We start from the raw sequence: 539,016 nt of genomic DNA on the forward strand, positions 1-539,016 counted from the left end.
ACTCCAGGGTGAGGTTTGCTCACTCTTATACTTCGTCTGTTCATTACATGAGTTCCTGCCCAAAGTGAGACCCCTTGTCAGTCAATGTAAAGACAGCTTACAACTGATGCATACCATGTTGTAGCCTAAGTGATTCCTTACACCTACAGGGCAGAGTAAAAGGGCATTAACCTAAGGGAAAATCTGACTCTGGTTTCTTCTCTTGGGTCCTCCTCTACAGATTAAGGATATTGTCTCATCTCTTCTGTCTCTTGCTACATGCTCTGCTTATGGGCATTTCATCTCACAAAACGAAAATCTAACCAGTGAGATGGACCACCACTTTGTTCATATAGATTCCTCTTCTTTCTTAATATGTCTAGCCCTCAAGGGTTTGAAATCATTCCCAGCTGATTTTGGGGGTGTGGGCGAGTTCTCCTCTACCAATCCTTTATAACACAATTTTTCATACAGCATTTTGTTGTGAAATGTTTCACAAAGTCACATTTTCAGTATGTTGCAGATAACAAAATGGTATTATACAACAGAACAAAAGAACACAAGGCTATTTCTTTGAAGAAAAAATGTGAGTCAAGAAATGATGGAGACTTACTTATAGAGTGGCTTTGTCTTTGTTCCAGCAGCATATCCAGAACACCAATATGCACACTAGACAGCTTGAAACAAGTTACTTCCTACCTACTGAAAAGTCTCACTCTAATCCACTTCAAATTTGGGCACTTCAGATTTTCTACTAAGGATGTATTTTATTGCTCTAGCTAATTTTAATTTACACGGGCAAAGTATTTTGCTAGTCCGTCCTTATCAGCAAGAATCTGATGCTAGAAAGCCAGGCATATGGATCTTTGGTTTCAGCAAGGGATTGCCATCTTGTTTCAGACTACCAGCTCATGCAGAAATCTCATTTCTTCTCCCAAAATTGTGACCCTCCTGTGTGTCACATAGATGAGGCACAAGTCAGTCTTCCCAACAGGAACTCGTGGGATCGATCTCGTTTTGGTGGGAGGAGATGGTGCCATTGACTGAACCATATTGCCATTCATCTTGAGGAGAAAACAATGACAGCACTGCTGAGCAGCAGGAAATGAAATGGAATATTTACCCTCACTATCAGCAATATTTGATATACAATCCTGAAAGAGACAAAAGGAGACTATGTACGCCTACAGAGCCGTCAGTAATTGAAAAGCAACCCAATTGAAAAGGTGTTACTTCCATACAGACTAAAGGGAAGTCAGTGAGTATTGGGTACAGATATACACCCATCACAGTTTGCAGATACTATATTCACACCCAGAGGACACATTTCAGTAGAATTTATCCATCTTAATTCCTAAGTGTGAATTTAAAAATTCACATTATGACACTTTTGGTTAACATATATAGGCTGTACCTAACATGTAACATATCTACACAGGTGAAGGTTGGTCTCTTCTCCCACATAGCAAGCAATTGGACAAGAGGAATTGGCTCAAGTCGAGCCAGCAGAGGTTTACATTGGATATTAGGAAAAATTCCTTCACTGAAAGGGTGGTCAAGCATTGCGACAGGCTGCCCAGGAAAATGAAATTACTGTCGTGGAAGAGTTAAAAAACCCATGTAGATATGGTGCTTAGAGACATGGTTTAGTGCTGGACCTGGCAGTGTTAAGTTAATGGTTGTACTCAATGGTCTTTTATTTTACCTTACTTAGAGGTCTTTTCCAACCATAATGATTCTAACAGGATTGCTCATAGAGATTGCTGAAATGGCCCAATATCTTCAGGTCAGTCTACACAATTTTTTTAACAGTGATTTTTATTCCAATTGTACTTGTACTTTTCCTTAAACTCTACACCTCCTGTACTTAAGTTCTATTAGACAGCTCTATCACATGATAAATAATCTGTCTGATGATTTCCATAGAAAGATAAGTAATTAATTCAATGTTATCGTGTTAGCTAATTATAAAATAATTTATTTCTGTCATTCTATTTAAAATTGGAAAGGAAAACTTTTCTCAAATTGTAAGCTGAACATTCAGAAAAGCTGAGAGGCAGCTGTATAAAAAGGTCTCAAAGTTCTGTTTAAAGAGGCTCAAAAGGCTCAAAATTTTTGAGTGCTGACTCCTTTGATTGTGCTGTAACCATACTACTGTTCCTCTTCACTCAAAATGCATTTAGGTCCAATTTTCTTACCCAAAAGTGCTATCACTCACTGCCATCTAGTGTTAATGGCACAGACTGTCAGGAATTTAAAATTACCTTTGTTATTACATTTTTCAAGTTCGGCCCTATCCTGAGAACCTGGGCATTCCTTCTACTGACAGAGGGAGCAGTGCAGAAAACCTCAACAATTTATTCACAGGAATAGATCTCACTTTAGGGGCCACAACAATTTCAGAGACTATGGTTATATTTTTACTTTTTCTGCTCTGACTCTGCTTACATGTTCTCTCCCTGTTTCACAGTGTCACACCAAGCTTGGCCCTGGAGCAGAGCTGCTCCTCCAGCAGTCTCCTCCTTTCTCTATTTTATCTGGCCAGGATTTAAAGTCTCTCTCTGGGATAGAGCAGTTGGGTGAGAAAGAATTTTGCCTACTGAACATCCATAGCAATTTTAAGGCACAAGTCGCACTAATTTACAGTGCACCTTCCAGTGTTTTCTGAAGACTGGACAAGTTCTGTACAGTGTGAGTTACCTTCTAGTGACTACCTTTTAAATAAAGAGGAATGATAATTGGTTTTTAATGAGAAGAATTAATGTATACTAAGTTGTTAAAGAAAATGTCTGAATTCAAAAGCAGACCACAGAGCCTTACCACCATGTATAGTCATAATTAGTTTATTAGCACTGGTTTTGAAACAAATATATTTGGGTACTTAAACACATTTTAATTCATGTTTATTTCTAAATTTAATATATTACCATATATTACATAATGCACTGAATATTCAGTAAATGAATAATAAAACCAAAGCGCGGATTAAAGTAGCAAGATCAGTTTTAGGTTATTGGAAAGGCCAAAATCACATTAGCAGTATAAGAACAGCAAGTTGTAAATGACTAATATTAAACATGTCGTTCTAATAAAGCTATATGCATGCTAGTACAAATGATCCCTCTGTGAATTGCTTCCACTTATCTATAAAAGAAAGCAGTTCTTCCCTTACATTACAACTTCATGACCCTTTACTTCCTACCTTTCAGGCCTGATCCTGCAGTCCCTACTCAGCAAAACTTCCAACACACTCTGTCAGATCAGTTTGGTACTTTTCCTTAAGCTACACAAAGTCCATTGGCTCTCTCCAAACAGCTGAATACTAAATTACTAGAATCTAATTTCTAAAAATTTAGAAATTGTAAAAATACTCGTAACAGAAAATAATGTAATTACATACAGACCTAAGTGTACTAGGGACAAATCCAGGAACAGATCTAGACAGAAGCCTTGGGAACTGCCAGGACAGCAAGGTTGACCTCAGTTGAGTTAGGCACTTTCCTGATTAGCCACTCACTTTTAGGATCACAGTTTTGGATGTAGACATCTCCAGTCTCCTTAAATAATGTTTTGAGCACCTGCATCCTGGTTTTGGATCTGGCCTTTTTTATGCTTGAATACATGATGTATCACATTAACATTATGCAAAGACGATAAGAGAAGTGACCCTAAGGTAGAACAAAATGATAATACAACAAGATATCATAGTCAAGTCTAGAAGAAGCTATTGTTCTTTTCTGTGCTTGGGTTAGGCACACTTGTTTTAACAGCTTTTAACACTGTATCCCATTTACTATTCTTGTGCTCTAACTGCCTTTTCCTAAATTTGTGCTGAAATAGATCATTGCTGTCTTCATCTTCAGCCTCTGACACTATCTCCATTTTTTGGATAATCAGTTTAATGAGGTCATGCTGCTTTTCCAACAATGTTGATATATCTTTGAGCCTAAAAAGCAAACAAACAAACAAATATGCATCAGGCTTTGTCATTTGATTTCAAAGGACATTTAAGTCATTAAAATTACAGATGCAAAAATTGACAGTACTTCACACTTCTGACAGTACTTAATTAACTGTTCTGCTAACAAGGACTATCATCTAGAATACATTTAATTCTTCAAGCTGAAGTACTTATCCATGTTACAGGAAACAGGATTAAAGAACAAATCCGTGGTTCTTGTGAAAAGTAGCTCAATATATAGTTAAGGTAGAAGCAACTTCACTCTCAAAATAAGGTAATAATTGACTGTTCTATCAGAAGTTTTTCCTATTGACCTATTTTCTGGTCTGGCAAGGAAAAGGACAGAGTTGCAACAGCAATTAAGCAACCAAAACATTTAGTGAAATTCACAACTACTTTTACAGCATATGAGAAATACTGATGAGGCCCTAACTGTTCTCTCTCAAAGTGCTATCCAAAGTGCAATTGATGCAACTAAGTAGTTAACCTAAGTTAGAATCACACATACATAACACAGTATCTGTTATCTTTAAAGAAACAATGAAAGAAATGGGAAATGTGTCTAGAAACTGTCTTTATAAAACTACCAAACAGGCATTTTGAAAATCTACTTTTCTGAATGTCTAGACTCACTAAATTACAACATGAAATCTCATGACTGAAAAGGCTCTTTGTGAAGAACAGTTGGGGGGCTATAGACATAGTTAGGGGTTTTTTCTTCATTCGTTTGGTTTGGTTTTTTTTAAAAAAGAAATGGTAACAGATGTTAAAATATATGAAAATCACAGGAATAAAAATACAAAACAAAAGAAAACCCCACCCCAAACCAAAACTCAAAAATATATACACCCAGCACTGACTGACACTAGCTCCAGCAGCAACTGAACTCTGTTTTGAACTCTGATAATAAAAACATACTGGCAACATAGTAAGAGTTTTCAGTCAATATTTTCAGAGTAGTAAAAATAACTTTCCATAATGATATTGTCACAAGTTATTCTATTGCAAAGAATTTTATAAAATTATAGTTTTCTTCCTTCTCTGTAGCAAAAAAATCCCAACCAAGAAAGAATCTGTTTCATGCTGTTTTATAATATATTGATGTAGTATGCATTTGAAGAAAGACTTGCTAAGTCCATGATTTGCCCATATCTGTAGGGTGTAGTCTCACCCTCCTTCAACTCTTGCTTAGTTTTTCATGCAAAAAAAATACTCAATCTGAATCTGTGCAGGAAGACAAAAATTTGGTAGGTTAAATAAAAAAGGGAAAGAAAAAAATGGAGAGAAAAAAGTGCATAGGAAAGTGAGACTGAGTGAGAAAGAATACGTTTTTCTAGCTGTACATTCACAGAAAACTTTTTTTGAAACCATTCGTATGGATACGTTTGTACGATGAATAAGTCAAGAAAGTACAAAGAATGCCTTCCAAGCCTTTGGGAAACAGGATTTGTTCAAGGGAGAATCAAGACACCAATCCATTTCTGGGGAAGCAATCTGAATCTGATTTACTATCAGACCAGCGGAAAGTCAGTAACAGATTGCATATACTTGCAAATCAACTGGAATGACATCACTTGGGAGTTCCAAATAACTCTTGAAAAGCTCCATACACAAATTTCTAAAATGAAAATGCATCTTCCCCATTACTTGAGATTACACTAATGAGCAACAAGCTGTGTTGGTTTGGGCTGGGGAATACGGAATGTAACTTTTTTCTTACGTACAGTATGGAGCTTTAGAATGCTTTTTAAAATAGAAGTATGTTTGTAATATTTGCTCTACTTATTTTTACATCAGTAAAATATCACAAAAAATACCTGTATTTCTGCTTCAGAACTTCCAATTCTAGTGTTGTATCAGGGCTCTGCGCATATGTGGTAGAGTCCTCACACCCAAAGCAATATTGGAACACGCTCTAAACAAAACATGGAACCAAACTTAAATAGATCCTATAGTCTGACAATAGATTAAATAAGTGAATGGTAAGTCTTCACACAGTGTTAAAACTGAAAAGAATTTCTGTTATGATGTTATTTTTTTATATATTAAAACATTTGTTTTTCAAAATTTGTTTTATGAGAAAATTCAGTCTATCAACAGCAGCTGAAATGCAAGTAAACAAATAAAAGAAGAAAAGCCAAAAGGGAGTAATTCTAATTTTTATCTGAACATCTTTTGTAGCTTGTCTCACTTAATAAAGTTACAGTTCACAGAATATTCAAACACTAATTATATCTGAATACCGCTGCACTCAAACTGATTTATCATTTTCATTGACCTTAGTCAAGGTCTAATCACAATTCCCTTGATGTCAGTTAATGATTGAGTCTTATTAACACAACGTCCTCAGCAATGTGTGTACAAAGTTAATCATATCCCTTTTTGGTAAGAATTCTTCTATGTAATATTCACCATCTTACCATAAATCCACAGTATCTCGGCCTGTTGGGATATACAGTGATTGATTCCTGGTCCACCCGACTTAAGAACCAAAATGGCAGCTTCTTCTCTAAGTTGGTGTGAAGATTAACCTAAATGTAGTTTTGCATTTAAAATGAGATATGTTTATGTGAAAATAACCATCATGCCATTATATTCAATTCCCTACTGCACTACTGTGGAGTAGTTCTCCACACTGCAAACAGTGGTATAACATTTGAATAGTCCAGCCCAGACATTAAAACTACATAGTCATACCAGAATTGAGTATCTTAGCAGAATTAATTATTCCACATAGATGTGCACTCTTTTAACTAATGACAATTTAGTATAGCAGAATGAATTTTGTGTCCTTTTGATTTTTGTGTACCTTCTTTCCACTGCATAAATTCTCTACTTATGACGGGCCGCTACGGCCCCTCCCCCACAACCTGGGCTGCTGCCACCACGGGCAGGGGCAGCTGGAGGGGGGAGATGCAGCTTTGGCAAAGCCCCTGACAATAAAAGAAGAGGCGGGGTGGCCGTGGTGACCATGGATGGCACAGGCGTCCCCATCAGCTTCTGGTTGGATGCCCCCTTGTCTCTGTTTCCCGCTTTCCACAGGTCACCCCTGGGTGGGAGGGACCGAGGTGAGGAGACAGCCAGCGTGTGCAGCCCACAGCACCGCCCCTGGGCGTGGAGCCGGAGGGCAGAACCTTCCATGGAGAGGGCTGGGAGGGGACCTCTCACAGAGGGAGTGGCGTCCCTCCCGCTCTCAGGTCCTTGAGTCTCCATGGCACGCGGGGGGACTGGCTCAGGAGATGATGTCATTGAAGCGAGCAGGGCCAGGGACTGCCTAGCTCCTATGATGAAGCAAGTAGTGGTCAGTGATTTGTAGTGCCAGGACTGGCCAAGGAAGATCTAACACAGCAGATTCAATGGAATCAGAGAGCTCTTGCTCAGGTAGCTCTTCAAAAGGGGAAGATGAAATAATAGCTGCTTTAAGCAGTCAAAAGAGGGGAAAGATAGCGAGAAGAGCCATAAGCGAATGTAGTCCAATAGCCAAACGTACTAGGTCAAAAAGGGAAGAACCTTCTGCAAGCCCCTTTGAGGCAAGCAGTTGGCAATCAGGGACCCATCTATATAAAAGTTACGTACTGTCTCGTAGAGTTAGAACAATGGAAGGCCACCGTTGGAAAATATAAAGAAAACCCAGATAAAGTAGCTAATTTGGTAGGTAGGGCAATTAACACACAAAACCCTGACTGGAGTGATTTGAAATCTACGACGGACACATTTCTTGATCCCACTGAGAGAGAGATGGTTAATAAAGCTATTATAAATCCTTCAGAGGCAAATATAGCAAGCAGGGCAATACAAGGTACGGTTACTGAAATTTTTCCAATGGATAATCCAGGGTGGGACCCAAATATGCCAGAACAGATGGCAAGATTAAAACGATATCAAAATCTCATAGTATATGGGTTAAAACATGGTGTCCCTAAAGCTCTTAATTGGTCAAAACGCTACAAAGTAAAGCAAACTTATGATGACTCTCCCACTGATTTTTTAAATAGTTTAAGAGAAGCTGCTATGAGATATACAAACCTAGATCCTGATTCAGCTGAGGGGAAAACACACCTAGTTCTCTTGTTTATGGGTCAAGATACAAACAATATAAGAAGAAAGCTGCAAAAATTAGATGGGGTTCAAGACATAAGTAAATTGTCAGAAGTAGCCTGGAAAGTGTATTGGGACAGAGACCCAAGTGACAAAGTTAGACACCATCCTAGCAAGAGGGTTATTCAGGAGAAGCCACCCAAGAGAACTTCCCCTATGGACAAAGATCAGTGTGCCTATTGCAAGAAAAACGGACATTGGAAAAGTGACTGTCCAATGTTGAAGAAGAAACCTCCAGTTCCCCAACTCACAGTGGGACAAGACTTGTACTCATAGTGATGGGGACTGAAGGCTCTTCCCCCAGCAGAGCCTTCGGTTATAGCTAAACTGGGAAAAGATGATATCGAATTTGTGGTAGACACCAGAGCAGCATATTCTGTATTAAATACTTTAGAAGGGAAACTAAGTCAAGATACTGTTCATGTTGTTGGGGCAACAGGGGTAACTGAAACATGGCCTTTCTTCTAACCTTTGAAATTTAAACTGGGGAAGCACTGGGTAACTCACCAATTCCTTTATATGCCTAATTCCCCTAAACCATTGCTGGGGAGGGATTTACTGGAGAAATTGGAAGCTGAAATTAAATTCAAAAAGGAAAGGGTGTACAAGTTATAATTCCTGAACCTAAATTTGTCGAAGTTGCCGCACTTTTTACAGATGTGGTGAAATCCTCATCGAAGCTGAAAATGCTGTCAATCCAATTGTGTGGGCCAGTGATGTCCCAGGAAGATCCAAACAGGCAGAACCAGTGAGCATTGCACTCAAACCAGGAGCTACACCGGTAAGGCAAAAACAATACCCTTTGAAATCAGAAGGTTGTAGAGGATTGGCACCTATAATTGAAAAATTCCTCCAACATGGGCTATTAGTGCAATGTGAGTCCAGGTATAACACCCATCCTTTCAGTAAAGAAAGCTGATGGTAAGAGTTATCTATTAGTGCAAGATTTAAGAGCAATTAACAAAATTACAGAGTACATACACTCAGTTGTAGCAAACCCCTATACTCTTTTGACCACACTGACAGACGAATTAGGGTGGTTTACTGTTGTAGACCTGAAGGATGCCTTTTTCTGCATTCCTGGGCATAAAAACAGCTAGGAGCTCTTTGCTTTTGAGTGGGGAAATCCCGAAACAGGGAGGAAAAGTCATCTTACTTGGACAGTCCTACCCCAGGGTTTCAAGAATAGCCCAACAATATTTGGAAACCAGCTAGCAAAGGAATTGGAAGACTGGAGGAGACAAGAGCCAGGAGGGGTTATTCTTCAATATGTTGATGACATCTCGATTGCAGCTAAAATGCAAGATGACTGCATCCAGCTCACTGTAAGCTTGTTAAGCTTTTTGGGACTGAGTGGGTACAGAGTTTCTAAAGACAAGGCACAGATTGCCAAGGAAGCAGTAGTTTATTTGGGACTTGAGATCTTTTGTGGACACTGACAGCTCAGCAAAGAACGGAAAGAAGCCATCTGCTGACTTCCAGAGCTCCACACCGTGACAGAGATGCAAGCTTTCCTGGGAATGGCTGGGTGGTGCAGACTGTGGATACCAAACTACGGATTACTGGTAAGGCCCCTGTATGGAGCATTAAAAGCAGCAGAAAAGGGAATCATTACATGGACTGAGAGCACAAAATCTGCATTTAAACAGCTGAAACACTCTCTAATGTCAGCTCCAGCACTGGGTTTACCAGACTTAACTAAAGCTTTTGAACTTTTTACACATGAGAGACTCAATGTGGCATTGGGTGTATTAGCACAGTGCCTCGGAAGCCAACGGAGGGGCCTACTTTTCCAAACAGCTAGACAATATTAGCCAAGGATGGCCTGAGTGTTTGAAGGCTGTGGTGGTTACTGTCACCTTGATTCAAGAGGCCCAAAAACTCACCCTTGGACAACATTGTAGCGTATGTGCCACAGGCAGTAGCAGTAGTATTAGAACAGAAAGGAGGACATTGGCTGTCTGGCAACCAGATGCTTAAATATCAGTCACTGGTGTTGGAGCAGAATGATGTTACCTTGAAAACAACTTCTGTTGGTAACCCTGCCATGTTTCTGTCCTCTGCTTTAACTGACAATGTGCCTGAGCATGACTGTTTGCAGACAATCGAGGAGGTCTATTCCAGCAGAGCAGACCTGAAGGATGTGCCCCTAGAGAAGCCAGACTGGGAGCTGTTTACAGACAGGAGCAGCTTAATGAGAAATGGTAAACGAATGACAGGTTATGCAGTTAACAACCCAGGACAAGGTGATCAAGGCAAAGGCCCTGCCAGCAGATGTGTCATCACAGAAAGCTGAACTGACTGCGCTGACAAGGGCCCTGGACCTGAGTGAAGGAAAGAAAGTAAATATATGGACTGACTCTAAATACGCGTTTCGTGTTTTCCATGTCCATGGAGCCATCTGGAAGGAGAGAGGACTGTTGAACACTCAAGGTAATCAAATCAAACACGCTGAACAAATCTTTGCCCTCTTAGAGAGCATCAAAAGACCCACAGAAGTAGCTATCATGCATTGTAGGGGTCACCATAAAGGGAAAACCACTCCAGAACTGGGAAATCACTTTGCTGATGAAACAGCAAAAGGAGTTGCAGAAAAAAGGTATTCTTGCAGTAATTCCACAAAAAGAGATTGATTTTTCAGGGTTCACCCCAAAGTATGACCAGGCAGACCACAAGTTAATCAAGTCTCTTAAGGCTGAGATCATAGAAAATGGATGGCCTGTTATACCAGTGAATCAGGTTGTAGTCCCACCTCTAATCCTTCGAGAGCTAGCTCGAAGAGAACATGCAAGCACACATTTCAGGGTTGAAAATCTTTTGAAACATCTGAAAAAGGTAGTAATAGGAAAGGGAATGGCAGATGTACAATCAGTAGCGAGCAAGTGTGAAATCTGCTGTAAAAACAATCTTGATACAAGGAAAAGAGTTGTGTTAGGAGTAACAAAGGCAGGGGATCTTCCTGGAGATTACTGGCAAATAGATTTTGCTGAGTTACCACGCAAAGAAGGATACAGGTACATACTGGTATTGGTTGACACCTTCAGTGGATGGCCTGAAGCTTATCCCTGTCGCACTAACACAGACAAGGAGGTGGTGAAAGTTTTGCTTAATCATGTAATACCGAGGTTTGGGGTTCCTTTGGGTATGGCCCCAGACAGGGAACCACATTTTGTTGCAAATGTGATTCAGGAGGTTAGTCAGATTTTGGGAATTGCTTGGGATTCTGCACACACCTTACAGACCCCAAGCAAGTGATAAAAGTCGAACGCATGAATGGAACCCTTAAAGTACAAATCAGCAAAATTTGTCAAGAGACATCCATGACATGGGTTCAGGCCTTGCCTATAGCTTTGCTGAGGATCTGCATACAACCAAGGTGGAGGGATAACATCAGTCCCTATGAAATATTGTATGGCAGGCCATATCAAATTCCACATGTTCCAGGTGAAATTCACATGAGGGAGAAACTTGATTTACAGAGATATCTGATGGCTTTAGGTTCCACTTTGCAGAAGCTCCAGAATTACATCGTCTTATCCAGACCCATAGAACTGGACACCCCTGCACATCCCTTCCAGCCTGGAGACTGGGTCTGTGTTAAGTGGTAGGACAGTGATCCTCTACAGGCCAAGTGGAGAGGACCATTCCAGATTTTGCTGACCACCCTCACTGCAATCAAAGTCACTGGCAAAGGACCCTGGATTCACTAGTCCAGAGTAAAGAAGGCTTCTGCTCCTGAAACAACTAAGAAAACAGAGACTGAAACAAACAAAGATGATGTAGTTTAAATGATTATTTTCCTGTGCTTGTTATCTACACAGTTGGTAACCTGACTCAGGTTTGGAACCAAAATTTGCATATGATTCTAGTCCAAAGTGTATCCAAAGACATTCATTTGGATACAGAGCTAACAAATGACATGGAAACCAAAGTGGAAATATCAGCAAAATTTGTTTACAATTTGACAACCAACTCAGATCTTATGTTAGATAGCATTCAAAGATAACACACTGAGCTCTGATTATATCTTCCACACCCTGACTTCATGGTTACCAAACTGGCCCTGGATTAAAGAGTTGTTCGTAGTAGTTGTAATTATAATTCTTGTGTATAATATACTATTGTTAGATGTATACTGCTTTTAGAGTAGATATTTAGAATATTTAGAATAGAGTCTCAACAAGGTAGAGGCCTTGCCAAGCCTCTAAAGGGGAGGAATGATGCCTTAAGTTTTAACTTTTATATTTTTCAAATCCTGCACTGCTTAATGGGTAACTCTGAAGTTTCATGTGGCCTGTTAACTACTCTTCTCTCCTGCTGGTTAGACATATAAGCCTCTCAAGGTTTGCTCTTCAAGGACACCAGGCCCCAAAACGGGTAAACCAAAGCCTAGAGGGGGGGCAAACTTGGAGTAATTACATCATTAACTGAAGTTATAATTGGAGAATTAACCCTGATATGCAAATCGACCAAACTTATAAAAGTGTGAAGAACCTGTGACCCAAGGTCCATCTTGGGAGTAGCCTCTTGACTGCCCAGGGTGTATCTTTGAAGGCCCTTCAAATAAATACCTACTTTTATTCTCTTATTCTTGACTAGCCTCTGTTTTTTAGGTGGCCACCTCAAGGCATCAAGACAACTCTGCGATTTCAAGCATTGTAGTTACTGATTTTGTGACTCTGCTTTTGGGAAAACTCAGAATTGCTTTAACTGATGGTTGAAAAATTCCTTAAAAATGCATTTGCTTGTACACTTCTGGGGCAATGACTCACGAGTGAGAATGAGATTCAGAATAAGGTGCCGGGTTCACCAGTTTGCTTTACAGGTATCCTAAGATAGTTAGGAATGTGATGACAAATCAACTATTTAAATTCTAGCAATGTTAGTGTTCTAGCAGTGATATGTACTTCCAATATTTGATGCTTCCACAGTATGTTACTCACCTGCATTGCAATCCTTTTGAGTGCAGCATATTTCTGCACTTCAGCGATATCCCCAACAGCCAAACCAATCTAGAAAAAAGAAAGATTTCACTATCTATTTTTTCATAGTCTGTGATTTCAATTGTATTTCTCATTCACATTTAAATAAAAAAGATATTCTAGAGTTAAATTATTTTGTCACTTGAATTTGGAAACATTTTTTGCATATTTGGAAATATTTGTATCAATAAATGCAGAGAGTGTTTTTACTGACAACACTCGGTCTGTTGGTAAGGCACTAAAGAGCTACTTTTATCAAGAATAACATCCCTTCTTTTTGATTCTTCATTACTGCTGTAATCTTAAGAAAACTGCTGATCTCTTGATTAAGTAAAATCATGGCAGCAATAAACAACTTTTAAAAACATGAGCTGTTTGATTTTTTATTGCTCAGCTCATATGAATACATTGTTTCCTAAAAAACATTATGTTCAATGGAACATGGCTGAGGATATATTACATATTTTCCCCCTTTCTCACCATTATCACATTTTCTGATTCTTTATGTTCAGATCAGACTTGTTAGTCAGTTCTAACACTACTTGCTGTTTTGTGTGCAATGAAGATTTGAGTTTGGGCTTTATTTTTTCTTTTTTAAATTATTATGGTTAGTGCTAGGTTATGATATAACAAGGGATTGAACAAAAATCGTTGTTCCCCAATTATCAAGACCTCAGAATAATACACTGCAGCTCTAATTCAAGTTCCCACCACAGTTACTACCTAAAGATATACAAAATAATCCTGCAGGAGTGAGCCGTGGGAAAGTACTTAGAACTGCAAACTGGATGGAAAACAAGTGCAGAGAATGGCAACATTTTAATATGTTACTGAAAATATTGGTTAAATAATGAAGGGCTGTCACTTACTGAAGTAACTCTATATACTAGAACTCTCTATATACTTGTGTTTAACCACTTTTGCATATTAATAAGCAGCTTACTTACTAGCAAGTTCATAAGAAGGATTGGAATAAGCAAGGTAAATATAATGAGAACCGTGTAACTAAGGAATGGATATGGCAATTCATTGCTTAGTAAAGGATCAAGGAATGCATCATGGTAATTTATGTCTCCCAGCATCATTGCGAATGTCTTCATTACGGAAAGCAGAGGTGTGCTGTATGTTTGCTGCAAAAAGAAAGAGCAAAATAAAGAAAAAACCCAACTGATGAAATTTTAAAATAAAGTTTTGAGATGCTTTAGTCCAAGAATATTTATAATGATAAAAACTTAACTATATTATTGAACTAACCTGTGAACCCAAAAGGACAAAGAAACTCAGCCCAAAGGCCAGTATCAGGAAAAAGAAAACCACAGCAATCCGAATCAAAGTCCTCAAAATTTCCCAGAACATCACAACATAGATTCCATAGTTCTCAAATCTAGGTAATAAGTAAAAATAAAGATATAGAATCAGTCATAGAATCACTTCATTTGGAAAAGACTTTTAAGATAACCATCTCCAGCCATTAATCTAGCACTGCCAAGTCTTCTCCTAAGCCATGAAATACTGAAGTTAGAATCCCTTGCAGTGATTTATGTAAGGCAGTAAGTAATGCCAATTTTCATCTGTGGAAAGAGACTGCCTCTCTGAGAAATTCTGTGATGGTAACAAACCTGTTCTACTTTCACATCCAAAAGAGTGCACGTGATTCTACTTCCAGCAAGCTTATTTTTTAATGCACAAGAACAATTTTTAGATAGTATTTTTCATGGATAAAATTTATTCTCTTCATAGGCATAGATAGTACAATATTGTGCCACTTTTGCATTCAGAATAACAACATTAGCAAATTATCCAACTTTTTTCTGCTTCTCGAAGCAAATTAGCAACCAGAAGAAAGGATAACTGGCACCATAATCCATGTAGCAGCCACACACCTGATTTAAAAGATTTCACTGTTTACAAGATGTGAAATAAACTACATATCTGTAGTTTTATTGCAATACAAAGTATGAAAAACAAACAAACAAAAAGAAACACATTGCTCAGGAAGAGAAGGGGAATAGCTTAATTTTAAGACACCTGTGTTTCCAACAACAGTCTGTCACCTGGCAAGCCTCCCCTATTCTTAGCTAACACAAAAACTAAATCTCAGAACAGGAATTATCATAAGGCAGATTAAATTACTTTTTCTTTCAAACCTGAACTTGGGAATTTATGTCCTCTCTGAAATCCAGGATCCAAGAGATTTTTTATGCTAGTACAGTAGCAACTGTGAAAATCCCTCCACATGATTTTCACTCTGAAATATTATGTGCAAGACTGAAAAGGTCAAGCTAGAAATAAAGCAAACATGATCTTCTCTTACTTGTTAGGCATTTATCAGGCAAAATTCAATTGAAGTCAATGGAATCACAGGTTGCCTTGGGAAAATACAGCCTGAATGAGTTAGAAAAATCATGTGTAGAGTTCTATTGCTACACACTTGAAAAAATAGTCAGGCATTTCATTGAGCAGCAGAAGGAAGGTTGCGCAATCATCTGTTTACTTTTCGCTGCGTAGGTTCAATGCTCATTTTGCCCAGAGCAGACAGGACACGCCCATTCATTACTCCTCTAAGATCAGACCCAGCCAGGACAAGGTTTGCAGCAGAGGCAATGCCATAAAGGCACTCTCTTTGACATTAACCCTGTTTACAAACCATGTCCTTAAACATCCCTACTATACTAAAACAATCCCAAAATTTATCACCAAATGTTGTGTTGTCTGTCTGCAAGACTGCATGGGGGTGATTAGTGCATATATACAATAAGGCTTGGAAGAACATTTATGCAGTGTTATCACATGCAGTCCTGCTCAGGCACAAATGCATTTAATTTTTTAGTCTTAAGCACTACACCCACATTATTTTTTTCCTCCACCCAGCTCTCCTGCAGTTTATAACTCTTGGACACTATTGTGCCAGTGACAACATTTAAGATAATTAAGGGCAATAAACAGATGTCATGTCAACTGAAGAAATAATATCATTCACTGTAATTCTTTTACAGGACACTATGGTATAGAGAAGCGAGATGTGCCACTTAATGAGTAAAATGACAAAAGAATTTTCCTTCTCCCAGGTATTACTCATAAAAACCTAACTTCCTTATGCCTCTCATAATTCATATTTTTCTGGGTTTTTTTAGTCAAAGTCTATGCAGTGTAACAAAAGATGATTTTTAAAAGATACAATTAAGCATTGCTTTGCTTAATTAACATTAAAATAAGTATTGTTGTTTCTATAGCTGCTGTAACAAATGCTGTGATGCTCTACATGAAAAACACTGAAAATGACTTTACAGTTCATCAGAGATTAAAAAATTCCTATGGTCCTAATCTGGAAACTTGTATAGTTTGAAAAAAATAAAAATACAAAATGGGACTGTCAAACTTGATCAGTCACAGTTTAGGATATGTAAAATATCCAAAAATATTAAAATATATTATGGTAAAGCCCATAAAAAATTTTTACCGTTGAAGATAAAGCAAGAAGTTCATCCAAGACAAGTATACAGCAATTGCTCCACATTCCCACTGCAAATGAGCTGGTGTATTAATAAATAAAGAAGACACAAAAATTATGCTTGTAGTATATATGGTCCAGTCCAGTAGATTGGAGTAATCCAACAAATATTTCAATTTCTAGGATTTAAGAGAAACAGGTTAATATTTACAAGTCATCCATCATTAAAGCAATGAATTCAATATGCTACTTAAATTATCTCCTCAGTTTTAATTTTTACATATATATATAAATTAAAAGGTGTAAATTCGCATTTCCCTTCTAATCAGGAAAAAATCAGATTAATTTCAATATCATACAAGCTTCCATGCAAGCACACTGTCTGATTAATGTTATTTCTCTATGTACTTACCTGCTGAATTAGCTGAAATATTTCTTTGCAGATGCCCAGTAAACTCATAATTAAAACTAAACACATACACACTCTGGTGAAGTATGAGTCCTGAAACAAAAATCAGAGCACAAAAGAAATTAGAAATTATTAAAGGAATGTTCATTTCAGCTCTACCTATTATATATACATTATATTGCCAAGTTAAGCAACTCAGTTAGCTTGTGCCATATAAACTTATTACTATCTAAATTCTGTTTTACTAATATTTATTGTGAAATCCTCGTACTGGATTGGGCTGCATATGTGATTCTCATGATTTTTTCATGTATCAGGATATCTTCATGAACCTTTTATAACCCTTGAGTTTATTTTATTTTGTATTTCTACTAGCATATCCTTTTTGAGTTCCTGTTTCAGTTCTATGCCTTTTCTCTCATGTGAATCATTTTTCTTCAACATTAAACAAATATTATTCACTTCAGAGAAAAAGCTGAAGTAACCATGTGTAAATTTCTCAGAAAAAAGTAAAAACAAGAAATGAGAACTGAAAATTATATAAAAAGGTTGCTGCTGAATGCTTCGAAATACACACTTTAATTCTATTCCTTAGAGTTGCTAGATCATAAATTAATCTAAAAATTATTTAAATAATGTTATCATTTTGCTATAAAAATCCTAAACATATTGTGACTACTAATAAAAGTACCTCATATTCTAATGGTCTTGCTTCATAGAGCTCTGTTCCATTCTGAGGTCTTATTGGTTGTATGTGAGTGACCAGAAGAGTCAGTGGGATGAGACCAAGAGAATATATGCCTAAATTCATTAGATGTGCTCGAAACCCATAGGCCATCCTTGAAAGTGAGAATGTTAAAGTTACAACACTTTACAAATTTAGAAGAGCATGCATTCAAATTTAACAGCCAATAATGTCTTCAAGATGAGGAAATAAACATTTCTTGAAATGTCCCTTTGTGATGAATATGTTCATCACTTACGTGGACTAAAGTGTATTTGCCATTTGTTCTTTCCATTTTTAACTTGGCAACCTTAATTTATATTTTTGCAATAATTAGGAAACAAAGATAGTAGTTTTCTTTGTTGTAAGTATCAAAAAATCTTTACCAAATGCTAAGTTACTCTTTACAGAAAAGACATTTGCTCAGTCTACTCTATAAATATGCACATTTTATTAAACAACTTTCGGGCACAATAGTCTTTATCTTGACATGTAGTGTTATATTTTATGTACATTAAAATAGACCAACCATTTCATAAGCAAGTATTCTTTACACACAGGATGACTGAGTAGCTCCATGCGATTGTGGCGCACCATGGCCTACAAAACACAAGTAGAGAAGGATCCAATTTAATTCATCTAGGTAAGCAAAGTGATTACAAAACTGGATAGGCCACCTTTTTTACCTGAATATTAGCCTAATGGAAAGTAAAATGTGTGTAAGATACGGCAAAGTTCTTTTGATTAAGTACTCTGGGGCAAACCCATCACTATCTTGCCCTCCCTGCCTGCTAAGGCATTCAGCTTCTCAGCTGTGGCTCTGTTAGTCTATTTCAAGCTTAAAAAAATTATACAGACTATTTTCAACTATACCTGTGAGACCACACTTTTAAGTTTAATAAGAAAATATTTATTTATTTATTATTAGTCAGTGCAACAACTAATTGCCAACAGCTATCCCAAAATGCAAGCATATTAAGCCAGAAAGTTTGTTGTATAAACATTTTCTGACAAAGAATGAGAAAACAGATTGACAATGCAAAAAACCAGCAAATTTGTTTGGGGCACAATAAGTATTTTGCAATTAGCATATGAAACAAATCAGCTTGTCAGGTTTTTCAGTGCCTTACATTCCAGTGCATGGTCACTACAATGACTGGAGTGTGGTTTTCTTTGATGTACTAGCTGCACATACAGCACATTCTCTTGAACAATCATAGCTTTATCTAAACCTAAAAGAATTTTTTTTTATTACTTAGATCTTTGGCCCATACTTAATTTCAATATACTTTTAATATACAGAGTTATGGGCTTTGGAGAAGAAATATTATGATGAAAAATTAAAACCTCTTGATTGTATCTGAACCAAGACAGCAGGCAATGATGTCAGAGTAAAACTAGAACTTACGTTTAAAGTGGTAAGTGGTTCATAGAAAATATCTTCACCATCCTTTACTTTCCTGTTAAGTGTCAAGGGACACTGAAGGTATCGGAAGTTATATTCAATCTATATAACACACATACACCAGAATTTAAATATAATGCAAATTGTTATCTCAGTCTTAGATTATGTTCTTAGTACAAAAAGGCTGTCCTTTAGAGAAAAAAAAGCATATTGTGTCAAGGTTGTCAGAATCAAGATGTATATTCACTGTTAGCTGAACACATGCCATCAAGATACACATCTGTGACTGAAAGACGTTTAAACAAACAGCCATTTTGAAATGTAAAACAAAAAGTGCACATTTCTTGCTAACACATTGCTATTAGCAATGATCATTTTCACAACTGTAATTTGTTTTAATGCCAACTTTAAAGAAAAGCTTGTCTTTAAAAGTTATATGGCTTTGATAATACAATATAAAGAAAATGCACAGTAGCAAAAAATTTGCAAGTTTTCTGTTAATGATGTGGACACAATCCAATATAATCACTGATAAGGAGGTTTTCAATATGGTTTCAAAGGTAATATAACATTCATACCTCCGTAGCATTGTTAAAAGCAATCTACTGCTTAAGATTTTGGAGAAGCATGTACAAAAAAAAGAAACGTTGAACTCTGAATCAATGATGACAACTGCACTACTTATTACAAGCATACTTTTGATATGCATAAATAGATATTAGGTGTCTTCTCTCACTGCTATTTTGAAATACCCATAATCTCTGATACCCAGCCTGACTGCAAAAATTAACATAGCAAAGAAACCGTTTATGGATTGTAGAAGTTTAATGTCACACTTATTAAAATGTGTAAGCATGAAGATTACAGAAACTGAACTTCAAACCATTTACAGTCCAAAGGATAAAATAAGATCTGTTACCTGCGTTCTGTGTTAATATCTGAGATTCATCTGCAAGTGTACCTTACATATTTGAACTTGACATATAAATTAAAATATATGTACTGTGCACTCTCCCAGACCTTTTCATCTACTTACGTAGAAGTCTCGACTTGTCTTTTCCTCTGAAGACTCGATTATGCAGTTGTCCAACACCAGCTTTGTAGATGAACAGAAAAGTGAATTAAGGTGATATAGACAATGTTCAACAGAAAGAATGTGTTTGGACCAGAAGAAAATGACCGTCAAATACAACAATCACCTAACAGAAGTGATGATTCAATCAGATTTTGTGATGTATGTTTTGAAGGCATAAAATTCCAGAGTTTACATGTAGGAGTTAAATATAAACTATTCAGTTTACAAGGCTACATGCTAGTTTACAAATATGAAGGGTGAATAGTTTATAAATACATACATACCAAGTCACTTGCTATTTTAATAAAAAAACATTTCTGTAACATTTAGCAGTTAGCTGAGAGAGTGAAAATATCTCAGATGATTTTGAACCCAATTCACTTATGACTTTCATTACATTTATACGTCTTTTTATATTACTTTTATAGCTCCATTGATCTCAGGAAGCTAAGAACTTTTCTAATACTGAAGAACATAAACTCGACAATTAGAAACTATCACTAGAATAATATTAAATAATTCTGTGAACTTATATTATTTCTATTTTATAATAATATGTATTAGTGAGGACAGCAAGCAGAAAAATCAATGCAGCACAACTAAGGTTATTTTGTGAAGTCATGTGCAGAAAACTTACTTTAAATGAATCAGGAAGATACTCAACCATTTCCAGCAAAGGACACTTATTGGCACTGGAATAGTGAGAGAAAGTCACAACAGCTTCTTCCCATCTGCAAAAAATTATTTCAGATAATGCAAAATTATTTAATTGCTTCTGTTTTAAATTAACTACTTTTAGATTATTTGAGTTTTATTTAAGGTATTGAAAATCATAACATATAACAATTTTATGCACTATTAAATGGAAACTAAGCTGTTTCGGGAATAATTGAGTAATATTCTGGATGTTTCTGTAAGAATGATTCATGTTAAATTCTGTTATCAATTAAACAGAAATGTTTTGACTATGCTAAGATCTCCTAAAAAATATGAAACTGGAATGAATTCTGGAATCTTGGGTTACAAAAGTAGGCAAGTAATAATAAATACAGTAAAATCCTGTGAGTATTCCTGTAACTCTTACCAAAAGATGCAATGATTAGGCAATAGTGTAATGCTTTATTCCTAAAGTGGGGTTTCACTATACTGTAACATAAAATAGTCTAAACTGCAGTTGAAATGCCACATTTTAAAATATGTGCAATATTTAAAATCACAATTTTAAATTAAATCTCTTGAATTTTTTCAGTGGTATTTACACTTTGATTAATATTCTGTAGGCATTAAGCATTATGTGATAGGTCAAAATTATTTCTGATGGCTTCTACATGTTTTTTAACACAGAATCCAAATACTCAATGTAATATGAAAAACAACTTGCCACATATCTGACGTCCATTACAATTATGCCATTTTTGATTTGTGCTCATTAGAACAGAACATAACCTCTGGAATTTTAAACTAAGTACTCAGTTTTACTTATTAAACTACAGATTTTCAGAATTTAATCTAATTCTAAAAAACCCCAACAAAACAAAACACACTGGAAAATAAATTCAAAAAGTGTTTTCTGTATACCTTACCTTTTGTGCAAAATGACAGCAGACACTACATCTTTTCTCCTATTGTGTATTGCTTCATGGAAAAAAGAAGCTACTGCTTTGTTGAAGAGAATTTTTGCACCATAGTCAAGAAGTAACCTCACTGCTTTTGCATGACCTTCTCGTGCAGCCAAGTGCAGAGCTGTGTTCTGTGCAGACAAGCAGTATAGCAGTATGTGAGCAAGTAAAAAAAAGTGTTTCAGTGCTTTCCCACATTGAAAAGCCACAAGCTTTTTGCAGTTTCAAATCTCAAATGCTTTTACTAGCAACATAGAACATTAGAATATTGTCAGAGATTCTCATAGAGATTATAGACATGCTCTTTATGTCTACAGCTACAGTAGGGCAACATCTGAAGACGAAACTCACTGTAGGTAAGAAAAGCCAATTAATTAATATCTTTTAGTTTCATAATTAACAAACTGCAAGTCACCAATAGGTAAAAATGATGGTATCTACAGATACAGAACATCTGCATTTGATAATCAAGAAGAGAAGCATCCAGTTATATCCAGATGTTCTCATAAAAAAAATCTGCAAGAAAATCTGAGGGCACAATTTTGTAAATGGAACATTTCTTTTTTCTTTGGTATTTTCATAAAAGTAAGGGAATGAGTGGTTTAGGAATCAAGTACACTGAAACTGACTTTTGAGAGTCTTCTGAATGCACCCAGATTCTTCTGATTGAAATTAAGGACAAAGAATTGGCTTATCACAAATTTATAGTCAAGATTTGTTTCTAATCTAGTAATTCTAAATGTTTTCAACACCAGTTCTCAGAGAAATTAGCAACAGCTTCTGTGTTGGGAATTGAACAGTTCTTTAAAATGATCGCCCTGTGTTTCTGATGGGACAGGTTCATACAAGAGGCCTTCAATCCAAGAAAGGGATTCTGTCTTGATCTAATACACACTGCAGTTGTCCACACTCCAGAGCAAGATAGGTGCTGTTTTTGTTGGACAACACTGTGCAGTGGATATTAAAAAATATGTTAATGAGCTATAGTTGATAACAGATTTTCAAAAATCTGTGTAAGTTCTTTAAATTTGCTTTACCGATGTTTGTACTACATTGCTAAAATATTCTTGCACTGTACAGGGGGCAAGGGAGACATGTCTAATACACTCAGTATTTCATGTTTTCTATTAGGCTATTTGCTATTTTTTGTCTCCCACTTAAAAGAATTGGATAACAATTTCATCAGTCATATATTTATTCAAGAAACGAACATTTAACAGTGGTGAAATGTAACAGCACTGAGTCTGCCACACAAAATAAAGTATTAAACATGTAATACACAGTGGAAAACTAGTAATAGCCTAGCCCTGACATTTCGTCTAGAAGCAATAGCAGACAAGAAACAAATAATGTTAACACATACCCCTTCTTCATCCACTCTGTCAGTACACTTCACATTAGTATCCAAAATGATCTGCATTGTGCGAGTGTATCCTCCAAAGGCAGCATGGTGCAGGGCTGTCCAGCCTTTATAATCACTTACATGTAATGGTATAAAATTAGTTATTATAAATAAAACACCTTTTATAAATTTAAGGTAAATGTAAATGTATGCTCCTTTGACTCAGACCTCTTTTCTTTGGCATGAGTACTGCAGAGATGTCCATGCCTTCTGTCAACTACTATGTGAAGGTCAATATACCATTCAGAAATACGAGGTTCAACTCAATAACAGTACTCAGGTCTCCCTCTTTTAATCTCTGTTTCCGAGACATGAGGATCTTTGACCTGAAAGCAGGACTTACTCTGCAAGGCAGAATGCCTGTGAACCACCAGTCCTAAGAAACCCTACTCAAGCCTGTAACTGAAGCTGAAATGATTGTAATATTTCCAAACCAAATTTTTTTCCATGAAAAGGTTCAATATTCTTCTCTCAGGTGGATTCAGAGAAACCTCAGTTTCCCCAGCATTAGAGGCCTTGGCTTTACAGCTAGCCCTGACTCTCTGTTTTACAAGTATTTTATAAACATGCTCTTATGCTGCATGTTTGTATTTGCATACATTAATATAGTAATTATTCTAATATACTCATATTTATATTGCATTAACTTCCCAGCAGATGAACATAAAACATAGGGGGATACTTCTTTTTTGGCTTAATGAAATTTGAATGAAAATTCAATTTGAATTTTCATTCAATTTGAATGAAAATCTGTATACTTACCAGAGGAAAAGAGCCCCTCTCTTCAGAAGAAACTGAACTACCTTCTCATGACCATTCTGGGCTGCCAAATGAAGGGGAGTCATTCCCTTCTTATCACCTTCATTCAAAAGTCTTGTGTCTTTCATATCTCTTATAAGTCGTTGACAAGTATTGATGCGCCCATAGCTTTGCAAGATACACACAGAAATTAATGTCAAAAATACAGAAATTAAAACCATGGCATGGATTCCATTGCCCAGACTGTGCCACTAACCTGGCAGCAAAGTGTAAGGGCGACTTCTTATCCCTGCTCTTAGAGTAGATGGAAACGTTGAGGCTGAGTAAATTATTTACAGAGAGGGCCACTCCTTGTCTGCATGCATAATGCAATGGAGTGCATCCTTCATTATCTTCATCCACTACGAGATTTTTAATATGTTCCATCTGTTATCCCCCCAAGAAATACCCAAAAACAAAAAAAGCAGAATTACATCTATATCTCTTATGCTCCATATCTTCTAATAGCTTGCAACAATAGCATTAATACTTTAAAGCAGTATCTAAAAATAAGAAATAAACTTAAGTAAATTTAGGAACAAAGAGCATTTTTTTATCTGCTGATTTGGGGGTCACCATTTTTTTCAAGCAACTACTCTTCAAAGAACATAGGAGTCTGCTAATTTGCATCCTTACTGCAGCCCAGCCACAGCACAATACAGGAAATTCTTCTTTGCTGCCATTCCAACATAATGCTCACTGCTGGCAGCAGAAGGCTTGTACCTTCATACATAAAGGCAGTCTTATAGTCTAGATTCAGGAGCAAAACCTCTGATTGTCAAAACCCAGCAGTTCACTGCTTTACAGTGTAAATTCATTTCCCGTTTCTCTTTTTTCATCTTCACTTCCCTGTTTTCCTCTGTACCTTGTCTAATATGCTACAACCTTTCTTAAAACAACAAAAAAAATCCTCCCACAGTCTGATCCACTTATTTGTCCGAATTACTAATATGATCCATAATCAGAAAGTGCAGAGAACTATCACTCTGTTTTAAAACTGATTCACTACATCTGCTGAAAAGGGAGGCTAAATCCATTCTGAAACACAATCACAGGTGTTCACAAATTTCAGCACATGTTTTAAGATGAGTTATATTTGATTCACATTTACAAGGCTATTTCTGGAGCTCTGGAGGCCAGAAAATTTAACTGCTTCAAGCAAGCTTGGGCTCTATCAATATGAGTGCTTCATTTCAACATAGCCAAATACAAATTTATGTTCGAAATCTTTTTACAAACCAAATCTAAGACTTCATTATGGTCCAGTCCACAGAAAGCTCCTGCAGAATATGCTGCAAATTCTAGATGTTGACTGATTATGAGCACGTCTCCTAGCTTTACTGCATGCAAGCTGGGAAAATAGAAGTGAAAAGTTCTATATTTTATTGCCTACCTCTTGAGCTATTCAATCCCCCAACAGCAAAATAATTTATGGGATTATGTTATTTCTTTGCCTGGCAATAAGAAAACTGTATTATTGGCTTTGAAATGTTTTCATGAGAGATATGTGATATGCACCTCTTCAAACCATTTCTTGTGACACTGGGCTACTTAACAAGTAACAAGAATTTCTATAAACATACTAAAATAAAATGGTAGTTGCTTTTTTCTTTACATTTTCTTAGTAAGGGTAACAGAAAGACATAAATTGATATTTACTGTACCTGCAGATATTTCTCATTCAGATGCTGTAATCCTCCAGGCTGCAACACGGTCAAATGCAAGAAATTCCGACCAAGATGATCTTTTAATGATACATTTGCTCCTAAATAAATATGGAAATAAATACCAGCAACTTCAAAACTGCTGGTTCTTGGCACTACATAATGATGTTTAAGACAAAGGAACAAATGTTGAACAAATATGTTTTATAAATCTATAAAATATTCAAGTCAGCCTTGTAATGTATAATTTTGCTTCCCAAAAAAATCACTCCTACCAACAGCTTTCATCATTCTCTTGTGTGTATGCATTTTGTATTTCATTGCAGTACTAAGGTTTATATGGGGCCCTTATATTCTAAGATGCTGAGCACCCACAATTCAGGAGGAAATTTAAAGATGCAGATAATCACCTCTTCTAATCTTTGAAGTTGTAACCTTATTACACTTTCAAAACTTACTATAAGGCTTTTTAACAAAATCAGTTGTACTATTACCTAGAGGAAGTAGAGTAATAATCATTAACTTGCACCAAAACACAGCAAATGAAAGAGATATAGCTCCAACATTTTCAAGGTGACTGTGATTTCATAAAACCATGGGTGAGGCTTGAACTGTGGGCTTTAACATTCAAAGATTGGTTGCTGGTACGAAACACAACTCTGTATGAGTGGTGCATTTATTCCACTGTTCCGCTTTACTTCGTGAGCTGCTGAGAAGTGCAGGGATGGAGTGCCAGTGCCACCTCCACCTTGAGAAGCGTGACACATGGCATACACATTCTTCTAATAGCCTGTTCATGCTGTATTTAAAGGGGTGAAATCATCACACCACTTCTTCCTTTATCTCAGGGGATACCAGCAGTGTGCAGCTGTTTAGCTCAGCTGCTCCTGGGATGGATGACAAAGTAGTGAATTCAAATTGAGAGGAAAGTTGGACCCAGAGTTTTAACATGAATGAACCCTGCTCAAAGGAAGTATATATATATATATATAGTATGTGTATATTCCTTTTTTACCTTTTGAGAGCAGTAAATTGACAATTTTCCATGATGCACAGGAAGTGGCCAGCAGAAGTGGGGATCGACCTTCTATGTCAACGCTATCAATATTAGCCCCCTGCAAAAAAAGAATTCCAAGTTTATGGTGAATAATGAGTAAATGAAACTTTAAAATGGTGCTACCCTTTATCATCATGGCAGAAATATAGGCATTCTTAGTAACTTCAGATGCTCCAGATAAGTAATTTCACACTACATAAATACACAAATAAACAAACACATTACCTCTCTCTATAAAACTGCTAGGGTTTCTATCCATCAGCCACAGCCCAATCATCTATATATAAAAATTCAGATACCAAAATAATAGTGGCCTACTTCTAGGTATACTGAACTTACAGCTTATGATCTTTTTTTAGAGAACATTTCCATGTACTTAAATTCTCAATATAAAATTTTAACTCGAAGATACCAGGATTGACACTATGTAAAAATGCAAAAATTGTAGCCCTTTAAATGATGTGTTCTTATGTATCAAACAATTAGCAGAAAAAGATCTTTCTGAACCTCTACATGATTCAAGAAGTAATGCATCCAGAAATCAGTAGAGTTCAATCTGCATAGCTTGATCTATATTAATTTTCCATTCTTCAGCACAAGCAATATGAACCAAGTCAATTTTGATGCCAAAGTATCTGTATCAACAGTGGGCATATTTTATTCTGTTTTGTCTACTTTTGCACTGACACATATTGCCAGGACAGTATGATCACTATAGTCACAGTATCACTATAGTCATATCAGCAAAGTACTACTGTAAGCATAAACATATCTATCTAAAAAATCCCACCAAGGGAGCAGGAAGATACAAGTAAATGAACCAATGAGATGTATGAATATTTTATGATGGTTTAGACATAATTTTTTTCTAGATATTGAGTTGCAAGTCAAACTTGATGAGTTGAACAAAGTACACAAAAAAAAATCTATTTTATTTCAGATAATATTCAAAGTTGATGAGAAAAAAAATCAATGGCAGCTTTTCCATTAACTTGAATTATCTTTGGGTCCAATCTTAATTTAAGAGAATTAATCACAATCCTGAGCAATATTTACTTTCTAGGATGGTAACACCTGTAATGTAGTAATAAGAAGCACTTAATAAATGGACAGTGATTACTTCACCATGGAGAACAGGAAGCTTCCAATGTATGTTCATTAAATATTTGGGAGTAATACATGCAAGACTCTTCCCCCATTTACCTTTCTACAAGGTCAGACAACCACTTAAAAATTTTTTTTTCATCAAGAAACAGACCTTTTTTTATCCAAGTGTCTCATTTATTTCAGTGAATACAGGGCAGCAATTTCCAGTTCCTTACGTAATATTTAATCACCTTTCCGCCAGCTAACGTAATTGTTCAGCTTTTGGTAAAGTGAATTTGGCAGCATTCTAATTACTTATCATAGTAAGAAGTAACTTATATATTGTCACATATATTTACCTCATTTATGATACAGCTGAAATAAGAGTTTGTAAAATAGTTTCTGAACTCCATTTACTTTTCCATTTCTGCTACCCTGAATGTATTAACATAAATGAGTTAAACAGATATTAATATAAAAACAAACATGGCAATTTTGTAAATATCAATTAATATTTGTACCAATTTAATCTTTCATTTTCCTTTTAGCAAAGACGCAGGAAGAAAAAGGGGAAAAAGTAAAAAAAAACAGAAGAAAATGTGTAAAATTCCTGCTTATTTATTTTGAATAAAATGTGAATATTTAATGCATAAAATAAACAGATGCTTTTCTTTATTAGAACCCAAAAGCCTTTCTGAACTGGAATTTGCTAGTCCTTTCAAGCAGTTACATTGCTGCACCTTTTCTTTTTCACCTTCATGTACACCACAGCATAGGCAGAACTTTGTGATCTTGCCAGGAGTCCAAGGGACGAGGCAGCACAGGCTGTACATGCAACATTCCTCTAACTCCAACTGTCATATTTAGAACCATTCCCAGACAGGACGAACTAAAACAGTTCTAAAGCATCAGAACTGACATACTTCATATGGAAAGCCAAAGAAACCCTCAGCAAATCTTCTGTGGAAGAGGCCAAAGTAGTCAAATGGCACTCAAGGAATGAAAGTTTGTTCTTAGCAAATGCAGTGTCAAAGGTATTTATGATATAATATTTTGTACACACAAGCCTCCACATGCAAAAACTTGTAACTGTGCTTCTCAGGTAATAAGGTTAGTTGACAGGTGGTTTTTTCAGAGAAGTTTAAGTAGACAAACCTCACCATTTCACATTTGAATCAAAAATAAGCACAACATCTAATTTGAACTAAATCCCTGTAACAGAATTTCTGAGAAAAGCAAAACAGTACGTAGAAGAGAATTTCTTTTAGTATAATTGCCATGAAATTAAGTAAAAATCCTAAACACACATAAAACAAAAAAGAAGTCTGATGTTTTCTGAAAATGTTCTCAGCCAAGTGGGGCGCAGAATGATTATATGAGCTTTAATTTAATTGGCAAAAATGGACATTGGGAGCATAGCCAGTAGCATCCCTGATAACATTTCTTCTCTTTGTCCTTCCTAATTACTCAGTGAAGAAATACAACCAAAGCACACAGAATAAAAAATATTTCTAGATCATGCACAAACTTTGATATACAGCTATGTGATCCCATAGTAATCATATGTACATTCTTTAAAGAACAGATTTATTTCTGAAAAAAAATCAGATGAAATTCAATGCATGTTTAGCATTTGTTTTATATTTCATGCCTGGAAAGTGTAGTATGACCAGACCACTTCACCATATTTGGTAAAAGATGTTTATGAAACATTCTGAGGAAGTAAAATGGAAATAAAAATGTAAGATTTCATCCTCTGCAGCTGTGGGATGATATTATGGATCCACAACTACAGTTGTACTGTAACTCTCAATTGTACATTATGAAATGTATATGTCTATCTATCTAAATAGCTTACACCTGAGAACACATTCTGCTTTGTGAATTTCCTCTATGCAGACCTGTAGCAATAGATAGCAATAATCTCTAAACATGTTGCTTGATTAAATATTTACCATTGAAATCAAATACTCCGCCAGTTCATAATGATCAAACAACGCTGTTCTGTGGAGAAAAATGCAAAAATATATTAATATTAGAAAGGACAAAGAAGTTTCAAGCCAAAGGATAGCATTCTTCTGCATTTTCTCAATTTTCTAATATTTTCAAATAAATCAATTTTAAAACAAAGAGACAGAGAGATACTCTTATTACATAATTCATTTTAATGAATTGTTTTAATTTTTCTCATGGAGTTATCTTTCCCAACTAATTTCAGTTAAGTTACTACATTTGAAACTCACTGCAGGAAACAAAGACCTCATTGGTAGGTAAACAGGCACTTTATCACCAATTTTTAAGAGAACCAGTAATTTTGCATGTCAAATCATTCAATATACCACACAAGGTCAATACAGAATTCCATAAATTTCAAATGCAGTTTCTTCCAAGCATGTCTAGAGCTTGAAGTTAATTTCATTATTCAAAAATAATTTGGTTGTGTTTTGTGCAATAATGCTAGTATGAGGTTAAAATGGCAATGGCTAAATGTATTCTGAGTGTGGCAGGCAAGTCCACTTGAAAAAATATGAACAAACTAATTGGTATAAATTGGGCGTTTGAAGCATAGTCATTATCATTAGATAAATATACTGATAACAAGTTGTTGTCGGTTACCAAAAATATTTTAAAGCTGTCTATACACTTGGAAACTTCTCCAGTTTTATTCTACAGTAAGACACTGAATTATATATTACAGGGGAAAAAAATGGTCAAAGCATGAAAGTATAGCACAGTAAATACACACAGACAAAACGTTTTCACAAGTCAGACCTCTATGAAATATCTGGACTCAATAAGCAACACAGAAGGATAGCTCCAAGGTTGTACTGTATCTCAAATGAGTTGCCTTAGCATTACAAGAGGTAATAATAACATTGGGTGTACTATAGTTAGAACTCATTACTCAAAAGATGCATCTTAAAAATCAAGTCATGGTTCCAAATATGTAGAGATGCCTCCATTATCTATAGTAGGCCCTTCCAGCCACACATTAATACTGAATGTTTCACAAACACTCAAATTCCAAGGTGACTGGAGCGAAAGCAATGTCAGTTATGAAATATTTAGATGGAAACACGACAGTAGGAATGCAAAAGCATCAGGTTCTACCTATCCTTCACTGCTGCTTTGTTTCTCAACAAGTTAATGTTCCTACTCAGTTTTTTTATGTTCTGAGATATTTAGGTGACTTTCTACCTTTCTGATGATTCTTGATAATGTTTTTGCTGTTTCACAGGCACCGAGACTAAAATAGTGTTGTCCTTTTTACCAAGCTTTTTTCAAGGACTGTAATTTTCACTGATATAGCAGCCAGTTATCTGTTCAGTAGTACAAGTGTCTGCACAATTTGCTTTGGCTTTCTGTCATCACTTTGTCTTCAGTCATGTTCTTCCATGGTAACATTTCCAAGTGTACCCAAACATTATCTTAACTTTACAGCAAACTCTTTTAAAGTCTTCAATTATCTTTGAATCATTTGACTTTCTACTGTGTCCAAAGAACAATCATCTCCACTGCTTCTACCACTTACTTCATACTGTAAAACTTCTTGCAGAATAACACTGTCAAATAATTATAGTTAAATGCAGTGAAACATATCTTTCTTGCAGAAAATATACATGGGAAAATATATTATATTCCATAGAGTTGGGAGACAGGATGTTTAACCAAGTATCTTTCTGCTACAAAAGACTGAGGAAACTTCTCCACAGTCCAGTGCTCTCGTTTTAAATGGAGTGTGAAAGACTAGAAGTCTTGAGTATTTTTACATACAAAAACACCATTTGCAGCTTTGAAGTCACAGGGAAGTGTACCAACATTTCCTTTTACTTGATCAGGTATAAGGTAAGTCTTCTTGGAAAATAAAAGAAAATATTCTTTTAAACAATTTATATCATTTTTCACTCATTTTCTGGAGAACATCAACACGTTAGATAAGGGCACTTCTTCCACATTATCAGAAGATGTTAACAATTCCATAAACTTGTTCCCCTACTACTTTACTGGAGTAAATTTTCAGTGTGAACTGTTAGTGACCATTCCTTGACATAGCTCCAAGTAACTAGAACTGTTTTGATTTTGGTATCAGCACCAAGATTTTTAACATTCTGACCAAATTTTTGGCTGTTTCACACTGCAGTAAAACCACCTCCCATACCAAGATTCAAATAATGTGGAAGGGTGTTCCAAATGCAAGGAATAACAAAGAATATCATGGCCCACAATTTATAGTGAAATCTGGCACAGCAGCTTCCTACCTGTGAAGCAATGTTTCCTTATTCCCATCTACAGCATCAATAATGGATTCCTCACCAGCATAGGATGACATCATTAGCTTTACAATCTCAGTTGCTCCTTGAGTGGCAGCAAAATGAAGTGCTGTGCATTTTTCATTCTATAAATGGGAAAACAAGACAAAATATAAATATTTAAACCTCAGAAACCTCTCTTCCAATCTATTAAACACACTAGTGAACCAGCCCAGGATTTTTAATTCATGAATATCTTTTTATGCAAGTAATGAAGCTTTAGTCTTTAACTGAAGTAGTAGAATTCTAAAGAGATTGATAAAACCAGAAAGGACTAAAGAGATAGTTTTAACAGATTACTATGAAGCTTCTTATCACTCTATACAAAGTCCTTAAAATTTGAGATAATTATACCCTTAACAATCTTTTATACTTTAATTAAAAACCAGACAGATACAGCACCCTTTAGTACAAGAGATGAAGCAAAGGAAAGCCACAGAAAACCATATCTAGGCCAGTAAAAATGAATAAGCAAACAAATGGGTCTATATAATAAAGAAAATGCATTTTTTTTAAATGTCATTTACTTCCTTAAATGGAGTCTTCCTTAGAAGTAACTCTTAAATCAACTTTTCTGCAGGTAAAAAATAACATTGTCCAATATGCTGGAAAACTATTATAAACTAGACAGTCATAAAATAATTAAGCCATATATACATGATTAGAACAATATTTTCTAAAACAGGAGTCTGTTTAGCTAGATGGGACAAAACAGCTTTGATACATGCCTGAGTGTTTCGACTTTCTCATTTTTAGAGCAGGAACATTTTGGTGAATGCATTGGAATGAGCTTTTCCCCAATGCCATAAGCAGTCTGACCCATCACAAAACCAGCAGCATGAATCATCTCATGCAAAAGCTGTGTGTTCAAAGAATCAAACCCATAAGAGAAGGCAAAACTATGTTCTAGTTTTGCTCTCATGAGTTGATTTCATCCTTGCAAACATTTTGATTAATGATATATATTTTTTAAAATGCTTATTTATGAATGAAGCTGGGCACAGACCCTTACATCAGCAGTGCTACACCGTGGTAGAGGCAGTAGTATCACAAATTTGTGTTTGCTTATAAGGAAGATACTGCAAAGGCCAAGGCAAGGCTGAGGATAAACAAGAATGCATCAGAAAGGGTCAGACTGAAGATCCCACTTCTGGGAAGGGATGACCCCATGTCACTTCTATAAACAAACGTCACATTTTGCCTGATTTGAACCAGTGACTTGTTTTCATTTGCTGCTCCCTTGGCTTTGCATTGGAAGAGACAATGAGCAATGATTATCTGCTCTTCTTTTTTTCATACCACTCAGAGATTTAGAGGTACCTAGATTTTATCACAATTACATTTTGCTCCACTCTGAATTTTACCTGTTTTAGATCAATTTGGGCTCCAAATTCAATGCACATTTTAATCATTTCGAGGTCACCACTCTGAACTGCCAAATGAAGTGGACTGCACTTTCCATTATTGGTAAAATTGATGTGGGTTTTAGCAGAGTGACCCAATTCTTCACCTAAGAGATGAAAACAAATGGATTTTTTTAAGTGAGAATGAGATAACAGAAAGTAAAAGGCATTCAAAACAAACATATTAAGTGTGGAATAATATTCTCCCCTCTCAAAATAGAAACCTGTCACATCTATCATTAAACAATAGATGAACGTACATTTAGGAAAGGAGCTAGCTTGCTGCTGCAATCATACAAAAGTTGGCAGTAAAAATTGCTCTTAGGAATAACTGCAATAACTTCTTGTAAGTTCAAACACAGTTACAATTGCTTTTTTTCACAGTTATTTGAGAACTAAAGCAGCAAATTGGCACTCACTGCTTGGGAACATTGTATTTTACCTTTTTTCAAAAGAATTTCCAGACATGTTTTTGCACCTGAAAATGCCGCTGCATGGATAGGCATACATCCCGTTTTGTTTGGTTTACATATTTTCCCTCCGTTTTCAATCTGAAAAATAATGTCTCAATACAGCTTAATGGCATACAGAAAAATCTGACAAATGAACATGCTCTTACAGATACAGTCTCCTGGATAGCTCTCTCCTTTTTCTTAATGTTGCATATGTGTTATGAAGTTTATATACAAGTATCTTTTACATGTTATGGCCATACAATGCATGTGCTTCATTCTGTCTTCTTATGACCTTCAAAATCAGTTTTTTTCCTTAAGTTTGCCACTCAGATATAGATATAATATACCCTCTAAAAGATTAAAAAGTTTCTTAGTAACCCATGCAAAGCCACTTGAACACTTGATCCATGATTGACCTTCCTGCATTGAACAAAGACAGTACACAGGAACAGAATAACACTGCATCGAGGCAGAGAGAATCACCTCAAAAGATGATGGATAAATATACCTACCAGGAGTGTCAATGCTTCAGGATTGTCCTTGTAACATGCTACAATTATAGGTGTGTTCCCTGCTTCACCTTCCAAGTTAACATCTGTACTGCTATGTTGGACTAAAATCTAAATGTTTAAGAAAACATTCAGTCAATCATAAGCCAAACATAACAATAAAAGACTGTTCCATTATTTTTGTTGTTTACAACCTATAGCACCTGTGCAACTTACTCGTTTTGCATGCCAAAAGCTCACAATGCATAGGCAGAGGAAACACAAAATGCAGGAGAATACAAAAATATGCTGGTGAAAAATGCAGATATGAACAGATATGAAGTAAAATTCTTTCCAGCCGACAGCCAGGTAACTAAATTAAACTCTGCACATAGCTGCAAAGGATTTTAAAGCCTGGTTTAACAATATCTCAATAATGGGAGAAAGTATTTTCTGTAGTACATTGCAGATAAGTATTTTCAACTGAAGATTTCAACAGAAAATTCCCTGGCAAGTGGCAATGTTGTGGAATCTGCTCAATTAGGAATCTGTTCAGTTGGACAGTAGAATGAGGAGAGATGGGGCTTGATGAAAACTGGGACTGTGCAGTCCTGAAATCCTGCTCCAGTCTCTAGGTTAACAGCTGACACTGAACTATCAGCATCATCAATTATCTCTATGACTGCTTCCAGCACTTTTTGAGAAGCAAAGGATCTGGAAACTGTAATGACCCCACTGCTTATTTATTCCACTAGCTACATATTTATTTAATTGTCTTTCAGTAATTCCAGTTATTTATTTTTTCTGTACTAGAGGAACTGGTGCATTTTAATCACTCTCAGGCAATTTGGCAATAAAAACCAAGGGAGAATTAGTCTGAATAAACAACAGAGTGGGGAAAAAAATGAGAGCACAGATTCAGTCAAGAACCGAAGCACAGAAGCTGATAAAAAGCCCATTTAAAAAATGTAATTGATTTCAGATTTCATTGTTCTTAGTTCATAATAAGTACAAATTTTGTAAAAGATTTGAGGACACTGAAACATTTCTAAAGAAGTCTGAGCCTTGAATACGGATAACGTGTTTCTTTTGTGTGGATGAACTAGAACAAGAGAAAAAGAGGAAAGCAAGTATTGCAATTTTAAGGTTGCATTCATCTAAAAAATTTTAAAACTTTACCAATTCTAATATTCTATCCCTATGCTGCATATGAAATGAAAACATTCTCTTGCACTTAGACAAATGGTTAAAAAATTATGCTGCTTAAAATCTCAGTGCTGTTGGTATTTTACAAAGTTCAACATGGACACCTTAGTAATTTCTCCACAATATATTTTTGTGATTTTTTAATTGCAGATTTAGTTCTGCTACTACTCAATTGATTATTAGAATGTTGGTTCTAAGAACTGTGTTTTCTGACTAGTTTTAATCCGGTTTTTACTTTAAAAATACACTAGTTTCAAGGAAGTCTTGATACTTCTACAACATCCCATACAATTGTAAAAAAAAAATCAGCGCATTATAATTTGAAATAACACATGCCTACATGAAGTTTCAGTGTTAAAAGGAACCCTTTTAAAGAAAGTTCCTTGCGTTTGCAAAATTGAAAAGCATTTTCTGTGAACCATAATGACTACTATCATAGCACAAACATCAGTATTCATATAAATCAGCAAGTTACTTTTTATTTGCAGTGCTAAGAAGATGCAAACATTTCTACAGGCATCACGTTACACATCCTGCTCACTGAAGAAAGCATATGAGGAGATATGGCATGTATCAACAAGGCCTTGGTGCTCTGCACACAGCGGCTGCTGAGCTACTTATCAAGTGTGTACATTTACGTGGACTTTAGACTTACCTTGACAATTTCATTGTGCAGGGACTGAACAGCCATATGCAAAGGTGCCATCATATTGGAGTTGAGAATGTTTGGATTTGCTCCTCTGCTGAGAAGCAAGCGAACGCTTTCAATCTGGTTTTTCTTTGTGGCCCAATGTAGTGGGGTATTTCCAGAAGAATCCATCACATTTAATACTAGGTCAAAGGAGAGAAAACAGAACAAAAACCAAAGCAAAACCATCAAACATTCTGATTGCACTGGAAAAAAAGCGCATCCTCTATGAAGGTGTAGGTCTGTGCTACTGCATTTCTTTGAAAAAGGAAAGGAAAAGATTTCATGAGATGCAGTGCATTGTGTTAAATTGATTAAATATTGTGCTGAATATAGAGTATTTGTGAGAGAAATGGGAAACCTGTCTATTTCTTGCCCATTACTATATATCTTTTTTTCCTCATGTAAGAAGTTACTTGATTTCCCTCTCTCCTTGACTCTTCTTCCTATTTTATTTGACTTCGCAGCTATTTCTTTAGAGGCTGCACAAAATAAATGAGTGCAAAGAACTGAAATAAGAGATAACAAATAAGTGCTTGCAAACTGTAAGAAAATTAAAGACCATATATACTCTGTTTCACTTCAGAACACAAATCAATTCACACCAGTTATAAAAATGGTCTGTTCTACACATATATTTTGAGCTTGAAAACTGAAGATAAACTTCAACAAATACCCTAATAAATTATGACCAAAATGACAGACTGAAAATAAAAAAATATATATTTCAGCTAAAATAATCTAAAATTAGATTGGCCATCAATAGGTGAAAAAACCAAGCTTTTCAGGGCCATTGTAGGTTTTCTCAGTAGCCTACAGTCTTATCATTGGAGTCCAATGTAGTTCACAATGCTCATTATGTAACAGACACATAATATGAATAAGGAAGACAAAGTCAAGTCTTCTGTACATCACTGTAGCTTTCTTTTTCATAGTGAAGACTATCTCTCTGAGTGTCAAACAAAGTAAGGCATATTGATTCACTGTGTTAGAGAGAAAACAGTCCTACATAACAAGGGCGACCCAAACCACACCCGAGACAGTGCAAACAGTTTGCAAGACAGTTTGGATTATATATATTATATAAATGGAGATAACACATATCAGTCCTGTTTCAGTTGGGTAAGAGACACCTTGGTTATTGAACTTTTCTATTCTGCTGAATAAAGTAGTTCATAAAGTGCACGTTACCTTCGCAGGAAGAATCGTCTATGATCAACTGCATTAGTTCTATTTGTCCTCCTTCGGCAGCGTGATGCAGTGGGGTGGCATTTAATTCATCCACTTTTGTAAGCCCAGAACGATTCTTCTTGATGAAGCTCCGTAGCCTACAGGCACTTCCATCTGAAATAACCTGTTTTGGAGAAAAACATTCTCCTAAAAGGCTGGAAGTTAGCAATGCTATAATGGGTTTTTGTGGGCATCTTACCACTCAGTAACTCCCTCCCAGTTTGGTTTCATACAGAAGTTCACAAATCATGATCAGATTGAGCCAACAGTGAAACTCTGATTGGTTTAACTGACTGCAATATAAGATCCAGATGAGAAACAGCGCAAAATGAACAAAACTGGTAATCATCTTCAACACATTGTTTTCTCTTCTGTAGTGAGCTCAAGATCCTTCCCTCACCACGGAAAATATCAAACAAGCAAATTCATCACTTATGTTTTTGTACTCTTTCCTGTAGTGGCCATGAATGCAACAGAGAGGAAAATTAATAATCTTGATAAATTCCTTTTTTTAGATCTTTCTACAGAGACTGATACTGTGTACTTTGGTTTCAAGTTCAGCCATTTGGCTTCTGTGATGTTCTTTATGTCTGGGAAACCAATATATTTTTTAATTTCAGCAGCATGCTTAGAACATCAGACTATTATCTCAGCCTGAAACAACCCAGTATCTGCCCAGTGAGCCCACTGACAGCTTGATATATTCCAGGTACTATGCTTTACAACCAAAGCCCACTATGGAAACTCTGCTGATTCTTATTTTATGATGTTCTCCAAATATTTTTGTTACAGTGATTCAAACCTCATATTTCTATGTGAAGAAAAGTGATAGAAAAAAATGATTGCAGTAGAATGGGCAGTAATTTAAGAAACAGATATGAAAAATTAAGAGAGAATAAAAAAGAAAAAGAATTCAACTACATTGGATGGAAAAAAAAGGAGAAAAATGCTTATCTAATGTAATGCAAACTTTCAAAAGGTGTGTAAGCAAGCAAAGAACAAAAAAAGGTAATTTCCTAAAATCACTTCTTTTTTTACACATGTAAAAGAAAAGGAAAACTTTGCCCTCCAGGATACCCTGAGTCACAAAGACTCAACAATTTTTGCTGTCCTTGAGCAAATATACATTATAGGGCAGCCCATTCATGAGGTTGAGCACGTGTTTAGCTTCATTCACTTTAACAGTCCCACTGACCTCAGTGAGGTTACTCATGTCAATAATGTTACAAATGTGTTTAAACATTTAGAAGACTGAGGCCAAATACAGGGCTAGTGTCTGTCTCAAAGGTGCAATCAGAAAAAGCTAACTGAAAACATGTGATATAATTGTGGAAAGGGTATTTAGGATGAATCATCTGTCACAAAAACAACAGGTCAATTACATACACAAATATCTATACATTTTAAACACACCAAAAAGCTATCTAAGAAAACCTTGTTAGAGAGCCCAGTATTTTCTATTCCTTCTAATGTTCTACCTTTAGTATTTCTATTGATTTAGACCACATTTTTCCACTTTTAACACTGGATTTATTTCTCAATGTAAGACAAAATGTGGCATGATGATAATTTCTATCAAAAAAGTAAGATTTATCAGCCAATACTGCAGTGTTTCACTCATAAAATAAGGAAGAAAGAAGTCAGTTAGGTGTTCTCAGTACTTGGGTTGGTTAACAACAGCAAAGCAAGCTATGGTAAACAACAGCAGCTCCTTTGCCCTGTGTCTGAACAGTTCTGTAGCAACAGATCACCCACCAGAATGACAAACCACATTATGCTGGAGAGGTGTTGCTCACGTCTATAGCTAGCACACAGAAAACATATGTGAATGGAAATGACCTCAGGAGGTATTTAAACCCATCTATAAACTTTGTCAAATTTGTTTAGCCTGCTGTTAAACATCTCCAAAGTTATCCAAGTCTTCCATCCTGTAAGCAAACTCTTCCTTTGCCTAATTATTCTTACCCTTAAAAAAGACCTTGCCAGATTTTGGTCTAGGTCTCCCTAACAGCAATACAAATGCATGACTTCTCATCCTATTCTCTGTTAAAAGTGGGAAGATATTACATCCTTCCTGGCTGCAATCTCATTTTTGTAGTTGCACTGTTGCTTCCCTTTCCCTTCGTAACAGTCCCAGTGCTTCTAAACTTTTCTTTTGTGTCATTCTTGTTAGCTGATCTGTTAATTTCTGTCATGACCTCTGGACTTCCCTCTAAGTCGGAGTCTCTTTCTGTGCCCAGGGGGAATGTGTGTTCTGTGTCAGCAGCCTGCCACCCACACCCTCCTTCGCCTGCTCCCCTACCTTGCCGCTCAGCCTGGGCCACACAACATCAGTGTCCTGTGCCTTGGCACCGGACGGCCAGGGCTACTCCCAGCCTGTCTCCTATCCCGCACAGATCCTCCCTCCCGGGTCCGCTGAGTGAGCGGAAAGGGTCTCCTGGAGGAATGGATCCCTGGGACATAACCACTGCCGAGCCCGCACAGCTCCAGAGACCGTCCGCACCCTCGCCCACCTCACCCTCCACCTTCAGCCCTCTCTCCCAGCCCCGGGCCCGCCGCCCCTCCGCACGCACCTTGAAGACATCCTGCGAGGCGACGGAGGCGGCATCCGCCTCGCACACGACGCCCTGGTAGGAGCTGGAGACGGCCGCCTTCTCCCGCGCCCGGCACAGCCGCAGCAGAGAGCGCTTCATGCCGCCCGCCCGCCCGGCTCCGAGCAGCGCCCGCTCCGCCGACCTGCGAGGCGACACAGCGAGTGACGGCCGGGACCCGGCGGCCGCGGGGGAGGAGGGGAAAGCGGGGAAAGCAGGGAAAACAGGCGGGGGCGATCCCGCCGGGGCGGGCATCCCTCCGGGCGGCGGCTCCCACTGCGGGTGGGCAGGCCCGGGCGGACCCCGCGGGAGCGGAACGCCTGTGCCTGGCAGGGACCACCGCCTGAAGTGGTGCTACCTACCCTTGCCCTGCCCTCCCGCCTCTAAAAAACGGGCTCGAGTTTTCTCCTATTAGTTTCTCTTTGGAGCCATAAAATTTTCTTGCAGAATTTTTTTGACCAGACAGTTTGGGGAGGACAGCTGTAAGAAGAGTATAGAAAGAAGTAGCATGAGGTATTTCAAAGGGTTAATCCTAAAGCGCCTGGAACTGAGTCAGTCTTTACTGAAACGTGTAACTCGGGGAAGTAACAGTTTCCTTAAGGTGAGATGAGCAGCCCTGCCAAAGGTCAGGTAGTGGACGGGGCAGAGGCTTAGGAAAAGCAGGAGTCGTCACAGGAGGTGGTATTTTGCCTGTGTTTTCATGGTTTATGGCAAGTGGCAGCTTAAGGACTGCCAAAACCAGTTGTCACACCCCATATAGCTGTCAACAAGCAATTCTCCATTATTTCGCTCATTCCCTTTTTAAAGCCATTTTATACTGTCTGTGCCACAACATCCTGTGGCACTAAGTGCCATAATTTCATTATATATTTGTGAAAAAAAAAGTTTTCTTTTACCACTGGCTTCACTTAGTGCTCCCTAGTGTTTTTATTTTGAAAAAATTGAGCATTCTTCCCCATTTTTTTTCATCCCTGTTAGTGCTCATTATTTCACAAAGTTCTTCCAGCACTTTGCTCACTGATGGGGCTTTGTACATGCGGTTTTCCTTCTTACAGATACCACTTTTTATCTCTGAATAGCCACATCCTGCTACTCTGAATCTTTTCCATGTTCCTTTAGAAGTGGAATGGCAAGACTTACATGCTCAAAGTATATTCAAGTGATAGTATTCATTGTTTGCTCAATTTTTTCTTTCATTCCTCCCATAAATGTTCACAAATATGTTTGAGGTTTTTTGAATGCCACTGAGCTAAGTTTCTATAGAAATTTTCTCTACCACATTCCCACTTCTAACTGGTGATAGTATCAATAAATAGCATTCAGGTACACACTCATATGAAGCTAGTTAGGGTTATGTTTCTTTTGGGTACTCACCTAGAGTTTATCAACATTGAATTTCATCTGACATTTCATTACTGTATCAGATCATTACTAATCTTTTGGGATCTGCCACAATCACCTGTATTTTTTGGTCATTCTGAAAATTCAGTAGTGCTTTCCAAGTCGCCAGAATGTTTTTGCACCATTATATCATCACTGACTTTAAGGGGTCCCAATGAACCTCCTTGCTTTATGAAGTTGTATTCCTACTCCATATTTTTGAACACTTAACCAAATTCAGGAAATCTTTCTTGCCTGTCCTATGACAGTTTAGTTTCATTAAAAGGCTATAAGGAGGGACCTTTTTGAAGAACATTCCCAAATCCACTTGACTCTGGCATCGTTTGTACCTCTTTTGTTTGCTGATTCCTTCAGTTTCACTGGTGTGTGCAACACCAGACTTCTCTCTACAAACTCTGCGTTTGTTATTTTGATCCTGTTGTTTTGAGCCTGCAGCTCCGGAATTGTTTGTCGTAAGTTTCTGAAGTTACAAATCCTTAACTAAGGAGTCTTAAGGCCATAAAGCTAAATAGTTCTAAGACTAAATGGGTGGGTTTAAGTGCTTGTGGTAGAAACCTTCATGATGCCTTGATTAGGAGCAGGCCCAGTTAGTGAGAATGTTCACCTTCCTGTGGTGAGATCCTTTTGAATTCCCTGTCTGGTCTTGACTTTTCTGTTGCCCACAGTCCTCTTTATGAGAAATTAAACTCAACACCTGGGTATTGTATAAAGAGAATAAGTGCAGTTTTCTGTAGGAATCATTATCTGGAAATATAAGTGTCACTGAAATATCAGTTAGCATTAGTAAAATTATCATCAATTTCTTCTTAAAATCCCCTAAATTTCAGCCAGAGAAATGCTGTGAAACAATAGAAGTCATGAACCTCAACCAACCAGAGCTTTACTAATTTTCTTGAATCTGATAATACTGCTCCCTTCTTTTAAAATTACTGCTACATTTTAGTCTTCTAGTAAATGTTCAGAAGAATGTTCAGAGTATTGAAAAAGAGCACAAAGATTTTCCATTCCCAGTAGGATTCAAATGGAATTTTAAGTGGGCTGACCACAGCTTTTATTTCTGCGTAATGATTTGACATAAGGAACTAATTCACAGAAGTAGTCGAAGAGTAACCTTTCGTACAGCTGTTTTTCCCTAGAGTGGATTAAAATACATTTATACCATTTTATTTCAAACATGATCTTGCTAATGGAGGAAGCGCATCCATTAGTACAAACAAAATTCACTGAGGGTAATAATACCACAGCATTTCATTAAAAATATGATTGTTTAATAATTAAATTGTATATACAGTAAATATGCACCATTATTACTCCAATACTGGACCCTGAGTAACACAATACTGCAATTTTGTTAATTTTTCAGACACAGGAACCATAAATTCAAGCAAGTGGCAGTAATGAAAAGGATGTACTGTATGGGTTTTTTGCTTTGGAAGTGATTTATTTGGCACCAGTATTACATGAATTATGATGTGTAAAGTGATCATTAGGATTTCATGAGTCAGCTTAATTCAGTAAGCCAAATGAAGTCATGATGCTACTTCAGATGTCGATTACAGGCATTCAGGAATTAATCTCAGTTACGGCCTAAACAAGCAAGAATCCATTGTCTCCTAGAAATTTTCAGAAACACACTTGTACTTACCATGGAGAAAAAAAATGCTACTGTCATTTTCAGACGAGCAAGGTCAACTTGAATAATACTTTACACTTATGTCTAATGGATTTTTCACTGCATTCTTTGTTCTTGAGATTTTGTTGTAGTAACATAATGCTGTTATGCTCCACAGAAGGATTTACGTTATTGGCAGGTTTGGTATGTGCCTAATTCTTTAAAAAAAGAGGTTATAGAAAACAATAATTCTTTCTATTACACTCCAGAGTCTTTCCTTGTCTAATGATAAAATATGATGTGAAATAATATCTTACAGATTTTGAGTCCTACTCTTAATATATTGGACAAGAAGAAATTTAAATAGAAGCTTGTAGAGTAAATCTGTGATTTGAAAGGAAGTAGAAATTGATTTTATGGTTAATATCTATTGTAATAAGCAGGTGTCACTCCATGAGAACATTCTTGATAAGGATACTTCCTAAGGTGTCCAGTGCAGCCCAGCAATTAATTGAAGCAACTATTGGCTTCAAATTAGCTCCTAGATAAAAACATTGTGCTGGATCTAGAAGTTTAGGGGTATGGTAGCAAAAGTGAATATAACCCCTTGTCCCTGGGAGGGTTGGATGCTTCAGAGTGGAGTGTGTAAGGTGAGGGGTGACTTAGGTACCCATTTCAGACAGTAATCCTCCTGTGAGGCTGGGAGCTGAGCCATCTCTTGCAAATTATCTTTTAAACAAGTGAAGAGCTTCTTACATGACAGGCATCATATGCCTCCCTCAAACTAAAGAGATTAAAACCTTCTCTCTACTTCATAATAAAAACAATCATGGCCACCAAATGGCAGCTTGCTTTCTGGTCATGATGCTCTCTCCTCCCCCTCTTGAAGCTGTGCCAATGTACAGCCAGATCAAAGTGCTGATGTTTGATTCGCCACCACACTAGAAATCTTGTTGCAGTGGGGATCCTGCAACATGCATATACCAAACCAGGAGTCCCGTGGAAAGGAAATATATATATGGACTGATTCTTGATAGCTGTTTCAGAGATGTTTATTTCTCCAGCCGCATGGCCGGGGCTCTGCCGAGGAACTGTTCCAGTCACGGGACCCGAGGGTCCTTCTGCCCGCGCAGGGGACACAAACCAACCAATGGGAACGAGGCTGAGCAGGGACAGGGAAACCCCGTGTCTGTGCCCTCAGGGCCCCTCTCCCAGGGCTCCATGGCAGGGGAGGGACCCCAACAAAATCTCACCTTCCTTTTCCTGCCTTCCGCACTGGTTTTGTGGTTTCACATTCAGTTGCCGCTGACCAGACCCAGAAGTGAAGTTGGGGAACTCCATCCGGGGCTTTTCCTAACCATGAAATTTAGGAAAAGCTGAATTATCAGGCTTCCGAAACTTTCTGATCCCTCAGTCCAATGAGACTGAGGCATGGAACATATGCTTTACACTGCTTATTTTGAATGAACTTATTTTGGTTTTGGGGATTGTGAAGATACACCTTCAGTTGTACCATATCTAAAAAAAAGGAGACTCTTGATAATAAAATATCTAGAACTAAATATTATTTTGAGTTGGGAGGTGCCAGAGACTGAAATATTGTATTTTATGACTTAAACATTTTCTTAAAGGACTTTTAAAACTGTATTACAAAAGCTGCAGAGAAGACTACCACACCCTGACTGAGGCCTTACTTACACCGCTCCCTGATGAAGATAAGAAAAAGTAACAACTCAGCGCTGGGGACATTCACTGAGCACAGGCTTAACACCTCCAAGATGAGGACCACAGCCCCAGGGCTATCAGCTGCCATGCTTGCACAGACCCTCCACCAAAGGGCAGGGGGAAGAGAGGCTTTGGGTGTGTGTTGGAAAAGCCTCTGGTCAGACGTGCAGAGACTGCCCATCCTCCACTGTGCAGAGGAGCCCAGCTGAGGGGTGCTCACTGGGGGGGAAGCTTATCCACAGCAGAAGGGGGTGACATGGCCCATCACAGGGGCCCCCCTCAAACGGGTGCCCAGACCCTGCCCCAGAGCACCAGAGATGATGCAACAGACCCTCAGTGTTGCAGGGGACAGTGTCAAGCTGGCCCCTGCAAGGGGAGACACGTGGGCGTTCCCACCTGGCCCAAAGTGTGCATTAATCCACGGGATTCTGCACTCTCTGGCGTGTGGCGCTGTGTGGCAGCGTGGCCACGGCGGCGATGGGGGACCCTCACCACCAGCAGAGCAGATGGAGGGGAGCAACGAGACATCATTGGGACCCTCGGATGGGTGATATGGTTCCACCTAACCCCTGTCACCTCTCCCTGTTCCCCCACCCCCTATGCATACTTCTATTTCTTTCTTTCTTTCTTTTCTCTTTCCTTCTCTTTGCCTCTCTACTATTAAATAAAATACATCCATTTTTTGGCAACAATATTTAATCTTGTTTGGTTTTAATCTCGTTTCTGGGAATGTTTTGAACCTTCTAAGTTCTTTCTGGTTTATGCTCAGAGACTTAGCTTGCTTTGCTTTTCTGGGTTTAAACCTGATCGTAACAGGAGGGACCTTCAAAGGCATCTAGTCCAACCCTTCCGCAATGAGCAGAGACATCTTCAGCTAGATCTGATTGAAGATACAGGTGCCTCAGGATATTTATGCATGTAAGAGTTAGACAAGGGTTTGTTTGGGGCAAGACAGTCCTAGATTTCAGAAGCCTAAATCCCACCTGCAATCTAATTCAGGTACTTTCTTGATGACTAGTAATACATTCAGAAACATTATTTCTTAGTGCTACTTGGTCCTTCCTCAGCAGCTGTGCATTTTACATCACCGCTGTCCTAACCTGCACCTACAGAGTTTTCCTACTTAGTGTATTTGCTGCCTATCAGGGAACACAGCACCCTCATTGCAATGGTGCTTTTCATTCATTAGTCTGTCTTTTCAGAAATCCTCTTCTCCTATGGACATCCTATCTGGCCAAATCTGTCCTCTACAAAGATGTCTTAATCACTCAACTTCTACTCTGTCTTTCCATCTCTGAACAGAGCCTTTGATTACATTTGTTCTTCCAAAGATATAGTCTTTGGTGGTTATTGATAATGAGCTGTTATTGATAAATGTCTTTAAAGGTGGAAGTTCTTGAAAATGACTGTATGAAGGAAAACCGGCCAGAATGTGTCCTAGTAATTCACAGCTCTGTATAGGGCTGTACTTGCCTTTCCCATATGCAGTAAGAGAAAGACAAAATAAGTAGGAATAATTTATCTCAATTATATAAACTGCATTATTTATGATTCTGTTGAATGTTTCCATGCATACATTATTTCCTAATGAAAACATGCAGTAAATTTTAAGCTCACTGTCTTGGAATTCCCTCATTTTGTCATATGATTCCTCAGAGTGTGGTGTACATCTCACCACTAAACCAGAGTGCTCAAACCTTTTCATGCTCATAGTTGTTGGGAACCTGTGTTGGATAATGTTGTGGATGTTTCCCCTGCCACCAGTTTGCAAATATAGAAAATGAAGGGTGGCAACCCCAAACATGGAAAAGTAGCATTAGTAAAGCAACGGCGCACGTGATCTCCAATGTCGTCATGTTGGCATTTCAAACTCATTTTTATGACTGTGTCTGTACCCTTTCTACTATCTCTTCTCTTTTCTGTTCTTCTCCCCTGGTTTCTCTCTTTATATTTCAAGTCTGCTTAATCCTCTTCTCCTCCCGTGACATTACTTTCTTTCTGTACACATTATCCAGCCAAAGTCTGTCTTCCTCTCAGCTTCCGCTGACTATAGTTTCTCTTTCTTAAACAAAGAAGATTCACTCTCTAACTTTCTTAGGGACACACATTTTCTGAAAGCATTTCCATAATTTCTGATATCTAAAGAGAGGTGTGGATCCTACCTTTCCAGTGGTTAACCTGAACCTTTTGTGTAAGTAACTGGGAATAATGAATTTAATATATTTTGCAGAAACAGGCAACACTGGAAATCTTCAGTAAATGCTTTCTGTGGGTCATCACAGACTGGTATAACTGCAACAAAATATTTATTTATTTGTTTATTTTTCAAAATAGAATGCAATTTCTATTTTCTATGTCAGATTATACCTCAGGTCTTCACTTCTTTCAAATATCAATAATGTATTCTGCAAGTTTTCTGTATCGCTTTTATTTCTTCTCTATAAATTGCCCATGCAATTGCATTGAAATCATGAAGAATAACTTTTGGTATATTAAGCTATATTTCTATCAACTTAGAAAAGGAAGACATTGAAAACTAAATTTATTAAAGGCGTGTTATATAGTGCAAATAAGCTATATATATATATAATTTTATAATGAAAGAAAACATCTTGAAAATGGTTACATATATAATTAATCAAAAATGGTGCTTACATACCTGAATCTAAAAAAAAAATTGAAAAGATACAATTTTGTTTTAAATTAGTCAGTTTAAACAAATATAATTCAGGAAAGAAGAAAAAGGCAAAAATATCTTAATGAAATTACTGCAAGTACAGTACTGCATATTTTAGCTCTTCTTTAAGACCTGTTAACTACTGACTTGATTTCCACAAGTCCTGGATATTCCTGTCCTAACTGAAGGATGGTTCCTATGTCAAAATCAGTCAGACATTGTGTCTTACTGACTAAGATTAAGTAGGCTTGTTAGATGGAGTAGATATGGGCATTTGTTTGAAATATATTTTCTATTTCATATTTAGTAGACATGAAACTATGACCAGACTCTCATCAAAAATACTCTATTTTAGTCTAAGCATATTTAATTAAATATTACATTTTTACAAACATCACTTGGAAATAGAGTTAATGTCTACCAGTGAGGTAGGTAGAATACTTAGAATTTCTTTTCATGTGGATATACTGGGGTAAATAAACAATGTCTGGTGGCCAAAAAGAGAAAACAGATTGTGAAAAACTTTCACCTATAAAAAGAAATGTAAAGTCATACTGAACATTAAAGGATGCAATATTATTTGTATATTACTTGCATTTTCCTGCCTGTAAAATATGGATTTTATGAGAATCAACAAAAATATGTATCATAGAGTTTTCCAGTTAGTGAAACTATGCAAAATTTTCACTTCAATATGAATTCTAAAAAATTCTACCTTGATTTTTAACACAAAAATCTCCCTAAAAGCAAAAGAAAAATAGGCCCAACAAAAATTTGAGCGACAAAATCTGAGCGAAAACTATGTTACACTTACCATTCAAGAAGTTTGCAGATGATTTCTCTCTGAAGCAACACATATATAAAGGACACAAAGATATGACTGTTTGAATCCTTATCTGATGCTTATCTCAGTAAGTTCTTGTGGAGGGTGAAGCCACCAGTTGTGTCATCTGGTGGCCCACTTTGTGTAAGGAGATGCTTATTTAAAAGAGGTAGGTATGCATTCCTCAGTGTGGGAGGAGCATCAGTACTCACCAAGGGATTCTTGAAGCTCTCTTTTTTCAATACATCTGATCCAACCCCATTTCAAATCTGGCTGCAAATGTACCTGCCATACAAGAAGTTTTTTTTCTAATGCAATATCTTAGAGTAGTTTCAGTTTGTCAGGTAGTCACTGGAGGGTACTTGTTTACCTATTTGCAGTGAACTAATTGCTTTTAATGGAAAATCTAAACATCACTGAAGAGGAAAACTGCCTACTTATGAAACTCACTGTACTAATAAATGTTTCAAAAATTAGAATTACCATATAAAAAGTAGTGGACTGTGATCGATTCCTAATGCAATAGGGAGTAGTGTAAGAATTGCATATGCTTTCTCTTTGAAATATAAATCTTACTTTGCCTTCTGCACTTTTTGTTTGTTTTCAAAGTGCCACAATGTTGTTCAGCTCATTTGAACTAATTCTCAGAAGACTGCTTGGTCCTATCTGCATTAGACTGAAAGTAAGATTACAGAGTTCTCTGACGCTGGAATAGTTACTGTGGTCAACATTTTGATAAAGAACAAATTTTCCTTGTACTAGCACCTATCAATTATGTTGTCTTATCACATATACTGGAATACATAATTGTGCAGTCTGGGGAAAATAGCTCATATACTTCAAGCAGTACCACAAATGTAAGTTCTGTGATATTTCATATTCTTTCAGAATCCATAAGCCTTGCTTGTTCTCAAACAAGGGATTGAGTTGTGGTTCACAGAGTAATATTTTCAAGCTTTTCTATCATTTTGATCACATAGAAGCTGGACAGCAACAAAATATTTAGAATAAAACACTTATTCTAAATTTAAATAAAGTCTTATTTAAATTTATATTCAGATAAAGAAATTTAGAAAAGCCTTCTAAATTGACATTGGGAAAGGATGACTAGGGCTTTTGATTCTGCAGCTCATCTTTGCCCAGCCTGCTAAAACCCACCAAGCACTCTAACTCAGTCATGCAAGCACTGATTTTGACCAGATTCCTTAGTGATTTGAGGATACAGATGAAGCTTGCTAACCTCTCACCAGTCAAGAAACGTGGACATTTCTCCCTACAAAAGTTGTCTACCATCACTATATAATTCTATTTATCTGTCTCTTTGGAGATGGAGCCTCTATCTCAGTAAATAGAAAGTAGATATGAACATAAAAATAGTTTAAGTGTTAGTTGAAGCTTTACAGCACCAGATTAGCTTTAGAAACATGAAACTGAGAAAGAATGGTCTTGACAGACTTTGTGAATTTACCAGTGCAGTTTGAGTTGTTTTCCAGTGCTGCTGAAATTGAAGCATGAAATTTGTTGTGTTAATGGGCCGTTGTTACAGCAGATCTAGAGATTACAGTGCGCCGTTCTATTAATGTGGACCTGGTTGGAATTTTGTGAATATTGAATATTGTTTCTCAGCTAGAAACCCCAATTTACTCAAAATAAAAACATCAAATCACCATGACATTTTCTCTGAGGAAACTTTAAAATGAATAGTTTTTAAAAAAGGGATTTTCACTAAATTCAGTCATCTGATAGCCCAAGTGTTCCCACCATATCATTTACCAGGTGACAGTTTCTGCCTTGAAACCTGTTATGTTTATTGCCTCTGTTTTTTCTCCAATACCTTACTGCTTTCATGATTAGAGATGTTTCTGTAACTCCCAAGTTAAATATATTCATGATCTTGGGATGATAATTTCCTCTTGGTCAACTCTGTCTTCTGTTTTAAGCTATTAGTCCCTCTATAGATACCTATACTATGGTATATCTCTCTGTTCTTATTTACTTTGAAGAGGACAATAGTAGCCCTTTACAGCCATGATTTTGTCAGACTCAGCAAACTAAACTTTCATTCATTTTCTTTTCAAAAATTCCAATAGTGTCTTGAGACCTGTTCCTCTTTGTTCTTACAGTTTCCAAATTGGCAGTTTATAGGGTTTATCTTCTGTGAGTATTAAAACAGCAACTATGCAATTAACAGCAAGAATTCCAATATACATTAGGACAATTTGAGAACATTTAATGGGACTAATGAACTCATTGTACCCCTTCTGTTGCCCTGAGAGTGTAGTCACGCTTTTGACTATCCAGACCTAGACTAGGAGTGTTTCAAACATGTCTCCCTTGTCTCCCTCTCCCTTTTCCTGATGGTCAAATTGATGGCCAGTTTTTCTCATATATGTCCAGGGGTAGAGATGAGATTTACAAATCAAGTATGAGGGCTGAGAACTACTGGGACCCAATCTTCAAGGATATTTAGGTCCCTAATCCCTAGATACCACTCATAAGGAAAAGCAAGGAAGAGACAGTATAACATGAGGAAGGAAAACCTCCAGGATGCAACTCCGTCAGGCAGAGGAGTACCTAGGCTGCGTACAATGTGGAAATAAATATTACAGCATCTTTTATATACTATGTCATATAAATATCAAAAGCATTTTTTCAAATTTAAAAGCCAGTAAGTGCTACAAAAAAAAAAAAAAAAAAGAAAAAAGAAAAAAGCCCTGCTTAATGAATGGGGTATTAGGTGCTTAAATATTTTTTACCCATTTTTAAGAATTCGGTTTTTAAAACTGACACTAAAGGTTAGGAAGAGTACCTTTGAAAAGTCTACTTTTTTGTCACAGAAGTGACACAAGTTAAGAGAGAGATTGGGATGGAACCAGCAGAGTTCCATAAATCATGTGTCAGCTGGTGATAATATATACAGAGAGAAGCAGAAAAACACAGCAAAGTGCACCATACGAGACAAAACTATAAGATAGCATTACAGCATCAAAAGCAGCAGAGAAAGCAGCTGAGAATGAAAATTAAAAAAAAAAAAAAGAAAAGATATTTTGGTGAAAATATCTTCTACAGATTGGGTAAAGTGTGAAGGATTAGCAGTGTTAAAGTCAAAGGAAAGAATTTATATATGCCATCTAATGAGTACAGCACTGAGATTCATAGATTCACTAAATAAGCATTAAAAAAAGTGAATAACAGGATAAACTGAGAGGTATGAGGATACCTTCATATGATGGTGCTGTGAGGAAGGGAGAGCAGAGAGGAGTTAAGAAAATATTAAAATACTATTCAAGTGTTTTCTTTCTTGAAGGCAAGTTATGCTTTAACGAGATTAATTATAAACTGAAGATGAGAAAAACGATGCACAGTTCATGCTCAGTGACAAAACACATCAGGTACTCAGCACCGTAAAAAGTCAAACGATTTGGAAGGCTCACAATTAGAAGATTTTAATCAGAAATATTGTCTAATTACACCCAGTTGAATACACCCTGGATAATTTGTTCATTTTTCTTCAAATTTTTTCTCTCCTACTGACTTCATTTCTGCTCTCTGGAACACAGGTACTGCACTAGATTTCAAAGCAAGACGGAAGATAATTATTACTAAAATTTTATAGAAAGTATATGAGGATAAAACCTGTATTAAATTCAAGATTCGTGTTTGAACTGTGCTATCTTCTCAATGAATGTGTGACCTCCATGAAAAACTGATTTTTTTAAATATAGAATTTCATTATCACTTCATTTAATTAAACTATAATAGTTAATGTCACACTGCAAACAGTGCATTACACCCTCGCTTCTTGGATACATATTTACTTAGGGAAAATTCTGATAACTGTGAATGCAGGTGACTTCAATGGGATGACAGTGTGAAATGTTATCCAGTGTATTTAAGGCATTAGTATGTATTTTAAAGAATTCTAACATTTTGACAGAACTCCTTCAATACAAATCATCGTGAATCACCTCCTCTGTTATTGCCAAACCAGAAGACACCTTTAAAAAAAAATCAAAATCCTTAATTTCTTCTTGAATGTGACTTCTGGCATTTATTAGAACATCAAAATTGTTCCGGTAATACAATGGCTGTTCCAGTGTTTGAGTTACTGATTCAGCACCAAGAACATTAGCGTGCTCTGCAGCTACCCTGGGAAACTGGGATGGCATCAAGCCACTCCTTTCCTAGCACAGGATTCTCAAATACTGGGTACATAAACCCCATGTCCACTGGTTTTTTGCAGTTTCACCAACCCAGAAAGACATAATAGATGTCTTCAATGGAAATGAAAACTGTATCTTTGATTTCAAAAATAAAGAGACTAAAGCAACTAAGCCTCATTCTTCAATTCTGTAGCTATTAGTACTTGACAAATAGTAGGCTTTTTCCCAAAAGTCAGTGCTAAAAATGTATGCACTATTATGAATTTCTTTTCCTATTATGTCTAATCTGCTTGTGTGATTTCCCCGAGTGTATTATATTGACCCTCAGACAGATTCTGCATTTATATTCAGGAATTAAAAGTAGCAATCAGCATAGTCTGATTTATCTATCTTCTTTCCAGATTTGCTCCGTTTCATGTAAGAAACTTATATATAAAAATATGTTTGCATTAACCTGTATGAAATATGATGTGAAAACAGACTTTCAGGAAAGCTTCAGTTGTACTTTGTCTTAAGACTAAGGAGGAATTTTATTAACTTGAGTAATTTCAATATTATTAGCCATTATATTTGCTGTTATCAAAACCTTTATATTTTATGGGAGTGCTTAAAAGGAAAAGCCATGTATTAACATTAATTAATTATTTAGTAATATGTGTTAAAACTGCAGATTTTGTCAACAGTCACTTTTTAGTTGCTGGAAAAATAGTAGGCCCTGTTATAGTACATCCTATTAGTCATTGTCACTAAAATTACACTGGATTTTTAGGTAAAATAGTTTACTGAAATAACTGAATATCTCTTTCATTTTATCAGAAACTCCATGTAATGACATGTGAATTGCACAAAATTAGTAGAGTGTTAAGTTTCTGTCTTTCATAAGTACACGGAGGGCCTCAGGTTATATGTATAATACCAGATATTTCTAAAATGAGAAGAAAAAGTCCAAACCTTATATCAGGGAAGAAGGGAAGAAAAGAGAGAGAGGGAAGAAGGGCTGACAGGCCAAGGGAGAGTGAAGCCGCAGAAGGCAGGAAGGAGAGGGAGGCAGGTCAGAGGGAAGAAAAGGAGAATTCTGGCCACTATTGCTTTTACACTATCTCTTCCTCTTTGACAATGAATGAATTGATTCACATATACTTACCATTTTTTATAAATAGCCTGGCAATCCAAACTTTTAGGGTATTTTTGTATCCATAGCAGGAGCCAATTTACTTTATTTCCTGTTAGTACATTTAATGGATCGCCACATGAGTAAATGGTAGGTTTGGGTTAGAAGGGGCCTTAAAGATCACCTAGTTCCAACTCCCCTGCCTTGTGCAGGGACACCTTCCACTAGAGCAGGTTGCTCAAAGCCTCATAAATACTCCATTAAAATGTGCTTTGTAACTGTCTTAGACACTCTGAAATGCTTTACTTGTCAGCTTTCCCCACTGCATTGAGCTTCCAGATGTGTGTTTGGAGTGGCCAGAGTGATTGCATTGCTTTAATTGAGCAACAAATAGGGCGACAGCTGTATGCCAATCAATTGGCTTGCACAGGAAGTCACAAGACACCAGTATGCTTACATCTGGTTGCAGGCAATACCACATCCGTCAGTATGACTCATTCTGTTTAGTGAAGGTCATAAGCCATTTGAAAAACAATTGTTTCCCTGAAAGTATTGCTAAAACTACACCAAGATAATCAGTCACTCCAGCTGAAAATGTCTTGCCATGAAGAATGAAAATACAGGTGAGACCTGCTGAAAAAATAAGAATGTGTTGGAAAGATTTGTAAGATGTTTGTGTCTAAAGGAGTTTCAGATATGCAAGCTGAAAGTCTGAAAATGCTGCATGCCTTTCAAGTGGCTCATAATAACTGAGTTTACAGATGACGGAAAAATGGGGTCTATGACTTCTCCATCATATTTAGCTCATGCCTTGCCTCTGTCAAAAGCTGGCTATCAGACTTGAAAGACTGTCTGCATCTGTCACCTCCATATACCCTATCTGAGGCTGGATGAGGATCTCTGTGATTTAAATATTTACACTGGGTCCCTTTTAGTGTTTATAATGTTAGTAGAAACTTAATTATGTGGATCGTGTCAGGATTGTAAATATTAGCTTGGATATTAATAGTAGTCTTACAAACACAGTAAACTGACTTTGTTTACTTCCCTATTCAGTCTAAATTAAAAATTATATTGTTGGAAACAATACAACAAGAAGCAGATGACAGCTGATGAAGTGTTCAGCATACACACACAGTTTCTTTCTGCACTTCACTTAATGACAGAAAAGAAAACCTGACAAGCAATTGCACAAAGCCATCAGTCTGCTTATGCCACTTACACTGAATTGGTGTAAAACAATTATCAACTTTGGGGCAATAAAGCTGATGAACCTCATCAGCTCAGTGGAATGTCTTATTAGTTAGCGAAAGCAGCATAATCATTATAGATTGTTCTTAAGGATTTGACAAACTGAAGGAAAAAGAGGAAATAGAGCAATGTAATTAGAAATTAATAGGAGTAATAGAAGAAAATAACCTCAGTTATGCAGTCCAGTTTCAGGAGTAAAACCTTGACTGTTGTGGAATATCCACTTAGAAAGAACAACATAACATGACAGTCCCTTAGAATTCTTTACAAATAGATCCACTAGCAAGTGAATCTAATAAATTCTCTCTCAGTACTATTTGCCCTAGCAAATGGGTGCAGTATTTCTATTTTAAATCCATCTTGATTTTGTCCAACATGAAGTCAATACAGGAATTCTGTGGCTGTTACTAGTTCAGAAGAGAAAAAGGTTGGATCTGTCATAATTGGTGGCCAAAATTCTCACCAGATAATGTGAACTATATTCACTATTGTATTTTTAAATATGTATTTACATATGTGTTTTGACCAGATATTAAAATGTCTCAAGCTTTAGCATCAAAAGCAAAATATTTACACATATGCATTTAAAAATTTATATTTAGGTACATATTTTGCTTTAAAAAATGGGGCCAAGATGTGTAGTATGTTATACAGCTGTATATATCTGACAGTAATCAGCTCCAAACTGTGTGATGGAGTCTTCCATGAAAAAAAAAGGCTATTCTTAAAGTTTCTTAGAAAAGCAGAAAAAAATCTTAATAAGACAAGCCAAATATACAATCCAGATGGACAAGTATTTAATTTTGTAGGAAGAAAGCAGCAGAAAACTGTAGCTGAAACGTTGCTATGACCTGACAGATGACCAAGGCCTATGGCTACAAAAAGGACTGCATTGGGAAATTTTACCATCAGTGAAGTTGCTGTGCATTAGAGAAGACGTCAGCACAATATGTGAGAAAAAAATCAAGACAAAATGCAGTAATTCTATGCTGAATTATTAATTGGTAGGGTTAGGCTACTGAACAGTAGACGCTTGAGTGCAGGGAGACCTGAAACCAGACGATTCAAGTACAGCACAATCCACTGTAGGCAAAATTCAATTATAGTGCAACCAGATTCCACAAGCAATTGCTCTGTGTGCAGAGGTAGAATCCAGATGTTGCAACCATGGCTTCCTGGCCCTGTGCACAATACAGACCCACAGATCTCGCTTCACCTGCCTTACAATCCAGGTCAAAGTAGTATATAACAGGTGGTAAGCATCAAGAGAGAATATAGCTAATTTGAGTCTTTGTAGGTTAGTGATTTTTACTGGTCTTTGCCACAGCAATGTTTTCAGATTATAGTCTAAAAATATATTTTTAAAAATACAATGGCTTCTCAATAGAATTTTTTAAAGTGACTAATTACAGATCTCAGCAGTAACAGACAATTCCTTACCCAATTTGTGCACTGTGCAGTATAGCAATGGAAAATAGGCAAAGTTTTGCTAGCTTATTCTATCTAAAACTGTTTATTCTATCTATGCCATTTTTTTCTATCTAAAATTTTTATATTTTTGTTTTCAAGCTAAAGCAGCAATACATTTTAGCATAGTGCATTACATACCCATGGCTGGTTTAGGTTGATGAAACTGAAAGTCCTGTGCAGGTTTCCAACTTTGCCATGGATGTCCTGGACTCTGCATTTAAACCTAAACTGTTCTAACATCAGTACTTTAAACAAAAACACTAAAGATAGCAAAATGGATCTGTTGGTTTGGACACCTGCCTGCCATTGACAGGATCCAAGTTCCAGTTGCTATTCCAGTGACTCCCTAGGGTGACAAACACAAGTCATGAGCGTCTCCAAGCTATGCAGGCTTTTAAGACTGTCCATATTTTCTCTTCCTAATCTCTGGCTATGACATTGGCGTATACCCAGATCCACCAAGACACCTGGACCTGAAATCTTTTACCCTGCAGGAGCTATAAACATCTTTCATCTGTGATTGAAGTCCCCAGCTGGCTGATCTTTCTGCATACTTCTTCAGAGGGTGTGTTGTGACTCTTGGATACACAATGATTTTGGTTGCTAGCTCTTAGGATCAGGATTATCTCCCTTGGGTACATAAGTGTGAAACAGAGAGAGAGCTAGTTTTACCGAAAATAAGTGGTTTCAGAAAATTTTGCAAACGTTTCTTTCATTCCCCACTCTTTTAACTGTGCCATGCTGGCCTGAGAGGTAACTACCACTGCCTCCATGAGAAAGGATTCATGTAAGGATTCATGTAATCCATGTAAGGATTCATTAAAATCCATGGCATCTCTGGAGAGACTTACTCATCTGATGTATGTTCCTGTCTCTTAGCTTAAGTACCCAACACAATATGTGCATGTTGTAGACTTGGATGTATTGTTGTCAGATAATGTAATGCAAATTGTGGTTCTGTGTAGAACTAGAAATACACTGGCCCTTTGAAAGTGGCGCATAGTACATGATGGAGCCTAGAACAGTGGGTACTGCCATCACCATAGGTGCTTGTTGCTGTAGCTGCAGGCAGCGATGCCCAGCAGAAAGGTAGGAAGCCTTGGTCTAACTGAGTTTGTGGTCAGAAAGCCATCACACATGCTTGTTCACGTGTTCAGGAGGATCTGTTCCATGATCTTACCAGGCACTGAGGTATGACTGACTAGTGGGTAGTTCCCAGAGTCATCCTTTTCACCCTTTTAAAAAATGGGCTTGCTGTTTCCGTTTTCCCAGTCACTGGTGAGGACTTTGCCTGACTGCCACGATTTTTCAAGTATCCTTGGGAGTGGCTTGGCAACATCAACCGATTCTCTCAGGACTCTGGGATGCGTCTCATCAAGTCCCATGGAGTGATACATACTTAGGTTTATCAGGTGGTCTCAGACCTGGTCTTGTCCTAAGATAGGAGGGACTTCATTGTCCCTCCTGCTGCCTTAAGGTCCAGGGTCTTGAAACATGTAGGAAGAGAGATTACCATTGAAAGAAGGCAAAAAATTGTTGAGTTCCTTAGCTTCCTCCATGTTGGTTGTCACAATTTCTGTCTTACTGTTTTCTTTAATCTTCATTCTCTGGCCAATGTACCTGTAGGAACCTTTATTATTCTTTGAATCCCTTGAAAAATTCAGCTCATGACTTACAAGCGGCGTAAAGTTTGAAGCCCAATCCATGAAGACACTTTGTACTTAGCACCACATTGGCTTCAAAGTGAAATGGAGTTAGGGATGGACTTAGCTTTCTAGTATTTGGTAGAGCTAGGTCTTTGTCTCATGCATTATTCAGTCAACATAATAAAGAATAAACCACAGAAATTTAGCTATTAACTTTTAAAAATCATTTTTCTGTATTGTCTGGAAAAGAACATTTGAAACACATATTCAAAACACATTCTTACTGCCTTTTCTTCCAGTTTTTTTATTCTGCATTTCAGAGTAGTTGAGAAATCTAGTTTAATATTACAATGTTTTTCCCATGAGGTAGACTAAGTAATTTTTGGCAATTTAAATGTTGATTCTGAAGTACTGATGTGGGTAAATGTAACATTCATTATACTCTCTGCAGTAACTTGGAAGTAGCTCCAGCTTGTATAATCTTGTATAATTGAAAATTTGAATACAACCTAGGACACCATGGCTTGTCATCTTTTAAGCATGTTCTATGATTTAGAACAGAATGTCCTTTTCCAGCACTATCACTGGAGATATTCAAGAATCATCTGGATGCAACCCTGAGCAATGTGCTCCAGGATGATCCTGCTGGAGCAGGGAGGTTGGACCAGGTGATCCACTGTGGTCCCTTCCAACCTTATTTATCCTGTGACTCTGTGATTATTGAGACTGAAGCCATGCCAACTTTGGATGGAAAAACACCAAACATAACTTGCAACCAGGATGAACAGGTATTTGTGCAATCTGCTGGCATGTTTAGGTAACTGTCATGAATAACTGTATTAATGCAACTGAAAATGTTTTTAGTGGCAGTGATTATGAAATCTTGAAGCTCCCCTCTGTCACCAGCTGTCCCCTTACCCACCATCACAAAACTGTCTGGTCTCTTATGATCTGGGCTGAAAATACTTACATGCATTTCTTATGGGGTCATATGAGAAATATCATGTAAGTGCTTCTTTTTTCCCCATGCGTTCTGAAAAATACTTTGGGTTTTTTTCCACTCAATTTGACTTTCTAGTGTAAAGCAAAAAGTCACAAAACTGTTGAATAATGTTTTAATGTTCGGTATTATGACCTAGGATAAACAAAGTGCAAAACTGAAATCAGAGTTAGGCCTTTTGCAGAGTTGAGGTTAAAAAAGCAATTAAAATTAATGAAAAATATGTATTGGGTTAACAATATGTAGGTACTCAATACATGGCACTAGCAATATATATCTCATAATGTTGAGAAAACAAAACAGTCTGGTACTGGTACGGGCCCTTTGAGTGACATAAGAATTTCCTGGATGGTTGGTTGGGTTATGATTGCGCATGGACCCTCCTCTTTGAACGTCTGGCGATACGGACATTGCCATTGCAGGGTGTGATGTACCCAGCTATCAGATAATCTTTCTGGCATTACACACTCCACAGTGTCTAACACAGGCCAGAGTGTTTTCTCTGGTTTGCTATCTCTGCAGCCCTGTTAATAGCGCCAAAGCCCTGTCGTGCGGATAACTGGCAGTGAATTCCATAGGTATGAGGAGCTCTAAACCATCCCACCCTGACCTTCATCTCCACTGTGAAAAGGGCACCCTACTACTGTAGCTACAGGCACTTGAGCAGCCTGCAGAGGACTTATAGTCACCGGTTTTCTAACAACTGCCCTCCAAAGATATGCCTCAGTCTCACAACTGCTTGCTCTACAATCGTAAGATTTCGTGTCAGGACTTACAAAGAAAATTTGCATTGGGAAATCCAAAAGCAGCAAGGGTATGGGAGAACTCTTTGGTCCTGTGGTTTTCATTCAGCAAATAAAACTCACCTCAGATGCTTCAGTTCCTTCAATCTGTGTCATGTCAATGTTGAAATCTGGGAAATTATCAATTCAAGTACGGAGACCACGCCTACTTCAAATGGAAAATATCCCATTTTCATCTGCCAAAAAATATTCCCAGATTTTGCCATTATAAACAGAAGCTTTTTTGAATTTCTAATTATTAAAAAAAAAAACAAAAGCAGCAAATGTAGAAGGCACAATTGAAAAAAAAAAACAAAGCTTTTTATTGTAAAATTAAAATTGGGCTCTAACTACCTGTTCACAAAAATTATTACTTTTTCTTCTCTGTTTCAAACTGGAAAGAAAAAAATCTCCTTAAATCCTTATGGAACTGGAAAAACTTGTTTGAAGTAGCTGAATGCACCATTCCCTTGTAGATGACATGCAAAAAAATTTTAGAAAATGCCTCTGTTTCTTAACCAAAGAAATAAGGAGTGATCAGATGAAAAGAGAAAATGATCAGTCAGAGGAAAACAGAAAATAAACACTCTGTTATAAGCATGAGTGGGAGCAGGACAAAGCAGGACAGTCAGAAAACTGAACTATTTTCTTATCAACCTAATATATTTGGGGAGTTTTCAGCATATCTCAGAAGAAAAAACAAACAAAAAACCAAATGAGAAAACACCTGTTGTTTAATAGTCAGCCTCTAAATGAGAAAGATGTCACTTTTCTAAACATTTCTTCTCATATTTTCTCTCTTATTTATACTTTAAAATGTCTGTTTAAATACAGTAATATTTACATTACTGACAGGTGTGATGCACTAATGGGTTATGGTGGAATAAGAAAGGCAGTAAATGTTCCTGTGCTCCTTACACTTTATGTTGTTCTGACATAGCCCATTTGCAGCAGACTGATCTAATCCTTCATCCACATTTGAGTGGAAATGAGGCAGAGCTTACATAAGCAGAGGAAGGAACACAGTGAAAAGATACCACCCTTTAATCTAGCTTTCTGTTTAGTTGTTAAATCTCCTTCCATGTTTTCACATCCTTTGAACACCATTATCTTTTTGCAGACCCATTTATGCATTCCAGCACAGCAAAAGCCACATCCATATTAAGTGTACAAGCAGTGTAGTGCAAGTATGGAACAACATTTCTATCCAAATGATCTATACAAGAACTGTCAAACCTTTGGACACAATTTATGTAGACACTGCTGTCAGTGAAAACAGAAAAGCAGAAATACATCTCACAGTATTCACTTATACATGAGGAATGGAGCTGCCATCGCACAGTAAATCTGAGTTCCTAGTACCCATGCTTTTTTTTCCCTCCTCCTCCTTATCGTAGAGAGGAAAACTGAACACTTTTAAGCTGAAGAGAGTGGAGGAAAAAACTAAAATGGCAAGAAAGACATAATGAAATACTACAAAGGAACAAAGCTATGAGTCAAGAGGAGCTGCATGTACAAAATCTGCTTCACTGGTTCACAGGGTATCTGCAGTCAATAATGTGTCTGCTCAACCCACATGGAGGTACTCAGAGGTGAGTTTTCAGCTCCCTGAGAACCTGCGAGAGTGGGATGCAATGCCTCAGGTAAGAAAGCCTACCAGAAGACCAGTGGATCTGAAACAATTACTACTTTCTTCTTTAGTCCTAGGGAATCTTTCTCTGAAATGCAGATTAAACCTCAGGCCATTTGTTTGTGTCCAAACCTTCTTTTGTGTCAACAAGCTCCATAAAAGTGCAGTAGTTTTATTGGCTGACAGTCTGATTTTATGAAATGTGCTAACAAAGAAGATATATTTTGAACCACAAATTTAGTCTATAGTTGCATCTAGATAAAAACACACATTACCTCCAACCTAAAGCACTTCAATATTTCTAATGATTTAATTTTTATAGCATCCTCATTCTTAAACAAGGAAGTCTTTCAAAGTGCTTAAGCAGGATGCCTTTCTGTAACTTGATGTCAATGGATCACACACAGTAGGATTTGATCAGAGCAAGGTTTGCAATGCACTGAATGCATAAAGCTAAGGAGATGCTGAAACTGAAGACCAGTAAATGAATGACAGAATGACAGAATGACAGAATGACAGAATATTCCCAGCTGGAAGAGATCCACAAGGATCATCAAGAAGTAAAGTTCCCCAGTGCAGATACATTTTCTAGTAGAAAGAATTCTCTGTGCTTCCTTAGGGATTAGGATGAAGTTACTTAAAACCAACTTCGAAATTCTATTGACCTCAATCACTACACTATGACCTCATTCTTTCATGTTTTTGTTGGTTTTGTTTTGTTCTGTTTGTTTTTTAAAGTGCCTTAAATTTTGAGTTATTTCAGTCTCAAGAATGTCAGACTCTCCAGGATAAATTACCTACTGTTACTTGGTTAGAATGCAGTAGGACCTTTAAAAAGGTTCACTAAAATATCTAAGAGTTTCTGAAGAACTCAACATCTTGTTGCTTCATACATCCATGTTGATACTTCTATACTGAATAAGAAGGGAGGAAAACTGTTGTCCAGGGTAAAAGTCAAAAAGGGCAGTATCTACATTCCTGATACTTTCCCACTGGAGTTACAGAGTGGATTTTCCATATAATGTACATGGGGATTAAGCTGTGCTACAAGCATTTCTTCTGACAGAGAGGAGGCAAGGCTGTTATGGAAATTTGCCAGTGGTATAAATACCATTTCCGACTGGATTATTTGTAGCATATTCTGTAGCCTATAAGCTGACCTCTTAGAGAATTAGAAGGAAGTGGTTCAGATCTACTCAAGAAGAGTAATGGCTTTAAGATGAAAGAAGATATGCTGAATTAGATGTTAGGAAGACATTCATAACTGAGGGTGATGAGACACTGGAATGGATTGCCCAGAGAAGTTGTGGATGCCATATCCCTGGTAGTGTTCAAGGCCAGGCTGGATGGGGAATTGAGCAACCTGTTTTAATGGAAGTGTCCCTGCCCAGTGTTCCAAGTGCCCTGCCCTTGGAACTAAAGGAACTTTTAAGTCCCTTTAAACACAAACCATTCTACAAATCAGTGATATGCTATGAGGATGTACCATATTGATCCTTCATAGCAAAATGTAGGTGGATAAAACTTAGCTGAAAGAGTCTTCCTCAGCATCTGGGCTCTTTTGCTACTACTTCAGTTTTTGACTGTGGGCCCTAGGCTCTCACAGAATTAGATCCCAGCAGGGGTTTAGGACATAAATTTTGGGCTGAAGCACAGAAACTAATATTTTAACATTTAGACCTTTAGTGGATTGACCCATTTTGGACTTAAATCTTCACAGAGAAATTGAATAAGCATTAAACGTAAAATGTATAATTTCACTTCTGTCCCTTTTAAAATGTATTTACTGTGCTTCAGCTGCATGACCATAAGAATTTGCAGTTTTCCTTCTGGAAGGGCTTCAACAAAGAGTACAGAGAATACTTGAATCCTAACTGCCCTCTTGCTTAGCCATTTGACACATTCATTGAATGTGAAATATGGATTTGGATGTCTTCTGCACTAAGAAAGAACCGAATAAAAGTTTCTCACTTCCTGCATGGGTGAGCTATTCAAAAAGCTACTAATTAAGGAGTGGTACAATACACACAGTACAAGCTACAGAGATACTGCTTCAAATTAAATGGGATGTGACAGCAACATTTTGTAAGGAACCCAGGGTAGCAAACATTGAGAATAGCCCAAGCTCACCTCCTGCACTGGGTCAGCCACAGGAAATAGGCAAACAGATTATTAAACTAAATTTTCTAGAAAGACTGTGTTAGAGACAAGGCTGAGCATCACAGAGCATGACAATGGGACAGCTGTTTTGTGTACGTGTGTGAGTGAAAGACCTGCCAGGCACCTACCTGAGACAGGCATCTTGACGATCTTTCTTGTGATCTGGAATGTACTTTGGTGGCCAAACCCTTTAGTTCATTGACCATCGTTCATTTTGTCAACATTTTGTAGACTCTGGACTACATTTCTTCCTGACATTTTCCTCGCCCACTCAAAAAAGAATGATTTCCTGAAGTAGTTTACAATAGTCAAGAAACTCAGGAAGACATTTCCAATTATGGCTGAAACCATCAAAGTAAGCTATTACAAAAAACCTCACTTCTCTGTGGCAATACTGGGATTAGGGTTTAGTTGCTTTTATGGTGGAAGTTTGAAATGTCTTTCTTAAAGCTTTTATTGCCTTATAAAGCAGAATACTTGCTGTACTACAGAACTTCAATTTTAAAATGCTTTAAAATGAAATATATTGAAATGTCTAGCCTACTACTCAACAAAGAGAAAGAACATTATTGACCACTTAGAAATTTAATACTTACCACAAGAAACAACAATATCCTTATGGTACAAAAATATGATTTTAAGGGACAGTTATGAGCTGAATGAGCTTTTTTCCCTCCACTGTATGAGAAGTAAGTAGTGTCTGAACCTGTGCATACAAAACAGAAAAACAAGCTTTTTAGATATAATCCTTGCTTTGCTTGGTGGCAAAACATATTTATTCTGGAAATAAATAGGATCACATCAGGGAACAGCAAGGACTGATTTTCAGGATCATAAATATAATGAATTTGTGTTCTATTGGCCTCAATAAAGGATGAAAATACTATCTGTTTATGACTTTAAAAGTTTTTTGAATAAGAAAATATGTGATAAGGAGATCCTGTATTTAATTTTCTATTTCATTACTGAAGAGTGTTTTATGGCAACTACCATTAAACCAAAGAAGATGTGACATAAAAATGTCAGGTTTTAATACAGAAGCCTGAAGAGATGTTGTCTTTTACTTTACTGGGATTTTTATGTGGTTGGTTTCCTCTCAGTTCTCATGGTGTGATGCAGCAGCGTAGAGATGGGGCATGATGGACAAAGTATCTGACTAATGATTCTTTCATTCATAGGGGCTTTAAATATCCTACCACTATACTCAGTCTGGACTATGAGCCATGAGCCAACAAAATATTTTTGTCTGCCTTTTGCAGTGCTTTCAGCACCTAGCTCCATTTCATTCAGTGTCTCAAAATAATTTTTATATGGGCTTATGGTTTTCTTCTTTCTCATCTATTTTTTATTTAATCTAACATAACTTTATCATTTATAATGTGGAGAAAATGCAAAATGCTAATAAAATCTTTAGAAGAATTAACAACATCCTTATTCAAATACCTTTTCTGTATATGTCTTTGGATCAGTCTGCATAGACACTAGATAGTAACTGGATACCTCTTTAAAATATTAATGGAAAATATACATGGAAAGTAAACTCACAATAAACCAGAGTCAATTTTGATACAAATTGAAAAGCAAAAGAAACTCAGAAATGCAACTTTCTCCTTTCACTCCTGTAGTGCCTTCAAAGTGCTCTATCTCCACACACATTCACTATTCATTTTGTATTCACTTTCATGTTAAATTTGCTGCCAACTAAATTCCTTTTCCTACTGGTTTGTAAAAACATATGTCCAGCAGAAAAAGGAAACCACCAGTGGTTGATTTCACATATTCCTAACAAATATTCAGGAAAATGTGACTTGCATTCACTATTGATCTTGCTGGGACTTGGATGAAATTCTTTTTGGCGGTGAGGAGTATCATTTTTACACACTTGCCCTCTACTTCTTACTAGAAAGAAAAAAAAGAATTTCAAAGTTGTCATCATTGTTGTTATTAAGTTCCGAGAATCATAAAAATAAAACAGCAGATATTTCTAATATTATTATTTAACAATGTTTAATGATTATTAAAACTATTATACAGCCCAAATTACAAATTATGTAGATGTTGGGTATAATGACATTTCCCTCTATCATGCTCATGCCACAAGCATGCTCATTCATATATCAGCAGGATTTGTATGCTAAGAAATATGATACATTTGCCAAAGACAGAAATGACTACATAAAAAAATACTGAATTTCTTCTGCTGCTTGATGGTCTTTTTCCTATTACTCTGCTTTTCTTCTCTATTATAACAAACAGTGGTGGTGGGAAATAGAAACAACAGTAAGGTTTTGATAAAGTCATGGGACAATATCCAAAGAAAGGCATTAGTTTTGATAAGTTTTTAATATTAATATTATTTTCAAGGACACAAACTCATCAATATACTTACATTCTCTCCATAAGACTAGAAATAAATTAGACTTCCCAAATACCGATCTATATACTTTTAATTACTTTCAAGACTCCTTTCGTTTAAAGCACTGCATTAACTTCCAAATTAGATTTTGCCTGTTGGGAATGAGCTGAGAGAGTAGACTTAGATATGATATATGGGACAAGAAGGAGAAAGACAAAACCATATAGACCCATGAAATACTATCTTTTTATTTTCTTTTTCTTTTTTTTTTAATATTTTAAGTAAACTAAAAAGGAGGTATGTACTATCCATGTGGCTTTGCAGAAATCCTTTAAGTCCACTAAAATAATGCATTCACTGTATTTAAATGAGTTTTGCCTATCAATTTTCAGGGCTCAATGCACTGAACAGTCAAACCACAGCTCTGCAATGAAGGTACACTTTAATTAAATAAAAATATGCCTTTAGTTTAATTCCTCAAAAGGCCTGGAGAAGTGGATTGAGACAGGCTGTACAATGTTTACAAAGTCTGTCAGAGATGGGTTGCTTTTGCTGCTCCTTCTTGGAGTAGCATCAATCACGGGTGATTACTAAAGAACTGGAGCATAACAATGTTCCTTTCTCACAGATGTTTTAAGCATCTCTGCTCTTTTCCCATTTCCCTTTAGCATTCCTTCTTTTGCAGACTCAAGCACCCCTATTACAAGCCATCCTTTCTAACATCAGTACTATGAACAATTTTATCTCAGAACTTTTGGCAAAACTCACACTTCCTAAAGACTCTTTTAAAACTTCAACCAGGACAATTTTATTTCTGTCTGTGGAACAGTAATTTTACAATTTCTTTGTGAATGCAGACTATTTCAACAAGAGATAATGTTTTCACAATGTTTTCCTTGTGATTACAGTTTGATCCCTGGAATTGCCATCTGCTCAAAACTGTCAGCCACAGTTTACATGAAATATCCTGTTTCAGCAAGCAGCGTATAATCAAGAACCAATCCTCCATCTCCCTTTAAACAAAAGCCCTATAACTTTACTTTGGGGCATTCAGGCTTTACTAAAAAGACAGAGCTAGTTAAATATAAGGAAAGTTGTATAATGCTGGTTGGCAGTTTGAATAGATCACTGCAGATGCACCATTCTTGTAGTGATTTATGTTATATTATTTATTCCCCTCCAACCTTAGATAACCATCATGAAAAAAAGAAAATATTGCAAGCAACATATTAATACAACAATGTACTTGTACCTCTCTTCTCCTTAGTAGTGAAGTAGCACTCTCTGGCTTGAATAAATATTGTGTGAGTTATATTTCCTTCTGTCAAAGCAACAGGAGTTTTCTCTGCTGTCTTCCTAATTTTGCATCATCTAGTTTGATATGAGGCACGTCCTTCCTTCCAATCCAACCTGAATGCTGCTACAGTCCTCTGTTCATCTGATCCTGGTGAATGGGAAAGAGCCAAGAGGGTGGATGCAGTCACCAGTGCTAGCAGGGAGTGCGGGATGGGAGCCAAGAAGGCTGGCGGGATGCTGTGGGAAGGACACCCTGCCCCACACAGAGGTGACTGGATGAAGGATGCTTTCAACTCCAACCCAGGAATATCTTGTGACTAAAAGGGAAAAAGAGAACTGTGATTAGTAGAGACAGAGAATTCTAACATTTCCTGCAGAAAGGAATTGCTTTAAAACAATATTTTACAGGCGTTTTTTTTCAAATAAAATTAGTTTAGAAGATCTAACTCCTGGATTTTAAGGGTTCTGATCAGCTCAGGGTACCAAGGGCATCACACATACTGCAGGGGCATAGGGCAGCTTGTGGGGCAGAATGACACATACCAGCTCTGGAGTTACCACCACTACCACCATTTTCATGGCAAGGCTGTCCACAGCCAGCAGTTAAGCAGCGTATTTCCTTGAAATGTTTCCCTGATTATGAACTAATGTTTTTCCTGACAAACCTTGTTTCACTGGATATTTTTTTCCTGATTTTGTTTTTATTTTCAAAGTGACAATATATGTCCAGTAGATCTGTGGGGTTTGGGTGTTTAGCTTCTTAACCATCATGGGTAAATGAATTTAACTGTCATGGGTAAATGAATGAGATATAGGGAAACTAAAGCCTTCTGTCCCTTAGTCAGATCTTCTCCACATTTCTCTTCAGGGTGCTTCCATGCACATTCATTTTTCTAAGATGAAAAGGCATCTCAGCTTTGCAGTACTACATTGAACTGCATTGACAGGTTACTGAGGGACTTCGAGCTATCCAAGCAAACAGCTCTGGCTTTAAATGGCCAGTGTAGGAGCATAGCTCAGACCCCAAGTAGTTCTGAATACTACCTACAGAAACAGCTCAAAATGTCTCTGTTTAGGTCCCATTAAAGTGAGCTGTTAAATTGTGTGCCTCCCTTGTCAAACACAGAGGTTTCGTGAAGAACCAGTAACTGAAATCAAGGATTATTTGCCTGTAATCAGAGTTATATATGCCTCATATTTGATGCATTCTTAATGGAATATGAAATGATGGAAATATAGGCTGGTTACTTTATTTTAGTGCAAAATATTTTGTACTGTAGAAAAAAGCCCTACTGGGTGTGCTACATTAAAAGACACAGAGAATTGAATGCATCCCTTTAGATTCTAGGCTTTTAATTAAAATATATTTATTGAAAGTTTAGTAAGCCTAAACATTGAAAGTGGAGGAAAAGGAAAAATCCAGCTCATGTCAGATTTTTAAGATAAAATATTTTGGATGAATATTCAGATAACTAAGTTTTATTCTAAAATACTAATAATTGAAATGATGGACACCTCAAAGTGCTATGGAGAATGCTGTTCTGTACCAGCACATTGATGCAACCTTCCCTTCTACATAAAACCTTTACACGATCCACTTTCCTGGATTCTTGCTGAAGGGCATTTTTTTTTCTGTTATGATACAGAAATACTTTGTGCCCTGTGTTCACCACATGGATGGGGCAGCAGTACCCTTTCTGCTCAGGAGGCACTCTGGGTGCTCCTCACCCCTTATGACTGTGAAACTTCTTTCCCTGGTGTACGTAGCCTGACCTGCTGGGATACCTGGCAGAAGAGCCAGGTGTCCTGGTTTAATCCCTGCTGGCAACTAAGCCCCACACAGCTGCTCACTCACTCTCCCACAGCAGGATGGGGGAGAGAATCCAAAGAGTAAAAGTGAGAAAACTTATGGGTTGAGATAAAGAGTTTAATAGGGAAAGCAAAAGCTGCACATACTAGCAAAGCAAAACAAGAAATTCATTCACCACTTCCCATAGGCAAGCAGATGCTCAGCCATCTCCAGGAGAGCAGAGCCCCATCATGCATAGCTGTGACTTGGGAGGACAAATGCCATCACTCCCAACATCCTCCCTTCCTTCCTTTCTCCCCCAGCTTCATATGCCGAGCATGACATCATATGGTGTGGAATACCCCTTTTGGCCACTTGGGGGCTGTCCCAGCTGTGTCCCCTCCCAAGTCCTTGTGCACGCCAAGCCACTCACTGGTGGGATGGGGTGAGAAGCAGAAAAAGCCTTGATTCTGTGAGCACTGCTCAGCAACAGCTAAAACATCCCTGTGTAATCAGCAGTTTTGTTTCCAGCACAAATCCAAAACACAGCCCCATAGTAGCTGCTGTGAACAATATTAACTCTGTCCCAGCCTAAACGATCTCACAAGGACTGGCAGCCTCTCTCTCTCTCTCTCTCTCTTTATTCCTACTTTGGGTGTAATTCACAATCAGCAATAGTCAGGTAGGAAAAAAAGCAGAGGCAGGGAAAATTCTTAAAGTACCACAAACAACAACAAAGTTGGTTCTCAAAAGAGAACGACAATTTATCCTTCAGAATGAAAATATTTATTACCAAAATAAATTTATTGAAAAAAACCCCCCCAATTCCCCACAGATATAGGACCACAAAATCTTTGCTTACATTTTTTAGCAGAAAGGAAAGGGATGTTTGATCTTTTCCAAAACACTACCAGCCCCATAACTCACTGCCCCTGTGTCACATCACAGCTACTCCCACATGCCCAGCTGATATATAACAGCCCAGGACTCCATTATTCCAACATTCCTAGCACAGTATTTCACTTGACGTGGCTAACATTGTCCTTGAGAAAGACAGTAGCAAGCTAACATTTTTTTTCAAAGCCAAGCTTACACTTTGCATATTTATTTCTAAAATTCAAACTTCCAAACTTTCTAAAATTCCAGACATCATCCTCTATTCTATTTCTGACTTTTGCCTACTTTTGACTACTTACAACTAAGTGCAGTTCCCAATATTTGTTTTCTGATCACCTAACTCTGGGACAAGAAAGTTCCTATCGTTTATAGTGGTTATCTAATCCAAGCTTACACAAGTTTATAATGACATTATCCGTAGTATCTCTGTCCTCTCCTGAAGGACACATTGTGTTCACCACCTCCATTGAGCAATTTTCTATTGTACTGGATAATCACCTTTTATAAAAATATATTGATTTGTATTTACTACCTTTTAGCTACTAGTTATTTCCTAATTGCTCTACATATGAAGAAGAGTTAGCTATTTCAGATTGCTTAACTAATATAGACTGGTAAGGAAATTCCTATTGAACAAGTATGCAATAGTGAATGGTGGAGTCTATGTATGGGGATCAATCACTGCAATTACTTTCACAGGTTTTGTCCTGGTGGAGCCACCAACGTCTTAGATTTAAGTTCCTCTCTCTCTCCTTTTTATTCCTATTATTTATATATATGTATATATTATATCCTGTGTATATATATATGTATATATATATGTATACGTATATATTATATCCTGTATATAAGAAATATACTGTATACTCAAATACAGACATGGCAAGTGAAATTCAGTCAACAACTCTAAGTTTTACAAAGACTGTAGAAAGTTGAGAAAGTTGATCCTTTGAAGCTTGCTGACAATCTCATGATGCTGTGGTAATCAAGTCCCTTTGTGGAAGGATTTCTTCTGAAACTACACAGTTTTTCTGTTTAGTATTCCCAAGACATTTCCACAGCCCTCCTTGGAGAGCCATATATTTTCTAGATTAATAGGAATGATATAAAATATGGAATTTTCTCATTTTATCTATCTCGGCAATGTGCCATTTGGATTGACTTCAAAATTAAGGAACTAATAAGTCTGTTTATTTTTTAATGTAGGAAGGTTGTGCTTTTCTCTAATGGACAAAAAAAGAAAGCAGGCTTCCCTTCTTCAAGTCATTTATACCCCTGTTAATTTAAGAAGTCAACAAAAGTTCAGTTCATTTAACAAACTTGCTCAAGTACATGCATGAAAGGACCTTCCATATTTTAAAATGTAATTAAGCCACTGCCTTTTACTGAGTACAGAGGTAATAAGCTGAACCAAGTTTCATACATTGCCTAAAAAATTTGAAATACTAATTTTTACAAGTCTTATGCCTCAAAGTTGGTATTACATTTCAGTCTGTGACAATATTTAATACTAGTAATTTTTCAGTGTATAAACACCTACAAGTCTGGCTGTCACTGGAAGCAAGAAATAGAGGAAAAGAAGGAGTGTGGAGGAAATGCCATCTAAAAATCAGGTTCCAAGTTCAAAAAAACACACCTCCGAAGAAAGATTACATTTAGAAGAAGACCATAAAGCTTCATGCATTTTAATTTCTCTCAAAATTAGGCCAGCTCTGTAAGAACTTTTAGGACAGACAAGCACTTTATGCTTCATGAAAGTTATCTGCCCCCCTCCTTCACAGAGAACCTGCCAGCACACAGCTACCTGAAGTTGCTCTGCAAATCTGACATCATTACAACCATAGATTATCACAGGTACAGCCACGGTCCTCCATCTCCAAAACTAGTTGTTTATTCATTGTTGTAGTTTGGCAGAATTTTTATTTAGCCAGAAATTGGCTGTTACTTTCTCAATTTTTTTTTTCCCAAACAATAGTGAGAAAATCAGGATTATATTTTTAATCATCCAGACGATGGCAGTGTTTTCACAATTTAGTTACACAGTAGGAGAATATTGTTGGGAAAAAAAGGCATTTCCTGGTCAAAGCTCAAGGGGTTTGTTGGGGTTTCAGTTTAGTCTTAGTTTTTTTTTCTGTTAAAGGAATTTTCTCCCATATGCATGTTGCTAGGGGACAAATAGCTGTACTTAAGAAAGACAAAAAGGGGAGTGGGGCGGGCCTGGCTACTCCTTTGTCTACACCTGGGTGTGGGGTCAGTTCGCTCTGAGCGTCCGGAGAGAGAAGCTGCAGAGAAAGGAGCTGCTGCTTCTTTCTTTTTGGCTGTTCTTTCTTCCTGCTGGAAACAACGCCGGGACCCCAAAAGCCGCTTTCTCTGCCCTGCTGGAGACCGGGCTGTGGCTGCCCTGCTCCGCTGCTGTTTCGAGCTTTCGCTGCGTTGTAGCCCTGCTCGCCCTGCCTGCCTGGGCCTCCGTGGGGTTCTCCCATCTGGGTACATCTCGTCTGCCACCCGGGATTTGCGTTCGTCCCTGCCGCTCCAGCCTGCCGTTCCAGCCTGCCGCTCCAGCCTGCTGTTCCTGAGAGCCCGGGATCGGCTGCCCAGGGGTTTGTGAAGCCTTTGTCCCATCCCTTCCCGGGATCCCAGGCCACCGGTGCCGCGTGCTCCCCGAGCTCGCTCCGGAGCGCCCCCTGCAGCCGCGGGGGAACCATCGCACCTGCCCTGCTCACCGGGAGCCGCCAGCGCCCCTGCCGGCTGCGAGCGGAACTGCACCCGAGGGGAAAGGGCCCGACAGCCGAGAAGGCTGGCACTGGGTTTGTGATTGTTTGCTGTTACTGCCATTGTTGTTGTTGTTTTGTTTGACTGGTTATATACATATAGAGAGAGAGAGAGAGTAAAGAACTGTTATTCCTATTTCCCACATCTTTGCCTAAAGGCCCTTGATTTCAAAATATAATAACTTAGAGGGAAAAGGGGTTATATCTGCCACTTCAAGGGGGGCTTCTGCCTTCCTTAGCAGACACCTGTCTTTCAAAACCGAGACAGGGTTTTTCTTTCTTTTCTCTAATCTTCAATTATTCCCGCATTATCCATTTCTGTCCTTGTACTTTTACTTAACAAAAAAAGCTTTACTTAAGATCTCGCTGCTATTCCCCAAGTAACTCTGAAGTGCTTTCTGCAGTGTCTTTCAGCCAGTGTCACCTCACTTTTCAAAACAAATATTTCAGAGCAAATAGTGGCTGGTTGGGCACAGATGTGTGGGAAAAGGAAAGGTGGCAGGGGACTGTCCTGCCAGCCCCCAGCCATCACCCTGCCCCTGGGAAAGCTCAGCAAGGGCAGAGGGAGAAAGCGTGTGTGAGGTATGGGGGAGTCCTACACTGCATCACTGAAGACCATGAGGTGCTTGAAATAGCCTCTTTTGTCTGCAGAGAGCTTCAGTTGCCCATGCCACGGGACCCTGAATCAGCCAAGGAAGAAAGAGCCTCTGTTGGTCCCTCCCCACCTCGTTTGGGAGCTGCATTTAAGGAGAGGGCTCATACCCTTGCTCTTGCCCCAGGTGTCCTGCCACCCTCTTAGTGTCCTGCCAGCCTGGCCATCCTGTAACACCCAGGACACCCCTGGTTGTGGGCAGCCCCCTCCAGCCACCTCTGACATCTGCTCTTGTGATTAAGATGAGGGCGGGGCTGGGCTGGCATCCGAGCCCATGTGAGCTCCGTTAGCAGGCACTCGACCACCACATCTCCCCATGAGCTCAGCGCACGGTGCCTCCCTGGAGCCCACTCAGCTGCAGAGAAGCAGGTGAGGGCAGGTCCCATCCTTTATCAACCCCGTCAGGAGACAGAGCAGCTCTCAGAGTGTGGACAGGGATCTACCTTCCTCTCACCATGACTGCCAGATGGGTGTCCTGCTCACAAAGCACAGGGAGCCTTGAACTCCCTGCTTCCTTCAGGGTAAGGACAGGCAGTGGCATCCTTGTCCTCCACTCCTTACCAACCCTATCCCTCTGCTAGGTGCCAAAGGAACACCAGAAAGTTGGAAACAACTGTTAGCCACATGTTGAGAATGGAAATGGATGTACATACCTTTCACAAATTTTGCAGGAATTGGGGAAGAGAGGGGAAAGTAGGAGATGAAAGCCTGACACCTCATTAGTAATCAGGCTACGTGATCACTTGGTATTAGGGGAAACTGAATTAACAGAACCACAAAAAATGTTGCCTGTTCAGCTGCTGTGATAGCACTAGGTACATTCCTTGCTTTGAGATCAACATCCTTTACGTGGGCTGGGAACCCCTGGGTATTCTCATGTGTGTTGAGTCAACAGCCCCTTTGCATGAAGGTCAAAACTAAATCCAGCTGCATATGATGATTATTGTCTTCTGTCATGCAACTCCATTACTAATTTATACACATTAATTGAAATAATAGAATAATAATCCACAGCACAAGAAGAAATGCATATTTACATCTCTCCTGGTTTCAGCTAGGGTAGAGTTAATATTTCTTCTCAGTAGCTGTTATAGTGCTGTGTTTTAGATTTAGAACTAGAATGGTATTGGTAGCACACTGATGTTTTGGTTTTTTACTAAGTTGTGTTTAACCTAAGTCAAGGACTTTTTTTTTTTTTCACCTGTTTCACATTCTACCAGTGAGGAGGTACACAAAAGAAACTGGGAGGGAGAACAGCTGGGAGACAGTTGACCTGAACTGACCAAAGGAAGAGAACGTCATGCCCAGTATATAAACTGGGGGCGAGTTATCCAGAAAGGGGGCTGATCCATTTTCGGGAAGGGAAGTCTGGAATTGGTCAGCGGGTATTAAGCAATTGCATTGTGCATCACTTGTTTTATCCCACTTTATTACCATTATTATTATTATTATTTGCCATTATTATTACATTTTACTTTATTTTCAATTACTAAACTCTTCTTATCTCAACATACAAGATTTACTTTGATTTTCCTCCCTGTTCCACCAGGATTAGGGGAAGAAAGGTGTGGTTGAGTGGGCAGCTGTGTGGTGTTTCATCTCCAACTGGGCTTAACACCACAACAGCATCACAGAGTTTTACTATTGCACGATGACAGCTTGCTACAGGAAAGAAGCTTTATTTGCAGCACATCAGCCCCCTATTACAAGTTTCCTTTTCCTGAAGCACATGGTATTACCCATGACCAGAGACAGCATATTTGACAAATAAACAGTGACACAGCATTTCCCCTAGCTCTACACATGAGCTACAGCTTAAGTACAGGCTAGAGCGACTCAGGTCACTTTTCCCATCCATTTGTCCTGGTCAGTCATGTCTCTATCTTATTTAATGGGTCATTAAACCACTCCTGCATAACAGCTCATTTTCCACTACCCAGTTACATCAGAGCTAAACCTGCTTTTTTTCTGGTACCATGACAGAAGGCTTAAAATTAATTTGATACACTTATTCCCTGACTGGACTACAATTTTCATACTTGTTTCTCAATTTGATCATTATCCATAGATCCTGGAAGCAAACTTTACACTCATACTAAAACCTCTCAACCTCAATGGGTTGCAAATATTTTACATTAATTTAAACCAACATTTAATTGTAATGAACATTACCAAAGTTACAGCTAATCCTATTTAAATGAGGACACCAATTATTATTTAAACAATTGTCTTAAACAAAAGCCTACCTTATATTAACTTCCTACTATTTTTGGTTGGTTTTGGGTTTTTTTTAATGAGTAAAAAGATGTCATAAAGAATGTATTTTGCTGTTGTTCATTACTGTGAGTCTTTCATTATGTTGATATAGCCACATCTTGTACTCTTCCATAGTAAGTGCTGCGGCCTTCCCTTTAGTGGGGAGAGATGAAGCTTTCTGGCAGCCAGTAGTGTCCCAAAAGATGGGACAGGAGCTCTGCCACAGCTTGGCACAGGATTGTGTCCAGGTAGTTCTGGAATATCTCCAGTGGGGGAGACTCCACCCCCTCTCTGTGTAACCTGTTCCTGTGCAGGGTCACCCACACAGTAAATAAATTCTTCATCATGTTTGGATGAAATCTCTTCCTTTTCATTTTCCAAATAAAAAATCTCCAATGTTAAGATAACTTTTCTACATTCACAAGCATCTCTAGCACATTCTGTTTTAAAACGATGCTCGAAGACACTATTCACAGACTGAGATGTAAATGGCCTTTGCTGCCGTGACTGTTGCTCACCTGAGAATTCACTTCATTTCGTGTTCTAGACAGTACCACTGACATCCAGGCAGGTAAAATGGAGCCAGAGGGCATGACAATTAGGAGATCTGCAGTTCATCTCTACCAGAACACAGTCAGAGGACTCTTTAAAAGATTCTTGCTTAGATGAGTAAGACAAGATACTCCAAGAAAAGAAGCAAGGACTAAGCAGCTGAGATGTCAAAGATTCAGGTTTAATGAGTGTTTACAGCTGACCTTACACAGTAAGTACATAGAATTTTAATCACTTATGCATCCAAAGAGTCGTTTGTAGGTTTTTCCATATGCTGTACTTAACAATGCTCATAACTATGTTGCTCAGTAATGTTAGGGTTCTGTGCCAGAGTCAACAGCAGGCTTCTTTTTCATCTGCTGCCAACTAAATGCTTAGAACAGTTTATCATCCATAAATAATTATGTGATGTATGTAAGAATTTGTTAACTATCAGTCAATATTTTTTTCATTTATGCATTGTGGACATGTTCTTTATCTCCTCGGTGATCTTTAGTTAATACTGTTGGTTTTTTTCTTTCATCTGTTTCCAAAATAAAGATTACTACAAACAAGTTTATGGTACTCTTACAAGATCTATGGCCGTGAAAATTGGTGTTGCAACATTGTCTTCTTTTCTTGTTCCTGAATTTATGGTTCTAAGTTGTTTCAAATCATAAAAGCATCATTGTGGTTATATATACTTGTCTAGAAGAATAGAAACTTCTGAGATTTTCCAGTGTTCAAGTATTCAACAAAACAGATGTGCTTGTTACAAATAACTTTAATAGAAATCATCAGCAAAGAAACGAGTGGGAATGGAAACAGGAAAACATGGAGTGGTCTTTCAAGTTTTTAAATCTATTGGGGACATCTTACCAAGTATATACTAAAAAGTCTGAGACTGCAAGCACAAGCATATGACTTAGTTTTATCCTGTTGTCCAGTTCCCACTGCAGAAGGAAGCCAGTTGGAGCCCAGTGAATGGAACAGCTTCACAGAACAAGTAACACTGACAGCACAGACCCCTTTTGTGCCCTCTGCTGCTGCAACATGCAGGGGTGCCAACACGAACTCTCTGTGCCACTGAAGGGCAACTACTAAGTGCTGATTTCAGAAGCCTGAAATGTGGCCATGAGACCTCGTAGTGACAGCTAACCCAGCCATACTGGCACAAATGCCTGTCAGTTAGATGTTTAATAGAAATTTAGAATTCATTCAGTAATCTCTCATTTGTTATACAATTGACAAGCTGAGCTGGCAAAACAACCCCAACAAATGCTCTCTATGAAATCAAAAGTAACGAAATCCTCCTCTAAGGCCAACTGAAGAAAATGAGGAAGAAGAATTAAGTTGTTCTGACAGTAATAAATGATTACATCTTTTACTGACATTTGCTAATCAGATGGTGTTATTTCTTTCTTCCTTTCCTCCTACAAATGCATTACTTTAAAAACAGCAGGAAAAAGGAAGAATTGATCAAAGTCATATCTGTAGTTTAAACTAATTTCTAAATCAAAACAGATGGCAATAGAGATTGTGGAAGAGCTGAGTCATCAGCTGAGCTGTATTTAAAAGAGGAAAGACAGAGCAAGGATCATCAGATTATCTCTCAAGAAACTCTGCATCTGTCTGGAAAAATATTTGCAATATGAAAAACCTGCCTTACCCCCCCAACCCCCCACCAGAAAGACATATGTTCTCCTGATAGAGATCATGCATTGCAAATTGTAACTTTTCTTTATATATTAGGTCTTAAAACCAAGCAAAGACATGCTAAAATTAAGAAAGGGGTGAAGCAAAACCACCTGTTTTAATAACAGACAGAAGAATGTGCCTTGGCTTTCGTGGAGAGTTTTACCAGCATCAGAGCTGCAGTGATGACCCAATCATTACTACATTTGGTAATAATGTTTATATTTAATACTTGTTTTTACTACAGGTATAAATAATCACCAAAGCATATTTTGTTGTAAAACACAAATTCTTTCAAGCTAGATTCATCTTGCAGAATTCTTTTGGCTTATTCAGTATAATTTGCAGCATCTTTATGGCAACTCTTTTCTTTACAGTAATTGTTTAACATGCATTCTCAGCCATACTTTATATCTCAGGTGAGATTTTTTTTCTTTTTTTTTAGCTATACACATGGAAACACCTAGAACTATGCAACTGGCTAGCTTTTAGGAGAATTCATGCCTAATGCTGACAGAGTGATATAGCACTGGAGTATAAGCTTGGTTTTCCATTGGGCTCCATGTCCTAGAGTCATTACTGCCATGAAACATGTAAATTTTGGGGTTTTTTTAACTTAGCATAAATGACTATGATCTCTCCTGGAAAGTGAAAATTAGCCTGTGTCTGGATAATACCGCCTTATCTATTTATTTTTTTGAATTCTTGAGAAACACTACAAAACAGGCTCCCAGCAGCAAGTCTCTGTTGATACACCTGGTTTCAAAGTAAGTTTTTCATCTTTAACAAAAAGGAGAAGTCATGTTTCAGCAATCTGATAAACTTACACAGTGAAATCATGGGACTCGTAAGTTAGGAGACAGCATCTGATATTGCTTCCCTAGACCTCGTGAAGATCTTTGGCACTGTCTCCCATAAAATCATCACCATGAAGAACCCAGTTAAGAGTTGAACAAGCAGACAGTGAGGTGGATGGAAAATTGTCTGAATGGCTGTGCCAGAGGGTGGTGATCATTGGAAAAAGGTTAGTTGGAGGCCAGCAAGTACTAATGTGTATATCAGGGTGTGCTCTGCCCCATTTAACACTGTCATTAATGGTCTGGGTGATGGGACAGAGCACTTCCTTGGCAAGGGTGCTGATGACACAGAACTGGGAGAAGTAGCTGATGTTGGCATGCAGACGCACCTTGAAAGACTGGAGAAATGGAATCACGGAATTCAACAAGGGGAAGTGCAAAGTCCTGCACTTGAGGAGGAACAGCACAACCACTAGGGCAGGCTGGGGAGCACCCAAATGGAAAGTAGCTTGGCAGAAACAGACATAGGGGTCCTGGGTGACACCAAGTTCAGCATGAGCCAGCCATGTACCCTCACTGCAAAGGAAAGTTTAAAGGATCCTAGGCTGCTTTAGGTGAAGTATTGCCAACATGTGGAGGGAAATGATCCTTCTCCTCTACTCGGCACTGGTAAGGATACTTGTGAAGTTCTGGTTCCCGTTCTGGGATCCCCAGAAGGGTGTGGACATATTAGAAATAGTCTAGCAAAGGATCTCTAGGATAATGAAGGGACTGGGGCATCTCTCTTACAAGGCATGGCTGAGAGAGATGGGTGTGCTCAGCCTGGAGAAGAGAATGCTCAGAAGGATCTAATCAATATGTAGAAATACCTGAAGGGCAGGCACAGAGGACAAAGCCAGGCTCTTTTCAGTGGTGCCCAGCATCAGGACCAGAGGCAATGGGCACACACTGAAAGATAGGATGTTGCCTTTAAGCATCAGGAAAAAATTGTTCACTGTGACAGTGACCAAGCACTGCCACAGGCTGGCTAGGGAGGTTGTGGAGTCTCCAAAGGGATTATAAAAGGCCATCTGGATATAGTCGTGAGAAACCAGCTCTAGGTGGCCCTGCTTGAGCAGGAGAATTGGACAATATGACCTTTAGAGGTCACTTCCAACGTCAACAGTTCTACAATTCAAACTCCTTTCCTTTTTCAGAGACTTCTTATGCAGGCATTAGATGCCCTGACATCATAAAACAAACTTTAAAAATTCAAAAGAAACCGTTTCCCTATTGCACTTGTGTATTCACTACTGTGACTGCTTGTATCAAGTTTTTGTTATAGTAGGGAACTTTATAATGTATATTTCTAAATGCATGCATTACAAATGCCTATGACAGTTTTTGAACTACTACATAAACAAAGTCAAGACACAAATTTGTGTCATTTTTATTCTCTTGAATAGGTTTATGCAAGATCTGTGTACCATATTTGACCATCATAGAGCAGAGAACAATATAGATTGATTGGAAAAATATAAACAGCCATGCTACATTGATTCTGTGCATCAAACTGTAATTTACAAACCTTTCACGACTATTCTGTGTTTTTCATAATCCTTTATGGAGAACTACATTGAAAACCTTGGGTGAAATATTCTGTATTACTTGGACTTTGTCTTGTGTATTTAATTCCTGAGGCCATGGGGAGATATGACAAAATCCATATCACATCTTCAAACATAAGGGACTATTTAGGAGGAGGAGGGGATGATTATGCATTCCTGTTTTAGCCTTTTTTCCTGCAACCCTGTCTGATTAATAGGTACAACTAAATGATAGCCTGAGCATATCTTACTTTTCCTTCCAAGTGTTGCACAATCCCTCTACCTTTCTGTATTCCTGTTCCCAGTGACCATTCTGGATGACAGCCTGGCAGAGGCTTTTCATTAATGCCATGCCCTTTATACTCAAACTTCCTTTTTCTTCTACTTTCCAAAATTAAACTTTAATTTCAATCCTCTCTTTTAAGCCCCTTATTTGCAGCCCAATCAGCCTCTACTGCTCAGGCCCCGTTCAGACAGCCTACACTGTTTCTCAGCAATCAATCAAACACAAAGTACTCCCTGGACCTCTGGTTCTGATGGCACCACTCCTGACCGGGGAATTGTTTGCCGTGGTGCTGACTACTTTCAGGCATATGCCTGGTCATAGGGAGAGTGAAAAAAGCCTGCATTTAGCCATGCAACAAAGCACACCTTGTTCAGTGAGGGTCTCATTCTCTGTCCGAGTATTTCGGGATGAAAGGCAGGAGGTGGCAGGCCTTCCACTTTCAACTGCACAAGAAAAATTTACCATTATTTCTAGATGGTTACTTTTTTTCTTATTAAAATAGAGTGCTTATTTATCAGTTGTGATAATTTTTTTTTGTTAATCTCACCTTTCAATGCCTCCCTTCAGTTGTACATTTTCATTGCTTTATTAACAGAAGATTAAAATCATTATTTTCTAATGCAGCATTCAATATAAGGTTGTGACTACTGATTTTCTAAAATAAAAAACATAAATATGAGTGTTTTAGTTATTTAGGTAAATGTCTATCCCCCCTGAATCGTGCTAAATTCATTACCTCAGATCTGTTGATCCTTCTTTGAGAACAGACTTGGGGCCTCTTAGGTTGTTCCCTCTATAATTCTGAGTTCTTCTGCTGGGGAATCACTCGGGCCGTTTGCTCTTTTTCATTTTAATTATGCTACCTTTCACTTGGAAAATCCTACCTTTTTTCATTAATAGAAGGAGGTAAATTAGAGGTATCTAGTCAGCCTTCTCCACAACACTACCTTTTCAATATATGTGTCTTTTCACTATATAAGTATCATCGTATTTGCTCTTTGTACCAGTCTATCCTCTAAACCTGTACTTAATCTCTACATCTCCTATTGCCCTCATCAGCCGTTAAATGTTCTTGTCCTGGGGTGATGTTATGAAGCCGCTTTATTCCTTAACCGCTGCTCAATGCCCGAGGACGCTGTGCCTTTAGGAGGGACCCGGGGGTGGGGCCGGGGCCACGGACCCGAGGGGGCGGTTGAACGGTTCAGCCCAATGGCTCAGGGGCTCAGCAGGGAGGGAGGGAGTGTGCCAGGAGCACTGTGCTGCTTTTTGGTTTCCTTTGTGTTCCAGCTAGCTGGGAAAACGTTCTGTTGTTTTTTTTCTTGTTCTTTTTTCCCTTTCCTTCCCCTTGCCTCATTGCCTCCCTTCCTTCCTCGCCAGTCCAGGGAGCCTGTGGGGGCGGCCCTGGCTGGTCCAAGCCCATGTGTCTGTTCCCTCTCCGGGAATTTGTTTTATTTTGAGGGTTTTTTTTTTAATCCTGTTCTACCCTGTCTTGTTTGTGTGTTAATAAACAGTTTGGTTTCTTTTTCCCACTTTCATTCCTTGTGACCCATTTATCTCCTTGACGGAGGAAAAGGGGAGGCCCTTTTGCCTTCGGAGGAGACACTCACTCCGGAGTGTTTCCTCCTGAAGTTTTGTCTCAGAAACGGAGACAGTTCTGTACTATAAGTCATATTGTACAATATGAGTTAGGAAGCAAAGAAAAGATAACTGTGGGAAAAAGAAAAGAAGTAAAAAAAGAGAAAAAGAAAAGAGAAGAAAAAGAAAAAGGAGAAGAAAAAGAAAAAAAGAAAAAGAAAAAAAAGAAAAAGAAAAAGAAAAAAGAAAAAGGAAAAGAAAAAGAAAAAAAGAAAAAGGAAAAGGAAAAGAAAAAGAAGAAAAAGAAAAAGAAAAAGAAAAAGAAAAAGAAAAAGGAAAAGGAAAAGAAAAAGGAAAAGGAAAAGGAAAAGGAAAAAAAGGAAAACAAAAAAAGGAAAAGGAAAAGGAAAAGGAAAAGGAAAAGGAAAAGGAAAAAAAAGGAAAAGAAAAAGAAAAAGAAAAAGAAAAAGAAAAAGAAAAAGAAAAAGAAAAAAAGAAAAAGAAAGAAAAAAAAGGAAAAGGAAAGGAAAACTTTGTGAGCCACTCTATATAAGAATATGTATAGAGGACTAGGTTAGAAAGAAGCTTTTCCACCTTTTAAAGACATGTGAAATCAGAACCTCAGTCTGTGCTCAAAGAAAAATGCTATTTTTTTCATGTGCAAATATCTGCCTCTTATCAATGTAGGTCTGCCAGTGCTTGTCTGACCTATAGCCAATCGATGCAGCGGATTCAAAAGGTATTTCTTGTTAACATCCTTTTGGATTTTAAAACTGAATATAGCCCTGCTATTGCACGGGTGTCCTGGCAAGTCAACATAAATGGGAATGTCCACAGAGTTCAAGCTTGCTTTAATTTAGGCTTCATTCTTCTTCAGAGCATGGGTAAATTTATGTGTAGCAGGTGTATGCACACACATATATGGACAGATGGATACATAGACAAAAAATGCACTCAATCCTGCTAAATTTGAACTATACTGTAAAAATGTAACAAATTATAGCCCTTAACAGGTGAAGGATAGTCTTAAAAGGTATTATGTGTGTCTTACTCACTGGAAAAAATTTCTGTGAAAACCCGAGTCCTGAAATATCTTTGTGTATTGCTAGGTTCACTATTTTAAGCATGTACCTCACTGGTCCATTCTTTAATTCACCTGATATATTGCTGAGAAAACAATGTGCTCCTCTCTGACAGCATGGAGAGTTTTCTCTTGTACTTGCTTTTTACACTGAGTCTGTACTTGGAAGGCAGCATTTGTATGGTCTCAGGACATTGCAATGCAGAGTCACTTATATACAGTTCAGCTAGTCCAGCCAGGACTGCTTGAGTTACTTCTTGGGCTAACAGCAGAGTAAAACCTGGATTTGCATAAACAAAACTGGAGGAGCTGTTGACTCCCTTGAAAGCAGAGAGGCCTACAGAGAGACCTACACAAATCAGAGTATTGGGCAATTGCCAACAATATGAAGTTCAACAAGAGAAAGTGCTGGATTCTGCACCTGGGACAGGGCGACCCTGGATGTACTGACAGAATGGGGAATGAGATGCTGGAAAGCAGCAACACAGAAAAGGAACTGGGGGTCTTGGTTGACAGAAAATTGGGCATGAGCCAGCAGTGCCCTGGCAGCCAGGAGGGCCACCCATGTCCTGGGATGCATCAGGCACAGCATCATCAGCCGGGCAAGGGAGGGAGGGGATTGTTGTGTTCTGCTCTACACTGGGGCAGCCTCACGTTGAATGCTGGGGGCAGCTTTGGGTGCCACAATATGAGAATGACATTAAGCTATTAGAGAGTGTCCAAAGGAGGGCAACCAAAATGGTGAAGGGCCTTGAGGGGAAGCCGCATGAAGAGTGGCTGAAGTCACTTGGCCTGTTTAGCCTGGAGAAGAGGAGACTGGGAGGAGACCTCACTGCAGTTACAACTTCCTTGTGAGGGGAAGAGGAGGGGCAGACACATCTCTCGTCTCTGGTGACCAGTGAAAGGACCCAAGGGAATGCCCTGAAGCTGTGTCAGGGAAGGTTTAGATTGGATATTAGAAAAAGGTTCTTCACCCAGAGTTGGAGACTGGAATGGGCTTTCCAGAGAAGTGGTCACAGCACAGCAACCAGATTTCAAGAAGCATTTGGACAATACTCTTGGGCACACGGTGTGACTCTCGAGGATGGTGCTGTGCAGAGCCAGGAGTTGGACTCGATGATCCTGACGCATCCCTTCCGACTCAGCTTATTCTATGATTCTGTGATTATGTAAAATAGTTTTTCTAAAATTTGCTTAAATACAGAATTAAATGAGCTACACCTCCATCTGGACTGTTTCATTTTATTTGCCAGAGTAGCATGACTTTGGGACCTGCTTGCAGAAAAAAACCCAAAAACATTTCAGGCAATTATTAATACGTGTTCTTGGGAAGTCATTAGGCTTTGTAAATTGGCTTCCACATGTTGAAAATCTGATTCTAAGAATCAAATCTAGTCAAACTGCCAGATATCATAAATTACAACTACAAACACATTTTTCTTCTTCAAAAGAAACCATACAAATTATATATCAAATACTCACAAATAGCTATTTTCACGCATTCTCCAAATCAGTGGAGTTAATTTTCAAAGGATGTATTTTTTTTGCACACTGAATCTATTAATGCTCAATTTGTGAACACAAAAATGGCTAAGTATGAAATAAAATATTACTGTATGAATTAGTTGCCCAGCCATCAACCAATGCCTCTTAAAGTCATCCTTGGCTCTTTTATTGTATCACAAGGAAAATAATTTCATTAGAATCAGAGCTACAAAATTTTCCTTTGTTTTCTTTACATCATCCTTTGTCAGACTACTTATAAATAGGAACTTTTGAGTCTGTGCAGTGCTTACATAAAGTCTAAAGCTGGATTATACTAAGAACTTTATTTATTCCTCCAAGTCTCATGTCTTGTAAGTTTGACTGCTCCCAGTTCCATCTGTAGCAAAATCCCAGAAGTTGTCATTGTGCTCTATTTGGGAAAAACATATGGAAATAAAGAGGTGCCTTACCATTGAATAGTATTAACATATTACACCAGAAATTTCACTGATGAGCAGGAAAAAAATCAACAAAACTGACAAGTAGGAAGGTCTTTTTGTTGCTTCTCACAAGGGCTTTTACAATCTGAGAATGTGAATCTTATCACCTCTATAGTAAGTAAAGTTCCTCTGTGCTTAGAATTTTGTAAGGGAATTGAAACAAAAGTAGAGGGTATAGTGCTTTGAGAAGCATTGCTTGTCAACATAATGAGAGTGACAGGAGATTGAAAAAAGGGTAAGATTAACCATAAGGAACAAGTACCTGTAGGTAAAACCCCAAATACTCCTCAAAAACATAAACAGCATCAGCATTGACTTAACAGAATTCAGATGCTAAAAAAAAATTATAATAATTCAGAAAAATCATTGACTTAGTTACAGTGCTGGATAACATCTGTCTATAACGTTCGCTTGCAAATATCACAGAATCATAGAATGGAAACTTAAAGATCGTCTAGTTCCAACCCCCTGCCATGGGCAGAGACAACTTCCACTAGACCACGTTGCTCAAAGCCCTACCCAGTCTGGCTTGAATGCTTCCAGGCACATTCACAACTTCTCTGAGCAACATGTACCAGTGATTCACCATCCTCACAGTGAAGAATTTCTTCTTATTATCTAATCCAAATCTATTCTTTCTTAGTTTAAAGCCATTATCCTTTGTCCTGCCACTACATATCCCTGTAAAAGGTCCCTCTCTGGCTTTATAGTAGGTCCCCTTTGGGTACTGGAAGGCTTCTAAAAGTTCTCCCCAGAGCCTTCTCTTTTCCAGGCTGAACAACCCCAGCTTGCCAAGCCCATTTTCACAGGAGAGGTGCTCCAGCCCTCTCATCATCTTGGTGTCCTCCTCTGGACCTGCTCCAGCAGGTTCACATCCTTCTTACGGTGGGGACCCAAGCGCAGCACTCCAGATGGGGTCTCATGACGGTGGAACAGAGGTAAAGAATCCCCTCCCTTGCCCTGCTGGCCATGCTGCTTTTGATGCAGCCCAGGGTACAGTTGGCTTTCTGGGCTGGCAGTGTGCATTGCTGGCTCATGTTGAGCTTCTTGTCAACCAACATCCCCAAGTCTTGTGCTTGGCCAAGAAACTGAAAATTAGAATAAATAAATAAATAAATAAATGACATTTTCTCTTACAACAGCAGTTGTTTCTAATCACTATGACTGGAGCACAAGATGTTCACTACCATCAAAATCACTCACTGTCATTCCAAAGAAAAAAGCTGCCACACAATTTTGTTTGTATTTTGAATCAACTTTTCTTAATTTTGGTTGACTTGGTGTAACTTCAGTTCTTTTGGTTTGTCAAACCATGATGCCGTGAAATGCCTCCTTTAACCACTTGATGGCAACAAAGCAATTCAGATACTAAAAGCGTTTCTGGTTTATGTATATCAAGGTCTACCTGCTCAAACAATTTTAAACATTTAAACTAATATATAAGTACATGAAAAAGCCTGAATAACAGCTTTTAGTTTTGCTATATTATTTATATTTCTTTGATTACTGTTTCAACTTAAAAACAAAGACTCATAAAAAAGTGTAAGTACTGAAAAGGTTACTACAAAGCCACCTGCTACAAGGCTGTGTGTCAGACATGCAAAATGATACACCTCCCAACAGGTCAGCTTTTGTACAAATGGGAGAACTTCACTAGAAGCTCAGTTTGTTTTCCAGCAGTGGCAGCCATGAGAGAAGGAGAACCGGAACTGCTTGGTAGCTGGCAGTGCACTGCAAGGAGAATCACAGGTTAACACATCCACCTTTGGGCTGCTCTGCACATGACAGTCTGGGTACTAAATCAGCCACTGTTTCCCAGATTAGCTAGGACAGCCAAGGGGAGAGACTGTGGCATGAAGATCTGGTAGCAGCACTTAGCCTGGAGGAATGGACAGAAAAATACAGATGAAAGAGTCTATCTAATTTATTGCCTCTTTGGACATGTAAAAACAAATAAGAAGGTGCCATATTCCTTGAAAAAAAATACAAACACCTTTCACTTGTCTTCCATTTCAAATTTATACCCAAACCACATTAGAGCTATCTCCAAATTGGTGGAGTGACAGATACAGCATGAGGGAAGAAAATGTATCTCTTCTTGAGCTTTTTATAGATACAATCCATATCAAATTCAGATTTAGTAATTTTTATAGATTAATTTATGTAGTGACTAATGATAACCAAGGTTAGCTAAAAATAATAAGACTCAAGTGGAAGAAAATATGTAGCTTCCTCAATTTGAAATACATTTCTTTTTCACAAGAACTATTTATCCTTTTAAACTGCAGTTTTGTTACTCTGTAGGGCTGCAGGCCTCATGTACTCAGTAAGCCCTGGTAACTACATCTTCTGTTATGCAGACATACTTGTATACCCTTTCTCCATAGGACAGCTCATCACATTTCTGATGTCTTTAAAAACAGAATCATAGTTTTTATCCCATGTTTTAATCTGCTGTGCTTTTTTTAAATAAATAGTGCCTCCTATAGAAAAGGACTCAAGAACATCCTAACATTAATATGCTGAAAACATTAATATGGTGGAACATTCACTTATTTGACCAGGTGGCTTGTAGTGCATATTAAATCTGAGGAGGTCCTGAAGATGTGGGTGCTGTACAGCCTGCAGTGTCTTTATCCATCCAGTGACCATTTATTTATTAAGATCCCCCATATTATATGAAGGGATAGGTCAGCCTGCAGACACCCCCTCTGCCATGAAAGGCAGGAAGTTTTTTGACAGCCCCTCACCTGCCCCTCTGCAGCTGGTATCAGTTAAAACTTGTCCTTGGGCCAAAACCTAGATAGCATCTTTATATGTGCTTTGGCAAAGAGAGCTCCTAGCTTCTGTCACAGTGTCTACTGCTTATTCCACAGCCTGAATGTTTCACTCTGAAACTTGGTTTCACTGCCTTTTAACAGCCCTACTGATCTTCCTAAGTATGGCAGCTGTCCCTTACAGCTCCTTCTTCCACCATATAAATCACCCCTGAAGCCAAACCCGCTGCGACTTTTAAATTCCTCTGAAAGTTTCTCTAGTAACTTATTATTATATAGATTAGTTTTAGCATTTCATTAACTAATCTAAAGGAAGCTGATTCAATCGCCACCAGTCAAAACAGAATAAAAAAATAGAGTTTTAGCAGCAATTATTGCTCATGCAATGAGATATCTGCAAACTGTAGGCACTGAATTAGAAATTACCTAACGAAGTACTGTAAATACAAGACTGGAGCAAACTTTTAGTGCATAAGTATGTGAGACAAAGATAATCTGTTTCATTTCAGTAATTGAGCCACTGAGGCTGTCATTCACCACCACTTTCAAAAAATAGTAACCTTCTGGGATCAGATGGAAACAGAGCTGGAGTGCCAACACTGGTGTAACTCCTGGGTTGCCTCTGAGGCAACTGGAACGAACCAATCCAAATGCCCGTGCAAGAGCCAGTTCAACTCCTTGTTATTCCATCCTTTAAAGTGGGCATGGTCAGTAGCTGCCTGTCTGGTACATAGTAGTGCATATCAAATGTGCTAACTTTTTGAGTGACAGCATTTCTGTTGTTGTAACTGCCCTGTAACTTTTAACTTGTAACTATCTAAGAGGGACATGAACTTTTAGAAAGGCTTCAGTCTTAGGTAAATGAACCTAGATAAAGGCATGTTGGAAGGAAAAATGCTATGAAACAAAACACAATACAGGGAATAGGGAGCAGCTGAGAAAAGAGGAACTTCCTGTGATTGCCAGTAGCTGTACCAAATGATATGCTTTTTGTATAAGGAATATAATAGAATATAATAGAGTATGCTTACTATTAAAAATGATAGACTGCCCCCAAACTGAAAGTAGAAATCAGCAAGGCAGAAAGGATTAGAACCCTATGACCCTCCTGGCCTAACCCATAAAGAAATTTCTTTCTTTTTCACCTGTATGGATCTGCCACTTCTACACATCCAAGATGCAACAAGAATTTCATAAACCCGTTGCTTTTGTCTCCATGTTGTGACTGTCTAAGAACTGAAGTTTCCTGTGTCCTGATAGGTGCTCCAATGGGAAGGGGGATGACATCATACAAAAGACTGCCACCACAGGTGTCTGATAGAGCCTAGCAAATTCACCCAAGACACCTGATGAGACAGTTCAGGTGGACTGATCCTTCATTACCCATCACTTTTATGGGACCTGAACTAGTTTGGCAGGCCTTTCCAGGAATTTTGGAAATATTCCTCGTGGATACAAGTTTTGAAAGTTTACTACATACAGTTTTTCAAGTGTACATGTTAGTACATGAGGAACTTTCCTTCTCCACTGAACACAGAGCATCTCTCTTCCCCACAAGGCGATTGGAGCTTGTACATCCTACCTTGAGTTTGCTGGAAGTTTAGAGCTTAGATGCGGTCAGCTACCAGAGCTGAGCTGACACACCATAGCTCTGTAAACCAAATTAAGTTGATCATGTGTTTGAGCCTGGAGGATTGTCCTACATAAAGGCAATGTTATTTTTCTGATATTATTTTTCTGACATGAGGTGTATCATTGGATGATGTGAGGCTCAGCACACTGAAAATGCTGAGTCTCAATGGCTACCTCATATGAAGGGTAGAGAGCTACATAAGGAAAAAGTGCAAGGTAGTAATGAATCAACCATATTTCTGTTAAATCAATTAGGCTAGTTTAGATACATTTGAATATATCTCCACTTTCCTTCTTGTTGATGCCATTCTAACTGCATGTTTTTACAGATGTCTCCAATGTTCAAGTAATCTGTTAAGCAATCAGGATTTTTCTCATGGTGTCTTTTTTTGTAATTTACAAAACTAGCTCACATATTTTGTTTTATATTTTATCAGAAGAAGCAAATGTGTTATATGTTGCTAGCTCCCACATTAGCAAGGAACATCAGTCCATTTCAGTTAAGTAGACAGAATGTTCTAGGTATGTAACATAGGAGTTATGCTGTGATGGGTATGTACTGCACACTGGGTTTTGGATGTCTTTATTTTGGCTGCTACTATTCTTTATTTAAGATGCCACTCACTAAGTCGTGGTTTGACTTACTCAGAATTGCTGTGTCAATAGCAAATATAACACTCAAACGTTGTGAAATACAAATCCTGTGTTTGTTACTGTTCTTTCATTTCATTTAGATGCATTCATATTAGTGAAGAAGATGGTACTGAACTGAAATAGTAGGTATGTAATTGCACTCTATGCTCAAAGCATTCCTAAGGCAAAAATATTATTAGCAGATCAATAGTTTCCATTTTCTTTCCAAATGTAATGCCCTACCTAAATTAGCATTTCTGACCCTATTTTGTTTTGTTTTGTTGGGGTTTTTTGTTTTGTTTTTTTTTGAGTGTTGCAGAAATATGTGTTTTCTGCAAGCTTGGATTTATATTCAAACTGGATTAATTAAAATTTTAAATCTCTAATTTTCACTCTCCTTTTTTTCAAAAATTCATCTATCTCTTCTCACACAGCTGCAACATAGTGGATTCTAGAACTGAAGGTAAGACCAATGTGGCATGATTGCACAGTTAGGAGAAATTAGAGACTGCTTTGACTCCAGCATGTTTATGCAGATTAATTAGAAAGAAAAATGGATTGGATAAGATATTTATCTAGTTTCAGACATCAGAATCCTCAGACTGTAGGTAAAATAGGATCACTAAGGAAGTATCTCCAAAAATGCCTCCGCAAAAGATAATGCAATTTACTCTCATGACATTCATTTGTATTCGGTAATAAGGCTTGTTACTGTGAGCACTGCTAAGCCAAAATTTTGTGGCTCTGTTCTTTTCCTGCATAGCCCTCCCTCCTGTTTCACAATTTAGTTGGTTGGTTACCCTGACCAAAATGTTGCAAAACAGAGGCAGAGAGGTAAAATGACTCTTGATGAGCAGATGTCAAAAACCATCTGCAATCATGTCATCATCCTGGTTATATAAGCAGAAGGGAAGAGGCAAAAATCAAGTGAAATTTACTGTAAATTTTAAAAGGAAGGAGATTCTGTTGGTGAATCGAGACTCGTTTGAGTTGTGCTCTGAAAAGGGCTATTGCTATTTATTGTTTGATACGAGCTTGTAACATCAGAAATAACCTTTCAAATTGGAAACTGTGGGTGGTACAGTGTCACCAAAGATCTGCAAGAGCAACTGGCACAGAGGCTGAAATATGTCCCAGGGCATCCTGTTCAGAGCTTCTGAAAGTCATTGTGATTCCTATTAAAAGTTACTATATCTGTATCTCATTTTAAGGTATGTTTTTAATGTTTTGTCATACAAACTTACTTCTTAATTGAACAAAGTCAGTGTATTTCCAAGATTTCTGTCTTCAAACAGAGATAGAAGGTTAAAGTCATATAATGGTAAAGGATAACTGATTAGAGCTGGCCTGACACACCACACAAGCAACGTGCCACAAAGCAAACTCACAGAAAGTATGTTGGTACTCCAATAAACATTTCCTAGTGTAAATTCTTCACTGGGTGAGGAAAATTTTTAATCTGATAAAAGTGTCTAAATCTTTGAAGGTCAAAAATTTATATCAGAGACCTTGGGATCATGCAGAGAAAGCAGTTGCTGTGATGTGCATATGTCAGCATGTTTTAATTCTGCCTTCCCTACGTCTTTATGAACACAAAAATAGCTGTGTTCCCGTGTTCCTCAGGCTCTTCTTGGTGTTTATGCAGGGGGTTAATTAGGCAGGGAGGTAGAAGGCACAGTTTTAAAGTTGAATGATATGGAAGGTCCCAGAGCAAGCAAAGGAAGGCAGATGAAATCTCACATGCAGATCAAGCTTTTTAATTGTGAGGGACTTCTGATTTGGTCCCAGTGTATCAAACCCAGTAATATCTGTATCTGGAAAAAATGTCATGCACTGCCTACTGAAGCCTGGGGTGGGTATTTTCTGTTTACTTTTTCCTTCTAGTTTTCTGACTAGAAAAGCAGGTTGTAACTACTCTCAGGTTTTGAGTCATGTGAGCAAAGGCAATGATGCTTTTACTGATGTAAAGCCAACGGGCACTACAATCCCAAGCTGCACCATATCCCAGTATCACTGATTTCCTCTTCTGTGCAGGCCAGGTTATGTTTGTAGGTGGGACTGCAGCTACCAGAACCATGTGAATGAGAGGGGCAGGAGAGGAGCTGCAGAACCACCACAGTACTGGTGGAAGTGTTGGTGCAGAAATGTAACCCTGGGGCAATTCTCGAGCAGTGGCTTCTCTTTTTGTCCATATGCTTAGACCTCCTTCCAGGAGCTTTTCCTGCAGAAGGAGAGGAGTTCCCTACACTGTACTGCTCCCCTGCTGGTCCCCCATCCTGTAGGGTCTGGGATGTCACATCAAGAACCATATGAAGGCTCTTAACCACACCAGCTCACACTCCTCAGAGTTTTCAACATATCCGTGAATCAAAGCAATCCTATTTTTTTTTTTAAAGCCTTGAAGGAATGAATACATTCATTCTACTAGCTCCTGCATTCTACTTTTTAACAAGGATGAATAAAAAGCAGTAAAAATTCAGTAACACTTCATGCTCAGCAGTGTCACACATTTTCACTGAGGGGAAAGGACTACCAGTAAGCAAAATGCAGCTGTAAATACATGGCCCAAATGCAGGGCAGATTTCATTAGGAGAAGAGGTACAATAGTAGCCAAAGCCTCAGTGGAAGTCTGTAAAGAGCCTAGTGAAAAGCAGTTGGCTTTATCTGTGGAGACCAACAGGAAGCTAAGGAACCATTTATCCTCCCGTTTGATGAAGAACTTTTCCAGGGTACAATTAGCCTTGATTGAAGGTGTGACTAAGTAACTGTTAGAAGGCTCAAAAAATTTTACTGTAATAGACCAGAAACTGAATTTTACAGTCTCTAGAAGCCAGAACTATGCCTGTGTATTTTATCCAGAAGGCTTTTTGGCTCCGACAAAACTATGACTGCAAACTTTGAACCTAGATCTTGAAAAGGCAAAAGCTACAACAAAAACAAGAGCTTATCCCAGGTTTGCAATAGAGCAGTAAAATTGTCATGGCACAGTCCAAAGCGACCTGTTTATATCTGCTGACCAGTGATTTACTTTTGCTTCCTAACCTCATAGGGTTGCACTTCCCAAAAGCATTTTAGACATCTGAGCTGCGGCTTTTGTTTCAGCAACTAAATACTTACAACATTTTTAGTGGTAAGTAATTTCAAAGTCCTGCCAGGGATCTATCTTGGAACATATTTCTTCTGTAGTTATATGCTTTCATCCGGAAGTATTATGCATTGAGTCGTGTCTGATATCATCCAGAGATACCTGCTGGCAATTTCAGACTTCATGAGCTGTTATTTGCATGCTTGCATATGCCAGAAACTATGTCCTAATGGCCTTTGTGATGTCTCTGGCCTCCCTCTCTGGGGTAAAACTTGCTTCAGAGAGGATTTGAGCTGAGATTGTTGCTATTTTTTGGGGATGATCTGGTGATTGTTGTTGGTGCTGCATTTTCATTCTTTAGTTGGTTGTATGTTTCCATTTAGAGTAAGAATGGAGTTTTTTAAAAAGAAAAAGAAAAAAATTGACAATGTTGTTTATGGGGAAGTTCAGATGCACTGAGCCACTTGAAAATTAACTCTGAAGTTAGAAATGTCTCTCTTCTGCCTTTGTCTGCCCTCCTTTGCCGCTGATCTGTCCATGATATTCTGCATTGGATGTCCTGTACTATCACACAGCAATGAATATGTCTGGGGGTTTTATGGAAGGAAATTCAGTCCTTACATATGAGTTTCATGACTAGTCTTTACTCCTGAAATCCAGCTAATACTGGAGGAAGAGCAGTGGGGAAGACAGACTATGCTGAGAAAGGCTGAACAAAGCCCAGATGAACCCAAGAAAAGCTTCAAAGGCCTCAATTTGTGCTCCCCTAGGCTCAGAGACAGACCCAGGACCTGTCAGAGCCAACATGGGTCTGCTCAGGAAGTCTTCCCTGGCAGCTCTGCCCTGGAGCTGTATCCTTCTGACCTCTGCTCAGTAATTCCTTAGGCTGCCAGTGTTGCAGCCCTGATGATGCATTCTTCACTGGGTTGTTTTAATGCAGCTCTCCCAGATTTCTCTTGGATCCTGCCAGAAAAAAAAAAAAAAAAAAAAAAAAAAAAAAAAAAAAAAAAAAGAGGATTTTTCTATTTTGAAAGTGCTCTGTCTGCCATCAGAGCTGCTCATGTTACTCACTATGACCAGTTAACTGACAGATTAAACACTTCTCTGTTCACAGATTGTTCCTGATCCTGCTTTATACTGATATATTTGTTACTTGGAAAGGTTAGACCAAGCATATTCATGATTCTCTTTGATCCCTGGATTATTCATAAGTTGATCATAGTGACTATTCAAGTGCTTAATCAAAGCTGGATTTAATCAAAACACTTCTGCTTTTTTGTTAGTCACTTAAAAAGTCACTTGATGTTGCCTTATCACTGGAGTTATGACTGCAAGTATTTCATCTGGCAATGATGGGAAGCAGTTTTCATTTTCTCATACACCAGAAGTAAAAGAAAAGATCATGGTTCTGATGTGGGCTGAGTTTCAGCACCTTCAGAAGTAGGTATTGCCACAGAAACCTGTTGTTAAAAAAACCAATTACGCCTGCTTCAACAAAAGCTGAATGATAGAAAAACTTCTTGCTGTTAATAATCATGATTAAAAGCCTGAAATTTGGTTTATTTAAATAGTTATCTACACCACATTTTCAGTTGTTGTAGCATATACAAGCAATGAATAATAAGAGGGCAGGTATAGGCTAATCAGACTCTTGTTCAGTTAACAGTCTCCCAAAACATTTTTTCATTAATTTATCTGTTCTGCTTAATGTGGTGCATGCAACTTATCATACATTGAAATTCCTGTCAGTGATGACTGGATAAATGGAAGCTAAAAGGCCAGCAGCTGATTAAAGAACATGGATGACAACATAGATGAAGATGCACTATCAGTCTTGAAGACCCATCACAGCTCAAACTCCAATCCTTGAAACTCTTTCTTCAGCCCCCTTTGGTGCAGTTCCTGCCTCTCACACACTGCTCTGCCACCCATCCCAGGCATACAGGGCTGGGCCAAGCCTCATGTGTGGAGCACAGACACGATTCTGTCTGTGTTCTCGCTGTGGCTGTCTGTGTCTATATGCATATGTGTAATGTGTACGTGTGCTCTGTGTGTGCCTACTGGGAATATGTGTTCAGCCCTGTTACTGGTTGCATGGAGATGTGGCAGCTTCACCTCTGCCAGTTTGCCAGTAACAGCAGACCCCTAACATGAGCACCATGAAAAGCACACGGCAAGTAGTGCTATGTACCAAAGAAACCATTAATACCTCCCTCTTAATCATTCAAGAACAGGTCTTTACACAAAATCCCATTTAATCAAATGATCTGTTGTATAAAAGTGATTTACAGAGAAACAGATGTGTCCTGCGTGTTCTCATACAGCTATAATTGAGGGAATATATAATTCCCACTGAGGGAAGCAGGTATCCAGCACATCTACACTTACATGTGTTACAGTTAGCACCTCATTCTCCTCTTTCCTCTACTGAAGTACCCCAAATGCTCACTTCCAGTGAATTTAGAAACAGAACAATGTGAAAGGACTTTTTAAGAGAGGAGAACATCACCTATTGGAAGTACAGGGGTAGTCATTTCAATCTTTTTCTCTCATTTAGAAATAAACATCGACATCAGGCTTCAGCCACAGAAAATATAATGAATATTTCAGAAAACTTTTACTGGTATTCCCACTCATAGCAATGCCTCAGGTTTTGTAATCCAAATCCAAATTTGCTTCCAAATTCTTGAAGCAACAGCTCTTGGAAGCGGTACCTAAGTTACTGGCAATGAAGAGCCTGGCAAGCAAGAGAGACAAGTATTTCTGCAGAGCATTCAGATGTGAAAACCAGAGTGACCTCCTGCAATGATTGTTCCTCTCCACTTATCCTACATGAAGCACAAAGCAATTGCTACTGACCTTGATGTTTCAAGGATGTATCTAACTTGAGATAGGATATGCCACATTTTATTTGTGTAGATGATGCAGAAGAGTTCGTGTTCACCTGAGGCACTGGTGTACAGTTACATTTTCTCTGTTACCAGGGCATGAGCTGAAACCACAGATGGACTATCCAAACATCAGAACAAAGTGGACATTTGTGGGTTTAAAAGAAAGTAGGTAAGCACTGGTCTGTCTTCCAGGCTTGAGAAACAGTGTGAAGGGCCATGTTGCTTTAGATCACGGTCCCTCATACTCATCTTGGCCTGATATCAATACTCAGATGAGATTCAGGTATTTCACAGTAAGACCCACTGGGTTTGGAGCATACCTAATACAGGAGAATATTTTTTTCCCTGTAGTCTTTTCCTTTTCCTTTTGAAATAGGTTTCCACAGTTAACAGCTATACACTCTGAGCTAAAGAGCATCTTATGCTCTGTAATCTTAAAAAATGGATTTGCATTGGCCAGTATTTAGATACCTTCCCAAATACCACAGAGACATAGAGACATTTGCAAAGCATCCATCTGCACTAGATCTGTGCTGAATAAAACAAGTGTGCAAGAAAGCAACAAAAAATAATCCCAAAAACTAAACCACCAAGCATATTTCTAAAACATTTTTATAATTTGCACATCTGAAATTCTAGATTACAGCCTTGTGGTTCAGATGGCCTTTTAAATTTAATTAATTTAATAAAATAATCCAAAACTGAGACAGAAGTGATTCAAGCTACCTGTAAATTAATACTGGAAGGCAAAATCCTCATATATCAAAATCCTTACCAAAAAATGGCAGTATTTACTTCACACAAAAATTGCTGTATTAGAAGCAGTCCCCCCCTCCCCCCCTCAGAATACCTTTTGCCCCTGAAATGTAGTATTAGCAGAATTTTGGAGGACCCAAGCAATGAGAGAAGTAACATAAAAAGAAAGGCCTTTTATTTATTATTTGTATGAAGTGTTTTATTTCCAAACTATTCCCAAGTTAAGCAGTTTAGAGTGATGTGCAGATGGTGCAGCAGTGACACATTTACAGCTGCACCCATCTCTCACACAAAGTTGTCGCTACTTGTGTTTCCCACTGTCCTGGTTTTCATTATGATAGAGTCCATTTTCTTCTTAGTAGCTGGTACAGCACTGTGTTTTGGATTTAGTAAGAGAATAATATTGATAGTGAACTGATGTTTTAGTTGTTGCTCAGTAGTTAAGGACTTTTCAGTTTCCCGTGCTCTGCCAGTGAGCAAGTGCACAAAAATCTGGGAAGGATCACAGCCAGGAAAGCCATCCCGAACTGGCCAAAGGGATATTCCATACCACAGGACGTCATGCTCAGTGTATAAACTGGGGGAGTTGGCCGGGAGCTGCAGATTGCTGCTCAGGAACAGGCTGGATGTCGGTCAGCAGCTGGTGAAGCAATTGTATTAGGCATCACTTGTCTTTCTTGGGTTTTATTCCGCTCTCTCTCCCTTCCTTTTAAATTTTTTTATTTATTATTGTTGTTATTTTCACTTTATTTTTATTTTTACTTTATTTCAATTAGTATAGCACCTTTGTATCAACCATGAGTTTTCCCACTTTTACTCATCAAATTTAGGTTAGATTTTAGGAAGAAATTTTTACTGTGAGGAATGATGGTGAGATACTGGAAGAGGTTGCCCAGGGAGGTGTGGAACCCTGGCAGTGTTCAAAGCCAGGTTGGATAAGATCTTGAGCAACCTGATCTAGCTGGAGGTTTCCCTGCCCATGGAAGGGGACTTGGGACTAGATGATCTTTAAGGTCCATTCCAGTCCCTTAACAATCTATGATTCTATGATTCTGTGATACTCTTCCCACCCCACCAGGAAAAAGGGAGTGAATGGCAGCATGGTACTTGGTTGCAAGCTGGGGTTAAACCAGTGAAAAATTTCGAAGGCACAGGTTTTACAATGCCTTGTGCATACCAGCAGTACATTTCTTTACCTGACAGTGTTTCAGTTTTCCATCTCCTTGGGCAAATGCTTTGCACGGGTTCTCAGATCAGCATGAAGCCTCTACTGTCTTTTAGGCAGTATGGCTCTGACTGACAGTTCCCAAGTGGAAGTCAATAAAGTAATAAAATTAGAAACATAACTCACACCTCTTTAAGCCTGGTTCAGCTGGAAGTACAGAGCCTTTTCTAGTGAGGTCTAGCAGTGTCTCTCATGTGCTGGTTTGCCCCTGTAGCTACCTGGCTTGCACACATAGAGTCCTTTAGATGCATGAGAACAGCAGGTAGAAGCCATTTAGACAATAGGCATAGAAAATTAAAACAGTAGGAAAGACTTCCCCAGAAGAACACACAGGTTTTTATATTATTTAAAATACTCCTGAGAAATGGCCACAGGTATGTATATGTCAATGCAAGAGAAAAGCTATTTGTTATTTTAAATTTTTTGCAAAACATCTGGATATTTCTACTAGTAGCAATATCCTGATTGGTAAAATGATTCTTTATTTCCATGCACCAACACAAAATTATTGAAATTTCACTTGCTTGGGCCATCCAGGTCCACACAACGATCCAGTCATGCTGAACCTCATGGAAGGAGTAAGAAAATATTAACCAGAAGAATGGGGGGAAAAATCAAACCTCTGAAGTGATCACTGAGATAAATTTGAAGGGCTAAATTTGCTTAAATTTTTTTTTTGCTAAATTCATCTGTACAATTTCTCTTTCCCTAAATATAGTTTTTAGACAAGTTATTCATCACTTCCATTGATTTGCTTCTCCTGGAAGGTCTCCTGTAGCATCTCAGCTTTCTCCCTAAGCACCTTTCCCCAGGAAAATATGTAATAGCTTCTCTGTGTTTCGTTCTCCTTTTCTTGATTTGTTCTTGGTTTGCCCTTCTTCTACCTGCAGTTACATCTTGCAGAGCAGCAGGACTTGCTCTGTCAGGGGCAGTGGCCCATGGCAGACATATCTCACACAGTTCATTGGGAACAGGGTGCTCCCTGGCAGAGTCAAGTGCCTCTCTCAAACACTGAAAGCACATAACACCATGAAGACAAAAATTTATAAACATGACTCAAAGCACCAAACTGGATGTACATCAATTATTTAAGTCAATTAAAATGACAGGAATCAAGCCCTAATAATGGAAAAGAAAGGATGTCTTAAAATACTTCCAAACAGATTCTCTTCCTCCTATTCTTGTCCCATTGAACTATATTTATCTGCAGTACAGGAGGTTCATTCTTTCCTTTGGTTATTTAAGAAGGACAAACAGTTTTCCACCTTGATAACATATCAGCTCAAACAGAGCACTGCATATTTTATGAAAGGTCAAATAGAATACCTGAAAATTTACCAAATCGATACTGCATATCAAAATTCTGCTTTCAGACATTAGAATAGAAAGCCCTTTCATAATATGGCAGGACATTTGCCATGTTGCCTTATTTTTTGATTGAGTTTTTCATCAGCCATGTTGAAGAGAGTCCCTGGCCTACAAGTGAACTGAACATCTATGCAAAAAGGCTGAATGGAGTGGTCAAAGCTGTGTGAACAAACACTGCCTCATGCACTAGACTCTTCTATGGCAAGAATGTATCTAATCTGTCTGGCCGTCATGCAACATCACGTATGGACTAAAAACTGTGATTACATCCATTTAAATTTAGTACATTTGGAAATAGATATGTAGTTAGCTAGACCATCAGCCCAGTTGTCATCTTGAATAGGATGTTATGAATCATTTTCCCATTTTGCTTTAAGAAATACAATCCCTTTTACAGAGACACTGTGTGAGGGTCAAATATGTTTCAGAGAACTGTTGGAAAAGTAGAGAAGAATGGAACAACTTTCTCTCTGTTTTAGAAAGACTAATATATTAATTTTGCTTTCATACATGATTTTTTTTCTTCTTTTTAAAAACCCTAAGTAAAACCCATAATTTGTTTTAAAAAACCATAAAAAGATTTTGGTTTGGAAGCTGAAATGTGCCTCTAAGCACTGAGGAAGTACAGAGTGAGCCTTTGTAATATAAATGATCTCTTAAGAATCTGAGTTCTGTGCCAGAGCTCAAAATAGTTATTACCCAAAGAAGGAACATTTTCTTCCCCAAACAGGAGCATTGAAAGAAAGAAATGGACTCACACCCAACCTATGCATGTTATCATACACCAGTTGAGTTGATAAAGTGAAAGACCTATTTTTATAATTTTTTACTTCTACTTCGTTGATATACAAAGGATTTGAGAAGATAAATATAGCAACTGAAGATGGAAAGAGAACTCTCAACACACTGTTCCTTTGTATGCTTTAACTATGAATTCTCAAAAGGTCTGTTTCTTATTGAAAAGGAACTGCTGTCATTAGTATGTGCTGTAGATTTCTCAGAAAATACAAGAAGTGAGAACAAACAGAACAATGAGAATAATGCAAGTCATAATTTCTGTCCTCAATGTGCAATCCAATTAACAAATGAACTTTTCTGGAGAAGACAAGAAATAAAACCCTGAAACACTAAAAGCCTGAATTAGTGCTTTTAACTAATGACATGAAAATCAATTTTATTCATAATCAAATCAAGGTATATGGTGTTTGTTTCACAAGTCTGTGAGATTTGCTATTGAGCAGTACAAAATACTTTATTACTGAGAGGGAGGAAGAAGGATCTGGTGCTTATTACTCACGTTCTTTTCACTGAAATCTGGTATTCATGCAACTGGTGTTCTTCCCTACTTTGCCTAAGACATTTATCTGCTCCCAATATTGATCTTTCAGACTGCAAACCCATTTTGACAAAATTTTTTTAAAGTCCTGAGAATCTAGGGCCTCAAAGATTACAATACTCTGCTTGAGGGCAAAATCCACTTGTAGACACACCATTAAATTTGCTTCAGAGGATAAAATACAGATTTTGCATGAGTGTGTCATTTACCAATAAAAGATAAAGAGATTCTGGGTGGGAAGAGCTGGGAGCCAGAGGCCATTAAAACAACATGACACTATACTACCATGTGGTATCACATTCCATTAAATTTGTCCATAGAAAAACATAATCAAAAAGGGAAAAAAGCTAGCACTTGGAATAGAAAAAAACCCCAGGCCAATATGTATTTTTGTAGCATACCCAGTGAGATGAGACAAGTATATTCAATAGCGAAGCTGCAATGGCTCTCTTCAGTTACAATGAAACTGTTCTGATGGTCAACTCCAATTACCCTTTCCAGGGCTTTCAGTCACCAACAGAAAATGAGCCAGGTAGTATGACATGGTGATCATGCAAGCCAGCTGTCACTGAAGAACAGCCTGACCCTAATGTCACCCAGGTTTTCTAAACAGAGAGATTAGGAAGAGAAATAGTAGATTTCTGTGATCATCCTTCAGTGGGGTAAAAGGAAATAACCTTTGGAAGAAAACCCCTCCTCCTGCATAAGACTGCCTTTTGAGCTATTTCAGTATTTAGTCTGTAAAAAAGAAATGACTGTAGGTGATTCTAGTAAGTAAAAATCTTAAGTGAAAAATTATCTTTATTAAGTGAAAATTATAACTCTCTGGGTACATTACTCTTCCCAACCCATGGCTTTAACCAACTTTCCTAACCCTACCGGGCATGTGGCACCCTTATGTGGGCTACTTCTGGACTTGCACTACTGCAGGGGCAGAAGATGCTGTGGTGAGGGATGATGATGAGGGATTACATCCCCCCTTGCAGCCAGACTGGTGTGCTGTGCCTGCAGGCAAGGCTCAGAGCAGGGCAGCATCTTTGCATGAGCACAGCTGAACAGCAGTACCACAGTGCCAGAGCTGCATCAGGCCTGTTTCCAAGCTGCACCATACAAGAGCTACAGCTCAGCTATCTTTGCAGCAGGGCTGCACCTGTTGCCAGTTCCAGAAAATACATTTGGAATGTGTGTAAACTATAGTACAAAAGTGGGCTGCAGTGAGGGGGCTCCCCTTTACCACCTGCAGCATCACGGCGACTCACAGAGCTGACAGCAACCACACCACCAAGCAGCAGACATGATTCTACACAGATGTCACAACCCAAAAAATCCTGCCATCATTATGATACTGTTGAATAGCACATAGGGTAGGTGATTTACGTTTTCAGCTTCATTCAAGTTTGGAAAAAGTAAAAGCAACTGAAAACAGAGTTATACTGGGAAACACCATCTGGAGCTAGGACAGAAGTCAGAGTCCAGATTTGGATCTGGCATTTCAAGAAAGACTTCTATAGACTTCTCACATATATATTTGTCTTTTAACTTAGATACGGTTTAAAGTCTGCTGATTTTGCTTAGGTACATCAGGGACTTTTTGTTTTGCTAGAAATTTTTCAAGAAATTACTACTACAAAGATGGTGAAGGGTCTTGAGGAGCAGCCGTATGAGGACAGATGAGGTCACTTGGCTTGTTCAGCCTGGAAACGAAGGGAGGGAAGACCTCATTGCAGTTTACAAGTCCCTCATGAGGGGAAGAGGAGGGACAGACACTGATCTCTTCTCATTGGTGACCAGGGACAGGACCCTAGGAATGCCCTGAAGTTGTGTCAGGGGAGGGTTAGGTTGGGTATCAGGAAAAGAAAGGTTCTTTAACCAGAGGCTGTTTGGGCATTAGAACAGGCTCCTCAGGGAAGTGGTCACAGCATCAAGACTGGCAGAGTTTGAGAAGTGTTTGGACAATGCTCTCAGGCACATTGTGTGACTCTTGAGGCTGTCCTGTGCAGGGCCAGGAGCCAGATTTTGATGATACTTATGGGTCCCTTTCAACTCTCTTCTATGATTCCTCTTGGTACAGTGAGGAGAACAGCACAGTAGTGAAAAGCTGAAAAACAGCAAAGGATTGTCTTTAAAAAGACAATTGAAGCCGTCTGAAGAATGAAAATGTTGAATAAGTAGATTTCTTTCCAAAGCAAGAAGTTCTTGTAGAACCCTGTTCTAAGGTTTTGTCTTTTTATCTGAACCTATGGTAAGGAAGCTAACTTTTAAAACCAAAACCTGTCTTCTTGCAAAATGTCATGTCAGTCAGAATGTAGCCCTCCTGCTTCGGGCAAGTGTAAGACATGCAAGCCCTGACAGAACAGCCATCACCAGCTGCAACCCTAATGCTGGCATGCACAATGAGCAGTCTTGCGTGGAAAGAGTACTGGCCACCCATGTGTATTGAGGTGGGTAAATCTGAAAGAACATTAGCTGGATCAAGAAGGTAGGTTTTCTTCTCTTCAGTCCCATGAAATCATAGCTCTCACAGATTCATAGTTTCCACATTCTGTTCTGAGAGCAGATTCAAAATTGTTAGGAACTGCCATTTCCAGCCACAAGCTTTGAACAGCCCTTTTCCAAACGTATTTTTTCCCTTACTTTCTCACATGTATCTTTCTAACTCAGACTTACCAGTAATGATTGTGATGTACATATACGTGTTTGCGTGCACACACAGAGGTGGAGCAGCAAAAGCAGGCAGGGTGTCAGTCAGGGACTTCCAGCCTCACTTCTAAAAAATTTTCCTTTGCTCACATAACGGCAGCCAAGAGTCTCTGTGGTAACCATGTCTCTCATACATAATTAAACAGATGTGCTAATGACATTTTTAAGTAACAGCAATTGACATTTTTCCCACTTTGGAACCTGACAGACAAGTCTGGACTTCATTAACCTTTTGCAGTTTAATAGTGGTTTTGTGATTTAGGAGAGCAGATAAAAAGGCAAGAACTTCCTTCTTTCCATGTAAATTCTGCATGCCAAAGTAAGTTACATAATATATCGGGATAGACAGCTTTGTGTGACCAGGTATAAGTGAAGAGGCATTCTCATTAAGCTTCATTGAAGTGACCAAAAAGAAGCAGGTTAAGTCATTTACAACAGAATACCAAAATATTTCTGTAAGGTCACCTTTGAAGAATGAGGTATGATGACTAAAAGTTTTGTGAAAAAATGGAATCTCTGTGTGAATTAATATCTCATGAAGCAAAAATTTAGTTTGATCAGAACAGATTCCTGCTCTAAAAGTAATCTCCAAATACATTATTTACATGAGACTCGACAACTTGCTCTCTGGGGGAAGATGTGGCGAGGCTCAGAGCATTTCCTAGTGCAGGCTGGTGCTTAGTGCCCACTGGCATTGCAGGATATGCCACTCAAGAGCAGAGCCAGGCAGCCTCTGCAGCACCTTGGGATTTGCTCACAGCTTTAAGCAGCAAGCAGGGCTGTCGAGCACCAAGGTGTTTGCTGGCTCCCCAAAGAAGGTTGACAGGCCCTGCAACCTTCTGTCACTTCCTAGCGTATCAAAAACCACAGTTACTGTTTGCCTTTGGTTTTGTGCACCGTTGTGTCTCTGACTAGGGTGCTTCATAGGCCAAGATAAAGGGGAGAGCTGCCCCTGAGCCTCAGAGGAATGGTATCTCCTGTTCATGGCCTATTGATCATGTAACACACGTGTACTGAGCTGCTTCCCTGCTGGAGGAGACTCCTGATACCGAAATAATTCCCTTTTGGATCTCAAGGCTTGGATAGAGCTCAGACACCTCACAAAAGTGTCCATCTCCCAGAAAATCTGAAAAATTCCCAGTTTTCACACAGGTTTTCTGTGAAAAAAGAGTAGGCACCTATGTCTTTTGTGTGTGAACATTGATGCTGTCTATTGTCATCTCTAAAGCAACATGCATAAGTGGGTTGGGGACACACAAACCCAGCAGTGGGTTTTACAACCACTCTTTTGCTTAAGGTACTGCATTTGTTTAGATTGCCATAGCTCTGACCTGGACAGAAACAGAATGACTATAGCATTTCTCCCTTGCTTTCTTGTCCTTTTTTAACATTTTGGGCAGTTTTCACAGTACTCTTAGTTACTTTGTTGATCTTATTTAAGCTATTGAATTCTTCAGGCTGTGAAAATTAGTACCTTCATTTTTAATATATATTGAAAAAAAAAAAAAAAGAAAAAAAGGAAATGACTGACCAGAGCCCTTTCTCTAGTATCCCATCATTCCAAATGAAGCCTTGTGAATTAAACAAGACAGTTCTATCCTGCCTATTGCTTCTTGTAAGGTATTTATTATATCTGTTCAGGCCAAACACAAACCAATTAAAAACTTGCATAGGAAGAATTCTACCTGCAGTTTCCATTTGTGTAATATTAGTGCTTTTCCTTCCATGAACTAAGAAAATGGGTTCGGGTTTGAAAGCAGATGCTGTAATACAATCAAATCAGCATGGTTCAACCAGAAACCAGGGAGATTAAAAAAATGTAAAAAAGGGTTTTGGTAAATAAAGCTTCAATTGTTGTTAAGGTTTGTATTGTTAAGAGGCGGTACTTTCAATGGCAGTGTGGCACCTCGCTTACTACTTTGAATTCCCTGACTAAACTAGTAAAACAATCAGCTCTATGCAAAGGGAAGGATTGTACAGGCTGGATTGAAGTGCTTTTTGCACTGCAGTAATATTTCTCATTTCCTTCTGAATTCATCAGTCTTGTGCTGGGTAAATCTGGTGACCTTGTCTGTAATCCAATACACTATAATTTATATAAGCTCCCTAACTATACAGCTGCTCACAGTACAGTAAGTGCCTATTTTGCTGTGTAATTCTTTTCTTCTCCCCTGGTTCACTTCACCTATACCACTCATTACAGGATAATAAATACTTTGATGTATTTGGCAGTTTCAGCTGAATGCTTTCCTGCCCTGAAGAGATGCCCATTTGAAAGAAGTGTTTACTACCCAGCATTTGAAGGGTTTATATAAAAACAGTGCAGAAATGATCCCCAGGGACTTACCCCATCCCCAGTTACTGGTGGTTCCTCAGATGTGTCTCCTACCAAAGGTTCCAGTCTTTTTTTGGCAGTGGGTTGTAAAGTTCTGGTTCTTAGATTCTGACTGGGTGCAAATTATTTCTACTATCACAAAAGTCACTTTTTGCAATGAGAAATCCAAAGTGCATTTTATCTGGAACAGGTTGCATGTAAAAAAATCTTGTTCCTCTACCCTGTTAGCAGGTTGTTGATGGATGGTTGCTGTCTCCAGTGCACCTATAGCTACAACTCCTAATAGCTAGTACCCTCATACTTCTCTCTCTCTCCATGGCTTCTTCAGCTTCTCACTTTATAGTTATTTAATACTTCCAAATGGCTCCCTTCTTAACTTTGAGCTGTCACAGCTGTAGCTTTCCATGATTCAGTAGAGTAACTGTTTAACATAAAACTACTCATGACATTCCTGTTTAGCTTCTGTTCCATCCAGACAATTCTTTCATTTTCTTACCATTTTTTACACAAAGATACAGACGAAGAGAGGGCATAAGGGCTCACAGAATAAAGTATCCAGAAAGAACTTGCAGGAGGTAGAAGTGGGAAAGGAGCATGAAGCCTTTGGACAAGTGTAGGCATTGGCATTGAGTATTTTCTTTCCACTTTTATTTAGAAAAATGTTCATGACTTCTTCATCCCTTGGGGAGATGCCCATTTTATTCCATAAATTTTCAGCAGGACAATTAATGTTGAATGCACAGGGGAAACATCTCTTCTGTCCCATTAGATTGCTATCAGTCTTAAAATTAGGCTATTAAACTGTAAGGAATGGGAGATAAAAATCTGGGATGGGTGTAGAGTTGTGTAGGGATCTGCACTTCAAGCAACCTAGCACCAGAAACATTAATTCATCCCTAAACGTTGCTGTGCTTCTTTTCTGAATGTGTGATTATTAGCAGCCTGACTAACAAGGAGTTGCTGTATGTTCTTCTGCAAGTAGAAAATTATGCCACACCAATAAAGAAGACAAATGCTTAATTTGTATGCCATGCTGGACGTGAAGAGGGCAAAAAACGTCTGCATGTGTTTAGATAAACAGGGGAAACAGAGAAACTTCAAGTCTTAATATATAGACAATATGATGCTTCCTCCAGAACTATGTTCTTGGGTAGAGCATACATTTTCAGGATGTGTGTCTTTTTTAAAGACAGGGAAAGCAGCCCAGCAAGTTTATAGTTGTACTTGCTTTGTCTGGAGTATTTAATGAAATCCTAGCTCTGCTCTATCAATATGAAATACTGAAAGCATATTATTTTCAATAAATGTCAGAAAACTGAAAGTTATTTTATCAGCTGAAGTTCCCACAAATTACTTTAAATGCCGGCATGGCTGTGAAAGCGGTCTGTTAGTGACTTTCATACAGCATAAACCTATTCAGCAACTTGTTAATGAATGGGCTGCTTCACTATTTTCAAAGCCAGTATATTTAATATGTGAGGCAGTCAGCTAGGCCGTTATCTGCATTTCTCTGGCTGTTTTCTGGGAATGAACTTAGACATACTCCATTGGTTTTGAATATAAGGATCTCTAATGCAGTGCATGCTTAATCACTCTTATCACTGGAAAATTCAAACAGCTCTCACATTCAGACTATCAAAATCACAAAAAGATATGAGATGTGCCTCTAGGCTAAAAGTTTGTATAGTCTTCCCTGTCTTCTTTGTCACTATTTTGGCTACCTTTTCTTTTTCCACACAGCATTTTTTCTTTCTTTCACAAAGTCTGAAGAGAAGTCTCAGGGAAAAAAAAATGCAGAAAAATACCCTAAGAGCTAAAGCAGCCTTGTTAGTGCATTTTTACAGAAAAGGGCCCAACCCAAAACCTGTGGCCTATGATTCCTCTTCTGGAATACCAGACACATTCCTCTCACCACTTTCTCTCATCATTTTAACCTGTTCAAAATGGAGGTGAGATGCTACCACCTGGTTTTGATTGCATATAATGTTCTTTACATTCATTCTGTTCAATTGCTTATCTTAGTTTGCAATAACTCACTTCTCCATCTCCCATTTGTTAGTCCTTTTTCCCAGATGAAGACCTGATCATAACAAACCATGTGCTTGCTACTTTCAGATAAACAGCTGGGATATATTACACCTGACTTTGCCCATAATGGCTGCTCACAAAAGCTGGGCAGTGCTGAAGAAGGGGCAGAACCAATGGGAGTCCAGTCTAAGCTTTCTACAGTGTCATGTTGTATTTCAGTGAGATCAGGTGCACAGGACAGCTGTGGCATGAAGAGACTTTAATTTGGCCACTGCTGTTGGTTGTCCCACCTTCAGGAAGGTATAAGAGCAACATCAGACTTCAGAGAAACATAGAAAAATGGTCATAGGTACTGTATATTTTCCATGTGAGGAATGATGAAAGAAACTAAATCCCTTCAGCCCGCAGACAGAGGGTAAAATGAAGGTCTCTAAAATGTCAGGGGAGGGGACTCCATATTCCTTTTGTCAGTCATCTTAAGGCAGTGTCCAGTCCCCATCTGGACTCACATCCGAGTCCTACACATTAAATCTCTTGCTCTGTATTTAGGTGCTTTTAATCTTTGCTATAAAGAAAGAGGGCAAGTTATTATAGCCTGAATAGATCTGTGGTGCGTACCTCACCAAAAAAAAAGATACCCACCACACATATGCACCTACAGCATTTGAAAGTGTCACCCTGAGTTGTGGAAGTCTTACCTTTTTGGCTTTTACTGCTGTCTGCCTTTTCAGTAGGGAGAAACCAGACAATACCAAGACAATGTATTCTTCCAAGCAAAAAGATGCTTTGAAAATTCTCCCTGCTCCACCTGCAGGTGGGAAATGGTTAAAAACAGAATATTAATTGTAGCAATAATAGCAAAATGATCAGTGCATACATATATGAATGTACTAATTATATTCTCAGCTTAGAAAATCTTTATTGTATACACTATCATTTTGTTTCTAAGAAAAGAATACTCTGATATTTTTTAGCTAGGTTTTGGAAGGTTGCTCTAAGGGTTTTGTGACAACTACATAGGAAGCTTCTGAAGGCTTTTATATTTCTGTATTTTTAAGTATTTTCCTGTGCTTTTGAACTGTTGCCTGAATAACAACATGGATGGCAGGGCGTGTTTTAAGGATCCACCGGGTGTTAACAATGTCACACCTTAAAAATACACATCGTTGCAGCTACAGCCTATTCTTGGAACAGTGTAATTGGTATTTCCCTTGTTAAGAATTTTTCTTTGCACAGCACATGAAAAGTGAGGAATGCCAAGAAAGTGTGTTTAATTAGTACTCCTATTAATTTTGTAACTTACTGCAGAATTTATCTTGGCACATCCTTGTTAAAAATGGTAGGTAATGCCATTAACACTCTGGTTCTACACAAACAAGCTACAGCATAGATCACCCCACAGAAATAATATGCTGTACCTATTGATCCAGTTGAATGGACCAGTAAAAGCTAAGTTCCTTTGATTGTTTTAAATTAATTAATTCCTCAGCATGAAGACAACTGCCAATGAAGGCATCATATTAAGGTGTTTCTGTTTATAAACAGAGATGAATCCTAGTTGATTTTGCCTTTAGACTGCTTTCTTTCTTCCTCCCCTGTTTGCTTTCAGCCAAGTGCCTGGAATCACTATAAATCAGATTACAAAATAAGTCTTCTTCTGAGAACAGTAAAGCTGTTTTAAAATTGAAATGCATTGAAGCAAGAACAAGCAAAATTGTTGTTATTTCTGGTATTGTCAGGGAAATCTCAGCTACTGTCTGCTGTAATGAAAAGAAATGCTGTTACCTGGAATACCTTTTCAAAATTCACCTCTCTATAAAAACCAAATATTACTATATGTAAGAATAAATTCACCCTTTAGCTAAGCCCCTAAACTAAGTGGAATTATAATAGGAATAAATATGATCCATCAGGTCAAAATCTGTTCTGGTTTACAACAAAGGAAATTGGAATGATCTCAGTAAATACAAAAAAAAAAAAAAATTATAAAAGTTGTAAAAGAGAGGCAGAGTAAGCTTAATAGATATAAGACTTTTAATTACACTTTTTATGACATGATGACAGTATCACAACAAAATATGTTAGCAAAACATTCAAGTCCTAATAAAAGATTAGAAAATCTGAAATATTTAGTAGAACCATATTTTCCAGACATATGAAGGGTTTTCACAGTTTAGCAAGGTGGAATCCACATTGGAAAAATCTTTGTAAATTCAGAAAAACAGAGCTGAATCAGTAGAAGAAGGAAATCATCATAAGAAAACATTTTGTTTCAGAGATGACATTTTAATCATTCCTTATTAGCTTGTTTATTTAATTTTCACTCAATATTTCAGTGGAAGACAGAGATTATCTGTTCAAATAACTTTATATTAACTGGTGTGGGTTTGATATCAAGCAAAGAGACTGTGGATATTGGCATGATACCTACAGATTTTTGAGTATCAAAAAGTATAATTTCATAAAACTTCCTACTTTTCCTGCTGCTTTTATCCCTGTTAAGGTTATCATGTCAATTATGCTGACGAGATGCACAATACGCAGTGCATTGTTGTCTCGGTTTTGAAAGACAGGTGTCTGCTAAGGAAGGCAGAAGCCCCCCCTTGAAGTGGCAGATATAACCCCTTTTCCCTCTAAGTTATTATATTTTGAAAATCAAGGGCCTTTAGGCGAAGATGTGGGAAATAGGAATAACAGTTCTTTACTATATATATATATATATATATATGTATATAACCAGTCAAACAAAACAACAATAACTACGGCAGTAACAGCAATCACAAACCCAGTCCCAGCCTTCTCGGCTGTCGGGCCCTTTCCCCTCGGGTGCAGTTCCGCTCGCAGCCGGCAGGGGCGCTGGCGGCTCCCGGTGAGCAGGGCAGGTGCGATGGTTCCCCCGCGGCTGCAGGGGGCGCTCCGGAGCGAGCTCGGGACACACGCGGCACCGGTGCCCTGGGATCCCGGGAAGGGATGGGACAAAGGCTTCACAAACCCCTGGGCAGCCGATCCCGGGCTCTCGGGAACAGCAGGCTGGAACGGCAGGCTGGAGTGGCAGGCTAGAACGGCAGGCTGGAACGGCAGGGACGAACGCAAATCCCGGGTGGCAGGCGAGATGTACCCAGATGGGAGAACCCCACGGAGGCCCAGGCAGGCAGGGCGAGCAGGGCTACAGCGTAGCGAAAGCTCGAAGCAGCAGCGGAGCAGGGCAGCCACAGCCCGGTCTCCAGCAGGGCAGGGAAAGCGGCTTTTGGGGTCCCGGCGTTGTTTCCAGCAGGAAGAAAGAACAGCCAAAAAGAAAGAAGCAGCAGCTCCTTTCTCTGCAGCTTCTCTCTCCGGAAGCTCAGAGCGAACTGCCCCCACACCCAGGTGTAGACAAAGGAGTAGCCAGGCCCGCCCCACTCCCCTTTTTGTCTTTCTTAAATACAGCTATTTGTCCCCTAGCAACGTGCATATGGGAGAAAATTCCTTTAACAGGAAAACCTAAGACTAAACTAAAACCCCAACAATTGTTCTCTTCACACTGCACACCAATTAAGGCAAGCCATAACTCAGAGGTTATTGACTATGTTATTCACTGTTGCAGACCAGAGTTCTCTCCTACATCTCTGCTTTCACTCCACTATGAAAAAACCTCTAAAAGCTCCTTAGAAGTCAAAGACAGAAGTCCCTCCTCCTGGGACTGCCAACTTTGTTTGCCACAACCAGATGTTCTGCCCTTGAAGCCCTTCCTCCTTGTGCTCCATCAGATCCAATGTCTGTGCACTCCTATCTAGGTAATAGCTGTCCCTTGTCCCAGCGTGTTGTCCCAGGCTCTATTATCTGCTTTTGGTTTTTATTTTCTCCTGGCCATAGCCAGAAATTCAAAATCAGCTGCAATGTCTGTGACAGAAACTCAGGGGAAAATATTTTGTTTTGTTTTGTTTAGATTTTTACATCTTTCATTTTTAAAAGTATTATCTCTTCAAATAGCCTTAAGTCTGGAATGAAAAAATAAGCTGTAACCTAAATATCCTTGAAAATAGATGCCCAATGAAAGCTCACTGTTTTCTTCACCCTGCCCAGAATACAAGGCAGTATCTTTGGGACTTGAGAATACAGAATATCCTGTTCCTTAGCTTGATGTTTTCTGCAGCCTGTTTCTTTCCCTCCCATTTATCTAGAATGACGAGTAGTCTTCAGTGGGACCCCAAAAAATCAGTAGAATATGTGTCTTTTCCTACAGCGTTTCACAATAACATCCCTTTGCTAGAGGACTATTCAAAAGCTATAACGAGTTACAAAGAACATTGGCATGTTGAGGCACAATAACCTTTTACTAAATGTATATTTTTCTAACATTTAATTAAAATGTCACGCACTTTTCTGCATTTCCTTTCCACAACTGGTGATGTTCACCATAGAGATATATTAAGCTTCCCTTTGTTTAATCAGCTCATTCATCTTCATCAATTATTTTAGGTATTCAAGAACCTGAAAGTGTTCAAGATATCATTATAATAATATGTTGCAGCGAGGGTTACTGCAACAAGCATATTTCAAACCAGGAGTCCTGTGGAAACGAAGTATATATGGACAGATTCGTGGTAGATGTTTCAGAGATGTTTATTTCTCCAGCCGCATGGCCGGGGCTCTGCCGAGGAACTGAGGCAATCACGGGACCCGAGGGTCCTTGGCCACACAGGGGAACCCAAAACAACCAATGGGGAATGAGGCTGGCCAGGGGCAGGGAAACCCCGTGCCTCCCCCCCAGGGCCCCTCTCCCAGGGCTACATGGCAGGGGAGGAGACCCCAACAATAACATAATACACTAGAGTTCTGTAGTATTTTCTTGCCAAAATCTAAAAGGTACTTTGTAGACAGTAATGAGTTTTTGAACCTACCAAAACACTAATGGTCTGGGTGAGTTTACTCCTATTTAATACTTGGATTTAAAAGGTTAAAGTCTTGTCCCAAAGTTCAGTGCCAGAAGTCAACACTAGCTCTTCTGATTTATGACCATCTGGAGTAGTTTAAGGATTTTCCAATGTAACATTACAGTTCATTATTGTGCATCCAGTTGAGATCAATTGTGTGAGAATATGTGCATGTTCAGAAGCTTGAGGCTCCATTAAAAAGATTTATAAGGAGCCTTTTTATATCTATAAAACAACTTATACCAGGCCAGGTCCTGATTCCAGTTCCATATCCAAACTTTTCCAATTCCAGATTGAGTTGGACTCAGTTATGCAGTCCTCTAGGCCCAAAGTTGATAGAAATATCAATAAAGTAATCAGAAATACAGTTTTTGCAGAGCACTAGCAGCTTTGGGTCTTTCACAACTGAACTGTACACAGCTTATGTCAGGACAGCAATGAACAGGAATTTGTACCTACCATGGCATACCTAGGGGGAAAACTAGCAAAAGAAAAAGAGATTGCAATATTTGTAAAATTTCCATGAGGCAAAACTAGTTTAAAGGTAGTCTATGGGTATCCTTGAACATGGAGAAGAATATTTTCTTTTACTAATCAACATGAGTTTTTACCTAATATTGAGACATCAGTTTGTTTGAGAATGTGGTTGAGGCAACATCAAAGCCAAAGGAAGCCATGACTCTTCTTGAAGGCATAACCTCTAAATGCAGCTCAGTTCTATTTTCATGCTGGTGCAGACTTGCTGGCTTCATATAGTCCTAAAATGGCAGGTCTCTCACGTATCGCTTGCCTGAGCTGGTACATACAACCTGGAGAACATACATATGAGAAGTTTCCCTGTGTGTGCACTGCAGAGCTGCTCAGTGTGGGCACTGCAGCCCCTGGCTGGGAACTCCAGATGCTGAGGAGGGCATTGCCCACTGTGGTAGATGGTGCACTTGCCACTGGAAGCAGTGGTTTGGTTTGGTTAGCTTCGGTTTGGTAAGGCGAGTGAACTCCTGTGTAGATAGAGCACAGCGTGTTGTCATGTTCCCGAAATCCTGTGGTGGGGATCAGCTTTCCTTCAGAGAAGGGAACACAACCAGCAATTGCTTGGTAATGTCCTGTAACCCAAAGATGGCAGCAAAATGGAGATAGAGAGTAAAGCTGTGAGTGAATGAATAAACTTTACACAGCTATAACACAGTATGTCAAAAAATGTTTTCAGTTTCATGGTATTCTCCAACTGGAGATACGCCAATTAGTCTGAATTCTAGACGATTTTCACACCTTCCAAAAACTGCTGAAGTGTTATTTTCCGTTCAACTGTTCCATTCCGTGCTGCAACTTAGACCAACCAAACAACTATGTGACCATTTAGAAATGTTATCGTTGTAATATTGTTACAAGCACTTGCACACAGGCACATAGATTTATTCAAAAAGATCTGACAGTATACTGTGTGCTGAATCACAGAAATATCCTCAGCTCTGCCTTATGTGTTAAACATGCAGCAGAAAAATTTCAGTTATCAGGAGTTTGTAAGCATGGTCAGAACTGTGAGCATAAAGTTTTTTTTTTGGACTGAAAAAGCAAAAAGAAACATCAAACAAAATATGCAAGTGCAGTCAGGGACTGGGAAGCACCAAAGCTATGTTGAGAATTCCAGAACTGAAGCTCCTGAGTTCTCATCTGGAAAATTGTGCAGAATTTAAGTGATCTAACAAAGAAAGTTAAAAGGTCCATATTTAGTTTGCTAGTGCTTGAGTCTATAGTTTTAGGGAGTTCAAAGCTGTTAACTTACACTCCGCCATTATACTTTCACATAAAGTTATCATTTATGTAGCTACAAATAAACACTTTTATTTCAAAGCAGCTTGAAAATACAATATTTTCTCCTTTCCAAATTATCCCAGAGAGCAGTTCTGAACTATTAGAATGACCTTTTAAAATTGATTATTTATTCATTCAGTTCCTTGCCTTATTTGTTCACATTTAACTATGGCATTAATAATGCAGTCCACTGCACAATGTCATTTTACTGGAGATTTTTTTTCATATGTCACATTTAATACTTTGTTGAAGCCTTAGGAGACTGTTCCCATTTTCCTTTATGTCATGTGTAAAGGTCTAGTTTTGTTTAATGTTGTCTAGACTTCCTTTTAATATCACGCTTAAAATAGATATTCATGTAAAATAGGCAGTTTCTGGATGTTAAAGGAGGCTGGCTTATTTTCTACAAGTTGAAAGGTAACCCAAGACAGCAGCTGTAGGGATCACAGCCTGGTTTAAATCTCATTCTCATGAATTTCAGTGAAGCTGGACCCCACCCTAGAGAACTCGAATCTGAGTATCTGACACTGCTGCTGTGTTTCTAAATATTAATTTTTCTGTAGTGTTTCTGGAGTCAGGTGGAAGCAAGTGGAATCTGCTCAAGAGGGCTAAAACTACAAGGGGGTTATGGGATACCCATCAAAACCAAACCCCAAATCTCTTGAAACTGGCTAGGTTGGTTTCTTACCCATGTCTCACCATTAAACCAAAAGCAATAATATGTAGGCTGAATCAACATTCCTTAAAGCCCCTCAGTGAGTGGAATGGAATGGACTATTTCTGTTGGAAGGGACCTACACCAATCATCTCATCCAGCTGCCTGACTAATTTAGGCTGACCACAAGCTGTATAACCATTCAGTGGCGTAAGACCTCCTCCCAGTGCCTGGAGATGCCACCTGCCTCCTGGCTACACCGAGGGTCATGGACATGCACAGGAGCTCTGGAACCCCAGTGATTATTCTAAGTGCTCAACTGGTGCTGCTCGCCAGTTGTCTCCTATTTGCAGACTTTGCATTTTGAATAGTGAAAAACAAATAGTTGAAAACAATGTTTTGATTTTCCTGTAGGGAAAATTCTAGTTTAATTTTGCAGCACATACTGAATGCTCACCCAGCTCAAAATGCAGCTTTGCAGCAGAACCAGAGTGGGCTCAGGTTCAAGTGTCTAGTTCTAACTTTTCAGAGCTGCTGAAGCAAAATGATTCCTTAGTGAGTCTCTGTGAGATTGCTCCTATCATTTTATAGCACTGAATTTATATTATTTATCATATCTGTCATCTATAGCATTGAACTTTATAGTACTGAATTTGAACATAAGGCAATTGCTCTTGTACAAGGATCTGTTCAGGATTCTAATGGTAGGTAACTTTGAAGTCATATTTTTCTAAATAGGCTATCCTAGGACAATAGCCTTTGAATTGCTTTGCAAAATACAACACCACCACTAACAATAACAAAACTGTTGCCAGAACTGCTGAGTTAACCATGTGGCTTTTGAGCATAGCCTGGTTCAAAAATTCTGCATAATTCATGTCTTTATACATATATGATGAAATTGTATTCAAATTAAAAGGAAAATATATTCTTCTTTATTTTTTGTAGAGAGTTGAAGGAAGTCAGGCAAAATTCATGAAATTTTTATAAAAATAAAACTACTACCAAAAGTGAAATGTGTGTAAGAATTTCAGCTACTGGATATTTTGTAACATTTCAAAAATTTCCAGTAGTATTTATCCAAAAAAAAAAAAAAAAAGGAAAGATTATTTTAGGAACAGTATTTGCTAAAAATTATTTCTTTCACATCACATGGAAGTAAACTGACTTTTTAATATAGAAATCAGATATTCATATTGAAATAACACTGAATATATGACAATGCTGATTCATAAATGTTAGAGATAAAACGTCATGAAATTTGATGAGTACAATTAGCACTGATCTATCAGTTCAGTCAGGGAAAAACCCACATAATTGATTAAAAATAAATAATTTTAAAAGGTCTTTAACAGTAACTTAGTAAGATACATGTGTTACTTTAAACCTTCCCCATAATACTCCTAACTCTATCATGCAGTTTGGTAATGTAAAGTTTAATCTCTCCCATCCCAGCAATAAACATTAACGGTAATTGCCACAGTAGGTGATGTTGGATCTAATCTGAAAACCATAGTGTAGAGTGGAAGCATTTAATATGTCATGAATGACAGACAGGACATAATTAACTCTCTCATAGTTTCCTCTGATCATTGTTTCCAAATGTGATCTGGGAATATAAATACACATGACCAGAAAAATCATTAGCCCACACTCAGGAATGACTCTCAAACAATATATGGTGAAGTTCTTTAGAAAGACTTCAGAAGAGTCCTTTTGTCTGTAAAAAACCTCACATTGCTAAACTGCTCTTTTCACATTAGATGCTAATGCTAATCAGTCGTGACCCTTAAATAAGAACAAACACCAGCACAGCCAGCCATGGAAATTGAAAGGAAATGGATTCTAAAAGAGTAAGGACATGAGATGGTTCATCAATGTGTGAAGCTGTGCTCCACTGCCCCAGTTTGTGAAGTTCCAATTTTCCCCAACAGGTTGGGTTAACCTAGAGGGTGAAGCCTGGTAACCCAAGGGGCACACGGTCACTAACTGAAAACAAGTCTGAAACAGTAGAATTAGATATGCATATGAATAAAGGTGGGCACAATTGCTTTAGGGTGTCCCAGGTGAAGGATCGAAACTCCATATTGCTAACAACAGACCAGGAAGATACTCCTGCTATCTATATATTATTCCACTCATTTGGAATGGGTTATCCTGGTCAGTGTCAAAGGGAGAGTAACAAGGTCCTCTTACCATTGATCTGTTCTAAATTACAAATCTCATGTCTTACCACACTACCAAACCATTTCTGGCTAAGTTACCAAAGTAAGAAAAGAGAAATTCAGACTTATTTTGGAAAAATATGTGTAGCAGTCTGTTCCTGTCCTTGCCAGTACCAGTTTAAAGTGTTTATATCTCAATTGTTTTGATATCATATTTTTACACTCTTCCCCCATGCAAACCTACACTTGAAATAATCTCGGTATCCAAGCCATTAAGATAAGCAAATATATCATTAGGAGTGAGGGATAGGCAGTGGAGGATGCTGCAATCTGCTCATGGGCATACTGCAGTCAAAATTTATTCTAAGTCAATCTATCAGATCAGTTGATAAATACTGTTAAAACTGAGCTGTACAACCTGAGGGGTTTATGCATCTAAACCACTTTATTTTTCTTAATGTTTGCTTTTATAGCTGGCTATTCTTGCTGCCAGTGTAACCATCTACTACATGTTTTAAGTTTGCCAAGTTTGCCTTCAGTACTGCTTTAGTTCTTATTTACAAGTGTGGGCTGTAAAGAGGGTAAAATAAACTGACATACGTGTCTAAGTCTCCTGTGCCAGAGGGCATGAAAGGAAATACTCAACCAACAAATTTCCATAAATGATTGCATGCGTTCACATGCTCTGGTATCGCATCTAAGATGCCAAGCCTTTAAAATTGCTTTGCCTGAGAAGTTACAATTACAGACATAACCCAAAGACAACCTTACATTTACTTTTCATTGCTCTTAATGGCCTTCTAGGAACTTGATTAGTGGGGGACAGAAGCACTGATTCAGGGTAGATATTTCTCCTGTATGTCTCATTTGTCCACAAGGCAACAGAAAGGCACAAGAGAGGGGTTTTATTGGCAGTCAGGCGTGCATGACTTTTTTCTGTTGAACACTGGGATCACAGGTGAAATGGAAAGAATCGGAGCTATTCAGAAGTGAACCACAGCAGAAACTGCCTGAGAAGTTGGTAAATAACTCTTGTACTAACACCTTCTGCCTTCTCCTCAACTGCTGCAAGGTCGATGTCATAAACATCCAGCAAGCCTTTCATTGACACTCATTACTGGCTAGGGTTTCTCATGACCTCAACCGAAATTCAGCTCACAGAGGGAGAGTGGCCAGGCTTCAGCTCTCACTTCAGTCTATAATGAACCAACTCCTTTAGTTTCTGGCTTCAAAAACTATCAGTAAATTTTGATAATAGCAACCTGCTGTCAAACAAAAAGTTAGACAGGTTGCTCTTTCTTTTGTCCTGATCATTGCGATTCTTTGATTCCTACTTTTCATCCTCATGTGTATTCATATGCACACATCCCTACACATGCACGTAGGCATGCACCCAACTCCACTAATGCTTGAAATTTGTTAGATTCTTTTCCCTTTATAGTTAGACATTAAAAATTGCATCCGGTGAACTTCTCACAGAAGATATTCAGCCTTCCAGAAGGCAGGACTATACATATATGAAATAGTGGCAAGCCCAACTTTATTTAGCTGGTAGGTGGCTAAAAACTAAAATTGTACATGTTGATTTCTGGTGCTTTTTCTACTCCCTTTCTTTTTATTCACTTTAAGTCATTAAAATTAAGTAAATTATTTTAACTCTGTATAGTCATTTTAACTGTCCTAATGACAGCTCCATAATTCTTGGTTGGCTGTATTGCAGGAAAGTGATTTTTCTTCATAGTCACATTATTTTGTAAGAATACCTTTTGGTTTCTGTATCTACATATATTTGTATGCGTAAGATACATAATCACAAAATATATCTATACATGTGTATGTTTATATATATATAAACATAAAATTTAAACTGACATATATATGAATATGTATATTTCTCTGTGTGAATCTGTGTTTTCATTTCTAAAATTTCAGTGTTGATACTGTTTTCAATTGATAGTGTCCACTAGTCAAAGGAATGAGCTATTTTTCCAATGGATTAACAAGCTTAAAAGAGTCCTCTGGCTGTAAGTGGCAGATCCATTTCAAGCTTTAGAGTATTCACTGTATCTATAACATGAGTAGTAGTGAGAGACAGACTGAGATGAGAAAGTGAGGTAATTCACGTGCCATTTTGCAACATCATACGGCATTTTCCTTTTTTGGCTTGTTTGTAAGGACAGGCAGGCATTCCCTGTCAATCTCATGCAAATAACTCCAATGCATACATACATGAGCAATAATCTTTCTATTTTTGTCACTTGAGTAATGTCTTCGATGTAACTGAGAACTGAAGTGAAGATGACACATTGCTAGAAACAAATCCCTATAGCCAAGGGCACCGGGGGAAGTTCCGTGTCTGGTGTCCTCATTAGCAAAAATTTTAAGCAACACCACTCATTTAACATGCAATGTTAAATGGCTAAGAAAACACTCCCCATGCTAAAATCAGACAATCTATAGGGGAAATTAATAAACCATGGCAGAGCTGTAACATTTTCCTGAAATAACATTGGAAACATGTTTAGAAACTGCTGTGCTTCATGCACATAAATCTTCCCTTTACAGTTACCAGGTTGAGATCTCTGCCCACAGATTCCAGACAAGAAAGGTTTTGTAAATACTCTTTGCTCATTATTGCAAGCATTTGTGGGACTGCCATCACAAACATATCTAGCTCAAAATACTGGTGCTGATCTTCCAAATGTTTGTTGAAAAGCAACACCAATTTTTTTTCTGCTTGTTTTTATATGCTTTTCCAATAGCAGACTTAATCTTTTGGCAGGTCCATGGTTCAGACCTGCCTCCTAAAACCAAAGAACAGACAGCATTTCATGTTACTACATGACACAGGCTTGACATAGACACAAACTTGATTTCAAGTGCTTAAGTATTTTCAGATAAGTACAAAAAGGCATTTCGTTGATCACTTAGGTGCCTGAGGTACCAGCCAGGCCTGAATACAAGAAAATCTGGTGGCAAAACCATTAACACACATGTTCGAGAGAGGACCCTTGAACATCAGTGGCAGGGTGGCCCAGGTAGAAGTTCTCCTAGAATATGGGGAGACTGGAAAGGGAGAAGGGAGGGACAGCAGCACCACAGAAAGGGTAGGGGGAATTTTTTCTTGCAAATTGTAGCCCTGCAGCCTCTGTTCCCCTACAGAGACTATCTGGAAATTCACAGCTTAACAGTAAGAAAACCATTCCCAGGCTGGGGCTGTAGCTCAGCCAGTACAGCAGGGCCAGATGGCAGAAGCCCTGAACCTCTTTGGTGAACGCCGACTGCGTTCCTGAGGAAGGATGTAAGCACGTAGTTAAGTACTTTCCAGAAATTTGTCTATAATCAGATTTCAGATACTGAATAATTTATTCCTCATCTTTGCATGTAAACATTCTTAAAAGCTTTTTGAATAGTTATTTGAGATATATTTAAGAAATGGGACAGACTGACAAATCTGAAAGGTAGCTGAAGAACAGATAGATACAGATGTTAAAGAAGTAAGCTGCTCTGACTGTGGCTTGAACAAGCACAAACTGTGCTCCATGGTCTTATAAGAGAAGCAGAAAGTGTCCATTGTGAGGATGCATTTCCTTGGGGAATGGGCACTGGCTTTTCTTCCAGGCTTTGGCCTTTTTCTAATTACTGCTAATTGTGCTAGTGATCTGATTTTGTGCCTTCTCTGCCAACAGCTGGACTTCATTCTTTTTTCTGATCTGAAGTTTCATAGATGAAATCAGATGCTAAGCTGGCTATTTGCAGCACATTCCCCAGTAGCACAGATAATTTGAAATCTACCAGAGAACATAGGATGGACTGGATTCTGCAGCTCCTGTGAAAGTGTAGAGTGTGCTACTTGGTGGAGGCTTAAAAAATGAACTATGTGAGCCCAGAATTGTGTGTCTCATCTGTAAAGGTATGGCAGACACTCTGGCACTCATTGTTTTTTCCTTCACCTAGGCCTTTGACATTTCTACTCTCAGCGTAAGTCTAAAGTGATGCAACATAAGGCATCAGCCAAGAACAGCTTCAGAAAAACAGCCATTTTTGGAAGCTATTCCAAAGTTGCTTTGCAAACCCAAACACTTCAAAGGCAGTGTAAACTGTGGTTGTCCTGTATATCACTGGGAAATAAAAAACATACACCGGTACCTCCTTAAATAGAAGTATTTTTATGAAACTCCAGTATTTTAGTTCCTATCCGCATCATTTTGGTTTCTACTTAGTCTCCAGGCTGTTTTTGCAATCCTTTTAAAAAATTTTAAAGAAAACCTTTTCTCTGGAAAAATTGTTTGCTTTTCCTCTTCTCGCAGGAAACAATCTATTTGGATACTATGATCATACCTCAAGCTTTTACTGCAGCTTTAGATTCTGACCTCTGGTGAATATCTCTGTGGCAGAGCTCTCAGAGTGCCTCTCCCAACCAAAAGAAATGCCTTGTATTTTTGAGATGATGAATTTCCAGCGGGATGAATTTTTGAGGAAAGGCCAAAGCAAAGAAACAAGTCTCTGAACTTACAGCAAGAAAATAAATCCTGATCTCTCCAAGAAACAGTTTTCTGTTTTGGCCAACAAAGCAGAAGAAGCCTTGCTAGTCACTCAGGAAACTCAGACTTTGACCCAGTTCTTCTGTGATGCTGCAGTTCACTTTTCCAGCTGCGTTTCATTGGACAAATGTGGGACAATTTCTTCCCTGTTTGTGGGAAATTTTGTCCCTTATGGGCTTTCAGCAGCTTCTGATGCCACAGAATATGAATGTCCTTTGCCTTCAAGGGAGTGCATAAAAAGAAAAACCGTGTTCTTCTTCCATTAATTTATACTAGGTCATGACAATCTTTTCTTTTGATGTGTCAAAATCCATGGTGACCACCTCTATATCTGCTAGGAGCTGCTTTGGCATATGTTCACTTGTTGTTGCCACTTCCCTCTCCAACATACCATCCATTTGGTTACCAGGTAACACGCATTGCTAGGCATTTGCATTAAGCATCGATGCTTGTCATGTTTTTTACACTGGGTTTTTAAAAATAACCAAGGTTAAAATAGGATTGTGTTATGGCTGGGAATCTTCAGATTCATTCTAGTGACTTGTCAGGATATCAGCAGTATAAAATCCATCTGTTGACAACGATATTACTGTTTAATAAACACATGGCTAAATCCCTGTGGATGCAACCGATTTTGGTGTTGATAGCTAGAAACAATTTGATCTATTGCCATATGACAACATAAGGCATTATTCTGCTCTTCAGTTGAGAAGAATAATAGGCCAAATTCAAGTCTGGTTTCAGCAAGTGAAAACCTGAAGTTATTGGAATGCATTTTTTATATTTTACAGATGCATTATGTCCATTAGCAAAAAATATTATTTGCTTCCCACAGAGTAAGTAGCACACATCAAATTCTTTACTAAAACATGATCCATGATGATGTGAATGCTAAATTCAACTGGAAATTTTCATCAGTGATTTTAGGGAAAATGGGGTTTTTTTCAGAATTTCATTTTTCTGTGTGGAAAATTATAACTTTCATAAAAAACCAGAAAATAAACAAAGCAATGAAAACCCATACTTATGAGATCTCATATGCCTGTTTTGTTGGCAAGGGGGGCAGCCCTGCCCCCATTGTAATGCACTGTGAAAGCTAATTCACTTGAGTAGTTCAGCTAGATAGAAGGTTGGAGATATTTTATAGGAAGTGGCGTCTATCAAGACGGGCTTTTTTCTAGGACTGGAAGTATAGGTATGACTAGCATATTTGAACCGAGACCTCTTCATGGCTTTGTGTTAACATTTTCAAAATTAAACATTTTGAGTCTTCATCAAAAGACTTTGAAATGAGGAAAAAAACCAAAGAAACTTACGATGCCTTCTATATATAATTTTTGGTACAAAGGTCTTGCTAATTTTAAATGAAAATAATAACAAATGGGTGTTTTGGCTGAGCTTTAGGAGGGCTACAGCTGAGCTAATTCCCAGTAATGCCCAAGGATGTTGCTAAAGTCTGCTCACTAATGAGGAGACTGGGAATTAATATTTTTATATGAATTATCAGTCAGTGCAGAATCACACTTCCTAAAACACCTAGTGTTTTAGCCTGAAATGTTGAGATTTGGCATTAAATAAAACACACTCAGAAAGCACAATGCTTCATAAAACACTTCTGCATCTTGCATATGTCTCATAGTTTATCTTCAGTTTGCTATTCAAATGTTAGTTCTCAGTCTCTTTTCATTTTTTTCCTAGGATTTTATTGTATATCATAAAGAATCAGACATCTTCCAGATATGTTAATCACTAGCACTTCTGTCATTTCTTCTTCCAGTGCCAACTGGAGCCATTTTATGTAACTAATATATAATTTTTCCTTCCAAAAGTAGTATTTGCATCTCCCAGACGCTATTTTGGAGTGTCAATTTACTCACTCAGTGTTAATGGATATATTTGCAATGACTTCACCACAAACCAGATAAAGCCCAGAAAAATATGAACTGCAAAGTGTGGTTGATGATGTTTTTCTACTGCCATGGCATCTCATGGTGATGAAAGTACTCGGGTGTACAGTTCATTTTCATATTTGGTCTTCAAAGTGCTTCAGTACATTAAAGCATGTGTGTGTTAAAATAAGAAAACTATTTGTGGAAGTGACAATCATGAAAAGAAGAAGCAGGTGTAAATAAATTACTCTTTAAACTCATGGCTTTCTTGAGTAACAATTAGGATGGAGCTATTTGTTGCTAACCTCACTGTGTGTGTGTATGTGTGTGGACATGGGGAGGACATGGGGAGACACTACAGAAAATAATCAAAATGAAAACAGGGATAGTCTCAAGATGAATTCCTCCAAAGCTGGGAATGCCCTTCCATGGCTTGTATATAACCTGCAGGGTCCAGGGCAATGATTCTGGATGGGCAGTGTGATGACATTTCCATTCCATGGTTTCATTGATGACATCTCTTCAGCTGCACATGGAAAACAGAGAGGTTATTCCAGTTCACGAGCCACTCAAGGGAACGTCAGGATTTGCTGGGTGTTAGTGGGGGGCTTCCCTACAGATTGCTTTTGTTATTGGTTCATTTAGATTGCAGTATCTTGCATGGCACTTCTTGTACTTCGCTATTACCAAGCACCAGAGATGATGTGTCAAAGACAGGTGCTAGGAAACACTGTTTGTATCCATACAAATTTCTCTGCAAACATTTGCATTTTCAGTTTGCAAGAGGAAATCAAGTCTTTTGAAGACCTCTAAGATCTTTCTCAGCAAACTGCTCTTCAGATGATGTTAATAAATAGCAGTATTTATTCATAGTGAGTTATTCAAATGAGATAAAGAGTGCCAAGACTGAAAACATAAATATGACATTACTTGATGTGAAGTATTCCTAGAAATTAAAGGCATTCTCAAAGTGCTACTTATGATACTGTCAGACAAGTCTGGTGCTCAGCATTTCTATGAATGTATAAGAGTTCAATTTTCTAAACAGTTTCAGATACAGATCTAAAACAATGGAATTCTCTATGTAGCTTATTTCTCCCAATAAATGTAAGCCTTATTTTCTCTATCACATTTTTCAATGAATAGAAGATTTGGACTCTCCATGAAGTGTTTGCATGAAAAAATAAAACTTCCTACTTAGAACAACTTTGAATTCAATAACTGTAAGGAGGTAATATAGTGTCTTTCCTGCACAAAGAAGCTGTTATTTCCTTCCCTTTGTAATATGTTTTTCCCCAAATGATTATAAGTTCTCTAAAGAAACAGAGTATTTAATGGCTGTACTATTCCCCAAGGGAAGTAAATTGCTTCTGAAGGTTACAAGGAAGGCCTCAAACCAGTATTAATTTATATCCAACTAGTGAAACCAGAAATATAAACGACATTGTGACTAAACCTGGTATTACCATGTGACAATTCTACTATCTGTGCTTTCAAACAGAAGTATGTAGTAGGAACACATTAAACAAAAGAAGGATCAAGTATGATTACCACAGAAATCATAGAAAAATTACATTTATTCCATTTATATGTAAAACACTGAGGTGGGGAGAAATCCCTTCTGTCTGGTTTAGAAGATTGTGAGAACATTAAGAGAGGTATGTTATGGATGGGGTATCTGTTGTAGGTTGCCAGCTTGCCAAAACACTCCCAAGACAAAAGTGCAGCCTGTATATGGATGGTGATGGCCAGATGGGGAGAAAGGCAGGGTGTCTATGCAAGGCCCTCAAATCCCAAGCTGTATTCAAATCTGACTTTTCTTGACAAGAAAAAAAACGACAGAGGAGGAAATGTGGTGATAGTATAACCCACCAGCACTCTGACAAATACCTCAAGGGGTGCAACAGGGCAGTTGACACTTTGGTGGCATCCACATGAAAAGAATTGGACCCTGTATTTTTGGCATTTTATTGATCCTGTCATGAACATTTATTATAAGAAGAAACTTTCTATAAAGGACTATTCAAACAAGGCTTTCAAGATGAAGACCATGATCATTATCTGAGTTTATGAGTGTATTTTTATAAGCATAGGTTCAGAAAAACTCTTGCAGTTCGAGAGGCAATGAATAGTAATGCATTTATTTGTTTTTCTGGATATATTTAATTGATGAAACACTCTGAGGGCTCTCACATATTGAGACATCAGTGGTTAGGTTTATGCAAAGCTTGGAAAAAAATAAAAGAGCTTACAGAACAGAATTTCTCTGGATATTTTAAAGCAAACATTTATTCAATTTCAGATCTGGTGTACTTTCTTCAATAAAAAATGTGGACATGGCTCACCAAGAAAATTGTCTTTTTGCTTCTGTGTCTTCCCAGAAGACTCTGATCACTGCATGATAGCATGAACCATTAATGTCACTGTGGCATGAGTTAAGGACAATGTTTATCTTGAGCTCAGTTGTTATTACCAGCAAGTTTTACAATTTCAACAGTGATCCCTAGTACAGTGTCACAAGGGTATATTTGATGTCTTGACTTAATGGGTAGCTTCAATCGATGTTATGCCATGTTTCACTAAACAACAAGTCATTCACTTGATGTACTGAATTTTATTACAGGGATAACAGTCCAATAACTTCTTACATTTTGAAAACACAGCTTCTCCAGGAATCACCCCCTTCCTTTGGAAAGGAGAAAATATTCACAGCAACTAGGAAAACTTATAACCTATGAAGTATTTGAAGCTTATCTTGGTTTCAAAGGAAAAAGGGAAAATGTCCATATCTTTTTTTGTAGCCTCTTTCCTAGGAATTACACAAAATACCATGCTGTAGTTCTTTTGTCGATGCTGTTGGGGTTTTTTGCTGGGGTTTGGGTTGTTTCTTTTTTTTTTTTTGGTTGGTTGGTTGGTTTTTGTTTGGTTTGTTTGTTTTTTTGTTTTTTGTTGTTGTTGTTTTTGGCTTTTTGACCCACAGAAGCTGATTTGGAGGTATGCACCAGTAATTCCAACCATGTTGTGACAAGAGTAACACAATAAACACATTTGCATTTTGATCTACTTATGTCTTAGATTGAGACAGAATTTTGAATCCCATGAAGTGAACCCAAAAGGGATTTCTCCCACAATTAGGAGAAAATGAGCCATGAGCATAGATGTACACCACACCAGCCTCTGTAAATTCATCTGACTGCCTTCAGTCTGATTTCAGGACTTCAAAAGGAGAGAGAGAAAAAACATGTGTAACTGTTCCCATGAAACTGCAATAAAATGGTCAACATCTCAAAGCTCAGTGTAAGCTTTTGGACTGCAACAATGGCCAAGGCATTAAGACAAGAGATTAATGTAACCAAGAAGGGCACATATGCAGCAGGTTCTGCCTTAGGTAAAGCAGCAATTAATTCTCCCATGCCAAATCAAGCAAAAAATCTTGGTGCTTGGTGCTCCCCATCAATACATAAATGTCTGATTCCTGTTAATGTATGCGAATGGAAGGAGAAGATGCTTCTTACTGAGAATCAGTGGGAAAAATTTGAATTTTGGTGATCTTAGAGGATTATTTTAGCGAAGTCTTTTTTTGTTTCAAAGAGAGGCTAATTTCCTCATAATTTTCAAGTGGGTATGAAGGATGATGGTGGAAATTATTCATTATCAACCTTGAGCTCTCAGATTGTTTGACTAATGAAGTTGACATCTTTATCAGTACCTACCATTGCACAGAATGCACCTATATTTGCATGTAAATTGTATATGTAAGCGCACAGTATTAATAGTGGAATTAATCAAATTATTCTGCTTTCAGACCAGAAAGATTCACTCTGCAAATCAAACTCTCTGTAACTGAGCCTTTTTTCCCAATATTGTATATCCATTCTTCAGCTAAATGAGTTCAGTTGTAGGGACCAAGATGTAGGTCTTAAATAAAGTCCCAAGGTCCTAAGTGGTGCTAACATATCTCTTTCCCGAACACAAAAGGAATTTCAAAGTATCTATAGCAGTTTAGGGGACATTTGCACTCAGAAGAATCAGAGGCCTGATTCAGTTCCTTCCTGTGATACCTAATTATTTTAGGTATTGTAAACCATATCACATGTAATAAATTTATACTAATATATTTCAACTGCTTCATATATCATAAAAAATCCAGAAAATGTGTTTCATGTGGGCAGTTTCTCTATCCTGATATTGAGAAAAGTTTAATGTTAGTGTGTGTAGACGCCCAGTGAAATGTATTGAGCTCATTTCGTGGTTATGCTCAAGGAACAAGGGACTACCCAGCTCTAATAAAATCTTGTGTGAGCCTGCCAGTGTGAATTTTAGGAGCTGAAACTTCCACACTTCCAGATTCTACTAAGTCAGATTTGCTAAGGCGTATGAACATTTATGTGGCTTATCAAAAGCTTCCAGACAGCTGTGACTCACATGTTCTCTGTCCTTCAGTGGTGTGTCTAATGCATGCCACAGTGCCCTAAGAGCCAGCACGACAGCCTTCTCTCCCTGGAAGCTGCCACAGATGGTAGCACAGCATGATGAAACTCAGACAGAGCACAGACAATGGCTCAGGCCCCAACTAACAAATTTTTGTACTGATTTAATGTCACGTTAAACCAATGTACTGGTACAGTTAATTAGACTGATAACATAATAAGGAAGCTCAAAAGAGGTAATCTAGGAGCAATCTGAAATCTGTAATCTGCAGTTTGTGCAGAATTGCTTATCTAATTATAGAAAAGCATAACACTTTTCTGTAGGTTGAAGCCCAGTACTGAGTCTAGGCCAACTTAAGAAAATTGAGCACACTAAAACAATATTTACTACTGCAGTATAAGGACTCTTTTTTCTGTAGGGAGAGAGATGTATATGTACAACCAGTAATCTTTAAAGATCTTGAGAACATATATACATCCTTAATAACTGGATACTGCTAATGAACACCTGCCAATATAGCATATTCAAAAAATCTTCTTGATTTAATACATCATTATTTTGGGCACTCTCAAAAGCTTAGAGAAACATTAATCATGATGATGAACTTTAAGTCCATTTAATAAGATATTTATTTTCCCCCATTTATATGCTTTGTCCTGCTCATACAGTTCTCACTTATAGGCACCTGTATTTCTAAAAACAAAACAGTTTAGCCAAGAAACCATTCATGAAAATGACGTTTTCATCATGTTTAAAAGATTAAATTTATGAAACTTGTGTTAAAAGGAAGGCAGGAAAAAATGTTTCTTATTTAGTAGCTCAGTCAAGGTGTGATAAATGGTTTGATAACTCCAGTCTAACCAGCACTGGTGGCAACCTCAGTTACAGTAGCCATGGTGCACAAGCAGCAGCATTATGCTGAGGAAATTCTTGCTCACTGAAAATCAATTTAAATACCATCGCTTAAACTATGATTTGGTAAGATTTTGCCTTTGAGTCTCATACTCATCCTGAAATAGTGACATAGTATGTCACATTATAGATCTTAGCAGTGTGGTACATAGAATACCAGTGCTAGGCCCTGTACTGAAAGCTGTCCAGCTGTGCTAATGCACCTCAGCATTGTGGCTCCAGTGATCCCAGTGCTTTCTCTGCCTTATGTAGATACACTCCTACTGGAAAAGGGATGGTCCGTGCAGTAAGACTAAGAAAACCAGTGCAGCCCCATCACTAGTGAATGCAGGTGCTGTGAAGGTTAGAGGAAAGGGAAAGTTTCCTATCTTGGACACTGTCCTTGCAACAGCCAAATCCCAAATGTCTCATAGCTCTCCATGCCAAATCCCTGCACACCAGACAAATTGGATATGCAACTGCTCTACTAGAGGCAACTGGAGGCATTTCTGAAAGAAAAGCACGAGTGGCATTCAGCACATTTTTTCCTCAGAGATAACATAGCAAACAGCAATTCTTTGAAGCAGTGAAGCCTAATTTCCTAAAGATCTGTATCTGAGTGTTAGTATGGAAACTAAATTTTAATGTTCATGAGAAGTCTTTCTGGATATTTATAAGGGCTTCTCTAGGGTGAATTCTCTGGTACCTAATAGCTCACACTGCAGCTTTTCCATAGTTACAGATTTTTTTCCCACTACTTGATGAAAACCACAAGATTTTCTTTTAAAATTTGAACCAGCTCCTGCCTTAGGGCCTTTCACTCACTAAAGGATCATTCTGCTAAAAGGAGCTAAATAAAATAATGCAGACCTGCAGTACTCAGAGTGAACCTGCTTAAAATATTCAGGTGGTGAAAACCCTTAGACATTTTCAATAGTACTAACTGAAAAAGATAAATTAATTTCTGGGAAGCATTCCCCTTATAAAGAGGTTCAAATGCTGCTCCCAGTCATATTAAATAAACAGGAAATTAGAGGAGAAAAGGACTGTATATTTATTGAGGCATACAACCAGAAGTCCAGTATTGTAAATTTAGACTTCTTTTAATACACTTATTTTCAACAAGTGTGTACTTTAAAATTACCTTTGGCTTAAAGAATTAGAAACACATCTTATTTCTCTGCTTGTCAGTCTGCTTGAGCTTGTTCTTTGTTTCACAGAAAGTCAGTCTTTCACATGAGAGAAGAAAGACATGAAAGTACTTTCTTAGAACTGTCAAAAATATTCAATTCATCTTCAGTTTATAGAATGGATAGTTATGTCTTAAATGATGGTAGTTTTTATAGTGATCCAATTCTCTAAGTAAGAGCTTCATCAAGTGATAGAAATGTCTCTTCGAAAATTTACACTGGGGCTTACTCTGAACACTGTAACTTAATTGCACAAGCTCCTGACCTAACCGTTTCTTGCTTGAAGGTTCACAGGCATCCATCAGTCTGAAGATCATGTATATCTGGTTGGCAGTACACATAGAAAACCCCATGTACTGTAAGAATCTCATGCTTGCCCACAAAACTAAAGATAAAAGTCCAAGAGTTTGTTCTAATAGACTAGCCACACTTTAGGTAACACAGCTGATGGTAACGTGTGACTTTTAGAATAAAAGAGAGAGCTCCAACAGCCAGGAAAGAAGGACGTTGGGAAATGAGAGAAAAAGAGCTATATTGTCCACATGGCTTGCTTCTGTCCCTCTACATCACATTCTCTGGGTGGATAAAGCCATCCTCCTTCTCCACAGCTGTGGTCACCTTTTGCCTCAAACAGACACACAGGCATTTAGCCTTTTCTGTTGTGAAGGACTGAACTATTAGCATAGTTTTCTTTTTCAGGTCTTCAGTCCAGACCAAATGCAGATATACAATGAACTTTATCACAGTGTTTCTCTGCCTCATAATAGGCCCTGGCAGCAATACTGTGGCATGTGGTACTCTAATGAGCCTGATCCTCACTCTTGTAACCAGTGCACACAACAGCAGAGAAGGCGCTATGGCGCAGGGGTCATGTTGCCATCCTCAGTCTCTGGTGGGCTTGAGAATGACGTAGTGAGGGAGTAAAATTATATCATGAGACCCACAATGCCTTGCCATGATTCCAGAACACTATGCAAATAGCACATATGAATAATGAACATTTAAAGCCAGAGCTTTGCACCAGGCAAACAATTCATAAACCAGGATATTTGTCTATGCCATTTGCAAGTAAATTAAATTAATAAGCAAATTAATAACACAAGTTTGTGTAAGCAAAGCTTGAGGTACAATTTCCTGTTAGTTGCATCTTCAGCAATCACCTCCACCCATGCAAAATGAATGTAATGTTTTTCAAATCAGATTTGGTAGGATTTCTGACCTGCTTCAAAGTCACCGTAGCGATACAACCAAGTATTCAGATACACTGGGAAAGAGGGTCCAGTGAACACTTCTGCCCGCTCAGCTTGGCATATGACAGCTCAGCCTGGCTTCCTGGGGGAAAGAAATCTATGTCTTTGTCTTTCAGCTCCATTTTTTCCCCACAATCTCTTTCCCATCATTTCAAAATCCATTAGCCCCTTTCAAAACATCAACTTTTTCAAAAAATAGTGACAGGAGAGGAAAGGAACCCATGTTAGTCTCTGCTGAGGCTGCAATACACCTTTTCTGTTATTTGATTAATTTAGTAGAAACACTGACCTTTAAGTGTATAGAATTCAGAATCACCTACAGCATATGTCACTAGCAGCTAGGGAATAGGACACAATGGATGGAGGATACTGAGAAGATAAAGAGTATTTCAGGAGTGTGAAATAACGGAGCTTGTGGGCATAAGTTTCAAGTAAGGAATAAAGGTCACTATAACATTAAAACACTTCAAAACCAATCTGTTTAATCAACAGTAAGAATACAAAGTTTCATGACTCTGCTTCCAGTCCTCATCAGCTTCCACATTTGAATCACCATGTTAGTTCCTATTCCTCAAAAACAGTGTGTTTCATTTTTGTATCTATGCAGTATTTTTTGCATTCTTCCATTGATTCGCAAAGGAAATAATCTGGAAACTAAAAATAAGATTTTTAGATTTTTGTTTGGGGTTTTTTGTTGGTTTTGCAGGGTTTTGTGGATTTTGGGTCTTTAATGGAAACAATGAGAAACGTGTTCTAGCCAAGTCAGGCAAATGTGAACATGTAAATTTACACCTCCAAGGTGGGTTTTTAAAATGTAATGCCATTGCATTTATCCTACACTACAGGAGATTAAAAAAACAGCTACAATAGGTATAAAAAATGCTTAATGAAATATTTCAGAAGAGATTATGGTGTGTAACCTGCCAATTGAGATTTTATATACTTAGGGGAAATCATGTAGTTTTAAAAAAGTTATATTTCATTGACTCAAATAACACCCCATGGTATTAATCAGACCCCACAGAGCCAGTATGCAGAATCAGAAGCAGAGCATACCTGTAATAAGGAATTGTGCATGACACAAGAAATTACTTTGAAAAGTTGACCACTTACTGGTTGATATTTCTGAAGCTCGTTATGAACATAGAGCTCTTGAAATGTTCTAGCAAAGCCAGTGTGTTAGTATCAAGATGCTTATTTAAATTTCCTTTGATCTGGTAAACTTCTATCATCCCAGAACTGAGCTTCAAACCAACTCCATTCCCTGGCAGATGCCATCAGGAATGGAGGAACCTTGTTTCTCTTCAAGGATCACTTCATCAAAGATCATCAAACCTGCTCGGGAGCCTGGCTTGCCATGCCACAAGCAATCTGATTTGTATCTCTCTGGAGTCCCCCACGCTAGCATTGATCACCCATACTGGTCTATGTTCAGATTTCCCTGAGGCAAGACCCTGGGAGCCTGGGAACCATCCACCTAGACAGGGCTTTCCTCCAGTTTAGCAACAGTGAAGTGAAAGCCAGTGAAAGCACCCACTTCCCAAGTTTTTGAGCTCATACACCTTAAGTTTGAAGCCTGACAGAACTTCTGTGGGCTCACTGTGCAAGTGTGTCCCAGGCAGGCATCACCCTCCACCACCGAATTAGTCTGCAGCTTGTCCAGGAAGCTGGCATTTTTTTTTAGCTGGGATGCTAAATGAATGGCAATTCGTGGTTGGAAAAAGCAAGAGCCCTCCTGAGCAGGAAACTCTGTTTTTCAGATGGCTATAAGAAAAACTACAGTTCTTTGCCAAAAAGAGTTTAAAAATTGAAACCATTACCTGGCAACAATTTCATTATTGTTTGTCTTCAAGGAGGTTCCACTTGGGCTCAGTGTTTCATTTACACATTGCAGCAGTACTCTCTTCCAGACATTACAAAGGATAAAAAAGGCTGTAGGGAACTCTTGGGGTGAATGCTAAAGAAAAAAAGGCAATTAGGTTAACTTATTACTCTATCAGATTTGTCTACAATCCCATATGAGGAAAACAAAACCAAACCAAAACAAAGAAACTCCCAAGTTTATCTAACCTCTGAAAAGGAGTTGAAAGCAATTTGTGGGGTTTTTTAGCTTGCTGATTGTTTTGTGCTGCAAGCCAGGAGCAGAACACAGTTCTATGCCATGTGTTATTCACAGCTGGAGAAATATGGGCTCATTATTTTGTCAGGGTTTGCTGGTGATACCAAGATATTTCATTAAAAGAGGAAATGTACACAGGTTTTCTGCATTCCAATCCTGAGATTTAATCCCTGGGGAAAAAATTGAAAATGAAAAATAATGATGTGAATGAGAGCTCCAAGGCCTAATACTTCACTTGAGAATACAGTAAGTTTTAAACAAATTATCCAGATGTAATTCATCATATTTAACTGCAGCACAAGTTTATCTGATGTGTTGACAACAGTTTCAGTCTAATCTTTGGGAAGCTTACTTCCCAATTCCCATCCCAATGTCAGGGCAGCACTAGGCTGCCTGAGCGCAGCTCAATGCCTGGTTCCTGCAGAACTGCCCTGGTCAGGGAAAACTCCAAACTGCCTTTCAGGCAAATTCATCTCCTCATAGCTCCCCCAAGAGCCTGTTACAGATCAAGATACGGAGGAAGTTCTCTTTCCCACATGTCTGGCTCTCTGCTCAGTCTCTGTTCTCTTCTACTCAGCTTAAGGGGAGTGCCCTCATAACTAGAAGCTTCACACCTGTCACTACTTATCACAAGCTCATCCTCCTCTCTCTGCGACTGGCATCTTCCCATTGCAAAATCCTCTGCTCCTAGACGTTGCATTCTCCCTTACTAATAAAGAGAGGTATTTAGCTGGTTATTCTGAATGTCTGCTGAACATCTCTTCTTCCAGTCCTTGCTGTTTTCCTTCAGCTTTGACCTGTGCAGAAAATACCTTCTGCTTAAGCCTAAACTGTTGGGACAGATGACTTTTAATTAACCCATCATTAAATCATTTTTGACATAGAACAGAAATAATCCAGAACATAAAGCCTGAAAATTCTGACTCCATTTTCACCAGACTGGGGAAAGGCAGAAAAATTTCTGCCTGGTACATAAACTCCAGGCAGGTACTGCAAACCTTCAAAGGAGCTTGGAAAGGATGTCTTCCATAACAGCCCTCCTGGGAATGGAGAACCCCACCTGTGGGGCTCTGTCTCGACAAGGATGGGGAAGAAGGTGTGCACCACAGCAGCGAGGAATGGTGGAAGAGGCAGTGGCAGAGGAAGACATGAAAGTCATCTCCTTGGAGATGGTATTTAAGGAAACATAATTTTTTGTTGCAGAGCTTTTGGAGTTCAAAGTTAGCAGGCAACGCTAGATCACCTAAACAAGTCTCATGTTAAATATACCTTTGGCTATAAGCATCCCCTATGTAGTATAACCAGCAAGTGCCACCTCTTCATAGTGACAGGATTGGGTTTTATTAGACTGCTCAGTTGTCATCAACTTGGACCAAACTCCTGCTACTTCTAAAAAGCAGTAGGAGATCAAGTTTATACCTGGGATGCACCGTCCCTAAGATTCATGAACAAAGCTTAATTATTTCTCAGGTTGTGATCTGGCATAGGACCAAAATAAGGGATCTCAATTTAAAGTCTGTGCATAACACCAGATAACATTTTAATTGTCAGATAGGATTAACATACAGCTCATGCTAATAAAAAAATAAAAATATGAAAATTATATTACAAAATATGGGTTTTTTAAAAAGTAAAAAAAGCAAGCTGCAATACCTTACTACAGGAGATTGGAAAAAGACTTTTGACTTTGTGGAAATCATCACTGTCTTATGTTACACAAAGGAGAGCCCTACATCCTAGAACCCAAATGTTGCAGTCTGGAGCTCCAGGAGCCACTCAGCAGGCATCCTGTTTGCTTGACATAAAACCCAACTGGTAAATACTATCTATTTGAGTTCTGCATATGAGAAGAAGCCTAAATTTGGAATCTCAGTTTGTACAGCTCTAACTGTAACTCTAATAATTCAACTTCAATCATAATGATATCCCTTTGTTTAGTTCAAGTTTGGTTTCTATTTGCGTTTTGCCATGTCTACACCTGACTGTAGCTGTGACACCAATTACTTTATTCTTGTGCAGATTTGTCCAGAATTTAAAAAAAAAAAACAAAAAAAACCAAAACAAACAAACAAACAAACAAACAAAAACACCAAAAAAAATTCTACCCAGAGAAGAAAGGAACAATGAATAAATTTTTATAAACAGACAAAAACTGCCCTCAAACCCATCCAAGTTATGGCTTATTTGACAATGGCTTATTTCCCATGATCTGTCCTTCCTGGCTATGCTCTGGCTCAGCTCTGTTGCTGGTTTTGTGATACCCAGCTCTGTAAGTTTCCATGTAATGCACTAGAGAGGGAAAAGCTGCCACTATTGTCCCTGTGCACAGCAGCATATCATTCCTAGATGTGTCCACAAGACAGCCTTTAAACACTAGTGAGACTGCTGTCCCATTGCATCCTGTGGAAGAAATGAGAACACTTCCAGGAGCCCCTCTAGAACCCAACACTTGGAAAAAGTGTGTCAGAGCCTAATCTGTGGCAACAAGAATAGAAAACATATTATTCTGAGTCAGAGAAATATGATAAAGGAAACCAAAACCTGAAAAAAAATAGGGGGAAAAAAGCAAAACAAGCCCCAACTACTCAATAGGAAGCATGGAAAGCTGTTCCAATAATCAGGAAATCCCTAATCCAGACCAGACTTGGTCTGAGCTGTGGTGGGTTTTGCTACTGCCAGATGCTATTTCCAATGTGATTTATTTCAAGAGAATATTGGACTTGGCCAAGAAGCTGCCTTTGTTTGACTTGTTTTTATCTGCAAGTCTTGGGTAATAGAAAGGGCACTGGGATGGGGTTCACTCTTCTCCTAGAACTTTTTTTTGCCATTTGTTAGACGCTGCTGGGAAACTACGATACATTTCAAAACCATCTGACATTATATTTTGGCATCGCAATAAGTGAGACGACTACACTCAGGAAAATGATGAACCATTTATTTAGACAGGCCAGCTTTGATGCTGGTTACAGCAGTCCTCCTGTTGCTGGTGCTTAATGTAATATCTGCTCCTACAAGTAAGGAGTAGCCATTAAACCAGTCTATAAGTAGATCATTCTCTTCTCCATAGGAAAGTATCTCTGAGGCAGGGACTGAAAGCCCTGTGTTGAGCTGAAATGGGGTCCTGGACTATAGACAGGGACTGGGGAGTCTCCAGGGAAAGTAGGTCAGGGTCAGCAGTCCTGGTCATGCGTTCAAGGCCCTGACAAACACAAACCCACTCTTCTTCCTTCAAAAGGAAGCAAATTAGTGGCTCATGTGAGTTCACTGGTATGGTCGAGATGGTCAGCATGAAGACAATTATTTCTCCCAAGAGTTAGACTGTGATTTTGAATGATCCTCCTGGTCATATCAAGATTTAACTATACCTTTCCAAATGTCTGCCCATTTTTTTTTCTCCATCCATGCCTTCCTCTAAACAGCTTCTCCTCTCACTGAAGGGAGCTGTTTGGAGAGCACTGCCTCACAGAGACCTAGTGGTCTCACCTATGCAAATCAGGTGTTAAGTGAGAAGGAAGAGGCTCCAGGATGTTTACAAGGATGGTCTTGATGGATGAAAGGTGCTCTGAAGAACATCACTGTAATGAGGGAGAAAAATCCTGCGGCAGAAATCTTGGTAGAAAAGAGCTTTCACTCAAGCTGTTTCTTTCTTTTCCTTATCTGACTGACTGAGACTAAACTCCTCTAAAGGAAATCTTTCCCACGTGGTCTGAAAGACACTGTTCATTAGCATGGCCATCCGTTTTGCATTTTATTTCTGGTAACTAGAGAATCAACAAAGGCTTCCCTTCAACATCCAAACATGCCAGTGTAAGAGCAGGAGATGAGTGTCCATGAAGATAAAAGCCCCAAGCCTAGAAAATGAGCGAGCCAGGAACCGTTAGCATTTGTTTATAAAGGAAAACTGAGTAACAAAGATGCAGTGATGTAAACATGTCTCTAGACAAGATAATGTACTTGTGCAAAAATAGTTTCCCACAATAAAGTTACTTTTACTGTGGACATACTAGCAAAATAAGCAGCTTTTTATTCCAGAGTAACTTCTCTTTTTTGAAAGTAGATCAACTGCTTATTCTGGAGCAGTGTCCACGAAGAATGCCTACCAGTGTAGCCAAAGAACTGCAGGAACTCACCCATCAAGTGCACTTTCTGTCAGTTTTCCCAATAAGCAAGACTTATTAGTGTCTGGGGGTATGTGTATGAGAGGGAGATAAGACAGTCTTCGTTTATCAGAAAGGAAAAATCAAATTTTAAAATCTCAAGAAAACATAGTCTGCTTCAAAACCACTCACTGCATCATGAAAAGCAGTAGAGGAGAACTGGAGCGCCTTAGAACCGATTATTTAATGAGAATCTGAAGGAATGAACTCCAGTTTCCCACAGCTCTGTCTCATGGGTTTTACTGATCTACAGTGGCTAAGAAGACAGAAGCTCCAGTTAACTTTTCTCACTGATGTCACGTGTACGTGCAGATTTTGAGGTATGTAACAACACATGAACTCCTAACGTCGCCTTTGCCTTGCTCTGAGCACAAAGAGATATGTGGCTAGCTTCTTCATCCACCTTAAGTTCTTTTTCTTAAACTTGTTGTAATTTAATTGTCTTTGAGAGTTTTGCTCAGCTGAACTGATTGGTGCATTCAAAAATTAGTAATGAGATACGTAGACACGTACACACAAGAGGTGGAACATATAAAATACATAGATACCGACATTTCATTCGGGGAGTAGCTGAGGAGAGGAATGGGTTGCTATGGAGCTTTATTTATCATATGTAAGATATGGAAGACAATTTCCCTGACTGACCATAAGGGCTGAGCAGCATAGGCATGGATGTCTATGCCACAGGTGTCCAGGTTTCAGACAAAGTACCTTCCATAGAAAACTAGCCTTGAACTCAGCACGGACAAGGACTACTGCTGCGGTTGCCATTCAGAAAACTTCTGCAGGTAGGCTGGGAGAAGGTAGGCAGACTTTTTAAAAAAATCATACATTTATATGTCCTCAAGACAGTAGGCAAGGAATTAAATAAAGCAGGTGAAAATTAGCACAGTAAATGAGCATTCAAAGTTTAACCTACTTTTTAGTGTGTTGTAATTGAAATCATGGTGGCAAATGCTGCCCAGTCTCTTTCTTGGATAGCTTTCAAAAGAATTAGGAGATCTTTGAATAAAAACAATACAAAACAAAACATACAAAACAAAATCAGGAAGCTGATAAAAGTTTTGTTGGAAAGCCTTTATCCCAGCAGCAAAATGTGCAGCAGTGAAGGCTGAATCTCAGAGCCATAAGATGAGATGAAGCCTGGGCAACACAATGCAGAGGGCAAAGCCACAGAAGAGCTGTTATGAAACCTGAGAAAGCGAGAAGAGCTGGAAAAGGAGAATAGCTTTCTAATCCAATACCTGAAATATAGTGGGGCATTACTGAATGAGGGAAAGAGACTTCCTCCCATTAACAGGAATTATCAAGGAAAAACAATAAAGAGCTATAAAATACTATGGAAAGCAGCAAGAGGCAGCAGGAGTAGCTGAAGTCTTGATTGCAGCCTGCTACCTTGCCAAGACTTGATGATAAAAATGCATTAGTCCATGCCCCATGAAGGGTCCTGGCTCCCCAGACGCTGCATTTCTGCTGCGGGGTTCAGCCCTCAGCAGGCCCTCAGCATGTCAATAGCGAGGCTGGGATGGCCAGGTACAGTCCTGTTTTGTGTGTTGTGTGCCTGTGCCCTGCCCGGGCTGGGAATAGGAAAGGAAAACTCTGAAAGCATGCTGTGGATCAGGAGAAAGTGGTGTGTGTCTGTATAGGAGGGGACAGTACATGGAAGTGTGTGTGTGTGTGTGTGTGTGTGTGTGTGTGGCGTGTTTGTGTGCATGCCTGCACATTCCCTATCTGGGAGGACCGTGTGTGGGGAGGTCTGAGAGGTGTGTGCATCCCACAGAGAGGAATGTTAATGTGGATTCACGCTTGTGTGAGAGGGGAATCCCCTGTCTAGAGGATGCCCTTAGTGTGGGTTGTGTGTGTGTGTGCGTGTGTGTGTGCATCCCCTGCGGGGGGGTTAGTGTGGGTTGTGTGTGTACATGCATGTGCACGAGTGTGTGTGTGTGTGTGTGTGTGTGCGTGCCCTGCCTGTGGCACTGGCACGGTGTCCGTGCGTGGCTGCGTGTCTCCGCGGGGGAGCGCGCATCCCCTGCCCGGGCAGGGTGCGGGGGAAGGTGCACCCTTTGTCTGGGGGCAGCGCGGGGAGGGGGCTGCGCACCCCGGCGCGGCGCGGTGCGGTGCCGGGTGCGCGCGGGCGCGCGCAGCCCCAGCGCGGGCGGGGGAGCGCGGAGCGTGCGCGGGGGCGGGCGCGGCGCTCGGGCGCGCGCGGCGGGGCGGGGGGCGGGGGGCGCCCCGCGTGCCCCGGCCGGGAGCGGCCGTGCCCCCCCCGCCCCGCCGCCGCCGCCGCCGCCGCCGCGCACAGCCGCAGACACGGGCGGCCGCGCCGGCAGCCGGCGGCTCGCATGCAGCCGGGGATTACAGCGGGGCGAGGGCAGCGAGAGCTCGACTCTTATCCCCCACTCGCCCCCCCCACCTCCGCCCGACACCCCAGCCGCTCGCCGCGCGGCTGCTCCGGCGGCTTTTCATCTCCGGGGTAGGAGGGAGATGCCTTTGCCGTGGTTTTTCCACCCCCAGCCCTCTCCGTGCCGGGGGGGGCGGTGATGTGGAACCGGGAATGTAGAGGAAAACCCTCCCCGGGAAGGAGCGACCAAAACAAATCTCTCGCCGTGGCTTTGGCGGCCGCGCAGTGCCCGGGGAAGCCCGAGCAGCCCTTGCCAGCGCCGGGGAATCCCTCCTGCAGCCCCCGGCGGCGCCCCGGGCGCCCGCGGAGCAAGGTAAGCGGGAGGGCATCCCTCTTCCGCCGAGGGCTGCCTTTTGCTTTTATTTGTGTTTATTTGAGAGCCCAGGTCATCCCCAGCTCCCGCCCTGATGGGACTGTCAAGGAAGGCGAGAACTGCCTGCTGGCCGCGGAGCGCCCGGGCCGGCCGGGAGCGCGGCGCTCCCGCGGGGAGCCCCGGGGTGCCCCGGGCGCTGCGCAGCGGCGGCCCCGGCGCGGGGAGCGCCCCTGGGGAGGGGGCATGATCGGCGGGGCGGGACGGACACGGGGTGTCCTCCGCGGCTGCCTGGATCGGTCTGAGGGAGGATAATACAACCCTCACCCTGGAGCGCTTTGGAAACCGTTGTATTTTTGTTCCTTCAGAGCTGCTAAAGGGAGGGAGGGAATGACATTTCGTAGTATTCTACCTCCTGCCGTGGGTGAGCTCTACCGATAAAGGCTCGTCATTTGTTTCCGATGCTCTAACAGCGCTTGTGGAAACCTGATGATACAAAATCTCAGCCTTCTCGGTAGCTGTCGTTGGAATTACCCCATCTACCCGGGGACTGAAAAATCCCCTCTACAGAAGAAAATGTAGCATTGTGGTAGTCTAAAATATACTGCCATATAGGCTTTCTGTAGGTAGGTAGCATGCTGGTCCCTGGATTAAAAAACATAAATGTTTTTATGAATAGGCATGTTCATTGGCTACATGGTTTCTACAAAACATTCAGTGTGTTTCGTCTATCAGAATTTCACTGCCTGGGTGAAGGTAGACCTTTGTTTATACCCTATGTATGTACTGTCCATATTTATAGTAGGGTTTGGACTTCATTCAATTTAAGTTACATAATGATTAAGATACAATAGGCAGTATATATACATTTTCTTTGACATTTTAGTTCACTGCAGGTAAGACTGACTCTAGCAATACTGCCAAAATTGTCACTTTTTCCATCTTTGTGTAAGAAAGGAAGTGTCCATAGCATCAGGTGGAAACAACACTCCTTAGCAAATACATAGTCATCAAGACCTTGCTATTAAAAGGACACCTAAGTGAAGGATTTCAGTGACCATATCCTGTAGCTCTGAGGAGGTGCCAGGATTGGTTTAGAAGAGGAAGAATAGCAGCAAGACTGGGCAGGCTTGGGGGGGGAAATCCTGTCTGGTGATGTTTTGCGTTAAAAACACCTAGAGTTCGAGTTTGCTCAGCTGGCGAGTCTGTCCAAGTTAGAGCAGAGCTAGCACCAAGCCTTAGAGGCTGGGCAAGGTCTGCAAAACTGAACATGCCACCAAGCCTGGCGTGCGATCTTCCAGGGAGTTTTAGTAGAAACTTTCAGGGGAGCAGGGTCAGTGAGTACATGCCACTTGTGAGATTTGTTTGTTCTCTGATCACTGAGATGTGCTAGCAAAACTCTGGAAGTCTTTCCCAGAGAGATGAGGTGCAATACAGAAAAAATAGTTTGTTTCTGGTTCTTAAAAGCTCTGTCTATTCTGTTCAAACAACTGATAAATCTGATACAACTGATAAACTCTCTCTTCGTTCAGGCTTAGTGGAACTTACAGCTGGCTTGTTATAATTTTTTTCCCCAAAGAATGCTTCTGCAGGCAGCTCTCACCACAGCATCCGAATTGCTCTTGCCTCCTTTCTCAGCTGGACGCTGTCTCTGGAGCTCAGCAGGTTGCCCTCACTCAGACATATGCAGACAGTAAAACATCTTCAGCTGGAGATGAGGGAGAGGTGCTGTTTGGAACAGCACGCTTCAGCCTGAACATTTCCATTCGCTTCAGCATTTTGAGATGTCCCATTGCCTCAACGTTGCCATATCGCATATATTTATTAATACTCAGCCTTTTTTCTTTCTAAGTGAAAGTTAATTGGCAAATTCTGGCTTGCCATTCGAAGCAAGGCGAGAGGTCAAGGTGTGCAATAGCTTTCTTGCCAACATTTGGGATTTTGCCAGATGGTTTGCTACTGTCACTTTTAGAAAAGAATCTTGATCTTATGTGACTTCCTTGAGCTTCACATAACTACATGTGCAAGTAAAATGTATTCCATGATGCTACTGTATTTAAAGCTACCTGCTGAAGGATATTTCAGCCAGTGTTTTACTCCGTCTGTTGTTGTTATATAAACAGCACGTTGGGCAGGGTCTGTCTGGTCTCAGCTCAGAGGAGGAATGCAAGCTGAGATATCTGGTGAAGGGAGCAGTGACTGGAAGTATGTCAGTGCAGTGGGATTCCACTGCAGACCACCCTGATGGTGTCTGCTCTACCTGAATACAGACCTGCTGCTCCCCACAGGCAGAGCTGGGAGCCAGAAAGGGAAGCACTTAAAGTTGTAAGCCACTTCAGCTTCATCAGAGTAGACATACATGCAGTCTAAAAATGAATTTTTGGATGTTTTCAGGGTTCACTTCTATTAATTCGTCATGTTATTGCATAATGTCTTCTGACCCAGCAATGCTCACAGCTCTTGGAACTAAGCAATGATTGCCTCTGAAAGGACTTTACGTGTTTGTCTGTTATTGCTATAGTAAGTTTTATCATTTTCAGGAATAAGATTTTTTTTACCTAATTGGTGTCTGAATATTATAAACATGTATGCATGATAAAAAACAGGCTGTAGTTTACTTTGTTGAGTTTTGCTGCTTTTAGTCTTACCAGGACTTACCAGGATATGAGCACCTTAAGAGAAAATATTTTTGATTTCCTATCTGTAGTGGGCATCTTCTTCTTGTGGTTATTGCTGGAGTAGTAGCACTGAGTATTTGATTTCTTGGATTTTATAATAAATCTTTGGAACATGTTGTTTTAACTCACATTTTAGTAGGGAGAAATGTGTGTTTACTTTGTAACAAGAATATTAACTTCAAACCAAAATAAACTTTCCAATATTAAATTGTGGAGATAATTTAAGATGTGCAACAGTGCTCTGTGGGATAATGTGAAAATAAATTGCTTAGGGCATTTCAGAGTAGATTTAATCCTATTGTAATTGTAGATTTTTGTGCAATCCCATAGCTTCCTATGTTTTTTTAATCTATAATTTTCTGGCTATATGGAAAAGATATGGAAGGAATTTCATTATTTTGAATTTTTTCTTCACTATTATGCAATTAGAGGCATCATATTGCATGCTATAATAGATACATTGCTCAGTCATGCTCAAATTAAATCTAAGTAAAATGCATATATATGACTAAAGAAAGAAATTGAACGGAGAAGCTCAACAACTCAAGTGTTTATTGAACAGGACTCGGAGGTTTCTTATCTTGGTTACTGTACGATGTCAGTCCCAGTATAGCTTCCCATACCACTAAATACCATAAAAGCCTTAGAGAGAGTATGCATCAGTCAAGATATTAAAAATACATTAAGCTTAAACCTGTCTGTATTCTTCATAAAACCTGGGAGGACAGCAAAGGCTATTTTGCTTTTAGTCCGCCCCAGTGCTTGCTACAGCACATGCCAAAATTTCAGCTCAAGTCACACATTGGCATCTTCCTGAGTTTTCACTTGTTTGCTGTGCAATAAATTCCTTCTTCCAAGTCTGGAGGGCTGGAGTTTCTTAAAGGATGAGTTTCTTAAAGGGTGTGTTTCTTAAACTACTTTTGTTCACCAGCATGAGAACATGATGATGTTAACTGCATAATCAGAAAACAAAGAATGTTATTTTGAACACACTTCTTCGTGGACTATGGTATGAACAATAGGGAAACAATAAAAAAAAGTCTCAGGCCACTAAAATCAGTGGGGTTTTTAATTTATTTGTTTCTAATGCAGGAAATCTATATTTAGCCATAATGATAGATCAGCTGCGACTTAGGTCTGGCTTCTATACATCCCTATTCCTCCTCTGGATAACTATAAAGAGTAGTCAGTAGCATCACTGATGGCACCAGCAAGAGAGTCAGAACAACAATCTATTAGCTAATAAATAATATATGTAATGCTGGCATAATGCAGCTCTGAGCATTTAGGAATAAGCTGTGATAAACAGCACTTGAACTCTTTACAAGGAACAGTGGCAATTGACCAATTTACCTCTCATAGTACCATGCCAGGGGAGCACAGGACGCTGTAAAATTGTGTGAGGGCATTTACAGTCCAAGCCAAGGCAGAGGGGCTGAACAGCTCTTACCACAGCACTAGCACGTGATGCAGAAGCCCCTAGGTTTGTCAGTGCTTCTCCTTAGGAAATCAGACTTGCTATTGCAGGGTGTTTTTCATGCTGCCATCATATTCAGGTACTAGTTTGTTAGGAAATAAGCGTCAGCCCTTTAGGTAAAACCACGTTACAAGGAAATGAATGCAAAGCTGTGCTGGTAATTAAGTGAACAAAGCTCTCAAACGTAATCTTCTTTGATGACACTGGAGATGAGCTTCTCCCCCTGATTGCCTAACAAGTTAAGAAATAGAAATCAGTTATGGCAGTACAGTCCAAATACAGAATAAATTTGCCTCAGAGCATTAATAAGGCAGTTCATAAAATAATATTTCAGAGTACGTCATCAATAGTTAACTTATAGAAAATTAGCTGTATTTTCAATATAGAGATTAAAATTACAGTCAAATGTGAGAACTCAAAATGAAGCCATAATGCTTCTTTTTACAAAATTTTCAATTGTGTCATTTGCCATCTTAAGGTATGAGGATTTGGTTTACCTGCAAGGTTGTTGACCTCATCTCACATGGATGTACTCTCAGATGACAGAATAATCCTGCTATAATTTATAGCTATACATTCAGTATAAATGTGCATATACCAGAGACATTTTTGAGCAGAAAGTGCTGGCAAGCTGCAGAAGCTAGAAGAATCCCACTAATGTATTTAAGCAGACTCAAAACAGTGAATAGGCTTAATTAGCCTTGAAATCACACAACTATGAATGACAGTATTGTACGTGCTTTTCCAGTGGTTGGTGAGATTAGTAGCACACAGAGTCGCTCTACCTTGACAGGAGTGCCATCTATAAGGTTTTGCTTTCTGGAATATTTCCATCTCATGCTTTCTTCATTCTTATTATTGTTGACATAGAGCAAACCTCTTAAATGGGTAAGCTTTATACTTGAATTTATTCTCAGGACTAGCCTGGCTACTGATAGTCACTTTAGTCCCTATTTAGGCATGTCACTAAAGTAGCACTAGCAGTGCTGTGTATCTTCTGCTACTTCTGAACTAAAGAAGGGATGAGATTGTTTATAGATAACCTAGGCAGAAGCAAAAATATCTTGCTTTTGCTCAGTAACCTTATGGTTAGGGTACTGATGGAGAAAAATTGAGCTTTTAGGCGATTCGTAGATTAACATGATGCAAATAAATATTTCACGTCTTGTGATCCAAGATTACCACCCGCCAAAGGACTGGTCACACCCCTCAGTTACAGACTCATTCGTGTCTGTTGTCTTCCAAGTATAGGCTGCCTCATTTTTACTCAGTAGGAATGAGGATGATCTCCATCACTGCAGCCATCCTGGGGATTACTGATAGCAGCAGGAGCCTGGAAGATATAAACCACAAGTTTGAATCACCAGGGATGAATGTGATCCTTCAGTGAATGTTTAATGACCAAGCAGTGACATCAAAGTGGAACCAAGGCCACCACCTCAAGGTGTATTTGAAAAGAGTAGACCTTGTTCAGTTCTTTTGAAGGACTATTTTATGTACCTCTTGTAAGAGGAGGTTTCCAGGCTTAGAATATCGTGTGGGTGGGTTGTGTCCCTTTTGATCCTGCTTACAGGATCCTGGGCCTGGATGGGAGTTAAGAGCATCTTCTTGACTGTGAAGTATCGTGTTGATCCTTCCTTAGAGGTTCCCACACCCTTCTTTGAACTTGGAACTTGTCTGTTTAATATTAGAAACCCTGAACTAATGGCTCTGATGAAGCACATTTTTTAAGAGGATGCTGTGGCTTTTAAAAATACATTTTGGCTTGATAGAAGTAAATAAATTAATTTATAGTGGCAGTTTTATAAAAGTGTTCCTTTTAGCCTGTCTTGATTTCAGAATTATAGTAACAGTAGCATAGGGCTGTGCATGATAGTGAGTCCTCACTTTTTTTTATTGTCAGGTCAATTTGAGGGTCAAAAAATATCAATACTCCTGGTATCAGGTAGGACTAAAAGGCAGCGTAGCTTCTTGTCTACAGTGCTAAACTGGAGTTCCTAAGAACAGCTTTCCCTTACTGACCCCCAGACCAACAGTATCTTTGTGCAGTATGTGGAACCAAAACAGATAAGGTCAGGAAGCAAAGTTTTCTGCTTTCTGGGTGACTGCTTTTCTCAGATTGGCAAAATTAGACATTGGATTGTCCTAGGCCCTGCACAGCAGTTTGTAGTGGTCATTCAGGATGTTTTTCAAAGGCATTCCATAGTTGAAGACATCAAAATGTTGAAGGGTTAGATTCTTCAGAAACAAGATTAGACAGAAATTTGTCTTAATTTTTAATGATAAAAGCTTTTTGTAAGGACTTGCTGATGCTGTGACCTCAGGGACATTTCCAGCTATGTACAAAGGCACTTGCCAAAAATTGAGCCACCCAAAAACTAAGGCCTTGATTCATTCCTTCATTCCTTCGGGGCTTCTGTAAAGCACCAGCAAAAGGAATCTGAGCTAGGATCCTAATGGATTGAGACAAACATCTCTTGAGTAAATTTCCCCCTTTCAAACTGTATTCTTTGGCCATATCTCTTCCTGCCTGTTGTCCAGATAGGTCTAGGCCTACCATTTACCTTGGTTGAATTAGGGAACAGACCAATTATAAATGGTTGAAAATGAAATTTTTGACAGAAGCAGCAATTGAACAGAAATGTTTTCATTTCCAAAGAAGTCACCTAAGAATACAACTGTTCTTTCCTTAATTGTAGATTTGGGATGGTGGCATTGCATGTTTTTCTTTGTTAGAAAACTCAACATTATACCAGGATTCTGGCCAAAATGCAATATCCAGAATTTTGGGTGCAGTTTATTTCAAAAAGAAACTTTCTTTTCAGGGGTAAAATCTGATTCTTTTGTAAGATTTGCCTCATTGCTTCAGACATCATTCTCTATGTATATAGGATAATATTATATGTTGAGTAATATTTCCCTGCCTAGAAACCTAGAATCATCATTCAGTACTACACTGTGCAAGCTTTTCTTCAGGAGAACAAAAAGACATCTGTGGAGTTCTTCACTGCTTTCAGATACTTGGCAGCACTGTTATTGGTAGGGAGCAGTGGAAGATTGAAGGGTTAGAGAAGCTAACATATTTAAAATAACCCTAAAACTAATTGCTTTAGAACAACTGGTTACACTAGTGCCTCCTCATAGAAAAAAATGATGTGTTAATAATCTCCTCCATCATCTTAATGCACTGCAATGCAATTAGGAGATTATGAAGTAGTGGACAAATAAATTGCAATTCAAAGCTCTAATTTATTAATATTAATATACTTACTATTATTAGTATATGTATACGTAACATCTGTAGACTCTCAAAGAATTCTTGGAAGCACCAATCGAACTTGTGGATCCGGAGTGCTAGCTGGGATATAAATATGTAGTCTGGTTTAGACCTGACATGAGGACCTTGCATAATCACATTTCTGTAATATCTCGTTGTTTGACACTAAAGAAAATGATCTGCTATTCGGCCTTGTACTTCTCTATGACAGCTCATCTCCTCAGAAGTTTCCAGGGGAGGCTAAATAAGAAGTGAAAGACAATATCTTTGGCAAAAGCAATAACAGCCCTTAGCAACCAATTGTAAACATGAATAGTAAAGTGCAGACATGATCAACAATTACTTCCTAAACAAGAGATGTTTCAACCTGCAATGGAAATGGAAAGGTTTTTTTAAACTGAGCAGGAACGCATCAGGATTTTTTTTAAGGATCATATAGCCACACTTGTCACAAGCACCAACAGCAGAGCTGCTAGTAAGGAAAGACAGAGAACCAGAGCTGAGCTGGAATAAAGTCTGGTGGGGATCTTGGTTCAGCACTGGATGGGCTACAAAGCCGTGTTCAGTACTCTCTTGAGACCTCAGTGCAGGCTGAGGGGGTGCTACAATCGCAGTGCTCAGATCCAGACTTGTGAAGAGGTACTTCTCAAAAAGACCACTTGAGTCCTAAATTCCATGAGTCTTGAAGTAAAACTACCCTGAATGCTCTCAAGAGCGTTCAGCTTTTAGTAAAGCAGCCTGCGTCACCTGTAGTGTGTCTAGAGCCCACCCACGTGGCTTTACCTTGTGTAGGAGCTTCAGTAAGTGATTACAAGTGCTATTGGGGTAGTTAGAAAACTCAGATAAGCCGAAACTGCCAAGCTTGTGTGACTGCAAGACTTTAAAAACGTTTTATCAGTTATACTTTCCCTCTTTTTCTGTCTTCTGTCACCTTACCTATTTCTGTCTGGGTTTTCTTATCCAAGGCTCTTAGGAAATATATAGAGTCTCAGAGTCTGCTGCTCCTTAGTGAAGTTCAGCTCATCCATCTAAAAGACACTTCTGTGCTCAAGATGGTGAGAACAGCGAGTTAGCAGACAGACTGATTTAGTTGATCTGAAAAGTTCGTCTATAAAAGGCCTCATCTTTTTTGAGTGTTTCCTGCAGATCCACAAGACTTTGTGTAGCCAAATTTTAAATTTTCACATACCAGAAATAAATAATCTGTGAGGTCTTTTATGAAATAGAAATAATCATCATTTCAGACCAGTTAGCCAACAGCCCCAAGAGCTGATTTTGCAGGATTTGCTCTCAAAGATTTGGAAGATCTTACTTCTCATAAAGCAACCCGTCTCTAGCTGTTAGCAGAGCTCTCAAGGCAACAGGTGGGATTTGGTATTAGTTCATGGAAAGACTCAGCTCTCCAGTAATGGCTCTGACCACGGCTGTAGTCTGGCAAGAGCCAACCATTGCTCACAGAGAAGCTGTGTTACAGGGAAGACAGGCTAAGGCTCCATCTTTTCCCCCTCAGACCACGTTGCTTCAAATGGTTTCACCCACTGAACCCTCTGAGGACTCAAGCCGAGAGCTGGCATCAGTAGTTTGGATAATCAAAGCTCAGCTACTTCTCTCCTGTGCATGCATGAATGTATTCTCAGATATGAATCTGAGACATACAAAGGATGCTCAGGAATACTTTGACATGTTTCCTGACACCTCCCGAATTTAGCTTGCCAATCCTTAACTATATGAGATGTGACTTCTGTAAAGGTGGGAAATGGAAATAACGAACAACTCATTTGAGAGGGATGCTTTTATGCAGAGTTTTAGCTAGCACCTCAGCCATCTTTTTAAAAACTGAAATTAAGGGAAACTTCTAGTAAAAGATCCCACAGCACACCATTAAGAAACTGCAGGTTTTCATATTTTGAAACAAAGAGGAGACATTTGAGAGCTAATGCTCAGAGAGCTCTCTACGGCAGTAGAGAGATTATAGCAAAGCACATGCTGAAAGAAAAGAATCATACAATCAAATAAGCTGGCAAAAATCTGTGTGCTGAGTAAAAATGTGTTGGTTTGTCACAACTAAGTTGCTTCATCTTTTCTTGGCTCACTTGCTGGATCCCAGGTGGTAGGCTGTAGGAGTCAGATGTTGAAGTGGGCGCAGGCTTTCCAGGGCTCTTTAAAATCACAGAGTATCTCCAGTTCTCCAGACAGAAGGGACAATAAGGATCTTCAAATTCAACTCCATGCTCCTCGCAGGGTTACCTAAAACTAAAAACTAAACCATATGACTAAAAACATTGACCAGACACTCCTTGACCTCTGAAAGGCTTGGTGTCATGACCACTTCCCTGGAGAGTCTGTTCCAGTGCTCAACCATCCTCTGGGTGAATAACGTTTTCCTAATGTTCGTTCTGAATTTCCCCTGACATTACACTTACAAAACCTAAAGCTAGTTTTTCCATAAAGTGTTACATATCTGCATTATATACGGCCTGACGCTCTGGTAAGTCAGTTTTAACAGCCAAACTAGTAAATGCAACAATTGTCTCCCCAGATTTTTCTTGATTTCAGTGAGCATTTTTGCATGTGAAGAAAACCAGCACATTGATCTTAGATTCTCCAGACCTGAAAAGAAAAATACTTTGAATGGGATCACTATTTAATAATCTGTTTAATGTTTAATAATTTCACAATCTCTCCTTTTTTAATCCAGAGCTTTCTCGAACTTTTAAAAAAGTAATTAAACATCAGTACATTTAAAACCAGACTTTTTTAAAAAACATTCAAGACACTTTCAGTAAACTGTGAAAAACTCCTCTATTTATTTTCAAAGCAAGGAAATTAATTAATACAAATTTTTCTTGAAAACAACTTGACAAATTTTGACAAATAGATATCTTCTGACAAAAAAAGTTGAAGTTTGTCTATTAAAAGTCAGAAGAAAGCAAAATTGTTGCCTTTTCCTGGGGTCCTTATGATACAGCCTCTACTTAGGTACCATGTACTTTTTTTTTCACTGCTTTAAATGCAGTAAAGTGTGTTTATGTACTGTAACTTCCCCATCTTCTTTGGTGAAATTTGTATGGCAAAGATTGGGAGAGATGTTTATGACTAAGGCATGCAAGAGTGGCTTGGATGTGAATCCTTTTGGAAGAGAGGTCTTGCACATAGAAGGGACTGGCGTTGCTCAGGCCAGCTGGCACGGCGATCTCCCTGTATGCAGTTACACTCTCCTGGACTCCAAAGCAGGTGGCTGGAAACAAACCACTTCTTAGGGGCAGACCTTGAAGCATGTGGACTCTCCAGCCATCCTTACAAACGACTTGGGAGAGTCCTAACTGTGCCGTGGCAGGCGATGCTCCGGCAACGTGACAGCACAGACAACTGGGTTCCTCAGCCTGAGAGTTTAATCTGCTCACGTAGGCATGCCCATTAAAAGTGCTGAAAATGCTGAGGACTCTGTAAAAAGCAGATATCTCAATCTGAGCAGCCAAAATTGTTGGATACCTCAGGCATCTATGACCTTCATTTCTCCATTATAAAGCAGCGGTAATAATGGCCTCCTACTGAAGGGGATACCCTGGAAGCACTTGGGTAGGATAGGGAGAGCTCCCTGAGGGAAATCCAGCACTTTGCGTGTAATTTAGGCCTTGCAGCACAAAATGCTGAATAACATCAGAGGCCAAATGCTGAATGAGAAAGATGAAAAGACATGGTAAATAATTGCCTGTTCATGAAAAGAAGAAGGGATTGAGGGGGGAATCACACCATTAACAGCTGCATGCCTGTGTTGAGGGGGAGGGCACTTAACCTTCCTTCTGGCCTTCCCTAGCTTTTTGAGTGGCCGTCTTTGAAGTTTTCACTTTTATTTAATGCAAAGAATTGGCTTTGAATTGAAGAGTTTTATGTAATACCACAAGGTATTTTGCTACAAAGTAATTTTATTATTTCACGGGAAGAATGTAGGGTTTATCTAGATTTGCTCTTATATATGGGGGTAGAACTTGTGTTTTTCTCTACCAATTGCTAAGAGTACTGGTGAGCACCAGGCTGGCTTTGCCTACCTCCCAAGGGGTAGTTACAGTTCTCACTAGCCCGTGGTGGACAAGGTGCATGGTGGCATTGCATACAGCCTAAAGGTTAAGGCAATAAGCTAAGCTGAAAAGTATTTTAAGCCTTCTCAGGAAAAAAAAATCTTCTGAGTTAGTTGCAGTAGCTAAAATCCAGAAAGGTAACTTAATGAATTGTAAAGGTAACCTCAATTGTATCATTTTGTTATAATGAAAGATCTGGTGATTTTGTATTAAATTGATAATGTGGATTTTCCAGTTAGAAATGTTATATAGTAACATACAGATGATTTCCTTTTGTGACAAGGTAACCCACCTAGTTGATCAGGGGAAGCCAGTGCATGTAACCTTTTTAGATTTCAGTAAGGCTTTTGGTACCGTCTCTCACAGAATCCTTCTGGACAAAATGTCCAACCCACAGCTGGATAAACACATCGTGGGATGGGTGAGTGCCTGGCTCATGGGTCAGGCACAAAGGGTTACAGTGAATGACATCAGGCTGGTGGCCTATCACTTGTGGGATTCTGAAGGGCTCCATCCTTGGCCCAGTCCTCTTCAACATCTTCATAAATTAATTGGGTGCAGGACTGGAAGGGATACTGAGAAAGTTGGCAGGTGATATGAAACTGGGAGGAGCTGTTGACTCCCTTGAGGGCAGGGAGGCCATGCAGAAAGACCTTGACAAATCACAGGGCTGGGCAATCACCAACCATATGAAGTATAACAAGGACCAGTGCCCAGATTCTCCATCTGGAATGGGACAACTCTGGCTGGATGTGCAGACTGGGGTTGAGGTGCTGGAAGGCAGTGCCACAAAAAGGGACCTGGGGGTCCTGGTTGTTGGCAAACTGAGTATGAGTCAGCAGTGAGTATGAGGCAGCCAGGAGGGCCAAGTGTGTCCTGGGGGGCATCAGGCACAGCATCACCAGCCGGGCAAAGGAGGGGATTGTCCTGCTCTGCTCTGCACTGGGGCAGCCTCACCTCGAGTGCTGGGGGCGGCTTTCGGTGCCACAGTATAATAATGTGAAGCTGTTGGAGAGTGCCCAAAGGAGAACTATGAAGATGGTAAAGGGACTCTGTGATTCTGAAAGCTGAGGCTATTGATTATGTTTTTGTTAAAGGCACAGTTAAAACCAAGCTTTTTAGCCAAGGTTTGAGGAAAACCTGCACAGGAACAAATTTTTCAAAAAATTATCATCAGGGAACAAAAGAAGGTAATGAAGAAGAAAAGAGGGTGGGAAGACAAGCACTTAGGAAGCAAACTAAAAGAATTAATTTATTTCTTTTTAAGTTATACATTCTCCTTCTTGTGTATATTTCAATGAGAAGAGCTCTGTAAAAAAAGGCAAAAATCACCCTCATGGTTCAAGATTCTTCTTTTGGGAAAATGCTTTTTATGTGATCTTTTCAGAGTGCTGCATGTTGCAAATGGTGGTTCACCCCTTGGTACATACGTACATACACACATAGTATGTTCTCAACACTAAATTTAATAGTGTTTCACTGGTGACTTCAGTGTGGCCACCAGGATTTTTTAAAGCTTTTTAGAAAAGCCACATTTCCTCAAGTAGGAAGATGCAACCAATAATTATACTGATAAACCAGAAAATGATTTATCAGCTTTACAACAGTCATGGTGACACTAGAATTTTTGCATTGTTTAACAAATATGTGTGGTAACTACACTGCAGAAAAGCTAAAACAATGTGTAGTCTTGCATGTCTTTAGTTTCTGCTATCCAAAAAATAAACAAGGATGTGGTTCATTTAAGATTAATCAGATGAGCTGCTTAATTTCTACTGTGTTTTACTTGATATTGCTAATATTAGGGCACACATTTTCATTTAAAAAAAGAAAAAGGAATCTCTGAGATACCATCATGAGTAAAGTAATGAACTTCTCTAGAAAATGCCTGAAGACTTGACTGATTTCATGACGGATGACAGAACCTCTTTATGAATTTCTTAAATTCTTGTGTTTTCTTATGTAAGACAACCTTTAAAGGAGAAACATACTTGTTCATTAAGGTCTAAAAGAATTTTTTTAAAAATAAAATTTGCAAATATTTCCTCTGTAGAGAAATATCCTCTCATAACTGTTTACTCTTTGTGTAGTTGTCTGTATGTCAGAAGACTGATAAATATATCACAGATCTCTAGGAGATGCTTAAATAGGGACATCTTGCAAAGACTAGAGTCCCCAGTTTCTCAGAAATCTCACCATCATCCTCTTTCATATAAGGCAATGAGGAGGAGGGTAAAACCAGATAAAAAATTTAGCCTAAGACCAAGAGAAAAAAAGCAAAACACAAAACAACATGAAAGAAAGGGATATATATTGTGTAAACCTACTGATGGCAAGGCTTTGATTTTGATAGGTCATTTATCTTTGCAAGTGAAGCTATCAGATTATCTTTTTCATGAATGAAGGTAAATGTTACAGTCTTAAACACTTATGTAATTAGGCACAGAAGTGCTTTGGGTTGCACTGGGAAATAAGGAGGAATCTTCACAATGAAGTGCTGGAGGCAGGATGGGAAGATGCACAATATTTTGGCCCTTGTGATTTTGAAGTAGGTTCAGCTTGACAGTGAAATTGGTAACTAAAATGGTAGTGTTCTGGGCTGTTGCCATCATTTAGCTTATGCACAAAACAAAACCCAAAAAACAAACAAACAAACAAACAAACAAACAAATCTCTTTAGATATAAATATTACTCTTATAAGTAATTTTCCTCTTTTCTGATGTCTTTGGACATAATAGTCTGTTATACCTGAATTGTAATTGGCTGAGTCTTGTTTTATCTGTTGGCGGAGAAACTTTTAAAGTTTATATATAATGAAGTCTAGCAATTTTGATTTTGTAATAGCAACATAGTCAATACTGCCATGGGCATGTCACAAGACACACTGGAATAATTCTTTGTTTTTCCTGATACTTCTAGTAAAGGGTTATTCTAGATCCTCACTGCTCTGCTGAGGATCTGGTCTATCTAACCTTCTAATTCTCTTTCAAATTTCTGCCTTTTCTCATGATGAGTTTGTACCCATTTGTTCTTGTGCCAGCTGGTACTTTGGTACAAATAGTTCAAACTCCTCCCAGGTATTCACTCTTGATGTATTTATAGGTAACAATCCCTCCCAGCACAACTTTCATGCTTACTCTTGAAAGAGGATCAAATTCTTGTACACATCAAATTCTTTTATATGCTGGACTTATTTTACTTCGAGCAAAACAAACCAAGCAAACAAAAACCCCCCAGATTGCTGCATTGTTGATTTGCAGAGAACAGGAGGAGGAAATGTCAGGTCTGGGAAATTACTGAGGAGGACTTTCCAATTCTTGTCTAAGCATTCTTTGGGCCACGATACTATTGCTAGGTTAATATTTAAGTAAGGCTGTGTCTGACAGTTGACAGCAGTAGAGCTGGTGGGTGGGTTTCCTTCCGGTATTCCAAATTTGGTGACAAACAGCTGCACTTCAGAGTTCACTGAAGCACTAGGCACAGTGAGTGAGGATTGTTGAAACTGAGGTTGCTGATTGCTGTCATGCAGTCATGTCTGCAGCAATTTAACGGGTGAACAGTGGGGCAGAGAAGAGCCTTTCAGAGGATCCAGAGAGCAGTATGCACAGCCCTTGCCTATACAACGTGTAGTACTGCTCAGTTGGGCACAAAAGAGTTAGGATTCTTTTGACTCCTTTGTTAAGAAATAAATGCTGTCTGGTGCTAAAAAAATACAGCTTCCCAGGATGGTAGATGAATTGTTTGTTGAATAACATTTATCCATGAAATAATACAGCAAACTAAGACTTAAGTTGGGACAAAGAGGGAAGAAGTTTGGTTTGGAGATTTTGATATGCTGTGATCGTTTTACTCTGTTTCAGTATCTCCCAAATTTGAATTTTTCAATAAAAGAGAGACTAGCCTCCGTCTTACTTATAGATATCCCTACAACCTTTGCATTTGCACACCTCACACATTAAATGGTAAGTAATCAGATTAAGCTAACAGAGTTGCATCAGAAACCGATTCTTAAAAAAAGAAAAACAAACCCAAGTCCATTGTACAGATTGTCACAGCTGACTTTCACAAATACAGAAATTCCAGTGAGTTTTTCCTCTGCTTAAACATAGTGCTCTTAGCTGTTCCAGTTGTTCCAGTGGTTCTGGGTATTACCACAAAGAGTATCACTATAAAGAGGGCAAATTGCAATAATTAAATTTTCATCTACATATGAAAGTATGGAGAGAGAGAGGGAGGGAGAGAGAGAGAGAGAGAGATTGGGGGATGCGTTGTACATGGCAATATTCTAATTTTTTTTCTTTTTTAGCTTCAGGAATGGAGCTGTCTGTCTGAAGAGGACTCTGCCCAAATATTCATAGTCTCCAAGCTCATTTTCGTACAGACTCTGGTGTTAGAACTTCATCTTTTTCAGAATGGCTGAGAAGGCTCCACCAGGGATCACCAAAAAGTCTTCAAGGTCCACCCTTTCTCTCCCTCCGGAACCAGTGGAGATCATTAGGAGCAAAGCCTGCTCGCGGAGAGTTAAAATAAATGTTGGTGGACTCAACCATGAAGTGCTGTGGAGGACTTTGGACAGACTTCCAAGGACACGATTAGGAAAGCTCAGAGACTGCAATACCCATGAATCTCTGCTAGAAGTATGTGATGACTATAATCTAAATGAAAATGAGTATTTTTTTGATCGACACCCTGGGGCTTTTACTTCCATTTTGAATTTCTACAGGACAGGGAAACTACATATGATGGAAGAAATGTGTGCTCTCTCTTTTGGCCAGGAGCTTGATTACTGGGGGATTGATGAAATATATTTAGAATCTTGCTGCCAGGCAAGATACCATCAAAAGAAAGAGCAAATGAATGAGGAACTGAGGAGAGAGGCAGAGACAATGCGAGAGAGAGAAGGGGAAGAGTTTGATAACACCTGCTGCCCAGAGAAAAGGAAGAAGCTTTGGGACTTGCTGGAGAAACCCAACTCATCTGTTGCAGCAAAGGTAGGATAAACAATAGGCTTAATACAAAGACAGTAGCAAATGGTTTCATGACCCATGCATCTGGCTTGCAGGAATCAACAACTTCCACTAAAGTATTTAGAGAAAAGAAGAATCTAAAAACCTACATATCATTAAGGGAAAACACCCAAATCTGTCCTAAATGCCACTGAAATCAGCAGAAGGAACCCTGTTGAGTTCAGTCGTTTTTAGGCAACTGTTGTACTTTGCTTTTGCTGTATGTGATCAGAAGCATCTGTGTAATTCTTAATGGACTCCATATTAAACGCTTCAATGAAAATACAGCCAGATCTACTTGTTTGTTAGAAAGCACCTGGTTATGAGAAACACCCACTTCAGTATTGCTTGGCCTGTTACATGCACTGCATAGGTGGTATGTCAGTGTTTGGTAGGTTGTGCTGGATAGGCTATCAGAGTCAACAGCTGGTCTGGCACGGTTTTACTATAGCATGTTTTCCCTTATGCTACATTTTTGCAACCAAGGATTAGAGTGTTTTGTATAAAAATACTAAATATTAATGCAAATATATACATGTATATATTTATATGTATGCATATTTATGTGTATACAGGTATATGTATATAAACAAGTATATATTCTATGCACTTATAGACACACACACACACAAATATATATGTGTAAAGTTTATATATATTCAGTCAGAAATGAGAACAAATTCAGATGAATCCTGGTTCCAGTTCTGCTGTCTTCAAACAGGCAAGTTGGCTGAAGTCTCATTGATACAATGGAAAAGTTTACCCTTGTGGAAGTGGGACTGCATGCACAGATGTTGGTACTGCTATTTAAAATAAAGATTTTCTGGCATCTTGAGGTACTTAGTTGTGCTGTTTGTGATGTGAGGCACTAATTAATGTGAGGTAAATTTTGGAAGCTCATCTCCAGTTTGAATGACTGAAAATGAAAGTGTCTGATGTTTAGGTGTTCATGTTCAGCTTAACTGTGGCTTTATTTCCTTCTGTTGCTGTTTGTTATTGGATGCAATGCTCTTGGACTAAGGTAAGTATTAAGATATGATGGTGCAATGGACAAAAAAAATGAGAATTCTAGCAAAGATTTTTCTTGCAATAGCAACTCTTACTATTGAGGTACAATACACAATTTTTTAAATTTTTCATTGTGAGATACCCAACTTTTTAAGCAAGGATGTTGCTTTAAAAAAAAAAAAAGTGCCAGATTTTAAGGTTTCCAACTGGAATAAAAGCTTATAGGAGAAAAATGAAAGTATTCAGAATATTTTAGAAAACTGCATGAATACATTTTCTGCTTCCAAGATACGTATTCTGGGCCATATGTTCCTCTCCAGGAGAAAGAGCAGAGGGGAAGCAGATGGGCATAAGTTTTGCCAAAAAGGGTTCAGGGAGGCCGTGTTACACACCGTGATCCCCTGGTGCAAGCTAACATCCATCAGCCCTCGCCAGCCCTTCTGTGACACAGCTGCTGCACTGGCTGCAGGACTCAGGGATCAGCTTCTCAGTCCTGCATGCCTTGAAACATCACCAGTGTGTTCCTGTGTTCCATAACAGACCTCTCGTGAGGGATATGGGGAGGAGGATCTCCTATGTGAGCCACAGAGCTGAAACACACTTCACGTGACCTGGGAGATCACCTGGTTGCGGACACTGCCTCAGAAACATCCAGCGGGCAGATTTGTTTGTGAAATATTTTCTCCTTTATGTATATATATATATATATGTACAGAAACGAAGGCAGTTGCCTCTCTAGGGCTTGAGACATATGCTTAATGAGTGTTTTCCTAAGACTAGGTAGGAGTCAACACAGTAAGATGAAGCAGATGAATAAAACAAAAGCAATGTACTGATTTTTAGATTCTTTGCTGTGACTTGCTTTCATTCATTTGCATGCTGAATAAATGCAGAAATATAGGATAGTTAAACTTGTATGAGTGCTTGCCATTCACCAAACTGTTCTTATGACTTAACAGTGCCCCATCATGAATTTGCTTAAAAGGAGTTAGGCTGACTCTGAGCTTTTAAGAAAATACCCCTTTGGCCACTCCAAGCAGATTTCTCCTCAGGTTTTGCAGATGAAAGTGGTTGTTTCTTTAATTTCCCAAGATGTCTAAATAATTACTTTTTACCTTTTTATTTCCTTTTTCCCTCATCCCCTAATTTGATTCAATGTTACAGATCTATTCCTTCTTGCTACAGGGAGTTTCACATTGCACTTGTGTACATGTTGTAATGGTTTTCATTATTTCAATTGCCTTTTGTCTAAGTTAGTGCCATTTGATGTGGTTTCTGTGGTTTTGGTAGCTAGAAGTCACCATAATACATGCACTCAGTTTCTCTTTCTTGTCACCTTCAGTCTGTAAATACATATATGAGCCAAATTATAGTCAGATATGCCCATGGCAACTCAGACAGCTACAGAAAGTTGGCTGAATGACATGAAGGAGAGAAAAAACACATTTGAACTTGGGTAACATAAAAAAAGACATGGTGGTATCAGTTGGATGCACTTTGAAACAGACTGCATTAAGATCTGTGGCAAGGTTTTATCTGAAGCGTTTAGATAACACCTCTTTTAGATTTTTTATTTTGTGTTTGGTCAAATAAGTTGCTAATTTGTCCTGAGACAAGAGACACAACCATCTTCTTTCCTCTGTAGGAGTAGAAAGGATGGTGGGATTTTGACAGTGGCCAGTTGGGAACCAAGTGAGGAAATACTACCATAAGCCTCTAATTCAAATATTAGCTCCCTTTTGAAGAAATGAAACCCTATGAATGTGCAAAGCTATCCTCCAAATGCTTGTTCAGTCATTCAGATCCTGTGTAGCATCCAAGCAATTGACAGGAGCAGCTTGCTTTTTAATCCCTCTCACATCAAAGATTAGAATGTGAGATAAATACTCGGATGTGATTTTGATATGTGACTGTGTCTTGCCACTTCTTGATTCTGCTAAGATCCCTTCTAGGTCTGATCCAAAGCTTACTGAATTAAGAGGGAGTCCTGCTTTGGATTAGGCATCTCAGGACAAATCCTGCACCTTTTGAGGTCAGTAAAGTTTTGCTATTGACTTCACTTACAGCAAGGTGAAACAGAGCAAGGTGAAACAGAGCAAGGTGACAGTGAATGAGCAGCAGGTATTTTACAGGATCTGTAACAGTAAATAGGAGAAAGCAAGAAGAATGTGTGGCAAGAGATTTTGTTTAGCTAGTAAAAAAAGGAATATTATAGGTCAAGTACTGTTGCACAGTACAGGCACACTTTACTATGTGAGTTTTTTAAATTTCAGTAAATACAGATGTGCACCTCAGTCACCAATTACCATATTAGAGGCACAGCAGTTCTTGCTTAGTCCTCACCCCAGGAAAGATCTTTGTGAATTCAGTAGACGTTTCAGCTGAGGAAAACAGGATTTACCTTCATTTTCCAGTGTTCTCATTCATAAGCTTTTTAAGTGGGATTACGATAAATACGTCCAGAAGTCCAGCCATTTCAGACATGTACAGTGCTATGAATGAGAAGAATGTGCTGGGATTTATGAAGGACAAGAATTTTGCATATTCTACATCCCAGAGAAGTCCTAAAGCCTGGTCCCCAAACCACAGAGTTTTGCATGAGTCTGATATTCTCTGGTCCAGAGTAACATCTGAGTTTTTAGACCAGGTATTCATTTATACTTACTGGGTAACCAGTAGTTTGTGAAAACTGTCTTTAAAAAAAGAAGTTATTTTACTTATATTGCTAGCCTTCATTTAGTCTTTTATGTGCAGTTGCTGGACCTATAACAGCCTCCTTAGTGTAGCAGCAGCTCTGACCAACCTGTCAGTAGTACAAAAGTCCTCAGCAGATACCAGAATGAGCATTGACTTCAGTAGATGTGAACTTTGTGCAGCTGGATTACGTGTTTATGGTTCAGCACCCTGTTGAACTGGCATGTGAAGAGAGCACCTAGCTGAGCTGACGCCTATTAACTATGTCGAAGTTATATTGTTCTATGCACTGCACTCAGAATCAAAGGAGCCTTACTTTGGAATGACCATGAATCAAATGAACCCATACATGTAATGTTAATGCACGAGCTCTTCCTTTCACTCTTGTTTATTGGGTCCAAAAGCCTGATCCTTTTCTCCCAGTTTTTTAATCCTGGTGGAACTCATTTGGGCTAAATCCTAAATAAATATGGAATGTTTCTAGTGAAGATGTTTTACTATAAATATAGAGTGACTGAAATAAGAAATAAGTGGAATATCCAGGAGTAACAAAGATCTTAAAGATATCTGATAGTGATTTAATGACCTTTCATCTACAAGAGTATTTTAATTACTTTACAGTAACATTATCAACAAATGGCACTCAGATTTTCCAATTGGTATTTCATATTCCATGTTGTCCCTTTGAATACAACTAGAATGTAATTGATTGTGATTGATTCTACAGTTCTTTATTGTGCAAGTCATTCTTTCTCACATGAATATTTGCTTCAAGCTCAGTGTGACTACTAACTGATCAAGTATAAAAGGTAGTACAAAGTAATATAAAAAATTACTAGTCAGTCACATTCTGTCCTTAAATTTTTTCATAACCCCTGTTGATGTTCATACACAGAAGGGTAAAATATTGGCCTTTGTGTTTCTGCAGTATGGGGTTTGCTTTATTTAAAGTGAAACCTGATAGGGTTGAAAGTGTTCTTTGTTAATTCTGTTTGTTTCAATGCATGGCTGATTTGTCCTTATTTTATTTTGGTGATTTCTGTTTTTCTTGGGGTTGGTTTTCAGGGCTTTTTTTTTTTGGTTTGCATTACAAACTGTAACATGACTATTACTTCTTTGTAAAAAGCACACTAATTTATCAGCTAACTAGTGGATTGTGGATTAGAGAAGGTATAATTATCCCAAGCCTAACTGGAAATTGTGAGGACTTTGTGTGCTGTATTGAGTAACTAATCTCTTATGTGAAAAAACTCCTTTGTGGGGAAAAAAAGCAGGAGCACAAAAGAGGAGCTTTAGACCACTGGTATTTATTTATCTACAAGTGTATTATGGCTAGGCTTGCCACAATGACTTGCCAAGAGAGGGCACACCTATTTTACATGAAGGATCTGATTCTTATTTTCCACAAGTCTGTCTTACGTATAATTAATGCTGACTCTCATGCCTTAAACTGTGTAGAGCAGTTTAAGAGTGGTCTTAGGGTGTGTGGAAGTAAGCAGAGTCATTACACATGACCAGAACAGAACAGAGTACCATATAGGACATTTCATTATTCCTTTGCAAGTCCTTATAAATTATCTCCTGGCCTGTCACTGTTCATTCAGTGGTGAACCCTAATTAATGGTATGCTACTTGTTCCTTTTGGGTTGAAGGTAACCGTATACGCTCAAAGGACTTTAGCAAAACTTAGCTGATTGGCATGTTGTGAAGAAGAGATATCACACATCAGCAAACTGTCTGTCAGCAGCTGAATGTTTGCATGAAGATCTTAAAGTGTTCATGTGAAAGAAATACATTTGGTTATGCTCGCATCCTTCATGTTATACGAACAAAACGCTTTTCTTGCCAATGTCCTCTTCTTATTTTAGGTTTACACGTTCTGTGTCATCCTGATTTTGTGACTATTTCTCCACACAAAGCTTATACCTCATGTGCTTTGCCATCTAATTGTAGACCAAGGATGAAGATGATACAGAATTAACACTGTATCTTTTTTAAAGTGTGAGGAACAGCTTTTGTGTTAGTTTAATTTCCACAAGTTTTTGTATTATATATCCTATACCTCAGGGCATGATATTCATTGGAGATAAGTGCTCTTTTCTAGCTGATATGTGGCTTGAGCTTCCGTTTGACCTCTGGTTTCAATTTATTTTTGGGGGTGATCTTGTCACAAAGCTTTTTCCAAATGGATTACCAGGAATAATATCATTTACATTGTCACTCCCAATACATTATAGAAATTTGTCTGCTGAAAATAAGTTATGGTAAAGCACAGAGAATGGTCACTGGTAATAAATAAGTATCTTCATCTCACAATTGTTTCTGCTGAGGACACTCATTACCATTCTGTGCTTTTAAGGTGAAGTTATTTCTTGTGCCAAATGATAAAGTCAGTCAATGTGACTGTAAGAGAAGGAGATTATATTGGATCCTAGTCATTCATATTTAATAACTCAAGTGTTTTAATGTCTTGAAAGATAAGTGAATTTATTGCTTTTTCAATAGCTATTATATCAAGGAACAAAGAAGACTGGCAGTAGTTAATTGATTTTGTTTGAAGAACTTATGTATGCTCACTGCTGAGCTGGTCATTAAAAGATTATTTACCTTCTTTATACTTCTTATATGAAGTATCATGTAACCCATGATTCAGCAATTTTGGTCAGTTTAAGTGTCATGGAAATACAGCTACCATCTGATCTGTCTTCTCTGGAGGTGTTTAGAACCTCAGTTACACACGGGTTCCCTCCAGCCCTGAGATTTTATCAGTGGTGTGCAAACTTATTAAAAAACCTTACTAAAAACTACTGTTGGAATCAGTAGAATGTCCTTTGAACCGATCTGCTTATTATTGGCACTTAATTCTCAGTAAAACAGATGCAGAAGTTGTGAAAGCAGTGCCAAGGGCAAAGCTGCAGTGACTCATATTCAGGCAGTCCATCACTGGCATCAAGCACTGGCACTAGGGAATATCCCTATTCCATGTATGAACAGAGGGGCGAGAACTTTACTTCTGTAGCTGTGATAAGGGGCTTCACTGACTCTGGTTTTATGGTTACATTAAGGAAAATCAAAGGGGATTCATGATGAGTCTGGTTAAAGGGGGGAAAAGGCAATAATAATCATTTTAAAAATTGGAGAAATCCATGTTTCATATTTGGTAACAAGATCTAATTGGTAACGTTTTGCAAAACAAAGTTTTAAAGTAATGAATAGAATGTGCCTGCACTTGTGACACCATTCACAGAATCACACAGTAGCTCTTGTGTCGGAGTCTCCTCCCTCCTCACTCTTGCACAGAGAAACCTACTAGGATTTGGAATATATGATATTACAGTGATTTACCAGCAGGTACAATCTGCATGAGAACAGCTATCCTTTGCCATAATGAATAGAAAGCATTATTCCAATTTTGCCCAGCACTTTGTGTCCTTAATTCAGGAGAGCAATTTTACTCTTCAACAACAGCTTCTTTTACCACTGATCATATCCTTTTTTTATGCTGTTGCCATCTATTGAGTATAGAGTAGCATCACTGGCATATATCTTTTAAAATATGTACTGCAGTATTTCTGGTTAGGAGGGTGATGTTTTGGGCATTACAGCATGCTCCCTGCAAAATCAGAGGCATCTCACGAGCTGGATTTTCAGCTGTGACATGTCACTTAAGCTGTGTAATGCTTGAATGGACAGACCAGGCTGTTGTGCCCTTCCCTTCACCCAGAGGCGGATCATATGTCCTAAAAATGTTGCATTTCCGTTCCATGTTTTTATAAGCAGCTGCCAGTGTATTGTTTTCTCTCATGTAAGATATTTGGAAGGAATCAGATGTCAGAGAGATGCACTAGTAAATTAAATGATGAAGCATTATCCAGACCAAATCTATGGGATGCAAAGGGCTGCATCTTATTGTCTGGATAAACAGGCTCTGTCTGGCTTTTAGAGCTGAGAGGCAAAACAAATCTATATGTTCCCCTGCAAACTGGCCTTTGTTTGGGTCTCTGATTTTGTTGCACAATGTAAAAGAACAAAGAATTGCTCCCAAGTGACTGGGAAGCCAAACAAACTGTTGCATGTTATTTATTTCAGGAAAAAAACATGGTATTTATCATGACATATGGCAGACTCATGAGTTTTCTATTTGATGAAGATATGTGAATATTTGACGCATCGTACTAAACCCCAGGTCCTTTGGGGAAATATTGAAAACAAGCTAGTGGCACAGCTGTTTCAAAGTGACTTTGAGATTCAAACAGTATCCCAGCACAGTCTTTATATGAAGCTGCCACAGCCTGCCCTTAACATGCCTTGGTTGTTCTCTTTTCGGGGAAGCATGCAATAGGGCCAGGGTTTCAGGTGGGATAAGTGCATTAGATTTGCACTGGGTGGGACTCAGAAAACAGTTCTACATTTTAAGTCATCTATAAGCATGCAGTATCCTTTCCACATGAGTGTTATGGCATTATGAGTGAGTCAATACCTGTACTCCACATACCATACCTGAGACAGCTCTTCTAGTGTTTTGGAGCAGCAGTGGGAGGAGGCAAGTTGTCTTTGAAAAGCATGCTTACTTTGGCACTGTAACCCTTAAGTCTGAATATTACCAACTAGCCTTTATTTCCAAAATGAGTGTTTGGGTTTGTGGGAGCTTATCCTATGCATATACTATGTGTAAGTATATACAATATTGACAGCTGAGCCTTTAAAAAAAAAAAAAAAAATGCTCACAGTATTGCACATTCAGAAGATGTGTGAGATGGCTGAAGCAATCAGAGCAGTGGTTTTCTTTCAGTATGTAAGTGCCTACAAACTGCCTGAATTATATTCACTGAATTTTCAAATCATTGTGTAGCTACTTGTAATAAATATTCATACAGGATTTCTTCTAAAATGCAGGGGAAGACAGGAGCCATGGGATGCAAACCTGAAGTCTGAGGAAATTTTTATCTGAATGGCAGGGTGAACTCCTGAGTTTGGTGTTAACTGATCTCTGAGGCTCAAGTTCATTCCTCACTGAAAATCTTTTATGCCTGCTGCTTTTGGGAAATGATGTTGTGTTCCCCTAAGCTGCTGCCTAAAAACTAGAGCTTCACCAAACTAATAAAAAAACCTTCCAAGATTTTCTAAGCTATTCTGTCCTAGTCCTAGTCTCTATTTCAGAGGCTAGGTAAGGTGATTGAAAGTCCAAAAGAAGCAAAGTTCTTCACAAAACAGCTCTTAAAAGGGGATTTTTCCTTTCCAAGGCAGCAGTTTCGTTGTGGAACACTGGGGCACATTTGTTATCCAGGGTTCGGTATCTTCAGTCATCTTTCACTGGGTCACTCCTGATGCAACCACAAGGGTTAGACATTGCTTTAAATAGCTCAGGTATGGCACAGGCCAGAGCTATCCCAAGGACAGCCAGGTTCCAGTGACAGTTTCAGGTATCACTGGCCACTTGCAGAATGCCCCCTTGGAAGGGATTGCTGCTGACATGCTTTGGGACAGTAAAGCTTGCTGTGATTTCATGTAATCTCGGGAATGGTATTTTTGGCTAACTCCTGAGATGGTTCCATTTTTTGTACTCTTTCAATCAGTTGGATTTTGGTGACAGACAAAAATGACATCAAGCTTTGTTTACAAACTCACATTCACACAGTTTCTTCCCCAAGCACTGTAGCCTCCTTTTGGATTGCTTACTGAAGTATCTTTGGGTGACCTGTCTATTCTGTTTTACTGAAGTATCTACCAGAGTGTTTGGCTTTGGGGGAGGTTTTTCTGAAGAACAGTGGATATTGCTAAAATAAGGTAGGTAAGGCAGTTCTTTTTCAGACTGATAAATGTGTTACAGGCTTATTCTGAGAAGAACTGGGAACTCATTTCCATTTCTATTTCTTTCACTAAGCTTTTGTATTTTCATATATTGTCTTTTAAAAATTTTGATATAAATTCTTTTGTGGAATTAAATGACATTTGAAAAAACTGTTTCAAAAGTATCTTGGTCTGGGCTCTGTGTATGTATGCATACAGCTACATTTTGTGACATGATAGCACAGAAAAATTTTATTAGTGCCCCTGAATTCAGTCGTAACACTGACTTCAAAGTTCTTTAGGCCATTGCTTCCAGCATTTAGCACAAAAGGTGAAATACGTAATATGGAAAGAGTACATAGGTATGAGGCCAGTCCTGTTTCACTGAACTCTACAGCCTTTTTTTAAAATTGAAGTAGAATGGACAGATGACTGAGATCAATCTTAATACATGCTTCAGTGAACCTGATACTAATTTATTGTAATCTGAATTTTAGATTGATATATTTTTCTGCCTGATGGTGAGGTTGGTGTTCATGGATTTAATTCTAAACTACATATGAAAAAATTTACTCAAAATGCTGTGGGTGCTCCAGTAATAGTGAAATGGTGAATAATTCCTCTTAGCTTTTCAGTGTTTTCTCAGTCTGTTGAATTTAGGAAGAATCAACACAATTTGCTACGTACTTGTATGTGTAGTTTTGGATGAAATAAGTGTTGAAGAGAGGGTCTTTTAATTAGAGTAGCTGACAGAGATGAGAGCTCTTGGACTGAAAAATAATTTGCTTGATGAGTGTATTACAGAGGGAGTACATGGGGGATAGATGTTCTCTTTTGGAAGCATTCTTAGTACTTGTTAACATGGAATGGTGGGACAAGTCTTATTACAATATTGTGTAACTGATGTTAGTAATGTCTGTGTGAAGAATAAGCTCTTCTGAAATGTTCCTCCTTTATGAAAGCAAATTAATTTCCTTTGATGATGATGAGATGCTTTCATGGTGAGAGCTGCTATGTCTGACTCACAGGTGTCCCCTCTCAGACTGATTTCTGTTGTTAATTGAAAATATTTTTTTTAGTTTTGGCGGGTATGAAATTGAAAGGAAAAACCTAATCTTAGAAATATCCATTATGGCACTGACTCTCTGCTGACGTGTCTGACGCATTTCAGCAATAATGCATTCACATTAGTGTAACTTCAGCATTTATAAATCCAGCATCAGTTTCCTCTCTAACTGGATTTAAAACCAAAACCCAACCCTTACCTAAGCCCATGTTCCTGAGAAGGAGGCTGTGTGTGACAGAGAAGTGGTTAAGAGATCGCAGTTACCAGCAGGGTTTTGCTGCTGCCAGTCTTCCATGGAGGCATCCTTCCCCAGGGCTTTACTGGAAAGGCAGGGTGCAGCTGGAAAAGGCACGGTGCAGGCACAGATGTCTCCTGCTTGTGAAGTCAAGCTGAAAGCCAGCGTGCAAACAGCAGGAGAACCCCGGTCCCTGCGAGCAGGAGGCACAACTGCAAATCTCTGTGATGCCTTTGCCCCCTCCCTTTTTAAAAAGGAAGATGGGAAGAAAACCTTCAAGAGCTCTGAACCTTTTCTTGTATTTCAGCTGCAAAGGAGTGATATCCCTTAGGAGCTAGGCTGAACTCAAGTGTGGTCCTGCAAGGAGCAACGCAAAGGCACGTGCTAATCGTGGATCCCTGTGGCAGATCAGTTTGCTGCAGGAGCACACGTGGCAATGGTTCCTTGTTCCAACCATGTGACGATGGACGGAGGAACAGTTCTTCAGTGCTGTGCCATAGACAAACATCACCTCTGGGCACAGAAGTTATACTGAACCTGCAGAGAGGTACATAAGTAAAACTCAAACGAAGAATGGAGATTTTTAACTGGATTTCTCCTTTTCCTTTCCCATCCATCTAAAACTAGTTTTCTTTTCCTATTATACATGCGTGAAGGAGTCAATCAGAAGTCAAGCAAGTCTTTCTGTTTTCTTTAGGTCTAAACAGAAGAATCTCACAACATTTTTACATTTTTGCTTAATGCTTATTTTTTAATATCACCATAACTATTGTTTTAAAACTTCTATAGAATGCAACCTCCTCCAGAGGGATGTTCACCTGAGTCATGTGAGATCTCCTTGTTTATAGAAGAAGGGCAACCAACAATTGGCTCTGGTGTGCACTGATTTAACACTGATCTAGAGCATAAGAGAAAAAGAAGGTGCATTTCTCTGTGGATGAAAAATGCTGATAAATTTATTTACTGATGTCAAAGACTTTGGCATTCATTGTTTGGTCAGTTGTCATAGATAAGGTAGAAATCCTAGGCTTAAGGGTGCAATTTTGAAACACAGTTGTTAAAGGAGATTTACAGTACTCTAAAAAAATGGGAGTAAGATAATAGATCAAAATTAACATATAAAGCACAGAGCCAGGTTGTATCTGAACAGCAAAAGCAGTCTTTTCTTCCCCTTCCACACAAGATCTGTAGTCCCAAGTTGTGCAAGTGCACACTGGTTCTTCTGCACAATAGCGTGTATCTCCATACTGTCCTTTGATCATAAGAAACCCTCAAGGCCACCAGGCTTGGTGATGATGAGAGCTCAGCCTCTGCACTGCAGCTGGTGCTTCATGAAGCCTCACCAGAGAACAGCACTGGGTAAGTGGAGGGCTCTGCACAAGGCCTCACTTTGGGGGAAGCTGGGCTGCAGCCTGTTTTAGGGACAAGCGGCTTTGGGGACAGAGCAGAGTCTCTGGCTGGCTTATTGTGTGTCAGAGGCAGAAAATCTGTATCAGGAGCAAGATGCATTTTAGCTGGAGTAACACATGCGATTTAGATAATTAAATTGGAACCTGTATAAGTAACCTAATGTCAGCTGTACAGCTGACTTTATTTCTTATGGTAAGGATGCATAAAAAACCCCCAAAAAACCAGGCAGTCCAAGTCACCAGATAATTTCCCTAAGGCTAGAAGAGATCATCAGAAAAGAAGACCAAGGACAAGGTAGGGAATAAGAGAAATATAATCACCAAGTATCTACATGTGTTGAAATCCTAATGCATATTAGGGTTTTTGTTCCTAAAAGCCATGGCATAATTACTCCTTTCTTTTTTAAAATCCTTAGCTTGATATCTCAAATAACATTTGTTTCTACTGCCAGACCTTTCAGTCAAAGTAGTGGCCATACAAAGGCTCCCCAGTTTGCAATTTCTTAATTCATAGCAAGGAACTTCAGTCTAGTGACAGCCATCTCCAGAGAGAGGAGGTCTGACTAATCTACTTGTGAGTGAGAGTATTCCTTCTGTGAAAGCAAAGCAGTGTTTTCTCCAACTGTGTAGGTCAGAATTTTAAACTAAGCTGGGGACAGCTGTTCCCGCCTGTTTACTGACAGCTTCTCTGTGTGTGTGTTGGGTGTACACATACAAAAATTACCATGCAAAGGGAGGTGCTGTGCTCAGTCACACCAGCATGTCACCACACCAACCCAAAACTGAGGCTCCCCAGGGAGGGGTATAGATTGTGCTTGAGAATATTCTCAGCTTTTTTGTTGTGTAAATCACCCCTAGTAAAGATTTAGTGCCACAAGCTTACCTCTGGAGTGAAAATGCATCTATTAAAGAAAGCAGGAGCATTCCGTTGTATGTGAGGAGCAAAGTTAATGAGCCTTGCTTACAAATTAAATGCAGGCAAGTAGATGTATGTTCTCATCTGTCCCTAATGTCATTGTTTTAGTACCGAGTTCCTTGTAATATTGAAGTGTTCTGAGATTTACAATCACTTGACAGAGCAGAGAAGCCCTGTTGTACAAATGTGGACCTGAGGTTCACTGCATCTGCTTTAAGGTTCCCCAGAAAGTGACGAAGTGGGAAGCTGGATCCAGATCTTTCATGTCCTATACAGCCCCCTTCATCTGGAACATCTTTTCTTTCTGTGGAAATTTGGTCTTAAATATTTTAGATTTAGAGCAGGTAGAGTTTATCCTCCCCTACCATTAGCAATTAAATAATATTCTCATCTAATAATGCTGGCAGAGATTTAAAAGCTTACAAGCCTAAGAGACTCAGCTGCCTTGTTTCTACTCCTTTTAATGGAAAATAAGCTATTTTAGCAAATTTATTGTGGGTGTGTCCATGTAATGGTGTTCATGTCCATGTAATGGTGTTCATGTCAGTCGGTCCCAGAGTCTTTTGACATGTTTAGTTCAGTGCTGTAGTTTAGAAGAAAATTTCTAAATTACTCTATACTTACAGAATGTAACTACTACTTATTATAGTAACCATTTGCCTTTGATCAGATTTCTACAGTGTAGCTTGAAAAGTGAATTAATATTTAATTTCAGTCAATAAAAAAGACTTTGTGGGTGGAAAAACAAAAATAAATGCTAAGAGCTGAGATAAAAGAGTAAGAAAGTCTTCAAATGCATCCAGATTTTGCTTTGGATATTTATCCATAGTCATTGATTCTTAATACCAACCTGGTCTTTCAGCTTTGGTAAGCGAATATTAAATATCTCCTATGAGATGCTGCAATTGGCCTGCACTTCCAGTACACTTTGGAAAACTAGAGTTTATAATGGGTGCAGCCAGCTTCCTCCAGATTCTGAAATGGGTTGCAGGGCAAAAATTGCTAAATTAATTCCAGCTGCTCTAGCCCAGGACTGGCAGCTAGATTGTTGGATCACCCTTTGGTGCTGCTGTCATATTAATTCACCTTGGTAAGAGGCAAAAATTATTAACTTGGTTGCAGGGCCACGCTGACAGCCTCATTGTTGCTGTGCATTGTGGAGGCACCAGCACCCTCAGGGATACTTGATTTCTCCATGAAGTTCCATCGTAGGAGTTCTGTGTCTTCCAAATTTTTTTAGCACGTTGTAAAAGAGAAGAAACACAGTTTATTGCAAGTAGACAAGGGAAGGACTAAGGCTGTTGTGTATTCAGTCAAGACAACAGTTTTGACATTCAGGGCAGTAAATAACTTGTTGGACCTGTCCTGCAGCTGCTGTCTGAATGGAGACATTTCTTTCCTATCCACTGTGACTCGTGCTCACAATTCATCTTCATTACACTAGAGCTGCAACAGGCAGTAGAGAACTGCTGTGTGCTATCCCAGAGACCTCACAAGCTGAGCAGGTGATGGAGAGGAGGGGGGAAAACCTGGATGCAGCAAACGGCATGGAGCAGCAACATGGTTACAGTAGCTGGTGCCACTGGAGCACTCCAGCTGGGCTGCTGAAGGGTTTCATCATGCCGGGCATTTTCTTAGACAACGTGTATAAATCTTCTGTGAAGTAACTTTTCTTCATTTTTTCCTTACCTGGTTCCAATTTCTTGCTCCTGTATGGCTCAGAAAATGTCCGAACTGGACATTCTGAAAGACAGAATTGATGTGGGAGGTAAACTTAGATAAAGTCTTCACTTAACATTGGATTCAGTTATTCCTCTGTATCACAAAAAAGTTAACTGAAGACTTTATAAAAATTAGATGTGTTTCAGAGCTTTGATGGAAAGAAATCCTGTAATATAAAGGTCCAAGGTGTGTATGAATGACAGAGGAAGTTTCCCACTGGAGTAAAATTCCTATACTTTACGAGTGAAGAGCTCAGACTATCAGGAAGAACCCACAATCCCTGATCTAAACAGAAAGAATGAAACCCTACAGCTCTTCTATCTGCTGCTCCATCTGGGTCCAGACAGGGATTGTGGAAAGCTGAAGATAATCAAGCAGATGGCAAATACAAAAAACACATGCTAAGGTGTGATATAAAGAGCAAATGTTTAGACCTTATGAGATACTCCCTTTTGTACTCTTTCCCTGGCATTGGGTGCTTCCGAGATAAAGATAAAGAGTTGGGTGAGTTGTTGCTGTGCCCTAGCATGGACATTTTCATCTATGGGAAGACTCATAACTCCTTTTTCACATCCCCACCACTGCATGGTGGTGGGAGTTTACTGAGTGAGAGGGCACTGCTGGGTGCATTTTGTGTATTTGAAGGTCAAATGACCCCTTAGCTGAGGTGTGTGTTTGCTTGCTTGTTCCTGGTAAACAGTGCTATTTCCCTTGATTGAGTTTGTTTAGTAAGTCTGTGTCCTTATGCTGTTCATACCCAAAGAGTTGATCAAACAATGTGTGACTGTAAGGGCTCCTTGTCACTCTGCAGCCTGAAGGGGATCTAATTGCCCTGCCCAACTCCGAGGTGAAGTTAATTAGCAGAAATGTAGTTATGAAAAGACACCCAAGGGAAATGTCAAGAAAAATGAAACATGCGTGCCTCCCTGCCTCTGCACATGACAGCTGCTCCCCTTGTTCCAAGGTCTGTGACAAAGCGCAGCTGGAATCCGTGTCCAACACTGCAGAAGGTGATGCTGCTTCACTCCTGGACAGCTGGTTACCATCTCCTCCACACTGTTGGATCCACACAAGATAATGTTGTTTTTCTTCAGTAAAGCCAGGTTTTGATCTTTTGAGTCTGCTGCATTTTCAGGGCTTTGTTTTTGCTGTGTTTTGTTGTTTTGGGAATTTTTTGTGGCTTGAAAGCATTTAACTACTAGGCTTTCTCAAGGCCAGAATATGTTGGCATTGAGAAATAAAGGAGAATGTTTTTTTTCCTTTTGAGTGCTAGTGTGAATCACTGGCAAATAGCAAAGAAATGAGCCTTCATTAATCATAGTCCTTGTGCAAAGCAAATATTGAGCAAGCGCATGTTAGGGAGTGTCTTACGTCAGGTCTGCTTTCAGACAAGGCTGATATGGAAGCCTTCTTTGTTGCACTGTGCAGTAGTGCTTGTTCTGTCCTACAGATGCAGATTTTATTAGGGATTAGCTAACCACCAAGTTTCCTTTGGAAGGCGATTACCCCTTTGCTTCCACCCCTGCAGTTTCTCAGACAGATGGATACAGTCTGACAACCATGGAGAACTAGTTGAAGCCTGGAGAGTATGTGACAGTCCAGTAATTGCCCCCCTCATTCCCTGTACCCGGAGGTACACCTGACAGTTTTCAAAATCTTTTCATCAATAAAACTTGTATTTTTTTTACTTTACTTAGAATATGATAAATCCTTTGAGTAAAAATTGGGCAACAGTTGAAATACTGTAAGGAGAACTTGTATTTTTCATATCTGAATTCTTGTGCTTCGAATTTTTGGCACTGATGTAATAAAAATTCTCTTTCAGAAGTCTAGAGATAATGAAATATGGCAGTGGTTAGAGAACTTCATTATATACTGAGGGAAGAAAAGACAGTATGTGATTAGGAAATCTGCTAAAGAAAAATAATCTCAGTTGTTTGTCCTTTAGAATCAAATGTTTGGAGAAAATTTTAGTCCCTGTATAGAGATTTTTAGAAGGGTTAGTAAGGGAATATTTACTACCCAGTAGACTTAAGGATTTTACTGCAATGAAATAAAAATCAAGGTATCGATCTAAAAAAGAAAATAAATGTTTTTACCTTTATTTTACGGCATTTAAGAAATGTCACTTGACACAATATGTGGTGGTTTGGTTTCTCTAACAGTAGGAAACAGGACAATCTGTGTGAGAGAAAATCTTATGGTGTCTGGCTCTTTAGTCTAACAACTTGTGCAAATAAAAGGGGAATCAAAAGAGCATTTCAAGTGTCAGCAGCTCAAGTGATGGGAGTGATCCCATTCACCAGTATTTTGCAATCTTACAATGCCCATAGTCATTATATAGAGCCAAAAATGAGATTTTACATATAATTTCTGAACACAAAAGAGCTGTAGGAGGCATGAGAGGTTTCCTACAGCAACACCAGAAGTAGAGTAGTAACACACTCTCAGTTCTGCAGCTTTTGGGTGGGCCACCTGACCAGCACCCTGATCTGCCTCTCACTGGTGGGCCCCTGAGCCCCAGCCCAGGAAACAAGAGACAGCCCTGCCTTGACACAAGCCCTGTGTTCCCTTTGAGTCCAGCTTTCAAACCATGAGTGAATGCTGTCTTTTTACACATATGTTTATGTATATATATATATATGTCTGTGTTTGTATGTGTGTATATGTATATATTCAGATATAATCCTTGTCAGCAGTTTCCAGCACCTATCTTATGGAGAAGAAGAAAAAACATAAGCAATTCTTTCAGAAATGTTTTTAACATAAATCCCAAGGTGTCCCACTTTGTAATATTTCTTCCGTAAATGCTTCGTAGCTGAACTCCTGTTACTCCAGTTTTTCAGTTGCTGCTGAAATAGAATTATGTAGAGGGAGTATTTTTTCCAAGGTTTGTTTTTTATTCACTTGTAAAAAAATGTAAAGAATAGCAGGGGAAGAGGAGAACCATCTAAACTCACCCTGAAGTGTTTTACATTAATTGAATTTTACTTAGGTGTCAAAATCTTTCAGGTACTTATTTTGAGACGTTCCAGGCATTTTAGAAAAGTTGACTTGGTTGGATTACTCTGCAATATTGCTAAATGCAAAGTCTGCAGCAGCCTAAGATTGAATTCAGCCTTCCTTCATGTCAGTAAGGGTCCTTATATTTGGAGCTGAACTGGCTCTCCAGACACAGTCCTGTTGCAAGAGAGCTAAGGATTCATCCTGTTTGCCTCCAGCAACCAAACCAAGGTGCCTGAATCAGTAGTCTGGTTGCCTCCAGCTCTGTCTCATAGACAGGAAAAACAGGGGCTCAGTGGGATTAAGAGAAGCCTTAGGTAACATGTCCTTCTCCACTGACTGTAGGAGAAATTCCAGTCTCAGGTAGGCACCTTCATTCAGCAGGATGGACCTCAGGCAGAGCACCTGCATGGCATGGGTAAGGATCTGCAAAGTCATCTTCCAGCATCATCAAATACAGCTCTCCAGAGCTTAAAAGCAGCATGCCTGACTTCACCAGTGGGAGGAGGAAGGGGAGGCAAAACAGGTTTTGTTGTCCTGCTCCATTTACTGCATTAGCTCAAACAACCTTTAAATTTTCTCATCCCATGAGGCAGCAAGGTCAGTTGGCTGCATAGCTTCTCACCTTCTCTTCTGTTTGGATGGAAGCTGAAGCTTTTCCAAAATGCTGACAGGAAATAGCTTGATTTGGCACAAAGCTTTGAGAGTTCTTTGCAAACATCTTCGGTTTGTTCTGCGAAGAAACTGGAGTATCAGAAGATAGCCATCATCTAATGTGCTACAATGTTTTACGTAAGCACCCAGCAGTGAACAAACTCTGCTCCACAGAAATGTAGCCAGGTATCAGAACACAGCAAAACCAATGCCTTGGTTTTTGGTTTTTTGTTTTTTAAATTTTAAACTGTCCTTTCCATCTGAAGAAAAAGTTTGCAGCTAGTCACACGAAGTTCCTTCTTGCCAGCTGCAGCATTATAATGCTAAAGCAGTAAATGTGGTGACATACAAACAACACGTCACTTCTTAGAAACTGACATAGTTGGTCTTGAAACTGTGACAATGAATATAAAAATTCATTATCACATTGCCTACAGAATCAATAGGGAATACCTTCTTCTTTCATCCTGTTATGTTACTTGTTATTTTGTACATATTGTTAGTATGCTAAATTTTAAGAGATAACTTGCAGTTAAGCATGTACCTAACTGCAAGTCATCTCTTAAAATTTAGCATTTGACTACAGCGATTGGTTTGGTGAAACAGAGATGAGATACAGCACTTTTTTGTAATCCAAACTCCGTTCTATTGATAGTTTCATACAGATGTGATAGATTTTGTAATTCATCTGTCTTTAAGATAAAATTCCAGTTTCAAAGAACTAACCCAGAATATGTTGAATTCTAATCAGGAGAATAACACTGGTCTTAAATGGTCTTCATAGGAACAGAAATAGAAAATAATTCGAAAATGCTTTTACCACACCATGGAGAAAATTAGAACAAAGATATTGTGGCAATGCCATAAAATATAAGTTATGCCTAAGGGACAAAATTCCAAAATGCATTCTCATATATATACTAATGCTCTCTGATAAGACTAGTGACCTCATAGCCTGGTCATTTTTGCAGTGCCTTATTTCTATCACGAATGTAATATTCAAGCTTTCTGTTGTGCAGTCAGATTAGGAAATGAACCTGCCCTATCCAGAAGTAGCTAGTAGGGTATTTTTATAGATCAAAGCATGTACTGGCAATGAAAATAATATTTTCTTCTCCTCAGTTACTACTCAAAAAATACATTGCAAGTACACTACGTAAGCAGCACACCTACATGCTGTTGTTGCTGATCATGGCTCTTCTCAAAGCTCCTTGTCACAGCTGATGCAGAACTTTAAATACTGAGAGTACAGAGAGGTCCTCCATCCCCTGAGGTGTTTGACTTTGTTTCAGTGACACAGTCTGAAATTAAACTGGTATAGTTAATTGATTTGGGGGGGGGGTTGTTTTGGTTTTTTTCTGAGTATCTCACTAATGGTTTACAATGCTGCATTGTAGGGGAGGCAGCAGAAGCTTTTGGCATTGGCCATCTGAGGGTTTGCTGACAGGAATAATAAGGTGGCTCAGAGCATGCTGGAGTGCTGGTGGGATAGTCCACAAATCACTTTTGACTGCTTCAAGCTGGAGCCAAATGTTTCATATTTACATCATATTCATCTGTGGAGAATTAATCTGGTACTCCAGAAGGGTGGAAACTGCTTAAGAATCTGTTCCACGGGGTCCCAAACTGCCAATGCTGTGGATGTCATACTTCCAGGAATAAAAGCATATGTGCTCATTTTTAATTCAGAGTCTCTAAATATGCCTTCTGCTGTGAGAATAACTTGCTAGTCTGCATAAACTTTTCTATTGCTGTTTCTGTTGAGCAAGATAGGGGCAGACAGTGCTCTATACTTTTCTCAGTTGTACCCCATTGCTATAATTTTATTAGCTTTGAGATGGTTCAGATCAGATGTAGTCTCAGGACTTAACACTTGTGTATTGAACTGGCAGTATAAAGAACATGAAAGAAAAGATTTCGCGCCAACTTGAAAACCTGGGTCTGCTCCTCTTGTTGAGGAAAAAATTACTGTGCTAAGGGAAACAACAGAATAGTGGATAGAGATCAAAGAACACGTGACAGAAGGAAGAACAGCAAATGTTTTGACAGCTGAAAAATCCCAGAAATTGTATCTTTTTCTAATTCTGGACAAACCTAGAATTTACTGCATTTTGCAAGTTGTCTTGCTCATGGCTCTTCTGACTAGATCAGGACTGAAACGAAGTGCATTGTTCTGACCATGGAGTGTAAAAGATAGGTCCAGGGAACTGAATCACTGAATCAGAGATAGACTCTTAGTTGAGGACTGAAATTCCCATTGTGGCTAAAAACAGTTAAGCTAGATTTTGACTTGGGCAGAAATGGAGCCAGTTCGAGTCCAAAATGTTAAATGAGAGGAAATACTGACTTCTTGCCAAAGTTTTGTGCAAGGAAATCTAATTAGTCCCACAGGGCTTGCCTTGTTAATTTTACTGAAAAGCCATTATCATGAGCATAGACATGAACACACCTGTAGGTGTGTAAAAAAATGATGCACAGCTGTTGTTTGCCTACTTAGTTAATAGTTTAATGGAAAAAAAAACAAGTAACCACTATATCTGGTCTACTCTGGCTTTATATTGGCTGAAAGAAAATGGAGAAATTATATAGAATAAGGAGAAAGTAGGGCTTTACTAATCCAGAATTGGCTTCATAATGGAGTCTTGCTGTAATCTGGCTTTTAGATTAATGATTTCTGTTTATATGCTCTCTGGGATAATAGTTGCTTTTGCTTTTGTAAGATGTCAGCCAGCCTCTTGGGAATTTCTGAAAACTTTCTTACATCCTTTAAATATTCTTTTAAGAATTTGGCACAGGTGTTTGAGCAAATGAAAAGAGCAAGCAGTTTTCCTTAGGCTCATGACTTATCCTTAAGGCTGTTTAAGGGTCATCATCATGGATTTGTGTCACAGTTCAAACCAATTTGCTTATGATAGATCTTGAAAATAGGATATGAGGCTTACAAATAGACATATCAGGTGAGTGAGAAAGTTCTTTGATTTTTCAGGATGATGGGAAATAGGCATCTGAAGGAAATGGAAATATTTTGCATTACATTTTAATATTATTTTGCACTGGTTTTTATATAATGAGCTTACTGCAAGAGCTCAGTTCTGGAAAGACAGAGTGCAGTTGAGTGCAAGCGAAACAGCACTGACACTGGGTTTGGATTAGGTATTTACTTCCTGCCTCTCTGAATTTACAGCCTACCATAGGGAGCAGAGATAGTGTGCAATATTCTACAGTATATGGAGCTGCTGTAGAAAAAGAGGCCTGACAGTTAGAACTAAAAATTGTCATTGCCTGACAAATCCCCACAACTAATTTACTGAGAGCTGGTACACTTTCTGGGAGCTGCTGTTGCCTTCCTACCCTCCCTCCCTGCCCCCCAATGCAGTTTTGCCAATGACTACAAACGCTCTGGGTTCTGAGCTTGCTTAAAAAAAAAAAAAATCTTTGTCAAGATAGTGAAGCAAAATTTGTCAACAGAAATCCCAGGAAATAAAAAAATTATCCAGAGTTGTTACACCTGGGAGTGTTTTGTTATTTTCTAAGTAGCTGGCCTTCCGAAGGCCTGAGTAGCAGGAGCTGAGGCAGCGCCCACTCGGAGCTGCGGGTGCCGTGTACACTGGAGCGGTGGGGCTTTGCCACCACGGCCTGTCCCTTGGCCCTGCAGTGACGTCCCATAAGCACAGTCACACGTCTGTGTCAGCTAATACTATTACAAGGCTCCAGAGTGATAAAACAGCAGGCTGCCAGGTACATTAAGTACCCATATGGTATACTTGGTTACCTGTCCTTCCTCTCCCCTCCACTTTTGCTTTCCAGTACCTATGCTTTAAAAGAGTTCATTAAAAAAATAATTCAAATGCTAAGGCCTGAATTTCCAAGGCTGTTGCATTTTTTCAGAATAGTCCTCAGCCTTTCCCTGTGTATGCAGAGATTATAGATTTAAACTCCCACACCATTCCCAGGATAATGACATAAACTCGAAGCATAAGTGTGGACTATCTAATTTTAGTCAGGTGGCAGTAAATTTTCCTGCATAAATGCAGCATGTGATCCTTCTCTGAGGAGAAAACAAAACAACTAAATATACTGCTCACAGTAACCCCTTTGCTAAAGCAGCACATCAGCTGCTACTTAAAAAAGTTTTCATTTTTTTAGCATCAGTTTTTCTTCATGAGTATAAATTGGTTGTTACAGATTATGCATGTAGAGCAAAGATATGTCCAGGCAAAAAGGGCTGAGAAAATTATTTCTTATATTTTCCCCTTGTCCCAATCAATCCAAATCACATATTGTGAAATGATACTTGGCAATGGTAGAGGATTGAATTTGCTACCACCTTAACATGTATATTTATTCCTGTTAACTTTTTCTTCACATGAGAGTGGGCAACAACAGAGGATGGGAATGCAAGAACAAGTCTCAGGAAATCCTGCTGTAATTGTCTTTTCAAATAAAAAAGAAGCGGCTGCCTAAAGCAAGACAAACACATTAGTATTTACCACAGCAAATTTCATCCCAGGTATATGTATGCAAGACTATCAAGAATTATGGCTGACAAATATGTGTAACCTGTAGTGTCTGGGCTCAGTTTCTGTACATTATTAGGTTGGGTCACTTTCAAGTAATTTTAGGAGAACTTTATAACCAAAAGTGGTAGCCTGCTGTCGGCATTCATACCTTACACCGTTGACATCAGTGAACTGCTCTCAAAATAGAATGAGTAAAACCTGATCCTTTTTGTACATAAGAATGAAAAAGATGTTTAAAACAGGTTGCATAATTATCTTTCAAAAGGGATCCTTTCTTAGTCCAACTGAAGGATTATGATGTATTTTTGAGAGATTTTAGGGTACAGTGAATATCTGACAGATAAGGTGATTTCCTTGCTGTATTAAGCTGGGCAGAGGACTCAGAAGACATGAACACTGTAAGTGGCTGTAATCTGCTTTGATGGGTTTAGAAAGTCAACAGACAAAAATAATACAAGAGGTCATTAAACAGCAGTGTGCAAGGTTTGGTGTCATCAAGATGTCTGATGCCATATGCTGGATGTCCTGAAGTGTTCACTGAACCTAGGTCATGAAAGCCAAGGCGGGATATTGACAACAGAGTAAAGCTTGTAAGATCTGTGTGGAGAGGCTTAGACACACTATGAGATTATGTTTGTTGGCTGAAAGAGCAATGTCAAAGCCCACACAAGCATAACTGAACATTTTGACGCAGAATAGTAAATTCTCGCACTCTCAAAACATAAAATTGAATACTGTGTTGGCTTCCTTATTCTACAGAATATTTTTAAGACAGTTCTAGAATACCTTTAAGCTCTGTACTTGAAACTGAGCTGGAAATTTTCTCAAAAAAGAAAGTTTCTGCCGATTTTTGTCCAGTCAGTGCTTTCAAATAAGTAACATAAAACCACAAGTAAAATAGCACAAAGAAAATCAGGCTTTGGTGATTATTTTTAATTGAATGGTTACACTTGCTCCTGTGGATACATGTCTCAAGATAAGCAGAGGATGATTTGGTTCTAAGCTTGTCAACTATGATCTCAGATTTCTAGGAAGATATCTGTAATGTGCATTTTGGCACAGGCTCTGTGTAGGAAAGGCACAGCCTTCCCTTCTTCCCTTTTCAGTCACAGAACAAACAGCAAGTACTGGACAAGGGATGTTCAGAAGGTGACGTCTCATGAACCAGCACCTAAGTACCGCATAGAGCAAATGACCATCCCTTTAAGGGGCTTGGGAAAATTGCCAGCTCAACAGCAGTTTCACATTTATACTCCAGGAATATATATTTGTCAAACAGGACATGTAATATCACAAGAAAGTGCAGTTCCCTATACAAAGAGCACACATAGCTTTTTTCTGTATTGCAGAGGAGTGTGTATAGGGAAAAGACAGAAGAAAGTTAAGAAGTGAAGGTCCAGAACTAGAAACAGTTCTGCCAGAGTGCCTGACCATGTCAAGGTCAGATCCAAACAGATCATTACAGAGTATCCTATTAACTGCACTAGGTTATTTGGGGGTGGTGGTTTTTTGCTTTGTTTGGGTTTGGGGTTCTTTTTGGCAGCGAGTCATCAGCTGGAAATTAAAATATTTCTCTATTTCTGTGAAAGTATGGTTTCTGTAAAAGTTACTCAGCAGCTATCAAGAGCTAAAAGACTTGCGTGACAAAAGCCACGTGAGTAGATAATAAGGAGATAAATCACGCCACATTACAAGGAGGAGGAACAGGTGACTGAGTTTCTTTCTTTTCCTGTCATTTTGCCTGCTTGAGATAGTCACAGATCACATTTTGTCCAGTGTAGAGACTTTTCATAATTTGTCTTTGTGTGTATTGAAGACTTCCACATATGAGCAGACATAATAGAAAGAAAAGGAGAGAGAGAGAGAGAGAGAGATAGAAAGCAAACATAGCTACAGTGAAGCTAATCACAAATTTGGGCAAAACACAATAATTAAGAAGCTTTATATGTGGAAGGCAAAAAGGATAGAGACACTAATAGGGTTTTAAAGAAAATTTTAAACAACTAGGTGAATATTAAATTGTGAATTTCCTTCTCAAGGTCCATTTGTGTACAGTGCAATCTGAGGGTTTTCCATCTTTGCTTGTGTATCCCTGAGAGAAGTTGGTGTAAATCGTCATTAAAGTCTTGAAGGTATTTTTCGAAACATTGCAATAAATTACTCTTGCCTTTTTTACTCCTCTGAAAATTCACAGAGGACTCCTTGCAACAGAGATAAAGCCTGAGATACTGACACAAAACTCAGGTCCATTCCTTTTGCTTATAAAGACAGTGTCTGAGGATCTAGACCTGCTGCTCTGTGGTATGGCTGGAATCTGGCACTAGAGTTGCTGACCTAGGGTTACTCATCCCAGAGTAGAAAGAAACCTACGTTTTCTTTCCATCACTGCAGTGGGATGAGCCTTTTGCCAGAAGCATCATTCCTGGTGACCTTTGGCTGTGTATCACACCTTGGAGGCTGGTGGCAATCACTGTGATTTGTAGACATATTCTCCAAGCTTTTCTCAGTTGCTCCATGCAGTGTTGTAGGAAACAGGCTGGCCTGTGTTCAAGGCAACACATTTCTTCCTGACTCACCCAGAGCCACCTTGTGACGAATTTAGGATCTCTCTGTATCTCTTGAATTTGCACATTTGGGGTACATTTTGATTGGACTGTGCAGGTGTTGACTGCTCCTGGAAAATATCTGCCTGCATATTTCCATCTCCAGAAAATACACTACAAATGAAAAATCACTCATTTCTGAGACCCAAACTGTATGATCCAAATCCACCACCAGGAAAGAAAGATTTGAGTACCTAAAATTTGCTCTCAAAATTCATGTATTTTGGGTATAAATTGTGCCTGCTGAGATGCCTGTCTTCTCGGAATTAAGCAGTATTTCAGGCTTCTAGGGCACTCTCTCACAAGCACCACAGATTTTATGCACGTTAGTTTTTGTTTACCCGCTGTAAATGACAGATTAGCATTTAAATGCTTTTGTCGAAGTTATATCTGTTTTGGATGTCAAACCAAACAAGCCATTATGTCTCCCTCAAAATAACACTCGCTGTTAGAAATGATTTCCTGCCATTTTCCCACTCTACAGGAGTGGCTGAGCAGGGAACATTTCACAGTACATATTGAATTCTAAAGTTCTTCTGAAATCTATCATTCATGGCAGATTAAGTCTAGCACGCACTGAGAAAGCAGTTGCATTCACTGAGGAGCCACAGAAGCATACTCTGAGTAGCAGGGATTTGTCAGTATAGGTTTCCCTATTTTTCCTATTTTTTTCTCTTTTCCTTTTTCATGCTATCCCCTGATGTTTCATTTTTTCCTCTCTCTCTTCAGATTGTATTGTTCTCCACTGGTTCAGCTTCTTGTCTTTCCTCCAGTGCAAGTCATCTTCTCTTTGTCTTTCTCCAAGAGTTTCCATATCCTTTTGGTATTTACTCCCAAACGTATGCTGAATTTATTCTTTACATAATTTGTCATCTATACCTTGTACCCTGTCTCATGTCCATTTTTTTTCCTTCGGTCTCTACATCATCTCTATCAGTTCAGTAGATAGACACAGTTCATCCAGTCTTCTGATTTCAAGACTTTCCCCTGGTGTAGAGGGAAGATTGGGTTGACTGTCTGAGGGTGACAGGAGTCCTCAGAAGAATCGCTATGTGACCTGTCCCCATCATGAAAGTACATGAACAGTCTGACATTGCTGGCTATCTTTATGTGCAGGGGATAATCTCACAAATTTCTCTGAGTACCTTGTACTCAGAACAAGTAATTCTTGATCATTTTTACTTTTGCATGAAGGAAGTTGCTGTCTCATCATGCAGCCATTCCTCTGGCAACATCATACAATTTTAAAACAATTGCATGATGTTTTTAATCAGTTCACAACACTTTACATCAAACCTCCAGTAAGAATTTGAGAAATACTTGCTTAAAAAGAGCATGTGCTGGAGATGTGCATCTAAAATTGGGAACAGCAGCACTGTGAGAAAGACTGCAGCACCTCTTCACAAGAACCTGTGTAAAACCTGCACGTGGTTCTGGTTCCTGTGAATGTGTTGGCCCTCTGACATTTTGTGAGTTTGAAGGAACTGTATAAATATTTAAGTGACATCAAAGTTGAAACTCCCCCAACTGTGTTCAAGGCCAAGCTGCATGGGGCGTTGAGCAACCTGGTTTAGTGGAAGGAGTCCCTGCCCATGGCAGGGGGACTGGAATTAGATGCTCTCTAAGGTCTCTTCCAGCCCAAACTGTTCTATGATTCTATGATTGATTTGACACCAAGGAAGGTAGTGCTGTGCATTTTTCATGATGTTTAACTGTCTTCAGAAAGATCTTTCAGAGTCAGACTGACTCAGAAAAAGACCTTATAAATGCATAGTATTAGACTATTATTAGATATAATTATACCAGGTTTTGTTAGGTAGGTTAGGGTTTCAAATACCATCCTAAGCCCATTTTTAAATGCAGTTGCCCTCTCATTGGTACGTGCAATTCACGCAAAACCCCAGTCTCGTAAGTACAGGTTTGCTGAGCTGTTTCAGGCCTTTTCCAAGCCTGGCCCAAGTTTGTCTTTACAAGCAGACAGTGGATGTCACTGCATCGTGTGTCATCACTGCATCCCCCAGGTGGAGACTCTGTTCTGTGCAGTGGGTTCAGCATTGCCACTGGCCACTGCTGCCCTGAGCTGGGGCGCCTGTCGCTCCCCTCTGAGCGAGGGGGTGCTACAGCACACCCAAACAAGCCAGTGCCAGTGCGTGGGCAGGAGGGAAGATGCCACACATAAAAGAGTAATGACAACGCCAACCCAGTTGTGGCACAACGTATTAGACACTCTGCTTTGACAGCCTAAAAGCATTTCTGATGACTGCGGCTTCCCTCTGAAGGAATGGTGGGCACACGCGTCCTCCAGACGCGGGGTTTCCCCGCTCCCTCTCTATCCTTTCACCGAGTAAAAGTGTGTTCTCATTGAAATCTGTCATCCTTTTCAGAGGGAGACATTTTAAATCCCACTGGTGATACAGAGAGTGAACAGATCCAGCTAATCCCACTCTGCCAGCTAGTAACAGCCCACCCAGCAGCTGTGAATGCGCAATAGTCCCAAAAACAAGCCCAGAAAAGAGCTCTGCTTTGCAAAAGCATAGCAATAAGATGGTAGGCTTGCAAGAACACTGGCCTTTTGCCCTGTTTTAAAATACTCTAAGCTGTCTAAGTACCATACAATAATATATGTAAAAACATGCTCTGAGCCTGACAGCCTTTGAGCTGTGACCTATGTGTACATTTTCAGCAAGAAATTTAAGTTGCCTTTTGGCTTTGAAGAAGCAGTGATAGATTCTTCCTTTTAAGCAGATGTATTACTGTCTGCTCCATATGTAAATATATTCTTGATATGACAGGTCACAATCTGAAGTAATTAGAGTTGAAAATATTTTACATTAGAAGCTTTGGGGATAAAAAATCCCCAACCAGCTGAGGAGAAATCTTAGCTAAAATAAGAGAAAAATAGCGTCACTGCTTGCATGTTGCCAGCTCTTGCCCAAGTTCACAATCCTCATATTTGTGTGGTGCCTAAAGCACTGCAGACTCTTCAAAGGCTGTAATGCAGTGAGACATGCAGCATGTCAGGTATACATACTTTATCAGAGATTAGAAAATCCTGGCAAAATATTCAATAGCTTTTTTCTTGTCAGGGAGGCAGTATGAAAATAATATACATCCATATGAATACCTATATATAGACATGTGTATTTAATGTATAAATCCATATATAATATTTTTTAATATTTATATATTTAGAATATATAAATATTTAATCTAGAAATAAATTTATGTCTGTATTGAGGAAACAACACATTCAACACAAATGCGGGTAGAAATACTCATTTCAGCTTTGGGATTGATGTAGCAAACCAAGAGCATTTATTTTAGGGGCAAAAAAGGGAAGTTTCCTGCCTAGGATGCCTAGAACGCTGACACTTAAGCAAATACCTGGCTCAGGGAGTCCTTAAACTTACAGCACCTCTCCAGTTTGTCTTGGGGAGCCTTTGGGTGCCTTCCTGGGGCACTCAGTATGGGCAAAGAAGCTGCACCAATACTACCCCCAGGAGTTCTGCTTAGTTAGGCAGTTTCCTTGATGGCATGGTTTACATTATGTTATAACCCTAATGATTTAATTAATGCCCACTGTTTACGGCACCAGCACAGGCAAGCCTGGATGCCGTCAGCCAGCTGTGTGTGCCTTCTCGTCTGCCTGCCATGCAGGCGGTGCCCAGCTCCCCATGACAACAGGGTGCCCTGGACCCTTAATCCCAGCACTGTCAGTCGTTCTCCTGGGCCAAGAAACACTTATTGCAGTACCTACCTGAAGGCACTTCATTGCAGGCTGAGGCCATTCAGCCTTTCTGACAGTGGGTTTCCTGTACACATGGACCTCAGAGACTTTCTGGATGGGGTACAGCTCCATCTTCACCACTAGCAAACTGTGATGTTACAGCAAAATTATGTTTGCAAGTTTTAAATATAATCCACACAGAGATTTCAGAGTTTACAAGCCTAGTAAATAATGCAGTAAAAGTGAAAGATATGTTTTAAGACAGTAATTGCATAATGCCCATAAAACAAATGCAATTTTCAGTATTTCTAAGTGGCACACACTCCTCTAGTCATAACTGAAGGATCTCTTCAGTAAATATCAACTCTTGCTCTAGAGCTCTGTCAAGTTTCTCTGTCTCCCTTAGCTGCCTTCCAGCCTGCTTTGCAAATGTGCTCATATTCTCTTAGTATGCCGCTGATGACTGCAATCCAACTTGGAAGAATATTTTCTATTAGGAAAAAAATATTTCAATGTACATTTATAAAAGATCTGCAACCCAAGTATATTTTTTAAACGTAATCGAACCAAGTACATACATATGCTTATAATTCATTTCCCAATTTCTGCTCAAATGTGACTCCTTTAAGATAACTGTATAAATGGTCTTTTTGCAGAGTCACGAGAACCATTTAAAAGCAGAGTTAAAATAGGCAATATAAAAACCATGGACTATACTAGGGTATTGTTGTGAAATTTATTTGTAATAAAAGTTTGAGTTGCAACATGCAGCTATTCATCATTTTGCTGTTGTTTGAGGTTCATGATAACAAGCACATTAAGTCATTAGATTTATTTGAGCTTCATTTAGATGTATTTCGAGGCAGGCATGAAAGCAATTAGAGTTGCAAAGTAACTGAGCTATCACTACCCAGTGTTTTAGGCAGGTGCAGAGCAGGCAGTCACATGGGGACTGGTTCCAGCCAGCCTAGGTCAGAGGAGTGAAGGGCATTCCTTCCTCACCTGCAGCCCTAGGCTGGGAGGTCACAGCAGTGAGGTCCAAAGGGCCAACAGCTTTGCCTGCCAATCAGGAGCTGGGCCAATGAAAAAGTGGGGTTTTTTCCCCATTTTTTTTTTACTTCATGGCCCAAGGGATCTGTGTGTGATCACCTCACAACCGGAGTGTCTTTGGCAGCTCATGGAAGCTGAATATTTTGACCTTCCTTGAGCCATCTCTAAGCCCTGGTATTAAAAGGGTTGAAAGTCTCTGTCCTCCAGGCTTGTACAGATAGAGCTAGAAAATATGGACCTCACTCAGTCTCTGTGGAAACCATTTCATGAAGTGTAGTATCTTCTGATGCCACCTCACTAGATACTTGAGCAAGTGCAGACTCATATTTTTGGCCAGTCTCCTTCCTACCGTGAGAGATAGGTGCAACATATGCAACAGGAGAATTTCAGAGGACAGAAAGATTTAAGTAATAGAGGAGAAAAAGCATAGGGCAAAGAAAAAAATTGCTAAATATTCTATGTTACTGTTCACCAGAATTCTTTACAGCTAGCCATATTAAAATATTAACTAATGAAACTTTACAGTGACTTAAGTGCTGTAGTATTATCAGACCTAGCCAAAACATTTGAAAGGAAAAATGGGAAATTCAAAATGTCAGAGCTCTTTCAGATGTTGTTTGTAATAGTTTTTAACAGTGTTTCAGTAGAAATGTATTAAAAATGGTCATTTGTCTTTTAAATACATCTTTCAGATTCAATGGAAATGAGAAGTTCTGTAAATTCTGTAAAAAATAAAAATTACTTAAGTGTGAAGAAATTCTTCAAAAACTGATGAAAAGTTTTAAAATTGCATAGTGTGGCAGAAGATTATGAAAACAGAAATAATAGATTAACCTGCTTCCTCCAGTTTTAAGTAACATCAGTCCCCAAATTTGCTTAATAGTCTAGGGAAATTTTCAAAATCTTTTCAGTTTCATATTTATATTTCTGTGGTCTCATTGCCATTTCTGAGTTCAAAAGTCCCACCTACTATCTAAAAATCAATGTCTGGTTTTAGATGACCCTTTAATGTCAAGTTCAATGGCTCTGTATTTTTAACTAGAAAGACAACTCAATATTTATGACTTTTTAAATCCTTTTTTTTAAAATAAACTCTTACTATGGTCCCAGGAGATGAGAGTCATCAGGGAAGAAAAGAAAATCCAAGTAGTACTGAAGTGTGTAAAGGGTAAAAAAAGACAGTGTCCTTCCCACTTTCATATCATGCTCCTCTTTTAAAAAGGCAGGATCCTATCCTTTTTCAAAATTTGAAGGAGTTGTACTCCCTTCAAGCTTGGCCAGCAAGGCAGTGTATGTGTCAAATCCGTAACGCACATCAGCATAGGCTTGAATCTGCATTTGATACCAGGTTTGTCTGAAGCTCTTCTCTTTGAGTGTGAGCTCAGCCTTGCAGGAGTTGTGGGGTTTACTGGAACCACATGAGAGGTGAGATGTGAGTCCATACTTTTGGTTAGCCCAACATGTGGCACATATGGGCCAGCTGTGCCATGTACACCACGTATCTCCTAACGGCTTCAGACAGTGCGGAATACCTGCCATTGGATTCAGTGGATTCTTCCCAGACAGGTCAATGCCACGGGTTTCCCAGCACAAGGGAAATAGGACTGCTACTTGCATCCCTGTAGCCACACACAGAGCTTGCAAAGCTGAAACAGAGGCTTGTATTGGTGAGCACCATTCCCCATCTCCCACTCAGACCCTCATGTTAAGAAACTCTGCAAGCATGCCACAAAATCTGACCCAAAGCTTCCTCAAGTCCTAGGAAAACATTCCCCTTGATTCTGGTGGAATTTGAATCAAACCCCTGATCTCCTACGAGCTTATGTTGACACTACATTTTATTGTCTCTAATCACCAAGAAGTAATATGACTGAATCTGCAATGAAGCTCTATTCTTGGTGACCACTGTATTTCCCCAAATATACATGATTGGTAGTTTTCTAAGTACACATAAAGAACCCAATTTTCATTCTAAAAACTTTCCAGGTTTTTCTTGCAATACATCATGACAGGAAAGAATATTGCATGTCAGTCACTTTACCTTGTCTTAGTGTAAACAGTTGTATCAGATGCTATAAAAGAAAGATGTGGTTAGGTATGATACATGGATAAATAAAGTCCTGATTTCCATGTCAGTAGTTTTTAAAAAAAAAGTTGTGGACCTAGCTTTCCAGCTAAATAGGGGACAATAGCAGGGATAATTACTATTATTATGTTGTAGGCATAATTGCTGCAAATGCAAATGACCACTGAGATGTATAGTTGGCCTCTTGATAATTCAGCTATTATTACTGTATATGAAATTGCATCCATTACCTAAAATTATACATAAGTTTCTCATAGCTGAGATTTTAATCCTGCACATGCTCTCAGCTAATATTTCATAGAATCACAGAATCATAGAACAGTTTGGGTTGGAAAGGACCTTAAAGATAATCTAGTTCTACTCCCCGTGCCATCAGCAGGAATACCTTTCACTAGACCGTGTTGCTCAGAGCTCCATAAAACCTGGCCCTGAAGAATTCCTCTATGTGAAGTGTTCAAGCTTTTTGCTTAAATCCCTTTATCTTTACTTTTAAGTGATTGGCACTGTTTGCTGAGGCCATGCTTTTGAAACACATAAATTGTGTTGTGTAGTGCCAAGCTGGAGTGACAGACTTTACTCCCTTGCCTACTTTGCAGTTATGGAAGCACTAGTTTGCTCTGGGCACTGAACCGCTTCTCAAAAACAAAACCATTTTTAATAGTACATCTGTAATCCACACAAAGATCCAGGGAGCTCCTTCGTGTTGCACTTCCAAGGAATGAACCAAAGAATCTAGAGACTCATAAGAGGAGCTCAGGGTAATCCAGAAGTTGTCCTCCATAGAAATTTGCCACATCTTCCCAGTTGTTTGCAGATCTTATGATGTTCAATGTGAAAAGCTCAGAAACAAGTGATACAAAGTTGAGTTGACAACAAGTTAGAATCTCTACTGTAATTTCTAAGTGATATTCAAGCTGCCATGTTTGTGGGAAGAAACTTAAATGCATGGCCCAAATGCACAGAAGTCAGAAGGCTAATCCATTTTCTTTAAACCATGTCATCAGTTTCTTTTTAAATCCACTTTACGTTTTCTGGAAGGGCTTACGGTTGACTTGCAAGCTGATGCAATGAACTGGAAAAAAAAAAGGTCTGTTACAAACCCAGATATGGGCAGAAAATATGATAGTGATGATACCAGACATGTTTAAGTTCTGGTGTGTATCTTGCGTCCCGTATTCTGAGTGGGGCTTGTCTGCTCTTTTGGATAGGTTTCATTTTCTACTGAAATAGGTTTGACCATGGAATTACAACCATTAACGTCTGGACAGTTCTGACCCCAGTGACTTCCAGACTTCTTCTGAGTAACCTGAGCAGGGTTAAGTCTTCGGGGAGAAGAAGTGGAAGACTGTACAGCTTCTGAGACAGGATCTGAGGGACATCATTTCAGGTTTCATGTGGGAATAAAGGGAAGTGTACACAGAAAGAATTGAAACAAATATTATCTGATATCCACTGAGTTTCTTTGAGTAATTTTTCTCTGGTTTAGTCATTTTAGAAGAAGTTTGAGAGGTTTGGGAACTTGGTTTTCTTTCCAGTGTTAACACCACATTTCCCTGTCTCCAAACTGAAGCAACCTTTGGTGGGCTGAGATTATTGCTTATTTTCTTGTTTGCCATGTCAATGTGATGATAATACAGGACTAACCTAAACATCCTTAGCTTGCTTGTTTGTTGTAAACCTTGCAGCTCAGGTTCCAGTAGCAGCATGGTGGCTCAGGTTTCACAGTGCACAAGACTGACACACACCTGAGAAACTTGGTTCTTGGAGAAGGGCAAGTCTCCCTGCTCTTGCTCCTGCTGAACTGAGAACTCCTCAGGACTGAAACGTTGCTGCCTCTTAGACCTGTGGGGCCATGGAGGGACCTCACAGCCATTCCAGATGCTGGCTTTTTTGAGAAGTGTTTCCCAGCTCCTGTCATTCAGGCCTGACATGTCCTACTTCTACCAATTTTATGTCCATTTTCTTCTTTGGAACAGAAGCATCCAGAAGTGCCACACCAGGATATCCATTATCTTCTTTCCATTTAACTAAATGTATCTTACTAGGAATCTACAAACATAGAGAAAGAGATTTCCATTTACATCAAGACAGTTTTACCTGGCATCCCTCTGATAACACAAGTCCACAAGGCCTAGGAACAGATAGATAGGAATCCTTAACGCTGCTGAAGTGGCAGAAAGTGAGGAGAATTAGACCTGTTTTGTGCACACTGTGATCTTGTTGAACTGAACTTTTTCTATGCATTGTTTCTTCTTTTGGTGATTTCCAAGCTTGGAAAAACCATTTCAGATATAAACCACTTAAAGCTTATTATTGTTCAGAAAAGCAATTGAAGCCTTTCAAGAATAAATTTGTATAATAATAGCTCAGAATGATTTGCATGACAAAAAAAATACTTTTACACCGTAAGTTGTCTGTAGAAAAGCCCCAGTAAAAAAAAAGCTGATTGAATTAAATAGTAGTAACCTGCTTTTCCTTCTGCCCCCCTCTTTTTTTTCAATCATAAGTTCCAGTTTATTGCAATATTTTTTAATTAAAATGTAAATATTCCCTGCCTGATCCTATTTAGAACATTTTGGGTACAAGATACAGCAAGCCAAAAACTGCTAACATAATGAAAAACAAATTCATGAATGATGTATAAATGCAAAAATTTCCCTTTTAAAGCTATTATTGTCATGGTCAAAGATGTAGTTGAAAAAGCCACTACCTCAGAGATATGCTATATGAATATATTAGGAGCCTTCTTATAGGTAATGTTATTATATCATATTTTTTGGCTATGCCTGTCTAACTGCAACACAACTGCAGCTGAAAGGGAACTTGGGGGAGCAATTATCTGTAATACTGCAATGAAGTACCACAATGAGCAGAAAAGTATTCTTTTAATCTGACTTACTGCTTAAGGGAACCAAAAAAACCATAGATCACCTTTTGGACCTTAGATTTGTGTAAGACTAAAATGGGTTAAATGCAAACTCAGGCTACCTTTAAATTAACCAGATTAAGGATAAGCATGTCAGTGCTCAAATTCTCAGTACCCAAGATTCTTCAAGGTTCTTGAATGGATTTTGTGCACACTTCCAGCACCAGAGGCAGTGGGCACACACTGAAACACAGGAAACACTTTTTCACTGTGCAGGTGACCGAGAGCTGGAACAGTTTGCCCAGGGAGGTTGTGGAGTCTCCATCCTTGGAGATACTCAAAATCCGTCTGGACATGGTCCTGCACAACTAGCCCTGCTTGAGTAGGTGGGTTGCACCAGATCATCTCCAGAGGTTCCTTCCCACCTCAGCTATTCTGTGATTCTGTGTTTCTGTACTTTGCACCCTCGGACAATTTTTGTGCTATTCTGCAAAAGCCAATTTGGGTTTGTCCCCACAGATCTTGGTCTGTACAGTCGGGATTAAACACTCTGTTTGCTCACTCTATCAGATGGCAGGAAGAAAGGATGGTGGGCTCTTAGGCTTCTTCCTTCCTTCTTTTCTGATAGTTCATGAGACTGGAAAGAATTTTCCCATGAAACAGGGCCATCATATCTAAGACCCCACTGAGCCTAGTAAAGCCCTTTGGAATCACTGGCTCCAGGAAGCCTCGGATTCAGCTCACAGGAGAGGCAAATATATCTGTGGGGTTAAGACAGCATTTACAACATTGAGGGTGGAGAAAAGGGTGAGGGGGAGAAGGGATGGAATTAGTATTTATGGTTGGTTTTCCCTTTTGATGAAAGGTCTCTCTCATTTGATTATTCCTGTATTTGTCTTGGAGGTATCCTCTTGCAGTTCCCCACTTCCTGGTCAGCCAGTTACGCTCCCAGGGAGGAGAATTTCCCACACACAGCCCACATCTCAAAAGACTCTTTCTTTTCCCGTTCTTAGTTTAGGCTTCTTCCAGTTACCATCATTGGCTTCTGCTGAGTGGGTTTTTATTTTTCTCCCTCCTTGATGTTGTGAGTAGTCTCTCAATCAGGGACAAGCTGGAACGACTGCCAATAGTGTAAGAACCTCCTCCAAAGATAATGAGACACCAGAAATATGAAAGGCCTGTAATGAAACTTCCCAAGCACCAGCCAGATGGGAATTTTGAATTATCTGACCTAGGAGAGAGTGGGAGATCATGACTAATAGTACCTTTCTCTATAAAAAGGGAGATAACACGTGCTCTGAAGCGAGAGAAGATGTTTCAACCAATCTTCCCTACTTTGATCCCTGTGTAGGAAGGAGAATTTATGTGTCATTTTGGTTTGGGTCTGCATTCTTGCAGAACCCAGTGATTTTTACTCCCCTATTTTTTCATTCAGATGGGCTGCTGTTCAGGACATGGAGGTTGTTCATGACAGAAGTAGAGCTGCATATGGGAACCTGTTGCGGTCCAAACTCTGCTGGTACTGCTTTTGTTGCTCTAGCCAGGTGTGTTGCTGGAGGAGTTTGCCTGTGGTCTTTCCCTGCACAGAGACTAGCTATAGTTAGGGATGAACTACTTCACATTTTCAGATGAGAGTCTCCCTGATTGAATATAGAGACAGTTTAAAATAAGTAACAGATCCAGCAACTTAGGGAGATATGTGAATTACATGATGTTATTTCAGGAGTTGCACTTACGACTATTCCTTTCACTGTTAAATATATTAACTTTTCAGCTGTGTCGGTTTCTGGGCATTGTACTTCATTGTCAGAGAGCACTTCTAAGGACCAGCCTCCCTTTCATGACTTTTTAAAATGTGTAGGAATCAATACTTGGAGCTTAGGAATAGCAAGTTCCATTCCTGGAGTAAAATTACAATAAAATCTTGGAATCATTTGTCATTTTCCTTTCAGACGTATGTTGTGTAATCTCTCTTTCTTGTTGGTTCTCCAACGGTAGATTTTGTTTTGCCTAAGATTCTCTCAATGCACACTGGCAGAATATCTCAGGTGTTGCTTTCTGTTATTATTCAAACTAGTGCTCACTAAGAATAAAACCTCCCTTTAAAGTAAATGGCATTTTTCAAGCATGATAAGGCCTTTATTTCCATTTTCAGTCCAGCTATTTAAATCGCTTTTTGTCTGACTAGTGATAAATATGTCTGGCTTGATTGTGTAGAAAAGCAGAGGTGTTCTGAAATGGTGCTGTTTGGGAAGCATAGAAGTCAGCCACGCTGCACAGGAACTTCAGTGTAAACCATTTTAACATCCCACCCTTTCAGGTTTTTTTCTGTAACACCCACTCATTTTGCACAGACGGAGAGATGTGACAGATCATGGAATTAAGAAACCAAAAGCTTTTTTGTTAAATTTTTAATCCACTCCTCCCACACATTCATAGTTCCTTGATTTACGTTTAATTCAAAATGAATGAACTACCAGTTTTTACTAGCATGCGTCTGTTCATAGCATGTGCTAGCTACTAGCCACATGTCTGACCCTCTGATATTTATTTTATTATTCCCTAAACAGACAGGCTTACAGCAAACAGTAGTTATCACCAGACCACCGTATCTTTCGAGCATTAGAGGCAGGCTTTGGGAAGCAATACTCACTTTTCTTTAAATCACTGAATCTTTACTTGAAATAATCGCTGTTTCCTAATAAACAAGAAGAAATGCTTTTTAAGAGAATGTCTTTGCTCATTTTCTGAATTGCTGAATAAATAGGATAAAACAGACTAAAATAGAATTAAAAACAATATAGACAGCTGTTTATAAGTGATAGATAATTATACCTCACATCTCCTTTCTACCTATGTCTGCCTTGCCTTACACAGGAAGTGGACTTAAAAGCATCTCTAGCTACTTCTCTCACACTAAACCAAGTTAATGTCAATAATATCTTGCAAAAAGTAACATACAGACCAAACAGAACCTTTTCATCATAGATGAAGTAGGGGAGCAAGGAGTATTCAGAGAACAAATAAGTAACAATATTCATGCTTTTAACAAAAAAGAAACCCAAACAAGCAAACAAACAAACCAAAAAACCATAATTTTTTGTCACCTCCTTTTAAGTCCTTTAGTGACTTACATAAGGTACTCTTGCGCTTTTAGTGCTACCTGCTGTTTCTCTCCTCTCCACCAGCTGTGGAGGTTCCCCACCAACAGGAGCTGGAGCAGGAAGGGCTTTGCTAAGTGTTTCAGTGATCTCTCAACCTCCTTTCAGCACTTTGGATGCATCCATTCTGCAGAGCAAACCAGAAAGTCTGACTTTCTGTGTTTTCTTCTGTTTATATTTGTCAATGGCAGGGACATGAAGAACATATACTTGAGATACTGAGATATGTACTCTCCTCTCAGGGATGCTCCTTATTTATGACATACAAAATAACACAGAGACTCACACACCTTTAATTTCCTGACTTATTTGCAACTTTTTTTCTGAGGCCCGTTGCAGTTATGTGAGTTCACAGTAAGAGCTTTGAAATAAAACTATTTCTACTTCTCATTTATACAGATACACCTAGTATAAAAAAATAGTAAAGATGTTTTAAACTTAAAGGCAAGACCATTCTTCCTTGTAGAAATCCTTGTAAGAAAATCCTGTGAGATTTCAAAGCATATGCTGCTCTCATCTCATCTGTGATCCTAAACGGTTCACTGCTGCCCAGAGAGTAAGAACTTCAGTCATACAAGATCACAGATCTATTGAATATGTCATTCAAATCTTTATTTCTCTGGGTTTTTTTCTACTGGAAATTTTTGTGGTGCTCCCTGCTGCTGAACTTTAGGTGACACTTCAGCTAGTTCCTTGAAAAGGCTTGTCTAGACTTTCATTCCATCACAGTGACATGAACCCTGATCCTTCACAATACATTTTGGCCCTTCTTCCTTTGGCTTAGCTAAGATAGTATGTGGCACAGGAATTTAACAAGCATGAGATGGATGCTGACAGGCAGGGCAGGATGTAGCAGTGACATCAAGAGAATAAGGATTTAGAGGTGGCAGCCTGAAAGAGCAGTACTAATGTATGTTTAATCCAAGCAGGCTTCTCTTTTATTAGTAATTCTCTGAATTTCCACAGGACACCTGGTATCTCCTTGTTCAACTCATTGTGGTGAATGTGACTGCACAGCTAAGAGGTATTAGATAAATTATCAGCAAGTAAAGTAGCTTGGTTGTATTTAATCTGTACAGAAATTAGAAACCTATTTTGAGAACAGTTTCCATGCTGCAGCATGGAATATTGGCAAGACAAATTGAGCAAAGTGCCACTTTATCATCCAGGTAGGTGTAATCCCCTGGTTTTGCATCTACCATAGCAGAGGTACCCCCTTTGTGTGTCTGCCCCCATTAAGGCAAAGGAGTGGCAGAGGGATTTTGTGCTCCTGGTTTATCTCCTGACAGCAGTAACATTGTCTCAAGGGTCAGCCAGGCTTTTCAATTAAGAAATAACAGCAAGTGTCTAAACTTTGATCCCTTTCAATTTATTTGAGCATTGTAGAACTGTCTCCACACTAGGAATTTATCATTAAATAGTGCAAGGTGGAGGGAATGAAGCTCCTCTGCATGAGGCTTGGCTGCAGGACTGTCCTCAGGGCTCCCTGTGTTGCAGGAGATATCCAGGTACAATGTGGCCCTTCTGGAGAAGGGACTCCTCAAACTCTCAGTGCCTACACTGAGACAAGGCTATCGCTGTAGCTTTGACCTCTTCAGGGTCAGAGTTACATATTAAGCATTTCTGCTTTCCACTTGATGTGGTTCCTGTTGTGAATTCACCTTCCCTTCAAGCCCAGAAAATCAGATTACATGATCTCCCACATACTAGCTGAGTTTTCATCTCTTCATCTTCCCTTTGGGTTTGCCAAGGCTAATGTTGTTCTTTGTCAGAAAGTTTTATCTGGCTCCTACTCTAAATTATCTTTCTTAGCTGCATGCCATGACTTCTAGTGTCACTCTGAGAAAATTCATCTCCAGAGTCATGTATTTATAAAGTACTACAGAGTTCCCCACTCAGCCTGCTTTTAGCCAGCTACATGTTTAACTCCGCTGGTCGTTCCTTGTGAGTCAGCGCTTTCCACCCTTCTCTTCAAATGCCCCTCTGTGGCACTGAGTGTTTCTGACAGTGAGCAAAGCTCAGTGGCACCTTGCTGGGACAGCCATGCAAGGCAGTTACATAAAGGGAGCACCACAGGGAGCACCATGCCACCTCCCTTTCCCCTGCTGTGAATCCTATGTACCCTTAAACCAGTTTTGCTCCAATTTTGCATTGCAAGATCATGTCTGAGCTACCACCTCTGGCATTTGCAGGCCCCTTGCCATTCCTGCCTTCCTGACTTTCCCTATGGCTGGGTCTCAGGACCTTTGTCAAGAAAGAAGTCCTGCCAGTGTAGCTAAGGAGAACACAGACCCCAGCAGAGCCCCCACAGGGCTTCATGGGGAACTGAATCCTGCTGGTGGCAGAGCTGATGAATAACTGCATCCTTACTCAACCCAGCACACAGCACAGCTGCATCCAGCTACTCCAGCATAATTTCCCTTGGGAACTGGTTTTCTGGAATAAAAGTAACTTGACTTGAGAGTAAACAAATCCTTTTTATCCCAGACTGGAATGGCTGCACAAGGGACATACCCTGATAGTTTTACCAATGTAATTGGTCTGTACAGATGCATGGGCAGCTTTTCACACGTAGACAAGCCATAAAATACATTCCTGTTCCTGAATGGCTCTGCATTTTCCCTGAGTAAATCATAATTCACCATCAGTCTGTTCATGCTCCTAATTGTTATAGACCCCTTTGTGTTACTTTATTATCAACACTTGGCTACTCAACTCATCTCTGTTTTGCATTATGTGGGAATTTCATTACTGCAAGTATTTCCTTCCCCTAATGGAGGTACTTAGCAATAACCATGTCTTGCTCTGATTCCTGTGATCCTCAGTAGACACATTCTCACTCCTACATTGTCATTCATCATCACCTTTTGTTTATGTTTTCAGTCAGTTTTCAATCCTCATAATGATGTTTATATCCATGGTAATTTGTATTAACTAGAAAACTAGGATTTGTTTCGAGAGATTCCAAAATACCTCACTAAAATTCAAATAGCATATGCCAGTCTCCCTTCATTCATTACTTTTATTAATCTACCTGATAAAGTAATAAAATCTGCACAAGACTTCCTTTTAATAATTGCATACTGCATCTTTCTTAAGATTGCTTCATCCTCTAAACGCAGACTTCTTTTTCCTTGTAAAATTACTTCTATTACTGCACAATCGGTTGATCTAATCTTAAGTAGCATAAGGAGTAATTTCTCAGGTAACGCTTGCTTCAACCAGTGTAATCCAGTATAATCCCAGCTGACAGGCTCTGTGCCTTAAAGGAGTCTGCTGTAGTGTTCAGCCTCAGATGCAGGTGCTCTCCATGTGTAAGACAGGAGGGACTGTCTAAAATTGGCCCCCAACAAACCAGACTGCCTTTACCATTACATCTTTTAAGGACTCTCAATTACTTGTTGCCATTAGGGCAAATGAAATGCTGAGAGGATGTCTGTGATACTGTCTCAGAGTCAGCCTTCTGTTGTGTTCAAACATCCACTGATTCCTGATCTTCTGTAAGGAAAAGCTACAGTGTTCTTTCTACACTTAACTCAGTTAAACTGAAAATCTGGGAAAAGTGGGGTTTAATTCCATTTTCCTGTAGAAGGTTTTTTGCACTCATGCAGAACACTGATACTGACTTGTTTGTGCTTCTTAACTATCCTGGGAATGGAACTTTCAAAAAAACCAAGGCAGAATGAAGCAGAAATGTTGAGACTCTGGTATCTGTCTCCTTCTGTATGAAGCTGTAAGTACAATTTGTTGCCTCATAGTCAGAGGTCCACTGTAAAGCGTATTTATTCTAAAACAGGGATGAAATACCCTTTGGAAGTATCATCTCTACCTACATAGAAGCCTAGACAACTAGGTGCTTGCTCTTCAGAGGGCTAAAATTATGTGAAATTGTGTAACATAATTTTTCCCCAGCTCTGGCTCCTTCAGCTGCTTGTGGTCTCATACACTTGGAACCCATTTACAAGGAAAAATATGAGCAAACTCAAGTCATACAGTTTCTTTCTAGGTAAGACAGACTGACTTGGCCATGCCACTATTCACAGCATGATTGAAAGTATGCTTATTTTGTAATGTCCATAAACAATGCATTGGAAACTAGATCCAAAATTTAGGTTATGGATATTTCCTTGTACAGGTGGTGAATACAAAGCTGTGGCATTGGGTAGGAGAAAGAACACAAAATTGATCATAGTTTTTTTAAAAGTCATTGCTAGAAATACCAGTTCAGCCTTTTACAGCCTGGCAACTAACTCATCCTTCATTTTTTGACCATTCGTTCTGAGTGATCTACCCTCAGATCTGTCCTCAGTAGTGCAGAAGTACTTGGCATGAAATGGATATTAATGGATACCAATTTATTGTAGGAACCTATAGGATTAATAATTTCCTAAAACTCAAACTGAGCATGATTGCCAGCCTTTCAGTAGATACCAGAAGAAATAATAGTCATTCACTGTTGGTTGTGCAGAAAAATAGGAGTGCAAATCACTTAATCTATTGTTAAAGGAATTTGTGTATCGAATTAATTATTCAGGGTGTGCTATGAAAAATTGATTTAATTGTGCCATGGGTTACCATGTTGAGCAGGTGCTTGAGTGACATTGTGGTTAACGCTGGTTTTTAACGTCAGTCTGCCATTCTGAGCATGTACAGAAATTTGCAGGAGCAATAATTACCTTTTTGGGGCAGCTTACTTGGTAGGAGATGTTTTATAGCTGTAGGCACTATCCAACAGAGCACCCAGAACTGAAAGGTCATCATTCATAGTATCAGTATGGTGGGGTTAACATGTGCTTCTGGTGTCATTGTCACAAGGATGTCCTAGCACTGGGAAACGTAAGTATTGCTGGATTGGGTAAGGCACAGAGACAGGTACCAGGCACAACAACAGTGAATAATGAAAATCAGCCCGCTTATCTTTGATGGGAGTGTTTTTTGATGGTGCTAGTGACTTACTCAGACCTACAAAAGTACTTTTGTTTTTAGTGAATCATGATAATGTATTATATCATTAAAAACATTCAAGAAATGCATTCATTCTCCTTTCCTACAAAGGAAAAATTTGTGTCAGTACTTTCAAGTGTGGGAATCTTCATTAAAGAATTAACTCTGTGTGTTTAGATCCTGGTTTAAATAAATATAACAGAACCCCCACTCCAATACCAAAATAGATAAACACTTCACAAAGAGAAGATGAAGCAGTGCAGGCTACTGAATTGTCTGCTGTTCAAGAGAATCACATTGTGCAAGAGAATGAAAGGACAGATTTTTGGTGTGGTACCAGTAAAAGTTGACAGTAACTGAATTTTTTGACCTCTCTGTCCTAGAACATATTTCTCATGGAAGTATCAACATCTTAGCATTCTATAGGTTATTTTTTTGTCAGTCTGTTTCCATTAAATGTACACAAGAAAGCAGTGTAAAAGCAGAGACTTTGAGTGTAATGCTTGAAGCTAGTTTGATTCTCTTAAATGGCTGACAGTTTTGCTGTGGGAAGGAAAAGATTTCAAATGAATCAAAGAATTTGAAAATTAGTTTGAAATCACTTTGATTCTGTTTTTCTTCTTTTTCTTTTTCCTATTTTTTTCTTTGACTTTTTGTTTCTGTTTTTGCTTTTTTTGTTAATGAAGCTCCCATTTCAATCTAATATGACATTTTCAATCCTTGGATTAGAAGCAAATGAGAGGAAATAGGTGTGCGTAGGCTTTTTTCCTAGCTGTAAGATAAAAGCCACTGGCCACCTTGCCCAGTTGGTGTGTGTATGCGTCAGCAAGGGCATCACATGCTGGGGCTGCTTCACAAATGTCTTAGGCACAGAAATAGCCAGCAGGTCACTGAAGGACTCCACCAGTGGCAGATCACTTAATCAGACTTTACAAGTCTGCTGCAAAACCAATCCCTTCCCTGCCGCCCCAGCAGCTCCTGCCTCCACAGGCACAGTCTCGGGGCTGGCTTATCCAAGGATTGAGCAACTCAGCCAACACATAACAAAGATTACCAGCGTGGAGGAGAACCCTTTTACGAGGCTTTGGAGTTTGCACAGCTGTGATGTGCATTGCTTTCCGTCATTCTTGTCTCCTTGTGATTTTACGGGTTTTTTCCTCCTGCAATCCAGAAAATGTTCAAGATGTTCCTCAGGCATGTCTAACCAGAGACAATGGGTCTTTTTTACTTCATTAGAGTAACAAGAAAATTACATTTTCATGACAACAGGAAATGTCATGGAAAAATAGACTGTATCCATACATAGTTCTGTATCTATAACAGGGTTATAGACAGCTTGATTATCCAAAGGTTATCCATAGTTTGATTGTGACCTACTGTAATTATCCTACAGGAAACTTACAAAGTCTCGTTCTTGTAAGATACAGTTGAAAATCAGAGGGACTGATGGTTTGCTGCAGTTTGCACTTAGAAAAGTAATGTGGCAATGAACAGTCATGCCATAGCTGATGCTGGTGTGATGTTTTATGTAGTTTGGTGGACATATATATATGACTGGAACAGTGTGACAGTATCCACATGCACTTGAAGATGCTCTGCATACAATAATTCCAAGAAATTGTCTTATCTCTGTCAGACCAAGGGGGAGGAACAATTGGATTCACACAGATTCAGAAGTTTGTTTGCAGAGAATTATTTTTGTACACAATAATGTTCTATTATCCACATTACTTTTCACATACGTAATTCATATTTTTTGTAGAGTAAATGCATTTCATCCCTGGATTAACTCCTACTTTTTTGATGTCTGCTATCCTAGCTAACACTGGGAGCTGGGAACTCCAGAGCTATTGGGTTTAGTCTTTGCAGCTGCCCGCTACATCTCCATATATTCGTATCTAGGGGTATCACAGGCCCAAATCCACTGTTCCACTCTGTTCCAGAGCACGGAGGGACAAGTAATGCCCAGTGATGAGTGGGCCACACCCAGATCTCTTGCTGCATGAGGAGTAGTTCCATAGATAGACCTTTTCATCATGTCTCTTGGTAAATCAGAAATAACTCCACTGATGTACAGTTTGAAGAGACAATCAGACAAATCAAGTGTCGTTTCTGAAGTTCTCAACCAGTATGAAATGCAAAAAGAAAACAACTTCTTTCTTAACAAAAAATAAGAAAAAGCAAGTGAATGAAAGCAGCAATATTGCATTGCTTTCTCATCTTGTAATATTGGTCATATATTGTTATCAAAATTTATTCAATTACACATTACTATAATTTGATATATTTTATAGTTTATGTACTAGTTATTATATTTTGATAGAATGAGAAAGTCCATATAAAATAATTGGGCTTTGATGGATTTGAAATGAAAGGGTTTTACCTCATCCACCTATTTTTATCCATTTAAGGACAAAAAATAGGAATTGTGCATAACAGCAAATATTTTATTTGCATTGATATAAGCCTGCCAATTCATCCATGAAAATGAATTTCATAATAAAGACTGTACAGTTTTGGACCTATCCAAGCAAATGTCCCCATATTCCCTATAAATAAATAACATTGAAATTTACTATGCTAATGATGAGAACTAACTACAACTAGAAAACTCACTTTCAACATTCATTCAGGAAAAACTTAAAGAAAAAATAAGCAAACCCTTTCTGTGCTCAGTAGCATTAGCAATCTCGTTATTTACTTTTAACCAGAAATTCTCCTTTGTCATAGGAGGGTCATGGAATTTTAAAAAAATCACCACAACAAAACATAATATAACAAAACAATGTACATACATTTGTGTTGCTGTTTGTTTAAAAGATAATTTTTCCAAATGCTGATCTTGTATAGATATATTTAGTCATTCAGTTAAGAAGAAGCAATATCTGATGACAGATGTCTGACTACAATTTAGCTCCTGCTATAAGCCCCTGTGATACTCCAAGGTGTTTATCCTTGAACATTGTAGCTATACTAGTGAAAAGCTGTTCATGGATGGAGTGAGGCACTTCACCCACACAAGGGAAATAGCAATACTTTTTTTGATATAAAACAGTGATTTAACAAAGTTTGGTAGTAAATATGACCATGGTTTAATTAGATTCAATGGAAATACTTGTTTATTTACTGCATAGAGGACAGGGTCAGATAAAACTGCAAGATTTATCAAGATTTATCTTTATCTCCCAATGAGATATGAGGTTCAGAAAGGACCCCCTTGAATTCTAAACTTGTCCTCAGAGGGGAGGTGAGGCTGCATCCAGACATCATCCCAGACTTGGTCACTGATTTATATCTAAAGGATTAGATGTACACAATCAATCATTTCTATCAAGATTCCAAAGTTTCAGCAAAATTATTCCGAATCGACTTACCAAGCATCTGACATGATAAGAAATCTCAAGCTCAAGGTGCAACCTTGAGAGCTGCCCCTACTCAAGGGGAGATCGTGGCATGCAGGCCACTGCCTTGCAGGAGAGCTTAGTGGATCCTCCCTGGACTGTCCAGTCTTTATGGAGTAAAATGATTGAGTCAGTCCTTTTTTATACCAATTGCAAAAGTTAATTTCTTTCAAATTTGTTTTGAGTCAGACATTGACCAGCACTGTGGTGGGAGAGCACACCATCACAAAACCCTTGAAGATACACAACTGAGTCTCCAAACATGTGCTTTCACCTGTGTAAATTGGTGCTGTATTATACTATGGCACTAACTGTATCACATGGAAGCACTTCTAAATTGGATGGGAGCAGTTAAGCTGAACAGCAAACTTCAGCTGAGAAGTATTTCAACCACATACTTTGTAAGCTATCCCTTGCACAGCCCAATAATATTAATTTGGACAGTTTGATGGTGAAACTTTAGTGTTCAACTCAGCAGCCAATCTTAAATGCCAGCTTTTTCCAAAACAACAAAGCAAGACATATTGCAGTAGAAATAGGGTACTAAATTTTCGTTAATGAGGACATCTATCAACTGTTTGTCATCCCTCATTAAGCTGTCCTGATTTGAAGGAGCCATAGAAGAAGTCTGAAAGATGCCAAGACATATAAATATTATGTTAGCTAGGAGGAAGGGCTCAGTTGTTGCTTCTCTGTGAGTCCTGTTCTTGAGGCAGGGTGATTCAATAACACAGATGAAGGAGTCACAGTTTGCTTCTGACTTGCTCCCCATTCCGTGTATGTCCTGGTTTAGAGGCATGCTCACCCATACTGAGGGTGGGATGAGATTGAAAGTAGCTTTGTTCTCCTTCCTGTGTTCCAGACTGCAGGAGTTAAGTGGAGGAAGACATGTGCTCTCCCTGGTGTGGAGCCTAACTATTACCTCAGTCACAAGGGACCAGCAACCTCTGAGTCAATATTAGAAACAGTTTTCTGTAAAATGCCTGAAGTGTAAAATATGATGCCTCTTGCCTGACAGTGCAGCTTTGCTCATTTCTTATCATGAAGGTTCTTGGCTAATGGGTTTAGTGATGAGCATTCACTGAACTTTAAATCCTAAGCCAATACTGGAGAGCATGATCAGATAATGAAATTCATTCATCAGCTTTTCTCATTGTAAACACAATTCTATGTTATTCCCATCCAGCCAAAGATCGGGAACCCATCATGTGCTCTCTTTATCCAGGTAAAATCATTCCCATGCAGGAAAGATAACCTCCACAATGAACTGCTTCATTTTAGCATCAGATAAAGTTATTTTGCAAAACTGTCTCTCAGTTACTTCAATTAATGAGAAACAGTTGAAAAACAGCAATCTGTTCAGGAAGGAAAAAAGTTATTTTTCTGAAGTACATTTTTTGTGTGTGTACATGTTACTCTAGTGCTGTCTATAAACACGAGGCCTCAGATGTTATTCATTACAGTTCATTTCAGTTTCTTCTGTTAATTATTATTTGACAATTTCTTTATTAAGGGACATGGACTTAGAATTTCACACTTAGTTAAACACCACTTAACCCCCTGACACAATCTGCATGTATCCCATTAAGGGAAATTTTTGCTAATACTATCCCCGTTAAACAGTTGTCATGGTCATTCACTGTCATTAAGCTAAAAAGGTTCTCTGAGATGTGTCCTAATAAGGTGCTGTTCTAATTATGCACATCCCGATTAAGTATAGACTATTACATTTATTTATCCACCCTGGAAGAAAAGGACCTTAAACTTCAGACTGCATCAGACCTTATTTAATGTTAAATGTAAGGAATTATTGGATCTGGTGAAACTTTGCTGTGTGGCAGCCCTTATTTTGTGTCTTCATTATAGGAAGTTATTCTTGGAATTATCTTTCCCTAAAATGTAGTTTGCTTCATTTTGAGTTTGGCTCCCAGATGAGCAAGTGAAATTTTCCTTCTGGTTAGAAACCCTATTCTTAACGACACTTTAAAATTTTACCCCTACTCTTAGCCGATTAACTGTGATCTAAATACTGTTACTTGGTTGTAACTGGTTATAGGGCTTAATGTCATCATTGTTAATGGATTAGTCAATAGGAATAATTCTGTTCAATGGAAGTTGTGTAATGTGTCTGTTAGAGTATTTATGTTTAATAGTGTTTGTGGTACATAGCAAAGCAATAATTTCTTAATTGAACCTTCCAAATTAAGCTGTGAAACAAAAAGCAGTGGAGTTATCTTTTTAGGCTGAGTATCTATTCTTTTCCTCATGTGAGATGATAAAATGAGTTTTTTGTAATCTAAGGAAACACCTCAAACAGGCATAAGTATGCAGTGCACTCAGGTATTTCAGTGCTGATTTTATTTGGCAAGAAGGTGATTAGGAGCACCCCACCCTGAACACCTCTAAGCCTGTGGGTGCACACAGATGAATGAGTGTTACTGGCATCCTGATAAAGAGTGCCAGGGTGTTTAGAAATAACCATAGTCAGTGCCATTTGCTTCAGTACCTGCAGACAGGTAGATGGCATGACTTATTCCTCTCCATGGCAGGTTCTTCCGAAGCTCTATCCTTTGAGTGCTTTTGTGGCATAAACCCTGGGCTTGGCTCATAAGTCTTCCCTGGCCCCATAAAGCCACCAAATGCTGTGCTTCAAGCCATTTTTATGAGGCTTTATCACTGTGCAAAACTTGGCTGCAAATTGCTTGTTTCAAGCAAGTCATGAAATAGGAAGTGGCTGTACTGAGAGTGCTGAATGCCAGAGCTGGCTTTGTGTGCCATGTGTGCTTGAGTGCACAATATAGAGTGTGTTTCCCAAACTAAAACACCAGCCTCTTTTGTCACACACAGGCATGACCACCTGAATTAGCAGAGATTCACCCCCCACCAGGACTGGGGAGCAGAGCTGTCTGCAGCACCTGTTTCAGATATCTGTTCTTGGTCCTCTGCTCTGGAGTTGCTGACACTTGAACTTCTGCCAGCAATTAAAGGTAGTTAGCAGTTCCCTGGCCAGTGGGAATACTTGAAGCCAGTGACTGCTGCAGGAACAGATCTGTTGGCTGAATAGACACTGAATGTGTTCCTAGAGACCTAATGGCATCTGGTCTTATGGCTGTTTGCTGCTGAAAGGGGAAATCCCATTTCTCTGACCCTCTTCCTCTTCCTAACCCTATCATACAATCCTGCTTTTTCTATTATAGCCCTCATCAGACCTTATGGAGAGACAATTTAACTACCCAGCCTGGAAGAAAACTGTTAATTTTCTTTTGCCTCGTTCTGCTAGTTTCCTCCAAAATTAATGAATGGAACCAGCTTACGGAATGGTCAAGTGAGCACCAGGCCTTGTAAAGAGAAACAGCAGAACCTGGCAATTAAGAGCAGAAGAGGTGGGAAAAGAGTGCACTGGGATTCAGCTTTTTTGATAGCAAGCTGTTAGATCTGGCACGTCTTTGTCTTGGGAACTGCAGAAGTACAGATTGACAGTATCTGTCTCCTTTCCTTGGGAAGCACTATCATATTCAGAAATGGAGCTGAAGAGTATCCTCTGCTGCAAGGTTAGGTTGGCTTTAATACTTCGAGGGAATTACCAGTTGTTTAGGGAAAGAGTGAGTGGGAACAGTATTTCTTTTTTTTCCCAGGTGAGCCATTGATTTCAGCTTTGCAGAAACTTTTGAGAATTCAGTATTACTTACAAAAACCACTGGGTTTTCTTTGATTACTCTTCCCCAGCATGGCATGTTGCCTCGTCATTAGTTTGCCTGCAGTGGCTAACTTTTTTCAGCTTCTAATTAGAACAGTCATTTAATTGGTGAATTTTGTCCTAATCAGCGCATGCCAACTGAAAAGGGTCTGTTCCTGTATAGTAGTCAACTGGATCCTAATTAATCTTATCCTAATTAAACTACCATCATGATATGGTTTACTGAGTAATTCATGGGAGACTGGCTACTTTAGTTTCTAATTCATGCATTGTTGGTGAGAAATATCTCACTCTGTAACTTACTGTCAATAATTTTGTTCTGAGAATCTGGCTTTCTCTGTAGAAATCAAAAACCCCATATATGTCCAAGTAAAAGTGAAAATGGTTCAGGTTGCCTAATTCAGGCAGGCTGGAAAGTTTTCAAGTGCTTTCGGGTATCTGGCAGTGTGGCTGGATAACCCTGTGTGAGTTCCCGTGGGGGGGCTGGGTAAAGAGCAGACCTGGAGAACCTGAGGTAGAGATGTCCATGTGTCGGCTTATAAAACAGGGCCTCTCAGCATCCTGTTTCATGGGTTGATGCACTGGGAAATGAGTTAGTGGAGCACCATCAGCTCTGGTGCCTCTGAACATGGAGCCTCTCTGTAGTGAGCAGGCATCCTGGCAGGAGTGTAAATCTCTTTGCCCTCAGCCTGGCCCCCCTGGGCCAGCTGCTGCCTTGGCCGCTCTGTTCTGCTGAGGTGCATGTGCCCTGATGAGAAGAGAGGTGCTGAGTCTGTGTTGCCAGCATAGGACTTGCAGATGTCACAAGTTTGGAGTGGTGCTAAATGAGTGTTGCTACCACAGTCAACTTGACCAGCGTGTTAAAAATCCTCTGAGGGTGTTACAGCCTTCCTTACTGTCGCTCCAATTCTTCTTTCCAGCTATTTCACCCCACCCTCAGGCTGCAGCAGCATTCCAGATTTTTAAGTGCATTGTATTGTAATGCTGTGTGGCAAGGTGATACATTTCTCTTGCTGAACCTAATAAAAACAGTGGTTGTCATGGTTTACTAGCAAAACTTTAGTGCTAACTCAGACTTGTGGCGAAGTGCCCGAATAGCCTACGCTGTGCATCCTGTATAGACTCGGAGTAGTTATCAGTAATTGCATCTCTGCTCCCTCCCTATACATATACTCTGTGTACCATCCAATTCTTCACATTTATTATTCAAGGCACTTTTGGTTGGAGATTACTGCAGCTAACTTGCCAAGAAAAAGGACTGTCAATGGCTTTGAAATACAGTGGGGTTTTTTGTTTGTCTTTCTACAATTCTGCTTTGTAATGCTGTTTCCTGAAATTCATTGCTACTTTCCCTATCCATGGGGGCTTCCAAAAGTTTGGTTGCCACAGAGTTATATTTATATCCTGATCTTAATCTCAATTATTTCTTGGACAGATAGCTTTCAACTTTTTATATACCTGAGCTCTGGTTATGTGACAAACAAAAACAGCAATAAAATTCATTTCTGCTTATATAACAAATCAGATTATTTTGCCTTGCAGACAAGCACTATATAGGACACTATATGTGACCTCTGTGTAAAAATGAACATCTGCTTCCATCAGCTTAGAATATTTATGACATGAGAGTAGCAGAAGCAGTTGGGGAGCAGGATCTTGTGATTCACAGTGGTCATTATGAAATCCAGAGCAAAAAGGGTGGACTGATTTTTACCTCTGAGTCAAGATATTCCTCTCTGCTTCAAAATGTTTCTTTTCATTCTCCTAGAGTTCACATGTGCAATAGCTTAGGGCTAGGGCTTCTGTTTAATTCTTATTCAGCCTTCGAGTAAGGGGATCATAACTTAATACATAACGAACACCGCTTTGGAACAACTTAGGGAAAGAAAGGGAAAGTATGCTGCTTTTGGGAAGTGTTCCAAAATTTACATTTCACTGCCAGGGAAGTCGTAATGCTTAAACTGTGAATGTGAAAGGGAATTGCGATTGAGGTATTTAGCATCCAGTACTAACAGTTGCTGTTAATCCCCCGCTGTTAAAGATTCCTTAATGTTGCAATCCATAGCACCTCTGTGCCTGCTGAAGTCAGTGAAGGCAGCTCTGAGCCGCACAAGCCGCTGGTATTAAACCAGCAGCAGTGTGGGGCTTTGGCAGCAGTGTGAACGCTGCACAGTGGTTTGGCAAAAGACACAAATGTTGCTGACATAGAAATTGGACTTGATACTCTTACCTCCAGTTTTTAGTGTCTACGTTAGAGTGCATCCAGTCAAGTGGATATTTACATCTCCACAGAACTGATCCCTTAGTTTAATCTGTTATGCTAAATTGTCAAAATTACCCTACAGAAGGTCATATTCAAGGGCTATTCACATGCATAGACTGGGCAGAAAAAGAATGCCTGGGGTAAAAACCTGCAAAAGGTTTGTTAGTGTTTTGATCACAGAAGATGAACCTATGAAAATTAGGACTTTTTTGTTAAATACTGTTGAAACCCATAAGGATAAACAGTACCTCACCTCAGAAAGCTTATAAACTGTCAGTAACCTTGTCTCAGGTTGATAAGAAGTTTGATAGGTAGTTTCTGTAAAGTCAGTGGTAGAGGACCACAGTTCACTCTTCTGAATAAAAGTCTCACTATATGGCATAAAATAAGTAAAGCAGAGAACAAGAAGGAGAAGAAAAATATAACTGATGTATTTCCCCAGAGGAGAAACTGAGGCACTGAGCAATTGTAGAACTTCTAATGATGATCCATGAGCTCTGAAGATTCTTGAGCCCTCCAAGGAGGTTGTCTCCAGATTCTTTTTCCTTTCATTGCATTTGCTATTAGCTTTATAACCATGTCTTTACCTGATGGCATTTTATATTAAAGGAAGCTTTTGGGTTATAAATTAGATTCAGCTAGTAAAAGCCATGTTATGTCTTTTATTGCATTTTTCATTTGTTGTTATTATTTTATGAGAATTCAGGCTGTGTACAAGCTTCCAGCAACTGTAGATCTCTCCCTCACACTCACACATCCAGTGCTGTTAGGAAAGTTAGTAGGGATAGAAACGAATTGTCATCTGTGTGGCAGCTACAGGAAAGTTCAGCAGGTTTCTGGTCTTATAATTAAAAAGCCTGGAGAAGAAGTCTGTCTGGGGCTGCTTTTTATGGTAATTCCGAAACAAAGCTGCAGTCATGGGAAGCAGGATTACCCCTGCTTTTTGCAAGCTAACTAATACACTTTCTCTCAAAAGCAAACACTGAACTGAATAAAAACAAAATAGTTGCAGCCAGCTCTGTGGGTGACTGCTTACCACTCAGTCAGGCATGACCCCAAACTTAAACCTCTGTTGGGACACCTCAGCTATCTCAGAATGTAACTGCATCACCAGTTCTTTCTACAGCCCAGGCAAGTACATAATAACACATCGTGAGAGTCAATGCCAAGCTTGTTCATTCATACTTCAAATTTTCTTGGAGCAGAAGAGCCCCTATAAAGGGAGACAGAAAAACAGTTGTGAAGACCACTTCAGTAAGAGTCCCTAAAAGTATTAGAATCCAACAGGCAAGACTTTTTATCCTTAAGGAGGTCTTGCCACAAACAGACTTCCATACCTTTTGCCTGATGGAGACCTTCCTACATCATCACAGAGCACGTGATCACACTGAGCTCTGGGTTTTTAATTGCAAAGAAACTTTGCATAACAGAGCAGATAAAGATTTGGAGAGAACTTCAGTCAAGCAACTAAAGAGTAATCCGGGTTGAAATGATACATTTAACACACAGTTATTCAGTAAAGCTACATGGAAATATGTATTATGTGTGGATTTCTATCATATACTAATTTATTTTAGTCTGCTTCTAACACTCTGTAGGACAAGTTGCATGAGTTTATCATGAACTCATCAGAGATGAGTTCTTATCTCTATAGCATACAGAGAACCAGGGTAAGTGCTCCACTATGATCCTGCCGAATAAATGTGCTGCCAGTGGGCAATACAGCAGCTGGAGGAAGTACTGGGCATGGCAAAAAAATACGTGAGAATCATTCTTTTGGATTCTTCTCCACCCAAGGCATCTGCACACTGAGAACAGGGCAGGGATGTAAAGGCAACATGCACACGGCTGTAGGTGTTAGCTGGGCTCATACCTAATGGCCGATGTGAGTGGGAAAGAAAGCAACTGATGGTTCTCTGATTGCATGTGAGTGAGCTCACACCTGTACTGCAGAGGCCTCTGAAGCTGGTGTGAACATGGACATCAGTACACAGGAGAGAGTTTTCCTTTTCTTCCACTTCCTATAGACACAGTTTTAATGGATATGTCCAGGTATCTCTCGCTTACATTTTTCTAAAATGGCTTGAGGCCAAATTTTTTTTGTGAGTATTTCTCATCAACAGATCATCAAATGGGTAACAAGACAACACTGCATGCGTTGTCAGAGCTTGTTAGATCATAGCTATGTTGCCAATATTCTAAGGCAGTACTCATTGGAACAACATTTGGTTGGCTGAAAGACATGATTTCTAATGAGTGTTTCCATCCTGAGAGTTTTTTGTGCCTAAAAATGTAGCAAATGGTAGCAAAAGAGCAAGCACCAAATGTCACTGTCACCTTGCCAAGGTCTATATTTGTCATTTCTAGACTTGGAACTTTCTGTATATATTAAAAGTAAATAGCTTTCAAGCTGAAAGTGTAGGATATCAGGGTAAAAGATAAAACACTTTGCAGCACTACTGTAGTAGAGTTTCTTTGTCTTTTTTAAGCAATTGTAAATGGCAGATGTCATCTTAGCATGAATTATAAGGCTTCCTGTCTGCCAAGGAGAACCTGTTTGTTAATGCTGCAATCATTCAACCTGTCATTTTTGCTTAATAATACTTAAGGTAACTCCTTGGAGAGTAAGCGTGTAGTGTGGATGTCAATAAATATCTTCCAAAGCACTGATTTTGCTATCAGCCTGGAGGACTCCAGTGCTCTAAGAGTTAAATAACTGTTTATTAGCTTTTCTTTTCCTTGAGATAGACATTTCATAAATTAATTAGTGATTTTAGGTTCTTTAGGGTTGAAGATTTCAAAGGCCACATCAGTTTCTTTTAGGCTGGTACAAACACACCAGCCTACCACTGCTTATAATAGGACAGTCATAGTACTGTTTATGTTCCTCTAAGGAAAAAAGCTTTTGGAAGGCTATTTTTAGGAGTTAATGAAGTCAACACTGGTGTGGGAAACCTGAATAAAGCTTTATGTATGTATGTAGGTGCTATTTCCATATATACAGGCTATTTCTGTGCATGCATTAGAAACCTTTCATTTAGCCTGCTCAGTCAGTATATTCTGTCTGCATTGTGCTCCTAATTTTCTGCAGTCAAAAACAGGAGGTCAAACAAAAGGCATTGTGTAGGCTTCAAAACTTCCACATACCTTGATATGTCATGAACAGAATTTCACTTTAGTTCTTTCTCTAGTTTTGGCAAAAGTGTTGCCATTTATTGTGAAGTACACATTAGAAAACTGAGAGAAGCTTATTACCTGAAACCTGTCTTTTCTTTGCAAAAAAAATTGTCCATGATAGAATTCTGGTATTTCAGTCTCCGAACACAGGTATTCACACAGCATCAATCAGATGCTATAGATGCTATTGTTTTTCATCATAAACATTTTAAGCAGTTCTTTACTCTTAAACCTCAGATTGCACAAACTAAAATTAATTGCTAATGATTCTCATTCATCTTCATGAAGTCGTGCTGGTTTGAAACTCATGCAATTAGTAAAAACACTGCCATTTTTATCTTATACTGCCATTAAAACTCCAGTCTTACTTACTAGGTTAGCCCTGAGTCGTTATATTTCTTCTAAAGTCACCAACAGCAGAAGAAAATCTGGCAATTGTTAGTACTATTGAAATGCCATATAATTTAAAATCATGTCAGGGAAACCATTGCAAAGGTCTCCACACTTTAATGGATCTTCATCCCCACTTAAATATTTACTTGCTTGTTTTGCGGTGCATCAAATATTACTCATACTCTTTAGAGTCATGAGCTTTTAAAAATCTTCTTCTGTGTTGTTATTCTCAAAGTCATCAGTATTTGTTTGTTGTTACCATTTTTTTTTTCCTAGGAAATACATTCCTGAAGACTCATATAGCAGGAAGTATTTTTACTACTGATATTGAGAATAATTGGGAAAAAATTGCAGGATTAGATCCTGAAATTCAATCCTGAAATCTCATGAGCACACACTTCATTCTGACCGTGAAAGCTGACTCATTAAATATTTTTCTCTTGTGGAATTGGTTGAAAGACAAATAACTGAGTCTGTATTTGTCCAAGCTAGCACTATATACTTTTTCAAATGTTCCCTTATAAAATGATCCCTACAGTTGTTTGAATTGTTTGGTAATTAAAATCCACAATAATTATGTGAAGGCCTTCAGGGGAGACTATATGCCTTCCTTAATTTGAAATGGGTTTTGCCATATAGTTGTGGGTAGATTTATTCTCTAATTTAACTGGAATCTATTCTCTAATTGAACTGTAATGACAAAGTGGTGCAGAAAATACGTATTCAGAGTCGGAAACCTGTATACCATTGTAACAAATTGCAGCCCCCTCTCTTTTGATTTATTGAGGTCTGGTTCCCAAATCAGTGACATTGAAATAAAAAAATATACAAGCTTCTGGGGCCTTCTGGTCAGATCAATAAACATGTTTTCATGTCAGTGCAGTGAGTGGATACAATTCCTCTTCCTTTTTTTTCTTTTTTTTTTTTTTTAATAAAATGAAGCTCTTTGTGGATATTCTGTACCCACTTGAAGTATTTCTTCCCAAATAAGAGATTAATAAGATCTTTCTTCCCAAATAAGATGATCTGGCACCTAAATACTGGGCATTGTCAAGGACAACTTTCTTTAGCTGACCCTGCTTTGAGAAGGATGGTGTTGGACGAGTTGATCTCAGGTCATCCCTATCAACATCAGTGGTCCCATTTCTTTCTGTGGAAAGAAATGAAACACCTGCTCGATCTAAATTTAGAAAATACGTCTAAGGCAAACATTAAAAAAGCTCTAATCTTCATACAGAAACCCCTCTGCAATACAGCAGCAATTTTTAAACTCATAAGAATATAATAACTGTAAAAAAAAAATGAGGAGGCTTTAAATGAGGTCCAGGTAGGGATTAGTCAGGAAGACTATATTTATCTCACTCACACTGCATATTCAATCCTTTCTGGGTTTAGTGTACACAAAGATGTATTTGAATTTTTCTAATGTGGTGAGAAAACTAGACCATATTTCCTTTCCAGCAAGCCTCACTTAACACTCTGGTATATGGTAGCATGCTCTCTGGCCATGCCACTGTGGTCTGGTTTTTGGTTTTTATTTTACTTTGTGCTGCTCTTGCTGCCATTAGCTGTACAAAATAGTGTGAAGAATTGAATGGCAAAAAATCAAACTTGGAATTCAAATTCCAGTTGAACGTAACTGATTCCGTCAGTATAGAAACATTCGTTTGTTAAAATGTACATAGAAAAGATAAAAGCCCTCAATCTCTTACACTGGTCATCAACTGGCAAAAAAATAAGCAACTTTCTTCAGTCTTCCCTTCATGTTGAGGTTTGGTGATCAGCTATTCCAAATGATGAAGCTTTTCAAATATTGCAGTTGCTGTTCTCATACATCCTGATTTGATCATCAACTCTTTATTTCAGCGGTCAGGCATCCTAAGCAGCACTATCAACATCCTTCACTCTTTTAATTCCCATTCAGAGTTCTGGTTTTTCGTCTTTGCCTTCTTGGCATTTGCTCTGAAACATCTTTTGACAATTTTTCTATGGATAACATTAATCCAATTCATTTATTTCCTAGACTGGGTAAAATCTTGGCAAGCTCAAAGCCATTCTCTTCCAATTTGTATCCCTGTCTCAGACCAGAACATTTCGATGAAGTAGTCGATAGATAAGGCAAATGAGTTCCTGTTCCATGGATCTCAGTCTTCTGATGCAGGTGCTTTACAAGCATGTCCTGATCTTCCATGCTGACTCCTGCAGGTCTGTTGATCTGGAGAAGGGTAGGTCCCATGGAGAGGATTGGTGCTGTGCAGCCAGTCCTGGCTGGGTTCTCATAGTGCCCGTATGTGGCCAGAGGTGTAATTGTGCTTGGATATGCTGCAGCTCAGGGCCAAAATTACTTTATGGCATCTTTTGTTCAGGTGCCATATCCCCTTTGTAACGCCCATGTAGCCCACATTAATGACATACTGAAACACAAGCTTTTAAAAAGCAAAATGAGTGACAAACCTCCTTTGCTTGAGCACAAACATGCATAATGTGTTAATAAACCATGCAAAAGAAGTAGGTAAGAAGACGGGACGTAATCCATTGCTAATGCCCCCAGGGATGATATTATCTGTGTTTGTACAAAATTTTTTTCATGTAGCCCAACAGTATCAGGTGCATTAGTGCCAGAAGAACTCCCCTTTTCTCTGTCTTTCATAAACATGAATCTGAACTGATGATTTTATCTATCCTGTAAAAACATCACTTTAGCATTTATAGTTTGCAGTCATTCAAAGGTGCTGTGTCAGACATGAGAGACAGATGTGAAAAGAAAACAAGAAAAACTGAAGGAAAACTCTGGTAAATAATATGGACTAATATTGAAAGGAGATAAACCACATTTCATCCCAGTAAGCATTGCTTGTTGGCAGATGAAGCCACCTTCTTCCAGATCATCTCATTATTACAAAAGGATGAATGGAATAGAAGAAACATCAGTAACACCAGAAGGCTGGATATTGGCTGTCGGAAAAGATTAGATGAGACGAGATGGATTTGGCTCAGTCCCATGAGAAGAAAGCTCAGGATAAGCCCCATACTGGGGCTGTGATCAGGGATCATCTCTTGGAGAAAGGGTCGGTGCCTGAGGCTCCTGACCACCTTCTCACTGCCAATGAGCAGCTTGGTGTCTACAGGACTCCACTGCAGTGTTGAAGGTTGTATCACTTCCTGACATTCAAGTCAATTGAGGAATGATTCACTTACTGTATCTCACAAGTCAGAGCTTCTCCACACAAAAAAGCCTCAGCTATTGCAAAAATCCAAGGTAGGAGTCCTGGAGCTTTTAGTGTTGTAAGAAATGTCAGTTAATATCACTACTTGTGAGTTTGTTTTGTCTATATCAATCTGAAAGATATCCCAAAAGGCTCTGCGTCCTGTTCTCAGTGGTAAAAAGCTTTAAGTGAGTTACAGTGTTTTTCTTCTTAACACCATTTTTGTGCAGCATTTTGGTTTATGCTTGAAAAACAACAACAACAAAAAATTTAGTAACAAGCAGAAGTTCTAGGGAGATGTAATGGCTGGCATTGAACCAGATGATGGTCACTGGAAAATAGCAGTCCTTCACTGCTACAGCACTGCTATTACTATTGCATTTTCAAAGAAAAAGCTAGAAATAGGAAAAATTTTAATTACTTTTCCCCAAATTCCCCCAAATGTCTCATAGAACAAATAGCCTATCAATAAAATTTGAACTCAGGCACCATGTTAGATAATGAAAAGTTAAGAGACTATGAAAAAGAAAAATACAAAGAACACCTTTGCTGCCGTAAACTGGGTTTGCCTGCAGGACAGCAAATACTTCTGAGTGCATTTGGGGAGTGTTTTGTAACGCAGTGTTTGGAAGTGACTTGCTGCTTCCACATAATCTGTATCCTCATTTGGGAAGACTATGTGTCTGGCTTCAAGGTGATCTACCATCCCACTCAGGGCTGTCTTTCTTGAATGCCTTTTGTACTCTACAGTGCAGGTCTGGGGACTTTATGTTTATTAATGTGGTTGGTACAGTCAGCTGATAAGAGAAAGGTGATCCAAACGGTATGAGTTAATATGCCTGAAGGGGTAGAATAAGAGAGCACAAATTATGATAAGCACTTGTCCTTTTTTCTCCTGGACAATGATGAATGAGGTTTGTACAGTCATATTTAAAGAAGCACAATGAAGTTATGCAACAGATGTTTATCTTTGAGTCATGGAGTAATAAAGCAGAATAGACATGAAGAGAGTGCTTAATGAATCCTGTGGGCACAGAATCAAATACACCTGCTTTGCTTTCTGGCAAACTTCTGATCTTTCCTTTGGCACCCTCAGTGATGGCATCTTCACAGCCATCCCAGGCAATCTGTTCTGATTTTCCCGCTGCTCCTTGCCGAGATTTAAGTCTGTTACATCTTGTCATTTCCACAGTAGATGTGGAGACCTGATAGTAAAAGTCCTCTTTCACTAATCTGATGTAAACTGCCCTTAGCCTTCTCTCAGATAGAACAGCTAATACATATTTCCTCATAGGTTATGATTTTTAGACACCTGATCGTTTGCTTTGCTCCCTTCTGGCACCAAGCACTGGGTGCAATAAGACCACTGACTGATGGTGTGGAAATTTCAGCCTCCACAGAACTATGTAATGGGAAGGGTTTGAAGATTGAAGGCAAAAATGTGGGATAAAGGTGCTCCTTTGAAAGCAGATTGAATGTGATAGGTGTCATTGGCTCTACATGCATCAGCATGTGAAGCATGTATGTGAAAGGACTAGAAGTAGATGGGGAAGACTTCAAGCAGATTATGCTTCATATTTTGGAGAAGGAGGAGTGAGAGAATATCTGGTAAGAGCAGATTAATCATACTCAAAGTGTTAAGAAAACCATTTCTTTGCAGTAGAGCTTGTGATATCTACCAGAAAAGAAGAGACTTGAGAGGTCAAAAAGGAAAAAACTACTTGTAATGCTGATATATGAGATGATGAAGATATAAAGTGTAGATTTATATGTACGGATGAAGAAGTATCAATGAATGTAGAGCTAGGTAAGGAGTAGCTAAGTAAAATTCAATCAAATGCTTCCTTTCTGGGTTGCCTAAAGGCATTTGTATTGCTTATTTGCCTTTTTCTGCATCCTTTTCCCCATCAGTGCCATTATCACTGCAAAGAAATTCTGAACAAATTTGTCAAGGAAATAGGAGTCCCTGGAAGTTTATGAAATTTAGTGGCTGGGATACTCCCAGGGGAGTATCCCTCGATGCCATTTTTTGTTGGTTTGTAGCAGTGGGCAGAGGTGTAGAAGAGTGTAGAGGAGGTGGGAGGAGTTGTAGAGGTGGCAGAGCTAAAGGTGGTAGGACCATGACTGCTGCAGATGGCATTTGCCTTTAATTTGGGAGTTTGGGTAGATTTGTCTCTCTTAGGATGGGCTGTCCCATGCCCTGGGAATGCATCTCTCCCCATTGCTTACAGAGGGTGTATGGATGACTAGTTCAGGTCAAACCCCTGCCTTTCAGCAGAGACCGGGTGGGATGAAGTCCATCTTGGAGTCTCAAGAGTCATGACAAAGGAACAAGAGCAGAGGGAACAAATGGTGGCAGGGTGGCCAAGTGGCCCTGTGGTGGGAAAAAGGAGGCAGAAAGGCTTGAACTGGAGGAAGTGAGAGAATAAAAGCAGCAGAGGAAAGTGAAGAGAGCACAGATGACAGCTCTGGTCCAGTTCTGGTAAACTGGAGAGAGGTTGCAAGCTGAAAAAGGCCCCATTCCCACATAAGAAACCTTCAGAAACCCACATTATTTCTCCCCAGGTCTTCTCACTGGTGACCAATTTCCCAGAATGACTTTTCCAGACCAAACTTTCTACCTGCTGATGCTTGTTTACAAACAATGTGGTACAGTATTTATAGTGCTTCTGAATTACATTTAACTGGTGTTTCTTCCATATCACTGCATGTTTGTAGCAGTGGTGCCAAGTTCTGTAAAAGTCTTGCTAGCTAGCACAATTGAGCTGCCACCCACACTGGAAAGCCTACAAACATTTCAGTAAACATGGGAAGGTGTTGGCAGTCGTCTTTTAAAAGAAGCCTCAAAATGATCTCCTGCTTCTCTAAGGAGACGGTGTACCCAAGATGTAAACAAGTATATTTATGTATTTGGAGTGTCCAAACAAGACTCTCAGCTGGACTGAGAATTTAATTTCTGCTTTTAGAAGAAGGGCCTTTTCATTCTTTAACTAAACCCCTGGTGGGAGCTCTGAACAGAAAGGCTTCATATTAGGAGGGGGAAGATCAGTCTGGAAGAAGGAAGAGTTAGATTGGATTTAAGCCAATTCTTGAGATATATTCTGTATTTAAAAGGGCCTGATTCCCATTTCCTGACTGCTTGTTAGTGTTTTGCCTATATTGATATCCACCAAAGGACACTTTATTGCACATTTGCTGGACCTAACACAAGCTCCAGTTCACTAGAGCAGAAGCAGTAGCATCTGAGGCAAAGGATCCAGAGTAAGTCATTTCACACAGAGAGGGCAGAAGATTCCAGGAAAGTTTAAAGCCCTCTTAGACACCATTAGGGCTGAAAAGGAGAAAGAGAAATCCACAGAACAGGTGAAGTTTCAGTAGCTGAGCTTTATTGCAAATAAGCTTCAAATATGGCAAATCAATTTTTCTATCTATATTCATTTATTAACTGTCAGCCTCAGTAGGCCAAAACCACCTCATAGATAGGTTACAAAGTGAAATTTGAAGAAGCTCCACTGGAGACAGAGTGCTCGATGAACACAGCAGTCCAGGTCCTATTCTAACATCTGCTTTGTCTACATTAGTTACTTTATTGTCAGTGGGCTCACTCCAATGAATAAAAAGATCGAAATCTGTTCCTGTATATCTTCTTCCTGAACTTTTAATCCTCCATATTTAATGATTTTTAAATCAGTCACATCAAAACAAATGAAAGAGACATCCTGAATGGAAGCAATTTTTTTTTTCCTTTGCTTCAGACAAGTCCAAATCAACAGGAAATTATTAAATAATGTTAAGTCATTACAGGACCCTGGTAGAATAATTCTGTGATTATGCTTTGGAAGACTTAGAACATATAAGCTTGGAAAACAGCAGGAATTTTGCATTTTTAAGAGTAAAATGGCCACATTTATAAAATTCAGTTCATGTTTTAGAGAAGAAAATTTTTCTTGAAAAGTAGTCAGTGTCAATTGTTAGCATAACGTGGTATTGCATACAGCATCTATTGTTTTTCCAAGAGAGATTGACACATCTCTCAAAGTACCAGGCTAAAAACTCATAAACACTAAGAATTGCAAAATACAATATGCACAAATAATCAGTCTACTTCTATTACATCTAGCTAGTTAGCTTCTTGCAGAAGAACCCAATCTGTTATTGTGACAGTCAATTTGCAATATGCAATGGAAGTTGCTTATCATTAAAAAAGAAGAAAAAGCCCTCCTCAATCCATTTCAGATTCAGATTCGGATTGTGTTTGTTTAACCAGCTCCCTATCTGGATTCCTCTTGATTTGTAGAAGTTGAGCTTATTTCAGAATTTTCAGCTTAGTGTGGGAGGTTAGCTGAAATCCTCTGTAAAAGCCCTTTAATTTTACGTGAAGTACATGAAGAACATTCCTCTGCCTGACAGCATCAGTCACACATGAAGCAGAAAAAGGTACGCGGAGGAAGCTGCTCTACTGCATTGTTCATCAGGGCAAATGAGGGCCATTCATCCAAGTTGGAGGAATCATAGCTATTTTAGCTGCCTAAAGATCATATGGTCTATCAAAACATTATAATGAAGAGACTAAATATAAGTGTGACAGTGTTTGGAACCCTTGGTGGAAATTAATTATCAATGCCTGTTTCAAACTGTTTAAATGCAGGGATTCAGATCCCGATGTCTCTGGTGACAATACAGAACAGTGTAGGAAGGCTGAACCTGTAAGGCTGGTTGAAAAGAAACCTTGCCTTTCAGATCCCTCAGCATTTTGGTGACAGGTTGTCATGACAGTCCCAGAACCGCAGCGCGCAGGAGGATTTCTTCTGAGATATACCATTGGATGCTGCTGCAGATTTAACACTGGTAATAGCCCCAGAGAAGACATGTAATAGGAAGCAAACAATCATAATGTTCTTTTTCTCCTCACTTTTTTGCCTTTTTCTGCACTGTTATATTTAGAACAGTTTTAAACTTGACCTGTCATTTCCTCCAAGGCGGCATTGAACAAGCTGTCTGAAGAGAGTTGTTGTTTATTCCTGTGAAATAAGCCCATCTGAGACTCGAGTGTGACATTTGCTTGTATAAACCAGACAGCAGTGCAGTTGTGATCATTTGATTTCTGTTAGAATCAGGCTATGCAGCTGCTTTTTAAAGTTTTGACAGTTCACTGAAATTTAACCTTATAAAACACCTGATTAAGAGATTCTGTGTGAGTTTTCAACATTTTGGGATTGATCTGCATTTGGCTTTCATAACTAGTGTTGCTGAATCATGCCCCCTAACATAACCTGGTACTTGGCCTTGGCACACACTTGTGCAGCTTCATCTGACCTTCACCCTCTAAGTCCTTTAGCAGCACCTGACACTTTGGGTTTGTATGCAAAGCCCAGCAGCACCTCAGTGCATGAAGTACAGCAAGTTCTGCCTGTGCCGCCCCTGAAGTGTTGTTGCTGCCAGCTGGAGTAGTCATAGAGTTGGCAGCACTCTCTTGCCTTGATACAATAGTAGGTATGCCTCCAAATCCCATGATTGAGTATGGTGGAGGTTCAGAAATAACTCTGGTTATTGTCCCTGTGTGATAACCTGGTGCTTGATTTGCAAAGCAAATCCCTGATGGCTATGTCAGGAAGTAATGTGTGCTCCTTCAGCACACTCTGGGATGGAAGAAATGGATTCTTGGCTGTGAAACCTTCTCTTACCATTGTTAGAAATTGAAAGAAATCATTGTTACTCTAAACGTAGCTTTTCTGGAGCTTGGGGAAAAGAGCCATCTTACTGGAAAACATCACATTAATCCTCTTTCCAGCTCCTAGTTCTTGCTGTGGCTGGTATTTTTCTCATTATTTACTTGCAAAAAGACAGAAGTTGCCTGTCCTCTACTTTTATTTGTAGCAGAATAACAAGACCTGTCTCTCAGATGCCCACATTATTAACTAGTGTCTGACTGTTGTTAATTTGTTCTCAGCATGAAAAAAACTGCTTTCAAGTCTATTTAAAAGACTGCCATTTCCCTGGGAAGTAAGGGAGAGGGAGTGGAAGAGTGTGTTTATTTCCATGTAACTTGCAGTCATACTTTTTCTGTGTGTCCACAAGAGTGAACCTTCAGCACAGATATACTCACATGAGTCTATGTCTTTCTTCCATCGAGTCACTTCTCATACTTCAGTGCTCTCCTGGGAAAAAATGGGTTTATCAATATGAAATGGGTACCTCTCGTATTCTGGCCCACATCATCCCACCATTACTGGTTCTCTTCCTATCAGAGAATTAACTCCAGTCTTGGAGTCAAATTATGGAGTTCTGACTCAGGCAAAATTTCTTGTTGTTTCTCTTATTTATTAATGATAATAAAATGACAATGCATCATTATTTATGTATTGGCTGATTTGTGTTTAGAGCATGACTATGAATCTGTAAATCTCTTAAATGCAGATTAGACAGAGGTGCAGGCCTTGCTAAGTTTTATAACCTGATTTAAATGTAATAATTATAACATGTAATAATAACTTAAATTTAAATAATTTGAACTATTTTAATGTAATATTAATTAATAATAACATATTAAATAAATGTAATAATAAATTACCTGATATAAAATGTCCCTTTCTAGAGAATATAGGAAAAGAGATGACACAGCAAGCTGTTAGAAGATTGCTCAACTGGAGAAATTTTGAATGATATCTTTTACATTTTTCCTTGTAGAAAAAGACACCAAAGCATGTTACTTTGTGTTAAAGTGTTCAAAAATAATCTTACTAAGGTTTTTATTTTTAATACATGGTATGTTATATTTTAAAAAATCAGAGAAAATGAAGATGGAACAACTTGGTTACTTTATAATACTAATTTGAGGAGAAAGGTACTTTGCCCCATAGCTCTGTCACTAAGTTTATGCAAGATTAGAGAATAAGAAGTCTCCTTAACAGTACCAGTTTCAGGGTCAATTGGATCATCTTACTGACATTTGTGTAGGATTTCTGTGTTTACATTTGGATGTTCCATATCTGCTGTCCTTGGACAACACAAATAGAAGCGTATAACTTATTTGCTCTCCTCTGTTAAATGGTTTTCCTATATTTTTCATTTAGGAAAAAGTTTGACGCTTTTACCCATACCTGCTAATATTTGTTTTGTTTACTGCCACCAGTGACAGCTTGTTCTATAGCCCTGGTTTCCAGTGAGCTACAATAGCTTCTGTACAATATACAGAATATAATAGTTTCTGTAACAACCTTAGTTTCTAGGTAAGAAGATGAATCAGCTTTTATTTCTTGGTTAATGCTCGGTAAAAGGGCCATGCAGTACTTCAACTGAGTCATTGTTCTTCCCAGTGAGTCAGATCCATCCTTCAGTGCATCAGGTATGTGTGAGTTCTCAGGAGAACATCTACTTTTAGTCACCGTATTTCCAAATGTGATTATTTTTTCCTGTCATCATGCACTGTTATTACTTCACTTTTAGCATCTCTTTTTTCTGAATGTACGGAGTGGCCTATCTTAATGTTTTTATAAGAAAGCATTAACTTTCTGTAAATAACTTTGGCACTATAAAGCACTTGAGTTATCAGTTGACTGATGCATGGCCCAAATGTCATATGACCACTGCCTAGACTTCACCGACCTGAGAAGCCCACTCTCCTGATGGCTCCCTCTGACGACTGAAACAAAACCTGAGTCTCTTGCCTCATTGTTGTCGTATGCTCTCTATACTTTGGACAGCTTGGGTTTTCTGGTTACTTCTTTCTAGACAGTGGTAGCTATGTATCAGATGTCCTCTTTCTGCCATGACACCAAGCGTCTGCTGTGCCCTTCTTCATAGCTGTGCAAGTGATTCCATCAATATCAAGCACACAATGATAGAGTCAGAATACGCTTCATCATGATATTCTTTCTGAATGATTTAAAGAAATATATCATTTTAAAACAAATAGGATAGTCAAATAAAGAAAATTAACCTCATGCTCTGTACACCCCCAACAGCAATAGAAGAATTATACTAGCCAAGAATTTTTGTCCAATGAGTCATGTATGTTTTCCTAAAGCCATTATTAAAATCTGATACTCATAAGTAGGAATTTAGAAAAGTAGTTTCAGTGATAGGTTTAGCATCACTGAGACTTCTCTTTGTGAGAAGCCAGGTTATGGTTTTCATGATTTCTTCAGCCAAGAAGCTGAAGGGCAAGGCTGGAACACAGTCCTACTGGCAAAATCCTGGTTGTCATTGCTCGTTTGTCTTGTTTGAGGAAAAGAACCTCAAAGCACTGCAGTGCCTCCCCCATGTGTCATCCCTTTGGGAGGGAAATAATTACGCTGAGAAGTTAGACCAAAATAAGATTCCCTTAAGCATAACTTAACCTCAAGCTATTGCCAGGAATGTGACAAGGAAATGGTAAGCATAGGCTGATATATATTTTTAATTTTTCTTGGAATGTCTTCTAATCTTGTAAAGAAAATGGTTATTTAACATTTGTTCTTGCTTTCAGATCTCTGGGGATTCTCATATTTTTTGTTCTTCCCACTCTTTCATTTGCAGTAGCAGCACTGGCTAATCAAGATGCAGTTGCCAGATTGCTCCATCTCTTGTATTAGCCCTCAAAGCTCGTGGGGCACTCCAGCTCTCAAAAACAGCAGTGCACCTACACAAGGCCAGTCTCCATGGTCTTAGTGTAGGTTTGTTAGCTTAAAGTATGGGCTTAAACCTCTGTAACCAACAAGACCCACTCACATGTTGAAGTGCTTTGCTAAACCAGAGCAGCCTGCTGAACGGGGTACTGTTTGCAGACGGTTGGAACAGACTGTGCCTGGCTATTGAGCATCACAGAAGGGGATATGCACAGACGTAAATCCATCTGCAGAATTTGGAGGATGATTAAACATTGTCTTCCCATAATGAGCCAGCCTTGTACTTAATGATCATGATGGTGAAAACAAACCTAACACACCATTTCATCTGTTAATTTTGCACAGCTCATTTGAATTGATTTTATGACCCTGTCATGTCTGACAAAAAAATTATGTCCAAAATGCAAATTTATGGTTAAAAAATGTGAGTATGACTGATGCAAAGAAGAAATTGCTGAAAAAAAATTTTTAGAGGTTACAGATTCTATCATGGGATCCAAAGAGGAAAGATAGCATATGGCACCTGAAATATATTTTATGTTATGGGTTGCTGAAAGGCACATATGTTTCCTCTTTATGAGAGAAAGTTGGCTGAAAGTTATCTACTGAATGTCAAAGTTTTCATTACTATTCCTAATTATGCTATTTTTCTGATGACCTAATCAAACAGAAAAAGTAAATCATACCTCTGATTTTTAGCAAAGACACAAAGTGCCTGACTGTCCTTGAATTTAGTCTTTTCTAATTGCCAGTTGTTCCCCAAAATAATTATATTGTAGATTTATTTTTATAGCCTGAAGTTCTGTTCTAGGACAATTTCACATCTTGAATTTGATGTAGATGTTTTAGGAGAATTTTTAAGAAGGATGGTTACTGTTGAATTATAAAAGATTTCATAAGCTACAGGGGACCATTTTGTTCTCTGATGCAATCGTCAGAAGACAAAGAAGTTATAGAAGAGATTAACTTGATTTAGGACGTTTGAATGCTAACATACTGGAATATCTGGAATGACCTTGTTTCTTTGAATATTTAGACGAAGAAATTTATAAATAACATTACTAGCATGTACTAGTTTACTGCATTTCTTCAGATGGTGGTATCCATGGTCCCTGAAAGAAGCCTTGAGTAAAAGAGAGGTTTTAGGTCTCTGTCCTTTTCACATATGTTAAATGAGACACCAATCTGACAAATGAATTTATTGATTATTCAGTGTTTTGGAATAGATTTCTAAAGCTCCTAGTAGTGCTCTGATTTGTTTTGGTAAGCTATTTTACAATATCCAGAAACCATCTCATTTTTTCCTTTCATGAGGCTCTGACCTCTCTTCAGATAGCAAATTATTTTCTCTGCTCTATTCAGAAGTAGCTGCCTTCTTTTCCTGGGCTTGAGGCTTGGGTAATATTTAGTAACTTATTAAATTAGATGGCATAAATATTTTAATCAGTTATCTAGCTTACATTTGTGTAAACACCAGCTCTTAGAGCAGAATATCACAAGTATTTCCCAGAGGGGACTAAATACCCAATGTCAAAAGTGGATGCTTGTCTCTGGTCTCCCTGCAGCAATGTAGGACCAAGCCCTGGGAGGGAGAGGATGGCCAGGGGAGGATGGTGGTGCTGGCTGGCTTTGACGGCCACTGTGTCCTGCCAGCAGCCTCACCAGCCCTTTCTGCTCCACCTGCAGGCACCCAGCACAGCACAACTAAAGATAGTTAGGAGACCCACATGGCCATCTCATTCCAATGATGTGTAACACATTTCCACACAGTTTTCATGAAGAATGAACTTTGCTGATTTTAGCAGTATTTTCACCAGACCCAGAAAATCTGTACACTTACTTGTGTTGCTGCAGAAAAGTCTCAGCTGAGAAATCTATCCAAGAAAGACCCCGAGCAAGTTACTGTAACCAAATTTTAATCTATCTCCATGTCATTTAACAGATCAGTGTGTATCTTTACTGCGAAGCTGGTGAGGCACTGGAAAAGGTTGCCCAGAGAAGTTGTGGATACCACATCCTTGGAAGTGTTCAAGGCCAGGCTGGATGGGTCTTTAAGCAACTTGGTCTAGTGGAAGATGGCCCTGGCCAATGGTAGGGGATTGGAGGGTCCCTTCCAAGCCAAACCATTCTGTGATTCTGTGTTGCTCTTGGTCAGGAGAGAGCAAGGCGAGGATTCCTCAGGGTATGTACTTGTACAAAAGTGAGCTGCATCTATTTGTCTTGGAGGTCTTTGAAACACACTGGAACAATATCTGAGGGAAATTACTGAGTCTAGTGTTGATCCCTGTGTCCTTGTCCAGTACCATTAGGTAATATTAAAAAACCCTGAACAAATAACCAAGCCTCTGCAACAGAGGAAGTGATCACTTCTGAATTATTTAAAACAGTGCATTTGCTAGTGAGCTTCATGAGAAATGAACAACTGTAGGACATGCCTGGAGCTTTTTAGCAGATAACCTTGGAAAAAAATTGTATCTGGTACAAAACAAATGATAATCAGAAGCATGGAATCTAAAAGAAAACTTATGGCCTTAATATGCATAATTAGGATCCACATCCCTAATTATTAACACTTTAATAGCATATATAGGGGTTAGCACATGAAGTGTTAAGAAGAGAATTGTGTTATGTGAAGGATCACTATGTATAATTACATAATTCAAAAAAGCACATGCCCCAATGTAAGAAAATGAATAAGAGTAAGAATAAAAATGTTCAGAGGTGACTTAGAACTTTTCAGCAGCGGAGTTCAAAGTCCAATATTTTTTAGTTCTAGCTAATTACTACTCTTGAAAGCTCCTTGTAATTGGGAAGAAAACAACAAAATGATTAGGGATTCAAGATTGAACAAAAGACCTCTGGTTCATATATTTCTGCAAAGATGGGGCAGAGTTGCACAGGTATATTGAGACTGGAAGGCTTGACACAAAGTTAGCCATTTTTTCTGATTTTCCAGCCACATATTTTTATTCCAGTGTTTGAGAACATGATGACTGTCTTCATCTTGCACCTGATACTAGTAATTCCCTTAAGAAGCTCTTGCATTTGGACTTGTTCTGAGTATTTTGACATCAAAAGTAGGTTTGAGTAACTGTTGATCTGCTAGAACAGTCTGTGTGTGCTGCAAGCCATTCATTTCATTGTTACACAGAAGTACTCCCTACTCAGCCTTGTGGACAGGTGATCCTGACCATTTCATGTATTTTTCAGTATATCTTTTCACATTAAGTTATAGGACAGCAGAAGGTAATGAGAGTCAATATTACCATAATTTCACAACCAGGGGAGACACAATGAAGCACTTGCACAAATTTGGACCACTGCCCACCTGAAGTGACTTCCAGCAAGCCATTTAATTTCTAGTTCCACGTACTCAGTGAAATATGAGTAGTGATGCTGAAATGCTTTGTAAAATAGTTTAAAACCCACTCTAAAGTGTAACCTAAAATGTAGAATAGCTTTTTCAGTATATGACACTGCAGTAGACATGGGGAGATGATGCTTGTCTTTCCTAGGACTGAGATTGCTTCAGACTTGAGGGTCTTTGCTTACTTCTGATAAAAGCAGATTTGAAAGTTAATTATCATATTAGGTGTTCATTCAGCGCATAGAAACATTCAAAAAATGTTTTCATTCACATTCTCATCCTTTGCATTATACAGAATAAAATTATATTCCTTCAACATTATTTACAGTTTTATTTGTTGGACTAACCACGTTTCTGTTCCTGCTCCTCCTTTAAAAGCTCATACTCCATTCTGCATGAAATTAATTTTAAAGCCCTGGGTACTCCGTTCATCCTTTGCATGCACCCCAAATAGATGAATGTTGTAGCAATTGGGATTGTGTATTTCCTCAGTGTGGTCTCATCAGAGATCTCTTCTTGAGGTTTTTCAGCTCGGGCTTTTAAATGTCATAATGATGGCATGAGAAAGATGAAGCCAGTTGGGATCTGAGCATACAAAAGATAAGGACTGCATTGGGCAGGAAACTGTTCCCAATGGATATTGAAATTTGGGTTCCTCCTTGGTGAAGAATATATGATGTGAGATTCAAAATTCCCTTCTGTTGCGGTTCCTCCCCCCTGCCATGGGGTCCTGGGAGAGAGGCCCTGGAGTGGAGGCATGGGGTTTCCCTACTCCCTGGTCAACCTTGTTCCCCATTGGTTGTTTTGTGTTCCCCTGCCCAGCAAGGACCCTCTGGTCCCATGATTGCTACAGATCTTCGGGAAGTTGCCGGCCATGCGGTTGGAAAATAAACATCTCTGAAAACATCTACCAAGAATCGGTCCTTATATTTCTTTTCCACAGGCCTCGCTGTATGTATGTGTTGTAGGAATCCCCACTACAACACCCTTCCACGTTTAATTTTAGTTGAAATACATCTAGAGGCAGATGCTGAAATAAAAACATAGCTAAGACACCCAGACTGTGGTGAAAGGGAGCCTGATCAGCTCACTCCCCTGCTCATCATGCTTCCAGGATAAGCAAGACTTGCCATAATGTCATCCTTTATTAAAGGTTAACATGAGCCCCATCATGTGCTGGAAGGGAAAGAGTGAGCCTAAGTTACCAGAGCTGCATGCTTAGAATAAATAGACAGTATCAAGAATGCGTCACTGTACCAGGATCATTTGAACCCATCTGATTTTATTACACACACAGAGCATTAAGGTCAAAACTTCTGCATGGAAATAATCCAAGGGTTTGGTTAAGTATGATATTCTTTAGTCTCTGCAACCTGAAAGAACGAATAAAAAAGCAACTAAAGGGATTACAAATAAATCACCCTGGTTTCTTTATCCTAAAGCCCTTTTGGCTGGATGTGTAGTAGTATTCAAAATTGCAGGAACAATTTGTATACTTATCTAGCAAAATATTTCACTTGACTGACTCAATGAATAAAGTTGATTAATTGCCAAAGCTGCTAAGTTTAGCACAAGCCACATTTTATTTCCTCTTTTTTGAGTATATCCTATGGCTAAAAGCGGATTTTGTAAATCCTACACGGAGATTAATCATGTGTTGTGTTCAAAGACAAAAGAGAGCCCTGAAATTACAGATTTGGGAAAAAATGTACCCTGTGTTCATTTGTTAATTGTTTTTGCTATCTGATATTAGAAGTAATCCATAACTAAGTCTTGCTTCTGTCATAAGTAAGGGTGCTTTCTTCACCTTTTTTTGAAGAATTTACATAAGGTGTTTTTGTCAGAATCTAAACCAGGTTCTGTCTAGTAATACATGTTGACTGAACTTTCAGGGATCTGAACAGAAATATCTAAGGATGAAATCCCTTATGAAAACTCAAATAATCTTAGACAGACAGGACAGATATGATACTTGTTGAAACATGAAATTGTTTTGAGTTATGATATTTTGGGGGACAGAGGGTTTTTAGTTCTTATCAAAGCTTCTTCATTATACTCTTTTATCTCCATTTTCAGGGAGATTTCTGTCTCTCTCAGTACCATGGGTTCAGGAAGCCTCACACCTTACAGAGAGAGATATTACATCTCCTGAGAAAGGGAGAGGGGCTTTTTTGTGTTAATTTTATTCTCTAATCAGTCTTCCCTGTTGCTCGTATTCTAACCATTCTATTTGTGTTGGTCGTCCCCTTAGGAGCCCCATCTCTCCAAAGCACTATTAGATACTTTCTCAGATTAAAACAACTTTAAAGTAGATGTGATCTTTTTCAGCCAGTGCTGTGACCGTTCTTCACTGCTCAGTTACAAAATAAACATCAGTGAAAGACAAAATGTGGTGCAAATCCTAACTTTTTGAAATAATTATGTCTTTCATTTGTATTTGTGAACACATTACGTACTGTCTTATATACAAACACATAAATGTGTTCAAGTGCATGCATACCCACACGAGTAATCTTTTTTCTCTTCAAATAGGATACTTAGAGAGCAGTTTTCTGTATAAACTGCCATACATACACATAGCTACACGTGTGTATGTTAAATTAATTTTGATTTCATAAGGCTGTGAAGAGTAGAAGCTGAAAGATTTTCCAATACAGTGCCAGGTGTGATCCAGTAATAATTTAACCAGTGTTAATATATAGTTTTGGAATGCAATACAATGCACCAACAAAAAGCCTAATGCAGAGAGTCATGGGCTAGATTTTGATTTGTAACTCCCAGAACTCACAGATTCAGCACCTTCAGGATTACACAGTTTTCTGCACCCCAGATGACACTGTGACACAGACACTCATCCCAAGAGCCTGCTGACCACATCAGCAGCCCACAGGAGCTGGCAGAAAAGAGAAAATCCTCTGCTTCCTTTGGCACATCCTCAGATTGATGCATTCCTGGTATTTTCTCAGACAACTAGTTGTTTGTTTTACCACTGAGTTCCTTCTCAGTGGTAAACAACCCTAGGAAGAGGGGATTAGAGCAGGGAATTGAGGTTCTCGTTGTTATTAGCACTTATCTCCAGCAGGAATATTTTATATGGAAACTTTACCCAATAATTTCTGCCCTACCTTCCCCAGTTGACAAGAATGCTCTAATTAAACACAACTGCTGCTATAGACACTAGTGAATCTCTCAACGTGAAATTAGCAGGTAGATGAAAAAACATATGTCTGTTGTAAAACTCTGCAAAATCGAAGACTATATATAAATGGTCAGATAAAAGGACTGAAAGCAATATGATTAATGACTGGAATGTGGTGTGGTTATTCCTGGTGTCTCTTATATTGATGGAAAATATCATACATGATAAGTTAATTAAATGCATTGTCATATTTCTTTATTGTCTTGGAACCACAAAGGTTCCAAGCAAAGCAAAACTAAAATAATTCACAGATGAGAAACAAGAGTTATTTGTATTTTAAAGATACTAGTAAAAATAGTCCTGGTAGAAAATGATGATACATCTCAAAACCAGAAACATTCTTGTTTCTTTCCAACCAGGAGCAATTCATTTTGTCTGTAATAGCCCTTCACAGTGCATAACTTCCTGAAAAATGATGCTGCTTTTGTTCATATCTCTTTCACTATCATCATCTTCCAATGTGTGTTTATTTTCCCATTTCCTTCTATTGCTTCAGCTTTATTTTAGACAGCTATGTTGGCATGATGTCAGGGTTCAAACATTCAATTGGAGATCATTGGAAGTTTCATTCTTGTTTTATATAAGTAGTCAAATTAAATAAGAAGACTGAAAACAGAGATAAAAGTCAATCTCCAGTTACACTAAGAATTCTGTAGGAGTTGTACAAATCTCATACTGAAGCCTACTAGAGATTTTTCTCATCTAACACCTTAGGACTCAATAGTTATTCAGTATGTGATAACTCATGTCTGGAGATGAATAAAAGAAAAAATATCCTTGTTTCAAGAAAATAACACAAACTATTTATATAATGAATGGAAACAAACAAACAAAAAAGAACCCAACAAAAAAGAAAGAAAGTTGTTAGGGAACCAGGGAATCCTCTTGGTTGCCATATTTGATTATATTCTAGATAAATACATTATTTGGGACTATCTGTGAAGGTCAGAATTAAATCTCAGATTGTTCACTCCCAGTAGAATTAAAGAGGTCAGAATGAAGAATCCAAGAGAAAGGTAAGATTTAGGAAATCCCTTGATTTTTCTTCATCAGTGACACATGTGAGAGGAGTTTTGCCTGCCCTGTATCACCTTTTTCTGAGAGCCCCAAACACCTCTGCAGTCCAGTGCAGCCAGCTGGGTGCTCCCTTGTGCATGGCCCAGGGTGCCTTTCCCAGGGACTTTCCCAGGGCGTATGTCCCTGGGGACCAGCATCGGGGAGCCCCATGGGATGATGGAGAAGCCATCAGTAGTCAGGGGACTACTTCTTCCTTTTGCAGCTGTAACCATGTGGGATGGTTTGTTAGAGCAATTAGGATCTCCCGTTTGATGACACTGTGGCTGGTAAATATGTCAGGACGCATTTTGCTTTTTGGCGGTTCTGGTGTGATTTCCTGACTCATCCCTTACTGTGTGTCACTTCTCAGTGTCCTGCCCAGAGGTGAAGGGTGTGAATAATCCCACAAAGAGAAACATCCCATCACACAGAACTGCAGTTGGAACCTGTGAGAGCTGTGAGGTTGCCTGTGTAAAGCCTGCTTGGGCAATGAGCTTTTGTGCTAACTGGCAGCAGCCTTGTGACAGCAAAATGGAAATGCTCTCTGCAATGTACACTCAATATTTGTTTGACTTGACCCTGGCCTTTTGTTCTGAGTTTCTTTCACCCTATTCCAAATAACACAATAAAAAAGAAAGAGCAAGTACTACACACCAGAAACCAAAGGACATATAAGTAACTCCAGTATGAAATGTGCTGATAGAAATTTGGAGGTGTTGTATGTCATGATGACATACAGCTATAAAACCACTCAAAGGTGCAGCAGAGACAATTCATATCATTAACATTCAAAGGCTTGTTAAGGAGGATCCTTATTCCTGTACCACTCTGCATCATAGATGTTATTAAAGGGCATGTTTGCTCTCTTCATTATTACAGCAAACAAGTATTTTTGCTTTCATAGCATGTTCCATAATCTTTTTACATAGATGTACACAGGTTTGTACATCTTTATACATGTATATAGATGTCTTACTGATGTATAATATCATATAGAGCATACGTAATACTTTGCAAAATAGATCCAACATTTATGTTGTTGAACTATTACATGCATAGTATTTATAGGCCTGTTACCTATGTATTTCATGGAATGTTAAGGAGTTGGAATGTACCTTAAAGATGGACCTTGCTTGATCCAACCTGCTATTGAACACTGTCAGGGTTGGGCCATCCACAATGTCCATGGGTAACTTGTCCAGTATCTCACCACTCTCACAGTAAAGAATTTCTTCCTGATGTCTAACCTAAACTTCTCCTCCTTCAGTTTGTACCCCTTACTCCTTGTCATATCACTGCAGTTCCTGATGATGAGTCACTCTCTGGCTTCCTGGTAGGCCCCCTTCAGATACTGGAAGGTTGCTGTGAGGTGTCCATACAGCCTTCTCTTCTCCAGGCTGGACAGCCCCAAATTCCTCAGCCTGTCCTCATAGGGAAGATGCTCCACTTGGTGGCCCTCCTCTGGACTTGTTCTAACAGTTCCATGTCCTTCTTATGTTGGGGACACCAGAACTCTGCACAGCACTCCAGGTGGGGTCTCATAAGAGAGGGAGATTCACCTCCTTAGACCTGCTGGCCACACTTCTTTTGATGAAACCCAGGATACAAAGTGGCCCAAACTGGTAATTTGGAGAATTATTTGTAATTCTTCCCAATTACAGGAAATCTATGCACTATCTTGTAATGTTACATGGTCTTAGTAAGTGTTGTACTGTTGCCTGTCATCAAGCTACTCTGCCAGTATATCTGCTTACAGCAAAGATAACCCCTTGCTTTTGAGCAGAGGGTAGTGGGTGCACAGTGAGACAGTCAAAGAAGCAACTTCACAAGCCTCTAATCTTACTGGAGCCACAGTTTTCCTCTTGTTTCTGCAATCCTCAAGTGCCAAAATAAGTTTGAGAACAATGTGAAAACAATAGCATGCAGCTCCTAATAAGTGGTTGCAAAAAATTATTTGAGTTCAAAAGAAATTTGGAAAAAAATGAAAACCCTCTTGGTGAAGGTGAAAGCATGACCACATGCAGTTTGCAGTGTAAAATGTGTATTAAATATAATCATATTAGTTGCACAAACCAGCGTCCAGATGTTGTTTCTATAAAGCTGTACTTTAGAGGTTTTGGAAGGAACAATTCAAGTAAATGCAGTTCAGCTGTTTAGAAAGGGCGACAAGAATGTTCGTTGTAGGATCAGCTGGCAGTCAGCGATTAGAAGAAAGGATTTTGCTCACGTGGCCTGATGTCTTGCTGCTGTCTGTAGCAGACAGCCATCCAAGAGCAGTGGTTTTGCTGGGTCCCGAGAGGCCTGCAGAGAACGGGCTGCAGGCCCACAGCTGGAGCCCGCAGCCAGCTGCTGTGCTGAGTGAGAGCTGTGCTACTGCTACTGGCAGAGGTCAGGAAAATCTGGGAGAAACACCATCCTGCATCTCCTGTCTTTAATCTCAATTTGGGGGTAGATTTACCAGCGGGAAGGAACATTTGCACCCCTTGCCCTTAACACCAAAGATCATCCTGGGGCTCACAGCCTGCTCAGGGGGCTGACCACCCTCTTCCTCATCCACATCTCTACTGTAGCTCTTCCCGGGGTCTGTGCAGAAAATAGTCTGAAGGCTATCTGGGAAGATATCCTTAAGCCCATTCTGTCTGCTGGAGTTAGCTGAAATCATCCCCATGGTTGAGAGGCCAAGAATTACCATGGAAACACTTGCAGCAAACTCTCGTGTCAAAGCAAATATTTCAGTGTTAGTTAACAGATTTAAAAAGATGCTGATTGAAAGAGCAGCATGCTTTGTTCGCTTTATGAGGTCACTTAGCTAATCTGCCCAGTAAATCTGTTTGCTGCACGTGTTGCTCTCTGCTGACCTTAAAAGTTCTTGTAAAAGATGGATTGGAGAGTTTAGAAATAACACAAAATACTCTCAGATGTTATCCCTGACTATATGATAGCTATGAAAAACAGATGACCCTGGCAGTGCTTTTCCTTTGGAAGTTAATATATGTCTGTCTAAGAACTGTTCCTGGGCAGGAAACTTATGGCTGCATGGTGCTATGTGCAAGGGAGTCTGTTTGTCCTGTAGCAGCAATGTGATTGTCAGAAAAGGCACTGTGTTGAGATCCTAGCACACTGGCCAGACCCTGCGTGGATCTGTGGTTTTGGTGCTTTCCCTAGCTTAGGATGCAAGCTTGAATGTGTCCCTGTATTGCTTAGTGTTGCTGCTTCTGCCCACTGACTGTTTCTTACTTGTAAATATCACAGGCTCTTCTACCTGACCCTTGTTTTATTTGACCATATAAACAACTTGTGAACATAACCCTCAGCTGTGCCATATTCGCTTTTGTCCAGTCCCTGGTTTTTTAACAGCACTCTTTCCAATGTGATATTTTCATTCTTACCTAATGGACATTACCTCTTACTTTTGGTGTAATCAGAAATTTTCATTAGCATACTACTGCATCATATTAATGATAATTTTGCAAGATCTCTTGTTTTTAATTTGTGGATCATTCTTGTCTCTTCTTTTTTATTTTTTTTTCCCTTGACATATTGCTTATAAACACTTTGGCAGTGTTAGTGCAGCGTATGTTTTCACATGAATAATTTAGTAGTTGTACTAAACCACTATCATCCTGATACATCAGTCTGAATATGCTGAATATACTGGGTACTGATTAGTATGGAAAACAGCACTGTGAGAATGAATTTAACACAGGAAATATTTCACATGCAAAATGCATTCAGTTTTCACAAAAATATGAATAAATACATGGCATATTTTTTGAATGACTCTTTATAAGTCGTTGTTCTTGCACAACAGTATAGCAAAACAGGATTTAAACTTACAAGTAGTACAAATAGAAAATTTGCCAAACCATGGTTTTGTACAGCTCAAAATCTACACGGGCTTGGATCAAATTTGCCAGGTACTTTCTGTTGTAAACATGTTAAGCTATTGAGGAGTCATCATATCTTGACAGAGGGATAGTCAATGTCCCTTCTGCTTTTTCAGTGTCCAGTGATTAATGTTGTCAAGCAAAACTTAGGAGAACTGTGTTCATTGCTGCCTGTATTGATTTGAACTATAATTCTCTTGTCTCAACAGTGCCTTAACCATCAGGATAAAAAAAATCCCAGTATATGTTTCCTCAATATTTACCTGTCTGAAACACATTTTTATAAATACTAAAGCATTCACTGTCAAGAGAAGGAGAATGGCATAGCACAGTGGCTGGCCAATTTCACAAGAGGCGTAGGTTGGAACTTGGAGTTTAGGTCCCAGAAGCATCCCCATCACTGGTGATTCTGGAAGAAGGAAGCAGAGTTGGAGATACAGACAGTCCTTCATTCCCTGTTGGTTTTTGTATGTCTGTCAAAGGATGGAACATTTTGTTTCAGATTGAAGAGATGTTTTGATCCAAGAACATGTTGATAAGGAAGTTGTTTTGTTTTACTTTGGCAGAACAAAATGAAGGCAGGGGAAAGATGTTGTTCAGTTTGTTTCAACTGGAAGAAAGAAAAAAGAATTGTTGTTTTATTGGCACTCTCAGTCCAGATTGGATCACTGGTATTGATGAGACAGTTGAGCCTTTGTCTGTGCTTCTGCTGCTTAACATGGAGCAGAGAAGATCCCTTCCCCTATCCCACAGAGTGGATATCCTGAGGAAGAAAACACTAGAGCAACAGCTGCCACCACTATCTGGGTGCTCTGTCCCCTTTGTGAGTAGCAGAAAAGGGACAAAGCACAGGTAAAACAGGTAAAGAGGAGCCTGAGTACTGAGGAAAATAAATCATACACTGCTGGAGCTAATTTAAGCCACTTCCTTCCAGCGCAGGACAGTGGTCTGTGGCCTGGGCAGCAGAGGGGTGGCCGGACAGCCGGCCGGGTGCCGCAGCTGTTCCTCTGCCTGCCCCCTGTGCAGGACGTGGGGCCTGAGTGCCCCACCAGCCCCAGCACAGTCCCTGGCTGGCATCTTCCCAGGGATGCTGTTGCCAGTGGTGTAACAGGAGCAGCCTGCACTCACACGAGTGCCTGTGCTGGTCAGCGTGTAGGAAAAGGGCCGGGTGTGCGGGAAAAGGGCTCTGTCCACCTCTCCTTGGAAAGTCTGCAGCCAAAGCTGCTTCAAGTCAGCAGCTGCTCCAGTCACACCAACTGTCTGCCTTTCAGGATGGCTTTTTGAGATAGAAGGAAGCTGAGGAAGCTGTCCCCATTCCCTGAGCCATCCCAGCATGTGGTACAAGTTGCTGCCTCTGGTTTTGCTTAGTTCTCTGACAGCCAGTTTCCCAGCAAGTTTGTCAGGCAGGGTTTCAGCTCTCCCTCTCACTGTCACAGTGAAGTGTTTATTCTGAAGCCCAGGTACTGAGAGATTTATTTGCATGATCAATCTCTCCAACTTCAGTGGGACTGCTTTTCAAGGATGTGTGCTTTGGTAAGAGTAGGTCAGCCATGCCCATAGAGACTATGCGGAGGAAAATATGTTCATTAAATATATGCAGGAGGCTACATTTTATTTAAATGATGAAAGGATTTTATTTATTATGAAGACTACTGTTTTAATTGCCTTTTTAAAAATTGCCAGCAGTCTTAACATTTGTTGTCCTTGAAAAATTGTCTTTTTTTCTTCCTTGCTGCCTGTCTGAAATTAAAATTATGCCCACTTCTCTTTTTCTACTGTAAAACTACTGGTTCCCTGCAAAGAAATCAAAAGAAATACCGTGCCTTTCATAAAACAGTAAACACAGAAAACAAGAGGGAAACTCCACCACTGCATAGATTCATCAAAAAGGAATTGCCAGAGTAATGGAAGAGGGTATTTTCATTCCATTTGATGTTTTTAATTGCAGTTCTTATGAATGGTCTGAATCTCTCATACCTGAGTTGCAGCACAGAGCAAGTTATTTTTAGCAGCTGTAGCCCAAAGCTATTGTTGCTACTCTACAGTGGCATATCCATAGATACACTTTCTATCCTGCAGTTGCAAGCTCAGTAGGTAAATTAAATGCATTACCTGATACAGCATCTTTAGTAGCAATTAACAAATATTAGACAAATATTAATTGAAAAGAGTCTGGAAGAAGATAAATGTAGCCAAAGAAATTGCTTCCTCTTGTTCAAAGCCTCTGTAGATATATAAAACCCAGAAAGAAGAGATTCTTTCTAAAGGTAGTATAGAGGAAAGCTCTTTGAGATTTACTTTTCTGCTAAATACACACAAAAGGAACACCATTATTATTTATTTTTTTAAAGAAAAATGAGTTTTTGCCATTTGCAAATAAAGGTTAAGTTTTGTGTGGAAAAAAAAATAGTCTGTTTCTGCTTTCACTGGGGATTTTTAAATATTTCAGTACAAAGCAGTTGGTGGAAGAAATTAGTCTCTGCTGTAATGAATTAGACATTTTCTCTGTACCAGAGTGCATTTTCATTAGGGTGAACAATGGAGACTGCTGGCTGGACTGCAATGAGTAGCTTTACATCGAAGGACAAGCTGCATTTATCTGAAGGCAATTCATGGGTTTATAATGGACAGCAGGGCCTTTGTCTTTGCTAAGAGTCTTCCTGTGAATAGCTTTGTGATTCATAGCCAAATTATAGTTGCTTCCTACTATCATGGCTTTTTTAATATCAAGGTTCACAAAAGGCTCTCTTCAAATGCTAAATGGCACTAGCGGGCTTTCACCGTTTTGTTTTTTTCTTTTTCCAGTTATTAAAATCAGGTTAAATAAATAAGAAGCACCATTTTCGGTCCTTGCAAGAAATTTTTTTGTGAAAGATTTAAGTTCAAAGCATAAATATAATGTTCAGACTCTTAGGCATTTTTCTCTTAATTAACTCAGTTAACTGATGATAGATACATTAGAAAATCCATCTTATCAAGGATAAAAATCTCACAGATGTGCTGCTGCAGATACACAGTTAAAAACACGGTAAGGCTTCCAATGAACACCTTTTAAGTATTTTGAGATCCTTCACTGCAAATGACTGTATACTCTGTGCATTATTATATCACCATGTTGGTGCTAAGGGGTGATATTCCAGACCCCAACTTCCATAAGAGAGATTGCTTTGGGATGAATCAAAATAAGTAAATACATGCAAAATGTTATTCATAGTAGTAGCAAATGTTACCTCATAGTAGCATGGAAGGCCACATCAGAACCGAGATTCTTTTGTGTTGTGCATCCACAGGCATCTGTAGGCATCCACAATATGCCTAAAGTTGTATAGTTACTGTTTAATTAAAACACTGGTTTTTCAGGTTAAATTTGTGCAGTTTCTGGGGCAATCTAATGTGTGACTAATAACTGTCTCTATAAGTTACTTGCCCACGTTCTGCTTTAATTAAAAGTGAGATCTGATTGCCTTGTAATATACAGAGGGCTACAGCCTGACTGTTCACTCAGTAGATTGGCAGAAACTTTAATCTTCCAGTCTACTCAGAGGTAAACAGGATTATTGCCGGCATATGCCACATATACATGCACTAGAAGTGAGTGGATGAGTTTAGAGGCCAGAGATTTAACTTTTTTAACTCATGGTAGAAGAAAGTGAGCAAGTTGAAACTTCTCAAACCTCACCTTTTCTTTTTCCCACTGAAGGATGTAGACTCTTTATGCTTTGTTCTTATCCTGTACTTGGATAAAATAGGGAGGTTGTGAAGTGAGAAGAATAGCATTTAATTCCAGTTTCAGTCAAATGAACACTGTGAGAAGAGGTTTTCTCTTTTTTCTCCTTTCTAAGCTGCTTGGTAGTGGCCAAGGGCATTTTTATAGCACAAGGACAAGATGAGAAAACCCAACACCCCACTAGAGAGTTGCTGAATTGACTCACATTTCAGGGGAATGATTCAGCCTTGCACTTGAGCACGTAGTTTTGCAGCAGCTCCAGACAGAAGTGTAATCCAATGCTCTGGTCCAAACAGTCTCTTGCAGAACATGCATATGGTAGTTTCCACCTTGCCCTTGTCCTCTCCATTGAGATGGATCCCCCTGAGCTGCTTCAGGGGATGGACAAAGAGGGCCAAGGAAGTCCACAGTGGAATGCAAATCTCTTCACTGCCTGAAAGGACAACTGTCTTGGATGCCAGTAATAGATACGCCAGAGGGGAAAAAGCCTTGATGACTTCACGAATCACAGAATCACAGAATGGTTTGGGTTGGAAGGGACCTTAAAGATCACCTAATTACAACCCACCTGCCATAGGCAGGGACACCACCCACTAGACCAGGTTGCTTAAAGCCCCATCCAATCTGGCCTCGAAAACTTCCAGGGATGGGGAATCTACAACTTCTCTTGGCAACCTGTTCCAGTTCCTCACCACCCTCACAGTAAAGAATTTCTACCTAATATCTAATCTAAAGTTTAAAGACATTCTCCCTTGTCCTGTCACTATATGTACTTGTAAAAACTCTCTCTCCATCTTTCCTGTAGGCTGCCTTCCAGTACTGGAAGGCAGCAATTACATCACCCCAAAGTCTTCTCTTCTCCAGGCTCAACAATCCCAAAACTCTTAGCCTTCCCTCATAGGAGAGGTTCTCCATCACTCTAATCATCTTTCTACTCATCTTCCCACTGATGAACAGTGAACCTTGGGTATCAAACCTAGCTGCGTCCTACCTACACAAGATTCCTTTTGTTCTGAGACTGCAGATATTCCCATGCTCCTATGTCTATGCATCCAAGGGTAAAAATGAGCTTCTACTTTCATCTTTTAACTTCTCAGGGTCAACCTGGCAGCCAGGTACTCCCACATTACCCTGTGCCCCTACACTACCATTTGTGTTCACTTTCTTGAAATCTCTCTCACTCAGTCTTTCTTTTTCCTGCTTATAGTCTTTCCAATTCACCACATCTCTTTTGGAAAAACTTTGCTGTTTTTCTTCCTCAGCCTCCATTCTCTTCATCTACTCATACTGAGGACTACAAAGATACCTTATTTTCCTATTAAAAGGATCATTGTGGGGAAAAAAAAAATCAAACCACCTTATTTTGCTGATAGTCACTAAAGAACAAGAAAAATAAGAATTCAAGCAATGTAGAGCTTGTCTGTTCTATATCTTCATGTTTGAAACAAGTGTAGTTAATAAGCCTACATGCCAGATAAGAGCAGGTAATTTTATGTCCCTTTAATTCTGAATTGGGGCCAACTTAATCAGGCAATAAGTGCTATTTACTTTCATTGACTTTTCTCCATCAGACACCTTGACTGTTTACTAATGGTAGCACTTACCCATCATTTATCATCACATAGAACTGTAACCTTTTGGAAAGCAAAAGTCAGCATCACTTTGCCAGTTTTCAGAATGTGGACAGAATCAATAACAGATCAAACTGTCTACATCAAAATGTCCTGAAGAAGAGGCAAGCTGGGCTGTTTAGCAGAGGCCACTACATAATTTGTGGATTACCTGAACTTCACCTGAGATTCTCCTGAGTTTCCCCATGGCTTTCTCCAACAGGTAAAAATGTAACTGTTCCTGAACACTAGGAAGGAGTCTTTGACACACACTTTGACACATGAAGACACCTTATGTAGCTCATAGACAACAGATGGGGCAAATATGCTCACTTCCACTCATTCACTATTGGGTATCAAGATTTAAAAAGAGGACACTTTATTCATTTTGGGTAGTTAAAAAAAAAATTATGAATCCTGTTTATTCAGAAGGACAATCAATAATGCTCTCCTTGGGTATTCTGGGGCAGTGCCTCAGTATCAATTACTCCTTTCTGAGGCTATTTTGCATTAAGCCCTTTTCAATTATTAAGGCTCATTCTATCATATTTGTGCACATGCAACTCATAACCTGCAAATTATCCGCATGCCACCAATTGCATGTTTGGACTAGAGCATTAGGGTATCTCACTGAATAGTGAAAGCCCTATAAATCATTCCACGAACACGCGTCATACAGAAATATGCACTTTACAGTGCAAACTACTTGCAGTACTTGCAGCACAATTAACCTAATTTTTTCCTTCTAGTTATAAAGAAGCCCAGAAATATTGAAGTCACTGACCTTGATTTCAGTGAGTTTTAGTGCCCATTTATCATAAATTCTGTGACCAGGAGAGATTCTCTCTGGGATCAGAGAAACCATACCTGGGCACAAACTGAAATACATACAGGACGTTCCCTCTGAGCATCAGGAAACACTTTTGCACTGTGAGACCGAATGACCACTGGCACAGGTTGCCCAAGAAGGTGGTGGATTCCTCATTCTTGAGATATTCAAAAGCCTGCTGGACATGGTTCTGGGCAACTAGCTCTAGGTGCCCCTGATTGAGGAGGGGGGGTTGGACCAGGTGACCTCCAGAGGTCCCTTCCAGCTCTGTGACTCTGTGATTCAGATACCACCTACAGGAGCTTAGGCCTCAGAATTTGGCCCTCAGTTGCTTTTATTCAAGGGAAAATCAACCCATCTCTTAAAATGTCCTACTAAAAGGTACTCATAATGTAATACACGGAAAGTGAAATAGGGTTGAAATAAGCAATTTTGTCAACACCATTTAGAATATAACATTTTGAACTCTTAATACAATTTCCTTGGCTCTCTGGAAATACCTGGTTTGACTGAAATGATTATTCCTCAGAGATAATGGAATCTTTAATTTCAGGCACCATTTGAATAATGCATCAGGTTTTTTAAATCTGGTAAAAAAAAAAGCAATTGCATTTTTCTCTTTAGGAACAATCTGGTACTTCTATCTTCAAAGCTGTTATTTACATATCAACAGCTTTGTTCATTTCCTCTGTTTTTTGGCCAAGTGTGAGATTACAATGAAAGCCAGAGAAGGGGTGGCAACTCCATTGAGTCAGATCAGAAGAGGCAAAAAACAAGTATACAGGACTATTAGGAGGAATAAACAATGAGGGCAAAAGTAGCAAAACTGCATGGGTTTTGTGTGTTATTTAATTTAATTTCACATTTCTTTGCTAATTGTAAAATCTTGTCAGAAATCAGAAAATTAGTTTTCCCCTTTAACCAAGCTGGTACTTTCCCATTTGGCAGATACACTGTTGCATTTATTTTCCACTCCCATATGTTAATGATAATACAATAAAGATACTTGTAAATAGTTTTTTGTGTAGGAAAAACTTTTCCTGTATGCTTTTCTCACAAAAATCTTTTGTTGTCCCATGATGGCATCATCGGTAATAACAGAATTTCTAGTAAACTTCTAATGAAATAAAAACTAAGTATGTCATTATTTACTAGCAGCCAGTCATGTAGTGGAATAGAATTTGGCACTGCCTTTATATAGTTTTAAAGATGTTGAGCCAGGTTCAGACATGAAATAAGACAAAAGAAAAAAGAAAACATTAGAAAGTGGAAGTCAATGATTTAAAGAGAATAAAGGCACAGCAGTTATTTAAATGGCATGGCATCAGATACCAGTGCACAGTGCTGCTACTTCCATGACAAAACTAAGTGCCCTTTTCCACACCTTGTGATGAAACATCTTAAGACACTTAATGCATTTATTAGCAAACCTCTCCTGGTAATGAAACCAAGAAAAGAATTTATAGCATTGAGACAGAAAACTGTAGCTAAGGAAGGAAAAAAGGAAGAAGGATGACAAATCAAATTGAAAGACTTAGAACAGCGATGAACAGTAAGATCATATTTGTATCATACTTTTGTTTTACCCTTTGACTTTCCTCATATCCAGTCCTTGCAAGTTCTCACAACACATCAGTGGCAGCACAGTTCGTCTAGTGTAGGAGTAGGCTGAGTGATTGGATACTACGTAAGACTTACTCCAGGTGGAATATTAGACTTGAAAAAGGACTGAGGGAAAGTTTTTGTCTTTGGCAAAAAATAATGTATTTTAACGTTCTGTGTACATCTCACTGACTAATGGCTGGGGCAGATGTGAGCTATTCTCTGCTTTTCCAGGCAAGCTTAGAAAGGGATGTTGTGGTGATATCTCTGGACACAGGAGATGGCCATTATGATCTTGAGCTCCTTTTCCCTCCCATTAAGCTTTCCTGTTTCTTACTGTTTGGAAGGACTAGCTGCCACCCAGGTGACTCACTTGCTCTTCTGTGCTTCTCAAAGTGGTTTGCAAAAGAGGGTAAGCACTTCTACGCAAGATTGCAATAGCAAGTCTGTTCTGTGAATTAGAGCAGAGTCTGAAAGAGAATATGAGCTGAGGGTACAAAGATTTTTTCAGCTATCAATAAAGTACAGGTGTCTCTGAGGCTGGGTGCACCTTCAAAATAATAGGCACCACTATCATACAATGTGTCAGGATGAAGAGAGAGTGCATTGCTCTTCCGAAAAGAGGAACTTGAGCTGAATGTAATTGCTCGTATGGACGTCAGCCAGTGCACCTGGGCTCAGTCACCATAGCAAACCTTAATTCCTAAATAGGAATTCAGGAGAAATGTTCTGTGGCACTGTATAAATTCTCAGAACTGTTTGTGTAGTTTATGTATTCATCTTCACTTTCAAAAATGACATTTGCTCTTATGTCTAGCACCTACTGATCAAAAAAGAAATTTCTCTATAACTCTATCAGGATTGTGCAGCTAATTGGGCTGAGACACCAAGATGACAAATACTTTAATCCTTTTACTTCAGATATTTCAATATTGGAAAACAGAATGGATCACGTACTTACATGGTATATCTTGACCAAAAAATATCAGCTTGGTTTATGTTGACTTTAATCAGCTAAGTATCCAGTCCAGAAATCTGAAGCATATCAAATTGCTGACGGAATCTTGGTTCCTTCTTCTCACTGCTTGGGCAGAGGATTCTCAGTCCCACAGGCACTGGGCTGGCTACTTGCTCACATTGGAGTGGGTGAACCAAAATGTTCCTGCTCATCCTCCACACTGATGGAGTACTTTTTGCTTGTTAAAAAGTTGCCAAGACAGAATTAGAGCTGGAGGCAGTTTAGGGCTGAGTTTTGCCTGATATTTCTTTACTGAGAAGCAAATAAAGGTCCCTGTAAAGGGCACAGTGGGCATCTCCCCTATTGGACATGTTCTGCCACAAAAACACCAAGTCTTCACCTTCTGGACAAAGAGTGGCACCCTGTGATTTATCCATGACTACCCTCTTTTAGTGCTAAAAGGACCTCCCAATTGGACAGGATGACCTCAGCTGCAAAAAGGAGTGGTAATTGCGAAGATGTCTGATAGCAATGACCCAGCTGAGGACTGTTAGGCCCCAGCTCTGAAGTAGCCCTTCTGTCACATGAAGTTTTGATATTCTTGTGCTGAAGTCCATTCATCTGGGGCTTCTTTTTCAGGGTCGATTATCACCATTCATTACCAATAAGTTTAGATAGATGGCTAAGCCTCTAAAACCAAGTTTAAACCAGAGTTTAAAATCAAGCATAAGATATAGCTTTCTCTGGATATGGCCTTAACTGTGACTTAGGTGAGCCTGCTACAGAACACAGGAAGGATGAAAAGTTTCTGAAATTTTCTTGTGGAGTTTGTCACAAAACTTAGAGTAGCTGCTTATTAGAGGATGTAGAAGTTCTTGTCCACTACAGTGATGTGTGAGGTAAATCACAGGACATTAATTCTTGTAAAGAATCTCAGAGTCCTGAAAGTCAAGTGAATGTCTTTTTGAGAAAGGAGAGGCTGTGCTAGGCAAGACAGCATTATCTCTAATGCCCTCATTTCCTCCATAATTGAAGTTATTAAAGTATAGATATTTGGACATGTACTGGAGCATCAGATTGGATTTTTAGCCTTTTACCAGTTTTTCCTTTATTTTCTTCCTTAGGATCAATCTGCAGCCATTAGCTTAGACTAGAATACCTTGCTGTGGCTTGTCCCCTGGGCAGGCTCTGTAAGCAGTGTTCCAGCAGTACTGTACTTTCATTGTGTTTGCTATTACTGTCCTCAAGCTGAATATCAAAACAGGAAGAAAATTCAAACAACAAACTGAGAGGAAGATCTATCACATTTAGCAAGGCAGCCAATAGTGGACTGTGATAACTATGCAAAAAAGAAGGACTCTGCCACTAACAAGGTTTAATCAAATTTCTAAGGTTATTATATTGCATCAGCAGGTATTCAGAACTGCCCTTTGTATATAAATCATATTAGGAATTGCTGATACTGGTGTGTATAAAAGCAGTTTTATGTTTTGTCACTGTATTAGAGATAGGTGTCCCGGCTACTGGGAGCTGTAGAATATTAGCTGACACCAATCTTTCCCTAGAGAAGTGATATTTGGATGTACTTTTCTATTATAATGAATTGAGACTACTATCTAGGCCAGAAAAATAAGGAAAATCAATGAATTTAAATCAAACTAATTAATTAAATTAATTAAATTAAGGCATTTCTTGTGGATGATGACAATTAATCAATTCCCATATAGTATATTGTGTTTTCACTTCAGTAGTGTTTCTCACACACGTGGACATGCATAGCAGCAAACTGAATTCAGATTGTAGTGGCTAGAAAAGGATGTCAATCACACCAGCCTCAGCCTGCCAAATTTCATTTAAAATTTCTGAGCCGCATATCTGAAATATAATGGCCTTTGGTCTTGAGATTAATTCTTTATCCTTCTTTGACCCACTTCTGACCTCACAGCAGTTATTCATTATATTTTACACTATTTATATTTGGATTAACTTGATTTACAAGAAAGGAAAATGGAAAATATAAGAAAAGAACATTTTGGGAAGATGCCTTGACTAAAATTTAGGTCAATTTGTGCAATTTTACTGAAGGTGGTCAGTTTACTCCAACATATATTTTAGTAAAATGCATGCATTTACTTTTCTTTTAATACACAGAGTTTTCTATTTGGGAATAATAAAACCTGATCACAATATATTTAGCCTAGCCAGTATTATAGGACATAAACTCATGTTTTGGTATATGTATTAACAAGGCATTAACAATTCAGGCTGGTGATGTAACATTATGTACTGTGCACTGCTTGCCTTCTTATTAACAACATCCCTGAGTGCTATTGAATCGTTGTGTTTTAGAGAAGCTTTCAACCTATTTGGTTTCAAGAGCACAGCAAAGTTCAAGCGGGAGTCTATTTAAGGCAGGCCAGATGGAACGTGATTTCAGCAAGTCCCTGTTGAAAATCATATCTAATATTTAAACTAAATATATTTTCATGTTCTCATTCAACATCTTCTCATCTTGGCTGTGTCTGAGTTACCCAACATGATATAGACAACTATCTGAAGGCCTTCATGTTATTGCTCTTTCGCTCAATTTGTATTCAAAATTGTGTTGCAAAGCATCAGATAGATATGAAGTATCCAGTTTGGAACACCTTCTGTGGACAATAAGAGAAATCGGTGTTTTCAGGTTGATAGCTTTGTTCTCATGTCAGATTTTGTGCTTACCAGCTATTTGAGCAGCAAACTTGCAAATGTTGTATTGGTGTCTGATGTTTTCAGCTGCCTTTAGACCAGTCAATCATATCAGCTGGATGGTTGATATCTCATAGGGACATTTTCTTCAGTTTAACCTGATTGAGTATAGTACCAATCTAAATACCTGTGAGATCCTCTCTCTGTAATGGATTTAACAAAAACAAAGGCCTCACGCAGTGATCATCTAGGGGAAAGCTGAGTGTCCAGTTGCAAATTTTGAAACCTTGGTTCACCTTTGTCATTAGTATTCTGAGAAAGAAACACAAGATTCATCCCATCATGCTTAAGAAGGTTAAAACCAAGATTTAGGCCAAATGTCTGTGATCTCATGATAGCAGCAAGAGATGGGAGGCCCTGAAGGGTCATGGACTCAATCCCACAACTGGTGTCTCAAAGAGGAGCCCCACTCCTCTGACCCTAAGCATTGCCTTCAGGATAGTGCCATCTGCCTAACCTCAGAAAGCTGACATTAGGTAAGAGAAGTCCTGTCCTTCATGATTAAGATGCCGCTCAGATGGCTTGATAAAAAGACAAGTAAATTAGATAAAGAGAGCTGCCTGGTGGCAGCTGAACAATAATTTGTGAATGCCAGTCCCACATGAAGATGATGAGACTGTGCACCCTGTCATTGCATTAGAAAGCTTTCATTTTCTAATGGATTTACTTCCTGCAGAAAGTCATGGTACGCTGAAAAGACTGTTTTGCATTTCTTATCTGTGAAAATTAAGTTACATGGGACATTTCAGGATTTACCATATAGAGTTTATGCCTCTTAATATGCTCATCTCAGTAAAATATATGGCACTTGAAGATGGCTCATGTAAGATACAGGGTAATTAGTCATTTATATAGCTCACTCTCCTACAAACCAAATCAGCTTCTATATAAATGTGTAGACAGCACATTAGTGCTTTGCCCAGCCAGCCCAAGAATATGGAAGTAAGGAAGATAAAAGGATTCCTGCTTCCTAAACTCCTTGATAACATTTACCGCACTCCCCAGTGTCCTTTGTATTTTGGCAGATAAACCACAGCATGCAGGTCCCAAATGCTTCAATCCATCTGTTACACAGAGTTCATACGAGGTTATATTTCCATAAGTCCCATTGAAATCAGTATTTTTTTTTTTTGTTCAGGGTGTTGATGTCAGAGAGATTTCAGATGTCTCTCAGGACAGTGTGAAATCAAGGTCTACTCTGTCCACTGCATTCTTTTTTCAAATATATTATCAACTAGTTCATAGTATGCTTGCTAGAGTACTGGTCAATGGGTAAGATAATGTGTTTTTAGATTTAATATAGCATTTCATGATGCAAATGGACCGAGTCATACAGTTTGGGCCAAAAGCTTTATTCCAAACAATCAAATTCTTGCTTTAAGCGGTCCAGCCCTCCCATTAAGGGCTAGTGTGCGCAGGCTTGTCACGCACTGTGGAACACCTTATGAAGTTTATCACCTGGAAAGGAAGGTATTAGCTGAACACTATGTGCAAGCAAGTGTCCAGATCCAGTCTGGAGGGATTCTCTGTGTGGCACAGCTCTGACATCTTCACTCAGGGCCAGGATTAGATACCTGTGTTACTGGGCTCTTTACTTCTTCCTCATAATATCATTTATTAACATGAAAGCATTGGTGTGACTAGGTTAGCATTGACCACATCCTTACCTTAAATCACTGGCACCACTGTGGATACTGTGTCATTAAACAAAGTAAAACTTTCCTCAGTTTGGATCGAATTCTTGTTCACTAAGGCAATGTAACAATGGATTTTCAGGGTTTGTTGTTCAGTGTCCAGATCAAAACCAAAGATCAGGAGGATGAATAGGACAGACATTTCATATCTTCTCAGCCAGGCAGAGGTCTAGGTTACATTCATTTATAGCTGAAGGAAAAACATGTTTCAACTGAAAATGGAGCTTGGGCTTTCTTGTGCTTTCCATAAAATCTTAGGGGAAAACAAGCTGAAGTCACAAGAGTTCTAAAAATTTATCCTAGCGCCCATAATTAATGGTATTTACTTAGGATAAAGGAGACTATAGTACTGTACTATACCCTTCCTCAAGCCCAATTTATGTTGCTTATGATTGTTCATCTAGTAAACAGCATTTTCCTTTATTTATTCTCTTCCAGAACATGTTTGCAGGGATTAATGAACAGTTTCACTGCACAGTATTTTTTTAGTGGCAAAACAAAGAGTAAAAAACCCAAGAAAAAGCCAGTGATCTGGGAAATGGTAAATATTGACAAAATATGATTGCAACTCAGAAAAGATTTAGCTGCTCATCTGGAATTTCTCTTTACAAATTCTACACATTCCTGCCATTTGCAGAACAGGGATCTATCTTAATGTGTCCTGCTGTGAATAATTTAAATGAATATTAAGTAGTTGTTAAAATGCTTCTAAGACTCAAAGAAAATAGTGGCAGGTCTTTCTCTCAGTTTCCATATGTAATGCCTGTACCTGGCTTTTGGAGGTTCAGAGGTCAGAAATTAAGTACATCAGAATATTTTCATTCTGTTGTTGATTTGAAACTTGAATTCTGTTCCTCAATCCCATCTCTGTTCTTTCTCTGCAGATAATTGGAGGTGAAAAAAACATGGCTATTTATTGCACTGCTGTTCTCCACACATCCTATTCCTATTTTGGAAGACTTCCTAAATTCATTACACAGGCAAAACTCCCACTTAAGTTATTTGTTTGCCTGTGCAGAGACCAAAAAACAGATCAGAGAACAGAACTGTTCATTTCTGTAAATACGTCAGTTATTGGCTCACTGAAACTCTGTGCTTTTGTTCATCCCTTGAGCAGAGTCCAGACAGAGCTGAAAACTCAGGGAGAAATTAGAAGTCAAAGCCTTCTTGCATATTTACTGACCACATTAGAATAACCAGTACTGCCAAGGGCTATCAGTTTTCTAGTTTGAATGGACCTTCAAGGGGAAAAGAAAACGTTTATAGTGAAAGGAAAACTAATTAATCAGAATTTGAGCCTTCGGCTATCGGCTCCAGAATACAATGTCAATTGGAACAAGAGTCACCTTTGACAATTCTCACCTGCTATCTTGAGACTTGTTTGCAGTGCCTTATGCACAGATCTGTACAGGAACAGAGCAGTGCTCACCAGCACAGCCCATTAGCTGTGAAGGCTGCTGTGTTGATTTTGATTTCAGAATACAATGCTGCAGCAGAAAAGGAGCAATGCTTTGGTATCTTTGCAAGGCTATACTAGGCTTGGTATTGATTTACTTCTCAAGCAATATTCATTTCACAGAGTAAAAGAAGCTAGGCTGCAGTACCAAGGCTGTGATTGTGATTCTTGAGCTTGTAATTTGATTGTAAGATGTTAAAACTAGAGAAGTATGATGTTCAGGAAATAGTTCTGTTAATGCTTTGTGAGACACAGGGAGACAGGCTGGCAGCCAGACTTGAACTGCTGTAAGTTATTTGAAAAAATCCCTTTAATCCTATACTGGGTTTATAAAAAGAAGAAATATAGCAGAAAGATAGAAGAAATACTTTGCTTTTTAAATAGTGAAATTCCGAAGGGGAGTAGGCTGCAACTGCTTCACATTATCATAAATTTGAGGGTGAAAATGTCAGTTCAGATGCTCTGAACTAATGAATTCACCTGAGTAAGACTTGCTCCTGCATGTATTGGAAATCCTACTTGGAAGCTAAAGACACAAGTCAAAATAGATGTATGAACCACCATCCTTTGCTTAGTGCAAATGAGAGCCACTTTGTTCCCCTCCTCCATTCACTGCAGACTGTAAGATAATCGGGTCCTTATTACAAGACTTAGAATAATTTGTCCAAATTATTTTCATTTTATATTTTTAATGAAAACCAGTTTTTTAGGTTTTGTCAAACTATTCCTGATAAGTTCACAATCTTTGGAAGGAGAATCTCTTGGTTTGTTGTAAGAGAGTGTTTGTGTTGCCATTCACTCAAATGGAGAATTATGATTAGGAAGACTGCTGTTTGCATACTGCTTCTGTCATTGTGAGAGCTGAGGGGTGCAGTGCATGGAACTGTTGGAGCAGGTAGGATACTCATATAGTTACGGTGACTCTGGTCCAAGGAAATAGGGTTCTTTCCTTAGTTCATGCTGCTTTCTGTGCTTTAGTGAGCAAGTCACACAAACCAGACTTGCCACAGCCTTTAATTGTAGGTTTCTCTGTACAGCTGTGCCTTGCCTGAGAGCAGCATGGTTCTAATTTGGAGAAGTATTGGCAAAGCCAGGCACCGCTTAATTTAAAAGAATTGTTCTCAGAATGTATTAACCACTGTACAAGTGTTACCTCTGCTGAAAAGTCACTCCTTGGGAATCTCAAAAAGCGCTTAAAAGTAGTAGGTAGTCTTAATTCCAATTTCTATTTCACTTAGTAAAATATCTGTAAAATGGTACTGATATCTATTCTCTCACCTTACAGGTCAAGAAAATTATATATAAATACAATTTTCAAATCACCTGATGGTCCTCTGTGTACTACAGAACAGCCCAGGAATGTATCTAGTTCATTCAGGAGAGACCTTCTCTACCGAAATGTACACAATATATTGAGCAAGGAGATAACAGAACATCAAGTGCTATTGAATGCACTCACTCAGTGAGATAGGAGGCATATGGAAAAAATTGTATGGGCTCAAGTCATTAAAAACTATTCTTATGCCTTGAGGGGGAAAGATAAATAAGGACAAATGCTGAATACAAACCACTAATTCTAGCATTCCCGAAGTTCTCACTGCTTGATATCTTTACATTTATGAAATGCTTCCAGTGAAACAGGGAAGGAGTATACAGGCATCCCTGCTTTCCACAATTCATATTGCCTATCTTGCCCCATACTCTTTGCTGACATGCCACACTGAGATCTCTCCACCTCTCAAACTTTAGGGTAATTATATTGTAGCTTGGCAGTTATTACACCCAGACAGTACTTCTGCTCAGTCACTAGACCATGCTCTCTCTGCCTGCACTGAATTAATCTTCCCTCATGAGTCCAAATGCTGTATTATAATTTTTGTGTCATTAAAAATTCCCGTGACATTTTTTAGTAATTTTGTTAGTAATTTTGTTAGTTGCCACTTCCTGGCCAAGAACCAGTTTTGTTTAATTACTTGAGTTGTCTGAGAACTGGGAAAATGCATTCATTGTACTTTTTACTTAAAATGTCATAGAACACATTGAACAACATACTCAGAAATACATTTGTAAGGGATTCAGCTAGGCCTCTAAACTGGGCATACAAGGGCAAGGAGTTTCCAAAAATATTGTGTAATTTGTCAAAAAATTGATTTTATACTAATCAAATGGCTATTTTGCATCCCATCCATGAAATTCCCTCTGGACTTTTTATCAGAAAGATGGAACATTTTTCTTTTCTTCTTCTCTAACCAGTTCTGCAGTGTGGGTCAGGTTGCTCAAAATCAGTATGATTGTCTACATTACTCCTGGAAAGATTTCAGTCCCAGGGAAAATGACAGTCATAAGGGAATCTCATCAAGCATCATTTCCTTGCCTTTATCCTTCCTTATTCTATGTGCAATCTAATCATTACACATTAATTCTTTACTATTTGTGTAACTCCCTGCACCTCACTAGCTCAACAAGCTTTAAAGACTTCTTGACTTTCAGCAATCCATTGATTAGAAATTGAGCTGTTGACCTTTCCAAATACCATCAAAGGCCTTCTTTTTCCGTGTATGATCTGTGGGTGAGCTTGGACAAACCATTAAATTCTCTACAGAGCATGACAAGAGTTCCAGATCAAGGACGGCAAAGAAGAGCCCATTTGTAGTGTTCAGTCAGGACTTCTATTGTTTTTACAAAACCCAGAAAATCCTCTGCTTATTCTTAGAGCTTTCTATTAGTATTTTATCAGTTAACTATTTGGAGATATATAAATATTTATAGGATTCTTTTATAACATAACATTTTCCAACCTTGGGTAGTCAATGTACAGTGTTATTCCATTTTTATGTTTTTACAGATGCTCTAGCCGACCTATTCTATAAGTGAGAAAAAAATAAATAAAATAGTGGTCCAGGCAATGATTCCTGTCCTCTTGTATCTTCTTTCAGCTAGCAGTCATAAAATAAGTTCTTCATCCCATTTGCTTATGGTGATGGTAGGCATAAATTACTAGAATTGACGAGTCTAAAATGAGTTTTGTGGAAGTCACTGTTCCGTGTAATTGCAGTGTTCCATGTAATGACGTATTTAATAGCACTGCTTGGCTGAGGCTTAGAGTAATAGTCCCAGTCTTCATCAAATGTCTATATAGTAGCATAGTAAGAGTTAGAAGAATTTCTGCTTCTTTTTTTTTTTTAACAAAGATAATCTTTATCCTAAACAGTAGCATTTTAAACATGTTATGTAAATGAATTATCCAATATAGCATTTTTACATTTTTGTCCTTTCCACTGGAAGTTATTTTTTCTTGAGTGGCCTGAGGTTTAGGCAGCCAGCTAACATTTTCAAGGTTAGTGCAAAATCATTTTCAGTTTGATAAAGATTATTATATGGAAATTAAAACATATCATGTCTTTTCATGGGATCTTTGTCATTGTTCTTTCTCACTGTTGGAAGCAAAAAAAAAAGTAACTTAAATGCCATTCTCTCTGAGTAGAAACTATACTTTGTTTATTATATGCTCTTTAATTGAATCAAGATTAAATCTTTTTTTCTACTTAAGAGAAAAAGCAATGACACTTTATTGCACATGGGTGTATGCAAAATACAGTCACGAATTTATGTAGCAAAGCCATAGTATCATCAAAGTACATCAGCAGGCTGTGGTGTTGAGAAGAGTTCCCCATAACTGCTATGGAAAGGAAGTCATATCATCCCTTTAGGATTTGAGCACTAGAACTCAAGAGAAGTTTTATCTGACCAGAAATGGGGCTTAGACATTAAGATTTCCATATGGATTCTCTGGAGATTGATGTACGGAGGGTTATGGATGACATCCTCTCTGTGACTGTAAAGCAGCTATTTCGCAAAAGAGTGTGTAAACAGGGGTAGTGGATGTGCCACCAACTGTCATACAACTTGTAAAGAGATTTATCATCCTTGGGAGCAGGATTTTTTCTAAGGCTTTCCTTTCTGTCAGCATTTAAATGCTTTTCTGGTGTGCCTACCACTGTCATTAGTTGTTGTTTCGGGTCATTGCTTAGTACAGTTTGTTCGGTGGGGAATCCTTTGACCTACTGGGATAGATTACGAAGCCGCAAAATTCAGCTGCCTTTGGAGACTAAGCAAACTGACACTGAGTAAAATGCTGTGGCCCACAGTGAGGGGTCACACAGTAAAGTCTGTGCCTAAGGTGACAATGACAAGGATCCCATGAAAAGACATGATGCGTTTTAATTTCCATATAACAATCCTTATCAAACTGAAAATTATTTTGCACTAACCTTGAAAATGTTAGCTGGCTGCCTAAACCTCAGGCTACTCAAGAAAAAATAACTTCCAGTGGAAAGGACAAAAATGTAAAAATGCTATATTGGATAATCCACTTACGTAAGACATTTAAAATGCTATTGTTTAGGATAAAGATTGTGTTTGTTTTATCTCTGCTTTTGCCTTTGTCTTTTCCTGTATGTAGACATGACAGAAGCCCAGACACCGTTTCTCCAGTTGTCCTGTAGCCTGTGGCCCTGGTGACAGTTGCTCTGGTACTGACAATCAGGAACTGGTTTTTGTATCACTTTGGGAGTGTATTCATCAAGTTTGTGACCTTAGTGGTTTAAGAAAGGAAATAGAGAATCAGGTCTGCAGTTACTGAAATTAAACCAGGCCACAAGTATTATCAGGCCACAAGTAAGACTCTGGAAGCTTTAGTTCGGAGTGCTTCAAACTCAAATTGCATTTTACTGACAAATTGCCAAGACACATTTGACCCATGTGAGAGCCTCTTCCAAGAGGTAAATGAAAAATGCATTCTTGTAAATACCATTGAAATTGTTCTTAGGTTCTTATGCTCTCAGCCATTAGTCCCTTCCAGAAAATGGTTTTCAGATTCCTTTCCATCCCTCCTACAGATATAACAGTTTTTTCAGCCTCTGAAGATGTTATGAGCTGTCTTTATAAATCTCTTTAAAATAACTTGGCAAGCCACAACATGAAATTGCATATAGTTGAAGAAAAATATCCCAGACCATTCTGTTTTAAAAAAAATATGGGACTAAATGTGAAATATGTAGGCTAAGTTGCACCTAAGGTTGTTTTCTTTACATATGGTGTACACAGGGTGAAGTGTCTAAAAATACCCTAATACTTCATCCTACCAACAGTAAAAACATTAGGATTTACAGACTCTAAAATGGAAGGTGCTAGCAAGTCAAGCCATTAATGTTATATGCAAAAGAAGTCTTCAGTGCTGATCCAAAGAGTCGCCTTTCTGCTGCACAACAGACCTGTGAAAGATTTCTTTGTGTAAGAGCTTTTTGCACATAGGCTGGCAAATCATTCCTTCTACTGTACTCCTTGTGTAAAAGGGAATTGAGAGCTGTTCCTCTGAAATGAGCTTAACCAGGTAAGAGTTTAGAAAGGTGGGTACTCCTTCCAAACAAAAATTCAAAGATACTCCATGCTGGGATGTAATTAAATATATTTTAGGCAAAGTAGAAAATGGAATGTGAGTAATGAGACAAGATGTGCATATTCCCCTTGCTAAAACTGGAATTGTGATGTGTGTGTGCCTATTTATATATACACACATACACGGACACCCAAGAGCTCATTTCTGCAGCTCAGAATAATTTAACCAAAACTCTTGTATTTTCCTGAGAAGGCTTACTGGTCTTCACCAGATGATTACCCTACAGACGTTCAATTTTTAATTTACATTTTCCATTTTGCATGCATCTATCTGAAAACTTCTCTCACTGAAGGGGCAGATTCAAGTGAGGAAGTTGACATCCATGTGCTATATGGACTAGTTAGAAGATGTGGAAGGAAGAAGGAACATTTTCTAGAAAAAAAATCCTATTTTCTCATTAATCAAGGCTTTACTTCATTAAGAGTTGTTAGAAAAATGAATTAGAACCTTTTAGATTCAACTGGAAATGTGGTGGACCCTCCTTATTAGCGCATGAGCTACAGGCTCAACACCATTCTCTCTCTCCATGATGTCAATCAATTTAAGTTGATTTGCAAAAATGTAGCCAAAATTCATCAGCTTTGAAAAGAGAGACTAGAGGCTCCTCATTGCCCATACTATACTTACTTACTGGCTAGAGTCCTGTTTTTGGAGAAGAGATCTATGAATTCCAATTGCTGTGCTGAATCAGTCAGGCAAGATTTGAGCAGACAAGATTTGAGCAGGATGCTCCCTTCTGCCTGGGAAATTACTTGCTAATTGTTGGAGAGATTGACTTCCAGAGTATGGTAGTACTGTGCATGTTTGCATAGCTGCATCTTCCTTCGTGTTGGAAAGTCAGTTGACTCTTGTCATAAAAGGAGTCCAGAATTTCTTTATTTTTTTACTTTTATCGTAAATGCCCCAAAATTATGACAATTCTCAAATCTTCATCTCAATTTATCAAAGAAAGCACATAGAAAAAATATTATCTGCATCAGCTCAAACGAAGATTTTCAGTTGTGTTTATTTTTGTTCAGCTATGTGGTTTTGACTCACACAGGCCTAGTTTCCACGGGTAACTAAGGATACTTGATGCCAAGAGCTCCTAAATATGAGATAGCAATTTAGCCCTGAAGAAGTTGTGTAAATTGCTGCTTTTCCTTCTTTCACATCCTGACAATTTTTTTCAGGTAGTAAAGCTTTCCAGCACTGGCCATAGTACTATAGCCTTTCAAAATTATTCGTAGCTTTTATGCTTGTTTTCAGGCAGATCACCTGCAGAAAACTTTTCTCATGGCACCTTCGCAAGTGCTTCATTCAGCTTCCCAGCTTACAGGGATGCTATCAGGAACTAACATTGCCGAAAGGAGAATTGATCCTGTGGAGAACTTCAGGGGAGACATGCAACTTGAGTTCTTTTTTCTGTAACATGTTGGTTTTGTTATGAATCATCCTCTTAAATACAGGGTTTAGGTAAAATATGGGGAGATGGGACACGGATGGTGGCACAGTGAGAAACTCTGTTACTTTAGATGAATGCTTACTGTTGTAGTGGTATTTGGGCTGGTTTGAAGCAAATCCCCATATCATCTCCATTTAGTATGTTCTGGTTTAGTTAGGATCAAATTTTGGATTTTAAATTTCTTCTGGAGGAAGCTGAATTGGAAAATCCCCTCCAAGTGTTCATGAATACATGTCATTGCCTCTCTCTGAGGGTAGAGTTGAAAACAGTGAGTGGCCATGAAGAGCATTAAGCCCCAGCAGGTGGAGACTTTCAATCTCAGAAACAGACAAACTCTGCTTCAAAGTAAATTCCTTTACATCTGACAAAGATGTAGGAACCACTGCATCAGGTCTTTTGATCAACTGATCTTCTCCTGTCATGCCAAATTCTTTGCTAATGAGACATGTACACTGCATTAATTCGGAGTCGAGGTATTGACTAGCTATAAGTCTGCATTTTAAGTAAAATCTTAGGTCACTAAGTACTAACTGAATAAAAAGTTTTGATTAAAGGCAGATGAGCTTCCTTCTATTCAAAAGCTTGACTGAGTTCCAGAAGAAATAGGATCTTCTGTGTGAATTTTTCAGGGTTACAGCCTGAAAAGTATTTATCTCCTGTACATGCGGTTTGATATCCTTCTTGAAAGTGCTGGAAAGTACTTCATCATGTTCTAAGACACATCTTTCTTGTGAAAACAGAAAAAAATGAGTTAAACGCTCCTGTCTGTGCATTATACATCATCTACATAGAAATGGATCTATGCCAGTCATAAATTTCTCGTACTTCTCCTTTTTATTTATCAGTTATTTTGGACTTGGTTATGATATCTGTGGTATCCTGCTTGTTCTCTTTTTCCTTTGTGCCTTGTTTATTATTTTTAAAAGTTTTATTCCAAAAGTTACCTTCATTTTGACACTGAATTTTGGTGTGTTTTCAGCCAAAATTGTCCTTTTTTATTTTACATATTGCACTGTGATATTCTGCTAAACTCCGTGTTCTCTGTAGAGGATGAAAGTTAAATTCTGAATAGTTAAAAGCAAGGAATTATATGATCTTTTCGCTTTCCTATTGAATTCTTATTTTTACCAGTCAGCAGATAGAATAAGTTGGATGTGTCATTTTTCTTTTTGTGGGTTTTTGCACTGGAAGTTGTTTGAACGACATCTAAGCCTTTTTAAAAAATGTTGTTTTTCAGATGGTTCCTCCCTTGTGTTCAAAAAGGTGGACAAGAAACCGAAAACCTATCAAAAGCTCATTGAATCTAGAAATTATTCTCATAATGAAAATCACTGCCCAGAAGTGCATATTCTTGATATCTTGATATAATTAAAGCTGCCAAACAGGTCTTGCATCAGCAGGAGTATTGCATGGCCTTGTCCCTCCCTACAGCTGATTTATCAGTCTAGAAGGCAACCAAAAATTCCACCAGTAGAACATGAACAAAGTTTAAAGTAGAGGGGAGCATGAATTTGGGAAGGACAAACCGAGTGAGAGTGCTACACTGAGATGATGACTGGCACCTGGCTGCTTAGTGTCCCCTACCCTGTCAGAAGACAACTAGAACAGTTTTTCCCCGAGCTGCCTCCAGCATGTAGAAAATGAAGTAGTCAATGAAATCTGCCTTTGCATCAGCCTTCACAGTTTTGCCATGAGCCCAGTAAATTGAAGGAGGACACGTGCCAGCTCATTAATGTCTGTTAGCCACAGCAGATGTCACACACTTCATACAAAGCAACATATTCTCTTGCAGACTAGCATATGTGATAGGAAATGTGAAGTGAACATCTGTATTTTAAGGAGACAAGTATGATGCTTTATTTCTTAATACCTCTATATGTGTGCCAGTGGCCTAAGGTATGAATTCAGCTAGTGTTTTTAAAGCCGGTTATACTCTGACAGAGTAGCAACTTGAACAATAAGAAAAGAATCACTAGAATTCACAGCTGCATATTAGACACAAACTCAAATCAAAGACAGGAAAAGACAAAATGTTTATTATTATTTGATAATCTTCAGATATTTTCTCAGTAATCATCTAATCATTCACAATACAACTGTCTTCCTAAATCAAAGCTAAATGAAAACTGATGCAATTATTGTGAAGGGTCACCAAAGCTTTTTATTAATCTAGAGTCACATTTCACGCTTAATACCTGAGAATACTTGAATGTAGTTTCAAAATGGCATTGACTATCCACTTCAAGGGCTATTCTTGACCAAAATTAAAGCAGGAAGCTCTGGTTATGCCAGAGACTAACACAGCTAAATATTCAGATTATTAAAAAGGTCAAGATGACAAAACTAAGCCCAAAGAAAATACTTAAGCTTTGAAAGTAGACAACTGAAAAGCATTAAGTCTAAATAGGTGAGTATAATAAATGCTTATATTTTTTAGTGTTCACCTGACACTCAGTGAATATTGAAATTTTTTAGCCTAGCAAAAATTGATTGAAATGGTAAATAAGATGAAATGGAGCAGGAAATGCAGGATTTAACACAATTTCTTCTAATTTATGTAGGTTTTCCTTGAGGGAGAACAGCATCATTTAATCAGATTTTTCCTGACATTACGTTTTATAAGACTGGGGTTTTATGGAGATTCATGTAATGAATAACAAATATGCTGGTTTGTACTTGTGTTTCCTTGAAATGTGAAAAATCTTACATTAGAGCTTATATAATTCTGCCATTTTCAGCTACATTAGTATCATTCCTAAAAACTATTCAAAGGGTTCAAACTATTATGCAGGATTTCTGTAATGAAGAAACCTTTTCCTTCTTTTGCCTATCTTGTGAGAGTTTATTACTTAAAAGAGCTGGAATGCAGGTTCAAAGGGACCTGAGAGCTTTTTTAGGTATCAAAAGGCAAAAAATGCAGGTGAATTCAAGTGAGGTTTTTTAAAAGAGTGGTCCTAATATGTTTGTATGCTACTGGTCCACACATCAGTGTATTTTTCTGAAGGGTAATGGCAGCATGGCCTCATTGAAAACCTGGTTGTCCCATAGCCTAGGGTGTGAAGGGCCATGCTCTCTGTGCTGTAGGGCTGTGGCCAAGGCAGGAGGGACCTGGAGGTGGCTCCCAACTCTCATCCCTTTTCTGCCAAAAAAGTTGCAGGCTCCATCTCTCCATAACCAAGGGCAGGTTTAGCAGAGTAGAGCTAAGCTGCTCAAGCTGTATTCCTCCTCCCTCACTATGGCATCATCTCTCTGCTACTGCAGCATGGGCTCTGGCTCAGGTAACAGTCTCTGCCCAAGCTCAGAGCTCCACAGTGCAGCTCTTCCACTGAAATGGTCTGCTAAATCCAACTACTGAATGTGTGCCCTGTGCATTTAGTAGAGGATTCAATAACCTCCACTGGCCTTGCCTGCTTGCAGTGTCTCTTGGCAGTAGCTCTTGCTACTGAGCCTTGTCCCTCACCCTTCCTCTAGTAGAGTTGTTTCTGCTCCTTGACCCTTGTCCTGGCTCCTCCAGGGGACAGGACAGCCAGGCCTTGCCTCTTGCCTTTCTGGACTCTGGACCAGTGCATCCCTCAGCATCTTTGACTGCCAGCTCTGGCTTGGGTCGCATTTGGCCCCTGGTTCCGGTTTCTGTGCCTGATGGTGCATGGGCTGGAAGAGACCCAGTGACAAGCTGGGCAGCTCAAAGATCAAACCTCCCTGGCAGGGCCCAGAGCAGTTGTGTTCTGCTGGTTTACACAGGATTTCTTTGTCTAATCTTTGGCATGTTCCTCTGATGCTCACAGCAGCATTTTGGCATTCTGGTAGAGATTGTGGTCAAACAGATTGAGCCAACCCTCTCTTTGTAACAGGCAGGATACAGGCATGTACATTGCAACAGAAAAGGGACAGCTACTGCTTTATAAAATGCTGACAAAGAGCAGGCAGTAATATGCTGAGAAGGGACCACTTCATTACTGTAATGTATTCCTCTTAAACAGTTTTCAAATTATGCTTACTGCTTATATTAGATTCTGTTATAGAAAGGCAAAGGAACTGAAATAAACTCCAGTTAAGAGCTCGATCCTTTTCCCCCAAAATACAAAATAGAGCATATCTGGCAGAAACAAATACCAGGACATGTGCTGTAGTGCTATTTTGCCGACTCTAGCACCCAGCATCAGAGATGAGACCTGAGGTTGTCGTTTACCAGTTTGATAGGCTTTGACAGTTGCTGATCTCACAGCAGAGAGTTGCTTTTTGTTTCAAGGCTTTCTCTCTTACAAGCCAAACTGGAAAGAAGCAGCAGTGGAGGGGATACATCCCACAGACTTGTGGGATTTTAGCTCTTTGTGGGCACTGCTGAGCAGTGTCAGCATCTACTGCCTCTTGCAGCTCAGCCTGCCTCTCAATCCTCTCCTCTCAGTCTACATGTTTTTATAGACTGGATGCAGTCCAAAAATCTGAGGATTAAGTTGCTTTCCACACATAACAGGTCAGCCAGAGGACACCAGCTTATATGGATCTTTATTTGTTTGATTTCCATATGTCTTAATACTAAAGTATTACTTTGGATATTCACTTAGTGAAGAAGTAGGGGAAATCCGTTGCTGTGAAAATAATCCTGGAAAAGATAAGTCATCGTGCAGGGTAAGAGATTTATTTTAAAGAGTATAGAAATCTTACAATTTCCCTCTTGTACAAATCTTTTTCCATCTTTCTTGTGATACGTGGATATCTTGCTGTCTCTGAGAGCCATGAGGAAGGAACTTGCTGAATCCTGTTGTCCTCTCCTGAAAACCGTTGGCAGCAGCAGCAGAGGCTCAGAAGCTGCTGCAATGTGGCCTTCAAGAGCTGGCCCTGTTCTTTCTGTGCCGGAAAGCACCCAGGTGGGGGGGAGGCATCCTACCTTGTCAAATGCACGTACTCTGCCTTTGGGCATCACATTTAGTTCTTCATGTGTAACGCAGCAGCAGTAGGCACTCAGAGCCTCACAAATGCCAGGCTTGTTCATCTGAGCAGCTGCTGCAGTGTGTTTCTTCCTGACTTAAAGGTCTCTCGCTTTTAACCTCCTCCAATACCTCATTGCTGTGAACTCTATCTGTAGGTCTCGTGGGCAAAGCTTCATCCCAATTATACTAATGGTAAAGGGAAAGAAATAGAGATAGGGAACTGTGTTTTTAAACCACTTGGATAATGTTACTGCAGACAAAGAAAGAGTAACTGGATCTAATGAAGAGAGAAGGATATTCATTATAGATGAATCAGAAAGGAAAAGGCAGTGATGGAAAGTAAATATGATTTGGGAATGACTGAGTTTGCCTGTCTTGACTGTCACCTACACTGTTTTAGTTCTTTTCTAAGAAACCAGACAGGCAGCTGGTGATGTATGTGAAAACTGTGTTAAGTTTTATTTCTCTGTTTTATGAAGGAAATCAGTGGGCACAGACAAAATTGATATACAGTGAAAATATGTAATTAACAGCGTTCATATAAATTGTTGCAGGGTATCAGTTTGAACAAAGGCATTATCTTAGCAGTAGTCAGAGAATCATTCATACCATGAAATCACTGAGTTTCAGAAAGACGAAATCGCAACCAATTATTGTGAATCAGTGCTTTTCATATGGGATGATTCTGTGCTTTCCATCTGCCTGCTCTTCTGAGCTCACACAGGTTTCAGGGGCCTCAGGAGTGGCCAGGCAGGTGTAGCCCCTTGTACTGGGGTGGGCAGTGGCCACACTGCTGGTCCCCAGCTTGTGAATGCCTGTCCAGCCTCATCCAGTGCTACCACTGCTCCTCCACATCCTGAGAGCCATACAAAACTTATAGCCTGCAGCTCTAACATCAGCATGGTGAAAATCTCCCAAAGTGAGGGGAGTTACACCACCAGCCCTCCTAGCAGCCTTGGAAATACAGCAGCAGTCTCACCACGAGCTGAAGGCAAATGCTTTTCCCCCAGTGACTATAGCTAAATTTCATGGGGTTCAGTTTTGATTGCCAAGGGATTGTGTGCTGGGTTGCCAGCAGATGTGAAGCCACAAAGTTCCACTGACCTGCATGGATCTTTGCTGGACTTACATCATTTCAGGAGTCCCTTCCCCAATAAGAATGTTGGGTTCAATACCTAGTTCCAAGGCAGCTTTGTCTGTTGCTTTCACTGCAAAGACTTTTTTTGAGTTGCTGAGAAAGTGAAGCACCACCACTCTGAAATTTGCTTTAATACCTTATTATTTTAAAACAAAACTTCTGCACTCCACAAAATAGCTGGCTTTCATACCAAATATTTTTCAGTGTCCATAGCACTGTCAATCACACTTTTGCGTTATTGAGTAGGGAGGATCTCTATTGCTTCTTAGGATGCCATCGTACAAGATGTAAGAGTTAATTTCTCCCAAAATTCAGCAGTTAAAATATTTTCCCAATAACCAGTGGTGGAGGTAATTCCATCCTAGGACAGGTTACAGCCCTGAACTTATGTTCCCCTGACCCAGTGGTGTTGTGTGTCTAGCATAAATTTAATTCTTTGTATAAAGATTTTAAACCTCTGTGGTACAAGGACTTGACCCTTGGTTTCCAGTGTCCCAGATGAATGCCTTGACTGTGCTATTATAGAATGTGTTTCTTGCAATAGCATCTGTTGGAGCTATTCCATGTTTAAATAATTGAGTAGTTACTAGGGCACAGCAAGAGATACCAAGTCTGTAATCTAGTAGTCAGGAATCCCAACTGAGCTGATAAAATAGAAATCTCTGGCAGAAACTGGGAGCTGAAGAAGGTTCATGTAGGTTATCTTCCATTTTAGATGAAGATCCTAACTTACAATATTCTGAGATTTGGGCTTTTACTAGAAAGGTCTTAGTTTCAACCCAGATGGAATGGGAAAAACGTAAAATCAAAAACTTTTAAAGAACTGAAAAATTATATTTGACCATGGTCTAGGAATAAATAATTCATATGTCAGTGCTGCTTATGTTTTATTTGAAAGAAAGAGTTGCTTGGGCCTTCAGTGTTTCAAAAAGGCCACTGTTAATTATCCACAAAGATCCTGCATCACATGCTCATCTGACCTGAACTGGCTGGTGGAGTGCTGTCAGTTGCAGGATCAGGCCAAAAGTTTGTGAATCCTGCCATTTTCCTGTTTCAGGATGGCCTTTTGGTGTACACAATACCTACAACTTAAGCAAGAGGTGAGATCTAGTCCTCAAAACACTGCCTTAGTCCTGGTAATGCTCTGTCTCCAGTGCAATCCGTCCTCAGCTTTGGCACTCTGCTCTCATTCTTATTGTTCCCCTCCTAGAAGATGGACAACAGAATGAGGAGCAGGGATTGTCAGTTCAGTGACAGAGTCTTCTTTAATAGAGCCAGTTCGATAACTCAATCAAAATATCATTCCTTTTCTTAACTTGGTGCTATCTGCTAATAATTTCTCCATTAACTAGGAATGCAGAGTAATAGGCAATGTGCTGCTCTGCATGTTAATAAGATTTCCGACTTCAGAAATGGTTTTCTAATGTTGTTTCAGAGGGTATCATCAGATTTTCCTCAGTTTCTCTCTTTAAAGTTAGCGAGACAGCCTTGAACTCACCATGGTTGGTAATTGACAGGATTTAGCCCCAGAACTAATCATGATGGGCAACTTTAAAATTAGTAGCTATGCAAAATGAAGATAATAAGACTTCAGCTTGTCTGCAGAGCTGCAGTGACCACCAGCACCTGTGAAGAAGACTTCTCCAAACTCGCTTAGAAAAACAACTATTCTGGCCAGGATTGGTCATGCTATACACACGAAGCGTGGTGATCAGAACTAAATCTCTAGTGCAGTAACTATGAAATACAAGAACTGAGAGATTAAGCTCTTGGAAATCAACAGAAAAATATTAATTTAGATGTATTGCAAAGTACAATTTCAAACAAAGCAAACATGTGAGGTTGTGGGGTTTTGCTTCTGCTTTTACCAAATAGAATCCTGAAAACAGAGATGGGGATAGAAGGTGTCTCATACTGACTTCACATGGCTTGGAACTTGCGTTCAATCTGACTTGTTTCTAAAATAATTATTTCTGTGTAAAACCTTAGATTATAAAATAAATTAAATGGATTTTCCTGTTTTCAAGTATAATCAAAATTTCACCTGTGAGGAGGTTGCCATTTTCAGTGGAAAAAAACCCAAGAAAATATAAATGTTAAGAAAGCTGAATTAAAGTATTAGTTGTTTTAGCATCAGCAACTTATTATGCTGTTGGGGTGAAAAAAAAGAAAAAAAGCCTCTGCATTAATATCCTCCACATGACCTCTAGTTCATAAGTACAGTCTAGTTGTTATTGCTCCTGCGGCCAAAAGCATCAGCCGGCGTGAGGAAGGTAGCCAGAGCCTTGCCTCTGCTTGCACCACAGAGGACACATCAAGCGAGATGCTTACATAGCTCTGGGCACTAATGGGCACCAGCTGGGTGGTCAGTGCTGGCAGTGTGAACTTTCCAGCTTTTTGGAGCTACAGCTGAAGCTAGAAGTACATTGCCACCAGCACCCTGGGAGGGACGCTTCACCAAGGCATTAAGGCTTCATCCAGACAAGCTGGTGTTACTACAGGTGTCTCTTACCCAGACTTTAAAAGTGCCTATTACAACTGTCAGAAGCAGGAATAGTGGAAGTTGTATGTCTGGATCAATCATGTAAGCTAGATAGGATTTGACAACTTTGGGAAAGATTAAATTTAGATATGTCAAGTTAAAACATAAGACAACAACAAAATCAAGTGATTTCCAAATAATTTGCTTCTTCAGGTCCTCTGAAAATTTCCTGTGGAGAGGGTTTATTCATCTGGTCCCAGTTATTTTGGATATTTGCTGATCTTTTTTTTAAAAAAATTGCATGCCGTGCTATTTAAACAGCAACCTTTAAGCTGTTTAAAGGAGGAGAGTGCAAAGCACTGGATTAATCTGCTTACAGCCCATATGGCCAGATGTTCCAAGGACTGTGGAGGAGCACAGGTCACAGTTAACCCTCATTCAAATGGCTTTCTCAGCAAGACGGCTTTATTCCCCTTGATGAATCAAATGGGATGGCATTTTTATCTTTGAAATTGAATTCAATATTCTGCTATCAAGAAGACAAATCAAGATGCAGCATGGTGTTCATGGGCACAGATTTGAGGTGCTGGGGAGTTGTCCAGTTAATTATTGCACTAATAAAAGCCAGGAGAATCTAGGCAAAAACGCACATTGTAATCAAAAGGTGAGGAGGAAAATAAATTTCTGCTTCTCTGTGGGAGAATAAGATATACAAAACTGAATTTTCTAATGTAATGAAAAGTGAAAGAAGGGTGATGACTGAGGAGGAGTGCTATTATAAATTAAAATGGGAGCCTTTACAAGCTGATAAATAGAGCATAATGAATAAGAGTTTTAAGCCTCAGCTAATTTATGAATGCTGTTCAGCCTTCGCCCCAGCCAATTCTTGGGACCTCCTTTTCTTCCTAATGGATTTGACCCATTGTGTATTGTTTTACAAAACCACCTTCCTGTCAAGTGGGATCTCTTTTTTCTCTATAATTTTATTTGTGTTATTCTTCACAGGCCCAGTCAAAATATTGACTACAGTTTCTTTCCTTGTACAGAAAGGAACAGACTTGCTCTTTCTGTGGTCTTTATTTTTTTTATGTTAGTGATAGACATAGGCTATAAAAACTAGTATGTCATTAATTTAAAGATGGCATAACACTAATACTTCTGGCAGAGCCTTTTAAAAGGAGTAGAAAATCAATACAAAGCTGTAATTTCTCAACCAACTGGATTTCACAGCATCCAGTATAAAATAGATGAACATTTGAGTTTGCTGTTGCAGGAATGTGGTGATTTCCAAGTCACCCAGGGGAACAGAGATGACATTCTTGCTGCAGCCATAGCTCTCTGCCCAAGTTAGGTGATACTGGCTTTTTGTGTGCAAAATTGCTTTTGTGGCTCGGATTGTTTGCATTTGAAAAGAAACATTTCAAGTGTGGGGTAAAACCGCTGTGTGTATTGCTTATCATTACAAAGTCCATCATAAATGGCTCTGGTGTATTGTTACAAAGTCAGTGGGGTTTATGAGGACTGCTGATAATTACTGTGGTGGCTAATTGGGTTCAAAAGGTTTATGAGTAAGCAATCATCTGTGGCCACAGGGATGGAGTGAGGTGAGAGCACAGCTAGCAAACATTTTATCAATGTGCTAGCAATCAATAAAGAGTTCATTCTCAGTTTCTTTTATATAACCAGTGTGGACACCCTACTGCTCATTTTAGGCTACTTGAGAAACTTTTATTCAAAATTTTAGACTCCTTGAATTTATTTTTAGTGCTTGAACGGGCATTTTCAAATTGCTGACAAAGTGGTAATGAACTCTGGTGAAGAGTTTTGTAAGGAAAAACATGCTTGGGATAGAAGTGGTGAAAAATCCCAGCAAAGGCGACTGGTGACCACTAGATAACCAGGTTATGTGAAGATAGAAAACCAGCAACTTTTGGAAATCAGGATCAGAAAAGCAAAGACAAGGTGAAGAATTTTAACTATTTAATACAGGATGGGCATTGTGATAATGTATCCAGACAAAGACATTTGTAAACTTTCAGATATTTTACCGGGAAAAATGCAATTAGGGTTATTTTCTTCAATATACAAGGAAATGTAAAATAGTCACACCATGCAAAATCACCATGGACAAAGAGTAATAGTTGCCACATAGTTTTTATGTAATCTATCTACCTCAGGAGCTCGTTAGGAAATTTGAAACAGAAAATTTTTCCATTGAAAAATACAGATTTAACAATAAAAAAACCCAACCATAAATTGACTTTTTAACCTTGAAAAATTCTGAAAAAATATATATTTAAAAATAATTTTCTTTTTTTTTAAACTTTATGCCATAAACAAGAATTAGAAATGAAAACAAAATGGCTTAAGTCTGTCTAAATAAAACATTTCAAATGATACTGATGTGCTAATGAGCATGCAGTTATGAAGTCACTATACATTAGTCAAAGGCATTTAGTATTCTGACCTTGTTGTTGCTGAAATTGATAGATTTTTACAGTTTCAGCAAATGCTTTCTGAAAACACAGAATGTGAGCTATCCAAACCCTGTGTATTCACGATGCACTCAGCATTTTCATCATGAAAGATGCAATGAACTGCCTTAAAATCACAATAAAATGCTTCTGATTTCCAAGTGAATCAGATGTGGATCCCATATCATCATAGCCAGGCTGTCACAATGTGTATAAAATTGACTGAACTAGTTAAAAATTTCTGTCATAGTGAGGCACCTCAAAATTTTACTTTTATTCTCCATATTTCTCTTATTAACCAAATTTCTGTGTCCTTTTTTTCCTTCTGAAAAAAATGTGCTAAATGTTCGTAATTAGCTCTATAGAAGAAAATTGAAGTTCAAGCAAAAAGAATCATTTTGGTTTTTATATACATGCAATTGCTATTTTAACCTGGAATTAAATTGTAGCCTTTTATATTCATGGGCAGGATAAAATGCTTAAGATTCTAGGTTCTTTTATAGTATTTTGACTTTATATTGTTACCAAAATATCCCTTCTCACTGGATTCTGATACAAAACTTCTCTTTCATTTGAGGCAATTACAACAGGCTTCAAGTATCTTCAAATCTCTTCTCTAATGGGGTTGTTGTAAGTGCAGGGAGTGAGTACAGAGTGGTAAATTGTACCTAATGTGCCCTTTTCATGACGTAAACAAAATTTACAGGGACATTTCTGAGACTGTACACAAAGTGAACTTAGTCATTAAAAACTCATTATCCACATAAATTGCAGTACTTTGCATTGGGTGGAACAATATTTTATATTTGTATTTTGTTGCTAAGTGAGATCTACATGACATCATTCATTGCAACAGCTGACCCAGATGAATAATTGACCACAGTTTCAAAACATATTATCTTTCCTCCTTTCTTCTTTTATTTTCTTTATGATCCTTCAGTCATGAACCACAGTGTGAGATAATATAATGAAACACTGAGCAAAACTTTTGGAACTAGTTAGAATAGTGGAAAACCTATTAAAATCTTGGCAATAGCAGTATAAGATCAACACTTGCTTTGATTTTTAATGTTTCATTAAATGTTCATTCTTATTTTTTATATTATAACATGATACATTAATAAATGATCTGTAGAATTAACTATTGTATAACCAAATGATAGTTAAATATCAAGAAACAGTGGTCATCCTTAGGCAAATGTTTTTTAGTTATAGGAGTTCTTAGAGGCTGAGAAGAAGATTATATCAAGTCATCAGGAAAAAAAATTACTTTTTCACTCATTAGCTTGTTCTTTTATTTTAAAACTCTGATGGTTGATCTAGCAAAAGATACCATCTCTCACTGCAAACCCTGTGCCATGTATCTTTAGACTGTCACAGCTACAGTGGCACCATTGCTCTCTTGTGTAATATATTAATGATTTCATGCCTGTAATACCCCAGAATAAACTGCTGCAAGGCAAAAAATGATTTAGTGGTATGGAATTGTGTGGTGGTGCTCCTTTTTTTGCCAAGAATCTAGAGCATTTATTGGGCAGCAGACTGACTGGACTAAACAGCTGGAGGTGTCACTCCTTCCTGAATTTTGTCTTCTCAGCAGTCAGAACTTCTTCCTTCCAAAGTACACTGCGTGACACTTGGATTTTTTCTGGCCGAAAGAAATTATAAGAAAGTTACTGTTCCTAGAACCAAAAGGGAGGTTGAACTGGGAAATTTTGGTTTTGGCTAAAATTGTGCAAACCCAAGAGATCTTTGGAGGAAGCAGGTGTTAAGTTTGTAGTTAAAGCCTGAATCTCCTTTTAACAGCTGGAGCACTCATGCAGCACACGGCCACTCTGCTCAATCTCCCCCAGTTTTTCCAGGCTTGCCTTTTGCTTTGCAGGGCAGTGATTTGTTTGCCCATTTGATGGGATAAGGGCACTGAGTGTGCTCTAGGTATAAGGTGTCTTTGCAGCCATTAGAGAGACGTTTATCCAGCAAAATCTCATTCAGCCAGGGTTCCCATGCATTTCTGTGACACCAGACTGATGCATTGGTATCAACGTGGTTTTAGCAAATGAAGAATATCTGGTTTTTGAGCAGGAGTATTAAGAAATGCATGAATTGCATGCTCAAACTGCTTGTCACTGTTTACAATAAGCTTCTAAGCTTATTCCACAAAATGTTTTCAGAGAACAATTCTAGAACAAATCCCTGCCTTTGGGATATAGCAGGTTTTGCTGTATTTTCAATTGTATAATCTGTGGAGATTTCATAGCAATCATGGACTGAACTTCTCAGGTCCTGCCACGGATTTTTATGAGAGAAACTAAAGGAAACTACCTGTAATTTTCTTTACTGAACCTAAGACCATCAGAAACCATTCTTAGTCACCCATATGACCTGAAATAGAGGAAACAGATTATAGTTTCTTATTGGCACTGGCTAATGGCACCCGCAGAGCAGTTCAGGTGCTGTGGTATAAAGTCATAGTCAAAAATTACAACAAAAAACCACAGTGTGAAATTCTTATGGTTTTTTATAGTGGAAGAAGTAAAACCAACAAATTTGTTCAAACCAAATGCAGTAGAGATGGCACAGCTTCATAACTACCTTGTAGTAAGGATTGATTGCTATTTTTTTGTACTTGCATAGACTAATATAAGAGGATTCCGTTATTATCAGTTCAAAATTCACATTGCTGTTATCGTTCCCATACCTCATTTTGCTGCTATTGCTAATAAGAACATTTGAAGTAATTCACATTAAAAATGTAATCATATTGAAATTAAAACTGAAAAACAGCATTAGAAAAGTGAAGAATGGCAAAATCAACGATGTGTTAGATCAAAGTGCATAAGTGCTTATTTTTAATGGAACACCAAGTTATTTTTTCACATGTTTGGGCTCCTTTTGATTACTTTAGATCCCCATAGCTGCTAAGATTTTGACAGGGATTCACATCTAACAAGGCAATGAATATGGTAAAGCTCAAACCATTCACAAAGTGGTTGTTGGAAGCTGACTTTAAGCTGAATGTTTGTACTTCGAGCTTCATTCCTGAATCAGGCAGTCATTGTCCCAAACCTCCTACTTTCTCCACCTTGCCTTATTTATCTGGAACATACTCTGTCAGGCACTTGCTTCCCACACATTTTCTGCCTACAGACAAAACCTCCCTGTTTCTGAAGGTGTGCTAGCCCTCATCTGTGAATGGACAGATCTAATGTGAAATTGGAAATCTACAACATTTATAGACCCCGCATTAGATCTTGACTTCAGTCCACAGTTTATCTGTCAAGTCCCATCACAGAAGTCCTTCAGAGACTAATTTCTATTCTATTTATCAAGCACTTTAGCCCATCAGTGACAGAAGAAGAAAAAACAGTTTGTTTTTGAACTATAAAGAACAATTATGATCAGTGTAGCTTGGACAACATTCCACAGACTATGTTATTAGACAATTTAGATCAAACTGAGTTCCTGTGTTTGTAATTGAGGCTTTGACTGATGTAGCACTATTATGTCTGAAAAGTTCACATTATATTACTCAGAAGGATACAGAGCACTGTATTTTATGGGGAGGGTAATGATTATGACAAAAAAAGGTTTTGCATGCTGATGTAGTTCTGCTTACACTGGCCTCTGTAACTTTGGGTAAATTTGTAGGAAAGAAGTAAAAAGAACTTTGTGCCACTTCTAATTTTTCTCTCTCTCTCTTAAAAAAAAAAAAAAAAAAAAAAGACTTTGACATGAAAAAGGAGAATTTGTAATTAACTTTTTTTAATTTTGGTGATGAAAAATAGAAGTACCTGTAACTTTTCTAATAACACAAAACACAGTTCTAGATCAGACTTTTGGGAAGTTTATATTTTTTCAGATTTCGTAATTTTCAAAAGCTCAGCTTTACATTTGGTTTTTGATCACCCTAAAATGAAATATTAACTTGAACCACTCCTATTCAGAATTAAAAATGTTTTTGAAGCTCATTGTTTAGATTTTCTTACTTACAGGAAACGAAAGAAACAGATATATAGCAGACTTATCCAGGAAAGCTAATAGTTAAAAGGTTGAATAGGGCAGTAGGTAAATATGGGCAAAGTAATCATAACAAAAATAATTGTTCCTGATCTCGATTTTTTAATTATTTCTTCTCTGATCTTTCTACTAGTAAAATGCTGCTATAGGATAAATATATTTTCTTTAACTGTATATGTAGTATATATACAAATCATAAAGAAAATAATAAACAAACTATGCAACAGGATAATTTATTGAACCTGTAGTTAGGTCACACTTGTGTGTCTATTATAATTACCCACACACCTTGGGAGTCCTGGAGAGCAGCCAGAATACCAGGATGCACTCTTGTACACACACACAGTAATAAACATATTCTTGGCACTAATTGCCTGTCCTTCCCCAGCAATTAAGGGACTGTTTTCTAGATTTTATCCATATGTTCACCAGCATAGCATTTGCTCTTGCTGTGCTCCTCCATCCTCTGTCCTAATGGTTTGTGGAGGGCCTATCCAAATACCACCGTTTGACCAAGCTGTAGGTCTGTGCTTTGCAGGCATCTCAGCTAACTCCCCTTGGCTACGGAGTGAAAGCCTGCCAACAGGAATCCCATACGTGGTTTATTGTCTGGAGAGCGTCCTGGCAACGCTGCTAATGCCTGCTGTTATTATTACCATAAATACTCCATGAAGCTGGGTCATATCCTTAAAAAAGAGGATATACTGGAATGGAGAAATTGTCTTCTGCATGTAAGAAAGGAGAAGGAGGCTGTGTGCCGATGCCCCTAAGTTTGTTTTCAGCAGGACCCTGGACGTGGTCAATGTTCCCTGCATTTTGAGGAACTCTGAGGTAACTCTAGGCTGCGGTGCCTGTGTCCCTCTGTGGGACTGAAGGGCCCCGTGCTACCTTTGGTTAGGAATAAGGAACAGCAGGCTGGAGGTGAGATTTGTTGGGTTCATTTCTGTGGTACTGAAACAAGCATCCGGGAGAGAGTGTTGCTTACGTAGAAGCAATCTGAGGTCAGGTTGTGGTCACCAACTCGTTATTTCAGTAGTACATATCCTGTCACAAGATTGCTGTCTCACCACCCTGCCACCAGATTACATGGAAGGAGAGCTAAATTCATCCAAAATTGATTAAATTCTTGAGTCTGGTTAAACTTAGGTCTTCCTTCTCAGCTCTAGACTTTCTCCCTAAGATTGAGAAGTAAAGGGGATTATTGTTTTCCATAGACATGCTGTGTGTTCGGCAAACACATTCCTGTCACCTCTTTGGAAACTGCACATTATAGCAGTAACAAAAAACCTGTTTATTCTTTTTTTCTTTTGGCTGGGCAATAGCCTTCACATAAGGCAGAGGTTTGGGCATCTTCCTTTTCCCAGTTTTCATCATGGCAGGAATAGCTTGTATATTCTCTCTATGTATGTCCTCTTTGGAAAGCGAGTCATAATTTCTGGGGAATAAAAATTTTAAGCTAATAAGTGAAGCAATCCACTTAATAATTTTAAAAAAATGTATTTAAAATGATTTCTCATTTTGAAACCTGCTGATCTCTGCTGTTTAATCACTTAAACGTGTTTCAAGTTCCCTTTGTTATGGTTTGCCTATTAAATTATGTTTATTTCTTATTGTACTAGACAGCTAATTATTCATAAATTTAAACTAATAGTGCTTTAGAGATTGCACTTGTTTTTCATTTTCATTTATTTTGTATTACAAAGGGGAACACATAGCTTCTGCCTTTCCCCTGTTACCTGTAACAACCCTTTCCCCTCATGGTATGCCACCAAAAGAAAATACTGCAAAACTTATTATCATAGCCATATCAAATAGAGATTCTGAGTCTAAGCAGGCAGGTTGTAAACCATGAAGAGATTTGACATGAAAGAATTTACATATATTAAATCCATGATTCACATTGCTACCAGCAGAAAGTCCCATTCAGTACACCAGTCAGGAAAGGCTAATACCTCACACTGTCAGAGCCTCAGGAAATTGCTATATTTAGATACCTAAATTATAGAATGCATCTATTAGCATGAACTTTATTATCATTATGATTAATGCTAAAAGTTAAAACTGCTGAAGAATTCAACTTACTCATCAGGAACAGTTTTCCCAGCTCCAGCGAGGGGATATATGAACAAACTTGCCTATAAAACATCCTGTGTCGTGACATGACATTTATAATATAATTATAATGCTAGAGCCTACACAGCAGTGAAGTAAGTTATTCCCCTCTCATGCTTACCAAAGGCAGTTCTTACACCTCACTCATCAGGATGCAGAACAGGGATTAGACTGTTCTTTGTGCTGCAAACTGCTTTTCTGACTGCAAAGTCTTTGAGCAGATGTGATTGTACTGCTACGTGCCCATAGCACCTCTCACCATAGGACTCTTGTCAGAGGCCCTGAGGTGTTATCACAAAACATAATGGCTCATCAGTCATGCCATTTATCAGGGCCTATGTATCTATTTCTCTACTTAAGCTCTGTGTGTTCCTGGTATGTTTTTCAAAATAAAGCAGAAAATTTTGCAGTGTCATGTAGGAGTTATAAGGAAATGAGCTTTATCCTTGTGGTATGTGATTCTGGGCTGAAAATTAGTGATTTGACCTATCGTTATCATGACATTTGAAAAAAACTCTTTTTGAAAGTTTGCAGGGTCTGGCAGTTACCCTGCCAGAGATTTGTCCTCATCATTATTGAATTGCCAGGAGCATAACAAAAAAATGTCTTTTCATTTAAGCAACATTTATCAGCTGGGGCTTGGTGACTGCCCCAGGCTTTAACAGCTATGAGAAATTCATGTTTAATCACAAGCATTATGCAGTATGAAAACAGATTGTATTTTTAAAGTTAACTCTATTCTGCTCTGAGGAGTGGGCAGTGTCCTGCAAAAGCCTGTCCTGATGTGTTCCTACAGCTCTGATATTTGTGTGCCACTGACAGAAAAACTTCTACATGAGAAGTTTAAAACTTTTATCCCTTAAATCCCTTAAATCTTAAAGACATCTAAGAGAAGGAGTGCCTTTAACCCAGAAACATCACCTATCGACCTGCAGAACATCTGTCAGGAAAAGTCACTCAGGCTAGTTTGCAGGCTGCACTGGAAGAGAGAAACCTTTCCTGGGGATCCCCTCTCCAGCAGAATTAGGATCCTTTTAGCACTGAATATCTGTAAGGATGTATGGTCCCACTGCTCTTTTCTGCCTGGAATACAGGAAGAACAGTGGAGGTCCTAAGCAGCATGAATCTGTCAGTGCTCTCAGCACATAGCTCTTCTTAGATATAAAAAATATTCTTTCATTCTAGTCTTCAAGGTTAACTGTTTTGATCATTGGAAAGGACATGGTATGGTTCTAGATCTACACCTTGGAAAATACTCAGACTTTGAATTCTGGAAAGCTTTCTGCTGATATTAAATGCATGATATTAAATGTGTATAAAAACACAAGAAGTCTACAGAGAAAGGCTGGAGAAGGCAGGAAGGCTATTGGTGGATGCCATGGGGTAGCCTGTGCAGTCTAAGACAGCCTGTGTCTTGCTGAGTCCTGATGGGCAGGCTCTTCTGCAGGCAGATACAGTGGGTCTGCCCATCACAGGCATGGTGGACGCACCTAATCTTGTCCTAAACTTAATCCAAGAATTATGAAGAGTCAGTACACCAGAGAAAGCCACTGAGAGATACCCCATATGTACACCTGGCTGCCAGGCTCTGGAAAGTCGTGTTCAATTCATATCCAAAGGATCCCCAACTCCACTGTTCTCCATTCCCCTCAATTTTAATTTCTTTGTATAGGACCATTACATAGTTTTAACCATTACATAGTTTTTGTGCTCTTCTGAGACTATGGATGCTCAAGGGGTTTTGTGAGAAAGTGACATTTATTTCCTGGCCTAGTCTGGATTAACAGTATGTAGCCTTGGTATTCCAGTAACATGATTGAAGTGATTATCCACTGGGACCATTGCATGTTAAACCATTTCCAGGAGCTGGCATTCCCAAATAAATACCATATGAAGGTGTGGATTCCCTCTGCCTTAGTTTCAGTCATTAATAATAGTTGAGACGTTCTTGTCAGGGCACCTCAAGCGCAGCAGGGCAGGACCTGGCAGCTCATCCCATGGCACCCCAGCCAGGAGCAGGGAGGCACAGGGCAGCCCCAGACAGCAGGCACCTCCCCAGGCATCAGACAGGACAAGGCCAACTGGGCTCTGGGGCCACGGGTGGGCCTGGCTCAGCAGAGCACATGGCAGCTGGTGGCCCCTGTGGGCTGACATGGGATCCTGCATCCTGAGCAGAGTGGAGAGAGCCCTGACAGGTGCTCCTGCCATGGGCAGGGCGTTCTTGGGGAAGCTGACAGTGCTTCATGGCCTGCACAGCTTTGTTCAGCCTCTCCGATAAGGGAGAAGGTATGAAACCAGCAGAATTGAAGTAAACAGAGAAGTTTTACTGTGAAACTTAAGATGCAAGGAGCCAAAAGAAATGCCCTTCTTTAGCAGTCACAGAAGTTAAGAAACCTGTGTCAAGTTGTACTTTGCACATATTCATGAATACTGAGCAGACACACCACTGGTTGTGCAAGAGAAAATAGTCTCTGTGTGCCCCTGTAGATCTGCCAAAGCCTGGCTCTGTATTGCTGCAGCAGTAGGAGACAGTTCAGATTTTCCTGTGAAAAAAATTGCCTGTCAAAAACCAATTGATGAAATTCTAAGCAGAAAAACATGACATGTTGATGAACACATGAAAAATTAATGAAGCAAGCTGCAGCTGCCCTGGGTGCCATGATGGCATCTACACCTAGGGACAAGGGATATAAGATGCTTTAACAACAGGAGCTCCAGAAGCAGATTTCACTCTTTGCTAGCACAATGATTAAAGATGCAGGGCAGTTACACTTTTAGACCGTCTTTGACTTGGCTGATATGAAGGCAAAGAGTTGGCAAGGAAAAGCTCCTTGTTTCCCATAAACAACTACACCTTAATGTATGGGCTTGTACAGAACTAAGGAATGATAATGATTTTCAGAGGATTCACAGCAGAAAATTTCCCACTTTGAAATCCATTTTATGGTTAGGAAATGGGTTTGTCAAAATATTTGACAAGAAATAAACTGAAAACTTTCATTCAATTCTATTTTTACCAACTTGTTATGACTCAGATCATACCTGTCCTTTTTGACTCATCATGCCTGTGTCTTAAATAGCCCATCACATTTTGTATCACCAAAATGCTTTGCAGAGGAAATAATTGACACCTTAGTTTTACACACGAGGTACTGGAAAAGAAAAAATGAGCCTTCCTGAGTGTTTTAAGTTTTGAAACAAAACCCTGGGCTGTTTCATTTCAAAATCAGATCAAGCACTTTGGTTCAGATTCTGGGTGGTATGAAATGCCAGAGTCTCAGCTTGTCCCACACTACGCAGCTCAACACTCTCATAATATCTTTATTCAGGAGAAGACCAGAAAAGCATAGTCCAGCCAATGTTTATGTCCTTGTAGCAGCTAACTATCACTATGTCAGGGAATGGCTTGCAGTGAAAAATGTCCCATGCTAAAAAAGTCCTGAACCTGGGTCGTTTTCTCTCCAACAAATGGCAGAGCTGCCAAGCTTCCAGCCTGGGTTTATTTTATCAACATTTCCAATTTCCCTTTCAGTCAAAATAAGACTGTGGGACCATCTGAGCAGATAATTATGTAACTGTGAAAGTTTAGAGCATGCTGAACAAAACAAAATATGTTTTCCCTCATTTATGCAGACTAAACATATTGTCAAGGTTTTGAAGCAGTCAGTTCAAAATTTTCACAAAACACTGCAGTTTCCCAAGCAGCCTGTTAGTAAAAGAATTGCACCAAAATGTTATCCTTTCTATAAATGTTCATCTGAGGAAAGACTTAGCTGAATACTTCCAGTGCCTAATTAATTGCAGACATGTAAAAAATCACTTTGCATACTCCAGTTGAATACTTGCCAGATGAAGCATTCTGAAATCACTGGTGAACTTCTTATAATTATAACAAATTAAAAATAATTATGGATCTGAGATATCAGCTTTGGATCCTTTTGCTTGCATTCTTTTCTCACTGAGGACTGCATTCAGTTGCCTAAATGTAGATAGCCAGTATCATTTGAGATGCCCTGGTGGGGTATCCATGGCATTTGCATGAGTCTTGCAGATGGGACATTAGAGCAACAGAAGACCCGTGTCCTTGTGGAGCAGTAGCTGGAGGCCAGTCAGGGTCCAGCAGGGCATCCTAAATGACACTGCATGCCTGTGTTTAGGTCAATGATCATGCTCTACTGTCACATTTCCAAGCTGTTTGTTACAGTTGTGAAGGTTATAAGCCAGTGAAAGCTGACACTTGCATTTATTTGACTGGCATCAAAAGCTGCATCTTTAAACCGAATGTCTCGAGATGTTTGATAATTCCTGCTGCTCAAAGCAACTGTTTCAGGACTTATAGACCAAAAAGCTGACCTTTCTGGAAAGTTTTCTGTAACTATTCTTGTGGCATATTTGTCACATACTTGCATCTAAATCCTTAGTTTTAAATGAGAGAGCGGTCTTACAGAAGTATTTCTGAATCAGGAATTAATGTAAATGGGTTTCAGATCCAATCCTACTGAGATCTTTTTCTGAACTGCATTATAAATGTTCATGTGCTGTATGTTTCATGGCCAAGACAAAACCCCCTCTTCTGAATTTCAGAACTGACAAGATCTCTTAACTGCAAGGGCAAGATGAGAGTGCTTGTACCTCTAAAAATATGTGCATTTTATGAGGGAGTGATACACTTTCAGGTTCTAATATACTATACTGTATGATACTCCTGCCTTCATACTGTCAGCTTTTCAGATGACTCTTGGCTTTTAAAATTTCCACTGAAATCTGTTTCAATCTAAAAGAACAATAAACATGATAGGTTTAAAAACTCACTGACTTCCATCTTCTGTTAGCCCTCTGGCATTCTGCTTAAATGAGTATGGTGGGGATGGAGATATTCTGGGGATTTCCATTCACATTGAAAAGAAAAGAAAACTATTTTTTGCTTTGCAGCTTTTGCTTACAGCTGACTTTCAGCCCAAGAACATTTTGACGTGTGGGGTGGACAGGAGAATCATGAGAGGGGTTCAGTATCCACTTCTACTTGTTTGTTCTGATAATTGCATCTAAATTGTGTTCATGCTTTTACCAAAACTGAAATGAATGTTTAGTCAATGACCAATTCTGTGCTGTAATTCTTTTCCTTGATGACTTCCATAGTATTCTGAATGTTATGCCCTGCTATGGCAGAATCCATCTCATGTTTACTAGTCAAGAGGCCAGTAAACTACCCTGAACTTCATTCACAGTTGGAGCATACTTCTCAGTTGAGTCACTTACAGAATTTTTGGTTTCAGCACATCCCATTCAGTGCACATACATCACACCAAAAGTTTTTCTTCCAAATTGCAGCCATCCAGACAGCCTCCGGCTCATAAGTTTAAAAAAAACAAAAGTTAATTTTAAACCAAATTTTATTATACTGACATAGTTAGGCTCAGAGAACAGTAGACCTTGTTAATTTTGTTTTTCCTTTTCAAGTAGCTAATATAAGGTGGCATGGTGTTATCCTCAATATAACTGATAATCATTATTCTTAATGCAGCAAAATTGGCCTCATTTTAAACACTCATGGGCTTTGCCTTCAATAAAGAAGTAAGATAGTAGTGATATTCCTTAAAGGATGTTTAGGAAATTCAATTAATATGGGGGTAATCTTTTTAAGGGTAAAATGTACCACATATTCAGCTTAAGGCCTTCAGTCACAGGACTCTAATGAACTGACATTAGCACTTCTTTAAGCAATACTCTTTTATCTCTTAGAAGAGGATATAGATTTGGCACGAAGCCAAGCAAGCAAGAAATGTAAATATCAATACAGTAACTGGAACATTTTGAATACTTATTTTTTTATTTAGTAATTGTAGACTTTTCAATTTCATTTTTGAAATTATTAAAGAGAAAAACTTTAATAATTCATCTTGAATGAAAGAGAAATTTTGTTCTGCTTGGAAAGAGGTACCTCATTGTATATTTTTTATTATTTTAAATTGCAGCTTCCAAATACGAAATCAAAGCATTTCATTAGAAAATGTCAGAAATAAAGGTTTTCAAGAAATGAAACCCTATTTTTTTTTAAATTGAATTAATATTTCACAAGTCTTGTTGCTGTATTTCCTGGCAAATAAGAAAACTGGGGAAGGTATTTGGGCACAGAAGAGTGTAGTTAAACATTTTTTGATATTTTAAAAAAGTGTGAACAAGTTATGTCTCCAAGTTGGAATTGCACTTATAATAGATATCTTTTACACTCAGAGATTCATCTGCTATTATCTGCTTCTTTGTGCATCTACACCCAGGTCACTTAGTTTACTCCAACTGTAAGATGAAGAAGCTTTTTTAAAAAAGAAAACAAATATTTGTTTTCACAATAGATTAGAGACAATCTGAGTGTGAATCCCAGACTCTGAAGCATTCAAGTTAACAAGGTCTTTTTCTTCCTGTTAACTAATGCATTATTCTTTTTATGCTCATTGTTCTAATGCATTATTCTCAGCAAATAATCAGGTACAGAGAAACATCTTTACCTTTGTATTTTACAAATCGTATTAAGCAGAGAAAAATATACCTAAGGTCAATCTTTGAGGATTTGGGCAATGCCCTCACCTTTGACTTGGCCAGCACTGTATGCTGCACAATGGGTTTGGGCTTTTTTTATTGTTGGCACTTGATTAGTGCAGACCTCCTAATCTCACAGTATTTTATAAGAGAAAGAGGAGATTTAAAGCTTAAGGGTTTCAGTAGTTACCAAATGTAAGTAATGCTGGACATATAACAAAACAGCATGCAGACCTCCATCTGCCTGCCCTTTCTATGGATCTGTTTACCAAGAGGATCTTACATATTTATTATTTTAAACACTGTGAATTATACCTCAGAACTAATGCCAAGCCATGATAATTCCCTTTAAATAACAAGTGACAAAAAAGCTTAGGGTGAATCACTTATTTTTATCTACAAATAGTCTCGGTAGCTGAAAAACATCAGGCAAAAATGTGTCTCTCTTCTAGTTTTTCCTCTCCAGAAGAATTTCACTTTAATATCATCACTAATACTAATTGCTTTTTACCTCTGTGCTTTTAAATGAATCATAATCTCTGTTAATAGGACAGACTGCCTGAATATATTTGGTTCCCCAGCAGCTGGTGTTAGCAGAGATGCTTGGAGAATTTCTGGGGGACACTCACCAGGAGTGATCAGAGATGGAGCCAGCACAGCCCCCAGAGCAGGCTGCGCTGGGAAGAAACATGTCCAGGCAACATGGTGCAGCTGCTCCCTGGTGTTCCCACAGCTTTTTGGCCTTACCAGTCCTCTGCAAAAAAAAAAGCCAAAGAGCAGATGTGCCCAGATGAATGCCACTCTGAAATAAGTCCAGTTATCTGAGGAAAAGTTACTGGCAGCTTGGTTTTGCCGACATTAATCAAAGAACCAGCTACTACAGTGGGAAGTATGTGCATGCTAAAATTGCAAGGGAAGCAAAAAAGAGATTTTATCATCAGAAAGGATTATTTTCCAGCAAATCCATATTGCCTCACATAACTGTGACCCATATTTTTCCAATACCTTAATACGTAAAAAATGATACCTATGAAGTATTTCTACTGCTTTTGTTTACCCTCAGTTCTGCTGCTACTTTTTGGAAAGCATTGGACTTAAAAGTTTGCTAAACCTGGCTAAAGTTAGCAGAAATGCAATGTGTGCTACAACTAGACTGTCAGCTTGGCCATCCTGACAGTATAATCTAAGCTTATTGAAGTATGGGGAAAAATTATTTTCTGTCTCATATACTGTTGAATTCTAATTTCAAATGTGAGAATTAAAAATCAGAAGAGAGGGTGTTCTTCCATTAAAGCTATCCTGTAAACTTCCACCTATCAGATTTTATCACAACTTGATGGAAGTAAGCACTTGAAATAAAGATTTTACAGGATCCCTGTCACATGACTGATTTAACCTCTGAAGAATCACAAGTTCTTCCAAAGACATTGCTTCATTGATCAGCATAATTTTCTCTCTTGCCTCATTCACTCTTCAGTAACTGTTGCTCTAAGGTGATAAATTCTTTTTGGGAAATATTCATCACTTTAGATTTCATCTGCCCAGGCTTCAGAGACACAGTGTAATGCTGCAGATCTTCCCAAATAGTGAGATACTGGTCCCGTTCTAAAAAATGTTGAGTACCTTTCTACACAGTCATATATAAGCGAATTAATGATCTACAATAAATCTTACATGCATTCACTGTCATTATCAGTAATTTTAGAATCAGTTTCTAAGTCTGCACTAGGTGAAGCCAAGGAACACCTTCTCTGCCCTCATCACAAAGAGGGCCAATGCACAGATGAGCGAGAACCAGCTCCTGGGCATGCTGTTGAATAGCCATGCAGAAGCTGGGATTTTGGGAGAAATTCCACCAGTATCTCAGAGGAGGGATAGTTTCTATCTCCTTAACTATCAAACCTGTTCCCCTTGTAAGTACCATAGAAAAGAGATGACTTATTTTATCAAACAATTTTTTGTTTGCTTGTAGTGTTAGACTGGCAATCCGCCTCACCCTACTAACAAAACAAATTCAAGGTTAAGATGGAATTGCTCACTGCTCAGAGCCATCCAGCCCTTTCTTTTAGAAAGCAGGTTATGTGTTATAGAAGGAAGCCATTTTCAACAGAACTGCCCAACCAGAGATGGCAAAAAACTACTTACTTGTTCTCGGTAACTGATACTGAAAACCAGAAGACAGACATAGGTGATTTCTGCATCTAGAATGGTTCAAGGGCACTTCTCTTCATTCCTCCCATTCCATGTTTTACAAAGTCAAATGCTTCTTGTGTCAATAAAAGAAGGACTAGTGAATGTAGAAAGCAGGAAATCAGAGAAATACAAGGAAGATATTTTAAATGTTTTTGTCAATCCCTTGCTTCACACCTTTTCTTCTCTCCCTGTCCTTCTCCTCCTCCATCCCAACAACTTGGCATGTTATTTTCTTCCAAGAGTTTTACATCTTAACCTCCTCTGTTTTCTGAATGTGTTTTTCATTGTAACTGAAATGAGTTACAGAATCACAGAAGGGGTCAGGTTGGAAGGGACCAAACCAGGTCATGTGGTCCAGCCTCCCTGCTCAAGCAGGGACTTCCCAGAGCACGTTGCTCAGGGTTGCATCCAAACAGTTCTAGAATATCTCCCGTGAGGGAGAGTCTACTACTTCTCTGGGCAGCCTGTTCTAGTGCCTGGTCACCTGCACAGTAAAGAAGTTCTTCCTCACATTGAGGTGGAACTTCCTGTGCATCAGTTTCTGCCCATTGCCTCATGTCCTACTGCTTGGCACCACCAAGCAGAGCCTGGCTCCAGCCTCTTGACACCCTCCCTCCAGATATTTGTACACATTTATGAGGTCCCCTTAAGGTTGTCTCTTCTCGAGGTTGAGCAGGCCCAACTTTCTCAGCCTGTCCTCGTGAGAGAGATGTTCCTGTCCCTTAATCATCTTTGTAGCCCTCTGCTGGACCAGGAGCTCCATGTCTCTCTTGTACTGAGGAGCCCAGAACTGGACATGTACCTTATTATCTTGCTTAAGCACTGTATCTAATGCTTGAGAGGCAGTTTGTTCTCCCACCCTTTCCCCAGATACAGAAGTGAGCTACTTGTGCGTTTGGTTTTGAAAATTCATATGCATTAACTAAGCGACATCATCAATACCCATGTAAGAAGACAAGGTAAAAGAAATGAGCTTTCTATTTCACGTTGTAGGTGTCTGACAGTCTTATTTAAATGTCAGATGGTGCCAGTCCTATCTTCTGTGAAGATGAGCTGTAGCGATATCATTCCATTCCACCTGAGAAGAGTTGTCAGCTGTGTTCTACATCCTTGTAAACTAAGTATTTTGTTTCAGTGAGGAGATACCTTGAAGATGAAGGCTGGGACCTTCACTTGGCTCTGCATTGCACAGGGAACAATGTAAAGAACAGCAACCAAGCTTGACACATTTGCAGTGGCTGTGATGCTGAGAAATACATACCTTTGCACCCTGCTTTAGCTGGTATCCTTCAGTGCTATAGCTTCTTGTGGAGGTATCAGGCATTTCCATAATCAGAGCCTGCAAGGAATGAAGGCTTGAAAGCTGAAGGTGGACTGTTAATCATAGGAAAGGCAGTTAGGTCTGTCAAAAACTTGCATGGATTTAACTAAACAGCTTGTTGGATTAAGCCTGAAGCATATCAAGTACATTTTTCCTCACAGGTTTTCACTGTTTCAGGTAAAGTGATTTTAATCGTAAATTTAAGCAGGGAAACTTTGTTTCTACAGGAGACTGCATCTGCTATTGCACTAGCATATTAGTTGTTTTTAAAATTCCCTCTGCTTTCAGCTCAAATATTTGATTTCCACATGGCATTTTGTATTTTCTTTCCTTGCCATATTCTTGTGCTGAATCACCACCAGACCGAATCTTGAGTATTCATTAGTTCTGAAAAAGCTATTACCTAGTCAATGACACACGTATTTCTTTATCTAATGGACTGAAAAACAATTACATTTCTGATTTCCTTTATTTTTGCTGTTTTCAGTTAAGAAATAGAGATCAGATTTTAAAAGAGAAAACTAAATGGAAGTCTCATTCATCTCAGTTAAAGTTTTATGTTAGTCAAATTGCCGTACTAAGAACTAAGTTCAGCATGTCAATATCATGAAAAGACTGTAATCTCTCAACAAACTGTTTCTTTTCTTTATTGTTATGTCAAATATCCCAGAGAGATCCTTAAGGACTATACATCAGAGGAATAAAGGCCCATCATGCCCTTTGTTCCATTTTGTTTGAAACTAAGTATTTCTTGTGTTTATTACCCTAGGCATAAAACTCTAACCTTATTCATAATTTCATAATTTATAAATCATATGTCCTCTCATTTTCATGTTATTTCATTTTATGTGAAAGGTTTGGATTAGCTCTATCAATCCTCATTGTAATGCTAAGTACAAAAATTAGGTACTATAAAATCACGTGCAATGAGTATAAGCTCTCTTCTTCAATCTGTCAGTTGAAACTTAAATATTTGAATCTATTTACTATTCTGATCATACTATAACTTGCCCAGTTAAAATATATTATGGCAGCTTCTTAGTGCAGTACAGTGTTGCTTTAGATGGCTCTGCTTCTCCATGGAAATGCTTTTTAACAAGCCAAAAGAGCACCTTGCTCACTCCCTTGCTCTCACTTGTAGGGTGGGTTGGTGGCTATTTATCTCAAAAAATTTCTTAAGCTTATCTTAAGATAAACCAGCCATTTAGATACAAGAATATAGTATCTATGAATACTTAAATCCAGAGTTGGTGTTTTTCTTCCATGAACAAAGCTGAGAAATAAACAGAAATTAGAAAGGGCAAAGAGTTTCAGGGTGCTGCTAGAACTGAACAGGACAATTCTCTCTGACCCTGCTAGAATCTGTTGGTTTCTCCATTAAGATACATGGGTACATTTATCTTCCTAACAATAGGGAAAGAGCTGGAAATCTGAGATACTGTGAACCTCAAGGGCTTTGCCCCTTCCCTCCCTTTCGACCTGTGTTGCTGCTAGTCTTAGGAAGAGGTGAGGAGGAGAAAGGATACAGAGTAAGTACCCCAGGAAGAAAAGCTGCAGAAAACCTAGTTTGCATATTTTCAAATAGCAGCATTTGGAAAGTAGCAAACTTAACAACTTTACCTAGTGTTATGCAGTGTGTCTCTAAACAGAGGGCTTTCAACTCAAGTGCCAATTTCCCCTTTGTACCTTTTGATTTTAGGGAGCCTTCGAGCTCTCAATAAGCATTTCTTTTTCTTCTAGGCAATAATCTGTTACATATGGGATCACTTTTATTTTATTAATTTTTATTACTACATTAAGGTCATATGAAGAACTCCAGTTCTGTTGCAGTTTTAGACCGTTTTTTTTTTTTTTAAGTACTTTTATTAAAGCCCCATATTAAAGCATTTATTAAGGTGCTTTAAAGGTAATGAGTGACTAACTTTAGAAAGAAAACCAGAAGTGATGTCTTCTGGAAAATGTAAAAGGGATTAAAATGGTCCTTGTAATGAATAACTAAATAGAAAGCTCAAGAAACTTGCAAAATCTGAACTGTTTATCAAAATGTATTTATTTTCAAGGAGACAAAATGAGCTTTTCCAGTATTTGAATGGTTAAAAATTCTGGAGCAAATGTGGTAGAAACATTTTCCCTGTGGTAGAAACATTGTCACATTTACTTCAGCTCAGTTGTTCCTATGGGGATTAATTTATTTGTAATGCAGAAAGCGTTCTTGGTAGAATAATTAGCTTTTCAGGGAACATAGCTTAGACCTCTTTGGAGCCTACGTAATTAGATCTGAGGAAATAGGTTCATCACTACTGCTGCTATTTCATTACTGAGTAATCATTTGTATCTAAACACACCACTCTTTGGAGAATGACTGACTGTGGTCAGATATGCTAATATGCCTCTCATTTGCATTGCAGTGTGTTTAGCAGCATAGTTTTTAAGGTGGGCAAATAAGTATAGCTGGATTTTTAATTCCGTTGTGTTACTAAGATGTTGGTTTGGTTTACAAAGTCTGGGGTGTAATAAGCACCCCAAGCCATTTCATTCTGAAAAAGAGACCCTTAATCAGAGAAATCACAAGGGACACATATTTTCTGCTTTATAGGGTTTGTATATCAGAGGAGAGACTTCGAAGTGGAAGAGAAGGAAGCAAAAGACTTTAGGTCCCTGTGGGTACTTCCCGAAGTTGAGTATTTTTTAAGTAATTTCGGACTTCAGTGACAAATGTCTACCTAAATCCAGTGGCAGGTGGGGCTTTTTTGGCTTTGGCCATATGCTATAAGTCACCACTAATATCCACTCTTAGAAATAAAAGACAAATAACACTTCTTGAGATAGCTACAAACCTGAGGTTTATGCTCTTTTCTACAACTTTGGAGGATGTGAGTAGTTGAAAGATACTGAAAGGGGAATTTGCCCTTTGTTTAGAACCTTTTTTTCATACACTGAGGTCTTTTACCTAAAGGATGTTCTTTTCTTTGCCTGTAATATTGTATGTCTGCTGTGACTCTGGTATTACATAAATAGAATTTAGTATTCATGATCCTTAGAACCCTTAATCTTGGGCAAAATAGCCAAGATTTTTTTTTATTCACTGAATAAAAAAATTTAATTTTTTACTGAAAAACGCAACACAAACATGGGAGGGTACTCGGAATCAGAATCTTATTTCCATTGCGAGATGCATAATTTTGGAAAGGCTTGCTTTTTGCTGTTTTTCAGTACAGTGCAAGAGTCCAGATACCTTCTTCATAAAGTTGTTGATTCTCTTTTGAGAAAGACAGGAGCTAATCATGATATTTTTAATATGTGGCTACTCAGCAATCTGTCCTATGGCAACTGTGGGGGTCAACTTTCACCAGAACCTCTGCCACACCTGATTCAGATTCATTCATCCCACTGAAAGTTTCCCATTTCCCTAGCGGTCCTCTCATAGTGCTTTCTCACCTTCAAGAATACCTGCCTGCCACGGAGCAAAAGGGCAGCTGATAACAGGAAGAAAAGAAGAGACAAAAGAGTCAGTGACAAACGCTTCTTTTAAAGAAACCAGCACAGAAGATGCTTTCCTATCTCAGGTCTGAAAGGAAAACAGCAAGCATGTAATCTGGTCTAACAGATGAGGAAGAGGCAGAGAACTGCTAGGTTAGAAACAAGGCTTCATGTATTTTTTTTAAAGCTAACAGGATACCATGATTTAGCTAAAGAGGCAAATCTGATTACACAAAGTAGCTGAGAATCTGTTGCACCCGCTAACTAAATGAAAGCTGTGGTTTCTCACAATAGCACATTTTCTACCACCTTCACTAAATAATCCCCAGGAGTCAAAACTCATGTGCATAACTGGCCCAGAGCTTTGAATTACACTTTGGAAGTGAAGAGGAAGCCTGCTAATGAGCTGGCTTGTGCAATCTTGCACTACTTGTGGTTTTTTTCTTTCAAGAAATTATCTCTGTTCTCCACTCCGCTGAAGAGTGGTACTTGCTGATGGAAAGCTGAGGAGGTGGATATTAAGGCTGTTAAGGAACCTTAGTAAACAAGCAGATTAAAACTCTCAATTTCATTATAGACACATGAACAGCAAAAAACTTCTAGATGAAAATGTTGGACACTGAGGATCTGATTCCTTGCTGAAGCAAGAGTAATCGAAGGGTAAAGAATTATTATTATAATCTGAGCAATAGAGAGCCTATTCTATTGAAAGAGAGTAAAGGAGTTGCAGATCTTCGAAAAGCCTTGCCTAACCTTCCAAACTGAGGGCTATCTGTAAGGAAATCTCAGAAGTTAAGTATCAGTAGGTGTAGCAGGTGATTGTGTTCTATGACTTCAGAGGTGTTTCAGTTCTGTAGCTGAGGTTCCTTCATCCCTGTGAAAGCCCACTCAAATCAGTCACCCACTTCTCAATGACATAAATGCTATCTGGATCAGATACTGAAGTTTGTTCTCCTCCTTCCTTCACTTCTATCTTACTAGCTTCTATTTTAGACAGAAATAAATGCATGACAGTCATTCATAGAAACACATGAATGGCCACACCTTTTCTTATTAACATACAAGCTAGTCTTCATGATATTCCACTGCTTACAGGAAAAGTTGTGTCTAAAGCAATTTTTCCTGAGACTTTAGGTCAAGCAAGTCTATAGAAATGCTGAGAGTCAGCAGTAAGTGTACACTTCCTGCTGTTGCAAGAGGAGAATATGGTTTGGCTGGGGTGGTCTTCCTCAGCAGAGCTAGCCACAAAACTATTTACTCCTGCAAGGCAAAGCTCCCCATAATTTATTTTCCCAAACAGAACTACAGATTAAATGGTTGATTTCCTCTGCATCTTGTAAAGACATAAGAGGTCTTTTACTGCTGATGATTGGGAAGTACTTGAGCACTGTTAGGATGGAAGAAAAAAGATTAAATAGAAAGGACTTTCTCTGCTAGAGTTCCCCCCTGTAAAGCAGCAGTATCTAGCTTCATGAAATTGTTCTCATGTACTTCTAAGTACACCCAGGAAGAAGGTAGCAGTGCTTTTCTGAATGCTTGAAACCAACCTTGGGATCCTGATCAATAGCCAGAAGCTATCCGTCAACTGCATGAGCTCTGCTTTAAGATAAGGAATGGCGAAGACCAGATGTAGGAAGAGAGAGCAGCCTAAACTTTCAAACTATATATGCATATGGAGAAATTTGAAGTTAGTTTAGTCCTCTTCTGTGAAAAGCAGTGATTCACCAGAAATCTACAAGTTATCAATTAGTACAGAAGATGGCCCATTTTCAGTTGGGTAAGCACTGTAACTCCTGATTTAGAGCTAATGTTTTAGATTTAAGCGTGGCCTGTATTTTACCAACATAGCTTGATTTTTTAAAAATATATTAAACAACCCCCCAAGTACCTAAATAGAATGGCTGCATTTAGAAGGAAGATTAAAGAAATGCAGCTTATTGGCAAAGATCACATGGCATGTTCTTAGCCATTAGGATAGAAAAATAACAGACTGGATGCCTGCCAGTCCTAGAAGTGTGGAAAATTAGATGCCATTTTGCACACAAATCAATACTGTAAGTGGGAAATCTTAGGTCTCCCAAACTGTCTGCAAATCTAGCTGCTAATTGACTCAATTAATCTCTGATCCTGTTTCCACAAAATGATATGCTTAGAATAAGGGGAGACTGGCAGTGTTCTAGATGATTAGAGAATATTCCTTTAATGAGCCTTGCTCAGCCATGAGCAGCTAACTGACCATTATTCTTCAGAAGGAAAGAAACAGGCTCTGCACTGACAGCAATGGGAAGAAAAAAACTTTGTCAACAAAAAAGCCTTTTAAAGAATGGCTAAAAAAGTGATTAGATGCACTGGTGATTATTATAGTCATTATCCATCTGTGGCAGGTCCTCCGCTAAAATCCACCTTCATTCCCTACGCAGGCCATGAAATCTGCACAGATTTGCTTCCTGAAGCTGTTAATGCTGCCTGACTCTTTCCTGAATACTTTGTACTCCAAACACAAGATGTGACAATGCAAGATACCCCGAGAAACAGTTTAATTCTCAAAATGTGAAACTAGGTAGAGCATCAAGAGCTGTTACTGCATATACAAACTGTGAAACAATGGTGAAGATGAGATGAGGATACCGCAGATTTGCTTGGAAATTAACTATACACTAAAAGTGGATCAGGATTGCCTTTTCTTTTTATATACACAGACAAACCCTGGCATCTTATTGTGTTTACTTATGGAGGTACAGAGGACACAGAGGAAACTACTATAGCAAGGCAAAGGACAGTTAAGGGTAATTGTAATAGGATTTCTATATATAGAAAGGATGTGAAGCCACTTTTAGCACTTACTCATTCTTTCCTGGTACAGGATGACAAACTGTCTGATGTTTCTTCAACAGTATTTTAGAACAGAACCATTTTAGGCTTTATTATATTATTAGTTTATTAAATGTCATGCATTAGGTACTAGGACACAAACAAACAGATCGTGGCTATGAGGATGAACTTAAAAACGTCAAGAAAAAGAGTCTAAAAGAACAGAGGTAGAGCGAGAGGTAAAACAAGATTTCTGTACAGACTTGTATCTGTTAGACAGTTCTGGAAATTAAGTTTTTTGTGTATTTATTCTGAACTGCTTAAAATGCATCCTTCCAGTAAACTTATCCAGGTTATAGCCTGATCATGGGCTGTTCACAGAGATAAATACCTAGGGGCAGATGATGATTTTAGAAAATTTAGTGTGGAGAGTTTCTGTGTGTACCAGCTAGGCAATGCAGCTAGGGATTAGGTGATTTTTATTTATCATTTGTATAGTTCCAGGAATATGCACAGTTTTCCATAACAAAGGAAAAGGTCAACTGCTGATATGAAGAGACTAAAATTGTAATGAGGCATAACACCCTAAAGCCATGATAAAGCACAGGAGAACAGAGCAGAGGAGGACAAGAGTTTCACTGGTGTCAGTGCATAGTAATATATAGCTTATGGACTGTGTTTTTACACAAACACATACAAAAATGCATTGGCTAATGTGCTTGTGAATACTTCTCAGCATCAGAGGGAACTGTCCAAGGGAATACTCAAAAGACCTAAGGGTAGGAATTTGTCATTGTATTATACTATAGAGGATGATGCTTCTGATTCTGGAATGTGTGAAAAGCAGAGTTTATCAGTTTGGCAACCAACTCCTTGCTGCAGGTGTGCTTAGTGCAAACCTAGAGGAAACAAGTCTGATCCAGCAAATGTATATGCTATTAAACTGCAAAGATACTCTGTGAAACTTAGTGTCTTTTGTTAGCTGTGCTTTTCTGTCCTTCCCATGACACTATTTCAGGACTGTTAATATTACAGTATTTATTTGAGCTTTTGAATAGCAAACCATGTGACATATCTTTGATTTGCATGGGCTGTCAAAACAGGATACAATTCTTTTTGTTGCATGTAAATCATATGAAATATCTCTTTGGTGTGCCATTTCAGTTTCTCTCTCATGTCATCATGTTTGTAGCCAGTCACGCTTTTGTTCCAGACTTTCACAGGAGCATGGGTTGCATTAAACACTACCTGCCACTCTGCACAGGTTTTCTGGCAGAAAAGGAAGCTGCCATTACAGGGATATGAGCTGTGCATGTGCACTGAAAGTATACATAGATGAGCCTGATCATCAGGCAAAAGCATGAGGAAACATTCTCATTCAGGACTCCTCACTTTGGCTTGTAACCACAATAGACTATGAAAAAAAAAAAATCAAATATTTATGGTCTGCTCTTGTTCCTGTTCTCATCAGTAGTCTCTCAAAGTCACACACACACACATATGCTGCTGATTAAACCCTGTTCACTGGCTGCCCAATATCCCTTTATCCCCTTCCCTTCCCTTCCCTTCCCTTCCCCTCCTTTCTTGTGGAAAATATTAATGATGTGCTTCAAATAGCCATCTGAATAGCTACGAAGCCTATGAGAAGGCCTTCTGATTATTTAAAGAGTTTGTCATTCAACACAGAGAAGACAACATCTCATAGGATTCATGCAACCCTTTGCTCTGCTTTCTTTCAGACAATTCCTTGGGAAAAAACCAAACCAACCAAGCAACCAACCAAAAGAACACCCAAAAACAACAAAAAATCCCCAACAAAACCAAAAAAAAGCCTCTATTGTTTCTAGTTAATTTACCACTTCCTCCCCATGGGGACTGACCTCTGCAGTGCATTGTCTCATGACAGTTGAATTTCATATCTGAAGTGTACAATGGGGCCTGAAAAGTATTAGATACCTCCTGGTTTTGAAAGAAGCAACCAAGAGAAGGATGAGGGTGTCTTTACTGAGGGATAAGGGTGTTTTCTCCTGGTTATTTGAAACAGAGTCAAAACCAGGCAGGATAAATGACAACTGTGAAAAACCTTTCTTCAAAGGTTCTGATTGATTTGACGGGATTTCTCTACCACACACCCTAATGAAGTCTGGAAATAGATGTGAGCATAATGACATCGATTTCAAAGTGAAGCACAGCATTATGTTTTGTAAAAGAAATTTTTTTCATGTTTTTGCCCAATTTTTTCACTAAGAATTTGCTTTTAAACCATCAAAAGAAACATTCACGTACAATAATGACAGATTAAATCTACAGCTGAAGGTGGAAGGTTTTTTTCCTTTTGAAGCTGAATTTATTGCTTTGGGAAGGTATCAGATTGATGGATCTTGAAGTGCCCTATTTATTCATAGAACAAGTGACAAGCTTCCCTTCATTGCAGCTTTCTTCAGATTCTCAAAAAGAACAGTCCCACAAATCTACTTACAGCAATGATAAATATTTAAGACACAAGGTTGGAAATATACTGTAATTTGTCTGGTGACAGTGTTCTATTCCAGTAGCTTTGTATCTTTCATAGAGATGATTAATGACCTTGGGGCTTTAGGTATGGGCTTTAGAGTTACAGTCCTACAATGTAAATACATCCAAAGGCTCAGAAAATGAAGCACTTGCTCCAGCCCATGGCAAGGAAGATAATTTCTAAGTCCATATGCTATGGGGAAATATCATATGGCACCCATGACAGTTCAGAAACGTCAGTCATATATTTTGCTAACATGTAGCTGCTAAATGGAGCTGTTTAGTGGATACAGTGGTAAGCAAGTAGCTTTTAGCCCTGCTTCTAAAACAGGGTACTGTAATCAAGCCCCCAATTTTTTTAAAAAGTCTTCTGTTTGTGTCTCAAAGAAAAATAGCATATTGTTCTAAAAGATGCTATCTTTCTGCCCCAGCATATTTCCTGCTATTTTTTTCTCCTTTAATCCTCAACAGTTCCTGGCTCATACTGGTCTCTGCCCTTCAGCAAACACAGTCAATCCCTCTGGTCATCCCAGGCCGCATTAGTAGCTGTTATCTGCTGGCATTAACTGCATCTGCTGGACAGCAGGGCTGAAAGGGAGAAGCTTTCTGTGGCTGTGCTGAAGCCTAGCAGCCCACTCCTTCCTTCTGTGCCTGTGCACTCAGTGAGCCCCTCTGTGCAGGCACTGTCAGCACAGTTCCCCCCCATCCCTGCCTCTGGAAATGTCTGCTTTCAGTTGATTGCCATGTGACTTTCCTTTTAGAAAAGAGTATCCTTTTAAATACTGCCTCTAAATTTTTTGATGTTTGCCTATCAGTGATTTATTTCTACCATATCAATAAAACATAAAAATGAACACACAAAAGTTTATTATGTTATGATAGGAGGTTTGTTCTCTTGTTTAAACTTAGAAAAGCTCTAAACAAATGGGAGGTATTTTCTGGCAAAGGGAGTTCTCCTTGCCTGATACAATATATTCCCTTACAGTTTCCAGGTAACAACAGTGAGAGAAAATCAGGCTAGTACAGCATGGAAAAAACTACAAAAGAGTCTCTGAAATTCCCAAACAATAAGTATTTCCCAAGTGTTCTTTTTTATAATAATTGTGTTTCATTCTTTTTTTCACTCTGGCTAGTCCAAGAAACCCTTTAAATTGTTACTCATTTGTTGAATTGTTTCATTCCAATGTGTGTTTGAATTTATTTTCTATATTAGTACATAACACACACAAAAAAAGAAATGGTGGTCTTCAGATGCAGTTTATAGTTACGATAATTTTTCTGTGGGTTTTTAGTTTCTGGGCTAAGATCAATTTCTGCCATATTTAACAAGTCAGAATGTGTGACTTTCAGTACTTTGTGGTAACAAGATGTTCTTCTGTAGGGAACATAAAACTGGTCTTGAGAGTGGAAATTTTTCAGCAGTAAAATAAAACAAAAAATTATGGCAACTGTTTCCATGGGTTATATTCTTTATTTATGAGCCACTTTATGCCTTTTATCTGTTTATTGGGGGAATTCTGAAAAATAGTAGGAATTACAGTCACACATACAGAAATTGCTGGTTTAAATCTAGTTAGTTCAGGACTAGTGGCGTTGAACTAGTGGCATGTGATTACATTCACCAAAGACTTATTCCTTCAAAGCTGCTGCATATCCTGAAGTTTCTGGTCCCACATCTTCACCACAGTGAATGGAGTTCTACATGCAAGTCTCTGTTGGTAGGGAGAAATAAGACTTTTCTGGCTAATGGCTGTTAAAAAAATGAGCCTAGAACTTAAGTGTCAAAGAAAATGATTCCTAACCCAGCCATTACCAGTGAAAGTTTATACAAGTCATGTTTGCAGCATTGAAGCTGCAGCCTGAGGCCAACACAGAGGGTCTTTACTGATAAGATCAGCCATCAGCAATACAAGATCTATGAGAACTCTGGGAAGTTCTGGAAAACGAAGAATTTACCCTCCATGGAGTAGAATCAGATTAAGAAATATTTAAACAAGCTGGGCATCCACAAATGGATAGGACCTGATTGGATAAACCCACAAGAGATGAGGGGTTAGGTGATACCACCACAAGGCCACTCTCAGTTATCCTTGAAAAGTTGTGGTGATCAGGAGCAGCTCATGTGAACTGGAAGAAAGCAAATGTCACTCATATCTTCAAAAACGGCAAGGAGAAAATACAGACTGGTCAACCACACCTCAGTCCCTGGGAAGGTCATGGAACAAATAATCCTGGAAGCTGTTTCCAACTATATTAAAGACATGAAGGTGACTGAGAGATAGATTTACAAATGGGGAAATCGTGCTTAACTAACCTGATACCTTTCTATTATAACATGGCTCTCTTGGTGGATGTGAGGAGATTAGTGAATGTAAATAAGGCTTTTGACTCTGTCCATCATAACATTCTCACAGACAAATTGATTAAATACAAGTTAGGTAAGTGGGCAGTGGTCGGAAAAGTGTCTGAACTGACAGGCTCAAAGGTTGTAAATAGCATTTTGGGAAGGAGATAGTAGTAGAATCCACTGCACATTCTAGCCTGAAGATGAATAATATGGAATACCCCACTGAATAATACAGAATTCTCTTGCAGTTAAAAAAATGAACTTTACTATTCCCATTCATATTACCATACATATTAGTCTGTATTGTATTGTATTGTATTGTATTGTATTATATTACACACAAGCTAAGAGAAGGTTAATATGGTGTGTTTATTATTTAATCTTAATTTCTTTACAGGATCATACACAAATTTCTGATTTGATGAAGTATCAGGGAATATCATGAACATCAGAATTAATTCCACCTAAACTTCACACCCTTAACTTTGATGAACTCGTTTGAAAGTGCTGTCACAATGTCATCCCACTAAAATCAGAGTAGAAGGAAGATGGGCACTCTTCCTTTTGTGTCTGAGCATGTGCAAGTGCCCCAGGAGGTGATGTTCTGCACATCCTGAGTCAGCCTTGCATTCAAGTATTTGAGTATTTGCTGTGCATTGGAACACAGCACCATTGTGATGGATCTGTTAAACATTTGTGCTGATATTCACCTGCCTGAGACAAAACAGTAGGTAAATTGGGAAGGTAGAATGTGACCATTCCAACCGGTGACTCAGATTGCAAGTGATAGTGGTGCAGTACCCCCAGAAGTATTCTCATGTTTTGTCCAGGCACTTAAGATTCAATTCATAGTTTGCAATGGAGACAGTGTCAGAAATTTACTGCTTGAAATTTGTTTAGAAAAACTTTTCCTTCTAAATAAAAATCTTCACATTTTTAATGGATATCTGACACATTTTGGTTTCTAAGCAAAATACTTTTACCATTAAAACAGAAGAAAAGGCATGGAGAAAATATTTATTCATTTTCATTTCTCTCAAAATTTTCTTCAGTAAATCCCTGCCTGTCTGTTCTAGTGATCAATATTTATGACACATAATGAACTTTAAATCACTGGTGAAGTATCTCCAGGATTCATTTAGAATTCTGTAGATACTCTTAATTTTGACATATTGATGTTATGTTGTAAACTCTTCTAATACACAGGTCAGTCTAGAGATGCTTTCATTTTGCTTTTTTTTCTCAAGAAAAGGTCTAGTGTAAGGTCTAGTAATACTTTTATTCTTTTCTTCTTTCTCTTGAGTCCATTAATGCTTGGCTTTGTTAAGTGGATATAAAGCACAGTACAATAAAAACATTTCTGTGTAACTCAATTTGGAACTGAACTGACTGTTAGATGTTTTCCATTTCATCTTACTCACAAAGAGAACTGTTGAAATGAGATCAGGTTGGAAAAGGAAATCAGGAAATACCATGAATTGGTTAAAAAAAAAAAAAAGGCAAAGAACCCTGGAGAAGGGTGTTCCAGGTATTTCATCATATTGAATGAACAAAAATCACTTTGTATGCACTTGTTACACAAGTATCTACCCGAAATATTTAGAGCCCATGGAGTTTTACCATGGTGTGTAAGCACTTTCTTTGTTATTTTTGAGCTTGCTTTCTTGCCACTCTCCATTGGTGCAATTCTTACAGAAATTGGTGGGAACTGAGAACTGATATATGGAAAGCGAAAGTCTTGGGCAGAGTGGTATGAACTAAAAAAAGAAAGGGACCCAAAATAACACAATGCAGAAAAGATATGCAACAAACTGTATTTTTCCATAGAGTATTTCCAGCCCAGTTCAAATGTCTCCTAACTGTATGCTCTTAATTACTTTAAAAAGCACTAGCAATCCAAATTAAGCTCCAGGAATATCATGTTTGATTCAGGCTTCCAGAGCGACATAAATTCATTAAATCTTCCACACAATCCTCTTTGTTACTTTTGGCATATCTACAATTTTTGTGTAATAAAATATTGCATAAAGGGTTTAGTAAATTGAATTTAGCATTATGCCAGCAACCCTAAATGCTCCTGAATTAAGCTTTTGTCTTTCAGATTTGTAGATATTTAAAGGGGATCTCTGTAGGTATAAGTGTGCATATATATGTAGATTTGTGGGTGTGTATGTGAACATGTGTGTACATGTCTAATATATATAAATGCTGACAGGCGTTGCATTTGAAATATAAGTGAAGCTTTACTTCTTTGTCACTTCAAAAACCATACACAATGAAATGAAGAAAAAAACCCCAACTTCATAACCAATTTCATCTTTTGGAAATGATTTTAGAATTGTGTTGGAAGGATACTTACGAGGAGAGCAAAAAGAATTCATGCCACTAAATGGAACATAAATGAGTTAGAAATGTATTTTCACCATCTGCTGCTCTCATGAAATCTAGAGATTTGTAAATGGCAGTTTTGAGTAAGAGTAAATCTGAGATTTGGTGACTTTTCTTCAGTCTGTAATCTTGAGACAAGGTACTTCTGTCTGTTTTAGAAGTATACTTTGTACATTTTAGATTACTCAAAGCATCTAAAAGTCTGTGAGAGGTAAGTAGTCTGAGCAGGTATCTTTGGCCTCCTCATCCATACAGTACATGAATATATGAACAGCTGTGGAGATCTGGAAGTGTATCTTTGTAAGACACAGTTCAAATGGTAATTGTAGGTAGTCACAGCCAACACTCCAGTCTCTTGCTCGAGATTCAAATATTCCCTATCACTGCAAAAGATTATCCCTTACAATTGTAAGCAGATGTCTTTTAAAATTAAGCTCACACCAGTGGAATTATTTTACTCTGTTATGAGAGGCTACCACATAATCTGCTATGTGAAGTGGCTCATTATAAATAATGATTCTGCTTCTATGCTGCACAGCCTCCTGCATGTGTCCTGGAGAGATGCTGCTCATTGTTCTGAACTGCATAGTTTTAACTGTTGCAAAATACAAAGGCTTCCAGAATTCCCCAACTTTATTTTTCTCATGTACCATCTCTCTGGTAATGCTGGCAGCAATGACAGCAGTTCCCAGTCACATTTCTGCTCAGAAGGGAGCTATTGGCTTCCTAGGAATTATTTATGTGTCTTTCATGGCAGTAAAGTGTTATGCAGTTTAAGAATCCCTGGTCCAAGCAAAGGGATTTTACTACTATTCATAAACTAGACATATTATTTTTACAGTTGTTTTATTGTTGCATTGTGTTGTTGTTTTATTGCTGTATTCATAACCAAGCAGCACATGTTTACATCCGAGAACCATTTTTAAAGTAGGATAATCAAACATAAAAATGTGCTAGAGGGAAACCAATACAAGTCTTGCTCCAAGTGAGAGATAACTTTGACACCTGTGGGGAATACAGAAAGAAGAAGGTTCTTGATGAAAGTGCTCAAGATGCAGCCTTCCCTAGACCTTGAAGTAGCGTATTTCATGGACTATAATGCAGTCCAGATAATTTGGGATTTTGTGACTGCTCCAGAGAGAAACTAGCAGAGAAAATCCGCTTAAGTGGCCATCAATATTTATATAAACTTTATGGCATCTGTCAACCGGACGAGTTTCATGGACATCTGCTCCCGAGTTGGCACAAAGTTTGGTTTATCTATCTGAGGTATGGATCAGATACCAATACTATTGGTTCACTCTTCAACACTATAAATAACCCTGCGTGCAAGCAATTGCTTAAGCTTTCAGCAGTAACATATGTGACCCTGTAAAGATTTGACCTCTTTTCTATCAGCATAGTATCAGCTGTTCTCATATGTTTCAACTCAGCATTCTGAAGATCAGCTGCAAAAGCCATTAATAGGGCATTTGTATTGAAAGGACTCAGAAGTTCCTTTCCTGATTGCATTAAGGTAATTAAGGTTTCTGCTTTTGCAGATGATGTAGTTAAGATAGATAACGACATATACATGCACCTACAGGTTATTTCTTCATATAAATTGCTGAAGTGGAAGCTTATAAATTGGTAAACAGGAATTGTAATGTACTTACAAAATACAGTGAGAAGGTGGTCCAGTGAAAATAACCAATAATGTCAGACTTCCAGCTTCACAGACCAGTGGAGAGCAAAGAAAAATGAATTATTTTTTTCATTTCAAGTTTCCTAACAGGCTTTTCTTCAAATGGGGTGCTTGCAACTTCTTTCTGGCATGGAAAATGTATGAAATAAATACATTAGTCATGTTTTCGTGGTTTTGGCAGAACTTCTGCAAACAAGTATTTTTCAGGAGGGAAAAGAAGGGAAGGCCAATGATTTGTTGGAAATACTATATGATATTTGTAAGAGATGGGGAAGAAAGTGAACAGAATTTATATAAGCCACTCCAAGCAAATGAGCTATAAAAACTCTGGGCCTTTAGATCAGTTTACTCATCTCAAATCTTGCCCTTATCTTTGAGAATTGTATTTATTTCACTGTGAGAAATGAAAATTATTATTAATGTGATAACACAATTCTCATTTAATCTAAGGGGTTTTTTTGCCTTTCTTACTGTTGCGAAAAGTTCTTACATATATAAATCGAATACAAAACTAAATGATCATAGAAAATAATAAATTGTGGTTTTTAACCATCTAAAGAGCACCTGTTGCTACACAATGCCCTGAACTCATAAAGGCCCCCATTCCGTGTAAAGAGACTCATATGAAAAATATATAAATAATATGTGATACCAAGCTTCAACTGGTAAAGACAGGGTCCCTGTCTTCCCATCTTTCCATTTTATTTATTGTGTTCATTTAGTACCAAGATTAATCTAGATGCAAATAAGAGTCTGCCAATTGCCTGTAAAGAGCCCACTTCAAAGGGAACTGCATTCTTCCAGCAACACAATTTAAACAGTAGTAAGTAATTAATTATAAGGAAAACCAAGTTATCCAATGCCCCAAAGTCATGTCATGCAAACAGACACTTCAGAGAGGCAGTGCATTTGTGGTTAGTGCTGACTGTTGGTCCAGTGTGGTAATCATTTCTAGAACCATTTAAAAATTGATAATAAGAATATCAGTACAGGTCCTTAGACTATGGCCAGCAAACTCTGAGTGCCTGTGTGGCTGTACATGATCAACAATAACCCACCCCATCTTTCGTTCCTGCATAAGAAAGAGAGCCAGAAAGATGCTGTGATTTAAATGGGAGCTGATCTCTGAAAGTTTATTGAATGCCAGACATAATTAATTGATCCTGGTAAGACCGATGTAAAGTTGGCAGCTACTATACAGTAGTTTTTATGTAGAAGTTTTATACAACAGGAAATTTGAGGTAGGAAATGTGAGGCCATGTGCGTGATATTCCACAGTCTTCCCCAGGAGCTCTTTGTCATCTCTCTTGAAAATTAAACAGCTCAAATCTAGAACGGCCACCTACTTTCAATTTCAGGACCTACCTGCAACTTTTGATAACTCACAGGTCAAAGTTTAAGGCAATAATAATGCAGAACAACAAATTCCTTTCATAACTTTATTCCTGTAAAACTTCTGATATGCTTAATAAATACTAGAAATTCTTATATGAAGTATCTATGCCTATATGTTTGATGCTTCCTTTCTTTTGCTGTGATGTTTAAATATTATTGGAAGAATAAATGAATGATAACTGTTGAGCCAGATATCTCACTGAAAAAATCATTTAGTCATTACATTTGTGTTTAAAATTGTACTGCTGCTACTATAATTCTACCATGTCCATTTTTTAATATTTTAGTATGCAGCAATGGGGTTCTTACATCTAGGATTACTGTGGTGATCAGATTTTGAAGCATATCTTGAGGTTCAAATTACTGATCAAAAATGTTTGCTGATAATATGCACAAACATGTTCTGTGCAAAAGCCCCCAGTAATTACTGCATAGAGTGCAGAAAAATAAAACAAAAGAGAAGCTGAAGGATCATTCATTTGAGCTGCTTTGAGATACATCAAATCAAGGTAGGATTTTAATTCCTGACTCCTGCTTTACATGGGTTTGGCTCCTGAAGTTGTGAGGGTATTCCAACTGACTTCTGTGCATCTCCATAAGGATTTGTGCACTGCAGAAAATATGCCAGGCCAGCTATAGTGAATTCATTCACAGCAGACACAGCATGCTGCAGTTTAATCCCTTGTCACCAATGGGCTGATGTTTACATCGCTTAAGTGCTAATATGCTAATTCCAGCTGCTGGTATCAAGAGGTTAATATGATGCCTCTGCTTTAGTAATTATTGCTTAAGGTTGACTGGCACATTAATGGAAAATTGATGAAACTGTTTAGGAATTGTAACACCCTCTGGAAAAAAATATACAATTCATTTCTTAAGTAAATCTGATAAGCAAATAATCAAAGTCATTTGTCAAAATCCAAAGTAATTGGCAACTCCAAAATAAATACTGCTTCTCTTTCCAGCTACAAAGTTAGACACTAAATGAATTTTAATAAAAGTCCAGTGCTTTGTAATGGAGAGGGGACTGCAGCTTTTCCTTTTGACAGGGTGTTTCAGAGGAAACATGTTTTCTTTTGATGTAAAGATAAAAACATAAGCTCTTTTCATCCCAGCTTCCAGATGCAGTGTGAAACTAGTGACCCTACTAACACTGCTGATGTTTAACATTTTCAATGCAACTTTATTTGCATGTTTTGATGTTAGTAATGGTGTTCATCATATTGAAAGACTAACTGTGAGTGGAAGGATCAGACAATGAAAGTACATCTGTTCGTCACTTTCTTTACTGGCACCATTTTACTGTTTGGCTCTCTGATTTCCACTGAGAGAGATTGGAAACTATTCCTCTTTCACGATTTCTCATGCCTTTAGGGGAATCTCTTACCCAAATCATGCTGCTCTGAAACAAGCCTCCTGCAGATAAAAATCCATAGAAATAACTGTTTGTCTTGTTGAGTTACATATAGCAGGCTTCCCCTAACAGATGCATCAGATATGTACAGTAACATCGCACAGTTGCTATATGAGTGCTTTCTCTTGTAAATCAGATTCGGTGTCAGATTGTGGCTATAAAAGGTACATTTGAAAGTGTGCTGGTGAAAGTGATGAAAATGACTTTTCTGGCTCAGTCCAAGCACATAGACAGGTTACTTAAAAGTCCCTCCCATTCTGAAGTGTCAGGAGGGGCACTTGTGCAGAGGTGGAGGTCATCGCAAATCTGGTCTCAGCATCCTTGTTCCTGCTTTTAGACTTCACTGTTCTGTCCATATTAGTGTCTTGGAGTATATTATCAAGAATATTCATCTCATCTCACACAGAGGTGATTATGTGCCTCCAGAAAGAACCTGGAAGTGAACCAGGATATGGAAATGAAGCAGGGAGCTAATTGTTTGAGCAGAAATGTATCCATAAATGGTGATGTTAGGGCTGATGGAGGATGGCGTATTTCCTTCAATCATTGTGAGTTAATATAGTCCCATTTTTCTAAATCCTATTTCCTGTCAAACTAGGTTCCCATTTTCTGTCTAAATGGAAATATTTCAAAAGGATGAGGTTCTGTAATATAAACAGGAGCCCAAAGAAGAGGGGTGTTTTCTTAGATGCTGAAAATTCAACTCAGAAGTCAAGATCCCAAATTTTGCAAAGCACCTCAAATACTCCTGTGCTTTGACTCCTTAATCTCCACATCACATCCACTTCTCCATTTTGTATGACAGTAAAAGCAGTATTGCCAGTTATTTCTTTTCAGGCTAATATTAACTTTTCTGTTATAATGTCAAATGTATTGTACTGAGGGCAACAAATCACCTGTCCCATGTCTTATGCCTCAAAGGAACAGGGAACGATGATAGGAGCGTGTACTTCCATGACTACTAAGATAAATTATTTTGAAAAAAAACAAACCTCAGCCATGGCGCCAGTGCTGTGTTTCTATTAATAGCAATGAAATACTTCACTGTCAGTGAGCTTCTAGGTATAGTAGGCCAGGTATTTTCCCATAAAAACATGTTTCTCATCATACAGCTTGCAGAAAAATAATTGGACATAAAGGACCCAGAATAAAGCAGAAGCAGTTTTAGTCTGCAAGATCAATAATTAATAATCCTTTTGAAAGAACATACCTGTATTTTTACATCTCAGAGAAAACATATATAACAGTATACAGTAATATTACATATATTCCTTATACAGAGTGGTTCCAGTTTATTCCAGGTGGTACCTGAATTATACTGTTGTCTTCCAGCACTGCCATTACTGTAATTACTACAAACTACATGGTTATGTCATATATGTTCCACAGTAAGAGATTTTTCAAAACTATTTATTTTGTTTTGATTAGCACTTCTGAGTGGGTAATTACACAAACCTGTTTATTCTCTAATTACTCATGCAGTTCTATCCCTTATCATAAAGATCATACAAAATAAAGAATCACATTGCCCTTCCAGCAAATTTTTGAGTTTTTGGTGGTGGGTGTGGGGGTTTTATGTAGCTCTCAGAAGTAGAAATATATGTAATTGGTGTGTAGATAGAAGCAATTGTAAATACCCCAAAGACTCTCTTCCAATTCTCTATCATAAATTGCCAGATGCTGGCAGTTAAAAAAAAAAAAATATATGTTTTATGAAATTGTTGGCTATGAAAGATACTTCCTGAAGCCTACCCAGAGTATAATGCATTTGTTTGATGCTCAAGGGTTCTTTGAAGATGAATTTTATTGTCCATAACCTTGCTGCAGATAGCTGCATTATAGCTGTACATACCTGACAAATTTATTTCCAGGTTTATTTCTTGTCTTAGGCTTTGATTGAGCTGTAGAAACTCTGCTGTGTAGCTGCAGTCATGAAAACCTACGGGGCTTCTGTGGCCTGGCTGTCAGTTTGACAACCAGGAAGATTTGACAGACAATTTGGTCCTTCTTTTGCAACTAGTCAACACTCATGTCCCCTTCTACATTCAAGTTCTCATTGTTCAGACATTTGGGGAAAAGCTGTATTTAATAATAAGCCATTTCAGAGTAAAGGCTGATATTTCTGCTACTTAGTGTTCTGCTTGGCTCCCAGAAATGGCCAGCCTGGTGGAAGCAGTGACACGGGACTGATGACTCAGACTGGCCATCTATGCCTCTCATCGCAGTGCATTTGGCACATAAACGTAGGCTAAAAACCAGCTCACCTATAGTTCCACTTGACAGTAGGAGAAACAGCAGAGTGTGTGGAAGTGTGAACACACAGGGGAAGTCTGTAACATGTATTTGTCCTTGAGGAGCACGCTCCATCCAGCTGAAGAAGTTCTCTTTCCAACATTGACTTGGGTCTCAATGGGAAAAAAAAGCCCCAACATACTGCTTTTTCATGTGGGAACAGCTGCCATCTAAAATAGGCGACATTTTTCTTCTCTATGACTATATGCTCTCTTACTTTAATAAAGATACGGCACAACAACAGATCCTAACATTTTCTGTAGGGATTTCTACAAGAGAGCACCTGACCAGGATGCAGCAACCCACAAACAAAAATTCTGATCCAGTCTAGTACTTTTTCTCTCTGATGACCTAATCCAGGATCTCAAATATAAAGATACCCAGGACAAAGAAATAGCTCCTAGGTTGGTCAGGGTATGCTGAGAGCATTAAGTCAGCATTTTTTCATTCACGTGTATTCATTCCATGGGAAACACATGGTTCTTCTACTAAATATGTGTTGTGACAACAGGAATAGCGTGTCCTTGTCAACAGCTGCATGATAAAACAGAGACATCTACTGGTTAAAATATGAAATTGGAAAAATATCAAAACTTAGGCAGAATGTTAGACTAAGGCTTGTCCGACTGCCCTCCCTTTCCCCCCCAAAGAGCTGACTAAAATATTCAAACTCCACTGGTGCGTTCTGGTTAAAGGCAACAGCAAACCTCCCTTTGATTTCCTGAGGAAAAAAAAACAGGCCCTGTAACATAGATAGACCCTAATTGTAATAGACCATAAGCATGTAGACATTTATTTGTGACAGAACAAAACCAGTCTTCTGTAGAACAGGGAATATTCAGCCCTTCTTCTGTCCAATTCACAGTTTGGGATAAAAAAGACATTCTTTGAACACCCTGTTCAGCACCTGCCTGAGGTATTTGTGCTAAAAGCAGAGCCTGAATTACAGCCCTAAACTGGAATATTCCCATAATTTACAGGCATATTCTCATATACTGTCCTGTTATTCTGAGCTCACAGCAGCATCAGCAGTACCTTTTAATAGTATTTTAATAATAGATAATATATTTTGTGAATCAGGTCTGTATTCAATTACAATTTGACCTTCCTAAATGGGATGTGAGGACATTTACATATTTATTGAAGAGCACTGGTACTCTGTATATGTGTTACAGCATACATCATGCCTTAATAAGGGTTTGAAACTGCAGTATTACAGATAAAGTTTCAAAAGTAATCCTGGAATGACATCTAACATAAGGAAATGACAGTTAAGATATGCAGACCTTTAATTACTGTATTGCAAAGAACAACAGGCTGGATTCCTTTCCCTAACAATATCTCTGATTCCTCAAGTTTGGGAAATACTGGCATAACCTTTACATAAAACCATACATTAATACAGATGTTTCTAGAGAGGGGCAGTTCTGAAATTTCTATAGAAATTGACATGAAGCCAAGATAGAAAAATTATTTTAAAAGTGTGAATAAAGATTATGTCTGAATTTTGTGCCTGTCATAATTTCAAATAAGTCTGAGTATCTGATAGATAATATCTGCCTTCAGGAAGGCCATCCCTACTCACTGTAATATATGACTAAAAAACAGTCTTAGTCAATGGTAAAAAGATGATAGAATGAGAACAGTTTAAACAAAAATCTTAATGTGTTTGTCAGCAAATTAGACTCAAGTGTACAGTCTTGGCTAGTAACCTGAGGTCCCAAGTGTAAGCAAATTCCATTAAAACTAAATGGCAAACAGAAACAGTGAGAACCAAGAAATTTGATTTCCAGTTTCCACTTTTTCAAAATCAGTTACATCCAGCTTTCTGCTTTAAGTTGAATGTTAATATCAAAATAGGTGGCGTCAGAATACATCTGTATATCAGGTGTGCTGATTTCCCCCATTAAACCCGTTCAACAGCCTATGCTAAAGCTCTATTGCTAGAGCTAAGCAATTGGGGTTTGATTTTTCATTACTCCTGCTTGTTTATCTCTGCCGTGATTTGTTGGGTGTTAGTAGTAACTTACTAAACGGCAAGTGGTAAAAAGAAATACCTCACCTTTGGCGAGATTCCTGCCTCCTTAAATGTTTGGGGTTTTTTTTTTCCCAAGAAATAAATATTATGCCAGAGCTATCTTTATTTTCCCAGACTTATCTTTTTAGGCTGCATACTTCGCATACCTTCATGTAAGTAAGGTGACAGAGTAAAAGGGGTTTGCCGTGAGTGTGGGCGCACCCCTTGTGCGGCGTCAGCACCGGGCCGAGGGACAGCTCCGGCCCCGCCGGGTCCCGCCGCCCGCTCCAGCCCCGCTCCAGCCCCGCTCCCTGCTCCGCTCCAGCCCCGCTCCAGCCCCGCTCCCTGCTCCGCTCCCTGCTCCGCTCCCTGCTCCGCTCCAGCCCCGCTCCCTGCTCCGCTCCCTGCTCCGCTCCCTGCTCCGCTCCCTGCTCCGCTCCAGCCCCGCTCCCTGCTCCGCTCCCTGCTCCGCTCCCTGCTCCGCTCCAGCCCCGCTCCCTGCTCCGCTCCCTGCTCCGCTCCCTGCTCCGCTCCCTGCTCCGCTCCAGCCCCGCTCCCTGCTCCGCTCCCTGCTCCGCTCCCTGCTCCGCTCCAGCCCCGCTCCAGCCCCGCTCCCTGCTCCGCTCCCTGCTCCGCTCCCTGCTCCGCTCCCTGCTCCGCTCCAGCCCCGCTCCCTGCTCCGCTCCCTGCTCCGCTCCCTGCTCCGCTCCCTGCTCCGCTCCAGCCCCGCTCCAGCCCCGCTCCCTGCTCCGCTCCAGCCCCGCTCCCTGCTCCGCTCCCTGCTCCGCTCCCTGCTCCGCTCCAGCCCCGCTCCAGCCCCGCTCCCTGCTCCGCTCCCTGCTCCGCTCCCTGCTCCGCTCCAGCCCCGCTCCAGCCCCGCTCCCTGCTCCGCTCCCTGCTCCGCTCCCTGCTCCGCTCCCTGCTCCGCTCCAGCCCCGCTCCCTGCTCCGCTCCCTGCTCCGCTCCCTGCTCCGCTCCAGCCCCGCTCCAGCCCCGCTCCCTGCTCCGCTCCCTGCTCCGCTCCCTGCTCCGCTCCAGCCCCGCTCCCTGCTCCGCTCCCTGCTCCGCTCCCTGCTCCGCTCCAGCCCCGCTCCCTGCTCCGCTCCCTGCTCCGCTCCCTGCTCCGCTCCAGCTCCGCTCCCTGCTCCGCTCCAGCCCCGCTCCCTGCTCCGCTCCCGGCTCCGCTCCCTGCTCCGCTCCAGCCCCGCTCCCTGCTCCGCTCCAGCCCCGCTCCCTGCTCCGCTCCCTGCTCCGCTCCAGCCCCGCTCCAGCCCCGCTCCCTGCTCCGCTCCAGCCCCGCTCCCTGCTCCGCTCCCTGCTCCGCTCCCTGCTCCGCTCCAGCCCCGCTCCCTGCTCCGCTCCAGCCCCGCTCCCTGCTCCGCTCCCTGCTCCGCTCCCTGCTCCGCTCCAGCCCCGCTCCAGCCCCGCTCCCTGCTCCGCTCCAGCCCCGCTCCCTGCTCCGCTCCCTGCTCCGCTCCAGCCCCGCTCCAGCCCCGCTCCCTGCTCCGCTCCAGCCCCGCTCCCTGCTCCGCTCCCTGCTCCGCTCCCTGCTCCGCTCCAGCTCCGCTCCCTGCTCCGCTCCCTGCTCCGCTCCAGCCCCGCTCCCTGCTCCGCTCCCTGCTCCGCTCCCGCGGCCGCCGGCAGCCAGCCCAGCTGCTGCTGGAGACGACCTCCCTGTTTGGGTCTGGAGGCTGCGCTGTTTCGCTGTGGGGTTTTTTCGGGTGTTGTTTGTTTGGGTTTTTTTAATGAAATTCCTGTAATGCAGCCAATGTTGTTGTGCACGCAAGTAGCACAGAACAGATCTTGCATATGGTCTGCTGTGCAAAAGGGTTGGAAACGGCAAGCTCCTTGTCATGACTTCAATGCAAACTTAGAAGAGTCTAGTACATTCATCTAAGTAATAATAGTCAGCTTTCACTACCCAAAAATTAGATAGCTAGTACAAAAAACAACCTAAATGTAAAAAAATATGTCAAAGGTTTAGAACACTTCTGAAGGAGGGCAGGCAGGAACTTTGTTAAAGACATCTCACTCATTTTTGATAAATACAGGTGACTTTGCTTACACACATAAGCAAATTGTTCCATTTAGAAATAATTCTTAGGAGGCCAAAAAGCTATATATAAATAAAGCCTTTAAGATGATTCTTTAAGTTAATTTTTTGTGATCATCTGTAAGGGGGTTAAATCTCTCACATTGTTATGGAGCAAAGAAAGCATTAGCTAGATACACTTTTTATTTTCACTGTAAACTACCTTACATTAAAATATTTAATTGATTAAACTAGCCACACTATAATTTCAGGCAGATACTAGCACTATTTCTGTCAATAATATGACAGTCAAATTCATGGGCTTATCCAATTCCTAGTGAAAAAAACAAAGCAATTCACCTACATTTACTCTAGATGTGCCATTTCTTCTACATTAATTCCTAGGGGACTGTTTGCTATTTATCATGAAATAATTGATTTCATGCCTGCAGCTGAAATGGCTTTTTGCTGTTCAACAACAGCAAAAAAATATTAGAGCTGACTAGACATGGATCTTAATCTGTTAAAAAAAAAAAAAAAATTCTTATTAGCTCTGTGCTGATTCAGTATTCAAGGTTGTCTCCACTGATGCTGAATTGAATACCTATGTCTCTTCCCAAACTATGAAGACTGTGTTCATCCGTGGCTACTTAAGGTCTCCCATCTTTGCCAGTTTAACAGATACCCCCAGGATTAGCCTCAACTTTTGCCCATAATGAAGCACAGTTTTTGTCAGGGCTGTGCTAAAGATCAAGCTGACAGTCCCATTTGCAATCCATTTTCTATTACTTGTTCATATTGCAATTTTTCTGGTCTCCAAAATCACTTTTTGGTTGCAATATTTAGTAAATACATCCTGCAAATGTTTGCAGTGTTGTACTTAGTTTTCTACTTTGTACCTAATGTGCCCCTAGTGTTCTAAGAGACTTTAATGGTTCCTGTGTTCAGATTCAGAGACTCAGTTCATTCCCAGAGTTCTCATTTGCCATATTACCCACTGAGTTGCCTCATACAAAACCACCTCAAGACTCAGCCATAATCAAATTCTCAAACCCATGTTTTACTAAATTCTTATGCTGAAAATCTTGGTGGTGCAAAGCCCAAGGCCACCCTTCCCTAAAGCAATAATCAAGTCATTAAGTAAACACAGTTAGCTCACCCCAGGATGCAGAGGGTTGTATCCTGTTATCCTAATAGCATAAACACGATAAACAATAATCTACCTGCAACAGAATGCAGGAGAGATGCATTTTACTGCTAATACTTTGAAGCAGAAGGATACTTGTTAATCTCAAAGAACAAAATATCCTTTCCTAGGCAGATTTATTCCCTCTGAGATACTAGGTCTTCTAAGGCAAATATTCATCTATGGAATGGGAAGGTCAGCACAAAGTAGTCAAAAGGCTTTGTGAAAAAAAATGGAATTTATGCAGTGCTCTCAAGCACGAAGTATATCAGCTACAGAGAAAGGCTTTATGACTGAACTTCTGAAGTAAAGGTTTTGCCAAGACAGAAGCAGTATCTCCAGTCGGGTAAACCTACCTTAGCCAGTTCCAAAATACCTTGCTTGACTACAGCTGTGCTTGGAGAAGTTTGAGTTACCTAGTGGCAAAATCTCAGCTTTAACTACCTGTTATCACCCCTTCCACTAGAATTACTGTGATTATGATCTTCCTGATGTTATCATTGCTAGTCTGCCATGCATACTGGAATTGGCAGGCAGCAAACTCCTACCTGCCTTGAACCTCCTCAGACAGAGACTTGAAGGACACCGCATTACAGAAAAAAAGGTGGTTCCATATGTTGGCTCCCGGTCTGGGTGAGCTTGATAGGACAGCACGTCCCTGGACATATGCCACTCCTTAGGTAAAGTCGCCACACAACTTCATTAAACCATAAATAAACATCTAGAAGCACTTGAGCTCACTATCTTCATAGTCTGTCAAGCTAAACGGGAGACAGAGATTTTTCATCTACTGATGAACTAGTAGAAAAATCTCATATCTAAAAATATGACATATTTGTATATGACATATGACATATGACAATATGACAAATATGCTTATGGGGTTACTCATGAAATCTAATCATGAAGTTAATCATGAAAACCTCCTAAGTGAGTATTTCTAAAGCTTTTTACGTGAGAGCCATTCCAGTCCAAAGAGACCAAAAGAAAAGACTGTGCATCATTTAGACACCAGATAAATACGACACTGAGAGCTTAACCTTTGTATATGTGGTTAATGAGAGGTTTAATGAATATCCCTGAAAGAGCAATGAAGAACATTTAAATCAGGTCCTTAAAATATTAATAATAATACTTATCTAGGAAAAAGGGGAAAATCAAAGGTCAGAATTCTAAATAATGTCATGAAGGAAGGAGATCAAGAGCAGCAGAGAGAAGCTGTTCAGTGATTACACATGCTGTCAGAGCTATTATCAGATGTGTTCCTGGAAGGGCAACAGTGATAGAGCTGTAGGCTGTACTAAATTTATGTTATTCTGTTAAATTATTCCCCTCTCTTCTTTTCCAAAAATTAAACTCTTTCAGTAACTGGAAATGAACTTTTCCATCACTTGAGACAAGGAGCATTTGCAAACATGTACTTCTATTCTTAGATAATTCTCAGTGTTGCAGGACTATTGAGATTGTTTAGATTGGGCATGCTTAAGGTTTGCCATAGCTCCATTGTGTTCCAGTTTGGAGTAAATCCAAGTACGATTTGTTTCTATTTGTCTCCTTTTTCATGTCCCATGGCCAAAGGCCTCATGGTAAAAAAAAGCATTAGCCAGTTAAGGACTGTACCAAAATGTCTTGCCTTTTGTTGAACTCTTTGAGTGTGGTCTGTTGAAACCTTAGATTCAAAGAAATTTTAAGTCTATCAGACTGTCCATGATGAGATCTATGACACACTGATACATGCTGGGAATGCAGAATTACAGGTGTGAGCTGAGTACAGTCCCCTCTGCAAAGCAGCATGATGTAGAATTGTGGGTCAGAAGCAAGAGGTGATGCTTGTAACTGGGAAGTCCCAGGGACACAATGGAGGGAGAAAATTGAGTGACCAGGGAGTGAGATGCTGTATCATGACCTTGTTCTTCTCCTTTGTGTCACAGAAGAACATTATAATGGCCCCTTCTCCTAAATGTCTTCAGACTGATGTCCTGACTAATCTTAAAATTCTTCATGTGGTAATAGTTAGAGCTGCAAGGTGCCTCAATTTTGTAGTGTTGTCTTTGCTTCCCCAACGTGCATCTCATTTGGATGGTCCCAGATGTCAAGATCAGAATGCACACAGATTCAGAGAGATGTACAAGACAGCACTCTTACTGAGCAAGACTTTTTGTCCATTCAGTTGCAAACTCAGTATCACAATCTGAAGACACCTCACAGTAAAGGATGCTGCTGATGTAAACTAATTTCTATAAGCTTCTCATCAAGCCTACCAATAAATATGTCTTCCACCTTCATGGGCTTACTCACTCAGAAAAATGAAAATGTCCATGATCTGACCTTCTGCTCCTGCCAGTGTGGCTGCGAGTCTGTGGATTGTGTGGCTGGAGCTGGGAGCTCTGTGCTACGAGCTAAGGACACCTTCATGCAAGATACAGCATGACCTGCAGGCTACAGCACTTGGTAGCTCTCAGGTTGATCTGAAGAACCTAGACCAACTCCAGATATCTATCTGCTCAAATCTAGATCAAGACACCTCTTTCTCAAGGGCAGATGTTTCTGAGAATATATAGCTAACTGCCCAAGAAAGCTGATACAGTTCTCCAGAAGCCTTTCAAAAGCTGAACAACTGCAATTTTTTCTGAGATTTTCTAAAGCCAGACAACTTTATGTGAAGACAATATCATACATTTAAATGCAGAGAAGAATATGTGACAGCCTGATAATTTTCAGTGTCTGTGGAGGCTAGAAATTTGAAAAGTATGAGACTGTATTACTGTTTATTATTTAAATGGTCTAGATTCTACCCTAGATCCCACCCCAGGAAAAAAAAAAGACTAAGGAAACACCATTTTAATAGAGTCTTACCTGATTCTGATACCATGAAGATTTTTTGCCTTTTCTTTTATACTTCTGTTATACCTTTTTTACAACTTCTGTATTCCTAGTGCTTTTTGCTTGCATTCTTGGACTTGTTTGTCAAGCTGAGAGACTTAAACATTTTAGAAGCTTCGTAGCTGGGGATCAGTGTGTCCCAGACCCCAAGGTCCTCTCCAGAACACGTTCTGTAAACTAAGATAGAACCATCCAGGGGAAGGCTCCTTGGGGAGGGGGCTCACTTGAGCCTCTCATTGGGGAATTTTTGATAGATATGCTAATTAGTAAGACCTACAATGTTATACCAGATCTTTTGGAGGGAGGGAATTTGGCAGGGTGCATTTCGATGCATATGACCTGGATGTGTGCACTTCAGGATCCTTAAAATAAATACCAAGGTAAAATCCCTTTTCCCCTTCTAACCCTGTATGACTCTTGATTTTAAGACTGGGAAAAGGCATCAGTTCCAGACTGAAACCTGTATTAATCAAACATACTCTACTGGCTGATCAGTACGACTCAACTGAAATTCCCCTCAGCAGCTATATTTTAGCGTGAACCTGATGCATACTTTTTCTCTGCTGTACATAAAAATTACACTGGCATGTCAGTTCTAGCAGAAGCCTTTTCACATATCATTTCACATATTGTATCAGTTGTTGCAGAATAGCAAGAAACAATTTGAAGGCTATTCCATTACACCTTTATTTTCTGCCTCAGTTGTATGCCCATTTTATGCAGAATTCCTCACACTGCTGGCAGTAGTAACCAATGAGATGGTGCACAGGAAAAAAAAGCCACTTTTTAGTGGCAGTTTAATATTGGGAAACAAATACATTTTCAGGAGATTGCTACCAGTCTTGCCCCCCAAAAATTAGAAACAACAGCATCTGAGGAAGGCTGTTAAGATGGCATCATTAACTCAAGGAATGTTTTACTATTCATTGCATCAACAGATTCAAATGCTTCATATCCAGCCCATAAGAAAGAAATTTAAATCTGTCCATTCTTTTAGGAAAAAAAAAGCCATTTATAAGGAAATATTTTTAAAGTTTAAGAGGATCTGGATTTTTATGTGCTTTTGTAGTAGCGTAGCTAAATGATATAACCTGTCAGAATCTGTCATTTAACAGATACTCTGAAATGCAGGTTAAAAATAGTATGTCAAGAACTGTGGTCATAGATTAATTACTTGGAGTATGCAAATTTTCGAGGCATTTCAGTCCAGAATACAGTTTCAGAAACATTATGTAATAAACAGGAAGTTCTGCTGAGAAAGATTCAGTCAGTGGTGGTTTCTTTACTCTTCTGTATCAGCATAACCAGCCTAGCAGATTGCTACAGGTCTTCCTTATAAACTCTGTGCTTCTGTTAATACAATCTACATCTGTTCAATGAGAATTTACCAGCATAGTACTATCAGCAAAGTGCTCTTTATGTAGACTCAGAATAGAGAGTTCTTTTCTTCTTTTTCTCATAGTTGCTCTTGTTCTTCCGAGTTTTCCCCCGGCATTTTTTTGCCTAATGAGTTGTGAAATCTAATCTATTGTAATAATTAAAACATACTGTGTGTGGAATGATGCACTGTTTTAATTACACAAAAAAGTCCCAAACAAATAAAAGCTTGAGATTCTTACATTAGAAGAAAACAAACTACTTTATTTTGCTGTAAATTTTTTTCACCAAGAACAGACTCATGCTTGCAGGTGATACATATAAAACACTAAAAATTCCAGGCTTGCTATACTGCATATTTTATTCAAAAAGCTGGGAGAGTTCAGGCTTTTGTGTTACCAGCGTATGAAGGAATGGCTGGAACAAACAGATAGATGCTTGCTTTCAATAAAACACCCTGGGTGGCAACTCTGAACAGCAAAGTTTTGTGTCCAAGATGTATAAAATACATGGAGTTTTAGCAATGTCACATGGTGTAAGAGGGGGTGCTATTCACTGACTCACCCCTTTTCTAGGATCTTTTGTATGCTGGTGAACATTTAGGCATAAAATAAATTCCTTATGGCAGACCAAAATGCCAGTGTTTCTTAATTAAAATGAGTTTGATGAAAGTTGGGCAGATACATTCTTATACTTGTCTTTTTTTTTAAGAATAATGCATGTCAAGTAATTGGGTCCTGGTATTATACAGCTTTTTCCAATCCTGTTATTTGCATTCTGATTCTGGCCCCAATGAGGCTCCATCAGCTTGACAGAAACTGCAAGCTCAACAATTCAGACCTGTGCCTTGTTCATTTGTTCTGTAAATTCTGAAAGTATAATTATGTTATTGAGTATTTTAGAGAACTCAAGCCTGCATTAGCTATTTCACAGTCATTTAGGTGAAGTGGATAACCTAGTACACCTTATTTAAGCTTCCAACTTTATTACAGTGAAATCTGATACAGGCGACTTTCACAGTTTGAAAGGCAGTTATTGGTCTCTTATAGTGTTGCCTTTTGTCTGCCTCAGTCATAGCTACAAATTTCATTAATCAGCCTTGCCTACATACGCACAGTTACTGCCCTCATTCTTTACTAAGACTGGTTTCTTTTGCTGATGTTGGTAGCAGAAGTTTTAAAGGAATGTATAGCCCACCTAAATAGGATAGTTTAACCTGAGGATGTTTTCTGAATGGGCTGTAAGAAGGACAAAGACAGATGGTCCACAACTCACTTGTCAGGAGAAATTAATGGATCTAATTTCTCCAATAAATATAGTTACCAAAAAAAAACCCAAAAAAAACCAAAACAAAACGAAAACAGGCCCAGAAGCACTGGTAGAGAAAAATTCAAATAAAGATGTTTCAATACCTTAGAATATGAAAGATGATAGCTGTATACTTGTTCTGTACTATTAGCAGCTGGAAAAGGCCAAAGATAGCACATAAGACGTAAGTACAACATGATGCCAAATACACACCTCACACCATGAGCAACTGCAGTTTGTGCATAGAGAGCTGAATATCTGCTTGATAACCCACAGATGAAACAAGTTTACTGCTATTTTTCTCAAAGCTACAGTGAGGTGGCCTTTCTATCTCTAGAGCCATTATCACCACTGTGACCAGTCTCTCTGCATCTTCTCTTCACACTTGCATTCTTCTTAGCTGCGTTTAACTCTTCTTGGGTGTTCCAGCAACTTTTTCAGACTTAGTGTGTCCTTGAAACATCATCAAATGGATTTAACACCACCATTTCTGAGAAATGAGAGTAAATGCTTTTATGAATAGGCTTAAACTGAACTTTAAAACAGAAAACAACTTATTTTAGTATCTCTAATAAAAATCTGGATTTAATTAGGACTTCCAATGAAAACAATATATTTTTTCCAAGTGTTATAATAATTTTTGTATCATTTTAACACTTTGCTCACTGTCTCAAAGCTGCTCATATTCCTTAGAGTATAAATAACTAAAATTTCTGGCAAAGCCATGAGGTTCTCCGATATTCACTTTTTTTCTCATAATATTGGTTCTGTAAAAGACAATGACCAGCTATTCCAGGCAAAGTGGAAGGCTGTGAGGTGTGGAGATGCCTGAATTTTATCAAAATGGCTTTTTTCCATCATAGGGCAGTTTATGCAGAACCACGCCAGCTGGAGACAGATGGGGTTCACCCATCTAAAAGGGGGAAAAGGATTCTAGCAAGGCTGATTGAGAGGCCTTTAAACTAGGTTTGAAGGGGGATGGGGATAGGACCAGGCTCACTAGAGATGAGCCTGGGGGCAGCATGCCAGTGTTGGGGGTGAAATCAATAGCCCACCTGAAGTGCATGTACACCACTGCACACAGTATGGGTAACAAACAGGAGGAGCTGGAAGCCATCGTGCAGCAGCAGAGCTATGATGTAGTTGCCATCATGGAAACATGGTGGGAGTGTGGCAATGGATGGTTATAAGCTCTTCAGAAGCAACAGGTAAGGAAGGAGAGGTGGTGGGGTGGCTCTGTACGTTAGGGAGTGTTTCAACTGTATAGAGCTCAAGAACAGACAATTGGAGGTTGGCCAGTGTGACACACGGCTACAAGAAGGGTCAGAAGAATGGTCCAGGCAACTACAGGCCTCTCAGCCTGACCTCAGTGCTGGGGAAGGTTATGGAACAGACTATCTTGAGAGCAATCACACATCACAAACAGTACAACCAGGGGATCAGGCCTAGACACAGTGGGTTTAGGAAAGGCAGGTCCTGCCTGACCAACCTGATCTCCTTTTATGACCAGGAGACCTGCCTAGTGGATGAGGGAAAGGCTGTGGATGCTGCCTACCTGGACTTCAAAAAAGCCTTTGATACTGTCTCCCACAGCATTCTCCAGAAGCTGGCAGCCCATGGCTTGGACAGGTGTGCTCTTCATTGGGTTAAAACTGGCTGGATGGCTGGGTCCAGGGAGTGGTGGTTAATCATCCAGCTGGCATCTGGTTACTAGTGGGGCTTTCCAAGGCTCAGTATTGAGGCCAGTCCTGTTTAATATTTTTATCTATGATCTGAACGAGGGGATCAAGTGCACCCTCAGTCAGTTTGCAGACAACACAATGTTGAGCAAGAGTGTTGATCTGCTGAAGGGCAGGAAGGCTCTGTAAAGGGATCTGGGCAAGCTGAACTGATGGGCCAAGGCCAGCTGTATAAGGTTCAACAAGACAAAATGCTGGGTCCTGCACTTTGGTCACAACAACCCCATGTAGTGCTATAGACATGGGAAAGAGTTGCTGGAAGGTTGTCCAGTGGAAAAGGACCCGGGAGTGCTATTCAACAGCAGGCTGAACATGAGGCAGCAGTGTGCCCTGGTGGCCAAGACCACCAATGGCATCCTGCCTCTTATCAGAAATAGTGTGGACCAGAGGGCAGTGATCATCCCCCTGCACTTGGTACTTGTGAGGCCACACCTGGAATCCTGTGTTCAGTTCTGGGCCCCTCACTACAAGAAAGACTTTGAGGTGCTGGACCTTGTCCAGAGGAGGACAACAAAGCTGGTGAAGGATCTGGAGCACAAGTCTTGTGATGAGCAGCTGAGGGAGCTGGGCGTGTTTAGCCTGGAGAAAAGGAGCCTCATGAGAGGCCTTTTCACTCTCTACAGCTGCCTGAAAGGAGGCTGTAGCCATGTGGAGGTCAGGCTGTTCTCCCAGGCAACCAGTGGCAGGACGAGAGGATATGGCCTCAAGCTGTGCCAGGGAAGGTTCAGGTTGAACATCAGGAAGAATTTCTTCACTCAAAGGGTTGTCAGGCATTTGAACAGGGTGCCTAAGGAGTCAGCAGGTCCTGAAGTGCTCAAGAAACAACTGGTGTGTCACTTAGTGCTATGGTTTAGTTGGCATGGCGGTGTTCGGTCAAACATTGGACTTGATGGTCTTGGAGATCTCTTTCAACCTTAATGTTTCCATAATTCTGTGATTCTGTGATTCTATGATTCTATGAAAATAAGTGACAAAATATATTATAAAACCTATCTCCTTAGACAGAAAGCAAAATTTTATTTCTTGGAGGTCTTTGTCTACTTACACATTTTAATAATTATGAGAAACTCGGTTCACCTTCATACTACTTACTTTTTAACATCTTGGTCTCAACCTAATTCAGGATCAATACCTTCAATCGCTGTAGCATCTGAAATTTGTCCAGACATCACAATTCAGCAGTACTAATCTCCTGAACAAAGCTTTCTGTTTATTCTTCTTAACTTTGACTTTCAGCTCATAAATTTATGCCTGCCTACGAAAGTGTGCACTATGTAGTACTGAATTACCATCTTACACATGGTATTCCCCAATCAATTCTCCACACTGTATAAAGTTTTCCATAATTACAATTAATGCATAAAATTCTTAATGGTCTGCACATTAGCAGGAACTATATATCCTTCACTTGGTGACTTGCAGTAATAAATATCACCTCCTACTGTATCTTTTAAATGGTAAGACCAGTCGTGGCTTGCTTTCTGAAATGAATTGGCTTACTGCAGGCGGTAAAGCAATCAAGTTTTGACCATGTCTAAGATGAGTCTAATGTTTTCTCTGTGCAGAATTCAAAACAATGAAACAAAATAATGAATGCAGTAGCCAAAACAGCTTCCACCATTCTGTGTTTTTTTGACACATGCACATTTGAAAGGATTTAATCAAACCCTAACAAGTACACTTGTATCAGTCTAACCAAAACATTGTTTATTTTGTTTTACAGATTTTGGCCATTGTGTCCATTCTGTTCATCGTCCTGTCCACTATTGCTTTGTCTCTTAACACACTGCCAGAACTTCAAGTAATAGATGAATTTGGGCAGCCAAATGACAACCCTCAGCTAGCACACGTTGAAGCTGTGTGTATTGCTTGGTTTACCATGGAGTATCTTTTGCGTTTTCTGTCCTCACCAAATAAGTGGAAGTTCTTCAAAGGCCCATTAAATGTCATTGACTTACTGGCTATCTTGCCGTACTATGTCACCATTTTCCTCACAGAGTCCAATAAAAGTGTCCTGCAATTCCAAAACGTCAGACGTGTGGTTCAGATATTTCGAATTATGAGGATCCTAAGGATTCTTAAGCTCGCCAGACATTCAACAGGCCTTCAGTCTTTAGGCTTTACACTCAGGCGGAGTTACAATGAATTGGGCTTGTTAATATTATTTTTAGCCATGGGAATAATGATATTTTCAAGTCTTGTATTCTTTGCTGAAAAGGATGAGGATGCTACAAAATTTACAAGTATTCCTGCGTCATTCTGGTGGGCAACAATCACTATGACTACTGTAGGATATGGTGACATTTATCCTAAGACCTTATTAGGTAAAATAGTTGGAGGACTTTGCTGTATCGCTGGAGTGCTGGTCATAGCCCTGCCCATACCAATTATTGTGAACAATTTCTCAGAGTTTTATAAGGAGCAGAAAAGACAGGAGAAGGCAATTAAGAGGAGAGAAGCACTTGAGCGAGCTAAAAGAAATGGCAGTATTGTCTCCATGAATCTAAAAGATGCCTTTGCTCGCAGTATGGAAATGATAGATGTAGCAGTAGATTCAGGAAAGCTTGGAGAACCACTCAATCCAAAGGAGACACCTGATAACAGCCACCTGTCCCCAAGCCGGTGGAAATGGGCCAGAAGGACAATGTCTGAAACAAGCTCAAACAAATCTTATGAAAACAAGTACCAAGAAGTTAGTCAACAAGACTCCCAGGAGCAATTAAATAATGCTGCAGCTTCCTCCAGCCCACAGCACCTCAGTGCCCAAAAACTGGAGATGCTGTATAATGAAATTACTAAAACTCAGTCTCAGCCTAATCTTAATGCTGGTTACCAAGACCAATCAGCAAAGCCACCCATGTATGAGGAAGAAATAGAAATGGAAGAAGTTATAGGTCAGAGAGATCCGTTGCCAGCTGGGCCCACCGACATCGTAATGGACATGAGAAGCACATCCAGTATTGACAGTTTTGCCAGTTGTGCAACTGACTTCACAGAAACAGAGAGGTCTCCCCTCTCTCTGTTTCCTGGCTCTCACTTGCAAATGAGATTTCCAACTGATGCTGTTAATATGGAAGAAAACCAAAGAGCAAGAAGTTCTCAGTTTATACCATTTGCAAAAGACAGAGGATTTTCTCCAACTGATGTCACCTTTGAATATAATCCAATCAACAGACCTGTTACCAGTGATGGCAGTGGGCCCCAAACTGTTTCACATGGTCATTTTCATTTTGACACTGCCATGGAAAGCCCCAAAAGTTCCCTGAAAGGTAGCAACCCATTAAAATCTAGATCCCTTAAAGTTAATTTTAAAGACAATAGAGGTGGTGCTCCACATACTCCACCAAGCACCGCTAGGCCACTGCCAGTGACAGCAGGAGCAGACTTCACACAGGCTACCCCTCAGCACATCAGCACCATTCTCCTAGAAGAAAATTCCCCCCAGGGTGAACGACCTGTACTTGGTGCCGATGCATCTGCACTTTGTCAGGGACCTGCTAAAAAATCATCCCCTCTCTTTCCCAAACAAAAAATTTTCACTTTCCCTTCAAAAGAGAGGAGGAGCTTCACTGAAATAGACACTGGAGAAGAAGAAGAGTTTATGGAGCTACATGGTATGAAACATGAGAAAAAACAGGATATCAAGACAAATTGCTGTGGGGATAAACACAGTGATGGCAACAATTTAACAGGGGAGCCACAGATCACCTCTTCACCCAAAAGCATGAGCCACAACTGTACTCAAGACATTTACCATGCTGTGGGTGAGGTAAAGCCAGACAGTAACCAAGAAGGTCACAAAATGGAAAACCACTTATTTGCTCCAGAAATTCATTCAAGTCCAGGAGAAACTGGTTATTGTCCCACACGAGAAACTAGCATGTGACTAGTTACAGAAGCAATAAAAACACCTTTTCTTAAAACAGTTAGTAATGCCTATGAACTAAAACATGGAAAGCCTCAACAAAAGTGCATAAAATGTTATTTTTGCATGGCATGAAGAGTTGTTTAGTTTAAATACTGTTTAATTAAAAAAAAAGACTGCTTTTTGTAACAAACTGAAAAAAACAGGGAAAAAATTACTCAAGAATGGTGAACACAATAAAGAGAGCTCTATTAGGAGCCAGTGGTCTGCAACATCTGACATTTTTGATCCTTTCATTTATGATTGTAGACAGGTTTGGAACTCTTTTAACATTTTTTTTTCCTCGGTTACAATGAATTTTAGAATTTGCACATGAAAGGATGAAATGTCAATGCATGCATTCATAAAGATCTGAAACAAGGTGCTTTGAGCTTGCAAAATGCATATACTTGTAAATAGTTTGGGGTTGGGGGGAAAGCTACTGTTAACAAGGATTTATGGAAAAAGCATTTCCTGGGACACAGGTACTTCCTTCACAGCGTGCTGCCTGGAGGTTTTGTACAGACTTATGTTGCAAAATTGCAACTTCTACTTAAAGCATCTCACGTATCTTGCTTTCTGTTAAAAAGCTCATGAGTATATCTGTTAATTAAGGACTACAGTTTATCTTTAGTTTATCTGTGCTGTAAATCATGATGGGTTTTTTTTATTTGCAGAACTTCAGTTATTGCTTTTGTCAGCTTAATTAATGATCCTATGAGGAAAAAAAAGATTTAATGACCAGAACTTGAAGCATTTGATATTTTTATAGAAAACTGCCAACATTTCATAACTGAGAAAAAAAAAGTTCCATTTTAAAATTTAAAAATCAGCGTTATTTCCGTGGCAATAAATAGTGCCAAATGGCTATACAGATATATCCAAAAGTGTTCAACTTCTTAGAATATAACTTGGTATTAAAAAAAATATTTCCCACACTCTTATTTTTCCTTTAACACTATTTGCTTCTACATGATCTTTGATCTCTTACCTTTTTTCCTCCATGCAGTGCTCATACTTCAGTAATGGCAATGTTGTTGTTATGGTGTAAGGACATAAGAGACAAGGTTTGTAGGGGAAAGTGGTACCTTTTGTTATCATAAATCATATAGCTGGAGAAAAAGAGGCTTCAAGTACATGTGATTTGCCTCAGGTCTTCCATACGCCAAAGCTTGTCTGTGTTTTTCAGTTCAATCATTTGGACTGACAGAAGATACCACTTGACTCACCAAATATGCCTCAACCCATCCTTCCATAGCTGTTCTGAAACGGAGTATAGGATTTCCACTATACTTAAATAAAGGAAAACATCAATCATTCCACTGAGAACTGCCAAAGCATCTTTCATTTCTCTGATTTCTCCAGCTTTGTAAAAGAAAGATGCTGAACCAAAGCCTTCATTACAAAGTAACCATCTAACCACTGTCTCGAAAAAGCTATTTTTTATTTTATCCAGAATCCATAGCTTCCTATGCTATAATATATTAAAAAAAGCTTATAGATTGCTTTAATTCCCTAAATCATAAAAAGTTTATTCAATTCATGAATTCTAATCATAAGCAAATGTATGCAGTTACACAGACATGTTCTACAAAATGTTCCCTTTTTTTTATTTTAGGAAGACTTAAAAGTACTCTAGACCAACCAATGCATGGTTTGGAACAGCAGGCTTCTACTTACCATAGGGGACCTAGGTTAATTTTTACTCATGTCTTTTTCTGTCGCTTGAATAAGTAACAACCAGGCACCTAAAACACTCAGTGTAAAGGGACAAGCATTTTTGTTGCAACATTGCCCGTTGCTTGAAATGGCTGGGTCGATGCCACAGACATCACTCAAGCCTGGCATATAGAAAAGAGGCAAGTTTGAACAGCTCCAAAATATTGATCCTGGTGGCTGGGCCAAACAATGAGCACAGCACAATCATTCAGTTGGGGTTTTTTTGAAAGTTTTCTGTATTTCCCTAAGTTTTCTTATTTCTGTAACAAGAGAATATTGAGGTGTCTCTTCAGTCATTTGAATAACTGAGAATATAATGTCTTTTTTTTCAAACAATGTCTGGTCATTAATTCTCAAAATAAAAATTATTTTTTTTGTCTTTAATTGCAGTTCATTTCAACTTGTTGCTGCATTCAGTTTTATGTATTTATATGGTATTCTGCATAACAATTTTCAATCATGTTGTGTCTCACTGTCCCAAAACTTAGCTTTTTAATATTTTATGGTCATTAATCTTCTACATTTATTTTTTAGTTTCTAGATCTTTTCGGTGACTAAACGCCAGTCAATTTTTATATGCCTGAAGTGTTGGTTTGTATTTTCTATGTGCAGTTTTATGAAATCACATGGGCCTGTTCAATCTGCCTTTACATCCTAGTGAACTATTGAAGTCCAAATTAAGACCAAATGGGACCTGGTCTCATGCTCTGGATCCACAGAAAATTCCCATTCAAGAAAATAGTGTTGTTCTGGCAAGACTGAGGTCTGTGTCATGTTCCTTCTGTGTGCTTTTTCTCCCAGGTGACCCTTACTCTTTGGAAAAGCCCCCTTAGACCTATGCCACTCGATGGAAAGGGAGGAGTCCAGACATAGGGAACGTATTGCAGGAACAGACATTTAATTCCTTAAGCTCTCCTGAGCTAAACTTCATGTAAACCTGATTCTGGCCTATTAAAATCACTAAAAATTTAAAAGGGGTAAAGTCAAGGCCTCGATCCTTGTGCAGATGAACCTCCCCTGAAACCAATGGGAGTCTGGTGGAAAAAGGGACTGACTGAAATATAAATGAGAAGGACTGTAGTCTCTCCCTCTTGATGAAAATCAACAGGAGCTTTAACTATATGAATCACATGAAAGACCAGGCCCTTATTTGCTGCTGTATTTTAAATGTTTTCAGAGAAGCACATTTATTTTGAAAGCAAAAGAAATGCAATTCACTTTATTAACAGATGCTTTATTTTTTTGAAATACTAGAAGCAAAATTATTAAGCTTTAGAAGTGATTTTGGTATAATTTTATTATCTACTTTTGACTAAGCTGAAAACTATTTCCGGAAGCACAGGTTTAGACATGTGGTTTTTCCAGTCTTGACTGCATACACAGGATCCACCTCTGAATACCTAACCTGTGTAATTCCTGATTAAAACATCTATTTGAGCAGTTGCAGGACTGGATCTAGCTTTCTGTCGAGTACAGCAGGTGTAAGAAGTGCAGGCCAGGATCACTTCATTCATCATGAGTTGATATGAAGCAAATTATGCAAAATTACACAAATATATTTTTCTGGTTTTCTAAAACTTTGAAGCCATTTCGGACTTATTACCCATTCACCACAGTAAGGAGAGAATGTGTCTGGGTTCTGGAGTCAGTCTCTAATGACAGCTGTGCAATTTTGAAACAACTTAAGGAGTCTTAGGAAGAAGTGACTCCTTTGTGCACCTGAAAGGGGTCTGACTCCTCGCATCACTGGAAAATGAAGAATGTTCAGGGAGATAGCTTTGCAATTCATCTATTTTTTATATTTTTTTACTAACTGCAGAATCCTGAATCAAAGTTTTAATTCCTTTTCAATGAAGAAACCAAATGCACATATTTAAAAAATGTTCACAGAGTAATTAGAAGAGTTTTTGGGTAATAGTCACATTGATCCAAATCTAGGTGGGGGGTGGGGGGAATAATATATCGCACAAACTGCAAAGGAAGTTCCTACAGGAAAGCTGTTTACAGGGAAGTATATTATGTGAAGAATGTAACATGGTGTAGGAAGTTTTTGCACTACCGAATTTATATAAAATACACTTTTTTAAATGAAAACACAAAAGGCCTTTTAATGCTACATTGTATAGAATATAGAAGCCTCTGTGCTAATGCAGCAATGTAATGCACTGTGTCCTCACTTCACAATTGGTCTCAAAATTCAAACATTAGTGATGTTAGAGAGGTGATATCTGATCTAACGCTAGAGCAACGGACATGAAGAGCCTTTCAGCACACTATTATGTAACCCAAAGTGTGTACAGACAGTTCTGTTTTTGCCTATAACATTCATAAATCAAAACAACAATTGGCTTCGGGAGTTGTTTCCTAACAGGCAATACTGGGCAATGTATTTGTATTCCTTGAAAAACTGTGAGTTCTTTTAAAAGTAGACCTCTTCCCCTACATGTTGACTGAGCTTCTGTTTCCTTCAATGTTTACCTTCAAGTTATTTAATTAACTGCTTCAACCTCCTCTAAATCTCGGTCCCGTACAAAAGACAGTTGTCTTTTTGAAGCTCTATTGCAAATACAGTCAGACTGGTAACAATGCCCAGGGCTTAACTGATTGGCTTTTACATTCAAATAATTTTTGAATCACTTGGATAGAAAATAAATATTTTGATCATGCAAAAATATTTTAGAAGCAGAAAAGTGCAACAAATGTCCTTTTTTTTTTTCAAAGTAGCCAGCACAGATCAAGCAAGAAATGTAAATACCACAAAGGGGAAAGAAGGGCAGAAAACTGTAAGTAAACAAGGCATGTTTTAGTGTACTATATAAAAAGAGATATAATAAAACATATGTGAAGGAAGCCTTATTCACACTAAATGAGGTAAAAATACCAGTAGCAAAATATTTAATTCCACTCCTACTCCATTGTAATTTTTAACCTAGAACCAACAGGTTCAGTGATGCTATTATCCACTTGCCTGCCACATTAACATCTGATTTGTAATTGTTTTTCAGAAGACTTTCCTGAAAAATAAGATACCACTGTTGCTGTCCTTATTAATCTTTGGATCTCTTCCCATTGCCCTCCAAATATCAACCTTCTCTTCTTCTTGGGCATGGTCAGAAGGCAACCCACCCAACAAGATGATAGGTGTGTCTTGTTTCTCAGGAAAGTGCTTTGGTAGTGTGGTGCAAATGGCCAGATGAACTCTGTTGCATTTGGACCAAGGAACAAGAACTGAGTGTCACTTCTCCCCATTTTCTAGTTGTAAAGTACTCTGAATTCTCCAGTGTCCCCACAGTGTCCCCATCCTTCATACAAAAGCTTTCAGTGCTCTTGAAAGAACTTTTTTGAAAGCATTTGACTGGCAAATGCTATTAAGAGAGCCATCGGGCTAAGTGTGAATATTTGTCTCTTGTCCAATATGGTTTTATTAGTGGCACTCAGCTTTAACTCCTGCTGAAATGCTTTCTAAAATGGATCAGGTGTTCTGGGAGCCAAACCCTTTGTAGGTCCTCTGTCAGTTTCCTTAACAAAAGAAGGTTAGGTAACTGGCAGGCAAAAAGGAAACAAAGAATTTTGTTTGCATTGTGTGATGGTTTCTTGTTCAGTGATCATACACTATGGGACATCTGCAGGTGGGGTAATGTACTTGTCTTTGTATTTATTTTGTTGCAGGTTTAAACAGTATTTTTTTAAAATGCTGAGTTATGATATTTAGGAAGTATTACCCTTTAGTAAAATGGAGATTTCTTCCAAAACAGCAGTGATTCTTTATAGTCCTATATTATTATTGAATGATATTTAGTTTTCTTTTATGACACCTAATGCAGATCCTGATGAATACCACTATGGAACAAGGAAGTAGCACACAAATATTACTGCTCTTTTTACTTAAAAGTAGCCAAAAATCATGGTATTAGCTAACATTTGATCCAAGAAAGCTGATTATCCTAATTATAGATATCAACTGAACAGAATGGTGACCTGTCATCACCTTAGACACTGACTGTAGTCCTGTGATTAACATAAACCATGAATCTAAGAGCAGTCCATGCCATTAATTTCATAAGGGTAATTTTTTTAACTCAAGTAACTATTTAAATACATATTTAACATCAGCAAGAGTAATTTACACTTCTAAATCTGGAAGTCTATGACTCTGTTTACACTGGCATGTTAGAGGAAATCAGGAGAGCTCTCGACATGAATCTCTCAGCTACCCCCACTTCTCATGCTTTGGTTCACACAACCAAGCAATCTGCACCATGTAAATTGGACGACTTTTAGATGAAGCTGAACCAGAAGACTTCTTCCATGAGGGCACCAGATGTGCTGCAGGCAGGACAAAGCATTCGGGCCCTGGTACCAGATGAGAGCCAGTCCAAAAATTGCACCCTCTCAGTACAAACTGTTTTCCTCAACAAATCTGCTCATATTGTACGACTTGCTAATGTAGACATAGATCTCTACCATGACTACTGTCTTCAGCCCATGTAGCTCTTGGCTAAATCCCTTATTCAAGCAAATTTTGCCATTTTCATCAGTGGTATTGCATAAAAAAAGCAATATGTAGCCAAAGATTAAATTGTTCCCAGTGCATTCCCCAAGTTAACCCACATAAAATAATTTAAACAATAAAATCTTGATAACCTTTGTATAGTTGTGTTTTGTAGTTCGGATAAAACTCCATATACTGCATATTTCTACAGTCAATTTATGCTAAAGTTGGTGTTACATTTGATGAAGACAGTACAGACAGCACTAGACTGACTTACTCCAAAATCAGTGGAATGATTAAACTGATTGCAAGTAGCTTTATTTCACTTAACAGTAACACTTACTTTATACTGGTATGAATAAAAGCAAATTGCTGTGCATTGATGGAGGATCAGAAGCCCAGCTTGAGTATTTTGTGCCGATTTGCCATGTCCAGATATCTTCCTATTTGGATCACCAGCTGAAATTTATTTAAATTGAGGAACTAGTAGGGTTTTGATTGTGCGCTTAGTTGCTCTGATGTCTGGGACATACCTTGTACGGTAACACAAGGAACAAAAAGCCAATTCCTTATCTTACTTCTTTTAACCATTTCAAGGTGGAGGACATACGTCTTGTAGTGATATTTTTGCTCTAAGTTTTGCTCAGATAGCATCCCTCTGTGGAGGTTCAGAATACAAAACATTTATGCCTGTTCTTGAAGTCCTTAAGCAGAATGCCAGTGGAAACTCTGCCTGTATAAAGCTGAAGGATGGAGCAATATATTATAGCATTAGGCAAAAGGAACAGTTTCTAACACATCACAAAATACATTTTAAAAAAATTTTATAAACCTACTGTTGGGGACAATCTCGGGTACTTCTGCTCAGATGCAGAGTTCTGGATTTCTGTGTCTAAATTATCAGAGTCTGCAGAGTTTTACCTGTACAACCCTTTCAACAATCAAAGGAGCCATGCTGATAAGCTGAAACATGGAGGGATTAGTGTATAAAGAAGCTGAGCATTGAATACATAGCCTATTGCTTTCAGACCACTGTAAATATCAAATTAAATATGTACTAATTCATGTTTATACATTATTACTGTGTTAGTTTCATAGATACAGTAGCATGACTATTATTAGTTTTACGGAGTTTAATGAACTTTACTTTGTATTCCTCTGTGAATGCTCTGAATGCTGCAAACAAAAAAAGCACAACAGTATTTTTTCAAGTTCTCTTGGGGCGATAGCAGTGTCTTCACTATTGTTCAGTTTTACAGATTTAGCAACATTTCATCATACATTGCTCTATGAATAACGTATCTTTCTTTAAAAGTACTGTCACTAGGAGATAAAAGTATATGTGATAAGTCTTGTCTCATCTCATTCATCTGCCTTTACAAAATGCCCCAGACATTTTGTGGGAGAATATGCTGCTTTTGCTTCATGCATTGTTTGTATTTGGGGGTGGGGCAGGGGAATAATAGGGCATTTTGCAATGGTAATTGCATCAAACACGCTTTTTTTCATTATTATTGTATTTGTTAGAAACATTTTGATTTTGTTTCTTTCTGTAGATAAAACTTTGACAATAGCTTTATTTTTTCAACTAACCATTTGATTTCATTAGACTAATACCTTCTCACATTTAGTGGTATTCGTATCAATGTTTCCATATCAGCTGCATTTTAACTTCATAAAAAAGGAAATGTGGTTATTATTTTTGTCATACTAGATTTTGCTGATCAACTAAGTATTTCTGCACCAATCTACATATTAATATGCATGTTGTAGTCTGTACAATTGTTCAACATCAAAATATCTGTTTAATTTATGTCAAATGTCTGTAAAATAAATGCATTGTTCTCCATTTCAGTCTGATAGAATAAGCAGGATAGTAAATAAATGTGTAAATGAATCATTTGTGTCTCATTTCAGTTCTCTTCATGAAACCGCTTTACATCGAACATTGCATATATACCAAAACAATAATCCATAGTGTCTTTAGATGTCATTACTTAACAAAATTATACAGGAATCTCTGACAGACAATATGTACAGAAATTAATCACTTTGCTATGCAAATAAAATCAGAATCCATTATTTTTTTAAAAAAATTAAATGTAGTGATTCTAAGCCTTTTCCTCCCTCTCTGTTCACAATTACTGTTAATTACTACTCACACTGTCATAGACACAAAGCCTCAAATGACCTTACAAGAGTGAGTAAACAGTATTGCCTGCAGGATGGAAAGCAGAAACATGGAAAGATTTAGCAGCCTTTTTTGTGGCTAGTCAAACATAGGTACCTCAGCCTAATATTCAGGCATAGTGGATAAACCAATTTCTTGTCCAGGAGAAATTTTAGATTATAGTGGAAATTATTTTACTCCTTTAAGATGGGTCAGGAAAATAACAGATTTTTTTTTACAAGCAAGGTTTGGCTGCAAATCCACCTATAATAGAGCATCTCTACCATTCAGAAAATACGGAATATAATTCCCTTGTCTTCAAATTAGAAAGCTATTTTTTAATGTCAGCATCTGAGCAGCACTGCAATGAAATAAAAATGGAAGTCCAAGTTCGTCCCTTTGGTGACCATGTTGATTACAGTTTTTATGAGAGAGCATAGAGATGCTTTAGTTTCACAACCTCACTGTGCTATACATCACTTAATACACCATTCACTGCACTGCAGAACTTCTACCCTTTCAGCTTTTAATCTAAGGGTTCCCTCTATGAATGTGCAGCACTGTACATAAATCTAAATCTGTTCAATTTTTCTATTCTACCTCAAACACATTCCCAACTTCCTTTTTCCTTTAAAGAACAAACAACAAACAAACAAACACATCCTTCTTATTGCTTGTCCAAATCTCTTCTTGGCATTCATCTAAATAATTGCATTTTAAGGAGAGGATTTGGGGGGTTATATATAATTCAATAACCAATCAGTCTGCAGCCCACACATCTAATCATGGTACCCAAGAGTATTTGCAAAACTTCCGTTTTACATGCACATTTCAGCTGCCACATGGTTCCATCCTGCAGCAAGACTCTGGCCTCTTCAGCTTTTGGTTGTGCAGAAAGGAGACTAAGTCACATAGGAGAAAAAAAGTGGAATCATTTTCCAAAAAGCACTGGTTAGTCAAGGGACCAAGATACACCACTGTAGTTCCTAGCTCAACATCTCTCAATCATGCCATGAGTTTAGGAAATCTTTCTGTTCTAACCATTTCATCTTTTCCCATCTTCTCCTCTCCCTCCTTTCTTTCTTGTGGAGCACATTTCAAAAAACAGTCCAGAACCCCAGCATCTCATTCCAGATCCAAAGCAGCCTACGAAAGGAAGTGAATCAATGGTAGAGAGAAAATAAAATATAGAAAATCTCCACTATTTTATTGGTGCAATCTGACCTATTGCTGAACATGCAGCTAGAAAGCCGGAAAAGTATTTTATGATAACCTGCAAGTGTGATAGGTGGTTGGGATTAGGTCCTAAAGACAGAAATATTCTTGGCAGACCAGGAATAGAGCAGGTCAATAGAGACCATACTGACAAAATACTGAAATAGCACTAGGTTACCACAAAAAGTACCCTGCCATAATCTGTTCAGAGAAAAAAAAAAATCCCTAGCATTTCTAGATATAAATATTAGGAAAGTAAACAACCTAAATATTGGGGATAGCATGTTAAACCTTAATTTACTGTAGAGGCTAAAACCATGTTTCTGCTGACTCTCTGAATGCAAATTTTCATTGGGCGAAAAACAGACACTATTAATCATATGAAAAGGAAAAACTATCTGCAGTTTTGTTAGTTCACTTCAGGGGGCCCTGAGGGAACAAGAGTTTACTCAATGCTGCTAAAAAAGCATTTTTGGGCTTAAAAAGTACTTAATAATGTTGAACTACCATAACTATAAAATATATCTTATTTGCAGAAAGTAAAGACATACAAGCCTACAGCACCAGAAGGAATGGTGCCATTCAATAACATTTTTACATTATTATAAATAAGTTTGATTTATTATTTCTCACCTTTCATTCTCATGCATTCTACATATTATCATCTTTCCCACACTGGAAATCGGCACAGCAACAATTTATTGTGAATCACTGCTAATTACCTAATTACCATTTAGGTATTCCTACTGTAAAACATTCAGGTTGAGTTATGTTGTCATTCACTTTTATTGAAGCTACTAATGCAAATATTGCTTTACTTTGCAAAAGAAATCTATTTTTATGATTTGTTCTCTTATGTTGCAGTTTTCAAATGGCAATTTGCCATTATTCTTCAAAATACATTCCCACGACAATTTGTTTCTACTGGATGGCAAGAGGCAAGCTGTCGACTGTCAAGTATCAGTACATTATTCATATCCATGCTATGAAAGTTAAAAAGGCTTCTTCAGATGTTTTTGCAGTTTAGGGCATTCATTATGGAAAAGAGCTCACAGTGAGCTTTAGTCCAATTAGACTCTGGACAACCCACAGTTAAAAGAGCCACTATGAATGCCCTAACTTCAGGAAATTTTCCTAACTTAGTAAACACTAAGGCATTCAATGACATAAACACAGATCCATAAAGAAGTAGAATTCATTTGCTCAGCCACTCAAGAAACCATCTGTATTTACCACCTTTTCTGTTTCAATCTCTTACTGGTTTTGATTTAATAATTTCATTACAATATATAAAGAGGCTGGCATAATTGTACCATTCTTAGAAAGGAGCTGGGTTTTCAGTTTTTCAATCCTTTAGCAGGATGGTAACAAACATCTTATACCTGTGACTCATCCTTCAGTGGCAAGTCTGCTGACCACTGAGCAAGTGACTCTTCATATATATATATATATATATACACATAAAACACCCACACATGCACAGAGCACATATGGAATATGGCACTGTCTTAGCACCATAGTCTGCAAACCAAAACTCTCCAATACTTTCTATTTGTGCTATGGTATAGCTACAATCTAGAGAGATTTCTCAGCTCACCAAGGCACAGCAGAAAGATCTCACAGTTTTCACAACTCTAATTCATACTTGAAAGAAAATAAGTCACATACCCAGAACACTATTCTCCATGCACACAGAAAAATGGAAGTGCTAACACCTGTACATTAGTGGGATTGTTACAAGGCTTATGTATCTGGCAGTAAATTAAAACATACATAGACTGGAATAATTCCACTCTAGTATGAACAGCTGCATCTCCAAAATTTCACTCTAGTATGAACAATTACACCTCCAAAGGAAGAAGTTTCTTTTAGCAGCAACATTACAACTACTGGTTTAATTATCAGCCACTCCTGCTTACCTGACCACCTTTCTCATCAGAAGCACATAAGCAAATCCTGTTTAATAACTTCAAGCAGGTTTCATATGTTTACCTTGTAAGATGGGAGAAAAGCTCCAACTTTTCTACTAAATATTTCAAAACTAAGTCAGAACCTACTCACAATTCTTGGGGAGGACAAAATAAGATTCCCAGTAATCAAAAGAAATAAAGACCTTAGTACATACAGAAAGAAGATCAATTTTGTAGTATTAAAAAATAACAGGAAAGAGTAGCTACTGTTTTTCATGTCTGAGACCACATTCTCACCCACAAAATCAATAAAGAAGAAACAGATTTAAACAGGCACCACCACATAAATACTCTGCTACCTCTGCTTTCTGTGAGTAGTTTCACTTTAGTGTTTTCCCCCAGTTAACAATGAAATTGATTTTTGGATAATCAGCATGTTTTGTTTCCTTGGAATTTCTAGTCATGACATCTGCAGAATTAAAACTCAGGGATTGTCAGCAATGTATCCAGAGCTCAGAATGAATAAAATTGTAATTCCAGGAGTGTACTGATGTTGCAAATTGATTTAACATTCACTGTGATGATTGATCAAGGCAAACTGCTTTGCTATTGTGCATATGTTCAGAGGTATTGTCTGTCACAATAGCTATTTACACAGCATTAGAAATCTAATGAAATCTACCAACCTCCCATTTTTAAACAACAATAAATTATTTCCTTTTCATTTGGCAGCTTGGGTTGAAAACAACTCTAGATTTAGTTTCATCCATTCAAATGAATCTCAGATTTTCTGGTATTCACTACAACCGATCTTCTCTGACGCTTTTACAGATATACAATAAAGTGTGTCTCTCTTTAATATTTTCACAGTATTTAACATTGTTGCAAGTTTATCCTCTTTCTTCCAGGTTGCTAAACACATTCAATGCTCAGCTAATCAGCAGAGCCAGAAAATCATATTTCCAAGACCTTGTTTTCACACTGAAAACAATTGCAAAGCTGTTAGTTCCTAATGGCTGGCACATTTATCAAAATAAACAAACATAAATAAATTATTAATTCTAAACAAGCAAAGTTTCTGAGAGGTCTCTAATGATCATTTCATAGAAATATAGTTACCTAAGCTGCAGTTGTGTATCTCAGGTATAATTCCACAGAAGACAGTGCCAAATGTCAGTCATTTCTCAGTATACCAGAGATACCAGTACTTGGCCAGTAACTTAGGGACTCTTTCTGTGTATCTTTATCAGAAAATCTTCAGTCACATAACAGGTAATTCATAAATATAATTTAAATTCACTAAAGCATGTAAACACTATGGATTGTTGAATTTACTCAAGTGCATTGATTGATCAGAGGGCTGGAGCACCTCTATGAAGACAGGCTGGGACAGTTGGGGTTTTTCAGCCTGGAGAAGAGAAGGCTCAAAGGATAGAAGCCATCAAGTACCTAAGGATGTCTGCTAGAGACCTGGAGAAGGACTTTTCCCAAGGGCATGTAGTCATAGGACAAGAGGGAATGGTGATCAGCTGAAGGAGGGTAGGTTTAGATTAGACATTAGGAAGAAATTCTGTACTTTGAGTGTCGTGAGGCACTGGAACAGGCTGCCCAGAGAAGTTGTGGACTTCCCATCCCTGGAACTGTTCAAGGCCAGGGTGGATGGGGCCTTGAGCAACCTGGTCTAGTTGATGGTGTTGCTGCACATGACAGGGGGGTCACAACTAGCTGTTCTTTAAGGTCCCTTCCAATCCAAGCCATTCTATGATTCTGTGATGTTAGCCAAGGAGAATTTGATATAACTTCATCAGGAGCATAGCGGCTTTAAGAGCATGTCCCTGGTTAAAACAAGAGACATCGAGTAAAGACAAAATGGGAGAAGTATTTGCTTCTGGTAGCAAGCAAGGTGAACTACAGTCAGTTCTACACAGCATTCCAACTTACCATTCCTCTTTCTAGGGCGAGTCCCAGACACTAGAGCAACATAATGGTTTGACATTCACTGATGTGAATGTGCCAATGAACACGGTTGGTGATAATGTAGCAATTGCACTGTCTTTAACTCAAGTCTCAATGTAGTTCTTCAGGTGGGACAGAATAAAATACCTATCAGTTCATTTTCTGTGTATGAATTAATCCCAGCAAAGGGTAGGAGACCCTGCTGAGTTCAAAATATTGAATACTGTAATACATTTGTCTCTAAAACTGCATTACATTAACTGAGAATAATGCAGCCTTTATTCTTTCATACATATATTAGCTTAATGAGCCATTAAAGTGTCTAGTATTTAAAGCATACAAGTAGATCTATAGTTTAAGCTTCAGAAGTCATCCAAATGTCTTACAAGTGCCAATAGTACTCTCAACAGGAGAAATTTAGCCTTTCATTTATTTTTAAATTGCTCTTTCCTTTTATTCCATAAAATGCATTTATTTACAAGAAGGCAATTGAAATCTTTAATACTGAATCAAGTAATCTAAGCTAGAAAAGGCAGAATGGGAACATATATTTTGGATAACACCCTGCTCCTAATCAGGTCCCAGGAAATTAGACTCATTTTCTCTTTTACTTTCTCTAGTTAATTAATCAGAAAAATTTTCCCTTCCCACTGATCAGAGTTTCATAAGGAAATCTGTCCTCTTGGAAGCACCAATATCCACAAAGGGGCCATGTGCTTTGGCAGAGACCTCCAGACCTCCCAAAGAGGCTGTTGAAATACAGAAATGTTGGGTTTAGACCTCACCATGGGAATTCCCCAGCACTCACATGGCCTGTGAATGTAACAAGGGAGTCACTGCTTCAGCCTTGCCACTTTTGTAAACTCCAAACTGTTCGAAACCACAGCAGATGCATGCCCAGAGGATCAAGGAAAGACAGAACATGGTTGCAGAAGTACAGCTATTTTCTATTGCAGACCTGCCTCACCCATGTATTTTTGCCTTCTCAGAAATTTACTGCATCTAATTGCTTCTGTATGATTGGCTCAAGAACAACAGTCAAATCTGTGAAAGGTCTACATGGTATTATCCTTGCATAATCTTGGCATACTCATAAGTAAAATCCTTCACCAAATGGAAAGTTACTGCCAGTAATTTCTAGACAGATGTGATTCTCCAAAATCTGTTCTTTTAGTCAGTATTCTACCAGAAGTCTGGTCTGTCCTGTATTTCTATGTATGATGAATAATTTCAGTAATATTATTTTAAAAGAAATTCTGAGTTCTGTTACTTTGATTTTTCCATCATTCTATATCTCATAACTATTACCATTGACTAATATGAAAAGGTATATTATGGCAGAGCAGCATTTTAGGTGATTACAAGTATATCAAGAGTATTAAACAATCTCCTTCACCTTTGTTCCAAAGTAACTGCATATAATACTACATGACCTCTATTATAACTAAATGTATGTTTCATGGTTGTGAAAATTTTAGTATGTCTCATTCTAAAGTCTACTGGTTCAATTTGTCTGATGGCTCAGCACTGCTAGAAAGATTTTTAAAAAAAAAAAAAGGACTTGTGCTGTAACACTTTGGAGGAATTACAGTCTGTGAGCCAAGAAGCAGCTCTGTCATGCAACAAAAGACTGTAATACAACACACCTGAAAAAGCTCAGCTTTGAAAGTGTGCCTTTTAGGCAGAAAAGACACCTAAAGGGCTAAACTGGACTAATACTGCAAAAACTTCAGTAAGGGGCCTTGGTGTTTTCAATCCATGCCTTCTTTTTTCCACCTTCCTAGCTTCTCTGATAAGTATCTTTTAATAAGATTCTTGATTCTAATTGAGGCAAGATGAAAAAAGAAGACCATTCATGCAGAGATGTAAAAGGAAAGGAAGCCTTCAGAACGAGGAAGGGAAACCACTGCAATTTGAAGTGTTTGTGGGGGAAAAAAAACCAATGGAGAATGTCTGGGGGGGACTGAAACTCCTGAGGTACTAGAATGTATTCCAAAACACATTTGCAGCAATAGTGCAAAATAGTGATTGAGGTAAACAGTAGTAGGAAATGACATTGGATCTCAGCATATTTTCCAAGATATATATATAAAAAATGTACTTAATCTAACACTGTTTCAGACCAAAAACTTTATAGTCTGTTATGCCTGCTAAAGAAGCTCTGCATTCCAGAAGGGAGTTCTGTCAGGCCCATTTAAAGTCAAGTTTAGACTACCCATGTGCTATACTCATGTCCTTCATTTCCCCTTATCTATTTCCTTTTAAAGTCCAGAAAAGAATTGTAAAAAAGTGAGTTTATGCAATGTTAATAGTTAATACTCACTTGATAAGCATGCAAAAGCTTTATCCTCAGTAGGCAAATGCAGAGAGAGCACCTGTATACACCATATCTATACATATATATACACAGCTGGCCACACACTTCATGGAATGGTTTGGGTTGGAAAGGACCTTAAAGTTCATCTATTTCCAACACCCCTGTGCTGGCCACCTGCAAGGCAATTGTGTCGTCCCATCCTGCCCACACCTGCACCAGCTGCTGTTGGTAAGGGCTACTGGGGGACAGGGATGGGGCAGGTGAGTGCTCCCCTCACCCTTGTGAGGTGACAGGACAGCCAGAGTCACAAGCAGGAGTGGAATCCTCTGCCAGCCTGTGCCACAGCTGGGAGGCTGATCTCAGTCCTGGCCTCTCACAGAATCACAGAATATTCTGTCTTGGAAGGGACTCACAAGGATCATCAAGTCCAACTCCTGGCCTTGCACAAGACAGCCCCAAGAACCCCACCACGTGCATGAGAGTGTTGTCCAAACTCTTCTTGAACTCTGTCAGGCTTGGTGCTGTGACCACTTCCCTGGGAGCTTGCTCCGGTGCCCAACAACTCTCTGTGCGAAGAACCTTTTTCTGATATCCAACCTAAGCCTCCCCTGGCACAGCTTCAGGCCATTCCCTCAGGTTCTGTCACTGGTCACAACAGAGAAGAGATCAGTGTCTGCCCCTCCTCTTCCCCTCACAAGGAAGTTGTGGACTGTGCTGAGGTCTCCCCTCAGCCTCCTCTTCTCCAGGCTGAACAGACCAAGTGACCTCAGCTGCTCCTCATACTGCCTTCCCTCAAGGCCTTTCACCATTTTTGTTGCCCACCTTTGGACACTCTCTAATAGCTTAATGAATTCCTTATCTTGAGGATCCCAAAACTGCACAGAATACATAAGGTGAGGCTGCCCCAGAGCAGAGCAGACAATCCCCTCCTTTGCCCGGCTGGTGATGCTGTGCCTGATGCCCCCCAGGACACGCTTGGCCCTCCTGGCTGCCAGGGCGCTGCTGACTCATGTTCAACCACCAACCATCAAGCAGGACCCCCAGGTGCCTTTCTGTGGCACTGTTTTCCAGCATCTCATTCCCCAGTCTGTACACACAAATAGGGTTGCTGCGTCCAAGGTGCAGAACCCAGAACCTCCCAGCTCACTTCTCTTCACTAGAAATTAGAGGAAGAAGTTAAAGGAAAAAAAAAATCCGTTTCCATGTCTTACAGTGACAAAAATGTTTGGAAGCTTTGTGACAATGTCAGGAGTCAGAATCAGTACCCTCTAGAAGAATTTCATGCTGTTTCCATGGAAAGAAAACGTTGTCTTGAAACACGCTCTTTCACCCAGTGCGCAAGGGGATGATCCACAGACAGAGTGGAGGTTATGTCTGGTTTCCTTCATATGGTAAAAGATGTTTCCCTCTTCCATTCTTTGTTCTATAGTTGCTGCAATTACTGAGACATTAAACATAATTTTTCCGTTTGGGAGCAGTACATGAACATTAGAATATACTGAAGTCCAGTATCACAGATAACTTAACGTTGCAATTTCTTTCTTCATTGCCTAATAAGAAAAAAAGAAAAATTAGGAGTCACAGTGTGAATGCAAGCTAGAGAACCCTATTTGCTTCTTCATCAAAAGAATCAAGTCTGTTCATACATACAAATGTTAGTAATGTTTAGCCAATACATGTGCTACCATCATCACATCTTTCTAGACCCATTAGCTTCATTAGGCACCCAAAATACAGAGTAGGCTAGAGAGACTGGAGGAATCTGTTTTATGGGACTATGGATCTTTATCAATGACGGTTTCAACAACGAGAAAAGAAGCAGTTCCCAAAGAGCCATAACTAAAAGCTGGAACTGTTCTTTTCTGCACTCTGATTAAGTACTTGTTAAAGTCTCTCTCTTCATACAGCAGAGGTTGCTCCTGAACAACTCATGTGGGTACTTTGAAGAGGAAATATTTTTTGGTTAAGGTAGAAGTAGAAAACAAACAAAAAAATCAAGTCTAGTCACAAAAGCTCGCAAGCACTGAGATAACATGAACAGGTCCCTTTTCATGTTAAACCACATCATTGTGCTAGATGAGAGAAGGGTGCATTTTTCAGGAATGGCCTGCACAATTATAACAGAGTCTGTTCCAACTCTTTATTAGCTGTGGAAGAAGAGATTGAGATGACCAGGGCCAAAGACAAGAGGCTTGCTCTTTTTTTTAAGGCAGACTGAGAGGCATGAAGAATTTTATCTATTCTTAGGCACAAGCATCTGAAAGACAAATGGATTCAAGGATACTGAAGCTGAAGATTGAATATCCAACCTATCTAAATGAACTCAGTACTGGGAATGCCCAACTGGGACCATGAGTGCCTGTGGAAGATTTCTGCCCAGTTCTGACAACTAAGAAATCCTCTCTTAGATGCAGAGATTAAGAAAATTTGACTCATTAGCATCAAACTGTCATAGGCAGAAAACTCCCCATTTGTCAAATTAAAGACATTTGGGCCATGCTAGTTAAAAAGAAAGTCTGGTGAGACTAGACGAAGTCTCGAGTTCTTGTTATGTTTCATACTTCATTTCTTTTCAAGAATGGAATGACTACTGTACAAGCATTACCATGTGTGCCTGCCTGCAAGGGGAGAAAGAGGAAGTGACACATAGAGAAAAGCACCCTCCTTTCACAGCCTCCCACCCCTGAAAGGCTTCTGGAGAAGCCTTTATTGACAGAGTGAGGTTAACTGGTTTGAGAGGCCTGAGTGGGTTGATCCATTGTCTTCAAGTCTTTTCCTGTTGAAACTGCCAACAACTATGCCACATACAACAATGGTTTTGCAATATGGATAAATGTCCTCCAGACTGAAATGAAAATCTTATGAAACAGGCAACTAAGCAGTAAAGAGTGATGCCAAATAAGTGTGATGTTCACAGGGCACACATACATATGCATAACACACACACACACGTATAATAGCATGTGACAGAAAGGGCTACAAGACAAAAAATTTACCTTCACTAATTCAGTTTTGTCATCATCTTCCCGATGTCGGTAAATGCACTGGCTAAGAAGAGCATATAGTCTTTCCATGCGAGATATACTGACATTCTCAGTTGCCACAATGACCAAATCCAGCACTTGCTGAAGCAAAAAAATGGAAATTACAGTTTAGAATAGCACAAGATACATCCTACTTTCTTACATTGTTATATAAAGGCAGCACTTCAGAAAACTGATTAGATTTCTGACAAGATTTAATTGGAGGAAGCAAATTAATATTCCATATGTCAAAGAAAAGGCTTACATTTCAGCCAGTTCTTTCTTATCACTATATAACATCAGGGATCATAACTGCCAATCAACTGCTTCTAGAATAGCGGGGAATGACACAATCCACCTTGTCAAAGAGTAGCTGCCACAGGAAAGTCATGGTTGCACTTCGTTAGAAATGCAATACAAGGCCCTGGAAAATGTGTTTTTGGAAACAAGGCTACAGATCTTACATATAGAGCTGTGCCAGATGGAAACAAAAGCATACTTAGGTGCTCACCTCTACCCATTAGCTGAATCTGTACTGTGACTAACATCAGTCAGCTCCTACCTTGCAACTCAAGAGTGGATGAACTACCAGAGTTGTCTGTAGGAAACTACCAATATCTCACACAGTTCCTTGTGTTACCAAAGATGTAAACGTGGTAATCTCTGGGAAAGCAACACCAACAAGCTAGCAGCAGCAGTGCTGGGGCTGTTCAGCAGCTGTGTGTTGTGGGAGGCTGTTAAGATGTAGCTCAAGAGAGCAGCTACACCAAACAAAAATATTACTGCCTCACAACTGCTTGCCACCAGACTCATCCTCCCTCAGATCAGCTACCACAAGATTTGAGTTCTATACCTAATATCGAGCAAATAAGTGAACACACATACAAAAGAAACCCCCAAGAGAACAAACAAAGAAAATCAATCAACCAAAAACCCCATACAAAACCAAGCAATTCCATTTTGGCTCTCTGGTACAAGCAGTGACTTCCAGTGACACCCATGTTAAGGAAACAAGTCTAAAAGACGTGTTTCATGACTGTAGCTGTCTCCTCACAGCTGAAACACATATGAGCAGAAACATTTGTAAGGGCTCTACCCTACCATTCCTCCAGTCAGTAGGCAATAACTTCAGATTACATGCCACTAGCACCCTGATTCTAGAAAAACCTACGTGGCTTCTTTAAATACACAAGCTGACCTGAACAACACAACCCCCTGAGGTTTGTTTCCTTAGGAAGCCATCTTGGAAAGTTAATTTAACCTCTACAGTTGAGGTCAACACTTAAAAGTGTGATAGAAATTGTGCTGGCAAGCCCCTTCACCAAAGGGGATTTCTCTCTGGTTACATTCTCCTCACACAAGGGAAACAACCAAGTAATACTCCCTTTCTCATCATGGCAGGTAAACAGCAGCATCCTCTCCTTTGACCAACCTCCAGGACTTCAACCTAGCAATTTCCTGATTTTTTCTCATGGCTACGTCCCCTGAAAGGCAGGTCCTTCTTCTACCCTCTCCAGTTCCTGCAAAGGAACCTCTTTTCCCCCCTGCAGCCTAAGCCCATGTTTGATCCTTTCCCCAACTACACCCTAGGAAAACAACTTCTATCCTACAGGGGACTGGAAAAACCATGTAACACTGTAATTGTATGGATGCAAAATTCTAGCACTGAATTTTGAAAGCCTTTGAGAAAAGCAGATATTAATATTTTATCCAGGATGATCTTTAGGTCAACCTTCTAATTTCAGGTTTAAAGTCATCACTGATAAAAATCAAAGTCCTTTTCCAGTTTGTAATTAATGAAAACATGTGAACAGCAAACCAAAACACCCATCACCCCAGTCCATCATAAAAACTGCTAACCTACGGTAGTAGCAGGTTGTCAGTAACTTATTTTAAAATTTAACAAGCCCTTTTACACTGAAAATTAGGAAGAGAACACAGTCTCCTAAAATTCAGTTCAGCAAAAGCAGCCATCTATACCAGCTGTGGAAACACCAGTCATTACAGGCTGAATTATTTCACAAGCTATGTACCCCTCTCATGAATTGGCATTGGTTAAAAACTGACTTAATTTACAACCATACAGGTAGCAAGAAAATGTCCTACTTCAGTACTAACAAAATTGAAATTAGACTTACTCTGAGCTCAGAGTAATCCACAGACACTCCCTATGTGTGAATTTTCTTTGCTTTCCCATCACATACTTCAGGTTGCTCATCCGCCTGAGAATGTCCCACATAAGTTTTATGATGTACCCGTGAATCTGGAATTACACACATTTAAGTCATGATTTCTTTATCTGGACTACAGTATCAGTGAAGCATCCTGTATCTGGAAAACAGTAGCCCTCTGCAATAACAGAGGCAGAACTGTTGCCAATTTTTTTACCGAGAAATGCTTGACTTCTATCCTTCTAGTGCTTCTCCATAAAAACTAGAAACTCAGACATGAAAGAAAGCCCTAGATAAAAAAGGCTGGGTAAAACTAATAAAAAATATTCATGCTGCCACTATAGCACTGCACAGTAAACCTGAAGTTAAAAAAACCAAACACAGTGAAAAAACAAAGTGTTTTAGGTTCAGAAACACACCTACACATCCTATATTCCAAACGTTAGGACATAATTCTTCTATTCCATGGAGGTCTCTGGGTCCACACTACTTAAAGTACAGCAGTACAGTTTACACTTAGGCTACTTATTACTGGGAAGATACTTGTACAATTAGATACCATTTGAAAAACAAACTGCAGACTCAAAAAATCCCAGCCACTACAGAAAACCATGACTTCAGCCAACATAACTAGAGGAGCAGCATCATTATGCAAGGAACACTGTATGTTGATTTGAGAGAGACACAAAAGAAGTAACAGAATGAAATTCAAGAAGGCTAAAACCTAATAAATAGTGTAACCCTGCTCAAGAACAAAAAGGAGCTAAATTACCTCTTTGACCTTTAACTTACCATTTGAAATTCCATCTTCAGAAGTTCTGTCTATTTGGCAATCCAGCATTTCACTCTCCTCTCTTAGGTCTAAACATTCAGGAAGCCTGGCACTCTTTTTTTCAGTAGGGGATTCAGCCACAAGGGTCAGTCTCTCGCTTTCATTTTCTGTCCCATTTTTCTGTTGTCCTTGGAGTACATTTTCATGTTCTTCCATAGGACTATCTTCGGAGGATGCAAACTGAACATTCTCCCTCTTTGCTGCAATACTTGAAGAGCATTCCTTCATTTTGCATTTTCTTTTTGACTTATCTACAGAAAGATACAAAAAAATGTAATCCAAAACAGTTCTTTCTTCAAAACACAGCAGCAGCATCTTGCAAGGAAAATAACTACAGAAGCTTCAGTACCATCTCCCTACACGTGTCTAGAGAAAGGGTTGCAAGTTAATGAGATCGGTTCTCTATTAGATATATTATAGGCAGGGAAGGGGAAAACACTGTTTCATGTAATTGAAAACTAGCTGAGCCATTCAAAAGAGCCACAGACAATGTTTTGGACTTCAAGAGGCAGGTGCCATTAAATGTCAGTTGGGCCATCAAGGCCAGGCTCTTCCAATGTCAAGCAGCCACTGCACTTCATAACCACATTGAATGACCTCAGGATTTACTCCACATTTTGAAGCAGCATAATGAAATATTTAATGCCTCTGGCATGAAGAACCAAGGATCACAGGAACCTGGCCACAGGAACACAGAAGGTAGAGAAGTGACTTTGGCACCTTCTCCAAGAAAGTCTGAATAAAATGAAACTTGCCATTAGAGCAGGGGGTACTGGCATTCACAGGCACTGTGGGCATCTTCCATTTTTCATTACACTTCTTCTTTCTTACACCCTGCGGAGCAAAGAATTGTGTCTTGTGTGGCTGGTTACAAAGCACGAGACAAGTCTTAAAATGCTCAGCATCAAAAAACATACCTCTTTCTTTACGAGATTCCTTAATTTTTTGGCAGCATTGCTCAAAATCTTCATTCATTTCATGCCTCACTATGGAATATGCAGTATCACTCAAAGTACAAGCTTTGTGCCTCAGGAGGGGATCTGAAATTTTACAGTCAGAACTGAGAATTTTCTACCAGTCAATGAAAGTCTTTATTTTGGTTACTTAGAATGATTTTTCTTTTTTCATAGGCAGGTTCTGAAAGGTTATCTCAGTCAGTATTTTCAGCATGAAAACAGAAAAGTTAATTATTTAAGAAAAAGTACTAGTTACCAATCAACACATCTGCTACAATTCCATACCCAAACAATATATCTAATGCTAAAACATTTACAATCTAGCAAGAAATGCTCCCTGGGGTTGTTTAAATTATCTAATGGGGTTGTTTAAAATTATCTGATCCCACATCTACTGTGGGATTACTAAATTTCCGCAGACAAAATTTATCAATTTACACATCTGAAATTTTTTCCAAATTAGGGATAAAAAATACACCCTTACCTCCAGGCCCTTTTTTTGGGTTGTACTCTAAAGCATTACTACAGATTAGATCGATGTCCTTTAGAAAATCTCTTGCAGTTAGGTACTGGTGCATGTCAATCTTGGACAGAACTGTCGAGAGGTCCATGGGCTGTTTAACAGTGTCCCTGCAATTGGTTGCCTACAAATTAAAGACACATGCTCAGAGATTTAAGCTACAAAAATTAATTATTTTCATAAAGTCAAATAAAGGACTTCTGAAGAGCCCCAGATATTTATAACACACTCAAATATGCAGAAAATAACCAGATAGTTTCTTGAAAATTGGAAAGGTATTTCAGGTGTCTTTGAAGAGACAGACCAAGAGAGGGGGAAAATAGAAGCAGGGTGGTCAGAAGCATGTGAGGAGCAGAGAAAGGAACTGGCTGGATTCATTTCACTTCCTTTCAGAAAACCACAGCAGAGAAGCCTTTCTCAGTAGTCACCTTAGATTCTCTTTGTTGTTGGCAGCAAGAAAAAATCTGCAGGATTTGCACCTTTGAAGCACCTGTCCTAAGCATCTAGTCTCCAATGAGATAACTGGACCCAGAGATGCTGATTTCTTTACTCAAAGCATAAAAGGAGCCTAATGACTAGTTTAGATAAGGACATCTATGTGTTTATAGGTTATTCACATCTTGGAAACTACAAGCAAAGGAAAAGACAAGTCAGTGGATGCTCAAGGGAATGGGACTTTGCTGAAATGCAAAGCTATCTTAAAACAACTGACTTTGAAGTACATGCCCCTGGCTTAGACTTATTCAACAATTTTAATGGGAAGTGCATGGGAGCAAGAAAAACCTATGCAGCCCTTAGGTTGATTATGTACTAAGGAAAGCTACAGATGAAACTGAGAATGGCATCTGAAAATTTATTTGACAAACTGCTGCTTCTACTCCTGTTCTCACAGAACATATTGACAGTTAATCAAAGAGCTTCAGACTTTATTAGAACAGCCCTACAGGTACTGTTTATAAATATAGAGAAAGTGATCTCTCTGCTTTTTAGTGCTGTAACACACTGTTCCGGTTTGGCCAAATTTAGAAATATATCCTCTGAGAGAAGGCACAACCACCCCTCCCCCACCAGGTTCAGGAAAAATAAATTTTCCTCGAAGGAAAGTGAAGGAGATAAAACTATTTATTTAACAAACACACGGGAAAAGGATAATAATGCTAAATAATAAAATCTTTCGCTGTGGAGGAAAAACCTGGGAAAGTGTTAGAGTCCTCCCTTTGGTCTCCTCGGAGCTGGGGCTTGGCCCAGGGCCAGGCCCTCTGTGCCCGGTGGAAAGTCCTCCTGATGCGTTCTGATGTTAAAGCAATCAAGCAGTCCAGTAGAAAAGGGAGAAAATCCGAAATTCCAGGGAAGGAAAAATTCAACTCTCAGTCTCTCTCCGGAGAAAAAGCATCTGAACCCCTGGCCAAAAAAAACCTGTCCTGGGAGCAGCAAGCCGGGTGCTTCCTCCCCCTCCTGCCACAGCTGGGAAACCAATTGCTATCTGTGTGTGACCTTGAACAAGCTGCAAACTGCTTTGAAAAAGTTTTGCTCAGTTTTTTCCTTCCCCCTCTCAGGCTCAGTTTAGAGGCATAGAAAGGCACAGAAATTAATTTCTGGGCATAGGCAGTGATATGGGATACACATCATAAGGTCACCCCAAGACACACGCCAATGTATCCAAACATTTTCATGGGCAAATTGTGTTGGCATTTGGTGTAACTGGCACTTGGACTAGATCATCATTGTAGATCCCTTCTAACTGAAATACGCTAAAGGTTTAAAGACATTTTAGAAAGAACATAGGACTTTCAGTGAATACTCAAATAATAAGCATTTGAGAGCCTCAAGGAGTCAAGTAAAAGCAAAATTCAGTTCCTTCTTCTTGGAAAATCAGAATAGTACATTCCTAACACCAAAGATAAACCTTCCTAGAAAGAGCACACAAACAGCAAGACACGTAAACACAGAGGAATTATGAATACACACAGTTATAATAGTATTATAAGTCAATACTAACCTCCTCTGGGTCAATGGGCTTTGTAAATGCTTTGAAACGTTTGTCAATGACAAGTCTTTGTGCCACATCTCTTAAGTAAATCCTAAGTTCACGCAACGTATCCTCTTCCTGCTCTTCCACCTGTCTTATTTCTTCCACTGTCAGCTTTCGAGGCTTGGGTGGTGGAGCTACAGGCAGCACTTCCAAAGGCTGGCAAGCTTAAATGAATCAGAAAATTGTTAATTGATGGAACTCGTATACAAGCACATGAAAAATGATCGATAGTAAATTATCACCACAGTGAATACTGCATTATCTGTTAACCTAGAGTTAGAAAAGTTTTATATGCAGAATATCCTCCTCACTTGTGTTGTTTTTTAATGCAGGAGGTTGAGCAGCTTGCTTCATAACTAAGTCCTCAAAAAAATGTCTTCTTTCAGCACAGGTAGGACACGGGATTCTGAAAACTTCTTCATATTCATCATTGAACAATGTTTTTATCTAAAGTATGAAGAGAAAAGATACTTCAGTTATACAAGGCCACGCAAACTTCTTATATTCTGTTCCAAAAGAGCTGAGTATCTCTCTGAATTAAACTGAATACTTATCTGAATAAGACTATCGATGAAAAGGTACTTTCTTGGCCTTAAGAGACTAGGTTTTTATAGCATGGCAATTTAAAATGCCTTCTCCAAGGATCACCTTCTAGATTTTGAGCTAGGGAGCTAGGAAGAAACTGTATGATAAACAACTGAGAAAGGGGTGATTGGGGATTCACCATCCTCAAGGCTGCTTATTTTGCATTTACATGCCTTTCTGGCCTTTGGCTTGAATCTTCATGGCAGCTACAGAGGGAAAACGGCAAGGCTCGGAGGACAAGTGCTGGCTTTTTAGTAAGGTGTTTGGGCTTTCTCTAATTTTATTTTTAATTAATTTAAATGAGGTGTCTCAATTTGAATACTTCCAAGCTGTATTCCATTTTTCTATATCTACTACCAAAAGGTATGGAAGGGATTTCAATCCTTATTTTAGAAGGCACTTATTAACAGTATAAAAGCTTCTGTTACCGAGACAAAATAATCAGAGCAGCACATTCACATTTTGAACACCTTCCTTGAATGCACAGTCTCACGTCTACAAAGCTCAGCATGTCCTCTTGAAGAATTTTGTTAAAGAATGCACCTAAACATTTATTTCCAAGTTGCTTAAACAGAAACTGGAACTTAGCTTTCTAATTTGTTGAGTTTTCACCCAGATGAAGAAAGTAATTGAAATTCTAAAAAAATAATTTAAATTTGAAATCACATTCCATCAATAACAGTGTAATCTCTGTACTTTTTCAGCAAAAATATCTCTGACTTTTCAGTAAAAATGTTTTCAGAAAAACAGTCTTTTTCCTAGCAACCTTTCAAGCACCATAGTCTTCACTAAGGACACACCTAACCATCTTTAAGCCACTAAAACCATTGCCTGAAGCAAGTCCATACATCTGTCTAATAAGCTTGAGTGTGTGAGAAGGGATAAAAAGTTGGGTCAAAGTCAATCTCTACTCAGAAAACACTTCAGGCAAATGCTTCCAGCATTGTTTTGTCTAAGCAAGTTTTAAGGGACTGGGTTTGGATGCCTGAGTAATTAATACGAATCTGCTTAGGAGCCACACGTAACTCTAATGCTTCAGGGCGTTATAAATTAACAAGAAATTGAGTAACAAAGGAAGTAAAGTATCAACTGAAATACCTCTTCTGGGAGATCTCTCAGTTGTACATTAGATGTTGCAAGGAGTAAAACTGGAGTAAACCTTGGGATGCTCTGCAGTAGTGTTGTAAAAACAGATCTCAGTGTAGGTCCAACAGTCTCCCACCATGAAGGGATTTGTGGGACATAAATGATACTTGGTGCTGTTCTTTGAGCTTCTCGCATCAGCTGGTAAAATGAAGCTTAGATAAGAAAACTACATCATGTAGAACAGGCTACTAAATAACTATGTATCAGTCAAACTATCTTATGAAATAAGAGGCATGAAGGCAAGACATCAAGACAAATTGATAAATGACTCCTTAACAATCATGTAAAATTTTCACTTTGACTCTAATATAGGCATTTCTATGCAGACAGAAACAGACCTGAATCTCTGCTGATTTCAAAACTACTTAGGTATATGATAACTCCTAAAGAGCCTAAGAACTCAGCCAATGTAGTGGTGTGCCTGAAAAAAACCCAAAGCTAACACTTCAGCAAGATGTATTTGCCTGGAAAAATCACCACACAACTGCAGCTACACCATTTTCAGTTCGGAGGGGGGACACACCCTATTCAGACTGGAACAGAGTCTGAACAAACAAAGGCCTATGTGAAAAGATGAGGGCTAACACAGCATAGGAAGCCTGGCTATAGTTCATAACTTCAATCACATTTTATAAGAGGTGACCAGTCCTTAGACTGTCTTAAGAGCTAAATCACTCACAGCCTCTCATTACCAAAGGACCCATCAGACCAGATGGTTTTGGAAAACCACAAGCCACTGCCTACAGATGGCACCTCAATCACAGAAGACAACATGCATCTACGGGATGAGGGAAGTGGAACAGTCCTTTCGCGCGACAAATTTCTCCATGCACCATTTCAGATTAACTGCTCCTCCTATGTGACAAATGAGTATCCAGTCACATAATGTGTTTCTCCTAACTTGTACAGATCTCAAATGCTGCTACTAGAGATCAAAATATTTTAATACGGTGATGCCAAAAAACAAAGTGGATTTACTGCCCAAAAGTAAAAAAGCAAAAAAGCACTAAGCTGCTAATATTTCCTTTTCCTAGTAAATGAAAACTCAACACTGTACAAATCTAAGTATTCCATGAATTTTAATGCTTTTGCTGCATGTACTGCAGCAGTAGAAGCTGCATGTGTATAGGAAAAAAAACCAAACAAGAAAATTCTTTTTCTTAAAACCTTGGCTGCCCTACAAATATAATTGAAAAAAAGGCTACAGAATGTGCATTGACATGCCGTCAGGTTGGTGCAGAGCCATCTACTGGTAACACAGAGTCTTAAAAAGCAACAAACAACTTTCTAAATTCCACGTGAGACCAGCAGGATTTTTTGCCACAAAGAGGGGTTTATAAGCAGCACTTCCCATCTTCCTGAGCTGCCAGTAACATTCTCCCTGTTACATTTCAAATGGAAACCATGGCCATGTATAAAATCCTTACTTGGTATCAGTCCATCAGAAAAGTGAATTTTCAGACAGAAGTAAACAAAACAGCACATTTAAATCAGGCCACTTATATTGACAATGAATTTTGCTTACTTCATTAGTTTATACACTAATCCTACGAGACTAACAAGAGAAAAAGCTACCTGTACACACGTTTCATCTGGTGACGTGCTAGCAAACAAAGTTGGTGTGTCCAGTGTATAAACTGGAAACTTTTCCAGGGAATGTATTACTGCAGCTGCCAAATCAGAAGCTTGCCCAGATCCTGGCTCTTCAATTAGTAAGAACCGTGGCCTGTAAGATGTTGGCTGGTCACGAGGATTTCTACAGCAATAAGAAGAAAAGTTTAAAACGAGTGATGAATATGAAAAGAGACAGTAAAGTTTTTTCCTTTTTTTTTTTTTTTTGGTAAATATTCTCCCTGTTCCATAAAATAATAAGCTGGTCTGTGAACAGGAAGACTATCAAAGCCTACTTTCTCACAAACTCTTCCTCTGCTAAGAAATCCTGCCAGTCCCCAGCATGTCCGCTACTCTTTTGGCTGGGTTAAGTAACAGCTCTTAAATGCCACAGTGGGACTGTCCAGCCAAATACCCACACAACAGTTCAGTTTGATGGGTCAGGGTACTCAGTTAGAGCAGTAGTAACTAGTTGTAGCTTCACACTTACATCTGGCAAATACTGACCACCCCTCACACACACTCTCAACTCCTTCATCTAGCATCCCTCACACCAAAACAGTTTACAGACCAGCCATCTTACAAATGGAACCATACCAGGGACAAACGTACCTGCTAAAAGTGCAGAATTCTGCCTTTTTGCAATCAGGTGTTTTATGAGTTGGCTTCTCTTCAGAGATTGATGGTGATTCCTCATCAGTCTCAATCACATAATTTCCTAAAATAGGATTTAAAGAGAAGAGAGCTTTGTTAACTTTCTTGTATGGTCCATATCTCTCTCTTACATTAATACACATTCAAAATTGGTGCTGGAAAACACTTCTCTTGTATTTCATCATTTGAATGCTATTTTCTGAAGAGTTCATTCTGCCACAAATCAAAGGAGATTGCACAAGTCTCTACAAAGCTGTCCTATGTCCCATGATTTGCATTGGGTATTATCTCTGTTAACAAAAACTTGTGTGTTTTTCTCCTTAGAATAAAGATGATTAGAAACAACTTATGTAGTTCCCGGACACCTGAAAAACATTTCTCCTGCTTTAAGCATTTATTTGAAAAGAGGTGCTAATAATGTAAAACTTAGATTCCTCTCCACAAGTGATAAATGTGATTGTTAGCTACTGTCAGTAACTGTGTGTACTGTCAGTAACTGGGTGCTCCAGCAAAGAACACATAGTTCTCAGCTGCTTTTGCGAGTCACTCACAGCTCCCACCCTGCACTGTGCACACACAAAGTACAAAACTGTGCTGCCAGTACAGCTGAGAGGTTTGCGTATGTTGATTGCACAAATCACAAGCTTTTGCTTTGGCAGATTTTTAACCAAGGGAATGTAGACGTTATACCTTTCTGTTGGTCCTTCTTTAGTGCAAGCTCGGCATGGGGGAACACTCTTTGCAAGGTTTGTAAAATCCTTTCCAGTGTGTTTTTTAACAGTGGCTTTGAAATAGCTGATAGCGCTCGCCCAGGGGAAGGCACAACCCTCCGTGAAGCTGGAACAGTCTTCTGCATGGCCATGGAAAAATCATTTGCTTTTATTTTAATTGAATCCATGTTTATCTGCAGTCTCTCTCTGCTTTCATATAGCTGAGGATAGCGATGCCGCAGAGCACAGAGACCGGTTTCGGCACATAAGGCTTTAATATCGGCACCACAGTATCCTAATAAACAAAACAAGAATCAAATGTTATGCCAGTCTCAGACAAAACAGAATTCAAGGCCAATATTTCTAAAGTGCAACACTGAAAGACTTTTTATTCTGCCAAAAATTACCAGGCTAAGAGAGAATTTAAAGAGTTACTGTGCTGCAGAAAATCTCTATTATGTGGCTCAAAGCCTGATATCCTGCACTTAGGCAGCAGCCTGCTGGTCAAAACTTTGTTCCTGGGAAAGATGTTCCAAACCCATTCAGTGTTCTGAGAGACAAAAAGAAAATTGAAAGCAGCACCTAACTTTGCTCCCAAGGCATGCCAACTTCCTCCTCACTGCCTCTCTCTGCAGCAAGGTACAAGAGCTCGAGTACTGCCTGATACAAGCTCAGGTTCCCTAGGGCTCAAGTCCCATGTAGTAACCCACACTGTTTTCAAACTCACCAACACATTCTTCAGCCAGCTCTTCAAGTAAGTTGTCCGACGGCTTCGGGTTCCAGTCTCGTGTATGAATTTTGAAAATTTCTTTTCTTGCCTGAAAACAGTTGCATTTCAGTTTGCCCTAAGTTTTCTCTTACAAGAACAATGACAACACAAACCCACAAAACCCCTTATACCAATAAAAATACTTTTCTTATCAGCTAAGCCTTTTAGTATTTTAAAGGTCAGTTATTAATATGCTGTCTGCTACTTCAAGCAGGAAATTCAATAATTCTAAACTTGTTACATTAAACTCTTGCTGGGGGCTGCAGTCAAGTAAAAGGCATTTACATCTTCCATAAAAGTCAGTTTTCACAAGTGTGAGACATAAAGATTCTGAAGAAAAAATCATGGTAAAATTCTTATCTACAAATGGAGATTTTTCGTCAAAGAAAATTCTCTCCAATTTAGAAAAAATTCATGAAGTATTTCTTGGTACACAGATTAATTATGGCAGATTTCTGGAATTCTACCACATTAGGGAATCATGTATTAGATCTTTTTAATGGCACCTCATCTCCTGTTCCTGAGAGCAGATGAAAACTGGAGAAAAATATTTGTGCTAAATGCATTGTTTAGTGTACTTTTACTAGCTTTCAACCCAACAAGCCTTTTATCCTTTTTCCAAGAAGTGCTAAGAAATATCAGAGATAGCCAGAGAGAAAATACAAAAAGAAGTCTCCAGTTTTGCATGCAATGTCCCCCCTTCAATATTTTTTAGTTGCTATATATCCATTTTTATACTGCTTAACTATTGCCATTGAACTAAATGCTTCCCAAGCCCTGCACCTGTGCTGTGTCCTTCAAAACTTTGTCCAAGTCCCTGTCAATAACTTCCAGTGAGATCCCAACATACTTAATTCGCTCCAGCACCAGCCTTGATCAAAGTTTTTGCTACCAAGGAGGAATTCTCTCACCCTTTCTTTCACTTTCAAGATGCTATAGGAGTAGTTTATAACTAATTAATACACTCATTCTTTCTTAAACATTTCAGTCACTATCAGCATCCCCTTTTCTCCACCAGTCACAGAGAAACCAAAACTAACTAGAGAACTAACTACTTGTTCAAATCACCCTAATCATAGATACCCAGGGCCAGGTCTGCAATGTAATGTCTCCAGATATCCCTCTTGTGTCCAAGCTGTACACTATGGATGGAGACTTGCACTGCCGCACAATGCTGCCTCATTCCAGGGCTTTGTTATAAAGATGGACTTTGGCACATAAGCACTAAGGTTGAGTGGAAGTTCTGACCTCTTTGTTTGGCAAACTGAAGCGGAATTCTCGTTCAAAGCGCCCAGGTCTTTGTAAAGCAGGATCTATAGAATCCAGTCTGTTGGTGGCTCCTATGACCACAACCTCTCCTCTGCTGGCTAAGCCATCCATAAGTGCCAGAAGTGTCCCCACCACAGAGCTAACAGAAAAATATGATTTTCATTCACCAGCTTAGTAAATTTTCTTCAGTTACACATAACCTTGTCCAGTGATCACTCAAAATGGACAAGTTTTTATTTATGAGATGCTGTTTAGCAAAAGACTCATTTTAAGTCATAAAATACAGATAAGGTAACACAGGCCTTGTGTCGATATCAAGCTCGGCAAATCATTTTCAATTACTGTCTAAAATTCATCTGAGATTCTTTTGCATGGAATTACTAATTTTCAGTAAAAATGAATGTGTCACTTGAAGTTAAATAAATTGCCATCTTTTTTTTCATAAAGATCAAGCAGCTTCTATGTAGATACAAAACATGTCCTACCTATGAATTTGGTCTTGTTTATTGGACCGTACAGGAGCAAGAGCATCAATCTCGTCAAAGAAAATAATTGAAGGTCGCATCTGGTAGGCCTACAATGAAAACACAGGAATATTGACATCAGGGAAACAGCCCTATTTGAAAGGGAAAATGCATGAAAAACATCATGGTTGGAAAGGCATGAACTAGATTTTTCAGACTCTGCTAATTGAGCTAACAGAGTAAAGTGGCATGAGTAACTAAAGACAGCAGCCTATGTCAACCCACAGAGACTGGGTGACAAGAAAAAAACTGTACCAATAGTTTTAACATCTATCTGGCAACCACAAGAACAGAGACAGGATTTAACTCAGTTACAGGTTCTGGAAGCAACCCTCTGTTACCAATTTAAATGACCATGCTTTCAGCCGGCATCTCTTTTCCCTGTGATCTTAAGCCACCACCTCTTGCTTCTTGAAACATTTTTTGTGACTTTTTGGGAGGTTGTTCAGTTTGTTGTTTTGTGGGAGGGAGGAGGGTGGTAGCGGTGGTGCTTCGCAGGATTTTCTTATTTCCTTTACTAATCTTTCCCAATACACTTCAAGATTTCAAGCCCCTAAAACTCAACTGACAAAGGAAACAGTGGCAATCCTGTTTCAGTGGAAGGAGCTGACAAAAGAAAAAAGAGTGAGTTCTTGTTGACCACAGAAAATTATTTCCAATTCAGACAGAACACATGGCACATTTCAACCTTACCTGCTCAAATAATAAACGAAGCTGTCGTTCAGATTCTCCTATCCATTTACTCAAGCACTCAGCACCTTTTCTCATAAAAAAGGTTACTCTCATGTCACCCTGACTGCATTCATTAGCAAGTGCACGAGCAAGCAGTGTCTTTCCAGTCCCTGGTGGACCATAGAATAGACAGCCTCTGCAATTTAAAAAAAAATAAATTAAAAAAAAAACTCACATAAGAAAAAATCACCATGGAAAAGCACCTATTACAAACCCCATCCTTAAAACACACAACTCTGCTCTCCTAAACAAAACACCTCATGGATAAGATAGCAGTAACAGCTGAAGTGTGAGAAAAGTCAGAAGAGTTCCTACACAGTTCTACAAGGCAGCAAACAAAATCAGTAAAGAGGATGATGCAGAACTACAAAACCTTGATAAAAGCTTGCAGCATCCCAAAAGGACACTTTCAAAACTTGTGACAATCCAGCAAGCGTGGCTGGAGCCATATAAGAACAAACTTTCAAATCAGAATCTGAGACTAGGCTAACTTAGGAATCACCAGTTCATTTTTCAATGATGCACAGATATTCATTCTTGTTTTCACATAAGGCAAGATTTTATAGTAAAACACTTAATTCTGCCTTAATAAGCTTTGGGTTACTAGAATTCCCTTTGCTGGTGATAAAGGAAGAAGTATGCTAAAGCTGGAAAGATATTCTGCATTTCTGCACTTACATAAACTAGAAAAGCCAATACACTGCTTCTTCAAAAAAGAATTTCAGTGGTAAAGAAGCAAAGCACAGAAATATTTTCTATTTTGAATACTTTTAAAGTCACTGAAGGCAAAGAATTCTAGATCCTAGTTCAGTATGCCATGACTGAGTTTCACTGAGCAAGAATATATAAAGCTAACAATCAAATCACTGATTATTTTTTGTAACACAGAAGCCACTTAGCTGTGTAAAAAGAGGACGGATTCTTATTTTAGCTCAAGCACAACAAACACTGCAGTTTCTAGTTGCATGTCCTATCAGTTGTAAAACTGATACTTGAGAACTTGAAAAAAAAGAAAGTTGGTGGCAGAGACAGGTGGATTTTTGCTAAACAAACATTTGACTACCAGTAGAAAGTACTTCCTGCTTACAAACTAATTAAGCCCACTTACATATAGAGCTTTAAAGAAAATATCCCCAACTCCACATTTGAAAAGCAAAACACTTTGAAAGGATAGTCTCACCACAAAGTAAATCTCTGGACCTACATATATACTAAATTCTATCAATTTTTTTTAAAATTACATTTTACTACTGTTTTAAAAAAAATCAACACTGCTGAGAATTTTGAAGCACAAAAACATATTGATGACGCAGTTGAATTCTCCTGAAAATAGGTAAATTATAACTTAGAGTTTTAAACAGTGTCTGTTACCTTGGAGGTTCAATTTTCAAGGTCTCAAAGATTTCGGGATAAAGCAATGGGAAAATGACCATCTCCTTTAAAGATGAAATGTGGTCAGAAAGACCACCCACACCATCAAATTGTACCTAAAGATGAAGCTAACAGAACACATTTTATATGTTACAGAAAGCTGCAACCTCGATAAGGTTCCATGAGAAGCTGGATTGCTTGAGAGAAAACCATAAACCAAGGGAGTTGTAGATGGCCCATTACTGGAAGCTTTCATAAATACTGCAAATGTCTCACTGCCACAATGAACCAAAACCACTTACTGAACCATCTATTTGCATTTGCTCCACACCAGCCAAACTTCCTCCCATTTTCATGGTATCTTTGTCAACTCCCGTTAAGGCACCTTTCTGAAAGCTGACCAGAAGAGATCTGACTTGAATTAAGGAGGAAAAAAAGGTACTCTCTAACTTACAATGCAGATAGAAGAATTTTGATTTTATAATGATGGCAAGTGAATGCAGAAGACCTTATAAATTAGCATGAACTTCCTAAATAATTAAATATTCATTCCAACTTTATACATTTAATGGCTATGAATCAATAAAGGAAAATGGTCGCTCCAGACATTAAACTGAGTTAATTCTTTTAACAACTCTTAGCACTTATGAATATCCATGCCAGTCAACACAGCACATATAGGAATGCAAGCTTAGAACAATTATTCCGTATGTGGAGACCATGGACTAACCTTGATTAGTATGATGGAAGAATTCCTCCCCTTCCCAAACACACTGACATCTTTCAAATAGTTCTAGCTTTTACCTTCAAAAAGTTACATTCCAGGAGAACACTTATATCAATGGGGATTAATATTATAAAGGCTGCCCACCTCTCCTGGATTTTCCTCAGGACTTTGGAATGTGTGTGCCAGAAGATGCACATCTGAAAGACATCAGGCTGAAAGCTCGTTTGTTAGACTGTTATTCAACTAATATTTCTAGAGCATTTGTTAAGTAATAAAACCTATTTCCCTGACTTATAACATTTTCTTTTGTAATGGTTTTCTTTCTGAAAAAACAATGGTAAAGCACAGAAGCAGTAAAATTTTACATCAAGGAAATACACCAAAGTGTGTATCTGTACCTTTCCTCCCATTCCCACCTAGAAATCAAATTTCTTATTAAAAGTCAATTCTAAAAATCCAGTTTTAGAGACTCCATTTACAGTTGTCAATACCAACAGGTATGATTAAATATTGCCACAATTTAGAAAGGGTACAAGATGAAGATGGCAACACTTCACAGTTAGGCATATGCAAAGTGTTCCCAGGCAGATTACTCCCTCCCCTCTTCTCCAATTTCATTAACCTCCTTAAATTTCTCTTCTTCCTCTGCATTTCAAAATCCTCATCATCATCAGAAGAGAAAAGGGAATCACTGCTGAAGACTCCATATCTCTGTCTGCAAACATTCAAACAAGTAAAAAATTAAAATGCACCCTAAGTAATACCAAAATTTAAGTTAATGCTATCTCAGAGTTTACTTTGAAATCTAGTAAGTTTTCAGATCATTGGAATTTTCATCAGATTTCAAAGTACATTATGTGATTTTCCTTGTGACAGCAGTTATTTGATTTTTCTTAGGAAGGTAAAATGTTTCACTAGTGTGCAAAGAAATTTCTTAATCAAGTTACTCCTTTTGTCCAGTCTCTCTCTTAGACACAAATCAAGTTTCACTTAGCATTATGCAGCCACTCTGTGAAATATCAACATTTTACACTTACTTAAAAATTTGACTTCAAAATCCTTTCCTTCCATAATAGTCTGCTTTCAAGGATGCAAAACAAAGTGTTCCTATCTAGCAAGGGAAGACACTCTCCATGCTCTGTTTATATGATCTGACACCCCTTTGTCATTACTAATCCAATTCATAAATTAGATTTTCATTTAACATTTTTCTGGTTTAAGGATAGCTTCATACAGAAACATGAACTGATTCCAAAGAGACATCAGAATCAGTGTTTGAGTGATTAAAAAAAAATCCATTAAAACTTCCATACAGGCTCTCCCTCTAATTAAACTGTCTTTGGTTTTAGGAAAATAATTTTCATCTCTCGAGATTAAATAGTCTAAGGTTTTCAGAGGGAGATCCTGGCTTTAGTTCCAGAACAAATAAATTTCAGTTACACAATCTCAGCCACAACCCTCATCATCACCCTATCAGTGACCATAAACACTGCATTTTCAAATAAAATATGAAGGCTAGTAAAAAGAATGGCCTCCCCACCAGTGTTTGTTTTCTTTATATTCTCAGACTACGACAATAATAATCATACTATTTATCTGTAGTTACCACCAGTTCAAAACCCCTTGAAAGCATTATTGAGCCATGTGACAGCACTATTGAGAAAGAACTATCACTTAGCCATACACAAACCTTTTATTCCCTTGGCATGAATCTCTCTCTGAGACAGATGAAGACGGGACTGAATAATCTGTCTCACAATTCCTAGGTTCTGTTGAAAGCAAAGGATTTAGAATAATGTCACAAACAAATATAAGATAAAGTGGGATAGTCAAAGAGGCAGAAAACAGGATGTGTATCACCCATCTCTAAGTTCAGGGGAAGTTTCAAGGTAGGTGGGTGTTGATCAGTGCACAGTAGAAGTGAAAAAACACACCCCTGATTTTTAAGGAGAACTGTAAAACACATGAGTAAGATTATGAAGTCTCATTAATTACTATTCTTTCAAGATAGGTCATTTTTTTACTGGAAAACAGTAAGGATCCCAAATAAGAAAAAAATAGAATGTGCATGGGGTACAGACGTTTAAGAATGGCAGAATGAAGGTAAGAAATTTAAAGTTGAGTGCATGTATTTCCATTAAAAAAATCTTGCATCCATGCAAGAAATTAGCTCTTAAGAAAAACCCTGTCTATAACCTACTTTCCAGTGTATCTTGATAGCACTCAACAAAGCAAAGCTTTTTTCCTTTTGCTTCGCTTCCTTATGATGAAATTACTGCACAGAACATTAAGCTCTTTAAGTACTGTTGCAAATAATGATATATTCAAAGTGCGCTGTATGACAGGTATTCCATCCTCTCCATAGATTTTTATCATGCACACGTTTTGCAAAAACACTGGGGTTTAAGTCTTCTTTGTCTGAATCCCTATGAGCTCTTTACCAGTACAGCCCTAGAATCTGTGGCTATGGCTTGTAATGTCAAGAGCAACACAGATTTTTTAACAAAGGAAAAATACCAGTAGTTCAGTCCATTTCAATTGCTTAAGAAAAAGCTTTTGGCTAGGGCATAGTCAAAGAAATTTAGAACAGAACTAGCCTAGAATGCTACCTGGATTTTCAGTTGTTTCTTCACCAGTTGTTTCCATATCTAGACTTTCCTAATTAAAAGAAACAGGAAAAATCAGACACAAACATGCAGAAAACCTGTGGGCATATCTGGTGCCTTTATAGTATCATTTTCAAGGCACTCCATATACACAAAATATTAAATTAACGCAAGGGGGAGGGAATAGGAACACCACTCTGGAACCCAGGATTAATAGCAAGGATTTCTACTCTAAAATAGGGTTTAGTAAATGTGAAAGTCAAACACTTGGCCAGATACAAAACTGAGTGTATCAATTAGTCACAGGTTAATTATCCAAGAGTGTGGTAGAACCCACTGTAGTGTAGGACAAAGCAATTCCTAGCAGAAAAAGAAAAACATACTGGCATTTGAAAGATGATTTATGAAGTACTATGGCCAATTCTGGTTGAAACAAACCACAAAGGAATTTATATCTGACCAAAAACAACTATGAAAGCAGGCTATGGATATGTTTAAAAAACAAAGTGCCTGACATTCAAGAGGACAGTGGAGGAACTTGATTTAATAGAGCAAAACCAAGACAGAGAAAATATGATTGATTAGTGTCTATCATTTTAACATGAGTTCCTCTTGGGACAGGGGACTACTTGAGCTCACAGGCAAGGCTGGCACAAGAACAAACACAGATAAAGTAGGTATCAGTGAATTCAGTTTTTAGTAAGATTTGAATGAAAACCCAAGCCCTGAGATAGCTATTTGTAAAAAGCTGGGGGTTTTATTTTTGTCCATTCAAAAATCATAAGGCAATTCAGCAAGCATAGTATATGATGTGTTTCAGCATATCACTGCTCTTTCATGTCTTCTGAAGATATTTGCTCCACCTTAGAACGTAGCTGTGGCATGACTGTAATAGTAAGATGTTAATAATAATTAGAGAGCAAGAATAAAATATTAGTTTATACTATACTACGCTTTGGAAAAAGTTTTTTTCAGCTAAATTAAAATTATAACTAAGTAATTTCTTTATGTGAAATGCCATTCACATATAAAAATAGTAAATTAAATTAGTATCTACTTCTTCTGTGCAGTGGAACACCCCACGGTCTCCCATTCTCTGCTGTCTAGGTGTCTTTTCTGAGTCACCCCCTTTTTTTGCAAGACTGCTTCTGCAGTACTAAGATACAAAGTTGATACATAAGAGTAAAGATAGGCAAGTACAAAAATATCCCATTGAAAACAACACACATAGTCAGCATGGTATTTTAATATAGCGTGCACAAAGCAAGAGTCACTGACACTTAGCCAAATTTTTCAACTCTACTTAAAAATTAGGTCAAATGCTTACTTTTTTTTATAGAGAGATTTAAAAACAAGCATTTGAGGACTTGCAAACATACATTGTTTTCAGGTTATTTTCCCCTCTTGCTGAACACAGTACAGAAAGAATCTCATTTAGTAGGAAAAAAAGAGAATTCTGAAGATCATACGAAGATAACAAAAAGAAATTATGGCAGTTTTTCATAGCATTTAAGTTGCTCTGCGTGATAGCATTAAGTCATTTTTAGTTCACAGCCATCCTCAGACAACAGGTTGCTTAGTCTTCTCTTAACTGGAATTAAAGTCTCATGCTGATTTTCCATGACTATATGTGCTAGAAAAAAATATCTCCCTGCTGATACTCTTTGAAAACCTTTCAGAAAACAATGTCAATTTGGGCTTCACAAAGAGAATTAAGTTAAAGACACATAAGCAGAAATGCTACGACTGCTTCACTTTGCCTGTGTCCAAATTTCTGCCATTTCTTAAGTCAACAGGACATTATAAAATTATTTGCAAGCAGGAAAGAAAAGTTAATTAAACATGAAGGCACTTCTGGTGCCAAGAAGATCAATTTAGAGGGCAAGTTAAATCTACTGAAAGTCACAACATGAAGTGATCATTTCAGTTCACAAGAACCAGCCCACACATAAAAGACGCTCTGGCGTCAAGATCTCTCTACAACTGGCAATCCCAAAATAAAGACACCGGTGGCCAATTTAAACTTTGGCTGTGTCCAAAATATTTACACATGGAGCATCTGACAAATACATCCTCCTGTGCAGTCTTTGAAACAAGCCACAAGCAGGAGATGCTACCTGACCAACTGCAGTGGAACGTTTATGGAATGTTTGTCAGGTTGCTTGGCAGTGCCCCCACAAAGTTCCAAGCTTGATCATGCCCAACTCCCAAGTCCCTGGTGGGACCCTACTGTGGAGGGCACCTGATACCCAACACTTGATAGTCACGGAATCATAGAACGGCTCGGGTTAGAAGGGACCATGAGCAACCACCTGGTTCAACAGCTGCCATGGATAGGGACACCTTTCACTAGGCCAGGTTGCTCCGAGCCCCATTCAGCCTGGCCTTAACACTTCCACAGGTGGGGCATCCACAGCCTCTCTGGACAACCTTATCACCCTCTCAATAAAAACTTACTGTATACGTAGTGGCACGTAGGGAGGTCTCAGCCCAACCACTGCATGCACTTGCCACTTGCTGCCAGGAACAACAATATCTTCTCTGCAGTCAAAAGAAAGTCCCTAGCCAATATTATGCCACAGAACAAAGGCTTGCTAATAAGGCTCATTCTAGTAGCTCTGCAGGATGAAAAAAACCCCAACTTATTTTGTTCTAACATTGCAAAACAAAACAGATTTGATTTGCAGTGGTGTAAAACTTTGTCAAAGTCTACAGCTTCAACAGACCTCTAAATCCCAATTTTCTTCATCCTTTAAGCAACCAGTATTACAGAAAATATAATGTGAAGATGGTTTGATAGGACTGTATATTGTGTTGTCCTTGGCTGGATGCCAGGTGCTCACCAAGCTATCACTCTAAGAGTGACAGGGGAGAGAAAATAAGATGGGAAACAACTACTAGCTTGATAAAAGGCAGTTTACCAAAGCAAAAAAAGAAAAATGAAAGCTTGTGCAGCTCAGAAGTAGCCGAAACACTGGTGTGTTATCAGTACCTTTCCAGCTACCAATAGAAAGTACAGCACTGTGGGAAAATGAACCCTATCTCAGCCAGACCCAATACAGATTACTTTCCATAAACACAAATGAATATGCATTAATTCTGCTATTCACTTCTAATTATTTATTTATTAGTTTCATATTAGCAGTTCCATTATCTTTCCAAGGATTTTCTTTTTATTTCTTCTGTACAGTGGCAGGGTTTTGCCTATGTTGGTTTTTTTTTGGTAAAGCAGTCAACACACACGGAGTTATTAGCATGACGTATAACTACAAGTAATTTTTAAAAATAGGACTGATAATTTTTTTTTTTTAAAGTTGTATTTTTAATAAGATAAAGGACAAAAGAAAAGTAATACAGACATATATACAAATATTGTGATAGGAACCAAGAAAAATAGCTGGGGAGGTTACATGTCACACTGAGCCAGTACAGTATTGAAAGAAAAGATCCGCATTTTTTCTTTATTTGTTGTGCAGTTGAACTTATGAAATATGCAAGCATGAATTTAAAGAATTATTAAGTCAAAGGTAAAAAATGAACTAAAAATTTAAATTAATGTCTGATGTATTCTAACACTAAACCAGTCACACTTCTGCATAGTATTTTCTGAAGTATGCTCAAGTAGGAAAGGAGCTGAGACCCACTAGTGTCACTGAAACAAGCTGTAATATTAAAATAGTGAATTGCCCTTGGCTGGAGTAGTTAACACCAGTTATAATATTGAATTCCATTCTTTACAATTAGTGTTTGAAAATCTGGAATGATCCAGCAACAACAAGAAATCTTTGTAAATTTAATTCTGTATTTGCTTCCTTGTGATTTCACATCCAAAAAAAATCATGCAAAAGAAAGGCTGCATTAAGAGAACATCAGTGACTCATGCAGGAGATCAGAAATATCTGAGATTGCTTTTATAATGTTAATTCAGCTCAGCTGTATGAATACCTTTTCAGGTCATTTAATGAGAGGGTTTTTTCAAGAAGATCCCTGTCTCACTTGGATCTAGGAATATATGAACAGTTTGTGTTGAAGAAGCTAAATGTGAGGTAGCCAATCCCTCATTTGCTGTAGAAGAGTCATCTAACACAGTGAATGAGGCAGCACTTGCAAAAGATTTGCTACATTAAGGAATTTGAGTATTGCCCAGAAAAATTCAAACTTCTCTTTCTCTATAAAATCCATGACCGTACTGGAATAATTTCAATCATAATTTTAAAAAATTGTCATTAATTCTGTTTTCCTCATTTTTTATACCCCATTTTAAATCCTCCCAGCTTGGATTGTGGAGTCTTAAAATCTCATTGTTGTAATTTAACGTTTCATAGACTCTAGATCTTAAAGGAATTGCAGCTATCCACAGTTAGTCAGAAGTCGAGCTTTAGGATACCTGCTCTTCATCTAAACAAAAGTGACTGAGATAACTTGTCCTTCTTTCCTCTTTTAGTATTCTTGGAACTTAATTCTTAGAGGACTATTGGCAGTCTAAACTTATGAATTACTATGAAATATGAGGTCCAAGATACTTCATCCTAGGCATCCAAAGTCAGTGAATAATTCTGGCTATACTTTGTTTCCATCTAAACATGGCATGAATGGGTACATGAATGCACTTTATTTCATGTTACATTTTATTGGGACTTTCTAGTTCCCTAATATGTTGAAACGGCTAAACCTCTAAATTCAAAGTTTGTATCCTTAACAGATACATGCTCCAATTACCCAAACATACCCTGACATATGTATTCACTAGGTACCCAACAGCTTATGGAATTAGTGTATAAACAAGCTCAAGTAGATATAAGAAATTACACATCCAGTTGAGCAACTTCCCCCTGATGCTTGCTTTTTCTAACCATCTGGTCTACAGCACACTATTATTGTCACACACACTATTTTTTCCTTATGATTTCCACTTTTATTTAAATATTAAAATATGGGTTTAAATAAACTACTAGATGAAGATCAGTTGAAAGTCTGTGTCACTGCCAGGCACCACACCTGCATTTACAAATCCCTGGTTGGTACTTTGGTCACAGTAAAATCCTTCCTTCCTTTTATTACTCAGTAGAATTCAATTCTTAAAATATTACTGCTGTAAAACTTCATTGAGTCTTGTGATTTTTAAAATTTAAATAGCAAGAGAAATTATTTTTCCAATAGCAATACTGAATGAAATTACAGATGATTCTTGTCTTGCTTTCAATGGGATCCAATCTCCAGCTCAGCTTCTCACTTGCACAGAGTTTACTCCCTACAGCATTTTAAATGGCCTAAATTTTACTTCAAATTTTCATTCTGTGTACATCACCACCTGTGAGAAAAGGCACTTTCTTCATGTACTTGTTTTCATTTGTGCAAAGTGAAATCTCATTAAACGTTCAGCTGAACATTCAGTTGGTTCCCAGCTTTACGGAAGGGTAGCCTATACTTCGGGCAGTTATGAATAAAGTCTTTTTCCATCATTCTGATCCCTAATTTTTGATACATAAGTGCATTGAATATTCTAGCAAGAACCGTTTCACCAATCCAACGTCCAGCAAACCAGAGCACCACGGTGTGAGGGAGATGTTAGGCTGGGGCCACCTACTGGGTGTGTTGCTGAGCTTTCATCGACGAATTTGAAAAACTGCTTTACACCTGTAATTCTACTGCAGTTATAAAAATAACAGCATATATTAATAGATTAACCACCTAAGTATGTGATGTTTCTTGTGTAATGGTTCTTTGCTTTTAAGATTAAATATTCCATGAACTTAATATGGCCCAATTATCAAAAGAAAAAAGAATTTATTTATCTTGTTTTCATAAAAAAAAATTTAAATGGAGGTGGAGGGGGCCTCTTACTTCCCAATAACACTAAAAAGAAAATTCAGAATAAAGTAATATTAACGCCAAGATTTAAACAATTTAGTAAAGTAATCCGCATATTTTTAATATTATTGCTGTGATGAAGAGGGTAAGTAATTTTTATTGCCTTATTTGATGCTGTGTAAGATTTTATCCTGAATTTGTATGTGTTGTTCTGAAATAGCTAAAATGCTAAAATGCACGGTTTTTTGGGGATTAAAAAAGATCTGTCAAGGGGGAGAGATAGGCAGTACCTGAAATCCATTTGCCCACATATTATGGGCTCCTCAAAGACACTCAGGGCTGGGTGCTGTGCTGTTTTGGTTGGACTAGAGTTAATTTTCTTCACAGTGGCTGGTGTGGAGCTGTGTGTTGGATGTGTGCTGAACACAGGGATGATAAAAGATATGGTTTTGCTATTACTGAGCCGAGCTTACACTCAGCAACCTGATCCTGCTGTTGCTTATCATGGTAATTTCAAGCTCTGATCCACCTTCCTGTCAGCTTCTACTACAAAACTCACAAAATGCCTGCTCAATTAAACATCAATGCATAATAATCTCATTTTTTTATGTCTACCTGGTTCATGTCAAACACTGAGAATTTTGATTCCTGAGATTATTAGCAGCATGATGAAGCTGTGACAGTTTCAGGCTTGCCATTATCCTGAAGTACTACAAAGCACTTTGGCAAATGTGAGCAATTTGTCCAGTCAGAAGAACTCATGTCCTTGAAGTTGTTATTGTAGATACACATGCAAAAACACATCTGAAAGCTTACAATTATTGCCAAATATTAAGTATCTTTCAAAGTGTAAACTTAAGTCTTGCATTCTATTGATATAGCTGTCCTAACAGAAGATTCTTTTATGTTAAATTATGTGTTTTCTTGTCTCTTTGACTTCAATTTATTTATGCCACAGCAGGATTCCTGTGGGTGCAATTTAGCGTGAGCACAGGAGTCAGAGGCAGTGAAGGCCCATCAGCTCATTCATCCTGCTCTCTGATACCACAGTTCTTCCCTGGAGTGAAGTAAAGCTCAAATTAAAGCCTTTCACCAGATCTACCATAACACTGCTTGACAGTCCATCAAGTCTCCGAGAGGAAAACTGTTCTGCCCTTCAGCATTTGCCTTAAATTCAGCCCTTCACAGACAACCTCCTTCCTTCTTGGGTTTTACATTTTGACATGTGCAAAGGGTTGCCCTTTCAGCTAGACACACTCCAGCTAACACTGTCCCTTTTCCCATTCCATCCTGGGCTTCGTTGCAGAGTCGAAGCTTCCACTTTTCAGTTTTTCCAGGCTCTGAAACACTGCTATGTCCTCCCTCCCTCCCCTCCTCCCTTCCTTCAGCAGCCTCCTCTCTCCAGAACCCACATGAAGATGCGCTTAGAGAAGCCCTTCCTATCACACATGCAAGAAAACACGCCCGTTTCGCCTTTGACCCTCCCGGGAAGCGTGGGACACGGCGGCTCTCAGAGCCACCGCCCCTCCCGGAACACTCACTCCCTCAACTGCCGCCCGCGGGCCCCAAAGCCCAGTTACAGACCGACTCAAGCGCGCCGCGACACGGCCCGGCCCGGGCGCGCCGTCCGCGCTGATTGGTTGCGGCTCGGCGAGCAGGGCGGGGTCGGGCGGGACGACTGCGCTGATTGGCTGCGGGGCGGAGCTCGGCGGGGAGACTGCGCTGATTGGCTGCGGGGCGGAGCTCGGCGGGGAGACTGCGCTGATTGGCTGCGGGGCGGAGCTCGGCGGGGAGACTGCGCTGATTGGCTGCGGCGCTGCGAGCGCGGGGCAGGTCGGGTCTGACAGTCGTTGGCGCGCGGTTTGAAGATGGCGGCAGCGGCCGGGGTCGCGCCGGGAGCGGTGGGCAGCAGCAGCAGCGGCAGCGGCGGCGGCGGCGGCAGCAGCAGCAGCAGCAGCAGCAGCAGCTCCGTTAGTTCGGCCCCGCCGGCGGCGGTGGAGGCCGTGGCTGCGGAGTGGATGCTGGAGTTCGCCTGCTCCTGCCTGTGCCGGCACTTCGCGGAGCAGAGCGGGGCGGAGTTCTGGCGATGGAGGGACGTTGCGCGGGGTGAGGGGCGGCGGTTCGGGGCGTTCCGCGACGCTCGGGGCTCTCGCACAGCCGCTCCCGGGGCAGCGGGTCCGGCGGGGCCTGAGCGGCAGCTGCCTCCAGCACGCCGAAGGGTGGGAGTGCTAAAGCACTCGTAGCCCGCCGACCACCGTGGTCAGCAGTCTTGGGAGGATGCTCAGCTCGTTCGGGGGTTCCGGAGACCCCCGGGCTATCAGGGAGCCTGTTGAAGGCTTGAATGGTATCGGCAGCACTCGCACACGGGGGCAGTACAGTAGTGCTAGAAATATTTCACGGAACTATAATCTGGCAGACAGAGATGAGGTGAAACTAAGTCTGGTGACTGAATTTTGAATGGAAAAACATAATATTTAAAATGAGAAAGAAACTTTAGAGTGAGAGTAGTTGGCAACTAGAAGTAAATATCTAAGTCTCAGATAAATTTGATAAACTTACGATGCTTTCTTCTGTAAGAAGCAGTTTTCCTGAGCATACCAGGTTAGAGCGTTGGGGGATGTTTTGTGTCTGTGTGCATATTCTTGACTCGAATGTAGTAGTAGGAGTCGTTTAAATTTCTGCAACGAATGGAATGCAATGGCATGCAGAATGATTACTATGTAAATTGATATGGGATATGGTAAGAGGTAAGAAATCTAAAGATAACTTCATAAAGTAGTTTGAATGGGGGTCTGGTAGATTGTATTATATATGTTGCTTCTTGATATTTATGTTTGGCCTTGTGACTGCCAACTCAGCAGGAGAATTGTACTGAAGTTTTGTGAAGGTGGGAAGCAGAGACACTGCCAATGCAGAAACAGATTGGAGTTATCTTCTGAGAAGAACTGGGAAGACTGAGGCCTGGATTAGTAGAAACAATTAATTAAATTGTACAGAGTGCAAGGTCATATGGAAATAAGAAGTAATAGCAAATTCTGAACTTGTTCCTACTCTGTTCAGCAACAGAGGAAAGAGTTTGGCACGCTAAGATTATAAAGTCAGTATTGAAAAAGTCTTTGGGAAAAGCAAAGCACAGTCATAAGATTGCATTAGGAAAGTGGGTGTGTTTTTTTCATAGAAGCACAGAACTATTATTCTTGAATGTGTCAAAGACCCTACAGAAATAATGATTGGCTGTCAACAAGAAGGTCAATTCAAACTGAAGCAAGTGCAGAAAGCTAGGAATGCAGTGGTTCCAGATGATATCCAGAGGCTCCTTTGAACCCCAGCTATTCTGTGATTCACTTTTCATTTTGAATGTTTCTGTATTATGCTGTGAAGATGAATTACTATGTCCAGCACATTAGCATAAGAAATTCACAGTAACCCACATCATGGGAATAAACTCATGATAGCTCCCATGTTAAAATATGTAATAATCCTTGTGACCTTCCAACCTTGCAAGGAGGATTTCCCTTGTAAATTTACATTTCTGAGTAAGCTTTCCATGTAGCTTTTACTCTTTTAGTTCTGTAAGTTGCTCTAGCAACATGTGTTACCAGTCTGCCTGTGGCTCATGGTTTGTGGCCATTCCATGGAAGTGTTCTTTGGAGCAGACAGCTGTCTTTTGTAGTAACCTATTTACCAAAACAAAACCTAAATTTGATACTGTGGTCTTTGAATTGGATTAATATAAGCCTGTGATTAATTCTGCTGCTTCTTCAGAAAAGGATATTTTCTTCTTAAATATTTTCTTTCTTAAATGTTAAGTTGTTTTAGCATGGAAGAATACTAGTTAAGTGTGCTTCATTGGTTTCTTAAGGAATTAGAAATTTAGTGAAATCTGATAACACGGTGTCTAGTGTATGTCTAGCCACACTGTGGCAGTGCTGGAGCAAGTCTGATTTAACTTTTCTCTTCTTTTCCAGCTCTTATTAATGGCCTCTCCCAAATACCTCCACATCAGAAAAAAACAGTATATCTCTGTCAGCTTTTGATAAGAACTGCACAAGGAAAAAGCCTTGGTAAATACTAAGATTCTTTTTTTCACTTGCTTAAAAATATTTGCATGAACTTTTGCAGAGGTGTATTAGATATGCTTTCACATAACCTTTACTGTGCATATCTATATATCTTTTTATATAGAGATATAACTGTATATAAGTAAATTGAATAAATTCCACCTTTTGGACACTCTTTATTCCATATGTGACTGAGCTGTCTGCAGGACTGGTGTTATTCTATGCTGATTTAGCTGCATGGGGTTTGAATGACCATATACTTCTTAAATTAGCAGTCTTTTTTTGTCAGGGTAGTATCAACAAAAGAAATATACTGGAAAGGACTGTCTCACTCTTAGTGAGCAATACTTGCAAGTGTAAAGCTCAGGATATGTATTCCTTTCTGCATATTTAACTCTAGAGATTAAAGTATCTCAGCAAGATTATTGATGAAAAGGATGATTGCCCATGTTTTCTACAGAAGACTAAGGCTTTCAGCTGGCAGCAAGTCCTTGGGGCTTTTATTCACTACCGTATCTTCTGTTTGGCTGCATTTGCAACTTGTTGATTTAGCCAAGATGATTTTGTTTGAGTTTCTGGAAGACTTTAACTTTTTTTTTTTTTCCCACTGTTTGATAAAACTAATTGGAATTTAAAGACTTCAGAAGCAGTCTTGAAAGCATAAGCATGAAAGAAGAAAGTGTATTCTAGCCTAGCAATGCCACAAAGTCTTGTTTTATACAATTAAATTTCCTATGTCACCTTGATTTAGTTTAGCTGGAGAATCAAATTCTAATATTTAAAATAGTTCAACATACGCAAATTATGAAATTTTTGTGATAATGCTCTAAATTATATTATTGTATATAACACTCGAGAATATGACTTCATTGTGTATTTTTATCTTATCAGTGTAGAGAATGACCTGTGTGGTGAGGAAGGTTGCATGCGTGTAGTAGGTATTACGTCAGGTGTAGCTGCACAATGTACATGGAAAGCTAATATATATATATATATAGCAGCTCTCCTATTTTTTCTAGTTATTAAAATATTTGATCTGTGCTGATCACACAAAGGAGGCTGTTTCAGATGTCAGCTATCTAAGAGCTAAATACTTTGGTTTTACACTATTAAAATTAAGAATATGAAGTGTCAGGTTACTTGATTGAGCCAATAATTACAGAAACACGTGGGGTTTTTTTAGTTATATGTATATATGCACATAATATTGTTTGAAATTTCACTGTTTGATGTACTGTAGTGGGTATAAAATACTTTCTCTCTTTTCAGTATTGTATAAATTGTTTACCTTCTGTATGAAAAATACTTAGTGAAAGGAATAAGTTATTGAGTGACATTCTGCTGATACCATAAAATGAAGGCACAAGTGAGGCTGTAGTTCAGCGAACATCTTGAACTAAGCTGGCAGTGCCATGAGAAAAAAGCACTTGTGCACCTGCCAGCTCCTCCTGCATCTGTTAGATTGGCACACTCACTTGTGCAGGTGTGCAATGACCAGGCTGGGAAACTGCTTGAGAGTGTTGAGGGGATGATTATTTGGCTGGGCTAGATTTCTGCCAGAGCCTATCACTGATCCTTTGCTAGGAGTTTGCACAAACCTTGGTGTTGGCACAGCAGTACTCTGGTATGGAAGGTTGCTTCTGCTTTTTCAGTGACACTCCTGTGTAGACCTGTTTGAGTTTCCCTCTCGCTTTAAGCACTTCAAATACAACAAAAATTTAAGACATGGAAATAGTGATAGACTCAGGAAAAAAAAAACTACTTAGCATGGTGATTATATTACAAGATTAATAGCATCAATATCAAATGTTGTGATATCTGATGCTAAGTTTAATGTATTATTAATGCCAGCCCAAATACCTAATGCTGAACTTAGTGCTATTGCAAGTGGCATTTTGAGCAAACAATAATTGCCGACATATAATATCCCCTGAAAAATGCAACAGTAATGTCATTATTAGCAAGGGTAGAAAGAACCAGTCTCTCTGAAAAGAAGACAGTTGCTTCAGGTTTCTTAAAGCACCTAAAAATTGAGGAAAAAGGATTTGAAATTGTATAATATATATTACTTTATTACATATAAATAATGTAATCTATTTAAATTTATCCTTTAATTTTTATAAGTACTTTGGTTTTTTCCCCCTCTAAGGATTACATTTTGAAAATGATCAAAGATTCTCACCTTTGGAATCTGCTCTGTCTTTCTGGACTTTACTTGAAAAGGAAGAAATTAAACTGGAAAAGCTTCATGAAGATATTCGTCGCTTGATTCAAATTCAGGTCTGTGTGACTTACTCATAATCCTTCAGGATGCTACCTACTCATTGGGAGTGAGTAGATGGAAAGCTGCCTGGCAGGAAAGGACCTGGGGGTGGTGGTCAACAGCAGCTGAACATGAGCCAGCTGTGCCCATGTGGCCAAGAAGGCCAATGGCACCTGGACTGTGTCAGCAATAGTGTGGCCAGCAGGACCAGGGCAGTGACTGTCCTCTGTACTCAGCACTGGTGAGGCCCCACCTCAAATCCTGTGTCCAGTTCTGTCCCCTCAGGACAAGAAAGACTTTGAGGTGCTGGCACAAGTCCAGAGAAGGGCAATGGAGCTGTTGAAGGGTCTGGAGCACAAGCTTTACAAGGAGCACCTGAGGAACCTGGGAGTGTTTAGTCTGGAGAAAGGGAAGCTCAGGGGGAGCCTTATCACATTCTACAACTGCCTGAAAGGAGGTTGTAGCCAGGTGGGGGTTGGTCTGTTCTCCCAGATGACTAGTGACAGGACAAGAGGAAATGGCCTCAAGTTGTGCTGGGGAGGTTTAGATTGGTATTAGAAAATGCTTTTTTCACACAAAGGGTTGCACAACATTGGAACAGACTGCCCAGGGAAGTGGTGGAGATGCTATCCCTGGAAGTGTTTAAAAAAAACATGTGGATATGGCACTTGAGAACATGGTTTAATGGTGGTGGGTGCTAGGTTGATGGTTGAACTTAATCACCTTTAAAGGTCTTTTCCAACCTTAAACATTCTATGATTCTATCCTGCTAAAACAGAGCCCCTTCTACAAAAAGCTTGGGCTATGAGCAGATTGAACTGAATTTTCAGTTTTAGTACAGATCAAATAGATCTGTGCAGGGGACCTTTTTCTATCTCATGTGGTTCCTGTTTGTACAATTGTTTCAGAAGCTGCCAATCTGAAAAAAAGATATCAATTGAAATAAATTTCAGAACTAATTTCAGAACCAACTGTTAGAAGTAGGTAAGTGTTGGTAACCCTTAAATATATAATCATCTGAATTTTGAGAGCCTTAGAAAACTGTAGAATTGTACTTCTCCTGTTTTTTCAGGTGGAAAGTATTTCACCATATTTTGTAATTATATTTTTTTGTAGATTGTAGCAGTCTATATGGAAAACAGATATTTCAAGGAAGCTGCTGAAGTTCTTGAAAGGCTGTTTACAGACTCTGAATCAGATAAGGTAGTAACTTGCTTAATTTGCATTAAAAGCTCTTGATTTTCAGAGGAGAAAGAGGGGAGTGGGCTTCCAAAGCTAGCAAATCCTACCTGCATAGTTTCAATCTCATTGTTGTCTATGCAGTCACTTTCACACTGTACTAGTTTGAAAACAAACCAGTGGGAGGCACCAAGTCAGAATAACAATTTAATGGGGAAATTAAAGAAAAGAAAAAAACCTAAGAGAAAACACTGGTTCAAACTGACAGAGTCAAGATACAACCTGACACCCTGTGAGGCAGGGTGGTGGTAGCAGTCTGGTAGAATGGTGGCTGCAGTCCTCTGAAGCAGTGATCCTGTAGAAAAAAAAGTCTGCTCTTCCTCAGAAAGTCCAGTGGTGGCTGTGTAGCTCCTGTCCTTTGGAAATGCAATGGAAAGGGTTGTCTCTGGTGTTCAGAGTCTCAGATTATATCCACGATGGGATGCTTGGTTCCTCCCTCTGGGTAATGGGGTAATGGTCATGAGGCCAAGTGTTGATTAGGCTCATTAACAGAAGATGGTCTGGAGGGAGTTATCTCTGAGTCATGCAGCAGGACAATGATGGGCCATTAACAGAAAGATAGTCTGGGGACACACACCTGGGCACTTTAAAATACAAAAGGAAATTTCTGGCTAGGAGATTAATGGAAATACAGGATGATTTGTGGGAGTAAAATGCTTCTAGCAGCAGTTGTTCTTCATCCCCTCTCCCACTTCATATGAGAAGGGAGATGCCACTACAAATTCTGGGAATTTGATACTACTGTTCTCTCAGAGCAAAGACAGTGTAAACATGCTGGTAGAGACATCATAACTCCTAACAGCCAGTTTGCTGAGTTCTATTGCAGTGGGCTCTTTTTTTCACCTCTGATAATTAGTGTTCTATGTACCAAAGCATCCCAGGGAAGGAAAACTCATTAGCTTCTGTAGTACAGACTGAAGGCTCTTATGCCTCTGCCTGGAAAAGACAATATACGTGACTTAGGCCACCCCCTGCTTTGAAGTTGACTGCATCATTCAGAAAGTTGCAAGTTTGGGTGAATATCTCTTTAATATAATAGTTAGTGCACACATCTGAATTTTCTGGGGGAGAAAAGAGCAATAGAAGGACTGCAGGCAAAAAGAAAAGAAGTTAAAAATGCTGCCTATATCTTCAATTGGTATATTAGGACACATGTTCTATGTAAGTAGTAGCCTGTGTATAACTTACTCTTTGGATATACTTTCATTCAGAGGATTTGGATGTTTGGAAAGTGTAGATAATAGCACTCAAATTAATAAATAAAAATGCAGCCTATACACAGAAGATAATTCTCCTGGCTATATTTGCTTCTGTAAAATTCAGAGTGATTGGTAGACAAAATGTGAAGTTCTGATTATCAGTATTGATGTATCCTTAATGCTGCTATACTAAGTAGTCCTTTTCCTGAACACAGTACACCCCTTTCAATGGCAGCCTTTTTGAGGCAGCAAATGAGAAGAGAGAAGCGAGTAACAGGTGGCTTTTTATGGGTGTTTTTCCTCCACTGACAACCCTGCTTTCAGTGTTAGTCATAAAGGAAATGAAAATGTGGATCTCTGGTCAGTTACACTTTACCAGTACTGAGCACAGAAGGTAAATGCCTGGTGTTATGTCTAGTTGACTTAAGAAGCCTTTCAAACTGCAGCATGAAGTTGTATAGGAATATTCAGGAAACCATATAATCATTTTTAGCTTTCTATATTTCTTGTTTAGCATAGATAACAAGTTTACTGCAGGATTTATGTTGTATAAAGTTGTGCTTTTCTTAGCCTTTAAGGGTGAAGCTGGCAACCATAATTAAAACCAAGGATCCATATGTTCCTCTTCTCCAAAACTTCAGTTACAGTCTTTTGATAAGTAAAATCAAGTCTTACATTGAACTTTTCATGAAAGAAAATGAAACTAACTTCTTAATACAGGTATGTTGAATGTATTTTCAGAACTTTTGAAAAAAGTCACCTGCTTCAATTAAATAGATTTATTCTTTCAAGGGAGTTGTTTAGGCAATATTCAGTTATTGTATTAGATGAAAAGGAAACTTTACCTTCCTTTGGATTGTCTTATATTCAACCTTTTTGTTTTAATTAATATGTCTTGGAGAAAGTTAGTAGGAACCAGACTCCTCTAAAATATCTTCTCTGAATGTTTTTCCCATGACTGTTTTGATTAGAAAAATAGTTAGGAAAATAGTGTAATTAAAACAAGATCCGTTTAAGAGAAGCAGTTCTGATATGGGACTCCTTTAAAAAGTAGCTTTATATTTAATGTTTATTTAAGCCTACATGACTTCTCATACTAAAAATAAAAAATCAAGACCTGTAATTTGGCTGAAAGCTTTAGGAATGTCAGAGGAGTTAGGAGATAGAAAACTATTATTGCGGTTTTCCTGTAAATACAAATGTTTCTTACAAACAGTCTTGCTCAAAAGTGATTTAAAATTGGCATGAACAACATTCTTTCTTCAGTTCATCTTCAGGAGGATTGTAAAGAATTTCTCTTATGTTTACTTCGTATAAAAGAATATTGAATTATTCAATTACAAAAGCACAGACGTCTAAAGGTAATAAGAAGCAAATTTTAAATAAACAATCCTGAAGTTCCTCTGTGTTTTTCATTTTCTTACCAGAGAGACTAGACAACTTATTAAATACATTCAAAGTATAATACAATGAATACTTTTTAATGGTTTCACTCTACTGTCAGTTTTCAAGTGTATTTTTCAAGGCTATTTCTTTGAGTCTAAGAGAAGGTGGAGGCTTGGAGGTGTCAGAGAAGGCTCAGAACTCCAAACTAGCATGCCTAAGGCCCTCACTGCCCCACTCACCCCCACTTCCTGCACATTTGTCCTACTGTCTGCACCCACATTGCAAATCTTTCTTTGAACCGTTATTCTGGCCCATGGAGGAGACAGCTTTGCGAAGAATTCCCACTTCTGTACAGCACACAGTGATTTCCCAGCAGTGTACCTTGCGTTCTCTATAGAAGAACACTCTAGCTCTGTTAATCTCTCTTCTCTTTCTTCTAGTGCCAGATGTAGAAGTATGATCATAGAATAAATGTTCCTTCCAATTGAAGCTAAAGATCGTTTAGTCCAATCCCCTTGCAATAAGCAGGGACATCTTCAATTAGATCAGGTTGTTTAGAGCCTCATTCAACCTGGCCTTGAAAGTTTTCAGGGATCAGGCATCAACCACCTTGCTGGGCAGCCTGTTCCATGTTTTGGCACTCATCATAAATAAAACAAAATTCTTCCTTATATCTAGTCCAAATCTACCCTCTTTTAGTTTAAAAGCATTAACCCTTGTCCTACCACTACAGGCCTTGCTAAGAAGTTTGTCCCATCTTTATTCAGTGTAGTAGGCAGGCCCTTTTTAGGTACTCCATAAAGAGTAATGAATTACTACTTCTTTCTCTTAGCAATGGAGGAGAAACAATCTTAGTTTGTGGCTAAAAGTTTGAGCAGGATGTTAGAAATGTTTTTTGCCAATGCAAAACAGGTTATATTACAAGCCTAAGGTCTGCTTAGACAGGGCTTTTCAAAGTGTTACATGTATGCTTTATCCTGCCATGGGCTACAGAACTAGATAAACTTGAGACCTGTCAGTTTTTGTTTCTAACTTAGTTATAAAAAACAGACTTTGGAGTACTTTGATAGTATTTGTAGCCTTAGTTAAGCTCTGCAGTTTACTTCACACATTTATAAGTTCAGTCATTATGCAAGTATTCATTGTATTTCTTTGTTTCCATATAAAAATCAATTGCAGCTATGACTAAAATTTCTCCAAGTTACTAATTGATAAAGGTCTTTATGGATTTCAACTTAACATGCTAAAGTTGTTTTGAAACTACTTAGTTTAATGTTATTACCTCTGAAAGGTCTGTGAAATAAGCACTGTTAGTCCTAATAAAAAGTATATATATTAATCTTAGTGCAAACTCCTATCTAGGTACTGTCTGGCTTTAATTTTAAGATATCAATTCCATCTCGCACAGGAAGCCACAAAACAGGTGGCGTCTAAAGGGTTGGAAGCAACAGCATGGCAAAACAGACCTCTGGAAGTCAATGAAAATGACAAAAGTGATTTGGAAACAAAGCAAAGGTTTGTATTAAGTATTATACTGCTAAGGGATGTGCTTGGATAGTAACATGAAACTTGTAGAACAAAGAATAGGTAGAAGGAAGGATGTTAAATTCCAAACTGCTGTCCAATAGAAAATTAGCTACAAGCACATTCCCTATTTTTTTTTAAATTTGTGCTCTTCTGTGGTTGTTACTTTTGGCATTTATATCAAATAGCTTGTCATTAAGTTTAATTATTTGTGATGTTGCACAATTTGCAATTTAAACAGCTGTCAGTCTATAATAATAAAAGCATAAAAAGACTTCTCTTTATAAGTGCTTGATTGAACTCCTTTTAGTTCTAATTTCAGGCTACAGATCATCTCAAGAAGAAAAAGAATAAGGAAATGGAATCAGTCTGTTTCATTTTCCTTACAGCTGACCCCTTAATGATACTAGTATGAAGGGAAATAGTTATGTTGCTTCATGATCCTGACAGTACAAACGTTCAGAACAATTACATTATTATTTTGGAAAATGCTAATATTCTAGGTTTCTCACCACTTGTTTTTCAGGGAGAATAAGTTGCAGTCTTTAGCTGGGATAGAGTCTGTATTTCTTCATTTTGTACTTGACATCATTTAGTTAAGCAAATTGGCTGACACAGACAGTATAGAGGAAGACAAGTCATAAGATTTTTTTAATTTGTTTTTTTAGAAGGGCAACTCCTGACACAATTACATCTGAGAGACATGATGAAAGACTCATTCAAAAAACCTATGGAAATAATTTGTAATGAAAAAATAGATGTGCAAAATGCCTTGCATCTTAAATGTGTAGTGTCTTGGGAACAGGCTACCCAAGGAAGTGGTCGTAGCACCACAAGAGTTCAAGAAGCATTTACACAATGGTCTCAGGCACATGGTGTGACTCCTGGGGATGCCTGTGCAAGGCTAAAAGCTGAACTCGGTGATCCTTGTGCATCCCTTCCAACTCAGCAGATTCTGTGGTTTTGTATTTCTCCTCCAGGTATAAGGAGGCAAAGTTAAGAAGGTGAATGCATTGATGCAGTTATTGATGGTATGCCACTGTTTCTGTAGAGAAGTTTTTCATTTAAATATTGTTGAATCATATAAATGGCAAGTTGCTGCCTAGGAAATAGATTTTTTTTTTTTGTCTTTTTTTTTTTTAAGATTGATAAAAGAGGAACAGTGTATCACAAGTCAGTCATCCGGAGACATAAAAAACCCCATACTAAGGTAAAAAATGTTGTTGCTCTTGGTCATAGACTTTTCATCAAGTTCTTTGTGTTTTTACTTCAGATCTGTGTTCTTTGCAGGAGACATTTGGGACAGAAACCCAAAGAGAGCAGAGTTCTTCAGAGTGAGTATTACTTTCAAAACAGTCACGTCAAACACTTACTTTTGACTGCTATCCAATGTGACTGGGTTAATGCAAAACTGGTTGTGGCAGATAAAAACACTCCAAGTTGCGTGTGGTTCCTGTACAAATGCAGGTTTGGTGGTTGCCGTATTTAGGATGCTGAGAAGTGGGTAAGGTTCTCTAGCAATTAATTTTGCAAAATCATTCACTATTTTCTGGTTAGCTTGGTTGGTTTATGAGACTCAGGTATTCTGTGCAAAAGAAAGCTGCCGGAGGAGTACTGAAATTAATTTCTTTCTGAATTCTGTGCTAGATAACTTGACTGGGAAGGAACTAAAGAAATTAGCTGATTGGAAAAACAAATTGTACTGTAAAGTGCACAAAGTTAGGATGTGTGTGCATTTTCCTAGTATTACTTCTTAAAAACCTAACAAGACAGATAATACCATACTTATAAGTAAGCTCTTAAGATGAATAACACCCTCTTACCACAGAGAGATGATCTAGTTCCTGCATGTGGCCATGTTGTACATGGAAGGACAAACTCTTAAGATGCCTTGAATGCTTTCCACAGTTAAAACCTGATACACGTACTTGGAAATGAAGGATTTGTGTACCAAGAATCATAGCTCTGACTGGTTGTTACTTCCCATTCTCTCTATGTAAAATGAGAGCAGTGCATATAGTAAAAATGTTTTTACCAAAATGAAATGTTTTATTATGATGTACCAATTTTTACGTAAGTGTTTAAAATATAATTCTTCTGTGAGCTCTATTGTATAGAAAATACAGTGGGTTTTTTGAATAGCCTATTTTTTGAAGCCCTTGAACTATGGCAAGATTCATGTGTATTCATATATAAATGTATATTTATATGTTAACAGACTCTGAAATTTTCCCAGTCAGTCAAAGCATCTCAAAATAGTGTACATTCTTGTCATGTGTAAATGGTAGAATGCAAAACTCCTGCCTTGATGTTGACTCCTCATTGTTCTGGATGTATATTAACTGTCTTCTAGGTCTTAACAACATGAAAAATGTGGAAAAAAATGGAGTTTCTTTGGCTTGTAGCCGAAAAAGACAGGTTTGTACCTACTCTCTCCTCTACATTGAGGTAAAATGAATCTGCACTGCACAGAATTTTTTTCTCAGCTTTATTTAATCTAACTTTTAAATCTAGTGCTTATATTTAAGATTCTGTAGATAACTCAAGTGCTACAGTTCCTGAAATGGTTACAGTCCTTTTATTTTTAAAGACAGGAAATAAAACATATTTTTTGCTGTCTCAAGTATTGATGCTAATGCTTCCAAGCCTTTTATATTTGTTGAAATACACTGTTACCAAAGCTTAGTTTGAAATAAAAAATTCTTTCCACGGTTTGGATTAAAGAATTCAGGATGTCATTTGCCTGTGAGAATTTTGGGCAAATATCAGAGGCTACTTGTTTTCCAGCTTAGAAGGTTAAAGATTTAGCTATTTTGTAATTCAATACTTTGTTTATGTGCGGTAAAAACATACTTACTTGAGAAGCTACTCTAGTTTTTATAAACGAAATGGTAGGGTCTTCTTATAATGCTACATTTCAAATGGTCTTTTGTGTTCTCTTCATGGGTAAGCCTACTTCATTGAATTACTTGAAAATAACCCTGCTGTGTTCACTAATGCTAGAATTCCCTATTGGTGGGAAGTATAGAAATGTATGCCTTAATAGAATGCAATTTGAAGTTGATTTGATGTTGGGGTCTTTCAAGCTAATTTTTATTTATAGCCAATTTTCCTTCATAAGTGTTCAGCACTTTATCATGATAACTGAAGAAATTAACATTAAATAAATGTATTGCCATTGTTGGATTCCTCTTCATAATATTTCTTAGGAAACAATGTGGAGTCTTTCTGTTTAGATAATAGTGCAAGTATAAAGTGCAGTGTACATCCATTTTGATGTGAGCTGTTTCATTTTTCTGGTGTTCATTTTGATATTTCATTTTCCATATAATAGGGAAGACCAAATCTGCTTCTGTTTGGTTTTTTTTTGGTTTTTTTTTCTAGAGGAGAATTGTACTTACTCCTATTTCTTTAAGTTGAAGTACTGGTTAAATCTTCAGTTACATGCTATCCTCAAACTGGTTGAGGTCCTAATGAGACCTCATTTATTCTTGAAGTTCAAGCCCCTATAAACAGTTTTTCACTTTCTCACAAATCTCAGGAATAGTTAAATTACTGACAACCTCTTTAAACTTGCAGATACAACCAGTTCCCTTTAAAAAAAAAAAAAAAAAACCAAGCAGCACTTACTGGATTTGGATTTTGCCTTCAAAGACATAATTACTTTATTCCAGCATATACTTGGATAGGTACCTTGTTAGCCAGTTGCTGGTAAGCATGAACACTTCCATCAAGCTTGTTTTCAACATCAAGAATTAAACTATTTGGACCACAAAGACACAGAGCTAATGAAAGCTTTGTATTCACATATTTTTATGCTGAGCTAGTCTGTTATGGGGTCACCTACAAGCACTGTGTCTAGGTCTAGGGCTTACACACACATCTTGTTAGAAAAAAATAGAAGTTGTTTGCTTAATTATGTTGTTATAGTTGAACCTTAATTGAAATATAAAGACTAAAATTGCGGGAACTGCATCTGACAGTGGCATTGAAAATTTTAAAAGAACTTAAATGAAACTTGAGATTCAGAACTGTTTCTTTCAACACTTAAAAAAGTTGTAGGCCTTTGCTCCATCTGTGATATTTATGCCTTACTCCCTGCCACTGAAACCTCATAAAAGTTTTATAGAAAGCAATGGTAATTGGCCTTTTAAACAATAAATCTGCTCCTCTGCTTAATCATCTGGGTTATAAAATTGTCCATATGCATGAAAGAATGCAATGAATGTCAGAGCTGTTGACTTCTAGAACTTCCTTTTCCATGTAGTCCCTCATTCAATGTTGGCATTGTTTGCTCTTGTTTTGTACATGGCATTTCATTGCAATGGTTCAGTGCCCATTTTCAGCCTTTCATTGCAGTGTTTTCAGTTAGCTGCATAGAACAATCTGCAGTTGAATGGACACGTACTTTATTTTCTCATTCCTAAATTAGGGGATGCAAGTGTCACAGAATTTAGGGAACTGTTTGTACTCAATTTTACATACAGTAAGTATATGGCAAATCCTTTGAGTTGTCTAAAATCTGGATGGCAGTTTATTTAAATTAAACAATGTGTCTGAAAATCTGGGTGTTAAGAATTTAGTCAGACTTGTATGGAAAAAAACCCCATATATTTACAGCTGAAGGAGAAAACTCTAGAGCAGAGTCCCATAATGCATAAAGGAAGACCGGTTACTAAAATAGAACTGACTGTAAGGAATAACACGATCTATAGATATGTGAGGGAATGTCTCCACATTCTGCCTGGCAAACTCAAGCTTGCTCTGCTGGTGTTCTGAGCTGGCCAGATGTCACGCTGCTGTGGACCAGGCACTGTGCTGATGTGAGCTCAAGCATAGTGCTGCATTATGGCCAGGCTTTCAACCAGTCCTGTAACAATGCAAAGCTGGACTCTACATAAATTCTGTCCCAGAAAGGACAGAGAGCTTGTCAGTCAGTGGGGCAAGGGGCAAGTTACTGCTCTGTGCAGTTCCTCAGTGAAAAGAAAATGAGTCAGTCCCTGATTTACCTGTAAAGCAGGCCCCTTATTTATATGGTAAATGGAAAAAATTTATTTTTTAAAAAAGCTCAATATAAGCAATTCAGAATCAAAACAAGCTAAAAACAGCCCTTTTAACAGCAAATATAGTTAATCACTGCAAGTAACAAGGGTTGTGATTGTCTCTGTTGATGGAAGTATTTGAATTATCTGGTGCTGTAGGTCAAGCACAACTGTGTTACTTGAATAAAGATTTTATTTAGGAAAGTTTTCTGGCATGCTCTGAAATGAGATGAACTACATGATTCCAATGGAATCTCTGGCCTTTTAATAATAGTAAAAAAAAAAAGCTATTCACTGCTAATGTTGCAAAAGATCTGTGGAACAGGAAGAATTGGAAAAAGGAAGTATTTTTGATAAAGGGTAGACTACTTTAGAGAAGTTTTAGGTTCCTAACTGTTCAGAAATACAGTCGAACTAGTATTACTTGTAATTTTTTCACTACTTAGTGAGGTTTGTCAGTGTTCAGAGTTTACTGAAGAGGCCCTGATATTTGCATTAAGCAATCCAGCTTTGAGATGTGATGTTTGGTCTTTACACACCTCAGCTTGCACTTTTTGGAGAATAGCCAGGATACAGTCTTGATCTGATACAGTTTTGAGGCTGAATGTTATCCAAGCTCCTTCCCCCTCAGAGACACCCCCTTTCATGTCTGAGTGCTGCTGCTACTTCTAAAGGTTTAAATTCAACAGAAGGGTGGAACCATGCAGAATAGTACTCAAAATTGTCACTTAGCCCATTCCCAGAGACTGAATTGATGTTGTTTACAAGAGCGGAATCTTTTAAAGATCCCAGAAGGATTCCATGTCATTTATTTTTTCTTCCTATGTCTGTGGATGTGGCATTTAACACATAGACTTTTTGTGCCACTGACAGTCATACTGGCTGGGTATTCCTGCTCATCCTCCCTTGTGCACAAGCAGGAGGGTATGCATTTGTGTAAAGACAGCAGCCATAAGATTTACATTTCCACTGGGTACATTATTTTCAGAGTTAAGTGATGTTTGTTCCCCTGTTATTCACACTTCCTTGCACTTACCAGATCTACTAGTTGGCTTTGAGGCTATTCCTTTGCACCTGCATTTCCCTTTCTGCCCAGTTCTTCACAATTTTGAGGATTTCAGTTGTAAAGGTGAGCCATTAACATGATTCTCTAATGTTCCCTTCTGCTTTACAGCCAACACCATTTATCCATTTGGTAGTTGGAAGTGATCTGTTACTTATTAGGAGGAGGTTTTATACATACTCTGGGAAACCAACCTTTCTTTTATTCCACCAACCTATAAATTTTAGGCCTTCAGATTCAGCCATTTACAGTTCTTATGGCTCTTGTAATGTTGTATAAACATTTTTTACTTCTGATCCAGTTATTCCAATTAACCAAAGGCTTTATTTACACAGGTCCCCTTTGGGAGCCCTCATAAAGCTCTACAGATTCAGTTAAAAATTTATCATTTATCTCTCATTTCAAGATATGGTGCTCAAAAAAAATCCCTCTCACATCATACTCTGTAATAACTAGAGAACTGTTTGAAAACTTGCTTTCATATTTACTATAAGGTTACCTCTTACAGTAATACCTTTCTCTGTTCTTGCCCTAGCGATGGACTTGCCAAGAAGACTTGGAGCTGAAATCAGGAGTGAGGGAGTTCGGAGTGGGTAACTGGGCTAAAATTTTGGCCCATGGTAACTTCAACAACCGAACAAGTGTCATGTTGAAAGACCGGTGGAGAACATTGAGCAAGATTGGACAAGGCTGATTTGGACTGCTTGACCTTTCCCTATGTAAGGACCTACTCTATCTCTTATTTTAGTCTCAGCGTGGACAGCAGTGTTGCTGTCCTAAAACATGAAACACAATAGTAATAGTTGTAACACAGTCATGTAACCTCACTTGCTCTGGTAATGATGACTTAAACGTAAAGTCTGGCCTTTTAGCTACATGCAATAATAAACGACCTAGATTCTGAAATGGGACAATGTTTGCAGTGATTTAAGAAAGGTCACTTATGTAAATAGGAATATTAGAGCTGACTGGCAACATCATTAGCTTGATAGAGGCTAATACAAAGTCAAGTGTTCTGTATTTTTAAAGGGCTGTATCTCTTTTTAGATTGACCTTTTCATAATTTTACTTCCTTCCATATAACCCATTTTAATTTGTTTTGCTTCACTTTGAAATTTTGGTCAGACTTGTACATCTCTGTTGTACCAAAAAGTATGTATGAGTACTGCTAATTTTATGAGCTGATAGTTTGCTGGGGGGTTTTTTCTGCTGTTAAAAATGTGTAAATTCATATAATGTTGTACTTGCAAGTAACAAAGTTACTGGTTTATTTGTTTGCGTTTTTTTTTTTCACATGGAAAGGAACAGGCTTATATTAGCACTTAGCATTCTTGATTATGTTGTGCCACCTGCCTCGTGACAAATGACTTCTTCCAGACCAGCAGGAAAGGGAAAGCTCAAAAACACATGACTGAAGTGGGACTCAATAATGAGCCTACAGTGTCACTGATAGCACAGCTCATGGGACACATCTCATCTGCGCTCTCCACTGTCCCTGTCTGCGATGGCAGCAAGCGAAGATACACTTTGATTGGGGTCACTATCAAGGTATCTACTGGCCACTGCAGCTGTCTTGCTCATGGGAGAGTGGAACAGATGGATGATGGCACTGTCCTGTCTCTCTGGATTCAGATCATTTGGAAGGGATTTCCACAATCTCAGAAAACTCATGCTTTCTACTGTCATGCTGGTGTGAATCTAGTGACTTGAACTAACATAATACAGCATTCTTTTAAAAATGAAATCCCTTGAATTCAGTTTTCTTTTTTCTTGGCTAAGGTTTTTATTTTCCAAGAACCTTACAAGGAAAAGCACCTGTCTGAATTGGTCATAATAAAACAAAGCTCTCCAAGATAATTTTCCCCATGACAAAAGAAAACATATATTCTTGAAGGTTGAAGTGTTCAGGAAGTATTAAGATAATCTCTCTGCTTTCTGTTTTGGAGGCCTGCTTTCATTAAGATAAAATGGTAAAATACATTTCAAAGGTTTGTTTCACAACACACTGTGGACAGGACCTCAACCAGATCACCTTCTTCATTCTTGCCAAGACACACTGGTTTCTTCAGCAGGTGCTAGAAACAGTATCAAGCAGGAGTCTTTATGTTGCATTGAGATGCTGCATATCTTAACATGATATTTTCTCAACCTGCATAGCAGTCTTGCCAGTGCTCAGATGTTGCAGGTTTCCATGTTAATCATTGTAGATGAGCATTTTAACTAGTAGTTTTTTTACTCTTAGCCAAGGCCTTAGTCACAAAGTGTTGTTTAAGTTCATGTGCCAGGAAAGTCACACTGTGTATTAGTGACATCAAGTGCTGAGGAGATCAGTTCCTTAACAATGCTGACTAGATACATGTCTTCATGAAGGTGGCTGAATATGAAAGGAAGGATAGAGGAAGGATACTCATGCAGTTACAGTGTAAAAAATTGTCTAGATGGTACCGGAGAGGAACAAAAGACCTAAACTGAAATAAATTTTAGCTCTCAAAAATTTCATTTTTATTCACCCTTGCTATTAAATGTTGACAGTACCTATTCTCAGACTTGAAAATGTTTGGCTGGCTCACTATTGAGTAGGAGCAGTGCCTGTAGACAGGGCTGTGGCCAGTAAAGATGGAGAACTTCAGGAAATACAACTACTATGGTTAGAAACATTAGCTCTTTAATTACAGAAGAGAAACATGGAAACATGCTTCTAGTGTTCTAATACAGAGATCAGTCTTAGCATTTTGTATTAAGGCAGAGAGAGTTTCCTGAAATGCTTCTGCCGAAGTTCCGACTCATTCAAAATTTACTAAGGCTCCAGAAAATGCAGCAGAAAGGTGTAGATTTCTTGGCATTGGTGTTAGTTTTCTTATTCTTTTTGTTGCCATTTTAAAGGTCTTTTAAACTTTTATGTAAAAATAAAACTATGCACCAGGGGACAGGAACAGTGTTCCAGCTGTCGGATCTTCTTCCAGGTTCCTTGGCACTGAGAGTTGCCAATTGCTTCCCAGTGTAAGATTTTATCTCTGAAATGTGACAATAAATGAAAAATTAGAAGATTAAAAGCTGTGTATTTCGTGTTACTGGATTGTGTTGTATAAAATGTCAGAAGATTGGATTTGTTTAATCATGTAAGACTTTAATTAACTCATCTAGCTCTTAAAATTCTTTCTGCAGCAGACGTTATATTCCTAAATACAGTATCCAGGATGGTGGGTAGAGTAGCTGGTTGTAGAGGTATTAAGTAGTATGCATATTAATAAATGTATAGATCAAATAAAAATCAGTTCTGAATAATAAATGTCTACTTTCACAATTACTTTTCTAAAAACCAGGTCTATAGGTTTGAGGGGAGTATCAATCCACCACTGTTAAACCTGCAGTCAGATTTGGACTATGGCAGGAAATACCCTTTTTAAGTAAAAGTGCCCATAGCTGTAAAAAGTCCTCTGTTGGGGAAGATGAAACAGGAAAGCCTCATAAATATGATTGCCTGACAAAAGATTTTGGGAATATGAAAACTGTAAGCGACATCGAAATGAAGGCCACCTTTGAGATACCAAGTCTTAGTTACTGAACAACTGGAAAACAATGGTATGGCCGACTGAAGGTAATCCCCTCTTGATTGAACAATACCCTCTGCTTGCAGGCAGGTCCAAGGGTCAGAGCAGACCCTACTAGCTCAGCAGAAGGGGGCCAAAGAGTAGTTTTTAGGAGTTAAGATGTAACACTCCATGGTAAAATAACAGTTCTTATAGGCTGTATATAAATGCTATAGGATTTGTATCTTGTATTAGATTGGTTAGTGACAATTAGAATATTCAGTACAGAAGATGATTTATTGTGTTGTAACGAGGACTTCGGCATCACTCTACTTACTCCCTTACCCCCTTACTCTTACTTACTTCCTCTTCGCTCACTCTTACTCCGCTCTTACCCACTTGCTCTTACTTTTACACTCTTGCTCTCTTGGGCCTGCTCCGAGCTGCGGCTGGCAGCTCTAAGCAGTGCCCCTGTACCCACACCCTTTGCAATAAACCGCATGTTCCATGATCTGACTTCAGAGATCTCTCGTCTCCGTCCGTCCCGACCGTCCAACCCCCCCAAGCTCCTACAGTCCTCTTCCACTACAGAGGTTCCATCATCTCTTCACAAGAGTGAATAAACCAAAGCATTGAACTCTTATGTTGAAATTACTTCCCAATTTTATCTAGGTTTTAAAAGTGATTTCTGTGAGAACTGAAAGAGTAAAACCTTCTCAGCTCTACAAACGATATGGGCTGTTCCATGTTTTAGGTGTAATAAAATGCAGCTTTTAATGAGGTCTTGAGATGTTCAAACTCCTGTACTGGGTTTTGCTACAGAAGAGGCAGCTGCAGCTGGCTCTGTTTACCCATGTGCGTTGTGTCCATCTCCGGAGCAGCGCTGCGTGTCCGTGCTCATGGCCGGGGGCTGGCAGGCGACGCACACGGTGTGTCCCTCGCGCAGGTACTGCATCCAGCGCCTGTACGGACGCGTCTCCAAAGCACAGTGGCGTGAGAGAGATTCTGTCCTGAACTCCACACAGTACCTGCTCAGAAGGAAAAGTACCAAATTATCATAGATGAAGCACGAGCTAAGCACTTTGAATGGACTTATATATCACAAAGGGTGGTGCTTCTGAAGTGCAAGTTAGACATCATCATTATTAACAAATCTCTTTCTGACCCTAACCTAATCACTGGATTCTTAAAAATATTATGTAAACTATTTCTCATTCTATGCCCCAGTCCAGTGCTTTATGTATAATCTCACTTTCTGGTAGTATTCTGTATTCTTAAATTATTTTGAAAAATATCTCCGTAACCCATATTTTTTCTTTCTATGCTGCTGAGAGAAAATGGAAAAGAAACTTTAAGAATATTGCTGAGTTTTATTTTTCTAGGGAAAACAGCACAGGACAAAGCATTATGAGCATTACAGACCTAGTAATAGCCTAATTTAAACTTCCTAACCATCTCTACCGGTAACTAAGCAAAATTTTTTACTGCTTGTGTCAAATAGTTTAAAAAAAAAGGTCTCTTGAGACCCATCACATTCAGCCTACTTTGTTCACAGACTTACACCTAATTTCTCAGACTTACACTTAGGATACATTCAGCTCTGTTTTAGCATTGTTTACTGTTGGCTTTCAAAAGCAGCTATCACCAGATTTACCATGATCCCAATGTCTAATTCAGGACAATTAGCAAGTAATAAAAAACAACATCTAGAACATGCAAATAAACAGCAGGAGAGAAAACCAGTACAAGCTATAGCTTATTGTTTAATTATTGCAAATTTGATTACATTTTTCTCTGTAGCCAGCTGTTTTCTATTGAAGAAGATGACCCACATACATATAATAAATAGATTACCCTGCTGCTTCTTTGTCTGAAGGCCAGAGAGAAGATGCTGCTCGTCTTTTTCTTTCTTTACCGTATTCAGAGGTAGTTATGAAAGCAGGAACTGAGGAAGAAAACAGATATGGTAAAACAGCAAGGCGCAGCTGAGTCATATTTCAGTTACTGTAACAGTGGGTGAATGAATCAGGAGCTTGTGCATGGTGATGCTGGCTCACTTTATAGAAAAAGTGATAAAATCTTGGCAACATTGGACCTCAGCCCCATTCCCTACAGCTAAGCTCTCTCTTTACTCAGAAGAAGAATATCAAAAATACATGCAATCTAGTCTGTGAGGAAACAGGATGTGCTGGAATCCCACAAGGAGTACTGTTTCCTGTTTCATACTGAATTTGTGCTCTAACTTTGCACAGAGATAATTTGATACTTATATCTAACTGCAGGAATACATGCAGCTTAGTTGTTTGCTTAATAGAAATTATGAAAAGCCAGAGTAGGAAAACAAAGTATTGAATAAAAAGCAATATCACAGTAGAAAGTAAAGTTCTAAATTGTACTTTTAACAAGCTAACTGCAGAGAGATGCTTTTTTTTCTTTTTGCAGTTCATTGATATCAGTAAAATTTATGATGGCTGTGATGGACACAATGTACAGCAGAGAGATCAAAGAGAGAATACCATGTTCATGGCCACAGTCCTCCCCCTGGTAAGTCAGGTATTCCAGGCAGCCAGCCTTCTCCTCCAGAGCTGGACATGGTTCCCCACCGTTTTTAGGTTCCTGTTGTACATAGCGCCTACGTATCCGCAACCCAGGATGGCATTGTTCTGCACAGCCACTCCAGTGACTCCACTCCCCCACAACACAGGGAATAGCTGCAAAGCAGTATTAAAACATTATTAGTAGTTAACACATCTGTTTTATCCTAATTGCTCTCAAAAGCTTGAGATAATAAGATTATATTAAGGGGGTTTTTGTTCGGTTTGGGTTTTTTTACTTTCTCTTTTCTAATTTTATTTATATGGGTTTAAACACTCTTCCAGGAGTTTGCTTACTCAAATTGAACATTCAAACCTGCCTGCAATGGTTGGCTCCCTATTCCATCCCTTGTCCACAAAGAAATAGCCCCTCATCAAAACCTTTCACTACAGCTGTGGGGTTCCTCTGTACCCTTTTCTGAAGCATAAAGCAGAAGCCTCAAAGGAGACCAGCTCATGGATTATCTACACCAGACTGGTCTGACCTTCCTTGGCAGTTCCTACACCACCAGATTTTTTTTTGTAAAGGCTGGAACATTAAGTAGCAGCACGCTTGATTCCCCTCAGATCAATTTCTAACTCCTTTTTCCTCAACACTGAAATATATCCACTGCCGTAGCTTTGTTTCCCTGTTTTAACACAGGTCCTGCTCATTTCCAACTATAGAACAGTCCACTGGATATTTGAATTTCAGTTCTCATGGATCACAAACTGCCTCTGAACTTAATCAAAAATGTTGGGGAAAGTACCATTATTTTCAAAGTAAACTTTGAATTGTAAGAAACTGCATTTCCCTCAGGCAGAGGAAGAAAAGGTTTTGCAGCATCACTCCTAGAATACAAAAACAGGTGGAAGATACATTATTCCTAAGTGAGAAGCTACATAACACAGAAGTCTTCACAGTATTTGTCCATTAAAACAATATGCAACTGTAAAAAACACACAGCCATTTCACATCTCCATGAAACTGCTCTCCTCTGCCTCATCTCCAGGAACACCAAGTCCCTGGTTTTGAAAACTGTATGGCCTCACAATTTTCCCTTTAGCAGGTAGAATGAATACTACAGAGTTTCAAAACTGTACTGCAGGCTGAGCCCTGAGGGACTGGAGGAGGATGATCTCTGATGGAACAAATACAACCCCTCCACCTGGAAACTTCAAATCTGCACAGCCTTGGCAGGCAGAGCAGTGAAAGAGCAGATAAGAAAAATGTCTCACACATGGGCATCCATCAAGTGGAAGAATTCTCTGGGGATAAGCAATCATTTCCCTACACGTGTCATCCTCAACCTGTGGCCTACAAGGACATTTAATCTGATTGGTGGCCCATTCCCAGTAGCCTCCTTTCCTGGAGGCCACCTGGTAGGTGCTCCAGTTTAGGGAATGGTACAAAATACACATTATCATCAATGGCTGGGCTATCTTAAACTGGTTCTGGATTGTTTTGGGTGATGCTTCTCATTATCTAGTTAAATAAAACTTTTTCCTTTCCCATATGTACTATTTCTCAATAGCTTGTAATGGAACATATCACATGCTTTCGATTTTTTTTCCATATTGCTGGATTACAGTTTAAATCCCCAAGAACCTTTACAGCGTAACCACCAGTTACATACTTGTATCAGTGTTGCAGGGAAGTGATGGGACCGAACTAGTCTTTCAGGAAAATATTTTATGCTGTCTGGGATTCTGCCAGCACAAGACATTGGGAAGAAAAAGTACAATGTGATAACCTCCTTGGGATTTGTGACTCTTCTCATAAAACATAGAAATTGCAGTGTTTGCTCTGTCACTACATCTCTGATTTCTTGGACCACTACCAATATCATAAAGCAGATGAAACCTCTGAAAGAGGCTACCTGGCAGATGTCCTTACCACTCTACTAGAATTCCCTTCCTCTGTTCTCACTGTGCACCAGCTGTTCTGACCAAACTCGTCCATTTCTGAGTGTCCTGAGAGCACCAGGTGTATTGTGGCTGAAGATGCTGAATCCCACGCCCTAAGGAACTCCACTGAAGCAACCACATAGCTGCCCTGGGTACTGGGCCACCAGCTGCCCATTCTGCTCAACAATTAGCATTCTCTGGTGTTTTCCTCTACTTACTAATAAACACCTTTCCAGACAGCTGCTGGGTATGATCTGTAGAACAGTGCTGGAAAATAACAGAAAAAAACCCCTTTGCCACATACAGACACCTGACACTGCACCACCAGGCACTGTCCTCAGACACATCCAGGTACCCCAAGGTACATGACACAACCTCTGTGGCTGTGAAGGCACCACGCTGACATGTTGCAGTGCAGCCCTCAGACTGTTTGCTCCAAGAATTGAGGACTAGAAGAGAAAACCAGTGATAGTGAAAATGTTTTCGACCCCACCCTGGGATAGCCAGGACAAGTGCTAAATGCAGTATGGACCTCACAGTCTTTGCCACCTGTCTGCAGGTCCAAAAACAGTCTTTGACCCCACTTTATTTAATGGTACAAGCACAGACTTCAATACCTGATCACACATCTTAGTTCTACCCAACTACCCAAAGGACAGTAAGTGTCTATCTAGCCTGTTTCCTTATCTATTGACTCCCTTCCAATCTGGCTGTATGAATGACCTGCATAAGTATGAATTTCCACAGAACTTTAATTCCATATTAGCACCTTCATATGCAGATAACACGAAGTCTAACATCACATTTTCCATGAAGAAAACTCCCAAAGGGACTCAGTAACTGCATAACAAATAAAGCGATGACTTCATGTCTCACTGGAATTAAACCAAGCTGACAGTTAAATATGGGTCATCGGCAGCAATACATGGTGATTTTATGGTCATCAAGATTTCGAACAAGAAGGATGAATTGCCCTAGTCATGTGGAAAAATAAGAATATTGGGTTTCTAGAATGGAATTTAGGCAGTGGGATAATAATGTCGCTCTTGCAGTCAGTACCCCACAACTATTAAGGAACAGTAGATCAATTTTGTGCCTTGCTGGAAAGATGTCAAATTCCCCAGCATGACAGAGAATGGGTCCCAGAGCGGACATAAAAAGAATGGTGCCATCTCTTGAAACACAAAAACAAGTATCAGGGACCCATAGCTACATCTTTATGGATCCCTCCCTGTCTTGCTATTTGTTCAGTTTAGTTAACACAACAATCTTAAATCATGATTCACTGAAACCAGGAGGAGGATGCAAGTCAAAGGAAACTGAAGGACAGGATTTGTTCTCAGGTACCTACCAAAATGTGGAAGCTAATGAGACACTTGGAATTTCAAAAATACACAGAAAAATTACACTGCTATCTTATGAAAGCTTGAGTAGTCAGAACTTTGTTTTTGTCTTCCATTTGCAGCACTATGAAACACAGATCCTTGTTTCTGAGTCAAACTCTATTTCATTTTTTCCCATCTCTGGAAAAAGAAAAACGGAGGACTGTAGTGTGTTCATTGTACAACATATACCGTAATGCGTAAGGATGTCTGGATTTTCTCAGAGTAACCCCTTCGATTCAAATGGCGAGCTGATTCCTTTCTCAGGCTTTCTCATTGGACAGTAGTTCCTATTTAAAATGCTCTTTAAAATGCTCTCTATGTACAAAAATATTCTTTCTTCAAAAATATTCTTCAGTGTTACAACTATAAAGAAATTTATCTAAAAACTCTTGAACTCGGGTTCAGCATACCATGGACTTCTGCTGAGCCATCTATTTATAAAGTACCAGACCTACAACGATTTTTAGGCATGACAGAATTTAACCCTGCTGCTGGCAGCTTTAGGATGCTCATTCTTCCACTGGTTTATTTTATTTTGGAGCACTGTTTTTGTATTATTCCTAATGCATCTCTTGATTACTTACACTTGAGGCACTTTACACTTTCCCCAAAGGATGAAATGCCATTTCTTCAGGTGCTGAAATCACGAGTTGTTAACAGGTTGACAAAGAAGCTGTAGCATGAGAACCACAGACCACCTTTCTTCACATTTCTGTTTTAGTGTTTTGAACTCTACATTCAAAACAGTGAACTGTGCCAGTTAACATCCCTGGTGTCATTAAATACTGAGACAGATTTTAGGAAGACTCAGTGGGGCAACCTCAACATCCAATAGGAACAAAAAAAGACTTTAAAATTTTCACCCATACTTGTGTAAATGGATAAAAACTTCCACTGGAACTATTTAGAATTTCTGTTTATACAGAATACAACTTAATGACTGCTTGCCATAGAGAGGATATATGATCATTTGCCTTTAAAAGAATGACTTCTTGTAAATTTAGTTTTTGGATGTGTGAGTTTTAGGACCACCTCACCAGGGTGCCAAAATTCTGCCCTCCCATGCTACACCCACCAATGCAAAATGTGCTGTTCCTTCTGTTTGTGTTTGCATTGGTGCTCACACAACTGGGCAGCAAGGCAGTGCAGGGAGTCAAACCAGGCAGAAATGGGCAATAGAGAAAACAGAAATAGTTCCCTGTGTGTTTAGCTCCCTGAACTGGGGCACCAAAGACTGGCAAATTCCATCTCTGGTGCACGAGAGGCAGCAAGACAGGGAGGCTCCACCGAGACTCCACCTTCCTGACTGGATCTATGGCACCCACTGCCCACACAGGGTAAAAGTGTGGTGTGCTTGTACAAACACATAATGCCTTTCGAGGCAATCACCACTGAGCCTGAGACAAAAAATACCATCTTGATAACAGCAAGGCATCATCAGGTACCAGAAGTCACACCTGAAGTCATGGTAAAGAAAGTGTTTAAACTAGAACTTTTCAAGCACAATCTTGAGCTTCTTTTTGAAGGATTACAGCTGTTTTAATGCTAACACTGTGCATGTTTATCAGCTCTCTCCTTTTATGCTTGAATATTAAAAATCATTTGATTTACTGAAAAGATGCAATATGCTGTGGCTGTAAGACAAGCATCTTGCCAGTTCTCCCTCTACTGACTTTCCTGAATGAAAGAACAATGTATTTTAAAAATGCTAATTTTTAAAATGCTACCTTCTGTCAAACTTTGTGGTGCACTTTATTTTCCCCTTCTGTTACTCTGAGGAGATTATTTAGCTGTGGGAGAGCTGACCGTGTTTCTTCTAGAGACCTGGGGTCATAGTTCTGCTCTGCTGAGTTCTTCTGTGAAGCTTTACAACCCTTAGGATGGGTCTACACCATCCGAGAGTTGTACTCCCCCTTCCCAATCTGGGCAGATGTAAGCCAACTTGGGTCCCAAAGCTATGTGGCTATGTCAGCATGGCACTGAGCCTGCTAAATACACCCTAATTAGCACGACTGTGCAGCAGAGGCTCATGACTTTTTGGCTGTAGGCTGGCATGCGTCCAGCCAGCAGGGAGGAGACATTAGTCTGACCGAGTACTAGTACTGCACCTGCAAAGCAAGGTCTCTGTCCTGCATCCCAGGCACAGGGAGGTCGGTCAAATTGTGAAGACTGAAAAGGGTAGAAATCCCACAAAAAGAGGCGCTCTGAATACCTACAAAGTGGATACTCAGTTTGGTAGAACTGGGCTACTTTACCCTCCTTGCCAGTGCTCACTGGGAGGCCGGGCCATCCCCTGAGGGCTGGCAGAGGACCCTCTCACTCACACTCCTACGCTTATTTTAAAGCCTTTGCCTTCACAGTAAATTCTTGCGGATTCATGCTCCTAGACAAAACCTCACCGTGGGGACTTCCCCAATTATTTCACTGATATTTGTTTGTCAGGATGTGAGAAATCAGCTGAGAGACACAGGCGGTGCTAAATTAATCTCCCTGCTGTCTCTGTAATCAGACATCCCCCCCGCAATCAATTTCTGTTTGGGACTTGCCTGAGTGAAAAGTAAGTAACATAATATTTTAGAGGTAAAATAACTTCAGACTGTCACTGCACTACAGCTGATCCGGAAAGCTTTTCTCTCTAGTGAGAGAAAAGTTTCTGTCCCCCTTCCTGAGCCTACCGCTACCCTGGCGCTGCCCCAACCTGGTGCCTGCTCATGCCCTCGCCCCGGGGCTGGGGAAGGAGGAATCTGCCCCTCTCTCAGTCCTGAGCCCCAGCTCTGAACCCCGGCGGAACCTCCATCCCGCGAAGCCCCGGCAGGCAGCCAGCTCCCGGCACCCGCAGAGAGGGCCGGGGCGCGGGCTCCCGCCCGGCCGCTCTCCACCCGCGCCCCGCTCGCCAGGGCCGACGCACCTACCCGGGCACGCCTGGCCGTGGTCGTGGCAGCAGTCCCCGGCTCGCCGACAGCCTCCGTCGCAGTAGCAGGTCCCGTAGCCACCTCCCTCCCTCCATCCCTCGCCGACGCAGGCGGCATCCCGGCCCTGGCAGCATTTTCCCTGGCAGCTGCCCCCGGCCCCGCTCCCGGCCCACAGCAGCCCCAGCCACAGCGCTCCCGACAGCGCCGTGCCGCCCATCACCGCCGCGCCGCCCCGACGAGCGGGCCCCGCCACCGCTGCGCGCTGCGGCCGCCGCCGGCCCCCGGCGGAGCGGGGCGGGCTGGGCGGGCGGCGGGGGCGGGGGGCGGCCAGCTCGCTCCTGCCCTGCCCGGCCCTGCCCTGCCCGGTCGGGCAGCCGCCGCCCCCGCGCCCAGCCCCGAGGGCTCCGGGCAGCGGCGCAGCTGCCGCGGAAAAGCTTCGGTGTGCAGGGGAGCGGCAGCTGAGGCGGGTACGTGTCCCCGGGGGTGTCCTGCCAGGTGCCGGGTGTTTCCCGCAGGATCCGCATGGCAGGACCCACTTGGCGATGTCCCACACAGGGATGTCCTGCGCACCATAACCCACACTGCCATGTCCCACACTGCAGGGACTTATACAGTAATGACCTTCAATGTCCTCCCATGGCAGTGTCTCCCACATGGTGATGACCCTTACAGCAGTGTCCCACACTCCAGTGACCCCCCACAGCAATGTCTCACATCGTGATGTCCCTTCCGGAGAGCCATGTCCTGCGCAGCAGTGTCCCATGCAGTGGTGAGCCACAGAGCAATGTCCTTCACAGTGGTGTCACACAGCCATGTCCTGCACAGGACCGATCTGCACGGCAACGTCCCAGCCAGCAGTGTCCTGCACAACTGCGAACGGCCCAGCCATATCCTGTATAATGGTGACTCACATCACAGTGACCCACAGAGCTGCCCCAGAGCGTCCCCAGCCATCTCCACACAGCCCAGTGGGTGGGAATGACCTGGTGCAACCAGCCATTGTTTATTGGCACAGGCGCTTTCTCATTTCAGGGCATGTTCTACGCAGCATTTGTGTGTGTTACATTTTTAATTTCATTTTCTTTCTTTTTTTTTTTTAATCTGTTTCCAGAACAAACAAAAGCAGCTGTACTTGCAGGTGCCCAAAAAAAGCCAGGTGGATTCCCACGTAACTTCTCAGTAACAAAAGGTTTGGATTGTGGTTTTCAGTTCACTTCAGCACTAAGAGGTTTTCAGGATTAATGGAACCTGATAATTTTAGCCAAAAGTCAAATCCCAAAAGTAAGTAGTGAGGTGACTGCAAAAATATGCTAGCTTTGCACACTTCAGTTTGCAGATAGCTACTAAAGCAGGAGACATCTGGTCTGTGAGGGGAGGTAACAGTTTATTATATTATCTGCTACACGTGGGTACTTGGACCCCCTGAGATAGCTCGGGCCAGACAGAGTTTAATTTCTTCTAGCCATCAAACATTACTGTTAAAATCTTGTCTAAATCCCTGAGGATTGGGTCTGCACTGTTATCCAGTGTGCCACTAATGAACTTGCTGGCATTTTGCCAGCCTAAAACTTGCGCCCCTGAACAGCAAATGATGGGGGAGTTCCTAGGGTAGATGACTAGAAGAACAAGACTTGCAGCCCACCTTGGTAAAAGCAGTGAGAGAGAAGGAATGCCTCTTTATGTTTTCCTTTATTGTATTCCTCTGCTTCACCTGAAAGGCAAAATATTAGCAAATAGTAGTAGAAACTACCTTTGTAGGTGGATAAATCATGTGCAGATGACTTATGCTGAAAGGGTAAGTCAATAAAACTTGGCTGAGTCCAGAACAGGTCAAAGAGGGGCTTTCTCTCAGTGGATATGTTTACAGAAAAAACAAGAAAATATTTCTGCAATAGTCTAGTAAAAGAAAACAGAATACAAATGAAAATTGTTATAATTTCTACTAGACAAAGTAAAGCAGATTCTTCAGAGCAACCAGGAAAGAAAGAATCTTAATTAAAGGAGAGAACAAGCTCACCCAGTTTGTTCCAGCAAATACTTTGGCTTTTTTTCTTTCTGTTTAGTTCCTTTCTATCAGGAGTAGCACTAGGTAACTAAGAAGGACAAAGGAACACAGTGATGTGTTCTCAGGCAGTGATTCAGCATTGAAACCCTTACAGGCAATTCCAGCAAAACAGGCAGAGATTTCTTTCCAGTCTGACATGAGATGGTCCACAGAAAGTAGGTGTTGCTCAGTACCCTGCTGTTGGTTATCTTTTTGTCATGCAAATAACTTTACAAGAAAAGCAGAGATTTAAAATGTGTGTGTAGGTAAGCTTAGGGAACGTGCAGAGTCCTTGCTCTTTCTTGTAAGCCACAGAGGAGCATTGCATGGAGCAGAGGTCATCAGGCATCTGTTCCACATGTGCACTTCATGCCAAAATATTTCTTAATCCCAGAGGTGAGGAGAAATCTAAGGACTGTATTGTAGTCCTCACAAAAACAGGTGTTGCTGTTGGCTCTGAGATTTTGAAAACCATGATTGAGTTCAAGTTGTCAGCCATTTTTTTGTCCATTTCTGCCCTATTTTAGCTTTGGAAACTCTAAACTCAGATTCCCAAACTAAAACATATAACTGCAGTATTATATGGTAAGAGGGGAGAAGAAAACAAGACTGTGAAAAATTTTTTCAACTAATTTTTCAAACATGTATATGGTTCCAATGAGTCTTGTTCCATTGTTTTGTTTCCAACCCAAGTGTCCCTATTGCCTTACTTGGAGTTCTCCCTGGTTTAAAATACCACAAAGACAAAACTGAGCCAAGTGTGTTCCAACAATAAATTAGAATGATAACTGGTCTCTGCTATTTACCATGCTTACCAGCATTATTATTTACCATGGTTGTTTATGCTTTCTCTATATAAAGAATGTAAAGCAGAGCCAAGCTTTTACTCTCTGTCCATTCCTGTGGCACACATCTACCCATAATACTAGGTAGAAGACTGAAAGCCCCTGCAAGTGGGAAAAGCTTCAGATTGGATACAGAATATATGTTTAATAGTAAAATACCTTTCTTATTTTTTCAAATTGAACTTACAGCTGCAGTGATTCTGAGTACCTGATGTAAGGTCTATTCAACTCAACTTCAAAGTCTTTTTTCCACTATATTATCTGACAGCCAGCAGCATTCCACATGCCCACACTTCCTCACGAGCAAACTCTCTGGAAGGTCCAAACTTGCACAAATAGAGCTAATTTTTCTTCGCTGCTAGGAGTTAATCCAATGGCGTCAAACTGAGAAGACTTCAAAAATCCCGCAGGGTATTTCTTTTTCTTTCAGTCTCGTGTTTGCATACAGCTTAATTTATTTGAGAGAAATACCCTTTCAAAACTGACCTGCTTGCATTTTATATTGAGACAACATGGTGACTGATGTGACTACAAAGGCTACAGGCTGTCTCTATCCTGCTACACAGGGCCATGCTTTCCGACAGCCCCACAGTTAGCTACAACTTGATTTGTCATATGAGGCCCTTGTTCCCATTGTTCTGAAAAAGTAGACTTTCTCCTGATAAGAAATAATCCCTGCCAAGGTGAATAACCAAATCATGGTATTTGCTAGTGTAGCTGGAAGCTTAAAGCAATAGCAGCATTTTGTATGTAAGAGAAATGAGTATTTTGTCTTCGCTAATGATCAACCAGTACAAAAACACGGTAGAGGATACATAAAAGAGGGTTTCTATGGTTTCATGGCCCATGATGTCATACAGCAGGCATGATGCTGTTTCAATGACTAGCTTGAAATGTTCTACTTTGAATCACTCATAAGAGAGCAGGCTGAATACCTGGCTGTATTTTAGGGAGGTCATTTGGTGTGCATCCACTTTTCCTTGGCAGTCCTGTCAGGCACAAGCCTGTCATGGGTCATGGGAGATGCACTGGCTCACTGCGGCTCAATTACAACCATTGATTTTGGTTGGTAATGATGCACAAAATTGCTTGAATTGGAGAGGTTAATGGAAATATAGAAGAACTATCTATCAGGATATTTTTAGCTGATTTTTAAAGGCCTTCATCTTCCCTGTAAGTTATTGGAGAAATGTCTGAGTAGTGCAATGAACACAGAGCTGCTGTTGAGCTTTCATGAAGAAAAAGTCAGGCAAATCTCTATGTCCAGCCTAAGCATATCAGGACTGAAAGACATCCTTGTCCTGTCTTTTCCCCTGAATTTCTCATTTTCAGATTCAGGGAGCCGAACTGAAATGGACCACCTGAGCCAGCATGAGGAAGGGGAGGTAACCCAGGGCAGAATGGGCAAAAGGCTGCAGGACTGTCTCCACCAGCAGCCATTAAAGATGACACTGTCTCAGCTGCTGCACATGGTATAAGGTATAACGTTCCCCTTGCTCATTTAGGCTACAACTACATCTCCTGTCTGAATTAACAGCCTCTGGCTTATGGAGTATTAGTATTGCATTAATAAGTACATTTTCTCATGTTAGTTTTTATTTTATCTTAATTCTAAATGCTATATAATCTATAAGTGTTACTGATGATGTTCCAATTTCCATTTGTCTTAGTAGTGCTGAGAACAATATTCCCCCAGGGGTCACTCACAAGGGAACATGCTGAGTACCTGGCTGTATTTGAAGCAGTGTGTTTTTTAACTTCTGGTCCTGGAAAGTCAGCCTGTTATTCAGGCAATCTGTTCTGGTTCTTCAGGCCAAATAGGACACTCCTGCTTTCAAAAGCTTTGCTGAGATGTGAAGGCATCTATTCATTATGTGTGAGGAACACAGTCCACTTGACTCCTGTGTGTTAGCTATCTTCCTGCAGGGTTTACCAGGTAGTTTTACATTTTAAAGGCACGTGATCAGCCAGAGTAAGAGAGGGTGGTGGTTTAACCCTTTCCGAAGCAGAACTGCCTCTTACAAAATAAGCATCCCAGGATGTTATTCCACATACTTCCCTGTTTGCCCTGCTTTGGGATTATTTTCTTTAGTATTTACAGACCTCCTCTTTTCTGCAATCATGACTAAACCAATTACTTTCCTTCCCAATGTAGGGACATTATTACCATTTTAAAGATAGGATAAAACAATACTGAGAGATTAGGGCACCTATCCAGCAAAACACTTAAGCACTTGCATAACCCAAGGCACATAATAACCCCACCGTAGGACTGTTCACTTGTTCCAAGTTGTGCAATCTTGAAGGATTTACTGAGCTGGGGCCTCCCGGTGTGCTGGAGGGCCCCGAGGCTCAGCTCCCTCACTCTGAGCTGCACACTGCAGCCACCAGCCTCTCTGTGCACTACCTCTGAGCAGCCATGTTATTCTGCCAGATCTAGAGCAAACATTAGCCCTGATTTGGGCCCAGTCAGCTCCTCTTTCATCAGCATATAAAGCCAAAGAGATGAATAGCTCATCCTCAAATTCACTATTTAAATTCATGCAAAAAGTGGCTGACTGTTTATTTCTCATTAAATCCAGGTCAGATTTTCCCTGCTGTTTTAAGCTATGAGTATTAGCATAGTTCAAAACTCAAAACTGACTGTTTCTTTCTTTCTCAGTTATCACATCCAGTAGCGAAGATTCCACATCTTGGACTTATTGGATGATTTTAATGATGGTGCATTTTGCAGAGAAGAATGCATCTCCCCCTCCTGCAGCTGATGAACATGCTCTGCTAGCAGGAATAAACACAAGTTTCTGTCAATGAAGAAAGCAGGAATAACTATGAGTTTATGAAATTAGGGCACTGAACTGTTGAGAGAAAGAGTAATTTTTTTCTTCTCATAATCCCACTTTTGAAAACCTCTGCCAATCTTTCCACTGGACTGATGAAAAGATGGATTCTGCTGACTTGAATAATTTGAAAGTAAATGATGATTCTGGTGTACACTGGCTGGCAGAGGGAACTGTTTATGTAATTCTGGGCTTGTTAATAACCCTCTTCATAGCTCGAAATGGTGCCAGCAAAGCTGCTGGCTATGTAAAAATGCTCTCCCATTTCCTTGCCTTAATTGTTTCCTGTCACAGCTTTTTTTTTTTTTTTTTTAATTAGTACATGAACTATTTTTAGTGTCTGGAGACAAAAATGTTTTGTTCAGTCTAAAATGAGGCCAGGTACCATGAAAATATTTTCAGGGAAAAATATTTGAAGCCAGTTTATCTTTGGCTGTGTGCAGTGAAAGTTTGCCTGCTTAGTCCAATTAGTTACAGCCATGTCACTTCACGTAAACGAATGTAGTTGTGTCAGTGCACAGTGCAGATTTTGGCTCTCATGCTGCAGAGGAATACTGTAAACCACATTAGCTAGAATCTGTAGCATCTAGAGCACTCTGAATTATTTTTTTCCATACAAATTCCATGCATACCTTGTTGAGCGAATAAAACTTTTCAGTCAGATGATGACTTAGGCAAATGTGACTTTTGATAAGGCACCTCTTTGTAACTCATCTAACCAGCTCTAAGAGATCTTAAAGTCCCTGCACTGTAGACAGACTAGCTGCACTGAGTTCTACCCATGTGTGTATACACACCTGTGTGCACCATGCAGGTAAAGGTGCAGCGAGATTTTGTGACCCGTTAATTCAGCCTGGAAGAAATAGAAAAAACTCTTCCCTATGCAACAGTCTCAGCTGAGAGGCAAGGTGTGAAGCCCAGCCATATCAGTTCCCTGCAGAATTTCAAATCAAGCTCAGTCTTGACTCTTTTCTTCATGGTTGCCTAAAGTGCAGTCCCACACTAGTCAACCATTGAATTCCTCTAATGCGATGAGGGCTCCATTACCAGGAGAGAGCTTATCTGTGTGGAAGTATTATCCATAATGGGAACCCAAAGAGAAAGCCACAGAAAATTAAGAGTTCTTCCAAAGAACCAAGTGCCTCCTGTACTCCAAATACTACTGCATTCTTTGTTTTTGCCTGATTAAAAAGAAGCATCTCTATTTACCAAAAAGACCTACAAAATCTACCAAAATAAGTCACTCCAATGTACACACTTACACTTTTTTAAAAGACAGCTATTACTCGTGTTGTTAAACACAGCTGTGAAAGTTTATCCAACACTAGGGTGACCAGAAAAGCAAGACATGTCAAATTTAGAATCTGTCCTAGCTGCATATATGAAATGGGTCCTGATAGTATTTTCATTAAAAGAAACCAAGTATTTCAGAAAGAGAGAAAAAAATGTTATCTCCTGTCATCTGTCATCAGTGCAGTGCAGGCTTTTAACACTTCACCAGATAGTTCCCTTGCAGAGGCAGATGACATGCAGTTAAAGTAGCTCTACTTTAAATTTTCAACTTTTTTTTGGGTTATGAGTCCCTAAAATATTCCATTACATGGACCGACCTCTGCAGAAAAAGCTTTAGTTTAGAGACCAGAAATAATGAAGAAGTCACCAGATCCTAAAATAATCCCAATAGTTGTGTTTTCATATGTGTCCAGCTGTGTTTTCAGCCTCCCATCCTTGGATCCTGCCAGCAGCAACATAACTACCAAACCTGCTGTAATACACTGGTGACCTTCAGCCAAAATGGGACAGGGCTGCATAGAGAGAGAAGAGGGGGTGAGGGGATGAGCCTCAGAGCTTGGCTTGGCAGAGACCCTGAATGACTTTTCAGCTGGTACACTCCCATCTCCTTCTTTGAAGGCTGTCCTTGAGGAGGTAAGTGGCTTCTCCTCGACGCACAGGGAAGCACACGTGAAGGGCCTGGGAGTGGGTTAGTGTTTTCTTAGCACTTACCTCACTGAGAGGACTATTATGTGTTTCCTTCTTTTGGGCTACGTCTTTATTTATAGAAATACTAACTTGGAGTGCAGGCAGGGGCAGTGATCACAGAATCAAAAGTCCCTCCTGCCGCAATGTAAATATTCTTGAGTGCTTTGCAGTTCCACTTACAAAACCGTGTGCATTGTTTTAAAGACAAATAATATAAGATTTAAATAAGAGGTCAATCCCAAGTCCCAGCTGGCATCACTCCATGTAATTTACATGGAAATATGTTATTTTACAAGGAGATCTGCCTTTTCGTGTTTTGCCTAATTTATGTGCTCAGAAATTTTTGGAGTGCTCTGCGCTTCTTAAAATAGCGTTCGATTAATCCGGTTCTTCCTGATATGTAATACCTGCATGTCCTCTCCCTTTTTCAAAAGGCTTTTTCAAATTAAAGTGATTTGGAGGAGCCTTCTTCCCAAATGGCAGCAGGAAGAGGTGAGGGAGTGGAAGTGCCAGCTGGGGATGAAGAGTAAGCAATAATCTTTTTCTACCAAGGTGTTGAATTTGGCTCCAATTCAAACTCTTAACTCAGGATGGGTTAATGTATTTTTGCTCTTACTTCAGTAGTAACAGCACCAAGCCTGGCCTGGTGATGATGCAGCCTGGGTACCTCTTTGTCATCTAAAATGGAGGTTACCCAGAGTGTGCAGAAGGTTCATAAAATGTCGAACGGTGCTAAAGAGCATGAACAGTTTATGCAGCTTGAGCCAAATTCTCCCCAAGACAAATTTACTATTGTGCCATTTTTTAAACTTTTATTCGTTATATCCCACACCAGCAGGTTGCAAATTGGATGCAAATGTGTGACAATTCACTCTCTTCAAGGATACTTTGGATGGATTCTAAGATGGTAGTAACTGACTCCTAGACTCTGCCTGCTTCTGAAGAGAGTCTAGGACTTAGTTACTACGACTGCATAGTTGGAAGAAGACAGAGCTGATAAATGTGGCTCGGCTTTACATTCTGTTGGGGTGAATGTATGTTAAGGGCAGACAGAGCACTGAACTCAAGAGGAGACAGCTCAGCTTTGCCTGTAGCACATGAAGCAGAGCAGCCTACTCACCAGCCAGTGCCTACAAGTGCGAGGGCTTTTCCCACGCAGGAAACCCACTTATCCATGGCCCTGAATTTATCTCAGTATCCCTGAGTCTAAATGTACATATTATATGTGTAACTGAAAAATATATAAAAAGATAATTAATTTTAGGGCTATACTGTGTCTTGATTTGTTTGTATCTTTCTCTTAAATGTCTAATTTTGCTGTCTAGCTTGAATGTGTGAGTACTTCAGTTGTATTTCTATCTCTGTCTGTATTCCAATATTGGCTTAGCTACAAAGCAGAGGCCTCCAGGGCAGAGGATGCCTGCAGTTAGGCCTCTCTGTCTGAAACATGTTTATCAATTCTTTGTACAATTATCTGTGCATTAATTTGATTGTAGACGAGCAGAGCATGTTTACAAATTTGGTGTTTGTCTCAGTTTGAGACAAATTAGGAGGAAACGTCCTGAGATGAATGTGTCCTCTAATGGAAGGCAAGTTTTGGCAGCCCCTCCCCACAGGTTCAAAAGGAATTTCTTGGAGGAAACTGAAAAAAACTATTTAACAAGCAGAGTGCTAGCAGGCACAGAAAAAATGACTAATGTTAGATAATAAACCTCCTCACTGCAGAGAAAGCTGGTGGATTTAGAGTTCCCTCTGTAGCTGGCTCAGCCCCTCCTGAGGTCAGAGGCTGGGATGCGGTGTCCCTGCAGCCTCCCCGCTGGTCCACGGGGTCCAATGATCTGGTTCTCGGAGCACAGCTAGGCCCAACAGTTCCAGAAGAAGAAGAAGAAGTTACCAGAGGATTTTGGTGTGCCGATATGGGAAAATTCCTTACCTCAGCTAACAGGCTGGCTAAAAGCAGGGAGGTGCTCCCTCAGCTCTGCAGCGGTGAGAACACGGAGAATGTGTGAGTCCTTGAACACAAACCACGCTGAAAAATTTTCCTGGCTTTTCTCCCCCCTCTCCTGGACCCAGCTTAAAGCTATGGGACCCGTTTCTGGGCAATAAGCAGATGATAGGGAAATACAGTATTATCATAAAATCACCCCAAGACAATGTTGAAATTTTTTACATCAGTTTTGTGTTCAGCTAGAGATATATCCATGGAGAGCAAAACTAGATATACTGCACTTAGTGCACAGAGAAGCTTATATCTCAGAAAGGAGAACCATTACTTTTCTCATGGGATCACATTCTGGCTTTATCCACCACTCATGAAACTCACAGAACTGTCCTCCTGCTGACAGAATGTATATCCATGCAGAATGGGCCACCATTAATCTGATAGTGAATTTAAATTAAACTGAAGAATTCAAATTTGTACACTTTTATACACTTAAAATTCATTAGCTTCAATGAGAATATAGTGTAGATACTCGTAGGTGTGACTTTTGACAATCCTGAACACATATATTAACCAGGCTACCCATTCATAACTATTCTTTCTGGCGATAGCTTCAGTCTCAGAGAGATCTTTTTGTTCATCCAAAGCAATCAAAAGTACTGCAATCACTCATATGGAGAAAAAAGAAAGCCCTACACCCATTTTGAATGCCTTCAGGTTTACAGCATTAGGAAAATGTTTGACAGCACCAAGTGTTTAATCTACAAAGGGATTATAACTATATTCACAACATGCATACATCATTAATGTTAGTGGGAACTACACCTCCAAGACTCACCCTAAAATTCTGGCTGTAAATTGCATCCCAGTAGGATAATTAAAAGTCTGGTAGAAATACAGCAAGTTCCAACAAACAGTTTCTCCCAGGGTAAGTGATCAGAGTATTTGGAATTGAAAAATATAATTATCAGTTTACCTGAGAAAGGCAGTGGATCTGTTTTACAAACAAGCTCACACACAATGGCTTTATCCAGCTTGGGTATAATTTTAGTTGGTAAATTTTGTTCTATGTTTCTTAGCCTACTTGTTTTTTCCTCCATTTCTTTAGTCCTACTTGACCTGAAGTTCAACACTGGGCTGTATTTGCAATCATTATTGTATCAGGATTGCCAATTCTCATTTCTATTTCTCCCATGCTAACTACAGGGAAAGATTATCAAACCTGTTAGCAGAATTACATCTTTTTTTCTCTCTTATTTATTTTGGCTCAAGCTTAACAGAAAACCATGTTTCATAACTGGATGTAATTTCTGGTATAGAGTATGTTTTCTGCCAAAATTAACTATCTTCTAAAATTATAGGGGCACCAGATGATAAGTACAAAACAGATCTGTCTCATTTTCTTGTTCTGCAAAGATTGATGATGGAGGTAAAGCTAGGAATGAAATCAAAATAATCATCTAATACCTCATGAGGTTGAAATTACACTGTTAGAAGGAAATAGCCTAGAGCCTCTAGACTGCTGGTAATGTCCCATATGTTATGTTATCCAATTTTGAGATGACAGCATTTGCCTATGGGTACAAGTAAGATGTGGGAATGGTTTTCCTAATCCACAGAGGTTTTAAAGCTTCTAGGAAACATTATAGGTCTTGACACATTTTCAGTTGAGCTGAGATGTTCAGACAGAGGCTCAGAGCTTATCCAGTAACCTTTGAATCTCCATCACTGACATCAAGAGACTTCAGACTTAGTCTCCATCATTGCCTTTTCTTGGCCTCAGAGAAAAAAACCTTCCAGCACTTTCCTGTGTGTACATATTTAAATGTGTGCATGAGATGAGTGCTTTAGCACAGGATATAAAATACTTCAAACAAAATGGGACTTGATTGTTTATGGGGAAAAGAAAACCTTGGAACTTTGGAAGTTATGCCACGGGCAGCATCTGATTGTGCTGCAAAACACAAGGCCTTAAACAAATTTTGCTGCAGTTTTCCTAGAGATAAAAACCCATTTTCTTAAAGTGGATATTTTCAGCAGGCATTTCTGCAAACTTTTAAAAGAAATAAAAAGAATTTTTTTTGTTGTGTTACTTGGTTTCTTGACCTCCTTACAAATCAATTCACATTCTCTTTGGAACTTTCTTGATAAAACAAGTGGTGAGCACTTTGCTTAAACAGATGTTTATTTGTTTACAGAATAGAACTTACTGTACACAAAAAGCACATTAATCACTTGTACTACTCTATTGAAATCAACAGGCATTCAGTGAGGAATTGAATCCAAAAAAATGACAAAAATGGTGTTCAAGTTCTTTATTCATCATCATATTTAAAAGCCTAAGTCCAATACTGCCCTGCACAGCTCAGTTAAAGCAGTGAGATTAAACTGATCCCCTGAATGAGTAATATATGGCTCTGTGGAGGACACAGAGAAAACATAGCACAAGGCAATCCCAACTGCTGGTTGTGCCCTAAGGCAAGGAGACAGCATGTTTGTTAATAGGACTGAATTATTATTGGTGGTAAAAATGAAGCTGCCAGCCAGCAGAGAACATCAGGCCCATACTACTGCTGCTGCAGTACAGTGTCGGGGATAGATCTCTGCAGCAGCTGATGCAGTGTTCGAGACTCTGAAGAGGCTGAAGTCTGCCTAAAAAGGAAGCAATGCAGCTCCCTGGAGTGATTTGTCATCACACTTTGGGTGGCTCTACAGGATTTCTATGCTAGAGAGAACACTGTAAATGACCTTTTTCTGTCAGTCAATCCAAGTTTACAAGGGATTTTATAAATGTTGTGTCTGTCTATGCAAATGCTTTACACAGCCTTCATGTCGGTGTGAGCTACAGAAATGCCTACTTACCATTTTGACCTCAAGATGAAGTGGCCTCAAAGAGGGGATCTTCACCTTCAAAAGAATACAATCAAAAACTAACAGCATTTTTCTCTTACTCACGGACCCAGACATCATCCTCCAGTTCTGCACAGCACTACTGTTCCCACTGCTACCACCCAGCAAGTAACCCAAATGACCTCACAGCCCTGAGAGCCATCTTCTCCATGTCTCTGGTGCCACCTGTCCCTCCAGCATTCTTCCCAGCACACATGCTGCCCCTCTTCTTCAGCCCTAATGCTTCATGCAATCCCCTCTTTTTCTGGACTGAACCTCTGGGGAAGAACAGACACATTCTTCACCGTTAGAGTGGTGATACACTGGAAGTGATTGAACAAAGAGGCTGTGGTGTCACCACCATCTTTGGAGATACACCAAATTAGTTTGGACAAGACCTCAGACAACCTGATGTATCTTTGATGTTGGCCATTCTTTGGGCTAGATGATCTCTAGATGTCCTGCTAGACTAGTGTTACCTTATAATTTTAAACACAGCTCTCTTCTTAATCAAATCAATGCGTCTGTAGAGATAGGAATTGTTTGTAAAGCATCTAGTGTCCTTGACTGTATTCTGTTTCACAGTCACCAGAACTCAGTCAGAAGAGTGGTGTTAACATGTTGCTTGGCCTTGCACAGTATACACCGAAGGTTTACAGAGAGTAAATGGAGATATTTAGGCTTCACCCACATTGCTCCTTTGGACTGCACACCATATGAAGGGAACAGGCAAAGCAGGGAGACAGGAGCCTGCTATACAGTGAAAAAGGACAGAAACTACAGATACACCGTATTTCCTAGGTCTCTAGGTAAGTATTAGGTTAGCAAAGATTTGTCTTAGAAGAGATTTTAATTGCTCAGTTGTTATCAAGTGTATCATTGCTTTCTGATGAGAAAAAAAAAGTTGTTTTCCCCTCTAGTACTTCTGAACTACTGTGTATTTTTGATTGCTCACATCAAACAGTTGTATATCTGGACTTGACAAGTCACTTACAGTATACAGTTAATTTTGACTTCACTGCACCCATTTTGTTCCTTTACAGTGGCAAAGTAAAAGACACAGCACTACTCATTAGGCATTTGCCTGCACTAATAGATCAATGCCCTTGTTCCACCAAAGAGTGTCATGTTCTATTGTAGAATTTTCTTCATCCTTAGTTTTTCAAGCACTCATTTTTTTTGTTTGGTCTTAAGCAACATGGTGGGGAATTTTCTCTGGGAGATGGAAACTCTTAAAATAATGGCTTAAGATTTTCAGTGAAGTGTATTCAACTCCCTGCTACAATGACTAACGAAACAATGTGTTGGTAGCTATTTCAGCCTATTACTTTGATTCCTGATAGAAATCATGTCTTTAGCACAAAATTCATTTGATTTAGGCAGGGAGAAATAAAGCAAAGAGTAAATGATCACCTAAAATATCATAGATATAAATGAAAATTTGAAGTTCTGCACTCTTGTAGTATGCAAACAACTTTTTATTATGATTATATTAATTTTTACTACAGTAGTACAAAATAGTCATAAAGAAGAAAAATTATTCCAACCCTTGGGCTTTCTGCTTAGCATGTGGTAGAGTGATTTACACCTGCAGAAAGCAGAGAGAACACACTATCAATGGAGAAATTCAGTTCACCTGCCCAGGTTTTGAAGCCCAGTTTGCACAGGTTGGAAGGGTTTCCTAATGTGCACGGTGGTGAAAAGGCAGGACAGATAGAATGAGACACACCTTGTTACTCTGAACAAACTCATAATGTAGAGGTCCAATTTAAAGAATAGCTTGGGATTTTTCCAAGACCATGCTTCTGTGGAAAGGGTAGTCCTGCCTTTCCAGTGCCACTGCTGCCCCCATGTCTGCTATTTGGGATGAACAGAGAGACAAGTCAGCTTACTGATTCAGCTAAATTTTAACTTTTGGTTTTTTTTTTTGCATGGCTGTTTTCAGGCAGCTGTGCAAGCAGATCCAACAGGTCTGAGATTGCATAATAGCCAGGGCTAATGAGAAAGATGTGGTAGGCACAGAACTGAAGCACAGATGATTGCACAGGCATTTTTGATGGCGACAACATGGCCTTGAACTGGATTAACAAACTACCTTTAAAAAGCATGTTGTGATGCTGAATATTACTTGGCACTAGCATTGCCATAAAGTTTTAAAGGTAATGGGTATACAGCTTTATATCCTGTTCATCATGGTGACGTATTTACCCTTAAACTTACAATATTATACCCCTTACCCAATGAACTCATTTCAACTTCTGTTAAACATTTAACTTAGCTTGATAAATCCAGCTTCTGTTAAAAATAAACAGAAGTACAGTATTCAGTATAAGTTTTCAATATTTCACAGCAAAGCCAGTAGCAGAAATTCATAGTGGTAAGGAGGAAATGAAAAAAAAAAAAAAATCTGTCGCTGTCTGACAGCTTCTAGAGAGCTACAGGCTTATCAAACCAAATATCCCAATTTCAATTTGTTAGCAGAGTACCTTCTCTTCCCTTGAAGAACTCCTTAAGTGAGCAAACTATTTTAACACTGGAGTCAGTGAGAGCTGATTTTGCAATTTGACTTCACTGGAACTCTGTGCAGACCTTTTACAAGACGCTCGTCTTTCATTTCAGGGAAAAAGCTGACTGGGCAAGACTATTTCCTGATGGTTTATCACTTTTTGCACCAGAAGTATGGTTTTGGCATTTTTCCTTTCAGCTTCAATGGAAATGAAGAACAAGCTTGACTGAGGTGTTGCCAGCTCTCACAATTTCATCACAAGCCTCACTACTTATGTGTTTTCTTAAAGCCTCAAGATTCTGGCTCAAAGAAAACTAAAACTTTTCTATTCCATGGGACTCTCCCCTTGCATTCAAAGCAAAGCTTCTGTCTTTTTCAGTTGCAGACAAAGTTTGAAGAATGTGAGACAATTATAGTTTTGGGGCTGAAAAGTCCCAAGTCAGCTATGAATAACCGACTTTTCTTTTTCTTCTTCATTACTTTTACACCATTTAAAGGCTATGGGGATTATATTCTTGTTTTTTTTTAAGTTTGCAGTTGGCAGCACTGCAAATGCAGCAGGAAAAACATAAGCATCTTTTATCAGTTTTCAGTGTGACCTATCAAACTGAAAAAAGTAGGACTGGGACTTACAGCACTGACTCCAAGCTAATAAAAATGAAAGGAAATGGTGCAGATGAATGAAATTGGTTTTCTGTGAAGGGAAACATGATGTTTAAGTAATACCCAAGTTGTTGATATTTTTAGTTTATTTCAGTTCAATATTCTTTTTAACCCTAGGGCATCAAGGTTGGTAATCTGTAAATACTACAAAGAAGTTTTTTGAACTGCTAGCTTTCCAAAAATTAAATGTTTCTCTTTGTTCTGTCAAAGATACTTCATATGATAGTAAAATTTCCATATTCAGTGAATCATCTGGGAATATCATATGTAACAATGTAGATAAATAAAAGAGAATCCTGTCCTACCTGTGGCAAACTTAGTCACTGAAATATTAATATTGGAGGAAAACCCTCAGAAATTTTAATTTTTTATTATTTTAGGTTTATTTATTATGTTATCAAAGACAATGTACACAGGCTCCTCAGCATCTGGGTTTTTTAACAGCTGAATCATGCACAGAACAGGAATAAGCACAAGCCAAAAGTGAAAACCCAATATTATAAACATTCTCCATTGTTATTTCTCCCCTCAGTTTCACCTGCTTATAGAGTGACCCACAACCTGGCAAAGAATAAAGGTTTCCTGTATTTAAGTATTCCCTGTAACTTATGCAGCACAAAAATCCAAGGAGCAATTTGTTCATCCACTAAATGGATAAACTGTTGTTGGAGCATTTTACACAGCTGTTGTGAGACACAGTTTTTTATTGGCAGTTAATTTATACTAAATGAACACAAAGAGAAGTTAATGACACAATTATGCAACCGAGCTAAAACTTATTGATCAAATGCAAATTATTTTTTTTAATTTCTACAAAGTAAAAATTGCTACAAAAAGTAGTACTTGTTCATGGTTCTGTATTACTTGTTTAGTTCAGTGTCTTTAACTTAGTCATAAATATGAAACTTAACACATGTAATATCAGCCCAAAAGCAAATTAGTTTATGAAACTGAAGATGTCCATTTAAATGAAAACCTGACAGTTGTGATTCTGTTGTGATTTCAGATTTTAGCCTTTAAAAATCAAGAATTGAAAATGTGGATCACTCAGGCTTGACTCCACCTGCTTTGTTGTGCTATGGTTTGGATCTATAAAAAAAGGTTTTCCGGGAGAACAAAATGGCCTAGTTCTCTCAAACAGAAAATGGCACAAGCCACACCTGAGGGAGGCGGTTCTGCCCTCTCCATGGTCCCAGCATCTGCTTTTGCTTCCTGCATTGTCCCCACCTCTGCACCACCCCAAAATGTCTTGAAATTACAGTAGCAAGGCCTGATCCCACTACCCAAGCCCATTGATAACAACCCACATGCATTGGTTATCCACTGTGTTGAAAGGACCATTTCCACTGGAAGTCAGGGGATATGGAAATCTTGGTCCAGAACTTTTGAGAAATTTGTTAATTTATAAATAAAACACAGTCAGTCACAAATGAAGTCTGGTGCAGCAGGGGTGGAGAGGAGCAGTGATAGGAAAGCTTCAACCAGCTCTCCGTTCGTCCCATCTCTGGCTTCTTCAGGGCCCAAGCTGAAATCCTGGAAAGACTCTCAAGCAACAAGGCTGGCCATTACTGCCTGACTGCAGAGGCATTGCCCCCCTCAGCCCTAGCCAGCCCATCCCCAGCTGCCAAAAAGCCTCCTCCTCTGGCTCTTCCTCCTCCAGCTGCTTTTGTGCTCTGCGGCAGCACAGAGTACAGCGAGGGCATCCACCTGGGGCCCTCCTGATGGCTCATTGGCCCAGCCAGATTTCTGTCCTTCTCTTGATGAGTGACCTCTCTCTCTCTCTACCCTGCCTTCTCCCCTCTTCCACCCTTTTCCTTTGGCCACACATGCCACATAAGTGGAGAGGTACAAGAAGCTGACTGGGTATTTTTTGTGGGAGAAAGACTTCTTGGGAAGCTGCAAGATGAAGAAAGAAACCTTGTTCCTGTAGTTCCTCAAGAAATATGTTCTCAGTTACCAGGCCTGAAACCTATTCTTCTCTCTATCCTCACTAAAGCTTGATTAGGTCCACCAGCCCCAGAAAAAGCATGGATCTGTTTCAGCATTCCAGCTCCACCTTCCTCCCTCAACACAGTGTTTCAGAACATGTTCCATTCCTTTGGCTTTTTATAGCTTTCTTAGAGGCAATAAACTGAATTGGATTTCCTCCTACAGGAGAATCAATCAAACCTGCATTTTTAAGCACTCTGGAGCCTGCAGAACTGGAACACGTGGAACAAAATACATCTTGCTTTCCTGGGAGGTCAATCTCTCTTGTTTCCACAGGCTGGACATATCTCTGAGACGAACGGGATTTGTGCCCTGTCCTGCTGGGTGTGCAGTATCATTCAGTCCAACACAGCCTGTACTTTATTTTTATTGAAGATCAGAATGGGATTCATATAAATAAACTATATTTTGTTTAACCTTCTTGGAACAGGTGCTCATGAAAGAGTAGAGGTTTTCATAACATTTACTCAAAACATTTATTTAAACTTTGGAGGCCTTCAGCACATACAGTTTACTGTTAACATTTCACAGACATTATCTGTAGATCAATTATGTTAATTTTATCAGTTCACACCATATGTGGTATGATATTGGGGCTTTTCCAGGCTGTTGCCCATTTTTATGTATTTTTCTCTCTGGTAAAGTCAAGTTATTTTAGTTGTATGGTTGCCTCCACTAAAAGATCTGGTTTTTTATTAATTGTTTTGTCCATACAAGGAAATGTTGAAGGCTTTAACTCTGAGACCAGAAATAGAGGGAAGGAAAAAGGGTGCCAACATTGTGACCCACTTTTTCCTTCACTCCATTTATATTGCTATCCCCTTAAATGCATGAGAAGATCTATGCAGCTCTTTTGATTAAACTGCATAAACCAGATTCAGAAGTCTGTGGAGTTAACTCTAAACTTCCATTAGTATAAAGGCATTTGGAGTGGAGAGCTCATGTTGTATTTAACATATGCCCTTCACATGAAGAAAAAATCCAGCATGATCCCTGCTCAAATAGGCTGCAAATGAGATTCCAGACCACCTCTTGAAATACATTTTCATGTGCCAGTAATGGTGCTGTTTCTCTGCTGGACAGCAATTAACATCTTTTTTCCAACTTTATTCTGGCATAATTTTTTTGTGCCAAAGTGTCCTGGAGCTGGTTGATATGCATGAATGCTCTTAGCCGAGAGGCAAATACATTCCAGCAAGAGTGAATGATTCCTGCAAGGATTAGAAATGGGCAAAACATTCCCACTGTGTTTGATTCTAGTGGTGCAGCAGATCTTTGGACAGAAGTGCTCAGTCCGGCTAAGAGTGGACCTCACAACAGCCCACTTTCTTTCCAGCAGGTTTCTGGCATGTTTTCCATAGTCCTGGTCCTTCCTGGGGCATCACAGGGGACCAATGTCTGCTTCCTCCTCAGAATACATGCAATTTCTGTATTCCTCTACCAGCAGCAGAAGGCTTCCCCAGTATCTTGAAAATCAGTTTGGAAAGCTTAAAGGAAAACTGGCAAAACACACTTGTTACAGTTTGAAAATGACAAGGAAACACTGAGGGTTTCCCAGCTGCAGTTCTAAACTCACTTTTATGGGGCAGTCCTGCTGGACGTTGGCCAGGCTGAAGCTGATGGCCAAATCACAAAACTGTGGCCAAAGAATTAGCAATTTTGTAGCCATAAATGCTTCAACATCTTGCATTGACACTGCATTTAATTTTAATTACATTTTCATTGAGCAGTAGGAATATATTTCTGCCAATTTTGATTTGAAAATAAAAAAATGGGGAGAAGTCTTCCAAATGTTTCAGACAGAGGTGTTAAATGTTGGAATGTGTTTTTCCATCATTATACAGTAACACAAATAACTGAGGAGAGCATTTCTGACAACTTCAAGGTATATTTTGGTAGGACAGTTTGACAAAGAGATGGAGATTTTTCATATATTTGAAAAACTGAAAGTATGTTTTAAGAGAGAGAGAAAACTTCAATACATTTAGTACCTGTAAGCTCTGGGAAAAACAGAAGATGAACAGAAAGGCCAAAATAATCCCCCTAACAAGGAAAGGCAGCTTTAACATAGTTGTGTTTCTACTCTGGTGCAGCATCCATTTGATCAATGCACCCTGCCACTTCTTGTTCAGTTAAAGCAGATAACAAAGGAGCTGATTATACTGCATTGAGGAGAGGAGACTGAGAGAATGAAGACGTATAACATACAAATCTATAGGAAAATAAGCTTTGTTTGTTCAGCTACACATAAAATAATTTTTTGTTTGCAATACGTTAGGGTTATTGCTTGCATAGATAGCTTTAATGGTTCCTTTCTAATTTACTTGTCGAAGTGTGTTGAGGGGGTCATTCAGTGCTAATAAAAACACTGCAATACGGCATTAACTGCCAAAATGCTTATGTGAAAAGGACCTTCCAGTTGCTTTCAGGTAGAATATGCGTCAGCAAAGATAAGGATTTAGCTATTACTCAGTAAAGTGGTGCTTGAAAGTTTTGCTGAAATGCAGTATTGAAACGTTTGAATTTTCAATTATGCTGTTACTGCTCTAATAAACCTTTTTTGAATGCATTCAAACAGTTTTATGTCTTGCATTTTAAATTGCCTACAATTTAGCAAAAGTCATACTGACTTCAGGTAGAGAAAGAGTTGGTCTAGTTCACTGACAGACTTCCTCTTCTGTGTGTGGAACACTGCAAGCAGTGAAATATCCTTGCTGCAGGAAGGAGTAGGAGGCTACAGTGGTGTGTTTAGGGGAGGTTAAATGCTGCTGAACTGGGGCACCTTTATTCTACGGTGTCTAATTTGTATTAAATGGGAGTTCCTTGCTATTCAGCATGCAGCCATTTGGTTCACATTACATGAATCACAGAATCACAGAATATTCTGAGTTGGATGGGACTCAGAGAGATAAAGTCCAGCTCCTTAGTGAATGGCCTGTACAGGGATTGAACCCACAACCTTGGCACTTTTAGCACCAGGCTCTGACCAACTGATCTGATCTCAAAGGATGGAAACATGATTTGACAAAGTCATATAAGATGAACAAGATATCAGAATAGCATACTTTGTGAGAAATGTTACCTTAAAAGGGACTTGGTTCAGATCTGGAAATACCAAGGGGGATAAGATTAGCCCTTAAGATCTACAAATTTGTTCCTGTGGCAAACAATTCTTTTTTCTTGGGCTTAGAGAAATACAGCAGAAAGAATATCTGCACAAAGCTCTGAGGATGGGCATGAGCTCACACTACCTACTGAATGAGAATTATGTGGCTATGCTAAATGCATCCCTAAGCCATCACTAAAATACCCTGTCTGTCAGCTGGGGTTCAGTGCTACAATAACATAGCCATGAGATTTATGCCGGGTGAGAGGACAGGGAGAAAGAACCCATGTTTATTTCCAAAATACTTTTTGAACAGTGGTAGTAGCTACAGGTAGATATTGTCACAGTAAGAAATGCAAACTATTAGTTTTGACATCCTTTCTCTCCCTTTCCTTACAAGGGGAGGAGGAAGGGATTGATCAGAGACTGATCTCTTCTCTCTGGCCACCAGTGACAGAACCCGAGGGAATGGCCTGAAGCTGTGTCAGGGACAGTTTAGGTTGGATATTAGAAAAGAGTTCTTCACCAGGAGGGTGTTTGGGCACTGGAAGAAACCCCCAGACAAGTAGTCACAGGACCAAAACTGACAGAGTTCAAGCAGAGTTTGGGCGATACTCTCAGACACATGGTGCGATTCTTGTGATTCTGGGCAGGGTCAGGAGTTGGACTTTGATGATCCTTGTAGGTCTCTTCCAATTCAGGATATTCTGTGATTCTATGAATATAACCTAATATATTTATGATAATATTCCAGTCAGATCACAAAATACATATGTGTCAAATATTGCATTGTCTTTTAGTGAAATGACTGTGGTTAGCATTTAGCAAAAATGAAACACTCAGGTTGTAATTTTTGCAGTTGCATAGGCAAAAGTTCTGAAAGTAACTGTGATGAAAGGGGTTTGACCATGAAGAAGAGAGATGCATGCATAATGCCAAGATACAATATTAGCTTTGAATGCAATTATGTGTGCCAACAGTTCTTAACATTAGTAGATATTGTATCCTAAATAAGCAAGATCATTACATGGGGAAGAACCTCTTTATAGCTAAACCTACTTGCAGAAACAAATGTATGCTCAGCTGATCTCTACAATCCACCAGTCTCAGCAGCCCACCATGCTGTCTGGTGGCTAACCAAGCCACTGGGGACTGGAGCCAGCCTGCTGTTCTGAGCACTTGGATGCTCCCTTTGTTTTCATGTGGACAACATCCACAAGTGTCCTGTATCTTTCAGATTGCTGTCACTGGTCTTTGAAGGATTATCCAGTCTTTTACTTTGGTGGCATTGCTATTTCTCAGTTTTATGAATGGCATAACTTTTTCTTAATCCTGTTAACAACATCAATCCCATGTGAGCCAGCTGTCTCCTGCAGCTCTTTCTCTTACATTGTGCTGAGGGTTGGACCCTCTGTACCTTCACAAGGCCATTGTTCTTCAGCTGGATCATACAGACCGTGGCTCCTTATAACCGTGCACAAACGTTCTCCCTGCATTCTGTAGGCACACTGCTCATACATTCTTATCAACCTTACAGTGGTTCTAACAGGCCAAACAATTTACAGGGAGCCACAGCATTGCTTGGGCAAGAGATAATGATTGAGTAGACAGGGAAGTTTCTGTGTTAGCATAGTATTTCTCTGTTTAGAAGCTCTTCAGAACTTTTCCTTTATAACCACGAGTATCACAACTTTATCAAATCATGCTATCCTATTTGAAGTTATCTGATTACATGTTATATAAACTATGGAGTGGGAATAGCTTCTTTAAAGCCAAAAATATATTAACACATTCCTGATCCTTTTGTGGCTTTGTTTCATTCCAGAACAGGAGGTGAGCTGGTCCTTAAGACATAGAATCATCTGCAGTTTTGAATATTTCTCTACAGGCAGCTGACTTTAAGTCAATTTATGTATTTTCACTCGTTCTCTTTCTTTTGTTACTTCATTTGTGGGTTTGGTAGATACTGACAGCAGTTCCCGAGTTCCTCTGAGGTTGTATATCCCAGCTGGGTGGAGCTACAGAGGATAACTTTTAATAGGATTACATAGCATTTTTTTATTAGAATATACTTTTTATGAGATAATATAGTCCAGTCAAAGGATTCTTGTGGCTGAGTGATTTAAACAGAAAAGCTTAGGGAAACAATCCTTCCTTCTGCAAAGTATTTCCAGTAAGCCCTCTGTACCCTCAGGAAATGTGAATCAACATGGTACTGCAGAATTCTGTAAAGTAACATACCAGCTGAGAATCTGTCTTGTAGTCTTGAAGTGCTGTTTGTGGTATAGAAAAAAGTCTTGGAATGTATCTCTGCTGCTTATTAAACAATGCAGAAGAAGCAGTAAACATGAAAGTACAGATACCCTGAGATCACCACAGTCCTTGAGCACTGGGAGGCAGGAACTACAGCCAGAGGGCTCTGGTCCCTGAGAGAGGGATTACCTTATGATAATGGTAAGGTCAGTCTTTCTTTTACAGGGAGACCATTTGCACTTTGATAGTGAAAAATAAATACTGGTGTTGACATTTTAGAGTGGTTTAAAGTTAATCCTTTGTTTGGAGTCGGCATTTCATACAGTAATCTTAATACCCATTCAAGATACCACTCAAGAGCTTAATATCCATTCCAGTCCCTCAGAACGCTCCCTCTGTTCAGACACACAGTTTGTGCATAGAAAAAGCTGTGATGCTTCTGACAGCTAGAGTGTTGTGGCAGGCACCAGATGTATATGCATCCATCACACTTTGGAGTCACCTGGCAAGAAGGGCCGAGGAATTTAGGCAGGTCCTCACTGAAAGGTAGAGCAGAGGCAGTCCTTGCAGGACTAAGCTCTCCATACAGTTTCAGGGAGAGACACTATAAAATACTAACTCGCCAAACACCTCAATATTTGACAATTTGCCTAGCATGAGCCAATTCTAAAATCCTCTCTGGCTTTATTGCTGCCGTGACTTAATTTTCTATGAAACTGATCTTGATCCAAGACACTCCTTGGAAACCTGACTTCCAGAAAAGTAAGAAAACAAAGATGTTCATGATAAAACACCTGTTAGTTATTAATTTAGTAAGGACCTTTGGATCCTTAGTTCATCATGATTCTGTCTTTCTGGTTCTCCTTAAAGCCAAAAGTAAGTAGTGTATCTAGAACTAATTTTTTGAGTGCCTTTCATCTCTCCCTTTTGAATATAGTTCTGGTGCGAAACTAAGCCTTTAGTTCTGAGATTTTTTTCATGTGGGACATAAGCCAGACACTAATAATAATACAAAGAGAAGTTTTACATCCAGGATTTTTGGTGTTTCTACCCAGGGCTGAGCTAGTTCAAAGATCTAAGTGGACAGAAACTTTCTAAAGACTAGGGCTAAAGAGATTATTTTGAGATAATAATTTTTTCCACTAATTTAATCTCTTCTTTCTGAATGTGGAATCTTACAAGCAGCTGCCTTGTTTTCTTATTATCTTAATTGCAAGTAATTAATTTTATATCTGTAATTTGCAATAGAAATTATAACAATTGAACTGTATCCTTTAGATATCACAAGTCAGATACAAGCTCAAATACTGCTCAGATTTCTCAGCTTGTGAGTTTTAAATGCTACTTCATTCAATGTTCATGGAAAATGGGTTTAGTTATTGGAAGAGTATAAATCAGTAAAATGCTATCAGTACAGGAAAAGCCCAGCCTATGCTGTAACGGCTTCTGATTGCCCTACAGTTCTTCCAAAAGCAGTAGGCACATTTCTATCTGAATAAACCATTAAAGGAAAGATGGAAAAATAATATTCTTGTGTGGCGTAAACTCTCCTAGAAGAGAGATTTTTAGTTGGTTTCTGCATGAATTTTTTGCCCTGCAAAATCCTAGGGGGAAAAAATCCTAATTAAATGTAATTCAACACTTTTTCTTTCTAAAGAGAAGGAAGGCAGACTATTCCCAAAAGAAAACAGCTTATACTCCCTATTTATACATCACACCAAACATGGAAGAAAATGTGCATCATTGGAGGTATCCATGCCAGCCATAGGGTGCCAAAAAAGAGTCAAAACTTTGAGGTCCACCTGAGTCAGGAAAGAGGTACAGACCCTGTGAGGAGCAAACCAAAGCCGTGCAGGTCCTGTCTTTCTCCATTGGGCAAAGAAAGAGTGTAATGAAATCAGCCCCCTAAAGCTTTGGTAGTCCTGTGCTCCCTAGGCTTCTTGTTCATTCCAGTGATGGTCTTTTTTCGGACCCTTGGTCCATAAAAGACTGTGTTATGATAGCACAAGGTTTCCATAGCTAGTCTAATCCTGACTGCAATTCATGTTGCTGTTCCATATCGGAGATGTCTGTTTTGGTGGAGTGGACAACCCTGGGTGGGTTTTTTCAGGCTACACCTCTAGTTTCTACATTCTGTGATAGAGAAACATTATCACTGTAAATGCTACTGTCATTGCATTATCTGTAACTATTCCGAAATGCACTATAAAGGAGCATTCACAACAGGCCAAATATTACACAAATTTAGTAAGATAATGACCATAATCTGTACAAGGACTCATCATCTTTGTACGTACGAAAAGGGCTCTGCACCTTACAAATTTCAAAAAGTATGAGAATTAAAATGATGTTCAACAAGTTTAGAAAGTTAAGATTTGGTCACAGGCAACAAGTGGATTCCAGTTACTTCCCTCTCCTGCAACAATAAGTGCTCATAATACTGTACTTCAGAGTCCCTGTGCCCAAGGAAAACATTCCCCAGCCAAGGACTTATAATGAAGTGCAGTCCTAGTTCGTCACACAGGTAAAAAATCCAAATGTAAAACACACGAGGTAAATAATAAGGTATTTAAGACTTATTCCTAAGAGACAGGCATTATCAGTGATACTTTTAATGGTGCTCTGGTTGATCAGGAAGGCTCTGAAGACACATACCATTGGATTACCTCCTCTTGTGACAGAATGGCACATGCTCAGCTGTGTTGTATCACATTTGGATCAGTTATAGGTCCAAATAGCACCTAAAAGCCAAATGCCAAATGCCTAGATGAGAGGTTCGACTCACACCTCAGGATTGAAACTTCACTCCAAACTTTTGCGTTTGGGCCAAGCACAAACTACAAAAAATGCATTTGCCAGATTTTTTTCAGATCAAGCCCAAGGAAGTAGAAACTGCACAAGACCTGAAGAATCAGCAGTTTTTTTCACCACTTGGATGTAAAAAGTTAATCTATCAAAAGTTAATCCTGGATTCACTGTGGATTTGAATTTTGAAAGATGACTAAACACAGCTGGACCATACTTTTGTTGCACCACTTTCCACGCTTCAACAGGCAATGAACTCCATTTAAATCTCCAAAAATTTAAGTCAACTGCTCTTCCTTGTGTCAGGATCTGAATTTTTCATCTAAACTCCTGAAAGCAAACCTAAGCTTAGCTACAAATCAGCTGCATTGATGTAAAAGCCACAAAGTCACATTTGGTTTTCCCTCAGTCGAGGCTCACTTCTGTCTCCACTGAAACTGAGGTGAAGCTTCACCAAGCAGTGGCTGAGCCCTGGCCAAGGTTAGAAAAGGCCAGCTGGCAACTTTCCATCTGATGATGATTCAAGTCCAGGTTGGATGGGGCTTTGAGCAACTTTGCATAGTGGCAGGGGGATTGGAACTAGACGGTCTTTAAGGTGCCTTCCAACCAAAACTATGCTACGAAGCTACGATTCTATGAATTATTTCCGTGCACCATCTGGTGGTTCCTTGCAGTCGGTGCAACAACACTTCCCAGCGTTCCAGCAGTGGTTGCAGCACTCCCAGCTGACCTTGCAAATGATCTTGGGCTAATGCAGGAGATAGCACCTGTCAGCAGACTAGTTAATAATGTAAAATAACACAAATCCCCCTGGTATGGCAGAAATCCTGCTTTTTGCTTCAGGTTGCTATTCCATCATCCTGATCACAGACCTCTTCACAAAAGCACATGGAAAGTAAAAAATGAAATTTGACAAAACTCTATAAAGGGAAAAAAAATTCAGTCAAGGTTTAACAAGTGCTTTAATCAGGGTATTCTGTAAAGCCTGCCAGAGGTATGTGCCAACTAATAGCAACTTTTGACCGTGATTTTTGGCTTCATTGACTCTTGGCACTCAAACAACGTGCTGGCTCAGCAGTCCAACAAAACCGACCAAGTGGAAGGGATTGTATTCAAGTGGTTTCAGAGGAGGACAGTCATCATCATTAGGTGATTAAAAAGCATCTCAGGCTCAGGAGTTGTGCAACAAATGTACGTCGAACTATTTGACTTTGGAGCACAGGTCATAGGATAGCCTAAGGGATTGAAGAAAAAACCCAGAAAGACATATACTTCTCCATGGGAATGCGTGACATTGTAGAACAAGTGATGTCTTTACTTCCTATTTATGGAACCTGAATCTGGTGACTGTGGTGGAATAGTTTAAGGTCTCGATTGTTGAAAACAGCAAATACAAATGGATCTGATTAGACAAGTTCTGCAAACCTTGCCAGATGCTGAACACTGCTCAGTTAAAACTTGGACTAACTCCACCAAAGGCAGTAGAGAAATTAGGAGCTAACAGATTTCCTTCAGCCCAGAGTCATGTCCTTCTTGTACTTTGTTATATTCAAAGAGCAAGATTCCATGTCTTCCTGTTTTGGATAACTTTCTTTTTATAAATAATGTAATTTCTGCACATTCTGATGGTCTCTGGAGATGGGAAAATAGGCCATAATACTAGTGGGACCTGTCCTTGGAGAATATTCCCTGCCCAAAAGGAACAGCTCTCAGAATGGAGGCCTATGGCTCCTGTCCCTGATACAAGAGCTGTCTCAAGGAAAGGGACCGGTGAGACTGGTGAAGCTGTTAGACTGCTCTGTGATTGGGATAAACAATACCCCCCCACAGACACACACAGCCCACAGCTGCAGGAAATTCAGAACAGGCTGAATCCTCCACTTCTTCTTGTCCTCTGCTCTCAACCCACATCCACACACCCACAGTCAGTGAAGGCTTGTTCTCTTCCCCTCTCACATCAACTAAATTTTTGACCAGAGGCAAAACAATATTTTAACTTTCCAGCACGGAAGGAAAATCTCTGTCTCCCAGTTTTTCTGGGTCATACGATTCCAGTGTTAACTGCCAAGCCTATTCCCCACCTGGACATCTGTGAGAAGGACCTCACACAATCAGGTTGTTCTCTCACATGAAAGATTTTCCGGTCAGGCACACCCTTTTTGAAATACATTGGATACAGTAAAAGTTCTTCAGAAAACATTTCCTCTTTCTCTGCTTCTGAACTTGGATGGCTGTAATTTCATTGACTTGCCAGCCACTGAGGCCTGTTCTAAGGAAAATACTGTACAGATATAGCCTGTTGGAAGAAATAATTGAGCTGTTAAAAAACCCCAGCAAGACACAGGCTGAAAACCAGGTTTGTTTTTAACCTCAGTGGTTTTGACCTCAGCGGTAATGGGTCTCTGACCTGTCATATCTCTCTATTCAGTACTGATATTCTTCTCAAAGAAAAATTCCCATGAACTCACTTTCATGAGAAATGCAGAATACCCCACTATTCCTAAAATAATAGGGAGTTCTTCTGGGTTTTTGAACCTTATGTAGACTGTATCTTTTTAGCCTTATTTTTTTTTAAGTTGATCCAGCACACAGATGCAGGACACTATATGCCACAAACCCATCTTTGAAACACCTTCGCTGAAATTTATATTTGTGAGCAGCCATCTTTAAAAACAGATTCATTTATCAAGCTTGCATCTACATCTGAATTCAGGGTAAGGATTTGGCTCTGATAAGAGCACAGTTCTGCTATAAGAGTCCTGCCTCCACTGGGAAGGACTTTCTTTGATCTGTTATAAACTGATCAAGACTTAATAGTCATCTGAGAAAGTCTTGGTTCATAACTCATTTTTACAGCTATCTGATTTATTTTCTGTTTTGGGTTTATCTTGGATATGAGGCCCCTGAAACAAATTAAAACTTCTCCACAAAACTATGAATATAAAATCTCCTGTGAAGCAATCCAGTTTATCTGTTATCATGATTAATCAGACTATGACTCTCCAGCAAAGCTGTCACAAGGCCAGAGCAATTAAGAAATTTGCATCCTTTTGTGGTTACTGTTTTGTATTTATTTTATATATTCTCAGTAACTACCTAGTCATTTCAGTTTAGTTGCTGTAGTTCTGTACCCCTACCTCCACCTCAAAAAATGAGTTCTTCATGAACTTTTTGTCCCCAAGCACTAATCTGTTTTCGTGACCTGAACAGTATTTATCCCCTGGTTATAAATGAAATCTGTATTTCATCACATTCATCATTCTTTTTCATGCTACAGCCAAATAGCTGCACTCCTACAGCTTCAAATGATGGCACAGAAGAGAATTGTTAGATATGCACATTCCAGCTATCCCACATCTGCCAGGTCTGTTGTGGGCAAAAATGAGGAAACCAGAGCCAAAAAAACAACCCTGCTTTGTGTGTATGTTTTATTTTAAACCATTCTGAAGCCAAGAATGTGAAGATCAACCAAATGCTGACATGCTAGTAATATTTTGTTTTACACAGATCTATAAATATACTTATCAGTGTTTAAAGTAAGACTGAATATACTGTAGTCATAAGAAACACACATGTTCTAGAGGACAGATAGAAATAATTATATGAAACAAAGACTGGAAACACTTTCTTTTTCTGGGTGGGGTTAGACTTCCTATAAAACTTCACCGGGGTTAATCTTCCATTCCTTGTGCAGGTGAGCTAATGGGAGCTTTCTCTAGGATTGGGCCCAAACAGAAATATAGTTTTTGTGCTTCAGTTTTCAAGTTTTCTGCAAACTTCTTTCCTTCTGGACCCACTTCTAAGCCATCTATAGCTATAAATAACAAAACTACAATCAGTAACTCTGAACACACCATATAGGAGCACCTCCACTGGAAAAAAAATGTAGGCTCCCATAAATAATAAAAAAAAATGTTCAAAAGAAACACGGAATTGCCTCATCTAGGAATCAGCCATGATTAATGTAGTTCACCCTGCTGTCTCTGACAAAGACCAGCACCACACACAGGGCTAGAAAACTGGTATGAAAAGATATAGCAGGACTGGGAAGAAAAGGATGAAAAAACTAGTGAGGTACCTGCTGTATGGACAGAATGCACATACTGACTTTCTGCAATTTCCTTATACTGAAGCTCAAGGAGAAGGAAGGGACAGACTTCACACACTGTCTTTGATGTAGACAAAGGAGAAAAAAGAAAAATAAGTGGTTGTAAGCAAGGAGGAGAGAGACTTCTGCTACTTCTGTACAGAATGGACAGGGCAGGCAGGAGTGGAGGTAATGTAGCAGGAGAGGCAGCATCTTTGGATAAGTTCCACTGGATCTACGCCTACACAGGAAAGAAAATGCACACACCTGTGTGCCTCTGGGGAAGGGAGTAGAGTAGGTCACCGACAGACTAACAGATAAGAACAACCCCATTGGTAAAGGGAAAGGTGTTAGAAGGCAACCAGATCTTGAATAAGAGGAATTAAAGCTATCAGATGAGATTTGTCAAAGCTTAGAGCACTGCCTGTCTCTTTAGCAGTGACTGGGGAGCATTTTTGTTTCAGAAAAAGAAAACGCCATTTCCCAAGTCAGTGTCTGAGTTGTCTGAGCATGAATTCAATGGTACCAAGTACCATACAACCCCCTGGGTTTGAAGGCACCTTTGTGAGTCACTCATGTACCAGTAGTAGTTCCTGGCTCTGAAGCCAGACCTGCATTCACATGCAGCAGGAGATGCATTTCGAAGCACATCCCCTTCTTCATTCATGGAGCACAACACATACTCACAAGCAAAGGAAGAGGCAGCTTGAGTGAAGGAACCAAAAAGCTCTTCAGAGGAGGCAGTGGACCAGAGGGAAGCATCCAGTTACCCAGATCTGACTTGTGTGCTGGCAGTTGGACCACACTGGTTTTGCATATGGTATATAAAATGAACAAACATAAAAATGGGTATTGATGAAGTGTGATTCCACCCTTAAAGTGCAGCTGAATTCGCTGTATCTGTCCAGGCAAGTGCCAAAAATGTGACCACAGGGCAGGGATGTAAGATTGCCCATCTAGTGTGAGAGTATAAGTAAAATTTGGAGATAAATCCTACAGGAATTGCAACAAATGGGATACATAAACAAATTTCAGGCCTGTGCAAAAACTATTGTCCCAACCATTTAGTGGCAGTCGCAGGGGAATATTGAGTTCAGTAGGTTGTACATACCCCTGGGTAAGCCAATGACCAACCTGTGTGCTTATTTTCTGCACGTTTACACTGCTCAGTCCTTGAAAATTTGTCATCTTTGTATGGTTCTATTTACTCACTTGGCCCTAGGAAAAAAAACCTGGTTAGGAAGGAATGAGTAATTTTTTTTTAAATCTTGTTTTTTTTTCCCAAGGAAGGAGCAGAATAATCTCTTTTTTTCCCCTTGTTTTATGCCAGCATGCTGAAAGATGGGCATATTATCAGACTGATAAATTTTCCAAAGAATTCTAAAGGATTGATCTGAACCAAATGTAAATATTAAGCAATGCAACTCTTGTCTTTTTTTTTTTTTTTGTTCAGCGTGGTTGCAGAAGTCATTAAGTTGAGTAGGGCTTGGACTGAGATCTGTAATACTTTTTCCATGTTCATTGGAGACCACTAAGTAACTTGAAAAATGTTCTTTTGTATCTTAGTAAACAAAAACAAAAATTAAGACCAAGTTTTTCCTCTATGTCATTCCAAAGTGAAACATTTTAACTTCCTTTGTGGTTTGTTCTTCCCTTGAAAGATGTATTACAGTTTAAAAAGTACCATCAGACTGACAGACTGGCATGTCAAAACTGGTTGGGTTATTACTGGTGCTTTATGCTCTCTGGAGCATGACTGCCACAGTTATTTGGTTCTCAGTTAAATGTTCATGTGGGTAATTCCACTGCAGTTTTCCAAGGAGAAGTTCAAAAACATCAGGATTTATGCTACTTCTGATCCCTGAAATGTGACCTGTACACATTGTTTGTAAAACACCTGAAGTTTATTAAGTGCTTGACGCTCATGGATATCTTTTCCACTTAAAAGCATCCACCTACTGTTTACTGACATCTGCATAGATCTAAACATGTTAAGCCTGGGACTGTATCATCATGACAGCAGCCACAGAGGAGTTAACTAAAACGTGCAAGCTAAGTCTCAACTTATAATTCATAATTAACATTTATAAGATTGCAAACCCTTTACTCCCACTGTCAAGCTGTTACTTATCAAAATGTTTTCAGTGCAGTCAATGAAAGGTGTGTAACTGCTGAAAAACATGAAAATGAGTCTGCAAGTCTTCAATACTTGGGGTACACTGCTGAGTCTTAAGCAAAATCTCGCTGTCACTAGTTCAGGACAAACTAAATCCATTATATAGCTGTTGCTACTTTGAGAACTTGTCTCTTTTTATTATTTTTTCTTTTATTTTGACATTCTGGCTGGTTTTTAGGAAGGTTCCTAAAAGGTTTGGAGTAGCTCAGGCATGTCTACAACATGTGTGGCTAACAATTGGGCAGCATATGTCAGTAAGTCAGGCCAGCATGGAACTGGCAGGGTAAATCCCCCTATTTTCTGTGGAAATAAATCTGCAGCAACTCCCTTTGATGTCTCGAACCACCCGTGCACAAAAATTGTGCCAGAAATCTGACCTGATGTGTAACAACATACATATCCTGACACTGAATAACACTGGCTACATCCTTAGTTACCATAAGAGGTTGAATTTCTTCCACAGCCAGCTTCCTTCACCTCATGTGTCAGTCCCTTCACTTGATAACTTGCTGAACTAATAAACTGAACTACTAACTACTAAAAGAAAACTGAAACGGAATGTGAGCATCTCCTTCTCATGAAAGTCACAGCAAAAGAGACACCATGATTGCTCTCCCTCTTACCAGACTTGCAACAAGACAAAGAGAGGCTGGCCTGTGACAATTGCTCTTGTTTGCACCCTTTTCTTACAAATTTCTTATACTTTACCATATACTTTGACTTTGAAGTATCTTTCATAGACCATATGTGTGAAAGTCTTTCACCCATAATTGATTCCCCACAACCCAACCAGCTAACAATGCTGTTCTGGGAAACACAGCACTATAAGAAAACTGGTATTGGCTGTGACTCAGTTGAGGCTTGCATGTGATATATGATTTGGGGAAAATTGAGAATAAAATACACACTGGAACAGAAACACCAAAGTAGCCACCTGCTTACATTTTCATCACTCTTCAACCTGAAAAATTACAGTGGTTTTTAGAACTACATGTTTAACTTAACATCTCATACGTGTAAACTCCCCATGTGTACCCTATTTCTCTCTACTCATCTCAGTGATACAAAGGTACTAAAACTGCTGCTGCTGCACATTGATAGATTGACATGAACCACATTAAGTTAACATTAAGTTGTGAACCCAGACACAGATGCTTTATTAGCATTTAAATCGATGGTGGGTGATCACAGGACATGATATGAGAATCATATTCTTAGAGTGACACTAGCATTAGAACCCTTCTGGTGTGGAAGGCATCAATGTTCACTAAAAATTTCAAACTTCTCAAGCATCTAGAAATATGTCTTATCCTGCCAAGTACTGAACATCCATCTTTTGTAAAAAGCTGTTCAATGCATTTCTGAAAGCTGAGAAAAGGCATGCCACCTCCACCCTTAAGCCACTGGGAAAGAGAGCAAGTTGTCTGTGTGTTACATCTCAGATGATTGAAGGTTTAACTCTGGTTCCTTACAGTTTTGGTAAAAAGACATCTATATTTACTAATGGAGTTGTTGTTCTTCACCTCCCACATGCTATTGTTTCTGTTTCCTACAAGTAAAACAATTGGACTTGATTTTAAAATATACTAAGCAATTAATGCTCATGATGACTTCATGGAGACCTCTTTAATTTCTCAGTACATCACGTCCTCACTCATTAGTCCCCTCCTTCATTTTCCCAGTAACACAGACCTACGTTCAGTTTCCATGAGTTTTTAATGCTCTTTAATGTCTCGCACTGAAGACTTTTTTCCTTCAGCTGAATACTACTAACATACAGCTTCTGAAGGCATTCTTTATTTCAGCAGTTAGATACTAGTTATTAGCTATTCACCTGAAAGTGGATGATGGGTATTATTATCCCTAGTTTTAATAAAGAAAGCTTGTGACCTGTGGGCAAGTGGGAAAACATTCCTCCTGCTTATAAATCTTTCCATGAAATCTCATTGTTCCTACCGATGACTACATAAGGTTCCTCTTAAAATTGGAACTAGTTCTTTATAACTGAAATTAGTTGCTAAATGAAGAAGCAGTGGAAGATTACAGTGATGTTGATGAGAAGACTACTGGAACTGACTAGAGAAGCTAGTAATTAGTGAAAATTAATCTCCACAATTATAGTGGGAGAAATAAATCTAAGGACCTTGCAGCTTTATGGCACATTGCAAACTGTAAACTGACATTAAAATCCTCTAAACCTGTCATTTCCTTGAATTTAAATAGATTTCCTAGCAATTCTTAGAGGATCTTTGGGAAGAAATTATTTTCCTGCAATTTTTTGTGCTTTTCCCAACCTTGTTGTGAAGGCTGACTGATAAAACCATGGGGGTCCACCCACATTTGTTTCAGTATAATGTAAGTGATACTGCTTACATGGTACTCTTTGTACAGTGAGTGCAATTGGTGAGAAGAATGGCATAAAGGCTGCTGAATAAGCTTTTTTTTAATGGAAAAAACTCTTAGAAGACTTTCCTTGAGGAGAATAAACCCACCTTTTATTCAGACTTTCATACAACACCTATTTCTTCGTGCATTCAGCATTTTTCTTACACACTAGTATTCTGGACAGCTATCCTGTTTGACTGCATAGGCCTCCCAGGGGTAGCCTTGGATGGCTGAATCTGAATATCTGGGCAGTATCTCCAACAATTTTGCTTCTCTGTTTCATGAGACAGAATCCAGCTTTATTAGATTTTTTTTCCCCCCGATTTAATGTGCTGGATATGTGCATGGTTTGATGTGCAGTGTAATGCTTGTTTGGCTTTATTTCCCCTCTGTGACATATAAAATCAAATAAGCAAGACTTTTTCTTTTGTTGCTATGGCAGGAAGATTCTTGAAACACTTAATGATAGAAAATAATTTATATTAAAAAAAAAAAAACCAAAACAACAGAGGGGCATCTCACTTCTATTTTTGGCAAGTTTGTCCACATCTGTTTACAAAACCAGAACTCTGAAATGCTCTAAGCTAAAAGTTCCACAGTGAAACAAAGCCAACCTCATAAAGTTCAGTAACTTCAGAGTCTGAATTCTTATACTAAATGTATTATTGTTCAAAAGGAACTTGTAAGGATCATTTACATGGGAAGGCAGGCCTTCCTAATAATTTCCAAATAAAGAACTACCTGGTTGCCACAATGAGGCAACACATAGAGTCTGTGCTTTACATTCCATAAGCTCATTCATGCAGTTGTTCAGTATTCCAGAACCCCATTTATAAGCTTTTCAAGAGATTTGCTTGCCCAGCTCCATCTGAAGTTTGGATGTTTTTCCAAGTCTAACTGTTACAAAAATTTCTAGCAACATTTATAGTGTTTATTGGTTTTAGGTTTCAGGAGGTGCATAATCAGACTGTGGTATAAAATTAATAATGCAGAGAATTATAAGATGATGCTTCTGTAAAAATCTGGTGAGGAATGGTACCACTTCAGTGGGATCCCCTGGTTGTATGGTGTTTTAACCTGGATGATTAATTTTGTTTGAAATCACATTTGATAACTATGTGGAGGAAGAGGTGAAAGCTTAAAACTTACCAAGCATTTAATATTTTTATCTCTTCCCCTATATATACAATGTTTCCCTTCCATCTTCCTGCTTATTTATCTCGTTTCCCATCTTGTCCTGTACTCCCCAGAAACTCTCCTGCATAATCTGTTCTACCATGTTTTGTCCAGCCTAACCTCACAGAAAGCTGTAGCCGTGCTTTCCTGCTGCCCCCAGAATGCACTCACACACCACAGGACCTCTTTGCATCTGAAAATGTCAAGAGAGAGCAGGGATGCAAGGGAATGTAGTGAGGGTGCAGGGAAAAGTTGTAACAGGAGCAAGTTCTCCTATTGTAGTGGGGCCTTTCTGCTCTCCCTGTACTTTCTTGTTTCCTTCAGGACACTTCCTGAGCTCTCCAGTTAAAGCAAGAAGAACCAAAAAACCAAAAAACAGTAAAGCATGTGGAACCTTATCACAGTCACATTAAGCTGATGTTACCTTTCCAGAGAGAAAAATGTTCACCTCGTTTAACTGTAGGTATCAAATTCATGCTCACCCTGCAGGCTCAGTGGCTTCCACAAGTCAGATAACTCAATTGGATATTCAGTGTTGCAAGCAGCACCAAGGTAGTCATGTAACTCTCCCTTCTTGTCACATTCATATTTCTATAATGCTTTTTCCTCTTTAAGGAGATTGTCAGGGCATTTGCTCGGTGCTTGAATAATTCGTCCTTGATGAATGTGCAATCACAGAATTAACAGCTTCTCAGGCACAAGCAAAATTATGTGGCAGAAATTTTCTTAGTAAGTGTCTACCTTAAGTCATTAAAGTGTGGCTGCCTGGGCAAAAAACATAGCAGAGAGCCAATGGGGTCTTGGCTGACTCAATTTTAAAGAAACAAATGAGCTTACAATTCTGTTAAAAACATCTTTTAACCAATTACTTTTCTCATGGTGATCTTAGAAGTAAACAAATACGGTCATAAACAGGTAGGTATGAGTCTGTTGTTTTCTTGCAGCCTTGGAGTCACGTAGGAGTTTTTTTACATGGACAAAATCTTGCAGCAGACAACTTCAGAGGCTAGGACTCAAGAAAGGAACAAGGAGAACCTGGTACCTCTTCTAAAGGGCCCTAGGAATTGCTGGTGCCAGGAAAAATTATCATCCTGTTTAATGTAAAAATATTTTTCATGAGTCAGAGGCATAACACTGATAAAAAAAATTATGTGAAAACAATGAATTTACTATATTTTGTTGAAATTTAATCTGAGGAAATGATGTAATTACATTTTATAATGAGAGCCTGCTTTTGATTATTTCTCTCAAATTCTTCTCAATGTCCCAAGTGCAAGCAATGTTGCTGCTATAGCATGCACAGCAAGTTAAAAACTAAGGTCAGATAACCATACACAAACTCCAACATGTTTTACTAGGTTATGAATTAAGAGATAGTAGCTGGAATTTCAGACCTCATTCCGCAATACTGTGTGACAGTGGGAGCATCACTTCATCTATAAGATGCTACAAATCTCTTTTATATTTGAACACGGGGAAAATAATGAAAAAAAAAATCAGATTATGGGCCTGTTAAAAATTGTATAAAGTGTTCTCTAATATTTTTTCTCAGCAGATCTCATCAGCCTGACAGCACTCAACCCTCACTTGGATACCTTTGCTCCAGACCCAGTTTCATCCCAGCATCCCACAACAGTTCTTGATATTGGCTTGCAGCTTTTGAACAAGGAGAGTAAGAAAGCTCCATCAGGATCAAATCCTTCATGGACTGTCCCCAAGGCAAGCTCAGACCCAAAGTGGTAATTCATGAGGGCCATCAGGTCAGCATAACGGCTCATAAAAGGCAAGCTTTGGGGTGGCATGAGGGAGGACGCTAGATACAGAAAGAATTCCGGGTTAAGTTTAATGGCCAGGCAGATAGTCCAAAACAAATAAACAAAACAAGGTTTAGGAAATTCAGTGATGGTCTTTCTTCATGTGAGAGGTACTAGAGCTGCCTGGCAGTATCTCGCCACCCAGAACAAGGCCCAGAACACTGTAATGAGAGGGCAAAGTAAGGGTGACTGGAAATCCAGCCCATTACAGGCCTGTGAGGCTTGGCCATGGCGTGGAGCACACTGCCCAACAGAGGCCACATCAAGGAAGGAATATCATCTGTGCAACTGGGAACATGGGACATTTGGGAAAGAAATCAGTATGTATTTACAGGAAGCAGTACCTTCAGGAAAATGAACCCTAAAACTGTTGACTGAGCAGAGTTGATGAGTTCACTTTAAAAGCTAACTAACATTTAAAGCATTTGAAATACTATTAAGGATAATGTTTTCTTCTTATATTTAAAGGTAGCTTTCTAAATTTTGTCTTTATAGCTTTTTGCATTTCAGAATCATACACAAAACAAATTATCACCCAGGATGCCTAATTTCGTTCTGAAAGGTAAGTCCTTTATTGTGGTGTGTAGTGTAAACAGCTTGATTCTTCTCCACAAAGTAAGTGGAGTTTTAAAAAGCCAAAGAGCATCTTCTCTTCTAATTAGTTTCCACTTGTGTCAGTCTGGCCCTCTCTGCAGTACTGCTGGTTTGTGTGCATACAGGGATGAAGGCTGCTGTGCTATAGCCAGGTACCACTGTTTTCTGAGTTTATCAGGCCACACAGCACTGCAGGGAGGGAGGCAGCTCTGTATCACGAATGAGGGGAGGGCTGGGTGGGCACTGTCACTGTTCTGTGCTGTGATTCAGCATTACTGCCCTGTCCCACCTCACATGTGGACAGGAGGAGTGTCCCAGCTTCATGTGCCAGTGGTCTCTAGCTCAGGGGAATACAGAAGTGGGTTATTTGCTTATTACTCTCTCCAGGTTCTCTCTTCTTCACACAATCTCCTTTTTAAAAAGCTGTGATGCAATTCTAGAAATTTTAAGAGACTTTTATTGCACTACTGTAGTTTTTCTGCACTGTGTCCCTCAGGCTGAGGTTTCATGTTGCAGTGAAATGATGTAGCAGTGAGCTGCTGCCGAAAGGAGCAGGCCCACTCTTTTCCACCCCTCTGCAGACCCTTGCTCCAGCCATAGCAGCCAGTTCCACCTATTTCATTTCCATTCAGCATAGTGATTGTGTGGTTTTAGGATTAGTCTGGTTATGTGGCCCATGACATAGGGAACTATTCTGTATCTTTTCTCCCAAGCAAGGGTTTCTCTTGGATCAGTTCATACATGGCTGCATCTTTTCTAGATTTAAAACATAGTAATGTTGAGGGGCTTTTTCATTTTTTCTCTTTTTTTTTTCTTTCTTTTAAATACGATTATAAAGTTGAATTGGTAAGGAGGCAGAACCTTTGTTTTTAGTGCACATACCATGTGTGTAGTTACTCATTTTCAGTGGCATTCTCACATGTTAAAGTAAATCACAAATAATGTTTGTTCTGTTGAGACATTTTTCAAAACTAAACAAGTGGAGATTCATATTAAAACCTTGAGGAAGGTGCTGCCTGTGTCGCTGTCACCACTTCTTGTCTTCTCTGTAAAGTTTTTAAGCCTCAAGAAAATAATGACAGAACTTTTCAAAGAATGTGATGAAATACATGTCTCATGAAAAGAATTGAGAATGCTCATTGATTTGGGTATACCTCAGAAATCTGCACTCTTCATTGCTTTCCTTTGCTTTGGGGATCCCTTGGTGTTGCAATTAGTGCAGACAAACGTGAAATGTGTATCAAGAGATAGTCCAGCCCTAATTGATCTGACTCATCTCTGGCTGCAAGGGTTCAGTGTTACTGTGCATGTGGGCCAGATGCAAGTTGCTGTAACAGAGGCATCATGATCAAAAATGCAAGGCTCCTTTCTATCAAAAGCAGCATGGACACTGCAGAGGGATAGAGCTGATCCAGGTGGTACCTGCAGTTCAAGCAGGCACATGTTGACAAAGATACCTGACTTCTTCAAGAGTCCACCTCACAAATACAAGATGTCATGACAGCCTTGGTAATGGAGACCAGATCTCTTTATAGCTGACAGAAACATTTGTTTGCATTCCACCGGATGATTCTGTTTCCCATCACCAAGAGCTTAAAGAATTTCTTGACATTATGAGTTTTTTAATAGCTTTTCTTTTTATTAACTTAAACAATTTTCCATTAACGTGCCAGTGTTCTAACTATTTGTTTAATGTCTGAGGGTGATGTAAAATCACCTTAATGGCTGCTATATCACCATTTTCTGTGCTGGTCTATTCTTTCCCCAATAAGTAACTTGAGTAATCCTGTCTTTAAGAATCCTGTGTTCCTGCTGGAACAGTATGTTGCCATTATAGTAAAAACAGTATAAAGCCCCGTCAACCTCAGACAAGTTCTGACTCATAAAGAAACAAAATTGATATCCAGAAGATTTCAGGATGTGTGGCAGTGTAAAAGATTTTTTTTCTTTTTCTTTTTATGAAAAATGGGGGAGTTTTATATTATTCTAACTAGTTTTGACAGGTTTCTAATATTCTGTGCTAAAACCACAAAAACCGTTCCTTGCAAACTCACATTTTATCCTGGATTATTGCACCAGTGTACCACTATTCTGAATCTTTTCTTGAATGCCTTTAGTGACAATCTGGACTGACAGGAGAGAACACTTCATCATTACAGAAAGTTTTCATAGGAAGGATTGTGGGGGTTCTGAATCAATGCAGATCGTTTATATCCATGGTGTATTCATAGCAATTATATACTCAGTCATGCTTAATTTGTGAATTTGTGGCACATAAATGACTTATCCAGAGAGTACAGAGGTAAACAGAAAAGTTTCAGCTGTAGAAGGAAAACTTTATTGATAAGTTCAATTTTATTTTTATTTAAAATAAGGCAAATACCCTCCTTGCTTCAACAGTCAATATACATAAATCAATTTTCATGTTTAAAAATACAAAATTATATCACCCATCAATGTCAGTCTTGTGTAACTGTGATCCACAAGTCATCTGACTACTAAGAATATTTATGACATTAGACATTGGGAAAAAATATTAGCTGGATGGCAAGCAAAGTAAATGAACATGGCAATTTGGAAGAACCTATTTGGATGCCTGTTAGGGGCTGACATGCTTCCCTTGGTGTGCTGTGAAACAGTTTCTGTCTGTCTACTGTGTTTATTGGCACTATCACAGATCATCTTTGGAGCAGATATGTATATCCAGTCTTTTATTTCTAGAGAATATGAAGCAAGTAAACAAGGATTTTCTGGGTGTGAATTTGAGGAAGAACAATTGATTCTTTGCATACTTCCCAGACTTTTTCCTTCCGTTTAGATGTTAGTGATATAAGTTGGTTTGACAAAAAAAGCTCAACACACTTAAAAGTAATCTGAGAAGGACTGGATTTTGAGAAGCCCTAGCCCAACATGTCTGCACAAAGGGGAAGTATGATAGGTTCTTTTGAAAAAAAAAAAAAAAAGCCAGTAAATTTAAGTAGTTGTGCACATCTACTCTATTTTTTTGAATTTCATATTTGAAAAAGATAATTTTCATCTTGGGTGTCCTAGGAACAAAAATCAGGTTTTATTTCTGGTCATAGATATCTGACTGAAAAGATTGCATCAAGATCATTTGTGTGCTTTCATTTCAAAGTAGCTGGAGCAATGCTGTCTTAAAGCCACAGAGGATGAAACAAGGTGAATGGCTAAACTTGTCCTTTTATGAACTGCAGTGTGGGTCAGCTTTAAGAAACTTCTCACAGTCTGAAACTTCCTCAAGGGAGGCAATGGAGGAGGGGTGGCAATCTTTTCTCTCCAGTGGCACATGGAACTGGAATGAAGATGCATCAAGGGAAGGTCAGATGGAAGAGTTCTTCACCGAGAGGGGGGTTGGTCGTGGCACCAAACCTGTCAGAGTTCAAGGAGCATCTGATCAATGCTTTTCGTTATATGGTTTAATTTCTGGTAGTTCTCTGAGGAGCAGGGATTTGAACTTGATGGTCCTTATGGATCCCTTCCAACTTCTTATATGACATAATTCTGTAACTCCACCAGAGAACTTGGTGATGAGAACCAAGTGCTGTGTTTTTCTGAGTCAATTTCTCCACATAAGTAATTTCTTCTTAGAAAGTAACCGGGATCTGTGTGGGCTGGTTAATTACCTACCTTGAATTGCAGTGTTGCTGCCTCCTCTGCTAAAGGTTGCCGCATTCTGCCACCCAACTGCTTATTTTAGCACTCCCTGATCACTGGCTGAATGATCAAAAAAGTCAGTTTAGCAGAAACCTACTGTTTTGTATTAACTTTGTTAATTTTTTAATGAAATTAAGGTAGGAAGTGATCACACAGCAACTCTGGTCAGAGGGACAGTGTGCTTGTCATGAGATTAATGGAGAGGGAACAGTAGTCCCAGGACATTTTAGAACTTCAGCAAATTAATTCAGAGGAGTCTTATTTTAGATTACTAATGCATCTTGCATTACCTGATATTTTTAAAGTTTTCACATTTCTATATTAACATTGCCAGCATTACATGAATGCTTTTTTCTCAAAAAAAACCCCTCTGATTTTAAATTTATAATAAGAGTTTAATACAAATTGGTTGGTTAAACTCTTTATTATATCAAATATCTTAGTTATGATCAGATTCTAATATTCTATATATGTCTGTTAACATTCATTTTAAGCAGAATATACTTCAGCTTTTCACATGAGACAGAATGAAGAAAGTGTTGCAACACCTAATTTTCAGAGGCTCCAGAGCTGTCAAGTCATCCCATCTCTTGTACTTCAGATGAAAAAAATATTTGCTGTTCTGCAACCATTTCTGACATGGCATACAATATATTCCTTTGACTAGCTGGGATCCAACTATAAAGAGAGGGTTTCGGGTTTAATTTGCTGTCCTTTCTGCCACTTAGCAGGAATATTCTTAGCTTTTTAAAAACAGATCAGATACATTCATGTGACCCCATGTGTTCCAAGTAGCAGTGAAATAACTTCTCCAGTACCACTGGTACCATCATTCACTGTCCAAAGAGATTCAGTTCCTTCTTTACATGCTTACAATAACAAGGAGCCGCTGTTGCGCTCATAACATTTACCCAACAAAATCCAAATAGTTGAGCTCAGCCCTTCTCACCCTTTGTACTGCTTCTACCAGGAGTGTTCAGAGTGTAAATAACCTACAGGCAAACAACTGTTGTCTATTCCTTAGCTTTCCTTCAAGGCTGAGTTTGCTATTACCCGTTCCTTTGAAACAGGACATACTGCCTTGCTATCCCTTTTTACATTCCTTCCCCTATGCGTCTTTCAGGTCTGGGGCAGATGTTAGGCTTTCTTATCATCTTCATAAAACCTCTTCTTTTTACGTGCTTGTTTAGCACATTAGGTAATCTAATATTGACTTTGTCTTTGGTGTCTCCATTTCCACCCACTGAAACAATAGAACAGTTTCCACTTCAAAGCTGTTCTTTGTAATAGCTGACAAGCGTGTGCCCATACAAGTCATCCATTCTGGTTTTGGTAGAAAGGGAATAATGGTGAAAAAGAGAATGCCTATATGTTTTCTTCATAATAGCAATCAAAATTAAAACCTGGTCCTCTCTTACCACTTCTTCAGAGAGACTATTCTCTGTGGGGGATCTGCAGGTGGGGGTGAAAGAATCCTTGAAGCTGGGCATTAGGAGGGCTGCAGGCATGCATGGTCGAAGGGAAAATGGAAAACCGAAGGTGTCTAATTTGTTGCACATATGGGGGAATAAACATTTTATTATTTAGGAAGGGAATATTAATTATTAGGCTACTTCAGGAAAGTGAGGACTTCCAGAGAGTTATAACAACTAGCTAGCGTTTATTTCTCTAGAGAGTCTCACTGAGGTCAGAGGAGTGCCAGTCCATCTCTCTTCTGCTGTGCTGTATATTTGCATCCTAAGGATTGGAAAAAAATTTGGAAAGGGTGAGGTGAGAAAAGAATCTGTATAAAACACAATAGAATAGCTGTAAGGAAAGATGAGTTCCTACAAAAATAGTTTTTGTTATTGCCATGGTGGTGCATTCTTTGATAATACAAAACATACCATGGAAAATCCTGTCGTCTTTGGTTTGGCTTTAACACTCTGTTTAGCAATACAGAAATCACTACAGTTTACTGTAGTGTAATTTCCCATCCTGGAATTTGACTAGGAAATTGGTTGTAACTTTATATAGGCGAGGAGCCATACTGACCACCATGCAAAATCCTTCATCTCCTACGTGCTCCACCAGAAAAATAAAGAAAGTTAAGCTTATTGCAACTGAGAAAGTTGAAGCAACTATTTCTCCCTTATAGCATGGACATATGTTTATTGCATGTCCAAAAATTCTGGGGAAGTTTCTTAAACAATAGTAATTTATTTGGCACCACATTTAAGACTAGCTTACAGTTTCAGCACATACCTGGGAGACACGGGAGTACAGGAGTGAGATCCCTTCACTAGACAGGAAGGAAAACAGGAACTCCTTATTTTGCCATGGGCACTGGGGGAAGCAGTATAGCTACACCCAAAGAGGTAGACAACTTTGTTTCTATTTTATGTTTAAGTATGATGCTGTTACACAGCACATTCATTTCAGGACTTTTTGTTTTAATGGAACTTAAGGTGCAAGAAAAATAAATCCACAAAATTTCTAGATTCTCCTTACTTTCAGAAGAACCCTGCCACAAACTTGATAAGAAAGGTACATATAGTATTTATGTTTTCAATAGTCTTTCTTACTTTAATTCTGTTTAAAACAGAATTCTGTAATAATTGCAATCACCATCATTTGTGGTACAATCTTTTATACCATTTCTTCCTTTTTTCTAATAGTTTTCCTGATTGTAATAATGTGTGTATTCATTTAAGGGATATTTTTACTATACTATGCACATACACATTTTTATGTGACTTTAAACATATTAGAGAGTCAATACTGTGAAATTCACTTTGAATGCAATTTAATTTGGAGGAAACTCAAATGTATAAATGCAAATTTATTATGAGCACCTTTCCAGCTACCAATACTAGCACAGCATTATGAGAGCTTCTATGGAGCAAATTAACACCATCTCAGCCAGACCCAATACAGTGACACATGAATGAAAGAAAAATATCTCAAAATAAAATGGAAACTGTTGGAGGTTTTCTTAAGTACTTTGGCAAAGTAGATTTTCTCAATGTGACCATAAGTACCTACAAAGCAATAGAGACAGGGCAAAATAAAATACAGGAGCTTCAAACTTCATTCTCTTTGTTTTGTCTGTAGAAAATATTTTAACTACATTTTCATATTTTGTCAAAGCTATTGCTTGTCCTCTCTCTTTACCTCAAGGTTCTAGGGAGTTACTCTGTTAAGATAGGTAGGCTCTTTCAATCTGTCAGCTTTGCTGTAAATTCATTTTCCAATATTAAGGTTTAATTTGAAACCATAATACCAAACTTCAGCATTAGATTAACCATCTACTAAAGGAACAAAAGAAAGTCCCAGATCATACTAATGAGAAATAACTATTTTGTAAAGTACATGATTATATATAATGTAATAAATAGTTCCTGGTTTGGGGCTTTCCCTTAACTACCATTACACGGATCTTTTAAATGAAGGTCCACCCGAATATCTTTGAAGATTTTCCAAAATAGCTTTATTAGGATGTATAAAAGTGTATGAGGAAAGAAACAAAACAATTACATAAGAAAAAGAAGAGAGGCTTGTGGGCAAATTAGCAGGAAAGAATAAAATTGTTCAGAATGTTACTCTAAGAACTAAGAGTTTCTGACCACTGCAATCCAAAAATTACCTTCCTGTGCAATATGGTACTCAATAATTTTTCCTTAAAACCCTGCCAATGTAAGCAATTTAAAAATACCATAATTTGATTTATGAAAATTTGTATTTATGTATATTGTATGGCTTTACATCAGTATTTATATTTATGTAAAATATATTTTATAACACTATTGGTATCAATATTTTTTACTTGTATAGACTGTTCTTTTTAGCAAATATTGGGTATTTCTGGCTGCTCTGGATGTGCCTGTATCTGTCTGGGTCTAGACTTGCCCTAAACATGTTCATTCTGTGTTGTGCAATGAATAGGCTGACTCAGTCCTCTCTCTCTCTCTCCCCTCCCTGGTCACACACACGCACACACAGAGCTTTACTTTCCTTGGAAGAGAAACTCCAGGGTAATGGAAATGCTGCACCATATTCCAACAGGTCTGCTCTGGCAGACAGAGCTGCCATCAAAGGTCTGGTCAGATGTCTTTAGGAAGTCCTAATTATTATGACTTATTTTTGTCTGGTGTCAATTAAGTCAGCTGTGAGTATCAGAGTAGTTTCCTCATATAACTTTGCTGTCTTTTGATGGTAAATTTTTTAGCTAAATAAATGTATTGATTTCATTTCTTAATTTGAAATACCAAGGAAATCTTTTTTCTCCTGTTCTCCCTCAGCACGTTTTGTTCTACAATTTTAAACTTCCACTGGGTGGCATCGTTTCTCCCATAAAAAAGTGCAGTACATGTGATTCTGCAGCAAACTCGGAGCTTTGAGCTTCTCTGCCACAACTATGGCTAACACACTGAAGGCATAGATGGTAAGAGAATGCTCCCAATGAAGTATGTGCCTTCCATCTATTTATGGCTGTGTGCAGATGGTCTCTGCCTTGAGTATTTTAAGACCACTGAGCTGAGAAGAATTGCTAGGCAGGTTTATTTCGTTTTCTCCTTTTACACCCAAGATATCTGGGGAAACGAGCACAACTCAACATAATTTATTTGTATAGGACAGATTGTATTTATGAAGTTTTCTCTGGAGATGACAGTATTACTGAAAATGGAAACAAAGAAAAAATGTAAGAATTGTGCTGTTCAAGGACCAAACAATAGGCATTTGACACTCTTTCTAATAGATTTACAGATCACAGCTGGTTGCAAAATGCAATTGAAAAAAACCTTGCAGCCATGCTGGAAGAATTCTTAGAATCTCAAATGAGAAGTAAAACTTCAGTCATCACCAAAAAGAAAGGAATACTCATAAAAAAAAAAAAAATTAAGGGGCTAAAAGGGTATTCTGCTTTGAATTGCTTGTAGAACTTGAAACTAAATTGTGAAAATGTGTCTGTCTTTTCATCAGTTAGAGCAAGCAACATTCTGTGCCTAAATCTAATTTTTGTGAATATTCTTAACTTGAATACTAGGAATTGATCCTAACGAGATGCCTACTTTTCTACAAAGTAACTATACAATATTTTTGAAATGAAGTTCCTACTTGATGAGAGGGAACAGAAATTTTTAAGTCCATTGTTGGCATGTGCCAGGGCAGCATGCTGGCATTAACCATATACTGTTCTAGCCCTCTTTAAAAGCCACCAATTGCCTAAAAGTTATTTGAGTGTCAAATGTTCCTCTAAATTCATCAGTGAAACCTGGTTAAGTGCTCCTTGACATTGTACACAGCCAGAAATCTGGTATTTCCTGGTTTGCTTCCAGGCCTTTGAATGGCTCACCAAACTTTTTGAGCACACAAAAAGACAATTTCTGATGTGTAGTTTTGAGTGGCATCCATCATCTCATTTCTAATTATTAAGGATAATTTCTTCCTCCATACTTTGTGATTACTGGTGGCATGCTCTGTCCCCATTCCCCCTCTTCCCCCCATTCCCAGTGTTTCATCCAAATCTGTTTTAAAGGCAACAGTCCAGTTCTCCAAAGCAAGAGATGCAAATGTTCAGATAATTTAAAACAAAACAAGCAAACAAAACCTCTTGTGAATTTTCTTAATCTTGTGTAGCACCACTCAGTCTAAAAATCTGGAGAAACTGAGTTTTAAGTTGATATATACTTCACTATTGATACACCCTTTAGATTGTAGCTGTTTGTGGTTCACGATGGTATTTCAGATGAGATGGGTAGAAAAGCAGTGAGTCAATACCATTGTTAAATGTTCCCTATCTGTGGATAGCTGCTCAGAAACTAAATTAGTCCTTATGTGTAGCACACTAATGCCAACTAACTGTTTTATTACCAAGAAATTGGCATTTTTAATCTGAAAACTTGGTAAGAAATATTCCCTTTAATGATTTACTTCTTTATCTCCTTCAATTCGTAGAAGACTCTGAAGGATTTGCAGAAAAATGTCACGATATGCAAACCAACTCTGAAACTTGACAAAATGTGATAGTTGTCTTGAAATCCATTCAGACCTTTTAAGAACTGTCAAAGATTTCACCCTAAATTTAGGTGATTTAGGAAGATAATGCTAGTATCTCCTTTAACATGTAGTGCCAAGCTGTGGGGAAAAAAATATGCCAAGTTTCGCTACATGGATACCAGTCTTTGGAAGAAAAAATGAAGCTTTCTTCTGATTTCTGAAGAAGTCTGTAGGAGCTGCAGGTGCTGTACATTTTTAAAATTCAGACGAGTTTACATAACAAACAGAGGAAGATAAACCTGCTAAGCATTTTTATTGAATGAATTTGAAATGTGGTCGTATTTCTGAAGAAACAAAACAATTATTATGTTATGGAACCCAGGAAGCAACATAGATGTGATACACAGAGAATATGAACAGAATAGTAAATTAGTCCAATCTTCATACATATAAATATTACCACGGTGAAAGGTTAGAAGAAGGGATCAGCCCACACAATACCCAGATTATTTTTAACACATTAGTACAAAATTAAATGCCTAATTTGTGGAACAGTGTTCCAAAGGACATCCCAAATTTAGGCACAGGGTGAATTTTTAAAGTGACTAGATAATGTGCAGACTAAAAAGGCCTAGAGTTGGGTAATTTATTGTTGGGGAGATAAATTTTTGCTTCTCCCTGAAGTACTAGATGTCAACTGCTATCAAAAGAACAAATTATGATGACTAAATCATTAGGCATTCTTGTGCAGCACGGAAGTTACATTTTGCTTCGTAAATAGTTTTTCTAAGTCAGAAAGTACATTTATTCCACTTCAGGTCAGCATCTATGTCTGGATACAAAAATGCTGCTAGCAAGGATTTTCTTGCTATTTCCTAAGCCCGTGAGAGACTTTTCTCTCTCACAGAAGAGGTAGCAGAGTTATGTAAACAACCAAACACCCGCAGCCTTGAAAAGTCTTGTTTACAGTATAGTAGAAAAATATTTTGACAATGGATGTTTTAGGATTTTAGCCAATCACGCCAAGGGGTGGCTGATCCTTTGTCCAATTAGACTATGAAGAAAAAAGTCTATAAAAGAGTTTGTAAAATAATTAAATCATCGATCTTGATGCACAATTCCTGCCTGCTGGATCTTCTCTCCTTCTCCCTACAGCTGCAGGACACAGTAAAATATCCTAGGGTTGCAGTAATATCTATGGGTCATGGAAGTGAATGAAACAGGTAAAAACCCATGTAAATTAAGATGATCTTTCATAAATGATGCTGTGATACCTTGCCAACTGCTATAGAAACATCCATACAGTCTGTTCTTTGTATCTCATTATTGCAAAGAAATGTGTTCAGGAATCAGGCTATAAACCTTCTATCCTTCTCTGAGAGAGTATCCTCATGACTAAGCTGTTAAAGCTGTGGGGTTTTGGCGGGGTATTTTTTTTTCCTTTTTATGTATTTTTCTTTCCTCTTGCAGTGTAGCTAAATCGAATAATTATGGATGATTTTCAAAACTACCCTTAGGACATTTTGCCAATAAAGGGAATTGACTGGCTAACCAGGCCTGGATTTTATAATTTGAAAAACCTGTATTATATTGTTTTAATTTTTTATCAACTGCCTCATGTATCTCAAGGTTTTCATGTACTTTCATCTGGCTCTGTTTCAAAGAGGGTGGATCTTCCAAGTGGATATGGTCATTCTCTAACCTGTTGAAGGTTACTCATATCAGTCTTTGACAAGATTTTTCTTTCTACTTGCCTAGATTGCTACAAGTTTTCATGACATTTTAGTTTTGATGTCCTGCAAATATGGTGTATGCTTAATGAACTCTATTCTCTTCTCCTGGAGTATTTCCTCAATAACTAATTTTTCTGTTTAGTTAAGATAAAATGAGAAAACCACTAGTTTTGTGACAGTTCATTGTGACTTTATCTGGCTAGGACTCTGTTTTCAGAAGCCTTACCAAAAATTTTATTAGCTTGTACAATTCTAGTTGAAGAAGATGTCTGTCTGGATCCAAGTATTTGGATAGGGTTGCTGAGCTGGGACTCAGAACTGGTGCTTAAAACTGAAAGGCATATTTGTCACTCTTTCTTGCATTTAAATTAATTTAACTAATTCTCTCTGACAGCTAAAATCCAAATCACCAGCTGAAATGTAGATAGCTGCATTAGACTATGCTGCAGTCCTAGTCAAATATACTTTGTTTAATGTTTTCCACTAAGGGATTTTTTTTTTTTTATTTGGATATACAACTTTGCAGAGTGAACCTCCACAGGTTCAGAAAACTCTTGAATATGTAACCCATATTTGAGCATATGGCCCATGATATCATTCTGTTGCTGCAATAAAAGTACATTCCTTCTCATATATTTCATTCGGAGTGGTAGAACTGCTGTTTCCTGTGGCTGAATCATTCATAATTTTTGTGTGGCTTTTCCAAATTTCAGGTATTTATCTAGTCATACTCCCTCTCATCATGTCGGTGAGCTGCAGTATCCTGGAGTCCCCTAAGAAATCTGAACCATGATCAGGTCATCTTACGGATCCTGAGGACATTCTCCTTCCTGAGAAACTTTCTTTCCATTTGACAATACTGTCTTTATCAAAGAGTGCAGAAATCATTTATCCTTAATGCTGCTCCTGATCCTGTGTGCCTAAGGATTAATCTGAATTGAAGCAATCAGCCAGGAGTCAGTGCTGCCCCTCTCCTGCACTCCCTTCAGCCCCTTAGACTGTTTTCTGTACGCCATGTCTTCACTTTGTTTGAAATATCAGTCCAGCAGTTCTGATGCCTGTGGCAGAGCTCCCTGAACCAGGGATTGCAGCTGGTTGCACTTAGCGTCCTCCCCTGCACTGGGCTCTTTGGCTGTTCCCTATGACGGAAAAGATCTTTTTTCTAGGAATTTTTCCTAGAATTTCTAGGATACAAGTATCTGAGCACTATTGTATAATTACCCCTAAACTATTTTCAAAATCCTGAATACCCAGGAAAATACTTATCTCTTTAGCATGTTAGCTGAGATAAGGTGGAAAGCTTTTCCTTGGCCCCATAGCTAAAAGATCCAAAGCCTTTACCAAGGCCTGAGCACCTAGATGTTTTCCTTGGTCATTTCAGCAAAACCAATTCGTTTCATTCTTGTAAAGGCCTATTCCGTAATTATTTGGATAAGTCTTTGTAGAGTTTGGTTTCAATTTATAGATCAAATTTCATTCATAAAATGGTATTTTTAATGCTGCAGATTGAGTGGTTTGACATTATTAAAATCTGTTGTTTTTTTTAACTTACATAGTTGCTATTCTGTAATCATAATAGACAATACAGGGCAAAAGAAACCAAAATAAAACAACATAATTTTGTTCATAACTTTCTTGCTGGAATCTGGAAAATTGTGGGCTCTAATTCAGAACAGCTGGTTCCAAATATGTCAAGTTTTGATTGATTGTATTACCATTGAATAATATTAAAATAAATGGCTTATCTCAAAAGAAACGAAGCAATCTGTTGCCTTATTTGGTAAACAGTCTTGTGTCTCTGAAGACTAGAATTAGATTCAGCCTTAAAATAAATATTTAAGATCCCAACAACATTTTTAATTATTTTAGTTTTAGAACATGCTCAGAGCTCTCATGCTGATTCTTTTGTTTAAAGAGCACTAGCTCTAGTTTCATCCATAAGTGCTGTGGCATGCATCTTCTGGTTTTTGCTAAACAAGGAAAATAAAGAATTGATAGACACTACATTAATATCCAAAAATAACTTTTTCTTATCATTACATGGGCTTTTGCATTGACCTTTATTAGACAATATTTTTTTATGTTTAAAAAGCTCAATACATTTTAACTGATAAAAATCTGATCAAGTTCAGCCTATTGGTTTTCCTGAATCTGTGCCAGCTGTATGAGCTGAATCATTCTGGTTTGAGTTATTCACAAATAAATAACTGGCAACAGCATTTAGATTTAGTTGGATGACTAAAACAGTGAAAGTGCTTTAGAAAGACACCAGTACAATGTTCTTCAAAGCTCTGTTTAAGGTTTATGAGTTAGGTCACATGTGTGAAAGGAGGAAAGGCAGAAAAAAAAGAAACTTCAAATTTTTCTGTCCCAAGTTTAGAATAGGAAGGAGGGGATACTCAAGATGGAGGAGCTTTAGGGAAAATGGTTTTAGATGATGATCTCATGACAAATCATCCTGAACTGCTTTGGTTTGGTCTTTGTGACAGTGGCGAAGGGCATCAGCTTTTGCATCCCTGACAGGGATGTTCTGTTAAAGATCAAAGTTGTGCAGGTTTCCTCTAAATAAAAATTATTTATTTGAAAAAAGGTTTTAATTTTTCTTGTTAAGAACTGTTCACCTTCCATTTCATCAAACACTACTTGAAATATATTTGAATTCTATAGGTAAAAGCCTTAAAACATGTTAGGTTTCTTTCTTATTGCTTCACATGCTCTTCTTTCCCACCTTTAAAAAAAATTTAAATAAAAAATGCCTCTACCTTGTCATACTGTTGGCTGTCTTTCTTCCGTCATAACCGTTTTCTGTCAGGGTAAGTTTTTTCCTCTCCTTCTACTGATATGTGTAGTTCTTACAGACTAGCTAGGTAAAGTCTGTATTTATAAGCTCTTTTTAAAAGGAACTTCTTGCAAAGAACAGTATGGGGCAATAGCAGGGTATTTTTGTGAGTGTCTGGAGCACCAGGGATAACCTGGTTTCCATTTGAAAACCTGCCCTAGCAGGAGTGTAACCATGCTAGTACAGTCCTGTCTGGAGTTAATAAATCCTGGTAGTTTCAACCAATCTGACACTTTTCTATGGTATACCTAATCTACAGCCCACAGACACTACTCAAGGATAATTCAGAGGTGGCTTGACACTAAATGCAATCTTTCTTGCCACATCTGTATGAAGCTTTCTTCTCTGTGTCTTACTCCTACAGATGACTCTTGCTGGTCTCTTACTTCTGCAGGTGACTCTTGCTGGTCTCTCCTAGAGAGTTATTTTGGCTTTGCAAATTTCAGATGCATGAACTTCAGTGAAACATGAGTAATACTTTCAAGCTCATCATAGAAATATGCAATAGTCATCACTGAACTCAGCCTTTGGTTATCAAGTTTATTTGTGGTACGGATTTTAACCATGTCCCAGATGCAGAGCTGGTGTCACAGCCTGTTTCTAGCTGTACTTTCCGCTGAAGCCCTCGCATGAACTAATGCAGTTGTCTGAATTTCAGCACCATCATGGTTACAGCTTTAGCCTGGCTGTTCTGTGATCTGGTTCCATTCTCATCCAGAGGGTGCTGCAGGGGTACTGCAGGGGTTGGCTTTGCCAGTGGAGAAAGGTTCTGCATGAGTCCAGTTTGATTGCATGGGGCTCTAACAGGTCAGTCTTGGCATCAACCCTGCTGGACATTCAGATGAGAGTCGTTCTGCAAGAGACCTCTGTGCTCATGTCCCTTGGTATTTATGTTCCCAGGAGGCTTATTTACTCATGACCTCCATTGTGTGAATGTCTCAGACAGTCCTAGTCTGAGATTCTGCATAAACTAATAAATATTGCCTTGAATACTAGGCAGTGTGGAGAAGAGCCACAAGGACTTCTCTACAACACTTACTTCCAAGCAGCAATGTTTAGCCTGAGCTAACACCAAAAAAAGCAGCTCAGCTTAAACCACTTCCATGTAAGAGTTACTCTGAGGCACCCATGTCATGCTATCCATAACCTTCCTCTTAGACAGCACGTTTTCAAAGCTTTTCTCTTCATAATTTGAGTAATGGAACCCTTATTACTCTAGATAATAAGAGGTCATTGCTTGTCTCAATACAGACAGAAAAATAAAATATTTGCCATTTTAGGAAGGATTTTGTAAATATCAAACACTTCCTGTGCAAAGCGATGCAGTTTTAAAAAGAAAACACTGAACAAGCAAAAAGAGTTAACCTGATTCCACTGAGGGAGAATCTGTCTGTGAGAAATCTCTACAGCAGACTGAAATCTAGCTGCTGTTAGTTTATTTGTTGGAAGAAAACCAGACCATCATTTTGCCCACTTCCCAGAAGAGAGTGTCTGTGGGTGTTCTCTTTTCTTTCTCACCAGTAATAGATGAGATCTTGCAATAAGACCTGACTGCTAGAGAGACTACCTCAAGAAGCTATTGTCATGGAAAACAATTACATCAGTCCAAGATCTCTGCTGTTGCTCTTACACCCTTCCTGTGGTGCAACATCAATAAAGAATAGTTATTCGTTTATTGGAACAAGAAATAGAGCAGAATTTCTAATGTTTTGCTGGATTGTTTTGCTTTCTTACAGCCTTCTTTATCCTAACCTCTAATTATGTTTCTCCTGTGTAAACATGGATAGGAGAAAAAAAAATTATTACAAATATTGAGTTCTCCAGGAACATGTGGTATGAAGATGATGGAAAGTGACTTCTCCTACTTGTATGTGTGTGTCCCAAAATAAAATATTCCTCTATTTTGGAAAGAGGTATGTAAATTTATATGAATATTTTATCCCATGTAACGGGGAGCCAGCACTGTGATTTTGACTGCTAAAGGAAACCTGGATTCGTGAGTCTTTGCAGCATTCCTTATAATAGCTGAATACCTGACATGAGCAGGTAAATTCATTCAGTTCCTGTCTTGGGTCTGTTATGAATCCATTAAATAAAACCACACAATCTAAACTGGGTTTCTATTCCTGATGTAGTTTATTTTGCTTCCTCCTGGTAGAAATGGGTGGCTTCAATGGATCATTGCTATTAATCCTCAGGAAGCTGGCCACTTTCTGCTCTAGTGGTACTGTCCTTAGTTGGTTATCACTGCCCACCTCCTGGAGGTTACAACCTCTACAAGTTCCTGCAAGAGTATGTGTAAGGGTGCTCTTTTCTCCCTTGGCAGTCAAGTAGGTTATCTGAAGCCACCTTCACTGATGGAATAAACTGAATTGGCCCACTTTGCCAGAAGTGAAAAAGGGTAACTTATTTCCTTTTATCAGCAGACTTAGGAGGCTGGTGACAAATACTAGCATAACACTACTTCTTCTACCCCCGTGTTACAAAGTACCCTTCTGGGTACTTTGATACAACCTTACCGTCTCTCTGTGGGGACTGTGGTCCTAGAAAGTGCAGTTATTAGCAAGTCAGCAGAGAGCAAAGCAGTTTTTACCATAAGAAAGAATGTACTGGAATGAAAATCCATGCAGTGACTTAAGTACAATTTAAATACACAAGGACAGTGTATATGGTGTGGAAGGTGAAGAGTCAGAAGCAGGCTCATCAGCTGGAGGAGATGCTGGCTCTTTGGTAGCTGAGATGTTTCAGTGGCTATGTCACAGCTTGCTAACTGTCATCATTACCTCCTTTTTCCATCTTTCATCCTTGACAGATAACTCAAATTCACTCAAATTAAAAAAAGGTGATGACTATGATGAAAACATAACCATTTAGAAGTAGGCAGAAAGGCAGAAAATATTAGTTTAGGCTTTCAGCCTCCCAAAAGTGAACGAGTTTGACAGACACAAAGTCACAAATTCTAGCCCCCAGAAAGCCAGCATCTCCTCCAGCTGACAAGTCTGATGATCTTTACTGGCTTCTTTTCAGTAGTTATGTTCTTGTCACTGTCATCATCTTCCTGAGATCAATTAAGGTCATTAATGCATGAAGGATGGAAAAATTAGAGGGTAAATGGTGGTGGGCAGGGAAGGCTGTTAAGCAATTAGTGATGTAACTCTGAAAAAGCAACAGTGCAGAGTGGTGTTGTGCTGTATATTGAGGAAGTGGTATAAAACATTGTGGGGTTGGTCTGCATTCGCAAAAAAGGCAAAGTCTTTCCTATGATCACTGTGGTGGGAAGGCTACATCTAGCAAAAGCTCTTCATAATGTACAAATACTAGAGTTTACAGCATGGAAGTCATGTTCTTCCTTCACTGACCCTTAGAATAAGCTGTAGTGCCATTATATAGCCACAGGCTTTTCATTCGACAGCACTCCTGCTTCTTTTGGTGTATCAGATGAACGATGCTCACTTAATGAACAATAATCCAGTACTGTTTTCCCTTTGATACTCAGTGTGTGGCCCTCCAAATGATTTAATACATATTGTTTTGAAGACAGAGCTATGAATTCTCTTAGGAGTTTTTCTCACTACAGTGCATGCATGTGTTCCACAAAGTGAATTATTTTACCGTTGTTGTAGAGGAGGGGCTGTTCCAAACAAAGGGTACATTTCAAAATACCTGCTGATTTTGGTTGCCTAATCTGAGGCATGCTGGATCTGGTTCGTTCAAGGCACTTGCAATGAGTAGCCCTCAATATGCAAAAATGTGGATCCCATTACTCTTACTGCAAGTTTCCAAGGCTTTTGCAAGTAATAGCCTGAGATGTCTGGGCAGGTACACAGAAAATTAGCAAACATACAGTTGCAACTATTAAATGTAGTGGAATTCAATTCTTCATGGTAGTATGAACTGAGGCATCTTTTCCCTTCCAGAATCCCTGTATCTTACACACTGTCATTACATACCAGCAGTAAAACACAGGAATTCTGAGAGCAGAAGTGTCCTTGCCTCCACAAACTCTGCTCGTGCCTAGAGACAAGGGCTATGAACAGATTAGAGGGATGAGAAGAGAAGACATGGGGAAAAGGGGCAGGAGGCCACAGTGCAGAATTCTGAGGTCCCTTTGACACAATGGAAAGCTACTGCATGCAGTCATGTTATAAAGACCAACACAATTCAAAACAGGAGGCAACCAAGCCATGGGTGTGAGGTGACTGTCTGCAGTGGTGGGCTTCACATGTTCCAGCAGTGTCAGCTGCTGGAAGTGGGCACTGGTCAAGTCACCAGGTGAGCAACTATCTGAAGGAACAGCAGAGAAGCTGAGCATACAGTAGTGTCAGAGGGAATGATCAGAAGACAGGATCCTTGGAAAGAGAGACAAGATCCCAAGCCCCACATTTTGGAGGGAGAAAAAATAGGACCAGTGGTCCTTGGGGTAGGCAGCCCTCTGAGCTGGAAGACAGAAAAGGGGAGCAGAAAAATGCCTCCATAATCCGAGGGAAAATGGTCAGTGACCTGCTGTATCACTTAGACACACACAGGTTTCTGGGGCTGAATGGGATCTGTTTACAAAAGGCATGTCCTGCTTGACCTCCTGCTATGACCAGGTGACCCATTGGGTGAGGTGAGGGAAAGGCTGTGGATGTTGTCTGTCTAGACTTTAGTAGAAAAGATTCCTGGTGGACATGAGCCCCTGCAATGGTGAAGGCTAACTGCAAACTGACCAGTGTTAGCTAGAGCATGGCAAGTAGGCTGAAGAAAGATTATTTCTCTTTACCTAGCACTGATGAAGCTACATCTGGACTTCTGTACTGAGTTTTGGACCTTCCAGCAGATATGTCAACACAAAAGGAAATCTAGAGGGCTACTAAGGTAATTCAGGAAGATGGCATGTAGTATCATAGAATCATAGAATCACAGAATCACAGAATGGTTTGGACTGGAAGGGACCTTAAAGATCATCGAGCTCCAAATCCCATGCCATAGGCATACATTACAAGAGACTGAAGGAACCAGGTCTGTTCAGCTAGTGGAAAATGCTAAAGGAAAAGAAAGAGGGGGCTCTAACTGCAAAGACCTAAAAAGAGCTTGTAGAATGGACACAGACTCCATCATCATGGCACAGCAAAGGAACAAGAGGCAACTGCCATATTGCAAGAGGGAAAATTAGTTATGTGAGAATAATTGAATATCATGTAGAAAGGCTGTATCATTTCCATCCAAGGAGAATTTCAAAACTCAGTGTTCTGAATAGCCTAATTTTGAAGTTACTGTACTTTCAGCAGATGATTGACTTCAAGAGCTTCCTTCCAAACTCTTTTCTTTCATTATTCATCTCTATTAGTTATCCAAGTTCTCATTTATTTTAGAGTTAGTTCCTTGTCACTACAGAGCACACTTTTCTGTTCACATAAATCACATTTCATTGTTGCTCTGAGACTGAAGTTCTACTCTTTGATGTTTCACTGTGAGTGTTTATCTGGCTCTTCGTGCTCTGCCAGGGATCGTAGAGGAATGCCATGGTAGAAATAGAGCTGCCATATCACCTAGTACAGTTATACATATTCAACAGCAGATAATGGCAAAGCCACTCTCTGCATTCATTAACCAGATCTACCTCATTCTCAATTTGCAGGTCACTATGATAGGAATAAATCACTGTAACAGACTTGGTTTTGATTACCTTGACAAAGTTCCTATAATTTTGTGTCTAATAGACACCCTTCCTCAGTGACACACTGAGTAAAGGCAGTTACTGCCCTGAAACTGAGTCTGCAGAGAGATGGACACGCTTGCAGTTCTTCCATCAGTCAGTCCCACGATATGAGCAAAGATCCTCCACTATTAGGGGCAAAAAGTTTCTGGGTGATTCAGCATGCGATGCTCTCTGAAAAGACGAGTTATCCTGTGAAATGAAGTCAGAAACAAAAATGATGTGTGTGGGACTTTTGACTGAGCAACTAGGTGTTACTTCCTTGAATCTCTCAAGGATTAGTGCCAGATGGGTTCCACGCCAGGCAAAGCTCATGGTTCTCAACTTGCTTCACTGGGTATTCTGCAGCACCTGTAAATGCTGGAAGCTTGTCTTTTTGCTAAGAAAGAAAGCAATTCTGAGGCTGAAATTATCTCATGAACCTGACATCATGCAGTCTACGCAGTTTTTCACAGACAGTGCAAAAAGCTGTATATTTGAGAGCTGTAGTTTTCTCTCAGACTAAACCCAGTGCAGTGCAAACTTGCAATCTCCCATAGTTCAGCTACCTTCAGCTCCAGTGAGACAGCAGGATAGAAGAGGTTCTGTGATTAAAAGGACCAACCAAGCTGGTTTTAATTTGGTCAGTTTTAACATAGATGCTTTCCTACTCTTCCACATACATCAATTACCATTGTGAGTCTGTCAAATCACACATTTCCATGAAGTTGTATGAGGGAAAAATGAAAGGAAACACAACTTTAAATAGTTTCTTTATTAGTATATGGTCTACATTATGAAAATAATCAAGAATAACATATAAAACCAGTCAGGGGTTATTTTCCCTCAACTTTGCAGTCTGCAATTTCTTTTCCCAAGGAAAAGATGCTTTTAAACATTGTTCTGTCCTAACCTATCAATAGATACCACAGACAAGAACGGTGTTGAGATTCTTAAGCCTGCACATATAACAAAGCTGTTAAATGCTTTTCTGAAACAGTGGGCCAGTAAATGACAGGCAAAACAGATGTCACACCAAAAACACAGCACCAAAAGGGAACATGTGTGACTAGCACTTATCAATGCTGACAATTCAGAAAATCGTTAATGTGCAGGCAAATATTACAGGATGCACCATGAGATTTTCGTACTGATTTTATGTATGTAATGGATGCACAGGTGCAGATTGACTGTGAGATAAGTGATTCTGACATTACATTAGCCATTAATATGTAGTAAAATGTCCTGATATGCAATTTTTTAGACTACTAGCACCGCAATTTTTTAGTCTTTAAGCCGTAAAAAAAATCACTAAGGAACCTCAGTAATTTACAGAGATTTGGTATGGAATTGAATGTTTTCTCCTAGCTGTAAGCCTTCAGTAGAAAAATTCATTTCTCTGTCTGCAACACTGGGGCATGAGATCTGTTTTGGCTCCATCTAGAGATTCATTTACAAACTGACTGTGGTACAGTCACCTGCCGTGTTCCTACAGGCTTTGTGTAAGCAACCAAAAGGTACATGGTTGCTTACACCACCTACAACAATTTTTAATGCTTAGGCTATTACTGTTTCTAAAGCACGTGCCCTGCCTTTCCCAGTCATTCCTAGAATGCAGACCCCATGAAAGGGCCTTGTTTCTTCTGAGTGAACTTTCAGAAAGTGACCAGAACTTTGTCAGAGGCTATAACTTGACATGTGCTCTGATACTTCATCAGCATCCAAAACATAAATTGTTTATAGGATCTGTACTTCATTTGTGAAGGCTCCAGATGGGTAATGGCAGCTTTTGGGCTGGGGGCTATTTTCTCTTCCCAAGTGAGGCCTGCTCTGAATGCAATTCTAATGAAATTTCATATAACAAATAGTAGTATTGTTGGACCTCAGTTTAAGCACAATTGCTTGAAATAAAATGGTTTCAACACACTAAAGAAATAGCCCTCAGCTATGTGTAACTTTGCACAAGGCTGTTACCAGGAGGAACATTTCCACAGCATGTTACTGCAGGAGCCTTTCTGTCTGATAGAGCTGTCACCACCATTCACTTTTGCATCTGTAGGTTCCTGAAGGTCTTAAAGACCCAGAAGTTACTCATAGCACTTCTGTACTACAAATACATGGGTTTAAGTTCAGCACTTCAAGAGCAGACATTGCAGATGGCTGAGTAACAGGAGTCCTTGGGAAAAATAATCTGTGGAGGGAGAGTTTCATCATCCTGACTCCCAGACAGAGAAAAGACCTGATTTTCTTCAGGGATACATGGGTTTTTCCTACAAATTTCCATCCATTTCCCATGTAGGACAACTGTTACCACTCACCTTTATCTATACTGTTAAAAAACATCATGTAAAAAAATAGGAAGAAAAACTGAATATATGTATTTGGTTTATTTCAGAAGTAACAGTTTATCATTGAAAAAAAAAGTTATATTCCCTTCAAAAGTTCAGCTTCTGAGCAAAAGGTAGAAGTTCATTCCCTTTGCAAAATTTTGGTTCAAGAAGACTCAGACTGAGAACATGAGAAGAAACTAAACACAAGAATCAAAATTTGCATTCTGAAAAGCGTAATTGAGGCAGAAATAGCCTCTTTTGCTAAATCATGCATGCTTCGTGAAATAAAAAAGAAAGTGAAAAGGGAGTGAACAAAACCAAGGCATTTAGCAAAAAGTGGATTTAAATCTAACATTTAAACATTGATTTACTCTAAATCAATGTTTAAAAACATTGATATGGTACATATCAATGTTTTTAATGTAACATGATTCACTAAGATTATATTTTAAAGATTGCATTTGTGTGCCATCACTTGATTTACAAGTTCCACTTATTTTAGTTTACAGTTTCTTCAGTACAACAACAGTCTTCCAACAAGCACTAGTACAGCACCCAGAACAAAAATTCTGCAAATTTATCTCAGGCCTTGGCTTGTTATTCTGACACAACCAATTGTTAATCTGTATTACTTGTATAGTGAAGTATCAATGGGCTTGGTTTAAAAAAACATGTTAAGGGAAGGGATAGAAATTAAAGTGTTATTTCATTCTCATACCCTGGTTTTTTCACAGCTTTTCACAAAACACAAGGGCAAAACCTGTAAGAAATTGGGCAAATTTAAGTTAAAAAAATAAAGTAGTGAGTGATGTTCAAAAGAGGGTCTTGTTCATTTGAATAAATGAAAAAGCGCAGAGCTAAGAGGGAGTAGTCCAGGAATATTTCCCCTCTGCTGGTCCAGACCAACTCTCACTCCAGCTGAAAACTGCTGGCTCAGACCTTGCTCTGGACACAGTTCCCTTTGCAGATAGGTACCCAATCTGGTATTTAAAGCTTTACTACAAGCTCAGTCCTGCAGGACTACAGCAGCCAAAATTATCTCCTACAATTCTCCTACTGTGCCTGTCCAGAGTAAAGCACATTTTGGCATGGCAATGAATCTCTCTATTTAGATCAAGTCTAAGTTTATTTAACATCCACGATACATGTCTATAGACCAAAAGATGCTCGAGCCAGTAGGATAATTCAAACCATATGTAATGCTGAGTTCAAAAGAAAGCATAGCCATTACTCAGAAAAACTCAATTTGTCAGAAGTGTAGGTAATTTTTGCTGCAGAATTATACATGTGAATTTGAACACATCTCAGTCACATAAAATTATTGAATATACACAGACAACCTCATTACAGCCTACAACTCCGTCATAAGGGGAAGAGGAGGGGCAGACACTGATCTCTTCTCTCTGGTGACCAGCGACAGCACCCAAGGCCTGAAGCTGTGCCAGGGGAGGTTTAGGTTGGATATCAGAAAAAGGTTCTGACCCCAGAGGGTGGTTGGGCACTGAACAGGCTCCCAGGGAAGTGGTCACAGCACCAAGCCTGACAGAGTTCAGGAAGTGTTTGCACAATGCTCCCTGGCACATGGTGTGACTCTTGGGGATGGTGCTGTGCAGGGCCAGAAGTGGGACTCAGTGATCCTTGTGGTTCCCTTCCAGCTCAGGATACTATTCTATGATTCTATTATTCCATGATTATGCACTTTCAATTCTGATGGCTTCTCCCATAAAGTGTGTGTGTATGTGTATATTAGGAGACCATTTGGATAAAGAAAAGCCACACCTACTCTATTTCAGTAGTAGGAGGGAGTATCAAAATTTTAAAAAAGCATTTCAGGTTAAAAAAAAAGTACTTAAAATTAGAAAATTAGGATCAGCACCAAAAAAGCACCAGTATTACTGGTTAAACATGTTCTCTTGCAGTTCACTTGTTAAATAATACCTGGCAAAAGAAGCCTAAAAAAGTCTATCTGTTTTTCAAACTAAAACTTGGTATGCTTAAAGCCTTCCTTGAATCCCATTTTCCTACTTGTCTTGGCTCACTGTATTTTACTTCTTTTTATCTTGGAGGCCTTGTTATAATGATATGTGAAACACAGTATTAGTACTGAAAAATTAAACATGCATTGTGCTGAAATTATGAGGTTCTACTGTGTTATTCTATTCATGAGATATTTGGAGTGATCAGAACTTGAAATCTTCAATTGGATTTTATAGTGCAGTAAAGAGCATAATATTGTGGGTAATAGCTGCCATCAGATATGTCAGTGAGGTAATCCTTGCAGAGCTCCTAACAAAGTGCAGCAAGAGTGGAAATGTGCCATGGGTAGAGCTCCATGACAGTGCTGCAGGGCCTGGGCAGCACACACTCACCAGGAGACATCCAATACTCCAGGCAGACTCCAAGGACTAGTTAAGTTGTTCAACACACCTCCGACTGCCAGAGCAACTCAGGATGGGAGGCATGTAAAGCATGTGGCATGCTGGCTAGTTAAACTGGATTTACAGCCCCTCTGGACTGCCAAAACAGTGCTAAGCCAAGTGAAGAGTTACACTGCTGCTTACACTTCCCTCTGCTCCCTTTTCCTCCTCTACCAGAGACTTCATTTTGCATGTGACTTCCTCTCCATATACACCCCATGGCTCTATGATTGCACACGCCCTTATTTCTCATTGTTTTCCTCCAAGTACCTATTTATTTAATCATGAAAGATATTTGCTGCAATTAATATTTTATATGAAGAAATACTTAGTATTCAGACTGCAAAAACATGCAAAAGCAGATTTTTTACCCTTAGAAAAATAAATCAGGGAATATTGTTTACAGCTCAGGACTTTGGAAATTTGCTCTTATTTGCAAGATGGCCAAGGTCACAAGTACTTCGTTTTCACTGATTAGGCTAGAAATGGCTGGTGTGATCATCTACAGACAGACTAAAAACTATGCTAGAAAATTGTTTCTGAACATCCTGGTTCTTAGCACTTGCACTTCATGAGCCCAGTAGTTCATTTTTCAGACTTTTCACTCATGAAAAACTGCTACATGTAAGAGCTTACTTACATCTAAACCTGCATGTTTTGGGGATCTAAAATGCCCAGACTAGTCTGTTGTAGTACAAATGCTTTTAGAAAAAAATCAAGTGTGCCAAGAATGGGAACATTACAAGAGAGAGTGGACATAATCATGCAAAAGATCCATGAAGACAAAGAAATACTCACTACGACTTAGACCAGACAAAACTAGTTAAGCGGAACATTTTGCCTGGGATTTGGGAGATTAAGATTTTGTTCTCTTCTAAGCTTGACTGTTTTCAGATTCATATCTGTCTGCTCTGCAGTTTCCTAATCTAAACTAAAATTGTGATCCTCTGCCTGCCTTAGACTTTTGGTGCAGCTTCAATAGGAACAACATGCTGAGATTTTTCTCACCTATAGTTCTGTGGAAAGGACAATCTTCTGGAAAATGGGACATGGGAGGAATGGTTTGAACAAACCCATCGCCTAAGTGTAAGCAAACCTATTGTATGAAACAGGAACACCATTCTGCTTGCTGGGGACTCAACATGAACGGTAAGTGCTATTCAATTCTTGAAACAGCCCATGGGTCCCAATACTTAGAAGAGAGCTGCCAGATCTGGATTCCAAACAGGCAGAAGCAGCAAAGCTCACAGAGGTATGTGAAGCCCTACCATCTCTCTCCTGAGCCCTGTTTATGCTGAGGTTTAAGCGACTTGCTACTTTTTGCACTATGCTTGGACTTTGTAGTCCAAGTTCCCTTGTGAAGCATGTAACACTCACCATTACCATTCTGAATGTCACTCTGGGTGGCTAGACACCTTAAAACAAGGCTCTGACTTGTATCTATCAAGTACCTGAAGGGCCTGCATTTAGTAACTTCTGCTGAGCAAGAGAGGCACCAGGACTGTCCTCAACAAATCTCTTGGAAGTATAGCAAGAAAGAAAAACCCCAAGCTTCTATTTAGAAATGACCACTAACAAAGAATGTGGCACACCACTGGTTAAGTGTTCCAGTCTCTAATTATGTTCCATTAAAATTGTTTGCTTAAAGCCCAACATTTTTCTGGATTCAATTTCAAGACATTTCATCCTATTACAGCTTTGTTAGATCAAAGAATTCTCTATTATCAAACTACTTTTCTTCATGGAGGCAATTATAGGTAGATACTCATTTTGTAACCATGTCTGCCTTTAAAGCAAGCTCTGAGTATATTATAAGGCATGTGCTTGATTTTTGGCACAAGAACTGGATACTGCATTTGGCACTAGTGTAAGCACTACTGGAACAAAAGTAGTATTGCCTCCCCCATATCATTTGATATTCCCTTTTTAAAGCATCCAAGAATTGCATTTGGCCAAGTGGGGGCTTATGTTCAGCTGACCATCCATCATGTCTCCTAACTTTCTCTCGAAACACCGATCCTTGGGATGGGCTCCCATTCCATTTCCAGATGTATGACTTTACACTTGGTGATAGTGAAACAGGCTGTTATGAGCTGGACACCAGCAAAGAAAGGCATATCAATTAATTGTAAAGCATAAAAACCTTAGCATGCCTGAAAAATTTGTGAGTTGTTAGCATTTCAGTCTCCCTTTTCTTCTCCAATAGCTATTAGGTAAAGCTTCTGGCTTCAGTTCTGAGGAACTAACAGGAAGATGTTGGTCATTCTGAAAGGGGAGCGGAGTTCACAGAAATTTTATTTCAGAATGTGTCAGCAGCTGGCAGTTATGGATAGTGAGCAAGTAACAACGTTTCCAAGAACCTGAACTTTATCATAGAACATTGACAAAGGATTTGAATTATTTTTTGTTTCAGGACTGTCTTTAGCTGCTACATTTTTAACTTAAATTGCCTCATAAATGCTCCAAAATGCATGCATTGAGTAAGTGGATTGCACCACATTTCCAGTGCAAATTCTGACCTTAGCTATCAGATTGTGAGCTGTTTCTGTAAACACCTACTATGGGACATGCCTGAAAAGCAACATCAAAAATCCTGAAAGCTATGCTATAAAAGGTGACCAATTACACCAAATTAGTGGCTTAAACACAGCTACAGTTTAGTATTAGTTTCCACACTATGTACTAACATTTTGCAGCTGTTATCTGAAAGAGAATTTCAGAGGGGGGCAAGAAAAATGAGTTGCTTAAGTACCATGAAAACCAAATTAACTTTCTCCTCACTAATGCTTTAGCCCATGTACTACTTAAAACAAAATCTGGGACCTATATAGCCCTCTTATCAGACAAACAAACTCCTACAGCACTGATTAATTTAATGAGCTAATATGTTATTCTCTATACCTATCATACAATGTCTGCTATCCATTTGTATGGGTTCATTATGTTCACAAAATGCTTGTCTGTTAATATACTAGAAGATGTGTGTGGGTCCGAGGAAAATAACTGAAAATGCTGTAGGGAAGTAGTGGACAAACTACAACTGAAAAAAATGAACAGGGATGCCACAGTCAACAGATTTTTATTGGGTACATCCCCCTAACATGCAAAATTCATTGCTCATTGGTGCAATTCTAAACTGAACTAAGACTGTACTCTTACAAAATAAATTCCATTAACTATGCAAAGTGATTATAATTTTCACTGTAAAATTTTTTCCCTTCATCCAGCAATTTATAAAAATGCATTTTTTTTCGTTGTAAAACATCCCTTTATGAAGATGCCTAATGAAATACTTCTATGGTTTCCAACTCATCCACTCACTAAACCTCTTTCAAGCATGTACTCCCATTACTTGCACTGAATAGCCACAAGGCAACGCTAAATTTTTCTGATTTAGTGCAGTTAGCTTAAATGGACTAAGGTGTTGGTACTTTTGTTGTTAGACACAAGCAGCTGTGATAGTGCATTTAGGAGCTTGACTCACAATAGGGGAATTACCAGTTCAGGTTTTAGAATTTGGTTGTTCAAATAGCTGGAAACACTAACCCACTGGCTGACACTCAGCTCTTTTGCCAATGACCAAACACATTTACAAACAAAAGCACTCAACTATTTTTAGTTAAACTGCCATCATAAATTCCCATGTTACTTAAAAACTACCTTCTGACAAACTTCAATAAACTAGCATTGTTGTTAAGTTTTATTTAAACTGAAGTGCAAAAATAAGCTGTTGCAGAAATTGGCACAAAAATCAGTGACAGTGAATTTTATACAGGGCTCCTTCACTGCCTGTACCTGACCTGAAAAAAACCATTTCAGTCAGAGCAGACACAACTTACTGATCTGCTGCACCAAATGCTTCAGCAGGCTAAGACTCCTCCAGTAGTGCTTGCAAGATAAGAAAACAGTTTAAATGCAATTACATGTTTTACAAGTCCCTTCTTTCTGCTACACCTACACATTATCAGCAACTGCTCATATCCTCGTGAATCCTGTGCTCTCCACTTCCAAAATATCTGCAGTAGAACACTGCAAACAAATTATCTAATTAAACTGAGTAAGTACCTAGAATGTGGAAAAAAATTTACTATTTTGTAAAGTTATTTTATGCTTCCTTTGGTAAAAAATACCTGATGGTGTTCAAAGCTGGAAGTAATTATCCAGCTCAGAGGTCCCCAGCAGTGGAAGGGCATCAACCTGTTTGCACAAGTCCAGAGGAGAGCCATTAGGAAGGTTAGGGGGATGGAGCACCTCTCCCATAAGGCTAGAAGAACCGGGATTATTCAGCCTGGACAAGACTTCAGGGTGACCTAACTGTGGCCTTCCAACACCTGAAGGGAACCTACAATAAAGATGGAAAGGGACTTTTTACCAGGGCATGTAGGGACAGGACAAGGAGCAATGGCTTCAAATTGAGAGTAGATTTAATTAGATTTTTAGGAAGAAATTCTTTGCTGTGAGGGTGGCAAGGCACTGGAGGAGGTTGCCAAGAGAAGTTGTGGATGCCCCATTCCTGGAAGTGCTCAAGGCCAGGTTGGATGGAGCTCTGAACAATCTGGTTTAGTGAAAGGTGTCCACAGCAGGGGCATTGAAACTAGATTGTACCTTTAAGGTCCCTTCAAACTTAGGCCATTCTATGATTCTCTGATCTTAAGATGTTAAGAACAGATTTACACTTTGCTGCTTCTTTACATAGATTCTCACAAAGCTTTCTGGTGCACTACAACTAATCAGGGACCCTGCCCACTCAACAGCACACAGCTCAGTTTGTCATTTACTGCACGTTTTAATCACACCAAAAGTAACTAACTGTTGCCCCTCAAAACCTCATCTGTTACCTGCACAAAGCCTTCCAAATTTTCTTCCTCCAGATGAAGGTTAAGCAGTATCTACATACTGCTAATTCAAACTGTGGCTCTTTGAAACACGACTCCAAAGTGAACCTGGCAAACGCCGCCACTTCAAAAGAAAGAGACCAATCAAGACAACAGACTGTTTTGTGCAAGATTGTTTTATTAACAGACCAGACTTTGAAATATTGCAGCTGGGCATCTTTACCTGCAAGGCAAAAAAGAAAAAGGTATCATTAGGCACATGTAGATCTGAAACAACTCTGGCCACATGAAAAAGTAATACATTTTCACAATTTGTAATTTGGGCTGAAAACACTCATTTTATTTCACTGGATTGAAGACTGCAATAGTCTTGCACACGATAACTAACTTCTACGTTAATATCTCTTCACTGAAAACACAGACTTTGAGTACCAGACCTAACAGGATAAGCATTTCTACCTTGAACTGCTGGTACCTACACTTGATATTTAAAGACATGCCAAGATATTGTACATATTCTACCTTTTGCTGCATTCTCATTTTAAGCACATTTCGGAGACTGTTTAGATACAAAACTGAAAGCAAAAAGCTGACTTGGGACCAGTTCCTGTAAAGTTTGCTCCAAAAATTAATCACATTCACTATGTTGCCAATACTGAGTTGTCAACATTTGCTGTCTAGTACTATGCTCTTTCCTCCCAATCTATTCAAAGGAATCAGTACTGGAAGTCTATTTCTTAAATTCATTTGAGACTATGACTTAAGTAGTAAAAAAATAAAGACAAATAGCAGGAAACTATCTACTTATAGCAAAGAGGAATACTGTTCTTCAGATACACAGCCCCCTCATCGTGACATTACCTGGAGAATACTGCCAGTATGTCACCTGATCTTACTACTCCAGTTTGGCCACAGCCTCAGTAGAAATTATACAACATTCTTCTATTTTCTATGTGTAGGCTACTTCTATTTTAAACATGCTCTCTGTCCACAACAGCAGGAAAAGAAAGTGGAAGAGATGAGAACAATCAATTTATCTCAGATTTAGTTATGTATGTTTGCAGAAAAAGTGTAAAAACTGCTTATAAGCATAAAATAAGAAACTGCAAGGTCACTTTCCAAATTAAAAGACGAAGTAAAGCTTTAATGTATGCCATTTACAAGGGATGCTGAGCTACAAGTCCAGTGAGAAACATGAGCAACCAGATGAATTAATATCCCTTGTTTCTCTGCCAATATACCAACCTTCACAGGCATTTACAGTGACTGCAATAGCGAACTAGAAGCTTCCCTCCTGTAGGAAGGCTCCTGAAAACAAGACTACCAATATACACCTGACATTTGTGGATACAAAAATGCTGTTAGCAAGGAGTTTTCCTGCTTCTTTCTAAACCATGGGACACCTTGGCTTGTGCAATTCTGTCAGGCTGAAGCCCTACCCACGCAGGGTTGGCCAGCATGTCAGCCCTGGCATTGCCTTCTGTTAGAAACCCTGGTAAAGTGGTGTGGCTTCGAATGTGCAGAATGTAACATGGATGCACTCGAGCCTGAATTGCAGACCACAAGGTTTGCAAGAGTGAAAACAGAGCCACATTGCTCACCTCCTTCAGAAGTGAACAATCTAAGCGTTGGGTTAGACATTTAGCAGGGAAGATGGAGGAGAAAGATCTACACTGACAGAAAAGCTGCAGTGTGTTTCCATTAAAAACAGCATTATGCTCAGAAACCAGACAGGAGCATAAGGTCCTCCTCAGCCTTGGTTATGCACTAACTTCAAGGACACATCTGCCAGTACTGAACTTTCAAGTTTCTTCCAGCAAAATTTCTACAATAGTAGTGGGAGTAACTTAACATCACCCCAGGCACCAAACGTTACAGCAATTCTGCTTCTCAAAGTTACCAACATCTTCCCATAGCTGAGCTAAAAAGCTTTGCAAGAACACTGTCCTCAGTAAGGAACCATTCTCCTAAAGTTCAAATTTCCACGTGCCATGTAACCAGTGCTTTAAAACTCTGCTGACTTCACAGATGGGAAGTAACAGCACAAAATGCAAGGAGCTTGAACTGAGGAAATCAGCAGCCTACAAAAAAAGCTTCAATAACCACTGTCAATCAAATGGAAAGTATTTCCTAGATCTCCTTTAGCTCCTTGGACAGACAGCAGACCCAACGAGCTCAATTTGCTGTGCCTTGGCTTTAAGAATATTTTTAAAAGACTTGAGAAAAAAAAAACCAAACAGCAAAACAAAGCAAGGTAAAACTTCCTTCCCTTCAAAAACTTTAATTTCTGAGAACTCATCCAAATGCAACTGCACCAGTTTTAAACTGTAAAGCCACAACACTACCCATTTTTTTTTTTATGAATCCATCCCCTGAAGCTAGAAATTCAGAACTAAACTGCACATCTGATCTAAAGAAAAAACAGAACCCTACAAAAAACAACCAAACAACAAAACCCTACCCCACATATATCCCAACAAGCCAACCAAAAAAACCATTTTGACTTTGGAAGAATTAGTTTGAGGAAAATTTGGTCTTTGTTTGATGTCCTTTCCAAACACCCTAACACAATGAAGTTTTCTTAAATTCCAGCATACCTGTCAAAGCAAAAAAGATATTTACCCTTGACTGAAACTAAGATATGGACAACACTGAAGCTAGTTTAGTGTCTAAAAAGCAAAGGGAAGTACAAGAAATCTGAAAAAAGTGTTGGCTTTGAATGGCACAGACTTCTCACCAAAGCAGAAACAGGAGAGTGACAACAATAGATAAGACAGATTGTTTGGAGTAGGTCCTACCTTTAGGACTCAGCTGTCACTTAAATCATTTCAAGTGCTAATAAACCTTCTCATTTCTAAGGAATAGACTACTCAAATGGGCAAATCAAGTCTTTCAAAATTACCAACTTGGTCACCAGACATGAAAGCTTTAAATGAATCATTCTGAAGCTTGAACAAGCTGAAAATTTACACCAATCTTAATCAGGCTTTTCTAGAAAACTTGAAAAAACACCGTACTTGCAAACACAAGTTTTTGATGATACTAACAGGTCATTAATGAGGGTTGAAAGATTTAGCCAAGATCTCAAGGCTTCCCATCATAAAACCAAATAAGGCTTTAAAACAAGTTATTGGTAATGTTTGTATTTTCTAAACATTATCAGCTACAGAGACAATTCAACTTCCCAAATGTTTATGCTTTAGTAAGACTTCCAAAATAAAACCAGAACACTGTATTGTTCAAGTAGCTTTATACTGTAGGTACCACCCAAGAATGAGTGAGCATCTATTAAACTTGAATGTCTGACAAATAATGACAGCAGCCTGCAGAGCTGAACAGTTGATTGCTTTGGGCAATATCTCACCATTAGTTCATTCTCCTTATGAGTCTGTTGATCTGGTCTTCTCTGTTGCCAGCATCCCCACCTTCCACAAAGTGGATAGTTTTCTTCTTCATTCCACCCCGAGGAGAGGATAACTTGAAGGGCCAAAGGAAGTTGTTCACAACTTTGAAGTTCTTGCCAACAGTGTAAATTTCATGGATCACATCTTCCATGCAGATGATGCCAAGCTTTCCTAAAATTCAGACATAGCTTTCAGAAAGACTACATAGGCACTGGTCAGTAACAAACTAAAAATTACCACGTTGTTACTGTCATGCCTACTTATTTTGACAAACTTCAGGAAGTCAGAAAGCACTCACTTTGTCATGAAACTGAATGGCTGACTTTTCCAATTAAAATGGATTAACTGCAGCCAAGTCAACATGTAATTGGCACATTTGGCAAGAGGCATCAGTTTCAACTGTTAAATATTTGCTGCCGGCAGTGAGGAACAACAAAAAACCCACACTTAGTGAATCTTAGGAAAACAGACTGCTCTTTGGAGAAAAGTTTGATTAAATACACCTAAACCATAGCTATGTGTAACTCAGGGAAACTCACTATTAAGTTAGGCTGCTGAATAATGCTACAGCATGCTTCCTTAATGCCCTTCCAGAGTCTTCAGCAACATGTTACAAGTTAACTCTCATAAAATAAGAGTTCTAAAAAGAGATTACAACAGAATATAGATACCTTTAGAATCTGTTTATCTATTGCACAGGAAAAGAAACACGCCTTATCTGAAGAAAAATGCCAATCAAGTGCCAAAAAAGGGAGAGACTTAAGTGATCACTTTCACTCATTCTGGCATGACTGCAAAAGAAGGGAGCTTCCTAGAGCAGCCCATATCCCAACAACTGTTTACCATGCTTTGTTTTTTACTGAATACACTGATTACTTTTACTACCTAGTTCTTCCTTCAGTAAGTTTAAAAAGTCTGTTTACCAGATCACAAAAGTCAAAGATACAATGTCTCTAAGTTTGAAAGCTCAGAGCCATGATGACTGTTTCATACTACAGCACACTGTCATTACTCAAAGATCTACTGACCCCTTAAAGGTCAAGAAGTTTACATTTAACTTTACACATTTAAAAGGCTAAAATTTGATTCTTTACACCTGTTTTCAATACTTTATGATGGAAGTTACTCCCAGCTTGCTTTGTATTAAGCAATTAAGACAGAAGTAGAGATCATAACCTAACACCAGTGTACTCCAGTGACACATAAGGACAGTCGTCCAGCTCAGCACTGCACTGATCACCCCAAGGCAACCAGCTGGCTTCCTGTTTTGCTCAGCAGAATTTACCAAGGCGTTTCTGGATCAGGCGGTTGTCAGTCAGAGCAATGCGCTGCTTGTTGATCTTGCCGTAACCACGCTTGTAGATCAGTTCATGCACAGACTTGAGGTTGGGGTAACTGAAACAGTCACGTTCAAAAAAAGAATTGTAAGTCTCTGCAAGCCACATTTCAAGTTAATGTTAACCTCCCTGATTTGGACTTCCATACCAAACAACTAAAGATCATTTCAGCATGTCACAAACGTAAATACAAAAGCAACAGAGAAGCAAATCTCTCACCAAGTTCCCAAGAACACCAGTATGAGAGTGCAATCATATCTAGCAGCCATTACCTTTAAAGCACTGCCTTAACCACACTTTCAATGCAAAGACAGGAAAGCACACAGAAAATAAAAAAGCTGTGCAAGTCTAGCATAGCAAAATGCAAAAGCCGCTCAACACTTGCACCCTGATTAGGTACAACTGAGCCTTTCACTCACCCCCAGGCAATGTAGGGTTCAACAATCCGCAACATGTTGATAGAGGCTTTGTTGAGTTTTACAAAGGTGCCGTTAAAAATCTGCCGCAGGCGAAGAAGCTGCAGAACCTTGCGGACCTTTGGGCTGACACCATTGGTACTGGAGAAGAAAGGGAAAGTGCCTGAATCATCAACACCCCAGAAACACTAGGTATCAGGTTAAAAAAAAGGCCCCAAAATACAATAGTACTGCTCCCATATGAAAATACATTTTGTGAATTACACAAAGCAAGCTTAGTAAATTAACTTACTATCACTACATATTTCAGTGTGAAGTTAAAACATCTATTTCCATGAAAAGAATTGAAATAAGTATTACACTGGAACAATTGAGAACTACCCTTGTGCTGTCATGAATGTAATCCTTCCAATCACACCTTTTTTTAGTTCCCTGTAACACTTTACCGGAGTAGAACAAAACAAACACTTGAAGGAAAACTCAGCAGAATGTTTGGGAATAGGGGCATATAATTTTATCAAGTTAAAGTTGAGAAAGAATAACTGTCTGCATGTACTTGCAGCCTTGTCTTCTTAAAAGCAGAGATTCCTAAAGACAGTAGACAGCAAAATGATTTAGTCCTTAATTAAACACACCTCTGGGGCATATACAGCATATACCGACAACTTCTCAAGCCACTGGTAGGAGGCTTTATCTTGGTAAAGTATTTAAGCCCTCCAAACAGAGAGGTACCAGGAAAGCCAACTTCAGTGCTTTTGAATATAAACCTGCTTACATCTGTATCCGACCTTACCCTCTTATCCTGATCACAAATGCCAGTTTCGGCTCAGCTGGGACGTAGTAATTGCCAGCTTTCCGGGCCATCCTGGCCATACGGATCTCCTGCCTGTACATGTGCCTGTACTCCTTGTGGTAAGCCTGGGCTCTTGCATAGATGAGCTTCCTTTGTGCCTTGCGGTACTGCAATAAATTGGAAATCGTTTGAAGTTAGATAATTCCTTTTAACACATGAAAATCACCTTCAAGTAACATGCCATATTCTAGAACTTCCCACAAGTAACACAGATCAGTATCACACAGCTCAGAACAGCCCTCAGTGATGCTCCAGAGAACCTGGCAGGCTGTTATACAGCAAACAATATTATTATTCCTGACTCTTCACCAGAACTGTGGTGATAAAGAGTAATAAGCACAAACTGAAAGAGGGGAAATTTAAGTTATATAAGGAAGAAATTCTTTATTGCGAGGGTGGTGAGACACTGGAACGGGCTGCCCTGGGAGGCTGTGGATGGGCCAGCACCAACAGTGTTCAAAGCCAGGTTGGATTGGATATTTGAGCAACCTGGTCTAGTGGAGGTGTCCCTGTCCATAGCAGGGAGGGTTGGAACTAGATGATCTTTAGGGTCCCTTCCAACCCCTTACAGTTCTAGGATTCTCTGATCATACATCAAGCTCCCCCTCACAAAGGCTATAACCTCTTGCCCTGAACAAGACTAACTTCAATGTTACAGACAGCGGTACACTTTACCTTTAACTCTGCCCAAACTTTGTTATCAGCCACTAAAAGTATATTTTAATCCAACAATTAAGAAAATACCAACATGCTGGTCTCAACACTGTGAACTTCTGTACTGCACCACATCAGCAGTAGCAACAGCTGCTACTGCAGCAGCACAGCAATTTGAGTCAAAGGATCAGAGAATATTCACCTTTTTTATAGCCAAAATCTTCTTCTGACGTTTGGCTTTCATAACGGCATAGGCCTGCCGCTTCTTCAGCAGGCTCTCGGGCACAGAGGGCACCTTCTTTACTCTAAATGAAAACACAAATAAAAACTTTTAGTTGGTAGAAAAGAACTAAAAGACGTTACATATGACAAACATCAAAACTCTCAGAAACACATGTGCAGGCCCCGGTGCCTTGAGCCACTTCACTGTGTCTTCCTCATCCCCACTGTTCCTAGGCCTAGAACAGTGTCCCAGGACAGTTCCCTGGGACTGAATTGGGTGATGTTCTAGTTCAGAACCTGCACTGTCCACATTTTCCAGACAAGGAAGCCTGACAGACCAACCAGAGCTGCACTAAGTCGTAACTACAAAGACTGGTCCTACTTTGCTACAACTGATAATAAAACAAAGTTATTTCAAAATAACTTCTCTCTGACCAATGAACATTTCAACAGGTGCTTGAAGAGGAAAAGCTAATTTGGTAGTACTGTGAAATTTATTTCACAGGACTCTCAGCTTGCCCAGATTATCACAGAATGGGTCAGGGTTGGAAGGGACCACAGCAGATCATCTGGTCCAGCCTCCCTGCTCAAGCAGGGTCATGCCAGAGTACAGGACACTGGATTGCATCCGGATGGGTTTTGAACATCTCCAGTCAGGACGACTCCACAACCTCTCTGGGCAACCTGCTCCAGTGTGTGGTCACCCGTACGGCAAAGAAGTTCCTCCTCAACTTCGGGCGAATTGCCTGTATATTAGTTTCTGCCCCGTTCCCTCTTGTCCTGCAGATTTTTAACTTTTACACGCGACAGAACTTGTCAGAACAGCGTTTATAGAGCCATAATCATCCTGGCGAGCGCCTACACCAGCCCGGCCGGCAACCACTCCCTGCTGTAACCCCAACACAGCCCTGTCCGCCCGCCCAGCCAGGAGGAACTAGCCGCCCCGGCCCCACATGCCCGGCGGCGACGGCGCTCGGGGCCCGATCCCCCTCCCCATCCCGCCAAGGGCCGGCGGCCGCAGCCGCCGCCTGCGGAAGGGCCGAGCCGGTGGCGGCTCCATCTCCACCGCGCGGTCCCTCCCCTCCCACCGCTCCCAGCCCCGACGGAGGCGCGGCGGCCCCGGGGACGGTGTGGGCAGGGCTCGGGAGGCGCGGCTGCCACGGATGGCGGCGGATAGCAGCGGGCGGGACGAGACTCACTCCTTGTCCGCCATGGTCAGCGCCGGAAGAGAGGGGCGTGCGCGTGCGCGGCGCACTCTTAGCTCATTCGCCCGCGCAGGCGAGGCCCTGCCCGCCGGCAGGACCCCAGGTTTGGAAGTCCGCCGTTGTGCCTGACCGCCGTGCGAGCGCCGAGGTGGCCGGCGAGTGCCTGAGGTAAAAGCGTCCGGGAACTGCTTCCGCCCGGCGGGGCCGGAGCCGGCTGTGTCCCGGGATCGGCTGTGTGCCGGGACCGGCTGTGTCCCGGGATCGGCTGTGTGCCGGGACCGGCTGTGTCCCGAGCAGTGGCTGTGTGCCGGGATCGGCTGTGTGCCGGGCAGTGGCTGTGTCCCGAGCACTGGCTGTGTGCCGGGACCGGCTGTGTCCCGGGATCGGCTGTGTGCCGGGACCGGCTGTGTGCCGGGATCGGCTGTGTGCCGGGACCGGCTGTGTCCCGAGCACTGGCTGTGTGCCGGGATCGGCTGTGTCCCGGGATCGGCTGTGTGCCGGGACCGGCTGTGTCCCGAGCAGTGGCTGTGTGCCGGGACCGGCTGTGTGCCGGGATCGGCTGTGTGCCGGGACCGGCTGTGTGCCGGGATCGGCTGTGTGCCGGGATCGGCTGTGTCCCGAGCAGTGGCTGTGTGCCGGGACCGGCTGTGTCCCGGGATCGGCTGTGTGCCGGGACCGGCTGTGTGCCGGGATCGGCTGTGTGCCGGGACCGGCTGTGTCCCGAGCACTGGCTGTGTGCCGGGACCGGCTGTGTGCCGGGATCGGCTGTGTGCCGGGACCGGCTGTGTCCCGAGCAGTGGCTGTGTCCCGGGATTGGCTGTGTGCCGAGCAGTGGCTGTGTCCCGGGATCGGCTGTGTCCCGAGCACTGGCTGTGTCCCGAGCAGTTGCTGTGTGCCGGGCAGTGGCTGTGTCCCGAGCAGTGGCTGTGTCCCGAGCAGTGGCTGTGTCCCGAGCACCGGCTGTATCCCGAGCACCGGCTGTGTCCCGGGGACCGGCTGTGTCCCGGGATCGGCTGCGTCCCGAGCACTGGCTGTGTGCCGGGCAGTGGCTGTGTCCCGGGACCGGCTGTATCCCGAGCACCGGTTGTGTCCCGGGACCGGCTGTATCCCGAGCACCGGCTGTGTCCTGGGACCGGCTGCATCCCGAGCACTGGCTGTGTGCCGGGCAGTGGCTCTGTCCCGGGGCCGGCTGCGTCCCGGGCCGGGCGAGAACCGCTCCGCCGCCAGACCCGGCGTTCCCGGCAGGAGGCTGAGAACGAGGTCTGCGGTGGTGGGGCTGCCAGGTTGTCTTGCATGAGGCAGGATTTCCCCTATTCCAGCCTTAAACCCCGTCGTTAATGCCTACGGGACGCCACCTCCCGCCCGCGCTCAGTACCGCGGCGGGGATGGAGGCTGAGAGGGGGGAATGCTGCTCCCGCCGCCCCCGGCCCGGTCACATCCCCGGCCGCCTGCCGGGTCAGGGAAGCGGGGTCCCGCTGGCATCCGCACTCCTCCGGTTCAGGATCGAAGCGCTTTCCGCAGGAGTGCCAGAGATCACGGAGGTGTTTCCGTCCCTGCGGCTGGAGGGAGCCCCGCCGGAGGAGCACGGCTGTTGGCCGTGCCGACCACTGCGCTCGCAGGGTCGTTCACCTGGACGCACGGGGAAGTGGGAACCACGGGCTCCGTTTGTTCCGAGATGTGCTTTCATTAGGTTGGGCATCTTTTCGGCTCGCCACACGGAATCAATAACTGCACTGTGGAGAATGGAGGGCGGCTCGGGAAGCAGCGCTGCCCAGCACAGCAGCTTGGAAGGCTGCTTAAGGTTGTGGCTCGTAAGTCTGATCCTGTGCGCGCCTACCTGTGCTCCTAAAATCACCCAGGTAGACACCGGCACATCATTACACACGTACGGGAGCAAGAGAAATTAGTGGAACTCTGAGCAGCAAAGGACTGTCCGGTGTAAAAAGCCGTGTAGACAGCAGGGCTGGGGATAAGGAATGCCAAGCTCTGTGTTTTTATTTGTTGCCAATTAACAGCACACAGAGGTGTCGGACGGCACTTGCACCTGAGAAGGCTATTGAGTGCTTTAGATCCTAGTTACAGGTGTATCAGTGTTCATTTATTTACAACATTGTTATTTTATGCTAATACAGATGTTTGTATCACTTGATGTCTTTAGCAGTATTATAAAAGGGGGGATTAAAATCAGCACGCAAGAACACTTGCAATATCTACTGAAGAAAGAGGTTGTCTGCACTTTCTTCCAAAACTTTTGAACTCGAATTTCTGCTCGATTCGAGAGGCAGCGTTCACAAACAAAGTTCCAAGAACTTTTCTGTAAACTGGCGGCGACACAGGGAAGAAAGCGCAGCGTCGTGCACTTAAGGCACACGGTTGCAGGCGGGCAGAGGCAGTAGGATAAATCCTGCACACCCACGTTTGGGAAATCGCAAGGGCACGCTCTGGTCCTCCTCCTCTGGAACTGGCAAATGCCCTGGAGCGGGATGCTCCGGCGCCGGGTGGCCGCAGGGTGCCCAGCTACAGGGAGCGGCCGCTGTTACCGCACAGAAGAAAACACTTTCCGTGTGCTGGCACCCGTGAGCTCCTATTTTAGTCAGTGGCGGGTGAGATATCAGTGACCTCTGTACCTCATTGACAGACCAAGAAACCATCGGGGTTTTCTTCAGCGGTTTCTCACAGCTCAGCAGAGGAAGCCCAGGCAGGCGGGTATCGGTCATCCTGCGGGGACCCGGCGGCTCCTGTGCGCTTCCAGCTTCCCTGCGTCTCTAGCCACGAGCACGAACCTTTAGCGCCCGTGCGCGTTCCTCTAACCCGTGCTGCGGCACCGCACCCGAGATGGCGCTCCGGCGGGGCGCGGCGCACCCCGGGACTTGTAGTCCGTACGCCGGGGGCGGGCTGGGGCGGGTTGGAGCCGCCGGGAGCCGCCGGGCCGCCCGCCCCGAGCAGCGCGAAACACCGGCCCCGTTCCCGTCGGGGACCTCCCCCGGCGGTGGGGCGGAGCGGGGCGGGGGCGGGAGTCCCGAGAATGCGGGGCGGGATGGGCCGGCCCGGGGGAGGGGCTCGGCCGCCCGGTCCGCCCTATATAGAGGGGCCGAGCGAGCAAGATGTTCACTGCCAGTAGCGGGGCCGCGGGCGGGACGGCTCAGGACGGGGAGGCGGCGAGCGGGCAGGCAGCGCTGTGTCCGGGCTCCGTCCTTGGCGTGTGTGACTGAGGCGGGGCGTGGGGCTGCGAGGGCGAGCGGCACGGAGAGGGGGAGCTGGGCGGCGGGACCCCCGTGAGCGGAGCCTCCCTCGGTGCCGGCAGCGGGCGGTCCTGGGCAGCGACGGCTCCAGGTTGGGGAGCCGGGCGAAGAGGAGGTTCCGTGCCGCCGGCCCCGCGGTCCGGCAGCATGAACATCCTGCTGGAGTTCTTCGTGGTGACTTTCCGAGTGCTGTGGGCGTTCGTGCTGGCCGCGGCCAAGTGGCTGGTGCGGCCCAAAGAGAAAAGTGTGGCGGGGCAGGTGTGCCTAATCACTGGGGCGGGCAGCGGCCTGGGCCGCCTCTTCGCCCTGGAGTTCGCCCGGCGCCGGGCGCTGCTGGTTCTGTGGGACATCAACACGCAAAGCAACGAGGAGACGGCGGGCATGGTGCAGCACATCTACCGGGAGATGGCCGAGGAGGCGGCCGCCGCCGCCCCCAGAGGTAAGCGGCGGGCTCCCCGCGCTGTCCCCGCCGCCCTCGCCGCTCACCTGCCCGGCCCCGGCCCAGGTCTGCGCGCCTGGCGGGTCCAGCCCGGGGCAGCGCTCACCTGCGGCGGGCCCTGAGAGCGGCTCTGGGCTGGAGCCGGCTGGGTGCAGGGGTACCAGACGCCCCGACGGTGCCTTTGCCAGCCAGAGCCGGCCCTGTGCCCGCAGCGGTGAGCGCAGACATGCTTCGCGGGGCCTCGGACTCCAGCAGCGGCCTTAAAACCTGCAGCTTTTCTTAAAGCACGTAGCAGCGGTAGTAAATAGCCGGCACCTGGTGTACTGCAGTGATACTAAAATAAATAGAAGTTTTGGTGGTTTGGAATTGTATTTGCTGTTTCTGCTTGACTACTTGTTTGAATGTCAAAATATGAGCAAGAACTTTATTGCCCCCCACCCCTTCTGTTCTCTTATCTGTGTTCTTTAGTAGCTGGAGATGGAGAGAACGATGTGCTGCCCCATTGCAACTTGCAAGTTTACACGTACACCTGTGATGTGGGCAAAAGAGAGAATGTCTACTTGACAGCTGAGCGGGTCCGCAAGGAGGTTGGCGAGGTGTCTGTCCTGGTTAACAATGCTGGTGTGGTCTCCGGGCACCATCTTCTGGAGTGTCCTGATGAGCTTATTGAGAGGACCATGATGGTTAACTGTCATGCACACTTCTGGGTAACTATAAACTCCTTTCTGCTGCCCTTTTTGGTAATTAATATTAGGAAATGAACTGCTTTTACTGAACTCCTATCTCCATGAGTTTTGCACTTGCTCCTTTTCACTTGTAAGATCACTGCTTTGAGTGTTTCTTAATTTGAACTGACTGTTCTGTTTAACAGGAATGCTGGTATTAAGACTGTTAGCAAATAGTTTTAAATCAACTGTATCCTCCTAGAATCCAGAGTTCTAAGTCTTGTGGCCGTTTCTGTAGCTCTGGATATTAAATCCTTTTTAAGCAATAATCTCTGAATCTGCTTAAAGGTTGTTACTGTTAATGAATGGCTTCTCAGTCTTGCTCACATACTCTTCTGCCAGCACATTAGCAGCTTTAAGATGCTGTTTTAATGATGGTTACAATAGCAAACTTGTGTATTTCTGGAAAAAATCTTTAAAACCCCTGCTGAAAATGTTGTTTGAATTGCCTTGGAGGCAAATTGCTCCTTTTGAAGGCCGAGAGGAAAGGCGAAAAAGATTTCTCAAGACATCAAGCCAAGAACACTTTTTCAGGAATCCTGTGTATTTGTCCTCATAGCTTTCTCTAGGGGCTGCCTGTAGAAGTAAGAAAATCTTAACTATGGTTTCTGGGATGGTATTGTGTCCACAACCAGCAGATCCTAATTAAGGAGAACAAGTATGTGATCTTACTCTTTGTCTATCTAAACCTTGTTTTCCCATGTGGTTTATTTTTAAACCCATGGTGGTGTGGAGTTACATAAATTGGAGTGTTGAAGGAGGGCATGATGCACACTTGGTTTAGCATTAGCTGTCAGACTGAGACCATTGTTAGTATTAAAACTGTTCTTTGATTCCTCAAATAAGGTTATGAAATACACTTGCATAACAATGAAAGGATTAAGCAATCTGAAGTATACTCTGACTTAAACCTTCTTTGACTGATCTTACCTTTTCATAATAAAATTTTGTAAAATGCCTCATCTTCAAAACATAGAAGGCCCTCCCAAGCCAAACTTTTTTAACATGGAAATGAAATGCTGTTTCATAACCCTAAAGGAGCCCCTTCAAATCTGCACTGTGAAATACTTAATGGCAGAGCAGTCTCTTTCCAATGTATTGTAAAGCTTGCAGAGAGTGCTTAAACTTCAGTGCACAGGAGATAGTATGTTTAGAAACTCTTTTAAACTCTGAAAGTATATATTTTAAAGCAGCCTGAGAGGTTAGGAGAATGCTCATGTGACTTCTTATAATTGGGAGTTCTGTGTGTTCCCCTTAATAAAAGTTAAATTGGTGTTCAATCCAATAGAGATGTGTAGTATATTTAATGACTGTTATTGATGTGTCTTAAATGTTGAATTGACAGTTTCCAAGAACTCTAAATTATGACATCACCATGAGTTAAAATATGGGAGGATCCTAAATTCTCCAGCTGTTCTTCCTTCAGGCCTAAGTCATACACTTATTTATAACAGTTTCAGAGACCTTTTTAAAGCACTCTGTGTGTTCCCTTACAGTAATAGAAAACTAAACTTAGAGTCTAGTATTGCTGTGATTGGGTTTCCATAACAGTTCCATTCATCTCAAAATGTTAGTGTGAAGTGACTTTAAAATTAAAAAAAAAAAAAAACAAACAAACAAAAACTTCAAGAAGGTATAGCTGTGTCTGGACTGCGGAACTTGAGATCTTGGCTTTAGTTTTAAAGGAGTAGTCAACACCCTTTAGATTTAATTGAGGATCTGTTCATATGTAAACTTCCTGTAGATTCTGTGTCCTGCTTTGCTTTTATTTTTTGCTGTTGGCAAAGCTCTTTGCCTTGTATTCCCCTTCATGATCCCAGAAGAGGTTGGCTTGACCAATAGTGGGTGGACTTCTGTTGAAAGTAATACTACTTAATTCATAAGATATCATCTGAATCAGCTGATTTGAAGCCAACTTTTTTGATGCAAGTCAATGCTGACTTAAATAGAACAATGTGTCTAGATGTGTGAAGTCTTATACAGCTAGCCTTTTCCATGTCAGCTAAACTGGTGGTCCAAAAGCAAAGCTAATACTCTGGAGCATTATGTAGGCTTTTAAGTATTCTTGGAGGGCATTTAGGCCAAAAAGCTGTAAATGGATTTTGTGAAGACATGGATCTTGCATGTAATATTGCTTCAGTAGTTAAGTGTCTGTACTTTCTGGGGTTTTGGTGTGTTGGTTTGGTTTTTTTTAATGTGGTTCAGGGGAAATTCTTTTTCATCCCTTGATCATTAATCAAGTCTCAATGTGTTTCTATATAAAAACTGAAAATAGGGCTCTAGTACTGTCCCTTGAAACATTTGACATCAGATTAATTGCCTGTTCTCCACGCAAAATGCAGCTGATCTGATCTTGCTTTTATGTTAGCAGCTACTATCAGAAGGCTGCCCAACTTCTGCAGTAGGCAGTGACATGAAAATCTGTCACAGTTTTGCTGTTGTGACTCCAACTGGGCTGTGTACCATATCACAAACTGGCAGTCAAGAGCCTTAGCAGCATGCCACAGCCTAAACAGATGCTTTCCATTTTGCTGACATGCATGATTTGTGTAATCCTTCCTATGAGTGTTCTATATAAACATGTCACCACTGCATCATGTAGCAATTTCCACAGTGTAAAATCCACTGCAGTATTAAAAACCTGTTATTTCATGCTGTGATAACTGGAATGCTTCTGATATTGAAAACATAGGGACAAAATCCATTCCCAGTTTGAAATAAGCCAGCTCTGGTTTACTGTAATTTGCAGATGCATAAAATTGTAGCAGGAATGTAACACTATCTTTCCTGCCAGTCTGTTGCAAGAATAATAACTTATTTGGCTGCACTTGTCAGTTATTAGAACTGAATTTCTACAGACTAGGAAATTTTCTTCCTGTGATGTGTCAGGATTCAAATTAAAAAATGTTAAGTCACAATATAACTTAAAGCTGCTGCTGAATCAGATTTTAGCAAACATAGGAATAGGATTATTGTTGTTTTACAATAAAGCTTAAGTATCAAAATACTGTGTTTAGGTGATGGCACTGTATTGAATAAAACTACAAACTCTTAATTTTGGCACAGTTTGAGAGTCTTGTACCTACTCTAACACTTTTTCTGGAAGAACAATCTATTGCTGCATAAGTAGATATTAATATTAGACATTGCTATAATACCTGGGCAATCCTTCTAGTTTTGGTCACTGGGGAAGACGGCAGGGCAATGAGCAGGTTCTGAAATTCTGTGACATGCAGGTCCTTCTGTACAACAAGTCTTCAGTATTCAGGTCTGAGAGATCAGTGATCTGTGCTTCCCTATCCTGTGGATACTCCGAATATTTCAGCTTAAAGCTTTCCTCCTAGAGTTCTCTTCAACTTACCATAAGGGGGAAGCAAAAGCATTCTGCTCCAGCTCTGTCATATTAAAAAAAAAAAAAAAAATCCATATATAGAGAGACTAGGACCCAGAGTTTAAAGACTTGTGTACTGCTTTCTTAGCTGGAATAGTTTTGTTCATTTATTTACAGCTGCTTGATTTTTTTGAAGGTATGCTGGCATCTCTGTAGGAGTTGAAGTAATTTTTTAGATTGCCCAGCATTGGTACAGGGGGAGATAAATACTGATTAGAGAGAGAAACAGTACTCAGGTATTTAGGGCATTCATGAAAACCTCTAAAATTTAAATATACCTTGGGAAGATGGTTAATACAGAGTTACTGAATCAAATACCCATTGATGCAGCTGCTGTATTTATCAGTCTCCTTAGACTGACAGGATTGCTCATTGCTGATTATTCTTATTTGTAATGTATCAGTGTTTGTATTGTTGTTTTCTCTTCAAGCTCCCTGGTGTTAAATAAAGATCACTTATACCTATAGTTTTAGTTCAAATACAGAAGTATTACACATTGTGTACACAAAGAATCTTCTACAGAAGAAAAAGCAGCTTATGTTATTTGAAGCTATACCCTGCTAAGTCCTGTGTCCTGTTGGCATAGTAGTTTAATTTGTGTTATCAAATTGAGGATTCTAGCAGCTATGATCAAGTATAGAGACAATATTCCCCTGACAGGCCACTCAGCTATATTTAGTATTTTGGATGAGTGGAGTTAGCTTTAATTGGTTTTTTTCCATTTTTTTTAAATTTCATGATGGTGTACCCCAAGATGCACAAGTCCACTTAAAAAGTTTAATCTACATGTTCTTGATGGTTTTTTTTTTTTGAAAAGTGAGTTGGATTAAGTTCAAGCGAATCATTTGTATGTGATCCAAAAAGTATCATCAAAACTACCTCTTCCTTTGCACAATTATTCCAACTACATGCCACCAGTAAATTACCCTGGACGGCACATGTGTTTCATATACTGTGGTAGCATGCTGAGTAGTGAGTATGAAGGAAAAAGCAATCATACTCTTAGCTGTGGAAATAGTCATATTAGTCATACTTAAAACCTATAAGTGCTTTGGTATGGTTCTGCTGTTCATATGTTTTTGAGTTCATTTCTCAAAAAAATAGAGGGAATCTATCAAATGAGAATATACTATCTTCCAGATGCTGGCCCTAGAAAACTGCACTTTTGCATTTTATAAAGCAGTGTACTTAACACGGGTTTTGGAAAATAAAGGGGTGGATGTATATTTCTGGAGTTAAAGGAGGCACAAGACTACTGGTTCAGAGCTTTCCTCATGAATTTACTTTATGATCTATGAGGACTAGCAACGTGTCAAGCACTGTTGTCAGTGACCAGCATGCAGTCTAATTTTGTAGCCTGTATCTTGCAATTTGTATATATATGTAGCTTAGCTTTGTAATCATGTTTTAGTTATAGTGATCACTTCAAAAACTTCCATGTTTTTTCTTGGTTATTTTTAAAGTTTTCTCTTCCTTTTTTAATGGGGGCAACAACCCAAACCCTTTAATTAGATACCTGTATGTCTGAGCTTTGACCATAACACCAATCTTATTCCAGTTTCAGAATAGTAATGGAAGAGGATAAAAATGAATCTTTAGGCAATGTACTCATCTGAAGAGTCAATGTGCATAATTGAGCATGTAGGGATGGGGTGGTAGTTAGGTCTTAGTCTTATGCAAAACGCCTCTTCATTTGCCTTGTGTAGGAATCGTGAGTTTGAGCATCTATAATTGGGATTCCACAGTGCTGCCCACCAAACTGTAGTTGTTCCACATGTTTCTCAGCTCTAGTCCCTAAGGGCTATTAAGTCTGTTCTGTCCTGGTTCTTCATTGTCTACTGTATCTTGATGATAAATAAGTAGTTACATGTCAAGGAGCGTGAGCAGAATAAATTACAGTACTCTTGGTTAGTTAGCAACGCTCAGGGCTGTGTGAAAATCATATTGAAGATTCTCTGAATGTGTTACAACACTAGCCTTCTTACATATACTTTCTGTGCTAGAGCATCTTCCTTGTGTGATGGAGAATGCTGACTTCTTTTCTTCAAATGACAGCTGAATTTGTGCATTTCCCTTTCCTCTCACTGATGATGTGAAGTATTTGATTTTCATCCCAGTCAGGTAGCAACTCTAAAATGACCTTCTGGAATGTTTTCCTTAAACTGGTTCAGTTACACCTGAGCTTTTGCGACGACTTCTCTCAGATGTACTTTGGGATTTAATTTGCTGCACCATTTGAAAGGTGCATGGATCTTAGTTTCAGCAGAAAATAGAGATTCTCAGATTGTGACCCATGGATTGTTTGTTGCCTGTAGATTGGTGTCCAAGATAGTAGCATGAGGTGTGATCAGACAGTTACTTCCATGCGCTAACCTATATTAAGCTTGAAGAATTTAGGTGAAAAGAGTAATATGTTCCATGGAAATGAATTCTGAAAGTTCAGATAAGGAAAGGGGAAGTTGTCCTGAGGAGACCGTGCCAAGACTTCTCAGACTACTTGAAACATATCTGACGTATTAGTTATTAAGTTGCTTGCAATTCTACATCCATCTAAAATGAAGCTGGAGTTGCAATATAGCTTGCGGAGGTAAGGCACTTGGGATAATGTCACTTTAGCCTCCTGTGACTTTTTCTGAGGGTTGGAGACTTGTCAGCAAACTGTGTGAATGTTTCCAGGATTGCTAATCTTTGAAGGCATGGCCCTGCATGAGTGATCAGTGTGATGGTTATATTCCTCCTTCTTACGGAATGCAGTAGATCAGCTGGATAAGCAAAAGCCTCTGACCTGGCTTTGGTCTGCAATTATGCAGTTACTTGTGAAGGATTTGAGGAGACAGGAAAACCTTGAATGTGATGATAGTCTTTGCCAGTGTGGTGCTTAACCTTGCTACAAGTGGAGAGAGCAGCTCTTCAATATTTCAGTGAAGTACTCATCTAAAAGCCTATGTGTATGCCTTTCTTGTCCTGTTAGGAGGGCAGTGGAGTTTAAAGTTCCAGATTCTTCCATCTACAGGTAACATCCACCTTTACTTTATGAAAAGCAGCTAAGTTAATGTTGTGTTATTATGTTATTAACTTTCTGTAATAACCAAGTGACCATAGCAGGATTCTAGAAGACAGCTGTGTTCATGTGCTCAGTGGTGGAGAAAAGCAACCCTAATTATGATGCAGCCAAGTGTCCTGCTAACCCCATGTTTGCATCACTGCCTAAGACCTGTCTTAACTGATCTGTGTGGGTAAGCAATCCTTTTTCATAGCTCTCAGTGTCATCAATTACTCTGACTAGACAGGCTGAGGAAAGATGAATGTTATGTTTTCTAGCACCATCCCTGCCATTTTAACACTGCACTTCTTAAATCTTTTCTACTTTTATCCTTATCGGCTGTGAACTATTATTCTCTCCCAATGTTTCTCATGCTTTGATTTCACTTCTGGGGGTTTTTTGAGGGGAAGAAAGGTTTTTGTTATGTATCTCTAGTACTAAATCTTTCCACAGTTTTCTGTATGTAAAAGCCAGTGCATCACTCACTTGATAAGCCTTGCTCCCTTTGACCTTTGAGTTTTCTGGCTATTGACACTGATGGTAAAACTGAGTTACTGATACCCGTCTGTCTTTTGTGAAAAATGGCAGATATCTTTCTGCAAAGGCAAACTGAAGCTGATTTACACATGGTGCTGTATGCTTTTACCTGTGGTCTTAGACTTCATGTGTTAAAAATTGCAGTCTTTCAAAATGCAGTTACAATATAGGTGAGTAGGTGTAGACTTTGAGATCCGTAGAATGTTGGGGGTTGGAGGGTTTAGTTTGAAAGAAGATATGTCACAAATGGGGGAGAGATTTACATCTGTGCTTACACTTCTGAATGAACACTCTGTTTTTGTAAATAATTACATTAGTATAATGATTTATATGTCAGTCAAATTAACACTTGACATGAGTGAGATATCACAACTGTGATGGGAGGGCATGGTAGGCCAAGGAATGCTGGAACAGCTGTGGAGCTGAGGTGGCTTACTTGGTGTGAGCCTTTTGAAATTCAAGTTTGTTTGGCTGTTGAATTCTGCACCTAAATGTGCCCTGATGCTGGTTGCTTCTGCCATCTGTTTGAACTTGTGTGACAGCTTCTTGAGCACTCCCCTTTTCAGCATTATTTTGAAAAAGCTCGTGAGTGCTTGTTTAAAAGTAAGTTGTCCAAAATTTCTGTTGATTTAGGACAAAACTACAAGGAAGCTTAGTGGTGGCAGTCTGTCTTGTGGGACTATCCCTTGAATCTGCATCTTACCTAGCACTAGGTTTTATATTCAGCCAACATTTGGGTGAGCTAGTTCAGCTCACTAACTTTTCTGCAGGGCAGGGAGGAAAGCTGCTAATTTTCTTGTTCAAGTTGAATCATTTTTCTATTTGGAGACTAGAATCACCTCATCAGCATTTCAGACTTGGAGTGGCCAGTGTGGGGGGGAAAAGGTGAGGAGGAATAGGATAAAATCACATAGCTGAACAGGGCCTTTGTGACTATCCTAGTGAAACCTCATTCTTGGACCTTTTTTTTTTTTTTTTTTTTTGAGTAAGATTTACATCCTCTAAATAATTAAGTAGTCATAAATGATTCCAAACTGTAGCAAATCCTCCACTGGCATAAGTCTGAACCTAACAACATGACTTCAAAAGAGATGGCAGTATTTTAATTACAACTTTTAAAAACCCTTAGATAAAGGCAAGCTAGTTTACTGTATACGTCAGATAATGTTGTGTTAACAGCTTTAGCTTATTTACCTTGAAACAATACTATGATTGCTGTTGTGTATCATCAAGAGCAATGATCTCTGTGCCTACTGCACTGTTTGACTTCTCTGGAAATCAGTTGTACTAATACAGAATGTGGAAAAAACAGGCTGGAGCCATGTTTCAGCTTGTGGGAAATAAGCATAGTTTCCACAGACAGGCAAAGGAAGTATTTCTCTCTTTGAAAATTCAGCCCCTAAGAAAGTGAGTCGTTTGCTGATGTTTAAAATGCCTGTGCAAGCAGAATCTTTGAAAATTGTATTAGTTGGTGGTTTAATCACTGTATGAACTGGAGTCTTTTGATCATTTTATTCTTTGTTGGCTCATGAAGCAAAAGTTTACCTGCTAAGACTATTTATGTTCTGCACACCCTTTTGTGGAAGGATGGGGAGAAGTATGAAACAGAAACACCTGGGTTTTTAAAAACCCAAAAACTTCATGCATTTTAAAAATGTTGCTTCTTGTTCAGTGAGTTATTTCACAGGAAGTCATAGTCTTTTAGGGTCTTATTATTTCCTAAAGAAATACTGAAGCTAAATCTCTGTTCAGCTATATCATCTTCCCTAGTTTTCTGTTTCCACTAAGGAAGACTGCTATGTGGAAAGGGAAACTTTCCTTCTAGTCTTGTTCCTCTTGTGAGATACTTGGTTGTAGCACAATAACTTTCCTTATTATGAAGCAATTGATTTAAAACAATGACTTGGGGACTGAGTTGGGCAGGATGAGTAAAGTGACTCAGCTTTCATCTGCCTGCAAGTACTCTAGCAATTGCATTGTTATGAAGGTACTGGCCTTAAGGTATCTATAAAATGAGACAGTCCTTTTCTGCTTAGCCACTTTTTAAAAAGCTTGCTACATAAATCATGAATGATGACTTCATATTTTCCTTAAGTAGTTCTGACAGTACTGTTCTCTAGTAATGTTTTGGAAACCTGTAGACTAAAATACCAAATTTTACTAAATATTCCGGAAGATGACTAAGCTTATGGCAAGCTGGAGAAAAATACATATTTAAAAGTTGGATTGTGTTTTTGTTCACTGAACAAAATATTCTGAGCTCTTATCTAATTGTTTTTTCTAAAATTAATTTGTTATGTGGATTTTTCACAGACTCATAGGAGCATGTTTTCATTTTTGTCAAGATTATCAAATAGCTGGCAATAAATAACTGCTCTCCAAATGGTTGGACATTTGCTGCAAACTTGTGCTAATGAAGGTGAGGGACTAATGTGTTTGTTACACTAATGTCAACATAGCTCTGAAACACTACAAATCCTTTGACACAGCCATTTGTCAGTATATAAACAAAGTAGAATTTCTAGTCGCTTGACTTAAGCAGGGGTTAAATCACCTTTTCTGGAAGGGAGTAGGCAAGTGTTAACTTCCTGTGTCACTTGAGTAGAAAATTCTAAAGTAATTTCAAATTTGACATTTGAATAAACCTATTTTTAGGTCATCTTTACTGATCTGCCTGTGGAAGAATACAAGGTTGGTGGTGCTGCCTTCTTCGACTGTAATTTAAATTCCTGAATTTGCAGCAGTGTATCTATGCTGTCACAGCCACATTGGAGCTCTGTGTTAGTCTTGGCTCTACAGAAAGCTCAAATAGATTTGGTAGATTTGAGCAGAAGGATTTACTTTCTTTAAGCTGTATCTTAGTTTTCAGTGGCTGCCAACTGTGTAATACTTCATTTAAATGAATTGTAATTGTGGTTTGATGGCTGTGATAGTCTCAGAGTAGAATGAGATTAATACTTATGGAGAAGAAATATCAGCTTGTCTAATAAAACGCCTTTGAGCAGGAGGGAAGAGATCAGCTTTTGAAAGTTAATACTTTGAAACATTCAGTTCTCATGCTTAGATGTGCCCTAAATTTGTGCTGTCTGAAAAAGTCTGCAGGTACACTTTTGTTCCACTTCGTTCCACTCTAGACTTGCTTGTTTTTCAGTGTAAGGCAGACTAAATACATAGCTGGGCCTCCAGCAGCCCTCTTACCACGTCATCTTACCTCTGCTGTTCAGTCTCATCTTTTACATTAGTTTGGCATTTCAAGCTCACAACAAACATCATTGGCAATTTATGTTTTGCACTTTTACACAGCTTAAGCAGAGATACTTTTTCCCTGTTCATTGCTAGCTGTCAAGAATCTAATGTGTGATTGCTCTGACCAAGCTTTAAAACCATTAAAATTCAAAGGGGGGAAAAAATGTTTGTGAGGGCTCAGAATGTCCTAAAGAAGCTGGCATGGTAGTGTAGTTACTGGAGGGCTTCTAATAGCCAGGGGGACATAATTAGTTTTTGAAAACAGTATGGTATGTGTATGTGCTGAACTTGGCTGAAAATATGTTAATTCCACAAGAAATTCATCTGGGGGCTCTACACTGCTTCATTGGGCCCTCCCTCCAGCTGGAAGGACTTGAGACCAAAGGAGAAGGAGAAATGGAAGTAGAACAGACACTGTTTCAGAGCAGGATAATTTATTGCAGGCAAGAGCTCCTGTCAGAGAGATACAGGAGAGATGTAGCAGAGGAATTGGTGTCCTTTCCAGTTAGTTAAGTTTTTGTCAATAAACTTGCAGTTAACATAGTGGTGAAGAGTGCAAGGTCTCTGCTGGCTTATGAACCCCTTCCTCTGTGAGAAGAAGGGGGAATGGGCTGTTGAGCAGGGAATTGGTGTAGTGAAGTGAAGAATCACAGAATGACTGAGGTGGGAAGGTCATCTGAAGGTCATCAGGTCCACCTCCCCTGCTCAAGCTGGGCCACCTAGAGCCAGTTGACCAGGCTTGTGTCCAAACAGCTTTTTAATACCTCCAAGGATGAAGATTTTCACCACCTCTCTGGGCAACCTCTGAGAATGTACTTCATTTTCCACAGACATATGAAATCAAACATTTGCAAACTCTGGAGGGAAGAAGTCCAAATATATAGTCAGTGATTGAAGCAGTTATGTATACTGCTGCATATATAGGAAGCACTTACACATCAGCAAAGGAGTATCTGCAAGTACAGGTGACAGTGGACAAGTTGGTGTGCATTTATGGTATTCTGTGTATACAAGCACGTCCTTTAAAGGCAGCTAGATGTTTCCACAGAAATGACTGGTTGCATATAGACATTAAAAAGATTGGACACTTTTTAAAATTATTTCCATCCTCAGGTGTCACGCCTGTCCTGTAAAACCATGGCAACCTAAAATCTCTTAGGAAGAAAAATTTCGAAGTTCTCAGGGGCAGAAAGGTGGAGACTGCATACCAATAACATAAAGGCTCTAAATTCCATTTGCTAATATAATGATAACAAGGGTAGTTCAGCTTGAATACCTGAAATTCTTCATGCCCAGAAACTATATGAAGTAGTGACTCTTAAACAGAAGTTAAATGTTCTTAAGGAGAAATCAGGGCTACCTTTGCCTGTGTTCTATGTACCTAAACCCCTGCCCTAGGTTATGCTGCACACAAAATCTAGAGTGATGCAGTGGTGGGGGATGCAGAAAAGCTTTACGGAAGAGACCTTGAAGTCTGATTAGCAGTGGAGCAATATAAAACTTACAGTGATACCTTTTCCACCTTGATGCTCAAGAGGAAAGTTTCTGAAGTCAGAATTGCATTATTTAGGTAGTGTTCTTGAGTACTTAACCTACACTTTAGATGTACTACACAAAGCTGTTTTCTACCCCAGTTTGGGGTAAGATCACAGGAAATTAAACCCTTAGAAGAATGGCGGGGGAGACAATGTGGCAATGTGATAAGGCAACAGTAATAAAAGCTTCTGTTGCAATGTCCTTCCGTAAGCATTTTTCATATCCCTCTCTCTGTAGACACAACCTTTTTCAGCTAAGCCTTATTAACAAACTATACAAAAGGCAATTTAGTCAGGCAGTGTTCAGTGCCCTAGGCATAGCATAATTAGTTCTAGTAGTAAAGAGTGGAAATCAATGATTAATGTTTGAGAGATAACTAGTGGTATTAGTTTCCTGTGTGCTTTTTTTTTTTTGTTTAATAGCATTACTTATCTTATCTTTGCTGTCTACCCATTGTAAACAGCTTTGTGGCACTATTTAATTCAGTTTCAGCTTTGTCTGATAAACTTAACATGAGTTAACTCATGTAAAAGAGGAACCACTATGATACCTGAACTCTTCATAGGAAAGAGTGGTGACTATTGGCTTTGAAAACTGGAGAAATTCTGGAACTGAACCCTAAACAATACAAATACTAAACAATGTAGTAATGTAAATATGGGCTGTAGCATACTTGTTCTTTAGCAAATGGTGTGACAGATGCTTATTGCTACTAACAAACCCACTCACAGCCTTCCATAAATAAGATTCAACCTTATTTTGTACAACTTTGGTGCTTCTTGGGTGTTTTAATATGTCTGTTGAGGAGCAGGGGATTTTATGTTTGTAGATTGGTCATGAGGGTAGAGAAAATTGCTTCCATAAATTAATAATAAATTATAAACCAAGTGATTCAAGTAATAGCTTATGTTTTTACTTATTTAAGACTTCATGTACTTCAATGCAGTATTTCATGCAGAGCTGGGATAGAAGAAAAGTATACTTATTTCTTGGTAAATTAAATACAGTTTTAAATTAACTGATGTTTCTTTTCATTTGTGATTTACTTTTTTAGGGTATTTATTTTATTACCTTCACTTCTTAAACTGAGCAGATTTATCTGTAGTTTCACTCTGTCTGCTAATGTAGGCTATCCAAGGTATTGGGGAGTGTATGTGTGGGTTTGCTTCTGTGTTACTCATCATCATTACAGACTTTTGTTTAAGTCTGTTTTGTTCTTTCATGAACTCCTGGTTGCAAGGCAATCTTAGCATTATTGCTGTGCATGTATGTTAAGCATTAACTGCTGGTGCAGTTCAGTATTAAAGGAATCCCTGTGGCCCCAAAACAGTGGGTTTTTATGTGAAGGACAGATAAACCTTTAGCGAGAACTTGAAGGTTGTGTTGCCTGCCAGGAGATAAATAACAAAGGGACTTCTTTTGAGATGAAATATTGGAAGGTCTAGCATTTTTTGTTCTGAATGCAGGGCTTGTGCAAGGCACACTTGAGGATAGTCCTTGAATAGTTTCTGGTTTTGCTTTCAACATAGCCACCTATGGAAGCTTGGCTTGAAGATGTCATGTTTATCTCCTGATCCTTTTTGATTCAAAAGGATATGGGTAGTCCTATCAAAAAATTCAGAGAAATGTGACTTTATTTTTTAATTCATTACTCTAGGAAGACTGTGTAATTCTGACCTATATTTCATTATCATTTCTTGAGAATAGAAACCAAAGATCAAAAATAGTTCTAATTTCCACAGCTATTCAAATATTTACTTAGACAGTGGCTAATTATCCAGAAGGGGCCCAGCAGTTCTTGAAAACAGTCAGTAGAGACATCTGAGGTCCTTTAAAGTACAGCTTTGGTCCCTTGTGTTAGCAAGGTCATCAGTAGTTGTAGACTTCTGTCTGCCTGCTGTATTCAGCCTGTTACTGTCAGAGCCACATCCTTTGTATTGTGTGGTCTCTCTAGTCTTCAGCTCCGTACTCAGTATTTTCCTGTAGTCTTACTGCAGTTACTAATCTCACCTTAAGCTAACATTTCAGAGATGCTTGTAGAGGGGAATTCAGGAAGGATGTGGGGACTACGTGGGGAAAGTAATTGAGATGATAGTGCAAATGACAAGTAATTACTCTCATTTCTCTTTGAAACCAAATAAAAAAGCTAGAAGGAAAATAAATGGTTAAATGCAGGCTTGCAACTTCATCCTTTGGTGCGTGAGAAGGCATTTTGGATATTATAATGCCTACTTTGGATAAATCTTCCTATGAGAGGGTTCTAGGGTATATTTTCAAGGCCTCTCCTAAAACCATTTGGCAATGACTTCCCCTGTAATCCTCTAAGTGAGGTTTTAACCTGTGTTTATAAACTCCATGTAAAGTGGCTGTTGTCTGAAATAAGCTGGGCTATATGATTGTAGCCAAAAATAACTTCAGTATGTTTACTGATAAGCTTGCCATTGAGGTTTTCTGCCTTTCAGGCACCTTCCTTTCCTTTTTAACATATATAACGTTGCCTTAGTGCAATACCACATAGTTTGGACAAACCTACTATAGGTAAGACTGCCACAGCCTGTGCGCAGAAGAGTTAGAGGTGCTCCTTTATCAGACCCTTATGCATTTCTTCTCAGATACTGGAATGGAACAAGAAATTGGGGCACATGGAAATCTCTGTTTGGTTCTGTGGTGGAGTGGGTGGCCACATGCTGTCCTGCACAGGAGTAAGAGAACTTGCAGTGTGTTGTGCTGTAGGCTGTGAAGAAGAATGGGAAGAAAAGAAGGCTGAATGTGCATGCTAAGGGAGAGAGAGAAAACATGTTTTTTTAGATAAAAAACTTTTCTTGTCACTCTTAGTTAAACTAACTAGTTAATGTGTGGCAGCAGGCTGTTATGGTCTCTGGTACCTTAGTTCCCAGAGGTGTCTGGATGTGAGTCCTTGACTAACCACACCAGTTTTGCTTCTTGGATCTGCCTGAATAGTTTTTAACATGAAGATGAAACAATACATTTACCCAAATGTTGCACTCATTTGTGCTGTCAGGCAGCTGCTCTGGCAGTCAGGAATAGCTGTGGCTTGGCAGAAAATGTTTTCTCTGTTATATCAGTACACCACTGTTATGTATAACTAGTGATGTAAAAACTCGCCTCTTTTGATAAGCCTCAAAAAAAAAAAAATAACCATGCTCCTTACCTGAAGGAGCTGTATAGGAAAGGAGCTTTGGCATGTACTTTGGCATAAAGGTACCTTATAGTAATACAGCTTGTTTATGCCATTAAAATAGTTTAAAAGGCTGTTGACAGAAGGCAGAAAGTATGAAGGAATTTTTTTGTATTAAAAAAGAGAAACTTGAAGGATCTTATGTGTTTACCTGTTTATTTCTTTCTTTGCTATAAAGGCAACTCTCTAAACATAAGGTAGCACATACTTTTCTACTTTGGTGTGCTTTCTGCATTCAATATCCATTGTCTTGAGCTGCATACAGCTAACATTGTTTTCTGTGGATGCTTGCTTTCTTCTTTAAGAATAATTAATCTGAAATTTAATTTAAAAAATCACTTTCCCAAACACAGTATTTCTTCATATTCTCATTTGCTGTATTTAGACTAATTTGTCTTGACATTGCAGCTGTGCTGCTCTTTGTGTTGCACAATCTTTTGAGTTTTGTTTCATTAAGAATGGAACTAAAGAATTTGGGGAAGGGGAGGGAAGAAGTGCTAGACTGTTAGAAGTTAATTTGCCGTAAACCAAAATGTTGAGAACAGATTACGAAAGCTATGAAGTGACATGTAAATGCTTGTTCAGTTTCACACTTAGTGAGAAATAAGTCATTTAAGCTGGGTGCACATGAGATAGAAGTTTGGTTACAGCTGCTGGGAATAGTTTGGTCTTACTAATATATTCAAAATCATAGAGGAAAATGCTCAGAAGATTGGGAATTGATCTCTACATTCCAAAAAACTTAAAGGCTGAACTAGCTTGAAAAACTAGCTCTACTCTGTTCACAACAGCTTCATATGCTCTGTCTATCCTACCTAGATTCTGTCTGTCTGAAGTATACTGCAGGTTAGAAAATTCGTGTTTTCACTATGCTTTTGGGGTTTGCTTTTTGCTGTTGGGTTTTTTTTCCTAAATAATAATTTTAAAAAAGAGCTAATTATGAGTTAAGAAGATGCTTAACTTGTATTTCCTGATGTTGAACACTGCGTAATTTCCCTGACTGTTCACCCTCATACATCACAACACAATTCCTTTCACCCTCTATATTCTACTTACTGGTTTCTCCTCACTGTTGAAAACTGTGGTATGTTTGTCATGAATAAATGACCCAGCTCTGACTTTAAATACTTCTGTGTTTTGGTTAAATGTCTTCCTCTGCAGCTGTGAGAGTAAAACTGAAGTTTCAAGGATCAAACCAGAAGGCAGATAGTTTGATTAAACCACTTGACTTGATTTGAATTATTTTGAAGACCTGGTTCGTGACCTCTAATGCCGTGGACAAAACCCATCTTTTGCTTGGTGTCTTCTAATACTTTTTTTTATGGAGGATTAGCATGTCCGTGCATCACCTCAGAAGACTAATGTGGGCTGTGTACCTGTTCAGACAAACTCCAGATGGGAAGGCCACCCAGGAGGCATCTTGCTCCAAACCAGTCAAACTCTTAACTAGTTTGTCAGCAGCACAACAAGCACACAGAAGACTTCAGGTCTGGTAGGCAGATGTAGTTAAAGCTGAAAGAAACTAGAAGCAAGAAACTAGGTTGATCTGGTTTATGTAATGGGTAGAAAAACTGGGAACCAGAGTATGGAGGAAGCTGCTTTGATCAAGGAGGTGTGCAGTGCCAGAAACCCAGTAAGAACACTGATTTATTTGGGGATTGCTTATACCACGAAAGAATAACTTCACTTCGGGATTGTTTTTCCCAGTGAGAGGCGGCTGGGAGGAGCAGTGGGCAAGCCTTTACTCTGAGCCTGGAAATGCATCCCCCGGTAGGGTGTGTCTGCCTCTGACAGTGCTTGTTTTCAAGTGCTGACTCCCAGCTGCTGCAGATGGCTGGAGGATGGCAGCAATCGAGATGACTTTCTCTGACATCCATTTAGTGGAGATGCTGATAGTTGACTACTAAGTTTTCTACGTATGGTAGTTATGCTATCTTTGTAGACTGCCTCAGCTTCAGGTTTTAGGTGGATTTTCAGGATAATGTGCCATGACAAAGTATAGGGGCTTGCTCTGAACAGGCTGTCTCAGAGCACTGAGGTCTCATGCAGAGATTTCCATGAATTTCTAATTGTCTTTAAAGCAGAGGAGCTGTGGTTTTTTTCCAGTGTAGCCGTAAATGGCTTTTAAGAGATGACTTACATGAAGTGACTGTAGTTCTGCTGCTGGGAGTTGTTCAAGTCTGCAGTTGAGATGCTGAAGACATCACCCAAAAGTGTCCGCAGCAAGTTGTATTTGTCATATGCCATTTTCATCTGGTTGAAAATGGGTTACTTGAGCCACAAGCTCTGAAAATTCAGTTTCTATAATATTTATGCTTTGAAACAGTATAGCATAGTTGAGTGGGCTTTCTGAAATTTACTAGTCTGGTTATGTTGCATATTTATATATATATATGACTCTAACAATTCTCTTCCTCAGCCAAGCTAAACATAGGCACTTATGGACACAGTTATAGTTCACCATATTAACAACAACAACAAAATAAAAAGAGGAAAAAAAGCAGTGCCATATTAAAGATAATAGCTTGGTGCTCTTGCTCATTCATCTCTTGGAAGACAATACTGATTCATGTCTTGAAAGTGGTAGGAAAAAAATCTGTTACTACTTCTTTCCCTTCTTTTTCTCCCACAAGACAAACTCCAAGGCCCCTTTTCTGTAGTTGTTGTGGTTTGCAGCCAGAGCTCCAGTCTGCATTATCAAGCTTTCTGGCAATGTGATGTGGACAGATAGCTGAGACGTAAGTGGAAACTGCTGATGGAGCTGACAAATGTTGGGGAGTGGAGTAAATTGTTTAGCAGGACTGAGCTGGGAGCACGGATGTCTTACAGGGATAGCACAGAGGATCGGGGTTAGCGTGCACACCATTGGTGTTGCCGTGTGCAAGGCAGGCTGCAAATAAAGAACACTCTGTAAAACTTCAGTGCTGTCCAAGCGAAGCCTCTTTTTCGGATGGCGCTGCCTGATGATGGCTGGGCTTTGTTGCCATGCAACATGGGAACAGAGGCTGAAACTGTGTGCCTGGCACAGATTAGTTTAACAGCAAACTGAATTCTTGTCCGAGGCTCTGTGTTAGAGTGTCCTGGTTTGAGATTGAGATCCCTGCCATAAGGAAAGAAACAAATGCAAGGCAGCTTGCTCTCAGATTATTTTTTATAATTAGCTTTGTTATGTAGTTATGACAGAATCTAGGAGCTGTATGAATCAACAGTAGAAAAGGCAAGGAGTCAGGAGGTCTGTTAATCTTCTATCATCTGCCAGCTGTCCAGTGAAAACACTTTTTGTGTGGTGTTAGGAGGTCTGGATTAGTCATTTAACACCTGCAGGCAAAAATGTTGTACAAGAACATGTGAAAATCATTAGAGCAAAACTGTCCTGACGTCTGTGATTGGAAAATGCAGACAGCGTAAGAATGGAATTAGATGGATTCAGCTGTAGTTTGCACGTCTTTTTAAGAATGCAGCTGACATGACTTAGACCAACAATTAAGCAAGTAGGAAATACTTTGGGGGCATTTGCATGCTCTGAGTTTGGATACAAATTACATGGGAAGAGTTGGTTTTTGGGAGGGTAAAGCATTCATGGTACTGACTGAGTTCAAATAGATTAGTAGCTCTGTCACTAATAGATTAACATATTAACTAGGCATGTTTGTGATTAAAAAGCATTGTCTGAAGTTCTTGGGCAATTTAAAAGTGATCTCATATAGTACACTGACACTCTAAAAGCTGAAGTACATCATAACTACACATACCATTTTGCTATTTTATCGATTTTTTGTAGTGTATTAACTAGGTGCTCTGGTTAATACTTATTTAAAATAAGGAAGTGTTGAGTCAGCTTCCAAAGAGAGATATGACAAAGATAGGTATTCTGATAGGGGTGATCTTCCAGCAAGTACCTTCAATATATTGCTACAAATTTAATTTTTAAAAGGTGTTGACTCTGACTCAGGTATTTAAATGGAAACAAACTTTGTTATAATCAAAACAAAAATTGGAGGTTAAAGTTTCATCTTGAGACTTGCTTTGGGTTTATTTTGTTTTATTTTTAAATTCTTAAGGAAGTAACAGAAATGTGTATCTTGTCTTTTTAGCTGTAGCAATGCCATGGATACTAATGAAGATGAAAAGTAATTTAAACTAGCACATGTTGACTCTATTGTAGGTAAAAAGTAACATCAGCAAAAACTCTGCCTCTAGTATTTCTTTTAATATAAAATGCCTAAGGTGATAAGTTATACAGATAAAACTTGCCATATCTAACTTAAAAAACACTGTCAATAATTAGAACTGATGATTGGTACTGGTCTCAACAGAGATGTGCTGGATGGTGTAATTAAACACTTTGCATTTCTTTTTCTGTCTTTAAAAAAATGACTTCCATTTTAAGGTCAAATTATCTCCTTCTGATAACTAGTCTCTTGTGGAAAAATAAACACGTCTGAGCTTAATTGATCCTTTAAACTTGGGATTTCTGGATACACAATCTTTGCTGCCATGCTGTCTGAATTCAAAAACAAGCTGTAGATTTTCTGTAAGCATTTTTGACAAACTCAAGTTCAAAACCTATACAATGATTGTATTTCTATATTCTTGATAATAAACTGAGAGATTCTGAGAACTCATTGCTAATGTAACTTGTTTATGAAGTGGTTTTTTATGTAGTTTACGTGTGCTTTGTTTTTTGGTTTTATTTTTGGTTTGTTTTCTTTGTTTTTTTTTTTTACTTTGTAGACCACTAAAGCATTCCTTCCCAAGATGCTGGAAATGAACCACGGACACATCGTGACAGTTGCAAGTTCCTTGGGGTTATTCAGTACTGCTGGAGTGGAGGTTTGTTAGACTATAATGAACAAAAAATTTGGCACTTTTTGCCAAAGACAAGTTTTTTCATATTATCAGCTAGAGGAAATAAGGTCAAATCTTCAAAGATATTTGGAGATTATGGTGCTGAGTACCATATCAGCGCATGGCTCCCTATGAGTGGGAGCCACAGGACTTGGGCAGGCATTGTATTCATTTACTTGGATGGTGGAGTTGGCACTTAGAGCAAAAGCCTAGGATGGCTGGGGGTTTCAGAATGCCGGGTGATCTTTGAGTTACCTGATAAATTTAGGAACTTGAAAGGTGCCATTCAACCTACTCCTGCCAAGATCTTCAGTGCAAAGCTTGAAGCCAAAGGCAAGGGCTTTCAAAAGTAATGCTTCTTGTTTCTGTGAGGAAATGACTGCAAACCTTCTAGAATATATGGCTCACCTGCTTCACTAGCAGCTGTTGGAGAACTCCAGTTCGTGAGACTTGTCTGGTGCATAAAAATAGGTTAGGATTAGCGCTTGTCCTGTTTTTTGAGTCATTAATACAAATGCAAGTGTGAACAAAAAGCATTCAGTTAGTGAAAATTAATTAATGTGTCTAATATAATAATGGTCATATTACCCCATAAACAGACTTCTTTGCATATAAGTAAGGCTCAGTCCAGGACCTTAAACTGCAGTGTTTCATAACCTGAATGAAGATGGTGTAACTTAGGGCTTTTTAGAGTGTTTACTGTCTTGAGAAAGCTACAAGGAATTTCCTAGACTGGGTGTGACCACCAACAGAGGTGGACACATCCGACTGAAAACACACTAAATTCAGCAACAGTAAAAAATTATTGCATAGACAACAGTAGCATTTGAATTATTTGTGTATCTCATAGAAATACTTAAATCTTGATTGTGTCTTCTGTTGAAACTAACCTTAAAAATAACACTTTTAAGATTTTTACACCTATGCCCTGCCAACTCTTTAAACTTTTTCAAATCTGACCCAAGGTATTATTAGGTATCTCAGTCCTTTGTTGCACCATTTATTATTAAGCAAACTGGTAATTGGAGTAACTTGTCATGTGAGCCTGCCTGATTCAAAGACTTGAATCCAAGGTAATATCCTCCTACATTCAGCTTTCCTGCTTTCATGATTCTGTGCTAATTACCTCAAAAGTAAAGTGATAAATGAGTTGATGTGATGCTCTATTCAGTGGGTGTCTTTTGTTGTTGCTTTGAAAATCTGTGCAGAATCACCTCAGGTATGCTGGCTTTGAACATCATTCATATCTGTCCTTTTTAAGTTCTTTTTTTTTTTTTTTTTTTTTTTACCCCTGCTTCGTTCATTGCCAACACAGGATTATTGTGCCAGCAAATTTGGAGCTGTAGGTTTCCATGAGTCTTTGAGCCATGAATTGAAGGCTGCTGAAAAGGACGGAATCAAAACTACTTTAGTCTGCCCTTATCTTGTAGATACGGGAATGTTTAGAGGATGCAGGATCAGGTGAGTAGAATTCTCCTTCTGCTCTGTGCTGGTAGTGTCATAAAAGTATTTAGAGGTAACTCAACTGTTACCATAAAAATATTTAAATAAATATTATCTCCTTTAGTATATGTAAGTGTTAGACTCAAAAAGAGACTTTCTGAATTCACTGTCTTCTGTCCTTTTGTACAGAGGCAATGCAAGTTTTGAGCTATAGTCTTTGTAACTTAACAATGAATATAAAAAAGTTCCGAAGAAATTGAGTTAACTGTTCACTGGGGTCTGTGGTCTTTTATGTATCGTATTAATCCGTCTTAATCAAATGTTCCAGAAAAGAAATTGAGCCTTTTCTTCCACCCTTGAAACCTGAGTACTGTGTGAAGCAGGCTATGAGAGCCATCCTTACAGACCAGCCAATGATCTGCACACCTCGCCTCATGTATATGGTCACCTTGATGAAAAGGTAAGAATTGAATTTCCAGTTCTTTGGCAATGCAATCCACAAAATACATGAGCGTGCCCAGTTTCTGGATACAAACACCCTCCCACCCACACAGGCCATAGGTGCCATGTTGTTAGAATTCATAAGTCTCTCTTGGCTTGCATGCTTGTAGGTTGCTTGCTTGAGAAGCTTCATTTATCTGAGATCCTGTGTATCTATGCATCTTTGTTTTAACCTTCTTGTATCTTCCGTCCTCCTTAGATTCCTATTTTCTTTTCAACAGACTCTTAATTCCATTGTTTGAGTTCCTCTTTAGGAATGGCACATGAGGCAGCTACCAGCAGAGGAACCTCTAGCTGCTTGTCTCTAGAACCAGTGTGTGAGAAGGTCCTGCCTGCAGATTCTTCAGAACTTGCACAGATGTGGTAGATAAACTGAAAATTGGTACTTCCAGAACCAATTTTCAGAGTCTAAGTTTGGTGGAAGGGCTATTTAAAGGAATTACTTCTTTCATTCTGAAGCACTGCAATTTTAGGATGAAAACTGTTTTAATCTGTAATCAGGTTGACATTTCAATGATGCAGGATAATACAGGAGCTGCTTCAATTCCTGTGATACAACATCACTTGAATTCTAGTTTATGGAGAACAGCTTCACAGGCCTCTGTGTTTTGTTTTAAATCTGTAGCGTGTAGGGGGAACCTATAAAATATAGCATTGTATTATTTTGTTTCTGCAAGGGATGGTTGAAACTGACCACCCTGGTGATTTTTATTCTGCTTATGAGGTGGTTGTTCTCCTCTGTCTCAAGTGTCTCTTGGTGGACAGGCTCACCAAAAAATAGTGAGCTGTGAGCTGCTCACATCTTTCCTGGAAGAGATGTATGTGTCTATTCTGACACCAAATGAAGGCCACTGTCAGTATCTTTAAGAACTAACTCCTTCACCCAGAAGCTCAGAGGGTGCTTCAGTGCTTCCTGCACAAGCAGTGCCTGATGCAGCAACAGCCACATCAAAAGCCCTTCGGGTTTCCTTGGTTCAACACTTCAGCTTCCAACAGGGAGATCAAAGCTTCTGCATAATCCATGCCCCAGGCAGCAGCCTTTAGATCAAAGGCCCTCCAGTCACTGCACAAGCAGTGCTGCTGGCACTGAGGACACCTGTACCAGTGACTATGTCTTGGTGCTTCAGTGGGCATTACTCCTAATGGCTGGAGTTGCACTGCTTGCCACTGAATAAGTGCCTGTTGCTATTTCCAGGGGCTGAAGAATCCCATTTTAGTCCTTCACTGGAGCCCCTGAGTATTACACTTGAAATAAAAACAGTATTTTGTTCATGTGAGAAGGAGGGGAGGATCTGTAGCCAGGTATCCATCACATAATCACCTCCTGGAATTTTATCTGGAGGGGGGGGAATTGCTCTCTTTACTTTGGACCTTTCTTTTTGAGGATGGATGATTGAGTTTAGAATATAAATCAAGGTTGTTAGACATCTGGTGATCAAAGAATGGCATTAACTAACACTAATCCCACATTAAAGAATATCTTAAATGTCTGATGACCTCTGCTGATGTGGCTTTTAGCAGATGCTTTGCTTTTACCAGGCTTTCTGTGATGCCCTTGCCTCCCCCCATCCCCCCTGCTCCACTTCTTTAAAACAAGCTATCACGCTGCTTGTGAAGAAACAGAAAATCTGGTCTAAGATGGACACGTGAATAAGCAGCTTCTTTCTCCTTTCTGCTTGCCTGTATGGTTGGGACTCTAGAATTTCAATTCACTCTGAAAGTATCCCTATGAAATAAAAATCCCTTAAGTCTTTTAAGAAGACTCTCCAATAGGTACTATATTGCTTTTAAGGAGATCAAGTACATAGTGCATGTAAGTACATGTACTTAAGAGTAAACAGAGTTTTTGTTTTATTCTGTCTTCTAACAAATCTCTAACTTCTTTTTCCCAGTATTCTCCCATTTGAAGCAGTTGTATGCATGTACCGATTTTTGGGAGCAGACAAGTGTATGTATCCTTTCATCGCTCAACGGAAACAGGCTACAAACAACAATGAAGCAAAAAATGGAATTTAACCGTTTGGGATGGACTAACATTTATAGGTGAATGCAATAATGCTACATGACTGAATTGCAAAGTGCACTTGCATCTAACAGATGCAAATGTCAACATCTTACTGTGGCATTCTCTTGGGTCCTAAACCTGTGTATTGAACTCTAAAAATCAATGGATTTTTATATACTGTAAATAAAACTGACTAGAGTACTTGGGAAATGTGATAGGTAACTCAAAAGAATTTACAATGTAGCTGCCACCATTGTCCTTTAGAATATCACTGTATGTACAGAAAACTAGTCATACTACTTGTTGTAGGGATGCACTGTGTGATATCTCTTCCTTAGTCTGCCAAGGCTTCTAAGAGCTGTCTCTGACCAGAAGATGCAATGTTTCAGAAATGGTTTGACTTTCCTTATGTTATTTAGGAAGGGAGGGAAATCTTGCAATTTAAGCTACTACTCATGATTTTATAGCAAATTCAAGGACAGTTTCTGAATGCATCTCTTCATTCGTTCACCCAAGTTCTCTAAAGGACACATGGCCAAATTGTGGTGTAATTCTCTTTTGTTGCAACTATGTGTGTTCTATTTAAACAAAGATGAAAAGAAATTTGTAAATCTCTGCCGATTCAAAGGCAAATGAATGTCTTACATACTCTCAGAGCAAACTTGTACTGGGCATCTGTTTTTTTAGGAATGCAGTCAGTGATTTAATCTGACTTTTTTTCAAGTTGACTTAATTTGAAATATGCTCTGTTCCATTTCCCTCGATATGTCAGAGTCCGATTTACTATTATGGACTACAGTTTATTTTCTTCCTCCTCATTCTTACTTCTGACAGAGTCCTCCCACCCCGTAAGGAAGCTGTTGTCTTAAATTCTCTAACTGGACTTGTGCCTAAAAGACAAAGCAACTCAGCTGAGATACAAACCGTTTATGTAAGTGCTGGTCATATGCCAATTATTAGCAAAGGCAAAAATAGAATAATGCCTGATGCAACTCTACATTCAGAATATGAAAGGGTGTAAAGATTTTTTTTGAGTTGTACTCACATTGTAGAATGGCAAATGACATTTTTACAGTATTTTTTGTAAAGCAAACAATTTTGTGCCTTGAATTTGGTAATCTGTATTAGTGAAGCATTGTAAAAGTGAAATTCTACCTCTGTATCTTAATGTATACCATCCACTTGTAAACTACTATCAGAAAAATTGTGATTACTTTTTTAGAATGTCTTGTTAAATAGTGACCAATGCCTGTGGTTATTAAAGTGAGCCACCTTTTCCTTAAAACAGTGACTGGAATGTTTCCTTTAAAGACTGAACTAACACGAATTACTTGTGCCTGTTCCACAGCTCTTTGGTGTCAACACAGATCAAATATTTATGGCTCAACTCCTGTATCCACTTTGTCAGTTACATGCCTTACAGTGTAATCTCCGAAGACTATCAGTAGGTACTGTGAAATTGGGCTTTAGGAGCTGACAGTTTTGTCTATCTTCTAACCTCACTGATGAAGTAGCTGGTCAAAGAGGTTATGAAGAATATTAATTTTGGTGTTATATAGAGCTGCATTCAGGTTTATGAAAAAATGTGGTGCCGGTGCAGTTTTAGTGAGTTAAAAAGTAAATGTAGTTTCAGTACAGCTGTAGTTATTACTGCATATATATAACACACATATAAAATAAAACATTTGTATCTGTGTCAAGAACAGTGTTGTTAACTAACTCTGTTTAGAAATTAATTGAAAGTAGAAGAAAATGTTTACATTAACCCTTACTCCAAATTCCATGCTCTTTTGAAAAAGTCATTAGAAGATTTCCCCAGGGCCAAATTACCTCCCATGTTCTTACAGCAAAGTCACTAAGAGCATGTACAACAAATTTAATTCTATTGCATAGCATCACTGTATTGCACATTTGTTTTCCTAAGATGTCTCAATCTTTGCTCCTGTGTCAGACTAAGAAGCAGCTTTTAAAGTTTGATACTTGACACTTACTAGCCTGACAGAAAAGAAAAAATTAAAAGCCAGCCAATAATACCAAGGTGTTCTATAAAGCAAAAGCATCCTGCCAATTTACAATGGCTACAGGCTTACTTAAAAAGCAAGTTTCAAGGCTTGCAGAGTTCTACTTTAATTACTGAATGTGTGGTCATCCTGATTTCTCTAAATTTACTACCTTTTCTCTCAGTTCTTCAGCGGTGTGACTGGGGAGTGGCTTGTGGCTGGTGCACTCAGTGAGCATGTTTCTAAAACCCATTCCCTTAACTTTTCATCTTCTATTCAAAAGTCACAGGTACACATAGAGAAAGGGAATACCAGATACCTTGTAGATATAATGAGACTTGCTTAAGTGCTTGGGGGGGAGGATCTTTGAGGCTGTATACTGCTTGTCTTACATAGTAGGAAACTGAGCCTAAATTCAATCCAAGCCTCCAGAAGAATTCAGTTTGTTAGTTTTTGTGATACACATGAGCTATTTTGGAAACAATCCTGAAACTCCTGTCACCTCTAGTCACACATTAAAAAAAAAAAAAAAAAAATCATATAAAGAAGTCAATCACCTCTCCAAGGTTTTCTGTTGACTGGGTGACTTTCCAGTTGCATGGGTGATTCCTATGAAGCAGGAAGAGAAGATCTGTGACTGAGGATGGAGTGGGAGCTGGGGTATCCCTTGTTTATATTGCCCTAAACTGTTGCAAATATTATGTGATGCTGAGAGTTTCCTTTAACACTACAATCAGAAACTATGAGAATTGTGTCTCTTCAGGGCTGTGACTGATGAAGTGTATTTTTTCATGTAAAGCCAGCCTAGTTTAAATAGCTCAGGTAGGAGTTTTAAATTAATACTTTAGACTAGTAGCTTAATGTAGGAACATTTTCCTTCATTCTGTAGGACAATGCCATGAAAGTTCACTGTTAAACCCAGATGAGCTGATATGGGTGCATCTCTTGAGACTTCTTGTCTTGCTGTAACAACCCGATGGGATATGCAGCTGATGAGAGTTTTCTCAGAAAGCTCCTATCTTAATGTGCTAAGCTTATAGCCATGTAAACAAGGTGTTTGAAGATCATTCTGTAGCACTCTACTTCCCAATGAGCAGGACAATTTGCATCACTGGTTCATCTATAGTAGGTTTCTAGAGCTTCTCCTCTATTTCCTAGTCTTTAAAAAGAATCTGGGGTTGCCAGTTCTCTAAACTTGGTGTACCCACTCAGTCATTGGAACAAGATAGACAAGTTTAGGCTTCAAGTATCTTTGCTTTTTGTGTTAGTAGTTTCCTATGTCATGTGCTTGTAGGTTATTTTATGTGTGAGTGTAGTTGAAGCTTGGAGCACCTAAGCTGGATGCCCATTGTAGTACAAATTTTTCTTCCCCCCCCATTAAGCCTGTCTGTGTATGTAGGGTTGGTAACACACAATAAATGTTTACTTTACCTTATGTCATAAGGACTTGTGCAGAAGACCTAACTGAAGTGAGCTAATCAGGAACAATACCCTTTAACTTCATAACAAATAAATAATTCAGAAGCAAGCATTAGTCTTTATTTTCCAACACCATCATAATCTGTCCTAACTTTTGTGTTTAGACAAACCCTTATGAGTCTTGTCTTCAGTAGCAATTTGGGAAAATTCAGAGGGATCAGAGCTGTGTAGTGAATGCACACAAAGGAGTAAGTTATGGGCCGCTATGGTTCTGAAAGTGTGCACCTGCTCAAGAATTTGATGCATATAAAATCATTAACCTAACCTCTGAATTTGAGTCCTAACTCTTCTTGTGTCTCTGGGTAGGTAAGTCCTCTGTTCAACAAAAGGAGATCATTATAATGCAAATGGTAATTGGGTAAGTAACCCCAGTATTTAACCTTGTTTCTGTCCATTAAAACCCAGGTTTTCCAAGTACAGAAGCTTTGGGGCTCTGCTCAGTTTTCCACTGCTGCCAAGTTCATAGCCCATAAAAAGGAAATAAAACTATCTATCACAGAGATTAGGTCTTCTAACAGTCCCTGAAACAGCAGATTGGGCAGAATGGCTGATGAGGGCATCTATTTAAGTGTTACTTTGTCCTGAAGCTCCTAAGCCTAAATTCGAGGTGTTTAGTCACAAACCTTGCAAAAAATAAAAAAAAAAGCTAGGGAGTCTAGGGACAGTGTCCAATAAAAAAGTAGTTACAGAAACCCCAACCTCCTGGTATGCTAATTAGCCTGTCATGTTTTTTCCCTGGCCATTAAATGCTGATGTATCTAGTGACAAAATGTGGCTTTATCATGGCTTCAGTGGAACAAAGAAATTCATAGTAACTTTATTTAAACACAACTTAAGAAGACAACCCAAATATTTAAAATAACTTTAGAAATAACAATCCAGGTTACATACTTACCTATCTGCTTAATGCTGACAATACACAAACAATTCATTTCTTCCACAAAATTTAAAAAAAGCTTTTGAACTAAATGGTCAATGTGCAGAAGTCAGGATCAAGTGTTTGTGTGTGTCTGTGCCTAAGTTAAATTGGCAGGATGTTTGGTGCTCTCTTCCTAAGCAGAGCAATTGTAGCACTTATCTAAGGAGCCACAATGTATTTTGAAAAAAATTAAACCTTTTAACACATCCCTGTCTGTACAGGCTGACCAAACTGCCTTTAAAATGTTATCCATTCTGTCTGAAAACATTTTAGCAAACAATGTGCCTGGGCCAGTGCCTATGGCCTCTCCTAATCCAATTATCAATAAAAGCTGCTGTGGCAGTAAGATATGGGGAATAGCTCATGCTGAAGCATTTGGAAAGCTAGTAGCTGTGTCCAGGGACAGGTTCTTAGTGGGAGAGGAGGAATGGGGTGCTAAGATGGCTCTAGGGATCTCCCCTTTGTACCTGCTCTAGAAGCTCCTGTTGCAGGGTGTGTGCATGCACAGTGTCTGCTCGTGCTGACATCCAGCCCTCCCTTCCCATCGCAGCTGCAAGCAGCCACAGTCCTGAGCTCATCCACCAGGGCTCTTCTACACATGGCCCTGCACAAAAGTTATTTTGGAACAACTGCACTTAAGAGTGTGTGTGTGTGTGTGTGTGTGTGTGTGTGCTTGCCTATATATTTTGCAATAAGCGTAAACTGCTTCAGCTCAACTTAAACGAGAATGATACTCTGGAGTAAGAAGTTCTGTGCTCTGGGATTTGGGACTAGCCTGTGCCTTTGGAATGCCTGTTTTACTCTCATTTCCATCAACCATCACATCTAAACAAGCCCTTGGAAGATAATTACAAACTTTCATTCGGATGCAACCACTTAAAATACACTTAAGCAAAGTTAGCTTAAAATTGGTCTATTTTCTTAACAGGCAAGTGCATTGGATCCATGTTTAGAACAAATGTTACTCAATACAAGTTAGGTCTCTACATAGATCAGTAGTTAATGGGCAGATGGAAGCATCCCACAGTGATTAAGGATGCTAGGTTTTCCTGCCATGCTGAGAGCCAGGAATATTGACCTCTGCAGCTGTTTTAAAAGGGAGCTTCTGCCTAGTTAAATCTTCAGCATGTAAGGTAAGGTAATGTGTCAACAGTAGGATTGGAGCAGAGGGTGGAATTAAGGTCTCCCAAATATCTCCAAATCAGGCTGGTGTCAGTGCTCTTCATTTTATTGGTGTCTTCACAGAGGTCTCATCACCAGTTCTTGTCTCACGGCTGCTATTAATTCACTATGGTAGCAGCAGTGGGAGCCCTCATGCAGATACAGCTCCAAGGGCCCAGTGTGTCCTCAAGGCCCCTGCTTTCCCAGGGCTTGCCTGTGAACTGCAGTGCTTGAAATGCTGAGGGTTGCCAGCTACTTGTCCAGCAAGTCTTCACCGTGGTGGGAAATAAGCATGAGGCAGATGGGACCAAAGCTTCATTAGAGACATCATAAACTAGAACAGTCCAGCAAAAGTATTGATATGTGGATTTCCTCATCTCTTGTAAAAACCTGATAAAAAATGCCAGCTTTTCTCTACTTGCAGTGACTCTAAACAAAGATCATTTAAATAATTGTATTCTTTTTCTGAGTTACAGAAGTGATCATTTGTTTGGCTCTTTAAAAATTTTGACATTTAAAACCAACGTGTGACTCATGTAATACATCATCTGTTACCATGTGCAAAACAAGGCACTCTGTTAGTCCCAGCACTAACCTGGGAGTTCTGGAGGAATACTAGAGTGGTTCTGAAAATGCAGGTTGTTCAAGCAGTCATTCAGTTTCTTTTACATCTTTGTTTTGTGTAGCAAACTAGAACAAATGGAGCAATTAGGAGATGTGCAATTGTTCTTACTAGATGGGATAACAAACTAAGTAATGACAGGCCCATGAAGAGGTTATAATCTTTGGGAGTTAGTTTTTAAAAATAATTTTAACTATATTTTAATGTAGAATCCTTATTTATGGGCAGAGCACTTCTGAGCCACAGCTGTTGGTAGATGGCGTTTTTTCAAGGAAATAATTAATTTCTCCTTTGCTTAAAGGGAACAGTAGTAACTTTCACCTAGCCACTGTCCAAGCCAGGTTGGGGCTGGGACTGGGACTGGGACCGAGACAGAGACAGGGACAGGGACAGGGACCAGAAGAGAATTTGTCCCCAGGTTCTTCATACCTGGAAAATATGCTAACTTTTAACTGAAATTAGTGACTACAATAGACTTGGAGGTAAGTGTTCCCAGAGTCTCCAACAAGCAGCTTTTACCTTTCTCTGTCTTTTTGGTATTATAAATATTTGCAGTTCCCTGTGGAGGTTCTCCTCTGAAGACCTAAAGCATCTAATAAGAGCAGTCAGGTCAGCCAAGGTAACCCCTTTTTACTGAAGGGACAAAATTGCACGTGAAATTCTACAACCCTTGAGCTTGTGGGACCCAAGTTTCTTGTTTTCTAAACAAACCTGCATATTTTCATTTTTTTCCTTCCCCCTGATGCTTGAATGATCAGATGTGGAGATGCTGTCAGTGTTCCTGGGATTCACCTTGGGAAGCTGAGCCTTTGTTACTAAATATTTGGAAACAGACCTAAAATTATTCTCTCACTGGGGACTCATAACACAATCTGCTGCCTTGAAAATTCTTACACGAAACAGCTTGTGGGACTGGGATGGCTGGGAAGTGGAGAAACTAATACGGCACTCTGGGCCAGAGGGAGCAAGGCAGAGCAAAAGCTAAAGCCCCACTGGGAAATTCATTAACCACAGCTCCTACAGCTGCTGTAACTTCCTGCTCTGTCACTGTCTGGAGCCTTTCCTAGAGTCTCACTCCCTGAAGACAATTCCAGTGTCATGGTCAGGATTCTGAGCTTTCTCACCTGCCGAGGTGCTGCATCCTGGCCTCCTCTTCCTGCCAGGGCTGCCAGGTCTGGTCCCAGGAGGAACAGAAGCCGAATTGCATGGGCAGTGAGAGAGCTCCCCATCTGTCATGTCATTTTCACAAGGGGGAAGTTATTTACCATCATCTTCGTGTTTTTGCTTCTCTCCGAGCCTACACTGGGAGGTTTCAGGTGCCCTCAACAAAGCAGGAGAGAGAGTTACCACTTACAGTCTGGTCCGTGCATGCAGGTGATCTTTCCGGCCCAACCTTCTGAGCTGTAGAAGTTGCCTCTCAAGCCCCTGTGCTGCACTGTCCGCCTAAGAAAGCATCTTTAGTCCGGGAAAAGTCAAACACGAGGACATAGGCAAAGAGCACATATCTGCAGGAAGCTCCAGTGTCCATGGGCAGTCATTTTCTGCACCTTTGCAAGCACCTTGGACTTCTTCCCAGGCAGAAGCTTGTTGCACATGCATCTTTTTCAAACAGAAAGGCACCACACATGGGAGAATCTGACCTACTAAAGAGGACCAAGCAATGGATTGGTTGCTGAAACATGGCAACAAGTCCTTCCCAGCTTCACCAGTACCCTGGTCTCTGAATGGCATGGCATGCCCAGTTGTGCTATCAGCCATATGGGGTGGTACCCTTGAGGAATGGCTCCAGATCATATTAAGTCTTTCCACATGGGAAGTGTGCTTGAACTGCTTTCACCCACCAAGGTTGTTAGGCCAGAACTGTCATTTGAAGCCCTCCAGGCAAGGTCCCATTAAAATCAGCAGGACTCACTGGAGCTGGAGACTTTCTCTGATGAAGCAGCCATTGCTTGTGTGCCAGCAGCAGAACTAACTGAAAGAATTTCTCTTCTACTCTATAAATAGCTATCTTCTCATTAAGCAGCCTGGCAGCTGTCTGGACTAGATAAATTGTTGACTTTCCACCTGGTGTCCTGTGAAGGGTTCCTATTGCTGTGGTGTTGTAGAGCTTTGCCTCTCCTGTGCCAGTGCTGAATTCCCTGACTCATGGAAACCCAACCATGAGTACTGCCTGCAGCTGCCCAGCTGAGCAGGAGAGCTGGTGAAGGACAACTAGGATGCAAAGGGAAGAAAAGCATAAAGGCTTGTAGGAGACTCCTCAAACAGAGCTGTGTAGTAACAGTACTGTGACAATAAATCACTGTCTACTTTTCCTCTGAGTGTTCCACTGGTTTGTTCCAGCTACAGGTTCCTGGAAAAAATTGTTATTTGTTCTCACATATTACTTTAAAAATTTTGCATTTTATCTTAACTACTGGATCCTCTTTTATTTTTTTTTGTGTGCAAATCCTTGCTGCATGAGTACCTCCACCTTCTTCCTTGGACAGTCATGCTGTGTTAGGTCAAACCACATATTTTCAGACCGATCTAAGTCTTTGAGTTTGTAGTTTGACTCACTTGAACACTCCATTTAACTTCTAAATCTGCTTCACGTGACAGATCTGTAGATCTCTAGGCAATGAGTGTGCTTGCAAAGAGCAGTGATTATTAGCAAGCACACACGCAAAGCAAACTGGCATTTGGAAACAAAGCTTGAACACAGAGAAACAGAATTTTATAGCTGTCTACCACGCATGAAAAGCAGATCCAGCACACAAATACCCCCCTAGTTCTTAAATCTGTATTTTGAACTGACTTTCAACCAGGTGTTTCCACTTTAATTTGATCCCAGGCATTCCTAGAGGTGATGTAAGATCCAGATCCACAAGGTAATAATGAAGTCAAGAGTTGAAAAATTATCAAGGCCTAATCTGGCAAGTTAGTCCCTTGTAAATCATTGTGGTTAGTTATTGCAGAGCCCTTCTTACCAACCAAGTTCTCTTGAGGGTTTGCATTAACTTCACCACCTGTTTGACTGTCAAAGAGATAAATTTCCTTGAAGGGAATCTTCCACTCCTTACTTTATTTATGTCAGGGGTGGGGGGAAGAGGATAGATTGACTGGGAAACTTCAGTGACAAGGGTCTACATGTGCTGAATCAGGGATTGATGTAATTCATTTACTCTGTTTGATATTACACATAAGGTCCTGAAATGAAACGTAGAATTAAGAAATTCATCTGGCCTCTTTGCTGGACGAAAAGCTCTAATGAAATGTAGAGTCAATTGATGTTTTTTTCTTTTTCTTATCCTTTTTTTTTTCTAACAATCAGATGCAAGAGTCAAAAGATCACATCAGTTAACATCAGTTATTCTGTAACCTAATACTTCATGTTTTCAGAGCACCTGTGCATTCAACGTCTCAGTGGCTAATACCCAAAAAATCCATCAATGAGTTTAAAAAAGATCTTCTACCTGAAAATCCAGTGGGATGGATCCTTCAGCTAACTCTCTGGGTTACAGGAGCAAACCACGAGTTAACTTGTAGACTGTGACGTGTTAGTGAATTGAGCCTGTGTCTTGAATCAAAGATAAAGCAAAATACTTCCATAAGTTCAAGCTAGAGACTGTTACACAAAGCATAAGCTCAAATTGCTGCTCAGGCGATTTTTTTTTCTTCTTCTTCTTTTAAGAAAGTCCTTTGAAACAACTGAAACTTGAGTGGACTAGAAGAATGAAAAAGAGATTTTAGGTTTTAAATCTAGTATTTCCTCACAGAGAAGTTGCCTGTGACTGTGTTTTCTAGAGTTTCTTCTGTTTGAAATGGTGCAGCTTCAAGTTTGGGCTTTGTAGTGAGGCGTTTTGGGTATGGACACACACATGCCACAGCTCTCATCCTTGTCTCCTCTTTTTCAGCACCCTGAGTCTGCATCCAGAACACATGGCTTATTCTGTGTAAAACCTGCCCAGTGACAAGCAGTTTGCTACTGCTCACAGCAGTTTTCCATACATCTGTTGTAAGTGACACTATATTAAACCCAGTCAATTGATGCTGCCTCTGCTGAAAGGCAAGAAAACAGCTTCCACTGCTTCCTTACCCCATTGGTGTTCCCAACCAAACAAAGCAACTAGTGTGAGAAAACCTTTTACCTGACTTTAGACAGTGTCACATTTCCTTGGCTCTTTAGGGGTACTTTTTTTGTTATTCTGTACTCTTGGAGACTGCTGGCAACAGTGGAAGGGAGGCTGTACCTCCACTGGAGCAAGGGTAGAGAACTCCTTGTTCCTCCAGGCTGGTTTACCTGCCAAGGCAGTGAGAACAACCAACAAGCTGCTCTTTATCAACAGGGTTTTTCAAAGATTTATGAGAATATGTACGGTTGGGAGGGGGTGGAGGGTCATCCTTTCAGCCACAGACAAGATCGGTATTGAGAGATGTAAACTAAGGAACAGATCGATGGAGGTGAAGCGGCAGAGCTCTGGAAGATGCAGTGAATAAAGCTGGGAATAAAAATGCATCTTAGGAAACTGGAAGAAGTAAGTAAGATGATATAGAGTTTAGGGAATACTTAGGATATGATTCAGAGATTTTATTTCAGGGCAAGAATCCTACATGTCCTTTATATTCAGCTGTATAGTGGGCAATTCCAGGACTGTGGTCTTCAGCACTGATCCTGTTCTCCCCAGTGGGAAATGGGGGAGAGGGACAGAACCAGAACTGCAGCCCTAAAACACAACTTTTGAGGGCACTGGAAATGTCTCCATATGGATGAAAGCCTTTCTAGCTCACTTGGGAGCATAGTGTCAATCAAGCTGTCAGTGAAGGTATACTCTGTATCCTAGATGCCCACTGGCATTTTTGGAAAAGACTGACAAGTTTTAGGTCCAGAATCCCAACAGTCCACAGCCCAAAAGACCTTGGGCTGTTTAGAAATCATTCACTAAGTTAAATTCATTATATTACTTTGATTATATTAATGTTACCCTTTTTTTGACCCAAACTTCAGCCAAATATGTGGAGCTGCAGGTGTTGCATGGGAAACAGAAGATGGAGTCAGCTGTCTCTCTGAGACAATCCTGTTTGCTTACAAAAAATTCAGAAACTATGCTTTCTCTGGAGGTCTCAAGCTGCAGGTGACAGTCCTTTTGCTCCCTGTTTCACATCGCTGTCAGCCAGTGCTCCATTTGGGACACTGCCTCTCCCCAGGCTTTTCTCAGAATCACATTTCTGGACAAATTTAGCAACGCAGGAACCACCCAGGCAACATAGGAAGTGGTATGACACTGTAGCCTGTTTTTGGGGAGTCTTGGAAATGCGTTTTTTTTAACTGTCTTGTCACTGAGTTAGAAGCGAAAACATTGAATAAGCGAGCAGAATTCAGCTGCTTTCCAGGCAAGTCCCAGATCATTCAGCTGTGGGGCCATGCTGCCTCATTCACTGCTGGCCCAGCTTCAGCTAAGGGAGGCTCTGAGGAGCTAGGTGGTGGGAAAGGTCCTTTTACAGGGAGGGGTGGCACAGCTTTGGCTAATGCTTCCTTCTTCAGTCAAAACATTTCAGCTTTGTTTCCTAGATGAAAGGCCTACTCTTTGTCAGGGACCCAATTTTCTTTTTTCTGTTCTTGGCCTAAGGGCCACATGAACATTCAAAGCAGGCTGGGATGGGACATCTTTATGCCCAAGGAAAAAAGTGGGTGGGTAGAGGGGCTTGCGGTTTTGATTTCTTGCTCTTTGCCGAAGTCAGGCCTGCCAGACCTGTAAGCCTTTTCCTTCGTGCAACCAGAGATCTTTCAATTTCCAAATGTAGAGCAGCTCAGGCAACCAGATGTGCACAACTCCTTGACAAATTGCTGACTGCAGCAGCAGATAAACAGTCAGGTCTGTGCGGTCATAGGTTGTCCTGTGTCCAGGCTGCTCAGCTCAAGCAAATGTGGGTTGGCTTTAAACTCTCATCTCCTGTCTTTAGCCCCTACATCCTTCCTTTGCCTTCATCAGCAAACTGGAATTAGCTGTATCCCCTACTGGCTTGGGCAGGTGGCAGGTGAAGTACGTGGGAGACTTGTTGATAGATGGTGTATTTGTGTATGTGCAAAATAATCACCCAATCTACAGCCAATTTCTCTCCACTGTGATGTGCCAGTTGTCAGTGAGAACCACGCTTTGAGAGGAGAGCTGGGAGATTACTCTGGCTTTTGTGGGCCAGGAGCTTAGGAGATGTGTGGAAAAACAGGGTAAGAGGCATGAGAGGCCATGATCTGATGATCACTTTGGAGGACTGAGCTTGACTGGCCAAGGTGACAGTGACCCAGGAGGACATGGAGGGCAGAGGGATCTGGTAAGGGCAAGTGCCAGAGTGAATGTTCATTGATCCTAAGCGGAAGCCATCTCCCTGGACATAAGTGTAAGAAAAGTTAACAGACTTGTGCAAGCAATTTATTCTGGCATTTCTTAACTGTTGAGTCCTTGGTTCACTTAACTACAGTATCTTTCGCTGTGTTGATAAGAACATATAAAATATACACATGCTGAAGATATACTGAAAGGAAAAAAAAATACCCCAGCACTTCAAAAATAACATTGGTCTTATAGAAAACTAATTAATATTTTCCCAATCCTTCTTTCTAACTGTTATCTTTTTGAAAAATGAGCAAGAAACTCTGTAAAAGATAAAGCTGAAAAAGAAAGAGCCAATGTAATCAGAGTCGCACAGAAATTTGGGGTTAAGTCCCACTGGCTATTTTTAAAATATATCCCTATAGGGAGAAGATTTTGTGTGTTCAAAGGTATGAATTAAGACCATGTGAGACCAAACTCTGAATTTCCTGGCTCATGTCAGCCTAAGCCATTATAAAAATGTGTGTATTGAGGTGTGGGCACTTACAATTCATGCCTTTCGGCTATCCGGGATACGCTTTTGTGTTATTCATATATGAAATTTAACAAAGAGCTTGGAAGAATAAAGCCTGAAGAAGTAAATCTTCACTTATAATTTGAATACACAGTTATGAGAAAACAGCCAAATCAGGCAGTTATTTTCCAAACACGTGAGTTTAAGATGATTTACTGGCACTCGGGTGTGCGCACATGTACACACACACACACACACACACAGTTGCTTGAATCCAGCTTTACAAGAAATCTCAGAAAATATCCCAGTCTGCTTTACAGAATTACGGTAAGAAGAATGTGACACCCTTTGCCATTATGTTTGCTGCCAGTGATTCAGGCGGGGGTGGAGGGGGAAGGGGAAAGCTTTTGGCAGAACAGCTCAGGGTCCCCCTACACTTGAACTTTGAATAAGCAGTGACTGTATCTTCAGGAGAACTGTGGGTGTTAGAGCAGGACAGTGAGATAGAGTGAGAGTAAAAATACCTCAGCAGGGGTTTTCCTTCTGCTTTATGGAAAATGATGCAAACCCATTTGTGAGTTCCTTGTAATGGGAGTGAAAAGAGACACAGGATTATTTTTTTTTTGATTAAGGCAGACAGCGGTCATCATTCTTAGTCACAGCTATCTCACAGCGGCTGAGCAGCTCTTCTGTCTTCACCTGGCTTCATTGCTCATCCAGTGTCCTGGGAGACTATTCCCAACCAGATTTGAAAGGGCTGTTTGGATGAGAGGAGCTTTTAAAAACAAAGACTACTTCCTTGTGATTAATCCCTTTCTGATTTCTGATTTCTTTCTGTAGCCATCTCCGGCCAAAAGTGTGGCTGGTTCTGCATCTACTGACACTGCATCTATCTATCTATCTATCTATCTGATTTGTTGATTTGTCTTTGACCTGGAGGAACAGTTCCAGAACTGTCTGAGAGGGTTGCAGCCTTTCCCATCATCTTCAGATATTCAGGACTACCAGCAAGTAAGGGTTAAAGTGCAGCACTATCCTGGTACAATTTCAGGATACCAACCTTTGCTGAATCTGTGGGGCTGGGAGACCAAATCCAGACCTCCTGGGGCTTTGCTGGGGCAGAGCTTCCTGCCCATCCTCTCAGTGAGGGGCTTCACTGCAGCTGGGCTCCTCAGCAGTGTTTTCCCCCAAACAAGTTCCTGGGAGAGGGTGCTGAGCATCAGAACCCCTTCCTGCACTGGCACCACACTTGCCTCCATCTGGGCTTGGGTCACTGAGAACACCCTGCTATCACAGTCCCCTGAGTGAAATGAGGATTGAGAGGAACCCCAGTGTGAAACATTCAAGTCTTAGAAAAAAAGCTTCTTCACAGACTACAGCCTGTGAGAAAAGAAGGTTGCCTAGTGAAACAAACATAAATGCATTTACCTGGGCACTCACAGGTACACCGTGTTCAGACAATCAGCACCCTCTGGGCTCTTTCTGTTCCTTCCTGAACTTAAAATATAAACTTATTTTCCACATAGATTTTGCTAAAGGTGTGGGCACTTCAGGTGTATCTATCTCATGTGTCATGACTAAAATCCACGTTAGATCAGCTCATATAGCCAGTTTTTCCTCTGCCTTTAATGGTTATTTGAGACCAACAGCTCAACAGTATCTAAGAGCTTCCTGACTGCTTATAATTAAACTGTATCCCTGAAAATATAAATAAATCCTATCAAATTCTTCTCATATTTCCTTCCAAATCAACTCTACCCTTATGAGCTGAGAATTACGTATTATGCCTCATGGCAGGTTTTCAAATAACATACCAGAACTGTGTTTGCCACTTGCTAGCCCTAGTAAATTTGATATTTACTCTGTCATCAGCTAAAGTGTGTTGGGCTCCTGTTGTGTGACTTTGGGGATTTGCTGGGGTTTCTATAAAACACAGGCCAGCTGCAACAGTGAAGGCAGTTCACTTTAATAAGCTAATAAATACATTTAATGACCCTCATTATGTCTCACAGTGATATCTGGTATTAAAGTGCAAGTGTTAGCCCGAGAAGAATGTAAAATAGAAAGTCTCCTGCTGAAATGGTGCAGTCTGTGTGTGCATGTGTGTATACATAAACACACACACATATGGATAGAGACCCATTGGAAGGTTCCTAAGGAAGATTGCTATGGCATTTATTTTTCCTAAATTCTTGAGAGATTTCAGCTGTCTTTGCAGATCAAAAGAAGAAAATGTTTTAAGATGTAGGAGGGTAGGGTAGATTGGAGTCATAGGACAGACCTGTCCTAACAGGAAGGTAAATGGTTGCTTGCTGACCAGCAGACACACTGCACCCAGGCTGTGCCACTGGTGAGTAGCCAAAATAATTCCCTGTGGGGCGTCTTGTGTATTCCACTGGATTGGAGGAGGAGAGTCTGAAATCCCCACAATGCTGAACTGCAGTGGTAAAATTGGTCACCAAGTCTGCACTGGGTGTGTGCACCAAAAGGCACACACTGCAGTCCCTCGGGGCTGACAGATTGGAAAATAAATCAGTAACCTTCGTTCACACAAGTTGGAGATAGCACAGGCAGTGGAGGCACTGAGTCCCCTGTACCCCATGGAGCTGGTGGCTTTCTGGGCACTCTGCTAAAAGGGTGCCATAGATAATCCCCCAGACCAGCATCCTGGGGTTATCTTCCAACCACCTATGAGACTGTTCTGCCTTGATGTGGGGGAGGGGGCCACACTAAGGAGCATGGAGAAACTGGAGGTCGATGTATCAGCTTGCTTAGTCAAACACGTATTTGCAGCAAAAAAAGCCAAACAGGAGCTATGATCATGAGGAAATGCAAAAGCCTGTGTGCCTGCACATCGCATGGTGAACACCACGCAGAACACAGCGCCAGCAGATACCCAAGACAGTTGAAACAAATCTCCTCCAGGACTGGAACTGGCCAAGTCAAGACAGTACAGCCTCAGGAGGGACACCGTCATCCCCAAGGGATATCTCCCCTGCTCAGACTGCTATGGACTCAAGCACAGCAGAGGCTGCTGTTGGAAGGGCAGGGAGGTTTGGCACTTCAGCCTAAGTGGAGGCTATAAGGGGTTTTAAAAAATCCCCTCCCTGATCAAGCTCGTGAGTTTGGATGGACAAGATGAAAGGGAGATGCTATATGGAGAAAACATTTGAAGTAAGTAAACCAAAAAAGACCAAACTTTATTTCCCAATGAGTCTTCTGGTAATCTATTCAGCATTGGGTTGATGAATAAAAATATGCCAATCATTAGATAATCTGGACCAAATGTCAGCATGTGCTCTAGGCATAGACATATCTTTTTTATGTACAGTATAGATAAACTCATAATTTAACAGGCTAGAGAATTGGAGCACTACAGAAAGCAGAGGAGAGAGGCTAGAGATTTTTCTGTTGTCACCAGAAAAGCAAGATTATCTTAGAATCCCAAATATGTCCAATCTTTATTTTTAGTTAATATGTTAATCCTCTTAACAAAATATCTTTCTCTTGTAATACCCCTCTGCTTTCCTGCTTGTGGGAGAGAAAATGATCTTGATTATGAAAGAATCCACTCAGGCCTCATTTTTGGTCATTTTTCCATAAACACAGAAACTTTTCTGTGTCAGGCAATGTACTTGCACTGTGACTTTCCAAGCCAGGCCATATTCCTGCACACTGTAAGTGGAAGGGAGGGAGCTCTGAGTGTGTGCCCACATGTGCTCTCTGCTCTGGGCCCTTTGCAGAGGTCCAGAAATGCCATGATGAGCTCTGTGTTCCTTCTCTCTCCACTCACAGTGTTTTCACCCCATAGAGACCTAGCTAACTGTCTAGCCCCAGCCAACCCCTTTCTGGGGCCAGTGTGCATCTAATCATAATTACAATTTGCCTGGCTGCTGGGAACATGGCTGCTCACATCAGATATGCCTTGTGGGATTCTCTGATAGCGGCAAGTACAACAAGCCACATTTTTGCTTTGATCAACGATTCTCATCAGGAACAAACCGATGAATGATAGCTTTTGGAAAGAGATTTTGTAGCAGGTCAGGAAGACGTAGGACAGGCTGTAAAGTACTGGACCACAGGGTTTCAGGGACAAAGGAAGTGTTTGGACAGCAGGCTGCAAGCAGGGAGAGCCAGAGATAAGGCTGGGACCAGCAAAACAAGCTGGTCACCCAGCAGCAGAGAGATCGTTCTCCTCAGAGTTCACTTACATTGTTAGTCACCAAGAAAATATTGGAAAATGTAAACTATGGGTAAACTTCTCATGGACTAGAAAGCTAAGCTGACTCCCAGAGCATCCCCTCTGAATTGGGCACAGTATACAACTGCTCTGAAGTCAGCAACCCATGTTCAATGACATGGCCTGAGATTCTGTGTCCTCGGGCAGAGTCAGGGGGTTAGAGTTGACTGTCTCTAACCAGCACTGCTGTGTTTTCTTTTGCATCACCACAGAACAGTGTGGCCATGCGCTGTGACTCATCCTAGGAGATTCCATACTCTTTTTCCTAGAAGCCCTTTCAGCAAGAGAAACTGTGAGAAGTACAAGCCGTGGAGGATCACAGCCTCTGAAGGCACAGAGGAAGAGACCAGTCTATTATGCTAATAGTTTAAATCTCAGGTTTGTGCGGTTTGAAGTGAGGTTTTGTGAGCCTCACAATGGCAGTAGGCTCACCAGCCCTGTTGCTTGCTCCCACAGTGGACTCTTCTGTAGATGGACATGGATATTAGAGCTATTTTCTCATTTCCGAGCCACGTGTGTGTGCCCTCGCAGCAAGGATGGTACAGAGGCTGCTCTTTGGCAGGGTATCGGGTGACAGGGTGACATGCCAAGACACAAATCTTGTAAGCAAGGCCAGCCCAGGAGCCACACCTCCCTGGTAGATTTTTCCTGTCACGTGTTACCAGGTAATATTCCAAAATCTTGCAGGCTGCACAACAACGCTGTCAATTCCCAACTGCTTTAAAGAGTTCCACACCACTAATCACAGGAGAGCCTTGGAGACTTGTACAGCCCCAGGGGCCACATGCAGCTAAAAGACAAAGCTGGCCATGTCTGTTGGACATGACAGGATTGATGCAGAACATTTCCTTCGTGCACCACAAGAGGTTCACTTGCATTTTCCTGCAGAGAAATGTGCTCCCAGGGAGTGTCTGGGGGAATGCAACTTGCCTCCAAAGGAGAGGGCTGCATTTAAACAGATCTGGGTGATGCTGCACTCCACAAGGGCATGGCAGAGCCTGTTGCATCCTGAGAAGAAGCAGTCATGTGCTGGTGAACCCACCTGGGCGAAGGTGGCCTGCCTGTGCCTTTCGGTCGGAGAATCACAAGCAGGCCTTGTATTCCACAGAAACCTGGAGGGCTTTCTACTGTTCTGTGAGTTCATGAGAAAGTGTCACTCCTCTTTTTTAAAATAAATTTTCTTGTTTCAGATTGTGATGATGTCAGTCCAGAACTTTGAATCTCTGCCTGGCTCCTGCAGTCCCCATTAGCTTTGCTTTGGCAATAACTGTACATTTGCTTTAACAAAAACAGACAACACTTGCTGTGGCACTTCCTAGTGTTTTGGAATCAAAAGGGGCTTTTACAAGCACTTTGCAAGACAGAAGTCCTGCACCTGCCAAGGGAGCTAGAAGGGAGGTGAGCAGGCAGCTGACTGGGCAGGCAGGCAGAACCAGAAGCAGAAAATGGTGCATTTCCATTTAGCATTGCAATATTTTCAAAAGAAATTACTTTCCATGTATACATGTTGTCATCAGAACGAGAAAAACATTTATCTAGAAAACCTTTAGCTATCTGTGGTGGCAGGGATTGTGCCACTATCTGGGCCATACGAAAATCATAGGGAGTCTTTCCCTTGTCCTGAATTGGCTCTGAAAGCAGCTCTTGTAGATCATCAGAAGGAGGCCTTACAGTTCCATCCACAGCCCCTAAATTGCCTCTTCTGGAGGTACTACATGTTGCACCATTGGCAGTGGTTTGGCCTGAACCTTTAAAATTACGTGTCTGATATTTCTGTTGACTAAAAACAGAAGAAAAGAGCTTTTCATTACCTCTGCTCACAATGCCTTCCTAAATTTTTATTCATCTTGATAACCTCAGCCATTCTCTGCTCCCAGTTTAAAAGAACTGGGCGAGTCTAGTTGAAACCACACTTTTTCCATACAAACAAAGGGCTGCACCACATCCTTATGGTGACAAGAATATTCAGGATGGGGGTACATCAAGAGCCCATTCTTTCAATTAAAAAGAAAGAGAAGTATTCTATTTGTATTCTTTTAAAAATGCCCACTGAGGTGACAGAGGCACAAAGCAGGCTCAGCCTACACAATCCTGAATGACAAGCCCCCATGCGGGATAGGCAGTGGAAACTTCCTGCTCAATGAAACCCAGATTATTTCAGAGAAGCACCTCCAGAACAGAAACTGAATGTTGTGCCAGACAGTAAAATCAAGGTGTGTGATTTATCTGTGTCTGGCCTGCCTCTCCAGTGCTCTTACCCCACCTTTATTCTTCCTCGTATGCTTTCTGTCTTAGACTTGTAAGCTCAAGGTGTTGAGGGAGGAGAAGGCTGGCTGAACTTTCATTTCCTGCAAGGGTTTCCTGTATGATGTAAGAATGAGAGTGGGAGCAGCAAACAGCTCCTCAAGCATTTACTGTGTCAGGATGTTTGAGATTGTGTGAGGCAAACAGTACTCAGAGGCTCAAAGCAAAATTTTTCTCCATTGGTAAGTTTAATCATTAGGGGATTCTTTTTTTAAAAGTTTTCCTTCTCCTCAGCTCTCACTGGAATTTGAAGGTTAAGAAGGGGCCCAACAAGCTGAAAGGAAATGTCCCCTCTCTTCAAGTTTATTATTGAAAGTGGCCAGATGTCATTTGTTTGTGACTAGAAAAGGGAAGTTTTATTACAGAATGTGACACTTCAAACCCCATGGTAAAAACAAAAGCGAAAATGGAAAAGCATTCAGCTGCTCTCATTTACATTTGTGATCCACAGCCTGAAGCCCTTTGACATGGAGATAAGAACTGAATTTTATCACACCTATGTACACTGTGAGCATTGTCTGTCCTGTACACTCAATTGGGAGTGTAGGATATGAATCCAGTCATCTGGACTGGTGGGTGGTACTCTAGTGGAGGACATGGACTACATGAACTGATTTCAAGTAATATAATGTTAAGACTTTTTTCTTTCCCAGTCCCAGCTGGAATATCCTCTTGTATTTGGACTCAGACCTGTGAGTTGTTGCCCTGTGTGGGATATGAGATCTACTAAGAAAAGCATTGTAAAGTTCTTCAGCAATGAACTAATTATTCTGGCACTTGATTCTAAGCAATAATGAGAGTGGAGGGGGTAGAAACACCCTAGCTTGTAGGTATCCTACTAACTTTGATGAAGAGGCACCAGGCAAAACATTTGTTACCATCTATTCCTGGATTCATATGAGCATTAAGGATCTTCTGCCATTGTCAAAGAATATGGTTTATACTACCCTGTAGCACTAACACCAACAAGGCTTCAACATGCCTGCTTGAAATGACTTAGGCTGTTTTTGTTTTTCGAGGAACATGAAAGAGATAAATTCACTAATGAATTCATGGGTTACAGCAGAAATTGTACAAATGGTATGACATCATATTCAGGTTCCCTAGACCCAATCAGTTGTTATGAATTTCTCCAGTGAAAGAATACCCTGGAATAAAAGACACATTCACACTACAAGTACGATTCACTGTACCTTCTCCATAAGTCTGCACAACAACCAGACACAATTTCTATGCCATGAATAGCCAAAGAATATGAGCAAGAGGTGAGACCAGCAATTCCTGTCCCACAGACTTCCAAACATGAGCAGAATGTTCCAGCCATACCACCAAGTGCTGGAAGTGCCTTGAAAAACAAACAAAAATCTCTGTGCTGTCACTCAGATTGTCTGCAAAGTGCCCTCCAGGAGGACTTCTTTTACCAGCCAGGAATTACTACCCTTGAGTAATTACATCTTGGATCTAGGAGATATTCAACTGGAAAGCAGTTAAAAAGTGCTCAAGTTTTTTGGGGCAGTATAATGGAAAAAAAATGAAACAATAGTACCAAAAAATGTTCCCAGGCACCAAAATGCGTTTATGTTGCTAAATTGTTGTTGGGGTTCCTGGCATATTTCTGGCTAATGCTAAGTAACATTCTCCCAAAATTTTCCCTGCCTGTGTCAGGAGATGGCACAAGCCATGTGTTAGATCCATAGGCAGAATGAATCTGCCTATGTCATGCTTTGATGGATGAGAAAGGTCAGGAGTATGGATGTACCTGGAACATGCCTCTAGGTCTCAGGGTTTGCAGAGTTTGAGATACTAGCATAGATACAGCTACTGGGACAGAAAAAGTGAAAATGTTTTTGCTAATCCCACTCTTACTGCATTAGTCATACCACCAGCATGTTTTGGAAGACTACGGGAGACACACCAGGAAACTACTGGAGACAAACTTCACACTTTTCTGGGGGAAAAAAGCAACAAGTAAGGAGGTCAAAGAACATGGTCCCGTGTACTCAACAGAGAAAGTAGCTTGTCTGGGATGGGTGAGTTTTACTCGGAGCCTGAGGGTCCCCAGGTGTGCTTTTTCATGTGCCATCGCAGAGAAGCTGCGAGCTGTTGCTGTGATGCAGCCTGCTGCGGGGCTAGGGCAGCGTGATGCCAATCAATCCCAGCCCCCTGGAAGCACGAGCTCTGGGTGCCCCAGGTCAGAGAGAGCCCAGCTGCATTCTTCTGTGCATCGCTGAAGAGACTTCGGCATCAGAAAAAGGTGCTGCTGGCTGAGCTAGCTGGCTTCTCGGCAGAGGGAACACGGCAGGAGCCGATAGTATCGGCTCACGTTAGCTCGGAGACAAAGGAAGAGAGAGGCTGTTCTGGTCTGGCTCCTAACAGGTTTATTGTTAGAAGTTTCGCAACCTGAACAAGCTCAGAAGGGATGGAATGCGATGGGATGCTCCCCTGAGGCTTGTACTCAGTTTTATAGGGAATTTGAAAACCGCGGGGAAATGGGAAAACAACCAATGAGTTACAAGCCAGGGGAGGATACAATTTAACAGGAACCACTGGGGGAAACCGAGAGGCGGGAACTATAACAGAGAACCAGTGAACAACCGAGTAACCGGGAATTTTCCCGAACCAGGGGAGGCGGCTTGTACCCGGGCACCGCCCAGGGGGTGCGGCTTAGGCTTCTGAGCCGCCCCTCGACCTCTGACTCTGCCTCTTCGGGAAACTCGATCCAGGGGATGGGCTGGGATTGATTGGCATCACACTGCCCCAGCCCCGCAGGGGGCTGGGTCACACCAACAGTGAGCTGTGTGCCAGGCCACGTGGAGGCAGAAGCGTTCAGCTTGTATTTGTGTATCACCTGAAGATGTTTGGGTTTTGACTGTTGCTGGTGACACTTGTGCCACAGGATAAGACCACTCCTGCTGCCAATGAATTCTCCATAAAGAAAACTACCTGAAAGAAGAAGAGAGGAGGGCTTAGAATGGGTAATGGGTACCTTTCTGGTCATATTGTTATGAAGAAATCTTGTCAGGATCTTATCTGTAAAATCATCCTGGGTAACAAGAGGGGAAAGGGTTGATAAGCCATTGGCAAAGGGATATACATCAGTATTTCCAAACTGAATAATGGGGTGTCCTTTCAGAAAGAATCAATAGCTTGTTCTCAATGACATCTGCAAAACAGAGGTGAAGGAACTGGGTTCTTGTCTCAGTATCAGGTGAAAATGCTGCCTGGACTAAAGGAACAAGACATACTCCTTACCATGTCCATGTGTGACTTTCCAGGCACAGCAATGGGGATAAAGAGTCACTCAAAGAGCTGCACAAACTGTGTAATCAGTAGCTGTTTACCCACAGAAGTCATAGAAGAGGTCTATGGACAGTCAGTACGGATGCCAACTACACTGTTTTTCATTAGACTTAAACTTGGGTGGGATCATGCAAAGCCTCTGGAAAAACACAACACCTGTTAGTTACACTGAGGAGTGTTACAGCCTCTGTGAGATACAACTATTGGCTCTGTCTCCTGTTTGTCAGCATTATCCAACCCAGCTGGTTGAAATATTCTGGATTGCTTCAGAGATCTGGTACAGATAGCCTGTCTCTGAGTCAGTGAACTTCCAGGTCACAGTGAAAACATGCTTTTCCTCTGTGCTGTCTTTCTTCACTAGTAATAGCTTAATTTCCTTGGAATTTGACATATACAGATTATGAGTGATTTTGTACATTTTAATCTGATCAGTTGCTCACAGTAATTGATCATTTCTCAAAAATGAAGAAATGACGGTAATTCAAAAGGGAAGTCAAACTCTTAAGTCTTCTCTTTATGCTGCACAAGGTATAGGAACTAAACCCTTGCCTTAAATGTGCAATCACAAAACAAATACGAGTGGTGAACATGACACAAATCAGAGCAGATTTGATTTAGTTTGAACATTGAAAGAGTTTGTGGGTTCTTTTTCCATTTGCCATGCAGCCTTAGGTCAGACTGTCCCAATGGCAGATAATACAGAACTCTAGTATAAGTGAGGGGTAAGGTTTCAATAAGCTCATTTGGCTTGTTTTTCTATAATAACAGTACCAAACAAGTGGCTGACACAGGACTCACAGGGCATCATGCAGCAGGCAATCTGCAGGACCAGGTCCAATTGCAGTCCAGAGTTCAGTGGCCCTTCCAAGCACGTGATTTGTGCCTAGATGGAGCAAATCTTTGATAGGGTGTGTGGAGCAGTCATCAGTCTTAGCTGGCCAGGACAAAGACAAAAGATAAACAAAGTGAGTGAAAAGTCATTTCAATTGAAAAGAGGATCTCAGAGATTTGTGTTCCTGGCATATTCCTATACTCAGCGGGGCTTTCCAGCACAAATTAACAATGGACCAATTTAAATATGCTCAGTAGATTTGGGCTCACAGACCGAGCTCAGCCAGAGGATTCCAAGAACATTCCTTGCGGAGCAGTATTTGCCCTGGAACTGGACACCATCTGTCCAGAAATACACCAGATGAAGAAGCAGCTGCTAGAAAGGAGGCAGAAAGCTGGCTTCCATGAACCCTGTACATACTGCTCTGTGCTAATATCCATGAGGAAAGGGGGCTTCTGATCTGGCTCATGGATTTAGTAAACAGTAAGGACAGATTATGAGTTTATGCTGCAAAGTAAGGAAGACTGACAGAATATGGGTGAAATGTCAACCATGGGGAAAAGCACAGTGGTACAAAGGAGTGCTATGAGTACAAGGCTGGACATGGCAGAAACAGCATCATCAGTGTCTTCTATCATACTACCTGACAGGAAGAGGTAAAGCCAGGAAATGAGGACCAAGTCTATCAGTGAAGAGCACTTGAGATTGAATGACAGAAGACAGGAAAGGCATATGTCTGTACTGATCCAGGTCAAACATAAGTAATGTTAAGATTATGGAACAGAAGGTCCAAACCTGGAGCAGCCTGTAGCTCATCTAACAGAATGAGTGATGAGAGAGTGTGGGCTCATCCACGCAGCAGTTTTGAAAATGGGACAAAGTGGCATCGTTGTGCAGACAGTGTGCTTGGCTATTTGTGTAACGGGGCCATGGGAGAGGAGCAGCACTCAGTGAATTCAGGAGGACTCCTGCAGTGATGCTTTGGTGGGTGTACAGAGCCAGCCCAACTCCTGTTCTGGTACAATTGTGTCATTTGGTCCAGGGCCCACTTGAACCTCTGTATAGGGGTCTCCATGCTGTCATCTCCTTCAGCCTGGGGACACGATGCAGTGACACTTGGCCTAGCCCAGAAGGCACCCAGCTCAGGCTCAGCCGGATGTATCTGTTCAGGTTCCTTACTACCCAAAAACAGCTAAGCCATTTTCCAGCCCAGGCTGACTGTGACATCTGCAGTGGCCTCCTGCTGTTGCTAGTTTGCAATTGTCCACCAAAGATGGAGAAGACCCGAGTAAAGTGGTTCTTATTACAGCTGTATGATTATGGGTAATGGCAACTGAATAGATGTTTATGTTCCAAAAGGTTATTCCACAAGAATCAAGCTGATTAACTTGGAGACCTCTACGTGCCAGTTGTAAAGTCAGTTGGGATTTAGCGCAGGTCTCACTTAGGTTTAATTCCTTCAACAGCACACAGCTGTTAAGTTCAAGATACCGAAGCATCTGCCATGAATACACATATACCTCAGGAAGCTGTGGTGTAGCTGTGACAAGGATGTATTCTGATGAACTTAAATGTGTGTCATGTAGCTGCCAATCATAGCTGAGTTAGACGGGTCCTGACTGCTGGAAGTGGCTGTTCGGGTTTGTCATGTCCCCTTTTCTGAAGCGTAAAGCAAGCTGCCTCACCGGGCGGTGGGTTAGTCTTGAAGACCTATGTTAGCTCTAGGTTCTAGAGACAGGTTCTAGAGCTTTATGAGTCCTTATTCTCCTTAGCACATCTACAACACAACAAACTGTTAAACATTTGGGATGATAATCAGTTCATGGAAAACTGCTTCTAGTATTTGAACTTGTCATTCTCTGAATGTAAAACCACGTCCAGACAGTGATGGCCAGGAAGACATTATTGTTTCAGAATGGTCAGAGCATGTAAAGATACAAGATGTGTTTGCTTAGATAATTTCTAAATAAACATTCAGATGAGACAAGGCTGGGGAAACATGATCCATGATGATGAATTATATGTACAGTTTATAATGCAGAATGTATGGCGTCTTTGGCTTAAAAAGCTGGGTGCAGTGTAGAGAAACACTGAAGTTCACTTTGTTCGTGCTGAATGAGGTGGGTCTCCAACTTCCCTGGAGTATTTTGGAAATCCCTACCTTTTCTTTTCATGGCCTTCAATGCAGCATGTCTGTGGACTTGAAACACTTCCTAACACAGCGTCTCTTGCCTGTAGCTTAACTCAAGAGATTTGACCATGCTGTGCTACCCAGGCTGGTTCAAAAAGCCAAGACACTGCTAAACTCTGACACTGTCAAACAACACGTTGAATTTTCTTCAGTGGTCTTGAATCTCTGCGATTACATCTTTAACACATCAATAACTTAGCCTCTGGTTAGCAAGGATTGCTGAGGCATGACTAATCAGCAGATGAAAGTGTCTTTGTGGGGATTAGCTTTAATGAAAAGAAAAGGGATAGTTATTTTGGTAGTTTGAAATCTTCCATAAATCAAAGCAGAAAACTGACAAAGCAGGTTCATACGGTAAGAATGAAGCTATTGTGAATAAAATTAAGGGAACAGCTACTTCTATATAAATCACAGGCCAGGACAGCATTTGTAAGAGAGTTCATGGGAACAAGATCATTTAACTTCTTCAGGTGTAAATAAGTGATATTTAGCTAATGTTAAAGCATCCCTAAAGAAAAACAGATGGATGAGGGTCCTTAGTAGGGAGTTTCTTTTTTGGTTTTAATTTTCTTTTATTTGTGTGCAGATAATACCCAGCTAGTTTATCTTGACCACTTTATTCTGTGCAGGGACAAACATCCAACATATAACTTATTATTTACCACTTTCTTTTATTGCCAGAGAGGAAGACATAGCAAGAGAAACTTTAGTCTTGATCCCTGATAGCAGTTGTTTCTGGCTGGTGTAAATTAGAAAGTTTCTTCATCTTCTATAATGTGGCTTGGAGGAGCTCACAGGGACCATGGGGATAGTGGCAAATAGAAAGAAATGCAAACTCCACACCTTCTGGGGAGTGTTCATGTTCAGCTCCTGAACTTTAGACCTCCTATATAGTCCTGTGTGGTTAATGTGCTGTATAAATAATCACCTCTTGAGCTCTTCCAGGCAGTGACTCAGAGCACCCACGCTGAAAGCTTAACCCTCTCTGATGATTGTATGGGAAGCCTGGAATTAGACTGTACGTGTTGATGTACCTTACAGCTAGGTCCCTTCCCTTTATGTTCCTTTGTTGGTTTATGCTGTGCCTTCTCCATTGCTTTACTGTGACTTTTACATTTATCGCAGATAAATTGTCACAGATGTGCGAATGAACCCCAAACTCATAATATTCCAGTGGGTGTCTCTGCCTCTGAGTTAACAGAACATCCTTCCAGCTAGCCTGAGGCAAATGGAAAAACTGGTCAGATCCAGGTTCCCTTGCTTTCACCTGTGCTTCTGTACTGCTATCATAGGCACTGTTTGAAAAAAAAGCCAATAAAACATTTGGTCTGGATGTTGCAGAAGCTGATGTAAATGGTTCACTGGAAATCACAAATGCTTGCTCATCACTCTAAAGAAATGTGGCATTAAAGGTAAAACTCTACACAGAAATATTGGCTCAAAGTACTGCTCAGTTACACTTTTGAAGAGCTTCCCATACTCTGGAATCTTTCAGTTTGGGTGCTTTTTGTTGTTCTTTTATGCTGTCTTTTTCTTGTGCTCTCACAGTACAAGCTTCCATGAGACTCCTGATTGAGTGACAGAGCTCTACTGAAGAGTTCATGAACCAGGGCCTTACTCTAAGCTATTTAGAGCTCAGCTTGTTTTCATACTTTCAGACAATTTCCACATAGCTGAGGCTAATGATTATATATTTAATATGCATCTCTTTTCTAAGCAGTGCCAATTTTTCTTTCTCGCGATACAAACATCCTCTGTATTCAGAGTCAGTGGAAATATGTATGTGTGTGTGTGTATGTGAGTGTGTGTGTGTGTATCTGGGTTCTAAAATCATAGTTTGGTTATTTCAATTTTTCTAGGGAAATTAAAGCAAATGACTGTGTGGTTACATAGTGATAAGAGTCGAATTAAGAAATAATTTTCATGGAAGAATTTACCATAGTGCCTGGTATAATTACTCTTCTATTAAGTAGTTTTTAGGGTCATGGGGAAAAAATAAAAAACCCAGACCAACAAAACTCTGTAACTCGTGATGTTTACATGATTCATAATTTATAATGGGAAGGAAAAGGAACGTTATGTGAAAAAATGCTATGCACATTTTTGCACAACATTCTACTGGTATATGAATCATGCTTGTCTTGGTTAACTCAAGGGAAATAATCCCAGTAATGTATGTAAGGCAGTCATGCCCACATGTCTGGGGTTTTTTATATCCAGATTTCAGGGGAAAGAGAGATACTTTTTAAACAGATGGCAAACGAGCCCCTTGCCCCCCAACTACTTAGCAAATTTAATAACATAGCTAATTATAGGACCATGTATGTTAATCCATTCATGTGCTTGCTCCATATATTTAATGTCACAAGTCAAAGAGATCTATGGAATTGCTGGGCAATGGCAGCTAAATTACATCCAGACTGTATTCCCTCTTTAGGCACACTTTTGAGACTGAATCTCTTGGGATTTCTGTTGGCAATTCAGTACAAAAGCTAATATAAAATTCTATAGCTGCAGTCTGGAAGTGATGTTAGGAGAAGCTGAAATGCACTCAGAGGCTACATTGGCCTGGTCTAAGGTGATGTCCCATGTCACATTTATTCTAAAGGTTCAGAAGGAAGAAGGTGAGGACTGTCGTTTCCAGTGAATTTTCCCCTTGACTGCTGGCTGTGTGCTTGGCTGGGCCAAAATGCTCCCAGGGCTTTTGACAGGAGCACCATAGTTATCTGATGAGTTTGGAGGACCACTCCCTTCCTTACTCAGAGCTACTGCATCTTCTCTAATCTATTCGGACCCTTCACCTCCCTGGTGACAATTAATGGGATGCTAGACCAGGACACCATCGATTCCAGCACATCAAGCACCTCCCGAGACCTGCCTGCTGAGGGACAGTGAGTACCAGAAACCACCTCTAAGTCTGTTAAGCATCAACCCCATCTTTGACTGCAAGCTGTAGAGAGCTGCTTGGTAGTGCATCTCGTGGTATCCTGCATGTGTTACAGCTGAAGCATGTGTGATGCCACTCTTGCTTTGAAAACATGCCTTTGTGAGGGGAGAGGCATGCTGATCACCTCTGAGGACAATGGCTCACTGCACTGTGACTGACAGCCTGCAGTACCTTGTACCAATAAAAGCCTGATCTCAAGTGTCAGATGCTCTGAGTAAATATGTACGGGGTTCTTACATCAAAAGCTGTCTGGACAGTAAGGAAAATGAGCTCGGAGCCAGACCATCTCCTGGCTAGTTTTGTATTTGTCATATGTAAAAGATTTGTCAGGCAGGAAGATCTGGCTGTTTATATCACCATTTATTTTTTTATGTAGAATTCAAAGCATATTACCAAGAAAGTATAAAAATTCAGGTTAAAAAATGTGAAACTTGTAAGAGAAAACAGTAATACTGTCTGGAACAGGTTAAATACCAAAAAGGGCAGACAAAATTAAGAGTATCTGAGTTCCATAATCTATGGATCTGCCTACACGTATCTGTTTGCTTCAAGTGCCCTTTGTGATCTGTCAGAATTATTTAAAAACTTTAAAAAATGTATGGAAATGAATTTAGTCACGTATCACAGACTAACTCAGAAAAGAGAAGAGTCTCACAAATCACAGAGGGATTAAGGTGGGGGGGTGGGGATTCAGAAAAGTGAGGGTTGGTGACGTCTGTTTCTGTGCAAGTGCCATCCTCACCCTCCAAGTGTAGGGGCGAGGTGTCTCTCAGTTCATTTAACCATTGTGACACCTGTTTGGTTCCCACGAAATGCAGAAAATTCAAAATATTCATGCTGCAGAAAGTGACTGAAAGCTAGCCTTCTGTTTGAGTTTCCCTGTCAATTCCCATTATTCTGATAGTTTCATAATCAAAATTATTTTCTCTGAGATTTTAACTCTTGGAGCTGTCAGAAAAGCGGAACTGCAGTGAGTTTACAGACATTACCCCTCAGAAATGTAGGCTTTTTCCCCACCCACTTGGTCTGTCCCTAAAGCTCTTCGTGGGGTGGAGACGCTGATGTTCACCATTTCTGTTGCAGGCTTGTGCCTGAAGAGCAACAGTCTCATACCTCTGTGCAGAAGTCTTCACCAAGAAAAGCATTCCAGGAAGGATTTCCACTGACACCAGCCCTACGATTCAGCCTTCTCTGCTACTGCTGGCTGTCTCTGGAGCCACATCCCAACCTGTGCTTTCACTTGGAAGGCAGCATCCCTTCCCCACAGATGTATTTATGTGCCTTGCAATCCTAGAACAACCCCTCCTCTGACCCCTATATCCTATATTCTTCCCAAAGTCTGAAGGTTCCTTTTAAAAATAGAGCATGCCTTGGCTGTGTGTCTCACTGGGCAGAGGGCCTACTGCCTGTCATCCTTGATGTCTTTCTTACTACTTGTTTCAGCTGGTTGTTTTCTCGGTATTCAAAGGCTTTGTTGTGTTCCACACTTTCAATTAAGGAGGAAAAATGCTCTCTGTGTTGTAAGAGTGAAACTAGCAGTTGTATACTTTGGTTTGTAGCATAAACAGTTGCACAAGGATTCATTGGCAACCTTCCCTTCACTAAGGAGGCTATCAGCTAAATGTCACAGATGTGCCTGGGACTTGCCAAGAGCTGCAAATGTACTGGGAAACTTCTGAAAATGCCCTTAGTTAAATAAAAAGCTCTCAAGTGGACACATGTTAGCTGCAGTAGAGGATGGAGACTCTCTGAGCATATGGTCAGCATCTCTTCCTGTGCATCCCTCCTTACCTCTGGAGTCCTCTTCCTCACAAAACAAGTTTTGCCCTCTGCTCGAAGCCAGTCTTCTTCCTCAGCAGCTCATTTCTTCCGTGTGGCCTATGAAGCTGAGCTTTTCCTTCTTGGCAACAGGATCACAAAAACCATAAAGCATTAAAAATGCCCTGGCCCCTTGACGCCTTTGCTATAGCGAAAGCAACAGCATGATCTTGTTGCTGGAATGCTTGCCCTCCCTTCCCTCATCACCCATCATCACTTCATGGTTTAACTACAGCCTAATCCTGCAAATACTTCCTACCCAGCAGAGCACTTACCAGCACCTAAGTAGCCCACTGACATCAGTGGATTATTCCAGGTAGTACGTCCTAGGAAAGCTAAAGAAGTGTTTGTACCACTGGGCCGTTTGGTTTGCAAGCTCTTGGGGGATATTTCCTTTGGTCTATAAAGAGGCCTGCACACGCACGGTGCTGTATAAATAATTAATAATAACAGAACTCACATCGAACTAGCACATATGGGAACTTGTACCCCCAGCTTTCCTGGCTGCTAGAAGGAAAATCACAGAATTATGGAGTTTACAGAAAGCCTCCTGATAGCATATTTGGGTTTGTGGTGTTCCCCTCACTTTGAGAAAGTGTTATCTCTTCCTCTGCACCAGAGGAAACATTGAAGGACCTTCACCTGGCAAGAAATGCACAGGAAACATATTTTAAGTTCAAAATGTGATGAATATCTCCCAAAGGTAAATTAAAGCTCTTATCACCCTGTCTAACCTTTAATTGCACAACACAGGGGGTCTGGGTTTTATCAAACTATTGACTCTTTTTGTTTTAAGATTTCTTTGGCTTTCAGCAATGTTGCACAAATTATTCCTTGGTGAAGGCCTTAAGCAATAAAATAAGCTGCTAATTTTATTTCCAATTGACTCACCCTTTTTGTTCTCAAATTTTGTTAAACTCTTTTCTCTCTGAAATATGATGAAATGAATTTGAATAGATCCAAATTATCGAACAAAAATAAAAGATTAAACCAGGAAACAGAAGTATAGAAGTAAAAACAGAGTTGAGAGGCCACAGAAGTTCGAAGCTCTATGTGATGTTACAATACAACTTGTGGATTAAAGAGAAAAGCAAAGTACTCCCTTTATTAATATGATTAAGAAGGAAAACAAACTGATGTTATTTGTTGGGACATAGTCTCTTCCTGTCTGAATACATGAAAATGAGCCTTTCTGTAAAGGCTCTATGTCATGGTCATACATTTCTCAGGCTTACATCATCTGTTGCTCAGAGAGAAGTTTATCACTCCAGTGCAGTAGTCATGAAGGAAGGTGGTTTCCTCCTCAGTAAGAAGACTTCTATTTCCTTATGGGGGGGGGAATACCTACCTCACATTCAGCTGCTCTACTTTCCACGTGCTTTTGCAAACCAGATTGAACTGTAAAGATGCACGAATTTTTGTTGCATTGACAATGTCTTTTAATAGCAGGTAGAATGTAACTTTCCACCTTCAAAGAATGCTTTAGCCACCAAAACATGGAAGTCACTGGGCTACCTTTTATCTCCATGGAAAACATTCAATTTTTTACAGAATAATTTAATATTCAGTGGTTCAGAAAGTACAAAAGTGAACACGAGTGACCGCCTTGTCATCAGCTAATACTGATATTTCACTATTTTAAGGAAAAAACTTGGAACACTAGACTTTTTCTATCCTACTCTGCAAGTACTCTAAGCGCCAGGTAATAGGAATAGTATTCCTTTCTCACTAATTTAATAAATGTTGAATAGATCTGTTCAAAGGGAAGAGGACAAGCTGGAGAGGTGTATGATGCCCTGCTTCAGCAGACACTACATCCTGGTGGACCAGTGCATTCTCTGAAGCAAGATGCAGAGCAAGAAGATAGTCTCCAGTCTTAGCTACTGAGTAAAAAGCAGATTTTTGTTGGCAAGAGTTCCTCCTTCACCAGTACTTTGTATCTTGCCCAAAGCAGTAAGAATCCCTGAACATCTGCAGGATAGGGTGTCCTCTCCTTGGGAGGAAGGGAGCATCAGAGTCCCAAAGTGACTGAAGGAGGAAATAGTTCATGTGGCTAAGATCAAAGTGCTTCTGAACATGCTCAGAAATGGAGATTTACGTGGGCAATCTTCTGCTTTGAGGAGTTGTCTGTCCATGCACTTTAAGATGTTTTGTGTTAGACCTAGGATACACAGAGATTTTTCCATACTAAGTTTGACACCAAGTAAGGCACTTAAACATGTGTGTATTTTGAATATAGGTGCTTCTGTTTTCAGTTTGGCAGACAGATAATTTGTGTACATAAATTCACATGTACATAGACACATGCACAAATGTGTAGTTTGAACCCATTCACACACAGAAGCATTCAAGTGTATTGATGCCTTTTCCTGGTCTTAAAATCAAGAGTCAAACACGGTTAGAAGGGAAAAAGGGATTTTACCTTGGTATTTATTTTAGGAATCCTTAGGTGCACCACTTCCAGGTCGAATGCACTTCCATGCTCACCGCAGTGCACACCTCTCAAAAGACCTGGTATAACATTATAGGTCTTACTAATTAGCATATCTATCAAAAATTCCCCAATGAGAGGCTCAAGTGAGCCCCCCTCCCCAAGGAGCCTTCCCCTGGATGGTTCTATCTTGGTTTACAGAATGTGTTCTGGAGAGGACCTTGGGGTCTGGACACACTGATCCCTAACTACAAAGCTTCTAAAATGTTTAGTCTCCTAGCTGAACAAACAAGTCTAAGAATGTAGGCAAAAAGCACTAAAGAATACAGAAGTTGTAAAAAGGTATAAGAGGGGTTTAAAAGAAAAGGCAAAAAAGGCAAAAAAATCATCATGGCATCAGTATACTGTGCAAATAATTATATATATATATGTATATAAATAAATAAATAAACATATATATTTATAAATAAGAAAAGTTTAGCTCCATTTTAAAAAGCCAGTACTGGTCCCTTTTTACAAATTTTGCAAAACTGCCATTTTGTCTTAATTCTTCAACAGAAAAAAAATATTAAAGACTTCTGTTTGCAGAAAGAAAGGGTTTTTTGGTTAACCAAAATTTAAGAGAAAATAGCAAAAAAAAATCCTGAAAGCTATTAAGTCCCTGATTTCTCACAAACTCTTGTTCACAAAAATGTTTTCACAATATTTTTGAAATATGTGTGGAAACTTTTTCTTCAGCTGTTGTGCAAACACAGCAGTTAGGAGTACAACTGATGCTAAGGGAAGGGACAGAAATCCTTAAGGCACAGAAGTCTTACACTTACCCTTTGGGTGCCTGCAAAACCTGCTGTAAAATTTTGTACATAAGGTTGTGAAGGCCTTGACAGTGTCATTCCTCCTTAACAAGCCACTTACTTTTGTAAGTATTCACAACAGGCTGATAGATCTGTTGGTGTTTCAAAAGCAGTTTCCAAATGACTCCAAAGGTGATATTCAAGATAATTGTGACCAGTTGGGATCACATTTTCAGAAGACATCAGAAAAATCTCATCCTTTCTGGTATATTTTAACTAAGTCAGTGCTATTAACATTCTGGCCCCGGGCTGTTTTGTCTATGAGTTAGAAGAAACACTGAAAGAGTAGCAACATATTTCTCAGTGCTGTGTTGATCACATGCAACAAGTATTTCACAATAGTAAGAGTCATTATGTTGAAGTGAGCTGCATACATTGACTGCCCAGCCTTGGGCTGGGTGACTTTTCTTTTGCAAGGAACTATGGCATTTCTGTGCTCATTTAATTGTTTACTCCTATCATGTATTGTACATGGGAGCTGTAGTCTCTGCTTGCCAGATATTTAACTACACTATTTCTAGTGCATCTGTAAACATGTTCCCAATTTTATAAATTATCAGTGGGGTTGAACTTTCATTCACCATAACCCCAGCAATATGACAGCTGGGGCCTCGGTTAATAAGGATGCATGTAAGAGCTGGTCAAAGTATAGTTACTGTGCTGCACTCTGGATGGGAACTTCTTCCCTGACAAGAAGAAAGTTCTGCACCTTTTTTACTTTATAGTTTGTCTCCATATAGGCAGAGGTCAAGTTTGGTTTGCAATAAATTGTCATTTTATAAAAATAGAAGGCAAGAAAGTTCAGTTTAAGTGCTTGGGTTACCATAGACAGATGTCATATTTTGATTTTTTTTCCCTATCCTATTTAAACATGTCTTCTTTGTTTTGAACCACATGTGAAGACCTCCTATCTTTAAATCTAAATAAATTTTAAAAATTCTAATCTATTTCCAGCCAGGTCAAATATGGTTAATTTGGGGTGGGGTGGGGGGTGGAAACAGGCCATTTTAAAACAGGGAATTAGATAATATTGACTTTACTATTATTGTCCTCAAATATTTTTAACAGGTACCAGTGATTTAGAAAAAAGAAAATCTATGCTGCACATATAATCACAAACAAAAGTACATAAGCAGGTTTAGATTATCTGTTTTAATGCACGAATGTATATTTAATATATTGTAGTGAGAAGAATGAACTGTTTCATCCAGGGTAATTTTCTTCTCATTTATTGTGTGTTGTTGGATAAAACTTCATAGGTATTCAGACTCTCCTAGATCCTCATTATCACAAATAAAGGAAAAATTTGGCCTTAAATAAGTTATAATTTAGGTTAGCAACCACTCTGTTTAGCTTTCCTTCTTCTCATAAATCAATTATTGAGGTCTATTTAATTAAGAACAGATTAGAACAATTTTCATTGTTGTTTTTTAAAATTTCCTTTGTACTGAAGTGCTATGGAGTTAAAACACCAAGCACAAAAGTGCACAGCCAACCATGACTAACTGCATAAAGCAAATAACAAGCTGTATGATCAAAAACAAAAGTCAGTGCCACTCATGTGGAATAATAGAAATCATACCACCAAAACACTTCATTCATGTCTCATCTACCGATGTACACACCTGCTCAGCTCATATCACACCTCAGGAATGCAGTTACAAACAGCAAGAGACTGCAGGAGAGGTAAATACCCAGAGGAGAAGCAGCATTTCCCTGTGCCTCATCTTGACGGTACCTCACGCCTTCAGCTGGGGGTTCTTCGGCCATGAGGAGGGAAAGGCAGAGCAAGCTGTTACTCAGGACATGCTTCTCTCCTTGCAGTTCTTCCAGAGGTGTCCTTGGGGAGCTGTGCCAAATATACACATTGAACACTGTTGCCCAGGGCAGATAACTTGCCATGTTTAAGCCAGAAGGCTGATGTAAGATAGCCATTATCCATTCTCACTGGTTGCAGAACCATGTCTTCCCAAAGCACACAAAACGTCATTCCATGTTGTATTCAGGGCACTGACAGAGTCCTTGTCTTTGCTATCATTAAAAATCACCTTCCACCCTCTGCTTAGTTTTCTCAGGGGTTGCAAAGACCATTCTTATTTGAGCAAAGAAACTAATACCTGTTTATGGGATGCAACTGAGAGTGGGGCATGCTGGATTGGACTGGGAGAGGTATAAAGATTTTACCAAGCATATTTTTTTTGCTTAGTGTTTCAAAACAAGCAAACAAAAACCCAGCCCTTTGCCATTAACTGGAAAACAAATCCAGCTTAAAATTTTTGCTCAACTCTCACTGCAGGAAATGGAAAACCTTCTGCTATTTCATGGGGAATTGGAGAAGAACAGAAAGATGAGAGCAGTAACAAGCAGCCACCCACCAATAAAATGCATGTAGTAAAGCACTGTCAGAGAGATCAAGGGCTTTGCATACACTTTAGGAAAGATTAGATTTCATTGTCACTTCAGGCCAAGGAGGAGGAGATTCCATATTCCTGCAGTCATTCATCCCCAACTACTCCCCTACTCCTAAGGTTCCTCTCTGCTGTTATCCAAAGACCCTTTACAAATGCTGCTGATAAGTGCTAAATATTTTAAATCCTATGACTATGACTTTGATCGGGGGAAATTAAGTGCCAGCTTAATTATCTCTTGAATTCAGTGAGGACTCTAGCTGACAGGTAAATTCAGCTCCACTGTAAATGGAAGGGGAATGCTGGGATGGCTGGGAACAGAAATCTAAACCCTGTTCTGCAGCTCTACGGCCCCAATGCTGCCGTGTTTTGTATTTGTCAGAAGCAGCACATCTGTCCCTTTGGAGACGAGTGCTACATGTGTCAATGCGAGAACAGAAACTGCCAGAGTGCTGAGTTGTTGACAGGACCGTGTTCCACTGAAGATGATAATTCAGATATAAGATTAACCATGTGTATTCCCACCCTTTGAGCCATATCAGATGCCCCATTCTCCCAGTGATGAGCCTTTTCCTGTGCAGGTTCTTAAGTTTGCTGACCCCTGGAAGGTGTTGAAAAGGTTTTCTGAGAGGATTCCTGAGTGTCCTATTTTCTCTTTAGCAGAATTCCTCTTGATTAATGAGTTCTATAGGTTCAAAACTGATGACAATTTGTATTCTGAGTCCTTAAAGTATTGAGAACAGTTCCCTCAGTAGTCTGCTAGATAGGCAAACTGGCTATCCTAAGCCTTGTTCCTTATTCCTGCCTTATTCCTAAGGATCAGCTTGAACCTTAGATGCACTTCTGTGGATCTAAGAAAACATGGAAAACCCGGCATTTGCTCATCTTTGAAAGTGCTCTGAGACATAAGATGAGATGTGTGGGATGCATGTGCAACGGGGAACAAAACTGCACTTGGTGCTTTGCAAACAGAAGTTGAACAAAATCTATATCTCAAAGAACATATAATCTAAAAAATAAAAAATTCAAAATATTAACTGCTGTCAGAAAAACAAACAACCCTTTTAGAACTAATAGTAACATTCAAACAAATTGATAGTCTTTCAGTGTCCATCATTAGCTACTTTTTAAACAAAACTAAAGTCTGTTCAGTTCCACGTGTTCTTATCTTAGAAAGCAAAAAATTGAAAAAACACCAGGTTACAGGAGAAAAATATAGTAGTTATTAGATTATCAGACTTAGTTCCTCCCCAGCAGCTTTCAGACACTGACAGCTCAAGAACTAAGAGAAACAGCTGTGAACCAACAAGACTGAAGATTGGAGACAAGTCCAGTGGTTACTGCAACATCACTGATGCAAGAATTTGCTCAAGCTCTTGGGAGGTTGCTAGTGATAGTGCCAAACTAAAATGCTTTTCTGTATATGTGTGGGAATACTGCAGGATATTCTTTGGGAAAATAAATGCTGCAGGTGGAACAGACTGAAATCTCTCCACTGACACAGGAACCTTGGAATGCCTTAATGACACAAAAATGGCACTGTGGTGTTCAGGTGCAGTATCTTGATGAGCTCCATACAGAGGTCTTTGTGATGCTGTTGGTACCTGTAGGGAGCAGGAACTCTTTCTTCAGATTATTCCAGGAAAAGCTCTGTCAGCCTTCACTGGGGCCTCTGTGATGAAGCTTTTAACCTGTGGCTTGGGAGGTGCTTTGAAACTGCCATCTGTGTGCACTTGACATAAGGCTGCACAGACTTTCTGATTACAACCATCATTAGTCAACCCTGCTTTTGGAAAATAGTTAGAAATTCTGCTACTATATGACCCTCCTCCCCTATTCTGCTCCATGTTTCTACAGTTTTGAGAAAAAAGGGAGCCCCGCAGCTCAGTTACTTGCCTTTTTTTTATGCCAGAATCAGAATCAAGCGTAGTTCTGACAAGAAAGAGAATCTGAAATAAGAGTTTCACAGAGATACTCTTTCTTTACTGTTGGCTTGATTTGAGAGGCTGAATGAGCTCTCTTGGGCCTAGACAGCTGGTTTGTTTGCAATTTTCTCATTGAGAGTAGGTTGAGCATCACTTTGCTGCACTCCACATGCACTGGAGCAAGGCTGGTGCTCACTGCAGAGCCCACCTGCAACAAAGCAACTAATGTTAAGTTTACTGGGATGGGGAACATACCACAGAGGTTCTGTCAGTGCCAGGGAGACAATACTGCCAGTCTCCTTGTCTCATTCTCCCCAGTAAGCACAGCATCTTACCCTTAGGACAGAAGAATGGGTTTGCCTCTTCCTTTTGTTCTTGTTCTCCATGAGAGGGGACAGTAATGCCATTGGTATCTTGTGTAGTGGCAGGTACAGCTAAAGCACGGACAGGCTGTTTCTGAGCTCCTTGAGCTGTCTGATGAACTGAAGGAGCAGAATTTCTGCTCCAGCTGCCAATTAGGCAGGTAACATATTCCTGAGAAAGGTGGTGTGCAAGAGCTAATTATTTTTGTATGCTGCTGCCTGAATAACTTGAGTCTGCCAGGTGCCAAATGCCCCTGCAAATCTCTGGGAACTGAAAGGTTTGGCTTATTCCTGACCCTTCTATGAAGTCAGACCCTAGAAAACTTCAAACTTTTAGAACAAAGACTCCTTATCTGCCGGGG

General features: G+C 39.5%; 7 protein-coding genes across 11 annotated transcripts; 3 read left to right on the top strand and 4 right to left on the bottom strand.

Moving 5' to 3' along the window:
- Window positions 1-2,806: 2,806 nt before the first annotated feature.
- On the bottom strand, window positions 2,807-40,344 carry TRPA1 (transient receptor potential cation channel subfamily A member 1). The gene is made up of 27 exons (XM_032127466.1): window positions 40,064-40,344; window positions 37,452-37,614; window positions 36,228-36,403; window positions 34,391-34,498; window positions 33,866-33,974; window positions 33,385-33,530; window positions 31,970-32,106; window positions 29,666-29,714; window positions 26,583-26,682; window positions 25,568-25,668; window positions 24,121-24,290; window positions 23,868-24,032; window positions 23,067-23,181; window positions 21,668-21,834; window positions 20,722-20,815; window positions 20,046-20,105; window positions 19,013-19,111; window positions 18,134-18,204; window positions 17,572-17,719; window positions 16,884-16,973; window positions 16,481-16,650; window positions 14,275-14,404; window positions 13,968-14,150; window positions 12,982-13,050; window positions 6,361-6,471; window positions 5,758-5,855; window positions 2,807-3,925 (listed from the first exon to the last, which is right to left on the bottom strand). The coding sequence occupies exons 1-27, from the start codon at window positions 40,334-40,336 to the stop codon at window positions 3,694-3,696; spliced, it is 3,534 nt and encodes a 1,177-aa protein (XP_031983357.1). The 5' UTR covers window positions 40,337-40,344; the 3' UTR covers window positions 2,807-3,693.
- A 99,836-nt stretch (window positions 40,345-140,180) lies between these two features.
- On the top strand, window positions 140,181-330,412 carry KCNB2 (potassium voltage-gated channel subfamily B member 2). Its single transcript, XM_032127479.1, has 3 exons — window positions 140,181-140,581; window positions 156,397-157,081; window positions 320,124-330,412. The coding sequence occupies exons 2-3, from the start codon at window positions 156,503-156,505 to the stop codon at window positions 322,284-322,286; spliced, it is 2,742 nt and encodes a 913-aa protein (XP_031983370.1). The 5' UTR covers window positions 140,181-140,581; window positions 156,397-156,502; the 3' UTR covers window positions 322,287-330,412.
- Window positions 330,413-338,811: 8,399 nt separating this feature from the next.
- On the bottom strand, window positions 338,812-361,380 carry LOC116452806 (ATPase family AAA domain-containing protein 2-like). The gene is given in 21 exon segments (XM_032127535.1): window positions 338,812-339,633; window positions 341,080-341,208; window positions 343,245-343,369; window positions 344,070-344,360; window positions 345,027-345,149; window positions 345,550-345,709; window positions 347,585-347,781; window positions 347,929-348,064; window positions 349,301-349,486; window positions 350,924-351,104; window positions 351,572-351,677; window positions 352,304-352,618; window positions 353,051-353,141; window positions 354,341-354,500; window positions 354,847-354,935; window positions 355,579-355,753; window positions 356,989-357,104; window positions 357,291-357,384; window positions 358,338-358,430; window positions 359,406-359,484; window positions 360,325-361,380. Coding segments are annotated over 21 exon segments (2,922 nt in total). The 5' UTR covers window positions 360,362-361,380; the 3' UTR covers window positions 338,812-339,594.
- Window positions 361,381-367,982: 6,602 nt separating this feature from the next.
- TERF1 (telomeric repeat binding factor 1) lies at window positions 367,983-386,246 on the top strand. 4 transcript variants are annotated; one of them, XM_032127492.1, is made up of 11 exons: window positions 367,983-368,238; window positions 370,101-370,196; window positions 372,343-372,473; window positions 373,573-373,659; window positions 375,465-375,614; window positions 377,689-377,795; window positions 378,949-379,014; window positions 379,095-379,138; window positions 380,158-380,222; window positions 384,445-384,628; window positions 385,212-386,246. In XM_032127492.1, exons 1-10 carry the CDS (start codon window positions 368,001-368,003, stop codon window positions 384,601-384,603), a joined length of 1,143 nt encoding a protein of 380 aa, XP_031983383.1. In that variant the 5' UTR covers window positions 367,983-368,000; the 3' UTR covers window positions 384,604-384,628; window positions 385,212-386,246. The 4 variants fall into 4 exon arrangements, with proteins under 4 accessions (XP_031983383.1, XP_031983376.1, XP_031983389.1 ...); XM_032127485.1 differs by lacking the exon at window positions 385,212-386,246 and having other exon boundaries at window positions 384,445-384,698; XM_032127498.1 differs by lacking the exons at window positions 378,949-379,014; window positions 385,212-386,246 and having other exon boundaries at window positions 384,445-384,698.
- A 306-nt stretch (window positions 386,247-386,552) lies between these two features.
- Window positions 386,553-396,467, bottom strand: SBSPON (somatomedin B and thrombospondin type 1 domain containing). The gene is made up of 5 exons (XM_032127521.1): window positions 396,218-396,467; window positions 389,956-390,150; window positions 389,294-389,384; window positions 388,291-388,467; window positions 386,553-386,923 (listed from the first exon to the last, which is right to left on the bottom strand). Exons 1-5 carry the CDS (start codon window positions 396,432-396,434, stop codon window positions 386,806-386,808), a joined length of 798 nt encoding a protein of 265 aa, XP_031983412.1. The 5' UTR covers window positions 396,435-396,467; the 3' UTR covers window positions 386,553-386,805.
- A 67,484-nt stretch (window positions 396,468-463,951) lies between these two features.
- RPL7 (ribosomal protein L7) lies at window positions 463,952-471,980 on the bottom strand. The gene is made up of 7 exons (XM_032127571.1): window positions 471,879-471,980; window positions 470,660-470,762; window positions 469,744-469,910; window positions 468,954-469,091; window positions 468,483-468,592; window positions 467,158-467,368; window positions 463,952-464,016 (listed from the first exon to the last, which is right to left on the bottom strand). Exons 1-6 carry the CDS (start codon window positions 471,890-471,892, stop codon window positions 467,160-467,162), a joined length of 741 nt encoding a protein of 246 aa, XP_031983462.1. The 5' UTR covers window positions 471,893-471,980; the 3' UTR covers window positions 463,952-464,016; window positions 467,158-467,159.
- A 3,019-nt stretch (window positions 471,981-474,999) lies between these two features.
- Window positions 475,000-501,324, top strand: RDH10 (retinol dehydrogenase 10). 2 transcript variants are annotated; one of them, XM_032127547.1, is made up of 6 exons: window positions 475,000-475,565; window positions 476,034-476,272; window positions 495,977-496,075; window positions 497,406-497,551; window positions 497,862-497,993; window positions 499,927-501,324. In XM_032127547.1, exons 1-6 carry the CDS (start codon window positions 475,274-475,276, stop codon window positions 500,048-500,050), a joined length of 1,032 nt encoding a protein of 343 aa, XP_031983438.1. In that variant the 5' UTR covers window positions 475,000-475,273; the 3' UTR covers window positions 500,051-501,324. The 2 variants fall into 2 exon arrangements, with proteins under 2 accessions (XP_031983438.1, XP_031983448.1); XM_032127557.1 differs by having other exon boundaries at window positions 475,014-475,565; window positions 476,037-476,272.
- Window positions 501,325-539,016: the final 37,692 nt, after the last annotated feature.

Source organism: Corvus moneduloides, chromosome 1 (assembly GCF_009650955.1).
Source record: "Corvus moneduloides isolate bCorMon1 chromosome 1, bCorMon1.pri, whole genome shotgun sequence".
Taxonomy (NCBI): domain Eukaryota; kingdom Metazoa; phylum Chordata; class Aves; order Passeriformes; family Corvidae; genus Corvus; species Corvus moneduloides.

Excerpts from the sequence above, each read along its gene's own strand:
- TRPA1 (XM_032127466.1), bottom strand. The coding sequence starts at position 40,336 with ATGCCCGCCCCGGCGGGATCGCCCCCGCCTGTTTTCCCTGCTTTCCCC. Across the intron at positions 37,615-40,063 it reads CCTCGCAGGATGTCTTCAAG|GTTATTTCAGATGGAAGTGC; the intron begins GTGCGTGCGGAG and ends TCTCCAAAACAG. Across the intron at positions 16,651-16,883 it reads TATTTCAGCTAATTCAGCAG|AAATTGAAATATTTGTTGGA; the intron begins GTAAGTACATAG and ends CTTAAATCCTAG.
- KCNB2 (XM_032127479.1), top strand. The coding sequence starts at position 156,503 with ATGGCTGAGAAGGCTCCACCAGGGATCACCAAAAAGTCTTCAAGGTCC. Across the intron at positions 157,082-320,123 it reads ACTCATCTGTTGCAGCAAAG|ATTTTGGCCATTGTGTCCAT; the intron begins GTAGGATAAACA and ends TTTGTTTTACAG.
- TERF1 (XM_032127492.1), top strand. The coding sequence starts at position 368,001 with ATGGCGGCAGCGGCCGGGGTCGCGCCGGGAGCGGTGGGCAGCAGCAGC. Across the intron at positions 373,660-375,464 it reads CAGACTCTGAATCAGATAAG|CCTTTAAGGGTGAAGCTGGC; the intron begins GTAGTAACTTGC and ends TGCTTTTCTTAG. Across the intron at positions 379,139-380,157 it reads AGAGAGCAGAGTTCTTCAGA|GTCTTAACAACATGAAAAAT; the intron begins GTGAGTATTACT and ends ACTGTCTTCTAG.
- SBSPON (XM_032127521.1), bottom strand. The coding sequence starts at position 396,434 with ATGGGCGGCACGGCGCTGTCGGGAGCGCTGTGGCTGGGGCTGCTGTGG. Across the intron at positions 390,151-396,217 it reads CCACGGCCAGGCGTGCCCGG|CTATTCCCTGTGTTGTGGGG; the intron begins GTAGGTGCGTCG and ends ACTGCTTTGCAG. Across the intron at positions 389,385-389,955 it reads GGACTGTGGCCATGAACATG|TTCCTGCTTTCATAACTACC; the intron begins GTATTCTCTCTT and ends TTTCTTCCTCAG.
- RPL7 (XM_032127571.1), bottom strand. Across the intron at positions 468,593-468,953 it reads GAACCCTACATTGCCTGGGG|TTACCCCAACCTCAAGTCTG; the intron begins GTGAGTGAAAGG and ends TGACTGTTTCAG. Across the intron at positions 467,369-468,482 it reads CCTGATCCAGAAACGCCTTG|GAAAGCTTGGCATCATCTGC; the intron begins GTAAATTCTGCT and ends TCTGAATTTTAG.
- RDH10 (XM_032127547.1), top strand. The coding sequence starts at position 475,274 with ATGAACATCCTGCTGGAGTTCTTCGTGGTGACTTTCCGAGTGCTGTGG. Across the intron at positions 475,566-476,033 it reads GGCCGCCGCCGCCCCCAGAG|TAGCTGGAGATGGAGAGAAC; the intron begins GTAAGCGGCGGG and ends TGTGTTCTTTAG. Across the intron at positions 497,552-497,861 it reads TTTAGAGGATGCAGGATCAG|AAAAGAAATTGAGCCTTTTC; the intron begins GTGAGTAGAATT and ends CAAATGTTCCAG.